This window comes from Cydia pomonella, chromosome 3 (genome assembly GCF_033807575.1).
Source record: "Cydia pomonella isolate Wapato2018A chromosome 3, ilCydPomo1, whole genome shotgun sequence".
Lineage (NCBI taxonomy): Eukaryota > Metazoa > Arthropoda > Insecta > Lepidoptera > Tortricidae > Cydia > Cydia pomonella.
In genome coordinates, this window is record NC_084705.1 from 14,840,442 (window position 1) to 15,417,157 (window position 576,716).

A 576,716-nucleotide genomic window follows, 5' to 3' on the forward strand; every position below is an offset into this window, starting at 1 on the left:
ATACACATTTTTACAACGATGTAAGAAAGAGACCTTATCAAGCGATAATTTTTAATAACTTGTGTGTTTAAATTGTCCCGACTGTCTTCGGGAATTCGTATGATGACCAAAAGGGGCTTAATCACTGTAAAGTAATATATATATATATATATAAGTAATATCAGAGAGGCATTCCAGAAATTCTATCCGCTTAGTAGGCCGCATACCAATAAATAGGTGCGTATTTCCGCAGTATGTGAAAGTGATGCTGTGTTACCGCCGCTGTACATTGATACTAGGACAGGACATGTTCTCTTATTTAAAAAATGGTTATAGGTTACCCATCTGGGTAAAATCACACTTTACGTAAAAAAAGTTTTTTGAACCCACAAGAGTATTTTATTCGTAATGGTGCAGTTTTTTTGAAAGGCGACTTGATCGAGATTCTTAATTCTTAGATTCTTAGTATTCAACGTCGCCTGCTTTGTTACTAGCCACTTTTATAGCTTTCGATTTATAGTAATGTCGTCCGTATGATCGATTTTATGACGTGATGCTGTGCAGTCCCCAGTCCCCAGTGTGCAGTGGGACGCTCTGATTATTTTAATACATATCTATGTATCTGAAATGTATCTTCTTATAGCATAGAGAAATGAGGTGTAATATGATAAAATTACGTGATATAATCACGATGACATAAAATAGGTGACATCAGGAGCTGTTATCAATATTAACCAACAACATGCTTAGAAATGAAAACCACATAAAACGTCAATCAACGTCAATAACGCATTTAGGTATATTTTCAATTTATTTCTTCATTATTTTCTGTTTCAGTTCATATATATTAACGGCGCCAATCGTGAGACATTTAAGGGAAAATTTGGAGTATTTTGGATATTTCACCGACATCAATAAAATTTCTACCTCTTTATGCTTTAAAAGTGGAATGTCCAATTCGTCCTTTATGTTTTCTATGTATTTAATGAAAGCTACTGCAATTGGTTTTAATATGATTAACCAATTAAAACTATGGTTTTTTGCTCTAATCATGGAATGTATGGCGCCATTAATTTTCAAACTAACAAATATCAATAAAAAAATTAACTTAAGCAGCTCTCTGGCTCTTGTTTATGGTAAAATGTTGCCAGCGATTAAAAACTTTTGGTAAATACTTGTTTTATCCCATTACTGGTGCCTGTTCCATTATAAGGGTGTTTACTATACGTGGTTATTGGTAATATAGTATTCATTAATGTTATGCTTAAAATTAAAGCGATTATGAAATATTTCATGTACTTATTTAGTTTGAGATATCAAATAGAAGTTGCTGAACCTGACAACACAGTATTTGTACATGTACCTGAGTACTAAATACACTTATGTTTATATGCATTAAAATTAAAATAAACGAGGAAGGTGATGTTTCGCAGGATAGAAAATATTTCACCCTCAATGCCTTCAATGGATATTAGGGTTTGCCTTCAATGGATATTAATGAACGTCATTGCCGTTTTCCTTCTTGCTTCTTTTTATTGTAACTAATAATTAACCTACCATAATCTCTGTTTCTGTTTGGCCCAATGGGTGACTGAGAATGCCTTAAGGCATTAAATCCGCCATTTGTACTTTTTTATATTATGTAATAAAGGTTAAATAAATAAATAATCTTTAATAATATACTATAATTTGTTACTGCGCTAGCTATATAACTATTAATGTATATCTACACTTTTAACATTGGCACTAAGTCCCAGAACAACGTTTGTACTTTATAGATCAATGAAATGTCATTGGCTAATGTATGTCATTCCATTGCAGAATCTGGGCACTATACCGGGAGTAAAACCTACTAGTTGTAACAGTGCATTGTGCAATTTGGGAGGTATGGGCACAATTGTTAACGAGAGTCAATAGAAACCCGATGCGCTAGGCTCAGAACGTTTTTATGACATGAGTTTACAAGTTTAATACCTCTCGTGTTACACACAATGTCTTTCATCGCACTTGCGAAGAGCAAAAAATTACTTGGAATAAGTGCAAAATACACTAAAATTACTGATACCGTCCGCCATTTTGTTTATTGACTGACGTAAAGGATTGATAGGCCCATTTAGTATACAGCCATGATTTGAAATTCTGTAAAATACGAGTATATTTAACCAGCTATTAAGTAATTAACATTTAACTGTTTCAATTATAAATAAACTAATCTATTACATATATCTTCGTCTAGTACCCCCAAGACAAGGCTTGTTGAGCTTACTGTGGGGCTAGGTTAGTTTGTGTAAGATTGTCCCATAATATTTATTTATTTAATGAAATAATAAATTTCAGTATTTTGAAAGTAAAATTCATTTATTGCCTGATTTTACATAAATGATTTACTGCATAACCTTCTTGGTTGGTTGATATGATAAAGTCCTCCCGCACCGATATGGATATGGAGGTATACACACTGGTGGAAAGGAAACGCAAGGCGCCTTGTAAGACTCTTTGCGGCACTACGGAGCCGGTTAATTCTGGTCTACGAGTTGCGACACCGCGTAAGGCGCTTTACGTGTCACGCCTACATTACTCCGCCGTGGCCGAGGAGGTAGTGGAGTACGTTCGTCGGAATTTGGCTACACGCTGAGGGTGCACCAGTTACAGCGTGACTATGTGCACTTCAGTTCATTTGTGGTCCGCGTACCGCGGCCGCTGCATGACACCATCGCAAGCGCGGACTTCTGGCCGAAAGGTGTGGTGTTACGGCGATTCCGGGGCAACCTACTGAATCCAACTCCTAGTCAGATGACGCTACGGAGCTAAGCTGTTACGTCGTTGTCAAATCCAATGTTTAATTAATTAAAGTACTTTGTTATGAATGAATGAATGAATTTATTTTATTTCAGACTTTTTCAAATCCATGTTTTTGTTAGTAGTTACACATGTAGAAAAATGGTTAGTAAACAGTGATGATTATTTATCAATAAATTAATAAATTTAAATTAATGTAACATGTAACATAAATAATCCTATAACAATATTTTCCGGGTGATAAAACTCGACAGCATGTGTTTTCTCACCCAGAAAAATAAGATAGGATTGTCCCATCTCTCGGCAATGGCTTTCAGGATGCTGTTGGTGCTGTTCCATATCCTGTGCATCAGGGAGGCAACACGTTTACGGATTATTGTATAAAAACAATCCGTTCGAGCTTCCGCAAACATTCCCGATGCACTACAATATTTCTTCAGCCCCATTAGCACCCTGAAGTCATTGTTATACTGGACCCGGAGAGCACTGTACGATTTCTGCGTATATCTGGTCCACAGGGCGCAAGTGTACATGGACTGACAAAAAGCTTTGAATAATGTTATTTTAATAATGAATAATGTTATGTTTTTGAATAATGTTATAATTTGTATTTTCTCGTATATTTGTATTTTGATATGTTTTGTAGTTCGCATTGCCCTGGTAGTAATACTGTAATGCTGTGTAACTAATTTGAATAATAAAATAAAATAAATTAAATGATAGTAATGACACTATAAAATAATATTACTCCCTAGAGAAAATTTTCTAAGGCAAAATTCCATTCAAAGTAAAAAAATCTGCTGTTACTCCCACGAAACCTTCGTGAAATACCAATTTTTATGAGTAGGTGTGATGAAAAATCAATTATAGGTGTGTAATTTATAATTCTGAGATTAGTGTGGTATAACAAGTATAGCCTGCTCTAAAAATTGTATCAGGTAAAACGAAAGTTCACATAGAATCACTGCCCCGTACGGTGACCTGCAAATATCGGCTGGCTCACGCAACGGTCACACGCTCCAGCTTATTATTATTTTTAGCACAACTGGTTCATGGCAGTAATGACCATAGACATAACAACAAAAATAATTAATTTTTAATTATATACACAGATTTTAAAACAAGATTTGTCACTTCTGTGGACAAAGGTTAACAGCTTGTGCGCGTATGTAATTAAAATGTAACCCTTTGTGTGATAACATGATGATTACTCCAATAGAAGATCCCTTATATCCTTTAAAGGAGAATAACTATTTTTTTTGGACAAGGGTTTGATTAAATGAGCCCTAACTTTGGGTAAGTCCACGGGAGAGACTTAAACCTAAATGTTATGTACACATGACCCAGGCGCCGTTTGCAGTCTTTGACTTATATGTCTAAATTAGTAATAAAATGTGGTGTACTTATTTATTAGTACAAGAAAAAAGCACTGCACTGCAAGCAATATCAAATCAATACCAGGAGGCGTATTCTGATTGTAATAACAGGTTATGAATTTAATGTGAATTTGTTATGGCTATGATCTATCCGTTTCAAAAGTGACGTTTCAGGTTGGATAAATGTCACTTTTCACTGACAAATTGTATAATCTGAATATATCGAGACCAAAATCATAACCTTTTATTTCAGTTAACATATAACGTACATATAACGTATATCTTCTCTTCTTCTAAGAAAAATAACATTTCCTTTGTTCATATCGTGCCAGGCAATTAATACCTATAAGACATTAACTTCTGGCTCGATCAATACTGTTAAAGAAATTAATAGCTCGTCGGCTGAGAATACGCTTGTGTCATATCCATTGTTGAGCAAAATGCTGTTTTGATAAAAAAAAAATTAAGTTGTGCCATAGCCGCATTTTACTACTGGATAATTTACGCTCTATTAACAGAAAATTATTACACAATTTGGCTTTTGGGGTGCGTTCAGAAATGATATTGATAAGATTGGTATCATAATTTTAAAGCATAAAAATAAATTTGCGAGTACGATACACTGATATAAAAATAAATTGGTATCGCAATTAAAGTTTCAGAATTCAGCTCTTGGCCGTTCACCTTGCCTTATTATTCGTCTAGACCATGATTACACAGCAACCTAATTGTTAGTAGCATGACCGCGATTACTGGCCTCATGCACGTCAAACGCCAGTTTCATGCAAATTTGCCGGCCAGCTTCGCGTAAACCTCGCTTTTAACACGTCCAAATAACGAAAATGATGCTACAGGAATAAAGTTACATTTAAAAGTGTTTATGATGCTCCACGAAACTTTAACCTAGTCGTTACTGAGTTTGCCTATACCGATAATGTTTCTGGGATATAAGTATAAATGTAAATGATGTATGTTATGTATATGTTAATATTTTGACGTCAAGTAGGTAAGTATAATGATTTTATTAACTTTGTGATTAGGCCGATGTGTGTGATTTAATATTTAATTAATTTGTTTCTGATAGGACGAACCGCCGCACCGAAACTTACGACCTTGTAGATTCGCTTTTAATTATTTAGTGTAAGGGCTGTTTAATTTCCTAAGCGGACATCCAAAATCGGATATATGTGTATGTTATTGATAAGAATTAGTGATTTTTTAATTTTTATAAACGTATAATAAAATGAAATCCAACGAAATAATTATTTAATGTGTTGACGACCTGTCTGGTGGGTAGTGAACCTGCCTATGAAGCCGATGGTCCCGGGTTCAAATCCTGGTAAGGGCATTTATTAATGTGGTGAGCACGGATATTTGTTCCTGAGTCATGGGTGTTTCCTATGTATGTAAGTACCAACACAAGCCTTATTGAGCTTACTGGGGGACTTAGTCAATTAGTGTAATTAATGTCGTATAATATTTATATATTTTTTTTATAACTACGGTTATGATAGGACTAACTGCTGCCCAATTGTAAGTTATAGTGCTAGTTTTTGTTACAGTCATGTGACTACTTAGATCATGTATCCAGCTAAACGGTTATTTGGATACTGGAAAAATGAACACGACAGTAACTAATTTATAAAATGAAGTGAAAAGGAAACCTTTAACGAGTAAGTACACTTCATTTATACTTGAGTTACAATCAATTTAGGTGCATAAGCAAAAACCTCCATTAAGGGAGGTTATATTATATATTAGTTCGCAATCGCTCGCTCGAACCCAATTCAGCAAAAGAGTGCAACTGACAAATAATCAGATTAAATTCCAGTTAAATTAGAAACGATTGGTTGTCACTGAGCTTAATGCATTGATTGACTAATTTTCGTGTCAAACTAATCTTAATAATTCAGCTTGTATACGTCCCGTTGCGGGGCACAGGGCTCGAATCATGCACGAGTGAGCTCGGGCTATAATCCCCACGTTAACAAAACAGGCCGGGTTGGAAACTTCTCATACACCTTTAGATTTTTTCGCGAATGTATGCAGGTTTTCTCACGGTGTTTTCCTTCACCGATAAGCGACTGGTTATCAATTGTACATTTTTGGTAAGACCGGGAAATCGCAATTTGTGCATGAGGTTTGATCTTGTTGGACGATGCGAAGCAGAGTTAACAAAGAAGAAGAGGATTGCTATTTCTGCCGCATGTATTGTGCTTTTCTCCAAAAAAACGAGAAAAGAAGGTTAAATAATCAAATAGTTAATCATTAAGCGTCACTCAGATGGAACCACCATTTCAAAAACGGCAAGAGTAGAAATTCCCTCCTTAACTATTTTAAGGTTTGAGGCACAACTCATACTGCTATGCTCGTTCAAAATAATTGTGTAGTATAAATAATAATTGTGAATTTTTTTAAGAGCAAATTGTTTTCACGCACATGATAAATATATATTTTGGGTAGTCTTTGATTTTATAAGAAATCGCATATCGTGTGATATCACACGTTCATACACAACGGTCTAGTAAGAATGAGACGTGTGAGGTAATTGATTTCTTTATCGCACTCTGTCCTCTAGATTTTGAAATGATAGCTGTACCTGGTTTTGCAGTGATTTTTCAGTAATGAGTTTTAGTACAACTTCATGTCCGCTAAGACAGTAAAATAATGTTTTCTGTTTTTTTTATATTTGTCCATAATGAAGAACATCCCGTACTATTTTTGTTGTATTAAGATATACATTCCCGAGCATATTGGAGAAAAGATGACTTGCAGGGGATTGAAATCTCGGTCTCCGGATCCAAATTCGTCTTACCGCTACCAGCGTTTCTAACTACCTTATAAAAACTAACAAGCCAATTCGAACGTACCCTGTGACATCAGAATGATATTTGAATCGTATTACCTATTTAATTATCGTGCGAAGCGCTGGTGGCCTAGCGGTAAGAGCATGTGACTTTCAATCCGGAGGTCGCGAGTTCAAACCCCGGCTCGTACCAATCAGTTTTTCGGAACTTATGTACGAAATATCATTTGATATTTACCAGTCGCTTTTCGGTGAAGGAAAACATCGTGAGGAAACCGGACTAATCCCAACAAGGCTTAGTTTACCCTGGCCCGGTTTGAAAGTCAGATGGCAGTCGCTTTCGTAAAAACTAGTGCCTACGCCAAATCTTGGGATTAGTTGTCAAGCGGACCCCAGGCTCCTATGAGTCGTGGCAAAATGCTGGGACAACGTGAGGAAGAAGAAGATTACCTATTTAATTATCGTGCGTCTCGCCTGCGCCAATACATGTACAGAGTACAAGTACGAGCGAAATGCACGATATCTAAATGACATCATTTGTATGTCAGTACGAACGAACACGTAGGTGTACGTTCCAATTGGCCTCAGCTTGCCAACTTTTGAAGGTTATTGAAATCGATTATGTACATAATTATTTGTGGATTTGGAATTAAGTAATGATTTTCTTTGACTTATCTCTGAATATTTGAGTATTCCCATAAAGATTTTTTTCAATGTCCCAACTGATCTAGTCAAATATTCATATAATTCCCACTAGCGACACGACCTTCATTACAGACAATAGTAAAAAATCTTAAGCGCTCAAAAAGCCTACTAATGGCTGGTCGTAGCTCATTCAGTCCGTCGCGGTCGCTACGAGCGCGCAGTCGTCTACGCCGTAGCTCGGTGCTACAGCGCTACACGGTCGTGCGTAACTTTGTGCAACTCGATTTCTACAAAAATAAAGAAACTATCATACTTACTTGAATAAATTACGATGTCTGATATTTTAGATTGTCTTCTAGTATGTGTTTAAATACTAACATATTTAGTGACATTAAGGTAAAACAGTGATTGAACAGTGTATAACGGTAACCTACTTTATTTGCTACTGCATAACACGGAGGTGAGTATTGAGTAATGGCGACTATATTTAGGACCTATTCAATATACTTTCAAATTACTATATTGCTTATCAAAGAACTGTATGAAAAATGAATAACGCAATACGGGTCTCTTAACGCTCTTATTTTAATACTTTCTCGGAAATCCCCCGTTCGCTGGTAATATCGGGAATCTTTTGAATACCAATTGCAAAATGGTTTTAGTATTTCTTTGCAGGCAAAATGCAATTTCGTTCGTGCTACCAATTGCTATGCAAAACGAGAAAGAGCGGTTGTGTTCGAAAGCAGCATGGACTCGGTAAACATTTGTAGGTTTGCTGCCTGAATTTTATGCACGAGTTTCATACATAGGTAACACTTAAAGTTCTTAGAATGGGCCAGGTATGATAGATATTATGTACTAAACCTATTAGTCCAGGGAAGGTACGACGGTTGCGCAAAACATTAAATTAAAATAGCATTAAACTAAAATCAGTAAGAAGAAGAAATCAAAGAAAATGTAACATACATTTCATCGGCGTTTTGCCACGGCTTAATAGAGCCTGGGGTCCGCTTGGAAACTAATCCCAAGAATTGGCGTAGGCACTAGTTTTTACGAAAGCGACTGCCATCTGACCTTCCAACCCAGAGGGTAAACTACGCCTAATTGGGATAAATATCAAATGATATTCCGTACATAAGTTCCGAAAAACTCATTGGTACGAGCCGGGGTTTAAACCCGCAACCTTCGGATGGAAAGTCACACGCTCTTACCGCTAGGCCACCAGCGCTTCAAAATGTAACATCATGTTAAGCTAATAAATGTAGAAATGTACAGCCCGTGCCGCCCGCCGTGTGATACAGTATGTCTTACGGCCCGATTCGAAGAATCATATAGATACGTTTGAGATCTTGAAAAGATCGATAACTAAACGACATGTCAAAATTGAAGTTAATTTCGATTCCGCTGTGATCCCAATAAGATCTATCTACGATATTTCTAACGTCAAAATGACATTGGTTGCCCGAATCAAGCTGCTTCTGTCAATTATACGAGATACAAACGATACCTAAATGAGAAATTATCCAAACCAGAACTTATCGTTATCTTATCTTTACCGCATCTTATTCTTCGAATCGGGCCGTAAGTCTTAATTTGCTATAATAATATAGTAATAAGCAGTACTTTGCTATGCTGCATTTAACTGTGCTATGTCTACTTGATAAGTAAACTATGTAGTCGTAAACAAAAACGCAAGCAAGTATGTGTTAATTACGGAATAAAGATATTTTATTATTATATTATTATTTATTTTGATGCTTATGACCTAGAAAATATAATTTCAAAAGAATCCGATCGAAAAAACATTTATAATGGCTGCATACTTACTTGTACCGGAAAGCATACATGATGTAACAAAAATAGTAGCAGACCGTTTAACGTCATATTCGGTATCGTGCTTTGATACGAAAAAGTAGAAGAATTTTTTTTTCTATGTCGCAAGTTGTCCAAGTCGGCTTATTCTCTGTACAAAGACCAATAATTTTTTGCGTCAAAAATTTTTCTTCTACATTTTCCTAATCAGAACACGATACCGAATATGCCGTTAAACGGGTTCCCACTACTTTTGTTACACCTTGTATAACGATGTTTGTTAGATTCTAGTTCGTATATAATACTAGAATCATGATATATCCGGTAAACTGAAAACATCAGCTATTATAAATTATTTCCGATTCGCCATACTTCCGGCCCGTAAAATGAGTGGAGTAAATATTAATAAAGCCCGTGTACGCCAGAAACTATCAGCTCTATTGAAACAATGAATTCCTTTTAAAACTTTTTATTAAATATCAAAATTATAATGTCCATTCACGGTTATTTTACATCTGAATCTTGACTTAAAAGTTTATATCTTAATATAACTTTATAGCGCAATATTAGCAGTCCACGTAACCGTAAAACGGGTGAGTGATAAACAACTCGATCAATAGCGTCCACAGGCGAGAACGGGTACCAAAAAGTTTGATCATGCGAATACAAGGTTGTATTATTCAAAAGCCCATATTATATGATTGGGATCTGTTAATCGGCTAATAGCTTTCCACATATCAAAGATCTTACGGTTGTCTCTTTATTAATTTCTGAACCAATTGATCTTATAGGTACCTAATATAATTTGAGTGGGATCAAAGACGGTTTACCCGTTCAAAGCTACTTCGCAAACATTCTGAATATAACAGATATACGTCTGTATAGTGTCGGCTTGATAAAATTGTTTTGTTGTTTTCTGATCGAAAGAAATTTTCAAGATTAAGCAACCTTTAATTTTTTACATTTACATAAATTGCTTTGGAAAGTTGTTCTCAATTTCAAAAAAGTTATAAGTAATATTCTTTGTAATGTTTTACCACTTAGAGTTCATTTGGGTTTGTAAGTGTAGGGGTTCATAAAACAAAAACATAGAACCTGGTTGGATTCAGCTCTTTACTATCATCTATAGAAATATCACAGTCGCAATGAAGCTACAGTTTTCACATAATATGTTTCGATATTCGAAAAGGAGTGGAGCAAGAAGATCCGCTATCGCCGAAGGTTTTTACCAGCATGCTGAAGTGCGTTTTCGTACGCAAGGATCTCGTCGTAGGTGATAGAAGATTAACCAATCTTCTTTTTGCCAACGATATTGTCCTGTTCTTCTGAACTGATGCCGAGTAACGACAAATGCTCCAAGACCTTAACAGTGCAAGCCTCGGGGTTGGACTAACGATGCACATGTCGAAGCTTATGATTATGACTAATAGCACCCCGCACGTAGGATTCAGATAAACGGATAATCTATACTAATCTATAGCATGTCCAGAAGTACATTTAGTTGAGCCAAATAGTTTCCTTTCAGGCGCGACAAGACTTGGTAGTCAGAAGACGAACTGAAAAGGCCTGAATGAGTTCTCAGTTCGCGAAAGTTCTATTGAAAGGTGATCTCCCATTTTCATTTAAAAGGAGTCTCATGGACATGACCGTACTTCCAATTCTCACCAACGGTGCACAAATTTGGTCTTTGACAGCGTCTCAGAATCCCAAACCCGGGGACCCGGGGATTGACGATAAGCAGTTTCTATTTCAGTTAAACGAAAGAAAGTGTGTTGGCGTATGCCATAAACGTATATGTGTACGAATACAATAATTGAATATATGAATGATACTTTAATATTCATACGAATATAAGTACAAAAAATACAATACAATTTACATAGTTAATTTTCGTTACACAATGGAATCAAGTGACTTTAAATTAATTGTCAGGTCCTTAACTACGCTATGTTTTTTTTGCGATTTACCAGTTTGATAATTAATATTCAAACAGTAACAACAAATATCCACTAGTACTTAAAACAACTATCTCAATATTAATTTAATAATGGAATTTAATATTAACAGGGGATGATAAAAACTAATTTCAAGTAAGTAACTGCATTTAACCACAAATTATTATTATTTTAATGAACGAAATTATGTGTTTATTTTTAATGTATTAAAATTATACTAAAATATTCAAGATAAGTACGAGGGCCGATCCGAAAATTTTTGGTTAAACAAAAAATAAAAGGAATATCATAAAACTTTGTTTAGAACTTTTCAAAGTATTCCCCTGCTATTTATGCACTTATGCATTCGACTGAACCAACTTTCAAAACAGAAAAATACTGTTCTTGCGGAAGGTCAAAAAAAGTCGCCTGAATTTGTCCACTGCTTCATCCGCCGTCGAAAATCGTCGTCCACATAATTATTTTTTTACCGTGGGGAACAGAAAAAAATTGCACGGAGCCAGGTCAGGGCTATAGGGAGGGTGTGGTAGCAGTTGTACTCCTGATTTGTTCAAAAAATGTATAGTTCTGGCAGCCGTGTGAGCAGGAGCATTATCTTGATGAAAAATGATGCCCCGGGTTCCACACTTGGACGGCTGACGCTCAGCTCCTGGAAGGCCTGTAGGAAGGCAAGCAAACTTCGCTGTACCATTGGCTCTGCGTATTTAATAAATTATGATAAAATTACGAGACTGTTTTCGAAATTCCTTTTTCAATCGGTAAAGATGAATCTTTATTTTCGACTATCATCTATTATTCACTGTTGACTAAAGTTCCACTGTTTTTAGGGTTCCGTTCCAAAAAGGTACAAAAGGAACCCTTATGGTGCGACTCTGTCCATCAGTCCGTCCGTCCGTCTGTCTGTCACATCGCCAATTATCTCCAGAACTACTTAAGCTATCGATTTCAAATTTGGAACAGTTATGAATAGGGCTAACTCAAACGCATTGAAAGTGTTATTTATTTATTTTTATTCTACTATGAAAAACGGGGAAGAAGCGGTGTTGGCCGAGTGGATATGACGTCCGACTTTCAATTCGGAGGTCGCGGGTTGAAATCCTCTGGCTAGTACCAATGAGTTTTTCGGAACTTATGTACGAAATATTATTTGATATTTACCACTAGCTTTTCGTTGAAGGAAAAACATCGTAAATAAACCTGTGAATATATCTGCGAAGAAATTCAAACGTGTATGTGAAGCCCCAATCCGCATTGGGCTAGCGTGAGGACTATAGCCCAAGCCTTATCGCGCATGAGAGGAGGCCTGTGCCCAGTGGGAGGTATATATTATTATTTATAATTATGTTGGAAAATGCTCAATAAGAGAGGGGGCCAAAATTTTACAGTCTAGCCATTTGAAAGAGCAATTAATAGTAAAAAAATAATTATTTATGAAGGAAAGTGTAAAAAACTACCATTCCCCTCTTTCTTAACTATCTTTGAAGTTTACCGAAGAAATATTATGAAATCTTTATATTATATTAATATTAACATACATTTTACAAGACAAATATAATCACACCTCTATCTTGATGATTTGATTTTAATTAAAAAAACATTTCCGAATTCAGTCTGAAATTTAACCACCATTACAAATTAGTTAGACAATTACCGCGCAAATTAGATAATTTGCTGTACGCTGTGTAATTATACTTAGGATGGGTCAAAAGTCTTTTGCCTCTGTACATGCTGGCAGCGGGGTGCAAGAGGGTGCACTTGCACCCCCCTGGCAGTAAAGAAAATATATTATAATATTACATGTTTTTTACGCGTTTGTTCTGCACCAGCATCAGAGTATCAATATAAGTCTGCAATGGTTTTGAAATAATAACTGGGAACTATTGTAACACAAGAAAAATAAATTACTGCATCAATTCTTCTATTCCATTTATTATGCACCTCCCTGAAAGAAATCCTGACGGCGCCCATGCTTCTATAGTTTCACGAGATAATTGAACTTGGTACGGAACCCTCGGTGTACAACAAACTAGTAAAACGAACTTGCACTTGACCGGTTTTTTTATAAAGTTTCCATGGGCATCATCTGTCTCCATTATCAGACCAGCTTGATGATACCATACTATTAAAATATTACCGACGTTACGTAGTTAAATTTAAAACTCTCAGCAGGTATATATTAAAAACATTATTTTCTCAGCGAAAATACTGACATTTTACGGGTTTTCATGACGAAAATTTGCTCATAATAAAACTTGTTTAATTGGAGTGTCCGAAAAACCATTTAAGTCATTTATTCGACATATACGGTGGGTTTAATCGTAAGGTAATATATACTTTGCACCCAAAAAGGCTGAAAATCCTGTAAGGGTGCTATAAGGATCGATTTTAATTATCTACTATGTTTATTCTCACAGGATTTGCCTTAAATAATGGCAGTGAGTGCGAGGGTTTCTTTTAATGGATGTTTTTGAATTTGCGAAATTAATCAATGCCTTATTGTAAAAATTCAAATAGGATATAATGTCACTGATATTGATATGTCTAACTTGCTTACATTGGGTGGACTAGGCAATCTTAATTTTTTTACCACCCCTCCCCCTATGGTGGGATGTCGTGAGATTTGTCTCGACCTCGAACCCCTCCCGTAATCTCCAGTAAGATCGTTAAAAAATTGTATTTTGAGTATAACTGCGTCGGATATATTTAAAAAAAAAACAGTATGCGTATCAGGGATGTTGCCGATGCCGATTTTTTGACATCCACGGATGTGGATATTTAAAGGCTCACAGCAGTCATTTTCATTAAAAAAAAAAAAGTTTTTTGTGAAACAATATTAATTTATATGTAGGATGATTCAATAAAAAAAGAAACGTTTAGTATTTGAACAAGAATAAGTGCGTTTTATTTAAAACAGTAACTTGGCCGACTTTTCTGGATCTAGACGATATCGTTATAGGTATAATAACTATTTACTGAACTATTCTAGTTTTACACTATTCAATTTAAAACTAAATATATCAAAAAAAAACCTGAGATATCTGTATTTCCTTGTACTGTCACTTCACTGCTGAACAAGTTGAACTGATCTGGGTGCATAGATTAATTGTGCTTTTTTATGAAGTGGTTGTAAGTTCCTTTCGATAATATGATAATAAATTGTGCTTTTTCACGATCATGTTCGTTTTGTTAAAAATAAGTTCGAAATGCACATTGCGCCGGCGCTGCCACTGGTTTTATTCACAGGAAACGAAACACTCACAACAAAACTGAATATCCGCAATTTACAAATTCTATTTATAGTTTAACAACACTACTCGTATAACACTCTTCGCCCTACAATCGCATTACTATCCTAAAGTCCAAACACACCAAATAAAACAAACTCGTCACTTCTTGTCGCTGTCCGTCATAGGCTAAAGTGCTCGATCTACGAATTACAAAAATGTAACGAGATTCCTATTAGCTAATGACGAAATTACCTAGCATTACGCCGCCGCTAAGACGTTCCTGTACCGACCTGTTCGACATCCGCATCCGCATTCAGCTTCGCATCGATTTTATGCAGATGCGGATTTTAAAAATAATGCGGAAGTTCCGCGGTTGCGGATGCGGATGCGAATATTCGCAACATCCCTGATTCATATACATAATCTGTCTTTTTTTTACGCCTTTACACTATGTTTTGTTCCAAAGAATACGTGACATCTGCGGAAACCCCGTCTCTCCTCCACGTGAGATTTACTTAGTGAGATTCGACTTGACCACTTCCCCCTTGATCCCCTCACGTAGTGAATGGACACCCCCTTGTTCTGTACCATCAGCCTAGCGACAATTCTATTAATTTGCTAAGTAGATGATAAATTATGAAGAGGACTTATAGCTGCCATAAAAATGTAAGTATGTTTGGTTATTTAAATACCATAAAACTAGTGTTTTAAAAGTGACCCAGGTGATCTTAACCATAGCAATGGCATGGGTGTAACAAGAAAAAGTTTATTCACCCACTTGTTTTTTTTATTCTACAAAAGAAAAACATCGTGCAAAAGACGGACTTAATGCTATTTAGCATTTTCTACTAACCAATTTTCAATATTACTCAATTTTATAGTCAATTTTTGTTTATGTTATAGTGTTTGATTGCTTAGCATAGCAAATTGCACTCGGTATCATTGTATCTTGGTCGATGGGTGATTGAAACAAAACCGGAATGTACTGAGCATTCTTATATAGGCAAGTTACGTCTAATATTTGCTCCCACTCCCACTTTTTTGTCCTTAGATAGGCCATGTGCATTCCAAGATTCATGATTTTTGTCGGATGGCACCATATTTTACTACATAGAGCGTAAATGTTTAAGAACTTGAAATGTAACAAATGCCGACCGTCTTAACTATGTTGAAAAACTTAAGAAAAATTGGGTTCCCATTATTGCCTTAATTAAGGGCGAATTACTGCGATCGACAGATCGCGTGAAAGAAATTCCTTGAGTATTTTTTTTAGGTCTCCTTTTTAATTAAGCTTTTTAAAATTTGCGAAGATTGATTTTTGTTTAAGAAAGTTACTAATACTTTGGGGTTTTATACAGTCTTAGTTAATTTTTAGCTTCTTATTTTAGGTTATCTTGATAATTTATTGAATGTTCTAGAAATTAGGCGCACACTGTACAACGCCAAATAATTAAGGGCTGTACGGTATAGATTAATTCGGAAACTAATTTGAACGCAAAGTTATTAACTTGTAGTCCGTTGAGAAATCATCACGCCGCGCCCATCGAGACCTATCGCTGTCAAAATGGTGTTTCGATACGGCTTTCCAACCTGATGGAACTGTTATTAGTTTAGCAACACTATTTATATACCTACTACTATATTATATTATATACCTACTATGGCACTATTTGAACTTTTGTACTTAAGTTATACTCGTATACTGTAAGCATTAATTGTAAACTTTAAATTATTTTAGATATTATTTTCTGTGGTGGACAGTCGCTGTTGTAAATTAAAACTATGTATTGACTTTTGTTTACACCATGCCAGGGATCGGAAACCGGTATTTTCTGTATGGGAACGAAAACGGTATTTTTTCGTTCTTTGTTAATTATTTCATTTCTAATTGGGCAATCTCATAATACGAAGTCGTTATCTAAAAACACAACCGAGTCCTATATTTGGAGTATAAAATAAACTGAAATATATGTTTATTTCAAAGTTTTTCCAAAAAACCGGTTCCGATCCCTGCACCATGCATTGCAAATAAAATTAGGACTGACGGGAATATTGTCATGACACCACATGAATTCCCTGGTTTGCGCTACTTTTATGTAGATAGGTGATTATGAGAAATACAGCATACATGGTTAAACAGGGGATTAAAGTTAAAATAAGGTACAATTTCTATTTTAAGCTAGGAACTTGAAACTTCGTAAAAATACATTTTCATGATACACAAAAAAAAAAATTAGTGGTTTTGAAAATTCATCCTCTAATGTGTCACCACATTAGAGGATGAATTTTCAAAACCACTAATTTTTTTTTAAAGGGGTTTAAAGTTTGTACCGGGTATTGTGAGGGAGATATTTCAAACTTCGTGGAAAGACAATATTACAAGACAAGAAAACTTATTTCAGTGTTTTAATAATTTCTGCCCCTAAAGGGGGTTGACAGTTTGTAACGGGACCGATTTCAGTAAGGTAAACGACTTGAAATTCGTATTGGACGATACGAGTATAATTAAAAGCAAGAAAAGTAATTTCAGTGCTAAGGAAGTTAAAAAGGGGTAGAATTTTTTTCAGGGTCTTGAAACTTTGGAGAAACCGTTGTAGTGTAACACCAATAGAAAACATGAGAAGTAATTTCAATATTACTGAAAATTCATCTTGTAAGGGAGGTTAAAAAATGTTGAAACTGTGTATCGAGAACGATAATGTTATTGAGTGAGTTTTGGTTTAAGTAAATTCTTTCTGTAAGGGGGTTGAGAGGTGATAAATTGTTCATATCGGGAATTTATTTATTTATTGAGAGAGTTGAAACTTTGAAAGAAAACATTGTGACACAAATGTCACCAATTTTCAACTGATTTTTAGCTGCACAAAGTACATGTAGAATTACAAGAAACAATATAAAAATCGTGAGCAACAGCTAGTCCTCAATATGCCACAAATCGACAAAATTAATGACAAAATGGCTGTTTTGAGAGTCCTAATGTTATTTTAAAGTTATAATGAATGGCAAAAACTATTGGTGCGTCGTTTTATGAGCAGGAGCCGAATTTGTATTATTAATATGTAGGTAATACGTATTAACGATAGCTGCCATTTATGCGACTTCTACACAACGATAATAAAATTATAAAGTTAAAATAAATGCCTGCCATCAAATAACCCTTTATTGGTCAATTACCGAAGTACTTTAGCAGTGTGGAACACCTGTTACCAAACCGCGCGCCACTGTTCGTGCGGTTAGGCCTACCACGGAACACCCACTATTAAAACAATCTCCGTTTTAGGTACTTCTGCTAGTTAGTTATCCAACAGCAGTCTCTATATGAGGTTGATTAATTCATGGGTTTAGGGTGGTGTTAAAATCGTTGACTTACAAGTTTTATTAGTCCTTTCCTTAAAATTTAATTATGTCCAGTGATGTAATAATTATTCCTGATTATTATTTCTGAATAATATCGCAATCGTAGTGGCGTTTAGTCATAATAATTGTTCTAAATAAAACCGCGATTAAAACAAGTTCAACAACACATCTGTGTGGGCAGATGGGTGTGTTTTACCAAAGATTCGATCCGATTAAAAAAAGTTATGATTTACAACTAACTATTTTTGTCATGCCGATTTATCACCTGTTTTTTAAGCATTTTGTATGGACGAGATCAAATATAAGCACCCAACAAATCGTGCCATTAAGTTGAGCTGTACTTCCCTATACTCACATCCAGTGTTCATTTAGAAAGTGGTACGCGCTACAATATTTATTACAAATCAAATGTGACGGCAAAACTTGGAAACTATGGTGTTTTTATATGGCACAAAATTTATCGAGTTTTTATTTTCCCATAAATTAAATTGAAAATGTTAAAGGTAAGTAGGACTTGTCATGATTATAAGCATTTTTTAAGCGTAATCTTGTTTATAATTTAATATAAAACGAAGTCCCCCGCCGCGTTTGACTGTGTGTATGTTTCACGATAATCTCAAAAACTACTGAACGCATTTTCATGCTGTTTTCACCAATCAATAGAGTGATTCTTGAGGAAGGTTTAGGTGTATAATTTATAGAAGGTTTAGGATAACCCGTGCGATTCCGGGGCGGGTCGCTAGTATAAGTATAAACGTTCATACCAACAGTGATCACGTCGTGCAGTGAGTATATAAAATATCAAGTGCCCAGACATAGTTCGCATTCGCACGTGACGAGACCGTCAAGAGTTATAACGGATAAATACCTGCCAACTCATAACCAGCACGTTCACTATCGTTATTCGCACGACACATTTTATTAGACTCTCTTTTTTGAATAAAGATATCTTCAAACACCCAATTTACACGTACATGTTTGCTTTCTGTATATCATGCTATAATATAACACACATACAACATACAAAAACATTAGCGAACAACACGTAAAATTTTAGGTTTTGATAAATAATACATCGTGACGTACGCGTTTGCGTTAAGTCTCATTTAGTATGGGATTTAGAAACAGCGCGCTAAGCTGAACGATTTGGAAACTCAAAATCCCATACAACATGAGACTTAACGCAAACGCGTACTTCACGTTACGCAATCGAATAAATTTACACTAGAGGTACAGAATACGATACTGAATATGCTCTTAAACGGATCCCCACTAATTTTGTTACATCTTGCATTGACCTTGGTTGCTTCCAAATTGTCTACTTGACAGTTTTTAGGGTTCCGTAGCCAAATGGCAAAAAACGGAACCCTTATAGATTCGTCATGTCCGTCTGTCTGTCCGATTCTGTCACAGCCACTTTTTTCCGAAACTATAAAAGCTATACTGTTCAAACTTGGTAAGTAGATGTATTCTATGAACCGCATTATGATGTTTACACAAAAATAGAAAAAAAAACAATAAATTTTGGGGGTTCCCCATACTTAGAACTGAAACTCAAAAAATCTTTTTTCATCAAACCCATACGTGTGGGGTATCTATGGATAGGTCTTTAAAAATGATATTGAGGTTTCTAATATCATTTTTTTCTAAACTGAATAGTTTGCGCGAGAGACACTTCCAAAGTGGTAAAAAGTGTGTCCCCCCCCCCCGTAACTTCTAAAATAATAGAATGAAAAATCTAAAAAAAATATATGATATACATTGCCATGCAAACTTCCACCGAAAATTGGTTCGAACGAGATCTAGTAAGTAGTTTTTTTTTAATACGTCATAAAAATTAAAAAAAAATGTTTTTTTCATCAAACCCATACGTGTGGGGTATCTAAGGATAGGTCTTCAAAAATGATATTTAGGTTTCTAATATCATTTTTTTCTAAACTGAATAGTTTGCGCGAGAGACACTTCCAAAGTGAAAAAAAGTGTGTCCCCCCCCCTGTAACTTCTAAAATAACGGAATGAAAAATCTAAAAAAAAATATATGATATACATTACCATGCAAACTTCCAACGAAAATTGGTTTGAACCAGATCTAGTAAGTAGTTTTTTTAATACGTCATAAATGGTACGGAACCCTTCATGGGCGAGTCCGACTCGCACTTGGCCCCTTTTTTGTAAATAATGTCAATCTTGATTTTCCTGAGGATGTCTATGACGATTCATGGAATTTAATTTACTTTTCAATAAAATGTAAAGAATCGCATGGTACAATTTTCTTTTTTCTCTTTGAAAGTTAACATTTTTTTGAGACTTTCTAACCGTATATTTTTTATAATCCCAAACTGTTTTTTAAAATTTCATTTTCTATCCATTTAGCAAAATTTTGTTATAATATTCAGCATGTGTCAAGTACCCAATTCAATCAGCCAGTTATCATAATCATAATAATTTATTTATTAACAGACAACAATTAAATAGTCCACACAATACACATTACATTAGATTCACACAATACAAATTATAGTACATAACATGAGATTAAAATAGACATGGCAATAAAAATTAAACGAAAATTTGTTATAAATTAAACAAAAAATACATTAAATTATATAAAATCCGCTAGTCAATGACTGGCACCCGTACCTACGAGAACAATTTCACCAAACATTATTTCATTGGTTGTTTGCAAACTAAGTAGGTATTGGCTACGTGCAAAGTGCATGGTGTGGGTCAGTGTTCAGTTGGCCGAACGTTACTTAGAATTGACCATAAATCATTACTCCCAAATCCCAAATTAACCAAGAACATTAGACAAACTACTACACACAATGTGATGACACAAATGGTAAATATTCCGAAAGGTACGCATTCCTCTGAGTAACTTAAATATCAAGGTATGCACTAGATCAACATAAAGTCATGTCTTTACTGTTCTGTTGATTGTTCTTGATTAGAGTCTTGTTCGAGACGGCATAGCTCTGCGTTCAACTGTGAAGACTAGATGTTGGATAACAGCAATTTCGTGGTAATTAACCACGTTTGCGATGCAGGCTTGAGTTTCTGTTTTGTTTAGTTTTAATTTGAAACGTTTGCTTTGATTACTGCTTATAATTTTACAGCTGTGTTTAATAAATAGTGTAGTACTTAGTGGTGCTTGGTAACTTGTGGAGATTATTAAATATCATAATGTCGCCATTAGACATGTGTCATATGTCGACATTAAATTCAGCCCGGAAAGTCATGGAGTGGTCATGGGGGTGGTTACGGGGCTCATGGGGTGATTACGGGGCTCATGGGATGGTCAGCGACAAGCGTCCGCAAGTCTATTCTATACTACTGTCTCCCCTGGCGTCATATAAAGGATGTAACAGAGGAAACCTTCTAAACTCCTTAATAATAACTAAAAATATGCAATATACTCGTATATTGTAAAATAAATCAGCAACGTCAACCTCGCGGTTCATTTTCGAAAAAAAAAAAATTGTCTATCGAATTATTAAAGTAAACGTATAATCCACGGTTCCACGGTGCTATCTACAAATAGCTTTCAAACTCGAAGCACCAATTTGTCTTCGACTCTACACATCGAATGCCTACAATCAATGAATGATTGATTTGGAGGAGAAATTAAAATACCAAAAGCTTTGTATTGAATTGTTAATCGGGCTTAAAACAAAGTGGCTATGGAGTCTTTTGCCGCATAGGTATTCAGCGCTCGCGTGAACTCCAACACGTCTCGGGAAGTTTCCAGAAGGCTCGTCGGTTACTTGCCAATTACCCGCGGACAGTTTACGTATCGATGTTTTATAAACAACAGCTAAGTTACTTAAAGTTGAATATTGAAAGCTTGTATGCTTTCCTGGGACTTGAACTACTCCATACCAATTGTATCTGTCGATTCAGAGGTTTAGAATAGTTAGCTTACTTGTATATTTTTTTCTGAAGAATGGGCAGGCATTTGACCGCGATCTCTAGTAATACAGTACTTTATTGGTAAAAGAAAATATACATTTATACGTCATTTCATTTCTTCGTTACAATATACAATTTGTTTCTTATAGGTACGTTAATAAGATTATAAATATAACATATTGCAATTATAATATAGGTATGGCGTTGAGACAATGATACTACCGTATAGTTATAAATTCGTCAATGTTGTAATAAGCTTTATCCAGCAGTAACAATTTAAGTTTATTTTTTAATATTGTATCTGTTTTTGAATCTTATATTTTGTTTGGTACAGCATTATATATATTAGCGCATTTTTGTAGTAATCCTATTATACCTACCTATTCCTATTCTACCTATAAGTACTTATTCCAACTATAGAGGCCAATTCGAACGTGTACTGACATCGAAATGATGTTATTTAGTATTATAATAATTGATTCAGGCACCATAATTTTATACTTAAGCTTAGAATAAATTTAAAATTGGAAAAATTACTGTCTTGGGTGAGACTTGAACTCACGGCCTCTGGATAATTTTATATCCGCAACGCAGGCTTCGTCAGGTGAACACAAACTCATAAGTAGCTACAGGCTTCGTCACAATACAATTCAACGGTAAAATCTGCAACAGGCTTCGTAAACTTACTCTAAAAGTATACACGAAAAAAATGCAAGGGCACCAACGTAATGCCGTCGGGCCTCTTGCCGTCATCCCTCGTTTAAACAACAGGCTCCAGTATAGCTGGTACCTTTAAACTGACAAATTAAAGCCCTTAGGATGACATCGTTTAAGCTGGCATCATGAGGAATCTGACCAGCACTCCTACTACAGGAGAGTCAATGATGACCAAGGCTGTCTACCACGGAGCCACATTGGCAGCGGTGCGGGACATTAGTCACAGCCCCTATCCGTAAACTAGCAGCCAGACGAAATGTGACGCTATCTAAATAGGAGCGTTTCTATCGACGGAGAAGGTAGGGCTAGTAACTTCTGGCCAGATTCCCATTCCGCAGCAGCAAGAAGACGAGCACGCTTCGCCATGCTAGTTGACGTATTAAAAAGATTATTCCGTATAAGCTGACAGAGCGGCTCGTCCCACTGCCTTTGCGAACAAAGGTTGGCAGGTAGGTAGTTCGGCGTTCGGGCTAGACAGTGACCATACATTTTTGGCTTCAGCGCAGTGCGCGGGCCCTAGATCCCTTAGTGAAGAACCTAAAATTCCCCTTATCAATCCCTACGTGCTATGCATCGAAGCCAAAAAAGCAGGCAACGCCACACTGGAGACATTATACCACTGGACACGTTATCGTGCTATAGAGGAACAATTTGACAGAGGACGCGCCACTGACTACTAGCTGTGACACTGCAATGACGGACGGTTTCAAATTTTCAATGCGTGCGTATCACGAATGTATACCTAGGCGGATTGAGTACATTTTCTCTAGTTTGGTACGTACCTACACACCTTTACACCTTTCTAGCTCGGTGATAAGGTTATGATTAACTTTTATTTATGACAAATTGTCCTGTCTCTTTTTTTCTTTCAATCGGTGTAATTTTTTCGGCAACATTTGACTACGCATTTTTTTTCTTCAAACAATTAATGCACTGACATGCAGATTGATGGATGAGGCCATAGAGATAACTGTAAATGTGTGTGTGTCACGCGTAAATACTAGGAAACTGGTGGATGATGGAATCCTAGTTGTGTTTTCCATGTATCGTGCATTTGATAACTAAATGAGATATCATTCTGATGGCAGGTTACATTTTAATTGCCTCCTGGGATAGTTGCTGGAATAAACAACACACAGAAAACATGTCAGATTAAATGAAACCAACTCATATTGACGTTTTAAACCGATTATTTAGGTACTTGTTCGTATAGATACTCGTACTAAATAAATACTTATTTTTATTGCGTTGTACATCGGTCGTAAAAAAACATTTTCTGAAATTGGATAAACGATTTCATTCCATAAAAATAAAACTCCGTCTAAAACTACAAAAGCTTCTTTTTGTGATAGAAAATAAATCCCCCAGTAAGTTTCCAATCCGCGTAACAAGAAAGAGTTGCATCGCCTACGATAAACGTTATGTAATGTAGGGTATGTTCGGAACGCTTTGAAAAGGAAAGCGCGGAGTTTCCAATTCCTTCGTACTGAAGTTGCCCGTTGCGGCTTACTTGTTATTTTTCTTCTCATAATTATTGGAAGTTATTTGGGAAATATTTTTCTTTTTGTTCTAAAGTGTACATCCTTTACGGCTACCACCAGTTTGACACTGACATATTTGCTAGTGTGTATAAATATACGTAACTTACTCTCTATGCATCTCGCTTGTACTCGCATGTTAGTGTGAGCGAGATGTATAGAAAGTAAGTAACGCAGACGTTAGCGAATATCTCAGTTTGACACTGCTAAGGCATTCGTGGTATGGTTACTGAACAAAGTGCATTAAATAATGATACAACTAGACGCAATTGGTCTATAAAACACATAGTATAGTTACGTATCGGCAGCAGAGTTGAGGCGAATGAACACACACACAACCAAACAGAGTTTTAAACGCAAAAACAGTGTTTAATGAATAAATGAGTGAATGTGCCTTCAGCGCACTAAGTATATTAAGCTAAAATAAACCTTGACGAGACTTTTTGGTCCATCTTGCCGTAAGCGATTTAACTTGCTATCGGTACAAAAAAAGAAAATTGATTTCAAAATATCCTTGTCATTTATGATTGTGTTATTGTGTGCGTGACTTCAACTCTAGTGTCGAAACCAATACTCGTAAATTTATAACTTAATTATGTAACGTAGTAAAACGTTTAAAGATATTTTCACCACACCAACTGGTAAAGGCCCTCATGATTGTTCAAAAACGAATGAGAAAGTTGTATTTTATCCACATGTGGGGCAAAGTAATCAGATGCAAATTTTGAGTTGTTTCCTTATGTTAGCTAGTAGAATTGACTTTTTTTTAAATGATGAATTTGAATGATTATTTTTTTATTACGTTCATTTGGATTTGATTTCATTTGAATTTTTTGGTATTTCATAGTTAGTAGTTTCCTTGTATTGGTGTGGTGAAAAAAATTGTGTTTCACTCGGAGGCAAAGTTTGTTTAACCCTCGTACATTAAAACCCTCGCAACGCTCAAGATTCCACTTCGCGAACCACTCGCAACGCTCGTGGTTCAATTTTGGAATCTTTCGCTTACTCGGGTATCAATATTAGCACGAGCGGTTAAACAACAACTTTGCCCCCTTGTAAAACAAATAACTATTATTTGGACGGTTTAAATTTTTTAACTTTAAGTACCTTCTTACTCCATTAGCTCAATTCGAGTTGTGTTTAAAATATAACGCACGCTTACAGTATTGTCTGTAATAGACATTCAACCTACGGTTTAATAGTGTTATTGTACGTTCGAAAGTTTTGGATGATAGCGACATCCTCGGGAGTGTCGAAAACATTTCTAGTTAAGCTCAACTTTGATTGAATCCCACCATTATCATGATTTCTATTTAGATTGAAGTGTCAACGTAAAATACAGGAAGTTTTGAATAAGCAATTAAAATCAAAAGTCGGCCACTCTCGTTTCATTCAATAAATTCAGGAATTAATTTTCAACGAGACAAAGGACTCCCTTTACCAAACTTTGTTGCGTCAAATTATTGGAATATATAATTGGAGTCTTAAATTGGGAAGTTTCATAACAGTTTAATATAATTTATTCAATAAATGTCAATGCAAAAATAAAAATACAATAATTCAATAATAACTTAAAACTATTTAAAGCCTAGTCAAAAAGTACCCCCCGACTTGTCCCCGGCGCAAAGGCACACAGGCACGATCATCACACTAGCCGCGTTACCACGTTGAATGGCGATGAACAACCTTTGTACTAGGTATGAACCCGCACTGCCACTCGTAATGAGTCGTTGTCCAGGAGTGTTCCCAGATGAGGAGCGGACAAAGCTTGCAACCACGCTCCAGCTTCGAGTTTTGACATCAACTCGGTTAAGTTCACTTCTGTGGCTACTTCCATAAGCCGTGCAAGAGAGTCCCTGACCCCCACGTCGTCTCAAAGTCGTTGTACTCGTGGAGTCTCGGGCAGCGACGCCGTTGGATAGCGAGTCGTCCACCTTGGCAGTGTATCCTCGATAAACGGAATGGTAACCCTGTCTGTAAAATTTTGAAAACTAGGTCTCCAACTCCATGTGCCGACGCTAGGAAGGCTGGTAAGCCGACATCCCCCGCACACCGCAAACTGAAGCCACCGTGACGTATCGGCAAAGACGCTTGAGCCCATTGTTCATCTGTAAAAGACATATTTAAGATAATCTCTGCCGTAACCCTCAACGCGCCGTAAAATGAACACACGTCACCCGGACACAACCATGCTCTAGTGGTTGGAGTTTCATAACTACATACTCAAAGGCTATAGCCGTGTAAGGGAACAAAAAACACCCCTGGACTTAATAGCCAATGAAAGAAATCCTATGTATTGGTCGTAATGCTAGTTATTAATCTGCCAAGTTTTAAGTCATAATTATTGACAGTTTCGTGAAATGTAACTTCAAAGTTTTTTTTACTTCTCTAAATATTTAACAAACTTCCGATCCATTTCTTTTGAAATTAACGTATGTTGTTAATGACTTAGAGTAATAATTTTGCAAAAAAACACAGACGTGTCTAGGTCAACATGAACGTGATGTTTTTTGATGTCAAATATTTAAAAAAAAAAATTACACTTGTGAGTCAGCGACCTTTTTTTATACTAATGTGACATTTCTTTCTGTACTAATATATATGGGTCTCAAATGAATTGGGTTGGAGCAACATGGTGATTTTTTGAATAATCTTTAGGTACCTACTCATCTAAGAGCTGTATTGAAGAGTTACAACAAAAAGTATTATTGATAGAGGTTCATTAATGATGGCTGTTTATTACAATACTATCAAATCCCGAATCTTATGAGTGATTAGGTGGATAGGTACTTACACCTTTTTGTCGTCGACTGTACCAATTACACTATGTCAGAAATTCATTTGTAACCTGTGAGTTTACTAGTTAATGCTTTTTTATATGTGTCTGTAAGGGAGTAACTCTTTTAAACAGATTATTTTATTAATTTTATAATAAATATTAGGGGACAAATGTTGTGATTGAATCCTTATTATGTTACATATACCTTCAATTAATGTATATAATACAACAGGTATATACGACTGTACGTATTATTGTATGTGAATTTCCCAGTTATATTGTTTTTGTAATAATATCTTCTAAGGCAGTGGCAGGTCATGAGTTTTGGAGTAGGCAAGGCGAATGATATGTTTTCGTGGCGTTTCGTCGGAAGGAGGAGTGTCGTATAATTCATTACTTCTTAATTATACAGTGTGTATTTTTGATATAACCTCAAACTTAATCTAGACGTAGGTTTTAGTGTTATAAAACAATTCTGTTTTTTTTAGTTCAGTCTTCTCACTACCAGAGCATAATTAATTTTTTTCGAGCGGCAATGTATTTCGTACATCATGATCACTTGTGACAGTTGTGACGTCGCGTCATTAATAAGACGTTTTGAGTTAAAATAGTGATACAATGCTTGCTGATTTATTTTGTATGAAAAAATAAAAGTCGTAATTTTTTTATAAAATCTATGAAAGTGTGTTAATTACAGCCTAAACTAACTGCCCTTTTATTATGTGTTCGTATCAAAAATACACGCTGTATAAAGACAAGTAAGGCAAGCCTGGCTTTTAGGCTCGTATGGAAGTACCGCCACTGTTCAACCGGTCATTAAAATTGGTTTAGTTATGTAGTTAGTCACTTGGAATTGGAGACGAAAATAATGTGTAAAGTTGATTTTATATTTGTTTGTTTATATTCAGAAGTTAATTGTTTTGGTGTGTGAATAATGTATATGTGTAGGTTTGGTAATAAACAAACACTTTAATTTCAAAGTTACTTTAGACTTATGGAACCCCCTAAAGTTACTTTGGAACCCCATTTAAGACCTAAAATCTGTTTTTGCAATCACATCATTTTAGCCCTAAAAGTTTTCCTCCGTTAATTTTAGTAACTTTGTATTGCAAAGCACTCGTGTACTAGTTACGGATCTACTGATGTCTGTTTTATTGAAATCCGCTTAATAGTTTAGGCGCTAGAAGGAAAAACATGATTTGATATTCGGTGTCCTCTTAAGGTATTGATTTTTCTGTAATAAAACAAGTGTTAACAAGTTGTGAAGGTGATACGTTATTTAAAATAATCCGTCCAGTATTCTTAGCTACAGGCTGTACTGAATCATCAGTACTTTAAGGTGGTTCGACTAGGTTACCCAAAGCTTAAACCTCACTAGATGGCGCCACAATTGCAAATTTTAAGTTTTAATTTTTTTGTGGAGTAGTCTTGGTATTTCTATACTGTAAATTATGTTTAGCGCACTCTTTAAATAAATATTGAACTATTACAACAAACATTGAACACTTCATTGTACAAAAACTACCTCTTAATGTCGACAGAATGTTTCTTGACTCTATTTCTAAGTATCACTCACACATTCAAACAGTCTTACTGGGATCCTTGTAGTAGACAATTTGGCACAGCATGAGTAGGCTTCAATAGCGTTGCGGTATGTACGTGGAAATACATGCAAGAGGATGTGGGTTCGAGACTCATTAATTTTTTTTTTGTTATCAGTATTATCAAGTACCTATTATTAATAAATTATTTTATGAGAAATATGAGCGTTTTCCATAAAAATATTAAAAATCTGATTCTCACACATCATGATATTTTTGGGTTCTTTCAAGTCAGAATCACTAGCATAATCAGTCCTCGTGCTAAAAAAACCCGAAAATTTGTATTGAAATTTTAGTTTTACATTGAAATTTCTTTCACACTAAAATGTGACGTAATGGTATGGATATTTTAGGATATTTTTTTTTAATGCTAGGGTGGAGGTATTGACAGTGCACTGTCATGATGTCAATTTCCTTAAATTTATCTCTAAGTGAGTCTCTATGGTTCATTTTATATATTGCTCGAATAGCCCTCTTCTGCAGAACAAAAATGATATTTATCTCTGAAGCACCACCCCACAGTAAAATACCATATGACATAATGCCATGGAAGTAACTAAAATATACTAATCGAGCTGTTTTGACATCAGTTAACTGACGGATTTTGCTTACTGCAAAAGCTGCAGAACTCAGTCTATTCGAAAGAGTGGCAATATGGGGACCCCACTGGAGTTTAGAATCTAAAGTTATACCAAGAAAAACTGTACTATCAACTAATTCCAATTCCTCATCCTTCACAATGACACTTGTTTGTACATGCCTTACATTACTAGTGACAAACTTAATACATTTAGTCTTATTCTCATTTAACAATAAATTATTAACATTGAACCAATTTACTACTTTAGTAATAGCATCGTTTACATCATTGTAAGCTTGTTGCTGTCGTCTATTAATTTTAAAGTGCATAACAGAGCGGAGTAAAATCGGAGCAAGCATTAAACACGAGTCAAATTTAAATAGGGAAATTAGAATCCCAATAGTTCTAGTGTTACAAAACCTGGAGGTTTAACATTTTAACACTGTTCAAGGCAATGCCGGGAGGTTCAGATATTTTCAAAGGTAAGAAGAAAATACCATCCTCCTTAGCGCTCATGCAGCGATGAAAACAAGCGATGATTATTTTAATTTTGTTTACGACAAACATGTCCGCTTCTCTGAACTTCCACGAATATTTCAATACTAAAATTAGCCAAATTAGTCCAGTCTTTAGGAAGTTATGCGATCACATACATTTTGGCGATTAATTTTTTTATATAGATAGATTTACCTCCCCATTCCATCATCATCATCATAAATTTAAGAGCTACACTCTTGTTGGTGAAGCAATCTCCAGGCATGCCTTTCTTTGGCCTCTTCCTTGACATCCTGATACGACACGACGTTCACTTTCTCCTTCACTTGATCCATGTATGCCCTTCTTGGCTTTCCTCTATTTCTCCTTTCTTCTACTTTCCCTTCCATGATGGTCTTGATGAATTCGTCGTGTCGTAACAGGTGTTCCAACATGTTTCCCCATTCCATAAATCACGACATTTTTTCCTAAATTGTTAATTGAAAGTACCCCTAAGATATATAAACTTATCAGCATGATCTACATGAATTTAATGATTACTACGTAAATAAGAAAGTATATTTATTAACACCCAATAATATGATCTCGTATCTTACACAAACAACTTAGTAGAATTCTTAAATGCTTTTTAAGATGTCCTTAAACACAATCTTAGCCTTTTCCTTAGCAAGTTCCTTTTTACGGGTAAAGCTATTTTTTGGAGAATTTTTATAAAAGAGCGCCCGTTCCTATTCTAGCACAAACCGTCTAAACCGTTACTGAATTAACAATGGACTTTGCTAGCCACTGCTACTTATAAAGATATAAAAGTATTTCGGAAATTTGTGTCTTAGATGCAAGTATGTTTCTACTCGAAATAAGTAAAAAATCGTTTAATAGAATTTTACGCCTATAAATATATCTACAGATAAAGAATGTATTAAGCTTTAGCCGTTTAACTAAATGGAATGTTTCTGTGGTTGGATTGGACAAAAAATGGAAAAATAAATTGCCATTTGTGCACATATATTACTGCAAACAAAATATATGGGGCACGTACGCCAACATTTGTTATCCGCATTTATTTGATAATGTCAGGCACAATTATGAAAAGCCCCGACAGGAATTCACTTGATCACAAAATGTCGTAAATATTCACACAGGGTTGATAACTAGGAAGAAAAGAAATTGGTGTTAAAAAACTTGAATTTAAATAAACGTAGATATTCATTTTGTCTCCTCTATCCATCATGTTATTAACCGACTTCAAAAAAACGGTAGGTTATCAATACGACTGTGTTTGGGAGCTCCTCAAATCTTGATGGATTGAGATTCAGACCTCGAAATTTGAAACTTACTTGAGCAAGAAACTTTTTAATTTGGTCAGACAGGAACGAGTTGAACTGCAAGCAGTGTGCATACCAAACAAACAAAAACAAACTATATATGAAAAATAAGAAAGAAAAACCGAATTCAAAAAGGATTGAAAAAAATATTATTTCTTTTACTTGCGCTAGCAAGTGAATGTGATATTTTGAAGGCGGCGCAAAGCCAAATAGTTACAAACAACTACTACTGGACAGCTTGCCTTCATTCTTATCGAATCGCACTAGGGTAAGGGTTAGGGTAAGTAGAATGGACGCTTTAAAGACGTTTGGTGGCGACTTCAATTCAAACGCATTAGTTGCTAGCGCATATAACAGTGACAATGTTTTATTTTATTTCTTTTTGAAGTCGGTTTTTCTATAAGGTCAAAAGCTTATTGACCTTTGCCTTTTAAGGTCATTTGTCACTCAAAGTTAATTTAGAAAAAGTGTTGAGTGAGATTCTCTTCGAAGCGAATGTGTAATATTGTTGTAAGCGGCTCTAGCAAACAGGATTACTGAGGGACGTGCCTCGCAAAATCTAATTGAGAGTTGCGCGCTGATGCTTTTGCTATGCCGGTTACGCTATTCAGATAGTAATGCTTTTCTAATCAATGCATAACATCGCAGTGGTGATTACATTTTGGTGTAAGGTTTGACTTAATTTAGTCTCTTTAATCGCCATACATTTAGTCCTCGTAATTAAATCACGTATAAAATATTTAAGTATTGTATAAAGAAAACAATAGAAGTTACTCACAATTAAGAGAATCCATAACTATCATCTAAATCCACAGCCATTCATAATAAGTCCACCTGGACAAGATGACTTGGCATATTATTTTTGATAAATAAAAATAACTGGCCGTAATTAATAATAATAATTATATATTTGTGTGAATATGATTTTTGTTCAGTATACGAATAAACACTCATTTTCAATCTTATAAATTTATGTATTAGCTGAAAAAAACTCACCAAAAAAAAAAAAACAAACTAACAAACCGTCGGATCTTACGCTCAAAACAAAAGCAATGAAATGCGGTTTTTGTGAGTGTCCGTCCGAAACCGGATTTTTAGCTGAAATCGAAACTGGAGGTTCGGTTTTACCAAAGTTTTGGCCGAAACCGAGCCTTCAGCCGAAATATGACATTTATGCCGAAACCCGTCGAAAATGAAACCGGTACAACAACTACAGTTAGTATGGAGAATGTGTAAATTCATAGACTTCACGCATTAGCACATATATTTCATGAGATTACCGCGTTTACCTATAAATTATAGGTAAGTCAATTATAAAAAAAAAAAGATAAAAGAAAACGAAAAAAAAGTTTAAAAATTAAAAAAATAATTTATTATAAGGTAAATTATACGTAGGTATTATTTATAACTTAAGCACTGAGGTGTATGATAGGCTCAAGCACACGGAAAAAATAGTTATGTAAAATTTACAGAGAAATCTGAAAATTTGACACATATCTCTGTAAATTTTACAAATTATCTGTAAATTTAACATAACTGTTTTTTCCGTGCAGGGTTTACGCACAATTAACACGGTTCACGATAATGACGATTCGAGTGCTGCGCGGTGAATAGCTTAAAACATGATAATTTATTTCACACGTGCGAAATAAGCTTGTCATAAAGTCACAGTTTCGTATTTAGCGACTTTACCTACAATGTGGCTGCGGCCGGCAAAAGGTCCCACTTTGTCGCTTGCCATAAGGACGAGATATGCTATCTTTATACGAATAACCTGACAAGGCGTTCTTATGGCAAGCGACAAAGTGGGACGTTTTTCCGACCGCAGTCACATATGTACCTATGCTTGTCGATTCTGTGGACTTAAAATTATGTATGTTTACGTGCGTCTACATATAAGGAGAATCATACTTTTACAAAATACGTCTGAATCAAAATAGTTATTTACAATATGGTAAGTACTTTCCCGCGCTAGTGCGGGAATGAGCACTTTCCGTGTCTACCTATATATCAAAAAAATTAAGGGCCATATGTACTGTAAAACGTTGTACGATACACATACGAATATGTAATTCCCAAGTTCCCAACTCGAGTCGATTTAAAACACTCCCTTCGGGCGTGCACATTTCGTACTTTCCGCACTTGTATCGTGAATAATTATTGTTTTACTCGGGGGCAAAGTTAGTACTTAATCCATCTTGCTAATATTGAAAAAATAAAAATACAGATATACATATATTAAGTTCTTGAAAACTTTTTAGTGGTACCCCGTGGGTGTTCAATAAAACTGGCTCAACATATCTTATCCTCTGAAATTCGTCTCACTGAAAAAAACCCTAATCCAAGATTTGCGTCGAATAGAACCGGCTTCCAATTGTTACGTTTTCCCATGACTTAGGCTTCGTTGGCGCTTTGTTATTTAAATCGGGGTTTTAAACGCGATTCTGTTTTGAGTAATCTGCTCCTCGTGGAACAGTTTTAATGCGCATTATTTGTGTTATATTACAGCATCGCAAGCGTTATATAGGTAAGTACTTAAATATAAATAGGGTAATAAGATAACGGCCGCGTAGCCAACGTGCATATCGTTCACGCTCTGTGGCGAACGAAACGCAACTGTCACAGTCGCACTAATATGGAAGAGTGATAGCTACGATACGCTACGGAGCGTGAACGATTGTAAGGTTGGCTACGCGGCCAGATATAATTAGATGCCGCTAAAACGAAAAATATGAACTTTATGTCTTGAGCCACCAAATACCAGCAATTGCATTAGGGTTACGTTTTCTTAATTTTTAGCAATACGCGGGCTAGTATAATATGAACGCTTCATGATATCATATAAAATACACGAATTGGCATAAGAAAAAACTGGCCAAGAACATGCGGCGGCCAAATAGTTTCAATTTTCAATAAAAACTATAGTGAACTATAGTGAATGATCGGTGAGAGGAGCAGTGAGAGATGTCGTACAAAGCGCTGCGAAGGTACTCCCTGCATTATACTGTTGTAACTGTAACTACGGAACCCTACACTGAGCATGGCCCGATATGCTCTTGGCCGATTTATATTACATTCACCAATCAGGTTGAGTTCCATCGATTGATTTGAGTAAAGCTTTTTTTCTTTCGCAGATAAATACTTCAAAGTAATTCTATAAAATTTTCATCCTCTTCTGAGGATAATTAATGGTTGAATACTGTGTTCAATTGACGACTCGGTATTTAACTTCTTACAAGATTTTCTTATATACAGTGTGCATTTGTGATATAACAGCAAACTTAAAGTAGACCTGGGTTTTAGTGCTATAAAACGATAGTGAGATTTTTTTTTAATTTAGTCTTAACTACCAGAGCATAATTCATTTTTGGATTTATTTGCTAGCGGCGATGTATTTCGTAGGCACATGTGATATTTGTGAAGTCACGCCATTAAAGAATAATAACATTAACAAAATCATTTATTTCAGACCTTGGTTCATACATCATCATCATTATCATCATATCAGCCTTTTATCGCCCACTGCTGAGCATATGCCTCTCTTCCAGTACGCCACTTATCCCGGTCCTGAGCCAATCTCATCCAGAAGTGACCCGCAATCTTACGAATGTCGTCCACCCTACGAGCCAACGGACGCCAGGCACTCCTTTCGTCTGAAAGCGGCCACCATTCCGTTAATATTTTGGCCCACCTGCTATCACTCTGCCTGGCAACATATCCCGCCCACCTCCATTTTAATTTGGCAATGACGTCTTCAACGTCTTGCACCTTGGTGCGACGTCGGATCTCGACATTCCTCACTCAGTCTTGAAGTTTGATGCCGAGCATGGTGCGCTCCATAGCTCTCTGTGCTACTCGAATTTTATGCACAGTCTCCTTAGTGAGCGTCCATGTCTCGGCACCGTAAGTCATGGTGGCCAGGACACATTGGTTAAAGAGACGAGTTTTCAGGCATTGTGGAATGTTAACGGGTATGAGGATGTCCACCATTTTATTGAATGCCGCCCAACCCAGCTGGATCTTCCTGGAGATCTCCTTCTGTTGGTGTGTTTTGTTAAATGATATAATAGGTATGTCCAAGATACACGTATTGCTCGACTACCTCCAGTACTTCGTTCCCAACCATAAAAGTTGGAATCGATTTACCAGAGATGTTCGTCATATTTTTAGTCTTGGACATATTCATCTTAAGACCTATCTTCAAACCTTGAAGATCTTCCAGGGTCTTGGCAAACAACATAATGTCATCGGCAAATCTCAGGTGCGACAAGAAAACACCATGGATATTGATACCAGTTCTGTCCCATGCAAGCGTTTTTATGACATCTTCTAGTACCGCCGTAAAAAACTTGGGTGAAATGGTATCCCTTTGACGCACTCCCCTTTTGATGGATATTGGGTTGCTGAGTTTGTGAAGCCGAACTTGCATTGTTGCCGAGCTATATAGCTCCCGGAGCATATCCACGTAGCGATTGACGATTGAGCAGCGATGGAGAGAGTCAAACACGGCCCAATGCTCGATCGAGGGTCCAGTTGTACTCGTGACTTTTCTCCATTAACTGCTTTACCGCTTGGATGTAGTCGATCGTAGAAAATCCGCTCCGGAAATATAGTGTTAGTTAAACTTAATTTCTTAAGTACAGTCAAGGTATTAAATATCGTTACGGACAAAGTGACAAAAATATGTACACACTACCTTAATATATCGGCAATAAGGTCGTGTATACATATTTTTGGCACTTTATCCGTTTCGATATTTAATACCTTGACTGTACACTAAAATTATATTATTAATTAGCCAAAATAAGTACCCTTTGTTATGCGCTCGTATCAAAAATACACGCTGTATATGCAGATGAAAAGACAAATGAAAGTGAAGTCTGTAGTTTTTGTAACTCATATTCTATATATATATATATATAAATGAAATGCGTTTGTTAATCGCGCATAAACTCGAGAACCGCTGGACCGATTTAGCTAATTTTGGCATTGAAATGTTTGTATTAGACCACAGAAGGTTTAGGAAATGATGATTATGAGAAATCAACCCCTAAGGGGGTTAAAAAGGGGATGAAAGTTTGTATGGGGTTCAGTTTTATTTTAAGCTAGGAACTTGATACTTTGTAAAAACGTATTTTATTTAAATAGAAGAAAATTAATGAAATAATAATAATTATTATTGAAATTAATTTATTATTAAAAGACAAGAAAAGTAATTCCAGCGTTTTTAAAAGTTCATCCCTCAAAGGGGTTAAAAAGTGGTTGAAAGTTTGAATCCATTACCAATGTTTTGAAACTTATTATAAAGGCATAATAGCCGATTACAAATAAAAAATATTTCAACGTTTTTGAAAATTCAACCCCTAAGGGGGTTAAAAAGGGGATGAAAGTTTGTATGGGGTTCAAGTTTTATTTTAAGCTAGAACCATTGTTTATTTCAAACATTTGTAAACGGGTAAAATGCGGATCAATTAAGTCGGTGTGGACAGCCATAATTCGTAAGTCGTGCATTTTAATCAATAATATGCACAATATATTATATAAAACGCGGGAAAAACTCACTTAGTTTTGGAAATATACGACTTGGGAGAAGTGCGGATCTCAGTATTACTCGAGAAAAAAATGTTTTACAAACAACCCGTCGCTTAAGATTGAGGCATCTAAACCAAGAGCTTTTAATGGATAATATGGCTTAGTTTTATAGATGACCGAATTATATAGCCGCAATTAACTCAACTTTAATTTTTAGTTGTAGTTATTTGTAATTAAATATGATCTAAGATCTGATGTTACCGCAAATTTACATAAATATTATTATGGGGTAGAAATATTCCAATTTAAACTGTCGTGACTCATATTAATACAGCTAATTATTAGGGTTTAACTCACGCAGTTATCGTTGACGGCTCATGCACTGCTAGTGTTTGAAAATGGAGACCTAGGTTCTACGAAACATGTCGCACGAGTGAGTAAAAATACTTTATTAAACCGTATAATTAGCTTAGTACTAATAATTGTAGTAATTGCAGACATGAGATGGTTAATAAATCATACTCGTAATGAAGAAGTGTTGTGACTTTAATTAAGAGTAATATAAATATTTCAGTCATCTAAAACATCGTCAGTACTATAGCAATCCTCAATTTTCATATACCCCGCGTACATATTTACGTAGCAATAAGTGTCACCGGCGCGCGCGATAACCGTCCTAGCGCAGCAGTTAATCCTCCTTAATGAATTTTCATAGACGAATCCGCTTCATGCACACGATCCATTCGGGAGACTGTCAGTGAATAATGAGCTCCACTATTTCACTAGTCAAACGACAATTTTCGGTAATCGAAATGGTGATGGGTCGTGCGGGTTGACAGTTGGGAATGCGTGCTTGTTCTTGTCCTGTACCTACCTCGTAATTTTACTTAATAAGTTATTGGCAAAAATTTAATTTTTGGTACAAGCTTTTATCGCTGACTGTACTTTTCTTTCCAGAGGCAACTAATACTCGTCGAGACAGTTCTAAACACCCCAAACACAATTAGGTTACATTGTTTCATCACAGAGTTCATATGGCCAACTCCAGTCACCATCATCAGATTAGCTCGGTGGTACCATAATATTGCATTAACACCCGACTTACATATGTATGCAAATTTTCAGCTCAATCGGAAACCGGGAAGTGGATCAAATTTAACTTGCAAGATTTGATTACAAACAGACAACGGTCAGGTGAAAGTAAATAAAAGCTTGTAAAAAAATATAAAAGCTGGGCCAATTATAAATATAAGTAAGTGGGACGCTCTGGGATTTTATTGGAATTGGTATATTTTAGCTGGTGACTATGCAATAAAATACTCGTGAACATATTCCTTTTTACTTTTAAATGAAAAATATTTCTTCAATAATGACTATGGATTCGTTGTCTTATTCTTTTTTTTTTACTAATCTTGATACTGTGGAAAAATTACTACTGGAACCAGATTCACATGAAATAAAATAAATAATAAGTATAGTATATCCGCAGGGCAGCATGTGGCGAGCTGTTGGGGAGTAGCGACCCCACGGACCTGAGTACTCCCGAGTCGGACAGGGTATACGTCTCCGGCGTGTCTTTGTCGGTCGGAGTAGACTCCGAGGGGATCCGCAGGACTCTCAGCTCTGGCTTGCCTTCATTGGCCGTCCAGAGAGGAGTTGTTAGAGCTAAATGCTCCAGGGATGGAAGTGAAAAATTGCATAAGACGCGAGTTGGCACTGTGGCTGTTATCAGTCACTGGGTCGAAAGCGGCGTACACCTCTCGACACCCTTGAGCCCCTCATACTAGTATTGCTCCTTCTCGTCTTCACGACGGCAGTTTCAGGGGCCCATCTAGTTGGCGGCGAGTCACCGCCTGCCTCGATAACTAGTGAAAACATTGTTATGGTAGATCCAGACGTCTTTACTAAACCCAGTCTCATTGTCCACCCAAACTTCAATCCATAGACCGTTATACTGTTCACTTTTTTGACAATAGTCCCAATGCTTGCTGCGACCGGTTCATAGGTGTCTATTGTTGAGCCTGTAAACGGCTTCCAGCAGGCGTTCTACATGAAATTAAAGCTCTCCAATGGTCCTCTACGTGTTGGATCTATATCCCCACGCAAGCCTATCAAAAAACCGGGATTTATAGGCCCGTTAAATCCAAGGAGATACAATAATGATATTATAGTTAAGTTGCCAAGCAAGTAAAGTATATGCGTGCTTTTGCTCTCAAACAGTCGTGTATAGACCGCGAGTCAGACGCATATTTCGTCAGTTATCGCGCGGATGGCTGTAGTTGGGTCCCATGATGGCATGTGACACATGATGAATCTAGAACAGTATTGAAATTTTAGAAATTTGTTGTGGTGATGGTGTTGGGTTAAGTCAGGATATGCATGCAAATTTTATCATTAATAGCTAGTCAAGTTGATATTGTAATCTTAGAATTCTTGTAAGCCTTCGACTCTACCGCCACGCCAGTAGAAAGAAAAATGTAGGTAGGTGTTGATAAAATTTGTTGTATCGCCTGTTGCACAAATAAGGTGCATTTACGATTTTTTATGAAGTATTATGTCGATGGAAAATGCATCTCTGCTATTTAACAAATTATCTACATCAAATAATTTGTATATTTACACCCTTTCCTCTAACATACCTGATAAGAAGAAAAAAGAAAGGAGATATTCACGTATGCGTCTTTATTTGCTGATCAGGTATCTTAAATTTTAAATTTAAACAGCGGAGTCTTAGGTCCCGTTTTACTCTTTGGGTACGGAGCCCTAAAATAACGTACGTTCTTAACACTCTATACCTTTCCAACGGAATTCCCAAGGAAGTCGCTGAATAATATTCTAAACCACTTAGCATTCATTTGTCAAAGCTAAAAAGCGACACATTCGCATTGCGCTCAAACGTTGATTTATTTGCACAGAGTAAGTTTAATGGCACAGAATTGATTCCATGTACCTATTGAATGAATTATAAGGTTTCTAAAATGGAAATACATTGCCTACATTTCATTATTAGTTTCGTATTTATAAGAGAGCCAACGGGACCATATATGCATAAAGCATATTCATAATTATAATAAGTATTAATTTAAAAATGCTAATGTACAAAAATAACGTTACTAGCTCTTTTGACTAATTTTGTTAAAATGATTCAGCTTTGTGTACCATTTATACTAAGGAACATCGTTTTTTTCCATTGATAGGTACAGTCAGCATCAAAAGTAGCGGATCAAACAACGTTTCAAAAGTATCTACCATTCTGGAAAAGCTTAACAAAAAGTGGTAGTTCTATATGTAGAACAATTTAGACTGTAAATGATATACTTTAGGATGTGAATTTTAGAGATTTATCTACATTTAGAAAATGTATCCGGAATACCAGATACTTTTGGTGCGTTGTTTCATCCGCTACTTTTGATGCTGACTGTACACCTAGCTGCAAATTAATTCCATGCATAATGTGTCAATGTCATTTCGCAGCTGTATACCTAGCTAAATGACAATGACAATATATATAATAAAATATTATCAAGTAGTACAATTACATTCACTTACGACCAATTGTTACGCCACTACAAAATGCCACTAGTTAGTGTTCCCTTTTCGACTTTGAATGATTAATGTAGCGCTGTGCCGCTCACCATCCAGTTTTGCCAATAGGTACTCTATGCTATGCCAGTTATCGAAATTAGGCAGAAATCCGTTAACATACCGGTTCGAATTAGTATTGTCATTATCTCATGTCACAAATAGCAAGTGGTATTCGCGGAAGTCCTCGTGTACTTAAGTGTATTGTGCCCAAAAAGGGGGACTTTTATGCAAACGGGATATTATCTAGGCTACATACTTAATTTTTCACTTATTAATTACATTTTTATTTCTAACTGTTTTTGAGATACAGTTTCTTAAATATTAGCAAGTGGATCCGATGAATGACATGACATATGTCAACTTAAAATGTAAATAATTTTGTAGCGTTGTCACTGATATCAACAATATTTCATTTTAATTATTTTGTATTACTTTTCAATCTAGCTTTACGATTATACTTAATAACTCGATTGTAGATCACTTAGATAACACTATCCCTTCAGCTCAGTCTCTAGAAATGTTACTCCCTAAATAAGTTATATGACTAATAACCTATGTCTTGTTTCCAAGCTGGTGGAGCTATAATGTTAATGACAATGACTGATAGGAACTAACAACTGACACTTTTATTTTTTATCCAAGAAAATAAGGGTAGGAAACCGATTTCTTAACTACTGCACAGTGTTGCCATATTTTAAATTGGTTATTGGTGCCACTACGTTACAAAGCTCCTGGGATACGTACCGAGAAAAGCACAATTCGATCAGCAATCGTCGGTTAATCTGCTTGATATCTATCGCTTGATTTTTCGACGTGACCGCTCGATTTTCTAGTCTATTGTTGTCGTACCTAATGATGTATTACCTTTTGTACCCGTTCCACGTGATTGCCGCTATACATGACGCGGGGACAAATGGGAATTATTTATAATATGAAGCGCGTAGGTATTCCCTTCTGTACTCGACGGGGACCAATGGGAATACACCTACCTATTGCCTACGGACTTTCCGAGGGGTTGTGCAAATGCATGCTAGCATTTTTCTCCAACTTCTGGACCAAGATGCTAGACAACACGCCCTGGAAAATTACTCGAGATTTTTTTCTCTTCTATTTTATTTTGCACTGTGTTTATTTTGATCCTAAACTTCACAGTTCGCAACTCTGTCTTTTACAGCTACCGCCAGTTTGACAATGACATATTTGCTAGCGTGTGCGCAACTTACATTGTACGAGTATGTATGGAAAGTACTTAAAAATAATACGTATGTCAGTTTGACACTGCTGAGGCAGTTAAGGCTACTTATCACTAGACCCGGGCGCCCGTCAGCTGTTCTGTAACAATGATTTTATGTATAATTTTTTTTGGCCATATTAGAGCTTTCCAAATCACGAGTTCTCTGTAGTTGGGAAGTTCACCTATTTTGTACTACCATATAATCAATCAAACGTCTATGGCGCAAGCATTGTTTTTCTTAAGTACATAATTTTATAGAATTAATGTCGATGTTGCGAAGACATGTTATATCTAGCTTGGGCGTGTCAACGGGCGTGTGCGCTTTGATTAAAATAAATAACTTCATACCAATCCAGGAGATGCGGATCCTTGACACAGTTGCGATGATTTATATCCAAGTATTTTCTGTTAGAAATTTCCCCTACCGGATCTGAGTTTCCCAACAGTCTACCATTTTGATGTTGATGTTTACGTTGCGTTCGGAGGGACCCCAAGTGACGTTTTGTAGCCAAGCTTAACTGGGGCGTTGACATACTTACATACAAAAACACTGTGGTTTCTCTTTTTAGAGTTCAGTTTTCATCAAAGAAACCATAAAAGTTTTACCATATCCGTTTGCCTGTTCGTCCGGCCGCTGATTAACTCAGTGACGAATTACAGTTACTATTCGTGCTTGGAAGCTGTAATTTGGTAGAGATATAAATATAAATCCCGACGGTAAAATCGATATATCTTAAAAGAAATAGGTAGGTACATCCCTTATCTGGCTTGTTTGTTGCCTGGCCGGTTTCTTTAACGATTAAACTCAAATAACGAAGTCGTGTAAATATAAACTCACGGTCAAATATTATAAATTACTAAAAGCTTGTAATTATCAAAATCATAATGTGCAATCCGCTTGTCTAGACTGATACAAGTGACAAGACGCACTGCGTTTTATATTGTATTTTTAAACTTACCCGCAATTGAGAGATACTTTAAATTGTGTGACGCCCCCTCCGTTAATTGTAAAATAACAGAATGATAAAAGTAAAAAAATATATATGATGTACATTACCATGCAAACTTCCACCGAAAATTGGTTTGAACGAGATCTAGTAAGTAGTTTTTTTTTAATACATCATAAATGGTACGGAACCCTTCATAGGCGAGTCGGACTCGCACTGGCCGCTTTTTTTATAATATTCCTATTACTAACCCCTATAAGCTTAAATTGATTGACGTATTTAAGAGTCTTTCAGCCGTGTGTTACCTACCTACAGTACTTGTTATTGAATGTATAATAAATATTAATTAAACAAAACATTGAAATATCTTTTCTAAAACAGCAACATTCATTCCGTCGCCGCATTAAAATTAATAAGTTCATAATTTACAAAATCATCAAAACCATGTAAGTTGATATACAGTATTGCGTTACATGCATTAAAACCACTAGATGATGCTATTTAGGTAGGTGTAGTCACATGCACTAAAATGTTACACAACGTAGGCTGCAAAAATATATGACACGATCTTATATGTAGGTTGACTTCTGATATGCCTGATGCACTCTATTTGGTCTAACTAATCAGCTTAGTTTTCTTCTCAATTAGCTCGCGTAAGTAAGTCCATTGTTTGAGCGCAGGGACTTCTACTTTCCACCCGACATGCTCTCTGCCAAATGGTTTCATGCATTTGCATTTGCCAATGGTATTTCTTGGTAGTTGCAGTTTTAATAATTAGAGTACTCATTAAAAACTCTTGGTTTTAATATAAAACAGTGATATTTTAAACGTGGTAGGAATAAACAAAATTACATTAATTAGGACTCATGAAATATAAAGCAGTCTCCGTATATCTTTATATCCTAGCAATCTAAAAAATAAAACCAGCTCTGTGTTAAAGTTAATCCAGCTTTCTTTACAAAAAAGCTTCGTCACGTCCGACTGCAGAGTCAAACATACATTTTTACCTTTCAACCTGCAGTTTAAAAATAAACAGCACTGGGAACATTAACGCTCCCAGTTAGTTTCTAGGTCACAGGCATAGTGTGTCAACAATAGGGGAGATGTCTGGAGATTATGAAGGCTGAGCTGCGTCCTTATTCTACTACGAGTACATTGTTGTTATGAAACTGCATGAAATAAATTGAAATTTTAAGTGGCGACATTTATATTTCAAATATGTATAACTATATTACTTGTCTATCAGTTTTTGCCTTTTCACATAATAAAGATCGTAAAGGAATTTGGCTTAGATACCTTATTAGATTTTACTTAAACACCTCAATAAAACACATCTAAGCGAAAAGCTAGCAACGTCCGCATAAAAAATTAAGTCCCCTTATGATATACGGCTCAATGATTGGGCTTATCTTTTACTCGTTGATGAAAAGGTGCTTCGCAAGCTAAGAATACATTAAATTAACCTCGACACCCATATTTCTGTATATAGGGTTACAAATTGATTTACGCACAGGAAACGAAGGACCGCGCGTGTCTGGCGACACGCAAGGTCGCAACGTGATCAGAACTCCTGAATGAAACAGAATGGTTTTTGAGTTTACTACAAACGAACATTCCCATAGCTTAAAAATCTAATATATATGTATGCTGATGTTAAATTATGTGATCTGTACTTATGAAGTTGCCAATCATTATTATTTTTTTAAGTTGATGTGTCTATCTTATATCTTTAAACGAGCAATTCTTGTATATTTACCTATACATTTCGGGGATCTCGAAAACGGCTCTAACGATTTCGATGACATTTGCTATATGGTCATTCTCGGGAGCGAAAAATCGATCTAGGTAGGTCTTACCTCTGAGAAAATGCGCATTTTTGAGTTTTATGTTTTCCGAGTAAAGCTCAGCCACCCGGATATTATTTTAGTAAAAGCTCTGGAAGCTTTACATTATTATAATGGCAGACGATGCACTCACATTGATATCAGATCAGTGTCAGATCAAGTAAGTAAGTAAGTAAGTAAATATTCTTTATTGCACCAACATAAATAAAATGAAACAACAACATAGATGAAATGTATAAAGTTCTAACGCCACCTTTGTGTATATATTTTATGAATTCGACTGTATGATGCGCATGGTTTGGATTTGTATGAAAACAATTATGGATGGCATAATTTGCTCCAACCGAATTTAATGAAACCGTTGCGAAAGCAGGTATACAATTTGGCAAATAGGTACTGAATTTGAAACATTTATTTACTGATACAATTATAATTCTCTGTTGGGTTAACTCGAACGTTTGAAACAGGTCATATTCTCGCATGTATTCTCGTAGGTCTGCATTATGTTATGCATATTATGCAATAACATATCTGGATTAACTAAATTAAACGATAAAGTAAAATAATAATGGGGATGTTAGTTAACTCTTGATTAATTTTATTCTCTTTAACTGATAAAATCACATCAGACCAGAGAGCAAAAACATTACAAAGTTGAAAAAATTATAAAATACACATAATAGACATTTGCTTCAAGTTAGACCGTACCTGGAGGTACCTTCCTTGCACCCACCCACTCTGACGCCTTGTCCACTCGGCTACCATGGCTTTATAACTACTTCTATTACTTACATTCAACCAAATTTTTAAAAATAAAGCAAAAAATTGTTTTTTGTCGTCAGTAATAATAATTGTACTTGTGATGTTATCATTTAACGGTCGCCGACGGCTAACTTGAAGTGAACGGGTAGTGACATCAAAGTTTGGCATACTTAATGATAATATTTATAAAATAAAAATTTCGCTTTGATCTTTCAGGAAATGAGAGTGATTATGTATATCGGACTATGCCCATTTCATATGTGTAGGTATATTCGTAGTTTACATTATACATATCCCACCAAAAACGTTTTCATGTAAAATGTTGCCAAGACAAAACCTTAAGGCTCGCACTGTTAAAAAGTTATCAGGTCTCATGTAGAGCTAAGCCTCTAACTCTACAAGTCCTAACTTCAAAAACTACACCTTAGTCAAAATATGTGGCTTGGCCGTTTTGTTAATACAAGAACTATTTTATAACAGAAAAGTAATGAGCAGTGAATACATTTTTCACGTTACGCCTATGTGATGGTGGAGAACCGGCCAAGCCACATATTTCGACTAAGGTGTACGAGTTTGTGAAGTTAGGACTTGTAGAATTAGAAGCTTGGCTCTACCTGAGTTCTGATAACGTTTTGTAGTGCGAGCCTTACGGTTTCGTCTTGGCAACAATTTACATGAGTCAGTGACGAAATCGTGGTTTATTGGATATAAATAACATCTAAAGTATGAGAGCTATGCAACTGAAACTTTTCACCACTATTGACATTTTATTCTGAGAATCTAGGATAATCCAAACCCAACCACGAAGTTCTTCGAGAGAAGGTAGGTAGTGCTACTAGTGCCCTTGCGCCTCGCCTGGCTCGTCTTGGCGGGGGCACTGCTGTGCCCCCAGATATTTTTATATGATGCTTCAACCATCCTTTCTTAATTTTTGTAATTATATAACTAGCGTCTCCCTGTGACTTCATCTCTGTAAAATTAGTGCTTATTACCTCTGAGTGCGTCCCATGGCACGGGCAGAGGCAGCAACCGCTCGGTGTGGGGATAGTATCCCCATATATATATTTCATTAAAGTGTTACTCTACGTGTTAGCTTCGGCTCCGCGCACGCAAGTCCGGAACACCATTGTTGCGTGATGGGTGAAGACAGTAATATCACTATTAATATTATTACATAAAATTTTGACGTGTTTTCATCAAGTAATTTTGTAAAATTCGCGTTTAGATAGCAGTTTTCTATGCATCTGTTATATTAAGTACTTACCTAACACTTATTTAAAATCGTGTAACCTCATAAAGCTTCAATAAAATAATTTCTATCTCATTTCGAAAATTATAACGCTATAACCTCAGATATATTCAACAATTTTATTTGTTGTTGTGACTCCATTTGGGTGGCAGATTGATTGACTTATACATAAGGGCCTGACGAGCGAAATGAAGTGGGCCAGTACATTAGTGCTAAATCGCGTTGTGCGCAACCAATGCGAACCAGCTGTGCAGTGTATCGCAACTAGGAATAAAAAAAAATTATATGGAGTTTACATAAAACCAACTCGCAAAGAGTAGACAAGCCTGCCAATGGCATAGTAGCTTATGAAGAATTCTTTACACAATTTAAAATCGTGGCTGTATGCCGGGTGGACCTCTGCCTTTAAGTCAAACAATAAACAAAATGGTGGACTATATCTGTAATTTTACTGTATTTAACACTTATTATGCTTAAATTTTTATTTTTGGCTCCGCAAGTATGATAAAAAACATTAAATATATGTAACATGTATTGACTCTCGTTCAATATTTTGTCCATACCTCCTTTTTGCACAATGTGCTATGCTAAAACCTGTGAGCCAATGTTTTCCAAAATCCATCCGCTTTTTCGTAAATTCGCGTCCGTGTACGTGGATTTTAATAATTTTCAATAATACTCCTAGTAGTATACATCTACAATATCACTAGATTCACTAGTAGAATTCGTTTTATTAATATTCTGCAACATTCCGCTGCGGTAAGTGAATACTCGAAACGCTTAAGGAAAAAACATCTAGTAAACAAAATGACACAAATCTTAACTTGAACAAATGAGCACTCTGGGTGCCAGAGGCGCAATAAAATGTAAATAGCTGAGGAAGTGTTAAAAGGAGCGAAAGTTTAGCTCACGCGAACTTAGCACTCGGCCCAACCGCTGAGTTGCGCGCGGGAAAACGACGAGTCATTGCGGCGATATTAAACGGGATACTCGTAAGTAGGCGCCACAGTCTCCTTTGAAAATCGTCTCTGTTTGAGGTTTACCACTGAACATTTCAGTCCTAGAATCAATCCATGCAAATGTTTCATAATTGGTAATAATTTATTAACATATTGAGGCTTATGAACAACATTTGCAATGTATTTCTCTCGGGAACTATTTATACAAGTACGAGCGAGATGGCACGGGCTAATGAATGTTAAAATGGGGTAAAATAAGTGACCGCTACTGAGAAGCCCATTCTAATTTACAAATCGATTCAAATCTATATTTAAATTCAAATACGCTTCTGGTTACAGTAGAAGTGGTACGCCGTAGCACGTAGCATTGTTTTCCCTATAAGCTACATATATGTAAGTCACTGTTGGTATAGCATATTTAATTATTAATCCCTTTCACCGGCTTTAGAATTGTACAACAATTAGGAACATTATTTTAATTAATCTAACTGACAATATTTCTATGTGCATATTAAGTTTGTATAGTCAATTGATATTATCAAAAGGAGTCGTCATTAATAATCGAAGCGATACGTCTTTGCGACGTACGAGGAAATCAATCATGTCAAATCTTGAGTTCAATCGTATTTAATTATATAAAACTGGCTAACCCTTTAGAATTTCGAAGAGTTACAGGCCAAAGGCCAAAATCATAATTGAATCATGTTATTTAGTAATTGTGCATTTCGCTCGTACTTGTCCTTACATATATTGGCGCCGGCGAGACGCAGGATAACTAAAGAATTATGATTCAAATATCATTCCGATGTCAGTGTACGTTCAAATTGGCCTGCTGTTCACTGTCTACATTAGTCGTTATTTCTATTTATAACAATAAAAAGTAGCTTCCGCTTCCTTTCTAAACTAATTATCACTTTCGTACTAACAAAATTACTTTTACAACCCCTAAAGTGTTGTTATTCAAACCGAGCGCCAAAAGATTTGAAGAAGAAATCGGCCTGAAATGGTTTGAGCCCAGGGAGAAATAAAAGTATAGGAATTCAATAGTGAAGAGAGTTTATAATGTGCAGCGAAAATGTTGTTTTTAAAAATCAACAATGTAAATCGAAAAAATGCGTACCTACCTATAAATGTTTTCCGTATCACGAAGTGAAAACATGGAACCCATGATCACTCGTGTGTCTGTCCGTCCGTCCTTCTACAATGGCCAAGTTGATTGTTTCTAGCATAAGTATTATGATTTCCAGTACCTTGATTGCATAGGATTTGTTTATTTTTAATATAGACATTTATAAACCTCTAATTTTAAGAAGCTTAGAGCCCAATAAAACTGTAATCCAGCGGAAATTTACTAGGAAATCCTTACCTTTTAAGTAATTGACATTTTATAAATGTTATCAGATTCAAGTTCAACCCTATTTTTGCATTTTAGGTTTGCAAGTGTTAAAACTATCATCTTTCTTCCATGGCAACTCAGAAACGTAAAATTGACTGCTGTCACAGGCACAATATCAGCAATGATGAGGCACTATTGTCAATTAATTTATTACTCTCGGGTATTATGTTGTAACCTATGTGGGCAACGCAATATTATTATATTTATTAATAAATATTGGTAAACTTCAGGGAGCTTGTTTTGATTGAGAAGTTTACAGAGCAACGTGTGTATCAAACAACATTCCAACTTCTAAAGTAGATTACGTACAATCCCAGCTGCCAAATTTATGTAGGTACTTATATCATAATTCAGCAGCAGCAGCAAATATTATACTTTGCACAACGATACGTTTTCATTGTGCAAATGCGTAGAAATCGCTTGAAATGGTTATTCTTTCCGGCTTGGTTCTTTCATTTTAGCACAATGCATTGTCGGTTGGGCGGTGCAGCTTCTAAATGCATATGGAGTTACAAACGTCCACAGTTTTAAGCTTGTTTTAATTTTCAACGAGCTTTGTTTAGTTGCTGAATACTGAAAAAGCTCGGGAATTATGCCTACAAGCAGTGGTAAATGCAATCTTTTGTTTTTTTAAGACAAGAATGGAGGGAAGGCGTACAATGTATTTTTGATAGTAAACTTAAGAAATTGTGGGTACTATTATAATGTAGCGTTCATTTGTCTCGAAAGTCCGGATCTTGCAACGCAGTCTTGTTGTAATAATTACGAAACCTCTCAAAAGATCAGATGAGTTCTTTCTGAGATTTAAAAATTTGAACTTTAGTTGCCTTACAAATAGACATGAAATATTTTCTAGACTAGTATTTGTTGTAATAACGTACATTAACTTTTAATTATAACTGAAAATTGTTTGAGTGAATTTTAGTTGAATAATATATATCTATTTTAGCCAACAACAACAACTTTTAGTTGCAACAAAAATGCTACATTTCAATGTCTGCTTTTAAAAGGCGGGATTCCACCAGTGTGCGGCACAAGCATACTCTTATTCAGTACAGAAATGTTTGTGGAATCTCGCCTTAACATAAAGTCCTCATGAAGTGGCCATAAACGATCGGATCGGACAATGTGAAAACGCTGTTTGTTGCGAAATTACATAAGTGCGAATGTCAAACAGGCCACTTATAGTTTTAGTTTTTAGATCTGTTTCCAATATGGTATTGATATGATGCTGATCTGTCACTATCAAAAGTGTAATTTCTTTAACGAAAACGTCACTTTTGACACTGACTGATCAGTACCATATAAGTATCATTCGAAACAGATTTAATAACTAAAATTTGAATTGGCTTGATAATAAGGGAGTACGTGATTACTCCTGAGTTTAGGTAAGTTTCAATCGGGCACCAGAAGTGTGGTATACAGTAACAGGATATTAAATAAAGAAATTGATGGGTTTGATAAAACTGCGAAAGGAATGTGTTATCGGTTAATTTGTAGAGTTAAACAATAACATAGAGATAGACGAAGCTAAGTTGGCAGCGATTTTGATAGCCCAGACTGTGCAAATGGTTTTTTAAAGGTCAAACTTCTGTGAAATTATGACGTTTAAATAGCACTTGTACAGTCTGGGCTATCAAACTTGTTGCCGACTTAGCTTGGTTTAACTGTATTATTGTGGTACTATTTCACCCAAAAAGACGATAACAGTTCTTGGCGTCTTATTGTTAAAAAAAGAACTGCCCCTGAGGCAAAGAAAACCTACTTGTATTTATTTGATACGATGATTGTCATACGAGTAGACAAAAGGTGATGACAGCGGTTTTATTATCGCAAATTTTGAAGTTCGATAACACTTCTATCTAATAGAATGAAATTCATTTGTAAAATCAAATAAAGAAAAAAAATAAGCCTTATCCGTCAGCTCTGCTTTAGGCCTCCCTCCCCTACATCTTAGGAATAATTAAAGTACTGGTTCATTTCATAAATATTTCTGTCCCCAGTATACAAATTATTCAGGCTCAAATATATTGCACTGTTACTTCAACTCCGTATGTTAGTTTTGCATATCTTTAGCTAGTAGGACCTCAATTTCTCTTTCATATGGCATAAGTAAAAAGATGGCCTGATTTAGCGGTCCCGGCGGAGGACCGCAGGCAGACCCGAGACGTACCGCGCCATGTCGTCGAATCTAGGACAGCTACTATCTCATTTTATTACAATGATGGGATAACATTTAAGACAATGTAGTAATTTCATACGATCGTAGTGCCAAGTGCGTTTACATTATAATACCTACGTATTTTAGTGGCATCTGTTATGTTAGTGTTTCTTGAGTTATTTATTGCGCTTGGTATGGTCTCGTCTGAAAATATCGATACGGATAAAGTGCCAAAAATATGTATACGCTACCCTAATATATGGGCCATAAGGTTGTGTATACATATTTTTGGCACTTCGATCGTGTCGATGTTTCTAGACGTGACTGTACTCCAATAATCTTTGCGGTGTTGTGAGCTGTATAGTGCCCATCCCATTAGCCCTTGAAGCTAAAAACGTTAGTGACCTTCATGTTTCCACTAAGATTTATATTTGCTTATTTTTCATATTATCAAAGATTGACCAGCGATTTACCCTATGATAACTTGGTAAATAACAGTAAGCGTATAATGATGATTTATTAGCAGTTATCATTAAGAAAGACGGGACACATATTGCTTTGTGTAAAAATAGTATGTCGACAACTTTAGCATGCGATTGCTTGGTTGATGTATTCGTTGAATACCGTATTAATTATGTGAACCAGTATATGTCACGTCACTTTTTAGAAAATAAGAAATGGCCGATGGCGTTAAAAATATTTATGCTTCTGCGATTCATTTTTGAGTGGAAAAAATTGTTTTTAAAGTAATCTAATAAATAAGTGAACTAAATAAGTGCCTAGTTTCATATAATAGGAGTGGTCGCGTGCTAATTATCTTTAATAAATAGTTGTATTTTGTAATTCCCAAAAAATACGAATAAATCATCATGTTAAATTATGTTTAATAATTTTGATTCACGAGTAACGTTATTTTTTGACACTATTTCCCTATATATCTTCGCCAGGAAAGCTCGGAAAATATCGCGTTTCTGTTGGGTGTGGCCTTTTTTAGGGTTCCGTAGTCAACTAGGAACCCTTATAGTTTCGCCATGTCCGTCTGTCTGTCTGTCTGTCCGAGGCTTTGCTCCGTAGTCGTTAGTGCTAGAAAGCTGAAATTGGGCATGGATATATAAATCAATAAAGCCGATAAATTCGTACAATAAAATCTAAATATTTTTTTTTTAGGGTACCTCCCCTACATGTAAAGGGGGGGGGGGGTGATTTTTTTTGCTTTAACTCTACAGTGTGGGGTATCGTTGGAAAAGTCTTTCAAAACTAATAGGGGTCTTCGACAAACATTTTTTGATAAAGTGAATATATTTGGAGATAAACGCGTGTCCGCCCTCGCCCTCTAACTTTTGAACCATAGGTCAAAAAATATGAAAAAAATCGTAGAAGTATAGCTGAAAGACATTAAATGAAAACTATAGCGGACACGATCAGTTTAGCTATTTTTGAGTAATCGCAAAAAGTTTCCCCTTCATAGTAAAAAGACGTACATTCACAGTTCACCCTTGGTTTACAATCTACTATACTTTAAGTTCCCTTATTGTGATGGAAGAGTACCCTACTCTGAGCATGGCCTGACATGCTCTTGGCCGGTTTTTATTTTAATAATTTGAAAGTTGTTGATCTAAATAATGATAGGTATAAAAGAGTGCTCTTTTTCGTAGGTATCCGGTGTTTTTGTTTAAAATTAAATTGAAAGTGAGCTATGGAGTCGATATTATCTTTAAAAAATTAAGTCATACTCATCCTCACCCAAATTCAATAATTTCACTTTGAAATGTCTTTACAATCAGCCCCGTCACACCATACACCACAAAATGACCCCATTTCTAACACAGTTATAACACTGGCGCCGTATCCAAATAACGCATCAGAAATTTAAAACATGTTTATGTTTTTTGGTAGTTAAACGAATACTTTAAATTATTTAAATTATCATGTGCTCCGTCAGTGCTCAACTATTTTTAATAAATAAACAATAATGATGTGTTTAGGCTTGTTACAAAACAAATCCGATTCGGAGCAAAATTCCTAATAGAATGCTTATTACTTTTGTATAATATAAAAGGCTCATGTTACTTAGTACATAATGTGTGTAGTTAAGTTTATGCGTCCTCGCACGCGATTTGAGGCCTCGCTCGCCACTTCGGTAGAAGTGCGTGTTCGGTAAAGGGGGCGCGGGAGCGAAGTGATTTTTCACGTATATTGTTATAATGAATACACTCACGCGACGTTCATTGTACTTGCTTGGCTTTTAATAACGACCACCCAATTATATTTAATGTTAATATGTTATCGATGCAAAGGATTAACAGCAGATCATAATAATTAAAATTTAAAAAATCGGCCAAGTGCGAGTCGGACTCGCACAGGAAGGGTTCCGTACCATTATCTATAAAAACGGTCACCCATCCAGATACTGACCCCGCCCGACGTTGCTTAACTTCGGTGATTGTATGAGAACCTCGAGATTGGAAAGAAATATTTTATTATGTTTTTAGTATTTGTTGTTATAGCGGCAACAGAAATACATAATCTGTAGAAATTTCAAGTGGCCAACTATCACGGTTCATGAGATACAGCCTGGTGACAGACGGACGGACGGACGGACAGACGGACGGACAACAGAGTCTCAGTAATAGGGTCCCGTTTCGCCCTTTGGATTACTTTATTAAAATACTCTAATATGATATTGTTCACAAACTAAAGCTTACACAAAATATACACAGTAGGTACACAAATAATTTTAAAAATTGCACTCCGTTCCGTCACATATCCACATACGCACCCATCTAACTTTTTCTTCTTTTCGTCTTCCAAATGTTTTGTCTTAATGTTTTCGTTTTGAAATGTGTTTTCTTATGTTTTATTTTTATTACTAGGGTCCGACTGAAAACCAGCGTTGCAGTACATTTACTGCAACTTTATGCTGAGTCGAGCCCCTTTTTAACATCACGCTGTTTATATGTCAGTCAACGCATCTTAGTATTAAATACTTTTTAAATCCACCAAACAATTGAAAACTATGACATACCACTGTCATTTCAAATATCGATCGTCCGAGATAGTAATTGCATTCAGTAGCAAGTGTATAAACTCATACTAAACACAAATCAATATGTAATCAGGCCATAAGGCAAGTGGACACGCTCGTAGGGGCCTTATTAGATAAAAATAAATCATTGATTATCTCTAAAAATTAAATGGAGTTCATTAGAATATCGGTTACTTTGAGAAATTTACTCAATTTAAGCTCAGAAATGCACCCTTGAAATTAATGGACTTGAAAAAAACACGGTGTATACGGTATGTATCTGAACGTAAAGCAATTACTTAAACCCGTATTAATGTTTAGGTCATACTGAGCAACTTTTATTATGGGACCAACACTGAAATCGCAAAAAAAATGAATGTTTCATACATTTTGCTGATCTGATGTTGAAATTTCCTATGGGCGAGTCAATTTTTTCGCGATTTTACGGTTGTTCCCATAGTAAAAGTTGCTTAGTTATGATCTAAGCGTTAACGGGTTTGAATAATTGCTCACTTGCAGATACATACTGTATACATGACTAATATATCATTAATTAAGATATTTTATGACGCAAATATTCATTCAATTATAATAATTACGGCCTTGTAAAGCGTGTTGCCCTTTCACCGGCGAAAACGGCAAGGACGTGAGCAAATAATAAATTAGAATATTTAAGCCTTAATTTGCAGGTAGAGTGAAAATAAACGAAATTAGCTTTACTGTTAACTTGGTGTTGATTCGGCCTCGCGAGTCGGTGCGAGCGAGACGGAGTGACACATAGGAACTGAAAAGAAAATTCTACTAGCAGCACACTAATTGGGTGCTAAAGTAAATATTTAAAAAGGCAGGCGGAAACGTGGGGTTTTTAACTTTTCAATTACGTCAATTAAGACTGCCGAGCGCAGCTGCGGAAAGATTTATTAGAAATAGCGTGTTTTAATTTTATTTTTCCTTCTCGCCAGAGACTTACAAAAAACGACATTATGGTTACGCGCCTTCATTTAAGAAAACAAAACGTGGAAAGTACTATTTACCCAGTAAAGCTAATCAATCATTATTTTTCAGAGAATTTTGTCTGTGTAGAAATTACTTTTACTTTCAAAATACTGACGTTTTTTTTGTGTGTTTATAAATACTTAATTCGATTAATTCAATAGCCGTTTAAAATATTTTTGCACAATTTTCAATTGTGGCTGAATGCCGGATAAGTCTGTGCCTTCGATGCAGAACCTGTCAAAAATTACAATATGGCGGACGAATGTTTGAAATAACACCGTATTTAAGAATTATTTCGCTTAAAATTAAGTTTTTCTTCACAAGTGTGATGAAAAACCTTGTGTGTGCCACGGGTGATACAAGAATAACGAGCTCGTGTTAATTAAGCCCTCGCCTTCGGCTACGGGCTTAAAATTAACACTTGTTTGTGAATTCTTGTTTACCGTCCTTAATACAAAATGTACTATAGGGAGCGTGCATAAACTGTAGGCGGCAGCACAGGAGCCGTCAGATTTTTGGCGCGAGGCGTAAATGTGATGTTTATTGTTTCGATGTAGCCCACAAGATGGCAGAACCTACTATGCAAAGGAAAACACGTGACGTGTAAATGTAAATGTTTATTGTTCCGATTCAGGCCACAAGATGGCAGACCCTCCAACGCGCACGGTCCCTATAGTAATTCCATTACGATGATTAAGACGTAACATACTGTTTTCGACGTCTGGTAATACGAGCCCCGACTCAGAGACTTTCGTCTTCGAAGTAGAAGATATAATAACTATCAATTGAAAAAAAAAAACATGACTGCCGCAGTGAAATTAGAAATTCTTGCAGCACCAAAATAAGATTTGAAAGCGTACGTTGCATTTTTAAAGGTATTTCTAAGCTCTTTATATAGATAACTGAAAGCTTAAAATATAAAGCTTGCTTCTAAAAATCGGCAGTATCATGTTTGAGGGAAATGTATCGATTGCTTTTTTATTTATTAAAAACGTACAAAAATTAATATGAAAAAACATGATATCCGCGTTCCCGGACACGCACTTTCGTCTTGCTCACGTTTCGTTCAGTGAAAAGGAGAGAAGAACACGATACACGATCTTACTGGGCCTTAACCTTAAGGCATACAAAAGTTATAATGGAATAAAGAAATTCACATACGTACATGAACCTTGAAACAAATATAGTACTTTTTGGTCAGTCATCTAAAAATGCATTACATTGGGGCTTGTAATAAGACCTTTGTTCAACACAGTAGTAATAATATCCATTGATACCAAAAAATAAGCACTAGTTTTCTACAGTAGGTAGACAGACACACTTTATATGGTCCAATGCTTAACATTTTTTATTTATTTCAGTTGCCCAACTAAACAAATGGCTTCCCGAAACTGTCGATAAACTAGTATTTTGGAACTCAACAATTGCAGCCTAGAGGTGATGATAATATTGGAAAACGTTGTTGTTTTTTCAACGGCAGTGAGCCAAATTGATTTACATTTACATATAAAACGTTTTACCGCGATTACTTTGTTTCGGAACGTTTATTACTTTGCCAATGGGCCGTGAAAGCATCGCTTTCGGAATCATCTTTCGGCGGATTTTATGCAATTATATTTATTGTTTTAGGTATAAACAAGTATAAGTCAAGTTTGTGTACTTAATACATTTATTATTCTAACACAATATTTAAACCCTAAGATGGACCGTGTATTAAGAAAAGTGAGCCTGTTGCACTCATGTCTATTTTATCAAAATTAAATAATAAATAAAAATATTTGCAATATTGAAAAACACCTATGTAAAACAGAATATCGTGTTTATTGTACGAACTAGGGTACTTCCAGTTTGTAATATTATTTTTTATTATAGAGGCAATAAATATAAAATAAATTTACAAGTTTAATTTTAAGTAATATTTTGTCTTTGAATAATTTTTGGCAAATGAATGAATTAAACTGGCCAGTAAAAAAGGCCACTTTTGCTGGTACTGGATTTATATAGGTATCAAACACAATGAGATACATTATCCAGCCGGTTGGCGGGAGGGCTGATTTGCATTATTCATTCCATCCATAAAGTTCTTCTTTGAAAATACAGCTTGGAATATTATTACAATATTAAAAATTAAATTTTAGTTCTGAGTTTGACCGAGCAAGATATTTTTTTTATGCTTGGCCTGGTTACAAATTAATACACATATTTTTAGTAAGGATCATCGTAAGGTTATCCTGTAGATAGGTTAGGTTTGTTTTATGGCAATCCTGAAAAGTTACGCGTTTCTGAGAAAAAGCAAATTATGTCTAACGAAAATGCGGACAAACAATACATTATGGAAAACAATAGAGACCCGTGTCTCCTCTATCAATCCGACAAATATACAAAAAAAATCGACCAAGCATAAACGGACAACGCTTCGCTCGCACCTCGCGACCGCTCGGTTTCCTAGGAGTGGTCCTGTTATAAATAGTCCTCATCTCTGTTACATACCTTTGACATCAAAGATTTTTCAAAGTAATTCTTAAGAGTGGGAAAGTGTTAATTGTAAAGCATCATCTGTGTTATAAAAATATAAAAAAAAAATCTTGTCCCAAGCTTTTGTACTTGACCACACTTGACTTATATTACTATACATACTTTACGGTAACGGACATAAACTTTCTGATAGTCTAAGACCTGGCGCAAAGTTTCTAGTAAACGCTCAAAGAAATATTATCATGGAAATGATAACCCAGATGTGAATCAATCTATAAATCCCTACTAATATGTGTCATTTCTAAGCAAAAAGTCCCACTTTGTCGCTTGCCATAAGGACGCTTTGATAGATTATTCGTATTAACATTTAAGCAAAACTCGTCCGTTACACGTATGGTAAGCGTCAAAGTGGGACCTGTGAAATGGAAAAGTTTCTCTGTGTTTGTGTCTGTCTGTGTCTGTTACCTCTTCACGCACAAACCACTGAACCGATTTAGATGGAATTTAATATGGAGATAATATGAGTCCCTGGGTAAGACAGGTTTTATCAATCATCATGACCATTCCGGTTCATAACCGGACACAATGTTACATATTAGAACTCTTCGGGGTTTTTTATTTTCCTATTTTGTCTATGATAGGAAACAATAGGGTTATTACCAATTTTTGGTTATTATCAAACGCTTGTAACTCGTTCTAAATTACCGAAACGTTGTCCTAAAATTCAACTTTTACCCTAAAACGGCTTTAAATATGTTAAATTAACAAAATATCTTTTGATAGACGCTTTCGCCCCCAAAACGCTCTTTGAAAATTGTGTGACATCACAGTTTACGGTTTGACACATAACTATGTACATACACATGTAACACCAAGGTCTGTTCACACACATTTACCTATATGCACACATACACAGCTTGTCCACCACCAAAATGGCTACGGCTTGAGAATTAAATTTTGTACTGAGAATAGACAACGGGGCCTTGGTTGATCGAACTGTCAAACCGAGAGTTGTGACGTCATCAGAATCTTCAATGTCGTTTCGACTTGGGTGATAGGTCACGTGACGTGGGTTAATAGTAGTTTACGTGACAGCTACATAATAAAAGGCATTAAAATACACGAGTGTGGATTTAAGAAACGAACGAAGTGAGTTTCTTAAAAAGATCACACGAGTGTTTTAATGCCTAATTATGTACAGTTACATACACTATTTTATCTACACAAATATTATAAACTTTCTATGAAATATTCACTAACCCAAATTAAAGCCACCGTTGGCTGCCAGCAAATCGTGGCTCTCTTGGCGGAACTCGCGGATATGTGGTGGCGTCACCGAAATATTTTTATCGCTTATTTTACACGAAACCTTTGCTATAGCTAGCGTAAAAACAACAAAACATATTCATTTTATACTTAAAACTAATTAAAAGATAAACTGTACGTCAAATGGCGGTAAATGAAAACTTTTTTCATGCATGTATTTTTTTTTTAATTCAGAGGCAAACTAGAGTCGGAGGCCTATTTCCGTATCATTCGATCCAAACTAACATGCGAGATATGTCAAAATTGTATGCAATTGACATTTAACTTCGAACAAAAAGGCATCTCGACTGATATTAGAATAGAGGTCAAATGGAATTGCTTTTTTTTTTGGAGATGTTCCTGAATGCATAACCAAATCGATTTTGATGTAGTTATGAAGCTATAACAACATTATCACAGGTAAGATTTTTTTTATAACAACACAGTTTATCGTAATGTTGGCCATTATTTACGGATTTTGAAGGCATCATAGAGGGTTTATGATATGTGTGTTGATAAAAAAATATTTTAAATTGAATATTTACAAAATATGCTCATTAGAGGTCCACTAAAGATAGTTTAGCATGTTCTTATAATCCATAAGAATTTATTGGGATACAATTCTGCCCTAAGATTTGTAAATGGAAACAGCCCTATTGAATAAAATGGTAGAGTCTGTTCGGAAAGAGAAGAATCGTGGAATGTATTGGGCCCCATACATTCCACGACTCTTCTCTTTCCGCACAGACTCTAGAACAGAATAATTTGTCAAAGATGTAGGTAGGTAATATATAAAAAGGTTTTGTGTAAATAAGATAAATTTATTAAAACACCAGGGCCCTCATTTCATATTGTTTCACATAATTCCACGCAGACGAAGTTGCACAAGCTATACATAAAATATTACAGTGGCCCCGTTTATAGAGAGCTCGAAAGCGATAAAGTATTATATGTTTACTAATACTAAAAAGTATACCGGATTAAATAATAGTTTCTGACTTCAAATAAGATCACTTGGTAATCACTTTGACAATGTTGAATAATATGCTGCACTACCAATAATTGAGAACTGTTGAATGTGATAATTATAACTCCAAATACCGACGTTGATATGAAGTTCGTAATTATCCTTATTTCCTCAATCATTAGCGGGGAGTTCGTTCATGCCGATGGTAATTTGTGGACTGCCGGCACGCAATCAACGCGTTCTATTTATTATTTTATAAGTGTTGTAATAAACCACAACAAAACGGGCAATGTTCTCTTTGGACAATGGTACAAATGGCAGTTTGCTGTTCGTTCGTTGAAAGGTCACGAGGCGGCCGCCACTCGGTCGTGGATCGCCCGTAAAGCTTTGAAGCCAACCGACGGTCAGGAAGCAATTCAGAGTATTCAGACACATTTATTGCTGTTTTTGAATCATCAGTCACACAATCTGATTCGAGGCCTTTGTTCAGGTTTAATTAAAATGGCTGTTGATGCTATTGTTTATCGTTATGTGACAAACAACTGTCTTACCAGTAAAGGTTGCACGCTGACAGCGAACGAAATAAAATTAACTTTAATGGTTGAACTCTTGGTGAGGATGATGCTCGTATCAGAATAAGTTTTGTTTAGCATTTGCAACTGTGGAATGGCGCATAGTGTAGCATTTTTGCTTTTTATACGAATATGTTAAGAATATTAAAAGTACATGATGTATTTCTTTTGCAGATACTCCGTACCCATTAAGGCGATGTGGTTACGCCATGGGCCGAGGTGGTAGTGCAATGGAGGTACGTAAAGATTATTTGGAATTTACTGCATTCAAATACTATTGTCAATCAATAACTTCCAAGACAATTGTAAATTTTGATTGGTCATATAAATTAAAAAATACATGGCAATGGAAGGCCTTTCCATACGCCTCTAGGCGGCTGAAGGATATATGTTTTCAAATTAGTTAATTTACTATATGAACATAATTCAAATTTCAAATGCACTTGTGCAGTACGAGTATTTAGCTAGAATTTTAGCTTAATCTGCGGTCAGTGCATATTTGAATATAAGCGCTGAAATATCGAATACCGCCAAAGCGAATGGCAAGAGAAGAATGATGCTTTGGCTTTATTTTATACGATATTTTCCTGGGTTCGAATCCCGGTAAGTATGGATGTGTTTTATGTCTATGTATGTATTTATCTCGTATAAGTATATCGGCGCCTAGTACCCATAGTACAAGCTTTGCTTAGTTTGGGGCTAAGTAAATCTGTGTATGCTTGTCGCCAAATATTTACTAATTTTATTTTTAGTAAATATCACAAACCACTTAATTTTAGATACAAGCGTTAAATAAACTACAGTATAGTCTATCAAAAAATTACAAAACAAACAAACTTACGGCCTCTGTAATGATTTATTTACACAGACAACGACAAAAGTAAACAAAGATTCCAGTTTGGTCTGAAAACTCTGAAAACTTCAACTGGTTACAAAAAACCCTCAAAGTATCCGTTATGAAATTTTACGCCATCATTTTGTTTTGAAAAGAAGTGGACAGTACTAGAGTTTGAAACTTGGAGTGTCGTCTGCCGTGGTTGTTAAAATTTCACTCGGGTCCAAGCTCAGCTTTTGGGTGAGTCATTCAATTACCATAATGAGGTCGCATTATAGAGAGAGTCATTTAGGTGAAGTTCAATTATTTGTTGTTGGATAGCAAATTAAATCAGCTATTTTACCGTAACTAGTTAATAAAAAATGTTAAAATACAAATGTTATGCTGGAAAGTAAGGTAATGCTGTCTACGTTTCTCTATTAATGTCCTGGTGCTTTATTCCATGCATGATGTACTACTACTACTTAATGGCGCAGCGACCCAAAATAAGTCTTGGCCTCCGACACGAGTACACGCCAATTGTCTCTGTCTGACTGCCATCTGACCTTCCAACCCAGAGGGTAAACTAGGCCTTATTGGGATTAGTCCGGTTTCCTCACGATGTTTTCCTTCACCGAAAAGCGACTGGTAAATATCAAATGACATTTCGTACATAAGCTCCGAAAAACTCATTGGTACGAGCTGGGGTTTGTACCAGCGACCTCCAGATTGCAAGTCGCACGCTCTTACCGCTATGCCACCAGCACTTTTTTTTGAATTTCAATATCTCTTAATTATTATTCTGTCCTATTTTAATTGTATAGAAGGGGTAACTTATATATAACTTCTTTAATATAACAGTATACTTATGTTTTAGTTCTATTGAGGTAATATTAGTTTAATTTCTAAGTAGTTTAATTTAAATGTTAGTTTAGTTTTAACTTGTTTAGTTTATAGATAGTTCTAATGTAGTTATATTTTGAAACTAATCGCCAATTGTACAATACATCAATATTTTTTTATAAATAATTTTAACTTATGTGTGTCCAATTTTATGATGTAAATATTTAAGTGTGTTACAAGCGAAAGCTTGAAATAAATGATCTTTTATTATCTTTATTTCAATTTGTTCTTAGGATGAGGTTTTTTACAATATGGATATAAAAGTAGAATAAAAAAACACAAAAAAAAAATACAAAACATATATAACCACATTGTAAAAAACCTAACCAAGGGCGCCGCCAGCAGCGGGGCAGGGCCCAAGCTGCCGGTGGTCAGGGCCGCAGAGAGAGGAACCGTTGGACTATCCGCGCCATGTCCAAGATTATCTTCTGCATCTGACCCTTGATCCTAGCGAGTCTCTCAAGGTGCTGAACGAGACTCTTCGCTATGAGACTGGGACAATGATCGTCGAATCAATATCCCACATGGCGGTTATCTCGTGAGCCAAGTCTAGGTACTTATACTGGACTTGTCCTTCTCGGCTTTCACGAGATTCTCATCATGGGGGATGGTGATGTCGACGAGCACGGCCCGGCGTTGCGATCGACCTATTATCACAATGTCAGGCTTATTGGCTACAATAGTCCTGTCAGTGATAATAGATCGATCCCAATAGAGCGTGAGCAGGTGAGTACTTGTAGTAGGGTACTTCGCGGTCCACAAGGCCGTATAGAAGAGCAAGTTGCTAGTGAATAATCCTGGCTACGAGATTATGTCTGTGCAAGTACTCGACGTTAGCAAGATGAGAACAACCGGAAATGATATGCCTGAGTAACTCTCTGGGACGGTGGCATGCCTGACAAATGTCGACCGTACCGTCCTTCAGGATATATTTCCGGTAGTTGCTCGTCATCATAACTTCGTCCGCAATCGCACAGGCAAAACCCTCGGTTTCTGCGAAGAGGTCCCCGAATCGTAACCAGTTCACCGACGCGAGCAGGTTCACGTCGGGTCCCGTGAGGGCCTTGTAGAACCGCCCGTGTAGCACCTTACTCTCCCATGCCGCCTTGCGATCCGCAGTACTTAGTACCACAGGTATGTGCCAGTTCTCGTTTGCCAAGGAGAGCGGCGTAAGGTTCCTGTCTACTGCCACCAAATCACGATGCATTCCACACTCGTTGTTAAGGAAAAAAGGCCTGAGATTTCACACCTCGTGGTTGTGGAGATTTTTGGCGTTTAGGAAGCCTCGTCCTCCACACTTCTGTGGGATGTGTAATCTCATAACTGACGAGCGTAGGTGTAGCATACGGTACGAGGTGAGCAGTAGTCGGACCCTTATTATTATTATTATTTATAATATTAGCGTATAAGCGTATATGTAGGTAATATTGTTATGGCACACCATACTTCTTTGTTTGTATTCGGAAACGTAAAACGACTTAAAATACCTACCTAACGTACAATCGGCGGTAAATATCAATTTTTACTCTTTTTCACCTTGAAAATGACATGAAATTAAGACGAAAAATGTGTTTGGTACATACATTTATATCTGCTTCGTTGACTCATGTATACTTCGATCATTATTGATTAGTTTCGAGCTTTCATTACACTAATATAATTATTCTCAAGCTAACGTCGCGTTTAATAAAAAAAGTAAAGGTTTAGTCATAACTTCTTCCCGGCTCTGCGTGAATAAAATTAATACTTGTACAAAACTGTTCGATGAAGTTTTTGTCCGCACAAGTTGTCGGGTCGTACGGAATCTCATCGCGGCTGCATTTTAACAAGTTGCCCTTAATTGCCAATCCCAGGACACAAACTGCGGTCACAGTTTACTCTTTTTAGTGCTCCTCTGGGAAGTTTCTTAACGTATAAAATGTTCTCAAACTTTTTTGCGATTTTGGAACTTAAGGCTTTGGAGATCATGAACATGCTAACATAACATTATGATATATTGAATGACGTAAACATATACTCGTATTAATATGTTGTAATGCTTGTTTAAGCTAATTGACACTACTACACAACACACGTTGATAATGTAGGTATAGGAATTTATGTAATAGGAATTTCGTTTACAAAATAGGTAAAGCAAAGAGAATAAATCAGTAAAAATTCACTCATAAGCTATAAAACGCAATTTTCATAGGATTGTTTTACAGTAATCTCGCTTAACTAACCACTACAAAGTTTTCCAACAGCGAGGATCTGCCAAAGACCGAGGGACCCTAATTGGCAATTCTCCAGGACAAAAACTGGGGCCATAATCTACCCTTTTTTTTAATTTTACCCGGTAAGCGAGGACAATGCCGCGTTCATACGTAAATCCAATTTAATGTTTGTATCAAATGTATTAAGCCGCCCTTTTATTGTGTAAGCATTTTGCGTAAATATGAGTTTTATTGTGTTATCCAGATTTGTGGTATACACATTATTTGCGAGTTGTTACTTACAATTGTGTTTTATAATTTACTGGATTATGAGTTAGTGAGATAACTTTCACATCATTGCAGGCACATAACAAAATTGTACCTAATTGGAACTCGTTTTTTTAGCAGGCATCAGTTTTATGCAATCGTAAATTGTTTTTTATAATAATATTTAATTTCAGTCGTACATAAATACTTACGATTAAATAATATGTTCGTTAAAGTCAGCAAAACTTTTTGCTTATACATCATATAAATTGGAAGTTGTATACTTTTTGCATTATGTCATATAATTTAAATAATACTGCCTCATTTGCATATCAGTTAAAATACTAACTTGCGTTAAAATGGCATCTCACCTGAAAGAAACAAAAGGCAACCAACTTTGTTTTCTGGCACTATTTCGATTCATCGCCCGAAATTGGCGGCCCTCTAGCCTCTTGCACTGAAATCCCCTTTGGTGTGCCGCATCGGTTGTGTTCGCAATGGGTCGTTAAGTTGAGCGAAGGTTTTATTTTACGCTCTTCTGTGCCGCTCATAGGTACTGTAATTCGCAAGCGCTTCAATAGGTATTAACCAAGTTTAATCCTAAATGTACCTACTTGCTTGAACACGTTCCTTTAGTTTTTCTCTTTGAGCGTTTATTTTAATCTCTTTGATTATTAATTTCGACACAAGTCTCCTTATTACTTTACTTCTTCCAATATTTTTTCTAAGTATGTTGTGTAGGTTAATAACTTCTAATTATTAGTAGTAGAAAAATATAAAAAAACTTGTCCTTATTAATTTGTATTGATAGTTCAGTTTTGATATTGGATATTAATCCAATAATTAATTAATTGGCTACTAAGCCATTGTGTCCAATTCAAAGTTTATTATGATAAAACACTAAGGTGTTCGATATTTTTGTTTGGCCACTGTACTACGAGTATTTCACTTATGAATTTGTATTACATTCGTGTCAGTTAACATTTAAAAATTGTGCTGCCGGCTAAACGTTTTTTATTCTAGTGAATAAAGCCGAAGTACATACACGCCAGCGACTATTTCCATTATTGTGCACATGCTTCAACAAAAGCTTTAAAAAGTGCAGATAACTGAAACTGAAATCCGGGATGGCATTAAAATCATAAAGTAGAAAGACTATAGGGTCAAAAACGTTCGTAAAAAAGTGAGGTACGAGATTGAAAAGCTTGATTATATTACTATTGTAAGTATACAATACTTTTTCTACGAGTAAATAAAAATAATAAATTAAACTAATAAAAACTAGCCAAAAGTATACAGTTGTTTAAGATACGCGAGCAGCCGCGATACCTTCATACTATTGTATTGTTTCATCCTCTTGACCGCGGCGAGCTATGATTGGTCAATTTCATTATAGTTGACTTAACCGTTTCGAAATGAATATTATAGTTGAGTTGGGAGCCCATACATGAAAAGTACCCAATTACAGTTTGGTATACGAAACGAAGTCGACGAGTAGAAAAAGTTTATTATAAGACGCAATGTATTGCAAAGTTTGTTATGTTTAAAGCGGGACAAGGAACGTCAGTTAAAATGATGAAAGCGTACATTGAAAATAATAGTTAATTTGTATCAAAAATAGGAAGTGTGCATAATTTTTAAATTTAATTGAATTAAATAATAATTTGTAAAACAAAAGTTGTATAGTTTGAGGAGTACAATATATGTTTTAATTACTTGCTCGAGTCGTTCCACCTGTTAGGCTAAACGGGACAAAATTAAAATGTGTAGCTATAAGTATTTAGGGCATCGCATGTTTTGACAGACAGATTAAAGAACGATGACGATCTCGAAAGACAGCGGCGGGCCATAGTGATGAGAAGCAACATGCTAGCACGTCGGTTTGCTCACTGTTCCGACCAAGCCAAAATAACTTCGTTCGAGGCGTTCTACACTAGTCAGCTGTGGTACCATTTCACGAAACGATCCTTCAATAGACTTCGAGTACAGTACAACAACGCGTTTCGTGCAATGTTACGGCTGTCGTGGCGGTGTAGTGCGTCTGGTATGTTCGCCGAGAACAGAGTAGAAGACTTTTACGCTATAATGTGTAAAAGGCACTGGTCGTTTGTCGGGAGAGTGAGCGAATCGGCAAACAGCATTGTTAAAGTAGTGTATGCAACCTGCTACTATATGAGTAAGGTTTCCCCGCTGCACCTATTTAATTTTAGTCTAGAGAAATTTAATCGTATATTTACGTTCTAATTATTATTGTAATGTAATGGTGCTCCCACACAGGCTGTTACAAGTGTTATTTAACATTATAAAACATTTGTTATATAACATTGTATAACAAATGTTATACATTGTTATCGTGTTATGTAACATATAAAATGTTTTAGAACAAATTGCAACAACTTCACAAGTTGCAGGTGCTCCCACACTGGTGTTACATTGTGTTACTATAATGTTAGATGTTATATGGTTATAAAAATTGTTTATGCATTTCCACTAGTAAGGCATTTGTTAAAACCTTTTCCAGGACTGCAAAATAATAATTCTAAAGAAAGGATATTCAGCAATAGATTGAGTCGTGCAAGAAGAACAGTAGTGAATGCTTTTGGAATTTTGTCAGCTAGGTTCAGAGTTTTGCCAACAGTATTGCTACTAGATCCACAAAAATCCACTAATTTAATTATGGCATGTGTCCTTTTACATAATTTTCTAAGAAAATCTAATGTAGAAGACTATGATACCGAAAATGAAGATAAACAATCAATACACGATCAGTTGACATCGTTAGAATCAGATCAAACACACACAGATGATGGGAAATTAATAAGAAACGAATTCGCTGAATATTTCATACATGAGGGACTATTGAATTGGATATCTAATTACTATTATTAAAAGACGGTAAAATGAAACTCGCCTGCTGCAATCCACCCTCTAAACTTAAAGATGGTTTAATTCGGTCCTTAAGAAACATGAGCTTTTTAAATGCAAACCATTTTGTGTGTCCATCGGCTCCTGCGCCTGATTTAGGTTTCTTGTACTCTCTTTGAAATTGGCCTATGAGTGACCAAATTTTTTTTCGACTAACTGTTTTTCCACATTAAACTCATTGGCGATTTCCATCCAAGCATCGAGTTTTTTATTTCGATTTTTTGTAATCTTTTGACAATGTATTCCACAGGACATCCCTTGCCACAACATGCTTGCTTGTTGCTTGTTGCTTGGACATGTCAATAAGCTTGAAAACATCGTCGTTACTCAAATTAAGAGTTGACATTTTGCTCATAATTAAACACCGAAATAAACTGCAGTTTCACATGCGAATGACAACTTTAAGTAAATGCGTCCCGTAATCTACCCCCGCGCCCTTCGTATTGCACTCTCCCGATAAAATGTTGCATAACATTGTAACATTCATAACATTTGTTATAAAGTTATATAACATTGTTATAAAACAATTTTTTGTTTTAGGTGTTATATAACATTTTTATTTCAATGTGGGAGCGTTTACAACATCTAACAAGTTGTAACAAAAGTTATAAAGAGTTTAACAATGTTATCGTGTTTTATAACGTTATTTAACACTTGTAACAGTCTGTGTGGGAGCACCATAATAGGTTGATACCTGAATAAATAACATTTCATTTATTTGTTTATTTTATTTACAGGGCCCACCCGTTATACTGTAACTCAAACTACTTGAGATGATATAATAAAGGGGATATTTCATTGGATAAGTAGTTCTGGAGCTGTAATGTCTCTCTCTCAAATTGTGTAAGACAATTAAATCTTTCTCTAACGAAACCGTTTCATAATTCATCTTGACAGACGTTCTGAAACAATGAAAAAGTTAAATTGGTTAGAACGGTAGGAATTATCACGTAAGCCAGTCACTCGCAGTTTAAACGCGAATTACTTTACTTGCGAATTTTATTTGCAACTTCCACGTGAGATAGCTTACTTATCGCGCTGGTTTTAGAAGGTATGAAATCCCACCAAAAACATAAATGTAAAAAAGGAGAACCAAATTCAATACGAACATTATACTTGGCTATGGGCTTCGCCGCAAAAAGAATGGAGATCTAAATGAGTGCCAAGTTCTATGCAAAATCCAAATATGTATTTATAGGAAAAAAAAAATAACATTATGAACAATTATTAAACTCTATTTCTTTGCTTATTGGATATCTATAACAATTGATGTTATTTAAAAAAAAAATTAGATCTTAAAGTAGGTTAGATTTGACTTGGCCAGTTTTCATTACATCAGTCATTTTATAAAGTTATTTAACATATATATATATATATATATATATATATTAATTCTGATAAAAACTGGCCAAGTCAAATCTAACCTACTTTTTTACCTTTATGTTTTTGGTGGGATATCATTACTTTTTGTAAAGAAAACTAGGCAGGTATTGAGATTTAATGTTTTTTTCTTGCGTTTCCGCTGCATGGTTTTCTTTTTTATGCTATTGTCTACATTCTCTTGAATGTTAGAGATGATAGTGCGCATTGCCTATTCATTATCTGCTACCTTTATACTCGTACTGTTACTGGTTTAGGCACGAAGAACGTTTGTGGTTATAGTATGACAATCATTTAATTCATCGTTGAGAAAGAAGCAGGATGAACATAAATGTAATAGAACAATAAATAACTAAATCGGTATTCGTAAGCGGTGCCTATGTTTATGTGTTGCTCGGGAGCGCTTTTATGTAGATTTACTTCTGTTCTGTGTATAATTATGTGGTGCCGCGTGCCGCCGACGACACACCGTTGGCCGGTTGTTTAGCGCGCATTACATGTTTTTTGTGGGTAAGTAATATAACGTATACAAACCTATAATATATCACTCTGAATGTAAATATCAATTTGTATAATTTTGATCGGAATAACATTCAATTGCAATAACATGCAATATGTATAACAACGAATTCTATAATTGTAAATTGTATAATAAACACTACATATATCATTGTTTACGATAACATTAGAAAGGTATAACGTTGAAATAATATAACATACAAAACAAATATCAAACATTAAAAATAACCGCCTACTATTTGTTAGGTGCAATTACGCAGATAGCGTGCATAGTTGCACCTTTATTTTTCTAAACTGGTATTGCAATAGATGTGGGTAAGAATAAAATAATCTTAAATTTATTACTATTTACTTTGAGTTTGTAGTGATTTGAACGCAATTAAGTGGAGTTAAGTTTATAATGGAATCGTACAAATGTGAAACATTTAAAAGTGCTAAGGGAGGGATAAAGTTGTTTATAAATGGCTATAGTTATTGCAAGAATCGACAAGTAGATTGTAAATATTACTGGATTTGTGAATTGAGGCATAGGGAGCAGTGTAAGGCTCGAGCCATCACAGTTACAAACGGCGAAAGTGATTTTCATATAGTTAAAAAGGTAGATGACAACCACAATCATGACCCAAACCCATTTAAGCTGGAAATTTCAAACATTATTGAGGACATAAAAAATGAATCAAGAAGCCATTCCGATCGGAAAACTTGTCGTATTTTACAAAACTGTAAAAGGAACTACGACTGTACTACACTTTCACAATTGCCTTCCACATCATCTTTACGGCAAATTGCGTATAGAGAGAAGCAAAAAGGGAAACCAACTTTAATTGAACCAAAAGATATCTTCTTCACTTTGCATGAAGACATATTGCAAGTTTTGTTATTGCCGATAAATTTATTACTGAGCGTAAGAGAATTATAATACTGTCATCTTTATGTATGATGAGATATTTAGGGAGATCTGCTCTATGGATTATGGACGGCACCTTTTCTGTGGCAGGAGTATTCCAGCAACTGTACGTCATACATGGAAATATTTTCGAGGACAATAGACAAACATATCCTTTGGTATACACATTTTGTAGTCACAAAGACAAAGCGACTTACATCAAAATGTTTGAAGCTATTATTGAATACTGTCAAGAAAACGATATTGAAATGAACGTTAAACATGTAATAATGGACTTCGAAATGGCCGCAATACAGAGTGTGAAGTATTATTTTGATCATGTCCAAATAAACGGATGATTGAGATGAAATGTCTTCTAGCTTTGGCTTTTTTGGAACCCGATGAAATTCCAAAATACTTTAAAATGCTTAAAAAACAGTGCTCGCCTGAAGCCGAAAATATAATTGGTGATTTTGGTAAGGATTATGTTTTAAATCAGCCAATATTTCCTCCGACTCTATGGAGTGTTTCTACTTTGGAATCACGTGACTTACCGCGAACTCAAAACAGTGCCGAATCGTGGCACCACAGATTTAACCAAATAATCGATAAGGTGCAGCCCGATTTTTATCATGTGGCTGTAGAACTCCTGCATGAGAGCATAAAGGTTTTGGCCGATATAGAAAAACTGAAAAACGGCGAGCCATCCGTCAAGCGTAAGAAAATACACGAGCAACAACAAGCGCGTATTAATAATGTGATAAAACGGAAACCTGAGTATTCCGAATGTGAATATCTTAAAGCATTCGCATCTAATTTAAGTTTAAAAAAACAATAAAATAACGACACGTTTTTTTGGTCAACTGCATGTATTTTTGCAAAATATAATGTACTTTTCATTGCATAATCGATTGTTTTTTTTTCCTCATTACCGAAATTACATTATTTAAATATATTTTTGTGTGTTAGTTAATGAACAGATACAGTTTTTAAATTATTATGAAATGAGCAATGTATTTGAAACATCTATACTATGCGAATTTATATTTCAACGTAGTTTGCTCTGTATTTATCTATTACAGATTGCAGCTTTTTTCTGTGGTAATTCTGGTGCTAATTTCTTTATCTAGAGGGTCACAGTTCTAACCTAACCTAACCCACTTTTCTGTTAACAGTTTCTTTTTCCGAAGCCTCAGAGTTCTAACCTAACCTGCTACCTATTCTGGAAACAATTTATTTATCTAGGGGGTCACAGTTCTAACCTAACCTAACCCACTTTTAGCAGTTTTTTTTAGTAGTGTGTTCTATGAGGTTTGAAATTCTAGGTCATCCTACTAATTTTACTACTTAATTATATAAGATGATATTTATATTTTAATATGTATATATTATGATAGTTATATGAAATGAGCTTAACTTATATGTATATTATACAAAACAGCCATATGTATGTCGTATGTTATATTATTTTTATGTTATACTAATTGAAAGTATACGTTTACTTTATTATACATAAGATTAGTATACATTTTTAACGTTTGTAAACTGAAATTATTCCAAAAGTGCGTACACCTGTCTGTTATATAGAAAATATAATAATACATATATTGGGATAGTTTCAAATATCTGCTTGTAACGGTTCCAACGCTACAATAAAAAAAAAGAAATTGTATGGGGACCCCCCCCCCCCCCCTATTTTTTAACTTTTTTCATTTTTAGACTTTTTCCTACGCTTACACACAATCGCCGAGCTGGATTCCAAATTTCCTCCTCATCATCTGGAAGTAGGTTAGATTTAGGTACTATATGTCAGTTAGTCAGTCAGTGCTAAAATTTACGACTTTTTGACCTTCATATCTTTATAACCGTTTGATCTAGCTTTATGAAATTTGGGCTTCTGGATGTCCTTATGGATATAATTAAACACACGTAGTTTTATGTGTTTACATTAAAGAGGTTTTGAGTTATAAAAGGGTCAAAAGTGGCACATAGTGGTTCGTGTAATATTACACTGGGCGCTGGCTAGCCAGTTTGCTTGAACTTGGCTTGATACGCTACCGCGTATCTAGATATGTATACAGTATTAGTAGTTATTGCCTTACGGCTTGGAAGTAAGGTACGTGAGCCCCGCAGACATCTGAATCATATCAGACATCGAATTTAATGGGCACCACGATCTCAGTTGCGTGCGGTGTGTGGGATGAATACCTAGGCACCAAGCCATTAATGAGCTGTTTCGACGTGCTTTGGTTTCGGCAAACATACCCTATATTTTGAAACCCCCTGGTTTAAGCCGTACAGATGGCAAGAGGGGGGAAGATCTAAAACTGGTTCTAAATTTAACTGGTAATGAATTTTGTAGCTCTGACACTTCTAACACTTAGAGACTTTTACATCTCTAAAGAATTTTCGATTTTTAGGGTTTCATACCTCAAAAGAAAAAAAAGTAACCCTTATAGAATCACTCGTTCGTCTGTCTGTCTATCTGTCACAGCCTATTTGCTGCAAAACTACTGGACCAATTAACATGTGGAGCCCATACGTAGGTCTGTGACCCAAAAACGGACATGTAATTTACGTAAATAACTTTTAGTGAAAGAGCTTGTTGTGGGAATCTCACATATTTTGTTGTTACAATTTAAAGACAAATAGTTTAGAACTTATTTAAGAAAATAGGCAAAAAATTACCTACTACCCCCCTCCCCATACCTCCGAAACTACTATCTAAAATAAAAATAGTTATTTCTCTATAGATGACAGGAAAATCTATTAGAAACCTACATTCAAGCGTGAGTCGGACTTAAGAAAAAAGCTTGATGCAATGCTTTACGTGAAACGAGGTGTGGACAGCTAATGCGAAAGCCGAAGGCCGAGCTCCGCGTAGCGCCGAAAGCCTGAAGCGTTTCTAACAGAAGTGCCTACACGCGAGGCCGAACCGAAGGCTGAGCTGTGCAAAGTTAGTGCTCAAATACAAGTGTCTGAATGCGAATGCCAAAGGCCGAGCCCCGCTTAGAGCCGGAGGCCCGGAGCGTCCGACAAGTGCATGCTTCTTTCAAAGTCCACGTTTCAAGTTCTTAAGATAAAGATTGTCTATTTTCCAAGTAGGCATATTACAATGCGCTACGCCGGTTTTAACACCTCTTGAATACGAAGTCCGAGCTCCGCGTTGCCGCCGAAGGCTCCAAGCGTGCGGGAGTGGAGCAGCCAGACGCGAGGTTAGTGCTTAAACACAGAGCAATACATGTGTCTAGATGCCGAAGGCCGAGCTCTACGTAGGGCCGAAGGCCCGAAACATCTGGGAGAGGTACACCTATATGCTAGGCCGAAGCCCGAGCTGCGGGAGATTAGTGATTAAACATAGAATAACGGTACAAGTGTCTAAACGCGAAGGCCGAAAACCAAGCTCCGCGTAGGGTCGAAAGACCGGAGCATACTTTCTACAACTTCCAGAAGTAAGTATCTTATTTGCAAAGGTCGAAAGCCGATCACCGCATACGCCGAAGGCCCGAAGCGTCCGAGAGTCGGACTTAAAAGAAAATGCGGTTATTTAGGCATTTAGATAGATAAAACATTTATTTGACAGTTGCTAAAACACAATATAAAGTTAAAATCATCATAACAAAAACACAAATTGTTATAGGGAGCGTGCATGAACTGTAGGAGGCAGCACAGGAGCCGTCAGATTTTTGGCGCGAGGCGTAAATGTGATGTTTATTGTTCCGATGTAGCCCACAAGCTGGCAGAACCTACTATGCACAAGAAAACACGTGACGTGTAAATGTGCATGTTTATGGTTCCGATTCAGGCCACAAGATGGCAGACCCTCCAACACGCACGGTCCCTATTGTAACAGAATAAAAATGGCACAAAAGAAAATTGAGAGAGCGAAATAGAAATAAGAACACATATAAAATGGAATATTTATTATAAAATACTTTCATTTTATTTTTTACCTACATACTGTGTGCGTTGCAGCAGGACGAAAGGGTCACAGTGCAGTGATACTCTCCACTCTTTCGAGTAAAACACTGGTTTTCTGCCAGAACCCAGGTCAAGGTCACAACAGATGTACTTAAAATAAAATGAGGGTATGTGTGTGTTACATGTTTTAATTAATTAATTAATTAATATATATATATATATATATATAATACTTAGATAATAGATAAGTTGACAAGGGTATGAACAGTGTGTAGGCCTCCTAGTCCTCGTGACTGCCATCCCCACCACACTTGTGCTATTGTTCTATATTTGAGCACTACACTCTCGCAGCTCAGACTTCTCGGCCTCGCGTATTCACAGCGTGCACCCGCTGTACGTTCTAACCCGCCGCTGCCGTAGATTCTAACGCGTTCTCTGAGGAAATAAACATGTTGAATCTGGTACCTCCTGGCACAGGCTATATTAAAGCTTAAAAGGAGGTTATTGTGAAAGTTAAATAGAGAGTTTAAGGTAAATGTAAATTGTCATGTGAAAGTGCCGTTGTGGTCTATTTGCTGGAAAACCTTTGAGTTTTTAGTTTAGTAAGTATGTACCAACTCCGTTGTACCACCACCAACCACAGTTGTGTGCGTGGGCAAATATTTCAAGTTAAGTAAAAATGTACTTACTCTAAAAACGTAAAATTGTCATGTACATAATATTTTTTGTCATCTGAAAACTTTGATACAGTATATATTTACTTCTTGATGATGTTTTAGATGATTGATCATTATTATTGAAAACATTGAATAATATATATTCATAAAATAATATGTACCTAATACATAATTATTCTAAAAGCGCAGGTGGAAGTAAAAATACGAGTAGCAAGTTTTAAAGTGTAAAATTTTTCACGTAATAATTTACAAAATAACGTAGCAAGAGCAAAGTTAAAGACGCCTTTGGAAGTAAAGCACACCATACTCGTATATGAACTATCAAGGTGCTGAAATGTAACTTTAAACTAACCGTGGAGGTCGCTTAACATTCTTGGGAAATTTTCACGACAAAGGCAGAAAGCTGATGCTGATATTTGATATAACGTTACTCATCCTTCAGGAGGGTGATGTGTTCGAAAGTAACACGTGATAAGGAATTGAAACAAGAGTGAGTGTCGATTCCTGATCGCGTTTTTTGAAACCGCTTTGTGTGTTTATTTTTTTTTTTACTAATCTAGACGGGCACTTACTATGATCGCGTTTTGTTTATAATTTATGAACGTTCTAAAGAAAGCAATTTGTTAAAGTAATACGGTTGCTACGAAAACTTTCCAAAAGTAGCAGTATTTCTATCTAAAGCGGTACTTATCCCGAGCTATCGGCGGAAAGACGGCGCAAAGTTAAATGAGGAAGAAAATCTATGGGTTGTTTAGTTGATTCCTGGTTCTCAGGCTAATTCACAAACTACTTAATCTAGTTTCGTAGGAACGAGTTTAAGCGGAGCGGGATTAAGATCGGTTCCGTCAATTTGTTCGGTCATTGCTATAAGCGGAATTCAATTCGAATGAGGTTAATTGAATGATACGAGTATGCCAAGCTTTTTATTAAATATTTGGAATGTTAATTGAGCGTAGGATGATAAAATACAATTTCAATTGAAATTAATCCTTACAACACCATTGTGCTAATATTTATTTCACTTGTAACATGGCAAACCTGCATGGTGCAGTCACCGTGCGCACTGGCCGGTAATAAAAAAAATGCCCCTGTTCGCTCGTCTTTTGCTTTTTCGGGTGAATTTTCTGGACAATTTGTAGGCGGATCGCATAACCCAAATTACATTTATTGAATGTTATTCAAAGCTTAAATGCTGCACTGCACTTACTTCGTACTTAATGGGCTGCCTGACGCAGGTAAAGATTGTATTCATGTATAATAGTTTTAAGTTCTGCTTGTGCTAACCTAACCTAATCCAAGTCTTATTTGTAGGTACATCACTGGCTCTTGAAGCTCTTTCTTATGGTATAAGACTGAAGACGCATGATTGAAGCTACTTAATTTCTTCATATTAATTGCTGAAGTTTTTATCTGCTTGCGCCTGGTGAGCCCGCGTACCCCGCAGTAGGACCCGCCGCCGGAATTCATCGTTCCGCTCCACGAAGATTGGAATTTGCGAACGTTAAGGCGAGTGACAAGATTTTATTGGTTTAGACTCGCATACTGACGGATTTTAGTTTGTTTTATAGTACATACTTTTACTATTATTCTTTTTTTTATGGTACAGGAGGCAAACGAGCAGACAGATCACCTGATGGAAAGCGATTACCGCCGCCCATGGACACCTGCAACACCAGAGGGGTTGTAAGTGCGTTGCCGGCATTTAAGATGGGCGCTCGATAGGATGGTACGCTCTTTTCTTGAACTCTTACTCTTGAATTTTTTGTTTTACTATAAGAACCTAGTTTTCATTTACTACCGCTTTAGTTAGCCACGAGGGCTCATCGGTAAATGGTCGTTGGTTGAGCGTTTTAAGCGCTTCATTACCGTTCCGGCATTTAGGTATTTTGGTTTTAATTATACCATGTCGGTGGTGAAGAACCACACATCCCGCCTGATGGTAAGCGGTGACCGCATGGTGTCTCATGCACAATGCAGACAAACGAGCACTACATAGGATAATATGCTAGATAACGCATTTGAAGAAAATTAATAAAATGCTGCCATAGTATAATAACATAATGATGTTAAATACGTGAGGCAAAGAAGCCAGTATTGTCAGCATGCCTCGTCTGATTTTTTGATATATTTCCTTCTTACTTACCGTTGGAGATACTTGGGAATCTACCTTCTACCTATCACTTCTAGTTCCAGGCCGACACTTTTCATTTAAGTAAAACTTGAACGTCTGTATCTGTAGCTGTAACGAATATGCTGGAATTGGCTTTCCATCTCTTATTTATTCATAGGCGCTATTTTGTTTTGAAAGTTGTTTGATCTCCGTAACATAGTAGCAAAAATAAAATGGAATTTCTTCAACCTCGCTGTTTGTTGCACCACAACATATAACGAGAAACTCCTAAATACTACATCGAACATTAACACTTCATCATAGATAAAATAATATGCTAAGTAAAACGTTGAGCTGTGTACTCGTCGGCAAGAGGCCGCAAACAGCCCGATATTAGCCGAGCGGAGACATTATCTCGTTGTAAACCGTAGATTTAACGGCGCTTTTGCGGCTGTGCGTTGTATTATTACTGTACCGGATTATAATACGACTAATGCTTAAGTATATGCATATTATGTATGTTAGTGACAAGATATTGTACAGAAAGAGACAAATGATGATGATGATGATGATGTTTACAAGAACATTCTATCATTTAGATCTTGTGCTTGTATAGCCACTTGTCATAATATCTTAAATAGAAATGATAGTAGGTACGACACGTATTCACATTCTCTTATACTTACCTATGGTCGAATAAAATATTTGCGCGTTTCGTCGTTTTTGCGTCCTAGAATTTATGTAGGCACCGTAATCGAAGTTGAAACGGGTATAGACATATCCACAACACAAAATCAGTTATACACTGTATGTACCTATACTGTTTTGTCGAGATTGTCATTATTTTTTTAAACAACCTAGCTAGAGCCCTTCCCCATATAATTAAAAAGTGTTGGTATATTAACGCGGAGTTCGTCACGAGTGGCCTCGAGGGTTGCTAGGACCCTTTTAATCTCGCATTATCACACCTCGATGCGTGTGTGCCGTGGGCTCAGCGCGTCAAGATTGTCATTGTAAATCACAGGCTCTACGTGTGACAGTGAGGTTCGTAAGCTGATGGAATTTAGCTTATATTTCGATAATTATAGTGGTTGGGGAGCCCAACAGGGGATTATTTTAGTTACTTGAGCGCGTCAGATTAAGATATAAGTGATACCTTGCTACCTAGTAACCACTTTTAGCCGTCTATATTGATCCGTTGGTTGGTGGGGAGTTTTGGGTGATTCAATACATCGTTATCGTTAAGCAGATTGTGGACTTATGGTAATTTTATTCCACATTAATACTATAATTGTGATATTATTACTAAATCTGATAATTATTTGTACGCATTTTCTTAATCTGGCGGTTACAATGTGAAAATCAATCGATGTGAAACTTGTGATCGTCAGATTAAGGAAATTCGTTCGTAAATAATTCTCAGATTAAGGTATACAAAAATAATATTATAGCATTGACTTGGACCAAAATGACCACATCCATAATCTACATAAATTATGTTTCGTTTCATTTAACCTTCCACCAACTCCTCGAAATTTAAAAAATACTTTAGACACTTTCCTGCTCGCTGGAAAAGACTTTATATAAACTTCTTTTCTTCCTATCATCTAATCCCAATAGGTCTCTACGACGCTCCAGTACCTACACATTCAGCATCGCCGGCTCCCCAGCTATCTCAAGGCTCCAAGAATTAGACGATCTTATGAATATTTAACAGGATTTCATTTAATTCCTACATAGTATTAGTAATAAATAAGTAAAGTAAAGTAGTTATTAATTATAAACTGTGTGTAAAAGAATGCGTATACATATGGGAGATATAGAACTATTAGTTGCCCATTTCGAGCATATAATATTAATTGATCACTATCAAACTTGAGATTTTAGGAACAACTCATGGAGGTTGTAAAACATATTTTGATCAAGCAGGGTTTTTTACTTGCATTTAACACGATCACTATTTTCATTTCAACTAGTAGGGTGTTGAAAACACGTATTTCAGTATTATAAGTGCTTCTGTATTCCCATAATAAGTTTACGTGGGCGAAGTGAGCTTGCCGTGTAAGTGCGCTTACTTTTAATATATATATATATATATATATATAGATATACTTCGCGCCCTCGCCTTAATTTTAATACAAACTCTATCCAAATCGTGTTTAATATAGTAACTATAGAGTGGTTTCATTTATAATAAATCATTTTCCAATATTCGTAAATAATTTAACAAATGTTATATCATTTTTGTGTAATGAATATTGACTGAGCTTTATTGTGGTTGTGCTTTATTAGCTCCCATTAATGCTGCAATCAAATAGTAATAGTTAATTGAGATTTCAAGTAATTAATACGTACGCGAGCATATAAAATGCTTTTATTTTATTTGTGATACTTTTGTCAATTTTGAGCTCTTTTTTATCCCAACAGGAAAACTAAGTGTCTCAAAAATTTCCATATATTTTTGAAACTTTTCTTTATGTTAACGTCATATAAAGTATATGGAATTATGGCAACACAATAAAAAACCTTTTCGGACAGTATTTGTCTTATTTCTCTTGTTAGCTTACAGTATATTGTATACAACCAAACTGCTTGTACGTTAAGGCGCGGTGTATAGTAAAATGCGCTATTTTTAAATCGATATTTACAGGCTTGTACAAGGATTTCATCGATTATTTTCTAGTATGTATAACTTCAGTCTTTGAACTAGCCGTATGCTTGTCAGAAACACGATGGCTCATCTTTTTCTCGATAGATTTTTGCTTTGAAAATATGCTTAAAACTGTATTTATTTCGATATTTTAGAAGTACTATGATGAATATCAATATGAAATTTACTTCATTCAATAGCTTTTAAGTAACTCTAACATTTTGCTTGTCAGTTTATCGATGCGTTAAATTTTTCATTCATAATTATGAATTCAACATTTTGTCTACTAAACGTTACCCTGCGCGGCAATACCGTCAGTACGCCAGTACGCCCGTGACCACTGTCAGCATCGGACCTGTGCTAGTTTAGCGGACGTTACATAAAATAGATAACTACACAAATATGTTATACACACAATGTTTTCATCACTCTTACGAAGAAAAAACTAATTTTTAAGCTAATTGATTCTTAAATACGGTGACATTTCAGACATCCATCCGTCATTATTATCTTTTTTGATAAGTTTTACACACGCACCTGTCCGGCATACAGCCACGATTAACCAAATGATGAAATGGTGCCTTGCACCCGAGTTAAACACTCTACTTTTCATTTTTAATACGAGGAAGGTAAAATACATGTACATTTTAAAAAACACTGCTAAGTATAAAATTCAGTAGTACTTATTTCGTGAGGGGTACCTACTTTTAATTATCAATTTAGGTACAATAATATTTTAAATGGCTATTACAGTAATAATCAAATTGAATACCTATTTTTAAACGTAAACAAATAAAATTAATCCGCTTGTTTAATTTATATAAGTCATTATATTGGAACAGCTTCATTTTTAACACATACAGGATGCAGGAGATATACTGGATTTAAATAGTGCTTAGTGAAAGGTACCATTTGACGTTTTTGTGGAAGTGCTCAAATGGCTGCAATAGTTTATGTTATAAGTGTTGAATTTGTTTGGTATTTCTGGTTTATTAACTTTCATATGGTATACACTTAAGACTTTATTTACAACATTTATCAACTATTTTATTTTGTAAGGTGAGCAGGAGTGATATTTACCCTTCAAATTCCATTCAAAATTTTGCAAGTACTCGGTTCGGAAGTTCGTATATATTTGTACCTCTCGCCAATATTTTTATATCACTGGTTAATTATTCTGTAAATTCAAGAATGTCACTTAATTCCATTTTTGATAATGTTAAACATAAAGTCCTTTGTAAAAGTTTGGTATAATACTTTCATACCATGCTATTTCTGTTTTGTATGAAATGAAAACTGGTGACATTTTATTTCTTTTTTCAAGTATAAAAATCGATGACACTCTGTCGTCAATTTCAGGTCTCAGCCAATTTTACCTTCTTCTTTAAAACCTTGGACCTTGTTATGTCTTTGTGATATGCTTTTACTATTTTTCCTGCCAATACAAAATATAAGTGGAAAAATCGATCGAAAGTTTCGCAAAATATATTTTCTTCATTTTTGCATTAGGGTGCTTATGTGTAATATGTATATATTAAAATAGTTTATTTTGAAATGAATCACTAGTCAAGGCCTATAGTATATCCCTTCAAGTGGCAGAAGCCAAAACGTAAAAAGTAGTCACCGGGCGGGGCCCCGTCGGGTGTTCAGCGCGGATTTAGAGAATATTACAAATTCAACTATTTAAGCTTATCTATGTATAAAAGTATATATTGAAGCATATATCGTTAGAATAAGCACTAAATACGCTATTCGAATAGAACAATTAAATTATTGTCTTCTTCTTCTTGGTCCCTCAATGCTGAGGATCGTGATATCATGTCCTTCTGTTGAAGTTGTCCTTGTTGTTGTTAAATTATTGTTATGTTTATGCATTTCGCCACATGCACCTAACTAATCAAACCTAGCAACAGTGACAGTTTTCCAGTTTCCTTATTAAAAATGACTACCACCACAAAACAAAGTTATGATTGGAGGTAATTGTGAATTAATATTCTACGTAGGGCTTAAAATTCAAAGGTTAAGTCATAAAAAGTGCCCGTGAGGAAACGGAATTTATTTAAGAAGAATTTCATTTTTTTTTTTAGTACATATATGGAAAACCAACAGCGCTATATATATCTAGAACTTCCAGTAGAATTACAGAGCCAATTACAGGTTCTCACTTATAGAAATACAATAAATTATAAAAAGTTTTTGCCCATCTTAATTTACACATACAAGTTCCTACAGCATAAGAACAGATCTATATATATGATTCATTATTACAAAAAATAAATTAAAAAAAGAAAAAGTAGTTAACTCCTGTGAGTACATGTACATATTCAATAATGCACCGAGCCTTGTCCTGCGCCAGAATTATTGTCACCCATGAAGTGTCTAATTAATTTATTTTTTATTACTGCTATGCTATCATTATATATGTCGATATCACAATTTATAGAAACTTTATTGAAACTCATGCCTGCCATGCATATGAAACTGTTTTTCCTATACCTAGTAGTAGCTTGGTAATTACTAATGGGACATGTACAAGTTTAAGTCAATTCCGCAAAAAAAAAATTGTTTTTTTTTTTTTTACATTTTGTATGTTTTTAAACATATTAAGTTCATATTCTTGGAAAATTTATGGATTAATATAAATTGGTACATTTTTTTTCGTAAAAATTAGTCTATTCAAATGGTACCTTGTGACTTTGATATCTGTCAAGAAGGTAGTCTAGACTAGGTCCCAAAGTGGCGACTGGCGACATAGCCATCAAAAAGGCGTTATGCACTAAAACACAACGAAAAATATTTTTTAAATTGGTATTAACTCTGAAACTAGGCGAATTAAAAAAGTTTATATGACATTTTTGCCTCTAAATACGATCCGGAATATACTGTTAAAAATTTTCCGTTTCCTCGAGGGTACCGTGTATTTACAAAATAACCTCTTTAAAAATCAAGACAGAACTCGACCTAGGCGTTCGATCCCGGATGAACGGTCCTTAGCAACCAAGCGTTAACAAGCGTGTGTATGTATGTTTTCCTTGTCTAACTTGCTAGCTACTTTTGGGCGCTAGAATAGCGTAAATATACTTCAAAGCCTTTAATTTTGCCACTAAATATGGCAACACTTCACTAACCACCCTCTGTTGGCCGACAGCTTTCTGGCTATCGCATCGACCCGTGAGTGGTGGGCCACCACTTGAAGGGATAAATAACAGTTGAAGATAAAATAATTTTGTTCATCGGAAAGTTTTGTATGTTAATTAACTTTACGGAACAGGTCTTAACTGTACTTCTTTCCAAAGGAAAATAATACTCATTGAGATAATTCTAATAACCTCAAACGCAATTTGGTTGCGATATTTTGACACAGAGTTCCTATGGCCACCTCCTCTCTCATGCATCAGATCAGCTTGATGGTACCATAATATTTCATTGTCACCCTACTTACATATGTATGCAGATTTTCAACTTCATCTGAAACCTCAGTGGGTCAAATATACTTGTAATATTTGATTACAGACAGAGTAGACAGACAACAGACTGATTCTTTATTAGACATTAATTAAAGTCAGTCAATTATACTCATTACTATATAACTTCGAAGTAGTAGTAGTAGTATAAGTGCATTTTTGCCATTATAAACTTTAAATAATAAATAATAATAGCAGTTTTCTCGACTTTTGCATTTAAAATTTATAATCGTCTTCATTGTCGTCAATTCAAAAAATAATATAGAAATAGTCGTTACAGTTAGAGTCATGGTTCTTTTTTGAGAAGATAGCATAATTTATCTACTTTTTGGAGCTACATATGCTTGTGCATACCTTATGCTTATATTTTCAGTTATCTCAATACCAGCAAAAACATGCTACCTTTTTACGTTCACTTCCACAAATTACTTAGCTTTGCTAGTATTCTTCCTTTTTTCACTACTTGCCCGAAATTGACTTCTATTGCATTTTTAAGGTCAACTAAGTTTTGAATAGGTATCTATATATGATTTAAAGCGGACAGTTGTAACTTTTGTCTGAATTAGTAATTAATATTATTTCGACACAAAACGATTTGGTATCATTTTACTAGGTTCTCAATTTGCCGCGGTATACTCTAATATTATATATAATTATCAAATTTTTAATTTCATTAAGCTTAAATCATAATCAATATAAATTTCCGGAAAAGATCCCAGAACTAACAAACCAGAATACGGATGGCGTCAGAATAAGGACGTAGGCTTGCTGCGAGCGCGGCGCGCGGGGCGCCCGCCTGCCTGCTTTACCACTTCGTCTGCTTCACCCCCTCAATAACCTAAAATCTGTCTATAAGAGCGCCTTAAATACAAATTATAACAGGAAATACATGCATGCATAATATGTGCAATCCCATATAGTATTTATTTAGGGTGTTCATTTAGGTTTGAATTGTTTATCGATAAAATAAATAAGTAATAATTTTATTGTTATTTGGATTAAGTAAGTAAGTAAGTAAACACTTTATTGTACGAGAATAATAAATATTACATCAGATGGAAAATAATTGGGTAGTACAAAGGCGAACTTATCCCTAAGAGGGATCTCTTCCAGTTAACCCATACCTAAAATATTAAAACTATATCTAAAGTTAAATCGTACACTATCAAGTTCTCGTTTTGTGAAACTTCAGTGACTATGCGAGTGCTAGAAAATGGAACCACTAGTTCGCCATGTTACATGAACCGAGCAACAACTCCTGGCTGCCGCTCCGTTAAAATTTTTTTGCTTATAAGTTTTTCAATTTTGTTTATACTGAGTTAAGTAACTTAGAAGGGTCTTGCGTAATTCTATACTACGCCAGCCTGGCAGCTATTTTGTTTCGCAGCAATTTTTTTTTTCAACAAAAATTGTATTTACTTTGCAAATAATGTTTATTTTCCCAAACTTGTAATGAAACGTTTGACTTACTTCAAATTAGCTCAGGAAATATTACATATCAGGTGCGATGAGTGAAAATGATATAAGTATGTAAAGGAATTTCATACAGCTTTACTCACCTAGGCCTGTAAGGCAACCTTCTTTTGTTTTTAAACGTTAAATTATGGCATGTCTTGGCATTCAACCATAAAAACATATAAGTAAAATTCTGCCATTATTTTTTTTTCTTTTTTGTTTTTTTTTTCATTTTTGTGTTTTTTTTTGCGCTACGACGTACGGTTTAGGAGATATAGCCCTATAAAGTTTTTTTTCAGTCGTGCAGAAATCTTTATAGGGCTGTTTCTCATAAATCGTGCGTCGTAGCGCAAAAATAATCAAATTTTCGTTCAGTTTTATTAACCCCAAAGTAATGATAAAAAAACAACAAAAATAGAAAAAAGGAAGAAATTAAAGAGTAATAGCGTGCGTCGTAACGCCAAAATAATCACATTTTTGTTCCCCTTCAATACCCCACGCACTGAATAACATATCACATTAGGAAATGAAACAATCATCATCATCATCCTAAATTTTTATATTAATATTTCATTGCAAGTTTGAGAAAAGCACTATACAAATCTCCACGACAAACAGGGTTGCCGGCCGCGTATCCCTATCCGACCTCGCTACGCTCGGTGGTCTATATCTACTTGGTCTGCAACCCCTCGTTTCCCGCCCTCTATAGTAATGTACTATTACAATAAAAAAATATTTTTTTAAATAATATACTACGCATTCAAAAGTTGGAATACTAGGAAATCTTAGAAATTAAAATATAAAAAATATTGGGATCTTGGATCTGGGATCAAAATTGTTTAATTCGAGTATACTTCGACTGCTAATTGTTGTTTTACCCTATTGTACAAGTGACATTAGTGACAACATTCATCGGTGCAAATAATATTTCCTCAAACATAATTTGCATTATTTCCGGTACAAGTATTTTGTGGAGTTTCCAACTAAATAAATAATTTTCTATTATCTTTAGTCACCTCAGCCCTCTATCTATCCCATTTATCCCGCCTTAGTTTCGTGGAATTTATAAGAATGTTATCTTTATGATAGCAAAATTGTAATATAAAAAAAGTTCACGTTGAAATTTTACTTGCAACTGAAAAAACAAATATCGCTTTAAAATGTTCTCGGTTAAACCCTACAGTCGACACCGATATATCTTTCTGTATCACCTTCACCTCGCCTCGACTGTCCGGTGTCGGAAATAGTTCAAGTGGCGGAGCTATTTGGCTGGCTAAGGGAAATGGCAATGATAAAAATGTTACTTGAAAGCTAAAATCAATGACTCTGAGGGCTGTAAGATTTATGTTCTACTTTTTAAACAGTTACGTTTCATGCCGTTGACGGAAAAATGACGTCACGCTGCATAGAGTATGATTCCATTTAGTATTTTCTTAATAATCAATTAGATAATTCGTTTTCAACCTCTTTAATTAACTGATATGGATACTTGACAGTCAGTACAGAAATGTCTAACTGACTTTCATCATATTGTCACTCAATTAAATAATAGATTATTAGTTTATTAAATAATACATATTTTAGAGTAACAGTGTATTTTACACAACAAGTATTTATTTTCTACGCGTCACTAGGTTAGTTATCTAAATGTTAAAATACGTCATTTTTGCGTCAACGGCATGAAATGTACGGGTAGCAGGACCCGTACATTTCATGACTGGCGCGTACCTCTCTCAACGTATCTCCCTAGCGACACAAGGTAACGCCGCCAGTGTCATGGGGTCCATGCCGCAGGCTGATTTATTGGATGGGGTGTTCTCTATGTAATGAGATGACCGACTTTGATATTATGGTCATTATTAAACTAGTTTTATTGTGTTATAAATTCTTTGAGCATACGTACTTGTTCTCCATCTAACTAGATTAATTTAAGCAATCGCAAATAAAATTGTGGTCCAAAAAACCTAGTTATGTATGATTTTACTCGACTGTTGCGAAATAATGGTAAGTAATATATGGAAATTCCAGTATTAATATATAATAACATAAAATCGGCCAAGAGCATGTCGGGCCACGCTCAGTGTAGGGTTCCGTAGTTACTCTTCCGTCACAATAAGCTAAACTGGAGCTTAAAGTATAGTAAATTGTTAACCAAGGGATGAAACGGTACCTTTCACGCGAGTTAAACAAATAGGAAAATTTGCATAATCAGTACCTAATTTAAGTAAGTCTTTTTACTATGAAGGGGAAACTTTTTGCGATAACTCAAAAACAGCTAAACTGATCATGTCCGCTATAGTTTTTATTTAATGTCTTTTTCAAGCTCTACTTCCACGATTTTTTTCATATTTTTTGGACCTATGGTTCAAAAGTTAGAGCCCCCCCCCTCCCCCCCTCTAAGAAAATCATGTCTTAAAAATGATTTTTCTTAGGAAGATTTCTTTGAATTAGCGCCTAGCCTTTTTTAACGCTAAGGTACAATTATTTTTACTACGCTAGGATTTAGTACCTTTAATGTTTAATCTGTTAAGTTCTAATAGCTCAGAAAATCATGTCTTATAAATGATTTTTCTTAGGAATATTTCTTTGAATTGGCGCCTAGCCTTTTTTAAGACATGATTTACTGAGTTATTTGAACTTAACAGATTAAACATTAAAGGTACTAAATACTGGCGTATTAAAAATAATTGTACCTTAGCGTTTTTTCTTAAAAATGAAATCGATAATTTGAAAAATTATAACGCCTGCAAAATTGTAATAGCAAGCAAAATATAAAATGAGTAAAACTTGGAAACCAAAAATAAAATGACTCGTATTATAATTGAATATGAAGGTACAAAAAAGGTACAAAAATTTGGCTTTTATAGAATTTATCAATAACCACGGGAACATAGCGTAATAAAGTACACCCGCCATTCTGACTGTCAGGATGGCGGGTGACCTGTTTTTTGGTGATAACTTTAAGTACCGTGAGGTACAATTTTTTTTAAAGGAGGTACTAAATAGTACAAATTAGGTACAAAAATATGGTATGGTTTTCATTTAATTTTATTTAGGTACACCCGCCATTCTGACTCTCACAATAATTCAGTCATTGATATTACAACTTATGGCAATTTTATATATCAAGATGCACTGCTATAGGTAAAAATAACATCAATAGCCCCTCAAGTTTGTGTAGTGATGTGTTGGAATAGATGTTCCTTAAATATTTGAAATTTGAGTGAGATATTAAATTCTACATCTGACGTGCATCACACATTCGAAACGCGGTGCAGCCATCGTCATGTATGGTTAATGTAATTTTATTGATAGTTTATGCGAGTTGTAATTAACATGTGTCAATATTCCATTTAACTTGCATGCAAAGCGTCAAATCAGTACTATCAAAAAATCAACAACCTACTTTACAAAATCCAAAAATAAAATTCCAACGTTTGATCAGCTCATGCTTTCTTTCTGAACTCTTCAATTTAAGTATAAGCAAATTTTAGTCCATTTTCGAGTGGCGCGTGCTAGTACTTCGTGATTGCGTCTAGCTTTAGTATGTACATTTCTTATTTACCATGTGATTTTATAACAATTAAGAACTTTCCACTTTAATCAACATTTAAATTCTACTTTTTATGCGCAATCGTTTCAAAATTGTGTTTATACATATATAAAACAGAGATAAAATAACACCTTTACGGCAGTTTGATACTGACATATTCGCAAGCGTGTGCGTTACTTACTTTCTATGCATCTCGCTCATTCTCGCATATTAGTGCGAGCGAGATATATTATAGAATGTAAGTTAGGTTCGAAGACGTCAGTGAATCAGTACCCCTAGTGTAAATTTGATCGACATCATAACGTGACGAACGCGTTTGCGTTAAGTCTCATTTTGTATAGGATTTTGAGTTTCCAAAACGTCCCGCTTGGCGCGCTCTTTCTAAATCCAATACAAAATGAGACTAAACGCAAACGCGTACGTCACGTTTCGAAATCGAATTTATTTACACTAGGGGTACAGTTTGACACTGCTAAGGCAGACGTGATAAGGCAACTATTGTATATAGGTAAAAACGTTGCTAGAGCCCCTCTTGAATGTGTGAAGTGTTCGACGAATAGACGTTGCATTTTTGAAATTTATAATTTTTCGTATGGTTAGTTAATTATCATGTCTTTCAAGTTTGATTATTCCTGTCCACTTTACTTATGATTCTATTATCAAAATATGTTATAAATAGTTGTCAATTTCGAGTATATATCTTTGTATTTCTTGCGTCATTCATGAATATGCATTACAATATTGTTTACCCAGAAGTAAATTTAAAAACATCGAATTTGAATTATTTCTTGAACTCGGTAGAGTATGACCACTGCATATTCAAACGAAAAGAATTTTGTGTAATTTTTACAAATATTTCCAAATAAAATCTAACCGAAAATCACGCATTATAGTTGACAAATTCCATCAAAAGACACCGCACCTATATTTTTATAATTTATTATGCTTTTCCGTTTTTTGCAAACTGTACACACACACGCAAGAAGAGCTTTAGTAAAGTTTTTACCTATAATACCTGCAATCAAAATAAAGGCACAACTAATTTTGAGATATTAAATTTTAGTCAAAGTCTCTTGGGTTATGAAATTCTTCCTCCGTTTATTTATTCAGGTTCGTACGCGACATGTTTGCGCCGTGGAGACTTTGCAGCTGCCTGTGTGTGCGGCGTGAGCTACAAGCTGAACCGAGCTTCGCTAAAACAAGCTAATACGAAAAAGGGAAGCGTTTTCTACTAAACTTCCGAATGCATACATTACCGAATTTAGTGAAACTATACCCATATGTGATCAACGTTTCAGTAGGTATATAACATTTTATAAGTACTGTTGTTAGTTTAAATAAACACACCATAGTTGTAAGATTTTGTGTTTTTTTAACGCGTGCGGAGTGTCAATAGGTAATATAACTAAGGCGCATGGCATACTGCATACGATTCGTACATGGTTTATGGTTTAAGATATTTATTTCTCAAAAGATTTACATAAATCACTTACTGAGAAAACAATAATTTTGCTTAAATCTAAATAGGAGAGGGTAGCATGCAAAAACGGTGAACGACTTACGTACAAAGACGCTTGGTAACAACATGCAGTGCGTCGAGGTCGAGGCCAGTTAAACCGAACACGAACTACTCGTGCGACAACTGCTTAGATATAGGGTCGTTTAACTCGCCTAGCAAAGTATGTTTAATTTATTTTTAATTATAAATTAATCGGAATATGTATATGATGTATTATATTTATATTATTATTATTATATTTCTATTTTTAATATATTTTTGAAAAGCCTTAGAAGATGTATGATGTTGGGCATTTTTATGAATACTTGGTGAATAAGCAAACGGCCTACCTAGATTTATTATTCAATATGTATTGTTTTAGTGCTCTTTTGAAAACTAGCATTGACTTGGCGTCTTTGACATCTTTTGGTAATTGGTTGTATAATTGAGCTCCTTCGTATATTATGTTCTTTTTTCCATATAATGTTCTGGGTGGTCGCAGGAGTATATTATTAGCTTGTCGCGTCAGCCTTTTTTGTACCTCGGATCTTTTAGTGAACGTTATATGGCTATGTATATCTTTATATATGATTTTTCTTATAAGGATGCATGTGTTGTATACATAAGTTTGGGAAATGTTTAGTATTTTTGTGTCCTTATATATAGAGCTAGTTGGTGTAAGGCGCTTATAATTAAATAATACTTTCATTATTTTATTTTGTGAAATTTGTAAGGGTTTTAAGTTAGTTTTGGCGGCCGATCCCCATATTTCTATTAAATATTCTAGATTAGGCTTAATGAGTGAATTATAAATGGTGAATCGAACCCTTTTTGGCAGACATCGAACAATACGTCGCAATGCACCGGTGAGCGATGTAATTTTGGAGCGTAGGGAGTTAATATGTGGTTTCCATGATAGCTTATTGTCCAGAATGAGGCCAAGGTATTTCTCCTGTTCTACTGCTTGTAACGTTACATTATTTATTACAAACTATAATTACTACATCGCTCAGATATTTGAGCAAGATAACGCTATGCGCGAGGAATAGCGACATCCCGCTCGCACGTCGGAGACGTGCGAATCGGATGCAGTTTGCCATGCGCCTAAGCCAAAAAGTTAGGAAATTCACCATTTCACTCCAGCTCCAGCAGCTCCAGAACCTACAATAATAAGAATATGATATGATTTAAAAAATATGAGTTAAGAGCGAACAACAAAAAATCTTTACCGTGTAATAATAAGAAACAACCGGTCAACCTGTGTACTTTACCGGTACTTAACCAGTGTAGATACCTTATTACTTGTTGGTGGCTACATCTAGTTACTAATACTTCACTAGCCATGCTCAAGTTCCTGAAGCACATAGTATAGTATTTTGTGCGACAATAATAGGCCAATTAGAGCGTGCACTAACATGTTGGATGTTATTGGAATTGTGTTATTTCGTTTTTGCGTGTCAAGCTCGCGCCAATAATGTATGGACAAGTACGAGCGACATTCTGATATCAGTGTACGTTCGAATTGGCCTGTACGATAAATTTCTAGTAACTTAAACCTTGATGTTAGATCGAGTATACAATTTGTGACTTTACAGACACTTCAAACTCATACTCATACTCATATTATTTTATTGATAATATTCTTAAAATATTACATGTCAACAACAGAAAATACATTTAAATCATTGGAAGTAGTAAAAAAAATAAAAAATGTATATATGTTTAAAATTCAAATTACAATAAAATCATAATGTCCAATAAATTAAAATTTTCAAAAGTATTTAAATAAATTGTACCTCAAAAATAGTTAGTAAAAAAGTTACATTTGATCTGATCTCTGCGTGATCTCTAAGTGGCTCATTAATCATTATAGACTCTTTTAGTATTGTCGACGTACACGCAATTTTTTAAAGAATTATAATAAAAAGCTAATAATTATAAACGAAATAAACACAATTTATAATATTTTCACTTGTAAAATTCCAATTAAAACATTTTCATAAGAAAGTTATTTAATTTGTTTTTAGAGTAGGTAATAATTATTTGCATTACATATTATTTTTTGAGTGAATAATTTATACCGTTGTTAAATATTTTAATGAACCCAAATTTTCCGTTAGGTGATTATTTTACAAATAACGATTAGTTAGCAAAAGTTCTAATGATAAATATGACTACAAACTAAGTAGGTATATCTGATTAGTGTACTTGTTAACGAACATTATACCTATTGGTTTTAGTATAATGCGATATTTTACTGTAATGATAAGTAATGAAGCACACGAACTGTTCGCAAAGTCCCACTAAACGGATTCACTAAGTAGTAGCAGAGTTGCCTCATTAACTTGGATTTCGCGCAACACAATTAAACAAACCAAATAGGGAAAGTTTACATTTGCTTAAGGTCTATATTATTGGATCATACTTAAGAATCTTAGGTAAGTATACTAAGTATGTCAGAAGTACTAATATACCTAACGTTCTAAATTAAGAGAAAAGAATAGCTTTGCGATCCTAGGGAAATAACGGTATTTTTTCTATGAAATTCTATTTCGGGAGAAAATGGTTTCCAATCTTAACAAATCACTTTGATTTTGATGTCGATCGCTTCTGCATAAATTATATTTTAGGTCTATAGGTTTCGCTTAAAAAATTGATTTGCAAATTTTGAAAAAAAAGGAAAACCGCTAAACCTAGTTTTTCATTGTGTCAATAACATACTAAAAAATATGGAGAATGGAAAATATTTTGAAGTAGAAAAATGTTTTCTCTTTTTGTATGGACGATCACGTGGTATACTTCCCTTTTACACTTTTAACTTTGTACAAAAAAGGAATTACTTAGTTATAAATTCTTCTGATATTACTTTTATTTCACTTTCCAGACAGAACAGACTTTTTACTGTTTTTAACTATCAGGCGTATCAAGCCAATTCGAACGTACCTACATTGATATCAGAATTACATCTACCTGATGTCATTCAGATATCGTGCATTTCACTCGTACTTGTCCGTGTTGTCCGTACATCTATTATCGCGGGCGAGACCCACTAAGACTAAATAACATGATTCAAATATCATTCTGTTGTTCGTGTAAGTTAGAATTGGCCTGAAACTTTAATAAACTTAACATATAATTGATTTCATGACATAGCTGGGCTATGCATCATATAACCTCTTCGATAAGACCTCTTAAGTAAATGTCTCGCATATTGGCTCTAATAATTTTAACAAGTCCAGTATTTTGAAGGCGTATATATTAGTTACAGTAAACAATTATTAGTTCGTATTAAAAATTTAACTTTGAACAGAAACTTACCTCGAATATTAATAATATTATAGTTAACTAGCTTCCACCCGCGACTTCGTCTGCGGGGGATGATAATGATTTGATGAAGATTGAAAAACTGTTCTATGTCCTTCTTTGGTCCTCAAAATATCTCCATACCAAACATGAAGCGTGAATAGTTGACAAAAATACAGACAGACAGCTACTTTTGTATTTATAATATTAGTAGGAATATATGTATTTATTTTAAATGTTTGGTGAGGTGGAATGGATGGAGAACACATGGTGCCCGATTGTTATGAATTTGATCTGTCAACTGTCAACAGTGACAGACCAAATCCACAACAGTTTTTAAATAAGAAATTGAAATCAGAATCGGGCTCAAGAGTGACAGAGAGCTATATAAGGGATAAAAACACCGAATCGAAACACCTATGTTTTTGCAGAGTCAACAGATAATTTGTAAATAAGTAACGTTATTATAGTTATTTTAATCAGTACCCCTAGTGTAAATTTAATCGACATCATAACGTGACGAACGCGTTTGCGTTAAGTCTCATTTTGTATAGGATTTTGAGTTTCCAAAACGTCCCGCTTGGCGCGCTCTTTCTAAATCACATACAAAATGAGACTAAACGCAAACGCGTACGTCACGTTTGGAAATCGAATTTATTTACACTAGGGGTACAGAACTCTGAATTGTAAGTTTTTTGATTGGTTTCGGGTTATATGTATGGTGATGATCTGATGATACTGACATCGCTGAGTATGACTTGGTTGTTGGTTTTCATTCTAAAACAACTCGTGGCCCAAGAACTCGCATATGTTCGCATAAAAACAACTCTAGAAAGTACAATGACTACAGCGCCGTACCTTTTATACAATATTACATTGTGCAACGAGGGGGGTAAGTGAAATTTTGTATACGAGGGTGGTAATTCCCGACAGCCGCAGGCTGGAGGAAATTAAAGACCCGAGTTTGCAATATTCTTACCCCCGGAGTTACACACAATGTTTTTCATCACATTTGCGAAGAAAAAACTAAATTTCAAGCGAAATAATTCTTAAATGCGGTGACATATCAAACATTCGTTCGCCATTTTGTAATTTCTTGACAGGTTATGCATCGAAGGCACAGAACTATTCGGCATTCAACCACGATTGAAAATTATGTAAAAATATTTGAAGCGGCTGTTAAATTAACCAAATTAAATAACTTTAAACATAAACAAAAATAATACTTTATAAACGTCAGTTTGTTAAAAATTAAACTCAGCAATCGTACGATTTCACAGGATAATTAAATTCGACCCCAAGCTACTACTAAGTGGAAGACGAAAACATAGAGCTGTCTCAGTACCCAGTAGTAATTCAGCTTATGCTAGGAGACAATATGATGTACAATCTGCGGTCTTATATAATAAGATAAATAGTGAACTAAATATTTATTCGAAAAATTTATACGAGTGTAAACAATTACTTTGTGATTGGTTATATACATTAGACTACAGTAAGACTGAAAATTTGATTCAAAAATAATAATAAAAGTTGGATCTTATTTCATGTAAATTAAGGATATTCTATTTACCTTATAATTTAATATTGTAATTTAATAACCCAACTGCTAACATGAACACACACACTCACAACACACACACACACACACACACACACACACACACACACACACACACACACACACACACACACACTTAGCTTGCAATTTTGTTACTTAGTTCTTTAGTTTTAGTTCTTAAGATACTCAATGTAACATAGTTATACTCAAATCATATTAAAATGTTCTAATTAGTTACCAATTGGAAGAGCAAGACTTTCTGACACAGGTTCTATATACCTACTAGAAGGTCTCAACCCCTTGTATTATTGTATCATTTTATATTGAATGAAATAAATTATTATAAATTATATAATTTATCTATGCTACTTGGATTGTCCCTAGGGAGTTACAGCTTTTTTTACACTCCATAACTCCAGCGGGAACACAATAGGCCTTTGTCCTTCTACACCTGCATGAAATAAGATCTTTTTCGAGCAAGTGTGATGACAATTCTTAAGTATTTAAAGCGGCCTTTGAAAAAAAAACACCGCAAACGACGTCCGCCATTTCTGAGCTCTTAGTACCAACATTAAGAAGCGTTAGTGGAGTAACAAAGGGTGTGGCAAGGTGTCTTGCTTTAGGGCCTGCTCACAATGGCGGAGCTGTTGTTGGTCGGGCACGCGACCGGTTTCCGCTGCCTAACGACTTAATGCATTGACTCGTTTTGTTGGTACAGCAAGTTCGTGTTTATTTATTATTTAATATACATATTTAATTATAAAGCATGTTTGAAATGTCGACTCTCGATCTTTAAAATGAAAGCTATCGAACTATATCATAGACTTAAGACTCCATCATACCAACCTATAAATTGGATTAGTCTCTGTGTGTTAAACTTTGCGGTAACTAAGTTAAGCGATCACCAGATTAATAATTCTATGGAAGAATATACAACGATTTAGGTTCAATTAGGTTATTCATGCCTCTAGTTATTTACTCGTACATACACCCATTAAATGAACAATCATATACACAGGAAATCTGATTTGAAAATGAAATATCACCCAGGTAAACTTATATTTTGTACACGTCATACCCACGCTGATCGATGTCCTGATTTACCCGAATCGAATCCCGTATATGCAATAGGTGCTCGCGGAATCCGAGAGAAGTTTCCAAGTTCTACGTACTTAGAATTTTTATTGTGACGATCAATCTGGCCCGGGTTGCCTTGTTGGATCAGGGATTATTCTCACACGAAGTAAGAATTTGAGTTCATGACAATCTTTTGAGCTTTGACTTTATACCCATTTATTTTTCTTGGGAACTTATATTTGAAATCGTATTGTGACATTTTAATAGTTAATGTTTTTTCATCTTTTACTCAAAAACGGCTAGAAGGATTGCTATGAAATATGGCTATGCTTAGTTATAACCTAGAAAAGTTTTATCCCAAATTTGATCCCCTCGATCAATGGTTCAATAGCAGAGAGTATGTACTACAAACGGGGAGGGAGGGGACAGTTAAACGAATTATACGACGGACTAAGTAAGACACACGAAAAGTTGGATGTACAAAACCGACATTAAGGTAAGGTAGCTATAGGGTATCTGGGAGTTTATAATAAGAAATGCGGAAGTACTTAATTAAGACGTGTATTTTCCCAATCACGACCGGGAGACAACTAAGGAGCGAGCTATGCGTCGGGCCTTCCGTAGCCGCGCGGAATGCTGACAACGCATAGCAGTCCCTATAGTAGCGTTGTATTGGAACTACTGTGAAACCAAATATAAAGGTTTGTATTGAACAATTGTACATAAGGAAGTAAGGGCAAATGATAGGCTTTCCTTTTCCATCAATAATACTCCTGTAATACGGTACCAACGGGTAAAAAAAACTGGGTATAGTTGGAATCGCGGCGAGATAACATAGATATGATTTCTAAAACCGTGTGTGCAGTAAGTTGATAATAGGCAAAAAATAAGTTTTCGAATATTAAAAACTTAACAGACTCTTGTCTGGGCCGTCCTTAAGATAAGAGAGAGAAAAAGATTTAGCTAAATATGTATTTTACTCTTACCTCGCCGGAATATGTAGTAGGTGCCTTATGCAGTTAACATAAGGTATTTTTTGATACGAAAAACCACATATGTTCATCGTTCTTACCTCATGTTTTTTATCCGAGTAAAGGCGGAAAAATGTTGTAAATTCTAAGGCATGAACAACAGCCTTATTTAGATTTAATTAAATGAATCCAAATTTAAAATCATTTGTAATTTTTCGCATTTATTACTCGTATTTAATTTTCTAATGGAAGTTACAGGACATTGGCTAAGATTGGAAATCGTCGAGTAAATGATTACAATACCACCATTGACAAATTCGCTCGTAGCACATCACTATTTTAGCGGGGATTTACCATGAGTGATTTTCCCACGAATTGATTCTCCCATAGGAAATTTCAACGTGAAACCAGCAAAATGTATGAAACAGCCAAAATTTTTTTTTTGTATTTTCGGGGTTGTTGGTCCCATAATAAAAGTTGCTCAGGTTGACCTAAACAATAATGGATTTGAGTAGTTGGTTTACATTCAGTTACATACTGTATATTAAAAGTCATTAAGTTCGCCATTTGTACCTTTATATGTGAAATAAATTTTAAAATAAATAATAATAAGCTGGTTAGGGAGTAGCGACCCCACGTAACCGTGTGCTCTTGGGGAGCTCTATCACCCGAAGGAGGGTGGGTGTGACAGGATTCTCTACCTCTGGCTTGCCTTGGCCGGCCGGCGTGGAGTGGCCGGAGTGGAGTCGTTGGAGCTATATGCCCCTGGGTGGAAGTGAAACGTGCATAAGACGCACCCCTGAGCCGCTCACACCGGTGTTGCCTTTGAGCCATCCTAGATGTCGCTTTTTGTGGGGGCTCATCTTGTGTGGGGGCGAGTTATCATCTGCCGGAAATAAAATTGGATACCTTTTTATTTAGCCAGCGTCCGGTTTTTTATCACATACCTAGCTCAGTATTTAGTCCATCGCTTACACCCAATAGCCCTGTTCATATGACATTCCATCAACTCTCAATCCCTTGTACCCTTTATATTACATTAAATTTCAAAAAGGCTTCTACGTGTTGGCTTCGGCTCTGCACACCTCATTAAGATCCGGAACACCATTGTTCCATGATGGGAATGACATACAAATAATAATAATAATAAATAAGGATTTGGGAAAAAAACTCATTTTTAGTACCTACAAGCTTTTATCGCTGACTGTACCTTTCTTTTTACAGACAACTAACACTCATTGACACAAATAAATCTAACAACCCCATATACAATTAATTAGTTTAGTTTGTCTTATCACAGAGTTCCCATGACCACCTCCAGTCTCCATCATCAGATCAGCTCCATGTCATCATAATATTGCATTGTCATCTGATTTACATATGTATGCAAAATTTCAGCTCAATCCGAAAGCGGGCAAGATGTGACCCACGCTAACTAACATACATACATACGTACTAACAGAGCAAGTTAAACAAAAGCTTGTAAATTATTGCCTATCCAATTAACAGTATTATTAAATCCTGCTACTGGCTTAATGAAAGTCTATGACTTTATGAACAACTTTAACAGCAAGCAACCTCATTATTCGTAAAAAATGTAAAAGGCGACCTTATAAAGGAGCAGTGGCCTGTAATGGAATACGGCAATTTATCTGGACAAAGTTGGTGACAGTAGGTACGACAAATATCTCAGTTAAGTCAGTGAAAAGGAGATTTATTTGTGAAATTATCGGTGACTACGGAATATTTTATAAAGTACCTAAGACTTAAGTACTAGTATTTACATAATGCATTGAAAATACTTACTGTTCGAAAAAGTATACCCTTTTTTTAAACTAAAACGGGACCTTGTTCGCGTATAAAATATAAATTAGGTGCCAAAGTACAGTTAGCATCACAAGTAACGGATCAGACTACGCATAAAAAGTAACAGTAATAGCCATTCCGTTATACTCGTAGCTTAACAAAATGATATAAAGCTGGCCATACACACTAGGGTATGCCTGCGCAGTTTAACCTGTACAGTTCAACTGCACGGGTAAATCTGTATAGGAGACTGCACAGTAATGCCACACTCTCCGGTTTACCAGTGCAGTTGATAAAACTGTGCAGACATACCCTAGAGTGTATAGCCATCTTTAATCCTGTATGTAGAACAATTAGACTGTGATGGATACTTTAAAACGCGAACTCTATTTGTAAAAGAATTCCAGGATGGCAAATCGCTGTTTCATCCACTAGTATTGATGCTGACTGTACCAGACAGTCGAGTATTATATTAATCACTTTGGCAAGTAAAAGAAACACACGAAAAAATAATCAAGTCCAACTGCGGTTCGTATTGATACAAGCAATATAATTCTGATATTTTAAAATCATTTCTCATTTTAAATTATTTTACGGGGATAAATATATCGCAGTTTACAATCTGTTTTCTTTGAAACCAGAAAAAAACGCAAAAGATAAAAGAACTAAAATCCATCTTATAAAACTTTTAGACTAAAAGTTTGGTACAAGTCGCCTACTTACTTTGATTACGGACCTTTGAGCAAAAGATGTTTTGGAGTTAGCCCCTTTGCTGATGTTCATGTTTGCGGAAGGGACATGCGAGTTTCCTGCCCTGTAAGCAGGTACAAGGCGGCGGAAGGTAAACAACTGACAAAAGCTCTTCTATATAAATATAATTTTCACCTTTGCGTTGATAACTTTCTATTTAACAATGAAAGAGGAACCCTTTTTTGCGTAGGAAGGTACTATTTTTTTGTTCAATTTTGTCAATGTCGATTTGTGCTTACGATAAGTTTATGAATATATTCTTAAAGAGTTTAATCTAAGGTCAATGTGGAGAACACCATCTCTAAGGAAAAACCGTCTACAAGCTCTTTCGTCGCTTTTAACTCTTGCGTTTGTACTAATAGTCCACTTACTAAAGGTCTTTAGAGCAGAAGGAGTAATGCTCTGCCTTTCTGGCGACGTACGTATCTGAGCTGAGCGATATACGTATCGTATACCTACAATCACGAGAGTTCTTTCCCTTATGAGAGTTTCCCCTGCAATACATTTTATATTTCGGTCTTCTAGACTTGTTTAAAGACGACTTAGTAGTATCTGGCAACATATTATCCACACCGCATTGCTGCCGGCTGCATTGCCGCAAAAAAATTCACTGTCAATGATTTTAACATACATTTTCTGTGACAATGCAGCACGATGTATGAAGGAGGGCCATTGCCGTATCGATTCAAATCCAATATTTATCCCTAGCTGGTTAATGTACTATTACTCTTTAGCCGTAACAGAATAACTGGCAGATTAAAAAATACCAAGATAACAATAAAAATTGAGATACAAAATCTTGTCTTTTATGTAAAAGGCATTTTTAATTATATTGCTTATTTTCATTAAAAAATGAGATTTTGAGAGTGACATATTTGATATTATTTTTATTATTATATATTATTTGCTTTATATATGCTGCCGTATATCGTATGGTATTGTGGACTGTCCACGCGGTGGCGTGCGCACCATATGTTGTCGCTCGGTTAACGAAGATTTAGTGACCTAAGAACGCCACATGTCTACACCATTATCTCCGGAGTAAACTACATATATGAGGAATACACACGTGTTAAGCTTTATGCTATGCTAAATCAGAATGATTCCATTAACGTGGCTGTAACATTTCGGCTCATAAGAGGCTTCCCCCTAATAAAATAATAAACGTAAATAATTCAACAGCCTTAGTACCACCGATTAAATCCACATCTTCTTTAATTAGAAGATGAATGAACACATATTTACCTGTATAAAGTGTGTAATAAATATAGTGTTTTTGCCTTATATGAGTACATATACATATATATATTACAGTGAATACCTGCTTGAAGTGAGAACGCATTTTCCTTATTTTCCGATATGCATAAATATGGAAAGTATTGTGGAAACTTTGTGTCCCTACGAAATTTACCTAACGACATTGTAATTTCCTTTAACTTTTAGCGTCTAAATTGAAGGAGGCAATCCCATACAAACAACGGGGACTTTAAATTGACTAGAGTTTTCCTCGTTGACCTATAAATCTCATACCGCATCGCGTCAAAACACATTACCTTCAGTTTGTTCGTTGCGCAACTCAGGCTCACATCACTTCGCGATAAACCTAGCTCTCATAAACTCTGCGTCCTAGTTCCCTGTTAATTTAAAGTTGAGATTTTGTTTGGTTTAGTAAGACATTACCCGTGCTATTTTAGAAAACTCCGTTAGTCATAAATATACTTTAATAGACACTATAACGCATACGTACATATAGGTATATTAGAATGTTTAACTATATACTTATTATTATGTTTAAGGACATAGAAAAACATACCAAACCCACTTACGTTTCTCGAGGTATGTACCTGCCTACCCTGACCGTTTTATTTTGAGCCTGTGGGTAACCTTAGGTCAACAGGACTTTACAAATGGTGGCAATTTTTTGCAATCAAGGAATAGATAGTGCCGTCTTGTTCAGATAAACAACCTTTCTGATGTGCGGCCATTCCGAGAGTTTGTATAGGGTGGGTTGGTATGCTATTTTTAGATTTCTTAGTTTAGTTTTATTAATAAAAGGTTTGACTATATCATAGGAATATCTCGTAGGTACTTATATTCAATATTGCTATATTGTAAAAAAATAAAAGAAATACAATGTAAGTAAAACTAATACATACATACATAAGTAATTACTTTTCAATGTGAAATTAACAATATACCATGATTCTTTTTGTTGTTAAATTCGGCGTTTGGCTAAAAGTAAGTATATTTAAGGAAACTTAATGGCATAGTTCTAAATTTCGGTAATTTTTATTTTGCATACAAAATGATTAAATGCTCCAACTTTCGCTTATAGAACAGTCATTACCATAAACTCAACCAAATTGAAAATTATGACATGTCAATGTCAATTCGCACATCTATCGGATGGGGACTGGGGACAGGAGTAACTTAATCTGAGAAAAGTAAAACCGACTCCAATAAAGATAAAATGTTATCCCGTTTTATATGCGCTAGTAACTGATCCGTGCTATATGCCGATCTGGCCAAACATTAAACATTTTTGCGCTTTGGGTACGTATCAATTCAAGTTTCAAGGTCTGGATCTAAAACTATCAAAAGGGTGTAGCAGGATAGCCTAGGAAAAATTTCCCCCAGCGATTTTGGGCCGAAACTGTAATCAAACGATGCCTTTTGGGGGGGTTATACTCTGCACAAAGTTTCATCCCTCTGTTACCCCCTGGGGGTGAAAAACACCCGATTAATCCCAAAACTGTTTTAATTATTTTTTCCTAAACTATGAAAGTGACGAATTTCAAATTTTGTACAAATATTAATAAGACTAAAAGCTATGTGTTAAAAAAATATTAACCCCCTAACCATTTAAATTCTTGTAAAAAAACAAAAATAAAGAAAGAATCACCCTGTATATCAAGTTTGGCTCATGGTACACACACCATTTTTTTTTTCAAAAATGGACTAGTTTATATTCTACATTATACAAAAGTTTCATTGACCTACTCCAGAAGGAACATTGCGAAATTAATATGTATTGGCTCTTTGGTGCGTACTATTCATTGAACTCCCACTAAGAGCCTTGCTTTATTAATAAACAATGGCTTGCTATCGGACCGCTGCTCGTGCCCGATTGATAAAGAAGTATGAATCAAACTCATTTGTATTTATAAAAACATTTTTTTCTTTCCTATTGTTAACATATTAACATAACTTTGTGTAATTATATGTTACAAGTTTTTAAAGAGAAAACAATTATTAATTAATCGTCATCACTGTCTTCGTTAATAATTGTCAAATTGTCTAAGTAATTATCAAATATGTTGGTCAGAATTTCGGCTGGTTTTATAATTTTTGATTTATATCTCGCATTGGATAAGTAATATATTGTTGAAGTTATATGCGAGCAGCAACCTGCGGCGGCAACGCGGCCGCGGGCAGTTTTGTTTAATTATTTTGGTTTTGGGACCGAGACGTTGCGTATTAAGCATGATACGAGTATAATGATTAGTGGCTACGAAATAGTACGTTTATTTTAATTTCGCAATGTTCCTTCTGGAGTAGGTCAATGAAACTTTTGTATAATGTAGAATATAAATTGGTTCATTTTTGAAAAAAAAAGGTGTGTGTACCATGAGCCAAACTTGATATACAGGGTGATTCTTTGTTTATTTTTGTTTTTTTTTTTCAAGAATTTAAATGGTTAGGGAGTTAATATTTTTTTAGCACATAGCTTTTAGTCTTATTAATATTTGTACAAAATTTGAAATTCGTCGCTTTCATAGTTTAGGAAAAAATAATTAAAAAAGTTTTGGGGTTAATCGGGTGTTTTTCACCCCCAGGGGGTAACAGAGGGATGAAACTTTGTGCAGAGTATAACCTCCCCAAAAGGCATCGTTTGATTACAGTTTCGGCCCAAAATCGCTGAGAGCCTTTGAAGAGTTGGACTACATGGAACTCATCATCAGAACTAGACCTTAATACAAATGTTCCTTCAGAACTTATTACTTCTTTAGCAAACAATAACGAAGAGGACAAATCGCCAAAAGAGAAATATGCGTTGTTAAAGAGTCCCGTTCTTGTCATCATCAGCAGTCTTTGCACTTCATCTGCTTGGTTTGTTGAAGAAAATACTAAAATCGCTATATTTAGGTATGGCTATAAGATTTGAGTTCTCTAGATTCCTCATGTATCTCATCATCAGAACAAGGTTTTGACAAAAACGGGATCAACTTAGGGATTTATATATTCAAACAAAATATAAAACAATTCGGTTCAGAAATGACAGGGTTCTGAGATAACAAACATAAAAAAATACGTTCGAATTGAACCTTCTCCTTTTTTGAGGTCGGTTAAAAATTTAACTGTTGGCTGTATAGTCGTTAGATTTGTAGCTGGCCCCCAACGGCTTATCCTTTGTCAATTTTAACTAAAACGGCGCGTGCCAAAAAAGGGTCGTATAATTCTAATTGGCACCTGAGCGCGGGCTAGTCTAACGCTAAAAAAACCAGTGTAGGTGAGCTCCCCGATAACGCGCCTTTGGTACGCATATCGAGGACACATTTTAGGCTGGTTCGTTAGCGTTCGACTCCCAGACACTCAGTAACCGTATAGGAACCACACAAGAACTCGCAAATTATTTTTCCATTCGTTTCTTTTTAATCTTATTTCAATTACCATTGGAGTTGCAATTAAATAACCGGTTAAAGAGACCGGGCCCTTTTTTTGCAGGTAGTGGCACGCGCCGTTTTAGTTAACAATGGACAAAGGATAAGCCGGTGGGGGCCAGCTACAAATCTAACAACTATACTACCCCTCAAACTGCCCAACATTTGTTCAGCGACTTTTAAAAATAACTAGTATTTTGATCTTAGCACACGTTAAAGTTTATTCTAAGATGCAATGTATTGGCCTTAAGTATAACACTGAAAAAAGCGAGTTACTAGTGTTTAAAGCTGGAAACAAAGTTCCCACCTCAGTACCAGAAGTGAACCTTTGTGGATGCTCCCTGAATAGAATGACTCGCTTTAAGTACTTGGGCTCCAAGATGACGTGGACATGGTGCGGGAACGTAGGGCATTGGCAGTGCGCTGTAACATATTGGCACGCAGATTTGCAGGCTGTGAGAGGAATATGAAAATGACTGTGTTCAGACCATATTGTCAGACCTTTGACACGTGTAGCCTGTGGACCAAATACACGCAGAAGACTGTCAATGCCCTACGGGTCCAATATAACAACGGATATAGGATGTTGTTGGGACTGCCGCGCTTCTGTAGTGCGTCAGCAAAAGCAATATTTACGGAGACACACACAGACGGCTTCAGCGCGATTGTGCGTAAAAGAGTTGCCTCCCTCATGCGTCGAATGTGCGGCAGTCCAAACAGTCTCGTGATCGCTATTATGTCTGATCCGGCCAGTAAAATAATGAAACACTGGAACTCTATTCATTTAGAGTCCAGATGTAATATTTATAAGTACATGTAAGTTTAAGTTTAATTCTCATATTGTGTTATTACTCACATAGTTGTAAGTTCGTGTAATACGGGGGGCGGGTTTAGGGTCGGCAACAGGCATGTAACTCCTCTGGAGTTGCAGGCGTACATAGGCTACGGAGACTGCTTACCATCAGGCGGGCCGTATGCTTATTTGCCACCGACGTAGTATAGAAAAAAAATATTTATTATTATTTATTGCGAATTTAGCTATGTTTAAAAAAAGCGTGACAAGCAACGTGAATTACAGTTATGCAGTCCAAAGACTTCATACATTTTAAAAGTTATTATCAAAAGTGTCATTGTCACTATCAATAAAATGTCATTATATTGTCATTACACTCGTTACTTACTTCAAAAATATCGAACTATTTTAATATAATAACTTCATTATCTTCCGTCATTATTTCTGTCATTAGTTGTCTTTTCCAGTGTCATTACATTGACATAGCTGTAATATTTAAATTAACTTCATTACTTGCCTACATTCCTTTATTCCACTAACAACACTATCAGTAGTAATGTCATTTCTTTAAAGTAATGTTAAAACATCACTTCTTCTACAAATATTATTTGCAATGCATGTTTTTGTATTTATAGATATAAACAACCCATAAATACAAAACATGCATTGCAAAGATATTTGTAATATTTTATCTTATCGCGCCAAATATCAACTGCGATTAGGGCAATACTACTTATCACCGCAATGTCTGCGCAATGAGCGCTCATTTCAAGGGTTCGTTCGGCTCCGTTGTGTTGTATCCCGAATCTAAGCGCCCAACCCATTGTTCAGAAGCGCTCAAATTATTGTACTTTGTGGATTAAACTGCTGTTATTATTCTGGACTATCCGTTATTGCAATTTGCGAACCATGAGGTGAAGGAGGGAATACCTACATATATCTCCGGTATATTTATTTAGCACTTTAAAAATTTTAATTAAAAGGGAGTACCTATTACAATAAATTTGTTCGCAAATAATTGGACAACTTTGTGTACCTATTTGGAATTTTATTTATATACTCATACTCATATATAGTACTTACAGTTAAAGATTTAGGGTAAAGTTTCTGAAATAAATTCAAGTTTATGTAGATTTAGGGACGTACCTACATATTAATATTGAATTCACATTTAAAATATCTTAACTTAAAAACAAAGCGAGAGCATTTCCAAGGAATAATTTTCAGAAAAAGAAAGTTGTACAAGTTTCATAGAAACCTAGCGACTTGACTAAAGAAGATTTCTATGCAATTTTAACAAAAATAAAGCGTGTTTCGGAAAACAATTTTCAAGCTAACGTTATACACCTTGTTAAAAACTTTACATTTTTGTAGCAAATTGCGTTACGAACTTAATTTTCAAGTCAGATTTTATGTCTCGAGTAGAGTAGGTACGAGTATTCGTAGTTTCAAAAGGTAATATTTAGAAAAGTGAACGCAAACGGGTACGTCGCGTCACGCTATCGAATAAATTTACACTAGGGGTACTGAACGTTTGTGTGTGTGCGTGTGTATAAAATATACTTGTATACCGACTGAAATAAACAATGTTGGCGATACATTTTTTTCATGTCACATGCTCTGAAGTGGGTCGTTGTTGTTCTATAAAATGTGCAGAAAGGGATACCTTTCTGCTCTAGAAAATTTTTCTTTACATTATTTTTTTATTTTACGAAAAAATAAAAATAAGGTTTTAAATGGATTTGTTGTACATGTTTCATTCTGATATTTAACTCCCCATTCCATAAATAACGATACATTTGACTAAATTGTAAATTAAAAGTACTCTCAAGAAATACTATTTAGGTTTATATTTAGTATTTTTTTTAGCACATATATTTTACTTTTCTCGTATTCAAATAAAAAAATTGAGTATTTAACGCGGGTGGAAGGCATCATGCCAGCCTCGGACTATTGGCGAAAATACCTCAGCAGGAATGAGGATGAGCCTTTCATCCCTTGGTTAACACAATCTACTATACTGACGTTCCTATTGCCTTTCATCCCTTGGCTAACACAATCTACTATACTGACATTCCTATTGCCTTTCATCCCTTGGATAACACAATCTACTATATTGACGTTCCTATTGCCTTTCAACCCTTGGTTAACACAATCTACTATACTGACATTCCTATTGCCTTTCATCCCTTGGTTAACACAATCTACTATACTGACATTCCTATTGCCTTTCATCCCTTGGATAACACAATCTACTATACTGACGTTCCTATTGCCTTTCATCCCTTGGTTAACATAATCTACTATACTGACATTCCTATTGCCTTTCATCCCTTGGATAACACAATCTACTATACTGACGTTCCTATTGCCTTTTATCCCTTGATTAACACAATCTACTATACTGATATTCCTATTGCCTTTCATCCCTTGGTTAACACAATCTACTATTCTGACATTCCTATTGCCTTTCATCCCTTGGATAACACAACTATACTATACTGATGTTCCTGTTGCCTTTCATCCCTTGGTTAACACAATCTACTATACTGACATTCCTATTTTAAACCGGCCGTATGTTTTTTTTGTATGTTTGTTACCTCAGAACTCCGTCATTTCTAAACCGATTTCTATTTTTTTAAAGTATATAGTCCCAAGTTGGTCCGATTTTTCTCGGTTCTAAAGATGAGGTCCATGAGGAATTGAGGAAACTCCTCAAATTTTAAAGGCATACATATAGTAAGTTTCGTGTTTTCACCATCAAATCTAGCATTTGAATTCAAAAACGTGCTGTGCTAATAGCGATAAAACCGCCTGTTGTTACCTTTATGTACATTGTAAATAATGTTTTTAAAATTTCTTTTCAATGTGGTGCAATTAAACTACGTCCAAAAGAGAGGTATGGGCATTGTGAATGTCATCTTGCTTTGTGTGGTAGGGCACCACAAAAGAGCACAGCACAGCAGGTGTGATGTGTTTTAAACTATTTAATGTTAGCTTCCCACAGGCCGCCGAAGGGGGGTGCGGCTGTTGAATTGAAAGTAAATTCGATACTCTCATGAGAAGCTGCGTCTTGCATAAAATGTAGCAATGCGTTGTAAGGGCCTGCGAAATTCGTTCCCCGGTCACAATGTATGCGTTTGCAACGGCCACGGCGAGAGCTAAATCGATGCAAAGCAGCGAGAAAACCTTCGGTAGTCAGTCCTATACCAAGCTCGATATGAGACGCCTTGGTCGCAAAACATATAAATAAACACACGTGTGTTTTAAAAGGCCTAGCTCAATAAAGTGCGAGCAGCGTATGCCCAGCTGAACCCTGTATGGACGTCGACCGTGATAACTGGGCGTTTAATGTATGTGGGAAAAGGACCATCAAAATCGACACCATTCGGTTACAGGTGTTTATAAACAAATGTCTGCGACGCATCCTTGGGATTTACTGGCCACGAACTATCTCAAATGTTAGATTGTGGCAGATGACTGACCAGAAACCCATACACCAGGAAATTCTTGTAAGGAAATGGCGATGGTCGGACACACGCTCCTTAGACCGGACAACCACCTGTCCAACTAGGGTCTCCGCTAGCAATCGACTGGCAGTAGACGGTCGGGGCGGCCTCGAAACAAATGAAGGCGATCAGTTGAGAAGGAGGCTGGCTCAACTGGACTCGGCTGGAAAGAGCTGGAAGTAAACGCTAAGGTTCGCGACAAATGGAAAATTCTGCTGCCAGCCCTATGCTCTAATGAGGTACCTATAACAGGATTACATCATCATCAGCATCAGCAATAGTAGCAACTGATATGATTTAAGTCGGTGCCAAACCAAATAGTTATAACACTGGTCAATAGTACCCCCATAAGTTTGTTTGTTATATAAGGCATTATGTAATTAACATAGCATACCTTTTTCCCCTCTTTAGATAAGCATCTACACCAAATAATTAACTGTTTTTTGTGCCAACCATTGCATATTTTTGTTGTAATTTGTGGATAATGTTGTTGGCTATACATTACATTAATTTTAATTGTACAACTAAATGTAACATTATGGTATTGTATAGTTGTTGTTTATCCCTAAAGTGAATAAATAAATAAGCAACTAAGTGTTAATTTTGTTACTTTCCTATAGAACCGTACCAAGGTTGGCATTTTGTTTGGCACCGACTTCAAACATATCAGTTGCTACTGTTGTTAGCACATATAAAAGGATTTTATTTTATTTTTTGAAGTCGGTTTTTCTTTTGTCAAATCAAGCTAGCCCCACAGTAAGCTCAATAAGGCTTGTATTGTGGGCACTAGACGACGATATATATATATAATAGGTATATAGGTAAATACTTAAATAGGTACATAGAAAACATTCATAAATTAGGAACAAATATTCATGATAAGCACACAAATAAATGCCCTTACTGGGATTTGAACCCAGGACCTCCTGCTTCGTAGGCAGCGTCACTACCGACTAGGCTAGGAGACCGTAAACTACTATACGAGTACAATATACCTTGCAGCAAAACTTCTAACTTTTATTCATTTTCCAACTATGGGAGATTTATTCTTATAGAAGTTTGTATTTTTAACCGACTTTGAAGGAGGTTTTACAGGAAAAGGAAAACCGTAGTGAGGTTAACGAGTACCTATTCAAGCGTTTTGCTTGTTATTATTGTGCTATGTGTTAATTCTGTGTATTTTGTAAGAATAAGAAGAGAAAAAAAGTCAGCAAATGATATCAGGCAACTTAATAATACTTATATTACTTCTGATATAAGTTTCATACCAACGGACGCCTCTAGCCCGGTCGATCGATTTGGCTAGTGCCGTGAATGATCGATCCAAATGGTTGTCCAAGCCTTAACAATAGCGCTAGACGTTGGATATTGAAGTAGTTAAAACTAGTTGTTCGCTCCGAACTGAGAACTTGCGGTTTGCCAAAAACTATACCTATTTATATATTTCCCTTTGCAAAATAAATCTTGATTCATTGAAATACGTGTCGCACAAGCTGAATGATTTACAGCAGCAATATTACTCTATAGGAAATGGAACTTAACTACTCTAGTGTAATGCTAAATATAATTGGTTTTGTTATAATTTATGTAGTTGTCAAATGCAAGCGCTTCTTCTGAACATAACTAGCTTTAGGATAAAATAAGATTAACTATGTATAAGTACCTATAATAAGTTATTGAAATGTTCACTATGCACTTAAGCATTGACAGCAATGCGAGTTAATACCGTATAAAAATTCTAATACCAGTAAAAACATGGTCACTCGTAATTTACTCTTTAAACATAGATCTACTAATATCCGAAATCTTTTAGTTTGTACGATTGTGCAGTGTATTTTGGATAATACTTAGAAACTCCAACGGAGGCCGCCATCTAACAGAGCGATTGGATTTGTTGCATCTACTTAGTCGGCAATGGATCAATAACTGTGCGCGATTTATTTTAAGGTCTGTGTAGTCCTTAACTGATGGAATTAAATTCACCATAGAGATTAAAATAAACTGTATCTGTGGTAAGCCGTAATGTTTCTTGTCAAATGTCAAATACCTATATTTATTGTTTATTTTATTTCGTCATTATTTTAAAATGGCAAGCTGTGAGTTTCAAGTTGAATCTAAGAACTTCGCTTCGCTTTGCGCGCTTGTTCGAAAATTATATAGAAGTGTTATGTCATGTTGGAATTGTTATGTTAGGCGGAGAGAAGTGGATTTTTGTAACAATATAAATGATTAAAAGTATAAAAGCTAAAATATGTAATGTGTGATATTTATTTATATATTTTATATCGGTGTCTAAAAATAGTATGGTATGTTTGTTTGTGAGCTAAATTAGCTATTGCTTATAAAAAACAATGATTAGCATATGACTGGTATAGTTCTGTAGTCCGGACCAGATAGGGCGGGATAAATTGAACGTTAATACAACAATAGTTACAAAAAGGTTAAGGCCAAATAAATATCATTCCCATTTAACGAACAAAATATCGGTTGCTTTACACAAGTTTCAATATTCACTTGTCAGGAATACATTTCATCATTGCAATGGCCAAAGAAAACTTCCCGTGCAAGACCACGGAGAGCTACGCATTCCGAACAATACTGTACTTGTTAAGTGAACTTCGCGGGGTCTCCGCAGCAATTAGAGGCAAAAAAAGTTTCTTACGTACCCACAGGATATCTGAGAATGGTCTGGAAAGTTGAGTAAAGCTCCTCCGCATTTAAATCCTCCATTTAACTTTGTCCCGGCATAAGTCCGCGGATTAATCGCAAGACACTGCTCGAGATACTCTCGCCCTTTTTAATCAGGCTTACTTGCACTCGCGTTTAATTAAATCCATTTAGCATTTATTAAGCTTCTTAGAATGCAAGTTTTGATTAGTGAAACTATTGCAAATGACAGGAACGTTATTACCGGTCACTATTTTATTCAGCGGTTTTTTTAATGAAATAAAAATAAAAATTGTGTGTTAGTAGTATTATCATGGTAAGGAACCCTTAGAGCGCGAGTCCAACTCGCAATTGGCTGTTTTTTTATTTATATTTAGAGACTAAACCTTGTTTAACCATGGGTTCCTAAAATATTCCTACTCAAATCCCACATCCAACCGCGTAACAGGCATCACAAACATTCCTCGTGTCAATGTCTAAATTTGAAAAAAAAAAAAAATTACACGCATTCCTAAACGAAAAGGGTTCACAAACCCACAAGGCCGGAAAAAAGCGGGTTTCATTTGCAACAATTATCACATATTTCAAGTTGATGTTTACAAGACCTCATATCCGAAAATAAGCTTAAAAAAATTAAAGCAACCAAATTTAAATAAAACTAAAATTTTAACATACAGCTGTGCTGAATTTTAAGCGCACTCTGGCCACATGTTCTACAACTTTGTTTAAAACTCTGTCGACTAAAATCAACGAAGATAAAATATTCTTCCATTCAGACCGTTCTGTGTGCACACTTGCATTAGACGAGAAACAAATTGAACAGCTCTTAGAAGGAACATGTGAACACTAACAATACTTTGCATTTGCATTGACTGGAGTATCTTGGTGGTAACACCTTGTATCTAAAGACCACCAACATTTATTTCATCTCGTCGTGTTTTAGATAACTTACGTATCAACGTCAACGTAGTTTATTTACTTCAGAATCATTATTATTATTATTATTATTTAATCTTTATTGCACAAGTACAAGTATAACGTACAATAGGCGGCCTTAATGCCTTGAGGCATTCTCTACCAGTCAACCACTGGACCAAACAGAAATTTGCTAAGGTGGGTGCAGTGTGAAAAAAATTTATTCCAAAATTAAATACTAAGTCTAATACTACTAAGCCAGTATACAAACTAATAGGTAATATATATAATACTTTTATAAACTACACAAATTATCATTATAAATACATATATAAATTAATTACATAAATATACTTCTGCATGTGTGCGGGGCAGGGGGGGAGAGGGGGGGGGGGTCCCACTAGACAGTATCTAGCAGGTGCTTGTAGAGAATTCGTTTGAAATTCAGCTTGTTTGGGGCTTGTCTAATCGTTAGAGGAAGCGCATTCCAAAGACGGATTGCTTGAACAGCGAAAGAAGATTTTAGGAAACCAGTATGGTGAGGGAGAACAGAGAGTTTAAGAGAACGGGCAGAGCGCAGCTCGCAGCCTGGGCGGGGGGTCATAAAGTTGAAGTTACATTTGAGATATTCTGGAGTGGAGGGCTCGAATAGGATAGAGAAAAGTGAGGAGAGTATTCGAAAGGAACGGCGCTGACGTATGGGAAGCCACTTGAGCTGGCGACGGTAGCTGGATATATGATCAAACTTTCGAATTCCAAAAATGAAGCGTATTCCATTGTTTACGAGTCGATCGAGTTTGTTGAGAGAATTTTGACACATGTTCGTTGTACACACATCAGCATAATCAATGAGCGGGAGGATGAGTGCTTGAACGAGCAATTTCTTTGTGCATACCGGAAGAAAATTTTTGAAACGGTAGAGTGTGCGTAAGGTACAAGTGACCTTCCGGCTCACTTCCGAAAGTTGCCCGTCCCATGAGAGATGCCTGTCAATGACTAAACCGAGGTCCTTCACTTGACTCGAAATAGGTATAACCGAGCCGTCAAAAATGATCGGTGCAACAGAAAGTGCATCCAACTTTAAGAGTTGCCATCGACTACCCAGAATGATGGCCTGGCACTTAGAAGGGTTGACAGAGATGCCAAAAGAACTAGACTCACTTATGTGATCCAGATCATCATTGATAGCCTCAATTGCGGAATTGACATCCGCTACCTCGGCTTGGGCGTATAATTGCAGATCGTCTGCATACAGGTGATGGTCGCATTTGAGTCCGTGTGTGATGAAATTAATAAACACCGAAAATAACAATGGAGAGAGAATACCACCTTGCGGTACTCCAGTGTTCAGATCACACCAATCAGACTGACACCTATCTCTACGGACAGCTTGGGAGCGACCGGACAGGTACGATTCAAACCACGCCATTGACTCTGATGAGAACCTGAGATGGGAAAGAGCAGCCAGTAGAAGGTCATGGTCAACAACGTTAAAGGCATTCGAGAAGTCAAGGAGAATAAGCGCTGTAACTTTCGAGGATTCCATGCCCTGTCTTATGTCCTCAGTGACTTTCAAAAGCGCGGTGGTCGTACTATGCCCCGCCCGAAACCCAGGTTTTAATTTTGATAACAGAGTTTAATGTTGTGGTATTCGAGAAATGGGCATTAAGACTATCTATGGAGAAAGTGGATGGATCGAAACTGTTCGTGGACTTTCCAACACCCAAAGACTTTAAAAACTTCCATCTCTTACGGAAGATGCTGTCAAGATGTTGTCATGAATATATCGGCGTTTTGCAACCCTCACCATCTGGTTACATCGGTTTCGTGCAACCCTGAAGAGACGCCAGTTTTCGTCGCACCGATCACGCTTATATTTACGGAAGGCTCGATCCCTTCTCGTTATCGCCATTCGTACTCCGCTGGTAATCCATGGAGCTGCGGGCCGCCTCAAACGGACGTCGCGGGCCGGCGCATGAGCATCGAACAACTCTAGAAGGACTTTACTGCATGCGAGTACTTTATCTTCTACAGTTTGTGCATCAAAAGTCGGCGCCCAGTTAGCAGAAGCGGCATCCAGCTTTAACTTCTCGATATCCAGACGAGCATAGTTTCGAAGAACTGTACCACTGTAGGCTTCGGTTTGGGCACTTTGATTTTATAACTGGTGTGAATAAGATCATGGCGCGAAAACCCAGGAGCCAACATCTGCCCCGAATTTATGACATGCTCCGTAGAGGACGTAAGTATCAGATCCAACCAAGTATCAGGCAAGTCCGCGTTGCGGTGAGTAGCGTTGAGAGGTAATATGGAGAAGCCGCTCGCCTGTACAATGGATTTAAGGTTCAGTGACCTGGAGTGGTCCTTCAGAAGGTCGGTATTGAAATCACCCATGATTATGTGGTGTGTGTTCTCCGAGCCTATACTACAAAGAAGACTGTCTAAGGTGGAAAAGTAGTCAATCATAGGGGGGCAGTAAATTACACCGACAATCACACTGACTCCTGAATCATCAATATTAAACGTTTTTTTTAATAAAATTCTCGCATTGCTATTAAGTGATTAATCCATGTAAAGTCTTTCCACGGGTATGTTTTTGCTCTTGTAATATTAACCGACATATTTGCAGCAACAATCAGTATCTTATCAGTAGCAAAACGTTTGTGAAACAACAAAATGGCACTGTATCGTTAAAAATAACGGTAAATACCCAGTGAAAAAATAAAACGTGATTTCCCGTACAGGAAATTCAATTACATTGACGCGATTTTCAATAATCTTTTTCCAAACGTGAGCAACGCGATCAACATTTTGCGTCAAGTTAAAAAAAATTGTGCTCCATTTATTATACGTTGTTCAAAATGATGGCATGTTCAAGTACGAGTACGATTAATATATACTAAAATAATATATACGAGTATTAAGCAAATCTATATCCCTGTATATTGTCGAAGTGTTACTTGTTTGACCAATAAAGGCCTTTAGAATCCAATATTTTGGCTACACCGTCCTTGACATTTGCAATTACAATTAATGGTAGTTGAGAATTTGTGCGCTTGATAAATGTAAGTAATAAGTTGTACCGTCTGGTCGGCCATTATGCGGATGAAAACTTTTGTATTGCTTGTATTGTAGCCTGCCAAATACTACGAGTATAGTACCTTCCATTCTTTCATTCTTTCGGTCAAGTTGACTTTTTGAAGCTATATTTCTTCTGCTTATTACGTTTAAGTTGGTAAATGCATGGCATTAATTATTACACCGGATTTATATTAAAAACACAATCTAATCTAAAGGATTTACGTTTTATAAAAGCATTAAAAGCTATTTTAAGCTGGGGCGTGTTAAAGTGCAATTACGTTCTTCAAAGGCGGAGTTATTTTGTTCAAGCTACAAAGCGAAATACCACCTAGCGGTTGAATTAGGAGCAACTCGATTTTTTGTGCTCATGCCGTACAGAGAGATTGTTATCGTTGTTAGAATTGATTCCCATGGTTAGATTAGCTCTAAAATTTGCTATTTCAAAATATTTTTTCGCTATGTGCACGACTGTCACGCAACCTAGCGTCCGTAAGTCTAGGGGAAAACGTCAATGCACTACATCTTATAAAACTACTCCAAAACTAAAACTACTGAACAGATTTTCATAAGATTTTCACCTATAAGTAGAGTGATTCTTAAGGAAGGTTAAGTTATATAACTTGTTAAGGTTTTGTTTAAATTGGTTGAAATATAATGATGTTGTCGGAAAAAACCATCCTGGCTAGTAGCTTTAATCGAAAACGCTGCCTAATCCGTTCGATCTATAACAACACAATGTATGGTGGGGTTGTCTCTCTTTCATGGGTCTACAAAAAAGTCCGCGATGTTGAATGTCTATCTTTTAAGGATAAGTTACTATACCCAATCTTAACTTTTAGAAAAAGATCACATAGTATGTGGCATTTGCAAAGCTATTTACACGGGTACAGTATTAAAAATTATCAAATTAAATACGTAAGTTATATTAAGCATTTCATACATCTGTACACTGGTCTCTTACAGCATACAATTTAAATGAATATTTCAGGAGTAATCGTAAATTAAAGTTTCATTTCAAGCCATATAACTTGTACGAAATGTTAAAGACGCTATCCGCAGTTAGTTCTAATTTTTACCACCTTATGCGCTGGGATCGCTTTACTTACCCCCACCATGCACTTCGCACGGTCACATCCGCATTGTTTTTACTATTCTTACGTTGTAACGTATTTTAAGATTTAGGTTTTAAGTTTGAGGGTCCACTAAAAATCAGCGTCGTTGCACTATGTGCTCCGACACGTGCTGAGTGGTATCCTCTTTGGGACAACAAATTACTAATGTCAATTGTTAATTTTCAGATTGTTGTGTGGTGTTTCGAATAAATTATTTTAATTTTCATTTCATAAAAATTGAATTTAAAAATAATTTTTAAGAAAAAAAAAACTACTTCAATGAGGGAGACCGGTGAAAGAACGATTATTGTTGATTTTAGATTTCATGCAATGAAATTAAAAAGACAGCGTCCTACGCCTAATTATGTAGAAAAGGAGGTAACACCTTGACACATTTCAGATTTCCCCATGGTTGACTGCTAAGATACCCGCAATAGGGTATTCGACTGTATTTAAGATAAATTATTTCACACCATGCATGAAATAAAGCACCAGATAATTATTAAAAAAATTAAATAGGATAGAAATATACAAATGTTCCTTGAAAACCTAACTGCTTGGCAAAGAGAACAAATTGCCAAACGTGAACTAGGGTAAAGGCACCAGTAGTCAGCCTTATAACGCATTTTTAAAGTTTGTACTCTCGACGTTTCTACAGGATTAGTCGGATAAATAAACGCATAACATGGTTAGATCAAGTGTTTATTATAGTTTTAAAATAAAGTATGTCAAAAAATAACAATCCTCTTTATAATATCTATAATTAAGATTAAACAAAAAATGGCACTTTTCTCCAGTAGTCAGCCTCTAAAATCCAGTAAGCAGCCTTCGTGTACCCAGTACTCAGCCTTTATAAACTATTAATAACAATGAAATAAAAAACACTATTATTTGTATTAAAGTTAACGATATTATAATATTTATCATTCCTAGGTAGGAAGCTAGAGTATAGGTAGGTCTAGGAACCTATACTCTTATAAGTACAATTCTCATGCCACGAAATCTGTAGGCCATAGGTGCTTAAAATTATTCTTGCAAACTAATAAACACTCTAGTTATCTTCTTATTTTTTATTAATGAATCTGTTTATTTAATAGAATTCATTATTTTTAAAATTGGTTTAAATGCTGGTGAAACCCGTGCAGGGGTCCGTTAGATATTGGAATATTTCTCAACAAAAGTATGTACACACTTTTGAACCTTATTTAAATGAGTTAAAGTTCATAATATTTGGCAGCGACGTACCGAGGAAGATAATGGCTGAGTACTGGATCCGTGAAACCCAGTGGTCAGCCGCATTAAAACGTTATTTCAAATGCGGCTGACTACTGGGTTTTACTTTAAATTGACTGAGACATGCCTAACAAAATTTGAAATTTGTCGTATTGGATCGAAAAAAAAAAAAAAAAACTAATAACCCGAAAGTCAGCCGCGGGAGGCTGGGCACTGGATTTTTTGTAAAAAAGTAGTATCCAGTGGTCAACCTCCTCAATTTATAAGTTAAATATTGATATTTCTATTTAAATATAACGTAATTTAATAGATAAACTAACCAATAAATCCATCATTAACAAAAAACAGTAACTTTTTATATTAAAACATATTTTTTCTCACGCGTTAAAAGAACACCACGTGCAGTAAAAAATATGGCGGACATGACACTCCAGCTCTCGTCAAAAAACATCACCTTTATGAACGAGTATATTTCCTCTCCCCGATACCTCACCGCACCTGTCGCGTTACGTGTTAACGAATAAGGAATCAGTGCTCCTATTTGACTACACGCGATTTGTTTAATCGAATATACCAGATATTTATGATCAATAAACGACTTAAAAGGCTGACTACTGGTCCCTGGCTGGCCACTGGTGCTGTTACCCTATGCATCATTGAAGAGTTCCGTTCTGTTCATCATCAGCAGTTCCACTTCATCAAATGTCAATTCTACAAATGTAAATACTTGATTTGTTAATGAAAAACTAAGATCACATGCATTTAACATTTGAGGAGTTCCCTCGATTCCTCATGGACCCCATCGTCAGAACTCGATCTTGACAAAAATTTGTCTTGAAAATCTAATTTGCTTAACAAACACAGCGAAGAGGACAAATCGCCAAACGTGTACTATGCGTCGTTGAAGAGTACCATTCTGATCATCATCAGCAGTTCCACTTCATCAAATGTCACTTTTTTTTTATGTAAATCACTTTTGATCTCCGCATTGGAGTTAATTAGAATACCGGTGTCTTTGAGAAAATAACTTAAATTAAGCTCAGGAGTTTACCCTATAAAATAAAGTTCAGGAGTTTAAAATAATCGCCGTGAACAATCGGCCGTAAAAGTGCATGGCGACTTTATCAATGAATCGCTTTTGAATGGGCCTGCCCGTTTTATTACCTAATATAGAACATAGATAAAGTCATATCAATGTCAACCCTGAAGTGTTACTAACTGATGATAATAAGTTTTTATCAAAAATGTCATTTTGGTACAAGCTTTTATCGTTGACTATACTTTTCTTTTTACAGGCAACTTATACTCATCGAGACAATCCTAAAAACCCCAATCAAAATTAGTTTGCGTTGTTTTATCACAGAATTACCATTGCAACCTCCTGTCTCCATGATCAGATCACCTCCATATCATCATAATATTGCAATGTCATCCGATTTACATACAAGGTGAAATTTTTATGTTTGACCATACGGAGAGGGGAGAATATGTGGGTCATACTGAACAACTTTTACTATAGGGCCAACCCCGAAATCGCAAAAAAAACTGCTGTTCTATAGAAAACATGTGATTCACCAAAATGTGTGAGACGGCATATTTTATTTTGCGATTTCGGGGTTGGCGCAATAGTAATAGTTGTTCAGTATGACCCACATCTCTATCCCTCGGCGTATGGTCAAACATAACAATTTCGCCCAGTATATATGCAAAATTTTAGCTCAATCGGAAATCGGGAATTAGGTCAAATTTAGCTTTCAAGATTTAACCCACACTGAACATACGCATACTAGCAGGGCAAGTTAAATAAAAGCTTGTAATAAAATTACCTACAAATGTGTACGCTCTCTAATAATCTTGTGGCAGAATAGAGACTACAGATAATCACGGTATGTTTTGTTTGTTTAGATTGCTGATAGTTGTGAATTGGGATGGGTATTAGTGTTTGTTTGTGTTGGCGCTATGTTGCTGGATTATATATACTAAATCGGGTCGCTGAGCACAGTTACATTCAATTTAATAACACAGCTACATACATACATAGTTAAGCATTATTATCTTGTTACCGTTACCATGGTATACAGTAATTAACTGTTTACCTATATAGTATTTGGTCGAATGGGTCCTACGTAAGACCAGCGCTGGCTCCATAGCTAGCATTATGCTGAGTTGGGCCCATTTCGTGCGTACCATGCGTACTTAATGCTCTGTTTTTCTGTTTTTGTTGCCTGTACATGTTCGTATGTTTGTGACGGTCATGAATAAAAGTATCTTATCTTTATTTTATTTAAAAAAAAACGGCGATGGCCTGGCGGTAAGAGAGACTTTCAATCCGGAGGTCGCGGGTTCAAACCCAGGTTCGTACCAATGAGTTTTTATGAAATAATGTACGAAATATCATTTTATATTTACAGTGAAGGCAAACATCGCGAGGAAACCGGACTAATCCCAATAAGGCCTAGTTTACCGTCTGGATTGGAAGGTCAGATGGCAGTCGCTTTCGTAAAAACTAGTGCCTACGCCAATTGCCAATAGTTGTCAAGCGGACCCCAGGCTCCCACGAGCCGTGGCAAAAATGCCGAGACAACGCAAGGAAGAAGAGATCTTTATCTTATTTTTACATAGCTTGGGTACGGTGACGGCTGTCATCTCCATACAATTTATAACCATAAAACGAAAGTATGTATTAAGATGACGGCTGTTGCCGTACCCATGCTGTTTGAAAAGTACCATAACAATATATAACGGTATCTATTGCCATTATTACAACAAATAATAAAAATGAAAACGTGGAAAGAATGAGTGAAAGAAGGCTAATAAAGAAAGTGTATAAGGGAGAAGTAGAAGAGGAAGCTGGAAGGGGTAGACCTCGGCGGACTTTCTCTGATCAAATCGGGGAAATCCTGAAGAAAGGCCAGGTCAAGAGCACCCTAAACCGGCGAGCGTGTATGAGGAATGTTTTATAAAAGTAAAGGAAGCGTAAGAGTTATGTCAGGATCGTTGCAAATGGAAATCCGGGGTCTCTGCTTACCTCTTCGTGAAGTAGGTGTGAATATACATATATTAATTCTTATTATGTACATACCTACATAGGTAGTTACATAATAAGAATTAAATAAAGTTTATGAGACCCCTTTTTTTTAAGATCGGTAATTTAGCGGGCTTTTTTCATGATCCGAAAGATAGACGGTTGAACTTACAGAATATGTAATTTTATTTCCATTACAACCACAAATACATTAAATGAAGTTAAATAAGACCAGCCAAGTGCGTGTTGAGTCACTCTTAATGGAGGGTTTCGTACCCTCATACGATATGAAAAACCATACAAGCAAAAGGACGTACCTTCGCAGTACATCATAATTACGTAATTACGTATTAAAAGGACGTCCTTTTAATAAGAATAAAAGCTTTTTTGGAAAAATCTCATTAATGATTCAATCAATCATGTTCAAAACAATATTAGTGGAAAGTATTTATAAACTATATTTTTTTGGTACGCTCGGTTCAGAAAGTTAGAGGAGACGAACACATGTTTAGGACTTCCGCAGCGATTATTTTCAAAAATGTTTACTGATTAAAAAATGATATATTTATTATTTTTCGAGACCTACATGTATAATGTTATGCCACATGTTTTTTTCACTTATTAGTTACACGTATGGAGTGCTTCTCCTAAAATACATATTTTTATTTATTTAACATCTAAATAAAATATACATATGTCCTTAATTTCATTAAAGTATATAGCTTATAGTTTTCGAGTAAAATGGCTGGGACATACGGACAGACCGTACATACAGACGAAACCATAAGACATACACAACTTTTTTAAGTATTTCAATTTTGTATTGGTTTAACAATTACAAACAGACCTAAAACGTGCTATAATAGTAAAGATACATAAATTATCCCTACTAAAATTATAACTGTGAAAGTAACTCAGAGTCTGTCTATCTGTTACCTTAACACGATTAAAAACCGCTGTACCAACGTAGATAAATATTGGCATGTAGCCAAATATCGAGGGCAAATGCTAGTACCTACTGCATAATGACAAATAATAAAATCCGGATAAATTACAAATTGTGATGGTGCAGTACAGTAGTAATGTACTTACGTTGTTTGATTCGACACTGCAACTTTTAAATTAGTTGCTTACCTACATGAAATTCCAAGTTGCAATTTGTACATTGTGTACAATGTGTACGATAACGTACACAAAGAAGAGTGAATTTAATGCAATTTAGCGGCCGCTCACTGAAACCTTTCTGTGCTATTTTAAAAAATACAAGCCTTTACAGCGCATAAAAGTCCGCACTTAGAGTTTCTACACACACACATTATGTGCTCTTAAATATTATATTTAGCCGTAGTTGTAGTACCTACTTGAGTATTCTGTGCGGTAGTGGCTGTAAGTATTTGTTGATAAGTATTACAAAATATACGATTTTTCAAAGACAACCTGCTTACTGTTGTTGATATCCTAAGCAACCCCAGAGATGCAGAGGGCCATCATAAGCGTGCGCCACGCCTTTTCTCTCACACTCTGGCAACGTGGCTACCGTTCGTAGCTCGCATTCGACTGTTCGTCGCTCTGAGTATAATATTCGCTAGTCCTCCACGAATGGTTTGATATGTCCATCTCTATCTCCGTGTTGCCATATTAACGTTGATCGATTGTCAGCAAATACTAGTTTACGAAGATATTTAATTTATACGTCAGGCTAATAAGCGAAACATGGAGAGTGAATACACTCTCCATGTTTCGCAACCAGGGAAACTTTTACGCATCGCCTCAAATAAATAAGGTATCCTCAATGTACTTTTTATATTTATTCTTACTTTTGTGTATCTTATTTAAGTTGCAGATAATATCATACAGATGTTTTGTACGAGTATATGAATAAAAAGAGAGAATAAAGCTTCAGATTAGAAATGTGTAGGTAAATATTGAATGTCAGATAGAATTGTTGGCAATGGTAGCTTCTCGGTAACAGTCAATCCGGAAGGTCGCGGGTTCAAACTCCGGCTCGTATTAATGAGTGTTTCGAAAAAAAATTGTGAAGTTTCGAGAAAAAGTGAAGCTAACATAGCTAGGAAACCAGGCCAATCCTATTAAGGCCTACTTTCTCCTCTGGGTTAGAAGGTTAAATGGCAGTTGTCTACGATAATTCTTGTAATTAATTACAGAGCGGACCCAGGCTCCCATGGCCCGTGGCAAAAAGCTGGGCCAACGACGCTAGGAAGATGATGAGATAGAATCGCTGACCGAGTGACCATGCCGCGTTCATAAAAATACCACGCTTTTTAGTTATAAAATTGTTAGAAGGTCACATTCTGGTGGTATTTAATGAAAAGTATGAATATTTTTATAGTAAGGGGAAATGTATAGAGATCGATGGAGGGAGGGGCAACATACTTATTACAGTCCGCAACATCGGATTTATTTACATTCGACAATTTAAATAGCGCTCTTATAATTAAAAAAAAAAAGAAATACACTCTTCGCGAAAACTTTAGGTACTGGAAAAATAGTACATAATGATACAAGGGTGCTAAGTTGGTCACTACACACGAGGCGATATTGTGCGCGCGAGCTGTAAGCGAGCGCGCAATAAGAAAGCTGATGTGGGTATAAATTAGATTTTTTTTGTCAAAACAGTAAAAGTACAATAATCAAAATGGTGGCTTACAGTTTTAACATCGATTAATTGCACTAAAGCGTGCTGGGCTTGTAGGCACGTATTCGCTAGTTCATTGAAGTTAGCTACCAACAAGTTTTCCAAGAAAGACTGGGCGTTTTTGCTGATTTTCCATTGAATAAAAGCTTCATATGCCGCCAATTATTTTTCACCCGATTTTGATGGTAAAACGCTATCGTTCTCGGCTCTTGCCTCTATTAGTATTACCCGACAGCGTCAATTTTATGTGTTCTTCATTTTCAATGCCTGAAAATGACGTTTTCGACAATATATAAACTAAAAAGATGTAAAACTATTCCAATTTTATGACAAATACGGAAAATGACTGGCGCGTTATTTTTTTTTACGCACGATTCCCATGCGCGCGCAAGGCAAAGGCGCGAATGAAATCGACAAACAGCCAATTCAATTTTTTTAGAGTACATATGGTGCTACTTTTCCGCACTAGTGCGTAAATTAGCACATTATGTAGCTATGTCGAACATTTAAAGGGTCATATGTACTGTAAAACGTTGTACGATACATGTGCGAATAGGTAATTCTCAACTCGTGTCGATTTAAAACACTCCCTTCGGTCGTGTTTTAATTTATCGCCACTCGTTTCGAATTTCCTATTTTTCGCACTATTTTTCATATTTCAAATACAAGCTAATTTTATAAGTAGTATTTTTTGATGTAATGAGTTGAGGTTACAATGTAAAACTAAATGAAAATTATACGAAAAATCTATTTTAAGTCAAGCCTTCATTGCCAATCGTATAAAACATTAAATTAAATACACCTAGAAGGAAAAATTTTCTAGGATCGAACTGCATCACTTTCACCCGCTTCATAGATAAGCCACTTTCGAAGCATGAGGAGTGAAAAAATATTATCAATGAGAATGTAACTCTGTCTGTTTATATGTCACTTCTTCACACATAAGCCGCTGCGCAGATTTAGATAAAATTATAAGTGTTAATGTAGTTTGAGTCCCGGCGGTAAATATTTAGTTTTGTTACGGAAGTCATCTCTTGAATTCACTATGGAAGCGGGGATTGAAAGTAGGTACTAATTCTACGCAAACGAAGTCGCGGGTAGAAGGTAGTATATTATATAATAAGTTCGAAAGTTGATTTCTTTTACAGATTGTATAACAAACATCATTTTGCTACAAACAGCCTACGAGTACCACTTCATTGGTATAAGAAAATTGGCGGAAGAAAATGCTCGTTTATTTTGATCAGAACAAATTATACATACACGTGCTATTTATTAGGTACGGTTGACTATATCTACAGTGAACGTACTAATTGTACAAACAACAAAATACCATACAATAAAAAATAAATTTACTTTCATTCATGCAATGTAATGAGGTTGGCGGTGTTGATATTTCATTATTGTTCTTCTTATTGTTTCAGTTGTCAGCATCTATGCTGGTGCTGCTTCACCTATCGATGAATGTTGTGGATGAGGGTTACGCTGTCAATCCAAGTAAGTTATAATAAATACTTGTCCGAAAAATATTATTTACTTTGAACAACAAAATACAATTTCTCAGAATAGTCTATAATAGTTTAAAAAAATATCTGGTTGAGGCTCACTTTGACTACTCGTATAATAAGGTTTGCATACAAATTCTTGGGTGAAAAACGTAGTCATATAAAAACACGTCATAATGTAAAAGATAGCTGCTAAATTTCCGTGCCTGTTTTCTTAAATACTGGTCGATTGACATTGTCAACATTAACCTCAACTCAACTAACACTTAAAATAGTATTTTATGCAACAGTTGTATAAGAAGGATCAAAAAAGGCGAGTGGCGTGAGTTACAATGTGAGCCGGAGCCGAAGGCGTAGGCGAACATTGTAAAGGAATACGCCACGAGAATTTTTTTACCTACTTATACAACGTTGCATACAATATTTTTCCTACGAGTCAACAAAAATAAATCTTAATTTAGGTAAACAAATTACAGCAAAAGTATATAGCCAAGACGCGCGAGCATACCTTGTTACGCGCCCGGCCCGCCCCGGGCCGCGGCCGGCCGGTCAGCGACACCTCGTAACTCATGAGGCCCTGGTACTTGCTACTTGCTAAATTAATTTTTTGGACAGTTTTTTCTCAATTTTGGCCACCGTAGCCTACGGAGACTAACAAGCAACGCTAAGCGGTCTTCGTAGTCTATGGGTGTTGCTATATTACGGGTGTCACATGCGTGTTTCTGACTTATGAAGTAAGTAATTATTTTTACTATGCAACCAAATGAATATTTTGTAAGTTGGCATCAATGCACTTAGTTTAAAACCGTATTCGTTTTGGTTTTGTTAGATTGGTAGCCATTAATCGCAGTAACGTTATAGCGTATAAAAGCACAAGAGCTTTTATGAGGAATAGACAATATAGACTTTTCTTGAAATCTTTTATGTATGTTCTTATATTCGTGTTAATGAATGCATAAATGACAGATAACAGTAGAGGAGTAGGAAAAAACATTAATATAATACTTTAAAGGATCAATGTTAGGTAGTTTTTGGGGAAAGCTTGTGAACGTAGTTGCTGAAAAGGTAATTTTAAACAATCAATGCCTACGTTTTAAGTAAAGAAACCCAACAACTTGTTGGTTCAGAGGGTTTTTGGACGTTGCTGAGTTTTAACAGCTGACTTGTTGGAATTTGTGGTAAACATATTATAACTAAACGTTACCTACCTATATTTATGATATCGCTCAAGACCACAAAACGTACATACATATTTACACGTCCATGTTTAGCAGATATCACTGGCCATTCAGCGAGGTAATGCCGCCAGTATTTCTGGCACATTTGGTCCGGGGGATAATAAGAGTGGAGGTTAATATTCTTGTTATAGTGTACAATGTACCAATCTACCAATGTATATATTTTCTCAATTTCTGTATCTGTTTTTTATGTAGTGTGCAATAAAGAATTTAAATATTATCCTCTTTATCTTTGTTAGGCTAGGATTTTATAATATGGATATAAAAGTAAAATACAAAAAGTTATACAAAAATAATACAAAATACATATAAACATAGTATAAAAACCTAACCTAGGGTGCCGCCAGCAGCGGGGCATGGCCCAAGCTGCTGGTGGTCAGGGCCGCAGAGAGGAACCGACGTACTATACGCGCCGTGTCCAAGATTACCGCCTTCTGCATCTGACCCTTGATCCAGCCACCCAGCGAGAGTCTCTCTAGGTGTTGGTTGAGACTCTTCGCTATGAAACCCTTCGCTGACACGACTATCGGAACAATGATCGTCGAGTCAACATCCCACATGGCGTGACGGTTATCTCGTGAGCCAAGTCTAGGTATTTGCTGGACTTGTCCTTCTCGGCTTTCAGGAGATTCTCATCATGGGGGATGATGACTCATCGACGAGCACGGTCCGACGCTGCGATCGGTCTATCAGCACGATGACAGGCTTATTGACTACAATAGTCCTGTCGGTGATGATAAATCGATCCCAATAGAGCGTGGCCCGACCATTTTCGAAAACTGGCGCAGGTGAGTACTTGCAGTACGGTACTGCGCGGTCCACAAGGCCGTATAGAAGAGCAAGCTGCTGGTGAATAATCCTGGCTACGAGATTATGTCTGTGTAAGTACTCACCGTTAGCAAGACGAGAACAACCGGAGATAATATGCCTGAGTGACTCTCCGGGACGGCGGCATGCCCGACAAATGTCGACCATACTGTCCTTCAGAATATATTTCCGATAGTTGTTCGTCATCATAACTTCGTCCGCAATTGCACAAACAAAACCCTCGGTTTCTCCAAAGAGATCCTCGAATCGTAACCAGTTCACTAACGCGAGCAGGTCCACGTCGGGTCCTGTGAAGGCCTTGTAGAACCGCCCGTGCCGCACCTTACTCTCCCATGCCGCCTTGCGATCCGCTGTACTTATTACCACAGGTTTGTGCCAGTTGTCGTTTGCCAAGGAGAGCGGCGTAAGGTTCCTGTCTACTACTGTGTTGTTAAGGAAATAAGTCCTGAGATTGCACACCTTGCGGTTGTGGAGATTTTTGGCGTTTAGGAAGCCTCGACCTCCACACTTCCGTAGGATGTACAATCTCATAACTGACGAGCGTGGGTGTAGCATACGGTGTGTGGTGAGCAGTAGTCGGACCCTTCGATCCAGGGTATCCAGCTCGGTCTGAGTCCATCTTAGTATACCAAAGGAGTATGTGAGTATAGGCATTACCCAGGCGTTGAACGCGCGCACTTTGTTGCCTCCTGACAAAATACTGTTAAGGACTTTTGTAACCCGACTGAAAAAGCGCTCCTTCACCGATCGTCTAATTCCCTCGTCCTCAATACCCAACGACTGTGACATACCAAGGTATTTGTAGGTTTCTGATTCAGAGATAGATCTGAAAGACATTGGCTCAGAAAGTTGCAAAGGGTGTAGCAGGATAGCCTAGGAAAAATTGCCCCCAGCGATTTTGGGCCGAATCTGTAATCAAACGATGCCTTTTGGGGAGGTTATACTCTGCACAAAGTTTCATCCCTCTGTTACCCCCTGGGGGTGAAAAACACCCGATTAACCCCAAAACTGTTTTAATTATTTTTTCCTAAACTATGAAAGTGACTAATTTCAAATTTTGTACAAATATTAATAAGATTAAAAGCTATGTGCAAAAAAAAAATATTAACCCCCTAACCATTGAAATTCTTGTAAAAAAAACAAAAATAAAAAAAGAATCACCCTGTATATCAAGTTTGGCTCATGGTACACACACCATTTTTTTTTTCAAAAATGAACCAATTTATATTCTACATTATACAAAAGTTTCATGGACCTACTCCAGAAGAATTTCAATGGTTAGGGGGTTAATATTTTTTTTGCACATAGCTTTTAGTCTTATTAATATTTGTACAAAATTTGAAATTCGTCACTTTCATAGTTTTGGAAAAAATAATTAAAACAGTTTTGGGGTTAATCGAGTGTTTTTCACTCCCAAGGGGTAACAGAGGGATGAAACTTTGTGCAGAGTATAACCTCCCCAAAAGGCATCGTTATATTACAGTTTCGGCCCAAAATCGCTGGGGGCAATTTTTCCTAGGCTATCCTGCTACACCCTTTGTTAAATTTACAACTTTCCCCTGCTTTACATGCATAACCGCACATTTATCGACACCAAACTCCATGTTGATGGCACTACTGAAGACTTCGGTGGTTTTCAGTAGCTCCAACAAGTCTTGTCTATTTGGTGCAATTAATTTGAGGTCATCCATGTACAGAAGGTGAGAAATTACTTCACCCTCTCTTCGAAGCCGGCAACCTAGTCCCGAATCGTTCAGCAGGGTGCTGAGGGGATTTAGAGCCAGGCAGAACCACAGGGGACTCAGACTATCACCCTGAAATATTCCTCGTTCAATCTTTATAATCCTTATTATTATTGTATCTCCTTGGATTTCACGGGCCTATAAATCCCGGTCTTTTGATAGGCTTGCGTGGGGATATAGATCCAACACGTAGAGGTCTTTTGGAGAGCTTTAATGTCATGTAGAACGCCTGCTGGAACCCGTTCACGGGCGCAACAATAGACACCCATAAACCAGTCGCAACAGGCTATTGTAGTAAAGTGAACAGTATAACGGTCTATGGATTGAAGTTTGGGAGGACAATGAGACTGGGTTATTGCAAAGACGTCCGGACCTGCCATAACAATGTTTTCACCAGTTATCGAGGCAGGCGGTGACTCGCCGCCCACTAGATGGGCCCCTGAAAATGCCGTCGTGAAGACGATCAGGAGCAACACCGGTGTGAGCGGCTCAGGAGTGTCGAGAGGTGTACGCCGCTTTCTACCCAGTGGCTGATATCATCAGTGCCAACTCGCGTCTTATGCAAGTTTTCACTTCCACCCCTGGAGCATTTAGCTCTAACGACTCCTCTCTGGACGGCCAATGAAGGCAAGCCAGAGCTGAGTCCTGTGGGTCCCCTTGGGGTCCACTCCGACCGACGAAGACACGCCGGAGACGGAGACCATGACCGACTCTCGGGAGTACTCGGGTCCGTGGGGTCGTTACTCCCCAACAGCTCGCCACAAGCTGCCCTGCGGTGCTTATTATTATTATTATTAATGTACATACAGTGTGTATTTTTGACATAACCTCTAACTTAAACTAGATTTAGTCTTCACTACCAGAGCATAATTCATTTTTGAATTTTTTTCGAGCGTCAATGTATTTCGTACATCATGATCACTTGTGACAGTTGTGACGTCGCGTCATTAATGAGACGTTTTGCGTTAAAACAAAGTAGTGATACATTGCTTGCTGAAAAAATAAAACTCGTCCATTTTTTATAAAACCTATGAAAGTGTGTTAATTACAGCCTAAACTAACTGCCCTTTGATTATGTATTGTGTTCGTATCAAAAATACACGCTGTGTATTTTAAGACATTAGGAACTTGTACTTGTATTTATAGGTAGAACACAGGATGACTCATGTTAGACGGCCCTGAGCCCGTCACTTCATTTTCTACAGAAAGCGTCACGTGATCACCGATCACCCGTCATAGAAAATGAAGTGTCCGACGCCCCGGCCCGCCCCCGGGTCGGTGTTACGTGAGTCATCCTTAAGCCTGTTTTTCCTGCAATTTAGTATCTGTGATCATTTGGACTATGTACTTTTCCGGAAAACTCTTATTTAATTTGTTTATAAATCTGACCACATTCCAGCGTGGGGTTAGGTATGCTGTTTGGGTTGGAAAATCATAATAATATTTCTTCATATTATTAAAAGCCGTTTCTCATAAACTGGACTGTCGCCACAGAGGAAACCAAACAAATGTGGAATCTGAAACCTCCAGTCGTTACATAATAGGTAAGAAATAGGCAATATGGTGCGGCGCCGGCCGATACAAGCGTATGATGAGCGGTCGACGCTGAATAATGTATGAAGGGTTGTTTCCGTGCGCCAGATAATCGCGCCCAGAGTACCTATCTACTCAGGCTAGTGGGTCCAAACAATTGCGTTCTAAGTAGATTGGTTACGTTTAATGTTTATATGTATTGAAGGACTATGGATTTCTTTATACTTGTATTAATGATAACTGAAGATTAATAGTGCGTGTTATAAAGAAACCTGTTTGTTTCAGGGTCTTTCAAGGTTTCAAGTATCTCTTATAGTTTCCTCTCTTAAGACTAAAGGGTATATGACTAATTCTCTATACAAACATAATCACCATTTTCCTCTCTGCATATTAACATAGAGAATGCCTCAAAGTCCGCCATTTGTACTTATTTTTATTGTGCAATAAAGTTTAAATTAATAAATAACATCTAAAAAAAAATCTTTATTCAATTTGATGCATAGCTATGCTCTTTCGTTTGATTTTATTTACCATTTTTTGATTATGATTGATTATTTTAAGAGGAAGGATAGGCATCAAATTCAATACAATTTTTAAAAGCTCCTAACTACTTTAGTAATTAAAAAATCAATATACATTAAATTGTGTAAAAATATTATCTATAATGTCAATCTCTAGGTAGGAAACTGGGGACTCCGTTTGTATGGCGAAGCGGCCGTCCACTATCCCCTTAAATATCTTCTTGTACTAACACAATTATCTTAGGTACCTTGTAAACGTGTTTAGAGTAAACGCGACCGAGTTAGGACCTTTTAGAGTGTTTGTGTGTTCCTTGGGCGTGCTTTACGAGAATAATTTAGTCACTTGCTAATCTAACGTCCCGTGGTCCCATTACTAAATTGCTTGTTAAATAATGTAACTTGATTCTAAATAGAACGATACCAATAGAGGCAGATCATCATTTAGGTACATATTCTGACCCTCATCTGTTTGTTGATACAAGCGAATACAAAAAAAGCTTTATTATTAGGTCATAAGGGACAAAATGGTGATGTATTATGTAGAAAACGTCGGCAAACGATACATTAGAAAGCTTAGAAATAAATTAAAAGTGGAAATTATTCTCTCTCATACAGCTCATACTTAATTATTATATTTATATTACATAATTAATTTTAACTACATCCGGTTTAAAGGTGGTAAATGGTTTTTAAAAGTACGAAAATGAAATATTTTTTTTGCTTGCTGGCAGTACCAAAAAATCGAAAAGAGAACGAAAGCTGCTTTTTTCCCTCTACGCAGAGCAACAAAAGCGATTATTTCAAAATGAGGAGTTAGTTAGTTAGTTATGCTGGGCATTTTCCAAAAATCGACAACCATTGTGGCTATTTTGCGGGAAAACGAGGTGGCACTACTCTAGCTACCCCAGCTCCTCCACGAAACCTAGCAGTGTCTTCAGGTTGCTGACTGCCTCCTTTAGTGTGCACGGAGTCCCTAGTTCTATTTGTTCCTGTATATTTCTACCTGTTTACAGCCTAGGCGTATAGGTTTCGCTGTTTCCTCTTCTTCCATGCACGCTCTGCACATGGGGCTGTGCGTTTTACCCATATTATATACTAGTAGCTCTGTGAGCTGTAGACCTCGCGAGCATAATAGCTTAAAAGTGAATAAATGTATGGCTCTACTGTTTAGAAGTATTTATAAAAATTAAATTGACAAAAATACATAATTATCGAATAGGGTGGTCCAACTTTACTTTGTATCTAGAAAAAAAGTGGAATAGATTTTATCTTCACAAGGCTCCCTTTATTTACATTATGGAATAATTTGAACTCACTTGCAAATGATTTAGTGGTCCCTGTACTCGCTACGATTTTGTGATTTGCAATAGCCTCAGCTTAAAATACAAAGTAACCAAAAAGTATATAAAAATCGCCCGCCATGTTTTTAACATACTTATAACTCATAAATAAAACGTATATGACGTCCTTAAAGAGAGATTTGGGGGGTAGGTGTCAGTTTCGACATAAACCAGTTGAGATTTTGGACAAAATCTGGATAAGTCTGACTCTAACATTGCCAGTTTCTCATTATTTACAGTTCTTAGTAAGTATGAATCTAGCTACGTCATTTTTTAATTTAATCAAGTTCTTAAAACATCAAATTCTTTATAATCCAAAATCTGTGTAATTGAGATTCCGATAAAATCAAATTCTGAGTACGTCAGATTACTACAAAGCCCGAATATCAGTTTTGTCTAATTGTGAGTACGACAGATTTTGGATGAATTGGGTTCCATATAGGTTGTATTGCTTGTAGGATAAATAATTTGTCAATCGATTTACGGGTAAGTAAAGTGAAAGTACAGTCAGTAAGAAAAAAATGTGTAGGTATATTGAAATATTGTTTATTAATAAGAAAACAACTGTTTCAGCTTACAATGAAAAAAAAAATCAAACAACTAAATTACGCTTTTTCTATTGTTTTTTTTCGAATTTTCTATTTTAAAAGTTAAAAGAACTAATTTCGTTTACCGAATCGAAATTAAGTTCTTTTACTTTTAAAACAAATAAAATATCTCACTAGGGTTATTCTTAATCACTAGTAGCAGTGGTTTAGAATATTTTGTTATCGGAACTACTTGAAGAATCACAATCGGAACTATAACTGCTAGACTCAGGGCCATTGTCGTTGTCAAATAGATTACTCTTGGTATGTCTTTCGAAGTTTAAGTAAGACGCCTTTTTAGAAAATCCATTATGCTGAGAGTTTTCTTTTTCACGTCTTTAATCAAATTCCTCACGTGCCGATCATATTTGAGGTCGACTCTCCTTGATTTTTTAGTTTCTCGGTATATGCTTGTTTCATGGTTACGTCGTGATGACTTGACTCCTTTTTTAAGGAAAACAAAAATTTGAATATATTTGATTGTTTACAGAGTTTTTTGTTCAGCCTGTTATGCCATCCTTCCAGGTGATTTGTTGTGCGATACTTTTCTTCCGAGCAGTTAAACACTTCAGGGGTGATTAATGAAACTGCAGAGGGCCACGTCGCCCAGTCCTGATAACCGACGGGCCGGGAGAGGGAGGTTCCCAAGATGGTCGTTGGCCCGCTTCGACAGAGAAATGGCGGAAGAGACTGCCATCATCGAGGCGTGGAACTCTCCCCAGACAGCCCCAAGAGGTATCGATGAGAGGGCCGCCCACTTCAGAAGGTCCCTGGAGACAGTTTGTGACGCTTCCATGCCCCGGGCCCGGCCTGCCCGGGGCAAGAAACAAGTCTACTGGTGGACCCCGGAGATCGCCGTCCTACGCACGGCCGCCAATAACGCCCGGCGGGCCTACACGCGGTGCCGAAGAAGGAGGCACACCGCTGAGGAGGAGGAACTTCTCCGCACTGCGTTGGCGGACAAGAAGCGGGCCCTCCAGCAGGCCATTAAGAAGGCGAAGAACGAGGGGTGGGAGGAGTTCTTGGCAACCCTCAATAGGGACCCATGGGGACGCCCATACAGAATGGTGCGCAACAAATTGCGGAGCGCCTCACCCATGGACTCCATGGAGCCAGAACTCCTCCGGAGAGTGGTTGAAGGCCTGTTTCCGGAGGCGCCAAACTTCGTCCCGCCGGCTATGGCTCCCCCAGCAGCGGACCCGGTGGAACCGATCGTTGTCCCCCCCATCACAGATGACGAGCTGGAGTGGGCCATGAACAGGGTCAGAACCACGCGCAAAGCGCCGGGACCAGACGGAGTGCCAGGAAAAGTGCTTTTCTTGGCACTCAAGCATCTAGGGAACCGCCTCAGATCCCTCCTGGAGGACTGCCTCGAGGAGGGGCGCTTCCCGGGATGCTGGAAGGAGGGGCGACTGTGCCTGCTGCGTAAGGAGGGGCGCCCAGCAGACACTCCCGCTGGTTACCGCCCCATCGTGCTGTTGGACGAGGTCGGGAAGCTCTTCGAGCGAATCCTGGCTTCCCGTATTCAGCAGCACCTAGTGGAAACGGGCCCGAACTTACATGACAACCAGTTCGGTTTCCGTAGGGGGCGGTCTACTATAGACGCGGTGGCCGCGTTGAGGGATTTCGGAGTGCTTGCGGCAGGCCAGAGGGAGGGAGTGGTGACGGTGTCCCTGGACATCGCCAACGCGTTCGGGTCCCTCCCCTACACAGTCATTGGGGAAGCACTCCGTTACCACGGAGTGCCTCATTACTTGAGGCGTGTTGTAGAGCACTACCTGACGGGGCGGCTAGTGCTCTATGAGCAAAGGGGTATCCGGGGCGCGAGGGCTATGGCGTGCGGGGTTCCGCAGGGGTCTGTCCTTGGTCCCCTCCTGTGGAACCTCGGTTACGACTGGGTGCTCCGAGGGGTGCAGCTTCCCCGCATGATCACCGTGTGTTATGCGGACGACACACTAGTGGCCGTGCGGGGAAAGGAGCTGGAAGAGGTTCTCAGGAGGGCGGCGGTGGCCACCGAGCTTACAGTGCAGCGCATAGGACTCCTGGGGCTTCGGGTCGCCCTGCCGAAGACTGAGGCCATGGTCCTCGGGCGAACAAGGGGGTGGGGGCAGCTGCCGGAGGGCACCGCAGTGAGGGTTGGGGGTGAATCTGTCCAGGTCAACGCCCACATCAAGTACTTGGGCCTTGTCCTGGACAGAAAGTGGAATTTTGAGGAGCACTTTGCGAGGCTGGCTCCTCGTCTCGTGGGTGCTGCCTCGGCTCTGGGCCGCCTGTTGCCTAATCTGGCGGGACCGAATGCCCCATGTAGGCGGCTCTATGCGGGGGTAGTCCGGAGCATGGCGCTCTACGGAGCACCAATTTGGGCCGGACGGCTGACGAGACGCGCGAAGGCACTGCTCCGTCGGCCGCAGAGGTACGTGGCCCAGAGGATGGTGAGGGCCTACCGCACCACCTCTCACGCAGCGACATGCCTCCTTGCCGGCACCCCGGCGTGGGAACTAGACGCAGGGGTGCTGGCTGAAAGATACTGGGCGAGGGTGGAGGCCAGGAGGCGCGGGGAGCCCACAGATGCGGAGGAGGCAGAGAGATTGGCCCGAGCAGCCGCGGAGCGCCTGAAGCAAAGGTGGAGGGATGCCTTGGAGGATAGCCATTATGGAACCCGAACCATAGGGGCTATCCTCCCAGTAATGGACGAGTGGTTGGGCAGAAGAAAGGGGGCCCTTACATTTAGGGTAACGCAGGTGGTGTCCGGACACGGTTGTTTCGGGCACTACCTGCACAAAATACAGAGGGAGCCGGGGCCCCAGTGCCATGAATGTGGTGCGATGGACGACACGGCCCAGCACACTCTAGAGGAGTGCAACCGCTGGGCCGTGAAAAGAGCGGCCCTTAGGGCGGCGACGGGGGTTATAGACCTCTCGCTACACAGCATAATAGCGGCGATGCTGGGTAGCGAGAGGAATTGGGAAGCGGTGGCCTCCTTCTGCGAAGAAGTCATGTCGCAGAAGGAGAAGGCGGAGAGGGAGCGAGAAACGTCTGCTGACGCGATTCCTCTCCGTCGCAGGCGGCAGGGTCAAAGGCAGAGAGCGCATGCTCGCCTCGAGCCTTAGGGCCAGCGGGCACTGGACCCGCATTGCACAGACGTCGTCGGGGGGCGGGGGATCACGCGTTTCTGATCCCCCCCCTCCATTGTGAGGGTGCCCTGGCGTTAAGCTGGGGCTGCCGGAGGGCGCCGTGGTGAATGTCATCATCGATCCCAGTGCGCCCTCATTAACGGCAAAGAGGGTGAAACGCCGGAGTGGGTTTAGTGGGTAGGGCTAAATTCTCCCCCCCTCTTCCCTGGAGAGGGGAAAGGAGTGGCGAGTCCCACACACCGTGCGTAAATGCATTCCCACTCCGTCAAAAAAAAAAAAAAGGGGTGATTAATGAAAACCAATATGTTTCGAAATATTTACGATATTTCTCTATGTTTGGCACATGCAGAAATGTTTCGATGAGAGTAGCCATTTATCATGTATTCAATCGGCAGTAATGGTACATATGTCAGTAGACTGACGAATTTGATTCCATCATCCTTGTAGATATCTTTATCTCTGGTTTTTTTTCCAAATCGCTTTAATATAATGAAAGTAGCATCCCGTTATACTTACGGTTGAGTATACTTTGGCCACGGCATTCAAAGCTCCCAACTCAAAATCGGCCTTGAAATGTTCGATATCTATATCTAGTATGGTCTTGCATGTGTCAAATAATCTGACGTACGTCTGTTCCTCTTTGTTCGGCAGGAGAGCGTAGATGACGGGAACGATGGTGCGGCAACTGTCGGACTCGTAATTCAACATAGCATGTATTGTGTAGCATGTAGGTGTAACTTTGAAAGTACCATCCCCGAGGAACCTGGTATTTTTTTTGAAACTTTTTTCGCCAAATCGGAACCTAAAATAAATATTTTATCATCACCTTCACCTTGCTCGCAAATCAAAAAATTATCGCTTACGATTTTTGGTACTGTCACATCCTTTGGACTATTAAATTGTAACGCGTTCGTTCCTAAAGCTATTTTCTTCCTACATGGCCTTTTTAGAATATAACGCATACAGAAACTGTCCTACTAAGATACGGCATGTTTTAGGATAAATTTATGTCATAATTTGACATATTTCAAAATCAACTCTATTAAAATCTGACCAAATGAGAAATCTAATTTTTTCGTATCAAACTTAATGGTCATCTGATTTGATACAATAATGACCGTAACCTGCTAAGAATCTGACCTACTCAGAAATTGAATTGATAAAAAAAGTGACTTAAACTTCATACGTTTTTTTCCGAAACCGTCTCATTTAGAAACCGAATTATAGGTAATCTGAAGTAACCAGAATCTAAATTATAGAGATTTTGTCCAAAATCTCAACTGGTTTCTGTCGAAACTGACACCTACCGCCCAAATCCCACCGACGTAGTATAAAAAAAAAACGATTCGTTTAGGTGATAAAATAATAGTGCTCTGAGCATTTCTGAGCTCTGAAGCTCTAAAGAAGCGAGAGTGAGTGCGACACGCCATACAGTGAGTGCCTGGCGCACATACTCCCGCTTTCTTGGCTCAGACATTTTCAAAACTTAGACACAGACTATACTTAACATGTGTAGAGTATTTAATCAGCTGTCATTTGATACCACACTCGTGTATGTGTAATCAACTGTTTGGGTGCAATTCCCACTGTTTGTAAGAAGGCGGCAAACATTTAAAGACGTCATCACTCAGGAAATTGTCTATTTCAAAACTATTTGTGAACTGTTTTAGAGGCCTAGTACCATGCCCAACAAAATATAGAAAGTCAGTTCTTGTTAGCAGGTCTGGATAATCGTATATCATATATCACTGATATTGAAAAAGATAAAGCAAATTTAGGCAGCTATATCTCAAGACCAACTTATAAGGTTTATTAAGACCAAATTGAACTCATTTTGTTTAAAATTTAGTCTGCGTTTTTTGCCGTAACATATATCACTAGTAGGGAAAAATTTCAAAATACCAATAAGATCCGATAATTTCATGGTTTTCAAGTATTTCACAATGACCCCGGGTAATTTCAAGGTCAGAAACTTGGATTTCACAAGACCACTTTGTCACTAATATGATATAAAAAAAACAGCCGATCCTCATTTAATGCATTCACTGGCCTAAAAACTAACGTTTTCTATCTACCGCTCTTGACCGCTATAAAACAATTTGGCTTTAAACACCAAAGTATTTTCATTCGATTAGCATTTTTGTTGGTTCGCGACCAAGCTTTAAATTTTATTTAAATTGATAATCTATTACCTACCAAGTATACATATTTTGATTAATGCGATAAATTTGTGTATCTTAAGTATCTTCTTAGGTCATGTGTTAAATATGTAATATGGTCATGGGAGTACACATAGGTAATAACATAAATTCACCATTCGAAACTGCAAGGTGTATCTACTATGTAATTCATGTCATTTCCCTTTCCGATGCTTACAACAAAAATCGTGAAATGTCAAATCACAAGCCTGTACCTAATAGTATAATAGCACACGTACTCATAAATTAGGTAGGTACTCGGTACAATAATATGATTATTGTTAAGCCCCACCAGCATCGTCATTCAGATCAAGAACTGAATAACAAAAACACTCTGCGAGAGGCTTTAAGCGTTCACTTCATAAACCGTCAAGTAATTCCGCCTCTTTGTTGAATATTATAAAGAGTTTACTGTTTCTCAGACAGAATTTTCATTACAACAGCGCTAATTACATCGTGCTTTGTCTTGAAAAAAATCCTTTATTCGAGAAATAAAAATAAAGACAAGCGTAAACCTTATATTTTATTTTTAGACTTGATTTTTATAAAACATATTTGCTTAAAGTTATTATAGCTGTGCTCAAAGTCGGAGATAAAAAAAACAGTGAACTATAATAACTAAGAGGAAAATCAAATATGTTCTGTGCCAATTCTAGTTACACATAAAGTTTATGTGTTTTAGTTAGGATTTTCGGACAAACCTTTAATTTCAACATTTCATCAAAAATGCACACAACAAGATATTATTTAACGTAATTACATACCTATAAAATCAAGGTTCATTATGATCATTGTACAAAAACCACCCTCAACTTGGTGATAATAACAAGCCAACTTCCGTGCAGCTGTCGTATGATAACCATTAACCTAAAAGCGTGCGGTGCTTCGCTTAATGTGACTCCAATTTAGACTGAAATAATCTTACCATATTGCTTGCCGTGGTTAGGCTAAATGTAGGTAATATCTATTTAGCCGACATATTCGTTTCATATTGGTAGTCCATATGGTTGTTATTTATTCGTATTTAACTTTTAGGATAAAATTGTAGAGCCATTAGTATAGTTTTCCCGATATGTAGCGAAACTGGCTGCGTAAAGCATTACGACAACGTGTCATGATTAGCGCAGAATGAGATATTGCACAAATATGTGAAAAGTACGTAGGAAATATAGAATAAACGTCATAATACTTCTATGAAAACTAGTTTCCGTCCACGACTTGAGTGCCTGACAAATTACTCAAAGTCTGTTTCACCCCTTTAGGGAAGGTAAGTAAGAATATATTATGTTTCGTATTTCTAGGTTCTTATAACTAGCTATTTTGTACTAGCTTCTGCCCGTCTAGTACTTCGTCTGCGTAGAATTAATATTTGCATATACCATTTCTACTCCCCTCTTTTTACCCCCATAGGGGTAGATTTCTGTGATAAAAACTATTCTCCTTTCTCTATTTCTTTTCCTGGGTAGGTACACAAACCTATACCGAAATTTATCAATATAATAATAAAAATATTATAAGAGTACTTGCTTAAGTGAGGAAAATACTCGTCACGTCATAATAAGGTTAATTCAAGTATATATTCGTTGTGTTAACCAATTACTGTATTAATAACCTCCTCGCCTAGAAAGCTGAATAAAGCTTTCGGACAGGCGTGAGTGGTATTGATTAATGATCCACAGTATGACAGGTGATGCCAAGTTGTTCGGAATTTTCCTGTGTTCGCATTTTTGACGTGATTCTGACGCAATCATTTATAACAAATGACTGACGGCTCTGTCACACGGATTTCGATGAAGTTCGGTGTAAGTTATCTATAGGCTAATGCATATTTATCGCAATTTGTAGGATCACTTCGCACAAGACACCCTACGGAAATTTTTACTACAGATACTCACGGTTCGATTCTAACGTTAAGATACTTACATCAAGTATTAGGTCTACGACACGATGTGGATCGGATGTCAGTCTAAAAAGTGACTTTTTTGTTTGAAGAAACGTCACTTGACACTGACATACTCGTATTCGATCCATATCGTATCTAGACCTAATATTTGACGTAAGTATCTTAAAGGTAAAATCGGTCCGTTCGATTATGGTGTTAAATCATTTTAAAAACAAATATTGACAAAATATAATTCCTAAATTTGTCTTTTCATTAAATATTGATTATTTGACAAAACATTTAACTGACGAAAATTTATATTATAAATGATTAATCTGAAAACACTTCTACGTACTCTATTTTTTACTTAAATGAGAAAGGGACTCGAATGTAACGTCGGCACAGCAGTAAGTACTTATAATCGTCTATGATGTTGCCATAGTTCATATTATTATTTAACGTAATGATGCTGATACATCAGATATGGCTTGCAAATAACATTTGAACAAATTGACGTTTCCAAAACACAATACAAATTTCTAAAGCCGCGCATACAAATGCGTAATTGAGTTCGCGCGAAATTATAAATGAACTCGGGTTTTGTTGTCAAGTCGGGCTTGCCGTAATCTACGCCAAGCGGCATTTCGCTTGTCCAAAATGGTCGGTGCCATCCGCCCGAACATTATTTTAAATCAAAACAACATTTTGGGTTGCGGAACAAAAAGTAAACATGTTTTTGGAGGGCTTTTTAACTAGGATTTTAAAGTAACTAAAATTATTAGTAGTTTTTTATTTATTTAAATGAATGAATGAATTTAGAAAACGATGAAATGGCAGTTTTCCGAGGGATAGAAAAAAAAAGAGTGGTACCTATAAATTTATTTAATTAGAAGTGGTTATCTATTTAATTCTAGTATAAAGTAAATGCCTAGTTCATATACTGAAAAAAAACAGTTGACGATATCATTTCGCGCATCGGCGGTATCTCGCTCGCACTTATTGGTGACCATCTCGTGTGAGATACCTAATAAGACTACTCAAGGTCATATCAAAGCTAGATGAAATTGTTAAAGCAGAATCGGCCTTCATACGCAAAATATACGTTTGTATTTATACGAATATTAACCTTACAACAGTAGCTAAAACAAAGACTTTCTTAAATACACAAGTATTATAGACTCATGATACAGAAGTGCAGAGAATATTTAATTTTAAACCGGTGCTATTATCATTACGTGAAACGTAGATTTAAAGCCTCTTTTGTTCCAAAAACTTGAAGGCGCTCCAAAAACGCTTGAATCCTCTAGAACAATGAGTGGAGCCTACAGGTAATAAGGAAAGTGCTTCGCCGGGTTAAATTAAATATGAATGTTCCCACGTAACTGCTCTCTTTTTCTAGTCGAAACATAATCTCTTGCTTTCATTCTATCCTCGTTTCATGTCCTTTTTACAGGGGTCTTTTATGGTCTCTGCAACAATGATTATGGCAGCAAAAGTACGCGCGTTTGTATTTTCTTTGAAAGTTTTAGCACGTTGGCTCCTCTCATTCTCGAGCTTGTGAGTGGTACCAAAATAATAAATGACTACTGCGTTAGATAAAATTAGACGTTTCATTTGACGTTTATGATGCTGTATAATACACACCACACCTACGTAACTGGCTTAAACAACTGTTTAGATACGCCGATATTTAACACTGTTTTAATTGCGTATATTATGAAAATACCAGTGAGTAATCTAATGAAACAATTGGCAGTATTTTTCTGGATTCAATTGTAACTTGCAACAAAAATTAGTTTGTAAAAGGAACTGACTATTGGGAAAGAAGTAAAAGATAAATATATTATGTTCACACCATCGTATGTTCCAGTCGAAATCATCTCGAAAACCACTATGTTCTGTCGTTTTAGGATGGGAAGGTGAGATTCCGACAATAACCACATAATATTGAATTAATAAATTACCGGCTGGCTGTAGGGGCCTAAGCTACCTAATCTCATCCTATTGGGACTATAGTTTTAGTCAATCAAAATACAGAAATTTGAACATTTCTCATATTTCCGCGGTCAAAATTAAGTAGAATTTAATAATTCGTAGTGGTTCGAAGATAGAACTAAGTAGAATTTCATAATTTTCTTGTGATTTGATGATCGAACTAAATTGAATTTTGGAATTCCTCGTGGTTCGATGGAACTAAGTGAGATTTTAAAATTGCTCTTGGTTTAATTTGGTTTGATGGTCGAACTAAGTAGAATATAATAGTATATTGTGCAACGAGGAGGGTAAGTGAAATTGTAAATACGAGGGTGGTAATTCTTACCCCCGGAGTTACATACAATGTTTTTCATCACACTTGCGAAGATAAAACTAAATTTTAAGCCAAATAATTGTTAAATTCGGTGACATATCAAACATTCGTCCGCCATTTTGTAATTTCTTGTCGTATCATTTTCTGAACGCGATTTTTTTTGAGTCCGAGATGGAAATCGGAAGGTAGCATCCGATAATACGTACCATTTTTTTTCATAAAAAAGTCACACTTACACACCGAGGTCAACATGAATTCACTGATTAATTGGTTTTTGGGGTACACTTAAAACTATTTCAAGGCTCAAATTACTACTCCCGTGCCCTGTCCGCAATCTGTTATTGAGTATAATGAAAATTCCTACTAAAAACTGTACATCAGTATCACTTATTGAATGTTCAGTACTTAAACTCCATGATATTTACTATTTACTGAGCATATTAAACATTAACTTCTTTGTGGTAAATAACTCGGGATCGATGTTTAAATAATTTTGTTCGAGATTGAGAGTAATTTTTTGTCGAAAAATTTCAAAGCCAATCACCATCACACGTGAAGCCATGACTTGTACTGCACTTCCCTTTTCTTGTTCTGTCACGTGTCTCCTAACTGATAATATAGGTACGATTTTGACAAGTTACTGAAGTTTCTATAAATTTACAACAGAAATATAAAAACGGGTAGGGCGATAATTTTTATCTAATTTCCATGGCCACTATAATTAATATTTTAAGAGTCCTTATTCCTACAGACGAGCGTATTTTGTAAAATGCTTCCTTTTTCATTCAAGATTACGACGTAACTATTAGTATTTATTCAAAAACTGATAACGTACTTAAATAATCGTTTCCTAAACTAGGGGCTCCAACAGTTCAAATTTTCATTTTCTCTTTTAAACCTCTTTTTTAATGAGGTTTTTTGGGAGTCTTTTCCAAATTTTGCAGTGAGATGTGGCGTTTCGGTTCTCAATTTTGCTATAAACAAGAATCATTTGGTACATGAATGACTACAATTTGATTCAACATATCTCGTACGAGGGGCTGGAATGATTAACAATCCAAGATTCATTTGAAAAAACTGATAAAATACCTTCCGAGTTTTCTTCATTTTTTTGGCGAAAACAGGGTTTTATTATATTTTATTTCCGCAAATTGTACGCATATTTTGCTTTAAAAATAATATTATAGCAAACTGTAACTTTATGTTAACCTATAAAAAAAAAAATCGTAACTATGGGACCTACATTGCCGTAAATTTATATTTTTTTAAAACACGTATAAATCACGCAGCAGCGACGCCCCGCTCTCAGTCCGCGCGGAGCGCGCTTAGAGGACGGACCTGTGCTCGACTGTCAGGCATTCGTTGCGATCGTAATCAGCTACGGAGTTCCGAGAAGTGCTATATACTGCGATTAGAAAATCTTAATAAAAGTTCATTTTTTACAGTATGCCTAACAGACTCGCTTACTGATGGATTTTCAGTGTTACTTTTTTTTTAATACTAAGTCGGTGGCAAACAAGCATACGGCCCGCATATGTACGCCTGCAACTCCAGAGGAGTTACATGCGCGTTGCCGACCCTAACCCCCTCCCGCCCCTCGTTGAGCTCTGGCAACCTTACTCACCGGCAGGAACACAACACTATGAGTAAGGTCTAGTGTTATTTGGCTGCGATTTTCTGAAAAACGCATTTTCACTTGAAATTACGTTAGGGTTTGCATTATTATTTTTGACCCGGATGAAGTCCAAGTTCTCATGATGGAGTCAGGAGTTGGTCACCAGAACTCCTAATCTACTAATTATAATCCCATCGTGTTTGGGCTCAAAAGATTTGCCCTGACGAACACCATCGATCTAGATGAGGTCCAGGGTCTCATGACGGAGTCAGGAGTTGGTCACTAGAACTCCTAATCTACTCATTATAATTCCATCGTGTTTGGGCTCAATAGAGTTGCCCTGACGAGCACCATCAATCTAGATGAGGTCCAGGGTCTCATGATGGAGTCAGGAGCTGGTCACCAGAACTCCTAATCTACTCATCATAACTCCATCGTGTTTGGGCTCAATAGATTTGCCCTGATGAACACCATCGATCTAGATGAGGCCCAGGGTCTCATGATGGAGTCAGGAGTTGGTCACCAGAACTCCTAAACTACTCATCATAACCTCATCGTGTTCGGGCTCAATAGATTTGCCCTGACGAGCATCATCAATCTAGATAAAGTCCAGGGTCTCATGATGGAGTCAGGAGTTGGTCACTAGAACTCCTAATCTACTCATTATAATTCCAACGTGTTTGGGCTCAAAAGATTTGCCCTGATGAGCACCATCGATCTAGATGAGGTCCAGGGTCTCATGATGGAGTCAGGAGTTGGTCACCAGAACTCCTACTCTACTCATCATAACTCCATCGTGTTTGGGCTCAATAGAGTTGCCCTGACGAGCACCTTCAATCTAGATGAGGTCCAGGGTCTCATGATGGAGTCAGGAGCTGGTCACCAGAACTCCTAATCTACTCATCATAACTCCATCGTGTTTGGGTTCAATAGAGTTGCCCTGACGAGCACCATCAATCTAGATGAGGTCCAGGGTCTCATGATGGAGTCAGGAGCTGGTTACCAGAACTCCTAATCTACTCATCATAACTCCATCGTGTTTGGGCTCAATAGATTTGCCCTGATGAACACCATCGATCTAGATGAGGCCCAGGGTCTCATGATGGAGTCAGGAGTTGGTCACCAGAACTCCTAATCTACTCATCATAACCTCATCGTGTTCGGGCTCAATAGATTTGCCCTGACGAGCATCATCAATCTAGATAAAGTCCAGGGTCTCATGATGGAGTCAGGAGTTGGTCACTAGAACTCCTAATCTACTCATTATAATTCCAACGTGTTTGTGCTCAAAAGATTTGCCTTGACGAGCACCATCGATCTAGATGAGGTCGAGGGTCTCATGATGGAGTCAGGAGTTGGTCACCAGAACTCCTAATCTACTCATCATAACTCCATCGTGTATGGGCTCAATAGAGTTGCCCTGACGAGCACCATCAATCTAGATCAGGTCCAGGGTCTCATGATGGACTCAGGAGTTGATCACCAGAACTCCTAGTATATTCATCATAATTCCATCGTGTTTGGACTCAAAAGATTTGCCCTGACGAGTACCATCGATCTAGATTAAGTCGAGGGTCTCAAGATGGACTTAGTAGTTGGTCACCAGAACTCCTAATCTATTCATCATAATGGTAATTTGATGGTGCTTGTCGGAGTAAATCTATTGAGCCCAAACACGATGGAGTTATGATAAATAGATTACGAGTTCTGGTGACCAACTCCTGACTCCATCATGAGACCCTGGACTTCATCTAGATCGATGGTACTCGTCAGGGCAAATCTTTTGAGCCCAAACACGATGGAATTATAATGAGTAGATTAGGAGTTCTAGTGACCAACTCCTGACTCCATCATGAGACCCTGAACATCATCTAGATTGATGGTGCTCGTGAGGGCAAATCTATTGAGCCCAAACACGATGGAGTTATGATGAGTAGATTAGGAATTATGGTGACCAACTCCTGACTCCATCATGAGACCCTGGACTTCATCTAGATCGATGGTACTCGTCAGGGCAAATCTTTTGAGCCCAAACACGATGGAATTATAATGAGTAGATTAGGAGTTCTGGTGACCAACTCCTGACTCCATCATGAGACCCTGGACTTCATCTAGATCGATGGTACTCGTCAGGGCAAATCTTTTGAGCCCAAACACGATGGAATTATAATGAGTAGATTAGGAGTTCTAGTGACCAACTCCTGACTCCATCATGAGACCCTGAACATCATCTAGATTGATGGTGCTCGTGAGGGCAAATCTATTGAGCCCAAACACGATGGAGTTATGATGAGTAGATTAGGAATTATGGTGACCAACTCCTGACTCCATCATGAGACCCTGGACTTCATCTAGATCGATGGTACTCGTCAGGGCAAATCTTTTGAGCCCAAACACGATGGAATTATAATGAGTACATTAGGAGTTCTGGTGACCAACTCCTGACTCTATCATGAGACCCTGGACTTCATTTAGATCGATGGTACTCGTCAGGGCAAATCTATTGAGCTCGAATACGATGGAATTATAATGAGTAGATTAGGAGTTCTAGTGACCTACTCCTGACTCCATCATGAGACCCTGGACTTCATCTAGATTGATGGTGCTCATCAGGGTAAATCTATTGAGCCCAAACTCGATGGAGTTATGATGAGTAGATTAGGAGTTCTGGGGAGTTCTGGTGACCAACTCCTGACTCCGTCATGAGACCCTGGACCTCATCTAGATCGATGGTGTTCGTCAGGGCAAATCTTTTGAGCCCAAGCACGATGGAATTATAATGAGTAGATTAGGAGTTCTGGTGACCAACTCCTGACTCCATCATAAGAACCTGGATGGACTTCATTCGGGTCAAAAATAATAATACAAACCCTAACGTGATTTCAAATAACACTGGAACTCTATAGCACTAATGTGCGCAAACGATTGGCATCTTGACTACGCAGCATGGGTGCGTAGCCACCATGCCAATCGATACGACAACGAAACACTATATGTCTCTCTCTCGTACTAATATGCACAAACGATTGGCATCTTGGCTGGGCAGCATGGGTGCGTAGCCAACATGCCAAACGTTTACGATACGACAAGGAAACACTATCTGTCTCTCTATCGCACTAATATGCGCAATCGATTGGCTTCTTGGCTAGGTATCATGGGTGCGTAGCCAACATGCCAATCGTTTACGATACGACAACGAAACACTACTCTCTCTCTATCGCACTAATATACGCAAACGATTGGTATTTTGGCTAGGCACTAAGCAAGTGTGTGGCCAACATGCCAATCGTTTACGATACGACAACGAAACACTATCTGTCTCTCTATCGCACTAATATACTTTATTTATACCTGCAGTCATTTAGTAACTTCTTCATTTTCCATTGGTGTGAAAGAGACAGAATAAAGAGCAAGGGTTATAGTACACTCTGTAGTCTGTACACTTAGTAGTAGTGTACATTAAAAAAAACTACTGTGCATATACAATAAAATAAAGAGTGCCCATATGATATCATATGACACTAAAATTAATGTTGCTTGAAATTATATTGAAAACTATCAAGATTATTCTAGTCTGCATTGAAACGCGCGTCGCGTTGCCGGCGCTCGCATACCGAGCGCCAACGCCATCTATCGAGCGTTATTTCGTGAAATCGGAGAACGCTCCAAGGATTAAGGGCTCTTAAATATATTTTTGTTAACGAACACTAGTTTGATATAACCAGTTTCTATCTTCATATTGAGGATGTAATATAAATTCTGTAATATGCGAATTAGATTTTAGACGATCTTAATTATTACGAAACCCAATTTCCGTGCCTCGTTTTCTAGGCATGGGAATTTGAAATCATCATTTATTTTATTAATTTAACGCGATTACTATGGATGTTATATGTTTTCAACGTTATTAAGGTCATATATCTTGGAGTAATTACAACTGGGCCATTTGAGGGAGAGGAGTCATGACCCTAGTTCCGGGTCATTCCTGATGGCTGTCTATCGCGATTCATGGCGAGCGTGATGGGCACCTTTGCATCTGGGAGGGCTCGGGACGGGTTGTTTGATTAGTTTTTGTATTTGTGTCTTTCTTTTTGTTTACTTTTAGTATATAATGCAAAAAAGATCTTTGATGAATTTACACTCAAGGTAAATAGGTATCCTACTAAACTTCTATTATGTACTAAAATGTTTTAAGGTATATCTTTAACCCTGACGAGCTTTTAGAATTGCCGTTATATTTATTTTATACCATTTAATTCTTATAGTATGTTGAAATCGGTAGAAAAATTTATGAAAATTAACATGGAATCACTTAATAATTTATTAATAATTCATAATAATCCACCTGTATTATATGTCATACTTAATTAATATTATGTATGTAAAAAGAGTAATCACAAAATAAAGGAATCACGAAATGTAAAATAAAAAGCGCCTACTGAAACGTGTGTAGTAAAGTTTAATATATTTGATTTTTGTATGGACAAGGATAAAATGATTCGTTACAAACTTTAAATAGGATTGAGTAGTTACAACTCAATTCTACATTCAAAACAAAACTTAGATGCAATCCCCAAGTAACTCTTCATCAAGAGACCTTCATTGATCTTAGTTTGGTAAATTGGCCGTTGTTTTAGATCAACAAATCTCATAGTAAAGCAATGTTTTGATAGTACACTCAATAACAATGAAAATGGGCCCCTTTTTTACGAAATGTGTAATGTGCACAATATAAAATTCTCTACAAGCTTTGTCAATGCCGAGACAATATGTACTTAATGCAAATGTGCCTTGAAACTGCAAACAATCCAACTTCTAAGTCAGCGAAATAAAAATACGCGTCTGTTTATGCCGCATATTTCACACAATAAAAATATCAAAAAATCCCGTTGTCCTAGGAACATGCCATTTCAGCTGCCACTGCTGCTCAGCACTATTAGTGTTTGGAAATAGGAACGAGGCTTTTCGAAACCTGTACAAGAAAAAGCAAAAACAAATCCAAAAACTTTTTTCTCAATCCAGTTTATCTTTTCAGTATTCTCATAACTTTAATTGTGTTACTTAGACTGTCGACTGTTATACGGAATACTTGATGCACAAGTTCGACTCGCACTTGGCCAGTTTTTTTACAACATCACTTACGCCTTACGCCTATTATTTGTGAGCTTGAAGTTTTATTTACGGCCCGATTCGAAGAATGAGATACGATAACGATAAGTTCTCATTTAGATGTCGTTTGTTTGTCGTATAATTGACAGAAGCAGCTCGATTCGGGCAAACCAATGTCACTTTGAAGTTAGAAATATCGTAGATATAACTTATTGAGGTTACAGGGGAATCGAAATAAACGTCAATTTTGCCATGTCGTTTAGCTATCGATCTTTTAAAGTTCTTTCCGAGATCATAAACGTGTTTAAAAAAAAAATCGAATCGGGCCGTTAGTTAACTACCTAATAGTTCGTTGTAAATACCTATACTATGTTAACGGCACCAATCATGGGACATTTAAGAGAAAATTTGGAGTATATTTGATATTTTACCTACATCTGTAAAATTTCTACCGCTTTATGCTTTAAAAATTGAATGTCCAATTCGTCCTTTATGTTTTCTATGTATTTAATGAAAGCTACTTACAATTGGGTACTTGACACATGTTGAATATTATAATTAGCCATCGATTATAAAAAAGTAGAATTTAAAAAAATATACTGAGTTTATAAAAAATACAAGGCTCCAAAATCTAAAAAAAAATTTTTTTTGTCCTTCAAAAATAGAAAAAAAAAAATGGTACCATTCGATTCCATACATTTTATTGAAAAATAAATTGTATGACAACTATACACATAAACGCAATGTTTCAGGGTCAAAATGGCAACTTCCTTGGTCTTCTATACATTTAGACTTATATAATGTGACGTCACATCATGTTATCATTTTGTTAGAGGCGTTTCAATCTTCGAGTGCGAGCGTCAGACTTTAACTCTAATTTCTGACCTTTGTGTTGCTTAAATGCCATGAGTCCCATATAGACATTTGATCCTCAGGAAAATCAAGATCGTTTGACATTATTAACAAAAAACTGTCAAGTAGCCAATTGGTTTCAGTATTATTAACCAATTAAAACTATGGTTTTTAGCTCCAGTCATGGGATGTATGGCGCAATTAATTTTCGAACTAACAAATATCAATAAAAAATTAAGCTTAAGCAGCTCTTTGGCTCTTGTTTATGGTAAAAAAGTTGCCAGCGTTTAAAAACTGATGGTAAATACTTGTTTTACGGGATTAGTCTATACCATCCCATTACTGGTGCCTGTTCCATTATAGGGGTGTTTACTATATGACTAATAATGTATAACATAATTTTCAGATTCTGCTAGTAAATCGAGTGTGCTTTGTGTGACGCAGGATTCTTAAATAAAGGAATGCAAAATTTGTTACCCATCTCGTAAACAAAATAAATTATGCAAACAGTGTCCATTACACACTTTATCTTTGAGATGCCGTTGATAGTAGATACTGTTACACGGAGATAAAATTTCAATGGAACTAAAGTTCGTAAACAGTGCTTTTGCCTTATTTATAAGCATTGTTCCTAAACAGATAAGTAATTTGAAACTGGCATTTTTAAATTAAAATATTCAATAATTTCCGAGTAAAATAGCTGTGAGTGCTGTGACACACGGACAGGACTTATTTTTATTTTGACTACGAAACCCTAAAAAGGGTTCTAATTTCTGAATTTATTATTTTTTATATTCAGTTTATGCATAAATATGTTTAACTGCGTTATGGGGAAATAAATACAAAATGTGAAAATTTCAACTGTCTACTTGTATTGTCACGATTCTTAAGATGAGACAAAGCCCACTGATAGACAGACAGAAGACGGATAGCTTGCCTACAATATCTACGCTTAGGATTCCGACTGTCATCTTTCGAATATGGAACCCTAGAATACTAATATTTTCTATCTCATATATAAAATGTAGTGATTTATACCACATCTAGCAATACTATTTAACTTCGTACACTGATGAATGGGCAAATGGTTATCTAATTGAATATTAAATGCGGTTGTCTGCAGAATGGCCAGACGGCTTGACACGGGTGTATATCGCCTTGTTTAGCTCTGAAAGTGGTCCAGATAGAAGCTAAAGCAAGGGATTACCTGCTTCGTTGAGGTCACCTCCTCGTTCATTATTAAAACTTTTTATGGAGCTTATGGCTGGATAGAGAGAATATTAAACGAAAAGATGCTAAAAAGTGAAGAATATAGGAAAATTTAAGCCAAAATTTAAAAACAGGGAACAGAGATGATGCTCATTGGGTAGGTATCTATTGAATTCTTAGGTACATTGGATCCCTTGTAAAGTGCACGTAGTTATTATTACTATTTTAAGATTTGTCTTTGTTTGTTTCTTTTTGTTACTTTTTCCATTGCTGATTAAAAATTATAGCATAATAATAATAATTATAATGTGTTTATATCTATTTTGTATTCTTTTTGTATGATTTCTTTGTATTTTACTTTTATATTCATATTATAAAATGCCTAATCTAAGACCCAAGATAAATAAAGAGAATAATTATAAAAGAAGGCATATTTTTGCAAATAATATATTTTTTTAAATCGGTGGTGTCATGAAAAAGCAGATATGTAGGTCTTTTTAGAACGATGTTTACTAAGAAATATTCATATTACATTACAAGTTCCAAATTCTAAGCGCGCTTGTTTTATAATTAAACTTTGGGTGGTTTATAAATCTTAGACAATAACCTCAACAACGTGAATTGGTCTAAAGCGAGATTTTCTCATATTCATTATTTACGTTATAACTTTTAACATCTTAAATTAAGGTAACGTTTTTTGGAGAACTTATTATCTACCCGAATTTATTATTATTATCCAGATAGCTAGTCCATTTTTTTATTTTTATTTTGGGACACCATACAACGCGCTGTACCCACAGTTTCTAAAAGTGATTGTCCATTTAGTTTTATTTTTTACATGTTCTCGTTTCGTCTACGGCTTTTTTGGAGAGATTTTATAACATTGCTACATTTAACTAATTTTGACGACCAGGCTGGCCTAGTGGGTAGTGATCCTGCCTATGAAGCCGATAGACCTGGGTTCGAATCCCGGTAAGGGCATTTATTTGTGTGATGATATATATTTGTTCCTGAGTCATAGATGTTTTCTATGTATTTAAGTATTTGTATATTATATAGGTATATCGTTGTCTGAATACATATTATTATATAAGAAGGCTTGTTTCTTGAGCTTACCGTGGGACTTATTAAATTTGTGTAAGAATGTCCCTGTAATATTTTTTTATGTAACTAAATTATTTCATACATGTTTTTACTAATTTCGTTCGTTCATTTATAGTTTTTCATTTTTAACTGTCATGTTGCAAGTTTTTCTTGTTAAGTTTGTCTAGTTTGTTTTCAAAAATTAAGGATTTATTTTAATTAATAATAATATAGAAATGATAAGATAGCTGTCAACGGTTTTCCCAAATATATATTGGCTCCCGAGACGCATTAATTACAAGTAACCAATACCTAAATTAATATCGAATTGGAATGAGATTTTTTAAGTTGTAGATAAAGAAACATACTTTAAAAAAAGATTATTTTAGCTTGCGACTAATAAGTCATGGTAACATGCTATAATTCTCATTTCACATAAACCACCTTAATGTAGAGCGAATTCGTTGGTCTGTTGCAAGAAGCGCGGAATTCTCAGTCAATTTACATGGAAAGCTGAAACGGCAACGTGATAGCACGACGTATTATCCCGCTAATGAGAATTACTCCTAATTAAGCTCTGCTTGTAGAAGGCAATCGGTCACCATGCGTCGTTGCTCTCATATAAATAGTCGTTTCGTACAGTTTTAATATTATATACAGTACAAATTTGAAAAACATGTAAGAAACTATTAGTGAGTTTTTGTTTGACAACCAAGGTGACCCTGACGATTTATAAATTACGCACAAATTTCACACAACAATAACCGAACTCGTTAGTAAATCAGTATTGGTGGATCATCGGACACTCAAATATAGCAGCTGATTTGGTCTGATAAAATATTTATAAACATACAAATTTAACATATCTCCAATAATTATCTAAACTATAAAACTTAAATCTAAATCTAAAAATAAATAATACTAATAATAAAATAAAATATTACAAACTATCCCAAAATACTCTTGCAGCTAATTTGATGTAGTACATTCACGTTATTATACTTTTTTTTATTAATACAAATGTTATGATGGTCATACCTGCCTTGTTATATACCCTTGGAAATATTATACCTACCTTGGTATATACCGTACCTACTCGTAAGTTGACGGTTCAAAATAAACAAATTGACGGGTACATTGATAGGTAACCTTTTGGCAACTATCCGTAGAGCTTAAACTTTTCGCCATTCGTAATAGGATTAAAGTTAAAATGGAACATATTTTCAGCGTTTAAAATGCTTTCTGAACTAATCTGTAGGTAGTGTTGGCGACAAGCGATTATAAACTGTACTGAACTTCGATGAAGTTAACTAAATTTCGAGAATTAGGCAACCGTAATCCGCTTGGAAGTGTCTGCGTATGAAGATTAAAGTTATCGGTGCTCTATAAGCTTATTGTTAAAGTCCCCTAATCAGTATTTGTAGCATAGTCACATTTTTATCGCCTGTCACCATACCTGTCACGTTCTAACATGTATGTAATTGCGAAAGTGACAGGCGATAAAAATCCTTCCACGCTGCCGCCGCTCTTTCTCAATAATCCACTAAGTTGCGTTAGGATAATATATAATGGGTTCTTGATGAGATGAGCAGTGTTGCATTGAAACCACCGTAAAACTAAATGGAAAGGTTTGTGTTGAAAGAATGTACATTAAGGGGTAAGAACAAATAATAGAGTATTCTGTTCCATTGATAACACTCCGGTCATTGAGTTAAAAAGACCTAAGAAAACTTTTTTCAACATAAAATGACTGGGAGACGTTGCTATGCTTGTGGCTTAAGATCGATATAGTTTTTAAAATAAGATAAGAAGAATAAAAGATTTAGCCAAATAAGTATTTTCCTCTTACCCCGTGTACATACGCAGTGCTTCATGCAGTTGACATAAGGTACGCTATAAATAACAGATAAAATAAATATTTTTCATGGTGACAATCTTTATCTTCCAGAACTCGACCTAGTCCTACAGTAAGCTTGATTTTTAATACTTTTTGATATAAAGAAACTCATGATTATGTTCATCTTACCCTGTAAACTATTGTTGTAAATCCTATGGCATGAAAAACAGACTTATAAATCAAATTAAATTCGGTTATAAATTTACTATACGTTATATTTGGTGACAAATATTTTTTTTGTCCTTGTCTTTTTTTTCTGAAAGAAGTTACAGATGACTTCATGAACCAAGAGCTGGTGGACATTTTAGAATAGGTATTTGAGGCAAGCTTCTCATGCTTCTCCTATCATTCCCTAACTCAGAACTGCAGGTCTGGCTGCAGGGTAGCGGAGCTAAATCAACCATTATATAAAAAAAATAATTGCCCCAAAAAATTTTTTCAGGCAATCTGCATTTTGGTCGGTCTAATCTAGCCAGACGCGTGTTAAATTATTTTGCAAAAAATAAAAAAAAATGTATTTGTGGCAACTTTTTACAGGATATATTATATATAATACTAAAAAGACTGATCATTTTGGTGGGTTACAATTGACGGTTGCTAGACGATCTAGAAAGTTACGGGTGACACTTACTTGCACTAAGTTTGTAATCCTGTATAAATGTATACGATTACAAAGTTAGTTCTCTTCTGTTTTGATTTGAATAAATTTATGTTGAATTGTTGACCTACCCTAATATAACCATGATTACCTACTTAATCCGCGATTTCTGTGGCTTATAAAGCGAGCAACAATTTCATCGGTTCAGTCTAAGCTACAACTAAATTCATGCTTATTTATTTAAAAACGCCTCAATGAGTAAGTATTGTCCACCATCGCCATCGGTTTAATGAGGAGGTAACGGATAAACAGTTCAGAATACACCTCTTTTTTTAGCAAAATGTCATAATAGGTATTAACGTTTCCATATAAAATAAATGTTTGTGATTTATTTCTTTATTTAGCTCTTTGATACCAATTATTTTGCTACTTTTATGACAAGTGTGTGCATTAAAAAAAAAATATATATATATATTTTTTTTTTTATTTCAGTACCTTCAAAATTCCAAAAAACATTGTTAGTACCATCATTATAGCTAGGGGTTAGTAAGTACATAAAATAAAGTCTTTCTTTACGTACCTTTTGCAATACCTTTATTGGCAAATTCGTTTTAATTAACGTAAGCTTACCGTTTTATAAAAAGAACATATGATTTACTAATATTATAAATACGAAAACCACTCTTGTCTGTCTGTCTGTCTCTAAACATTAAAAAAAAAGTATATTGAAGTCATAACAAAAACATACATCATTATTACGTATATTTATTTTACAATACGATTAGGAAGTGGTCGTAACGGGTAAAATTAATGAAGTTTGAATATACAATGAAAAGGTGGGATACAAACCTAATAGTTATCGAAAAATCGCACAGGAAGGATTCCGTACCATTATCTATAAAAACGGTCACCCATCCAAGTACTGACCCCGCCCGACGTTGCTTAACTTCGGTGATTGGATGAGAACCTCGAGATTGGAAAGAAATATTTATTTTATTTTTAGTATTTGTTGTTATACCGGCAACAGAAATACATAATCTGTCGAAATTTCAACTGGCTAACTATCACAGTTCATGAGATTCAGCCTGGTTACAGACGGGTGGACGGACAGCGGAGTCTCAGTAATAGGGTCCCGTTTGACCCTTTGGGTACGGAACCCTAAAAACGTACTTATGAAAGCGTTTTTATATTTTGGTGGATATTGCAAAATGTTTTAGGAGTTTGTATACATGCACAATTTTTTAACAGTTCGTAGTTAGTAGTGAGGGATTATTTTTTAAACCTAGCCGGACATTAAATATACCTTTTGATAGTGAAAAAAAAGACAAATGATTTATTACAACCTATTAGTCAATAGCTATGTCACAAAGTTATGATTTTTTAAGTATTTCAAATATTGCCAACCACAAAGTTACAATAACACACATTAAACATTTGCAACACCGAGTACATTCATTGTTTAGTTTATATTTTACTTAAAATAAAACCAAGGATAATGTTTTAAATTTGTTGTAATAGATATGCCATAAAGTCTCACGAAAATATAAGAGTAAAATTATACCTGGAATAATTCACAATTGAATATAAGCCTACTTATAGAAAACCTTAAAACAATGCAAAACGCGCACAAAAATTATTTAAATTATGAAAAATTAGTAAGGCTTGGAACAGTTTTTTTGGAACCATGTCACGATGTCTTCCCAGGTGTAGATGTCAGGCACAACTGGAGCACTAGCGAATGGATCAGTTAGAGTATTCGTGTTTGTGCTTCCTGAAAGTCCGCCTGAGGTTGGATAACTATGAGATGCAATTTCCAGTTTGAAATTTTTATCGAACTTTACATTGCCTTCTTCATTCCAAGTAAATCTTTGCGCTTGGTTCTGCCATTTCACAATCACTGAGGGATATGGGTCTCCATTCTTCACAGTTCTAAACACGCAAGCTAAATTCAGTGGCGGTTTCTTCTCTAGTGGAATGACTGCATATTCTATATTCACCTCGCTTGATGCAGTCCTGCATTCTCCTAAGTGGGATAGGGATAACACGAGTCCTAAGAGTAGTACCTTCATCTTGTGACTACAGAATGATACTGACAGATGTTAGTACTTTAACATCGGGTGCAAATGTATAATTTGAGATTGCGTAAACATCATTAGATAAAGAGGGTCGGTAAAAGTCAAGTAAATGAGCTCATTTAGATAACGAACTGTCGTATAGCATGAATAAATATCTCAGTGTACCTACGTCTATAATAGTGGATGAAATACAACAATTATTGGGTGCAGCATTGAAGCGTTGCAGAATAGAATATTTAATTAAGAACCATGTAATATTTAAAATATGTACGTGTACGAGTAATTATGTGAATTGAGTAAGGTAAGGTATTTGAAATTACAAGACTTTTTTTATCATATTTCAACTTCAATAACATATTGTTTTGTAGGTACATTTACTTATTTAAGAAACGACTGAAGTCAATTTATCTCTGCAATGAGATGAAAATGGTAAACACAAAAGGATACTTAACCGCCTTATTAACTGTTCCTTCAAACATGGATCAAAAACAGTAATTATTTTCACATTAAGATCAATATTCTACATCATTTGATAATATAATTGCAATATTGCTGTCCCGGCTGCTCGGACTGTGTCGCGTAAGAACTCGCCACTGCCCCGTGCTCTCTCACTGCTTAATGCGCTCTTGGCGTCAGCACCGGAGTGCGATCTGATTGCATGGCGGTGGGCGAGTGTGAGAAATGAATGCTTGAGGTTCTGTGAGGTGATGGATGCCAGGCCTTCGAGTGTAATGTAATCAATATTGTTTTATTTTGTGTACAATGTTATTGTATCTTCTTTTTATTATGTGCTGTTGTTAATATATCTGATCTTGGTTGCATGACACATTAGATTTCTGTAATGTCGTGTAAACATATTTTAAATAAGTAAAAAAACTCTAGGACCGTGGTGCCCAAGCGCTCATAAATTAATTCGGCAACTTTAAAAAAAAATCATTGATGTCACGGGGGACCGTAGGGCTGGCTCCTTCCTCGCCCAACGGATCGGCATAGCGATCCAAAGGGGGAATGCAGCCAGCCTTATGGGAACCCTTCCACAGGGCTCTGACCTGGGTGATCTAGCTTAATATAAACATATTGGGCTAGGTCACTCATGTTACCCTTTTTTTTTGTTAGGTTTTAATTTTAGTTTTGTAGGTAGTTTTAATTTTAGGTTACATTTTATACTAAGTTTGTTATTATTTAAATGTATAGTTGATAAATACATTACATAAAGTAAAAATAAATATTATGTCAATAGCAATATCATGTCATGTCTAATAATTTACTAGGAGTACCTAACTATTCGAACCATATCATTGCGGAAGTAACTAGGTAGGTTAGTAATCCACAGCGCACATAGAAACTTCGAGTAAATTGCATGCTGGTCCCAAACACACTGAACTTACGATCTTACATTAACTCAAACTGTGTCCCGAATTGAAACTATTTCACTAACATTTAGAAGGCTTCCTTTTGATGCTGTCGTGTAAGTTCATCGAGTAACTTACAGTTACTATTTCTCCTTTGACTAAGTTCTTAATTATTTTAAGCTATGTATTAGTCACCTATAAGTGTTATACGTATCTACTCATATTTGACTGATTTAACTTTACAAATGGTGAAAAAAATTAGTCAAAATTATAAATATTATAATGTTTATTTTAAGTACGCGAATCCATTAATATTAGTTAAAGTAGATAACGATAGGTCTGTCCGGGGCACCCCTTTACCTACTCTATTGTAATGACCTCTTCTCGTCTCAAGGATATCTTCAAAGCGAGAACAACAATGAGAATCGACCGGCTTAGTTGAACTTTAAACATTTCGCTTGAATTATTATTTAAAGCAAGTGACAAATATTTCCTTTTTATAAAAAGCTTTGTTATTATAGTTTCACACCATGTACCTTTCATATTCCGAATTTCACTCGGTATTTTCACAAACACGGGGTACGCAGACATAGTGATAAATACATATCAGAAATATGGCTTTGATTTTAGTTTCAATATTAATTTCTGGTCAAGTTTCCGTTGAATTGAGTTATCTTGCAGTAATACCAAGTTGAACGGGACAGGCGGCCCAATTTCCGAATAGTTTCACATTCGGACGACTGATTACCGTACTCGATTGGTATGATCGAAGTGAATCCTACGTGGAGCTATAGATTTTATCATTTCGATCAAGCGAGTCCTACGCAAAAGTTTTCAGTACCTCACTAATTGCCATTGATTCCACTTTTCCTTTATTGTGTTTTACGGTTTCGTAACCAAAGGATCCCAAATACCAACGGCCTCTAAGGGTTTGTAACTAGGCACCTACTCGTATGATGTCAATTTATGTTTTTTTGCTTTCAGAGTGTCATATATCTTCGAAGGGAAATATGCGTTGTTTTTACCGCGGTATTGTTTTCATCTCAAACTCATAGCTACGAGTATTTATTGTTATGAGGAATGATGATTAGAATTAACTTTTCACCACACCAGATCCTAAAGGCTCTCTATTCTTTAAACACTGATCAGAAAGTTACATTTTATCTACAAGAATGTAGATAAAATGTAACTTTCTAAGGTAATGATTTGGAACGATAAATATGCCGTATGCTCGTTTGCGACTGATGTGGTATAAATAATATAATATTTATAAAATATCATATAATAAGTATTATAATAAACAATAGTTGGTTGGTTGGGAGTTGGTTCAAAAACGGTAGCAAAGTTTATTTAACCCCGTGCCTCGCAACGATCATGATTCCATTTTTCGAACCACTAGCTACGCTCGCGGTTAAATTTGCCTTTCGTTTGGTCGGGTTATATTATCAGAAAGGGTTCAAACACAACTTTCACCCTGTCAAACAAAGTATTTTATACAATCGTGATATAATAGGGAGCTTTTCAGTCGAGTACCGTGTTTCGGCAACGAAGCTTGCTGATTTGCCAAAGTGAGGTACGAGATTGAAAAGCTTGATTATATCACTATTGTATACAATACTTTTTCTACGAGTCAATAAAAATAATACTTTAAACTAATAAAATCATACAAGTATACAAGCCAAAAGTATACAGCTATTTAAAATAGGCGAGCAGACGCCAAACCTTCATACTCGTACGGGCCCAGGCCGTCGGGGCGGGTTGGTAAACGACACCTTCTCGTAACTCATGAGGCCCTGAAGGGCTACCGCGATTCACGTTCGACGTGCTGTCTCCCTGTCACACTTAAGTGCGAATTTACAAATGCGACAAAGAGGCAACACGTTGAACGTGGTTCTCGGTAGGACCTCTGGTACTTGCTCCTCGTTAAATTAAAATTTTAGACAGTTTTTTCTTGATTTTGGCCACCGTAGCCTATGGAGACTAACAAGCAATGGTAAGCGGTTTTCGTAGTCTATGGATGTTGCTATATTAAGGGTGTCACATGTGCGTTTATGACTTATGAAGCAATTGTTTCTACTATACATTCTAAAATAAATAAATAATTTGATCTATCGTTATGTTTCGTCCTCTTGACCGCGGCGAGCTGTGATTGGTCCATTTCATTATAGTTGACTAAACCGTTTCGAAATGAATATTAAAGTTGAGTTGGGAGCCCATACATGAAAAGTACCCAATTACAGTTTGGTATACGAAATCTTAATTCAACCATTACAGTCGACGAGTAGAAAAATAACTTTTAATAATATTACAAGAGCCAGTGTGGAACCTGAAACAATATCGCACCTTTCTTGGTAATGTTCGCTAACAAATAATACATATAATATGTTTAATATACTCTAAGGTCTAAGATTAGTGGTTATACTTATGGATGTATCTGTACGGATGTAGATTACTTAACCCTTAAATGCATGTTTTTTTTTGCCTGAAATTAATATATGTGTTGAATAATTGTTTACTGATTCTGGGAAAGAAAAAATTAAATATCGATTTTCACGCCTAAATCAGTGTTAGAATTCACATAGGCTAAATCAGATTTATGTAGATATATAATTTTCAGTAAGAGACATACTACTATCAGAAAGGTACACTATTTGTGATATACCTATGATAAAGACTTTAAATATAAAATAATTGCAAACCTCGAAAGAAACCGCCTAAATCACATACTAAAAATCACCAACTTTTCCAGATTTTACAAATTTTCCACCTTTTCGTCTTAAAACTAATGTAATTTTTTAAAACTAAAATACTGCGCAAATTTGAATAAAACATCTGAAAGTGTATTAATTTACGATTAAAATAATTATACAAGACTAAATAAATTTTATCTAATAATGCATAAAATTATATATTTTGTAGGCTGCATACATCACTATGCATTTAAGGGTAGAAAATAAAAACACTTCGTATGAACTTTTCTCTACAAAGTGAACTTTTTATTGCTTAGAAGTAGGGCCCGGAATTTTGGATGCGGCTCCTGATAAGTCTTAGGGAGAGAACACCACTGTTTATCGATGGCATCGGTAAATCGAGTTTTTTTGTATTTGTACCTTTATCCGCAGCAAGCTCAGCCGAATTTCACCTTCCCATACAAACGGAGTTTCGTTCTCATTTTAAAACTACGTCTTGGATTGGAATAAAACTTTGCACATATAATAACATGAGGTATATATATGCCTGTAATTAGTTCGTAGCTTATAAAACAAATGGAATAGAGCATAAAAAAGTTTTGTAACAAAAACTTAATTACGCTGTATTTTTTTTTAAATATGGTATCTGAAACTACATAAAATAATAAAATTACAGGTATAGATATAGATTATCGTATTGTAAGTACAAAGTTTTAGAGCAGCGTTCTAGCCAGTCGTTGTAAAAAGAGGCCGTAACTACATTTGTATGACCCGAGCTTGCTGCGGACTCGTAAATAATACCTCATTTTTTCTGTTGATACGTAATCTTTTCAACCGACGATGATGAAAAAAGTTCAAAATATTGGAGCGTATAATCCAAAATATTTGCTTTATTGAAATGAGTATAATTACGAAAACTTTTTTATTTTACGAGTTGATAAGCCAAGTAGGTATTTGCGGGCAAGTGCTATTTTATTTCGATAAAATAACGCATTGATAGAGTAATTATTGATAATATCGATATATCGATAAAAGCGGTGGTCTCTTCCTTAAATATGTCAGTTTCATTTTCAAGGCCTTTATATCAATGGAAAGTTTTGGAATAATACGTCTAGAATACAAATAATGACGATTAATCACTTATCAAGTTATCATAGATATACAATTCATAGGTCTAAAGTGTGGGCTGAAAGTATGAATTAGCCATAATTTATACCGACAAACCGTGACAAAGATAGACCAGTGAGTTTGAGGAAGGAGGCGTTAGTGGAGGCCCTCAAATAATACGAGTCCACCTTTAGCATTTCCGGCCGAGGCATTACATAGTGCTTTTCACCACTACTGCGAGGAAATAAGAAAACATTTACATATCCAACTAAAAAAAAATATCATGGTCTACTTATTAGTCGTTTTGATCGTTTTCTCCGTAAAATTAAGACTACAATTTTATCGGTGTAAGACTTTAGAACACACTTAGTGGATATCAATTCACGGTTTAGTAATACTACCACTATAATTTACCCATCAACTCTGCAAACTAATGAAGAAGACCGTTTAAGCCAAATTAGAATAGTTCGAGCAAATTGTAGGGCATAGCTACCGGACAATCAAACATGTTAATGAAATTCTGTGCGTTTATGATAAGGGATGTTTGGTGTTTGGAAGTAACAATAATAGTTTGACTTAACTATTAATGTCGGCACAATGAATTAGTAGCCATCGTTATAGATATATTATGTACGGAAGGCAACTTGTTGATAGACATAATAATAAAACAGTACGATATTATAAACTGCTTTATTGTTTCTAGATTGCTGAATTCACGAATAAAATAATGATTTGATTATTTGTACATGGTGTCGCGTTCAATATGGATCAAACGAAGTATAAAAGATAGAGGACCTTAAGCACCGGTTGTTACACCTTACAACTCGGACCCGGGTATGTCCTTAAACTACGTCCAAAAGAGGGATATGGGCACTGTGAACGTCACAGCGGATGTCATTCCAGATCTAGAGCAGAGCCCAACTGGGGAAGTACCTCCGCCTTACAGAAAACCGCAGCCAAATAACACTAGACCCCCTACTCATTGTGTTGTGTTCCTGCCAGTGAGTAAGATTGGTAGAGCTCAACGGGGTAGCGGAGTGTTAGGGTCGGCAACGCGCATGTAACTCCTCCGGCGTTGCAGGCGTACCTATGTACGCCACGGAGACTGTTTCCACCAGGCGGGTCGTATGCTTGTTTGCTACCAACATAGTATATAAAAAAAACTTGTTTTAAGGTGCAATATTAAATATTAAAATGCCCCCACCATTCAACAATATGGCCTCACAGTCTTCAATATGATTTGATTGTTCCTTTATCAGATGGAGTACTGGATCGATCACTGAAAGAGGAAACGTCGGGATGTATCTACTTATATCATTAATAATTCATAATCTGGTTAATATCATTAACTGCTAGGCTAGGACTTAGCTTATAAAATAAGCAAAGGTATATTTTGTGTCGCTACCTAGTTCATAATAATTTCCAATCAAAACTTTTTACTTGAGCTGTTTGTATTGTTGTCATCAGGCTGCACTTGCATCCGCTTCACGTCGACGCTCGGCAAGGAGCGCGGCACGTTCAGCAGCCCAGACTACCCGCGCGCCTACCCGCCGCACCTCGACTGCGTGCTCTACACCTTCCTCGCCGCGCCGCACGAGATCATCGAACTCGTTTTTACAGACTTCGACATCTACAAGGAACATCTCGAGTGAGTTCTTAGTAGTAGCAGTAGTAATCACTTTAAATAAAAACAGAAAGAGAGGTACAAAGGCGATCTCTATTATTTATGATTTAGTTTGTGGGCCTTTGAGTGCCAAGTCGACCAGGTAGTGATCTATTGTGACAGCCCTTTAAAGTTCATTAAAGGGCGAACTTAGGTATCTCTTCCAGCTAAATTTCGACTAATTGAGCAGCGAATTCAAATTAGATAGATAAAGTTTCAGATGTACAATAACATTCTAAAAGAAAAATAACAAACTGTCTACAAATATATATTAAAAAAACATGAGTAACATTATATTAAATAAAATACATAATAGCGTACATAAATAAATACTAAATATATATTACATAAAAAAATAACACAGTGTAATACAAGAAATATATGAAGAAAATAGTACTTAACCAAATCACGCTTGGTTGGAAAGCCAAAGCTTTTTCAGATTAGCCTTGAGTGACGCTACAGATTGGGACTGTATTTAACAAATTTGTTTTAGATAACATTCTATAATTACTTTAACAAGAAGGTTTATTAGGTTAGGTTACGTTATTCATAGCATTAATCCTGCGCTATAGACGCATCAATCAGTCACAAAATGGTAATGTTATAAAATAGGCGCAGAGTGTTATAAAAGTGGATTCTAAAACATCTTAGATAGATTCAAAGTGAAACCCATGATATACATATATAAATATATACATTATCATAATTAAATAAGAAATACTTAGTACTCAACCAGAACACAAGTCATTGGAGAGCCATAACTTATGCAAGTTTACGAGTATCTTAAGTGATGCTACCGACTGTGACTGTGTAAGGGATAATGGCGACTTGTTCCACAACTGTACAGCACGCACTGTGAAGGACTTAGAATATGACGGGTCTTGTTACACGGTACAGAGAGAGTCAGGTTCACACTCTATCTCAAGCGATTACCACTACCATCCGCCAGGTATGTAAATGTTATAATGTAGGTCGGATTAAACAGAACGTTGAAAAGTAATGTCAGGATGTGTACGTCCCTGCGTCGACGGATCGGAAGCCACCCGAGCTGAGAACGAAAGTCGGAGATGTGGTCATACTTCCGCAGCCCAAAAATATATCGGATGCATACATTTTGGAGCCGCTTTAGCTTATCAAGAAGTTCCTCTCGCAGGTCCAAGAACGCAACGTCACCATAGTCTAAAAGTGGCATCAAGAGGGATCGCGCAAGAGTCAGCTTGGTGTGAACTGGGAGGAAGTTCTGGAGACGCCTTAAAGAGTGGAGAGATGCAAACACCCTTTTACTCACCTCAGCCGTATAAGCAGACCAAGAAAGCGTCTCATCCATGGTGATACCCAAATTCCTGACAGTAGAGGAGAAAGAGATGGGAGTTCCATCAAAAAGAATGTCGGGTAACACCACTTCTGAGAGCTTGCTTATATAATAAGGATTACCAATAACAATTGCTTGCGATTTGTATGCGTTCACTTTTAAACAAAAGTTAGAAGCCCAGTTGCGAATCACTTCAAGATCATCATTTATTTGACTGGCTAGGGCGGGGACATAATCAATGCCAGCCGCTGCATAGATCTGTAGGTCGTCCGCATAGAGATCCATTAAGAGGAATTCCTAGTTGCGATTTTTCCATACAAACGCTCTCGACTGATTCCTCCCTGGATTTTTAACCTAGAGCAGTGATTTTTTCAAATAAGATCAATATCATCAATATCTGTGCCGCTATGTTTTCCTTTTTTGGATTATTTTATTTTGAAGAAAGATACAGCGCCTCGAAAATCGCAAAAACGGCTCAATTGAATTGGCTGTAAAAAAAGGCACAGTATACAAATATGACAAAAAATATCCAAAAAATCAAAACATAGCGGCATACATTATTTCTTCCTCTTGCAATTTCCAAAATTTCATAATGATTAGTTGTGTTTTGGAGGAGGAAACAGTCGAGAGCGAAACCTCGATTTTTGAGTTTTTTGCGAGTGAATTTCGGTCCGAGCTGCAGTTGTCCTTATCGCACGAATTGGAGGCGGAGACAGTTTCTAAATATACGTACACAGAAGGAATAGTGATGGGCATAACATCCTTATTAGGGATTGCAGAACCGGTACTGTTTTAAAGAACCGGGATTTCCCGGTACTTTCGGAACTGGTCTAATTATTTCATTATTTTAAATAAAACGACAGCATTTTGCGATTTGACCACCTTTCGTATTATAATTTAATAATCACATTTTCTTTTACTACGTAGTATGCAATTTTTTTTAGAAATATAGTATTTTACATTGCTCACACTTGTGCGTCACAAGTAAAAGATAACTACTTTGATGTTTGCCACTAGATAGCAAATTTAATGAAATTACATTGACGAGGGGATTTATATATAAGTATCGCAGTCGTATTGTATAATCCGCCGTATTACATTACGGCTAGCCGATATCAAAATAAGGGCCATTTTGAAATGCGGCGGTTCAACGATTAAGGTATGTTGGGTAAATACCGGATGCGGGTGAAGAACGTAGGACATTAATTTCTCCCTAATTTGGCTTTATTTTTTAATGTTGGCAACATTGTGTAAGACGCCATTTCATTGCGCCTCGACTGTCAGTGTCCCCGCGTCGCTCAGGGAGTCCGGCTTGTGCTATGTGCAATCACAGAGAGCAAAGTAAATTTCGCGAATTCTTCCTTCTATCCGATCTTCGCTCTGTAATTTATTTTGCGTATTGTGATGAAACTGTGTTTGTTTTTGTAATTGTGTTAACAGACCTAGCACTGCTGTAGACCGATATCCGATCTTGACCCTTCCAGGTAAAGATCGGACCAGAAACAATCAGATCTTTACCTATTTAAAAAACAGCAGTGATTATCAAACTTTAAATTTTCTTCAATTTACCTACTGACCTTAATTATCACATTTATTGTTTTCTTGATCACACTTTCGTACCATTATTTTTATCCAGTACCACTACCAGCGCGACGGTTACTGACAATGTAATTTTTTTAATTTCCGCAACCCAAAGGTTGCCTTTTAGCGATAAGACCGCATGTTGTTTACCTGTGCTTATGTGTATGTTTTCTTTTGTATTGTTTTCTTTTATTGAGGTGTGCAATAAAGAGTATTTATATTGTATAGGGATCATGATACATGTTGAAATTTATAACAAGATCGAGTAAAATAGATAGCAAATGAGCAATTTTTCGCAATAATGTACCTACGGATGCATATGTAGATGTGAACGCATACATACATTGCTAGTTTCGGATAAAAAATAGAGATAGGGCTTCGAAATTAGTTTCCTTAAAATGCTTCAAGAGGGCTCTCTTTTCCTATATATTTACTTTACTCTTTACATACGATCCTTACATTTTATAAAAAAAAAGATTGTATATCAACTATATATACATAATTGCAAAATTAAACCAACAAAATCGCAATTTTAATTATTTTCCATACTTCAAGATGGGCTCTCAGTGACCTTGACCTTTTTAAAGAACTATTTTGATTTTTGTCCCTCCTACTTAAGTACTTCATATCTTCCAGTACATTCCATTCAATAAACAATACATTTACACTTTCCCTAAACCTGTACAGTTCACGAAATCTTAAATTGTCAAAACTACGCAACATATCTATTATTTTAGTGGTTTTTTTTATTACTTCGGGTAAACCTTACAATAAGAGGTTTCTTAGCACATTGTTTACTTATCAAATTGCCTTATGACATAGGTATCAAAGTTTGAGAGCCACAATTTTACCAATTTTTGTATCCGGGTTAAGATCGGATACAAAAGGGTAGCCACCGGACCTATTTCTTTGTGATACCTTATTCTCTTTCCATTAGAAGCAACTTTTTTTCACCATCCAATGTTCTCCCTTGATGGCAAAACACTCGTTACCCTAAAAAAAGTATGTCTCATCTTTACACAGGTACAAAACTAAAACCGTTCTATATTGAAGATTACCAAAATTCAGGTCGAATCTACGGTTATTATTTAACGATTCGCTATGTACTTCAAGAATCTGTCACGTGTTGAGATCTCGAAAAAACATTTTTTCACGAGTTCTCTCAATTGGTCCCAAAATTGTCCGGCATTATCCCAACATACTTTACCCAGATTGTCATTGCGATACGTTCTTCAATAAGGCGGCCCAAGTTTAGCCCCATCGTACTACAAGTTAAATAGATTGTAGTTTAACCATAGGTATATTAATTATACCTACTTACAAAATTTCATAACACACCTTGATCACTCCCAACTTACTGATACGGATAGGTACAGTCAAGTGTAAAAATATGGGTGTACACATCTTACTCAAAAATATGTCCCATAGCATCTTATTCCAGTGTAATAAGAGCGTAGTACCATATTTATGAGACGATTCTTTCGATACATATGCACTTGACTGTACGACGACAAGCGAAGCTGAGACATCATTCTTTTTTGCAGTTTTTACCTATATGGTAATTAATATCAATCAATCAATCAATCATTTATTATTTCGTCATCATAGGTGTAAAATACATTTAGTACAGGTGATAGGGTGTTTGGTATTAGGGTGTAATAGATACAGTATAATATAAAAATGAAAAACAATATTACGTGGTAACAACAAAAACAACTTGCGTCGGGCAGCGCAGAATAAATTCCGTCTGGCTCGCGGACGATGTCGACGGAACGGCGCGCAATGAGCGAGCGCACTCACACTTAGATAGCTCCGGCTCCCGCCCACCGCAGCGCGACAGAAACATAGCTTCAAAAATTCGAGATTTGAAAAGTTGCTCAGCTAGGAATTGCTCTTAATAAAAATTAAAAGAGTTTGGACGTCTTTTGGCAGTAAGTATTACTCGAAGGAACTTCTTAATTGCCTCAATGATGGATGTTCAAGGATGTTTAAAATATCGACGTGATGTTACGTTAAGCCGCCATATTATTTAAGGTATTTTGAAAGCCTTGAAAAGTTCACCGACTTTCAAGGCTATGAGTATGTCTATAGATTGTTTGAATTTTGGCTTTAAATAAAATGCAGTTATTCATTTCAATGACACTTGATGTCGTTTAATCTTGTAGACAATTTACACAACCTCCTTTTTGTTAGCCTTTCGCAAGCCACTAAGTTGACTGCAGAAACGAACATAGTCAATCATGGTGTTTCCGCATATTTGTGTGGTAGGAGCGTCGTCCAGCGCGTAGTCAGCTTCCTTTTCCGTAAAGCGGTCGCCCCATGTCATAAGATCATGTCGAATCCTAAAAAAACTTAAATTATATTTTTCGAACTGTTCTTTCTTTTACAGTTTTTACCTTAAGTATATTATCATACATTACAACATTATCATATAAATATATTTTAAGATTGTATTTTTAACGTTTAGAACCAACCCAACCATTTTAACTATAACAAGTAACTAATAGCCTGTTTGGCTGTTAGTATTCTTATATTATTTCAAGCTTATAAAACACAGGTATATATTAATCATTGTTACACCGCGTGCACACTGTCTCTGAATTGTGACTTCATGGAAATTGTTCAAAAGTAAGACATCTTGAATCTACTTTGTGAGCATGTATACGACCAAAAAATGTTTTCATAACCGTTTCTTCGTCACATTCTCCGGAATTATATGAAATCCTATCCGGTGGCGCCGTAAAATTCAGATTACACCGAAAATTTTAATAAACCTCTAGAGGATGACTTGAGGAGTACGACTCGAGGTATTAATAATGTTTGAAATATTTATTACAACAGTCGTTCGGCCTTCTGTTTAATCTACGCGGTAGCTGAATTTTTAAGACATTAGCGGTCAGTTTTTTTTTGTTTTATGATTACCATTAATATGTAATTTTAAAAAGTAGGATTGAAAGCGAACGATCATTGCGAGAAAAATAAAATTCTTGGATAACTAGCAATGTACCTACAATAAAGATAACTAACTAAGGAAAGGGTGAAGTGAGATTTCAGGCATCTTGACGACGGCGATGATGACGACGATGAAAGTTTCAAAACATGATACACATTACTCATTTCCAACCTTTATTACTATCTGTAATGAATAAAGAAATACATATGTACCTTTATGCATGTATGCGCGGTGATTTGGTTATTTTCCGTAGTAACTCATGCATTTCCGAAATAAGTAAAGCAGGCCTGATGTTGAAGACACCAGATGCCAAGTGCAACTTCTCTCACATAAGTAATGTGTTTCATCGATTTGGACAAAAGTATTGTAGTGGTACAGATTTTTTCATTACTTCATCAGATGTTTGAATTTGGGGGTCAAAATCTCGTGTTGCTGGGCTGATGATGAAATTCACAGGACTCTTTAACGACATGAAGTTAGGGGACAAAATTGCGACTTGTAGATTAAACTTACATATTTATAAACCAACTTTTCAAAGCGATGAATTATCATGTAAGTACATATTAAAAGGCGTACATATTAAATGGCTAAAGAGCTCGAAAGTCAGAACCTGAAACAGGAAAATTCGACTGCAACACATAGCCGTATTTAATAGAGCATCAAAGATTTTGTAAATAATTCATCTAATTTTTTTATCTCATACAGTAAATAGATAAATTAAAACCTCTTAACTAACGTCCTACAAAATGTATGAGTCGGTTTAAATTTGATATGAATATTTCTAGTTTTATATGTTCCTGCTTATTTCTATATACAAATGAATTGTTGTTGATAATGGTGAGATAATTTGTAGTGTTATTTTACTCAGTGGGTACTTTCGATGTCGGTGTAAAGTTTTTATTAAGTATCTGTTATATTTACGGAATAATCGCCAGTACCCCTAGTGTAAGTTTTATCGACATCATAACGTAACGAACGCGTTTGCTTTAAGTGTCATTTTGTATAGGATTTTGAGTTTCCAAAACGTCCCGCTTGGCGCGCTCTTTCTAAATCACATACAAAATGAGACTAAACGCAAACGCGTACGTCACGTTTCGAAATCGAATTTATTTACACTAGGGGTACTGTACCCCTAGTGTAACTTTGATCGACATCATAACGTGACGAACGCGTTTGCGTTAAGTGTCATTTTGTATAGGATTTTGAGTTTCCAAAATGTCCCGCTTGGCGCGCTCTTTCGAAATTCAATACAAAATGAGACTAAACGCAAACGCGTACGTCACGTTTGGAAATCGAATTTATTTACACTAGGGGTACTGGTCACTTTTACACTTATTTATTTCGTTGACGTGTGTTACGTTTCTGGGCTAAATTTCTTTAATGTAAATAATATGGGTTATAAGAAATATAAATAATATATTATGACAGCAAACACATGTGGCTCATATAATTTCTTGAGGTTTCCCTAATATATTCCGCGTACTGGAAAATGTAATTTAATCTTGATCCGTTTTGTTTATGGATCTCTAGGGGCGGACGTGAACGGTCCGCGAGCCAGGCCTTTTTGCGTCTATTAAACGATTATACTCCTTTACCGGAATTCTTATTAAATTTTCTGATAGAATAATAATATTAAACACGAGTACGCACGTGTAATCAATTATTAGATTTTTTACATTGCTGTTTGAACGATCATAGAACATAATAAAATCAACTTTTTTTTTAAATCTTGTCTTTTTTATTTGTCTTGCAGAGATTTTATAACCACTAGTTATAGGTACGTTAGTAAGTATGTATTGAATGCAAGTATAGTACTTAAGCTTCGTATGATTAATTCCTCTCGAACTTCGAAGGTGCTCTGAAACCTCAATTCTGTGGAGATTAGATAAGTTCGCCTATTCTCATAGTTCATGTCTAAGTTAATGCTAAGTATAGTAGGTATGTATCTACTGCTTATTAATTACTCTGGGGAAGCCTGAATTGAATTTTATGTTTGAACATCGGCCGGAAGAATTTTCCTAAATGTTTCAATGGCTATTACGTCACCTCACGATGTTAAAATGTTGACTACACGTCACAATGGTGATCGTGAGGCGCCATAAGATAAGGTGAATGTAAGTTTTCAAATCATGATACTCATTTGCTGCACTCATATATTGGTATGAGAAAGACATGGTGGTTATAATTTCAAACATTGACTTGACTATAATATAAATCTTACAATCTTTTATAAGAACGCCTCCAGATCAGTTCTTCAACTGCTACTATATGCCTAGTTTGCTTAGTGGTTATTTGTTTGAAAAAATACAGTATTCGAATTTAAACTGTCGAGAGCCTGTGTGTGATGTGTTTGTGCGTGAAGATGGCTCTCCTTGACATAAGCTCTCCGAAACCTATCGCGTGACTGACTAAGAATACGTCAGTTAATAGTTGTAAAATTAGTTTTACAATACAGTATAATTGTAATGGGACTCGTAAAAATGGATGTAACGAATTAACGATGTCCATAAATTTTGAAACAAGTTTTTTTTTTATTTACATATTATTTGTGTAGCCTGTTAAGAAAAATATTATCTTTCATAAATATAAAAAATACATGTATTATTATTGTCCTCTTCTTCATCATACTTTAGTTTGTTTTTTTAGCATTAGAAAAAAGGTAAACAATCTTGACATGTCTTTTTATTGGAAAACGCTTTTTGAAAATCAATACTATTATTTTTAATACAGTTGCTCCAAAAGTGCTACTTTACGTAGCTGTTTAGCGTGCGGAAAGTTGGATTTCGCGAACTAGTGCTTTTTACTTTTCCACGTGTTCCAATTCATGACTACTTATTGATGAGTGTCAAGTGTTAGTTTCCTTTAAAAGTCGTAATCAACATAAAAACCTACTGTTAATGTAAAAATAATAAATATAAGCATATTTCATATTTTATCACTTACCTCTTCATCATTATAACACGTTTATTTTTTAATATTGAATATGGAAAAACCGTTCTTAATAAGTTGTCAAATGGAACGGAATAGCTGCCGAAACGCCTGTCAAAGCAGAGGCGTTTTTTTTTACTGCAAGAAAGGTTTAAGTTTCCAAAGGCAATATTCGATATTGTTTTCATATACAATTTAAATACACGATACACAAATAATCGTAAATAACGATACTTAGGTAAGACTCATAATCCTAGATATTAAGCACGTGTGCTTTTTCATTATATTATCCGACTGAGTTAAGAAGGTAACTGATTGCTAATAATATGCATGGGAACGGACCCTTCTTAATTTGGTCGAGTAATACATTTTTTTTAACCAACTATTAGGTTTCAAATGCTAGTTCAAAGAGGTTTTATCACACCAAACACAATTTGTAGATTAAATTATCTATTAAATTACATTAATGGCTTAAACATAACATTTTATCGATTTGATCTCCATCCGTCGAATAGAAATATCTATTAGCTTTTTTTAATTGGCTGTTTGTCGATTTCGTTCGCGCCTTTGCCATGCGCGCGCATTGGAATCGTGCGTAAAAAAAAACGCGCCAGCCATTTTCTGTATTTATCATAAAATTTGAATAGTTTTGCATGTTTTTAGTTTATTTAATGACGAAAATGTCATTTTCAGCATTGAAAATAAAGAACACATAAAGTTGAAGCTGCCAGTAATACTAATAGAGGCAAGAGCCGAGAACAATAGCCTTTTACCATCAAAATTGGGTGAAAAATAATTGGTGGCATATGAAACTTTTATTCAATGGAACATCAGCAAAAACGCCGTCTTTCTTGGAAAAAGTGTTGGTAGCTTACTTCAATGAACTGGCGAATAAGTGTCTACAAGCCCAGCATGCTTCGGTGCAATTATTCGATTTTAAAACTAAAACCACCATTTTGAAAATTGTACTTTTACTGTTTTGACAAAAAATAATCTAATTTTTAAGTTTTATTTTTTCCTCGCAAGTGTGTTGAAAAACTTCGTATGAAACGCGTGTGCATTGGTCATTACACATATCGGCTTTCTTATTGCGCACTCGCTTGCAGCGCGCGCGCACAATATCGCCTCGTGTGTAATGACCAACTTAGCACACTTGTATCATAATGTACTATTTCGCAACTGTATTAAAAAACGTCGTTCGATACACGTACGGAAATGTCATTCTTCACTCGTCTCGAGTCTTGCCACTCGCCTACGGCTCGTGGTAAGATATCTCGGTACTCGTGAAGTAATGACATACTTTCCGCACTAGCATCGAAATGTACTATTAGGAAAGCAAAATAATGTAAATCATCGTATACGATTTATAATTGTTATATATTTGCCGTGATTTATTATTCAAAAGTGCTTTTTAATAAAAAGTCACGTCAGTTTCGCTTATCTACTTTCTAATGCTAAAAAACGGACTATAACATTTGGTTGTTATCTAAGTATGTATAATAATTGTCCAAGGTCCGCGTTGGCAATCTAATAACAAATATAGAGCAGGAACTTGCCTATTTCCGAAATATTTTTTTGACAATCTTTTCTTGTCTTGTTTCAAGGACATATTCTTCAGGTTTTGGTAAAAATATTTAAGTTGTGAAGATTTTCCTGGAGATACATATAAACATCTCATCTGATCTTTGCTAATTGCAGGTTTCCGTAAAAACTAATTTTAAGTGAAAACGCGGTTTCCCTAATTTAGCCTAGTTTTCCGTATCGCCTTGCTGAAAACAGGTTTTGACTAATTATTCAAATTGATATATTTTTTAAAATTTATTCAAAAACCAAACAGTCATATAAACACATTAAAAGGCAATAAATACAAAAGATGTACTGTAACAAAAGAACAAGGCATCAAAAAGACCTGGAGGTTCATAGTAATTTTAGTTAATACCAGTTTTGGTGGTCTGGTCCAGCCATGGTGTACGGTGCCGAGTGCCGGCCCGTCAAAATACAGCTAGAGGATAAACTTCACGCCGCCGATATGAAAATTTAGCGCTGGGCCGGTGGTGTCACCTTACTAGATCACGTCAGTAAAACCTACGTCGGTGGTAGTTTTAATGTTAGATCTTAGCCCGAAAAAATAACAGAAGGGCGACTTCGATGGTTTGGTCACGTCATACGTCGAGAACCCGAACACATGACACGCTACTGTGCTGGATATGTTCCCCACACAATGACGTCGAGGAAGACCCCGACTGACATGGTTAACAATATTGAAGCCCAAATTCCTGAGATGACCCAGGACCGAGAAATATAACTAGGAGAGCCGACCCCAAATAATCCGATCCGTAAAAAAGGTGACCGCTCAAATCTATCCAACTAGAGGCCAATAGCTATAATCTGCCTTTTTTCGAAGATAATTGGAGTCCATTATCAACTGCCAGCTCCTTCGGTAACTAGAGGACCACCAGTTGCTTAGTGGCCAAATTAGCCTCAAAAAAGCTCGGTGGGCTCAACAGATTGAGACAGTATTTCACACCGGCCAACCGCCTACAGCTTTACAAGGCGCAAGTTCGCCCACACATGGAATACTGTTCTCATCTATGGGCAGGAGCACCCCAGAACCAACTTCTCCCTCTGGACCGCATCCAATGAAGAGCGACTCGAATTACCGACTGCCAATGCCGTATTTTGGATCGGCTTGACTCTGGTGTTGCGTAAAGATGTAGACTCGCTCTGCCTTTTCTAATCGCATGTATAATGGGGAGTGCTCCGAGGAATTGTTCGGATTAAACCCTACCGCTTTTTTTCGTCATCGCCCTACGCGAAAATATTAAACTTCCATCCTCACCAATTAGATGGATGGCAGTCCTCAACTGTGCGTTTCTCCAGAAACTTTCTGCCTCGCTTTCAGTTAAACTGTGGAATGAAGTGTCGCCTGTGGTATTTGCGGACCGATACGACCTTCAAACCTCCAAGAAAAGAGTGTCGCGGGAGTGTGGGCGGCAGTAATCACTTGATCCGTCTGCTCGTTAGCCTCCTTTATCATAAAAAAATGGGAAAAGGACAAGCACAAGAAGCGGAAGAATAATACCAGTTTTGACTAGGAACTACGCGTTTTCACTAGATAAAACTAGTTTACTCGGAGAGTCAAAAATTGAGCATGGTAAGTTAACTGTGACCAAACAATGCGCGAAGTCGTTTGAGCGTGCCGTATAGACAAGGCGGGAGTTGTCTTCTGGCAGTGCAGAAGGATGATTGGTAAGAGGTGGGGACTCAACCCGTAAATTACCCTTTGGCTCTATAATACGATAATCCGCCCCCTATTCTCTTACGGTTCTCTGGTTTGGTGGCCAAGAACAAACCTAGGTAACGTACGAGACAAGCTACAAAGACTCCAAAGGCTTGCATGCATGGTCTACTCCGACTGCAGCCATGAAGGTCATGCTAAACCTTCCACGGCTGCACCTACACATACAGCAAGATGTCAGTCTCTCAGCGGTAAGGTTGCGAACCCTTAATATATGGTCTAACAGCATAGGAGCTCTCCACACAACATGCCTGGAAAAGGTGTATGACGAATTTCCAGTGCTTAGGTCAGGCACGGATCGGATTCACAAACAAGCTATCTTCGACAAAAGGTACAAAATACAGTTATATGAGGATGGCAATCATGAAGGACTCAATCCCCGGGAGCTGAGAATCTTCACTGATGGGTCCAAAACAGAGAGCGGATCGGGCTCTGGAACCTTCTCAGAAGACTTGAAAATGTCACTCGGTTTTCCAAGCTGAGTGCATGGGCATCATAAACTGCGGCTGCGGACGAGCTTGCCAGGCAAGGTTCGAGTCCGGGGGCGATTGGTCCGGAACCGATTCTTGCGATACCGTTTAGCAAGGTACGCTCAATGCTGCTAGCACGTACAGGGAAACTACACACAGAACACTGGCTGAACCAGACTGGATGCAGACAGGCAAAAGAAGCCATGGCTGGCATCAACGGAAAGCTCACAAGGACGCTCCTTCAACTAGGGAAGGTCCGACTGAGTATGGTAACCAGTGTCATAACAGGTCATGGACTATTTAACAAACATCTTTTCACAACAGGTGTCACAGACAGTCCCCTATGCCGAGGATGCATGGAGACAGAAGAAACAGCCTCTCACGTGGTGCTGGAATGCAGCGGAGTGACTCCATACAGGGCTAAACATCTCGGATCTCCGAGAGACCTCCCCGAGGTCCTACTCAACATTAAGGGTTTGATACGATTCCTCGATGAGCTGGGCTGGCAGGACTAGCCCACCCCCACATGTCACGCAAAATAGGCGCCAGTCGTCGAGTTACGGAAAATCGCCCGTATACAATACAATACAATACTTACACATTTTCACTAAAAACGGTTTTTACGGTAATACATACATATATAATAAAATTATCCTGTCAACCCAGTTTATCATTATATACCCTGAAACTGCATTGCCCCGCCGCTTTGCTGCCGGCTGCATTGTCACGGGAGATTAAATTGTCAATGGTAATGTCCTTGATAATTGTATGCTTTGCATGTTATAACAAATATATAATGTTTGCTCACCTCATTGATATATAAATGAAATTGTTTACTTTGAAAATTTCTGGAATAATTTGCCTCTATGAAGACAAAATGTCATCAAAGAAATTCAAATACGGCGTGGAGGTTCATTATTTTTTAAACAAATGAGTCTCTTTGAAAGCTGCAACTCGTAAACTTGTTATTCATTCAGGCCATGTTCGTTTACGTCATGTTCTTGTTCACGTAGGCAACGTGCTTTTAAATTCTCAGTCTCAATTTGATTTCAAATAAAATTTCTGATTGATATCTACATATTGATCGGTGCTTCGTTGCTCAAGTACCTAATTGTATTATTCATTTCTTATTTATTTAACAAATTATTGCTATATATGGTATTTGACGTTTTTTTTGCGGAAGCGACTGCCGTCTGATCTTCTGGGAGGGAGGAGGGGTGGTGGGGGGGGGGGGGGTGACAAAGCTTTATTGGCCTACTTTATTACAAATTATAAAAATACGTTTAATAGGTACAGTCAGCATCAATAGTAGCGGATGAAACAACGCGCCAAAAGTATCTGATATTCCGGATAACTTTTCCAAATATAGATAAATCTCTAAAATTTACATTCAAAAGTATATCTTTTACCGTCTTAATTGTTCTACATATTTAACCACCACATTTTGGTAAGCTGTTTCAGAATGGTAGATACTTTTGAAACCTTGTTTGATCCGCTATTTTTGATGCTGACTGTACCTACTAAATATAATAAAATTCAAAAATACTTTACTCAACGTATCAGTAATGCGATACAACGAGGAAACGCCGCTAGCATCCTTGGTAAAATGCTTGAGGCATTTTAGATATAAGCTAGTTATAGTAATCATCTGTATATATATATCCATTTTACCTTTCTTCAGAAATGTATCCTGAATTATTTCTATCCCAACGTGAGAGAGCCGCCACCAATGTTTCCTCAGAGTCCAGTTCCAGAGTTCGGTACCCGAGTAGATTGACAAACCCGTCGAAATCGAGAGGGTTGGGTGCCTGCAGGGGATTTAGACAATAAGTTCACAAAGTATAAGGATAGACACCTAAAACACATATATTTTACAATTTTCGGTCCAAGTACAACACTAATGGAAAAAGTTTCATGGTTCGGTTTTATTTACAATTATTTACAAGATGTAACAAAAATAGTGGGGATCCGTTTTGGTCGACACCGAAAATGCCCTGAAACGGTTCCCCACTATTTTCAGAACACGATTGTGCTGATTAGGAAAATGTTTATGACGCGAGAATTTTTTTTTCCATGGGGCAGGTCGTCTAAGTCGGCCAACCCTGGATATGAATACAAAGGCCAAACATCCGACATCCCATCACACAAAATAGGCGCAATATAATGACGTCGAATTTCCTACAGTAAAGCAGTTTAATGCAGCAGTGATGAAAGCAGCCTGACTGTATTGCCGACTGCATTATGTAAAAGTCGATATTGTTGTCCGGATTTTTGACATTTGCGGCTACAGTACTGCAGCAGCAGCTGGTGCAGTCTGTATCCGAACGGTACCTTAATGCTCCCCAGTGTATAACTGATTCAGCGAAACATGAGTTTTGGGGTGGGTATAAATCTATTCAATACGGTGAGGATATGTCTATTTCTCAAAGAAATAAAAATTACATAACTTTGATATTGGAATTTAAGCTCGAAATGGCCTACTGTTATTTGCATCCGCCTGCATCTTTTAGTACCTTATCTAATATTTGTGTCGTTCTCAAGTAAAAGGTACCACATTGTCACTTACCACAAGGACGTTCTGACAGGTTATTCGTATAGAGATGCAAGCAAATTTCGCCCTTATGGTAGACGACAATGTGGTACCTTTTACTTGAGAACGACACAGTGATATTTCCAACCAAAAGGTACCATATAGTCGGTTGTCGATAAGGTTGATTTGAAATTGAAGCTATATGTAAATAGCGCCTTATTGACAACCGACAATAAGTACCCTATTGATTGAAAATGACAAATGTGCGTCTTTAACTATTTATCCTTTTTACGCCTAGATGAATTTCATCCTAATCGGTTAAGTAGATAGTTTAGGCCCTAAACTAAACCTATTAGGATGAAACTCAAAATTAAGAAAGCGTAAGCCTTAGGTATTAGCATTGACTAAGTACTTTACTTTTAAATAACGGACACGGACCACCATATAATATACTTATATTTATACAAGTAGAAAGAACGGTCCAGTGTTAAGGATTTCCACATGGATACATTTTTCATTTGGGTCGCGCAAACATCAAACTAAGATCCAAGCCGGCTTTAAGAAAGGTTTTGTCGACACCCAAACTAAAGCACGCGAATTTCAAGAACCCCCGCTGATGCGGTGCCGTCGCTTGACATGCGCTTAGGTGGTGCGGGATTTTACTCTAACAATGCTTTCTTTCAAATTTAAATATAAGGATTGTTAAAATCTAGTTATAATTCCAGTTTTATTACATTGCATTTTATTTTCATTCTAATTTTTTTACCACTGCGTGCGTAAGGGGTAGGGGTAGACTACGTAAATATTACTTTATCATCATCGATTCGTCGAAAATATATTAGAAATTGACCTAAAGACATACATTTGGTAAGATAAAATGTTTCAGGCTCCTTTACTCTTAACCGAGCGTTTACAGGTAGGTACGTGAATTGAGTGTGTATCATGGTGATAAGTAATTAATTGCACCCTAATGGGTTCTCATGTATCTATGCTTGCTAAGTTGTGGGTCTTGTTTGTGAAGGCTGTAATTATATAAATGACACATAGTTCACAGATAAGATAATTTGATTATAATCCGATAGAAATGTTACAAAACTAACTAAATCGGTTTATACCTGTTAACACCAGATTACGTGTCAAATATATGTCAGAACAATCGAATAGGTACGAGTTTTGTTGCATTTACTATTAGCGAACAGCTACTAAGTACAGTAAGCTGCGAAATTGCATAGAGAAATTATGAATGAATTCATTGATAAAGTCACCATGCACTTTAACGGCTGATGGTACATGTAGAATGAGCTTGTGTGACAGAATGAGATGGATTTGACTATTTGCTATTTGGAATTATCACTATAAATTTTAAAATGCACCATAATACATTCATTATATTGCCTGTTTACGCTCAGTATTTCTACTATTTCTTATCGGACTGTATCGTGACATGCTCTTGTGTATGTTCTCAAATAATTTTAATTAAGTCACTGTCGTCACAGTGTTCGAGTAGAATATTTGAACAGCCAAACAAATTAATAATAACTTAACTAATAACACAAACCTCGGACAACATGCCGCGCACATCTTTATCATCCACATGCTCCCCCAGGCTTACGAGGGTGCCTCGCAGGTCACTGTGGTCAATGCAGCCGTCACCGTCCAAATCGAACAACAAGAACGCCTGCGAGAACACAACACCTATGTAAAATTTTAATAGCTGAGCGAATATTCTACGCGGGAAAAGGAAGTGGGAACACAGTTAGCTTGATAAAGTTTTAGTTATGGATACTTAAAGACAACAAATATGAGTACTTGCATAATATAGAAAAAGATAAATAGTTTAATGCATAGAAAACATTCATAAATTGCAAACAAAATTCCGTACGCGTCAAGTAAAAAAATGCTTACCGGAATTCAATCCCAAGACTAATACACGATGCAATTACTAACGACTACCTACACTAGACAAAACAAATAAAAGATATTCGATATACATACATATGTAATTATGGCTATATCCAATAAAGAATATACTGGCATAATTCATATTTTCGAAGACATCAGATTATTACGGTAGGTGTTTATTTTCATGAAATTTAATGAAATTGTGCTTGATGTACAATATTAACATACAAATTTTGTTTGTACTGAATATATTTACATACAATTGTAAACATATAATTTATTATGCTGAAGACAACATTGATCCATATAATATTTACATTTAATTTTATATACAATATCTACTATGTATAATAAGTAATATAAATTAACAAATCAAATTTTTATTTCAATTTTGTCTCTCGAAAACTGATGATATTAAAAAAATAAAGCAATGATTTCCACTAGACTTTCCTCATATAAAAACAAGTTCACTTAAATTTATATAAAGTGTAATACTTTTATTTTAAATAAAATAAAGAGTTATTTTACCCTATCCTGTGTATGATAGCGGACAGACTTGACTGCCCGGATATGAGACACTGCTGAGAAATGCCTCATTGACTTATACATAATAGCAAACCTGTGATAACTCGGGGCACATTTTAGGGATTTGATATCGATTAAAAAGATGTCGATATATAATAATACACGTGTTCAATAGAAATTCTCGATTACTATTAAAGGTTCGATATCAAGGCTCTTAAGATAATAAATGTATGCAGATGCTATTTTAAACAATTTATTGTCAGTGCCATTCATATTCATACGCTACGAAGTCCAAAATAAGCATGCCGCCCAAGAAAAAGTCACGCCCAAGTGAATATTCTAAACATTTTGTGCCAATGTGGAATTACTGACCTAGTTTAAAAATAAAATAAATTCTTAGAGAAACTACCTTTTAAGAATTTAAGAAGTATACAGTATACAAAGCGATTTTGTATAAATATATTTATTTTGTGGAAATTTCATAGGTTTCAATTGTTAGGTTAAGTTAATTATGATGCCTGTTTCAAAACAGGATTTAACTATTCTGTATGAAAAATACAAATATAACAAAATATCCGGCTTTTACGAAAACTATGCTATTTAGTTTTTAAATGTAGGTACCTACTTAGCCATACGCCAAAAGTAATGGATTTTAAATAAAAAACCGTACAGGTGCGAGTCGGACTCGCCCACCGAGTGTTCCGTACTTTTTAGTATTTGTTGTCATAGCGGCAACAGAAATACATCATCTGTGAAAATTTCAACTGTCTATCACGGTTCATGAGATACAGCCTGGTGACAGACGGACGTATGGACGGACGGACAGCGGAGTCTTAGTAATATGGTCCCGTTTTACCCTTTGGGTACGGAACCCTAAAAAACATCCTGTATGTATATATCAATCACGGTGATAAAGTGGTAATATAAAAAGTAGGACCAAAACGGAACTACTCCCGTACCTACACGTTCCCTTTTATAATTCGTGTCATCCACGAAGACTCTTAGATTTGTCAAATCTAACCTTAATAACATGAAAATACGAATCAAGGTACGCGTCTTCGGGAATGACACGATCTATTCGAGCTACACATTATATACTATAGACACATTACTTTGTTAGACGGGCAACGGAACCCTACACTGGGGTCGGCATGCCGGGTTTTTTACATAAGAAATAGGTTAAAATTATCAAATTCTCATCTTAACTGCTAAAGGAAAATTACGCTGCAGCAACTAAAAAGGTTAACTGCAGCTACAAAGAGCTGAAATAAAGTTTTTAACGCATTTAACATGGGAATCGAGCGCTTTATATGCAGCGTCGTGTTAGAGTTAAGTAACGTGCAAGTACTCGTATATGTAGTCGGAACTTTTTTACTGTAAGAAATCGGCTGGTTGAAAGTATCTACTTTCAGCAGTTCCCAGGAAAGTAATATGTCCCTTTATCAATAGGTATCTATTGGAAGGATCTAAATCTGGAAGCCTAACATTATAATATTATATTTAAGGACATTATAAATATATGTATTCTGATACAGTTTACCAAAAAGAATCTAAGTAGCGAAAAATACTTAATCAACATGACATGATGTTTTATAAACTATGATCCTATGTTTTCAAGACAATCGCCGAGTAATAGCGGCACACCTTTCAACTCTTGTTAGGTTCTTTAAATAGATACTTTAGATCAATAGTTGTTTGAATAGAGCAGGGGTTGGCAAATTACCACTTGGAGTTCCTAGGCTACGGAAAAGATCATTTGCGGCTCTTTGACATTCATTGAAAAGGTGATTACTACTGTGATTGACTTTTCTTCTTAATGTCGAAACTTGCTTTAGAGCAACAAATGCATAACGACACGTACCTCCTTGAGCTCAAACAGTTTAGCCTCGTCCATCTCGGCGAGGACGTTGGGCGGCACACAAAGGGATTCCCGTGCCTTGGACGCAGAGCAGGACCGCGGTGGCGGGGACAGCGTGTCGTATGTCTCCGACAATATGGACCTGGACACATGATTAGCTCAATTCTTATACTTACCGATAATAGAATAATCGCACACAATAAAATAACTTTTGTATATTTCAGAAACTCAGTGGAATATTATCTAAACAAAAACATCATTTTAATTTGATTACTCAATTAATTACTTAATTTACTTTTCGAGGTAATGCATACGTGAAAAGAGACAGGGAAAGTTTATGCGGGACCAAATCGATAAAAAGTACTGTTTTATATGTAAGTAGTAATGTAATCCAGCCATTTTTTCTCTAGATTTGGGGTGATTCTTATAGTCATCAAATATAAATTTAAATATTTAATCAGCAACAGTGGAGTGATTAGGGTTTAAAAAAATTTGTTCAATACGTTTTGAATAGTATTTTTATATATAAGAGAAATCTACTGCAACATTTTGAATGATCTAGACTGCTGAGCCACACACACTGATATGCAAGCCAAGCTGGACGACTCTCGAAGTAAGGCAATGAAAACGGGACTCAAAGTCAACACCCGGAAGACTCAAGAGATAAAGTGCAGAGCGACAAGTACCGTGTCGCTCCTTATTGGCGCAGAGGCTGTGGAGCAAGTCCACAAATTTACTTACCTCAAGAGCGTCGTGTCGGATACAGGAGGGACTGAAGAGGACATGGCTTCGAGAATAGTCAAAGCAAGAGCAACCTTCTCACAGCTCTGCCCCGTATGGCAATCAAGTAAACTGACACGGAGAGTCAAGCTCAGAATATTCCAGTCAAACGTAAAAAAGACATCGCATCAGCTACAAGTCTGCATTAATTAACAGCCGCCGCATTGTCGGTATATACTGGCCCGAGCAAATATCCAATGCCAACTTGTTGAGAATCTGTAATGAGACCCCGATCGACCAGCAGATCAAGCGCATGAAATGGAGTTGGATTGGGTACACACTCCGAAGCGATTCTGATCACATACCGAGGCAAGCCCTAGACTGGAATCTCCAAGGAAAAAGAAAACGTTGCCAACCAAAGCAGACCTGGCGATGGATTATTATTACAGAGTCGAAGGAACTCAAGCACGAAGCTCGGGACCGATCTAGATGGCGGCGCACTGTGGTAACCCTCTGCCACATAGGAAATTTAGTCAAAGTAAGTCAACCTACTGCAAGTAAACCGAAATTAATATTTACCTGAGTAAATATAATATTAAAACACTATTCAATAAATACTCGTACAAGCTCAACAAAAATCAACAAAACCTTGGTAGTTGGTCACTAAATTTCTAACGGTACCGGTAATAAATGAATTAAATAAATAAATATTTGGGGACAATCTTGCACAGATCGATTTAGCCCCAAACTAAGCAAACCTTTGTACTATGGGACTAGGCGATGATACACATACGTATATAGATAAATACATACATGAAAAACACCACCCGGGAACAAATATCTGTACACGACACAAATAAATGACCTTACCGGGATTCGAACCTAGGACTATCGGCTTCGTAGCCGTATATTATTATTTATTTATATTTAATCGTATGGCATTGTTATATGTTATACAGATACAGAGAAATCATAAGTCGACCTCCAAAGAATTAATCCACTATATTATATATGCCTTTTATTTAATACTCGTATTAAAAAGTGTTGTAGGTGAGGCTATTTCAATCGGCTCTCAATAAAAACATTTACAACGAAATGAAAATGGCGTCTTTGCAAAGCCGTGGCCCGGGCGGAAATTAAGAATATCCTTTACGTTGAGCGTTTATAGGGCGCCCGGGCAGGCTTTCCATTAAATTACAATCGCTACTTAATAGTATTTCCTCATTTATTTTCAATTAATTTTTTACTTATGTTTTCTAACTCTACGGGGACCCTTTCCATAGAAATGCCCCATTGAATTTTAAGCATGAAGAGTAGGAAAGTTTTGATATATTACTAAACTAAAATTAGCTTTAGAGTAAAAATAGTTTAAATTAATCCACGGGCCTATTAGGGAATGCAATAAGCGGCCAAACTTCGTAACCGGTTTCGGTAACGGTTATGTAAATTTATAATCAAGTAATAAAAAAAACACTAAAATAAAGGTACACTATTAGGGATGTGAGTATAAGCCTTCACTTTTAAATAAAATACACAAAATATAGTAAAATTGAAAATATGAACGGCCGTGAATATTCCATAAATAAGAGAAGTAAATTTGGCATATTTTCGTTATGACTTTAATTCTATGAAGTGTAATTTAACTTCATAGAATTAAAGTCATAAATAAATAACCGAAAATAACCGGTTATTCGAGTTTCCAATAATCGGTTATGAGCGATTATTTCGGTAACGGTTATAACCGATTTGCATTCCCTAGGTCCTATCAAGTTCGTAGTTTGGAATATAAATTATATAGCCATAACAAGGCGTCGGTAACTTACTTAATAATTGTAAGAGCGAAACTCCCATCTTCCTAGTTTCTTGCATTCACATAAAGCAGTTAATAAATTTCAGTTCCTTATAATGTCTCATTTCGAGCTAGTTTTATTACACTGCAACTTACTCGGTGCCTGTCGCCGCGGACTGGAGGAGGTTCTCTTTGAATTTCTTTATTTCGTCCCGTGCCTCGTCGGGCCGACTGCGGCGCCGCTCGCCTTTGGGCTTGTTCTTAAAAAACATAATGAAGTTATTATATCACTGCTGGCAATTCGTAAAACGTTGAAGCACTCTATTTTTAAGCAATAAAACGTTTCAACTTTAAGAACTTAATTTCTCTTTTGCAGGCGGTAATTTAGCAGACAACGGGTACGAGTCGTAGCCATTTTCAGTAAAAACTTGCAATTTATGTAATCCGAATAAATTTAATGGAAGAGTTTATCTCCATTAACGTAGTAGGTAGATTTTTTAAGAACTATAAGTGCGAGTTAACTGCGACGGAATTGTTCGAACGGCCGGGATTATAATTGACAAATTATTGAAGGTAAATATTTGATTCGCAGTCGTTATCCGGTGAGCGATAATTTATCCGACTGGGCTCAAAATTATAACAGGTATGTATAACAATATACATAATGGATATATACAGATGATTACTATAACTAGCTTATATCTAAAATAGGCCCTCGGGGCATTGTACCAAGGATGCTGGCGGCATTTCCTCGTTGTATCGCAATACTGATACGTTGTGCGAGGAAGTCGCCAGCTTTTCGGTCAAATTTATGTATTGAATTTTATAATTACAGACTATTAACTACATATCAAAGAATGAAAATATAATGCATTGAACCAGATAAACTTACTTCGTTGTTTTGCTCTTTCATTTTCCGTAATCCGAAACTATCTTATTTCTTCGATATCTCGTATTTCTTAAAACGCCCGTCCAAATGCACGTTTTCTCACGACTGAGCAGCGCACTGGAGAAGTTATTACAAGTGGTAAATTTGTGGAGATTTGGATGGCATTTTCGCCCACGAATATAATTTATTTATTTCAGTCAGTTGCACGCTGATTACGAGATTAGTCGAGATGTTTACCCCAACTAATTAATCTTTGGGCCGAAACTGTTGTAAGATTTCCAGGTCGACAACTTGTTCGTGCCCCGTTTACACGTTTCCACTCACTTGGCGTTGGACAGCTGCAAATATGCTCACTTAACAAAATATTAGCTTCCTTCATTTCTTGGCATGAATAACTCTCGAAGAGTATGAACGTTTTTGTCATATTTGATTTTATTATTAATATATAAAGCTCAAAGATATAAATATATACACTCAATAAAGACCAATAAAACATAACCTATTTATATTGGATATTTATATTACATAATCCATTATATTCCGTAAAAGAATACAATATGAAAATGACATGTAATATTATGAATTGATTAATATATGATAGTTGTTATTTCATTCTTATATTGTAATGCCTTGTACTTTAATTTGACGATCATTACGAGATACCTAGGTATAAGTAGCCATATTGACATCTTTTCCGTAATTATTTTATTTGACATTGTATAATTATTTCCCAATATTTATTTGACATTGTGATTAATTTATTTTGGTATTGATAATTGATGATATTTTCTGTTTTGACATTGTCATTTTAATCAGTAAATTTTGGTAACATATAATACTTATTTAAAATCATGATCCGGGCCTCGTATAACATAATAAAATACGAGGGTAACATGGGTCGAAATAAGGAAAACCCTTTATTCTCTACTTATTACAATATTCACACTGGAGAGCGTGACTATGAATGTATAAATACTTAAACAATTAGGTATGTCAATATTAACCCTTTTGTAATATACGGCTTATAGAGCATAAGTGATGGTTTACCCCGAAGCTTGGATTAACCATGAATGATTACCTCTGATTGGGTCGGACATATGGAGCTGTAGCCCTGTGAGCCCTCAGCCAAGGCATCGATTGCAACACATCTGAGTGGAACGTTTATTTGGTTTGCTAAGCAATTTGCTTTAAGAACAGGACTTGTGTACGCGTTGAAGTTATAACATGTGTACATATATTTGGTGATGAATAAGTAAACGAATTCAACTGTTTAAAATGATCATGATGGTTTTTTTTAGGGTTCCCTAGCCAAATGGTAAAAAACGGAACCCTTATAGATTCGTCATGTCCGTCTGTCTGTCCGTTTATGTCACAACCACTTTTTTCCGAAACTATAAGAACTATACTATTCAAACTTGGTAAGTAGATGTATTCTATGAACCGCATTAAGATTTCCACACAAAAATAGAAAAAAAAAATTTGGGGGTTCCTCATACTTAGAACTGAAACTCAAATTCCTTTTTTTCATCAAACCCATACGTGTGGGGTATCTATGGATATCATCATTCGCTTGCCCTTATAGGATAGGTCTTTAAAAATGATATTGAGGTTTCTAACATCATTTTTTTTTCAACTGAATAGTTTGCGCGAGAGACACTTCCAAAGTGGTAAAATGTGTCCCCACCCCCCCCTCCTGTAACTTCTAAAATAACAGAATGATAAAACTAAAAAAAAAATATGATATACATTACCATGCAAACTTCCACCGAAAATTGGTTTGAACGAGATCTAGTAAGTAGTTTTCTTTAAAACGTCATAAATGGTACGGAACCCTTCATGGGCGAGTCCGACTCGCACTTGGCCGCTTTTTTCGGTGAACTTGTTGGCGAAAAGGTAAGCCATATAAAAAAATACTGAATGTTTAAGTGAAATTCTTGTAACAGAGAAGTAAATATAAACATAATTAGATTTTCATAACAAATTAAAAATTACCTATAAATAAATATTGAAGTAGCACTTACCCCTACTATATTTTTAATATCACTACGCATCATTCTAAATAACATACATGAAAATAATTATACCACTAAATAAAATTTTATTGCACGAATCTGTAGAGGTCACGTCAACCTATTTACGAGTGCAATTGCGCATTGCACATCGGATAACTATTTTGCAGTCCTTAACCGGAGCCGAGCACTTCAAAGAACCCAATTTCGAAACTGCATCAAAATGTTGCTCAAAATACAAAAATGTAAGTGTGTTTTTAATCAGCTACAGCTCTTTCGATAAATTTAAATGCAATATAGTCCGTGCGGTGAGAAATTGCGGTTTGAGTTAAACGTTCCTCAGGCATCCGGAAGTCGCAATTTATGTTCCTACCATAAAATAAGATATCTTCTTGCTGGAACATGATTTTAGTTTAGCAGTATTTAGAAACGAATATATTTTATATTTTAAATTGCGATTTCAATAATAAAATACTGTTACAACTGACGTTAAATTTAACTCATTAATTATTAACTTTAACTAAAATACGGAACATTAATGGTTACAGAACATAATATACAGTTATTAGACGAGGAATAGATCTTTAAACTATTATGTAGTTTTTTTAGATTTTTTACTATTACTGCCGATATACTATAACATTTTTTTTTGAAGTTCACTGAATAACACAACAAAGTGAATTTATAAAAGAACACAGACGGTGTCTCGTATAAGATCTACCGCTTTTGGCATGAACTGGACAGCTTCTGATGCCTTTGATCTTTACAATTCTTTTCCCTGTTACTTTATTCACCTGTCTACGCTTGATCGGCTATACAGGTTATGTTAATACAAAAATATCCCGTTTACACTATACCTTTCTATCTTAAGCGTTTGTAACATAAAAAGTATTAAAACTATAAATATTACATCATTTGATCTCAAATAAACATCAGCTCGGGAGGCCTAGCCAAGATAACAATCGTCGATAGAAAACGTCAGTCTAATTTTAAATAATGTATGAAAACAGTCACGTGACTATTAAAGCATCTATCATCCCGATACATTTTTTCTTTTCGATTCACATTAAATGTCAACAACAAATTTTGTCAATGTACGATTGGCGTCTTTGGTTACGTCCCCCATATACATAAAAAAGAAAAAACTGACTTTGCATGCGTAGGTATATATATATGTTTATAATACAGTATCCGAAAAAAAACACTTTATAACACAAACACCTTAGAATAAAACGTAACCGAGGGTGCCGCCGACATCTTTACCCCTAGTCTAACTTTGATCGACATCATAACGTGACGAACGCGTTTGCGTTAAGTGTCATTTTGTATAGGATTTTGAGTTTCCAAAACGTCCCGCTTGGCGCGCTCTTTCGAAATTCAATACAAAATGAGACTAAACGCAAACGCGGACGTCACGTTTGGAAATCGAATTTATTTACACTAGGGGTACTGAATGGGTCCCGGACTGCGAGTGCTGAAGGCCGCAGAGACAGAAACCAAAGCACTATCCGCGCCGTGTCCACAACTACTTCTTCTGTAATCTGGATATAGATATATTTCTCGTATAAATCTAATAACCAAAATTATATTATATTACAATAATAAGCCATGTAAAACTGTTTTACTTAATACGTAGTTTAACTTTAGGTCGAAGTATTTTTAAACTAAATATTTTTTTAACTATGGTATACTCTGTTAAACACATGACATAGTATGTTTAACTATAGCAGAGTACCATATGAAATACTAGCCTCTGCCTGCGAGTTTGTACATATTAGTCGTTAAGCTGCCGTCCGTGCCCGCTCTCTTGTACTCCGGGATAAAAACTACCCTGAGTTTACAGTTTAATAAACTATCTCATTGCCAAGGTTCATCGTAACCTGTTTACTGTAATTAATGATTAAATAAACCTCTAAATATATTAAAATAAACAAATTTTAAATTGTTGTTGTTGTTGTTGTTGTTGTCCTAAAGCACCCCAGAGGTGCAAAGGGCCTTCACAAGCTCGCGCCACTCCTTCCTATCTTCAGCTCGTCCTCTGGCCTCGCTCCAGCTCAACCCGACCGCTCGTAACTCTCTTTGGACGGACCGTTGCCAAGAGTGTACAGGACGCCCGGAGCCACGGCTTCCGTCCGGCGGTTTCCACGCGAAAGCTATGGTAGCATTATTCGTTTCCCCTCTTCGAATAGTATGTCCTATCCATCTCCATTTCCGTGTCGCAATTTCTTCGTCAATGGGTGTTTGCCGGCATATACTCCATAGGTCTTCATTTCGAATGGTTTTTGGCCAGAAAACGCGAAGGATCGACCTGAGGGACTTGTTGACGAAGACCTGAAGTTTATTAGTTAGGCCTTTAGTCACTCTCCACGTTTCGCAGCCAAAAAGCAGCACAGATTTCACAGTGGATTCGAAGAGGGAAAGTTTAACTCGTCGCGTGAGCACATTCGACTCCCAAACAGCCTTTAATTGAGCGAACGCAGCCTTCGCCTTCTTTATCCTGCTGTCGATGTCTTCATCCGCTCCACCTTTACAGGATATTACGCTCCCCAGGTACACAAACTTTGACACTGAGTCTAGGTTCTCACCCCCCAGCGACAGCGGATCCGTTGTACTTGACTTAACTCGCATGCTAACTGTCTTACGCCTGTTGATTCGCAGGCCCATTCTATCAGCCTCTTCTTTAAGACTTTCAAGTTTCGCTTCTAGATGAGCAAGAGTAGGCGAAATCAACACGATGTCGTCCGCGTAGTCCAAGTCCTCTAAAACGTTCGTGTCCCATGGTATACCTCTCGGTGTCGATACCACATTACGCATGACGTCATCCAAGAGAATCACAAATAAAAGCGGTGATAGAAGGCACCCTTGCCTTACCCCGGCTGATATCTGTATCGGCGCTCCAAGCTCTTTCTCATGGACCACCCTGCATGTGCTACCTTCGTATAAAGAGCGTATTATGCGGACGATACAGGTAGGGACACCCCTCCTGCTTAGGCTAGACCACAACGCGCTCCATTTCACAGTGTCGAAGGCCTTTTCGAAGTCAACGAAAGCCAAGAACAGTTCCGATTGCCATTCCACGCACTGTTCTATAAGGATACGTAGGGTGTTGGTGTGGTCAGTGCAGGAGCGACCCGGGCGAAAACCCGCCTGTTCTTCGCGCAGGGTATCAGCTACTTTTGGTGCGATGCGATTGAGGAGGACTTTTGCCAAGACTTTGGCAGCAGCTGGAAGTAGTGTGATGCCGCGCCAGTTATCGCACCGCGATAGATCACCCTTCTTCGGGACTTTCACCAGGAGTCCTTGTTTCCACTCGGCGGGTACTTGTCCAACTTCCCATATACGGGTTATTAGGGGATACAGTAGCGTTGAAGATGTGGCGATATCAGCCTTCAGCATATCAACATGCAAATTTTAAATTAGCAGAATTTATTGAGATAAATCCTCAATAAATTTGTGTTTTTAGGGTTCTGTACCATAAAGGTACCTACAAAAGGAACCCTTATGGTGCGACTCTGTCCGTCCGTCCGTCCGTCTGTCACATTGCTGAATATCTCGAGAAGTACTTAAGCTATCGATTTGAAATTTAGAATAGTAATAAACAACGTTAACCCAGACATATTGGAAGTGTAATATTTTTATTTTATTCAAATTAATTATGGAAAATGCCCAATATAAAGAGGGGGCAAAATTTCAAAGTCTAGTTACTAGGTCAAGTGGGGTATCATTTGAAAGAGCTCAAATTGAACATTACAAAACAATTTTTTTTCATAGTGAAAAAAAAATTACTTATGAAGGAAACTGTGAAAAAAAAAATACCATTCCCCCTAATCTCCGAAGTTTACGAATGAAAAATTATGAAATTTTTACGTTGTAATAAAATTATCATAATTAAATCAGACCTCTATCTTGATAACTTTTTTTTAAATAACAATAATATTTTATAATTTAATTTGCTATTTAATCCCATTTGCGGGTGTTTATTATAGTTGAAATTCTTTTGAGATTACACTAAAGACACTTCCTATCGAATAAAACAAAAAATATTGAAATCGGTTCACATGATAAATAATTATCCCTGAAAAACAAACATACATAGGTACAGATCGCGTAAATTAGACGTAGCGCTGTACACAATAATGCTAATAGTATACTTCTGATCAAAAGTCTTTCGTGATTATAGTTACCTACATGAGAAAATTTAAAGTTAGTACGGAACCCTCAGTGCGCGAGATAAACGAACTTTTTTTTAATATTATAATTGTTTATCCATCAAATAATAAGTTTCAAAATTTTGCTTGTAGACAATGAGCTGTATTTAAAACCGGCGATACCCGTTAATTAAATGTCTACTAGTTATCACCTTCATTAAACAGGAACAATCAATGGCTCTCTGCTAGTAATCAAACCATATGAAACCAACAGTGAAAATTATCCAATTTGCGTGTCGCGAGCAGGCGCAGCACTTGTACGAGTTTTATGGCATCGCTGCATAGGTCCGAGTATATTGGCTTAATCCAAACTATTATTCCAGTATTCTCGTCGCGGAAAGTCACCGTCGTGTCATTTAACGTAATTGTGCAAGTAACAATCGCTCGGAGGCAGTTTTACCTACAACTACTGCTGCAGCTAACTGGCCACTTAAATTAGACCTGTGACAGTTGTAGCAAACATCTCTTCGAATGCTTCGCATAGTTCGGCATGAGCGGGGCCGGGAAGCTCCTTACTTATTGGTAGCATGACATTCCGTTTTGGGGCGATGCCGTTTCCCTACTCATTATCGTTAACAAAAGGGTTGGACTCGATTTACATTTACATCGTAGTGTTCCTCCAACTATTACTTTGCTATAAAAAAAACACTCTTTTGTAAATTTCTGTTTAAGGACATTAATGAATCAAGATTTTTTTCTAAAGAAGAAAAGGGTAATCGATTAACGTATTCCGGAAAGGGTAGGTATACCATTCTAAGTAACCTTCATTTTAATAAACGTCGGATCGTGCCACCGCATACGGTACAGAATGTATGTAGATATTAGAAATTGGTACTTCTCCGTTCGTAAGACAAACATTCATCTTTATGTGAATCAGTAGCGATTTATTCCGTCTTCTACAGTGTAGGATTGTGTTCTATTGACATAGGAGATGGATTACATTACTTGCCTACAATTATGCAAACGCTCGTTGAATGGAAGGCTTAACATAAATCGAACGGTGATATTTCTGTCGTCCTCATGTTCTTGAATACGAAATTGTGTTTTTCTCTCTCCTGACCGGAAGATAGCAACTCGTCTTCAGTTTTTTATAAGGCATTGTGCTTGACGATCCCCATTCAGTTTCAAAGAGAAATATATCTGTTGTTTCCATTACTTATGTCTGTTTCTACAGTATGATCGATTATACTGTAACTCTTTTGTTATTTTATTTACGGTAATATTCATGTCTCTGATACGTTTTAGGTAGTTCAGGCTGACACGAGTATACCTAGTTACTAACAGCAACACTCTTAGCTGACCATCGGTGGACCTTGTCTAGCAACTATTGCAAAAATAAGGTTATAAATAGGCTAAATCATAAGTTTTTATTAATGGTAGCAGTCCATTAGGTTTATGTTAAGGATCAAATGAAACTGCAAACGAGGTCAAGTCTTGAGTTTGCAATATTCTTACCCCCAGAGTTACACACAATGTTTTTCGACACACTTGCGAAGAAAAAAAACAAATTAAATACGGTGACATTTCAAACATTTGGCCGCCATACTGTAATTCTTTGACAGGTTAGGCACCGAAGGCACAGATATACGGCATTCAGCCGCGATTGTAAATTGTGTAAAAATATTTTAAACGGTTATTAAATTAATCAAAATAAAGACTTTTTTAAGACAAACGATTAAAATAAAATATAAATGTCAGTATTTTAAACCTACTTGGTCCCTATGAATAAGTCCCTCGGGAGTTATAGCTTTTTTTTTCAAAATCCATAACTCCCGCGGGAACAATACATGCCATTGTTCTTCAGTACACCTGCTATAGGGAATGCAATCTTGGGCCAAGATTGACCATTCAAGATCTTGGAGTCTCTTTTCGGAATCAAGATTGGTCAGTTCAAGATCTTGTCAAGATTCGGGTCAAGATCTTGGTCTCGAATCAAGATTATCGGGATTATTCCAGATTGAGCAGAATAATTAAAAAAGGCGTTATTTTTGAGTCAAATTCTGTAAATTGAGAGTAACCAGTATTTTTGGATTATTTTATATAATTGAGTATACTTTTCAAAGTAAACAACTTTCCATGAACACAATAATCAACGTTTATTTCAAAAATTAACAAGAAACAATCAAGATTTTAGTGACTATAATAATAAATGCAATACATTATTGCATTTATTTTATTTTAATCATTAAAATGTTGATTGTTTCTTGCCAACAATGCAATGAGATCATAATTTATTATTTAGTCGCAAAGTTGTCAAATTGCGACTAAATAATAAACAAATTCGGCGCACCGCGCGATTGTAGAACGTGATTGGTCGATTCATTCCTCGTCCCGCGACCCCACGCCTCACACACACACACCCCGCTCCGTTGCTAGTCGCCAGTCAGACGGTCGGCCGAGCGCGGCGCGGCGCGTGAGACGGCTCAGGCGAGCCGCGAGACAGTTCGCGCGTTGCCGCGCAGGTATGAACACGTATGACGTTTCACGCGCGATCTGTCTGAAAATCTTGTTACAATCTTGGTCTATTTTGCCAAGATCGCGAAAGGGATTTCAAAATTCAAGATTGATGGCCTTCAAGATTGAATCTTGGAAAATCACTCAAGATCTTGGTGGAATCTTGATCTTGCAAGATCAAGATTGCATTCCCTAACCTGCTAACATCTTTTTCGAGTAAGTGTGATGAAAAAAGATTTGCTTTTGTAACAAATAGAATTGGCGATAACATTAAAATTTAAAAGCTCTATAGCGTCTGCGAGACCTTTCTAAATAATTGTTTTTTCTAATTTCTAAACCGAACAGCGCTTTTTCTCCATTCTTAGATCGTTTAACTCCATTCACTGCAGTTCGAAGGGGATATATCAGAGCTTATAGACTGGACTCCCTGGTGTGACCTGTATAAATAGTGCTCTGATCTATAAATCGGATAAAGCTTACCTCGGCACGACTAAAAATATTTAGCAGTCTGAACCCCGAGAACGATTTCGTAAAATAAAACACAATACAAGGTTTGTGTGTGTTACTTGAGGAAATAGATCCTATTTCCGAGTGTTATTTTGTAACATTGTATATTGATGTGATCAGTTCTAAAATACTTACAGGTACAGTTATTTTTGGATATATCACTAATATCCGAAACCGTTACGATACGGGGTAGTTAGTATATATTTTAACCGCGAAAGGAAAGGGCTAGGGGGACTGAAAAGATACGATAAGATAAGATATATACTAGGTTATATGTAGTAGTAAATAGTTTTAAATAAAAACCAACCACAAAACATATTGTAAAGTTACTACATTAGCAAAATGCGCCGGATATAATTTTATGAATAATAAATGAGTATGCCTATAAATGATTACATATAAGAAACCCATTTCAAAAGTATATTGCTAGTGTAACCATGTACAGTGGGGTAAAAAAAAGATTTATTCAGCAATACCTGCTCTCCGTCAAAACTTAAAAAAAAAATGCAAACATTATATTGCATTTTTGTTTGGTTTATTGACTCAAATTAATATACTAGCTTTTAACGAGGGTCGTACATATGAGTTTGCCGTTCCATTCAAATTTTCATTCTCACAAAGGGCATGGTACCTACATTTTCTGATAACGTTAAAACCAAAAGGCAAAAAGACTGAAAGAGATGCGTCTGCCGTATTAATGAAGATGAATGGAGCTTTACACACTGCTAAGCATATTGCATATAAGTATTTCGTTCCTTATAATTATCTCATTTTATCTTTGCATTTCCAGATTAGGCTCTTTATAGACAGGTATGCTAAGAAAATTAAATAAAAGCATTATAAAAACTAAGTAAGTGAGTAAATGTTCTTTATTTATTATGCACCATAAAGTAATAGTTATTTGTACAACAAGAGAGCAAAATTTTATATTTCTTCGAGTGTTTATTTTAAGTCCCGTTCAAGCGAAAGATACTATAATAGATCGCTATGCCCGAGAATCTAATTTAGAATCTTGAGCGTAGTAAGGGACTCAAAAGCGCAGGAGATGTAAATAACTTCAATTGATATCGTGTAGTAAACAAAACTTTTTACGACATCAATACAAGTAAGAACATATTTGGAAGGTAAAAATACAACCAGAAAAAATTTAATCCTTCTTCATCACTATTTCACTCATGTTGTCTAAAGGTAAGGTACTTTAATAAGTAAGTTGAATTACTTAATATAAATAAAATCATACTAACGAATATCAATTGAAAGTACAAGCGACAACTTTTTTTTGTAAAAAAAAAAAAACACTTTGTAAGATACGGTCCGAATTGCGGATGCTACTACAAATTTATTATCTATAGTATAGTAGAGATCGTGAAAAGAATAATAATTAACTTTGTTTCTAAATTCATTGTTTTGATTGTAAAATAAAATACGTAAATTATGGTGTTTTTGTCAAATTTTATACGTTTTTCTTCATCAATTAATTATTACAAATACTCGTAGGGTGTTTTGGAACCATGCGGTCTGACTTATTTCGGTGGTCTATTATAAACAGTCAATATACACCGTTGAATTGCGCGAATTACTGCTGAGGTGAAAAAGTTTTTTCTAAAATTAAGATTATGTTTGTAATCGACGATTCAAAAGTGCCTGTAATTATGTGCATAATTAGTAAAAGTAATCGGTAATGGTCAATGTTTATGACAGTTTATTATGAGTCCTTTAATAATAACTTCAGATAGCATTTATTTTTCTACCTATGTAGGTCACAATGTTCCATCGCGTGTTGCGAAAAAATATAACCTTCATATTTTATGACTCAACTTATCATAGGTAAAATGCTCAGATTTTAGTGGCTTTATATATATATAATCTTCTGTTACAATGCCTGACCCATTAATACCGTGACGATGCTCGACTACTCGCTGTCGTTAATCACGACTAATGACAGAGATAAAAATATTTCCAACTTACCAACGTTACGCAACGGTTATCATTATCACGACCATTCTTAGTTTTTTGTTTACCGCGAAATAAAATCTGCTATTAAATATTATGTATTTAGAACGACCCCACAAACATCAATTGTGTGGGATAAACAAAGCTTTCTAAGGTGTCCGTCTGGTTCAAATCTTCAAAATGTATAAAATACACCCAGGACGTTATATTTTAGTCCAAGTGAGTTTTACTACGGAACCAAAGGGAAATCGCAAATAAAAAACAAGATGTCGAAGTTTTCCGAGGATCATTTCTATGTGTTTGCCAATCGCTATTTTCTATTACAGGATTTGTTACATTGTAAAAAACATTTCGTGTGACATCGCGAAGTATAGAAAGAACTCTAAAAATACGTAGCCTAGTACCGTAGTACCTTAATCATTTTGGGTTTATTAATCCTTTAATGGACTTACATATATATGCATTTTATACACTTAGGCGACAAAACGGCATAGCTCCGTTGATGTAATACCCCAAATTGTGTAAAAATATTTTCCATATTATCAATTCCAGAGAGGAAACTGGGGACTGTATTTGTATGGATAAGCAGTCGTCCACTATCCTATTAAGCCTCAAGTTCCTTAAGATTTTTTTACAACAGCAATTATATTCCCGTTTTCTCTTAGAAAACTAGAAACACACTAAAACGTAGGATACGATGCGATGTACGTAGGCACGTGCATAAACATAATATTGGCAATATTTTCCCACATCAAAACTTGCTTTTATTTATTCTTCGAAATCCCGTTTGCGGAACCTAATACGGCACAACAATAATCAAACACAATTTTACGAATGGCACACAGAGATAAAGGGAGGGGAGCCAAAGCTATTATTTCCAGACAATCCCCAATAAGGCTTTTAGTTTTGGCGGAGAAATGTCAACAACAATAAATTGCTGGTAACGTGAGAACTTGTACGCGACTCATTTCGCTCTATGGGTACCATAAGAATACCACGATTTATCAAACATATTACCTATGATTTATGGGCTCATATATATACAACTTGTGAACAGTTATTGAATGCCTCTAATATCAGTATATAAAACGGTCATAAAAGCGGTTACATAATTCAGAAACATGGTGGTATTGGTTTGTAATTTATATATAAATAATAGCGTTCAATTTAAAATAGCAAAATTAATGCCTAATTTTCAACCAGTCAACAACCAAGTGCAATGCAAATGCACTTTTAACCTTGTAGGGATGTATTATTTATTACATTAAAAAAAGGCATTTTATTACAAAGTTGAAATATTCTATGAACTATGTTTAAGAAGCATACCTATGTTTAAAATCAAGAACGGTTTGACAAGAGTAGTAGTCGCTAAGTTTATGCAGACAATACAATTTTTATTGTTGATGGCAATATTTTATAATATTAAGCTAAATTGACATGAGAGTGACAAACCCGAAACATTCTGTATATCCTGCACATTTGCCGTTTACCCTGATAATGTTAATACCATCATCACCATGCCACATTGTATACATATAGACATATTATGACGATTTTTTAAACTTTGTGATAGCTATATGAACAAAATGCAAACTGTTTCATGAATATATTGCTGCCCTGATATATTTAAAATATGTTTTCGTCATTTCAACTGTTCGTTTGTAATCATCCTCTAACTCAGATTAAAAAAAATGGCAAGGTTGAAATCCGCCCACATGACAAAAATACGTAATATTTTATATCATGTCCAGTATTTTGATGCTTGCTGTTTTGTTCTTAAGAACAAAAACTATAAAAAAATATTCAACACAATTTGCAGGAGCATAGGAGCAAGCAATCAATCTGTTTGTTTGATTGAAAGACAAATTGAAAGACGTTTTGTAATTAATTATATTTATTCATTGTTTCATTCAAAATCATTAAAAAAGGAGATCGACGATTTTCCTAAGTTTTTGGGCCCCCTCGTCAAGTTGAACGTATACATAGCAAATTAATCGTTGTAAAACTAATTGCTAGATTATGATGGTGAAAATAGAATCAAGAAATAAACCGGGAATTTTGAGAAATTCTGCAAAAAAAATTGAATATGACAAGAGAAACTTGTAAACACAAAAGCGTATACTACTCACACTATTATGTAAAAGTATTATGGCTTTTTAAAAAACAATAGACTAATCCTGACAAGTAAATGAAACTGAAATTGTATCCTCATACAATAAAAAGTTATATTTTGATCTTAACACTTCTTTCAACGAAATAAGGTTTATTTAAGGTTGGCGCTGCATGCAAATGTTTGACAGATAGAAAATAAAAATGTCGCGTTTCTTTTAATAAAAGTAGCATGATAATGTCGTATTCTGAATTTGTTTAAATCTCCAAACTATAAATATAACGTCAAATAAGTATATTTCTTAACTACTTACGGCCCGATTCGAAGAATGATTAAGACACTTTTAAGATCTTTAAAAGATCGATAACTAAACGACATGTCAAAATTGACGTTTATTTTGATTCCGCTGTGATCCCAATAAGATTTATCTACGATATTTCTAACGTCAAAGTGACATTGGTTGCCCGAATCGAGCTGTTTCTGACAATTATACGACATACCAACGATATCTAAATGAGAACATATTTAAACCAGAACTTATCGTTATCGTATCTTATTCTTGGAATCGGGCCGTTATTTTAGGCATTTTTATAGTTGATTTGTAATTTAAAAGTAGGTATATTTATATATAATATATATAAATAAATAATTAATGACACTACTGATATTTTGAATGGTACCAAAACGTATTTATGTCAGCTATGACTAATGTCATGGCTATCCACCATATAGTTAAGTGCAAAGAGAATATAACTCCTTAGTGAAAAACCTCGCGGGTCAGGTGAAATTCAACCTTTTGTCAATGTTATAAAGACGTTGACAACGGCAACGCTTTTGTTGCTGTATCTGTACGAAAATGTATCTTAACCTATATACCTACGCATTCAATGAAATGTATTGAATAACGGAAAAGAACAATAAAATGCCTTTTTATTTTGTATTTCTAATTCCCGTTTCCATTACCCCCAATATTATGACTATTTTGAGTATTGATTAATGAAATAGTATGAACTTTTATACGCGATAGTACCCTCCGGCCGAAAATCGATGATCTCGTTTTGCAAATGAATTCGATTTTAAAGGTTGCTATGATCAGAATATTGTAAGAAATTCAGATTTGTGAAGGTATTTCCGAATATAAGATGTTTCTTTGATCTAGGCTGGCAGACCAATTATGGGAAAAATGTATAACGAAAAAACCCTTTTAGAGCGTATTTTTTTCTACAACGGCCCGATGTCAAACTGCGCGAGGCGCGAGTACTAAAAGTCACCGCAGGTGAAATTGCCATGACCCATATGAAAAACTGACGCGAACTATATAGCTCTACATCAAAATTATAAATATGCCACTATTTTATTAAGTTTTGTAATTAATGTATAACAAGAACCAACTTTGGCTTTGCAAAAGCAATCCAGATTTTTGTTTTCTTCTAATGAGAGCATTTTCTTAGTAGTTTCACTTTGCATAAACGATGTTCTACTTCTACACCAATAAGATTTAAATACCAGGAATACCAAGAGGAGAAAACATTTCGGTTTATCTTTTCCAAATTAAGTACCGTCATGTCCTGTAACTTTGCCTGTGCTACTTATGTTAGCTTAGTTTGACATAAGTTGTCATAAACAAAATGTATCTAGTGCAAACCTTACATAAAACTGCTTAATACAAAGTATTTTTTACGGGTGTCATTTTTTCGAACGATCTACGGCTAACTTATAATACTCGTAGTTGACGTTCAGTGAGTTTTTTTCGCGACACCGACCACACAATTTTAAAACCAGTACATATATTACATTACATTTAATCTATTTATTGACAATAACAATATACATAATGGATATATACAGATGATTACTATAACTAGCTTATATATAAAATAGGCCCTTGAGGCATTGTACCAAGGATGCTGGCGGCATTTCCTCGTTGTATCGCAATACTGATACGTTACATAACATTAGTTTTAAACAGTGATAGAAGATCAGGTAATTGGTGGATGACATTACTTGTTACTTGGTACTAAGCCAAGGGTTGATTTGATCTCAATTAAGAAAATACTGATAACCGAAAAGAGATACTTTTTTGTTTAAATAATAAACAATTTAGTTAAACATAATTATTCTTTTTACTTATTAACCATAACTCCCCTTTATTTGGTATGTTGGTTAATTTTTGGCAGCATATTTCTATAATGATGCTAACTTACCTGTTTCTAACTAATTTCAATCGATGTATAAATTCTTCTTCTAGCTCATAAATGTACTTACAGATGTTCTGGGAGAATACAATTATAAGCTTTCACAATTATAACTTTGTTTTTATCTATTAAAACAAAGTTATGATTGTGAAATCTTTGTTTTTATATTTAGAAAGTGGTGGTCAATGAGATTTTCAGCACGTAAGTTCTAAATATGATTTTGATATTTACCAGTCACTTTCGGGGAAGGAAAAAAAACAAATGAAGGGACAGATGGCAATCGCTTTTATAAAAACAATGATGAGACAATGCTAGAAAGATGATGATATGCACCTAATTATTTTGCTATAAAATAAATAAATATTTTTTCACGTCAGCAGCTCGAACAAGGGTAATTTGCTGCTTAAAAACAGTGAGCAAAATCGCATTTTGCTCACCGAGTGAGACAAAATAACATTCAAGTGACCTTTAGATTCGAATGTCATTTCAACGTGCGGGGCCTAATACAAGTTCGAAATATTTGGATTCTATTGTCTTTATCCCTTTCACGTCATTAGCAAAAAGAAAGAGACAAAACAGTGCAACGGTATATTGACGGTTTAAAATAGACCCCCGAAATAAGTCAGACCGCATCGTTCCAAAACATCCTACGAGTCTTCATTCGTAATAATTAATTAATGAAATAAAAGTTTAGAATTTAATAAAAACACCATATTTTACGTATTTTATTATACAATCAAAACAATGAACTTATACAAATTTACGCAATTGTTACGCAGTAAATAATTCTTCTTAACTACTTTTAACGATCTCTACTATAGTTGACAAATAGTAGTATCCGCAATTCGGACCGGATCTTACAAAGTTTTTTTTTACAAAAAAAAAGTTGTCGATTGAGCTGTCAATTGATGTTCGTTAATTCATTATTTTCGTAGTATTTTATTGAAATTTCTTTCGTTTTGTTTTATTGCGGTAATTAAAGTTAATTGTTAGAATACCTTCAGAAAACATGAGTGAAATAGTGATCCGTCCGTCTGGATTACATTTTTTCAGGTTGTATTTTTTGATGGCTGACTGACGTGAAAATTTTTGTGTACTACACGAGATCAAAGTTATTTACATCTCGTGCGCTTTTGAGTCCCTTACTACGCTCAAGATTCTAAATTAGATTATATATCTAGTCTAGTAGATCTATTATAGAATCTTTCGCTTGCACGGGACTCAAAACAAGCACTCGAAGAAATATCAAACTTTGCTCTCTTGTTGTACAAATAACTATTGAAAAATTTGACTTGTCATTTTTTTGCCAGCTATCCTTCCGCTTTCGCCTGTCTCGCACACCGTCGTCAGCGCTGAAAGAACGTAAAGTGAAAACTGGTCTCATTTTTCCGGTACTATTTACGGCGCCCCTGGGTCGTAGGTGTCTCGCAACGTTACTCATAATAACACATCCACAACACGCTCACACATAATAGATCTTCACGCAACCCTTAAAATGAATAGAGTTATGTTATGATATTCTTTTTAAACAAGATAGGGCGACTCGGATTATTCGTTTTGTTGATAAAATTACTACTACAGTTAAAAATACGGCTGTATAATGCTGCACAGATCAGAGTATTTTTATAGCCTACTATTTAATATTGTATATTTTATGTCATTTCTGACTGAACTGAAACTCAGTCAATAATTTTTATTAAGCAATACATACTCAATCTATAGAACAATAATATCTATAGCCTCTATGAATGTTTCTGCACTTTGATTTTAATCTAGAATATAAACGTACAACAGTGGCATTCTTAGCTTTTCTAGGAGACCGTCGATTTTGTTTTGTTGTTTTGTGTGGTTTTGTTTTGTTTTTGTTGTTTGACGACCGCCTATGAAGCCGATGGTCCCGGGTTCAAATCCTGGTAAGGGCATTTATTCGTGTGATGAGCATGGATATTTTTTCCTGAGTCATGGGTGTTTTCTATGTATTTAAGTATTTATAAATATTTATATATTATATATAGCGTTGTCTAAGTACCCTCAACACAAGCCTTATTGAGCTTACTGTGGGACTTAGTCAATTTGTGTAATAATGTCCTATAATATTTATTTATTTGTTAAGCCACGTGGAGCGTATTGGATTGAAAAAAACGTCTTGTTAATCGTCATAATCTTTAGATTACGACGGTAAAAACAGAATTACGTAATAAAACATAAATGTTGAGAAATCTTGTAGTGTAAGCACATACGAGTACTATTCATACTATTCCGTATATTTTTCAGAAAAAAATATATAATCTGGCGTGTAATACTTATAAAACTGGAATTATTCTCATATATAATAATATATAAAGTAATATTTTGATTTTGTTTGTAGTTCATTATTTCCTAATGAAAGTGAACATACTGTCAACGGTTCCCCTTGTTATGGCATAGTCCAGTTTAGCATACTTTGTGTATGCAGAAGCGACGGGGCCCAAAATCGGCGATCTCATTTCGAACCTTGCTTAAACGCAGTATTTCCAATGAAAAGTTCTATAGTTATAATGTTAGAAAAGGAAAGAAGATATAGTTCTGTAATATATATTTTTTATTCGTTTCCTTTAACAAGAACCTGAAAATTCTAAGCCATAAATTATGGAAAAATGTATCACACAATAATGTAGCTATCTGACTCTTTAAGATATAAAGGGACTCAGTAAACAAAGTTTGTACCGAGCATTTTCATCAAACGTTTTTATTTACGTGATAAGCTATGACGACGGCAAAATCAACATCATTTACCCAATAATATAATATCTTGTACCAAGCAAGTCTAGACTGATTTGTACATTAAAACGATCGGTGTTTAAGTGATTTGTCGCCGTATGTAAGCAACAAAAACCTGTAGCTCTTGCCGCTTGCCAAGTCATTTAATTGTATATGTTATTAGCAATATTAAAACGTTTTTAAATTCTTTCCGGATTGTAACACTCCGCTATACCGGGTGTTTCCTACATGCTACAGCAGGAGCAATAAATTAAACTGTAGGCTGTACTCCTCAAACTGATCAACATTTGTTCAACAACTTTGAAAAATAACTTGTTTTGATTTTTATTGCACATTGAAGTTAATTCTAAGACGCAATGTTTTGCGAATTTTGTTATGTTTAATACGTGACAAGCATCGTCAAACACACTGATGTCAGCGTACATTGAAAATAATATTAAAGTATGCAAAAGTTAAAATCTAAAGATTTCATAATTTTTAAAAGTTATATCGTTTTAGGAGTACAATATATGGTTTAATTATTTGTTCGTGTTACAGGAAGCACATCTATGTTTATATGGTCTATATAAACATAGATGACGAACTAGCTCTGCAAAATGACCCCACATTGAATGGCGGCCCGTTGTCACAGTCGTAGTAAGAAGTATTCAAATTATATCTTTAATAAAAGAAATATGCCTTATTGTGCGGATAAATGATGTGCTAGTCGTTCCAACAAACACTGGAAAAAAATACGGGATTACCTTTCACGTATAGTTTAGCTAGGATCATATTATTTTGATTTCTCGTGATCAAAACAGGTTTTATATTCGGATAATGTTATGCATTTAAAACAATCGTTGATAGTGAGAAACTTTCATTTTAATTTTTTTTTCAGGTTTTTGTTTTGATAATTTCAATTCGTGGTAGTAAATACGAATCGTCGTTGTAGGTGGCGCTTTTTTATGTGTACATTTTTACTAAGTCCTGGTATCTCGCTGCTATTTATAACTTTTCGTTAAATTCGCGGACGGCTGGACCGATTGGGCTAATTTTGGTATTGGAATATTTCTAGGTCCAGGGACGGTATGAACGCTGAAAAATATGGAAAGAATGCGAGGAAAATAGTGAAAACAATACTTAATTATATTTTCCCATACAAACTGTTCTTACGACGACGTGTTCAATATGAATTTCTGCATGTTTGCTCTGATCATGATGTAATTCAATATCTGAGGATTCGAGCGGCCCAACATTATGATTCTGAGGTCAAATTTGGAAAACTTCCGTAATATTTGAATTTCTCCATGTTTGCTTTTATTATGATGAAAATCGATATCTGAGGATCCAAGAGGACCTTTATAATAAATTTGAGTCCTCAGATATCGACTTTCATCTTGAACAGAGCAAAAATGCAGAAATCCAAGATGGCGGGCGTTTTATTTTATTTTATTTTAGGTATGGAAAACCAACAGCGCTAAATATATCTACTTACATTAGAACTACAGAGCCAATTACAGGTTCTCACTTATAGAAATGTAATAAATTATAAAAAGTCTTTGCCCAACTTAATTTACACATACAAGTTCCTACAGCATAAGAACAGATCTATATATATGATCCATTTTTACAAAAATAAGTTAAATAAAAGTAGTTGAATCTTGTAAGTACATATTCAATAATGCACCGAGCCCTGTCCTGCGCCAGAATTATGGTCACCCATGAAGTGTCTAATTAATCTACTTTTTATTACTGCTATGCTATCATATATATATCGATAACACAATTTATAGAAACTTTATTTAAACTCATGCCTACCCTGCATATGAAACTGTTTTTCCTATACCTATTAGTAGCTTGGTAATTACTAATTACTAATGGGGAATGGGTTTTTTTTTTTTCATTTTTGAGCTAAGATTATAAAGCATTATAAAGGTCCTCTTTGATCCTCAGATATCGATTTTCATCTTGGTCTGAGCAAAAATGGAGAAATTCAAGACGGAGGGCGCTTCTACCAAATATGACCTCAGGATCATAATGAAGGAACGCTCGGATCCTCAGACATTGATTTTCATCTTGATCAGAGGAAAAATGCAGAAATCCAAGATGGTGTGCGTTTTTTTTTTTCATGTTTGACCTAATAATTCATTCTTAGGGTCCTCTCGGATCCTCATATATCGATTTTCATCTTGATGAGATGAAAAATTCTGAAATTCAAACCTGCGGCATTTTTTTATTATTTCAAAATCATAATAACAGGCCTAAAATATTGCATTTAAAACGTTCTATATCGCATGAAAACGTCTACTTAGAGTTGGTTTCGATTGTCATGTATTTTCAAGTGTCAACGCTACAGCCAATCACAGCGCCTTATTTTATAATACACCAATCGTAGTTTGGGTGGTTTAAATTGACTAATCATGGTCAAACGAAGTTTCGTCGAAGAAAACAAGACCTAAACTTTGACGAGTTGCAATTGGTCCGTTATGAGTACTGCGTGTTTTAATAGTGGGGCCACTTTTACGCTGATATCTTGTTTGACGTTAGTCTTCCAAAGTTTTTTCGTTCGCTGCACATGGTACTTTTAGGATGAAATGTACTTTTATCGTCTATCCTGTCATGCGTCACTATCGCATCTGCCTGCTTTTTAAAAATTACTGCCGAAAAAAATAACAGACGACAAAGGCGCGAGCTGAATTCCAATTGATTGACTGTAGACTCCGAACAGGCATATAATAAAGTAGGTAGAAATTTACATTACCTACTCACGAGTTAAAGAGAAGTTAAAGTAAGAAGCACCATCAGTGTACATAATTTAAGCTCTTCGCTTGTCAGCATCAATTATCGAAGTATCTTGAAGTTGAGACAAAATTATAAATCGGAAAGTTCCCAAGGACTGTTGGCCTGCTAATTGAAATTATGTAAGAAGCATTTGGCAGGGCTTTTTGTGTCCCTTAGAATCAAGGCAATGTGTCTGCCACATTTCACTTTAATTCTTAGCGGATCTTTATTAACACACTGCAGAAAGAGGGTTATGTTTTTCGAGCGTACATACGTACGTATCGGTGTATGTGTGTCTGTGCCTAATTCTTTAGCACGGCGTACAGATTACAATGTTCTCATTACATTCTTCTTATTTATGGGTGGGTCTGACATATTAAAGTATATTAAATTGCTAGCGAAGCCCAACCGCTGTGTTGTTTTTTAATATCCTGAATTGTTCATTTCAAAATAAGTTATAAAGCCGATTCTTAGTATGGTGTATGGTAGATTAAAAATACTTCCAACTTCAACTTAATAAGTGCCTGTAAAGAATTTCGGTTTTAAAACGAGATTGTTCTCATTGTAAGTTTTTGTCACCCGTACTAACGCCAAAGGGACACTCAATGCGTCCTCCTAATAGTTCTTTTTACTGTCCTTTTGTTCCAAATCCATTTGGTAAGGTTCCCGGGAGAGATTTCATTCCTCGCGAAAGTACCTACCTACTGACACAGCCTGCCTCTAAAATCTTAGGGTTTTTCTACATTGATTTTATACCGTGTTAATTTGGTTTGAGACTGAACTCTTAGCTACTTGTGATTATTAGTATTTGTCAAGTCATTACTTACCTTTAAGTCCCGGTTTCATCCCATTTGGGAAAGAATATGTTCTTTTAGGTCATAATAATATAAACCATCGGTGTGCCAGATTTCATCTATTTTTTCCCTTCTAACCTGAACCCAAAGACATTTAGAATGCTAGTAATAGGTTGATGATGTAGTAGCAAAATAGGTTAGGTTAGGTACCTAAATACGTTTAGTTAATTCGTTTATGTAAGTAAGTAGTAATACATAAATTAAAACGCTCAGAAACATCGCCAGAAGAGAAAACAAACAGAGCTCAAGGTATTACAGCAGACCCTAATGAATCATTAATCTTATGCAACCACTACGATATTGCAAGTGAAATTAGTCTCATGCATATTACAAATGTTAAGAGTACAGATTTCAATCAATAATTATATTCATGAACTTGTTATTAATAATATTAATACACTGTGATGTGATGATATATCTTTACTAGAATAATAGCATTCTGTCGAATTAAATAGCACAGAACATAATAATTATACTTAAAACAAAATTATTGAACAACTGGAAGTGAACATTGATTGATCGCAGATTACTGATTAATACTAAATGACTGAGATTCAAAATATCCCAATCTAAATATTGAATGAATAGAACAAATATTTTTTCACAACACCCGCTTGTAAAGGCTCTCTGTATTCTTAAAAAAAAACTACGAGAAATTTGCGTTTTATCCACAAGAGTGGCAAAGTAAGTTCATGCAAATTTATTTGTTATTCCCTCATGCTGTCTGGTAGAATTGACTTTGAATGATGATTTTGGAAGATAATTATCGAATTAAGTTTATTTGAATTTGATTTGTAATGTTTTACAGATAGTTGTTTTGTTCTCCTTGGTGCAGTAAAATTTTTGTTCAAAATTTGTTTCATTCTCGTACTTTGAAACCCATGCAACGCTCAAAATTCCACTTTTCGATTGACTTGCTACGCTCGTGTTTTATTTTGGAATCTTTCGCTTGTTCGGGTATCTATCAAAATTAGCACGCGAGTTAGACAACAACTTTGCCCCTTGTAAAACAAATATCAATTTTCTTTAGGTATTTCACTTTCTAGGTACGTATTGTTAACAAATTTTAGTAAAATAATAACATAGCTGGCAGACAGTCACTCTAAGAAGTGTCGACTCTTTATTTCTAAATATTCTTTATGTACAGGTAGACGTTATGTACGACAGGTACCTATGTAGATCTCAATCACAATCTAACTAAACTGAATAACAAATGAGCATTCTCTGGCGTAATAGGGGACAGAGTACAGTCCCGCATAAGCCGCGACATTAATAATACAATAATGTGAGAATTACTCGTTGGAGGCCAGGTAAGCTCCAATAATTTCTTCCCCGTGGATTTATTATGCAACACGGCATGCTGCCTAATCAATTAATCCGTGTCGGTTATAGGCGGGTTGCTATCCGACATATAACAAAGCATGGCAATGAAATATGTTTCATGTATTATTAGCCATAACTAAACATTAAAACCAATTAAGCCACAAGCCAAGCCTATTTTTGATTTAAGCTATAGTTTTAGTAATCCTCTGTATATATCCATTATGTATATTGTTATTGTAAATAAGAATTCCATTAGAATTAAGCAAAATTGGAATTTCATATAACTAAATTACTTAATATTAAGATTTACTACCAACCAGTTTTAATACTTACAAGTTCCTTTTAAACTGAGTAACTGAAACTGACTCAGGTGACATGTTTTACATAGGTAGAAAAGAGTGATATTTATCATATTAAATTTGTTTTCTTTTTTATATTCAGTAATATAAAAATATATAACTCTTGCTCAATTTGTGCTTATACCAACGAGGAGTTAGCTACCACAAAAGTGTCTAATTGCATTATGATACTTAAATAAGTACGGTCATCGCTTCACTCTCAATAACCTTTTGGCAGAAATAGATAAGAAACTTGAATAAGGGCGGAACAAAAACCGAGGAATTCAGGCTCGGTTCCAATATAATTTGCTACACCATTGTGGGACCTACAATGTGTGTCAGACGAATAAGCTACGGCCAGGCTTTATATAGTCTCGTAGTGTGAAATAGAGAGATATTGCCACTGGACTAACAGTTATTTGTGCGACAAGGGAGCAAAGTTAGTTATTGCCGACTGTTAACATTGAAAAGTCCTCCTAAATACAACAACAAAACACAACCGACAACCTAAAACACAACTTACAACCTACGAAAAATACAACCTACGGCCCCACTACCATACCATGCCATTCCATTCCATATCATACCTTACGCTATACGTTATGAGTCAGAGGAGACTGCAATGCACATTCTCTGCTCCTGTGGACCTCTAATGTCAAAAGGAAGTACCTACCCACTTAGGGCGGCACGTATTGCAACCCTATGAGGTACAGAACATTACGATCCAAAGAATCTGGAATTTCCTGGATTCAACGGGCATCAGTAATGAACTTTAAAGGGCTGTCACAATAGACCAATGCCTGGTCGACGTGACAATCAAAGGCCCACAAACTACAATAATAATAATAAATAAATACAACAACAAAACACAACCGACAACCTAAAACACAACTTACAACCTACGAAAAATACAACCTACGGCCCCACTACCATACCATGCCATTCCATATCATACCTTACGCTATATGTTATACACCATATCCATACCCATTCCCAAACCCTCTCAGTCCAAGTCCAACTATAGCGGAACGTAATAGTAACGATATAAAAATACAATATTATGCATTTACAACCTCACAAAGCTAAGTAAAAGTATCCTTGAAAATAATGTGTATAACTGCCTAAGCAAAAGTAAATCTCAATATACTTAACTTGAATTGCGGAATAACACCGAGCTTTAATAATAATTCCTTGAACGCATACCGACAAAACCGACATGCATCTATCGTACGATTCTTTTCCATTCTATTTTGCATTTGCCCACGACTATTTCATATCACGAATAGGATTTCTACAGCAGTGTTTTATTGTGTAGTTTTATTTCTCACGGTTGTGTCAACGAACAGTTATGTAATTATATTTACAGTACATATGGTGCTACTTTACCGCACTAGTGCGAAAATTAGCATATTACGTTACTATGTCGAACATTTAATGGGCCATATGTACTGTAAAACGTTGTACGATACATGTGCGAATAGGTAATTCGAAACTAGTGGCGATAAATTAAAACACGACCGAAGGGAGTTCGCACTTGTATCGTAATGTACTGTTACAGTACATATGGTGCTACTTTTCCGCACTAGTGCGTAAATTAGCACATTAGGTTTGTAACTATGTCGAAACTTTTAAGGGTCGTATGTACTGTAAAACGTTGAACGATACATGTGCGAATAGGAAATTCGCAACTCGTGTCAATTTAAAATTTAAAAAATAAGCGCTTTACCTTTTTATGGTAGTAAAACAAAATCATGAAACTTTGCATGTAGCATTCCATCTGGCGTTTTAAATAAACGGATTACGCAATTTACACATTACGCATATATTGCGGACATAAAGTGGTAAGGCGCGTATTTTTTACATGATCATGTGAATAGCTGACGGTCTTTTCACCGCGATACCACTGGCTGACGGTTTTTTTTCTTTTTTTATACTACGTCGGTGGCAAACAAGCATACGGCCCGCCTGATGGTAAGCAGTCTCCGTAGCCTATGTACGCCTGCAACTCCAGAGGAGTTACATGCGCGTTGCCGACCCTAAACCCGCCACCCCTCGTTGAGCTCTGGCAACCTTACTCACCGGCAGGAACACAACACTATGAGTAGGGTCTAGTGTTATTTGGCTGCTGTTTTCTGTAAGGTGGAGGTATTTCCCCAGTTGGGCTCTGCTCTAGATCTGGAATGACATCCACTGGCTGTGCCTTACCACACAAAGCGAGATGACATTCACAATGCCCATACCTCTCTTTTGGACGTAGTTTAAGGACGTACCCGGGTCCATTAAGGACGTACCCGGGTCCGGGGTTTTTAATTTAAAACAGCGTCTAAACTATCATCTGACAAAGTATCAGCCGGGAGGCGATAACTGACGTAGCTATCTACTGGCCTGCGGTCTAATAGAGCAAATTGATGCTAAGACGATGGAAATTAATTCATACCAAAGAAAACATTTTCTGATAATCTGTTTGCTATATAAATACACATTAGTAAGGCAGCTAGTTTTAAATTATAATCATAAATATTTATTTACAAGCCTACATATAAATATGTTTTCCTTCAATTTCGGTTTCAGTAAAATAATAATCTAATTTTATGGATAACATTTCCAAATTAAATATAGGTATTTATGTTACAAATATGCTTGGAAATACATGAAATAAAACAAAAATATCCGCTAATCCGCGAAAACATAACGTGCTAGTCAATCAGTGCCAACATGTAACTAATTTGCGGATTAGCAAAGTAATTTTTTTTTATTTGTTTTAATTAGAATGGATTTGCGCAAAGTAACGTTTGATTCTATTCTATATACGAACCTTAAACTCGGTACGATAACAAATATATGCTGTAAAATAAACATAACAACAACTACAAAAATTGGTCAAGAAGATTTTTAAGCAAATTATAAAACTTCGTAAAAACATGTGATGGTATAATGAGGTACTTATTTAGAATGCTACAACGACGTGTATTTTATTAGAAGAAAATATTTGTTATAAGCAAGTAAGTTGGAAGTTTATAATCTTGTTATAATATGAAACGGTTATGAATATAATCTGTCAGCTGTCAACAGTGACAAATCATATCCATAACTGTATCATAACATAACAACATTAAGTAACTATAAAGTTTGCATCGCCCTCCAGGCAGCATCAAACAGACGAAGCCTTAAATTGCAAATTAGATTGTTCCTATTTACTACAAGAATTCTCAATCAAAATAAGGCTACTACAAATAATCCACTAGCTTTCCAATAGAGAATGAGCAATGCTCTGATTTGCTGCATGATACATTTACATCTAAGCGTACTGTATCTTAAAAATAAAACTCATTTAATTTACCTTGAACCAAAATGAAAACCTTCTCAGATGGCGATATAGGAGATATTTTGACTCAATCAACATAGAAAAAACACTGATGTAAACTATATTTATAATATAACCTAATTTTTATCCAAAATGTCACCCTAGATGTTTTACATTTTCATCGTCGATTTAATTTTATTCATCGATTTTTAGGGCCAGAACCAATTTTATCCTATCATCATTAGTACCTACTACCTACTACGAGTATAATAAAATATATTTAACTGAATTAAGAACCTACTTTTGTTTTAATTTCAAAAGCTTTGAAAAAAATACAATATACGTACAAAAAAACGATGTGGTATCATGGTGCGTCGTTTAATACGACGTCGTTTTGTTAAGTAAATATTTTTCCAGTACCATGTTCAACAGGTTTAATACCATCTTTCCCTACGTAAGATCAAATTGAAGATACTTGAAATCATTTTAGAAAACTATGTTCATCTTGGTCTTCTTAAAGTTTACGTTTTAAAGAAAAAAAATGCTGTATAGTGAGTTATCTGTCGATGAAATAAAGGGTAGCAGGTATTCGTAGTAACAGAGTAACAGTGTAACGGTAGCACCGCCGCCGCCAGCTCGCACGGAATGCCGGCGTTGGACGAGCTTCGAAGTCGATGGGTGCATCGGAATGCTTCGTTACTGCTCGCCGCAGAGCCTCGGATTTTTGCTTGTTGCACTCCTGAAATGCTAATGCTGGAGAATATTCTGAAGCAGTTCTTCAAAATATGCAAATGATTACTTTGAAACGCCTTCTCTTAGAAGTCAGTTTTTTGCCTTTTTGCCTATATTTGACAAGTAAAAATAACATACCCATAAAAGGTATTAACTAAGAAACAAAGATAGTATAACGATTAAAATTTCAAACCTTTATAATACCTTTTCGACGTCGACCTTTGATATTGTTTTCATTCTTCAAAAAGCAGTTCGTTTTCGGAGAAGCATTACAAAAATGTTTTTACGGATTAACCGGTTCTTTTGAACCGGAATAACCTAATTTGAATAAGCTTATATGCCAGTAGTCGTCCATTTTGTGTCAACAGCAACTCATACTAATGAAATGAAATGAAAAATATTTACCTTAAAACTAGCATACATATTATAAAATATATCTTAAAAACTAAAACACACACTATGGCTGCGATGCATTTCGCAACCCCGCTGTGTCAGGCTGTGTGTTCAATACTTTTGTAAGAAATCGGTTATAATTAGACCCCGTATAACTATATACATACATAATACTTTTGTTTTAAATCAGTTATAATTAGACCCCGTAGGTATAAATATTGGTTGCTGTTGACACAAAATGGACGACTACTGGCATATAAGCTTATTCAAATTAGTTTATTCGTAATAATTTATTACGTGAAATGGTTAATTCTCACAAAATCAAATACTGATACAGCCAATAAAGTGACTACTTTATTTCTTTTTAGGTACCTATAGGTATAGGTACCTAATTATTTATTATATATATAATTAGATCACTAAAAACATTATGGGGCATGAATTACGCTGCTATTTAATACCTAAAATTTATTGATTTTTTGATGCTACCAGACATTTACGAATTTTTCATTTGATACCTAAGATGAAAATGAAGGTCAGGATTAGAAGTGCTAGTGGGCTTGGTAAGTACAAGACTTGAAAATCATAAATCAAATGTATGCATACTGGTGACAGTTTTGACATTTAAACTAATTATTTGAAATTAAACTGGCTACGAACATTACTTTAACGTTATTCAATTTGAATAGTCTGTTCAAACAGCATTAGATCCCTGTAATACCCGCGAGGAGCAAATTTCACCCCAGTTGCCGCACTAAAATGATAGTGCCAAGCGACGTCGGTAATTTGACAAAGGTATCTTGGAACGCAACCAAATGGATAGGGCATAAGCACACGGAGCACGCTACGCTCGGCAGATTCGTGTTGTGGCATCGCTATTATACAATCGGCACCTCACCCTTAACTTTATTACTTAATTTCATTGGTGTTGTAAACGACTTGTTACAGACATTTATTTGGTTTACGTTTGGATATAGTTACAATTGAATTCCAGGTGGGTTATATTTGATATTTTTTGTGTTTCGATTTTTTTTTAGATAGGTGCGAGGAAACTATAAATCTAACCAATAATATTGTACTAAAACTCGAATGGAAGCCCTTATCGTTTTGTAGGATTTCCGCTATTATAAAGGTCAGCGTCAAATACTCTGTAGCAGTCAAAGTGCCCAAATAGTTCGGTACACCATACTAAATGTATGGTGTACCGAACTATTTGACTACTTTGGTTGCTACAAAGTATTTGACGCTGACTGTACCTAATAACGCTAGTTGAAGTTTCGATTAATACAAGAAAGTATTCCAGCCAATTTAGATCGTTTGAGACATAAGATTATGTATGTAGGAGATATCGAGAAGTCTTAACTTGGTTTGCTCTATTGAGAGTTATTAAGGCAAAAGAACATGACCCGTATAGTTTCAGGAGTAAATCAAATCATACCTCGGAAGTTTTCAAGTGGCGTGCAGAACTTATATCTAATACGAAAAATGATTTACCAATAACGAAGCTTTTTCCTCTAGAGAGTAATCTAATGTACAGTCACGGAATTTCAAGGTTTGTCACTTTTGAACCTTAATGCCATTACATAGAATCGAATCCACGATGACACGTAGATTTATCAAATCTAACCTTTAATAACATGACAATACAAGTTAAAGCACGCGTCTACCTGAATGACGCGATCTATACTTAATATTCTGTTAGGTCGCTGAAATTCAAGAAATCTTGGGTTAGCTTAGAAAAAGAAACATTTTCAAAGTTAGAAAACGGATTTTAACGGTAGATCAGACTATTAAATTCCGAAACATTTGTTGCCTAGCGGTAACGCGTGCGACTTTTAAACCAAAGGTTCAAACCGGAACCAAATCACTTTTCGATGAAGAAAAACGTACGGAATCAGGACTAATCCCTATAAGGCCTAATTTTTCACCTGGGTTGAAAGACTACCCCTAGTGTAAATATTTTCGACAGCGAAACGTGACGTACGCGTTTGCGTTAAGTGTCATTTTGTATGAGATTTTTGACTTTCCAAAACGTCCCGCTTGGCGCGCTGTTCAAAAACCCATACAAAATGAGACTAAACGCAAACGCGTACGTCACGTTTCAAAATCGAATTTATTTACACTAGGGGTACAGATAGCGGTAGTTTTCGTAAAAACTGCCTATGTCAATTAATATGATTATTCATGATCATGACAAAATGCCGAGACAACGCTGGGAGGATTTCGAGTATGATCGATCTGATTTGAATGAAATATATTATAAGCTTTTATTATATACTGTGTAAAACTTTAGAATAACTGAATTGAAAGTTGTATTTCTCGAATTATTTTCCAACGCAGATTCTTATCGATTACAGTTATTGTACAAAATTTGAACTTGCACCATTGCCACATTTCAGGCGATAGCTATAGGGCATTCACACACGATCGTTTTCAGCTAAGTTACTGCAACGAGCGGACGTGCGGCTCCCTAATTTGTGTTTTACGACTGTTAGTTTTATCGGCAGTGTTTAAGAGTCTTAGGTTTAAAATTTATCGTAATGGCCAATTTTATTTTATCTAAAGCTAGAACCAAGCTTTGTATATATAAACAACACTTTTACTCGTATACCGCGTATACCTATATTATGAATATAGTATTTTTTCTGGCTCACGTATTGATAAATCCGTAGTCATAAATCATCGATTGAGGTAGTTTTAACCTTTTTTCGAACATAACGCATGTCTGGTAAACTTTTTATAATAATAATATATTATTTTTCGCTCTAGAGGCTAGTTCGGTTTCCATTTACTAGATTGATAGCTAATAGGTCAGGGACTATAGAACTGTGCCGTAGGCATAATTATAACATCACAGTTTGACTTTTGATCCCTGTAGTGTTGTTCCTACGCTTCAAGAAACTCGATGTTACCGGGCTGATGCAAAGTAGTGCCGTATGTGGATATGGCACTAGTTAAGTAGTACAATACAATACAAATACTCTTTATTGCACACCTCAATAAAAACAATACAGAGAGAAAACAGCATCAGAAGTAGAGGTAAACAATAGGCGGTCTTATCGCTAAAAAGCGATCTAGAAATAAAAAGAGATTTTATTTATATTGATATTTACAAAAACTTTCCAATCAAGACTGTATTTTCGTTTTGTTCATCATTCGATAAGATAGTATGAAAAAATGAGTTTTATCAAAGCAGAAAAAGTAGTTACCCGCTATGCTCCAGAGCTCTAGAGCACGTTTTTTTAGGTAAACCATAATAAAATCAAAAACCTAAGGACAACGCCCGAACTGTTATAAGGGTGGGTCAACTTTTTGTGTGTTGATATTCTGAGTCGTACTCTCCAAGTGACAATTGTTGCCCAGTTTGTTAGAAGAGATGTAGTAGAAATCATATTCTACTAACATGCTTAGTAGACGGCTCGTTATAGAAATGGCTTATAACTACTATAACTAGTAAGCATGTTTGGTAAATATAAATACAGTAGATAAACTCAGGATTTTAAGAGTTATCTTTCTGAGCTAGCCGTACTATGGCAATGAGTGACAATAAAACCTTGATAAACCCTTAAACGATTTTATGTCTTTTATTAAGATTTGCAACGCACTAAACCTATTAAGGTGCTCTGTGGATACAGTCATTTCCGGATATTACGATTCCAACCGGTAATGGAATACGGTAAATCAAAACCGAGTAACGCTCGGGTGGAGACTCGACAATCTAGACATCAAAGATGTTCAAATATTATTATTGCCGCGATTCAATCGATATCAAAATCCTAATTATAAAGCAAGCCAAAATTTAAATACCTTACCTTTGATAAAAGTGGCATTTAATTAGAATAAGTGAGCAAAGCGAAGCGAAGTTCTCACATTCAACTTTTTTGATTTTTGGTAGTTTGTTCAGCGGTAACGTTAGTACGTTTGTTCTAATTTAAACAAAATTAGGTAAAAGCTATTATATCTTTTAAGTTTTAACATAAACAGGATCATTGCAAGGGTTACCTATGGAGTATAAAGGCCAAACAATTATTTATATTACTGAGGGGCTTACTATATTAGTATTCAACATTGTAAAAACGGCCGCTTACTTAACTTTATTAAGTATTCCTTCATTTTTGTTTTGATCATGTTTAAATCGTATATATCTGAGTATCTGTGGCCCCTTGAAATGAATCCGTGGACAAAATTGTAAAAAACGACCACCCTCTTAAATTTCTTAATATTTGTTCTGATAATGTTGAAAATTGGTATCTGAGGATCTGAAAGGCCCCTTAACATGAAATTGCAGTAAAAATGGTAAAAAATCGTAAAATTGATATATGAGAATGCGAAAGGTTCTTTAACATAAATCTTTAGGCAGTCGTAGAAATAAAAAAGGCCGTTTTAAATGAAAAAAATGTCGAAAATTAAAGAGATATATATATATATATATGAATCCACTTTATATAACTCTGTGGTCAAAAGACTAGCTTTTCAGTTGTATGATTTTGGCGAATCGTGAGTTCACTGTTCGGGGTGAAGTACTATACTTAATAAGTATATTTTTTTTTAATTACCTGTTTAGTTTCAATTCATTTAATACATAGATTTTTAAACAAGAGACGAACGACATAAAATATACATTTAATGTGCAAAAGTTATGAAAGTAAAATGAGTATTGTTTTTCACTAGACGAACTCCATTGCTTCGGGGCTAGTAGTAGGTATCTAATTGAAGCGTAAGCTGTAGTGGCACCCGGTATTATTACGAGCACCTAGCAATTTAATTATGTTTCATTGAGTGGATGCTATTTGTATCTACCTGAAAGCATACACGACGAAGTGCAATACCAAACAGAGAGCTTAATTATTCAGTGCACATACTTAATGCTGACATAGTAACACCACGTATACCTAGAAAGACAACAGCAAATACTAAATCAAACACGTTTGTATTTGCACTATATTGCAGCGTGGCGAATACTGCATATCAATGCAACGATACTGATACTAACAAACTGGAGCTTGCAAATTAAACGACAACGACAACAACGGTGTATTCAGAATTTAATAAAAGGTTATGAATTTGGCCTGGATTTGTTATGGATCTGTCAGTGCTGTCAAAAGTGACGATTCTTGCTAAGTAATTATTGACGCTAGTAATGATAGATCATACCCGTAACAAATTCAAAGCTTAATTTGTTATTACAGTCAGAGCTCGTTCTCACTTGTCGGATATCAACTATCCCCAAACACCAGGCTTTTTCGTCCAACTTGTACAATATCTGGTATGATTTGGCAACAAATTTCTCGCCAAGTAGATATTTATTATTTAAATTCATTTAAAGTTTTGTCCCACAGAACTTCTTATTCCTGAACTCGCGTGATCAAATCTTCAGGATTTATATCTATATCGATTATACTAAATACCACAACGTGCAATCACATCACCACCGCACGCGCGCCCGATGTCTGCGCGAAATCTACGGCACGGTCGGCCCCGACATCCGACAAATTTTAACAGCGTCATACTTAGCCGTAGGCGAGCATGACCGGACACGATTATTTTACGGACGCAGAGGGCTCGCAAAACAGCTGACATTTCTTGTCGGCAACGACACAAAATCAGTTTTATATAAGTACAATGTTGTACCACTCGGACATCCGATTATTCCGATTAAAATCCCGACCCGAGATCCCAGAAGTGGGAACGAGCTCTCAGAAAAAACCTCCTGTAGATACGAGTAAGCATCTACTGAAATGTTTCGGTTCAAAGTTGATTCATTTTAATGTTTTGTAACGACTATGGCTTCCAAAAATAGGTAGGTTCATCAAATTTCTCGCCAAACAACGTTTTGTTCAGACTTTTTTTTGTTCGAAAGACTTTAAAGCAAGATGGATGCGACAGGCAGCACTTCAGCATAATAAAACGGAATTCCTTCATTAACGCAAAGAGGGTGGGTACCTTTAGTCTACGGTTGAACCGCGCGCTCTGTAAGAATCTAAGTTGAACCATTATTTTTAAAAATGGCTATCACAGTTTACTGTCGTAAAGTGGAGCAGAAAACCCAGTTTTTGAGTTTATAGCGGATTAAAGTTTAGAAGTTCCTTTGTTTCAACTGCTTTCAGGCGACACTAATATTCAGTGTTAAATAAACTGTATTTGCAGTAAATAGAATAAGTTTTTGGCAAACATTTCATTTTTGGGACAAGCTTTTATCGCTGACTGTACTTTTCTTTCCACAGGCAACTAATACTCATCGAGCAAATTCTAAAAACCTCAAACACAATTAGGTTGCGTTGTTTTATCACAGAGTTCCTATGTCCACCTCTTGTCCCCATCATCAGATCAGCTCGATGGTATCATAATATAGCATTGTCACCCGACTTATATATGTATGCAAATTTTCAGCTCAATCGGAAACCGGGAAGTGGATCAAATTTAACTTGCAAGATTTAATTACAAACAGACAACGGTCAGGTGAAAGTAAATAAAAGCAAATACGGTGCAAACCTGATTGCCCTAACCAAAAAGGACGGAGGGGTGAGACCCATTGCGGTGGGGTCTACTTTACGACGTCTGGCATCAAAAATTGCGGTTAGACACTTTAGATCAAAATTGCAGTCCCTTTTTGAACCAGTACAGCTAGGTTTTGGCACGAAAGGTGGGTGCGAGGCAGCCGTCCATGCCCTAAGGACCTACCTTTCATTCGATGATTGTGAAATTGTAGTCAAAATTGACGTTAAAAATGCTTTTAATTCGGTTAATAGGGACACTTTGCTGACAGAAGTTAAGGACAAAATTCCGGAACTGTACAATTACCTTTTCTTTTGTTATTCAGACTCGTCTAAATTAATGTACAAATCACATGAATTATCTTCTGAGGTTGGTTGTCAGCAGGGTGACCCTCTCGGGCCAGCAATTTTTAGTTTGGCTATAAATCCAATTATTAAAAATTTAAAATCAAAATTCAACGTCTGGTACTTAGACGACGGAACCCTAGGAGGCGACGTGAATACTGTGCTCTCTGATTTGTCTTTTGTTAGAAGCAGTTTCGAAAATATTGGTTTAGATTTGAATTTCAGCAAATGCGAACTCTTTATTCACAAATCTTCTTGTACTTTGACCGACTTAAAACCCAAATTTGACGATCTGGCTCCTAATATAAAATTGGTAGACAAGGATTCTCTTTGCCTCCTGGGTTCTCCTATATTTGAAGAATCTTTTCCTGATTATGTTTCTAACTCTATATCTAAATTCAAAAGTCACACGAATAGTTTACTCGAAATTAGCCCTCATTATGCTCTTGTGATTCTGAAATTCTGTCTTTTTGTCCCTAATTTTACATACATATGTAAAATTAGGGACAAAAAGACAGACCGCTGCTGTCCTTTTTGGAAACATCAAAATTTATTGTCGCCTATAGACGATTTGATCAAAATTAGTTTAGAGACGATTCTAAACATTCAGCTGAGTGAGCCTTCCTGGTCTCAAGCGTCCCTCCCTATTCGGTTTGGAGGTTTAGGAATTCGCAAAATTTCCAGTGTGGCTTCCCCAGCCTTTTTGGCATCCATTAATAGCACGTCTGGTCTCATAGGAAATATCTTAAGGGCTTTGCCCACAAACTATGAGATTACGGGCTTTGAGGATGCTAAAAATGCTTTTAAAATTGCTTGCCCGGGCAAACAATTTCCAGACAACCCAAAATCACAAAGGAGCTGGGATAATATTTACTGTGATTTAACTTACAATACTCTTCTAAACAACTGTACAGGTCCAGATCACGCGAGACTTTTGGCGGTCGGAGCCCGGGAAGCCGGCTACTGGCTACATGCCCATCCTTCACCTAATACTGGTACTTTCTTGGATCCGACCTCCCTAAGACTGGCGACTGGTTTGCGACTCGGGGTTTCGGTATGTACGCCACATATATGCTCTTGTGGCACGGACGTGGACCGACTGGGACACCACGGATTATCTTGTCAAAAAAGTGCAGGTCGTTTTTCAAGACATGCGTCGCTTAATGACATAATTCGTCGATCTCTTGCCACCATCAATGTGCCTGCTCTTCTTGAGCCAACTGGCATTATCAGGGATGATGGCAAGAGGCCTGATGGGGTGTCCTTGGTTCCTTGGAGCTTGGGACGGATGTTAGTGTGGGATGCTACCTGCGTAGACACACTGGCACCGTCCCACCTCCAACGGACTAATGTAAAAGCGGGCGCAGCGGCGGAAAGCGCCGAAATTTTGAAACGTAATAAATATAAGAGCCTCGGTAGAGAGTACCATTTTGTACCTTTTGGCGTTGAAACTCTAGGTCCATGGGGTCCCAGCGCGCACAAGTTTTTTGGAGAAATCGCGAAACGTCTGGTTGACGTAACTGGTGACCGAAGAGCTGGCGGCTTCCTCGCACAACGTATCAGTATTGCGATACAACGAGGAAATGCCGCCAGCATCCTTGGTACAATGCCTCAAGGACCTATTTTAGATATAAGCTAGTTATAGTAATCATCTGTATATATCCATTATGTATATTGTTATTGTCAATAAATTTTAATTTTCAAGCTTGTAAAAAAAAAAACCTAACTCCTTATTGCCGTACTTTTCTCTTGCTATCTTTGCTCACGACATTTCATATGCTGATGTGCGGTTATTTCCGAAAGTCCAAAATTAGAGGACTCACTCACTCACAAAACTGAAGCGCTTTTCAAGTAGCTCTATCGGTGGCGTCCCAAGTCAACTGACGCCGGGAATTAGTTAAATAATCGTTAGGCCGGGCCGCGTTCATTAGATACTTATTAGTAATTTTCGGAATAATCCGATTTTCGACATTACCCGATTACTCTGAAGTGGATAGATCTTAATTGTTTTATTAAGATTAATGGTTAACAGTATGAAATCGTATGTTAACGATTTATATTTTATGTATTAAAAGATTTATATTTTATATATTATTCTCACAGAATAATAAAAAAGAAAATATTCCACGTATTTGATAAAACGATAATTGGTTGGTTGTATCACTGCTCAATCACACAGCAAGTCACATGCGAAACTAAAGCGAGGCAACCCAAAACCCAGCCAACCTCAATACAATGTATACGAACAAGCCTACAACTCAATCCCCCCTAGTCAATTGTATGCGATGATTAATTAGTTGTAAAACTCTACTTTTCACCATCATAATTGGTCCGGTGGTGAGGGCCACACAAATTACTTTTTCATTAGATACAAAAGATCCATTATCCACTCAAATTAGTTCCATGGGGAAGTCGTTAATATTAATCAATGTTTGAAAGGTTCTACGTAAAGCAGGTACCAAAACGAAACGATCAGTAGACTATTATACTCTACTTTACCACGACCGCAGACAGGTTCGTCGGCCTATTTATTTAAAGGGGTGCCGTTTTTAATATTAAGCCTCCGCTGCCCGTCTTTCAGTCTATATTTCTATCAGCAGACTGTATCCGTAATGAGTAGTGTAATAGTTACCTATACTAAATTTCAGCTCAATTAGACGAAACGCAACAGTGGGTCAAATATACTGGGAAAATTAACATCCCAAGTAAGACTACTTGGGATGTCTTTACCACAATCTTCCCAGTATTACATAATGAATGAGCATTGTGTGTACAAGCACGATAACTGTACTCATTTGGTTCATTACACAGCTTAAAGTTATGTAATGTTTGTATAAAAGCTGTAGAAATAGCATAATTATGTCCTTAAACTACGTCCACAAGAGAGGTAATGGGACTGTGAATGACATCTCGCTATGTGTGGTAGGGCAAAGCACAGCGAATGTCATTCCAGATTTAGAGCAGAGGCAAACTTGGGAAGTACCTTACTACAGAAAACCGCCGCCAAATAACACTTGACCTTACTTATAGTGTTGTGTTCCTGCCGGTGAGTAAGATTGCCAGTGCTCAACGAGGGTGCGAAGTGTTAGGCCCGGCAACGCGCATGTGACACATTTGGAGTTGCAGGCGTCCATAGGCTACAGATACTACTTCCCATCATTTGGGCCGTATGCTTATTTGCCACCAATGTGGTAAATAAAAAAAATACTAAAATCTGTTTAATTTGCTTTTTTTCGTAAAGCTAATAATAAATAATAAAATATTTAAATATTTTTAAGTAAAAGTCAAAGTCAATCGAAACCGCATTTTCATACAAACTTTGTCCCCATTTTCCTCTATGGATATTACCATAATAGAAAATATTTTTATACAGTTTGATGTATATTAACCAAACCTTCAAACGAATAAGCGTTTGATTTTTCTATTATTACTATTAGCTATTAAAAATTTGTCAAATCAACTAAAAATTATTTCCGACTAAAAATGGGGACGAAGTCCACGTTTGTATAGAGAATTGCTATTTTATTTTATTATTATAAGTACGTAAGTGCCGACTATATACCTACGCCCTTTTGTTTTTGAGTTTATCGCAAACTTACATACAAAGAGACAGACGCGTCTTTGTTTTATAAGGTGCAGTGATAAAAGCTTATAAAAGTGATTAACAAATGCTTTAATTTAAAGTTTTTTTTTCGATTTGCGTATTTCTGGGTCTACCCCTAAATGTATATAGGTACCTTACAGTTTAACATACAAGTAACACATGCGAGAACAATAAGCTCTGCATACGCTTCAGGAAAGTATATTACATATTAGGTATGTCAAAAGTTATACATTTTGTATTATAATGGGAATGATAAATGTTATTCAGTGGCGCGGCGTATGCAATGTCAGAAGCAGTCCGCACGAGGCAGGCCTTGCCGCTCCCGTTAATTAATGAACACACATTTAAATGCTTAGCCCTCTTGAGCATAAAGTGTACAATGCAGTAACTTTGCGTCTGATTTTCTGTTTTTAGGGTTCCGTAGCCAAATGGCAAAAAACGGAACCCTTATAGATTCGTCATGTCCGTCTGTCTGTCCGCTTATGTCACAGCCACTTTTTTCCGAAACTATAAGAGCTATACTGTTAAAACTTGGTAAGTAGATGTATTCTAATCTATGAACCGCATTAATATTTTTACACAGAAATAGAAAAAAAAACAATAAATTTTGGGGGCTCCCCATACTTAGAACTGAAACTCAAAAAATCTTTTTTCATCAAACCCATACGTGTGGGGTATCTATAGATAGGTCTTCAAAAATGATATTGAGCTAAACTGAATAGTTTGCGCGAGAGACACTTCCAAAGTGGTAAAATGTGCCCCCCCCCCCCCACCCCGTAACTTCTAAAATAAGAAAATGATAAACCTAAAAAAAATATATGGTGATTTTTCCATACAAACGCTCTCGACTATTTCCTCCCTGGATTTTGAACCTAGAGCAATGATTTTTTCAAATAAGATCAATATCATCAATATCTGTGCCGCTATGTTTTGCTTTTTTGGATTATTTTATTTTGAAGAAACTTACAGCGCCTCAAAAATCGCAAAAACGGCTCAATTGAATTGGCTGTAAAAAAAGGCACAGTATACAAATATGACAATAAATATCCAAAAAATCAAAACATAGCGGCATAGATTATTTCTTCCTCTTGCAATTTCCAAAATTTCATAATGATTGGTTGCGTTTTGGAGGAGGAAACAGTCGAGAGCGAAACCTCGATTTTTGGGTTTTTTGCGAGTGAATTTTAGTCCGAGCTGCAGTTGTCCTTATCGCACGAATTGGAGGCGGAGACAGTTTATAAATATACGTACACAGAAGGATTAGTGATGGGCATAACATCCTTATTAGGGATTGCAGAACCGGTACTGTTTTAAAGAACCGGGATTTTCGGTACTGGTGGAAATAGGAACAGGGATTTCCCGGTACTTTCGGAACTGGTCTAATTCGGATCCCTTTGTTTGACATAATTATTGAAAGTCATAATGTAATGATAGTCATATTATCATTAGTCATAACTCTGAAACCGTTAACTTTTCAGGAATTTCCTTAGATTATCCTATAGATAGGTTAGGTTAGGTTAGGTTTGTTTTATGGCAATCCTGAAAAGTTACGCGTTTCTGAGAAAAACCAAATTATGACTAACGAAAATGCGGACAAACAATACATTATGACTTAAAACTTTATGGGAAACAATAGAGACCCGGTCTAATTATTTCATTATTTTAAATAAAACGACAGCATTTTGCGAATTTAATAATCAATTAATCACAATAAACAAGGCAATTTTTTTTAGAAATTCTTATAGTATTTTACATTGCTCACACTTGTGCGTCACAAGTAAAAGATAACTACTTTGATGTTTGCCACTAGATAGCAAAAATGAAATTACATTAACGAGGGGATTTATATATAAGTATCGCAGTCGTATTATATAATCCACCGTATTACAATACGGCTAGCCGATATCAAAATAAGGGCTATTTTGAAATGCGGCGGTTCAACGATTAAGGTAGGTATGTTGGGTAAATACCGGATGCGGGTGAAGAACGTAGGACATTCATGTCTCCCTAATTTGGCTTTATTTTTTTAATGTTGGCAACATTGTGTAAGATGCCATTTCATTGCGCCTCGACTGCCAGTGTCCCCGCGTCGCTCAGGGCGTCGGGCTTGTGCTATGCGCAATCACAGGGAGCAAGATATTTTCGCAATTTTTTTCTTCTATCCGATCTTCGCCCTGTAATTTATTTTGCGTATTGTGACGAAACTTTTTTTGTTTTAATGTATAATTTCTTTTTCGATATTTTTTATATAACTATCCAATCAAAACAGACCTGCTGCAGACCGAGATCCGATCTTGACCTTTCCAGGTAAAGATCCGAGAGAAACAACCCGATCTTTACCTATTTAAAAAACAGCAGTGATTGTCAAACTTTAAATTTTCTTCAATTTACCTACTGACCTACTTAGTTATCACATTTATTGTTTTCTTGATCACACTTTCGTACCATTATTTTTATCCAGTACCACTACCAACGCGACGGTAAATCAAAAGGAAGAGATTTTGGGAGTCTATTTTGTATGTATGTATATTGTATGTGTATGTACACCTACTTACGGACAATGTCATTTTTTTAATTTCCGCAACTCAAAGGTAGCCTGGAAGAGATCGCTTTTTAGCGATAAGACCGCATGTTGTTTACCTGTGCTTATGTTTCTGTTTTCTTTTGTATTGTTTTCTTTTATTGAGGTGTGCAATAAAGAGTATTTATATTGTATAGAGATGATGATACATGTTGAATTTTATAACAAAATCGAGTAAAATAAATAGCAAATGAGCAATTTTTTGCAATAAAGTACCTACACATACAGATGCATATGTAGATGTGCACGCATACATACATAGTTAGTTTCGGATACAAAATAGAGATAGGGCTTCGAAATTAGTTTCCTTAAAATGCTTCAAGAGGGCTCCCTTTTCCTATATATTTACTTTACTCTTTACATACGATCCTTACATTTTATAAAAAAAAAGATTGTATATCAACTATATATATAATTTCAAAATTAGGTATACCAATAAAATCGCAATTTTACTTATTTTCCATACTTCAAGATGGGCTCTCAGTGACTTTGACCTTTTAAAAGAACTACTTAGTCTTTTTGAAGTTTGATTCTTATTTTTTGGCGACCTTCATTAAAAATGACTGGGAACGATTCTTTTTTTATTTCGATTTTTGTCCCTCCTACTTAAGCACGTAATATCTTCCAGTACATTCCTTTCAATAAACAATACATTTACACTTTCACTAAACCTGTACAGTTCACGAGATCTTAAATTGTCAAAACTTCGAAACCTATCTATTATTTTAGTCGTTTTTCTTATTTTATTACTTCGGGTAAACCTTACAATAAGAGGTTTCTTAGCACATTGCTTACATATCAAATTGCCTTATATTAGGTATCAAAGTTTGAGAGCCACAATTTTACCAATTTTTGTATCAGGGTTAAGATCGGATTCAAAAATACTAATTAAAAACCTTCGATGACAACTTTTAAGTTTGTAATTATTGGTGGCTGCAATTTATATACATTCGAGAAGGGTAGAAACCGGACCTATTTTTTTGTGATATCTTATTCTCTTTCCATTAGAAGCAACTTTTTTTCACCATCCTATGTTCTCCCTTGATGGCAAAAGACTCGTTACCCTAAAAAAGTATGTCTCATCTTTACACAGGTACAAAACTGAAACCGTTCTATATTGAAGATTACCAAAATTCAGGCCGAATCTACGGTTATTATTTAACGATTTGCTCCGTACTTCAAGAATCTATCATGTGCTGAGATCTTGAAAAAACGTTTTTTCACGAGTTCTCTCAATTGGTCCCAAAATTGTCCGGCATTATCCCAACATACTTTACTCAGATTGTCATTGTGATACGTTCTTCAATAAGGCGACCCAAGTTTAGCCCCATCGTACTACAAGTAAAATAGATTGTAGTTTAACCATATATTTATACCTACTTACAAAATTTCACAACACACCATGATTACACCCAACTTACTGTCACGGATAGGTACAGTCAAGTGTAAAAATATGGGTGTACACATCTTACTCAAAAATATGTCTCATAGCATCTTATACCAGTGTAATAAGAGCGTAGTACCATATTTATGAGAAGATTCTTTCGATACATATTTTTGCACTTGGCTGTACGACGACGACCGAAGCAGGGACATCATTCTTTTTTGCAGTTTTTACCTATATGGTAATTAATAGATACAGTATAATATAAAAATGAAAAACAATATTATGTGATCAAAATATGAGATCTGTGATATGAGACCAAAAACAACTTGCTTCGGGCAGCGCAGGATGAATTCCGTCCGGCTCGCGGGCGACGTCGACATGTCGACGCAACGGCGCGCAATGAGTGAGCGCTCACGTCTCGCGTCTGTGTGTGCGCACTCACACTTAGATAGCTCCCGCTCCCGCCCACCGCAGCGCGACAGAAACATAGCTTCAAAAATTCGAGATTTGAAAAGTTGCTCAGCTAGGAATTGCTCTTAAACTTCCATCGAAAATTGGTTTGAACGAGATCTAGTAAGTAGTTTTTTTTAATACGTCCTAAAATTTAAAAAAAAAAAAATTATCAAACCCATACAGTTGGGGTATCTATGGATAGGTCTTCAAAAATGATATTGAGGTTTCTAATACAATTTTTTTCTAAACTGAATAGTTTGCGCGAGAGACACTTCCAAAGTGGAAAAATGTGCCCCCCCCCCCCCTTGTAACTTCTAAAATAACAGAATGAAAAATCTAAAAAAAAAATGATATACATTACCATGCAAACTTCCACCGACAATTGGTTTGAATGAGATCTAGTAAGTAGTTTTTTTAATATGTCATAAATGGTACGGAACCCTTCATGGGCGAGTCCGACTCGCACTTGGCCGCTTTTTTTTTCTTTTAACTTGCATTGGCATATCCCAGTAATATGCTTAAGTAGATAACTACATTTTATGAAGTTTAGATATCTATTCGTGGATAGGGTATATATAAGTTTTTTTTCTACTTCTTTTTATACTATATACCATCTGTTTAGTCTTGAAATAATATGTGAGACAAACACATCATTTTTTATGTCCGTTCCAGTATTGTTATGTCTTGTATCGTCAATTATGAACCATTGTAGTCACGTTTTATAACAGTTAATTGAAAATTGTATGCGAATCGCATAGGCAGGTTTTTTTTTACTTTAACCTAATATCACCTTGAAAAATATTTTCTTTTTATTCTAAACACGTTGTTTTGTTATATTTTTGCATGTTTTTATACAATTAAGGCCTAGCGGCCAATTCCAGTTTTAGTTAAATAAATAAATAAATATTATAGGACATTATTACACAAATTGACCAAGTCCCACAGTAAGCTCAATAAGGCTTGTGTTGAGGGTACTTAGACAACGATATATATAATATATAAATATTTATAAATACTTAAATACATAGAAAACACCCATGACTCAGGAACAAATATCCATGCTCATCACACAAATAAATGCCCTTACCAGGATTTGAACCCGGGACCATCAGCTTCGTAGGCAGGGTCACTACCCACTAGGCCAAACCGGTCGTCAGTTATTCGACCTTGATCAATAATTAAAACTCGAATTGCTCTGCTAGTCTACTTTTTTAACCGACTTCAAGATTTCAAAAGACGAGGTTATCAATTCGAATGATTTTTTTTGTGTATTTTTTAATGTTTGTTACTCCATTACTCCGTCATTTCTGAACCGATTTTGAAAATTATTTTCTTGTTTGCATTTATATATATACAGATTGGTCCCGTTTTTGTCAAAACTCAGTTCCGATGATGGGATCCATGAAGAATCGAGGGAACTCTTCAAATGTGAAAGGCATACATATAGTGATTTTTGTATATTTTTTAACAAATCAAGCATTTACATTTAAAAAAATGACATTTGTTGAAGTGGAACTGCTGATGATGATCAGAATGGAACTCTTCAACGACGCATAGTACACGTTTGGCGATTTTTCCTCTTCGCTTCGCTTACTTACCAAAGTAAGTAAATTAGATTTTCAAGACAAATTTTTGTCAGGTTCGAGTCTTGACGATGGGGTCCATAAGGACTCGAGGGAACTCCTCAAATGTTAAAGGCATATATATAGTGATCTTAGTATTTTCATTAACAAATCAAGTATTTACATTTGTAGAAGTGACATTTGATGAAGTGGAACTGCTGATGATGAACAGAACGGAACTCTTCAATGATGCATAGTTCAAGTTTGGCAATTTGTTCTCTTTGCCAAGCAGTGAGGTTTTCAAGGGACATTTTTATATTTCTATCCTATTTAGTTTTTGTAATAATTGCTAGTGCTTTATTTCATGCATGGTTTGAAATAATTTATTTTAAATACAGTCGAATACCCTATTGCGGGTAGGTATCTTACCAGTCAACCATAGGGCAAATCTGAAATGTGTCAAGGTGGGTGCAGTGGCAAAAAAACATGTTACCTCCTTTTCTACACAATTAGGCGTAGGACGCTGTCTTTTTAATTTCATTGTATGAAATCTCAAATCAACAATAATCGTTCTTTCACCGGTCTCCCTCAATGAAGTCGGTTTTTTTTCTTAAAAAATATTTAATTTTATACTCATTCGAAACGTTAAAGTAAGTATAATAGGTATTCAAGTTCTTCTGAAAAACCATTTGAGAATTAGTTACACATGAGGTTAAACACAATATTTTTAAATATTTTGCAAATTAGAAAACTACTTTGCCACACACTCATTACTACCAAATTCCATATTTGGTAAAATATCATTTGTATTTTCTACGTCCTTTTTGCCATGTCTCTTAAGAGGGAAGAATAGCTTTTTGAATTTAACGAAATATCGGTAATTTTTAGGGTTCCGTACCCAAAGGGTAAACGGGACCCTATTACTAAGACTCCGCTGTCCGTCTGTCCGTTCGTCCGATCATCCGTCTGTCACCAGGCTGTATCTCATGAACCGTGATAGCTAGACAGTTGAAATTTTCACATTTGATGTATTTCTGTTGCCGCTATAACAACAAATACTAAAAAGTACGGAACCCTCGGTGGGCGAGTCTGACTCGCACTTATCCGGTTTTTTCTATAAAATTCAATTTCGGGAGAAAACGGTTTCTGCTAACTAAATCTTAACAAAGCACTTTGATTTTGAAGTCGATCGCTTCTGCATAATATATTCTAGGTTTAAGGGTTTCGTTTTTTTTTTTGAAAAAAAAAACATGCAAATTAAAAAAAAAGGAAAACCTCTTTACCTAGTTTTTCATTGTGTCAATAACATAGTAAAAATCATGGAGAATGGAATATATTTATAAGTGAAAAAACGTTTTCTCTTTTTGTATGGACGATTACGTGGTATACTTCTCTCTTAAGTAATATTTGTAGATTGGTAATAGAAACAGAATACAACGTCACATGGTTCAAGCGCAATTCCGAACTGCCATAAAAAAGTTTCTATGGCACTCTCCGGGGCTAGAAACATTTTCAATTCTGTCACTTTACGAGAAAGGGTGTGTTACTAATTGGTTAACTGGGTAATACCAAACGTAATTCGTGATAATGGTAGGTGTATTGTCTAAATTAAGCAATAAATTTAAGTATCCCGTGTAACGGTTTTTATTATTTTTAGGTTTTACCTCAAAACGAGTTTTTGTCGGGTCTATGGCTACAAGCCCTACCCTCATCATCCATAGGGACCCTATTAGACAACACCACCTTCAGACTGGCGACTTGCTTGCGCATAGGGACTGTAACAAACGTCCCCCACCGCTGCCGTTGTGGTGCCATGGTGGACAGTCATGGGCATTATGGGCTTTCCTGTAGCAGAAGCGCCGGACGCATTCCGAGACATGCCAGCATCAACGACGTCATCCGAAGGGCCTTTGTCAGCGTCAAAGTTCCGGCTATACTTGAGCCCGTCGGTCTGGCTAGGGACGATGGCAAGAGGCCCGACGGTATGACGTTGGTACCTTGGAGGATGGGACGGCCGCTAGTCTGGGATGCTACATGCGTTGACACCCTCGCGCCGTCTCACCTTCCGGGCACCAAAAATGATGCTGGTCATGCCGCGTCCATGGCAGAAGACCTCAAACGCCGCAAATATGCCACCCTCGGCAGTAGTTATATTTTTGAGGCGTTTGGGGTCGAAACGCTGGGGCCGTGGGGGCCAAGCGCGCGCCGGCTTTACAGGGACTTAGCCGCGCGCCTTATAGACGCCACAGGTGACCAGAAGGCTGGCCAGTATTTTGCTCAACGCATTAGCATTGCCATTCAACGTGGCAATGCGGCCAGCCTTCTGGGCACACTGCCCATCGGCAGTGACTTGGAGGACGTGTTTTATTTATAGGACCTCTATTTTAAGTTTATTTATAGTTTTTATTATTATTTTTAAGTTTATGTATAAGTTTTTTAAGTTTAGTATTATTTATGTTTAGATTATGGAAGTTATTTATTTATAAGTATTTCTATATAGAAAACTTTGTTTTCTTTTACACATATGTATTTTTTTACCTATACAAAAAACCTATAGTATGACAAATTAGCAGTATGAGTTGCCTTTGTAAAACGAATCTTAGTGCTTTGTAGAAAACAATCCTTATAGGATTACCTAATAACTATCCGCCTGTTTATCGTGTTGTCCGTCCGTCTATCTGATCGTCTTTATTGTGGATAGACTCCTACTAAGATGTGACGCGGAAAAGTCAAAGTTACCAGTTTTAACGGTAAGAAGAAGAACATGAAACTATAAATGGTAATTACATAATAACAAAGAAAATGTCGATTTTTCATTTCGTTTCATAAAACTATTAGGTAGTACAAAACTAGGAAAGTCCAAGCAAGTAATAACAATATAATATTCTAAAAGCATGAACCGTAGAGAATGTATCAGGTTTAAAATAGGTTGGTACTTAACTATTAGTGAACTCCTTCCTCAAGAATGTTAAATTTTAAAACTCCGAGCTGCTCCTGCCTGCAGTAAGGTTATATTAAATTCGCGCAACTATGTGTACCTTTACATTCATAGTGCGAAACAATTGCTACTATTGTCTGAAAAGTAAATGGGAGACATAAAAGTATATTATTGCAAATAATTGTAATGTATTTTGGTTGGTTGGTTGGAAGAGATCGCTCTTAAGCGATAAAACCGCCTGTTGTTACCTCTGTTCAATTTTCTTTATTAAATTCTATACATGTATTGTACCTACTATGTGAGGTGTGCAATAAAGAGTAGAGTGTATTTTTGCAAACAGGTATAGTTTTGCATTAATGAAAATAAAACAAATGTAATAATATTATTATGTATGTATACCTCGTCACGTATCACGAAGTAATGACGACATCTGTGTACATTCGTAAATTATGACTTTCGAGAATATTTCTTAGTAAACATGCGTACATCATCAAAGGAGGAATGTCTCGAGACAGATATAATTAGACTAATAAAATTAAATGTCCCAGTTAATCTCTCATTTGTCAGCCGTCGCGTATTAAAGTGTTTTCAGTATAATGTTGCAACAACTTCGCAATCTGTCTGTCGGATTATAAGGTACTTAGCGTAGTCAAAATCAGTGTTATCTTACTTTAACTCATTAATATTGAGATATTGAGATATTAATGAGTGTGAGCACTTACATTATAATTATTGTCCTGATTATAGTAACGATTGCTTTATTATATAACATAATTTAATTAGGTATGTTAAATATTAAATGAACTAAACCTACCTATGTATACTTAATAATTTCTTTGAATTAATGAACGCTAAGTCACTACACACTACACTTTCATTATAGATGAAGGTATAACAACTCCATTAACTAGAACCATATGCGCGTCTCATGAGTTGCTCAAGACATTCTCGCACCATTGCTGCGAAAATAATGAGGGTTAGCAATATCCTGTTCCTACTCACATCGGGATAAAAAACCAAACTGTCGAGCTAAGGCGTAGGCGATAGATGGTCAGGGTGATTGATGTAGCGATCCCACAAGACCATGGCCACTGATTCGATTGTAGATCAATCACACAGGACGGAATATTCTTATAGTCTAAATTATATATGATCCACTGAATGGCAGTACCTAAATATTTATACTAATTAACCCCAGAGTAGTCGCCCCTTTCCGTGAAACGCGAGTACTCGCGGGAGGAGCATTTTTCTGCCCATACTTAAATAAATAAATGATTAATGATTGTTTGTTTATAATATTGGATAAATCACTTTGTAATATTTTTTATGGGATATTTACGGGCGGCAAAATGCTCATATTTCGAGCACTATAGGGTTAAACTAAATTTCACAACGTCTAAGTAGCTATTTAGAGGAGCTACGTAAAAAAAAAAACTTTATTGACACGTCAAAGTAAATAATCTTTTAAAATACAGACCCGCGACTGCCAGTATAGTGATTTTCACTACGAGTATAGTGAAATCGCGGCCACGATAAATGCTCCGAGCAAATTAATTTGTGATTTAAGAGCAAAGGGGACGGCCGCTTCTCCATACAAACGTAGTTCCCATTTTCCTCTCTGGATATTGACATTATGGAAAATATTTTTACATAATTTAATTTATATTAACCGTAGCTATGCCCCTGCGTCTGAATGTTTTAAATTGATTATTATATAAATTAGGAGCGATAAACAGATTTCATACAAATTTTTAAATGGTGTTAACTTTTATAATAATTAAAAATTCGAGAAAAAAACAAACGTAGGGGCATAGCCATATGCCATAATATTTTCAATAATGTTAAGAGCAATTCCTAGCTGAGCAACTTTTCAAATCTCGAATTTTTGAAGCTATGTTTCTGTCGCGCTGCGGTGGGCGGGAGCGGGAGCTATCTAAGTGTGAGTGCGCGCACACACGCGAGCGCCCGCTCATTGCGCGCCGTTCCGTTGACATTGCCGGCTCGCCGGCCGGAATTCATCCTGCGCTGCCCGACATAAGTTGTTTTTGATGTTATCACATAATTATTATTTTGACGACCAGTTTGGCCTAGTGGGTAGTGACCCTGCCTACGAAGCTGATGGTCCCGGACTCAAATCCTGGTAAGGGCATATATTCGTGTGATTAGCATGGATATTTGTTCCCGAGTCATGGGTGTTTTCTGTGTATTTAAGTATTTATAAATATTTATATATTATATATATCGTTGTCTAAGTACCCTCAACACAAGCCTTATTGAGCTTACTGTGGTACTTAATATTTATTTATATTGATTATTTATTTATTATATTATACTGTATCTATTAATTAATTCAGATAAAGACTACAAAAAAGAATGATGCTTCGGTCGTCGTACCTATCCGTGACAATAAGTTGGGTGTGATCATACGATGGGGCTAAACTTGTGCCGTCTTATTGAAGAACGTATCGCAATGACAATCTGGGTAAGGTATGTAGGGATAATGCCGGACAATTTTGGGACCAATTGAGAGAACTCGCGATTTTTTTTTCTAGATCGTGTCAGATTCTTGAAGTATGGAGCAAATCGTTAAATAATAACCGTAGATTCAGCCTGAATTTTGGTAATCTTCAATATATAAAGGTTTTAGTTTTGTACACGTGTAAAGATGAAACATACTTTTTTTAGGGTAACGAGTGTTTTGCCATCAAGGGATAACATCGGATGGTGAATAAAAGTTGGTTTAAATGGAAAGAGAATAAGTTATCACAAAGAATAGGTCCGGTGTTTAGCCTTCTCCTACGTATATAAATTGCAGCCAACAATACAAATTTAAAAGTTGTCATCGAATGTTCTATTTTTCGTATTTTTGTATCCGATCTTAACCCTGATACAAAAATTTGGTAAAATTGTGGCTCTCAAACTTTGATACTTATATCATAAGGCAATTTGATAAGTAAACAATGTGTTAACAATTGCGATTTTGACGGTAAAATATTGCAATTATATATATAGTTGATATACAATCTTTTTTTTGGATAAAATGTAAGGATCGTATGCAAAAGGTAAAGTAATTGAATAAAATATATAGGAAAAGAGAGCCCTCTTGAAGCATTTTAAGGAAACTAATTTCGAAGTGCTATCTCTATTTTGTATCCGAAACTAACTATATATGTGTGCGTTAACATCTACATATGCATCCGTATGTGTAGGTACTTTCGTACTACATAATATTATGTCTACTTCGGCGGCGTGTTAGTTTTTTGTTTGATTTCTTGTAACTTTCATAGTTTTTCTGTTTACAAGATATTAAACAAAATACTAAATTGTAAGCCACCCAAGTAGACCTAATGTTATGTAGAAATGTTTTAAAAAGAATGGAATAAAAAAAACATACTTTATAGTAATGCAAGAATATGTTTATTGCTTTCAATTTGGTATACAAGATAGTAATAGACTAGGTGTTGTAAGTACTTCAGCTTCTGATTTTGTTTGGAATTGTTCTTTTTTTTACCTATGTTCATCTTTGTGTACAAAGCTGCATTAGCTTCGTCTTCTGTGACTTGTGTCTCAGTCTGACCTAGAACTCTTTCATGTGCTCATAATATCATAAGCTCATCGTACAAAAATAAATTACAGGGCGAAGATCGGATACACGAAATTTACCTTGCTCTATGTGATTGCGCATAGCACAAGCCCGATATCCCTGAGTGGCGCTGGGACACTGGCAGTCGAGGCAATGAAATGGCGTCTTACACAATGTTGCCAAGATTAAAAAATAAAGCCAAATTAGGGAGAAATGAATTTGCTACGTTCTTCACCCACATCCGGTATTATCCCAACTTACCTTAATCGTTGAACCGCCGCATTTCAAAATGGCCCTTATTTTGATATCGGCTAGCCGTAATGTAATACGGCGGATTATACAATACGACTGCGATACTTCTATATAAATCCCCTCGTCAATGTAATTTCATTAAATTTGCTATCTAGTGGCAAACATCAAAGTAAGTATTTACTTATGACGCACAAGTGTGAGCAATGTAAAATACTATATTTCTAAAAAAAATTGCCTACTACGTAATAAAATAAAATGTGATTATTAAATTATAATACGAAAGGTGGTCAAATCGCAAAATGCTGTCGTTTTATTTAAAATAATGAAATAATTAGACCAGTTCCGAAAGTACCGAGAAATCCCGGTTCTTTAAAACAGTACCGGTTCTGCAATCCCTAATAAGGATTTTATGCCCATCACTATTCCTTCTGTGTACGTATATTTAGAAACTGTCTCCGCCTCCAATTCGTGCGATAAGTAGTAATACATGTTTAGACAATTTTATCCACAATGTAAAAACGTGTCAAAGCGAATTAATGGATTTTGGACTATCCGACCATACTGCCCAAATACTGACGATTCCGGTGAGGAGAGCGAATAGGTTGTATACGTATCGCATTGAAAAACGGGATTACTCGAACGAAAACTTGGTCAAATTTAATTCCTATATAAAATCACTTTCATTCACCGGCATCTACAGTACAGATAATCCAAATGTTGCGTATGATACTTTTATGGAACATTTCCGCTTACTATATGACCTTTGTTTTCCAAAAAAAATTGTGACTGTTACATGTAATGCAAAAACTAGGTGGATATCAAAAGGTGTGCAAGTTTGTTGTAAGAGGCAGAGACAACTATTATGGCAATATAGACGATTTCCAACTCCACAAAACAAGGCTTTACTCAATAATTATTCAAAACTGTTCAAAAAGATAGTCAAGTTAACGCAAAAGGCACAAAATAACTTTGCAATAAATACCGCCACAAATAGAACAAAAGCGACCTGGCGAGTAATAAATGCTCAAAAAGCTCAACACCCTAAACAATTTATACAATCAATAAAAAAAGGAAATGAGATATTAACAGATCCAGTTCATATCGCTGAAGCGTTCAATAATCACTTTATTGAAAGAAGCTTTCCAAATACGCCACAAAATTATAGGAGTGAAAATAAAATACGAAGTACCTCACATTCCATCTTTCTAGCGCCCGCCACGCCACAAGAAATAAAATCAACAATACGTTCCCTCAAAAATACAAATAGCGTGGGCTATGATGATATATCCACGCTTGTCATTAAATCTGCCGGTAATATAATAGACAGACATTTGTGCCATATAATCAATCTCACCATATCTACAGGAATATATCCCGATGGTTTGAAAAAAACAGTTATAAAGCCATTACATAAAAAAGGAGACAAGGAAATTTTAAACAACTATCGGCCAATTGCTCTCATCCCTATATTTTCAAAAATTTTTGAGAAAATTATTTATCAACGTCTGTACTCCTACTTAACAAATTTTAACATACTATGTTACGAGCAGAAAGGCTTTAGAAAAAATGTTTCTATTAACTTGGCAATACATGACATGCTTAAAGTGGTAATGGAGAATATTGATAGAAGAAACCCGATTTGTGCGATTTATACCGACATGTCTAAGGCTTTCGATTATGTGTGCCATGATCTACTCTTGCACAAACTTAGTATGTATGGTATAAGAGGCAACGCATTGAATCTTATATCATCTTATTTAAAAGATAGGACACACTATACTGAGATATCCAGAATATGCAATGCAACCAAGCACCAATGTAAGTATACATCTGATGAACACTCTATACAACATGGGGTTCCTCAGGGAAGTGTACTTGGTCCGTTATTGTTTTTAGTCTATATTAATGATTTACCAAAGAATGTCAATTATCCAATTGTTTTATTTGCGGATGATAGTACATCCGTTATACAATGTAACAATACTAATGATTTAAGACAATATGAACGTGACATAAATACAGAATTGAATAGTATAATAACATGGCTTAGTAATAATAATTTAATAATTAATTTGAATAAGACAAATGTAATGCATTTTTATCAGCGGACATCAATAAAATACAATATTAATGTTAACTACGAAGGTACACCAATAGAGAATGTAGCTGTTACCAAATTTCTTGGATTATCAATAGATTATCAGTTAACTTGGAAAAATCACATAAATGAGTTATGTAAATACCTGAGCAAATCGGCTTACGCTCTTAATACATTGTCAAAAATAGCCAATCGAGATACAGTTCTAGTAGCATACCATGGACTAGTAGTATCAAAAATCAGATATGGCATTATTTTTTGGGGCAACTCTGTAAATCGCGAAGCCGCTTTTATAGCCCAAAAGAGATGCATAAGAGCTATCTGCGGTGTGTATGTAAGAGATAGTTGTATTCCCTTATTCAAATCATTAAAACTTCTAACACTGCCTTCATTATATATACTAGAGGTAGCTCTATTCATAAAACGTAATCCAGATTTGTTTACATATGCATCAGAGAGACGTAAGCTACCAATTCGCTCTCAATATGAGGGACAGTTGTACATTCAGCCTATGAAAACGGCATTAATGCGAAATAGTTTCTTTGGAATGGCGCCAAGAATATTTAACAAAATACCGATACATATCAGAAACCTCCCAGTTCATCGATTTAAGAAGCAGTTGACTATCTATTTAATCGAAAAATGTTTTTACTCAATAAAAGACTTCCTAGAGGCTCCTTAATAATGTTAGTTTAGCTATTATTTGACTTAATCATATGTATAGGTACTTTTATGGAATGATATTTTGTTATTTACAACGCTATGATTTATGTATTTACATTGTTAATCTTAATTTTATTTTATTATTACCTGCATGCAGTTTTACGCAATACTTATTATTTCTATGCCTATTCAGGCAGGATGTGCTGAACTAAAATTGTTTCATTATATCATACTATTGTACCGCATTCAAAGAAATAAATAAATGATTGATTGATTGATTGATTGATTGATCATGGAATGTATGTGAATGTAAGGACAACTGCAGCTCGGACCGAAATTCACTCGCAAAAAACTCAAAAATCGAGGTTTCGCTCTCGACTGTTTCCTCCTCCAAAACGCAACTAATCATTATGAAATTTTGGGAATTGCAAGAGGAAGAAATAATCTATGCCGCTATGTTTTGATTTTTTGGATATTTTTTGTCATATTTGTATACTGTGCCTTTTTTTACAGCCAATTCAATTGAGCCGTTTTTGCGATTTTCGAGGCGCTGTATCTTTCTTCAAAATAAAATAATCCAAAAAAGCAAAACATAGCGGCACAGATATTGATGATATTGATCTTATTTGAAAAAATCACTGCTCTAGGTTGAAAATCCAGGGAGGAATCAGTCGAGAGCGTTTGTATGGAAAAATCGCAACTAGGAATTCCTCTTAATATCGATAGAGCAAAATAAGTACTACGTTTGAATGAAAAGGCGATTTCGCGCGGGTCCGCCACTTTCGTCTTAAATTCACTTTAAACGTTAATTGAATATAATATATCCTTGTTATCATTAATTTTATCAATTTTCATACGTCCTGATTATTAAAACAATAAAACCAGTTTGTAGGTCGTTTTTATTTAACTATTTATTATAACTTATTAACGCCCCTGAACATAACGCGGAAAACTCCATTAAAAATAATTTAAAAACATCTCAGCCTGTGTTGCTCTGAAACCGTAAAAACTAAATAGCTTCCCGCCTAAAGCTTCTAAAGCAAGATAGATGGCGCCATCGGACGCTCCATAATACAATTTATTTTTAACTTCCCCGGCTTAACTCCCTAACTCAGAAAAGCAACTGAGTGGATTAGCAGGATACATTTTAAATATTTACCCTTTTGTATAGAGGACACAGAGGTTAATAATCAAATAAATTAGCGGTCAGGTGCTGTTGTTTGACCTTAATTTTGGGCTATTATAAAGAGCACTGAAGTGTGGTTAGTTTAAAGGGAGGTTATTTTTAAACCAATACTTCATATTTCATTAGTAAATTTGTGTGCAGTATTTACTGCGTAATAAAGACTAAATAAATAAATACATAAATAGCTTTGTCGACCGTATATCCATTCAACTTAATCCGAATACCCGAAGCAACGACATGCTCACATATTTTTTATATTTAATGTTTTAAGATAAAACAAAAAGTATTTAGTCCACGGTACCCGCCTATTAGTAGCTGCCTAATGGTAGCTACCATGTACTACTAGGCGGCTTCAGTAATCTTTCTTAAGCAACCCGCTTTGCATGCTATAAATACTAAGCATCAGGTTTTCCTTAGATTTTAAACCAATTCAATGTAAATATCACTAATTCCGAAAAAAATAACTGCTGGTACTGGTACTTATCGCTAAAAATAACTGTTCTCAGGATGAATCGCTTCTAACCCAGCGGACGCTCAGCCAGGTTGCTTTCAACGCGCAGATTTCCCAGTTGCATCGTTTGTCGTCTGCTTAACGGCGAAGCACCAGAAGCTTGGACACTAAAACCTCTCGTTTGTAAATCTCGTTGGCTTTTACTGTTCCGCTGATTCTGAAAAGAGATCTTGAATTTCTTTTTAGCATTCCGTACGAAAGTAATCCAATCAGACCCTATTACTGGCTGCCTGTCTGTCTATCTGCGTATCCGTTTGTCAGTGGGCTATTTTTCATGCATTAAAATCAAAGATTTTAAAAATAAGGATAGGCCGGCCCATTTATTATAAAGCCAAGCGAACATGCGCAACAATTTGTATGCAAGTTTGAAGACACTATGTGGAGATCTAATGTAGTTACATATGGCAAATAGTTTTAAGACCTCTTTAAACTCTTTAAACACACTATTGACAAATAAATAATCAATCAATCAACGAAAATGTGCACAAACGCCATTTGCGCAGCAATTAACTTCTTAGCGTTTTCCGGTCTTAACGAATTAATAATAAGTCAATGATCGAAATAGACACAATTTTAACTGAGTATTTCTACTGTCGTTATAACAAAAAAGAAATTGTATATCTAGTACCAGCTCATCCAAGTAATAAAGCTATCTCGAGGCAAATATTCAAAATCTGCATTTGTTTGGGAATGGAATATGGACAGACAGCATACGAACACAGGCATAGGTCTGTTTTGAATACTAGGAATTTATTGAATTTACGATAAGTTTTATGATATACGACTGTTAAAAAATTCAAGATAGAAAGCAGCCGATAAAAATATAATGTTTTAATATCTAGTTCAGTTAGTGCCTCGCGCACTCATATTCTAAGCTCTATGTAGAGCTACATACACTACTTCCATAGCCGCTGCAAATACATTTACTTATTATCACTCATTTAAACTTGGTTATATCTTTTTATTGGCGTTCTTATTCTAACAGCTATTTAAGGTATTTACTGTCACACACATTAAATAAATACTGGACAATCTTACACAAATAAAAAACCTAGTCCCACAATAAGCCCAAATAAGGTATTTGATCTTTGTCGTTTCTACAAGACGATACATATACATGTGTCGTCTGTAATTCAGGAATATGTTTTCCTGAGTCTGAGTTCTGTGATAAATACACAAATAAATGCCCTTACCAGGATTCGAACCCGGGACCTCCTGCTTCGTAGGCAGGGTCACTAACAACTAGGGTAGGAGGTCGTAACACGAGTAACAAATATCAAATATATCAAATATCAAACATTTATTCAGCAAATAGGCCACAGGGGCACTTTTACATGTCCATTTTTACAAACAATAAATTAAAAAAAAAAAAACAATTACAAATATCGAATCTATGAAATAATAAATACTTTATTAGAGATGTATACTGTCTCTAAATGTCAAATTACACAAAAAAAACTATGATAAAAAAATAAAACCAAAACATTTTATGTTATAAGCTCTCACAATACTTACAACTGTAATTGCGCCCCAAGGAATGTGCTTTTTGCACATTTAAGCAGATGCTTAACCACCAGATGGTTATAAAGTCTAAGAAAAATTCGTGCTTCAAATTCACATTTCAATGAAGTAAATGTCACGTACGGCCCTAGCTGTATATTATGCGGTAGTCCTAGGAACGATTTTTGAATATCGATGGCTCGATTTCGTGTTCTCCCTTTAATAATATCTCCACTAGCATGCATTTAAATTCTATTAATATAATTTAAAACGAGTGATCAATATCAGTAGATTACCAATTTCTATCGCTCGCATTTCAAAATTAGCATTTCGCCGTTTTCTTCAGATTTTCGAGAGACGAAATCGGGCTCTCGAAATTCAAAAATCGCTTCCGGTTGTCAAAAGTTAACATTTCACAATACAGTTACCATAAAACTTATTATACATAGAGCTTACGCATTATCTAGTAAGACTACCAAATCGGAAACACGATGACATTTGACTTAAATTTTATACCACTCCAGCAATTTATGCGAACTCTGCAAAGTTTATTAACTAGTACCTTCATAATGGCTATTAGACATGGGCGCGGGCTATTGCAGCAGGAATTGCAGTGGCTAGCTTTATTGTCCATTAATTATGCATCGGCTTACGCGACAGCAATAGCGACGACAGAAATGTTAATAAGCTACGCCATTATGTAAAGCAAGTCTGCATTAACATAATGATCGACGAGAAATTTGGGATAGTCAGGTAATATATACATACTAGGTCGCTCTAGTGCAGAAACGTATCATTTTCTGTACACCTCATAGAACTACAATGAACCTCTTTCAGAGCATGTTGTGAATGCAACTTATTATTATATAATAATATTCCCAATGCAGTAGCTAAACGCAGCCGTCGGGCTCGGCTGGTATTCGGAGGCTTTTCAAAAACACCAATAGGAGCGCTGCACATATTTTGCTGCACCTAAATTTAAACGACCTTTTGTACTGATCAAATATTGCAAAGCACTCTTTCATCATCCTCCATACTATCAACACCCATTTTCTACATTTAACCGTTTTGTCAAGAACCCTTGTAAACCAGTACCTTTTGGAAGATTATACTTCACTTTATTATAATCGAAAGTTTTATTTGAGTCGTCGAGATCCTGACCTGCACGGCGACCACAGAGCATGACAAAGGAACAGATAATATCAAATGTAGGACAATTAGCCTAATTCATTAAGTTATTCTAAAATTAAATGAACATAAGTAACAAAGAAATAAATGTTGATATTGATCCTAAAACCGATTTGGATGTTATAAACCGACCTGTTTCCACTCATTTGACCATCACTCATTTGAGTTACTCGTATTGCCACCCTTAGGTAGTTAAAATCCGTCGAATAATAAATGTAAGCCGCCACCCATCAAACATTTATCAAAACAAATATTGAACTGTGTAAACCGTTCGCACATTTTAATACCTCTATAATTGACCACTTTTATCCATTGCGTATATTTTGTCTTTGATTTTTCAATGGGCACATTTAAAATTCTGGCCTAAAATAGTAGCCTCTTTTATTCAAACTTTATTGCACAAACGAAAAACTGAATGTACACAGCAGGTGAACTTAAGTAAGTAAACACTTTATCATACGAGATAAATAAATATTGATTACATCAGATAGAAAATAATTGTGTAGTACAAAGGCGAACTTATCCCTCGTAATTCTGTATAATGTCTCAGTCAGTCTACCTTAGGAGTTACAAGATAGAATTAGGAACAGTGCGTTATAAGAAACGTGTGGACTGAACGAAGACGTAGTGATAATAATTTAAAAAGCTATGTTGAGATGGTTTCGATACGTGGAAAGAATGAGAGAACGAAGGCTAATAAAGAGAGTGTATAAGGGAGAAGTAGAAGGATGAACTGGAAGGAGTAGACCGTAGACCTCGGCGGACTTTGTGTGGTCAAATCGGAGAAATCCTGTTTTTTTTTTTTAATTTTGATCGAGTTAGGTTTAGCTGTAATTTCACGAAGCCTATCGAGGGGAAAACAATAAAAATATTATTTCTTTCGCATTTGGATACATACCGTTCCTCATTCACTGTAAATAATACCCGGAAAAACACACAGAAACTGTAACTATAACGGATGAAATAGATTTTCTCGAGTAATAAAAAATATTCGAATATTCGAAAAATTTGCGGCCGAATATTCAAATATCAAAACAGGTCGAATATTCGACAAATTCGAATATTCGAATAATCGAATTGCAACTATTGCAAGCCCTACTTAGGACAAAGCCAAAAAGATTATCGGCGATGGATTAGTATGTAGATTCTAAATCATTTAAGGATTTTTGTCCAAAAGTGAGAGTTGGTTGCATAAACAAGCGTGCAGTTTACGTACTACAAGCGTTTCCCAGTGAAAACCTCAACGGACACTATTCGAAAGCCGAATTAACACTCCTCTTGGATGTCTTGGGTAAAACAAGACCAAATGATCATGAAAGCAACTTCGCTAATAAAATAAAGAGCCATTTATGTTATTACACTTATTACTTATTACAAGGTAAGATACCATTTTATATAGGTTAGAAGAATTTATAGGTCCTCCAGGGGTCCTATCAATATCGTTGGGACAGCTCAATTTGACGAATGGAACCATTATTTTATTTTTCCTGAGAGGAATAAACGAATTAAAAAATAAGCCTTTTCATACAGTATTTTTCAAAGCTAGTTTGCGATTGATAGATGATTGTAAACGGAAAAAAAAATGTCAATATTTAAAACATGCCTCCTAAGCGTCTAATGCTTGTAAAAAGGTAAATGGTACGAAATGAAATTTGAGTACCTATGTATGGGAATGGGAATCTTATTTCTTGACATTTCTTGTACTTACTTAGTTGGGTCATAAAAAAGCTATACGTTAAGATCACTTACTATTCATATGGGTTGAAAGCTTATTTAATGCTGATCTACTATATTTGATATCGGGCGAAAGTTTGTACTTCCTGAAACTGACCCTGACCCTAGTCTCCGGATTTGAACGGTGGATTGATTATGCTATTTTTCATTAATTCAGGAAAAGTACCACTGTCGACACATAATTTAAAGATATGACATAAATGAGGTGCTAAGATGTCTATGATCATATTGAATAATTGCACAGAGTCAAAAAATATCATTAATAGAAATAGGATTATTAAGCTTAGAACCAAATTAAAAGTGAAATAATACAGCGAATATTTCCACCATATATGAGTCTTTGGGAGGCCCTAGGGTAAGGTCTTGCTAGTTCAGATGAAAGGCAATCTGGCTAGCAATCCGGTGGGCATGGGTTCAAGTCCCACCCAAGATAGTGAAATTTCCACTTTTGATTTGTTTCTAAACTTAGTAGCATAATTCGCCAAACGTTCTGTTTGATCCAAAAAAAAATTTTATAGGATTATAATAAATAAAAAAATGGGAAATCGTCAAAAATCATTAAGTTTACTGTTATTTTTCTAAAGAAAGCGAATGAATGTATTCTTCATAAAAAAATGTTTTCTCACAGCAAATGGACTCAACAAAGGTACTCAGCAATTTGAAGTCACTCCCTTAGAGGCCACAATATGTTTGTCAAATGCCATAACTAAAAATGAACATAACCAAAATCCTGAACAGATCAGATTAAAGAATTTTCAACCAGGGAAATTAATTGGTAGGAAAACAAGAAAAGAAGAAGTAAAGTAGGGCAGGCAAGAAGTCAAATTGACTAATCTTACAAAATGAATGACCGGCGTAACGGCATGGTACCTACAATATTCCAATTTATAAAATCTGTTCATAATTTGTTATTACTAGTCGTATTTCACTGCTTTTAGGGTTCCGTAGTCAATTTTACAGTTTCACCATGTTCGTCTGTCTGTGAATCTGCGGCTATGCTCCGTGATCGTTAGTGCTAGAAAGCTGTAATTTAGCATGGATATATAAATCATGCATGGCGACAGAACGGTAAAATAAAAGCTACAAAAAATATTTTTGTAGGGTACCTCCCATTATTGTTTTAAATAAAAAATGTTCGCTTTAACCCAATAGTGTGGGGTGTGTTAGCCGATTTTGAATTATTGCAAAAAGTCTTCTCTTCTTCGTAAAAAAAACGTACAAAGCTCTGCGAAGGTACTTCCCTTATGCTTGTATTGTACATGATACTTACTATTAGCCCCTGTTTAGCCTATCCAGATAGAATAGTAACTACGGATCCCTACACTGAGCATGGCCTGACAGGCTCCTTGGCCATTTTTTTAATAATATAATATTTCCTAACAGTTTAAACATTCACGATTTTTATACATTATTATTCAATTATACGGGACAGATATAGATATAACGGGACTTGATCGCAAATAATGAAGCTTTAATATGCCAACTGCGGCTTGTTGGAAAAACTCGCTTAGCTAGAAGATGTTGACGTCAACTTTGCTTTCCTCTGAGACAATGGGGCCAATGCTGTCCTCGTAACGTAAATTGATAAATTGTGATAAAATTTACATGGTTTTGTAAGTTCGAATCGTCCGCATGACCAGACTGTGATTTGTGATTCGCACTGCGTCGCATTGCAAATAGGCGAACGTCGAGCGTCACGTGGTAATCGAGGGTTCAACATGTTTGTTGTAACGAACACTGTTTGCGGAGTTACACTATCAACTATTTAGAATTGCTGACGTTCTTACCAAGGTTTTGGGTATAGTGAGAAACCTTTCGATGGATGTAAATAAACTTGTTATATCTGTGGTAGGTAGGTAATCATACAAATGTATAAGTAAGCTAAAAAATAAACAACCTTCTTGCCCCTTTAGCAGTTAAGTGTGTTATCTAAAATTGTATACGGCAGTTAATCCGAAGTTTGAGGGCGTGAATTTTAAGTTATTTCTTCGTTATAATATAAATACTTTACAGAAATTAAGTTATGCCTCCTCCTCCTCATCATTAAAAAAAAACTGGTAATGCATATCATTGTCAGTGAATTGGCGCTTTTCTACTTCATCGTAGTCATCCACTACAACGACACGATTGATAGATATCATGTCGAAAAAGCAGTGGTAGGGGAGCCAAATTTGGGATTTTGAGATATACTTGAGCTCGGCAGATTATCATAACGGGGATACATTGTATCCTATTAAGTACCTCCATCCACCATTTATGAGTTCTTTATGCAGGATCGCGCATCTACGACAACCCATCAGAATGATAATATAAAATCGATCGTTAGAAATACTGACCAGTGACGTCTACCGTCCATTTAAGCAACTTTCGCTGAACGGCAATAAATATATCTTAACTTCTATATAATTAAAAATAAAAACGAATTGTTGAAGATGAAGAGTATAAAAGCAGAAGTCGAGAACAATAGGAAAGAAAATTTAATGCTTATAGAGCAATAATGGTACCGAATCCTTAAGCCACAAATACATACGACTCATTTTTGAAGAAGCACGGTGTAGCAAAATGGTTATCCGCTCCATATAATACTCATCAAAATGGAATTGCGAAAAGAAAATATATAATCCTAATCAGAAATGCGTGGTAAGCTGTGATTTTATGGGCAGAAACGGCATGTACGGCAAACTATTTGTCGAACTGGAGCATAAATCAAAATATCGATTACCAAACAACATTTGAAAGATGGGTAGGCTTTCACCCTGTGTCAACCATCTCTTTAATTATTTCTTTATTTGTTTATTAGGATCACCAACAGAAGATACAATCCACATACTAAAAGAGCACATTTATAATTGATCCCCCACTTAAAGGCAATCACAGCATGCATTATTTAAGTTAAGATTCAGAATAAGAGCTTAATAAAGATTTGAATAAGTACAAATGATACTAATTAACAAAACACCTACTTAATACTAACAATAAAATTTCCACACAAAAGTAACTAAGTTAGCCAAGCTAGCTGAGGTTGTAAACAGATAATAATTTGTTTTTAAATGAGGCTTCACTGTCATGAAACACATCCAAAGAAGGGACATTATTAGCATGTTGTATAGGCGAGCCAGGTGAGGCAAAGGGGAGTGAGCCAATAGGTTAGTTCGACTACGACGAACATAGAGTAAGGCACAAGGATAACGTGGCAAACGAGACGGCGCTTTCAGCCCTATCTGACTAATCATATGCATGCAGTCAATCTTGTCGTTTAGAACCTTCATTCTCGATAGATCCAGTCTATAGTTCAAAATGGATCTAGTGGTGCAAGAACATTAGGTCCAGCATAATACGTCTACTACTAAGAGAAATTAGTTTAAATTGTTTAAGTCTAGCATTATATACTTGGCAACCTGTTCCACAGCGATAAGCAAAATGTCTAATAAGCCTTTTTTGCAATCGTTCAATCCATTCAATATATATTTTGTAAGTAGGATTCCAAATAACGCTACAGTATTCTAATTTACATTATCATTGGTGCCAAAGCTTTGGTCCTAAAGTAAGGAAAATATGACAGTAAATTTTCGTCTAAGGCATTACCGGGAATGTTTCCAGAGCGTTCAAAATCAATGTTCCAACTCCAACAAAGAAGAAAATAATATAAGCTAAAAATATTCGTATTTCGTAATTTAGCACCTTGGGCTCCTCTACTCCGGGGACCTAAATGTATGAAATTGGAGTTGCTTTTATATTATCATTCCGATACCGTTGTTGGTAAAATAAAAGCAGAAACCTAAATATATATATCTAATACATGGAAATCATACCAAAAAAGAGGTGTTGCCTTACATCAAATGAGGTAGTTCTGTTTTTTATACATATTGTTAGTGATAAAATAGTAATGATAAATCCAAGTTTTCAACCTCGAAAGCCCTTCGGATCATTGTGTGTATAATATACAGTATAGCGAGGGAAATTGTTATAACTCGTATCGTCCTCTGAATCCACAGCACTCCTTTTGGGGCCAGCGTGTGTGGTAGCATTTCTTCGTCAACCTGATCAGGCCGGTCGAAATTGTCATTTGATGGTGGATTATGAATGAATGGTTTTTCAATGTCGGTAAACATCTTCGGTCCTGTATATTCTCGCACGATTGACCATTGCTGTAGTTGCAAACAGCTGAGCATTTGAATCCGGCTTTCCTGCAACCACAGCTGCTGGTAAAACCTTTTTATTTTACAAACCTTTGAGAAGCCGTATCTTATGAACTATTTGGCTTACTAAGAAAAAATTATAGTCAATTAATTGCAAATTGCTTCTTCTTGAAAGTATGCATAAGTACTTGTAAGTGACTTTGACGTAACTCCAGAATTTTAATTACAAGCACTTGATTTCGTCACTCAAAAATCTGTGGAAAACGGTGAAATGCAATTTTTGAAATACAAGCGATAGAAATTGGTAATCTAATGATACTGACCACTCGTTTTCATTTCTATTAGTAGAATTTAAATGCCTAGTGGTGACTCCCAGGTGACCCATGGTGTGATGTGGTGTATGGTGGTGGTGTTTAAAATCTCATTTAATGGTGAAAGTAGAAGTGAATTTAGTCCCCATATATCATTTTTTAAGCCGACAACGAGGGCAGAAGTCACGTGTAAACCCGAGGGCTGTTCTAATAGGGCTTTACTACGTGAAGTGGGCAAGTAGGTCAAATGGATGCAATATATGATGCCAAAATCTCTACTTTGGAAGTATTTTTAGAAGAATGTTTTTAGGAGGTATGTATTAGGTATTTCGATATGGTTCCCTTATTTGTGCCACAACCATGCTTTCAGAATGTGACATTTCAAGGATGTATGCTTAATGGCATATATTATAATTTATGGGAATCCATATTATTTAGAATAAACGTATACCTAAGTAAATCTTTTAACTACGAGTAAACTATGACGTCTATAATAGTATATTATTGTTTATGTTTAATGCTTAGTATTTTATATGAATTTATAAAAATAACTAGGTATGCAAAGTAGCTAGTTCTTTTTTAATAACAAATATATCGATCTCACGCTTATTCAATAAACAATAAATGTAAACTCAGATATCATCAAAATATACTTTGTATTTCCGTGATAGGATGAGAACAATTGAAACTTAGAGGCCAATTCGAGCGTACACTGATATCAGAATGATAACCTGAATTATGAAATGTTGTTATCGCGCGTCTCGCCCGCGCTAATACATGTACGGACAAGTACGAGCGAAATCTTCGATAACTAAATTACATTATTCTGATTATCGTAACTATCCGTACATGTATTGACGCCGTGACGAACGGACGGAACGGATTTAGTTATGTAACAACGTAAGTTAGAATTAGCTTCAATGACTTAAAGATCGAGGCCAAACACAAGCGAAACACAAATACGACGGGCTTTAATGACAGCCATAGGTAATAGTGGCAGATCCACAAATGAAGTATTAAATTACTATTTATTCAAAATTAAAACATTTATTTATTCAAACAACAGAACCGAATACCGTAAAATGTGCCAAACTACTTTTCTCCAAATTTAAAATTATTATATATATGCCGATGTAATCACTACTAACACGCTGTAACACTTAAATGGGGTTGTCATATAGTTTTCATATATTTAGAGCACAATTGTCAATTCTAGATCTTACGGTACAACTCAAATTCAAGCTGTAACAGCTAACGTTTTATTTGTACATAAATGTCTTTTACTGGTAAGAAACTTAATTCAATAGAGCCAATTCTCTCCCCGTGCCCTTGAAGAAAACTCTGCTCTACCTCAAACGTAGGAAACTTGTCACCTGTCCGATTGAGTTGCGTAAGTACGCTCCTTAAAAATGGCCTGTCACCTCCATTTCCCACCCACAGTGATTGGATAAAACATGAACGAGTGTTACATTTAGTGTTTCCTATTATTATTAAAACATATACGTTTATGGCGCATTTAAAAGGTAACATTGCTGGTGTTCACAGGTAAAAGTGAGGAATTTAAACTTGCATATTTCAACACCAACCGACAAACTGGAAGGTAGGTACTGAACGACATCAATATGCATTTTTATGACTCATAATTTTATTTGTAAGTTTCAGTACCCGAATGAAAATAGCAACTGTATTACTCGTATTAAACCCCTGCCGTCATCAATTCGATTGTCTTGTCGTACGGGTGAATTGCAATAGTACATTTCGATGTTAGTGCGGAAAGTATGTCATTACTTCACGAGTACGAGTAAGCTATCTTGCAAGACTCGGGACGAGTGAAGAATTACATTTCCGCACGTGTAGCGAACGACGTTTTTTAATAAATTTAATAGATAAGTCACAAAAATAAGAAAAACAACAAGTACTTTTTTTATGCATGTACTATAAGACAGAAACAATTGTAAATATAAAATATTATACTATTATTACCTAAGTATTATTTACAATAATATATGAAATATGTTTAAATTTATTATTTTTACATTAACAGTAGGTTTTTATGGTGATTACGACTTTTAAAGGAAACTAACATTAACACTCGTCAATAAGTAGTCATGAATTGGAACACGTGGAAAAGTAAAAAGCACTAGTTCGCGATATCCAACTTTCCGCACGCTAAACAGCTACGTAAAATAGCACTTTTTGAGCAACTGTATTAAAAAATTTTTTTACATAATTAAGCGTAGTTTACACGCTGTGAATGTCTTAAGTTACCATAACCATGTAAATTGTATTGTATTGTATTTATTGTGCTTAATTCACACATATAAGTCTATAGCGTACGTTTGCACACATTCATGCATATAACATAAATATAATTGGCTTAATTGTCGTAACACAGTGGAATCAATTAACTGGAGCTATCAGTATAGTAGATTGTTAACCAAGGGATGAAATGGTACCTCTCACCCGAGTTAAACAAATAGGCAAATTTGCATAATCAATACCTAATTAAAGTAATAGACGTATGGTCATGATTTTACCTTTGGACTTACTTGCAATCGGAGACTTTGCATGTCTAAAGAATAATATCCCATAGCGAAAGACATTTAGGTTGCTATATAGGTGAAAAAACACATATTTAAGCAAACTGCAGTAATTTTAAAATGATTGTTCATTAAAACTTTAAAAAGTAAAGTATAGCAATAAGTCTTAGACATAATACATTGTACATGAGTGCAATTGACGAATTTGAATACGTATATAAAATTAGCGGGATTGCCTCTTACTTTTTAATTTTGAGAAATTAAATAAAAATAGAATGAGTAAAATAAGCAATTTTTATTTTAAATTATAGTTTATTTACATGAATGCCAAATAACTTTAACAACCCATTTAATGTCGTAATAACGTTTAACTGTTGATGTACGTATTTTTACTATGAAAGGGAGTTTTTTCGATAACCCAAAAACAGCTAAACTGATAATGTCTGCTATAATTTTCATTTAATATCTTTCTTAAGCTCTACTTCTATGATTTTTTTCATATTTTTGAACCTATTATGGCTCAAAAGTTTTTTTTTCTTTCGGACCGATTATCTCCGAATATATTCACTTTATCAAAAAATGTTTGTTGAAGACTCCTATTAGTTTTGAATGACCTTTCCAACAAAACCCTACATTGTAAGGATGAAGCAAAAAAAATTCACCCCCACTTTACGTGTAAAAATATTTTTTTTAGATTTTATTGTACGACTTTGTTGCATCTTTCTAGCACTAACGACCACGGAGCAAAGCCTCAGGCAGACAGACGGACATGACATTTATTTGCATATGAATGTTGGGTTACGTAAGTAGGTGTTGGGTACAATATTTTAAGTTAGTTTCTCCAAGATTCTACCTATAAAGGTGTATAATATGCACTCTATGTATATTGGCTCGATTCGCTACTAACAGTAGTAGAATTTCGCCACATTACAGAAAATTAATAAATACTTAATTATAATATTAGACACCATAGTTAAATTTATATCTATAAAGTTATACAATATCAAGTCAAGAAGTTACGTCATACCGATTATAAATATTAAAATATCAAAAATAATTACAAAATTAGCGAGAGAGCTATACACTTCAAGGTTTACAATAAGGATTAAAATGTATAATCTAAAAAGTCATCAATACTATAAAAACAACACTTACATAACAACTTGTAGAGCTTACGTTTGAATTCCGGAGTTGATAAAGTTTTTAATGCCACAGGAATTTTATTAAAGATTCTGATGCACATAATGTATGCACTCTTTTTTCTAACTACTAGACTATGTGGCGGTATTGGCATTTGGTATTGTCTTATGGACCTGTAGGAAACGTTCCCCGGAGTGGGAAAGAGTTCTGGATTTTTCTTAACGAATAGGAAAGTGCAGTGTAAGTATATTTAGCTTAGGGAATAAGGGTTGACAGGATTCCCCGTAGCGGACATTACATATAGCCCTCACACATTTCTTTTGTGCTACAAAAGCTTAATTCGCATGTACGGAATTTCCCCACATAATGATTCCGTATCTTAGAACTGACGCAATGTATCCCTGGTAAGCCATAAGTGCTGCATGGCGAAACTATAAGGGTTTTTTAATTCCTTTCTTCGGAATGTAGGTACATATCCCATAATTATAAACATTAAACAGTCGCGCGACTATATTTAGTATTTAAAGCTATTATCACTGCTGATGAATAATTCAAATGCTAAGTACAACGTGCAACGCTATTCTTAAAATAAATAAAACTTTTAATTTTTTTATTCAAATGATTAGCTGGACGACAACATGTACAAGGAAATCGATGGCGCTTCGATACCTATATACAGGTGATTTCATATTCAGTGTTCGCATGAATTATTAATGATAATGAGAAGTTGACTATCGTTTCAGACAGACAAATGTGCATCATTGTCGCTGTTCGTCCACGGCTCATGGCTGAAAATCTGCTTTCATTGAAATAGAATCTCAATTTTTTTAGGGTTACATTTTTTTTATTGAAACAGTTTTATTTAGGTATATTTATGTCACAAAAAGAATATAAGTGAATTTATTCGAAACAATTTGTTTTTCTAAAAATATATATGGTGCCTATGGGAAAAGGGATTGTCTCTGAAACTGAAAAGTAAACCCTAATATCCTTGCAGGTGCTTACAAAACTAATTGTTTCTGATTTTTTGACATGCATATTTATAATACTTAACAGTTTTGGTAAAACTAGTAGTGGTAGTATAAAAGGTAATCACGGTTTATATCCCGGTCGATTTAAGTGTAGTGATGCATATTTATATTTTAGAAACCGGTGCACTTTTTTAAACATTTTTTAATTGTTCAAAAAGAAGTTTTTTTCCCCGGAAACCACTTTAATTTGCTATTTTAATTACAGATAAAATGTTTGAATCAATTCGATTACAACACTCACGTGTACATATGTGAAAAATCAGAAATAATTGGTTTATAAGCACCTGCAAGGATATTAGGGTGTACCGTTTAATTCCAGAGAAAATCGAATTTTTCCATAATATATGCTCCATATATAATCTTTAAAAAAAAATAGTCAACTATTTTCTGGACCAAATTCACTTGTATTCATTTTGTAAAATAAAGTGATTATAGCCAAATAAGGCTCTTTCAATAAAAAAACTAACACTTTAAAAATTGAGTTTCGTTTTCTTCGAAAGCCGATTTTCAGCCCACTGTGCGACAGTGAAGTGGGTAAGGGATTATGAAAAATATTTTCCTGTTTGTGTAACTTTTTGTGGCTTGAAAAATCTGATATGATTGTAATGGAACACGCATTCTGGGGCGAGTACTCTAAAAAATCTTTCAAACCAACATAGGTGTACAATGCCAAAAACGCTGATTATAAATTATAATTTTTAAGAGTAAGCTAACGCAATATTTAAATTTTTGTATTATATCGTTAACGCATTTCTACAAAGGCAAATCCGCCCGACGTTGCTGGCTACACGTCTCGTGGGACATTTGTCCCATCCCTAGCTGGCTTTAAGGTGCATTTTAGACCTATATTCGTGATTTTTCCCATCGAGCGAAAGTCATGAAATCAGGTTTTGAATTAATTAAGTTACTAGAGAAAGACCTCAAGATTGCTAAATAAGGTTTTGGGCAACTATTGTGGTATAAAAAAGCGCTATTTCGGGGAAAGAGAAAAATGTAGACCTCCATATGGTAGCGAAGTAGAAGATCGATATAATTTGTCCATCAGCGGATCTTGCATGCCAGACTCTAAATTGCGGGTGGAGGCACTAGCCTAATGTTTTTATTCCTACATGTAGTAACTATAGAACTGAGTATAGTTAGTAATATAAGTAAGAATAAAAATATTTCAATTTACTGGGTTTCACGTGTGTGGTAGGGAAGTATCGTAACCATTGAAATTCATTTTAAATTTAATAATTACTTGCGTTTATATTTACTGGGTATTCAAAGTGAGGAAGCAAAAGGCGAAATTAATTAAACGTCAGGTGCGTTAAGGTACTTACTACGTATTTCAGCATATTTACAAAACAGAAAATATGTATAGGTATTTATATCACATAATATTGTTTGCATGCACTACTATGACTTATCAGCTCATAAAATGCGAGCATGAGGTGACAGTTACGCCATTTTTTGGTCACAAACGTTGTGTAAAATTTGTCGCCATCATTTTTCAATATATATCCAGAAATCTGGGGATAATATTTATCGTGCTATAACAAAACTTGTTCCGTTGAAAATATTAAGTGTCATAAAGCATCGTTCGAGACATTATTTCGTAAAATTGAGACAGTAAAACATCTCAGCGCGCTAGCCGCCTTTCAATAAACCATCCTAAAGTGACACTAATGCCACGTCGCTTTAATGCTCGCTGCGGCGTTTTAAAACCCTTTACAAAAAGGAATTTCTTAATTTATCTCTACCACCTTTTTAAACCAAGCTACTAAAAGCATAAAATAAAACTGTGACATCATTTTAGCTTGGAATAAAGATCGCTATTATGTACTGTATTGAATAAATTGCTAAAAATTCATATTTAGTACATGTTTAACCTTATAATCATACATCGGGGTTTTTAGTGCGGGAATTATTTCGCGTATTTATAACTTTTTAATGGTAAAATAATTATACAACTATGAATTAAACTTAGGTATAAAGCTCCAAAAGTGCTTAGAAATGTTAAAATGGTATCGGTTTTTACAGTTTTTATCTATTTTTTTACTAATGTAAAACATTCCCGCACTCAAAACCCCGATGTATGCCTATAATTAATCCTCAAAAGTATGATTCTACAAAACAACAAATATTCTAATTACCGAAACATAATTAAATTAAGAGGAAAGGGGACCGCTGCTTCTCCATACACATATGGTGCCTATTTTCCTCTCTGGATATTGGCATTATGGTAAATATTTTGAAAGTTTTTAATATATACTAACCATAGCTATGAAGAGAAAGTAAGAATTAGGAGCGAATAACAATTCCCATACCAATTTGTAAATGCCTCAAACTCTTTTATATATAAAAAAATCTAACCAAGGGGCATCCGCATAGCTTGGTTGATATAAATCTACTTATGTATAAATAAATAAAAATATCCACAAAGGATGAGGAAAACTGAGAACTACCTATGTATGGAAAGGCGATTTCGAGGCGGTCGTCCACTTTCATCTTAATTTTCACCAGTGACTGGAAAAAAGTCCAAGTTCTGATATAATTCATTGTTTTACAATTCTTTTTTAAAATAAACACACTTAACACGTGTTGTTATGGGTGAGCGGGGTCTTCTGTCACAGATATTTTATACTTACTAGAAGACTTCAACCTTTACAATTGAACCCTGTATTGTTAACAATTAAACATTTTTACACAGGTTTAGGATCATTTTTCATTTTCATTGTGTTAATTTGGTTTAGATTGTTTGAAAATGTAACAATAAATGTCAAATGAAATAGCTATTATCCTTCTTGGACCTCGCCAAGTGCGTAAATTTTGTAGTAAAGCTTCACACACTACACACACACAATCACACTTTATAAAGTAAATTACTTAAACTCCTGACGACTGGGTTGCAATATTTGCCAGCTTAAATTTAACTACCTATTTCAAGTTGACAAAGAGTCAAAAAATAATTGGGGCCTGTATTACAACGTGCAGGACGCGGGTCAGGAGGCTAAAGCCAATGAATACATCTAGTAAAACGTATGTTAATTTTTGTTGTTTCAGTTGCGTCCGAGGCGACTACCTGAAAGTATACTGGGAAGTGCAAGGGCCAGGGCCGCCCGGCGGCGTCAGTGAGCGCTCGGCGTGGGCGCGCGCGTTGTGCGGCGGCAGGGCTGACGCGCCGCCGGCACTGTACTCCCCCGGGCCTGCCCTCGTGCTCGAGTTCCACACCGGCCCCAGACAAAACAACGCTACAGGGTTTATTGGAACATACAGCTTTATTGATAAGCGTAAGTACTCTGATTTGGTATAATTTATACACTTTATAGACGGGATTGGGATTACGATACGATAATTTATTGATAAAATATATTTTACATGTCATGTCTTAATACTAGGTACTTAAAATCTATTAATTACATCATTCGTTATTTGGTTAACTAACCAGTTACTATTTATTCTAATAATCGATTTAATGTTACATAAGTATTATCCCTATTGCTTAGTTTGGCACTCGAAAATACTAAATCATAAATCATTAAGTACTAAATCATAAATTGGCGGAACTGCCAGCTACAAAGCTTTTTAAAACAAATCTTACAGGAAAGGAGACTATCACATTTGTTGTAAACAGGTCGGATTTGGCGTGAATTACGGCCCGATTCGAACTTTATGATACGTCAAATAAAATATAAATAAATAAATATCATAGGACATTATTACCCAAATTGACTACGTCTCGCAGTAAGCTTAATAAGGCTAGTGTTGTGGGTACTTAGACAACGATATAATAATACAATATATAAAGACTTATAAATATTTAAATACATAGAAAATACCCATGACTCAGGAACAAATATCCGTGATCATCACAGAAATAAATGCCCTTACCAGGATTTGAACCCGGGACCATCGGCCTCATAGGCAGGCTTACTACCCACTAGGCCAGAGAGGTCGCCTAGGTATTAGGTCTAGATACGATATGGATCGGATATGCCAGTGTCAAAAGTGACGTTTTTGTTTGAAGAAAGGTCACTTTTCACACTCATATCCGATCCATATTGTACCTAGACCTAATATATGACGTATCTTAAATGTCAAATCGGGGCGTTAAGCAGGTATAAATTTACAAGTGGACTTACGGTCGCCGCCTCACATTCACCACGTCGAAAATAACACAAATGTCCTCGTGATAGACCGTCTCGATACTACCTTTAAAACGTATCCTAAATATTCTTTTAGTCTTACTTTATTCTTAGTAGCTAGAACAATTACAATATTAAGTAATTTTATGTATATATTTTTATGGAAACTTTTTTTAAATTTAATACATAATTATTTCATTTCCACATTACAAATCATGTGCATTACAAAAGGAACATAAAATTTAATATACAGCTGTACATTTCCGGTAATACTTATAACAAAATATTGATGAATGAATGATGAGAAAAGTAGTAATTTTTAACAAAAAAAATTATTTGTATAAGGTGATTTCGTGACAAATAAAGAGTCGCGTAGCGTAACTAGCTTACTTAGTGGGCAGCACCTGCGTTAGAAGGACGTGCTTAAGCGCCTACATAACTGCCTATAGGTAAAAAAGTTAACTAAGTGTTCGTGTTCGTGTTCGAATAGACATTTGTTCTGTTTGTGTGTGTCTTTTAAACATGTATTGTCTATTCGAACACGTCACAACTACATACAACAGGTGACTTAGTTAAGTTTTTTACCTATACCACCTGACACATGGGCGGAGTATGCATCTCTGCGGTCAGAATGACGACCTCGTGTTAAAACAGCCGTAAAGAAATTTGAAGACGCTCGTCTGATTGACCTTGATGCGAAACATCAGATGCGTAAATCCCGACCGAAGCCCTCCTATAATTACACTTATTCTGTTCAACTCTAGGACATGCGATAGTTTTAAAAAGTTCGGCTTTGCAAGCCATATCATACCTCACGCTCGTAATTAGCCAGGGTCGCCATTGCCGAACACGGCAGTGGCCTAAGTAAAATACGAGATTTATAAAGAAAATGTCATTATACTATACTAATTACATTAATACTTTTTGTTCCGGTCAGACGAAATAATTACACAAGTTGAGAAGAAGGTAGGCTGCTAAGGATTATAAGTCGAAACATTAAGGGGCCCCCTGGCTCCAATGACATTCGATCTGAGTCTCTTACTTTTCTAATATTTTTTTGTAGCTTATCATATTAACAGCAATGGCTTTAACCAATATAGTATAGCATCTTGGCATCAAATTTGAAACAATATAGGACAAAAAAAACGGTTTTCTGGCCAAGTAACGATAAAAAACTTATAAAAAAATAAGTGTTCATTTCTTACAAAATCCGGCAGACCGGAATGGAGATAAAAGATTGAAAAATCGATAGCCGTTTATCTTATTATTCTATCTATAGTGCAAATGTAGGAGAAACGACTCAAAACTTGTCAAAAATCGATGAAAACCGCGGGAAGCCCCTTAAAGGCTATGAATAGAAATTAGATATTTATTTTACAAGGGCGCATAGTTGTTGTTTAACAGCTTGTGCTAATATTGATACCCGAGCAAGCGAAAGATTCCAAAATTTGCTACCGAGTGAAACACAAAATTTTTCACAACAACAACACGAGGGAAACACTAACTGTAAAACATCAAACAAAATCAAATACAAATGAACGTTGTTAAATATTGATAATTTAACAGTCTATGTCTATCTAAGCCAACACAAGGAAACAACTCACATTTTGTATCAAATTACTTTGCCAATCATGTGGATACAATGCAATTTTCTCATCCGTTTTTGAAGTATCAAGAGAACCTTTACGTGGGTGTGGTAAAAAATACTTCCTAGTCACTAATTATGATATTTGAGTAATCTAAATTATTTGTGTAGACAAATTTAATCTAATTGAAAAAAAAATTACACCGAAAAAATATTAAGAATCTGTAAAAAAAAACTATATACAGCTAAAAACTTTTACGGGCATGCAGGCAAAATGCAGATGCCTGAAACATTCCAGCGATACAGTCAATGCACTTTAGAAATTTTCATACAAATAGTGCGGTGTGAAGGTGTGATTGTTCGATTATCATATAGATAGATGGGAGCGTTACAATCCTCCGCCATAAAGAAACAAGTAGTCAAGCGTAGTCAATCAGATTTGCATACAGAGACTATTTCGTGTCAGGATACGGTAGGTATAGATCATGTCATTCACGAAGACGCCTTTCTTGTCTCGTATTTTCATGTTATTAAGGGTTAGATTTGACAAATCTGGATCATCGTGGATGACACGGACTATATGTGGGTGGCAACTTTGTTTCAAGCCTTCCAAGTAAATATAACCCTGTATACAATACGAGATCATATCGCGTTGAATGAAAATAGTTCCAAAACCTTGTTTTAACCTAATGTAATAATATTTTTTTCGTATTACCTATTTCTTACAGCTGCAGAAAAAATAAAGAGCAATAAAAGTTTTTTCCTTTCGGCTTAGCATTTAATTCAATATCCCCACTTGAATGAACACTAACGAGGTTAAGACCTGACACGGCTTTCTTGAGAATTAAATGTACCTATTTCTAACATGTTCAAAGGATTTTCGAGTCAGTAAGACGTGAGGTGTGAGCCCCAGATCAAACATTTTCAGACATGTCTAATATTTTTCGCCCCCAGAACTGTTTTCTACGAGCTACGCAGGATAACATTTTGTCCATGAGCTCAAGAAAAAAGGCATGCAAGTGATTTCAGATACAAATTCTATACGGCTGGATTCGCTAGCGTGTGCGAAACTTACTTCTATGTATCTCGCTCGTATTCGCATATTAGTACGACGTTACGTGCAGACGTTAACGAATATGTTAGTTTGACAGTCACTTAACAGTCGTGGTAAGGCTACTAAGTGGCGTTTGGACAGTTTTGTTCGCACAACCTTACTCGTTGAATTTTATGAGTGTCATACATGAAGACAGGCCACCGTGATAAGAAGACACTTTTTAACTGTTACATGAATAGCTTTATCAAATGGCCTGCATTGTTTGACCTCCACCGATTAACAGCTGCCAGATGCCTGGATCCAATAATAACCCAACTATCTATCTATTTTCGAAACTTTGTCAATCATATACCAAAAAGCCGCTTAAACAAATAAAAAATGCCACGAATTCCTATGTATAAATAAGGCGTAATTGGCATAGCGATTCGCATGGAACTCCCGCCTCGTTAGTTCCCCGTATACTAGTATAATACTCTTACTAATCAGTGCTCCCTTCTCTTTTTGAGCACAGACAAGTCCGATGCTTAAGCAAGCCAGTGTAACTGTTACATTAAAATCTTTAATTTTTTGACCGCCAAAGGACAGACGTGAAAGGTTGCGATACTTGCGATATAGTATCAACCTTCGTGCATTCTATAATAAGGTTTACGACGACGCATTACCTAAACGTAATAGTCGTAGCATTCACGGGGTTTATTATTTTGCGTAATAACTTGTGTTTGTAGTTACAAATCTAGTCAGTTATTAAATATTAGGAATAGTAATTCCTAAGATTATTTAGCCAAGCACACCTGGAGCTATCGGTAATTAAAGTCGCGTAGGTTCATGTTCTCCTTTCTCTCTGCCTGACCGTAAGCGTGAGAAAAATGGATGTGCGTGCTCGGGACCGCGGATATCATGTTTTTGAATTTAAATTTGATTTAACAAAAAAGTACCTAATCGAAATTTCTTAAAAAATAAAATTGCAATATAGCTTTTGTGCATAAATTGTTACAATTTTTCAAAGTGCGTTTTAGACCTTGGAATGTTTGTGATTTTTTTCCATCGAGCAAAAGTCAAAAACCACTTAAAAAATCCTCAATTAAGTATGCTAATTATTTTTTTGAAAAGCGTATTGTGATCTAAGAAAGCGGTACATTTTTTCTTAATCCGCTTACCTCATGATTTGATTCGTTATCTTAATGTCTGTCCTAATACGATATTCGTTAGTCAATTACGAGTATTAGGCATGAGTATACTTACAAGTAACACTCAGTCCTTATCGCGACCTTTGACTTAGGAATATCGTTTAAAGGTCATGTACACAATGCACGTAACATATGTTAGAACTAACAGGAATTACTTTATTTGACTTTCATGTTTAGTTTGTCATTTGTTATTTATAGATTAGAAAATATTTCATGGTCAAATCATCAGTAATTTTAGTTTCAGACCTAGTTTTTAATTCATAATGTTTGTGGAAATACTTGTTAATAGTTGTTTGTTTTACAAAGGGGTTTTAATAGATGTTGCCCCCTCGTGCTAATTCATACCCGAGCATGAGAAATTCCAAAAGTGTACCACTAACGTAGCGAGTGGTTCGAAAAAAATAATCTTGAATGTTGGGAGGATTTCAAGGCACGTGGGTTGATAAAACTTTGCCACTGAGTGAAACACAATTTTTTTCGCCACACCAATGCAATGAAATAATTAACTGTTAAGCATTACGAATCTAAACCAAATTAATTGTTGTTTTGAATATATTTCATTCCCAATCATCGCGTAAAATTCAATAATCCTAGCAGCATACATGAGGAAACAACTCAAAATTTGCATCGAGTTACTTTGTAACTCCCATGGTTACTTTGTAAGTCCCAATATGTTTTAACATATTAATCTCATCAATTTTTGAAAAAGAAAGAGAGTCTGCAAGAACTGGTGTCGTGAAAAATACTTTATTTAAGTATTTTCATAATTCATGTCAGTAAAAATCTGATAATATCATCTATTCATCTAGTATAGACTGAAAATATACATGTATTTCTTATACTTATATAAACAGTTAATAGTAATACACCTTTACACTGTTTTAATTACCTCAGTATATTAAAGTTTATTAAACATAAGTTTATTTGATTCAAATCTTGTCACTTAATTTGAATATATTCGGGATGGAATTCGACCAGCGACTGAATAGTAAAGATTATTTGTCGCAAATAGTAAATACCAATTCTATTGTTTATAACTTGACAAAAGTCGTCAGTAGGTGGCATTCAGCTTAAAACCGGTTTGGTTTAATATGTGCTAACGGAATCACAATTATATTATAACTAGTTATTATATAAGTAATTACAATTATATAATAAGTGAAATCCTACCAAAAACATTTACATGTAAAATGTTGCCTAGACGAAACCATAACGCTCGCACTGTCAAAAAATTATCAGACCCCATGTAGAGCTAAGCTTCTAACTCTACAAGCCCTAACTTCACAATTAACTTGGTGTTGATTGATTTTACTTGCAAAGTTTTATGGTAGGTGCTACAATTAAGAATTAAGAACCAACCGTTGTTCATTAATTTAAGCAGCCGTGCAAGAAAGAGCATCCTAATTATTTATTGTGGTGTATATTTTTCGCGTTCTTTATTGTCTTTATTGTAATTTACTTTTACAGGTTTAAGAAATGGTCTTTGTGCTGTGCTGTTATTAATATTTAATGATAGTAACCACCAATTTGAATTAAGAATTCGCAATTTTATCTTACCACTACTTGTTGCCCACGACTTCGTACGCGTGGATTATTATTAAGGTTAAAACCAAAATGCTGAAATTGTCTTTTTACGAAGTTGAAATAATTTCCTACCCCATTTTAACTCCGTTAAGGGATATTTGTACAAAGACGCTAAAACCACTTTTCTTGTTTTATAATATCTAATATGATCAAAAAAGCTTAACTTACGTTTCTTGAATTATAATATTACGTCCTTTTAATAAAGTACAAACTATTTTTACTCAATAAAAAATTGATACTCTCCTTAGAAGCTGAATTGAGTCACTTTACTCCAAACTTGGGTAAATCCACTCTACCCTCTTAGGAAATATCTACCCCATTACCTTTTCTTAATATCAAAATCTGACAGATACCAGAATCTGATAGATTAGTTTGAAGTTAAGCGACTCAATTTTCAATAACACCGACAGTACTTTTCTTGTATTCTAATAACATGACTTTTTACAAAATTTGAAGTCCCTCACTGGAAAGAGTGTTTAAACCCGATATATCAACACATTTATCCACGCCTTAGAGGATGAATTTTCAAAAAATGCTGAAGCTACTTTACTTTTATTTTAATGAAACCAAACATACAATGTGCATGACAATTATAAGCCCTTTTCATAATGTGTCATCTACTTACAATATTAGTAGGACGTAGTTTGCATTATATTTCTTCTGACAAACTATGCTACTAATGTCCCCTGGCTGACAGGCCAAAATAATAACAATACAAGTTGGTCCACCCTAAAATAACTTTACGAAGTTCCAAGTTCCTAGCTTTAACTAAAACTTATTCTCCATACAAACTTTAACCCCATTTTTCACCAGCTAAGCGTATGAATTTTGAAAAACGCTTAAATTACTTTTCTTGTACTTACATATTTGATTAATATATCTTGTTACGAAGTTTGAAGTTCGTATCTTAAAGTAATAATTATACTCCATTAAAACATTCATCTCTCACACATCGTTGAATTTCTCAAAATCGCTTCTTATTTCTTGTACTCAGTTTTGGCTCTGCACTGATCAGGACATTCGCATTTATATATGTTCATACTTAGATATCGAAATCTGTAAGTTCATATAAATATCCCAAAGAATCGTCAAATGGACAAAAGATAGAGCTGTAAGCCTCTCCGCCTTCGGATGCTTAGAGACGCTCTGAGACGCTCAAATAGGATCAGGTCAGGCTTTGCGACTTATCGGCCAGCTTGCGTCATGCATATTAAAGCTACCTGCAGTCCACACGGCGACGACAAGAGGGAATATTCTATTAAGCAAGCAACTTGGAACCCTTAAATCTAACGGTTGTCCTTGTACCATAACATTTTCATAACATCATTTCCGAACAGGGTGCGTAGCCAACATGCCAATCGCTTACGCTCCGTAGCGAACGAAACGCAACTGTCCCTGTCGCACTAATATGGAAGAGTGATAGAGATGACTACGCTACGCTACGGAACGATAAAGATAAAGCTACTTTATTACCCAAGTAGACATATTACAATGCCCTCATGAACGTCAAATAATGCTACGCCGGCTCTAACTATTTAAATCCCTCCTAAATTGTAAATGGGTCAAGAAACTCAGTGGGACACATACATTACATCTTATAACTAACATGCATTAAAATAATAAAATAAAGAATATACAATATAAATAAAGAATAATAGTTCGTTCAGGTCACATATCAAATTCATACAAAAGGAAAAAAATAACAATAAAAGAAATGAGAATATTAATATAAAAATCTGACTGATTGCTATGAAACATCTACATAAAATATTTGATGTGCTTTCTTATCTGAACTGTGCCACCTATATTCTACACATAATACAATGATTTAAATTGTTACTCGTCTTTGTTATATTTTCTTGACCTTGCATGTTTGTCAGTCCAGTAGTCTTCGACTCTGTTATAAGCCTTCAACAGTGCTGAAAAGGGTAATCTTAAAACGTTAATGCATTGCCTAACGAATGACTTTTGTACTTTACGGACATGATACTTAGCAAGCTTATTTTTATTACTAATGTTATAGTTATGGACATCAGATTTTTTAGTGGAGTCTAGATTCGTTACAACATAAATAATACTATCATAGTTAGATGTATTAGAGAGCTATAGTTAAAATATTAATTTCTTTATAAAAGTTATCTTAATGATTGACGTACCTACGTGCCTTTTAGAGTGAATGGCTTTCATTTGTAAGACAAATATAGTCTGTATGTCAGCTGCCTTGCCCCAAAACCAGAATACCATATGACATTACTCTATGAAAATAATTATGATAAACAAGCTGAGCTGTCTAATGTCTGTGTAAATGATTGGCATGTTGGCTAAGCACCCAGGCAAGTTTAGTAGACCGAAAAATGCTTTTCTATGACCAAATGTTCTCATCTGCAGGTCGCATTTCTCAATTAATTCTCGTGAAATTTTGTAAGCTATTTCGGTAGTTAGACATTTTTCTGTCGTTTCGTTTTATTGGAATATGTTTAAAGTTGTGTAAATTGGCATAAAGGACTTAAGTGCCAGTAGGGTCTATGGCACTCAAGACCATTGTGAGTTTGCTATGATAATGACTTGACAAAGTAAATTTTTTTTATTTTTACATTTTGTAAGCATAGTTAATCTTACAGCAAGGCATCTCACAGAGCTACTATAATTAGTTAATTACATTGCATTGAGCAGCATTGATTATAGCGAGACATAAAGTTAACTATTTAATTTATCCACAAGATAAGAGCATGTTATTATGTACACTTTATACCACTAATAAATACGGCGTTGTTTGACTTTCCTTTTTAAATCACCAAATTTATTAAAGTCGATCACGGAAAAATTATTCCGTGACAGAAATGACAAAATTTTGTTGACAAAGTCTTACCCTGTCAACTCGATACCTCATCAGCTAATTATTTTCTTCCTGGCCCTTGGCAATAAATTTCACAATACAGTAATATATGTATTATAGGCCAATTCTGTAACTAGGTACCTACTATGGAAAATCCAGTCAGCAGTTAATCCTCAAGCAATAAATAAGTAGGTACTTCCATCGAATAAATATTTGACTACCTACCAGTCTATTATATATGTGTCCATAAGAAACTAAAGTAACTATTAAAACTTTCGATAATTATTTTTTTATAACTTAATTAGATCTATTTGCATCATTTTAATAAACCATAAGAATTCATTAAAACAAAATAACACGCAATACTAGCTGAAAAATGTTTATTTAATTTTTTATTATAATTACATTTATTGCTTAGGGGATCTAATTTTGTCTAGGTTTGTTTGTGGTGTGTGTATTAAATACTCCTTTTGCACCATTCTTACTCTTTTTTCGGAGCTTCAGACTTCGCCTTCAAGTCTTCAAACTGTAAATTAAATGAACATGTGTGTGAAAAAACATGTTGTTAATTACATTTCGTGAAAATTGATACCAATAAACCTATGAAAAGTTTCGTCATACATTAATAAAGTATTTCAAGTATTAATTATTTCGAGCCTTTTCTAAATCAATTCAAATAATTGTTTACTTAGAATAGAATAGTTAACACGTTCACTGTCAGACAAAAACAATGCAATTCTATAGGCGCCCGCTAGGCGGGTTAGCGAGGCCACATAATAATCAACACAGCACTGCACGCCGAGCGCCCACTAGGCGGGCGTCAGAGCTGTGCCAAGTTTCATAATCAAACATCCTGTTACTTTTAGTTTGTTAGTTCTTAATCTCGCCAATTGATTACGTGACGCATTAACAAAGCAATTTTAACGAAATCAAGTTACTTATTGGAAGAGCTTCAAATGGTTTTCGAAATACCGTTACTTTGTAAAACATGTAGACACAATCCTGGATGGATTTTGTGATTTTCGTCATATCGAACATATTGATGCATATCTAAATAATAATTATAAAAGCTATATAAGCTTCTTTCCTGGTTTCAACCCTGCTAACCGTGGCGATGTGCGCCCGCTAGATGGGCTCTTTGTTGTATCCTGTTGTTATCTATGTCTGACAATAGCAATAACCCTACTAATAATAATATAATATAATTTAATATAATAATTTTTTTTTTGTTAATGTAATAATTTGTGTTTTTGTAATGATGATTTAAACTTTATATTGTGTGTTTTTGCAGTTGTCAAATAAATGATTTTTTCTATCTATTGTATTTATCTAGCCCGTCTAGTAGGTTATCTGGCATCTGAGCGAAACTTACGAGCGCCCATTAGGCGGGTTCATAATACATGTAGACTTGAAATTGTGACAAGTTTGTATTCTTAAGAGATACAAATGGATTCGTGAACTAAACTTTGTATATAGACATAGAATCATTGTATTAGTTCCTGGATTAATTATATCACTTCAATTAAAAAAAAACATAAATTAATCATGCCTGAAATTCCTCTCGTCCGCAAAAAAAAATTAGGTATTTTTAAATTGTTTATTGCACATACCGCCTGGCTGAGAGTGTTCACGGCGTTATTGAGACCCTTTTTAAGCTCTTCAGGGTCGAAAGTCTCCTTCAGTTTGTCGCCCACCTGCTTGCCCAAGGTTCCTAACTGCTTCTGAATATCGTCTAAATAATTGGTGTTGTCGACGGCTGCGCCTGGGGCCTCGCGTTTCACAAAGGCATGAACCTATTATAAAATACAATACATATTTTATTAACGAATGAACAGTTATTATCTTCATTCTTGCCCCGGCTTCTTGCCACGACTCGATCCAAAGGAGAAACTTGGGATTAGTCTGGTTTCCTCACGTCGTTTTGCTTCACCTATCAGCGACTCGGAAAAATATAAATGATGTTTTGTGCATAAATTATTTACAATAAACCCATGAGTACGTGCCGAGGACCGAACTCGTAACCTCCGGTTTAGAAAGTCTTATGCTTTACCGCTAGGATTCCAATATTTACCTATAATTTAAAGGAATAGTCTTGTTTTCATATTTATAATTTATGATGCTAAATGATATTTAGAAATACTGCAAACGTTAAGGATGAAAAGAAAAACTTTTGTTTTGTTCTTATAAGATTTGTATTATTCCAAAAAACTAGTTGTAGTTTATAAATTAGTAAAATGGAGAAGAAATGTAAGTATTAAAAGTATATGTATAAATATTTGTGACTAGTCAAATAATATTTTATTTTAATTCACTGATACGCCGTATTCATAGAGCACATCACATTTATTTAGCACATTACATCTTATTTAATGAAAACAACATCTAAGATTATATTTGCACGAATAAAATTTTCTTTTTGTTTTAATATCCGATGTACTACTTACGCTTAAAAGGCAGACGGCCAACACAATAACCAAGGACTTCTGCATTGTGATTATTCTTCTTGACTATTCCAGACGATGGCCAAAAAGATACTGCTCAATACATGCACGATTATTGTAAGATCACCCTTCAGTGGTTATCAATGACATTCACTAAGATTACCGATGCAGAGGGTACTCTTCATAAAGCTTAAATAATAAGAAAACGACTGGTAATAATACCGCTGATGACGCCCGACATCTCTATTCATTAAAACAAATCCAAGGCGGTCACAATCAGAATCTATATAGCGTGCATGCTCGGAGCTTCAGGTCAGCGTCCTTTATTATGCAGAGTACAGCGTTCACGCTACTGTAAATAGTACTTACCTATGCAGCAGCTTGTGCGCTAAGTAAAGTACGGCGGGAAAATTCTTTTTCGCCACTGAATGTGAGCCAAAAGTCAACCGTATCCTTAAGGAGTTGTCTACCCTCCGGCGATCAGCGAGTAGCGAGTTAAACTATAAACCAGCAACGAATTGGAGATTGACGAGAGCGCTTGCAAGCCACGCTGATGAGCAATCACTGGCAGTACTATGACCACTCGCTTGGGCGTGAAAGCATTAGCTAATGACATAGCGAAACCCACCCATATTGTGTGTAACCCATCATTTGACACTAATGCTGAAAACAAGGGTAGTTTATCGCTTCCCCTGCCGCCGCCGTTTCCCGCGCCGAGCAATCTGTCGCGGAGCTGCAGCAGAGCTAGCTTTCTGCATCGGTCCGCCAACGCATGAATCTGAGCAAAAATGTCGAGCAATTTTCGACTTAAAAACTGAGTGATCCGATTTATTTTATTGAAAATGATGATATAGCTCAGCATAAGTAGCTCAAATCCTGTACGGATATGATGGTCGCGGTTGTCCACGTATGTCATCTTTCTATTTAGTGGTGTAAAAGAATGACAGAGCACTGCAGCTGCTTTGTCAAGTGATTATTATTAGACTCTTGAGACATTTCGATAAAAATGATGTACCGTCTGGTTTATTCGTCTTTGCTCGAGTGCGTTCCAAGAAAGCCAAATGAGTTCAAAGGTTCCTGTTATCAGTCAATTAATAAATGATCATGTAACCATCTGACCATGATGCATGTATGTAAGTACGTGTGGTTTGTTTGTACACTACATTTATTTTAATCCTTATTAGACTGTTGTTTTTCTAATTATTAAGATAGCTACAATCTGAAAACAAATTAAACACATGCATAAAACACGATTAAAACTACATTTAACTGAGTGTATTTTTACAGTGTTTAGGTACTATGGAGTTTAAAACTTGTTGCAATACTCATTTTAGGTACAGTACGCTATAGAGTTAAGTGTTCCCCCTGCATAGAAATTTGTTTGCCAGGGGGGGGGGGGGGGCTTAGTGCACTCTGCAGCTTACGCGGAATAAGGAAGGATATTATTGGTCTGAGGAGCCTAGTAGTCTCTCTGTAGCTTGCTTATTCTGAATTATTTTGCCAGTAGGTTCATTTCACATTAAGTCGCATTAGTACCGAGCCAGGGGTTAGGGGTTATCTCTAACACGACATCCAGCCTTATACCTAATGTCAAAGAATTCTAACAATTTAGAAACACGATCACAATAGCTGTTAAGTATTTAAAATTCAAATAGGTTTTCAATATGAAGTCAAAATCAAATAAACACCGCCAAAATATAATAATATTTATTAAAATATTAACAATGTTGTATTTATTTTTTATAGTTGGCTTATCGATTATATTTTTGGTCAGGAAGTACAGTAATATTTCAAGCTGGGGCCTTGGTCGCTGTCAAGTCCTCGAACTGCAACAAATAATTAAGTTGGTTACGTATTCATTCACAGATAAACTTATAGGTACTTATCGGGTCTATCGGCCCAATGTATCAGAGCGCTAAAACATCATGTTTTATTCACACTCCGCTAATTCCAAAGGTGCATTCCTTTGCTTAAATTAAGCTCGTTTCTTAACTTGGAGAAAAATGCAAATTACGTAAATTTACTATGCCATCTAGTTTCCTTAAATAATGTAGGTACATTAGCCATACGCCAAAGTTAACGGAAATCAATATAACCACCGAATACTCGTATATATTAGTCGGTAACAGGTGGTATAGATCGTGTCTCGTATTGTCATGTTATTAAAGGTTAGATTTGACAAATCTGCGCGACATCACGGATGACATAAACATAAATTGCGAAATACTTGAGCGAAATAAACATAAATATTTTATACGTAAGGAAAATTACACTGTATGGTAGTTTAAATTATACAATTTACATAAAAATTGTAATTGAGTAATTATCAGGAAGTCTCCAATGCATCATGTTAATCATTCGCCATTACGACTCACAGATAACCGGTCGATTTTCTTCTTCTACTCACAGCAAAACACTTAACTGAGCATCAGTGGACCCTATCGCATTGCAATAAGGTTTACAAAACGTTAACTGTGCTAACGATGATCCCTATTTAATTGTAACTACAAAAACAAAATAAAATAAATGAATACTTGTTATACAGGATAATTTTGTTATGATGTACCATAGTCTAAAACATGTACGTCATACTGGGCAACTTTGATTATGTGACCCACTAAATTTATTAATTAATATCTGGGCGACCGACTTTTGCTCGGAAAACTCAAAGATGCGCGTTTTCCCAGAGACAAGACCTGGCTAGATCGATTTTTCCCCCCGAAAACCCCCATATAGCAAATTTCATCGAAATCGTTAGAGCCGTTTCAGAGATCCCCGAAATAAATATACAAATTGCTCGTTTAAAGGTAAAAAGATAAGATAATAAGAAATTTAAATGCGTCGTTCGTCGCGTATAGGCGAAGAACCCACGTAGCGGCGCCGGCGTGGCACCCCTGCGCCGGGCGTCACACGGTGGTGGCACGATACGGCGTGAAGTCCGAAGATCCGCCTCGACCGGGCACACAGCGCCGCGGCACCGCGCGGTAAGACGAAGGCGGGCGTTGTGTGCGTAGTCTAGGTGAATTGCCTACATTACATCGTGATACAAGGTATCGGTATCGCGCCGCGCTTCCACTTCCACTGCTACTACGTGGGTTCTTCGCCTAAACGCGGCGAACGACGTACTCGTATTTAACTGTTTTATAAATATCGGCGTATCGTATGTCGATGATTTATAATATGAAACAGCTAATTCGTTTTTTCGCAATTTCGGTATTGTTCAGTATGACCTACACGCTCACACTTCAAAGTACACCCAGACATACTTAAAAAAATAATCCTAAAAAAATTACATCATCACATAAAAGTCTTACCGCCTTAGAAAATCTGTTTAACTGGTCTCCTAACACATCAAAAACGGGTTGAACTTGTTTCACGCTCACTTCGTTGACCGTTTTTGCTAGAGCCTGGTCGAGACAGCTCTTAAACTGTTCCATATGCTTCTGGAATGAATCTAGAACGTTTGATGGGGATGGAGTGGGTGCGTCTCCTTGCACGAAAATATTTGTCTGCAATCAGGTAAAAAGTTGATATACTCAGACAAGACAACTTCGTCAGTAGAAAGCCCCGATATTCAAAATTAATTAATCATATATGGGAGATTGACCCTTCGCGCCTACATTTTGCAAATTTGCCGCCTTTTTCTACAGACAAAGCTGGCTTGTCAGAGTTTGATTGATATTGACACGTTTAATTGTAATCAATACGAACATTATATTGTCAATACGAGATTAAGCAAGGGAGATGGAAGACTACATGCAATCGGAGACAAACAGATTATAAGTTTAGGTATGGACATTTCAGTTCCGCATCGCCTTGATTCGCCTTGGCAGGGATGCACTCGTGACAGTTAATCAGAATATCATAATCTAGGAGATATGCCTTAGTATTATAATATTTATTATTTTATGCATTATACGCCACTTGCGGCAGACAGAATATAAAAGAATATGAAGTCATAAAATGTAATAAGTATAGAAAAGAACCCATACCTTTAAAATACCAACATCAATAAAGCACGCAAACGCGGCACACATTACGACTATTTTAACAAACATCTCTAGGTATCTGGTTTTTCACAAAATATCACAGACTGCCTTAAACGTAATGGTTTCACCTCTTTTATCAACTTTGCTTCCATATACCTATCCGAAGAAGGCCAAAGTATGTAAACAATGCATTATCATTGCTTAACTAAGTGTTGTTTACCCGTGTGTAACTAAGTAGCAATAGGGAATAGAATGTTAACATTGACTGTGCGTCAATGATGTCAGGTATACGTTGAAGTTTAGTGCGAATAAATAGCACTGATGATAATATACGAACATCTATTTTATATTAACACAAATGTGTTTTTTAATAACTAAGTAACAATAGTAAATTATACTTCCGAACCTGTTGGACGGGGTATTCTTTTTACGATTGAATTCTTTATAGGTTAGTTTGGCCATTGGCCGTCTAGAAAGGAATCGTTTGAGCTAAATGCTCCAGAGGTGGAAGTGAAAACTTGCGTAAGACGCGAGTTGGCACAGTGGCTGTTATCAGCCACTGGGTAGAAAGCGATGAGATGCTCACACCGGTGTTGCTCCTGGTCGTCTTCACGACGGCATTTTCAGGGGCCCATCTAGTGGGCGGCGAGTCACCGCCTGCCTCGATAACTAGTGAAAACATTGTTATGGCAGGTGTCCGGACGTCTTTGCAATAACCCAGTCTCATTGTCCTCCCAAACTTCAATCCATAGACCCTTATACTGTTCACTTTACTACAATAGTCCCAATACCTGTTGCGACCGGTTCATGGGTGTCTATTGTTGCGTCCGTGAACGGGTTCCAGCAGACGTTCTACATGACATTAAAGCTCTCCAAGAGGCCTCTACGTGTTGGATCTATATCCCTACGCAAGCCTATCAAAAGACCGGGATTTATAGGACCGTGAAATCCAAGAAGACCATAATAGGTGTATCTTGTTTTCTTGTTTCAATTCGGTGCTGATTTAACTAGGTACACCAATATATGTTTACTATTTAGCACGTCACAGTTTTAAGAAGATTGACATAAAACTTCACAGGTATATTGCTGTTTAAATAACATACATTTCTGATTTGCGTTGCAAGTAGGTACAGCGAATCGTAAATATTACGAATGTACTTATAAGTCAGGTCATAAGTTGTGTCACAAAGGTTTTGGCTGATACAGTGTTATACCAGACTACAAAGCTTTTAAATAAAAAAAGCGGCCAAGTGCGAGTCGGACTCGCCCATGAAGGGTTCCGTACCATTTATGACTTATAAAAAAAACTACTTACTATATCTCACTCAAACCAATTTTCGATGGAAGTTTGCATGGTAGTACTTCGATAGATATTAGAAACGCTGTGAAAAAGTTAAAGTCTAGTGCCGCACCTGGGCCTGACGCGATACCGGCGTTTCTAATCAAGGCTTGTATTGATGATTTAGTCGCTCCGATTAAGTATATTTTCAACCTTCTCCTGGATTCAGGAGTCTACCCCGCGGTATGGAAAATATCTAGGGTAACACCTATTCCTAAAGCGGGCTCGAAACTCAAAGTGGAAAACTACCGTCCAATTGCCATTTTAAGCGTCTTAGCCAAAATTTTTGCTCAATGCCTGCCTCATATCACTGATGCGCAACACGCGTTCTTACCCAAAAGATCTGTGGCAACTAATCTGCTAACCTTAACCCAGATCTTATCGCGCGAGCTAGATAGGAAGGCTCAAGTCGACGTCATCTACCTAGACTTCCAAAAAGCCTTTGATCACGTAGACAACGACATTCTTCTTCTGAAGTTAGGCGCAGTGGGATTTGCTCCGAGGCTTCTTAAGTTGTTTGCGAGCTATCTGTCCGATCGAACACAGTACGTGAAGTACGGATCCTATATATCCGAGATTTACGGCACGCGTTCCGGCATTAGTCAAGGGTCTAACTTGGGACCATTCCTTTTTGTACTGCTCATAAATGACTTGCCATTAGAAGTGCATAATTCCACACTACTGTTGTTCGCAGACGACGTAAAGCTAATAAGATCGGTCGAAAGCGAGAAGGATTGTCAGGAATTACAGGTAGATGTCGACGCGGTCTACCGTTGGAGCCTCAAAAACAAATTATATTTTAACTCGAGTAAGTGCGAGATGATGACCTTTTCGCGATCGCGTGGTCCTATTGAGTACGAGTATGCCATCGGTGACGTTTGTATAGCGCGGTCGGCCCGCGTCCGTGATCTAGGTGTGCTCTTCGACCCTGCACTCTCATTTCGCGATCATGTTCAGGCAGTGACTGATGCGGCGTATAAGAGGCTCGGATTCGTTTTGCGTAATTCTGGGTCCCTGAGCGTTTGCGCCACTCGCGTGCTCTATGCTGCACTCGTCCGGAGTTTGCTAGAGACGAATTCTGTAGTCTGGAGTCCGCATGAGAATAAATATATTCTTATGTTGGAACAGGTCCAGAAAATGTACCTAAGGGCTTTGTACAAGAGGATATACGTCTATTATCCTTACATGTACCCCACCTTGTTCTTACAGGGTCAACTAGGGTATGACTCCTTACAGTTGCGAAGGTCGCTCTCCTTAGCCAAGTTTATATTAGCAATCTTTAGAAATAAAATTGATAGTATAAAACTTGTCGAAGTCTGTGTGCGCCTGTTTGTACCTAACCAATACACCCGCGCGCGACGGCACCCGCTGCTGGCGGGGGGCGCGGCCAGGGACCGGAAAACCCGTTCATTTGGCTTACCCGTTCGAATGGGTAACCCCTTCATATGATAAGCTAATCGTTTGGGTAACCCGTTCAACCGGTTACCCAACAATAATGATTAACCCGTATTATTCAGATTAACCTAATCGTAACAAGTGGTTACCGCTTACAGGAGCTGATTCGGTTTGTGTTTTGCGTGTACTAACCGGTAACCTTTCGGTTTAGGGTAAGCCTTACCCCTCTCCCGCGCCTTTCCCCCACCGCTGCGGCACCGCGGCAGAGATGGGCATTACGTAATTGATTCGATAGTTATATTGTAACTACCGATGTAAAAGTACTTTTCGTTAATGTTGACTTACTATATAGATGCTTATTTGTATACAGTTTTAGTAAGATGGCGGCCACACACTTTGTCATAAAAATCATCATTTTTAGGTTTTAGGAAGTTCTGATTTAGAAAATGATGACGATTTTGGAACCCAAGATGGCGGCCATGCAGTAAGTCATAAAAGTCGTCACGTAAAGCGGTTTTTAGGTTTATGGGAGTGCAGATTTAGAAAAAGATGACCATTTTGGAGTCCAAGATGGTGACCATGTACTATGTCATAAAATCGTCATGGATGTCGTTATATAGGTTTTAGGGAGTGCAGATTTCGAAAATCATGACTATTTTGGAATCCAAGATGGCGGCCATGCAATTTGTCATAAAAGTCGTCATGGATGGAGTCCAAGATGGTGACCATGTATTATGTCATAAAAATCGTCATGGATGTCGTTTTATAGGTTTTAGGGAGTGCGGATTTCGAAAATCATGACCATTTTGAAATCCAAGATGGCAGCCATGCAATTTTTCATAAAAGTCGTCATGGATGTCGTTTTATACGTTTTAGGGAGTGCGGATTTCGAAAATGATGACCATTTTGGAGTCCAAGATGGCGGCCATGCAATTTGTCATAAAAGTCTTCATGGATGTCGTTTTATAGGTTTTAGGGGGTGCGGATTTCGAAAATCATGACTATTTTGGAATCCAAGATGGTGGCCATGCAATTTGTTATAAAAGTCGTCATGGATATCGTTTCATACGTTTTAGGGAGTGCAGATTCCGAAAAAGATGACCATTTTGGAGTCCAAGATGGTGACCATGTACAATGACATAAAAATCGTCATGGATGTCGTTATATAAGTTTTAGGGAGTGCAGATTTTGAAAATCATGACTATTTTGGAATCCAAGATGGCGGCCATGCAATTTGTCATAAAAGTCGTCATGGATGGAGTCCAAGATGGTGACCATGTACTACGTCATAAAAATCGTCATGGATGTCGTTTTATAGGTTTTAGGGAGTGCGGATTTCGAAAATCATGACTATTTTGGAATCCAAGATGGCGGCCATGCAATTTGTCATAAAAGACGTCATGGATGTCGTTTTATACGTTTTAGGGAGTGCGGATTTCGAAAATGATGACCATTTCGAAGTCCAAGATGGCGGCCATGCAATTTGTCATAAAAGTCTTTATTGATGTCGTTTTATAGGTTTTAGGGAATGCGGATTTCGAAAAATATGACTATTTTGGAATCCAAGATGGCGGCCATGCAATTTGTCATAAAAGTCGTCATGGATGGAGTCCAAGATGGTGACCATGTACTACGTCATAAAAATCGTCATGGATGTCGTTTTATGGGTTTTAGGGAGTGCGGATTTCGAAAATCATGACTATTTTGAAATCCAAGATGGCGGCCATGCAATTTGTCATAAAAGTCGTCATGGATGTCGTATTATACGTTTTAGGGAGTGCGGATTTCGAAAATGATGACCATTTCTAAGTCCAAGATGGCGGCCATGCAATTTGTCATAAAAGTCTTCATGGATGTCGTTTTATAGGTTTTAGGGGGTGCGGATTTCGAAAATCATGACTATTTTGGAATCCAAGATGGTGGCCATGCAATTTGTCATAAAAGTCGTCATGGATGTCGTTTCATACGTTTTAGGGAGTGCAGATTCCGAAAAAGATGACCATTTTGGAGTCCAAGATGGTGACCATGTACAATGACATAAAAATCGCCATGGATGTCGTTATATAAGTTTTAGGGAGTGCAGATTTTGAAAATCATGACTATTTTGGAATCCAAGATGGCGGCCATGCAATTTGTCATAAAAGTCGTCATGGATGGAGTCCAAGATGGTGACCATGTACTACGTCATAAAAATCGTCATGGATGTCGTTTTATAGGTTTTAGGGAGTGCGGATTTCGAAAATCATGACTATTTTGGAATCCAAGATGGCGGCCATGCAATTTGTCATAAAAGTCGTCATGGATGTCGTTATATAGGTTTTAGGGAGTGCAGATTTCGAAAATCATGACTATTTTGGAATCCAAGATGGCGGCCATGCAATTTGTCATAAAAGTCGTCATGGATGGAGTCCAAGATGGTGTCCATGTATTATGTTATAAAAATCGTCATGGATGTCGTTTTATAGGTTTTAGGGAGTGCGGATTTCGAAAATCATGGCCATTTTGGAATCCAAGATGGCAGCCATGCAATTTGTCATAAAAGTCGTCATGGATGTCGTTTCATACGTTTTAGGGAGTGCAGATTCCGAAAAAGATGACCATTTTGAAGTCCAAGATGGTGACCATGTACAATGACATAAAAATCGTCATGGATGTCGTTATATAAGTTTTAGGGAGTGCAGATTTTGAAAATCATGACTATTTTGGAATCCAAGATGGCGGCCATGCAATTTGTCATAAAAGTCGTCATGGATGGAGTCCAAGATGTAGTGTTGAGTTGCTCACTCGTGAGGCACCTCATTTGTACTACTCATTTTGTTAAATTGTCGCAGAACTTCACACCGCATAAATGTCATACATCACTCCTCAATTAATTTTACTCATTTACTCGCGCCATGCTCGCGCGCATCACACACAGCTCTTACCACTCAAACCATTCAAACACTTCAAATTTAAAAAAAAACTCTCAGCCTTTCAAACCTTTCAAACTCACTCGCGTTTCTCACAACTCGCAAGAGAGTCGCGAGGCGCTCGGTGCTCGCCGACATTCAAATGAAGAAATGAGTCATTGACGTCATCATACTTCATCGCTCACACTATCAACTGCCCAACTACAAACCTTATTGCAAGGACAAAAGGTCCACCGAGAAATGCGTTGTGTTTGTACCATTCACTCGCCTCACTGTGACATCCCCTCAAAAACCTTTCAAAATGAAACAATGAATTAGATTTACGGAAAGAGGGAGTGAGACAGACACGCGCCGTGCTTCAATAACACCTCATCGAAAATACGTTAAAAATGAAACACGAAAGAAAACAAGCGTAAGCGTCCGCAAGCTTACATACATATTACGCCATTTTGATCCTAGCATTGCTAAGTTACTTGTCAAAAGCGAAAAATCTAAGTCATCAAAAAACCTACCGAAGAAAGTTTTTTCTCTCTGTCGCACTTGTAATTTCATACGTAAGTGCGACAGCAAAGCAAAACTTCGTGGTTCGCGGTAGGCCTCCATATTTGTTAGCTATTATTGTACTAACGCGCATACCAGTATAACCTGACCTCAAGACTCATATTGCTGGTGTCATGTATAATCTGAATCAATTAGACTGGACAGTGAAATGGTTACTTGATAAACGATTGAAATGCCAACCAAGTCTCACTGGGCATTTACGAAGCTAGCTTAGAAACAGTTATTGTTTAAGAGATCAAAATATTATTTAAATTATTGAAATATAATATAGTGGCGTACACAAAATATGATATTTTACATTAGTTTATTAATAAAAAAGTAAATATAATTTGTATAGGTGAAATAAACATGTACATTTTAACGATTTGAATTTGTAATACTTTTTGTTAACGTGCTTCGTATAGTATTTCGATCATTTATGATTTTGACATATTTATAGTACGAGAAACTCGAAAAAGTTGTTCGTAATCTTTAGTTGTGTTTTATAAATAGTGATCAGTGACCATTCTTATAATTATACCAAAATAACAATATATTATCATTGTTTTCGCGATAAAATATACCTGTGGGTCTTTCTTTGTGTCTTTTGCATACAAAAATCAAGTGTATATTACACGCCGGTGGCATTACCGCGCGAACGTTATTGAGGCTTTCGTTTGTTATCATATTACAATGCTATTATTACTGATAAATTATGAGGTGGTAAGTTAGTAATTTCTATATAATAATGGTACAAAAAATATTGGATTTGTTCTCCTTAGTTTGTTAATTGTTTGTTTGGTAGTTTATGGTTAGTATTTATTTCAATATATGTATGTTAAACTTAAAATGATATCAAGTAGCAAGGATTGATACTGAACAATCTAACAATAAAAATAATAAACTGCTAAATTAGAACAAGTTTCATAAAAGCATCAAATTAAGTTGCAATAGGATGTATGTACTTTAACTCCTTAGTTTGATTCTTAAATGTATGTCTTCTGTTGTTAAAGTTCTGTTTTAAACCTCCAGAATTGCACTCCAAGTAAATATTTAAAAGGAAGTTTAGCAATGCCTAAATATGTATTTACATTAAATATTGTTTGCTGCCGTTGGAGTTGATGGAATAGTCGATGCTGCAAAAGTGCTAGTACCTCTCCTCATTTGAAGTAAGACATTGTAACACCTCATTTTAGAGAATGAGGTACTCATACAAACTCATTTTAAATTGATGTCCTACCCATCACTACCAAGATGGTGACCATGTACTACGTCATAAAAATCGTCATGGATGTCGTTTTATAGGTTTTAGGGAGTGCGGATTTCGAAACTCATGACTATTTTGGAATCCAAGATGGCGGCCATGCAATTTGTCATAAAAGTCGTCATGGATGTCGTTTTATACGTTTTAGGGAGTGCGGATTTCGAAAATGATGACCATTTCAAAGTCCAAGATGGCGGCCATGCAATTTGTCATAAAAGTCTTTATTGATGTCGTTTTATAGGTTTTAGGGAATGCGGATTTCGAAAAATATGACTCTTTTGGAATCCAAGATGGCGGCCATGCAATTTGTCATAAAAGTCGTCATGGATGGAGTCCAAGATGGTAACCATGTACTACGTCATAAAAATCGTGATGGATGTCGTTTTATGGGTTTTAGGGAGTGCGGATTTCGAAAATCATGACTATTTTGGAATCCAAGATGGCGGCCATGCAATTTGTCATAAAAGTCGTCATGGATGTCGTATTATACGTTTTAGGGAGTGCGGATTTCGAAAATGATGACCATTTCTAAGTCCAAGATGGCGGCCATGCAATTTGTCATAAAAGTCTTTATTGATGTCGTTTTATAGGTTTTAGGGAATGCGGATTTCGAAAATCATGACTATTTTGGAATCCAAGATGGCGGCCATGCAATTTGTCATAAAAGTCGTCATGGATATCGTTTTATAGGTTTTAGGGAGTGCGGATTTCGAAAGTCATGACTATTTTGGAATCCAAGATGGCGGCCATGCAACTTGTCATAAAAGTTGTCATGGATGTCTTTTTATAGGTTTTAGGGAATGTGGTTTTCAAAAATGATGAACCTCAACCATGTGTATCGTAAAGAACTCGTCATGACATAAAATCTCGTAATGAGCTTAAACTCGATAGCATTATGGGAAGTCATCGATGAGTTCCATTGACAACTTCCGATTTCACTATCAGACTTTCGTCACCATGTGTATCGTAAAGAACTCTTCAAGACATTTTAAATGAGCCCAAACTCCATAGCGTTACTAGTAGTTATCGATGAGTTCCATTAACACCTTCCGATTCCACCATCAGACCCTCGCCACCATGTGTATCGTAAAGAACTCGTGAAGACCTTTAAAATGAGCCCAAACTCGATAGCATTACTTGTAGTTATCGATGAGTTCCATCAACACCTTCCGATTCCACCATCAGACCCTCGCCACCATGTGTATCGTAAAGAACTCGTCAAGATATTTAAAATGAGCCCAAACTCGATAGCATTACTAGTAGTTATCGATGAGTTCCATCAACACCTTCCGATTCCACCATCAGACCCTCGCCACCATGTGTATCGTAAAGAACTCGTCAAGATATTTAAAATGAGCCCAAACTCGATAGCATTACTAGTAGTTATCGATGAGTTCCATCAACACCTTCCGATTCCACCATCAGACCCTCGCCACCATGTGTATCGTAAAGAACTCTTCAAGACATTTTAAATGAGCCCAAACTCCATAGCATTACTAGTAGTTATCGATGAGTTCCATTAACACCTTCCGATTCCACCATCAGACCCTCGCCACCGTCATAAAAGTCGTCATGGATATCGTTTTATAGGTTTTAGGGAGTGCGGATTTCGAAAGTCATGACTATTTTGGAATCCAAGATGGCGGCCATGCAACTTGTCATAAAAGTTGTCATGGATGTCGTTTTATAGGTTTTAGGGAATGTGGTTTTCAAAAATGATGAACCTCAACCATGTGTATCGTAAAGAACTCGTCATGACATAAAATCTCGTAATGAGCTTAAACTCGATAGCATTATGGGAAGTCATCGATGAGTTCCATTGACAACTTCCGATTTCACTATCAGACTTTCGTCACCATGTGTATCGTAAAGAACTCTTCAAGACATTTTAAATGAGCCCAAACTCCATAGCGTTACTAGTAGTTATCGATGAGTTCCATTAACACCTTCCGATTCCACCATCAGACCCTCGCCACCATGTGTATCGTAAAGAACTCGTGAAGACCTTTAAAATGAGCCCAAACTCGATAGCATTACTTGTAGTTATCGATGAGTTCCATCAACACCTTCCGATTCCACCATCAGACCCTCGCCACCATGTGTATCGTAAAGAACTCGTCAAGATATTTAAAATGAGCCCAAACTCGATAGCATTACTAGTAGTTATCGATGAGTTCCATCAACACCTTCCGATTCCACCATCAGACCCTCGCCACCATGTGTATCGTAAAGAACTCGTCAAGATATTTAAAATGAGCCCAAACTCGATAGCATTACTAGTAGTTATCGATGAGTTCCATCAACACCTTCCGATTCCACCATCAGACCCTCGCCACCATGTGTATCGTAAAGAACTCTTCAAGACATTTTAAATGAGCCCAAACTCCATAGCATTACTAGTAGTTATCGATGAGTTCCATTAACACCTTCCGATTCCACCATCAGACCCTCGCCACCATGTGTATCGTAAAGAACTCGTGAAGACCTTTAAAATGAGCCCAAACTCGATAGCATTACTTGTAGTTATCGATGAGTTCTATCAACACCTTCCGATTCCACCATCAGACCCTCGCCACCATGTGTATCGTAAAGAACTCGTCAAGATATTTAAAATGAGCCCAAACTCGATAGCATTACTAGTAGTTATCGATGAGTTCCATCAACACCTTCCGATTCCACCATCAGACCCTCGCCACCATGTGTATCGTAAAGAACTCGTCAAGATATTTAAAATGAGCCCAAACTCGATAGCATTACTAGTAGTTATCGATGAGTTCCATCTACACCTTCCGATTCCACCATCAGACCCTCTCCCCCATGTGTATACTCTGTAGTAGACAGCTAACGATAAAGAAAGTGACTATAATAGGAGTAATAGGTACTAAACAAAAATATACCAAAATCAATGCAACGCCTTACCATATTAGGTAATTTTCCTTAAACTTTAGCATGTGTTTTGAAATCTACGTTGTGCGCTACTTGACTTAACGTACACTTTTGTTTGAATTAGCAATATTAGGTCGGCAAATTACAAAGCCTTTGACAAATACCGACTGCCGCCGCGCCGCGCCGCGCACTCGCACGTGCACGTAGGGAATGGAACCGCCGTGTTTCGCGTCGGGCGCTACGTTAATAGACCATATGCAGTTCACGTAAAAGTTAAAACAGCTTGTTCGTATTTAATCAGCGCTTGAAGCGGTAACCCTTTCCCGGGTTTTTAATATCGGTAAGCGCTAACCTGAATTAATTCAAATAAAAGGATTAGTTTCTTAACCGGTAAGCCAATCAAAAGCTTACCGAAATGAAGCGGTTTTTGGAACACAGCTTTACAATAACCCGGGTTTTTGAACGGGTTAGGGTAAGCGGGTCCGGTCCCCGCGCGGCGCGCACGCAGGGGCACGCGCAGGCGCCGGTCGCGCGCGCTCACGCACTGCTCAACTCCCTGCTCGAGGCGCAGCCACAGTGCGATTTGTTTGTGAGTGCGATGGGGCGAGTGATAATGGAATGCAAGAGGATATTAGAAAGAGAGATGCCTGAGAGTACTATACCGTTATGAATTCCTGTGTCTTAGCTGCTCATGTGTTATTGCTTTATAATGTTAATGCTTTATGTTGTTAATGTATTCCAATTTGTGCCGCTTTGGCATTAGCTGTAAGGTGCAATTTGTTATTTGAAATAAATAAATAATAATAAATAAAATAAATAAATATATTTTTTTACTTTTATCATTCTCTTATTTTAGAAGTTACAGGGGGGGGGGGACACATTTTACCACTTTCGCAAACTATTCAGTTAAATAAAAAACAAAAACCGCAATATCATTTTTGAAGACCTATCCATAGATATCCCACACGTATGTGTTTAATTAATAATAAAAAATTGAGTTTCAGTTTTAAGTATGGGGTACCCCCAAAATTTATTGTTTTTTTTTTCTATTTTTGTGTGAAAATCTTAATGCGGTTCACAGAATACATCTACTTCCCAAATTTCAACAGTATAATTCTTATAGTTTCGGAGAAAAGTGGCTGTGACATACGGACGGACAGACAGACAGACAGACATGACGAATCCATAAGGTTTCCGTTTTTTGCCATTTGGCTACGGAACCCTAAAAAAATTGCCATGGTTTGAAAGCTTGATTTATACTGATCAAAACGTATTATAATTAGTTTAAAATTAAGGTCGCGTTTTTATTAAACCTTGTATACTTTGGGATTGTCGTTAGACGCGAATACGCGGCTGGATTGTGAAAAATTATACTTTACAAAAGAGAGTAAAATCAGTGCTAAATAGGAACAATTGTTTATTTGTAATATGTACCTACTTTATTAACACTATTTTATTACCAGCATTTAGTTCTCCAACAAGTCTGTACTTCAGCTAATACCCTCAAATTTAGGGTACTTTTCAGTGAAACGCTAATTTTTGACTACCATCCAACGGATAGGTTTTTTTTTTTTTTATTCCGAAAAGGTAAGCATTTGACCACAATCTCACCTGATGGAAAGTGCCGATGTAGTCTAGGATGGAACATGCTTACCTAAAAGATATCTATTCACTCTCGATTTAAAAAGGTCCAAGTTATAGTGGACTGGGAATAGATTTGCAGGAAGTGAATTCCACTCCTTAGCCGTACGCATGATAAAGCTGGATGCGTAGCGTTTAGTGCGAATCAGTGGTAAAGTAACGACGTAAGGGTGAAACGCAAGTCCGCGTCTAGTCCCACGGTGGCAGAACGGAGATGGGGGGATAAGATTATGTAATCCCATCGCACACTCCCCGAAATGTATCCTATAGAATACCGATAAACAGGCTACCTTTCTACGGTGTTCTAGGCTCTGCAGTCTAGCCTCTACCAATCTCGCATCCCCAATAAGCTTCCTGGTGTTCCTATACACGTCCGGTCCAATACACGTGCATTATATATTCTAACAAAGATAAAATATCCAGTTTTTATTTTATGTTAGATTCAACCATGTAAAAAAGAAATATAAATAAATAGAGATCGGAATCACCTTGAACAGGTCGCGTATTTTTGGCATGCTGTATTATAACATTTTTCCAAATTACATAAAATTGTATTGTGAGTAATTCTGCATTAAATAAGCTTTCAAATCATATATATGAATACTAAGGGATCTTTACCTATAGCTTTTTAGGGTTCCGTAGCCAAATGGCAAAAAACGGAACCCTTATAGATTCGTCATGTCCGTCTGTCTGTCCGATTATGTCACAGCCACTTTTTTCCGAAACTATAAGAGCTATACTGTTCAAACTTAGTAAGTGGATGTATTCTATGAACCGCATTAAGATGTTCACACAAAAATAGAAAAAAAACATTAAATTTTGGGGGTTCCCCATACTTAGAACTGAAACTCAAAAAATCTTTTTTCATCAAACCCATACGTGTGGGGTATCTATGGATAGGTCTTCAAAAATGATATTTAGGTTTCTAATATCATTTTTTTCTAAACTGAATAGTTTGCGTGAGAGACACTTCCAAAGTGAAAAAATGTCCCCCCCCCCCCCCCCGTAACTTCTAAAATAACAGAATGAAAAATCTAAAAAAAATATATGATATACATTACCATGCAAACTTCCACCGAAAATTGGTTTGAACGAGATCTAGTGAGTAGTATTTTTTTAATACGTCATAAAATTAAAAAAAAAATTTTTTCATTAAACCCATACGTGTGGGGTATCTATGGATAGGTCTTCAAAAATGATATTTAGGTTTCTAATATTATTTTTTCTAAACTGAATAGTTTGCGCGAGAGACACTTCCAAAGTGAAAAAATGTGTCCCCCCTGTAACTTCTAAAATAACAGAATGAAAAATCTAAAAAAAATATATGATATACATTACCATGCAAACTTCCACCGAAAATTGGTTAAAAAAAAACCAATAACGAACTTGTGATATTGCACCATGTGACAGTTTGCCAGCCCATCACCCACAACACACTTGAAACCATATGGTATGGGATATCCCATAGTCGACTTCTACGACACCCACGGGAGGAAAGAGGGAGGTGAAATTCTTAACCCAACACCACATGGGTGGTAGTACTAAGTATTATATTACATAAAGCTCTATAACATCTAAAAGCATATGATATAGAAGAAATATTTGACGTAAGAGAAAAAGCAATCTAACAAAATATTTCAATAGTGTTAACGACGCAAAGTCCGACTATTGAGGGAGGGGAGACGGAAGAGCGAAGCCCCTTACGAGAGGGGCAAAGCCCCTCGCATCAAGAAGTTACTGTGCTGCCGATATTTTCCTAAACCTTCCTTAAACCTTGTAATTGCTATTATAACGAATAGGTATTATTTATTCCTTTTGCAATTATGAAATATCATAGAAATTGAATATTATAATTATTTGATTGGTCAATAATTATGACTAAAAATGATGATGTTGAAATTATTTTAATTCAGCCTAGTCGATATTGAACCTGCCTACTATTTAGAAGGGCCCGGGCTCGAATCTGATAAAGGCATAAGTTTATGTATTTAACAACGGTCAATGAGAATTATTATAATAAAACTTACAATTATTATAATACTATTCGCTTCCTCAGGACTCAAAGTTAGAACTTAGAAGCTCGAAACAAAAACCAACTTTTCAGCTGTTTTAATAGTTTTAATACCTACCTCCGCGAGTTCCGCGAGAGAGCAACGATGCCCTAAGGTCGGCCGTAACATGTGGATAACTAACTATTAAATGTGTTTCTGTAATGGTTCAGTGTCAATAATGTATACGTGCGAACCATTTAGTTAGAGGTTCTAGCTAAATTGGTCATTACATTGCGTAAGCATTACACGACTACACTTTAGCTTACTTACAGTTTAGCTAGGTAGGTATTTTGCATTTTATAAGTTTAATCAATTACAGTGATAGGTACATAATGTTCACAAACATAATAACAGCAGAAAGAAAATGAATTAATTAATAAATCAGTATCTACATATCACATGAGCTCTTACTTTTAATATAATAGGGCAGAAATTAAAAATATATATAAAATTAAGTAAACAACAAAATAATACCGACCTAAACAAACTGTCAATACGTAGTAGATAGAACAATAATCAATACATAGCTCGTAGGTACGATTTCTTAGTCTGTAATAGAATCCCAGCCTAAAAAGAACTCCAGTGACTGCGACCGTGACTCCCACTATGAGTTCGACAAAAACTCTCTCCGACTACTACTCCAAATCCGACTAGTGACTCCAACTCCTATCCCATATCCAACCTAACTCCGACTGCAACTTGATTCTGAATAACATTTTAATTTCGAGATCACTTCAAGATCATTTTATCTCACGCTCGCAGCAAAATTGAATTTTGCGTATTGTTTTTAATTAGTAAAGTATCGTTGTTCGAGCTGCTGAGGTGAAAAATACTGTCTCTTTAAGATTCAAAATTCAGATCATTTTCTAAAATATACCCTGAGTCATTTTTATTTATAGCTTACTCTTTATACTCGTACCACTTAATTAACGGACGTAGTCGCTAGAGATCTAATAGCAATATCTACTGTGTCGGCTCCTTAATTGACGCTAGCATAGCACAGCGACGACTTTTGATTTAAAAACACTCCGATATTCTTTCAATTGCATTTTCTTTATCTTGTAAAGTCACGCTCGTAACCCATTGCTTCCTTAGCTCTTAGATTCTGCCGTGGCCGTGACTATAAAGTCAAATTTCTTTTTTTTTTATACTACGTCGTTGGCAAACAAGCATACGGCCTGCCTGATGGTAAGCAGTATCCGTAGCCTATGTACGCCTGCAACTCCAGAGGAGTTACATGTACGTTGCCGACCCTAACCCCCTCCCACCCTCGTTGAGCTCTGGCAACCTTACTCACCGGCAGGAACACAACACTATGAGTAGGGTCTAGTGTTATTTGGCTGCGATTTTCTGTAAGGTGGAGGTACTTCCCCAGTTGGGCTCTGCTCTAGATCTGGAATGACATCCGCTGTGCTGTGCCCTACCACACAGAGCGAGATGACATTCACAATGCCCATACCTCTCTTGTGGACGTAGTTTAAGGACATACCCGGGTCCAAATTCTATTCTATGAAAATATGACGATTGTAATGACACTACCCTACTTTGTACTTCCGTCTGTGCAGAGTTAGCTTAGATAGATTTTGCATTACTTTTATGTACCTCACCAAACATAGTGACCATTATAACGACCCATCTGGCCTAGTGGGTAGTGATCTTGCCTATAAAGCCGATGGTCCTGGGTTCGAATCCCGGTAAAGGCATTTATTTGTGTGATGTTTTCTATATATTTAAGTATTTGTAAATTATATTTATATCGTTGTCTGAGTACCAACAACACACGCCTTTTTGAGCTTACCGTGGGACTAAAACAATTTGTGTAAGAATGTCTTTATAACATTTATTTATTTACATTAGGGTAAAGGCACCAGTAGTCAGCCTTTTTACGAAATTTCTATGTTCAAGATCGTCTCATTTGCCCACTAATTAACCAATAAGCATTATTAATGTTTTTTTTCTTCAATAATTTCATAAACTATAATTTATGTAAAAAATAAAATGTAATTTAATTTAGCTTTTGTAAATATTCCATTAAATATAATGAAAGGACCTTTTTGCCAGTAATCAGCCCCCTGTGTACGAATAGACAGCCTTTATGTACCCAGTGTCGAGCTATCCCATTTTAACCGTTGACTATTGGGTTCTGAGTTCCGTGATCGCAGTGTCCAGTAATCAGCCACTAATTGACTACTGGGTATTTGATGTATTTCAATCAAATAAAGTCAAAATAATGTACATATTTAAAGGTGCTTTATTTAACGACTTACATTGCATTTGAAAATTAAAAATATCTAGACACATATGGTCAGCCTCCCTCGGCTGACTTCTGGGTTTACGACCTTTTTAAAATTACTGCCTCAAACTCAGTAGTTGGCCTGGGGAGGCTGACTATTGGATTTTGTACAAATCATATCACATATCCCTTCATGTCAGAAGACAGCACTTCTTTGAAGTAGTGTTGTGGTTCATACTAGACAATTCTTTTAAAACTTAAGTTTTTTTTTTCAATTCATAGTTTACCAATCTATAAAATTGAAAATCTGAAAAACTTTGATAATTACAACCAAAAATAAACAAGAAAAGCTGACCACTGGTGCATGGCTGAGCACTGGTGCCTTTACCCTATGCCTATAATTCGGTGGCTGGAGAGGGTCTTAGAGCTGTATAAAGTTGATACAGCTTTAAGAGCCTTCCTGTGCGTGTATGAGGCAGTGGACCACAGTCCATCGTCAACCAGGAGGCGGGATGTGGTTCACCTAGCTCTGAATCCCCTTAGCATGCTGCTGAAGGATTTGGGACTAGGTTGCCGGCTTCGTAGAGCGGATGAAGTAATTTCTCACCTTCTGTACCTGGATGACCTCAAATTATTTGCTCCAAACAGCCAAGACTTGTTGGAGCTACTGAAAACCACCGAAGTCTTCAGTAGTGCCATCAACATGGAGTTTAGTGTCGATAAAATGTGCGTTTATGCATGTACAGCGGGAGAAGGTTGTAACGTCAACAAATTTGCAACTTTCTGAGACAATGTCTTTCAGATCTATCTCTGAATCAGAAACCTACAAATACCTTGGTATGTCACAGTCGTTGGGTATTGAGGACGAGGCTAATTCTTTGCCCTCGCGTATAAGTCATCGCTCGCATATATTTTGGAATCAAAATTCTGCGAGTCATAATTGCACTCCTGAAAACTACAGGTTATGCCGAGAGTCCTTACTTACCTACTGCTATCGCATACAATACGCTGTAAGCTCGTGGCGCATCGAGGCAAACAAGTCGAAGTATCTCTGAGCGGAACACAGGTGTGTTTGCGTTTCATTACCTTCGGGAACCGAGCATCGTCTTTCTTTATTGTTTCCTATTAAACGTTCCTCATCTATGTTAATCTTTCAGCTTTAAAGAAAACACTATCGTCACTATACAATACAATCAATGCAAACTATTGGATATTTTGTTAATGGGCTGTTAATATTGATTACCCTCTATAAAATTATATCGGTAAGTTATGGAGCCATCGGGTAAGAATTAAAGTAAAAAGTAACTATCAGTGAACTGTGAATTCAAATGTAAAAAGATCCATGAGTGTTTATTGGACAACGTTCTTCTGTGAAAATATATTTGTAATTTATATAGTTTGTATATTTTTGTCAAAAAAAATTACCTAGATTTGATCAGTCAGACCCTAGTTTCTCTTATTCTTGTTTTGTAAGGATTAATAATTATCCCATCAAAAACATTTTCATGTAAAATGTAGTCAAGGCGAGACCACAAGGTTCGCACTGTCAAAAAGTTATCAGATCTCTAGTAGACCCAAGCTTCGAACTCTAGAAGCCCTAACTTCAGAAACTCTACACCTTTGTCAACATATATGGCTTGGCCGTTTCGCTACCGTCACATGTAAGGTGAAAAATGTATTAACTATTCATTATTTTTTATTATAGAATACTTATTGTAATAACGAAACAGCCAAGCCACATATTTTGACAGGAGTGGAGTGTTTTTGATAGGATTTCATATCTCTTTGTAAGGCGCTTATGAAAATCTTCCATCGCCTCTTATGTAAAGGCTTAGGGGTGATTTACGTATCTCGACCCCGAGATATGTACATATAGATCTTTTATACAATCTGCTTTTTTTACTGATTCCCCATACAAACTTCAACCCCTTTTTCCCCTAACGCCCTTTTCCTCCCCCTTTTTAACCTTACATGGTGATTTTGGGATTGGAAACTATTATATATCCTTCCCGGTAACAAAAACTATCTACATACCAAATTTCAACTAAATCGGTTCAGCGATTATTGATTCCCCATACAAATTTCCATCCCCCTTTTCACCCCCTTAGGGGCAAGACCTTTCATACTAATACTGGATAGTACATATCAAATTTCAGCTTCCTAGGACTTCAGGAAGTACCCTAAGGGTTTTGATGATCATCAGTGAGCAGCGAACGAAAAAAACATTTATTATCAATCGCTGTCAGTGAGTGAGTGAGTCAGTGACGCAATCGGGGTTTTTTAGATATGAATAAAGTTTAAAGTATGAGAGCTATGCAATTAAAATTTTGTATGTTTAATAAGTCTACTATTGATATTATATCCCGAGAATTTTGTTTATCTGGTTTAATCCAAACCCAAGTTGTGAAGGGTACAAAAAAACGACGAAGCGCTTCGAGAAAAGATATATAGGTAGTGCCCTTGCACTTCGCTTTGCTCGTCTTGGCGCCGGGCCCCCAGATTATTTCAATGAACCAGGTGGTAGGTATGCTATTTAAGTATTTATCTGGACATTAATGATTTTCGCTGCAAAATAGCAATATATGTAATGTTGTCCTTAAAAGTCGTTATGTATCGTCATTTGGGAGCTGAAACAGGGACTCCGTAATAAGTCCTCTTATTTAATATTTTTGTCAATTCCAAAGGGACCATATTGAAAAAGTAATGAAAAACTCCAGCCGCTCGCTCAAAACTCTGCGCTTTATTGAAAAACTATTTCATTTCGTGCAGAGTTCTGCCCAAACTCTTAAGGCTCTTGAGGGATTTTCGTCTGCAACAGTGTTTACGTTTATTAATATTATTGTGTGTGTAATAATTGTATGTATATACTTAAGGGTTCCGTACCAAAAAGGTAGGAAAGCAACAATATGGTGCTACTCTATCGGTCTATTTGTCTGTCTGCCAACTATTTAATTAGTTGGTCAAGTGGGGTGGTAAAAAAAAAATTATCAATAAAAATGTAAAAAGTACCATCGCTGGTGTGTCAAAAATCCGCAACTAAACCTTTGTTCCATATAATGCTGTACATACGTATCCATGCAATAACATATTTTGATTTTTAATAACATGACCAAGGTGAATGTGGAAAAGACCATCTGTAAGGGAAAACTGTCTACAACCTCTTTCGTCGCTTTTAACTATTGTGTTTATGAACATATTCCATTCATTTATTCATTAAGAAGCACACAACGTCTTACTAAAACGGTATATCGCTGCAGTTTTGTCAGCGGTAAAAAATACGTATACTGCAATTTCTTAAGGCGACTATAGAACGGTATTTAACTATAGAGTTATATTGAGGCTGAGCACACTTTGTGTTAGGAGCACTTTTTGCAGCTTGGCGTTGTTCGTTTCTAGATATCTTGTTATCATTGATTTGATGAAATTCAGCGTTTATTCGTAATTGTTGCATAAAACACGTAATTTTTTGATCGCACAGGTTTACAAGCTAAATGTCTGCGTGTATAGACAATGTATGTAAGTTGAGATTATTAAAAATCAACTGTGGCTCCCGGTCAATTGACTCCTGAGAATACTGCGATACACGCAATCTTTATCAAATTTAATCACGGATCTGTATAACTATTTCGCGAAATCACCTTAGCGTAAGAAAGGTTTCCAATATAGTGCGGGACAAGACATGTCACTCAGGGGATCATCCGAGGGCTGCCACGCCTTACTGAATATTAAATTGTGTGCACGATCCCTTATTTTCAACTTTTGGGAAAACAAAAGAGGTACCTGCCTACTGATATGATTTTAAGTACGTTTTGTTATTTTTTCAAATTATAAATTGTTAATTATTGAATAATATATTAGAACAAATATGGAGTGTATTGCATATAAGTTACTTATAATAATTATATTTTGAATTAAATTTTATTCTACTAAGTACTCGTATTATAATTATTTAAGTAGATATTTAACGAAAAATAATACTAAATAGAATTAATGTGTATGGAAATGTCACTCATAAAGAAACCTATGACAGACACAGACAAAAGTCGCAGGCAGTTACTACTAAGTAATAAAATTAAAAAGTCAATGAGACCCCAACTTCGGTTTGTCGTAAATACTAGTATCTGCTGCTTTGACTGGTTTCATTCAAGGTTTATTTATAGAGAGAAGGAGGGGCGTATCGCCCCATTTAGATCAATTAACCCAGAAACAACTGGATGGCCATAATTTTATACTACTAAAACAGTCTTTATAGCCCAAAGGCGGTAAAAGTTACTTACAGTTCAATGTATAAAGATTACTTAGCGAAGTTAGAAGGAAGATAAATGTTCATACTGTGAAATTGAAATATATTGTTCTTTAGCAGAAATAGCAGCATGCCTAATAATAGGCGTTCAACTTATTCAACCATAATAGGGTTACATTTAGATTTAATTTTGCTAATAACATTTTAAAGTATATAAAAGCTAATTAAAAGATTTTTACACTACATGTGGTGCTACTTTTCCGCACTACTGCGTAAATTAGCACATTATGTAACTATGTCGAAAATTTAAAGGGTCGTATGTACTGTAAAACGTTGTACGATACATGTGCGAATAGGTAATTCGCAACTCGTGTCGATTTAAAACACTCCTTTCGGTCGTGTTTTAATTTATCGCCACTCTTTACGAGTTTCCTATTTTTCGCACTTGTATTACGATACAACTATTTTTAATGAAACAAATGATTGCCATTATCTAATTGAAATAAATACATTTATTTCACGTCAGTTACCAGCTTAACACACGATATCTGTTTCTCCTCAGGCCTGTTCGAGACAGACGGCGTGCACCTGCCGGGCACGGAATGCGACTACCACTTCGGTCGGTCGGGCAGCCGGCCGACGCACGGTCGACTCTACAGCCCCCGCTACCCGTCCATATACCCCAACAACGTGCGGTGTTCCTACCACTTCAGCGGCAGGTTAGTAATAATAATATTTTAGAAATGCCAAGCATGACATTCTCGTAAAACGATTTATCCCTCATATGACTTTTGACAGAATATTCTAATACGAAACTAAATTCCAAATAGCTAATATGATTACATTGTAGCTCTTTTCTTTTCACCGATACGTGTGTGCGTAACATACGGTGATGACGTCATTGTCGATTAAAAGAAATCAATTCATCGTTTCAGCCTGCTGCTACGCTCCGATCCCGTATCACTAGGCACTGTATTTTATTGTGTTTTTTGCGACATACTCGAAAAATTTTAAAACTTGTAGTTGGGCAGTAGACGAAATACGGACAGACATACAACGTTAAACTTAAACATGTATACGAGCGCAATGACTAAGCTGTAACCTAGCCTCGGCCCGGCTTTGATTTAGAATTTCTGGAGTTCAGTCAAAGATTATCGTATGCTTGTACATCCAAACTATCCTATCCGTTTTTCTCACATACATTCTCGTTGACTATGTCTGAAATATGACGACCTGTCTTCCCTAGTGGATGAAGCTGATGGTCCCGGGTTCAAATCCTAGTAAGGGCATTTATTTGTGTGATGAGCACAAGCCCCATAGTACAAACTTTGCTTAGTTTAGAGCTGGGTCAATCTATGTAAGATTGTCCTCAAATATTGATTTTATTTAAACGCAGGTAACCATTGATATGTACTCGTATACTATAAGAATCCGCGAAACTACGCGATTCAGACTTGGTCGAGACACTAACAGCGCATGCAGCAGTGTGCACATTACACGCATCGTTGCACATTTAAGGTTGTAAATTGGTTTCAGTTTAAATTTTATTCCATGTTTTGTGAAAAGTACTTTACATACCACAACAAGAACATATACCTATTGCCTATCGCTCGTTCACTCGCAGCGGTACTTTACTTTTGAAGTCTTGGAAGATCTAATATAGGTACCTATTATTAAATATCATATTAATTTGTAATTTCATTGCAGGCCAAAAGAACGCGTGAAAGTGGTTTTCGAAGAAGTTTCTCTTCAAAAAGGTGATATCAGGTGTGTATTTATACCAAATTACATATCTTGCTGACGTAAGATACACCGTGATATAATACATATAACTAGATATGATACAGCGTGTTTTTATTGAACTTCATTAATTTCAAGATTGCATTCCTACGCTTAAATTAAGTTACATTCTCTAAAATACCGGTATTCTAATTAACTCCATTTTTGAGATAATCAATTTTTTTTTTCGTCTACACCTGGCACTGACGTTTCGTGTTTAGCACGAGTGTATACCTACATTTGCTAACTAATAGTATGTACTATCTCGGAGGATCTATGTTCGAAATGACATAGATAGATAATTATTAGGCTTAGGACTTTGCCACGTGCCAGGCTATTGTGCTAGGAAGTCCCCGCTTACTCTCCATGGCTGACCTTAATACTCACTTGCCTCCTGTTGTGTACGAGGATACTCCTGTACCACTGGTATCGCAGGTGAGGAACCTGGGGTTGATTCTTGACAGCGGCCTGACGTGGGAACCGCAGGTGTCTGACGTATGTCGCCGGGTCACTAACACACTTAGAGCCCTATACCGGCTTAAGCACTTCCTTCCGATTGGCACCAAGGTTCTCCTTGTTCGGGCTCTTGTATTACCTACTGTAGATTATGCTGATGTATGTTACACGAATATCACACAAGTTTCTCTGAACAAACTAGAGCGGCTTCTTAATAATAGCATTAGATTTATTTTCGGACTCCGTAAATATGACCACATATCTGCATATCGATGTCGACTTAACTGGCTCCCTCTTCGTGAACGTAGATCGTTGCGAATTCTGTGCACACTATACTCTGTCTAATTCGATCCGAATGCACCCGACTATCTCAGATACAAATTTCATTTTATAACTGCCTGAACAGGTTGCACCCTTCGCGAGTCCCGTAGTCTTAAGCTTACTGTTCCTTGTCATCGTACTGGTTTTGTCTCTAACTCCTTCACCGTTCAGGCGATCCGGCTTTGGAATGATCTCCCACTCAACATCAGACAGGCTCAAACCAAGCTCTTGTTTAAGCGCATGTCACGCAAGCACTTTTTCGACAAGCTTACTGGTTAATTGTCCATCGTAGTCATAGTATTTGTTGCACTAGGTACATAAAGTAATATATACATATGTATATATATTTAGTTATAGTATATTTATGTAAGTTTATTACCGTTAGTATATATTATTTATCGCTATTTTGGTTGTTTTAAGTTACTTATTCTGTTTTTTTTTTGTTTAATGCCTGCATGTACTACTGTTTCTGTTTAGCCTGATGGTTAACTGGTAGAAAATACCTTTAGGCATTGAGTTCGCCATTTGTACTTTATTTGTTATATTGTGCAATAAAGTTTAATTAAATTAAAATAGCCCGTGTTACAACAACGCTATATGCAGCGTTAAATTACTTTATATGAAAAAATAAAAATTAGTTTGTCATTTAGTTTCCTTAGATGTACGTTAACCATACCTACCCCGAACTTAACAGAATTCAATAAAAACACCGTGTATATTGTAAAAGATTAATCTGTTACAATCAATAATTGCAAAACGAATATAAAAATACTTCGTGAATGAATGAAAAGTATGATCTCATGAGTTCCACGACACGTGGTTGGCAAAATAACGACTTGTCGTATTATCGTAATCGGTTCTAAAGTATTGAATGTCACTCGACGAGCGCCGCGCAACGACGTACTCATAAAACTCATAAAATCGCCCGTAAAAATCGCTCGGTCCACTAACTTACAATGTAACGAGCGGAACTGCGATTATGCAGCGTTATGCATTAAGCGGGAAATTCAATATTGACACGAGAAATGGCGGGAATTAACTTTTACGGTATTGGAAAGGGCGCATTGTTCACGAAGTAGGTAATATGATGATGAGACCGGTTTATATTAGGAACAAATGGATGGGTAACATTGGTATATACCTATAGGTTTCATGAGCTCACGCGAGATTTGTATTGTAAGTAATTAATTATTTCTTCTTGTTACTCTAATGAATATTATTTGGGCTTAAAGTACAAAATAAATAGGAAGTAAGTAAATTGACAGAATATATTTAAATAGGAATTTATTGATCAGTTTAAATGTAATCGAAGAATCTCTTTGAAATTCCTTCAACAGATATCCATAAAAAGTATAGCGTGTGTATGCGACACAAAAATACAAATACAAATACAAATACAAAATACAAAATTCTTTATTCAACAAAACACATTATTTTTCACTGTACGTATACGACTGTATAACCTACACATAACTCGCGTTCACTCATCAGCGCCATTACTGCAATCCACAAATATATCTGGATCATTTAAACCGACCATTCAGATAATTTATATCGTGTACGAAATTTCGGATCGAACTACTCACATATTAGTTAAAAAGTCATTATTTTTTAGAAATGCCCCTGGCCTATATATTTACACAAGTTTGCGAAGGATATTCATAAGATTGTGGCTTTCCATGCCGTAAGGGTCCTTTTGACAATTTGGAGTTTCAAAAACGTAGTTTATTACGTATTAGTAAAATATGTTTTTTTTTTACCATTCATAATTTAATTTTTACCGTGAATTATTTCACCATTAATGATTTAATAATGCACTGGCCCCATCCTAGTAATGAGTCGCACGACAAACAACGAGCTCGGGCAATTAACTCGATGATGCGAAAGTGCTGCCGAATGGCACGAATTACGGCATTGCATACGTATCATCCATTCAGCTTTCCACTTTTAATCGTATTTATAAATGACTGCCCAAAAACACAGACAGCAATCATATTTTACATAATTTAATTAGCAGCTTTCTACAAAACTATGAACCGCGTGGTAGTAGTTATGTAATATACCTACTTGCCCACCACGCCCAACTGTGGACCATTTTAGCAAAGGAATTTGCTCGGGACGGTCTGGAGAGGACGGAACTCCTAACCAAATTAACCTAGCATGACATGACTTTACGGCGCGCTAGATCCATAATTTTATAGTTCTGTTATAGTGGACAAAATAAACGCATAACTTATTTTATTGATTAAAAAAATTTAAACAGTATTACAGCGAACCAATAATAATACACTGTGATTTATAATAATTTGATTAAAACATTCAGGTTCAATAAAAAAACACACTTAAAACTTCTTTACTCATAACTATTAAATTTAAATTAGATAAAAAATTATCTTGAATCATTACAGGGATCGGAAACCGGTATTTTTTGTATGGGAACGTAAACGGTATTTTTTTGTTCTTTGTTAATTATTTCATTCCTAATCGGGCAATCTAATAATACGAAGTCGTTATCGATAAACACAACTGAGTCCTACATTTTGAGTATAAAATAAACCGAAATATATGGTTATTTCGATGTTTTTACAAAAAACCGGTTCCGATCCCTGAATCATTAAAATTATCACGCACTGTCCATAAATTCTGCTACATAAATAGTGTTAAAAATTATGTTGCTCGTTGGCAAAAACGCTTAGTTTACAAGTTTTTCCTAATTTTCTACAATTTAATTGTTATTACTGTACCTTGACCTAAGGCGCTGTGTTGATGCAACTTTGTTTTTACTTTAACCGTGCATAATTGCACAATGCATTTACTTAAAAAAAAGAACTCCGCAGAAACTGTTCACTCTTGGAGCTCTTATGAGATCACTTCGGTCTTGCAAATTGGTTAAACGCGTTTTTAAAAGCCAAATCAATGTACTTACCAATTATTTATTATTAAGTACCTATAAACCAATCTTTAGATAAAAATGTCACAAAGTATAACAACATTAATAACAATTAAAATAGGAAGTGATTTTTTTTGCAATAATTAAATATTATTTTTCACCGTGTTCACCGTTTAAAACCATTTTTGGCTCCTGGTAGACCCCTCATCAATTCGCTTTTGGGTTTTCAAACTCCATAGCCATCTTATCAATCTGCGCATGTTAGAACAAAATGTATTATAGTTATCGCAGAACAAAAAATCAAAATTCAAAAACTTATAAATGCGGAAGATGCCCGAAGTTTATTTAAGAACTAAGTTTCGTTTTGTTCGCTCGTTCAATATAATGCAGTTAAAAATAAATGTATCATTATAAATTACTTTTGTGGTTTTTACAGTTGTCTCCGGCGAGCAGACATCATCAAGATCTTCGATGGCAAAGATTCGACTGCTCCTGCCATTGCAATGCTGTGTAACGAACTAACAGGTGATACTTGCATTAATATCTGTCTCTTCTCTTCTCGGTATGTGAGCCACCACGAAAAGCTGCAAATTAGGTGGCCGATATTAAGGGGGCGATTTAGTGTTAATTAGGTAACTTACATTAATGCTACTTACTAATCCATCTGAATTTGGTCACTAGATACTTTGGTAAAATCTCTTACTTATACTACTTTCAAAGTTGAAACGCAGTAATTTTTTATGCAACTTGTATTATTACTACCTAATTACCTGCTTTCTTCATTTGGTTGATTGTGGACAAAGCGTTTACTATACTCTGTATCTTTAGGTATTTAGGTATATATAAATAAAAATAAACAAAATGTACCCTCAGCTATACCTTAAGCCAGTTGAGGGTAAATGAAAACATTACATGATCAAATAATGTAGGTTAAAATCAGGTCGTTCAGTGAGAGATCCAGGCGGCTTTGTATTTGGTTGGTTAACCAATAAATGTGATAACTACCAGAAAATGTACAAATGGTTTGTTTACATTTATTTAAATATCTAAAGATACAGAGTATAAGTAGTGACGATGTAACCTGTACAGAAAAATAGGTATGAAGAAGGTCTGAAGATTCTGAAGACATTCATATTTGTATCTGATCGCCAAAATCAGTTTACATATATTGTTCGCAGTATACATTACGTCCCCTTTCTGTTCGTTATGGTGTAAATTACAGTGGGCACACGGATTTTATTGCAAGTTGAAACTTAAATTGATCACTTTCAGTTTAGCGATAGGTTCAGTACGCTTTACTCGTTAAGTTTTGCAAGTAAGTGCAATCCAACTAATACCATTCCATCACTGACCTATCACACATAGACAGTTAGTCCTCATAAGGCTAATCTGCCAAAAGTGAAGCCGAAACTCGATCGATGTGTGCGTGCGACGCTCGTGTCTTACGCTCAGCGACACACACATATATACAAAAACGGGTTGCCAGAGTTCATTTATTCCCCTTAAAGTAGATGGATTTTAACCACATCCTTATACTTGGCTATCAATCATTTGGGAGTGTGTATGTAGATATTAAATTTGTAGCAAAAGCTTTCAAGGTTTCTTTTAAGGACTTTGCATTTCTGTACTTTGTGAAATAATGTTTAAATAAAAAAACGTTTATTTTTTTTATTTTACAAATGTGCACAGATAATAGCTGGTAGAATTGACTTTGGAATAATGATTTTAAATGATAAATATTTAATGACGATCATTTGGATTTGATTTGGTTTGATTTTATTTGACTAATATTTTCTTCGGGTTAGTGTGGTGAAAAGTTTTGTGTTTCACTTGGGGCAAAAGTTGTTTAACTCTCGTAACTTGAAACCCTCGCAACGCTCAAGATTCCATTTTTCGACATTTTGGATCTTTATTTAGCTCGAGTAGCAATATTAGCACGAGCGGTTAAACAACAACTTTTCCACTTGTAAAACAAATAACTATTTATCGTCAGTACTAGTAATTGTACCTGCAGGCCTAGCCAAGGTGGCAATCGCTATTGCTTCGAACAACGAAACGCTTTGTGTCTCTCTATCAGTCTTCCATATAAGTGCGACAGTGACAGTTGCGTTTCGTTTTTACAGACCTTAACTGTAACACCTGTGTTCCACAAATAAAATTTACTTTACTTGCTCATCAAAATGGCGAGAGCATATTCGACTATGTTTAGTCGGTTTCCATATTGCATCGTTCCTATTTAATCTAATTTTTTCCGTCCATCTCGCAGACAGAAGCGGATCAGTCGGAAATCTAAAACGAATATCACACAAAATAAAAATATGAATTTAAACTGTAATTTTATAAAAGACAAAAGATAATTTGAAATAAAAGAATGAAAAACTAAAAAAGAATATTTTCTATAGTCATACAAGGAACTTAAAGTAAGCATATTAATTTTATCAATGTAATCGTCATGCCTCATTTGGAGGAAAAAAGATTCATATCACCTGGCAACATTTATAAGTAATGGCGGCTGACGAAAATTTGGCTTTTTGTATTTACAATTACGTAAAAATATCACATTAAACTGGATACTTACGCATGAAATGTTATATCAGGCGGTTTGTTTTTATTCACTGATGAGTTGTGACACCAATTCACCGCACAAACAACCATCTTTCTTGTATTTTTTAATTTATAACCGGGAGGTGTACACAAACCAACTCGACCTTGAGTACTGCGAGGGCCGTTCGGATACGATGACACGAGGGCGACATAATGTCGTACTCGAAATGGCTTCACTAGGGATTTACAGACTAGGCATCTAGGTTAGTTATAAATCTATGCCATTCCATTAACTCGAATTGTCCTGCAAGGATTGACCCAAAGGATTTGATTGGATTAAATTTGATTAATATCGAACTACTTAATACTCAGGTAAGCCGTCTTAAATTGAAGTTTTTCCAATATGTAAACACACATTGAAATAAGCCACATCTAAAATAAGCATTATAGGCGCAAAACACACCACTCTCACGCATTACAACAAGTTGATGAGGAAATAGATGTGTGGAGAGGTGTTCATTCTGAGATTGGATTTATAATACCATTATAATTACTGATGCTTGTTATAGGACATTCTTACACAAATAGACATAGTCCCACAGTAAGCTTAATAAGCCTTGTTTTGTGGGTACGACGATCTAGAAATCACTTTATTAATTTCTTGTTCTGTCATGTATTACCCAGAAATAAAAGTAAAATTGAATTGATAAACGTGAAATATACCTACGATAATATATCTACAATCACATTTTGAACATATCAACATGGTTTGGAAGTAAAACACAGATCTAAAATGAAAAAGCTTAAGCGTCATTTTTGATCTGTCAAGTAAACGCAGTCCAAGTTTCCCATAGATCTAAAAAAGTAAGGATAAGCCCATGCAAACAATTCCGACATCGTTAAACAAAACACAGCGCCATCTGTTGTATACTGTGTAAACTACGTGGCCGATGTTCAGAGCAAAGATACAATCAAGTCTCTTTGGCCAGAGATATACGCGAAAGTAGACTGCACTCTCGCCTCCGTGTCTAGAATAATGGCTCGAGGGAGGCCTTAAGTGCCAATTACACCCACACTGTATCAGGCCTGATATCAGACTCGATTTCGGGGCCGAAAAGAATATTTTTCCGTTTCACCAAATATCAGCACATCGTTTACAATATTTGAAATGTAAAAAAAATGGTTCGTATGCAAAAATATCCAACATTGAACATTTTTCGCAATTAGAGACAAAGTATTGTTTACATTTCAAATATCGTTAACGATGTGCTGATATTCCGTAAAACAGAAAACAATTATCAGGTCCGAAAACGGGACTGTTTTCGGGCTCGTTATCGGGAAGTGTGGATGTAATTGGCGCCCCTTCTCTTTAGCGTGACGATGACGTGACAATTGAATAAATGTTATCATTGTTGCCACAGCTAAACAAGCCATGCTACTATTTTTATTTTATTAATATAAATATCATTATTATAAAGTTTGCTGTACTAGTTCATTACGACCTTCTGAGGGCGTTGGCGGAGCGCCTCGACTCTCCTCTCACTCGCTACTGGGTTGAAGTGGTGATTGGCAGGGCCAAGTAGACCAGATTGTTTGCCTTGCTTGCCCTTGTAATTGATATCATATTATTATATCGTGTAATATATTTAGTTTAAATTTTTTCTATCATTTTATATTTATTTTTTGTATTGTTCAACTAACATAGGTAGTTATTAAGATACTCTGTAACTAACAAGCTATGGATCAAATCAACTTGGTCTGAAATTAATTATTTTTTATTTATTAACTTTACTTAAGAATATTAAGTAGGAATAAGTGGGAGTTAAAAATATGAAAATGTGTTAGATAAATACATTATTTTTTAATTACATACTAAAAACTTTATAACCAAAGACGCTAGATTTTCACTAAATGTCAACATTTACAAGGACTATTCTTAAGTGAGTCAATAAACTAGCCTAACCTCCCTAACCAATAAAAATTACATTTATTTTAATATATATGGTGATAGCAGAGGTCTCCCTCGAACTATCTCGCACGGCACGATTTTTCGAGGCGAGAATGCAGTTTACTTTAATATGTGTCTGTGTACTGCCTCATCGCGTCTCGCGTCGTGCAAGGTCAATATGAAAAAAAAATATCGTTTTAAATTTGTTTTAAGCAAGAAATTAATGTAATTTGAAATGATTTACCGATGATATGAAATCTCATAAGTGTATTTGATTTTTCTGTAATAGTTTTTACACAATTAGGCATTTTTAAAAATTGGCAATGGCATTACTTGACGCGCTTCCACTGCGAAATTTGCCAAACGACTGAGCGCAGCGGTGTAACTAAATGCGATTTTGACACCCATGTATTGGCCCCATTCGTAGTGCTCGTAAGGCCAGTATTTACGAAGTATTATATAGGTCTATGAAGTTTCCATAATGAGAACAGATTATTTACTATAGTTATTTGTACAAGTATACATAACAATATCTAACTACTTAGGTATATATGTACACAGCTAGGGTACTAAATACATCGGCTATGTACATTGGTCTCCCCCCAATGATTAACCCTTCCAACCTTATTTTTGTGCAGCAGTGATCACTTTCTTACAAAAATAGGGCCAACTGATACTTTAAAGGACATTATCATTAGCTATTGGCTTACCCCACATGCGAAGCGATAACGTATATACATAGTTTGCACAAAGTACAGCGACGTATTGATTGTTTAGGAACTAGTATTACTTTGTCGTGGTAGCGAGCCGCGGCATGCCACTGAATGAGTAATGGACGTTCAATTATCCGCGACTTGCCTACCTTTGTTGTATAGCGCGGCATGAAGCCTAGAAACACTAAACTGATATGATATATCAATTTATAGTCGTTTTTGAGCTAATATATGAGATATATGAATCGATAAAATGAAAAAAAAAATATTTTTTTAAATAGTGTCCTGCTTTTATGGAAAGTTGAGCAACTTAGCACAATAACAGTAAAAAGAAATATCTATACCCGCAAAAAATTCTGGCGTACTTATCTGTTTCTAATTGCATAATGATATGTCAAGCAATTCCTCAACCTGTGATTTGGTTCGGTCATATTTCCTAACACCCCCGGTTGAGTTAATTTTTAAAAATCTCTAGGACTTAAGTTTTATACAAGCCAAAATTCATCAATTTCATATTCCAATGCGTCACACTCGCACAAACATACGAGTGCAGGTGTCCTCAATAATATTTAGTGTTTCTTTTCCCGAAAACTTAATGGTAAAAATCATTTAGCATAAATGGAAGGAATCGCATTTTTACTTACCACTTTGTCCTAGGTTACGAGGTGCTCTCAACGGGACCATCGCTGCTGCTGCAGTTCACTGCCAACTCGGCTACTCCGGGGCAGGGCTTCGCTGCCACCTTCCATTTTCAGCCGCCTCCTGACTCTACGGCAGCTGGTATAGTTAATTGCTACGATAATCAGTTCATCATATTATTTTAACTAATCTAAAACATTCATTTCATTCAATATATGAGATCGAAAACATCAGATGCAAAAACTTTAAAAGACATCTTATTATCTATATTTCTGGGTGAAAACATAGTTAATTTTGTTAAATTCTTATTCCATTTACATTCCAATTCGTTGGAAGCGTCTTGTAATAAATGCGACCGATCCGGTTAAATTTGCGAGCAGAGCCAGCAAGGTATGAATAGGAATTTTGGCTAAGGTCCAGACGGCCCCTTGTGCTTATTTCAGAAGCACTGGAAATAGCACCCTGGTTTTATTTACGAGTTCCACGAAATATTAATACCTATGCAATCTTAAATATACATGTACTAAAAATATCAAAATATAGTAAAAAGGGTAAAAAAAATAGTATGTACAATTACCTATCATGTAAAGTTTAAACAATGAAGCCTTAACTTTATCAAACTTTGTATTTCTTTTATAAATAAAAATGCATCGTACTGGCTTAAGAATGTTACGTGGTACGCCATCTGTTGAAAATAGTCTGCACTGAGTGAAATTCTGAAAAAGATGTTGACTCCGCTGAAGTCGGTTGAAACGTTGCTATCCGTTTTATTATTTTAAGTGTGCGACGTGAGATGGCGCTGTTATGTCATAACCGTTTATATTTATATTTGTTTCAGATTCAGATCGTTTGCTGAAATTAAGTTTCGGCAAAGTGTTCGAGTCCCTAGGGCCTGAAGTGAGCGCAACAAGTAAGTGATATTAATATTTTTATCTATTAATGGGTAAGTAACAACAATGCTTAACTATTGTAAGGTGCGTAAAAACCAGATATAATTATGGATACACAGATAATTAAGTAAACACGTATTTACCTATTTTGCTTTGGGTTAGGTTTAGGTATGATCAAGCCGCGAGCCGATTAGTGACGATATCGTACACAAAATATTTTAAACGAAATTTAAGTAGATATGTTCCTTTCCTAGGCTAGTTTAAGTTCCGATTAAGCCAAATGAAGAAACGCTTACCTACGCGAAGTATGCTCAGTAGAATTTGGGTTCGAAAATACCACCTGCTTAGAATTTTAACTTACATATGTATTGGAAGCCATACAGTTAGACTAAATTTTATATTCTACATGTCGAAGCTATGATATTAATGTCTGTTAAATAAAATTAGTTTCTTCTATAATTTTACTAATTAGTAAAATCAAAAAAGGAGCGTACAGGTTTTTAAAGGGTCGGCAACGCGCATGTAATATCTCTGGTGTTGCAGGCGTCCATAGGCTACGGTGTGTGATTACCATCAGGCGGGCCGTATGCTTGTTACCGACATGGTATTAAAAAAATGATGGATTTATGTATATTATGGCACAGTCTCCTTATACATGGTAGGCAAAAAATATCTACATTCCCATTGGCAGAGAGGTTTTGGGCTTATACTGAGCAACTTTTACTATGGGACCAACCCCGAAATCGCAAAAAAAAAACTGGCTGTTTCATACATTTTAGCTGGTCCATTTTCTATGGGAGGGTAAAAAATGAATTCGCGATTTCGCGGTTGGTCCCATAGTAAAAGTTGCTCAGTATAATCCCAAAACCTCCCTGGCAACGGGAATGCACATATTTTTTGGCCACCTTGTATAATACGTGCCTTGGTATTTTAAGGTAATTTTAACTACAAGACAAAATAAAATGTTTCTTTTTTTAACACAATTTGACATTCACTTGTAACAGTTGTAACTACTAGGTTTAAATAGGTTGTACATACTAAACTTCCCTCATACAACTTTTATGCAGCACAAAGTTCTGCGATGCTGCGATATTCCAATGCCATCCGGAGTGCGCCATTGTTACCGCCGAGCCAATTCAATAGAATGCAAACACTGCGTCTATTACACGGAGATCTAACCTCGGTGTTTGTTTAATGATCGATACCGTCAAATTATGTAGACATTCGGGAATTAACTTCAGGAACTAAGGAGTTCCTTAGTTAGACAATGATTGTTTTCTTGTCGACCAAGTGACGACTTTACCCATAATGTTTTTGCTAGTTTTCATGCAAACAAATACAATAACCATAACGATATGTTCCAAAATAAAGGAGATAAGAAATTCATGCGATTAAAATACGTTGCATTAACTGTGTCAAATATCACTGTGTTGATTCTCGTAGTACTAAGCACGAGGTCTTCGAAACCAACTCCAAGAATATTTTATAGTAGATGATTTTATTTTATTTCTAGGATTAATTTTAGTTTTAATTTTGTAATATTATATTTTAGTTTAGTTAGTCAATATCGATTGTTTAAGAGCTTTATTAGAATTAAAAAGTCGATATAAACTCGAGTAGAATTACCACATTTATGCATGTACATTTTAAAATATGAAGGAAGAAGTGCAATTAAGTAACTCGTGCTTTAAAAGCCTGAAAAGAAGTGTTATGAGAATGCTATTCACTTTACAGCGGTCAGTTTAATTTTAACTGAGCTTTAAAATTGAAATGCTTCTATTTTTAATATCCAACTGATCGTTTAACGGGGGCCCTATTTTTTGTGTTTTTGTGAAATACTATTTTACATAAAATTATACCTACTAGGTCTCTACATATAAATAGAGTTCATAATCGACGACCGGTTTGGCCTAGTGGGTAGTGACCCTGCCTACGAAGCTGATGGTCCCGGGTTCAAATCCTGGTAAGGGCATTTATTCGTGTGATGAGCATGGATATTTGTTCCTGAGTCATGGATGTTTTCTATGTATTTAAGTATTTATAAATATTTATATACTCGTATTATATATATCGTTGTCTAAGTACCCTCAACACAAGCCTTATTGAGCTTACTGTGGGACTTAGCCAATTTGTGTAATAATGTCCTATAATATTTAATTTATTTATTTATAATAAACTATAGTATATTGCTAAAAAATACAAGTAGTCTTGCATGTCAAATTAAGGCCCTGCATCGAAAAATAACGGGATCTTTGAAGCGTGGCAGTGGCTAGCCCCGGGAACAAACAGACGTGATTTTCGGATATATGTATCTTGACTATATGATAAGAGGTATGATACTAGTCGAAACAAAAAGGCTTAAAATTTTCTCGATAGAATATAAATCCAAAGTTACATCTACATTTTTAGTGTTTACCTCAGTGCAACTAGAAAACACATCTTCATCCAGCATAATCCACTTTAAAGTAAAGGTTTTCATCTCGTCTTAAACATCATTCAACTAAATATTAACTTATTATCTTATACAAACGGATTTATTCTCGTTTTTGATTTTATGAATTCAACAGAAAACGCCCATTTTACGCAGTTCGACTTCTCTTTTTGTCATGCGTCAAAGTCATATATGCGTCCTTTATGCCAGTAATGTTAGATGGCCGTGGTGCCTCAAAGAGGTAAGACCTATGTCAAATCGCGCAGCGCTTCAAATTACGTAAAATCGACATATCCAATAAACGTTGAGTCGTAGCTCTATTAACTAGTAACGGAATCCGAGGTCTACTACGAATGGAGCTATCTTTACAGGCCTATACGTTACGCATGTGTGCGTGTTTGCTTAGCTACGTCAAAGTCAAATACTCTTTGAACAATTACAACGGGTAAGGAAGTTTCGACAGCATCTGTAATGTATCGGTAGCTGTGTGGTCGTGTAGACACCAAAGAAAAAATGCGAGACATCTATAGACCAATCGAATCTAATCGTAACTTTTTGTTTTCTTTTTTTGTTACTATATAATATCTTTATTGCTTATTTTCTATTTTATTGTAAAAGTAAATCTTGTCTGTCTTATACAGAAATAAAGTTATTCTTTTAAATATGTGTATTAAAAACATATTTTAATGACACGAATTATTTTATTTTATTCATACCAATTTTTCTATAGCCTAGGTAATCTTTATGTAAAACAAATATACTTATTATATAAAAAAAAAACGAAAAAAATCAACATGTTTATTAGAAAAAAAAAACTCGTTTGCACGGGCCGGGGTTTGAACCAGCGACCTCTGATTTGTAATCCGCATGCCTTAAGAACAATTCACATAATTTATTTAACAGGATACTGTCAAAACGTCAATGACTAATATGACTTTTCAGCAAAGAGTAAAGTAACTATGCTTTTCAGTTTGATTTTACTTGACAAGGAGCAATAAGAAAAACGTACCGAATCGTCCCTTTCTTAAAATTGCCATTCAAAGAGAGAGATGGGCATTGTGATAAGAGAGGTATGGGCATTGTGAATTTCATCACGCTTTGTGTGGTAGGGCACAGCCAGTACAGAAAACCGCAGCCAAATAACACTAGACCCTACTCATAGTGTTGTGTTCCTGCCGGTGAGTAAGGTTGCCAGAGCTCAACGAGGGGGGGGGGGGGGGCGAGTTTAGGGTCGGCAACGCGCATGTAACTCCTCTAGGCGTACATAGGCTACGGAGACTGCTTACCATCAGGCGGACCGTATGCTTGTTTGCCACCGACGTAGTATTAAAAAAAAAAGAAAATTCAGCTCGTGTGTGGTGCTCAGCTATCTATAGTTTTTTTATATGGGTACGCTGACAGCTGTCGTTTCAATACGATTTTGCGAGATTTGGCGTTTTTAGGTTAATAATTATATAGAGATAACACCTGTCACCCTACCCATCGAGTTTGAAAAATACTATAAATGTTAACATATACAGGCTTACCATCAGGCGGGCCGTATGCTTGTTTGCCACCGACGTAGTATAAAAAAAAAAAGAAAATTCAGCTCGTGTATGGTGCTATCTATAGTTTTTTTATATGGGTACGCTGACAGCTGTCGTTTCAATACGATTTTGCGAGATTTGGCGTTTTTAGGTTAATAATTATATAGAGATAACACCTGTCACCCTACCCATCGAGTTTGAAAAATACTATAAATGTTAACATATACAGGATGGTTTTTGATAATGTATATCTTAGAACTTACACTGTTTTTAATTTTTTTTTTCAGATTTTAAAATTATACTTTTTTACCTTAATAATATATCTTAGTCTTGACAAAGACGATTAAAGTTTTATACTTAGCAAAATCGCTTACTAACAATGTCTTTCCTGTAAGTTTAGGCAACTGCTATAGCAGATACCACCATTTAACAGCAGTATCAGTTCATTACACTTGGTTCGGTGCTTCAACCTCTTGTCTAACTGTCTGATAATTAAAGTAGTTCCTAATAGACGGCGTTGTGCAATTTTGGATATCCCGATCAAACTTTTCATTTCAGAGGAACGCGATTCTGTGTTGATAATGTTAGTCAATACTTTATTTGTCCATGCTCTTGAAACCATTAGCCAACCAATTATGTAGCTTATGGCGGGCATTGAAGGGTCGTTCTTTGAAATCAGATTATTAAATATAATTTCAATATAAGCCCATCAATCGAATAGGCATACATTTTGGTCAATTTCTTACCTATCAGGGGAATAATAAAATCGATAAAAAGAATGTAAAAGCGACGAGGGAATGAAAAAAACCGACAAGGGAATGACAAGGAATGACATAATGACAATGAATTTCGGAACAATTACTTCCAAAATAATACACTGAATCATAGAACGCTCTTAGCAACTTAATGTTATTTTTAAGATCTATAGAACGAAGTACCAAACGTTGATTTTAGTTGAAACCCCAGTCCAAAGGCATTGAATGAGAACCAGGGGAAAAGAAATAAGTATGTCTTTGATCGACTGTTATGATTACGATAATTTTTACTTAATCCATGAAAGTAAATAATCATTTACTTGACATATGATTTTACATTGTACATGCCCATGAAGAATACATTTTATATCAAAACACACGGGAATGAAAATCACAGTGAACCAAAGCCACGGGAACAATATTATGAAATCGTTTATTTCAGGTGAAAGACCCATAATTACATCACAAACAAACGAAAATACAATACAAATTAACTTAAATTAAAAACAGTCAAAATAACAATCATAATCATACGTCAATTTTGTGTTACCTGTAAGAATAGCATATATTTTTAAGAAAATAAGTAAACTAAATATCAATATCCTTAGTAATTTACCTCTAGTTTTATGTCAACCTAATATCCTAAATCATTTATTAGAAACATATTAAGAAGTTCTAAATGTCACGGAACGTGTAGTGTGACTTCCTCGGATTTTATGATATTTTATTTTTCTTTGAAAGTGTTTTTGGAAGAATTTTATATCAAATGTTAACACTTACACCTATTCCACAATACGGTTTAAAAATTGTATGGATATATACGAGGGTCATGCCAAAAGAAATTAGATACTCAAAAGTTACCGACTTTATTCTTTATTACAGCTATCTATTTTTTCGAAGTAGTCACCGTGAACACGTATACACTTTTCCATCCGTCTAAACCACTTAGAAAATACCGATGACCACTCTTCTTTAGATACCTCAGAAATTTCATAATTATACGCAGCCAGGGCATCTTCTTTGTTCTCAAATCGCCTTCCTTTTAATTTTTCTTTAATTTTGGGAAATAAGTAAAAATCGCAAGGGGCTAGGTCGGGGGAATATGGCGGGTGGGGCAAGATAGTCACGTTTTTTGAGCTGAAATAGTCAAGTGTTCTAGCAGAAGTGTGAGGGGCAGCGTTGTCATGGTGCCAGAGCAGGTGCTGAGTTCCCGATTTCGGCCGCTTGTCACACCAAGCTGACAGTACTCTGGGGGCACAAACTGTCACATACCATTCAGAGTTGACTGTCCTTTGATCTTCTAGCACTATCGTAGCAATATGTCCCGTCTTGCAGAAAAATGAGGCAATCATTTGTTTTTGTGTACTTCGGGTTCGGCGACATTTTGTTGGCGTCGGCTCATCTTCAAAACACCATACTGTGGACTGCCGCTTTGTTTCGGGGTCGTAGTTATATAGCCATGTTTCGTCACCTGTAAGTATATCATATACATTTTTTTTCTCGCCAGCGTCGAATTTATCTATCATAAATTTGCACCAATCTACGCGGCGGTCTTTTTGCAAATCGGTGAGTTTGTGCGGCACCCATCTTGAACAACGCTTATGAAGGGCCAGATGATAATGAATTATAGTTTGCAATGCTGCTGATCCAATACCCAGCTCACGCTCGAGCTCTGCATATGTAATTCGTCGGTTCGCACGAACATTTTTTTCCACAGCCTGTACGTTTTCTTGAGTGACTGCGGTTGGCGGCCGTCCGGTCTTCGCCTCATCTTCAAAGGTCTCTCGTCCCCTTTTAAATTCAGCAAACCAATTAAAAACAGTTGCACGTGAACAAGCAGACTCGCCAAAAGTTGAAACTAAAAGTTCAAAACACTCTTGAGGTTTTAAACCTTTTTTAAAATCATAATAAATCATAACACGAAAATCACGTCGAGTGAGCTCCATTGTTGCGAAAATTTCCCTCCAAAATTACCCAGAAAAAAAATAATTAAAAAAGGAATCCTAACATTTTCCGAGTGTTCCATATTTGAATTTATTAGCAAATAACCTACCTTTACAATGGTGTATAACTGGCCAGTATCGATCAAATGACCATAGAGTATCTAACTTCTTTTGGCATGACCCTCGTAACGACTTTATAACAATTTTAATAACATACATCTTGTGATCAGTTTTCGTGTCACCGCCGCACGTGGTAACATAAACATGCAGTACTCGGTAGAAAGTTACCTTTACGTCTGGCAGCCTTTTTAACGCTTTTTTTTAGAACAGCAATACTGTGTTGGTGTCAGATTTGCAAATGGCTGAAGGGAGAAATGTTGTCGAAAATTATTTTTTTGCGTTAATTAAAAAAAAAAGGTCAACCTTAACGCGTCACCGCCATGTTTGAGTTTTTAAAAGTCAGTGCTCATTTCACGTTATTGTTTGTAACATAAGATATACCTAATACATTCGAGATTGAGCTAATTATTTAATATTTGCAAAAAGGTAATTTTTAGGTAATACCGAACATGTTTCAAATTGTCACGACAGTGGCCTCAAAATTCTCTCCCCGCCACGGACTATTGAATCCACGTTCGTGTCATATAGATACGTGGTCGTAACATTCTCAATTCGTTTGATTAATTTAGAGGCATATTCACTCTTTAGAAATGGATTTTATTAGCTACGTTCATTTGTTATTATTGCCCAACTGCCGAAGCAGAAAAATGGTTTCCGCGTGTATGTGGATGTATGATGTGTATCCGATTCTTTGTCACGCTCTACAGCGTTAGTTTGACGAATTTCAACGTATGAGCTGTCATTCGATGTGTCGTAGTCATGGGAGTAACTTAGGCTATATTTAAAATATTGTATAATTCAAAATAGTGGAGTTGGCCGCCAAAATGCCGAAACGTCACGGCTGAGGGACACTTTGTGACAACCGTGATTATGTACTCATTTTATTTACCTTTCCTGAGGGTATTAAGCTTGACCATATGCATCAAAAAATGCTTTTTATACGTAACAATATGTGAAAAATATTTTTCTGGACACAATTTAAGAATCACCCTGATTGTTTGAGTAATTGTTTAAAAGTTTCACTTTTTTGTAGTTTTCGTTGTTACCATATACTTACTTTTTTTTTATATGTAGGTGACAACTGTGATTCACTATCATCCGAAAAATTGGTCGTCGGAAAACGGCACCCTGTATTTCCTGCCTCAACAATATATTACTAAATAAAATATGATAACTAACAATGTAAGATACCGAATTTAAAAAGATAGGTAGTGTTATACCTACAATTATCTATACTATTGACATCTTCCAAAAATCAACAATAAAAATTGGCTATATTGTAGTCTCAGATTTATTACAATTTACAACAATATAATTTTTTATTTTCTAGTAGCAAGTAATAACGCCATCTTTTTTATTTTCTAAGAATTAAGTTTCTGGCCGACCGCGTATAATCGTAGTTAACTTTTGTAACGCTAGATGGAGCTTTCACCTTCACGTGCGCCGCGGACTCCGCGGAGCGCTTCCATGTGTGCGTGCTAGCGGGGAGTGAGGAAGCTATCGGGCGTGGCTTACGAACCGGTATTCACGGCTTTAGTAGGCCCTTAACGGCATAAAATTGTTTTCCTACCTTAGTGGTAAGTAAAACAACCTCTCTAAAAGTGACTTTATTTCCTACCAAAACTAGAAGATTGACCCCTGGAGTGCCAGGAGTTAAATTTGCCAGCCAAAAGACCACATTAAGAATTTAAATTTAAATTGAATTTTAATCGTTATTTCGGACGCTACCTATAGGTATCGAGTCTTTGGGACTCAAGGGGTTAAGAGGCAACAGGATTGGTCATTTCTCCATACAAACCTACTCGACTGTTTCCTCCGTGATTTTTGAAGCTAGAGCAATATTTTTTTTTCAACACAAATTATTATTATTAATATCTGTGTCGGACTGTTTTACTTTTTTTGATAATTTTGTTTCTTATGGCGCTAGTGCATTTCAAATACTCGCAAAACGGCCAATTTACTAGGCCGCAAAGAGAAGCATAGTATTCAAAACTGACATTAATTAGCCTAAAAAGCAAAACAGTCCGACACAGATAATTTCAATATCATTTAGATCTCAAAATTTCGTTACATTTGGTTAAGTTTTGGAGGAGGAAACAGTCGAGTACGAAACATCGTTTTTTGAGATTTTCACGCAGGATTTTTCGCCTAATCTGGGGCGTTGCCCTTATCGCACAAGTTTTAGGAGCCGCTTCCATTAGTAAGACGTATATATTCGCCTAAAATATTTAAATCTCACCTCCCGTATCCTCTTAAAACTACAAACGGCAGGTAATGAGAAAGCTGCCAATTCTAGAATTAATATAACTAGAGTCTGGCTACTGAAATATTACACAAATTTATGGCGGGAAATTCGAAAAATCTTGGGCTGGTCACACTTTGTGTAGTAGGAATTATAGTTTTGATACTAGAAAATATTTTTTATTTTCTGTGCACACAAATGGTACTTAAGGAAATAAGTTAAATATACGTTGACGTGCTCTCAAAGTCAGCTCACATAATTTCTACCACTATGTAAAGTACAAAGACATATATAGACATGTTTCGCCAATATATTTTTATATCAAATCACTTCACAGATTTCTTCTAAATCTTGGTTTTCAGTAACTCTTTACGTTCCAATGTTATGATTTTATTGATATTTTCCAGAACTTCTAGTTTATCCGTTTCTTTACACACTTAGGACTATACTACTACGACTGTTATTAATAAATTCACGTCCTTAATCAAAGTTAGAAGCAAATGTTAGAACTAGTACTTAAAGTATCAAAATATTAATAGAGCACCAACCTACTAAATTGTTTACGTCTTGTAAACATAGCAGTTTTTCGTTATAAACACTTCGCGTCGACTTCGCACATTGTCGTGATTATTTTCTTTTATTAAATAATACTTTGCGGACCTCACTCGGTATAGTCATTATTATCATCATCATCATCATCATCATTTAAGAGCATGGCTCTTGTCGGTGGAGTAGACGCCAGTTTTCGCGGTCCTCGGCCAAGTTCTTTAGGTCCCTGTAAGACACGACATTTACTTTTCCTTTTAGTTGCTGCGTGTAACTTGCTCGTGGTTTTCCTCTTCCTCTTCTACCTTCGATCTTGCCTTCCAAAATAGTTTTAAAGAAAGTGTCGTGTCTTATCAAGTGACCTATCATTTTTCCTCGTCTATTCTCTATGGTCCTCAGTAGGTTTCTCCTCTCTCCAACAATTCGCAGCACTTCCTCGTTCGTTTTTTTCTCAGTCCAACTTATTCTCTCCATTCTTCTCCACAACCACATCTCAAAAGCCTCCAAGCGTTTCCTATCCTTCTGCCTCATTGTCCACGTCTCACACCCATACAAAGCGATGCTCCAGATGTATATCTTAATTAGGCGTTTTTTTATATTCTTAGATATCTTAGCCTTTAGCAAATGTTTTTTGGCGTTGAACGCTGTTTTCGCCATTGCTATCCTTGATATTATTTCATCTGTACATCTGGAGTCTTGTGTAATTAAGCTGCCTAAATATCTAAATTTGTTTACTTGTTCTATATGTGTCCCTCTGATGACAATTTGTTCCTTAACCGGGCGAAATTTTGAAGCAATTAGTGTTTTAGTTTTATTAATGTTAATATTAATATTATTAATATTATTCAAAATAAACCCCTTAAAAACCGCGAACAATTTGAATGAATGACATAAATTGACAACAGGCTTTTAGCTTTTTTTTGTTTTAAATCATAGACAATTGGTGATACCACACGGAAGTATGTGTCAACAATATTTGGCTAGCCAGACTCTATATTAATTCTTGAATGAATTCATTTCATTAATGTCGTGTATTTGCAAAATCTTCCACGCAATTATCAATCATAGAATCGAGTGGCTTCTAGAGCGTAATAAAGAGTTCTCCGAAAATACTTTGGGGTTTAGGAAATGTAAATCATGCTTAGATAATTTGAGCATCCTGGTTACTAGGATTCAAATTGGCTTCACAAGAGGATTATCAACTTTGGGCTGCTTCCTAGATATTGACAGTGCTTACAATAATATCGATAATACAGTGCTAATTTCTACTCTGGACTCATTAAAAGTAGGACGTAGAGTATGCAACTACCTTTGGAATTTTTTGAAGCATAGAAACCTCAAAATTCACTTAGATGATTTAGTTATAGAAAGATCGACAGGTCGCGGTTTAGCCCAGGGGGACCCGCTATCCCCGTTACTATTTAACATAGCCACTATGAAGGTCTGTAAAATTCTTGAGAAGGAGATATTCATTTCACAATATGCTGATGATTACGTTCTATATTGCCATTGTAAAAGCTCTGCTGAGGGAGAAATAAGAATACAACAGGCTTTAGATAATATACAGACTTTATTTTTAGACATTGGTCTAGAGATTTCTCAGAGTAAAAGTAAAGTTTGTCTGTTTAAAAGGGGGTTTAAAAAAGATAACATTTCTATTAAAATTAACAACCAGGCATTAGAAGTTGTGGATAGGATACCGTTAAATATTTGGGCCTTTGGCTTGACCGAGGCTTGCGATGGGGGAAACACATAAATGAAATTAAAGTTAAAGTCATTAAATTTATAAATATATTTAAAGTGCTGGCGGGATCTGGATGGGGAGTGCACCAAGTTCATTTAAGGCGACTGTACATTGCAATGATAAGAAGTAGGCTTGATTATGCAAGTTTTTTATTTGGAAATAGCGCTGCAAATAATTTAGCTAGGTTAGACACACTTCAAAACACTTGCTTACGAGTAATAGGAGGGTTTATAAAAAGTACGCCTATACATGTGATGGAATCAGAATTGACCTTACCTCCACTAGCAATTCGGAGACAGTATCTTGCAGGTAAAATGCTATTAAAATCTAAATCTCTTAGTACAAATATCCTACCTGGACTTCTGACGGATTTGAAAAATTCTTTTGATAACCTCTACTGGCGTAACAAAACCAAACCGTTACTTGGACTTATATTTAATGAGTTTAATGATACCCCGGTATACTGTAGTAACCAATTAGAAATGTTTTCACTCGATACCTGGGTTACAAATATAGATTTGAGTAATTGTCTAGTATCAAATGTTGATAACATTAACAAAGCTAAAAGTAAGTACGACGGTTCGCAGTTACGAAGTATATGCGATTCAATGCTTACAAACTCTTATAATGACTATTATAAGATATTTACTGATGGATCTAAAACAGATTTTGGTAGTGGGGCAGCATTCCTAGATTGGCAAACCGGAGGGGTAATTAAATTACACATTGTGAACGATATCTCGATTATGGCCATTGAAATGATCGCAATAGAAGAATCTCTTTCATATATTGACAGCATAAATAGTCACAATAAATTTGTTTTAATTTTAACGGATTCAAAATGCGCTCTTCAACATTTGAACCGCTGTACTCACGTCTTTAGGGGCATTCCATTGGCGTACTCAATAATTCGTTTAGTACTTAAACTGAACGCAGCCAAAAAGAAAGTTATTTTACAATGGATTCCCTCTCACTGCGGTGTTGTGGGGAACGAGGTGGTGGATCGGTTGGCTAGGGAAGCATCCGAAATGAGTGAAAAGTGCCATAATGTTCCTTGGTTTACTGATATTCTATACAAAGTCAAGAATATGTGCTTTAACAGGTGGTCTGAATATTTCGATGAAAGATCTCGCACAAAGGGCATATGGTACAAAACGATTCAACCCTCACTTCCTCGAGCCCCATGGTTTTCTTTTTGTAAGTTGAACAGGCAGGATCTAATTGTTGCCTTTAGATTGCGATCTGGCCACATTCCTTTGAATAATATTGCGTTTTTGATGCGTAAAGTTGACTCGCCCAATTGTAATGTATGCGGAGTAATTGAAGACGTGTTTCATATAACAATGGAATGTCGCCGAGGTGTCGCACAGCGTCGCTTGCTTAATGTCTGTTCCTATGACCTCGGCCGAGTCAATAGCATCCTAGCATCCCCTGCTTCGGAAGAGCACGTAGAAATAGTGAAAATTAGACTGGTGTAGTTTTGTTAGAGAGCCACTATGAGGGTGGCATTTATTTAAAAACCCTCAATAAATAAATAAAGATTAAAAAAAATAATAATCTTGAATTGGCAGCTTGTATCGTGTCGTATCTTAGTAAAATTTGCACACTAGATATCTCGTAGATATATAGGTCACGATTTTACATATATTCTGTCTTCTAAATTACTTAAATAGGTTACACAACATTACATAACTCATGTTCACTGACCTCAGTTACCATAAAAACGCGAAAATACTGAAATAGTACATTTCGATGCTAGTGCGGAAAGTATGACATTTCCGTACGCGTATCTAACGTCGTTTTTTAATACAGTTACGAAAAAATAAGAAAAACAACAAGTATCATTATTTACGATTATTTGTGTATAGTATATTTAAATTTTAAGAAAACAACTTAAACTTAAAACATTTTTGCAGTAAGAAAAAACGCTTCTGCTTTGACAGGCGTTTCGGCAGCTATTCCGTTCCATTCAGACCACTTATTAAGAACGGTTTTTCAATATTAAAAAATAAACGTATTATAATGATGAAGAGGTAAGTAATAAAATACGAAATATGCTTATATTTATTATTTTTTACATTAACAGTAGATTTTTATGTTGATTACGACTTTTAAAGGAAACTAACATTAACACTCATCAATAAGTAGTCATGAATTGGAACAAGTGGAAAAGTAAAAAGCACTAGTTCGCGATATCCAACTTAAACAGCTACAGCACGCTAAACAGCTACGTTAAGTAGCACTTTTTGAGCAACTGTATTTAAAAAATAAATAAATCAAACTCGTACGACCTTTTACTTCACACCGAGCTGTGTTAAATGCATCTTGCTACGGCAGCGGCGGGCAAATAAAACATCCCGCTACGTATAAATAAGTAAACTAGTTGCAGTAGTAGCATAGTTTACGTACTGTGCTACTAGAGACAGTAGCCTATCTTTGCAGGCTGCAGGATCATTTTATAATTAGCGTTCAATGTTTAAATCTCAGATGAGTCCAATCCAATGCAATGACTGCTCACCCCTGCAAAAAACTAATTCAGGTTAGCTGAGCCATTGTAGCATAAATCAACACTTGTTTTTTCGCGCGGCTTATTCATTTAAGGCTAAACTATAACGTGTTTGTAATTGCGTCATGAAATACGCCTTCAGCTCCCTGCAAACCATATCCCATCTAAAACATAAATGTGAAATTAGCGCCAAGTTCAATATTAAGAATATGCGTCGTTGTTGATTTCGCCGGCAAAAGAATTGAGATCTAACTATGTACATATATGGGTACCAAGTTCTAGTTCACTTGGTATGCAATTAAAGTTTTGACTAATGATGATGTATGTTAAGAGGAAAAGGGGTGGGCGCTTCTCCATACAAACGTAGTCCCCATTTTCGTCTCTGGATATGGACATTATGGAAAATATTTTTACATTATTTGACATTCTTTGAATTTTTGATTATTGCAAAAATTAGGAGCGAAAAACAGATTTCATACAAATTACAAAAATCTCTTAACTCTTTTAATAAATAAAAATTCGAAAAAATCTAACAGGGGCATAGCTGTGCGATATACAACAAATTGTGTCTAAATATTTTCAATAATGTTAATATCCTGAAAGGAAAATGCGGAGTACGTTTATATGAAAAGACGTTTTCGCGCAGGTCTTCCACTTTCGTCGTAATTATGCCTGTCTTTTAAACAACCACATATTTGCGGCGTTTGCGGTATAGACCATGGTTAGGCCGGCGCCCCACTGCAGCGCACGCTATGTACACGACCCACGTTCCTATACAAAATTTCGTGGGCTTGCCCACGGTTTGTATTAAAACGTGGGCCGTGGATGTAGCGTGCGCAGCAGTGGGGCGCCGGCCTTAGAAGGCCCTACGCATTCGTTAAGAGTAGGTGCGCAACTTAAGCCACCTAAACTACTTAGAGAGATGGAACCGTACTTCATTAAGCATGTGGATTGATAAGCGGGTGGATGGATGGTCTGGCCTTTATTTCTGTTTGAAGTTAAACTACTCTATGTAAATATATTATCTGGTTGTAGCAGGCGCGGTGCATATAGACCAAGGTTTTCTGGACGTGTTGTAAAGCTCCCACAGCAACTGAGTTTATCGCTTACGTTGCTGCTCCTAGGGTCCACCGCATAAACCACACCACATATTCGTACATATAATACTCTCACACAGGACCGATTTCAAATTGCTTTTCGGAAACAATGCTTTTGAGACTCCTGTTGAACTTTAATTTGCTTTTTACGGTGTCCCTTTCTAATCGTTACCTATTTAGTGTAAATTTTAATTTGATGTAATCATTATTGTAAAAACCAGTGTGTAAACGCCATACGATAAATAAATAGTGTCATTTGAGCGTCGGCGTCTAGTCAGTGCTATGGAAAATGGCGTCACTACGCAGTTGTGCCAACGTTGCGTCGAGCAGCAGCTATAGAGTTGACTAGACGCCGACGCTTGGGAGACGTGTAGGGTGGCTCTAGATTTGATTAAAATTTACAATTAAATCAGACCTACATAAGTGTATTTTATTACATGCTTTTATTTAGTTTCACCTGTCCCGTTGTCTGTGGGTCTGTAATCAAATCTTGCAAGTTAAATTTGATCCTCTTCCCGGTTTCCGATTGAGGTGGAAATTTGCATACATATGTAAGTCGGGTGACAATGCAATATTATGGTACCATCGAGCTGATCTGATGATGGACATAGGAACTCTGTGATAAAACAAAGCAACCTAATTGTGTTTGGGGTTTTTAGAATTGGCTCGATGAGTATTAGTTGTCTGTGGAAAGAATAGTACAGTCAGCGATAAAAGCTTGTACCAAAAATGATTTTTTTGCCAAAAACTTTTATTTGTATCTAAATATTCAAATATTTGAAATAATCTTTACAAAACTCATTACGATTTCATATTAATTGCTGTCGAAAATTCTTACACCACACTTGGTCACACGGGGAGCCCTCTTAGGTTTTGGTCACTTAATATCCTCTACGATATATTTATTATATTTTAATGAAATTTGGAACGTAAGTGTATTATGTAAGCCGCTACTTAGTTTAGAAAAAAAAATGTATACAAATTTATTTTTAAGGGGCGCACTCCATAGCTGTACGTCTCTTAACGAAAAGTGATTTTTAGGGTTCCTTAGTCAACTAGGAACCCTTATAGTTTCGCCATGTCCGTCTGTCTGTCTGTCTGTCTGTCTGTCTGTCTGTCTGTCCGAGGCTTTGCTCCGTGGTCGTTAGTGCTAGAAAGCTGAAATTTGGCATGGATATATAAATCAATAAAGCCGACAAAGTCGTACAATAAAATCTAAAAATTTTTTTTTTTTTAGGGTACCTCCCCTATACGTAAATTGGGGGTGATTTTTTTTGCTTCAACCCTACAGTGTGGGGTATCGTTGGAAAGGTCTTTCAAAATTAATAGGGGTCTTCAACAAACATTTTTTGATAAAGTGAATATATTCTAAAAATTCTATATGAAAAAAAAATGTTGCCCCCCCCCTCTAACTTTTGAACCATAGGTCCAAACAATACGAAAAAAATCGTGGAAGTAGAGCTTAAGAAATACATTAAATGAAAACTATAGCGGACATGATCAGTTTAGCTGTTTTTGAGTTATCGCAAAAAGTTTCCCCTTCATAGTAAAAAGACTTATTTTAATTAGGTACTGATTATGTAAATTTGCCTATTTGTTGAAAGGTATCGTTTCATCCCTTGGTTAGCAATTTACTATACTTTAAGCTCTAGTTTAGCTTATTGTGACGGAAGAGTAACTACGGAACCCTACACTGAGCGTGGCCCGACATGCTCTTGGCCGGTTTTATTTTAAATAAAATAAACATGTGGTTAATTATTGGTGGTTTTTTAAAATAACATTAAGATTGCTAAAAACGTTTTTTATTAAGTAAATACTTTTGGAAATAATCGGTTAGAAAGGCAAAAATATTGAACCGAGCTAACAATAATTTTGAATTAAAAATCTAAATATTAAATACGAAAATTCTTTTGAACATGATCGGTTAATCCATTAGAGCTATTAAAAAAACTTATCTTCTAAATTAAACGACGTAAGTGCCGCGAACATAATACGCTCTTTTGCTTGTACGGCTTATTGTATTTTAATGTCCATTACGCATGGTCCGACACGCACTTCGCCGGTTTTTTACAAAGTTCCTGTGGTCAACTTCCATGTCCATCATCAGACAAGGGTGCGTAGCTAACGTGCCCATCGTTAACGCTCCGTAGCGAATGAAACGCAACTATCACTGTCGCACTAATATGAAAGAGTGATAGATAGAGATGACTACGCTACGCTACGGAGTGTTAACGATTGACACGTTGACTAAGCACCCAGTTCAGTAATTGACATTCGATTGTCAGCGAATGTCAGACCGTCTAACGAACATTAGCAGTGGCAGCGTGGTTCCATTTTTATCGCTTGTCACTATTCCCGTCACTTGCGCACTTTCATATTTGTTAGAATGTGACAGGCATGGTGACAAATGATAAAGATAAGATCCGACCATCTTAGCCCTACAGCGGTGGCAGCATAATGGTTCCATTTTTATCGCTTGTCACTATTCCCGTCGCTTTCGCACTTACGTAGGTACTTGTTAGAACATGACAGGCATGGTGACAAATGATAAAGAGCCGACCATCTTAGCCCTACAGCGGTAGCAGCATGGTTCCATTCTTATCACTTGTCACTATGCCCATCACTTTCCCGCTTACATACTTGTTAGAACGTGACATGCATGATGACAAATGATAAAGAGCCGACCATCTTAGCCCTGCAGGACCGTACGGCTACCACCCCAGTTAGACACTGACATATATATTCGCTAGAGTGTGGGTAACTTACTTTCTATGCATCTCGCTCGCATATTAGAGTAAGTTTCGCAGACTTTAGCGAATATGTCAGTTTGACACTGCTAAGGTAGCCATGATAAGGCTAACCATAACAAACTAACATTGAAACTTAGCTTGCAGAACAACAAAATAGGAATTATAAACATAAAATCTCTTAAAGACAATATGGATAAGTGTGGCTAGCCGTCAAAAATGGACCTGTTTACACATTCATTAGTGTTTAATGCTAGTTCATACATTTACCACTAAGCCCAAGCAGCATGTAGCGAATATATGAACTCGCAATAAACACTAAGCATGCCGCAATGTGAAGGCCAGCCACACTTATCCCTATGCCACATAGATTGACCGTACAGCTATATTATGATGATATGCGGCCACTGTAGTCTACGAATGCTTGCGATTTAAGAGCTGTCACATACTAAAATGATTACATTTAGACGAAGCGTACTTTTTTCTTTATTTTCATCTTAAACGGCTTTGTGAAACGGAGAAATGCCTGTCACAGAATGCTCCTGTCACAATCTTCCTTGCAAAATGCAAATGCCTCACAATTTATGCTACCCCTGCTGGCTGTTTTCGAGGAAATTGCATAGTTCTCTTTTTGAAGTTATAAAAAGTTTGTGTATGGTATAAGAAAAATACATGATCGTTAGTGCAGTACAGCTTATTGTATGTTTAATATACGTCGTAGGGTAGGCGAGAAGGGACGCCATGGAGATCAAATATTCGATACATACAATTAAGCTTCACCGATCTGGGTAAAACAAAGTGTTATATGTTAAGATTACATGTGAAACAAAACTTAAAATATATAAAAAAAAATACGGTTATGTTGTCATTGTTTGCAGTTTCGCTGTTTTGGATATTTTTATTAAAGAAATATGATTCAGTAGTGACCGATCCGGGATAGTTGATGTCATCGTGGTCGAGTCAGGAGCTAATTTCTCTGTATAGATCGTGTCATTCACGACGACGCGTGCCTTGACTCAAATTGTCATGTTAGTAATGGTTAGATTTGACGAATCTGCGCGTCAACGTGATCCGTGGATGACACGAACTATAAGCGCCTAAGTTTCCTATTGCCAATACGAGTATTGATAATGCATAAAAGGTATTTCCGTTTTCAGCTCCGTACGAATATAGGTCGTATCAAAATGATATCAAATTGACATCAATTTGGAAGTAAATAAATTATTGAATCAGAATAAGAAACACTTTAAAATTACCACTTTGATAAAACAAACCCAATCAGGTACTACGTATCAAAAATTCATTCTGAACAATCAAATAAACAGAAACGCGGAAACTGCGCGCAAAGTAATAAAATATGGAAAAGGTCAGCGCATGAAAGCTCGCAGCTTTTAACTACCAAAAACTAACCGCGTAGCAATCAAAACCGCAGGGGGTGGCGGCGACTCACGGTCAGACGCAATCGTGTTTTCCACTGGCAAGTCAAGCGAAATGGAATAGCGGGATAATGGCAAGTGTTACATTTCATAAAGAATCATAAATAAGTTTTGATTTTGTCTTGCAGGCTTGCTGCCTCTGTTACGATTAAGATCATCATATGAAATTTGAAATCCACCTGTTATTGCCTCGCCCATGAAAAAGCGCCCATGAGCTTATAAATCAGGTTGTTGATGCGTTTTTGTTGATATATAAGAGCGTACGAGTATAGCTTTGGAAATAGTTTCATAAACAGCAGGGCTGTGCGCATACACTCCGTAAGTAATTGGATCAAGTAACATGCACCGGTTCATCTCCTTACCTCATCATACTCTCCAAGAAACATTGCCAATTACGTCATCTCTGTATGGGGTCTCATAATGGGGTATTTTTTTTTATTTACCTTCATAAAAAAGTGTTAATAAAATGATTCCGATAATTATTTTAAACGAATCTGTAATTGAATTCTTCTGTACACGTCTGATTGTTGCATGGTTGCTGTACTGTTAGCTTAGGCACCTAATAACTACTCGTTGGACCTAGCATCCAGCCAGTTCAGCGCAGTACTTTTCAAATAAAACAAACTTTACAGTACATATGGTGCTACTTTATAGCACTAGTGCGACAATTAGCATATTACGTTATTGTGTCGAACATTTAAAGGGCCATATGTACTGTAAAACGTTGTACGATACATGTGCGAATAGGCAATTCGCAACTCGTGTCGATTTAAAACACTCCCTTCGGTCGTGTTTTAGTTTATCGCCACTCGTTTCGATTTTCCTATTTTTCGCACTTGTATCGTAATGTACTATTATGAAGATACCTTAAGCGTAATATTAGCGCTTAGGACTCAGTAGTGTATGTACATAGCGTTGTGATAGGGCTGTAATGTACATATAATATACTACTAGTAAATATACGTCTTATATTTAGTGTAACAAAGTTCTACTTTTACACTTATGATAATAAGCTTTTCTTATTGATAATAGTCTGGTATGAGTTTGATGGTATAATCTAGTACATTTTTACAGGATAAAGAATAAGATAGTTTATTTTTCAAGTGGGCATGTTACTATATTATGAACGTCAAATAAAGCTAGATATCGCTATGCGCTTAGGGAGGCGCATTAGCGATATAAAAGGAGGGAATGAAAAAATTCGCACGCTTCGATAGCTCAGTTGTTAAAAAGCAATTGGACCGGTGTTCCAAAAGGTCGTAATTTCAAATATTGCTAGAAGCACAAAATTTTTCCTTAAAAAAAACATTACTTTTAGTAAAACAGAAGTTTAATTTTAGATGTTAAATTTTAGTCCAAAAGTAGACTGAAATATATTTTTGACATCCTTGTATGATAAGTTCTTATCTTTAAATAAATAATGTTGAAGAAAAATCAACGAATGAAAATTATGTTATGAAATTTATTTTTCACGCCACTGTTCGGAAATGTGGCAATGCAATAGATGGTCTAAAACCAAGCTGGAAAGTAGGCAATAGCTGAATCACCAATACTACAATGTTTCATTGTTATCATCATCTGTCATTGGTGATGATTCAGGTGCTACAGCAATGAGTATCATTTAAAAGATAAAAATCAATAAAAGGTTTTTTTGGCGCAAATTTTCCATTAATAATAAAAGTAGGTTATTTATAGGACCAATTACTTGTTAAAAAAAACGTCAAAACCATTCAGTTCACGCTTAAGACGTTTTTACTTTTGTAGCTGTTTGTGGTTTTTTAGCAAAAACGCTTCTAAGTTTAGCGTCGGTTTGAAGAAAACAATAAGAACCTTCGAGCAACACCGGCTTCCAACATGTAACAACGCATCATAAAAGTGATAAAAAAAAGTAAAAAAGGCGGGATCAGAAAATACTTACTGAATCTACGCTATAAAAACCGGCCAAGAGCATGTCGGGCCACGCTCAGTGTAGGGTTCTGTAGTTACTCTTCCGTCACAATAAGCTAAACTGGAGCTTAAAGTATAGTAGATTAAAGATTATTAACGTCGATAGTACGTCTTTTTACTATGAAGGGAAAACTTTTTGCGATAACTCAAAAACAGCTAAACTGATCATGTCCGCTATAATTTTCATTTAATGTCTTTCTTAAGCTCTACTTCCACGATTTTTTTTATATTTTTTGGACCTATGGTTCAAAAGTTAGAGGGGGGGGACACATTTTTTTTTCTTTCGGAGCGATTATCTCCGAATATATTCACTTTATCAAAAAATGTTTCTTGAAAACCCAACGATACCCCACACTCTAGGGTTGAAGCGAAAAAAAAATTTCACCCCCACTTTACGTGTAGGGGAGGTACCCTAAAAAAAATTAAATTTTTAGATTTTATTGTACGATTTTGTCGGCTTTATTTATTTATATATCCATGCCAAATTTCAGCTTTCTAGCACTAACGACCACGGAGCAAAGCCTCGGACAGACAGACAGACAGACAGACAGACGGACATGGCGAAACTATAAGGGTTCCTAGTTGACTACGGAACCCTAAAAATGAGTTCTTTTAGTGATGAAAATATAAATGTTGCTGGAAAAAATACATCGCATTCTTGCAACAATTGTCCTCACGGCAATATAAATATTTATATTAAAGTACTGATAGTTATGCAAATGTTTTCTTATTTCCTAGCAGTAGTTTTCTTATTTCCACTCACGTGTCAGCCCTCAAATTCGTCATCTTTGAGCGGATTTCCGGCCTCTCCTACAATGTACTATAATTTTGATCTACTTTATCATCCCATCCCTATGCATAAAACAACTGTAGCTTGTTTGTCCACATTATGGGCTCTGGTTTGTTCAAAACGCGGCCAAAGTTAAAGAAGCAATGTTTGCACACCACCGCGACTGTGCTTAATTCAGCTGTGCACTCAGCAAACTTCTAGTTAGTTGTAGTTGGCATTCATTGGAGCGAAAGCTGAGTTGAGTTGTCGCAGTGTCAATAGAGGGATTTAAATAACTTGAAGCGTTTCTGGACTTGACGTGTTGAACTGTTTTCAATTACAATTCCGGCTTCACTTTTACAAAATGTAAATCAAATTAACTGAAGGTATCATACATGATATAATATACAGAACACAAGGCAATAATTCGTCACGAACTGAAATATGTCGATTTGATAACAATTTAAAACATACATTTTCTTAAACCTCTTAAACTTCGCTAAGCTTAAACTCTCGCGAAGACTCTGCAGAGTTTTACTCAAAATGTCCATGTGGGGAACACAAGCTCTTTCGTCGCTACTCAATTTATGTATATGCTTCACTGGCAAGTGAACGCCGAAACACTTGAAAGAAAAAGGTAATTCCTCATTCGGCCACATAAGTGCGTATGCCTGATTTTATAAAGCTGCTTTACTTTTTACAGTGTTTAAAACGCTTATCACTTGTCAAGATATTGCCAGTTGCATCTTATACAAGTTTTCAGTGCCCCTAATATTATGAAAAGGAATATTATAAGGTGAAAGGGAAACACCGCCTTTCTGACCCTAGGCACATACACAGAGTTCCTGCCATATCCCAATCTAGTTTTTAAACACCGGTCTTCATTATAGGGATTTACTCAAACATTCATGTTGAATATTTTTCCTTATTAATGATGCAGCCACATCATTTGGCATTACGTAAACCTAAACGACACCGGTCGGCACGACGACACCCGACGCCGACCGGTCTGGTCTAGTGGGTAGCGACCAGCCGACTCTGCCTATGAAGCTGAGCGGTTTGAATAAAAAATTATAAAGTTTTACCTACTCAGTATTATTTACCTGTACTTCCTTCCAGAAATACCTCTCTGAATGTAGGTACTGACCTACAAAAAGAAAAACGAATAGTTTATAACAGCGCATGGCGGCGTCTAAAATGAAGCGAAATTTACATATATTACTTATTCTTTTTAAGAGTTTTGTTTATTTTCCTTTTTCTCTGTTTTTTCCTAAGGAACGTTCATTTCAACGAGGATTTTATATTAAACTAAACATTTTTTCAGCTTACACATTCTTAACACTGAAAAATCTAAGTATGCTAAACACTACGAAGCGTTGCGTTCTTAATGTTATTATAAATACGAACAATTGTTTCACAAAATACTTTATATTATCTACTATATTAAAAGCTTTATTCAGTAATAAAGGACAAATAAACTAAATATTTGTCCTTTATTACTGAATAAAGATATTTATATTTATACATTTAAACGAGCAATTCTTATATATATATTTTTCGGGAATCTCGGAAACTGCTCTAACGATTTCGATGAAATTTGCTATATGAGGGTTTTCCGGGGCGAAAAATCGATCTAGCTAGGTCTTATCTCTCGGAAAACGCGCATTTCTGAGTTTTTATATGTTTTCCGAGCAAAGATTCTTGGTCTCCCAGATATTATTGGGTAAACTGATTTATTTTTAATTTAACGACTATACATCGTGTTTTTTTGATTTCCGTTAATTTCAAGGGTGCATTCCTGAGCTTTTAAATTTAGTAACTTTCTCAAAGACACCGGTATTCTAATTAAATCCATTTCGGAGACAATTAATAATTTATTTTTATCTTATAAGGCCCACTTATAAGGTTACGAGCGTGTACACTTGCCTTAGCGCCTGTTGACATATTGATTGGTGTTTAGTACGAGTTTCTACATTTGCTACTAAACGTACGTACTCTCTTGGACGATCGATGTTCGAAATGACATTGATATGTCACAGTTTTCAATTGTTTGATTGGGTTAGATGTAATTACCCGTGTTACAATAACGCTATATGCAACATTAAAATACTTTTTACACATAAAAATAAAAATGTTTGAAAATTATCTATGCCATTTAATTTCGCTAAACGTACTTACCCATACCCTTAAGGTAACGAAATTAAAAAAAACACGGTGTATAAACATTCACCAATGTAAATGTCTAAATATTAAATCTATTCACATACCATTGTCAATATCAACATCACTAAATACTTTCACCGCATTATTAACGCTAATGAACAATGCAATGTAAATATCCATTACTAGTGTTATTGGAGCATAATATGTAGCTGATTGAATGCCTTCAGGTAGGGTTTGATAGCGGTAGACTATCGGGTATCTGGGTCACCAGTAGGTTAAATAATTGAGATCGCCGGAGACGCGCGCCATGTTGCCTCGCTTATCTCGGGAGTTCGAGTCTAGGCATCGATGCGGAGGTCAGGCATCGCAGACACAATATACAATTCACTTTAGAGGGCTTTTCGTTTTATTATAATTCAAATGGTCAGTCAATCCTAATAGAAAAAAAAAAAACACATTGTTTATATACCTTAATAGTTTTGGTATTGGTTGGTAGAAATACGTTATACTTATGATAAGATCATATCTTTAGGTCACAAAAAAAGCTAATTTCATGATATGTTCTTAATTTTTAACAGTTACTACAAAAGTAACAAATGAGCGTGCTTATAGGACGATGGTGCTGGCAACAAACCATGATCTCGGTTGGAAGCCTCGTTGTCAACAATATATCGTGGGGTTTAAAATGTAGTATAAAACCTAGTACCAGCATCCTCCAGGTTTCTGGTGGAGAGTAACTGGCTTCGTAGCTGCTAGTGAACGGCGGAATATACATTAGAAACGGGATTGTTTTGGAATGGAAAGTTACATATTATATGAATCTGTTTGATAGGTAAACTAAACGAGATAACACGTTTATTTATATCATGAATTTAAAAAAATAAAATCCAGTAAAATCCACTTATTACCTTGCTAGGTTCGAAATGAATAGGAATAATATATTTTCCGTTTTCTTTTTATAAAAGAACGTTACGTTAACAGTAACCCTTATTCTCACAGCGACTGTATAATAAAGCATCATTGACGAACTTGCAGATATCAGAATATAGTAATACAATGATCAGAAGCCATCCTAGTCAAAGACGAACCAGTTCTATAGGATTAGGATACATTATTGGATTTACATACAACTACAAGCAGAGTTACAAAACACTGTTATTTTTGTATTGTACATTGTTATTAAAAGCTGCATTGTCCCGAGGCTTAACATTATGAGGCACGCTGCAAGCTATCAGGCGGTGTTCCTGTTCAACAAGCTGCCATCTGAGTTCAAATCTATCACTAATAGCCAAATATTTAATACAAGACTCAAGCAGTATCTATTGCAAAAATCTTATTACTCGATCGCAGACTTTGTAGCAGATGGTAATTTTTTTTATTTTCTAATGAATTGGACATAATTTAGTGTAAATTTGAATTGATGTTTAATTTATTCATTCTTTGATAATTTTAATGTCGGTATTGTATTTTTTTGTTTGTAATTAATTGTTATGTTGTGTTGTTTATTTTATATTATAATTAATTAGTTAGTAATTATCAATGTTCTACACAATATCAATTGTTATGAATAAAGGAAACATTTCATTTCCTGTCCCCATCCCCCACCCATCTGATACTTGTTTTTAATCACATTTGGATTCAGATCTATTGTCACCAAAATTGAATCATCAAATACATAGACTCTGTACGGAAAGAGAAGAGTCGTGGAATATATGAGGCCCAATACATTCTACGACTCTTCCCTTTCCGAACAGAGCCTAGTATCGAAACGGTAACATGACAGTTTGTAACAAGTTTAGTCGTTTTGGAGACTATTGAGACTATTCGTAGTTTTCTCAGGGTTCGTATGTTCCACACAATGTCGTCACACAACACTTCTGTGTAATTTCTAAAGAAATGCACTTAATCTAAGTAATATTTGGGCGCAGCAACATGTCAGATCTTGACTAAGGATATGCATTTCCTTCCCATTTCCTACAGAAATAAATCAAATAATAACGAAAACTCCCACATTACTTCCTAGGACTCACGGGAATATAACAAATGTCTGTCATCGTTAAAACGTTAGCCTTTTTTTTGCATGATTAGTTCACTGCTGACTAACTCTGATCAGTCCGTCAAGTGTGGTTAGTAGTTGCTGCAACTACCTGGGGACCTTTTACATCTCGAAATGTATTATTAACCATAGAGTTTTCATGTTAACTGTAAATTTTGTATTAACTAGTAAAAGAGCCCTGGGGCCCATTTCTCAAACGGTATTAGACTAATATTATTAGTGTGTTGCCATGGTAACCCATACGACTTGACAGTTCGTGGACTAATACTATTAGTCTAATACTGTGCGAGAAATGGGTCCCTGGAGGCGTCCTTGCAGAATATTTTTTAGACTTAAGCTATTTTCATTCCAAATTCAACAATCCTGAATTTAAATCGGCCTTGAATCTATATGAAAACCATCATGACATGTAACTAAGCGTTATAAATAAATTATTTGCAATGGTACAAAATACCATTTTATTCACACACCGTTGACAAAGGAGCCGACGTATACTAAATGCCTGCTTTAATAGGCGATACAGATCATATTGAGAGGGAAAACAAATGCATTCAGTAGCTATATTTAAATATAATCACTATACTAAATTTTCGCCTAGCTATTTGGGTTTACGACCGTTCGTGGATGAAAACTAAATATTTCATAAAATTGGTATGTTAGTTCTCGCCCACTACATTTCTTTAAAAACTTCATTAAACTGATAACTTTTAATTTTATTGTACTTCCAAGTATACATATGTACTAAAAATATTACTTAAAATAGCTAGAATAGTAATGACACTTTCTATGAACCTCCGAAAGGACGATGCGATGGACGGATGCGAAGCTGCAACTAATATATTTTATTTTTTAATTCGCTACGTGTGAAATATTATTTTCACGTCATCAGCTAGAACAAGGGTAATTTGCTGCTTAAAAACAGTGAGCAAAATCGCATTTTGCTCACTGAGTGAGACAAAATAACATTCAAGTGAATTATTTGGATTCTATTGTCTTTGTCCCTTTCACGTCATTAGCAAAAAGAAAGAGACAAAAAAAGTGCATACGTAATTCAACGGTATATTGACGGTTTATAATAGACCCCCGAAATAAGTCAGACCACATCGTTCCAAAACACCCTACGAGTCATCATTCGTAATAATTAATAAATGAAATAGAAGTTTAAATATTAATAAAAACACCATATTATACGTATTTTATTATACAATGAAAATAATAAACTTATACAAATTATGCAATTGTTACGCAGTAAATAATTCTACTTAACTACTTTTAACGATCTCTACTATAGATGACAAATAGTAGTATCCGCAATTCGGACCGTATCTTACAAAGTTTTTATTTACAAAAAAAAAGTTGGCGATTGAACTGTCAATTGATGTTCGTTAATTCATTACGTTCGTATTATTTTATTGAAATTTCTTTCGTTTTGTTTTATTGCGGTAAATAAACTTAATTGTTAGAATATTTTCAGAAAACATGTGTGAAATAGTGTTGAAGACGGATTACATTTTTTCAGGTTGTATTTTTTGATGGCTGACTGACGTGAAAAATTTTGTGTACTACACGAGATCAAAGTTATTTTCATCTCGTGCGCTTTTGAGTCCCTTACTACGCTCAAGATTCTAAATTAGATCTATTATAGAATCTTTCGCTTGCACGGGACTCAAAACAAGCACTCGAAGAAATATCAAACTTTGCTATCTTGTTGTACAAATAACTATTTTATGTTGATAGAACTATTGTTTAGACATTAAGGATTGCAATAAGTCCAAAATTGTGCGGTATGTTAGGTTTATACTCAAATTACACGGAATTCTTTGTAGCAACTCCGTTAAGTGGACGAAAACTAGGGCTGGACGGTTACTACCACACTAACCATATACGACGTGTAATACCAATAATACTAGATACAACCTGTATATCCGTGTCGCCCAATGTGCAATACATTTTACAAAGTGACCCTCAGCATAACTGCCCGGACTTTAGAAATTAAAGTCAGAGCTAAACGCCCAGTGTACAATACGTTGCACATAAAAGTTTATCAATTTGTCAGTTTTTCCGCTATATTGGAATTCACCTAGAGGTCGTAAATGATCGGTTCAATGGCTACTATTTTGAAAGCTGACGTTTGACAGATATTCATTGACTAGTGTTCTACTTCCGCAATTATTCCAACATGCCGCCATTGCGCACGACACATGACACACAAAGTGGAAAAAATAAGTTTTCCACTTTTAAATTTATTCTAAGCTTAATAGCATCGTTCGCAGACGTTTCTGCTTGTTAAAAATTAATTTAGTATGGGTAGCACATCGTTACTGGTGAATTTCCAATATGACTTGGAACTCCGTTAGCCGTCTAAGAAGTGTAACGTTCTTACGGTAGATGTCGCTAGGGTCCCCTAGACCCATATGGTGGAAACATTTGCTGCCTATGGATGAGGTCTTGGTGGCTCAGATGGCAGAGCGCTGGAGTATCGATACAGCAAACACACAATAACTTTTATAAATAAATAGGATATTAAGTTTTATGTTAGGCAATTGTGTAAGTATTTATCGGAGCTTTTTATCAAGCATTTTAGTGTTAGATACGAGTGGTAAAATACATAAAAAAGTGGTTTGTCTCAACAATTTTTTATAATTTATTTTTCGACTTACGTTGTTTATTAAGTAACTATTAAAGAATAAAAATAATCAATATATAAATAATAGTTTATTACGTGCCTTAAAGTTTTATAAAAGTTGATTTAAATATTATATTTATATATAATGATTTATTCCTTCGAATTTTGATAAAAACCCAAAGTGAATTTTATGAACTAAACATACGAAGTTAGAATTAAATAACATAGGTTCACTTAAATTTTTCTGCAAGTTTCCTTAAAATCCGTTTATTTTATCTGTTTTGACACCACTTCGGTTTTGAAAGAAACTGTTGATAGTCGATGTCGAAAATGTTACAGAGCTATGAGCTAGATCATACTTGTATATCCAAAGAAAAGACGTCCCTCGTTTAACCTTCGCCGACTGAATATTCTAGGTTCTACGTCCAACGGTTCCAACACACTAATTGCAATTAGCACGTAGATATCTAACCGGAGAGAACGTAGCTTAACTAAAGACGCGACTCCATCAGGGTGAGGCATACCATATATATATTGACATGAAGTACAGTTACACATAGAGCCACATAATGAGAACTTGCCTTTATCGCACCTAAAGTACAGCCGAAGGTGTTTAAGTGCACTTAAGTGTGACAAACTGCAATTATTTATGTTTCTTGATGTTATATGAAGTGTTTTATCAACATTTGCGGCTATGGTAATATATGTTGTATCTTTCCTACACTTGATTTTGCTATACTGTATTTAAATTATCTTAAGGCGAGTTTTCACCAAAGCATTAAATATGATAGATAAGAAGTTTTAATAGGAACATGTGTTTTTACACTAACAAACATAATTATATATTTTGAGTCCATATGGTGCTACTTTTCTGCACGTGTGTATGTCGAAACTTTAAAGAACCATATGTACTGTAAAACGTTGTACGAATCAAGTGCGAGTAGGTAATTCGCAACTCGAGTCAATTTAAAACACTCCCTTCGGTCGTGTTTTAATTTATCACCACTCGTTGCGAATTTTCTATTTTCTACACTTGTATCGTCAATAATTATTATGTATGTATTTAAGTCATTTAGGTAGGGTCTCAGTATTATATCTAAAGCATTTATAATCTTATTCCTAGATTGTTTTCCTTATATGACATAAAGACATAAATGACATAATAAATGACATAAATATTAAGTGTAGTAAGCAAGTAACAAACGACTATAATGTTACTCTTGTATGTACTGTTCAATTAGAATAATCCCAAAAGTCGCATCTGATAAGTTTTGCATAAAGTTGATTTCAGCAAAGCCAACACAATTTTAAGGAAAAGTTTCACAAACATACAAGTTTAAATATGACGCTACAAGTTTATTGTAACATGCCATTCATGCCAGTAGAGTCTCCACACTCTAAGTACTCAACTCGTAGTACAAATACGGGTAGACTATAACCATAACTAAAACTACAAAAATAAAGAATACAGAGCACCTACTTTACGGAGCTCGTATTTTATAATTTTGTGAAATATTAAAATCCACCATAGTGTGCAGTGAATAAAGATCTTTTTTAAATGCGAAAATAAGAGAAATTTTACTTCTGATAAGAACGCAAAGTGAGGTTGCGTGCGAGTAACAGATGTCGTGTATCCTTCTCGGGTTTTTACGGATGCCTGCCTTAGTAATTTAGATAGATTTATCACTCTTATACACACACTCCGAATTACAGCTGTTAAAAATTACTAAGGTAATGATACCTATATGCTTACCAGGCATTTTAAAGCCTAACATCAATTTGATTGTAGTACTTACTCTAAATGCTTGAATTCGCACAAATAAAATAATAAAATAGGGACATTCTTACACAAATTGACTAAGTTCCATGGTAAGCCAAGAAGGCTTGTATTGTAGGTACTCAGACAACGTTATATATAATATACAAATACTTAAATACATAGAAAACATCCATGACTCGGGAACAAATATCTGTGCTCATCACACTTGGAATTTTCCATGGAATTGATAAATTAAAGTAGCATACTCGTAATAGAATGAGTAGGAATATTGATTACCTTTTTGTCTAAACCAAAAGAACAAGAAACTACATGCAACTTAAACCATAAACTAACTAGACTACCATTCTCCGTGGACGCTAAACAAAATTATGGACCAGCGCCATATAATATCTACATAACTAATTTTCTGAGAAACTTGTCTAACTATCCGAGTCATAATGCCTTTTCGAAGTTGAGATAGTCCTTGGTCATATCCACTACCTTATTTTTTCGGCACTGCGCTGAAGTTGAGTTTAATGGGGATGTTTTTTAGATTGTTTATTCAAGAAGGAACAGGGCCAGAAGGAAAATAAAAATATATCGTGATATTTGGCATGACAGGTACGAACAAAATTCTCGTGATCGTTTTCATGCATCATTCAAGTTTCTATCGCTAATGAATTGTTGTTGAGAATATTATTTTCTTTTACTTGCACACTTTAGACAGGTGTCGTTTTAGTCTCAATGTTAATAATTTATACCTTTATTTTATTAAAACACCTTAGTTAACTCCTGTTAAGCCATGGCCAATAGTATAGTAAATTATCTGATTTAATCCTTAAATGTAACGTATATGAGCGTTAAGGGACCTTTTCCACAACCCACCGACTAATTTAGGCAACAGTAAGAACTAATTTTGTGGCCAACATAAAGAGATAAAACCAACTAACACTGGCCTGTACATTGATGGAATCCTGAACCCTTGTTAACTCAATTTGCAACTTTTATGTGATCTCTGAATCTCTTTTAGGGAATGTCCAAATAGCTCTTAAAAAAAGTATCTTTAACATTAAAATCTTGCTTTCACTGTTGTTATAAAAAAGCTTAATATGAGTTTTGAGTTTCGTCGATGACTCCTATGTTCATAATGTAATGTATGGTTTTTATTACCAGTTCCACTTGCAGTGTTTTCCGAGAATTAATACATGAGATACGGTTGTTACGAAAGTTTTTAGCTGCTCCAGCTCTACTCATGCTCACTCATGTTACAATATTATTTATATCATTGTGAGGGATTATCTTAATGCTAATTCTGACCAGGATGTTTTTTTTATCAAGCGTATATTTTTTTAATTATATTTATTTACTGAAAGTTGTTTTGTATGGAGTTTGAAATTACTAAGAAAAGAACTGCATTTTTTATAATTAAATTTTAGTACACAATAAGTATAAAAATTTCAATGACAAAAGTTGGTAAACTTAAGTGTAAATGAAATAGAAAGTTGGCAATAGTTATTTTGTTACAATATGGAAATCTTTTAAAATCGAACTTAAATTTAGCCGAGACTAATTATTCGATTCCTTCTGATATTTCCAGTAAATAATTGATAAATCATTTTATATGTTAAATAAAAAGCACATTTTTGTAAATATCTGAAACCACACTACTTTTGACTCATTATTGACACCTATGTTTACTCAATCAATTACTACAGAGACACTACTAGTAGCTGCTGTTACAGGACTCAAGATCTATGTCAGTTTCTGTTACAAGTGTACCAACCTACACTTGTAATTTACAATATTTTTATAAAACGCTTGTTCGATTATGAGTTTAAAACTATTAAACTCCCATATTTTCGTCTATGGTTATTGGTTGAGCTACAGGCACTTGTACCTGTAACCTGTAAGATTGTAGCACAGTACTTTTATAAAACGCAAATTGTAAAAAACGGAGCAAGTGTTGCCAGTAAACGCCTGTAAACTTGTAACTTTATAAAATTGGGCTTTTATACGTAAAAAGGGGGCGAGATTCGCAATTAGTAGCAACTAAAAAAATCTAATATGTATAAAAAATGATAACACATAATGAGTCTCAATTACTGATCATCCTGTCTGATGGTTAGGCTTCGGCAGGTCGAAGTAAAAAAAAATAAAAAATAACTATAAGTTTTCTAAAATGAGTTCACGTCACCCCTATAATTAATAATAATGTTTTACTTCCTTTTTATTTAAACAATAATACTTTAGTTTGCATTAATATTTTCAATGAATTGTATTTTATAATTGTTGATGTGCTTGTTTTTGCTTGTATATAAATTCCTTGTTGACTTGTAAAAGTGCCCTTGTGGCCTATTTGCTGAATAAATGTTGAAGTTGAAGTATTGAAATATTCCTCATGATGGTATAAATAATATTGTAATCGCATGAGTAGAGCCGAAGCAGCTAACAACCTTCGTAGAAGCCTATGTAAGTATGTAAAAAATATCCTGTAATATTGGAAGCTTGATATCACTACGATCCCATTATAAAATGGATCAAAAAAGGAAGGAAATAAGAGAGCGGATTTGAAGTAGCGATCTCAATATTAATATGGATATGACTGTTATAACTTATTGTTATTTTTACACACAAAAATAATGTAACTTATCGGAACAAAAATGTAAAAACCTTTTAGGAAGCTTTTGTAAATATTGGGCAAAAATTATGATAATAATAAATAAAAACATCGTTTGTTCATTTTTGAAATAGTTTTCTTTAAGTTCTTCTTCTTTAATATTTCTTCTGCACAATGCACAGTAAAAAAAATATACGACTCAAAGAAATGTAAAATGAAAATAATTCGTTTCCACAATGCTCACAGAACAATTCATTAATTTCGAGGTAGTTTATTGGTTCTTCCTCACAAACGAAGTCAAAGCAATAATGCTCACTTTGATACACACTGCATTTTAAGCATACACCGTCGAAAAATACATTTTCATTCGTTAAGTTTACCGTTATGTTACGAATTATTAATAACAATATTTAATAGCAAATGACCCCGAGAGATATGAGTCATTCAAGTGTGCATTCACGTTTTATTATATTAAAGTGACATTGTTGACATGAACTATCATGTAGGTACATAATAAATAGGAACTACTATCTTTGAGTGGTATAAAAACTCCTTTATTTAGAATAAAATACTTGTCTTTAAATGTAGTTTGTTGCAAAAATAACATTCATTTAATATAATTATTTAGCTAAGATTGCGGTGTGGTGTAATAATAATATTCTGTAAGACCTTACAATATATAAACAACATGACATGTATTTAACAAATTGCACTAGTCATATCCATATTAATATTTCTACTTCAAATCCGCTCTCTAGAAATAAGTATTCACCAAATACCATATATGACACGTCTATTTTCGCCTTTAATTTAAATTGCATTGACACTCAATTTAAAGACGGTATGTGTCGCTTCGAAGTCTTGAGGTACGCCTCGCCAGCTGCCATTTCCGACAGCCTCCCGAATGAAACGTGAAAATACTCACAGGCTCGCAATTATAGGAACCTAACCCAACTTTACCCATTGAGGAAACTTTTTTGAAGTTTTTAATTAAGTATAGGAACCTAACTTTGTCCACTGTAGAAACTCTTCAATACCTTTAATTATTAGAAATATTATTTTTTTCCTTCATCTAATTGGTAATTAAAATTAAATAAATAAATAAATATTATAGGACATTATTACACAAATTGACTAAGTCCCACAGTAAGCTCAATAAGGCTTGTGTTGGTGGTACTTAGACAACGATATATAATATATAAATATTTATAAATACTTAAATACACCCATGACTCAGGAACAAATATCCATGCTCGTCACACGAATAAATGCCCTTACCAGGATTTGAACCCGGGACCATCAGCTTCCGGTCCTTAGCAATAATATAGCAGCTATATTATTGCTAAGAACCGTTAACTTAATATATACAGTATTATTGCTAAAAACAGCAGCTGTTTTTAGCAATAATACTGTACATTTTAATGCATTTAGTGTTTTGTTAAAATAATGCTATGTATACGAAAAATTATTTACTTGTAGGTTACAAGGTAATTATAGAAGAATTATTTAATACTTTCGCCTGTTTCATCGCCTGCGAAAATGTTGTTGAACTGCCAAGTTCAACTCCCATATCAACATCTTTAGGGATGAAATCTGGAAAAGAAACCTTTGCCTATATCTAGATAAAAAAATCTGTAATAATTATCTGTGCGGGTTATAAGAGGCATCATACCAATTTGAGTCAGGTTCCAGAATACTTTTATATTACATTTAGCTCTGCGTTATTTATTAGGCGTATGATCAAAGAGAAAGCCTTGTATTTATATTACAAAACACTAGGCATGTGCTGCTCTGCTATTGTTATTTTACGTTTCAAAGGAACCCGTTGCCTATTTTCTCTGCGCCCCAAGCTAACAAAGAGAACATTTCAAATTCATTTACCTATTCAATTTCATTTTAAAGTATTTCAACTGGCTGAATAAGCATAGCAGCAGACAAAATTCCAGCAGTAAGGTTGTTAAAAAATTCGAAACATAAATTCAACGCTAAGTCTATACTTACTGCGCAGTCGGTCCATTTCTCCCGGTTTAGTGAGGTGGGTTTGTAGCGGCCCGCTCCAGTCGGCCCTCATGTGTTGAGTTGAGAGCACTCGAGCCCAAGGCCGGAATTGACACGGTCCACTGAAAGTGAGCTTACTTCTTTAATTGTTGTAACTTATATATGAGTGATCTAGTGAATGGAAATGTCAGCAATGCTGGTTGTCTAGATAATTGGCGATAAATATTAAAGGGAAGAGAAGTGAAAAGCGATGATCAACAAAACTTACCATGGATTGTTTTTAAGTTTTGTCTCAATCGCTGTCTGCTGCCAGGTGAACGAGACCATGGCAAAAAGTGCTAGCCGCTACATAGGTAAGTTGTTATATACCTAAATTAAACCTAAAGGTTTCTATTTGTTTTAATGACAGTTTGTACAGCTATTGAGAAATGTGGCGATGTCTGCAGTTAACTTATTTTTAATACATTTTATAAAATTAAAGTTTACTTAAACTACTTAAAACCAGTTAAATAATGTTTGCTGTGCCATATTAAGAAGACGTATCGTTAAACAATAACATTTAAAAATGCAGCGCTTGCTTGCTTCCCGAAAGCCGCGCTAATCCCGATACTTCGCGCGTAGTGAATTTGCTTTTACGCTAGCTTATTCTATAGATAGGATATACATGCGGCAAAATGGGTTTTACCGTTTAACGTTAAAAAAGCAAACACAAACAAAATTCACCGAAAAATCACAACTTTGAAGTGTGTAAATTTATAGGCTTATACCGGTCCCCTTTGCCTGTACAATGAAAATATTTGTGTAGAAAGAGGCATCTTTGACACGATTTTCTCTGCTATAACATTAATTAAGCGTGTAACAACAACCACAGAAATGAAGTCGATGCCATGAATAATCAGTTTACCAAACAATACTTCATGAGCTATACTATACTTGCTGAGAAAAATCAAGATGGAATCAGGTGACGCCAAAATTTACAATAGGATTGGGTCGTCACGAGTTGTAAAGTGGTTTATTAACGCTTCCAGGCCTAATTGGTATTCATAATGAATTGACATGATTAATCAGAATACAGTTGTCAGCAGAACAACGTGTTTTCTGAATTGCTTATTTCGAGTTTGATGTTATTGCTGAATAAAACCAATTCAATAAAAATAAAAAAAATTGTTTTTATGGCGGGTTTGAAGAAAGAAAATGTACATATTAATTTATAGCTTGTGATAAACTGATATAAGTAAGGTGCATTGAGGTAACTTCGAAATAGGTTAACTTTTAAAATGCAATATCTATAAAACTAGAAGGACTACATACTTTAGCAACCATAGATTTAGCAACACTATTGCTACTGCGATGCTTACCAACTCATCTTTCACATTGTTGTTAACAGTAAATGCTTCCAGTTTAGTGGACATTTTCCATTTTCGCACTGTTGGTACAGTAGAAATTGCTTCCAGTTTAGTGGATAGTTTCCATTTTCTCACTGTTGGTACAGTAGAAATTGCTTCCAGTTTAGTGGATAGTTTCCATTTTCTCACTGTTGGTACAGTAGAAAGTGCTTCCAGTTTAGTGGATATTTTCCATTTTCGCACTGTTGGTACAGTAGAAAGTGCCTCTAGTTTAGTGGATATTTTCCATTTTCAAAATTACCCTACATTAGAAGTTAGCCCAATGCAAGGTGCATTGGGTTAACTTCCAAAACGGGGTAATCGGGGCGGTATCCATTGATTGTGACTCGCAGCAATCCCGTATTTATTAAGCAATTAGACGTTGTCATTATTTTTTCCCGAAGGATGTAGTGTTATCGATACATTACTTAAATTAGCTAACTATGTCCCAATACTATATTATGTTATACCAAAGAGTTGTTAGTTGTAGAAGATATGAAATATCTAAAGGTACCATTCGGATCCAGACTGCACCAATGGTACCGCTGCAGTATTGCGACATTGCTCAAATGTCAAAATTCGTCGAACTAATATCCTTTCTCATCACATGAATAAATGCCCTTACCAGCATTTATCCCGCAGGATTTGATCCCGAGACCATCGGTTTCATAGGCAGGGTCACTACCCACTAGGCCAGACAAGTCGTCAAACATATGCGACATAAATGCGGCCGGCTGTCAGAAGCACGAATTTATTTTAGACTTGATACATTGTATACAATAAAATTTTTAGTTATATTTAGATAATTTGTATGACTACTTTCATAAAGGTTTTAAGTAAAATTGTATTATTATTGTCTTTGTTGCAATTTTAGCGGTTTTGAAATTTTTCATTTTTATTTAAACGACGATCTCCATAACGTCCATAACTTGAGCAAATTAGCTTAATAAATGGCGTGTAAAATGGTGTCGTACATAGATTTATGTACCAATCAGAATCTAGTTGACCCGACAGGCAGCACGACCGCAACTCGAACCGAAGCGGCCCGCGACCGCTTTAGCCTAGTAAAGATACAGTTGCGCAACACATTAATTTATCATAGATTTTTTTTTAATTTGGTTTGTATTCTATTTTTAGATATCCTACAGTTTTTTTATCCAGATTTTAGATTATGGACCCTTTCATGCAGCTAAGATTGCGGTCAGGGCGGATGCGTGAATGTTTCGCAATGTCTGTCTGTCTGTCTGTCCGTCCGCGGCTTTGCTCCGTGATTGTTAATGCTAGAAAGCTGCAATTTTACATGGATATTTTAACTCAATCATGCCGAGAAAGTGGCAAAATAAAAAGTAGAAAAGATATGTTTTTATGGTATCCCCCTACACGTGATATTAGGGATGAATATTTATTTTTCGCTTCAACGTTACGGTGTGGGGTGTCATTAGATAGCTCTATAGCTCTTTCAAAACGAATAGGAGTCTTCAACAACCATTTTTTGATTAATTAAATATTTTCGGACATAATCGCTCCGAAAAAACAAAAAATTGTCCTCTTAACTTTAATTTTTGAACCATGGTTCCAAAAACTTGTGAAAGTAATTTGATAAATTTATTGTATGAAAACTTGCAACTTGAAATTCATTTTTTATCGAAACTACTGCACGTAAAATAAACTCAGAATTAGTCCATCGGCTCAAATTATTGCAAGCTTTCTAATGGTATCCCACACGATTCGTACAAATAAAAATAAATTTAGCTTACCCCTCTTAACCCCCTAAATTTCCTCCCGAAATAAGAAATAAGCAGTTTTAACTTATTTACAATATTAGTGGCGGTAATTATTTTAACTGTTCCAAATTTTAGCTGTGTCTCCTTCAAACGGTCTCTGAGAAAATCGCATATAACCGATTCGCAAAACCAAAGTGATTCCATAAGTGTTCCGTGAACAAAGTTTTGTACGGAACACTAAAAATCTAATCTCTCTTTAAGTCTATAAATAAAATTACGGTAACAAGTTAAATATAAATAACAAGGTGGTTTAAAACTAAACTTATTCAACCCCTATCACAGAAATAGGGTTTCTGCTCGAGAATTCTCGAAATTGCTCGAAAAAAAGATACGTACGTTTATACCGCAAAAAACGTATATTTCGACACTCTAAAGGGAATCAAAATATATAGGGTACTTTTCGTTAACCTAGAACTATGAAATTTGCCAATAATATGAAAAAATCTGAAACTTGTAATCAAAACCAAAATCTGTAATGTGTTATCAAAGTACGTAATCATCGAGGTTAAGAAACGGTATACGCGGTCATACTCATAACTGTATAAGTGACCTTTTTGTAGATTTTTTGAAATTTTTACTAATTTGTACAGAAGAGAAAATTCTGAAAGCCTAATATTTTTATGTACGGAACCTGCACTTGCCCGGTTTTATTTATTTGTTTAATTATATATTGTTGTACATGGAGCACCTGGTATAATTGATGAAATATAAAGTATGGCGAATCGTTGCAAATTAATTGTTAACCATGTTAATGTTAGGGTACCCAATAATTTAAAAAGTTAGGTACCTGTTGCGAATGCAACTTATTATTGTATAAAAATCAATGCAGTAGCTAAACGCAGCCGTCGGGCATGGCTAGTATTCGGAGGCTTTTCAAAATCACCAATAGGAGCGCTCCACATATTTTCTAACATGGCCAATTAGAAGCATCTAAATTTAAACCACTATTTGTACTGATCATATATTGCAAATCACTCTTTCATCATCCTCCATACTATCAACACCTACTTTCTACATTGAACCGTTTTGGCAAGAATCCTAAACCAGTACCTTTTGGAAGATTATACTTCACTTCATTATAAATCGAAGTTTTATTTGAGTCGTCAAGATCCTGACCTGCACGGTGGCTACATATGTAGCGCACTACCTCTCCTGTTTAGGGTTCCGTAGCTAACTGGCAAAAAACGGAACCCTTATAGATTCGTCATGTCCGTCTGTCTGTCCGTTTATGTCACAGCCTCTTTTTTCCGAAACTATACGAGCTACACTGTTCAAACTTGGTAAGTAGATGTATTCTATGAACCGCATTAAGATTTTTACACTAAAATAGAAAAAAAAAAACAATAGATTTTAGGGGTTCCCCATACTTAGAACTGAAACTCAAAAAATCTTTTTGTTACAAACCCATACGTGTGGGGTATCTATGGATAGGTCTTCAAAAATGATATTGAGGTTTCTAATATCATTTTTTTTTTCTAAACTGAATAGTTTGCACGAGAGACACTTCCAAAGTGATAAAATGTGTGCCCCTCCCCCTCCTGTAACTTCTAAACTAAGAGAATGATACACCTAAAAAAAATATATGATATACATTACCATGCAAACTTCCATCGAAAATTGGTTTGAACGAGATCTAGTAAGTAGTTTTTTTATAATACGTCATAAAATTAAAAAAAAAAATTTTTTCAGTAAACCCATACGTGTGGGGTATCTTTGGATAGGTCTTCAAAAATGATATTTAGGTTTCTAATATCATTTTTTTCTAAACTGAATAGTTTGCGCGAGACACACTTCCATAGTGGTAAAATGTGTCCCCCCACCCCTGTAACTTCTAAAATAAGAGAATGATAAAAGTAAAAAAAAAAGAAATACATTACCCTGCAAACTTCCACTGAAAATTGGTTTTTACGAGATCTAACAAGTAGTTTTTTTAATACGTCATAAATGGAACCCTTCATGGGCGAGTCCGACTCACACTTGGTCGCTTTTAAATTTTTATATACCAGACAGATATAGTTATTTTTTGGTTGGTTGCTGATTAGGAAGTTTTTGTTTAATTATTGATCTCACCTACGCGACTTCTATGAATCTAATTTGTAATACGGCAAAAAAATTAAAATAACATGGAGTTTTACTGAAACTTTTAAAACTTCTCGAGATATTCGAGAAACTTGAGAAATCCTGGTCGAGAATTCCCGTGCCTCGAGAAATAAAAGAAGTCGAGAAACCAGAAACCCTACACAGGAAGAACACCCTATCCAACAAGTCGATCCGCGGCATGGACCTCAGGACACTGGAGGCATTACCATCAGAATATTTGAAACTACTTAATGAAACTACTTACAGCTTTAGATCATTTCGAGACTTTAATACATAAGTTTACTATCAGTATTTCTCGAGTGAAACGTAAAGTTGTGCGTAATACTTAACGTACGAGTAATTGCGCTTGATAGTTAAGTATGAAGTAGGGTATGATACGGCGCTAATAACCTGGTAAAAGCAAAAGTTTTACATATTTACATATGCTCGCTCAGTATACGATCATAAATTACACTAGATCACGAACTTTCAACAGTTTTGCTTCATGTAAATACATTTTAAGAATCCAAAACCTGCAGCTTACTTAATATCAATTTAAGTTATAAAAGGTATACATATTAATGGAGTTAACCTCTAAGAGTAAGTTAAACTCAATTTCAAACATGGCAACAGCTGAACAAAGTTTCCTAACTTATCAGTGCCGGTTTCAATCTCTTTATGATTATGAAGGGCCAAGGGCTTTAAGTTTCTACATAGGTTAATAATACGGGCCCCGGATATTCTGTATCCCATATCAGTACTCTACATAGAATCCTCAAAACTCGCCCAAATTCTGTTATTGTGTTGGATATTTGATTATAACTGTAGTGCTGGTGAGGAATGGGGGTGGAGATAAGTTGAATGGAAAGAGTTAGTTAGTTTTCAGAAATCCAAATACATGTATGGTCTATATATGGGTAAATGTCTATTTGAAAGTTTACCTGCCGACTAATTTCGCTGTAAATGTATGATAAAAATACCTGCATTGCTTTTTTAGGGTTCCGTAGCCAAATGGCAAAAAACGGAACCCTTATGGATTCGTCATGTCTGTCTGTCTGTCTGTCCGTTTATGTCGCAGCTACTTTTTTCCGAAACTATAAAAACTATACTGTTGAAACTTGATAAGTAGATGTATTCTGTGAACCGCATTAAGATTTTCACACAAAAATAGAAAAAAAAAACAATAATTTTTGGGGGTTCCCCACACTTGGAACTGAATTCAATTTTGTTTTCATCAAACCCATACATGTGGGGTATCTTTGGATAGGTCTTTAAAAATGATATTGAGGTTTCTAATATAACTTTTTTTCTAAACTGAAAATTTTGCGCGAGAGACACTTCCAAAGTGGTAAAATGTGTCCCTCCCCCCCCCCCCCCCCTGTAACTCCTAAAATAAGAGAATGATAAAAGTAAAAAATATATATGATGTACATTAACATGCAAACTTCCACCGAAAATTGGTTTGAACGAGATCTAGTAAGTAGTTTAAAAAAAAAAAAACAATAAATTTTGGGGGTTAGAACTGTAACTCCATTTTTTTTTCATCAAACCCATACCGTGTGGGGTATATAGATAGGTCTACAAAAATGGTATTGAGGTTTCTAATATCATTTTTTTCTAAACTGAGTAGTTTGCGAGATACACTTCCAAAGTAGTAAAATGTAGGTACCAGCCCCCAACCACCCATCCCACGATGACGATCTCGAAAGGCAGCGACGGGCCATTGCAATGAGAAGCAACATGTTGGCACGCCGGTTTGCTCACTGTTCCGACCAAGCCAAAATAACTTTGTTCAAGGCGTACTGTCAGGCGTTAACCAAGTCAAGGGATGAAAGGCACTCATTTCAGTCGAGGTAGTTTGGCGATCAAACGCAGTGAGAGCGCCAATAGTCCGAGGCTTAAATGAGGTCTTTCACCCGAATCAAACACTCTATTTTTCATTTAGAATACGAGGAAAGTAAAATACAATGTGTTTTTAAAATAATGTGACTTATTTTTAGTCGTATACTCTTGTCAGAGTAGTCGTGGTCATTGCGGTCGTTGTACGGCCTTTTTCGCTGTTTCCCGCCATGCTTCTCTATTTATTGCCTGCCGCACGCACAGATTCAAAGATGACCCGGTGAGAGCTCTCACTTGGTCGGTCCATTGCATTGAGGGCCGTAATCTGGGTCTTGTGCCATCCACTCTGCCCTGAACAACCAGTCTCTCCATCGCGTCGTCTTCCCTGCGCGTAACGTGACCGTAGTAGCTAAGGATGCGAGAGTGAACGATTACCGACAGTCTTTGACTAAGTATACGAGTATGATTTTATAGTATTTCTTGAGGGTAATACTGTAAAATCAATTAACTATAATATCTATCAATGAACAATTTAGGTAAAAGTATCATCTTTATGGAAAGGGGAGTTAAAATATCACAATGGAAATTGTACAAGAAATCCATTGAAGACCTAATTCCAATTACTCATCGTAAAGAACTAAAAAACGTACCTACGGGAAAGTAGAATGCTCTAGAGCAGAAACGTATAACTTTCTGCACTCTTCATAGAACAACAACGAGCCACTTTCAGAACATGAGAGATGAAGATGACTTTAAATACCTAAAAGATTTCTTATGTGTTAACCAAGTAGGGTAAGTGGCAAGTCAAAACTAAGAGTTCCCTATTCTCTATACAAGCCACAGAACTTAACAAAGTGCTTGCATCCACAATTAGCGCTGTTATTAGCAGATCCTTTGCTAACTAGCCCGATTCTAGTTTAACTAGTCGCTTCGCTAAGTTCACAGATGAGTCTCGAACCATCAAGCGGGTATTAACGTTGACTTTCATTGCTCGTAAATGTATGAAGAAATATGATGCTATTTAAAAGATTCTTATTGTATATTTTACTTTACCATATTTAAAAAATATTTTGATGTGTCTTCGTCACTATACTTTTATTCAGGTATTTTTCTTAAATTATACACCGTGGGCTAGTAAAACCCGAAAGATGTTAAGTTACATGAGTTTTGCTCAAATTCGGCATAAAAAAAATGCTCTTTTACACACATACGACATGTTATTTATTTTTACATATTGGCGAAAAAAAACATTACAATAAATAATTATCTTTTTTTAATTTAACGATAAAATTTTAGAGTTTACTTTAAAAATTTCATGTCGGTCAGTAGGTATGTCTAAACTAAGTCACACAATGCGTTACAGCCAAAAAGGCTATTTCCACTAAGTTATTACAGAAACAAATTTTCACAAGAAATGTAAAAACAAACTAAAACAAGACCGATTTTAGAAAACATTGTACATATGACATTTTAGTCTCTGCGGTCAAAAATATACCTTTATAATCTGTCGGGTTTTACCAGCCCATGGTGTATAGTAGTATTTCGCGGCCTTAATACTTATGAACATATATGAATAATATGAATTCCAGTTAAAAATAGTTTCCACTAGGGCACTTTGTGAAAAGCATGTAACTCCTCTGGAGTTGCAGGCGTACATAGGCTACGGAGACTGCTTACCATCAGGCGGGCCGTATGCTTGTTTGTCACCGACGTAGTATTAAAAAAAAAAAAACTAGTCTTGACTGATAAATCCCAGTTAAAACTAATTTTCATCGAGACACTTTGCGAAATCTAGTATTAACTAATGAAAACGGGTTTTCACTAAGGCGATACAGAAATCACAAACAAAAAAGGCAAAAACAATTATTTATACGATATTTTTTTCGAAAATCCTAAATATGTAGACTGCCTAGTATCAATCTAGTATCAATAGTATATTTATGTACATACTCTATGCACATATTTACTATAGATATAATGCTCAAGGCCGTATCATATCTCGATGTGAAAGTTCCTTTGAAGCTGCAAGCATGTCAATGCCATCTCTTTGTGCGTTGTCCCGCCTCGCTATCTTTTTTGTCCCCTCCCAATATATATCACACAAAGTAGAAACACTTAATTTTCTTCGCCCCCGTTTTCCTTTTGATTATGGGTGCTGAGTAATAGGTTATCAAATATGTTTAACATACACTACTATGCTTCGTAGTATGGCTATTTATATTAATTCTGTGATTTATTTTGTAAGATGAGTAAGACTGCAAGATTTATTATAATAGCTATAACTGCCCAACTATCTATTCGTACACGCTACGCCGTAGCCCGTAGCGATGAAATGTCATATGTACTTAGGTAGTGGAATATTGTACACCTAGTCAACGTTGACTGTGGACCATAAATACCTTCTGTCATCGTCTAAATTCTAAAACTATATCAGTAACTTCAAATACGTCAACCGCCTAAACAGGTAATAATAAATACAATAAAGCGCTGTTTTATGACGTTATGTTTTTAATCATAATACGAACGTATGTATACAGTGTGTAAATCGAATACGGGCGATAAATTGAACCAGACGTAGAACTCATTAGTGTAATCATTAATAAGATGTTTTTTTAAGTAACACTTAACTGTGACCCCATAATTATTTTTTGAAAATTTTATCAGCAGCAATGTACTGTAAATATGGTTGCGTTACCAGAATATCTATTGGAAACGATTACTACGCATTTACAAACTTACCTAATATCTGCAGGAGCAATCACATGTTAGTATTACACTGCGTTTAATGTTTTATGGTTATTTTAATGGTAGACAGACTGCTACTAGGCATGTTAAAGATATTAAATGTTATTTATTTATCATTTTTATTAACAAAGAACTGACTTCATCTACTTAATGTCATTTTAATCAGTCACGATAATAGTACTTGACGTGATGTTTCCTAATACTGAGCTCTGAAAATGCATTTCATATCAGTACCTAATACTAGAAAGATAATTATTATGATATCATTTCGTATTTTATTTGTCTGATTTTGTTATACCAGATGGTGGGAAATAAGCATACGGCCCGCCTGATAATTGTATTATTACCAAAATTGATTTCGAGAATTAACTAAACAGTCTAATCACCACAAAGTTTGTTACATTGTTTCAAAACGTGACAAACTCTTTGGTAAAGTTCAATGGTTTATATTTTAACTTTGATTTGACAATGTCAGTCATTCAATACAGAAGTAATCGTAAGTTATAAAAATGCCTCGTTTTAACAACTTTTACTGCTCCCGAATTAAAGGACATGATTTTAATTTACGGTGAAGCATTACAAAATGGTAATCGAGCGTTAGCACAGCGTGTACAGAGAGCGATTCCCTGATCGAAATGTACCAAGAAACGCTCGAGTAGTTGTAAACGCAATACAGCGAGTTCGCGAAGTTTTGCCTGGAAAGGTGGAGGGAGCAGCTATTCGCGATGAAGTACCAGTTCCATTACAAGACCGAATCCTCCGCCATTTTGCACTTGACCCTGAGAGTAGTAGAGGAAGGAGGTAGAAGAAGAACTGAGAAACAAGATAACTGAAGTTTTTTAAAAACTCATAGACACCATCAATCTTCGCCACGTCATGGAGTTAGTCAAACGACGTTGCGAAACCTGTTATGAAATACAAGGAAGACACGTAGAGAATAGGTATCTGCGGCGAAACCGGCGAAACTAAATTGTGCTTTTAATAGATAGGTATTAAATAAATTTGTTTTTTAAGTCTCTGGTTTTTTTTACGTGTACGAGTATCTAACTTTATTTTTGAAACTAGGTATTACGTTTATCAGATAAAAAGCATCATACTTGATTATTTCATTTCATTTATTTCATTTCATTTCGTTATTATTTACGTACTCATGACAGTTAATGACAATAACGACATTACATACGCGATATGAGCTTTTGAAAGTAACTGTCAAGGAGCGTTTAACGCGAGTGTGTTTGCATTACATTGCGGGCCGAATTATTTTGTATTTATAACAATTATAACATTTGAATTGCAATTCTAAGTAAAAATTATCTAATTACATTTCTTATGTCCTATGCTAACCACCGTTAAGAGATTCGCCCGTATTAGATTTACACACTGTAGAAAGCGCCATTCGTTTAATATATTGATGAGAATCGTAATCTAATAATAAGAAGTGACCTGTTAGTTGTAAATACCATATTATTGCTCTTTGAAAAGTGTTTGTTTGTAATATATACTTTCCTAGTTCGTTCTTGGTAAATTAACTAAGTTGCGAAAATTTTACAAAATGCCTGCAGTTAGTGCCAAACCCCAGCTCGACCTAACCACCCCGATACTTAAATAATTGTGATAAATTTTGCAGTAATTTCTGGAGACATTTCTCTAAAGAGACGTTTCCCGGCTGGGGCTTAAATAATGATGACAGAGACGTAGACTGTTATTTATTATTTTAGAGTTGACCCTGTTATAGCATATTTCATTAGACTTTAATTACCGTCGCATCGCGCCGCTCTGAGGGGCCCTAACTAAAATAATTACGTTAGTTCACTTGTGTGCCCGAAGATGCTTCGTTAGGGTAATGAAGACCGGGGTGCGACGCTGCAGCGAATTCACATCGATTTGTTTATGAAGTACAAATTGTGGTGTTATCACAGGGTGTTATTTATAAACGCATTACAAGCCTGAATTAGCTATTAATAGTTTGTCTTTACGGTCTCAATTGACTTATGTACATATTTTTAAGGTTAGGGATAAAACATAATTTAACTAATTCAGGGTCATAAAGTTTTATGAATAAGAGGGTAAGACTAGCTATAGGATAAGAATAGAGAATAGAATAACGATTATATTTAAATAAATGCCCAATGCGGTTTAAAAGCCTAAACCAAAATCCACTATCCAAAAACCGAACACGATCTAAATTATTCATCAGTTTTCAAAGCCTACTCGTAACTAGCGCGATGTAATGCCTAATGAGGTTTTACATGCGTTTCCTAAGTAGATTAGTAGGCACTAAGCTGCAATCGTTTTAATAATACAATTATGGTAAATTCGTACTACGATAATAAATATCGAATAATCCTAATATATAACCTAACCTCTGCTAATGGCTAAGGTAGGGCTGTCTAAATAAAAACATGGAAAAGCTTTAATTTCGCATTTGTCCTATTAAAGTAGTAATTTGAGTAGTAATTATTAAGTAATTTTCATATTTTTACTTAACTACGCAAATACGTTTTGAACAGACGGGTGAATTTGGCAAACCGATAGCATATAATCTGGAGAACCATATACTTTTCATTCTGAGTAGCATCCTTAAGGAACATGAAGACTATATTTAGTATGGGTACTAGGGTCGGTTTAAACACTTCTAGATAAATGAAACTGCACGCAAAGGCTAGAATTTTTTTCAATTCAGATAAGAGAAGTAGGCTAGACTATGTTATGGGACTGTGAATATAGAAACAGATTATATAAAGTAATTTCACCTTAATCTTTTTTGTTTTTACTTTAAAAACCTTGTCGTCTCGGACAGCGACAATAAAACCTCATTTATAAAATAAAAAATATGCAAACACGATTAGCTACTGCATAAAACAAAAAATAACCGACTTCAATGAGAGAGACCAGTGAAAGAACGATTATTGTTGATTGTAGATTTCATAGAATGAAATTAAAAAGACAGCGTCCTACGCCTAATTATGTAGAAAAGGAGATAACATGTTAATTTTTGCCACTGCATCCACCTTGACACATTTCAGATTTGCCCTATGGTTGACTGGTAAGATACCCGCAATAGGGTATTCGACTGTATTTAAGATAAATTATTTCACACCATGCATGAAATAAAGCACCAAATTGCCAAACGTGAACTATGCATCATTGAAGAGTTCCGTTCTGTTCATCATCAGCAGTTCCACTTCATCAAATGTCACTTCTACAAATGTAAATACTTGATTTGTTAATGAAAATACTAAGATCACTATATATATATATATATATATATATATATATATATATATATATGCCTTTAACATTTGAGGAGTTTCCTCGATTCCTCATGGACCCCATCGTCAGAACTCGAACTTGTCAAAAAATTTGTCTTGAAAATTTAATTTACTTAACAAACAAAACGAAGAGGAGAAATCGCCAAACGTGTACTATGCGTCGTTGAAGAGTTCCATTCTGATCATCATCAGCAGTTCCACTTCATCAAATGTCACTTTTTTAAATGTAAATGCTTTATTAGTTACAGAAAATACAATAATCACTATATGTATGCCTTTCACATTTAAAGTGTTCCCTCGATTCCTCATGGATACCATCATCAGAACTGAGTTTGGACAAAAACGGGACCAATCTGTATATATATAAATTCAAACAAAAAAATAATTTTCAAAATTGGTTCAGAAATGACGGAGTTATGGAGTAACAAACATTAAAAAAAAAACAACCGAATTGATAACCTCCTCTTTTGAAATCTTGAAGTCGGTTAAAAACACAACCGAATTGATAACCTCCTCTTTTGAAATCTTGAAGTCGAAACAAATCTTTATCAGTGAATTAACTCCACTGACACTTCAGCTAATGAAATTTCTACTTCAGTCAGAAGTTAAGTTTTTTTAAACTGTCTCGTGCAAAAACATGTGATGTGCAGACTATATTCGTTTAAAGTTTATCTGTTAAGTGACAATCTATTTAAAAGTTAGACTAGGCTGCCGTAAGACCCGCAAATCCCGCGCTTATTTAGAGTTGAAGGGTGCGAGTTGAAAGCAATAATAGAGCGCTAGAAGCGCCAGAGATGCGACCAACATGCCTAATTTGACAACTCCCTCAAGAAACTTTCCTTTACGAGTAGCAGCTAAGTTGCCTGTACCGAACCATCTGCGTCGAATATTCCCACGGCTAGATGCAATTCGGTGGTTTAGTTTAAGCGACATGTGTGAACTTTTATTTATTTAACCTGAATTCCACAGCGAAATATGAAAGACATTTTTTATTGCATGGAGTAAAGTTTTTCGTTTTAGTTTGCGCACAGGTTCAGGACCGCTCCGTCCACAATCCATTTCGACACCTTTTTAAATCGTCCACAATGCCATGTCGTCAGCATACAGTTCCCTTTCCTATCTCGTCCACATTACTATTTTGACTACTACAGTCCCAGATCGTTTACATTCTTATTTTGACCACAGTGCCAGCTCGTCAACCTAATTGTACCATGCATTCTCCTGAGTGACTTCTATAAATATAATGAGACAACATCGGCACTTTTCTTTTACTTTAGCGTTGCTTTATTCCAACTGAAAAGTTTTGTTGGCCTGTCATTTTGACCTCCACCAATGCCAGCCCTGTGGACCATATAGGAATTAGGACGACAGCACTGTGGACCATATAGGACAAGATAGGAAAGTGGATATAGGAATGCTGACGAATCAGAACAGTGGACATGACAATAATGACAAGTAAAGAAGGTGGCGAAATAGGATTGTGGACGAAGCGGTACCAAAATCCCCTGTTTTTGTTAGGTACATTTAAATAAATTAATAATTTTACCTATTTATAATTTAAATGGCTTTGAACAAACAATGTATATTCAAAATATTTAAAATCATTTTTGTTTAATACTATGAAAATGTATGTTATTTATAGATAGGTTAGGTACCTAATACGTAAGGAAACCTTTAATTTTTTTTCTTTCTTCCCGATCTAGACTTTCGCACAAGGGTCGAATGAAAAAAGGGCTTTTGTATTTGTGTTATGCTTCGTTTTTTTTTAGCATTAATTAGAGAAAGGGTAAACAATCTTGACGTGTCTTTTTATTCAAAAAACTTTTGAAAAATAAGTCACAGCAAATATGTAACAATTACATTCTGTTGGTTTAATTATTAATAAATAGTCACTATTTCTTAAAGCGTTTTTTGATAATAAGGCACGTCAAATTTGTATACCTTTTTCTAATGCTTAAATAATAAAGTATAGTAATCTTAGACACACATACATGCATAGCTATAATTTATTTTATATTTTCCGAAAGGATCCAGAATGTTTCATATACATAAAAAAAGTTTGTACCAAGTATATTCTATAGTTACACTTATTTCTATATAGGACAAAACTGGTAATGGTTAGTGAAAGTCACGGCTTGAACAATATCGCACCACAGAGTTTTTGTTAACACAAAGATAACTGGAATGAGAGAACCGTGAATACAGTGATCCTTTACGTTGTCTGTACATAATTATTATGCAAAATATTGTGTTTATTTAGGCTCACAGTTTAATGTGACATTAAAATCTGGAACAGTCAACCCCGTGAGATTAGTTTTACATCGATCGGTGGAAGGTGTACGGCGGCGGCAGACGACAGAGCTACGTGATGACGTCTTTTACTGTCTAGCTACGTGCATCGTCAAAAAGCTTGCAAATAACCACATTAGCACAGTACACTGGCTTTGAACTAATACGACCCTACTCATAGTGTTGTGTTCCTGCCGGTGAGTAAGCCAGAGCTCAACGAGGGTGAGGAGTGTTAGGGTCGGCAACGCGCATGTTACTATACCTTTGGAGTTGCAGGTGTACATAGGCAACGGAGACTGCTTACCATCAGGCGGGCCGTATGCTTGTTTGCCACCGACGTAGTATATAAAATACGACACTATGTACAATGGTAATCAAAGACATATAATACCTAACTACCTATCAATTTCCTCTGATGAAAATTTCATCCATCGAATTCATATACGATTATATTTATATTATTTAGAATATAACTTGGCGTTCATTGGGTCAAAGTAGGAAATAGAAACACCTGCACCGTTTGGAGTTCTCATTTAGAGACAGCAACGGAGATCGTTATGAATGTCTTTGATAAATGTAGGTAAAGGTGACTTTCAGATACGGTCAACTTATTTCTATAAAAGGGCGCAGTCAGACGTTAACACGTTTTTTCCTTATATTTTCGTGATTTTTAGGGTTCCGTATCTACCTCGAAAGGAAAAAACGGAACCCTTATAAGATCACTTCGTTGTCTGCCCGTCTGTCCGTCCGTCTATCTGTCAAGACAATCTCAGAACACGTGACGGTACCGTGTCGAAATTAAAACCATATACTCAAATCTACAGTCCTTTAAAGTTAACGTAAAAAAAGTTATGTCGTTTATGTCGCAATAAAACGTATATTCGACACTCTCAAGGGAATCAAAATTTGACCTAAAACTATGAAATTTGGCAAATAATATTGTCTTAAACTACAAGTAAAGGAAAAATCTGAAAACTATATATTTGTAAAAAATATAAATAATTTTAATATCTACGGAACTCTCGTTGGGCGAGTCCGACTCGCATTTTCCGGTTTTTTTCTATCGAGCCATTTTAAGGTTTTTGTTAGACTCGGTCCTTTTAAATACATGTTGTCTAGTTTCCTTGTGATTTTTTTTTTCATAGCATATGCTAGTGATTTAAATGGGTACAAAATTCACTATAAAACTACAATTTTGCTTTAGCCCACTCATCATCATCAGGCATCATTTTAGCAACATTTAGTAGTACTCCATATACCAAAAAGTGTCATCAAAAAACCTTAAATAGGTGGCGCTATAATACCTAGAATACTTGAAAAGAAAATCAAATCATAGCGCACTTCACTCCGTCAAAAACGCCTAGGTTCTTAGTTACTCTAGCGCTACTCTGGAGAGATTTGGAACTATTATTTATAGCTGACCACTGGACACTTTTGCATAAGTTCTGCCTATGGAGATTGCGTTCCTTATCTCTACCTTCCATAATTTGGTAGGTTAATAAGAATCTGTCATTTCTAGTTGAAACCTATTCCATCTCATCTGTAAGTCCATAGTTTACGCAGGTCCCGTTTTGTGGTCACGGCCTTTTGTTTACTTATGCATGAAATGGAGTCCCAAACCCCTGTTAATTATGACGTTGGATACATTTTGCTTGAAAATTGGATATTTTATTGATAATGGGTACCTTTGTAGAAAAGTAATATTTTACACAAATAAAATAATTCTATTCTCTATACTGCCGACTGCTGACAGATGTCAACTGCGCTAAAGAGATCAATTGTTCTGAGATATATTGTTTTGATGTCTTGTCTGTATTTACAAGTTTGACAGCCTCTTAACCTAGTCAGTAGTGACTGTTCAAATACTTTTTCGGAAATACTGGGTGTGGCCTGTAACAGGAGCAAAAAATTAAACTGTAGGCTGTACTCCTCAAACTGACCAACATTTGTTCAGCCAGTTTTAAGATTTTTAGAACACTTTAAAGTTTATTATAAGACGCAATGTATTGCAAATTTTGTTATGTTTAAAGTGTGACAATCAACGTCAATTACATTGATGACAGCGTACATTGAAGGCAATATTTATTTGTATGAAAAATAGGAAATCCAAAGAAAGCATCATTTTCAAAAATCGCTGAACAGATGTTGGTAAGTTTGAGGAGTACAACCTACAGTTAAATTTACTATTGCTCGTGTTACAGGCCACACCCCGTATATTTAAGGCATTTGTCGCGATTAATTTGTGGCTTTCCATCACAGAAGGGTTCTTATGCTTAAAGTGCAATAAGGTCCTTTTTATCCAAAAAAGCAACAGATCTTCTGATAAAGAGATCCTTATTGCACATGAAGCAAAATATAAGGTAGGAGAGAGGTAGTAGTAGGGGAGGGGAGTAGAAGGGTTCTCTGATAGAAAGACACATTTGTGTCTGTACTAAGGAACTGCTGTCCCGCCTACGGAAGGTGGAGGTAAGGAAATAAATCTCCATGTACCAAAAAGTGTCATCAAAAAACCTTCAATAGGTGGCGCTACAATACCTAGAATACTTGAACAAAAAAATCAAATCATAGACAGCGCACTTCACTCCGTCAATAGCGCCTAGGTTCTTAGCTACTCTAGCGCTACTCTGGAGAGATTTGGAACTATTATTTATAGCTGACAGCTGGACACTTTTGCAACAGTTCTACCATAAGAGATGACACTCCTCTTAATTCCACACTCCATAGTCCCGCCCATGATGCCGGTTGTCAATGTCACTGTGCAAACTTGACAGCAATATAATAATGCGAGGGCAAATAGTGAAATAAAGTGGTCAACAGGCAGGTCAATATACGAAAATGTATACGGAAAGCGTCTCTGCTTTATCTATTGAAGTGTTTATCTAATACCACAATACAATACATTACTTATGTCATTACATAGAGGGTCAAATCGGTAGCCCTTAAAGTGCTCTACTATTAATGTTCGTTTGATTTGCACTAAATGCAATTGTTATGTACTACTAAGTACCAATGCTTATAATTAATTCCTAGTTCGTCCTATGGACCAGAAATTGGACTGGATAAATAGGCACACAAATATAGCTTACGCTCGGTTAGACTATAGACGGTTTCGTAAACAAAAGGACTACGTGCCTTGAGACATTGAAGGCGGCTTAAGCTCTAGAAATCAAACTGACAAATCGGATCATGTAATAAAAACATGTAATTCTTTGTGGGTACGCACGGTATTATTTCAACAACCGTCATGTGTTCGTACTTTCATACATTATTCCGACATTGGTTTTCAATTCGCGGGGAACGCATACGTAAGCTTTATTATAAGTAAATATTATTTAATGACCCGGGGAATGGAGTAACAGGAGATATCCCAAAGGTATTTTTACATTTTAAGAATTCATTAGTGATCTTATAAACACTATAGCATCCAGTAACAAATACGTACTCGTAATTGTGAAATGGAAGAAAATATTGAAATTATTAATCAGTGTCAGTCACATTGAAATTTCATTATTGTTTCACTTTTACGTTCTCTCTGTATGCCGTGCTCGGCTTTGAGATAAATTACAGAATCGAGAAAAACTACAGCAAAACGGATCACGAAATGTTTATTTCTCTGAGGTGAATCGTAAACCTAATTTTGCTAGGAGTGAAATCGTCGGTGTATGTTGCTTTTAATTAGTAGGTAAATAAGATTTTTCATGATTGTATTTTAACAGAATTACGTATCCTTCATCGGTATAACTCACTTATAACTAAATGTGCTTATTTATATTCCGGTAAGGATCAGGAAGAGTTACGGTAAGGCTGAATAAGTTTAATTTCTTAGCATCTCGCTCCCGCTCAAATAGTTACTACGAGTTTTACCTGTAAAGGAGATGCCATCTGCTGAACAAACTTCTGTTGACTTCGTTCAGAAGAAACAAGCGATTGAATAGAGCGTTTTCAATTTGTAATATTTGACACTCGTAAGATAATTAGTGGATTTTTCACTTAATTACTATTTAGTAATTGCATTACATTTTCTTAAATTTGTACAGAAGCAAAGCTGCTTGTTTTTAACTTCAATTCATTGAAACTAAATATTTCGTTACAATGTTTGATCTACGCGAACATAACATAATTACGTCATGCAGAATTGCGAATAGGAAGAAACAATAATAGACCCCTGGTTCATAAGTTAAGAGGGGGCACAATTTTTTTCATCACACTTGCTCGAAAAAGGTCTTATTTCATGCAGGTGTACTGAAGGCTTATATCGCTCCCACGGGAGTTATGGATTGTGAAAAAATAAGCTACCTACAACTCCCTAACTTTTTTTCAAAAATATGTCACTAATTCATACAAACCCAGTAGCGTAAATGAGTTTTACTTTAATAATACTGTCGTAAGTAATTTAATATGTTTGTTTATGTTTAAAAATATTTAATTTGTTTAATTGAATAGGCGTTTAAAATATTTTTACATAATTTTCAATCATGGCTAAATGCCGAATAGGTCTGTGCCTTCAATACCTTTTTTTTATATTAAAAACTGATCGGCGATTGCCTCTAGTCACACCTGATAGAAAGTGAAGACAGGGCCTAAGATGGAGCTCGCCGGTTCAGTAGCAGCCTATTCACTCTTGCTTTAAAGAGACCGAGTTCATATTTATCAGGGAATACAGATGGCGGGAGCGCATTCCATTCTTTAGCCGTCCGTACCAAAAAAGAGGAGGCAAATAAATGATAAAATAGTTATTTACGATACAAGTGCGAAAAATAGGAAATTCGTAACTAGTGGCGATAAATTAAAACACAACCAAAGGGAGAAAAGGGAGATCGACACGAGTTGTAATTTACGCACTAGTGCGGAAAAGTAGCACCATATGTACTGTAATAGTACATTACGATACAAGGGCCGAGAATGATAGCCTTTTACCATCAAAATCGGGTGAAAAATAATTGGCGGCATATGAAACTTTTATTCAATGGAAAATCAGCAAAAACGTCCAGTCTTTCTTGGAAAACGTGTTGGTAGCTTACTTCAATATACTCCCAAGTAGCATTGCTAGCTGTATAAGAGCTGTATATCAGTTTTTTTGAATACTATAAGCTGTACATTTAGGCTGTACTACAGCTGTATAAGCGCTTATACAGCCCTTATAAGTTAAAAAAGGGCCCCAATTATACAGCTTTTCGCGTTATTAGAGCTGTACAGTAGCTGTACAAGCAATAGATAAGCTGTATAATAGCTGTAATTCGGTGTAAATGGAAACCTTAGCACTACAGATTATCTCTTATAAATATGATTTAAGAATATCAGTTTTAAATAGGTTTTTAAGAAGAATTAACTTAATAATTCACAATAAATTAACAAGTCTAAAAATGTCTTCTGTTCATTCGTTATATTTGTAATGGCGACAAATGACAAATATAAGTGGAAAGTAATAAAGTGCAGTTAAGATACAGGATCTTGAGAGCAGTTATATTACTATTGGTAAGTGCCGATTATTATTTATTGTGAACATGTGTATCTTTTCTGGCAAAATATTCACGCCCCTGCTTAATAATCAAGAAAAACATAACAAAAATATCTAAAAGTGGTACATAAGTTTAGTTTTTGTTTTTAAGGTTAAGGTTTTTTTTCTTTTAATGTTAATTCTAAGGTTAAAGTCAATTTATTTTAGCTGGTTATCATAATATGACAAGTTTTTGTTAAATATTTGCAAGTTTATCTTTAATTATATTTTCAAATATGTTTTTATTCATAGTAAAATGGCGACAGTATTTAAACAGCCTATAGGATAGTTGGAGAGCATCATTATCTTAGTAGCTGTACTATGTAATTAATGGAGTCACTTCTACAGCTTTTGGATTTAAATGACTGCCATTTATTCATTTAGTTTTATAATACACTCCTTGTCAGAAATCATAAAACTACTATACTTATATGAGTGCAAAATTACGCCAAAAAATTACTTTAAGCGACTTTGGTCAGAAATACAGACAAAAACTGTACTACAGCTGTCATTTATTCTTTTAGTTCTATAATAACCTTACAGACAGAAGTTATAACACCATTATACTTATAATAGTGTAAAATTACGCCATAAGAATTAGTTTTAAATCGGAGTTGACAAATACTTTTATACAGCAACAAGTGCCAGGTGATCCTACACTACAGCCTCTATACAGCTTAAATGATAGAATAAGCTTGTAGCGTCACACAACACTTAAAGTTTTATAACGGAGTTTACAGATACTTTTTTACAGCAACAAGTGCCAATTGATACTACAATACAGCCTGTATACAGCTTTAACGATAGAATTAGGTCGAAGTGTCACACAACACTTAAAGTTTTATAGTAGATTTTTTATTTTCTGATATAACACCCCATGCGTACGCAGATTCCTTTATAATGATTTTATACAGCTTGAGCTCAGGTTAGTTTTCTCTGACACTCTTATAAGTCCCTTAAACCACCCTAAGTTCTAAATTGGCTGGTATATTGATTTTACCGACACTTAAATGCTACTTGGGCTGGCGAATAAGTGCCTACAAGCCCCGCACGCTTTGGTGCAATTATTCGATGTTAAAACTGTAAGCCACCATTTTGAAAATTGTACTTTTACTGTTTTGACAAAAAAAAACTAATTTATAAGTTTTGTTTTTTCCTCGCAAGTGTGTTGAAAAACGTCGTATGAAACGCGTGTGCTATGGTCATTACACACATCGGCTTTCTTATTGCGCACTCGCTTAATTGGTGTAATGACCAACTTAGCACACCTGTATCATAATGTACTATTAAATAGAATGGGTTAGCATTTCAGTAAACACAAAGGAAGGAATATTGAGTTCAGCCTATATTTATGGAACGGCAACTGTTTAGGTACATATGTGTTTCAAACTAAAGAGATCGGATATTTGTTTGCTTTCTACCACATTGTATAGTACAACTATATTAAGGCTAATTTACTTACAAAGTCATATCTCGTGTGCAAGAGAAAATTTCTCGGCGGATTTACCCCAAAAACCGCAATTAGGTAAGTTTGTTCGCGGAATCGTCATAGTCTTCGCTGCACGGAACTTGAGCCAAACTTCAGTTTCCAACCTCGTTTGTGCCAATTGTAGAATTGAAGCAGAACATTCTGGAAATTAGATTTTGTTGAATTATGAGCCAGACGTGAAGACCATTAGAGCGGACATTTTTATTTTGTCTCTCGGCCGCCGAGGTTATTTGCGCTGGTCTATAAAATTATAGCAATTAGTGCAGTCAATTTGTTAACTATCAAAATTTATAGGTGAGTATTATGAATACTCTACTCTACTCAACTCAATACTTTACAGTTTCGTCAAATTATTTTAAAATATGACGGCGCCTGTTGCTGATTTATGGTTGTACCCATCTGATGAAACCTACGTTGCGGATTAAAATTTGTCAATCTATTAAGTTCATTCTAATGAATTTTTCAAATATATGATTTTTTTAAAAATAAAATAGGTTTTAAAAGATACCGACATATAGCACTATTATGACTTAAAAATTATTTATTCTATTGCGCTTTATATCGGGTATTACTCGTAGTTGTTGCCGAACAGCGAGTGGAAACCAAAGGTGTACAACTAATTGCTACTTCCCAGCCTTAACTTAGACCATCTTTATTGAGACCTTTCCGAGCATAGATATGCGTTGTGTTGCTTTTTCAGTGTAAAGTTTTTCACATCATTTTCGGTCCATTTCGGTTTGTGTTGAGTAAGTTACCTATAGTTGATAACGATATAGATTAACATTACCATGGTTTTTATCTTATTTTTTCGGAATTAGACAAATAATGTATGTACACAATTCCTTTATTGAAGTTAGCGATTAAACTTTTATAATTTGTAACATTGTATTATTCTTATATTGTCTTGTTACTTTAAACCCACAGCAAGTCTTCTTCAATTTTACATTTATTTCTGGCTCGTAGTGATTATAAACATTTTCTTATCAACTGCATTTGGCTACAAATGTAACGTTAAGAGTGATGTCTAGAGAATTGGGTACGTAGCCAACATGCTGATCGTTTACGCTTCGTAGCGAAAAAAAACGCAACTGCCACTGTCGCACTAAAGCCCGACCAGTAATATATGATCATTGTCATGAGGGCGCTGCTATTGCTCATGTATAGGGTGACAGTTCAGTTTAGTATGAAAAATTTAGTTCCAGTGTAGTTTCGCAGTATAGCGCGTGATCATATATTACTGGTCAGGCTTTAATATGGAAGAGTGATGACTACGCTACGCTACGCTACGCTACGCTACAGAGCGTTACCGATTGACATGTTGGCTAAGCACACTGAGGGCTGGCAAGCAGCTGTGATAGCGATCGCGGTCTTGAAGTTTTCGGTGGCAGAGAGGAAGTCAATAATGATTTGGCGTTCCTCCAGACAGCTCCGGGATATTGCATGGCAATTTAGAAGGTGATTTAGCTTAGCTACTTAGAAGTCGTATGCATCGCTTAGACCTCATTCTAAAATGGTTTTTAATGAGTCAAAACCATTAACCACCACCAGGAGATTTTTTAATATAGTTATACCACCTACCTATACCAGGTGGGCCGTATGCTTGTTTGCCACCGACCTAGTATTAAAAAAAACCTAGGTATTTTTTACACATACATATTTTAAAAGTGGAAAAGAATACTGCCTTGGGTGAGACTTGAACTCAACTCACTCTGAATATATTCAAAAGCCGTGAGTTCAAGTCTCAGGCAAAGCAGTAATTTATCCACTTTTATAATGTATTCTAAGCTTAGTAGCATCGTTCGCAGACATTTCTGCTTGATAAAAAATATTTTTTTCTCCAATATACTCGGAAATGTTCACCTTATTGTAGCAAAAATAGTACGGGAAGTTCTTCGTTATGGTCAAACACAAATTTAAAAAATTCAAACCAATATTGTCGTGTGTTAGCGTACGGGAAAGTTATTACTGTATTGTTTTTTACTTTTTTAAAACATGTATCCACTAAGAAAAACGCATACAGCCAATTAATATAGCTGCGGGCCGCATCTACACGACCCGGTCAGCATCATTTCAAGCTATAGGATAGAGTCGTGTAAGACCGACGTGTATGATCGTGTGAATACTGCTTAATAAAATCAAAGACTATATAACTTTTATATTTTTTTAAGGACCTCATGGGTGCAAATACAGCTTATATTGCACAATTAATATTGAATGATTCTGAATGGCAGAATATATGTGCCGTTAACTTTTAAAAAATAATTAAAGCGGGAAATTGATTTTATCGTTTGTAATGTGAAGGTTCGGTTTGAGTGATGGTTCTGCAATAATATACTATTATACACCCAAATAGCTTGATGTTATTTTTTTTCCAGGCCGCACTCACGTAATATAATGAATATAAGTAGATACTAGTAGTTCGTCACGAACTGAGAATTCGCGGTTCGCCAAAAAGTTAGATCAATTGAATGCACCTAATGCGGCAAAGGATCTAAAACTGTGCGATTTATTGCGAGGTCTGTAGAGCCCTTAACTGCTAGATGGCAGTCACCATAAATATTAAAATAAACTGTATCTGTGAAAAACTGTAATCTTTCTCGTCAAATGTCAAATTCCTATATTATGTTTATTTAATATCGTTTTTATATTGCCAATTATTTTAAAATCGTACATTAAAATACAATATTACAATTGTGTAAACCGATCACTTTCTTTTGATACCAAACTCGACCATACTTTCTTGCAAATAAATGATCAGTACCCCTAGTGTAAATTTAGTCGATAGCGAAACGTGACGTACGCGTTTGCGTTAAGTCTCATTTTGTATGGGTTTTTGAACAGCGCGCCAAGCGGGACGTTTTGGAAAGTCAAAAATCTCATACAAAATGACACTAAACGCAAACGCGTACGTCACGTTTCGCTGTCGAAAATATTTACACTAGGGGTACTGAATAGCAAGACCCCCTCACAAATAGCTTTTTAGCCTTCTGGGCTCTTCTAGCTCCATATCCCCTTGATCGAGCCTGCTGATATTTTAATGACTAAAATACCCTTACTAAGTATACCTAATTTCATTTAAATTAGAAAAAAAATACTTAAGTTATTGTCCATCAAACTACCCTCTGATAGTTCAGCTTAAAAACATTGATATGCCGGGACGTGCCGCTAGCTAGCCGCTTTTCCAAGTTGAATGTGAGAACTTCATTTCGCTTCGTTTGCTCGTACCATTAATATTGGTGCAAGCAAAATGCATCAACAATAACAGATATTTAAAGATGAGGTTGGTCTCCCGTTGAGTGAAATCCGGTACAAACAATTAAAAATCGTTAAAGATTACAATGATTAAATACTACATACATAGCTCAGGGCCAAAAGTAACACTAGTAAGACTGAAGTCTAAATAGAGCATCCAAATCTTTATAATAAATTATTAGTTTCTTCCTTCTCCTTATCTTGGAGGTTTAATATGAACCAAAATTATAATTAGCTAGAAACTAAGTATTCCTTTGGTACGTCGGAAATAAGATGTATTTTTAAGTAAGTAAATATTTCTCTAAAATCTATTTGTAAAGTAGATGTGGTTTGCGTTAACTCAACCGATAATTTATCTTTTGTTTAAAGAGATAAGCCCGATACTGCGCAATTTAAGCAAAACTTTGTGAAGTTGAAAGTCAATTTCAAGTTACTAGCGATCATTTAATTGGTAGATTAGCAAAAGCAATGGCCTGGAACTTAAGTTCTGTAGCAGTTAGTAACTTAAGGAACCTTAGATTTTCAAATAAGTTCTAACCTTAGAACTTATTTGAAAATCTTAATTTTATGCTTAGTTTTTTTCCGTATATTTGTTGTTTCCCGGTGTCTGGTTGAGATGAAATCTAGTACCTACTTTCATGCTCATATGACAATGCAATTACACAAACTGACTAAATATTCAAACCTACTTAGTTAAGTAGTTTATTATTGTTTTGATGTTTATTATAACCTAAATGTTTTTAATTAAAGTCTGTCTGTTACATACAATGTTGTGGAGGGTAAAATAAGTTCTCTGCCAACAAAATGCTGTGCAGTTTGGCAGATAAGTAACGATAATCAATGTAAATTCTCTTTTTTATAATAAATAAATTAAAAAAAAGTAGTTCGGCATATATGGGTAAAGTGGGGTATATTTATAATAGCCACCAAATACATAGTACAGTAGGGCTAAGATGGTCGGCTCTTTATCATTTGTCACCATTCCTGTCAGGTTCTAACAAGTATGTAAGCATACGCCCTACTCATAGTGTTGTGTTCCTGCCGGTGAGTAAGGTTGCCAGAGCTCAACGAGGGGGGGGGGGCGGGTTTAAGGTCGGCAAAGCGCATGTAACTCCTCTGGAGTTGCAGGCGTACATAGGCTACGGGCTTACCATCAGGCGGGCCGTATGCTTGTTTGCCACTGACGTAATATAAAAAAAAAGAAAGTGACGGGCATAGTGAGAAGTGATAAAAATGGAACCATGCTGCCACTGCAGATTTGTATTCTATAAAAAAAATAACACGGTTCGTCTTTATACAGCAATGTTTTTATTTTCACCTTAGACTTCATTAGGTATGGTATAACCGGAAAATACGACACATTTATGCTTGTAATATTAACAAGGATTTAATGGGTATTTGACTATGACTAATGTATCAAGCTACCTATATGTGAATACCCATTTTACTCATCCGTATCTCCATGTATAAGCAAGAGAGAATATTTAATTTTGCAGCTGAGTTTGCCGCAATACACAGGGGTGTAGGAAAGTGCTTTTCAGACCATAGTTTCTGGAGCTTAATAATTGCCCAATGAACATCTTTTTAACGTAAAAACTTAACGAGTATTCAAACATGTTGCGAAAACTCTATGTGTAGGTAATAAATACTATAATCGATTACCGCGTAAGGAAGCTGCACAATGTGAACTAGCCTACGTGAGCGATGCCGTCGGTGCGGGTAATCCAATTTGAAAGTTGCGCTCGGTGAGGCACGCTCCCGTCATAATTAACTGTTGGTTGGGGACACCCAGTCGTGAATAAGTAAGCCCGCTGTGACGACCCTGCTCTGATACAACTGCGAAAACACTCCGTGCAATGCAGATATTAAAGATGTACCTTCGAACGGAATTTTAGCGTAGCATAAAATATTTGCTTACTAGACGTAGCGATTATTTCCTATAATCATAAGTTATGAATCTATTCTGAGAGTTGTATATTGTGTAGGTATTTCTTTTATATATCATTGCGGTCGGTGAAATGTAGAATTGTGTAATGCGTTGTTTTATTTTTCTAAAGTCTCTATGCACTCACACTAATAACGAGTTTGCATTGCAGTCTTGCATAACAAATAACTATCCAAGCCGCGGCACCTTTAGTGAACAAGATTGCACTTCTATTTAATGTTCTAAAGTGCTCGAAAAATGGGTTAGCGTATTTTCTAAACGTGTGCAGCAAAAACGGACAGCAATAAAACTCTCTTAAAAGTTTCTCCTTTATAGAAAAGGCTGCTTTATCTTTAGCGGCCGACAAAACGGGATTGTATCCTATCCTGGTTCTAAGACCTCATTGTAAAATGTGATGGCGTATCAATATACTATAGTAAACCTATAAATATCAAAGGTATAGGTAGACATATACGAGTATCACGCCAATAGAATTAATATTCTATTGCAATTTGAGCTTTGGTTTCTAAATACGGAATCTGGATCAAAACTCTGGAATAAGTAAGAACGGGAAAGTTTCTTCTGTCTAAAAAGCCTTAAGGTAGTGTTCAGTATGTGCGGACGAAATTATAAAAATGATACCAAAATTTGATATTACTTGCAGTGCATTTAACTCGTGCCAGTAATGACCAGACTGCTACAATACACCTGCGCGCATTTTTGAGGCGATAGTCGCCGTTTTTGGTAGTAAACTCGTACTTTCTAGAAAATATATCTTTTTAACGGTTCAACGAAAACATATGAATAATATATATATAAATTTATGTTTTGTGCCCAACATTTCTGACGTTTGACTTTTTCCTGTGACTCGTAGTTTCTCGATAAAAAAAATATTACGACAGGCCGTTTTACGACTAACTTTGCTTATTTCTACTAAACGGCTTACTCGATTAATTTATTTAGGTACACTTTTTGCATAAATATACTGCTAATGAGAATCATGTTGCACCCTGTACAATTAAGTTACAATATCACGCTTTTTTCGAGTTACATACACACGAAATGTCGAAAAATGTTAGATTTCTTAAAAAAAAATAATGTTTTATTAATATTATGAAACGTTGCAATTGTAGTACCTGTTGAAACAAATAAAGCTAGAGTCGGACCAAGCTAACTCTTCATTTGCAATGACACAGTGTGGCAATATTGATTAATGACAATTTCTATGAAACCACGACGTTTACAATGAGTTGCCTTCACTTTGTTGTGGTCAAGTCGGTGTAAAGTTAGCTTAGTCAGATTCTGCAAAAAAAATTAACTCTTGAATCAACAATTAAAGTCTATGACCATACTTATGACAATGTTTATTAATACCTTTATGCCGAGGTTTCACTATATAAACTGTGTCTGGCGTCTATGCGCCGATTTTGTCGCTTTGACCTTGCCGACTTTGTCGAGCGGACTATACTATAGGCTGCACACGGATCGATAGAAGTAACCTGTGGGATAGGACATTTATTTGGGTTCTAGTTTTGGTACCGGTTGACATTGCAAGAAAAACACTGGTGTTTTCGCTATTTCTTATGTCAAGGTACATTTTGAGCGATGTCTATTTTTTTAAGGAGAAAGTGAAAGCAGTTTGATAGAAGATGATAATGCTGACTTCTTCATCAGCCAAACCGAACCGTGTAATTTCATGTACGAATTTAATTTATACGCAAAAAGTTCAATATACCTGTCCTTATAGGAGCCGTCTGCCTACCTATTCAGATACATGAAATAGGTCAGAAGTCGACTCTTTAAAACGAACCATAACAGTTGAAACCATCTGAACGCTCGTTGACCCAGAGTGCCTAGACTGATGCCTCTACAATGAATCTCAAATGCATTCTAGGTGCGCTCCGCCAATCGAGGAATTGAAGTATGGCGGGATACCTCAACTGAGAGATAAATGAACGGCGCATTGCATTATGCTTCAATCCGATAACTGTGATAGATTTATCATGTTGTTCAAAGTGGATTTAAATATTCATATTCATATTCATATTATTTATTCACAATATTTATAATATTACATGTCATAATAAGAAATAATAATAATAATTCGTATATAAGTGTACATTCGTAAAAGATCAACAACTAATAACTAACTAAACTAAAGCTCAACATTCAAAAATTCGTCATAACTGTAGAATGTGTGTTCGAGAAGCCAAGCCTTCAGTCTAGCCTTAAAACATTGCAGCGACGGTGACGAGGTGACTGTCTCCGGTAACCTGTTGTAAACAGTTGGACCCATTATGTGGGTCACCTTATTAGACCTTGCAAGTCTACGTTTTACTGGGACAAGTTGTTTAGGGTTACGCAGCGTGCGGGCAGAGTCGGCGCGTTTTTTATATAGAGTCAGGTTGGTATACACGTAAATAGCGAATTGTTGTATCACTATTGACGGCAAAGTCAATATACCTAGTTCTTTAAAATACGCTTTCGCGGAGGTATCCTGGCTAACCTGTGCCACGCACCGCACGGCTCTTTTTTGAAGACGGAAAACGCGCTGCCAGTCCGCAGCGCGCCCCCATAGCTCCGCGCCATACTGTAGCACCGAATGAATTGTCGCAAAGTAGCAACTTCGTACGACATGCCGTGGTACGACCCGCGCCAGGCGGCGAAGGGCAAAACATGCACCACCCAGTTTACCACACAACTGGTCGATATGGGTCATCCAGATTAACTTACGGTCTATTTGAAACCCTAAGAAAGTAGTGAACTCAACCTGCTCCACTTTGATGCCGTCAGCTTGGATCTGAAGTGCCCTTGGCGTCCGACCTCCAACGTGAAAGTGCAAAAAGTGCGTTTTGGAAAGGTTAAGCGCCAAACCATTCGACTTAAACCACTTAGATAGCTGATCCGCAGCATCATTGAGGCGTGTCTCCAAGCTGTCTATATTTGGTGCTGATATAATGCCAGCGACGTCATCCGCGTACATTAAAATGTCGGCGGATGTTATCGCTTCGGGAGATCGTTTAGTAATAATGAAAAAATAATATTAGACACTGACGAGCCTTGGGCGACACCCATGGATGTAGCCAACGGATCTAACCTGACTTGACCCCCGTCCCCTACCACGACTTGAGATCTGCCCCGGAGAATGTCAGTGAAGAGGCCGTGCGCATTGCCACATATACCATAGTGCAGTAGTTTTGCGCCAATTACGCCGTGATCTGCCACGTCAAACGCCTTGGAAAGGTCACAGCAAAGCATTGCAACCTGCTGTTTCCCCTCCAACGCGTCGAAGATTTTGCGCACAGCCTCGCGCGCTAAGTCGGTCGTACAGCGTCCTGATCTGTATGCGTATTGTCGATCGGATAATGCGTTTGTTGCATCGAGGAACGCTGTTAACCGAGAGCATAATCCGTTCTCCAACACTTTAGCGATGCAGGGTATAATAGAGACTGGCCTGTGCCCATCAATATTCTCTCTTTTCCCTTTGCCCTTAAAGAGTGGAGAGATCTTACTAACCTTCAGAGGGTTGGGGTAGGATCCTTCTTTAAGGCATGTGTTGTACAAATGCGTTAGGGCGGGTGTGACGGTATGAACAATAGAAAGTAATAAATCCATCGAAAGTAACAAATAACTGGGCAATATGTGTTTTGTAGAAAAAAGTGCTTGTTTAATTGCACCTAACTACTTTACCTATTATTGTGTCACAAATATAACACAATTGAAGTGGGTGACAGTACTTACTAAAGAATAGGTCTTACAATTTCAATTGATGCTAATGGGATGAAATATAATTGGAAATAGTAGATTGTGTCACAATCGTACATTACATCGTCGTGAGCATAGTAAGGATTCAAGTGTCAAGGTAGAAACAATTTTGCTACCATGGGACTCATACTACTTTTTAAATCACTTATGAGGAAATTATTATGTTTCAAAATGTATAGCTACAAAAATAGTATACACGTAATCGAATATAAAAAAAATTGTAATTCATTAGGTACATACTATTTTCATATTTCATGGTGATACATGAAAATGAACGACGCCCCACACTATAGGGTTGAACCGAGTCGTAAAATAAAAACTAGAAGACAAACAAATTTTCAGGGTGGCTCCCCTCTACGGAAAGTGGGGATGTTTTTTTTCGGTTCAACCTTTTAGTGTGAGGTATAGGTCTTTCAAAACTAATAAAAATATTCGCGAAACATTTTTTGGTAAAAGTGATATTTTTGAAATAATCGATCTGAAAGAAAAAAAAATGTCTTTCCCCCCTCTACTTCCCCTAACTTCTGAACCATGAGTCCAAAAAATATGCAAAAAAAATCGTGAAAGTAAAGCTTAGTAAAGACATTCAAGGAAAACTATACCGAACCTGATCGGTCTAAACATTTTTGGGTTTTTGTTTGTTTTTATTTGTCCACATGATTGGGTTGAATTTCCTTCCTCTTTATTGTTTATGCAGTTTCTAGTGTCTATTTTGGATGGAGGGTTTTGGTCATTTTCCCCCACGGGGACCAGCCGGCTTGGGGGAGGATGTTTAGTTTGTTTTAGTATGTGTTCTGTTGGTGCTTGGATGGATTTCCGGTTTAATATGTTTTTTCTTATTAGTTTTTTGGAGTTGGTCCAGTTATGGGTTGGGTCAATGGTCTTGACAGGTACTCCTTCATACTGTTTCTGTTTATCCTCTTGGGCTCCTCCCTTATTTCGGTCTCCCTGGATTTGCCTTGATTCTGTGGTGACACAGTGTTATCACGCTTTCTTTTTTCACGGAGATTTTCAGGTTTTTCAGTTACTATCAGTTTGTCGAAACGCAGATAAGCCTGTTTACCCTTTTTTATTTCTTCCTTTTGTTGCGCTCTGAGTTGTTTCCTTTTATTCAGTATGTCTTTTGGGTAATCTTCGCTAATATAAATATTTTTTGGTAAAAGTCTTTTATTTTTAAATAGCTCGAATTTTCTCCATGCAAGGGTAACTGAAATAAGGATAGGTCTATGTTTGTCTTTATCAGGCTTCCCTAGTCTACGTACATTACTTAGTTCCCATTTGTCCCATTTCTCAATGTTTGCTTGCTCATTTGCAGTGTTAAGGGTTTGTAGTACTTCCTCCAAAAGTTGTGTATGGTCTCTCTCCGTTTCCTCTATACCATATATTATTATATTATTTTTCTTTTGCTCTAATTCCATATGCTGTATTTTATTTTTCAGGGTGACAACCTCTTTTTTTAGTTCTTGATTTTCCGCAATAAGTGGTTTAAGTTTGTCGTCTATAGTGGCCGAAATATTGTCCGTAATGGTTTTTGTAATGCTTTCTGTTTGTTTTGTAAACTGCTCTTCAAGTTTTGCCATGATATTGTCCATAATCTGATTTTCCATTATGTCTACAATTGCGAGGTCTTAACCGAAACAGCGGGTAAGTAGCTAATGCTTTTGACAGCTGTCGGAAGTTTATAGTATTTTTCGTGTGGCAGCCCCAGCTGTCAACGTCAATCTTCGACAATCTATATGTAGCTTCTGTTATACTTATATATATGGTACTCTTAGTATTTCACTGTTTTTTCGCGATAATTACGTTTATTTCTCACTAATAACACTTTAATCCTACTTCGGGTAGTTGGATTCGTATGTATTCGTAGTATTTTCACCGGATTTTGAGGAATTTACGGCACTTTTGATTAATTTCGAGGAGACTAGCGAACACGCGTCTGACTTTTGACAGATCGGAACCGGAAAAAAAAAATGAATTAACGAACATCAATTATTGACACTTCAATCGTCAACTTTTTTTTGTTAAAAAAAACTTTGCAAGATACGGCCCGAATTGCGGATACTACTATTTGTCAACTATAGTAGAGATCGTTTAAAGTCGTTAAGTAGAATTATTTACTGCGTAACAATTGCGTAAATTTGTATAAGTATATTGTTTTGATTGTATAATAAAATACGTAAAATATGGTATTTTTATTAAATTTTAAACTTTTATTTCATTAAGTAATTAATTATTACGAATGAAGACTCGTAGGGTGTTTTGGACCGATGCGGTCTGACTTATTTCGGGGGTCTATTATAAACCGTCAATATATCGTAGAATTACGTATGCACTTTTTTGTCTCTTTCTTTTTGAAATGACGTGAAAGGGACAAAGACAATAGAATCCAAATACTCCGAACTTGTATTAGGCCCCGCACGTTGAAATGACATTCGAATATGAAGGTCACTTGAATGTTATTTTGTCTCACTCAGCAAAATCGCATTTTGCTCACTGTTTTTAAGCAGCAAATTACCCTTGTTCCAGCTGCTGACGTGAAAAATAAATTATCTATCATTGACGCATACTACGTTTACTTTGAAAATAATATAACATCATGCGGCAGTTGCGATATTTGAACATAACATTTTATCGATTTGATCTCCATCCGTCGAATAGAAAATACGAAGTTTTTAATTTTTTTTTTATTGGCTATTTGTCGATTTTGTTCGCGCCTTTGCCTTGCGCGCGCATTGGAATCGTGCTTAAAAAAAATAACGCGCCAACCATTTTCCGTATTTGCCATAAAATTTGAATAGCTTTGCATGTTTTTAGTTTATATATTGACGAAAATTTCACACATAAAATTGACGCTGCCAGTAATACTAATAGAGGCAAGAGCCGAGAACGATAGCCTTTTACCATCAAAATCATTGGCGGCGTATGAAACTTTTCTATGGAATATCAGCAAAAACGTCTAGTCTTTCTTGGAAAACGTGTTGGTAGCTTACTTCAATGAACTGGCGAATAAGTGCCTGCAAGCCCAGCACGCTTTGGTGCAATTATTCGATGTTAAAACTGTAAGCCACCATTTTGAAAATTGTACTTTTACTGTTTTGACAAAAAAAATCTAATTTATAAGTTTTGTTTTTTCCTCGCAAGTGTATTGAAAAACGTCGTATGAAACGCGTTTGCTATGGTCATTACACACATCGGCTTTCTTATTGACAATATCGCCTCGTGTGTATTGACCAACGTAACACACTTGTATCATAATGTACTATTTTCATCCAATCGATTTCGGAAAAGTTACTCGTACACACTTTATTACACAAAAAAATTGTATTTGTACTATGAGGTTAGTAAATACCTATTGAAATTTTACCTGTGATTTAATACAATAAGCACGAATAATTAATGTTTGTAGTGTAGCAGTCAGCACATTTTTGCTTCTCATTTCAGTTATTAAATTTTAACGTTAAATAGTATTATATACCTGCAGGCAATTCATAGCTGTCGCGTAAGCAATTCTACCTTTTTGCTTAACAACCTCTACGTGCGGAAACACCAAATGTAAAATATTTACACACACGCTGTATATTTGTGTTCCTTTGTGGGAGTTTATTGTAGGTATTCCGAGAAAAAAACAAACTCTGTGAAATAATTAGGTCCCAATGAACGGTTAGAATCAGGTCAGTTTTTCACTTGTGTGTAACTTGGATAAAGTTAGGTTTTACTTGGAATTTTATTAATGGAAGCAAAAGCCTATTGTACCTTACTCTTCTGCCATAGTTATTGAAATCCTTTAGTCGCTGCTACGAAAAATGACGCTTTCGTATTTTAATATGACCTGAAATCTGTTTTGGCCGGTAACATTCCTTCGGCGTTATTTATACTCAGTGTTCATTCGATTCACAGAATAAGGCAATGGCTTGGCCCTAACAGATAGTTTAACACGTTTCAATGCACATGCACCTGTGTAGGCAATGCTATCTATCTATTTCGAACATTCGTTCCCTTGTCGGTGCTGATATTCCCGTCGCTTACAGAGCGTATGCGAAAAATCGTATCCAAAAAACAAAACTTTTACCTCTCCATACTTAAACTATCTTAAGCTACAGTCTGTATTTCTAGTTTACAGATTTCTTAAATATGAATGTATATAATTTGCAAAATATGCACAAAAAAAGACAGTTGCCTAGCTAGTATCTTGGACGCCGAACACAAGTTAACCCGAAGAGGCGACACCGACAGGGATATCTCTGAGTGTAGTAAAATTAGCTTCGGTTTGTTTGCATGCTCTGTATAAACAAACAAAAGTGTGTCTGTACTAACTAAACGGATCATTTAAGCGTGGACCTTTTTGCATTAAGATTTACAAAGCGCCTATTAACTGTGAGGACCATGGTATAAGAGAGAGCCCTTTGCAAGCGCATCTCGTCGGGTGAAGCACAAACTGTACAGAGTTGTCTAAGAAAAAATATTCTTGTTAAGTAAATTCTCTTACTGAGCATTTTTCCAGTAAAGATTCTTCTGTTTTCTTCTTTAAATTTATATAGACCAACTAAACTAATCTTGAAATGTACTGTTGCTCTAAGAACAGCTGCCGAATGCCACTCACTCTCTCATTCAAACGACATTACTGAAACGACAATATGCTTAAAATTACTTTCATTATAAAATCAGTAATTTATCCGAAATATGCAAACGCTCTTGTAGGCTTAGTTCATTTCAGAGAGGAAAGCGGGCCTCACGAAGCTAAATAATTAATTTGTTTGCACATACAAGTAGGTACGTGTACTTGCGGCTCGCAGCGGGGCTGTTGAAAATTTAAAACGGAGCGCGCGATCCGCGGCCTAAAGGCGGTTATGGCCTGCGTTCATGCCAGGTCTAAGAGGTGTGCTTTAACACCGACCGACGCGACTCCCAGTCTCAAAAAAATGACTAGCGCTATACCGTACCGAACAGAAGCTACTGATCCCCCAGTAATTGTAACATATAATTCATTGGCTATTTGGCTTGCGCGATCGTAAGCGTACCTACGTTCAACTTTTTTACTACAATTAGGCAACGGAATCTAAGTTGAAGTTTTCGGATTGCTGAAGCCCATCCTCCAAGTATAACTTACGTTACGTTACAGTGTAATAGGCGGCTGAGCAATCTTTTCAAATATGTAATGGAAGTTAAATAGGCTCGTTTGAATTTATGCCTCGTTTATTCTAATGGGTTTGTTTAATAATGTTATCAATTTCATATTGCGAACGAAATCGGTTTGAACATTATTTTAAAATATTTTTTATGACATGTAAAGTGTTGGAAACTCTAAAATTTAAGTTTTGTTAAATAACTATGCAAATTTTGGGAAACTGGCAATCATTATAATATATGGTATGGGTATGTCATGAAATAGGTCTTTTAAAATGAATAGTGCTCCTCAATAATAACTCATAATGATTTTCGAAGATAATCGCTCCAAGGGCCGAAAACATGTGTCACCCTAGCATTGGAAAAAAATCGTAAAATTAATCTCAAGATCGTAAAATTAGTCTATATCAATATAGACTTTCAATGAAAACTATTTGGAACATGATTGGTCTGTTTTAAAATACCTATTCGCAAAAAGTAATTCCTTCTCAGCGAAAGGACGTATCTAAGTGCTGCGAAGATTGCCCTTTCGGTTAATTTGGTTGTTATAAATTATAAATATGACTGTCTGTAGGTAGGTACTAGTTGCAATAAGCCACTTTTTAGGGTTCCGTAGCCAAATGGCAAAAAACGGAACCCTTTTATAGATTCGTCATGTCCGTCTGTCTGTCCGATTATGTCACAGCCACTTTTTTCCGAAACTAAAAGAGCTATACTGTTCAAACTTGGTAAGTAGATGTATTCTATGAACCGCATTAAGATGTTTACACAAAAATAGAAAAAAAAACAATAAATTTTGGGGGCTCCCCATACTTAGAACTGAAACTCAAAAAAACTTTTTTCATCAAACCCATACGTGTGGGGTATCTATGGATAGGTCTTTAAAAATGATATTGAGGTTTCTAATATCATTTTTTTTTTAAACTGAATAGTTTGCGCAAGAGACACTTCCGAAGTGGTAAAATGTGTCCCCCCCCCCCCCCCCCCGTAACTTCTAAAATAACAGAATGAAAAATCAAAAAAAAAAATGCAAACTTCCACTGAAAATTAGTTTGAACGAGATCTAGTAAGTATTTTTTTTAATACGTCATAAAATTTAAAAAGAAATATTTTTTTCATCAAACCCATACGTGTGGGGTATCTATGGATAGGTCTTCAAAAATGATATTTAGGTTCTTAATATCATTTTTTTCTAAACTGAATAGTTTGCGCGAGAGACACTTCCAAAGTGAAAAAATGTTTGTCCCCCCCCCCCCCCCCTTTTTAACTTTGACGGACTGCCAACTACGGAACTCTACACTGACCAAGACCCGATATACACTTCGGGTTAAAGAATATTTTTATTTTCTCAAAAAGAAATTTACATTTCACTTAAATGAGAAACATTTTTCTATCAAATTTGATGAATAGGTACATAGAATTCATAATTATTATTTATACATTTCGTAGATAAAGTATTTAAGTTTTACAAATGTTTGGTTCAACAAACATGCATTAATATAATACGATAAACGTAAACAATACTATTACAGATTTATTTCTAAGTACTAAAGCATGCAGTATCACTAAAATTACATGGTTTGTAATTAAAGTAATTATCATAATTAAACACTTGGCCGCTGTTTTTCTTCAAAATCCAAAATTTACTTCGAAACTATCAACATATTGCGTCATCAGAAATTATTGTCAGTTACAAACTAGAATAGGTAGAAATAATTTACTTCTAAATATGAGTTATCAGATTTTATTACAGTATCACATTTTATTTTTCTGCGGACCGCTAAGCTGAATATGTGTCTACAGTATCGATGCCTCTCTCTAAATAATAAACGAAGCGGTCCAGAGAAAAACGATAAATCACACTCATCGGTCATAATAACTACGGAGTGGACTGCTGAGTTGGTTAGAAGTTTGGAACGGAATCAACGTGGTCCCTGGGGTTTTAGATACTCTTTGTGTTTGTGTGTGTGGATCTAGAGTAGGCAAGGACGCGTCTTGGGAATGTGAATTTAAACCCTATACAATTTATTGCAGTATACATTAAAAAGACGCTACATCTTTCAGTTGGGTAGGTAGTTTATATATAGATAGAATAGAACCCCGTAACAGTGAACTTGTCGTTATCTATCAATTTTTGATGTACTTATATTTCTAAAGATTGAGTACTACCAGTGACATAACGTCTTCAGAACTCGATTCCCGTCGGCTTTCTTAATTTTTGAACAGTCGAGTACTTTTCTTATAGCTCAATATAGAAAAGAGTAGACAAATAGATAAGCAATCTAATGCAACTTATTCGCTACGCAGCTACGGGAAAACGAATAAGATCGGATGAATATAGCAGAGAGCAACCTGTGGGTCTTTATTATTGTTAAGCATACTACAATAAGTTTTTTTAACCCATTCAGCGCTAATCACGGCACGTTGTCGTTTTGCCTCCACCATGCATTTCCGCTACATATCGGGAATTCCATGTTATCGGCTACGACGTGGCGCTACTACCGTAGCTCAGCGGTGAATGTATTAATTATGCCTATACTTAACCACAGCTACTTTCATAACATAAGTTCAGTGAAAAAGGTAAAGACACCTCTTGAGTTAAATTCAGTGAAGCTGTTTAGACTTTAATCGTGACAGAGTACTTAAGACTTACAAACCAGTCGAACAACATTACCATCGCTCCTCCGTCAGTCGGATATAACATCGAGTCTTATAAATGAGGACTTTTAAAACTCTACTTTTACCAGCACTAGCGGGTTCCTGAAAGTACGTGCCCGCAATGCAGGATGGGCACGTGTAGACAAACTTCTAATGTTGCTGCCAAATATAACGCATTGCGCCTAGCATTTTTTAACACATTCACCGCTGAACTACGGTCGTAGCTCTACGTCGTAGCCGATAACAAGGGTTTCCCGGAATATGTAGCGAAAATGCTTCGTAGAGGCAAAACCACGAATCGTGATTAGCGCTGAATGGGACGTTGGATGATGTTAAGATTTGAATTTATGTAAATATTTAAAGCTATGGTACGTGATCATAAGCAGAGGCCGAAATTATCGTGGCAGTTTGAATTGTCATTAGACCCTTCTCATTTATCAACTTCCAATATACCTATATCGATACAATGTAGAATACAACACGTTAAAAAAGATTAAAAGTAAAGTTAAATAACAAGCGATCGCTTCCAGATAACTCTGTATCTGTAACTCCTTAAGTAACTGAAAATGCGAAATAGGGATATGCAATAAAAACAATGAAAATTTAATAGTTTCACGTTTCAGTTCTGTGTTTATTTTTTCAACGTTACGTTGCTTATTAAGTTAGGCGGTTCCAAACAGAGCTAGCATACGCGCGAGGCAATTCCCTTTCGCACAAACCGGCCAGTGTAGACGTGTCTCGGCCGAAGAGGAGAGCTCGGGCGAGGAAAACGCGTGCGCTTAAAAAACATGCTTGAAGTGCGTGGGCAGTTACGACATCAAAATATGATGGCTCAAATTGCACACTGGGCGTTTAGCTGAACTTGCGATTTTTTTTCTTGGGCAGCACGAGGATAGGTCCAAAAAATAAAAGTGAAAACAACTTGCCGGTTGTTTTCCTTCCTTCACTCCACTTTTATTTAGGGAAAGGAGCCTAAATAATGGTTATGATCACTAAAACAGCAGACGAAGTCATGGGCAGAAGCTAGTAGTAGTATAAGCTCACAATCGATTTTATAAGGTCTTTCTCACGAAATTGCCTTGGCCGGCGGCGTGCGCTCTATAAAATATCAATGTTTATTCAATGTTATAAACCAACACGGAGCTTGGAGAAATTTTAGATATAGACGGAAAATATCGTCGCTATACATACTCAACCTCGTATCTATATATTACATATGTATATCAGATACGACTTTGAGTAAGTATAGCGACGATATTAGATGCCTATAGATTAGGCACACTGAGGAGTCTTCAAAATTTCCTTCCTCTTCAAACCAAAATAACTCTCGCTTGTTCACCTTTACTCCCGTTGTTAGATTACACCGATACTGCTTTCTTGGACCTTAGTGAGGAGTTACTGGACAAACTCGAGTGATTGCAAAATATTTGTATTCGATACATTTTCGGTCTACGTAAGTTTGATCATGTATCCCAGTTTCGATCTCAGCTTGGCTGGCTTCCGATTCGTTGTCGACGAGATGTACATGTCCTATTATTGCTTTTCAATGTTCTATTCAATCCTGCTTCGCCACCTTACCTTTCCGAAAGGTTTAACACATTCACTGCCAGACAAAAAACGGCGCACTACCCCAGAAACCGGTGGTCTATAGCTGCGTACAAAACAACCCGCCCAGCGGGTTGTCCGGCATCTGAACAAAGTTCACGAGCGCCCACCAGGTGGGTTCCCGGCAGTGAATGTGTTAATTATTTAGCTGCTGGTAGTGGTCATCGCCTACGATCACGCACCAATTTTTCACTCACAATTCCTTTCAATACGACGCGCACATACAAGAAATCCTTTACTGTCCATGCCGTTAAGTTATGGAACGAGATTCCGATGTCCGTGAGGCAATCCCAATCTGTAGCATCACTCAAGGAGAAGCTTAAAAAATTGTGGCTTTCCGATACTTTGGTTACGACTTCCTAGTTCTATTGAGTATTTCTACTTTTTTAATTTCCTTTACTTTTCTGGTTCGAATTCATATCTATTTATATTATATATTGAATATTTATTTATTTTGATTTATATATATATGTATGCATTATTTTATGGTTATTTTTCTATCTATGTATATTTGTATCAATGTGTATTCAAAACGTGCATTTAATTAATTTCAGTGATTGTACAGTCAGCGTCAAATACTTTGTAGCAGTCAAAGTGGCCAAATAGTTCGGTACACCATACTAAATATATGGTGTACCGAACTATTTGGCTACTTTGGTTGCTACAAAGTATTTGACGCTGACTGTACACTTTTCTTTGTGTTTGTCATTCATTCACCGTAACTTCTTACTCATTTCCTCAAAGGTTAACTGGAAGAGATCCCATACAGGGATAACTTCGCCTTTGTTGTATTTAATTTACTCTGTAACTGTTTTTCGTGTTTTTATTTAAATGTACAGTCAAGTATATAAGTACATACATACATGAGAAATAGGTACAAAGTACTTTTATACTCAACCTCGTATCTACATATGACATACGTATATCAGATATGACTTTGAGTAAGTATAGCGACGATATTAGATGCCTATAGATTAGGAATAGGTAAGTACGTTTAAATTGAAACTAAAGCAAATGTTAGCAGAGCAATAAACACTGTTTATTATTTCATAAAATATAAAGGAGGTCTAAATTATTTCATTATCCTTAAATTTTAAGGTCGATTTATGAAAGCAGGCAACAGAGTTGTATTAATCTGTCAATAATAAGATATCAAAATAGTCCGTTGGTACCTACATCAACAAACACCACTAGGGCTCTACAACAACGGCATATTTTGCCGTATCACATAATGCAACCTCATTGATACATTTTACCAACCAATTCTTGGTTACGTGTCTTGCGCCTGATACTAGTTTTTTCTTAAGTTTTTGCATTTTTTGAAATTCTATAAACTCTTCGTTATGTACAACGAAATCTACATCTACTGCACGCATTGATTTAACTACAGTCCCACCATATGCAATCCAATGCCTTTCAAAATTAGTTCTCTTTTTTTCAGATATGCTAATGAAATCTGGGTAAAAACCTAATCGTTTATTTTTAAAAATATCTGGCAATGGATTTTCTGGTTGCGTTTGGTATTTTAATGCTTTGCTATCTCGCTCACTTGTGTTACTAGTATCACTTATAGTATCTGATGAACTAGATATATTTAAATCCTCCTTTTTCTTTACTTTATCTTTCTTTAAAAACGAGTCTATTTTAGGGAGTTTCAAGGTAGGACTTTCTTTAATTTTTTTCTTTGGTGGTTCATACGAATCGTTTGCAGTAGCAGCTAGTTTGTTTAAAAGTGAGACATCTGTTTTCTCTTTTGACGTTTTATATAAATTCCTCAGCTCATCTAAGTTAGTTGCTGTTTTCCAATCCTTATCATTCCTTATTTTCGTGACTCTTGGAAACCTTACTGATATTCCGTCAGCAGTGTGGATGTTTGCTTTTGTAAACTCGGTACCTGTAAAAGCGAAATAGGTATACCTACTTAATAGGAACAAGTAAGCAGTTACAAGAGGATACTCTGTTTTTTTTATGATCAGAATTTTTCTAAACTCAAAAGTAGTGGTAATTATTTTTTCTTCCGTAATGCTAGGGTTTCTATGATATCTAATATTGCGGTACAATAATATGTGAACGACACCATAATTGGGTGCATAGTTAGTCAGATTTAATTTTGGAGGAAAAAGCTTACCACTAATGTAGGGTTATAAAATTTCTAATTAGAAAACAGCAGGGTATAGTAACTAACAAGGAAGGGTACCCAACTGTCCGACTCGGATTTGATTCATTTTGATATATGTTATAGAGTAGTCTAAAATAACGGACACGTATTTTTTTTAGCTGCCCAAACTCAACCTGTTAGGAGAAAATGGCCTTCAAAGTACTAAAAAGTTACTAAATCTTCTAACTCCTATAGAAAGTGATGCTCAAGCAACTTGCTAGTTAATGGCTGGTTTGAGTATATCTCTTATCGCTAAAGTTACACATAAAGACGTATTTTTTTAGGAAAACTTGAGTTTAAGCAGATATAACAAAACACGTGCTCATTATTTTTTGCTGCTTTCAAACATATACTCAAACCAGCCATTAACTAGCAAGTTGCTTGAGCATCACTTTCTATAGGAGTTAGAAGATTTAGTAACTTTTTAGTACTTTGAAGGCCATTTTCTCCTAATAGGTTGAGTTTGGGCAGCTAAAAAAAAAATACGTGTCCGTTATTTTAGACTACTCTATAACATATATCAAAATGAATCAAATCGGAGTCGGACAGTTGGGTACCCTTCCTTGTAAGTATATAAGTTATATTTTCATTCTGTTTGTAATGTGAAACTATACTACAGTTTCACATTAGACACAGAATGAAAATATAACTCATTAAATACACGTCTTTACAATGTCCATACCCTTAACTTATCGTCAAAACGAATAACTGACTAGTTATTCGTTTTGACGAGAAAATTACTTAGCTGATTTCAGTCATTTTAATCACACTTCAGACAATAGTTTAGTTCAATTATTTTATAATGGCTTGACATAAATTTAAAAAATAATGAACAATTCACAATTCTTAGGGAACATTCGAACTTGCGACTTTTTGGAACACCAGTCCAATAGCTCTTAACCAACTGAGCTTCGACAAATCTTTTCATTCCTTCCTTTGTGTTTACACGCCTTAAGGATGCGTATAGTACCGTAAAAATGTTATATCTTGATGGTACCGGAGTCTCAAGTAATTAATTATAACATACCAGTAATTTCCCATACAGGTTGCTCCTTCGGGTCTTTAGCCACAAAGTCTGGTACTAGTCCCTTGTTACAATCCAACCAGGATGGTATTTTGTTACTGTCCTGAGAAATCTTCAACATGAGTGGTCCAAGCTCCTTCTGAAGCCTCTCTAGTGTGCTGTCATCATGGCCGGTGTGGACTTTTGTAACAGTCACCCATTTGTTGCGACGGGTGTCCAAGCAACCCATAAGGAACACTGACATCATGCCACCTTTCTTGCCAGTTCCTGGAAGACAAAAAAATAGAGTTAAATTGTATTTGTTCATAATTGTGTATGTAATTACCTCTTACAAGTCCCTCTGATATTATTCAAACTACTCAGAATTCTAGACACATTTTTAAACGTTTTGTTGGCCTAGATCTAAAACTAAAAAGCACGAATTTTGTTTTTAACGCAACTGAGTTTAATAATAAAAAATATATTTTCGCTTCTCATGCTCGTAAAAATCACATTTAAATCGCGTGTAAGCGACATGAAATTGCTTATTATGCTCTAGACTCTAGAGCATAGAATAAAATCATCTATCATCAAAATCTGCCATACAAATTGCCTGCCCTGCCGGCGCGCCCCTGAGACCGATTATCTTTAGTATTGAACAAATACGGTAAAACCACCCAAAAATATTGTAAATTTTCCTCACAATCGAAATGAAAAGCAGAGCTCAGGCATAAATGTCAATTTTTATCCTCGACTATATGTCACGCAAAATAGGCGCAAGTCGTCGAGTTGCGGAAAATCGCCCGTATACAATACAATCCTCTACTATATTGGTCCTCACAGTGCAAAAGAGAATCCTTTTTAAGCCACTTTTTGTGTTTTTTCTCTAGTTCAGAATTCCCCACAGATTCGCAAAATAAACAACTACACTGGCTAGGAGAAATGATTTCAAGATTATGCATAATATACTTCAGACGAGAAACAGTTGTGCCCCATCAACTCTCAATAGTGTTTAAGAAACAACTCTCAATTGACAAGGTTCTAAGGTTTCAAATAAATAGGGTCAACTATGTTCAACAACTGAAGCCATACTTACCAAACCAAGCTCCTAGTACAACCAGATCAGCAGTGTCAGCCATGGCCCCACCAAACAAATAATCCTTTTTAACTTTAAGCCAATGCCTCTTTCCAGGTTCATAAGTTGATTCCAGATCCTTAAGCACCAGTCCCTCCAATCCAAGTTGCAGCACCTGAAAATTTTATTTATAACTATAATTTTTATTATGCATAGATTTTGGTAAAATTTGGCACACAGAGAACTATAAAGCATTATGCCATACATTTTTTTATGCTAGAAACAAATCAGTGTTCCATACTATTACCTATGGCCAGTACTTTATAGTTATCCCTTGGAGTGGTAGGCTGTCGACTCCCGACCAATTATGTCATTTGAATTTCAAATTTGATTAATTGAAATAGAATCAAAATTCCAATAACTCAATAATGACATATGCCATTTGAAAAGTTATGTAAATAACAGACTATACAAAAGTATGAGATACAGGCTTGAATCATTCCAAGGCGCTTATCAAGGCCTTCAGCAAAAAAGCGGCCTCGAACGCCTTAGCGCTATCTAGGAACCAACTGCGCAACTTGGTAAGGGTGCTTACTGGGCACTGCGGCCTAAATAAGCACATGCTCACTATGGGGAAACGTGACATGGGGCGGTGCAGACTCTGCATGGAGGCAGAGGAGACGCCTTTGCACATCCTCGCAGAGTGCCCTTGCCTAATGTGCACTTGTGACTCAATTCTGGGCAGACACATATTACGTCCGGAGGAGGTAAGGTCTCTCGAGATCAAGAAGATCCTGCAGCTGTTTAAAGTTGCAGGTTTGGATCAAGAGTTGTAGTAGGTGGCGATCACAATAGATCAGGAATGGTCGCAGTGATATTTAGGCTGTAGAGCCTTACATAGCCCCTAGATGTAGCTCCTAACAAAGAAGAAGAAGAAGAAAGTATGAGGAAGAGGAGGGGCAGTATCAGATTTGCAGTTTTGGCCACCCTAGGTCCCACGCCCTGTAGGAACTAGTAGCCGCCCCTAATGTCTTGCCACTCTAGTCCCAGCCCTACTGGGCCTTAGGGCAAATCCGGCACTGAGGAAGAAGTAAATATATATATATGTTAGGTATATATATTATTGTATACATTTTTACAAACCTCAGCAATCATCTTGGCTAAGTCAGCTGGTTTTTCTATTAATTGCTGCTCTGAAAACATAACATGGTTGGTCACTTCCACCATATTTTCATGTAATATCTGTCTTCTTTTCCTTATTGGCAGATCAATCAAGACTTTTCCATTGTAGTAAAGGCAATCAAATACAAACAAGCACACCTGAGCATCTTTGAATTCTGACTGTTTATGTATTCCCAATGTACCAAACGGTAGCGGTTTGCCAGTGTTCACATCTACCATCAAAACTTCAGCATCTAATATCAAATCTACTCCTTTTGGAAATGCTTGAGGAAGGTAATCTTTAAAATGATTGACTTTGTGTGGCATCACTGGCTTCAAAGCTCTAGAAAAATATTTAAATTCATTGTCTTTTTTATGTACTTGCACTCTCTCTCCATCATATTTAATTTCAGAGAACATTCCATTAGGACATTTTTTCATAGCCATTTCTATTGATTTACAAGCTTCAGCAAGCATTGGTAATACTGGAGTCATAAGAGTGAGCTTAGCACTGACACCTTTTTGAACAACATCTTTATGCTTGATTCCGCTGCTTTCTGACAGAATTCTGTCTATAACCATTCCAAGGTCTCTTGAGGTTTGGAATACATTATAAGCGTCTGGATGAACACCTTCCAAAATATGTTTTGGCCCCGCATTAATCCGCAAATCCCCTTTAATTAGGCGAATAAGCATTTTAAGGTCATCTGAAGTGCATTTGTTTACAATTTTCTTAAAGTGATATATCTGTTCATCTTCTTTTGTTAATTTCGATAGCCTTTCAAGAAATTCTTCCACATCTTGCATAGACAAAGTACTTTCAGTGCTTGGTTGAAATTTTTTAGATTTAGAAAAAAAATAAGTAATAGTATCTGCCACATCTCCATTTTCCAAATGTGTTAGCATATCATCCTGGTCAGTATGGAATATTCTAGAAAATAATTTTACAAGTTGCTTACTTTTTAAGTTGTAAACCCGCTTAGTGACTTGGGGCAGTAACAGTTTACACCACAATGCGATATCGCCTTTAAATGTGTTCCCATCGGAACCTTTTCTAAAATAATTATTTACGACTGCCGTTTTTTCAGTATATGCATCAACTCTAGCTATTTTTTTGCACAACTGAGCGAACTGTGAAAAATTATCATCCTCTGTCTTAATATCAGTCTGGTTTTCCAAGTCTTTAGAAGGACTGGTACTTGCAACCATAGGTTTTGGTATCGACTCATTTTTTAAAACCTTAGCTGTGTATTTACCACTATTTTTCTCAGCATACACTTTCTCCATTTCGTTTATTTTTTTAAGGATAAACTCTTGATCTTCCTTGCTCATAGCCGCCCAATTGCCTATATCATCGATGGAATCTATCCGTTTTGTGGTAGGCCGCTGTTTTATCAAAACATTCATTAAGCAGTCGACGTGGTGCCATGATTTCATTTGTTGATTCTCTCCGTAAGGGCTAGCGACTATTTTCGCCATGCGAATTTCTCCACTAGGACAGTTACCTTTGCAGCCCTTACACGAAGCTCGGCTGCCCTTTGCACGATCTACGTAGAATGGCGTAAACTCTGCCATGATTTATTTACTTAAAAATATAACTTATAAACTTTGTCCCAACAATCACATAATAAGTACGTTTAAACGGGTCGCGGGTCGATATGATAAATAAAAGTAAAGTAAACAATAATTTCCTATTTTCCTCTAATGACGACTGACATTACTGACAACCTCGCCGGACTGACACTACTGACGGTGACAGCCACCCACAATGACACTGGAGTCAAACGTCAAACGTCCTACATTCCAATACACGCAAATATAGCGCATGCGTAGTAATAAAGTGTCCAGCGATTGATTTGGCGCGTGGCTGATTCAGACTATTCAGAGGGCTCTTCATGCATATTCGAACGATAGAGCGGCAGATAACGAAATTTCGAATATCGTGTTTCGCGGTAGGCCTTCAGATGCCCTGCAGGATTTTAAAGTGTTCTAGGGATGTGCAGTTTTCGAGTTTTTAATTTATCGATTTAATATAATCAATTATTTATCTTGTCAAAAAAGTGCAGGTCATTGGCAAGAGGTCTGAAGGGGTGTCCTTGGTTCCTTGGAGCTTGGGACGGATGTTAGTGTGGGATGCTACCTGCGTAAACACACTGGCACCGTCCCACCTCCAACGGACTAAGGTAAAAGCGGGCGCAGCGGTGGAAAGCGCCGAAATTTTGAAACGTAATAAATATAAGAGCCTCGGTAGAGGGTACCATTTTGTACCATTTGGCTTTGAAACTCTAGGTCCATGGGGTCCCAGCGCGCACAAGTTTTTTGGAGAAATCGCGAAACGTCTGGTTGACGTAACTGGTGACCGTCTTCCTCGCAAAACGTATCAGTATTGCGATACAACGAGGAAATGCCGCCAGCATCCTTGGTACAACGCCTCAAGGGCCTATTTTAGATATAAGCTAGTTATAGTAATCATCTGTATATATCCATTATGTATATTGTTATTGTATATAATTACTGAATAACATAGGCACCTACGAGTATTATAAATTTAATATAGGATTTCATAGGACAAAAATATTTTTTGTCTAGTCTGTCTAATTCTGAGAGCTTACCTCGAAAATCTGCAATAGTAATCTCTATCACTCGGCCTCTAGGTAGATAAAAAATTTTCTGTTTTCGAAGAAGGTCTGGATTCATATCCCATATGGAGATTGTGTTGATTTGTTCTAAGCACAGCTTTAAATAAAAGTTTCATTTTATATACCTACTCGGTTTTCCTATAGGTTGCTGTGATGGTAATAACTTTATTTTGTTTCAGCTTCATCCTGTCACCAAGAGTTCAGCAGCGATGTCACGAAGCATGGCACCTTCACATCTCCTCACTACCCGTCTCCATACCCTCCAAATACTCATTGCCATTACGAGTTTTTTGGACGTGGAAAGGAGCGCGTTAGATTAATATTTCAAGATTTTTATTTACATAAGTCTGCTGACGGTTCTTTAGAGTAAGTACACATTAATCAATATGAAAGTTTTTTACATATATTGTAAAAAAAAAGTCAATATACTTAAAAAGTACATTTTGAGGGTTCCGTAGCCATGTCCGCCTGTTTTTTTAAATGTTTGTTACTCCATAACTCCGTCATTACTGAACCGATTTTGAAAATTATTTTTTTGTTTGAATTTATATATATAGATTGGTCCGGTTGTTGTCAAAACTCAGTTCTGATGATGGGATCCATGAGGAATCGAGGGAACTCTTCAAATGTGAAAGGCATACATATAGTGATTTTTGTATTTTCTGTAACAAATCAAGCACTTACATTTAAAAAAGTGACATTTGATGAAGTGGAACTGCTAATGATGATCAGAATGGAACTCTTCAACGACGCATAGTACAAGTTTGGCGATTTCTCCTCTTCGTTGTGTTTGTTAAGTAAATGAAATTTTCAAAACAAATTTTTGTCAAGTTCGAGTTCTGACGAATGGGGTCCATGAGGAATCGAGGGAACTCCTCAAATGTTAAAGGTCGAAGTGAAGGTGTAGTGATCTTAGTATTTTCATTAACAAATCAAGTATTTACATTTGTAGAAGTGACATTTGATGAAGTGGAACTGCTGATGATGAACAGAACGGAACTCTTCAATGATGCATAGTTCACGTTTGGCAATTTGTTCTCTTTGCCGAGCAGTTAGGTTTTCAAGGCACATTTTTATATTTCTATCCTATTTAGTTTTTTTAATACATATCTGGTGCTTTATTTCATGCATGGTGTGAAATAATTTATCTTAAATACAGTCGAATACCCTATTGCGGGTATCTTACCAGTCAACCATAGGGCAAATCTGAATTGTGTCAAGGTGGGTGCAGTGGCAAAAAAAAAACATGTTACCTCCTTTTCTACATAATTAGGCTTAGAACGCTGTCTTTTTTAATTACATTGTATGAAATTTACAATCAACAATAATCATTCTTTCACCGGTCTCCCTCATTGAAGTCGGGTTTTTTTCTTAAAAATTATTATAGTATATACTTCCGCTACACTTAAAGTGGGGATGATTTTTTGTCTTTAACCCTATGGATGTGGGGTGTCGTCAGATAGGTCTTTAAATATGAACGGGGATTTTTGTAAAACTATAGCAAACATGATCGGTTAAGCCGCGTTTTTGAGGAATCGCAAAATTAAACTCTTCCCTTCTTAGTAAAAGCACGTACAAAGCTCTGCAAAGATACTCCCTTATGCTTGTAATGTACCAACATAATACTTTACTAATAGCCCCCGTTCAAGATAGCTTAATACTGTGACAGAAGGGAAACTACGGAACCCAACACTGAGCATGGCCCGACATGCTCTTGGCCGTTTTTTTTTAATTCAGGGAAGGCATAGCTCAGCAATGTCAGTCAAAAAAATATTTTAATACAATGTCACGTCGAATGTTTAACAGCTTAATATTAAAACAGTAACGAATGAAGGGTCTTTATTACTTGTAAAATACTTAGGCGGTGACCTGGTAGTCTGTCAAGTTATTTACATACTTACTTTTTTGACGTTCCCTTATTTCTAATTCCAGCTGTACGAACATGGATTCCTTGCAAGCGTTCGTCTACGTTGATGGACGACTGGAGAAAGTGGAAACATTCTGTGGGACTGATCTGCCCACGCCGATCATGTCCAACGGACCAAAACTGATGTTGGAGTTCAGAGGGACTCACTCGTCTAGATACTCAAGAGGATTTAAAATTTCTTATTCATTTGTAGAAAGTAAGTTGTATACTTATTTTTGTGTACTGATACCGATACTTGGGGTAACTCCAGCCAGCAGATCTTGCAGCAAGGACTTGGAAGGGGCGACTACTAGGGGGAGGCGATGTTGATACGAAAATTACGAAATAGCACTGTAAGCTCGCATGGCTCTGCTGATTGAACCTAAACGGCAGCGAGTTGGCGGATTATATCAGCGTCACATCGCACCGGCTAAGCCTCAAACGCGAAATCAGACAATGTACGCTCGCACACCAGCTTATTAGGCGACAACCCCTGCCACCCCGCCGTAGGCACCCGCAGCCTGCCCGAGACACCGGAGCACCCAGTAGATAGAGTGGAGTGTAGGATTTGCAGTCAGGATAGTAGGAGAGACGGGAAAGTTTTAGCGGACCCGAATACGAGGCATCGTGAAGTCAGCGTGGGGTAAATAGATGTTATACTTGGTGTGGGATAAAAACTTGGTAATGGGAATGAGAGGAAATGTGACTTCTTCATTATTATTCCCCCCCCCCCTCCCCCTTCTTCTCACTTTAAGAGCCCGGTAACGATTTTAGAGCAAAAATGTAAAATTGATAGATTTAGTCGTTGAAATTGTAAAGAAGAAGAAGATTAAAAAAAATATGGTAGTAAATTTTACAAAATGATGTATGAGAACAGTTTCAGCAAATGTTGTAAATTGTTTAAGTATCAAAATTACGTTGAAATTAAGTCGATTTTCAGAGAAATTGTCACTTGTTTTGAAGTAATATCTGGAGAAAATTGATTTCGTCTAACTTTAATTTACACTACTTACTTCAAATTTATAATAGCAAAAATGTAAGTAGTTTATTAAAGTTAAAGTACAGGATATGTGTGATACAAAATTACTATTTTTATCAGTCCAAACTTTACGAAATTTACAAAAAAGCGGCGCTGCTGCACTGCTTCACGCGCGTTTACCTAAACGTCCGTCAGAAAAATAATCATTACTAATTAAGTGAGTCTGTTTTCAAAAAATTGATATATTAAAATGAAAGATAACAAGACGTGCTAATAGAAACCAGTACTTGTTATTTCTAATAGTTAACAAAAGGTGTACAATTTCATGCGCTGAATCTATCAATTTGACATTTTTGCGACTAAAATCGATAACGGCCTCTTAAGAGCCGGGATATTCCTATCTTTATTACGTAATCTCTGATGTAATCACAACGTGCAAGGTCATACGGCCCGCATGATGGTGGGTCAATTCATTTTTTCCTAGCACAAGCTTGTTTCATTGATCACAAATATTGCGTTCAAAATAGTCTTAAATCGCTCTGATTTCATAGTCATGGCCAGATCTGTTAAATTCGATTTAGAGATAAATATAAAGATATTGCTATTGAGCAATTAGGATTTCGGAGTCATTGTCGTTTTAGCCTACCAGCCGTGGCTAAGTATTATATGCCGTTAGGGAAATTAAAACAGCTTATTTTTAATTATTTCAGATTTCGGTATAAGTACAGGAAGACAGTTGCAGGAATTTCCCTGCGCCTTCGTATACAACAGCAGCGAGTCGCGCAACGGCACGTTTGCTTCACCCAATGCGCCAGGGCCGTACCCTCGAGACACAGAGTGTACTTACTTTTTCCATGGTGGAGATACAGAGAAGGTGCATCTACATTTCACGAATTTTGATGTCGAAGGAGTGCTGCCGTAAGTATTTAAATTGTATGATAAGTACGTAAAATAAAACAACATAATATTAAAATTATCTAGACTCAAGGACTTTGGCTTAGGTTCGTAAATAAATATAAGTAATAGAGTCAGACCAAGATAAGTTGGCAGCGAATTTATAGCCCAACCTGTGCAAGAGTGCGTCATAATTTTATAGAAAATTGACGTTTAAAATAACACTTGCACTGCTGGGGTGGGGCTGTCCAAAAAGCTACCAACTTATCTTGGTCCGACTCTAGCAATTTTATATTAAGGTGGTTCGATTTTCATACAAAAAACAATCGCTATTTTTTAATTAATTACACAATATTATTACATAAATAGTTGCGCATCTATCTACTTTCGAATATTCATTTGCGCTAAATTAATAGAAAAACTTTGTTTCATACAGAAATCATGCAATAATCAACGTGATATTTTTATAAATTTTACTCATGTGTGTGTGACAAATGTCGTGTACAAATACATTGCGGCGTTGCCACTCCATGCTTCGGACGGCCATCGGCGCGACGTTGCGATGTTTGACGCGTTTTTAGCTGACTCTGTCGACACTGACACTCAGTGTGACCAGGCGTACGATAATTGTCGTACATGTACGATAATTTGGGCCCCGGTATGACATAATGTTCCAAAGAGCATTATCGTACACTAAAGTACTATAATTTTAGCCCTTGGATGATGCCACCTTAAAAGTCTAGTAATTTGAAGCAAAATATGACACTTTCTCTCAGAAATAGGCTAAAATTAGTATGTTTTGGGTGTTCGGCTCCTTGGTGTAAGTTTAAAGTTTAAAATGTCTCAATTTCCTGTATACCGTTTGAGTCTATCCCAAAAATACACAAACATAAACAGATTTTTTGCGCAATTTAGACGAAAATTGTCTTTTTTTATTATTAATTGGAAATTTAAGCTTATTTTGCTAGACATGTTTAGGGGCTGCCTTTTTGATTGGCGTACGATATTTTTTTCAACGGTACAATAATATTGACACTCAAGTACGATAATTCTCTTCCGCTCGCCTGGCAACACTGCTGAAACTTGATAGGACCTGGGGGCCTACCGCGAAAACCTAAATTCGCAAATTGCGGGGATCTTTCTCTTTTACTCTCACTAAGACGTAATTAGAGTGACAGAGAAAAAATGCCCGAAATTGACGAATTTCGATTTTCCCGGTAGCCGCCCTGGTGCTTGACGTACTTGATAGAAAACAACGCTGCCGCATGTTCTGAATTGTGATTTTATGTGTTTTTGGATTGAAAATGATAGCGACGTCTAAATCAAGTTACAAAAATCATCGATATTCTGGTCCGCGAAAAACCAGGAAAAATGTAACTGTAATTGGAGTCTACAAAAATGACCAATTCATAGAAAATATGACCTAGAAACTAGTTCATTTTTATAAAACTCAATTTTGCCCGAGATTGTACTTAGGCGAATACCTAAGGGAGCTAAGTGTATTGATCTTGAATAATTAGTTGGCTAATATATGACTCCAACATGATATGGACATTTACATCATAACTATTATACCTAGTTGGTTACTAAGTTCTGTTACTCGATTTCTTTCTTTCTTCCTAGCGTTGTCCCAGCATATTGCCACGGCTCAATGGAGCCTGGGGTCCGCTTTGACAACTAATCCCAAGATTTGGCGTAGGCACTAGTTTTTACGAAAGCCACTGCCATCTGACCTTCCAACCCAGAGGGTAAAACTAAGCCTTGTTGGCATTAGTCCAGTTTCCTCACGATGTTTTCCTTCACCGAAAAGCGACTGGTAAATATCAAATGATATCTGTTCTGAAGTTCTGTTACTCGATTTGCAACCTCTTTATTCCCGTTAAAACAAATGGTACCGAAAAAATAAAAAATGGCATAATGTGGTGGATTTGTGAGCTATAATTATATACCACACATAACGCTTATCTCGTCGTATCTATAATGAATTGGGGCCTAAAAGAGAATCGTATTCCAATTTTTTGAAACGCTTGTATTACTTTCTATATTAACTAAAAGTTGCCTTAAAATTCAGCTTTTATACTAAAAACGGCTTTAAATATGTTAAATTAACAAAATATATTTTGACAGATGCTTTCGCGCCCAAAACGCTCTTTGAAAATTGTGTGACGTCACAGTTCATGGTTTGACACATAACTACATACACACGTAGAAGATACGAACTGTCAACTGATATTTGTCATTTGTTGTTAATCGCCTAACTGTCAACAGTGTCAATCCGAGAGTTGTGACATCATCAGAATCTTCAATGACGTTTCGAGTTTGGTCACGTGACGTGTGCCAAAAGATATTTTAAATTCAATATTTACAAAAATATGGTCATTAAAGGTCCCCTAAAAGTAGTTTAACGTGTTCTTATAATCCAAAAGAATTTATTGGGATACAATTATGCCCTAAGATTTGTAGATGGAAACAACCCTATTGCGTTGCACAAATGTGGGCACCCGCCAAACATGATTTTGGGTGTGTCATACTCAGGGCTAACACAGATTCATTTCTGTGAAAAAGGTGTGAAAACCGGAAACTGGAAACCGTTCTCGAACCAATAGTGAAGCCCTTAAGCCACACCCTATTTCAAAACCAGCCATGGATCTTTGAACAGGACTCAGCTCCTGCACATAAGGCAAAAACAACTCAAGCCTGGTTTCGAAGGAACAAAATTGACTTTATTGCCCACGAAGACTGGCCGTCCTCCAGCCCGGACCTTAACCCCCTGGATTATGCCATATAGCAGGTTATTGAGGAGAAAGCCTGTGCTAAACCCCACACAAATCTTAACTCCCTCAAGCGGGCCATAGTTAAGACAGTGACGGAATTAGACATGACAATCGTGCGTTCCGCTATTGATTGGCCTCGTCATTTCAGGGCCTGTTTCAAAGCCACAGGAGGCGATTTTGAATGATATTGTCATATGTGATTCCTGATTTTGTGTACTTCATTTTACTTATTATTTTATAATATATACTTTATTAAACTTTCGTTGGTATATTTTATGTAGATAAAGATTATTGCAGTAACAGAATTTAATAACCAACTAGGTAGAAAACAATGCAATACATAAACACATAAATTGGATATGATGTGATCCGTTGAATGAAATTGACAATAAATAAAATAAATAAATAATTTTCTATCCCTAGGCATTGTGTGAAACTTCTAGTTGTGTCAAAATATCGGGAAATCAATAATATAAACAAACATGGTAAATATCTCATTTCTTTTTATAATGGTTATAAATAGAAGGCCATGCAATTTTGTAACTCACTGTAATTTAATTAAATGTATCGTAAAAAAAGGTTTTAATTCTACTCTAAAATAGTACCTACTTTTTTAAGGCTGGGCAGTAAGGGAAAACAGCGTTTTTTTTTGAAAAAAATACCGGAAATCTGACTTACAAATTTGGACTTTCTTAGGTTCATTCTACTTAGAATCTTCTCCACCCTAGCATTAAAAAAAGATATTCTAAAATATCCATACCATTACGTCACATTTTAGTGTGAAAGAAATTTCAGTGTAAAACTAAAATTTCAATACAAATTTTCGGGTTTTTATAGCACGAGGATTGATTATGCTAGTGATTCTAAGTTGGAAGAACCCAAAAATATCATGATGTGTGAGAATCAGATTTTTAATATTTTTATGGAAAAACGCTCATATTTCTCATAAAATAATTTATTTATAATAGGTACTTGATAATACTGATAACAAAAAAAAATGAATGAGTCTCGAACCCACATCCTCTTGCATGTATTTCCACGTACATACCGCAACGCTATTGAAGCCTACTCACGCTGTGCCAAATTGTCTACTACAAGGATCCCAGTACGACTGTTTGAATGTGTGAGTGATAGTTAGAAATAGAGTCAAGAAACATTCTGTCGACATTAAGGGGTAGTTTTTGTACAATGAAGTGTTCAATGTTTGTTTTAATAGTTCAATATTTATTTAAAGAGTGCGCTAAACATAATTTACAGTATAGAAATACCAAAGACTACTTCACAAAAAAATTAAAACTCAAAATTTGCAATTGTGGCGCCATCTAGTGAGGTTTAAGCTTTGGGTAACCTAGTCGAACCACCTTAATGTGCCTCCTTAGAAATGTTCTGCTCCTGCCCCTATATTATAGGGTGATACAGGCATGCGTCCGACATGTTACTTTACTGCTTACTACAATTCTGGTGTAAAATAATGTTATAGAGCTTATCATATATTTATTATATAAAAAGGTACAAAAGGAACCCTTATGGTGTGACTCTGTCCGTCCGTCCGTCTGTCACATAGCCAAATATCTACTTGAGCTGTCGATTTAAATTTAGACTAGTTATGAACCACACTAATCCATACACATAAAAAGTGTATTTTTTATTAATTTTGTATTAAGTATTTAAAAAAAACTGGTTGCGCAAATTAGTTAGCAAATTAACCGATAGATGGCGTTATTCACAAGTATACTTAGTAATTTAGTATACTTATAAAGGCTTTTGACCGCCTTTTGTGTTTATTGTTAGATGAGATCATTGAAAGTTTGCACAGAACCCTCGGTGCGCGAGCTCGGACTCGCACTTGACCCGTATTTTTAAATCTATAGCTTATTGTTATGCGTGAGATGAATTAGAATTATTTTCGTTCTGATTGTTATTGACGTAGGTACCTAATAAAAGCATTAAATCACTTGTATTTTATATTTGCAGATGTGAAGCAGTATCAGCGAGCGACTACGTTGAATTTTCTAACCAAATGACTGAAGACAATAGATATGGTAGATATTGTGGACAGATGAAAGAATTCCACGTAGAATCAGAGAGGAATTTTTTCAAAGTAACGTTCCGATCGAACGACAGGCTAGACGGAGCTGGGTTTAAGGCTATCTATCAATTTTTGGAGATCACCGATGAATATCGAGCTCCAATATACGACATTGAATCCGATTCTGTGCGTAAGTAAATCATTCATATTCTTTAAAAAAAAAAAACAAGAAAAGAATAAAGACTGTTACTGATTTAAGGTATCCGAGTGAAGTGGAACTAATACGAGGTGTAACATAACTCTTCAGCCTTCTTTTGCTATATGCGGGCAAACTGAATGTCCCCTATTCAGTTTGCCTACGATTTTGAAATTTTGAGAGCGTGATACCGGACCCCTGGAAATATTAAGCACTTACAAGGAGCTTAAATAAAATAATTCCAATCAGCCAGCACGTCACATATTAAACGAGATGACGGGTGCCTAACCCTTATGGTAAATCTGAATTTTGAAATGAAAGCAAGCCACTTTGCATTGTGATAGCGGCGACACAAATACATTTTTTTAGATGGACTCCTGATTTCATGTCAAAGCCGCTGACAGACTGACTAGCATACAGACATGGTGAACTATAAGAGTTCCTAGTTAACTACGGAATCCTAAAAAACACATACAACCAAATATTCAAATTCGTGTGATCCCTGAAATTTGTACATTTTTTAACAGACTTCGCTAAACCTTGGCTTATACGTCAAAAAAAAATTATTTTGGTCTTCACTTTAACCAGGGGTTCGAATTTTTGTGGCGGAAAATAAGACTTTTGCAATTTCTTTATTCAATAAGAGATTTTCTTATCGATATTGAAAGTGGTAAATTAAAAAAAAACTTATTTACTAAATAAAAAATATAATTATTATACATATAATTATATTGCATAAAGTGTGGTAGCGGTTAGCGGTATACTCTTGTCTTGACCAACACGTTCCTTCTTTTGTTTTAATAAGTCAAATATTGATATCGACAGATATATTCGTCTAGCATAACATGAAGAATGTGATAGTATACAACTGTCACAACGAATTGTTTTTTCGAAAAAAATCCGATCCCTGACTATCAATGTGCAAAGCGGCTTACTTCAATGTCAAAATACAGCTTATTAACAAACATTAGGTAATTATATGACATATGATTATGACATCAATGACGCCGTAAAAGAAAACATAAGTATTTGAAAGGGGATTCTCGCTAAAAATATAGTGTATACATTAGTTTTTTCAATCTTGATGCAAGAAACGCGCATGTAACTCCTTTGGAGTTGCAGGCGTACATAGGCTACGGAGACTGCTTACCATCAGGCGGGCCGTATGCTGGTTTGCCACCGACGTAGTATAAAAAAATTTATCCCAAGACTTCTATTTTCATTCCGTTAGCATTTTTGTTATGACTATAATGGAATGAAGTAAGTATAACGAAAAATTTATGAACACTAGCATACTTTTTTCCTATTAGGATTAAACGACGACGACCTCGTGATTCTGAGTAGAAATACGAGTAACATAAAAATTCCCTAATTAGAAAATAAAGTACAGTGCAAAATTTTAAATAAACTCGCTATTCAGCGACAGCCTATAAAGGTTTGGCAGTACAAGGTGCTTAAACATATGTGATGTATCACTTTAATTAAAACCCGTAATCAGATATTTTTTGATAAGTAGGTTACGTTTTCAAGATCTTCCTTTCTAAAACAATAAGCGCGTACGCTTAGGCAACATATTTCCATCAAGATACAATCCAACCTATAAAATCCAAAATTACTCTATCCTCGCTTTCTGAAACTAATGGAGCTTGTATGTCTAGGCCTTTGATTCTTTTGCACTTAAGTAGGAAGTTAGCAACTGAAACTTCTATCAGGTTGATTAATCAATTTATCATACTCGTATACATTTTGTTAAAAAAACATGTTGCTTTAAATCTACCTTTCAATTGGCGTATTGGCAGCTCTAACTTCGACGTCTATAAATTTATCACATTATGATTTAATTTCAATCATTTGATTAGGTACATGAACCAGCAATTGATTAATTTATTAACGTTATTGTTACAGGCGTTTCGGGTCATCTTCTGCTGCTGATATCCGCCGCAATATTACATCTTCGCTACCATATATATCATTAAAAAAAGTGATATTAGATTAATTCTTCCTAGTCTGTAATCCTGTATATTTTGTATAATAGTAAGTGCCATACACTTGTAAAGTATCGTAGGAGGGCAATATTTTCTATTCAATTATATTTTTAAGTTTATCCTGTCCTAATGAAGCAATAGGAATACGTCTTACACTGTCAACGATTCACAAAGGCACGTCATAACACGAATAAATACATAATAAAATTAATTTTTGTTTCAATGCAATTAAAGTTGTATGCCATACCTTTATAAAAATACCTATGACAATCGCAATTTAATGATATGATATAGAGAGCGCGTAAACTGTGAGGGGCAGCACAGAAACCACTTTTATCAAAATCAGATCCACAAAGAAAAAGGTTTTTTGGGGCAAAGCATGAGACGTTCGCAATTTTCAAATTGCTAACCGATTTTTTTATCGATATCGATGATACAGTTTGGCAGTCCAATTTGTCAGTAGCAGACATCCAAGTTTTGGGACCGAAATTAAATGATTGACGAGTTCCTATATCAATAAACTAAGTTATCGACTGCACTAGTGATAGCTCTAAGTTTTTCTTGTATGAAAAATATGACAATTAAACAAAATATTTAGGTATCCGAGCCTTCTGCTTGGACCACTTATGAGATGTAACTCAGCCCTAATCGAGTGAATATGTAACTTCATTTTCTTCTTATTTACATTATATAAAAGGATTTTTGAAAAGTGGCTCACCATCGCACCTATTTCACAACGTTATGTTTTTTATACGCTATTTTGTTTTTCTTTTTTTTCGTACAGTCATAATAGAAAAATAACTACATATTTACTATTATTAATGCAGTGGTAGCCATAACCTGGTGTAATATGATTTTCTTACTCCTCTACTGTTATCTGTCATTTATGAATTCATTAACACGAATATAAGAACATACATAAAAGATTTCAAGAAAAGTCTATATTGTCTATTCCTCATAAAAGCTCTTGTGCTTTTATAAGCTATAATGTTACTGCGATTAATGGCTACCAACCTAACAAAACCAAAACGAATACAGTTTTAAACTAAGTGCATTGATGCCAACTTACAAAATATTCATTTGGTTGCATAGTAAAAATAATTACGTCATAAGTCAGAAACACGCATGTGACACCCGTAATATAGCAACACCCATAGACTACGAAGACAGCTTAGCGTTGCTTGTTAGTCTCCGTAGGCTACGGTGGCCAAAATTGAGAAAAAACTGTCCAAAAAATTAATTTAGCAAGTAGCAAGTACCAGGGCCTCATGAGTTACGAGGAGGTGTCGCCGACCGGCCGGCCGCGGCCCGGGGCGGGCCGGGCGCGTAACAAGGTATGCTCGCGCGTCTTGACTATATACTTTTGCTGTAATTTGTTTACCTAAATTAAGATTTATTTTTGTTGACTCGTAGGAAAAATATTATATGCAACGTTGTATAAGTAGGTCAAAAAATTCTCGTGGCGTATTCCTTTACAATGTTCGCCTACGCCTTCGGCTCCGGCTCACATTGTAACTCACGCCACTCGCCTTTTTTGACCCTTCTTATACAACTGATGCATAAAATACTATTGTGTTACCGACTTTATCAACGTTTCAAAGATAATGTTTGACATTCCACGGCTAAAGGTACCTTATGGCGGTTGGCGCTTACGTCGCGTAGCACCGTATTAGTATTGGAGCGTCGTTAATGACAGAGTAAGCGCCAACCGCCTTAAGTTACCTTGTCCCGTAGAACGTCACATATGTATGTATCTACTTACAAAAAAAATCATGTCAAGTTCGTTTTACTCACGCACCGAGTGTTCCGTAGTCCGTACAAACTTTCAATTAAGTATCCTGACTATAAAAAGCGAAAGATTTCTGGCCAGGAAGTATACTAAGTATAATTATGCACAGCGCCATCTATCAGCAAATCGGCTTACGAATTTGCGCTTCCTAAATTACCTAATTCCAGGGGTCGTACAAAAAGTGCGGATGACGTCAAACCACTTATGGGTGATTTCAAATAGTATTTTTGATTTTCATAAACAATTATCACTTATCATTTATCAACCTCTTTATTAAACGATATCGCCACTTGAAATGAGTAAGTACGTTTTTGACTGACACATTGTCAATCAGATGAACAATAAATTGCCTTCGTTATTGTTTAGCTATTGTATCTTCACGATTATATTTAGCTAAAATTTATATTTACTAATGTATAAGAAAACCCTCTAAAATTTCATCTTTACTCGAATATTGTGGCAATCCCACAGACTTGTTCTAACTAATTTCAAATAATTATACCTTATGGTAACAAGTTTCGTGAAATTTATTTTATTCACTACATCACCCTACCACCTGTATTATTAATTCCATGGATTTATTTACGATTATTTTTGTTACTACATCTCACACGGAAGTTTAAATACAAACTCAAACATCATCCTGTGTGCAAGATTACGTCATTTTTACGTCATCCGCACTTTTTGTCCGACCCCTGCTAATTACCTAATGTATGTCGGATGGTTAAAGTGGCGGCCTTAGCATCCGCGAGGCTCCGGGCAGAAAATCTTTGCGAGGCCCCTAAAGGCAGTACTAAATAAAAAAATGTTAAGTCGTATCAGGGAAACGCCTTGTAGAGAGACAAAAGGATCCTTCAAGAGAATGGAGCTCGGTCGTGAACTAAGTACCTATGTGTTATAAAGCGAGAAGCGAGCCAGAAAGGTGAGCTCCACCTAGGACAGAAGATCCGGGGCATCAAATCTCGATGCCTTCCCGTGTGATGCTGAAGACTGAGCTGCAGGAAAGCAGAGCTTGGAATCGAACTCTCAGAATAGAACGCACTTTCGACAGGCAAGTCGGTGAGAGAAGAAAAAATTTTTTTCAAAAATAAATTAAAAATAGTGTTGACCATATTTTAGCTAATCCTATTTAATTATGTCAAGGAACATAATTTTATTTCATAAAATATAAGGCAGATCGGTGACGGTCGGCCGTAATTATATAATCTTAGACTATAAAGTAAGGGCAAGGAAATATTTTAATTGCTGTACGGTTACTTGAGCCAAGAATTTCAATTAAAAGCAGCGCTTTGTTAACGCATAATCACGTCGACATTTTCTTCCTGCCCGCACCCGGTTAAACTTTACCGCGTTGTCCGCGTTGCATAATCGTAGAAATGAATGCTGTAGCTCTCAGTTCGCTTCATTGCTTTGCGGTGCGGTTTGAGTTGTACGCCTTCGCGTCGACAGGTGTGGTGTCGCTACTATCGCATCTCCGTTCGCTCGCCCCTCTACTTAGTCGTACGTCAGTTTGAGTTCGTACGCCGCTCTGTGTAGTATTGCGGTTATTTTTATCTGTGAACGCGCGAAACTTTTTTTATCGAAACAATTTGGAACGTTGTTGTAAATGAACAGCCAGTTTCTCGAGTGCGTTTGAAGTGCAGGAACGACTGTTGAAGACAGTTTTGTGATCATTGTGTTGTACCGTGAGTGTGCTTGTGGTCACAGGTGTCACATTCCGAGGGGGACGCCGCAGCCTCCGCTCGAACCCGGTACCGCAGGTGGACCGCTACGCGAGGAAACCCATTTAAACTGTTAAGGTAAAGTTTACATTTACTTTTATTTACGTAGCTGCTGTTCGTGAGAGGCGCGACTTATTAGAATCGTATTACAGCTGCTCTGAATTGAGTAGGCTTTAGTTAAGCTTACAACTTTGTAAGAACGGTTATGCTACATGCCCTACAACGGAATCCAACGAGTGGGTGTAGGACAAGATGTTTATTCCCAGAGTACGAGTAGAAGTGAACCCTTAATTCACTGTGTAAACTTATGGGCACCCATTTCGAATTAGCAGCCTGCCTTCGTTCAATTTGCAGCAACTTTTGTTGTAGGTTAGGTACCCTTGTGGGTGGGTACAGATATTAAATTAACATACGATAACAAAACTAAGAGGCCACTGTGCTACAAAAGGTTGTGGAATGGATGATGCTGCCTTAATAGATGAAGTTAAGGTTCTCATCAGAAATATTTGCTGCCACTATGTAAGTACTTAACTTAATACCCTATGACTGAATACCGTGGACTTAAGACGAAACTGGAGGACCCACGCGAAATCACCTTTTCATACAAACGTAGACCTCAATTTCCTCTTCTGATATTAACATTATTGCATACCTATATCTGCATACTTATATCTGTTTTTCGCTCTTAATTTTTAAAAAAATCAAAAAATTTAAAAATGTTAAACGTAGCTATGGTTAATATAGATCAAGTTAATGTAAATATATTTTCCATAATATCAATATCCAGAGAGGAAAATGGCAGGTAGGCAAACAGTCAGGTGCAGCCTCAAGAGCTCAAATTTTACATACTAAAAAGTATGCCCTCCGCGGCGTCTGCCGCCCCTAGGCCTCCGACGATATTAAGTTGCCCCCCCTCCCCAGTTTACCGGCGGGCTACGCCCTTGGAAAATGGGGACTGCGTTTGTATTAAAGAGCTTTCGTCTTATCAGACGGGATGAGCTGAAAGCCCGTCCACCAGCGACCATTAGGAATGCCATTAGGTAGGTATAATGGTGGTCTTTCCTGCCCGTTGTGTGCACGGGTCTTTGTTAATAAGATCGACTACGCGAGCACATAAGCGGAGCTGAAGCCGTCGCCGAGGCCGAAACCGGCCGGGAGAGTATATTTTATTACTTACCCTATAATTATTAAGCTATGATTAACCTACCCTCTCTAATCAGGACACTGTATTTTACACTGCAGGGTCTGCAGGTGTAATTAGTGTAACGTCACCCTTTTAGACCCTCATTATCAAAGCTCGGACAGGTTATCGCAAAAATAAATACGTTAATAGAAAAGGCGCAAGTTTTTAGACATTTTGTGGGGTGCGGCAATGAATATAATTTAGAAATTAATCAAATAACAATGTAATTAACTGGTAATTAACATGAATTTAAAACATCTTTTCTATTTTCAAGTCACAACTGTTTTGCGATCGTTTTGCGATGATCTGTCGCAGCTATGCTCATTATACAAAAACCAGGGTTCAAAAGACTACACAGCAAGCTCGGTTCTCCATACAAACGTATAACTACGCTATCATTTTAAAAGGACTCTTCTTTCTTTTTCTTTTCATCCTGTTACCCCCTGCTGGGGTGTAGGGCTCGAACCATTTTCTTCCACTGACTTCGGTCCCGGGCAGCTTGGGTAACCTACTCCCACCCCATCCCCAATACACCCAACTCTTGCTCCACGGAACGGCGCCAAGTAGATTTAGGGCGACCATGTTTCCGTTTTCCGGGCATCTTCCAGGTCAGGGCCACCTTGGATAGGTGGGTGTCAGGCTTCCTGAGCATATGCCCAATCTAATGCCATTTGTGCGTTTGGATCTCCTTATGTACGGGTGCTTGTCCGGTTATTCTCCATAAGTGAGCGTTTGTGATCCAGTTAGGCCAAAAGATGTGAAAAATTTGCCTTAAGCATTTGTTCACAAACACTTGGGAGTTTTGTCATTAGGTTAGGTTTAAAAGGACTAGCTCGATTGATCTGAAACTTTGTACATACTAACTGTAACTGTGTATCTGTGTAGCAGAGCCCAACTGGGGAAGTACCTCCACCTTACAGAAAACAGCAGCCAAATAACACTAGTCCCTAGTCATAGTGTTGTGTTCCTGCCGGTGAGTAAGGTTGCCAGAGCTCAACGAGGGGGGGGTTTATGGTCGGCAACGCGCATGTAACTCCTCTGGAGTTGCAAAAGTACATAGGCTACGGAGACTGCTTACCATCAGGCGGGCCGTATGCTTGATTGCCACCGACGTAGTATAAAGAAAAAAAAACATACAATAGGCTAAGGTATATCTAGTCCTGTAAGTAGTTTATGTATCTTCAGATACCATAGTTAGAAAATAGCGAATTTAAATTTTTCATACAAAACTTGTTTTTGATATATTTTGTTTGTTTTATAAGCTGGAGCTTATACATATAAACTAATTACAGGCCTCAGGCCTTTGGTTTGGGACGCTACGTGTGTTAGACTAGACGCATTTGCCGCGTCCTTCCACTTACCGGCCGAGGATAGCAAACAGCGCGAATACAGTACGCTCGGCAGTGACTACATATTTGAGCCTTTTGGGGTTGAAACGTTAGGGCCCTGGGGGCCCAGCGCCCGGCTTTTATATAAGGATTTGGCGTCCCATTTGGTGGATGCCACGGGTGACGGGCTGGTCAGTATTTTGCCCAAAGAATTACCATCGCGATTCAACGGAGAAGTGCGGCCAGCAGACGCTGTGCGAGTTAGTGGGTGTTTTTTATTTGTAGGGGTTTTAAATGTATACTTTTAGAGTAAGTTGACGAAGCCTGTTGCAGATTTTACCGCTGTATTGTTTTGTGACGAAGCCTGTAGCTGAATGTGAGTTGGTGTTCACCTGACAAAGCCTGCGTTGCGGATATAAAAAATATGCTCCCTTAATGAAATTTTAATTTATACAAGCATAGGTATCAGGGATCGGAAACGGGTATTTTTTCTATGGGAACGAAAACGGTATTTTTTCGTTCTTTGTTAATTATTTCATTTCTAATTGGGCAATCTAATAATACGAAGTCGTTATCTGAAAACACAACCGAGTCCTATATTTGGAGTATAAAATAAACCGAAATATATGTTTATTTCAAAGTTTTTCCAAAAAACCGGTTCCGATCCCTGATAGGTATAACCTATACCTCATTTCATTGTATGTGCAAAGTTTCATTACAATCCAACACGTAGTTTTAAAATTAGAACGAAACTCCGTTTATATGGGAAGGTGAAATTCGGCCGATAACTATATTTTAAACTAATTTTTGTCAAGCTACGTCTGTGGCTACGTACGTATGTCTGCGAGTAGTACTACATTTTTTATATTAAAGGAAAAATGGAAAAAACTATGCCTTCGAAGTGAAAGCTCTCGAAGCGGTGAATTTGACCAATTTTTTCTGCACTGCTTAAATGTTCGTCGGGTTATTAGGTACAGTCGCGATCAGATATATCGGGGCGGCGAAGGTGCTCACAAATACCTTAATACGCTGTCATGGCGTTAGAGTGCGTATATCTGAAGGCGACTGTACTGACCTACCTAATAGTCATTCGTCGTGAGAATCGTTGTGTCGTTTACCCACTTACTTGATTATGTAAATAAGTACTGAACACGACTATACACCTATGTACCTCTCTACTTGTATAGACAATGGATGGGCTAACTACTTGAATCACTCGTAAGGAACCTACTTTTGGTAGGTATCTTAGTACAATTGTCAACACTTCGTGAGAAACAGGTTAGTTGATAATGAGGTGCAGAGTAGACTTAAGAAATGATAACAGGTATTGGTTATTAAAATTTGCAATAAATGTCTGTAAACCAGGTAAACAGAAATATTGATTTTGGTACAAATTATGTTCATAAAGTCTACATACTAAATTAATTTCTGACATACTTATGTACAGTCAGCTGCAGAGAGAGGTGACCATGCATGATGCAGGGGGGGGAGGGGGGGGGAGGGCAACTCACTCTGCGTCTGACTGTACCTACTTTTGTACTGTACAGCCTTTTTGTAAGACTTTGGTTGCGATTTTTTGTGGAGAAGTTCCTTTTGTCTCCTTCGGATTGCATCATCATGTTAGTTCCATGTTAGCATATTATTGCATTTATTTATTTAATCTTTATTGCACATACGAAAACACACTGTACAATAGGCGAACTTAATGCCGTGGTGTGCATTGTACCATTTGTACCATAGTTACCTATAGTCCCTATAGATACCAACTTTCAGCTAATAGACATCGAAAAGCGGTTTGAATTTGTTACAGGATTTGAACTCAAACAAGTATACATAGGTAGGTAGGTACTTACAGTGATGATGATGGATGTCATTCGATGACGGATGACGTTCGATGATTCCTAGGGAGGTATGAGTGGCCGCTTCCGCCTTTCGGCTGTGGCGGGTCGATTGCACGTCCATTGGAGGACGGCGTGTGATGCGGGTGTACTTACAGTGTTGTACCCAATCAAATTATAAGAGATCCGCTTGCCTCCACAAAAATATTAGTTTCCCTTCTCTTTTTAGTCGGTTAATACCGAGTAGTGGCACATGTCTGCTACGTATCTTAGTCTTCAACAGTTACTCATAATGAAACACCTGTAAAATACCAATACACATTAATTATTATTTTCAAATTTGACCTTTTTCACTGTCGGACACCTGCGTCGCTGAGTACCGTGTGTAATTGCATATTTAAAACCGCTAACAATGTATGTATACCTATCTACTAGAGATGTGCCGACTACGGTTTTGGCCGACTAGCCGACTAGCCGACTAGTCGGCAGTCAGGTGGCCGACTAGTCGGCCGACTAGTCGGCGTAGCCGACTATGGTCTTCGCCTAAGTTCGGGCGTAATCGGGAACGTTCGGGTCGCCTGATTCGCTGCCGCACGTGGTTGCGTTTTCATGTTTTGACTAGTTTTGTTTACCTTTCCGATTCACTTGTTGCTCCGGTGTGTTATTATTAGAAAAACATACATAACGAATCGTAATTGTTGTTTAAAAGTTTAAATAAACAAGTAGTGATCTTTATAAACATTATGACTAAAAGAAAATCACGCGTGTGGACATTTTTTGACGATGTTGAAGATGATTCAAGTAAAGTGAAGTGTAATCAATGCCAAGTACTTATTTCGCGAGGTGGACTGGGTAAATCGGCAAACACTTCGAGTATGGTGGTTTTTTATTTTATTTCCTTATTTTTTTGGAAGATCTAGGCAGCCGACTATTCGGCTCATATTGCCGACTAGTCGCCGACTAGTCGCCGACTATAAATGTGGCCGGATAGTCGGCTTTCCCGACTAGTCGGCGACTAGTCGGCACATCTCTACTATCTACTATACTTGCGACTTAACATGCTAACCTGTTTTTGGTAGTCTCGACTTGCTTTCGCACCGTGGTTTATAATTTATTTCTGTATTTATTATTATTAGGAGTTTATCTTTTATTTAGTAAGCTAATTGAGTAAATTGTACGATGTACTTTCTACCTATTTTATTACCCTTCCACCACAGAATTCGTTCTTTCAACCATTTCTATCATTGACGAGACAATTTAACTTGTTAGTCGATGGGTAGTTGCTGCTAAGAAATTCTCAGTACCTTTTTAGGGTTCCGTAGCCAAATGGCAAAAAACCGAACCCTTATAGATTCGTCATGTCCGTCTGTCTGTCCGATTCTGTCACAGCCACTTTTTTCTGAAACTATAAGTGCTGTACTGTTCAAACTTAGTAAGTGGATGTATTCTATGAACCGCATTAAGATTTTCACACAAAAAATAGAAAAAAAAACAATAAATTTTGGGGGTTCCCCATACTTAGAACTGAAACTCAAAAAATATTTTTTCATCAAACCCATACGTGTGGGTATCTATGGATAGGTCTTCAAAAATGATATTGAGGTTTCTAATATAATTTTTTTTCTAAAATGAATAGTTTGCGCGAGAGACACTTCCAAAGTGGTAAAATGTGTGTCCCCCCCCCCCACCCCCCGTAACTTCTAAAATAACAGAATGAAAAATCTAAAAAAAATATATGATATACATTGCCATGCAAACTTCTAACGAAAATTGGTTTGAACGAGATCTAGTGAGTAGTTTTTTTTAATACGTCATAAAATTAAAAAAAAATTTTTTTTTCGTCAAACCCATACGTGTGGGGTATCTATGGATAGGTCTTCAAAAATGATATTTAGGTTCCTAATATAATTTTTTTCTAAAGTGAATAGTTTGCGCGAGAGACACTACCAAAGTGGTGAAATGTGTGTCCAAAGTGGTAAAATGTTGAACGAGATCTAGTAGTTTAAGTAGTTTTTTTTAATACGTCATAAAGGAACCCTTCATGGGCGAGTCCGACTCGCACTTGGCCGCTTTTTTTATACTCCGTCGGTGGCAAACAAGCGTACGGCCCGCCTGATAATCTCCGTAGCCTACGTACGCCTGCAACTTTAGAGGAGTAACATGCGCGTTGCCGACCCTAACACTCCGCACCCTCGTTGAGCTCTGGCAACCTTACTCACCGGCAACACAACACTATGAGTATAGAGGGTCTAGTGTTATTTGGCTGCGGTTTTCTGTAAGGTACTTCCCCAGTTGGGCTCTGCTCTAGATCTGGAATGACATCCGCTATGCTGTGTCCTACCACAGGAAGCGAGATGACATTCACAATGCCCATACCTCTCTTTTGGACCTAGTTTAAGGACGTACCCGGGTCCAACTCCTACCTACCTATGATCTTACTCTATAGCTACATTTACATTCATAACACCTCTTTTTTTATTCCATTTTTTATACACTGCGAACGAGTAGTAACAAACTATATTATTAATACTTAGTAACATAGTTGCTGAATTTTTAGCCTAGTTATTGCACTATTGTTTCAAGCACCTGTGAAATCCAGTGATATTTCACTGAAAGTCTTAAATTACGCTATAAGTAACAATGGTACATATTGTACCGAGGGGGGGAAGTGAAATATTTTACGAGAGTCTATATATTCATGGCAGCCGCAGGCTGGAGTGAATTAAAGACTTGAGTAACAATATTCTTACCCCCGGAGTTCCACACAATGTTTTTCATCACACTTGCGAAGAAAAAACTAAATTTTAAGCGAAATAACAAACATTCGTCCGTCATATTCTCATGTTTGGACAGTTCAGGCTTCGAAGACAAAGACCTATCCGACGTTCGCTACGATTAAAAATTGTGTACACATATTTTAAAAGGCTATTAAATTAATCAAATGAAATATATAGAAATATTACATTATAAACGTTAATATTTTAGAAGTAAAACTCATTTCTACCTAGTTAATTCGTATGAATTAGTAACGAAAAAATAAAAAAAATAACTCCTTAGGGAGTTCTAGCTTTTTTTTCACAATCCATAACTCCCGCGGGAATAATATAGGCCTTTGTCCTTCAGTACACCTCCATGAAATAAGATCTTTTTCGAGCAAGTGTGATGAAAATAATTAAATACCTGCCTATCGGAATGTATTGTTCAACGCACCAAATGCTGATCATTGTGTGGTCTTGAGTTGAAAAGACGCCCTTGCACTATTTCCTTAACCTTACCATCTAATAGGTTTCGTGCTAAATAACAATGTGGGTAATTAGATACGTTTCTAACACTGTCACATTTAGTCACGCATCGTTTGATAAATTACAGGGTAAGGTAACGCATGATTTTTGTTGAACAACTTCTTGTGTTCGCTAAATTAAAGATTTTTGATGTGTATCATTATTGAACCATCTTTAATATTTTGATGAAATCCTGTCCATATTAGCATTAGTACATTACGGTTTGCATACAAAAGGTAGTCGTGTCCTGCGTCCGCTTGTTTAGTCTTTAAAAAACTATGGTGCTTGTTTATCTACTTCTTTAACTATTTATGTAATACTTTAAGCATGTAATGTATCTACGTAAATGTGCTTATTATAAAAGACATAGTAAAGTATGCAGTAACAAAGTAAAGTTCTAGCATAATATTTCATACGATTAATATCTGTGGCCAGCGGGCCCACAAATCTCCATTTATGTCGGTAACCGCGGTCTAGATAGAATCAAAATGCCGAGTCAAAGCAAAAGAACAAACCCTTTTTGTATATAAGGCAAGAAGCTTCGATAAAAATATATGTGTTATCTAAATTGTTCCAAGTAACATAAGGTTCAGATTCCCGTGACATTTAAACTTCACAATTTTTCTTTATATCTCCCAATGCTTGTGATAGTTAAGATATCGCTTATTGCCCTCCTACGATTCAAACAAGTAATCTTATAGCTAAAACGGTATTTTGTCGTAGTATTCAAATGGAATAGGTTTTACAATGTTTTACTAAAAGCAAAAACATATAAAAAGAATAGATTACAGCTTATTGAAGTACCAAGAAGAATGTAATTTTTTCGAAACTTATTGATGATTTTATTTGACACAGAATTTACACTAAAAATAAACTCGTAAATTATAACGTAGATAACAAATAGGTCACGTAACTTCTCCTCGGGCGACTCCTGCGACAAATACTGATTTGAGGTAAGTAAAACAAGTAGGCTACTCCACCTTAAATTGGACTTAACAGCAAGTAACATGTTATTTACGAGATAAGTCACTAGTCACTGTTAAACACTTAGTAAAGGAAAGGTATTGACTTTAAAAGGCCAACTGGGATTGACAGAATTTGAATTCAGAATTAGAGTGATCATGTGTTGTCGCAATCGCTTTGTTAGATCTCAGACCTAAACTGTTAAACTGCTCGAACCTGTTAAGGAATGCAGCTAAGGCCGAATGTAACAGCCTTTGTAAGTGGGACGAGGGGCTTAATTTATCCAATGTGACAGCCCTGCGAATTTAGTGTGGCCTTGGTACAAATATCTTCTAAATGTATCCGGAATTTGGTTTGGGCCCTTTTTTGTAGACTTGCCAATTAAATTTTAGGGATATTCATAAAAAAGACGTACCTAGTAACCATGACACCAGCACTACAACGGGAGGGATATTTCGTCACGTTATAGACTATTCCGATTTTTATACGGATCGTTATTTTTTTACAGAATCCTCTATTTTATTCTATAAAAAAATTAAGGTAAAATGTACACAACTTAATACGATGCAATAGCCGATACTTGTTTGACCTTCGCTTCGTCTTCTGTTCAAATATCACATTAATTTTAATTCAAGTTTGAGTATCACATTAGGACTTCGCTACATTATCATAGACAAGAAGCATAGCATAGCATAGCCGGACAAATAAGATTGAAATTCTTCTGTAAGATAATTTTTATTTTAAATATTTATTAAGTGTACCTAACACACCGTATAATTATATTACATATGTTGCTTTACAATAGTCTTAAAGTATTTCAACTGATACAATACGACAATTATGGAGTACATAGAATTGTTCAAGTATAATATTGGAAACGAGATCAAAAAATACGAAATATTAAATTCTAAATTAATTTGGAGCGCATTGATTAGTACAGTACTGGCCTGCTAATTCGTTTCTAGACAGTTGCTTGTAACGGATCCGCATTCTTGTCTTCGGTTCAGCAACTGACCAGCTTTTGGATTCGCTATTAATATCAATGAAAGTTTCACTTCAAGTAGTAGAGTTTCAAGAAGTTTCAATTCTAATAGTAGGTTCTTCACAAAACATTCTACTCCAAATAATATTATCTATGAGTTCAAAGCATAATACATATTAGGAATACATACGTAACATATCACACCTTTTGTAACAAACTACCCTTTAAGGCAAAAAACTTCAACAAAAATATAAATTTAATCAAAATACTAATTTATTTTATTTAACAGATATATTAAGGAGACAAAGCATAGAGCTGTAAGAACATAAGTTCATAAACTGAGAATAATGGTAATGTAATGTCTCTGAATTGCACAGCACGATCTAACTTCTGTGGTCGGTTGTGCTCGATAAATCTCACGTTTAGTGAACATGCCACGGTGCCTAGGAGAGGCCTTACTGACGAGGTCGACAATGCTCTTAACAAATGTCAGCTGTGATATCATTTCAGTTTGTGACGCAATTCTAAGGAAATCTTTGGAATGTAAACAGGGCACGGCAATAATGTTAGTAAATTTTCTAATCCGAACCAACTTATCGCAATTGGTGAAAATTTTCGACATCTCATTACCATTTTTTTAATTTAATTACTGAAAAATAAAAAATACTCAGCAATGAATATATGTAAAATGAATATTTTATTTTTCGCTACACTGCGTGACAGTTTGTTGGCGAACGGTAGCACTCAACATTCTTCCTCAATCTAGTGTAAGGTGTAGGTATCTACTAACAGCACTAAAATAGGCACTAGGAATTTTTTTAATAAAACTAAAATATGGTACTCAAATCGATGCCAAACCAGTGTGCAAGGTATGGAGTTAATAGGATACGGTATACTTCCGTATCGCTAATGGAAGCTGCTCCTAAAACTAGTGCGATAAGGACAACGCTAGGTTACCCAAAAATCCAGCGTAAAAATCTCAAAAAACGATGTTTTGTACTCGAGTGTTTCCTCCTCCAAAACTGAACCAACGGAGGAAACAGTCGAGTATGTTTGTATGAAAAAATTACCACTTCTGTTGCCTCTTAAACTCTTAGGTACCGGAAAATACAATGAATGGATAGGTATTTCCTCTTCACGTCAATTTACAGTAGGTATTTTAAGAATTTGCAATCTCAAACGGCGTAGTGACACAGATATTAACCACTTCGCGTGACTTAAAAGACCATGTAATGCGGTTGACGTAATCGTTTAGAACAACAAACAATGGCTAGATTTGTAGTTACCTAAATTATTTTCGACTTATAAGGTCATAATATAAATATTTCCCGTAGGTGGTACGGCCAAGTTATGAAATGCGAGTGGTGTGCCGTTTAGGTACTTACTGGATCTCTTTGGGTATAATAGAAAAGTAAATTAAAGGGACCGGTTTGGCCCTGCCCAATTATGCCCATAGTTTGAGATACGATGACTTCTTGAAACGGAAAGGAGAAAATTATACCATTGAAAAGTAACGGTTCCGTATATTTTCTTTACTTAAACATAACAAATACTTATGAACTAGCTATTTTAATTCCAAGTGCAGTGATGGCCATAAGTCATAGAAAATTACCTAGGAAGTTAATTTAATTTCATAGAATCAGACGTAAAATGAGTTTTCTGCAGATGAGAGAAGCCTCACGACTAACTTCCTGTCGCACCCAGAAAATTTATGTCGGCGTGGCTATTATATTCTTAGCTATTATGTCCCTATACCAGCAGACCTTTGCAAACTTTTCTAAATCATGACAAAGCAAAATTGTATCTCATGGCTACTCGATTTAATTGTAGTGTTTGCACTTTATTTTTAATTTTTGTGTTTTAATAGATTGAAATAGTAGATTGTTAACCAAGGGTGGAAAGAGAACCATATCAGCCGAAATATTTTGGCTCACTTCGTTCGAGCGCCAATAGTTCGAGGGTGAGATGGTTACTTTTACCCGAGTTAAACACTCTACTATTCATTTCGACTATGAGGCAACTCAAACACAAAAAATGTAGGTTTATTATAGATATATTTCTTTAGGACAAATTATTAACAGATACATACTTACAGCGATAGGTAAACGACATAACAACAATGAAATGAAATTAGTTAAACTTTATCATAGAACCTCAGGATAAGCGTTTGACATGTCTCTGAAGTTTACAGAGAAATTTGAACAATTCGAAAAAGACAAATTAATAGGACATTATGACCGTCGTTTAAGAATCTCTCGACCTGTTTTGCAGTGAAAATCTTTAATATCTTGCTTTTAAAGTATTCCGATCGTCTTTTTAAAAATGCTAACAAGTTCGTAAAATTCTTCAAATCAACTTGATGCTTGTGAGTTGAATTAATTTTTTCGTCACTGGAATCGCACGATAAATCCATTTTTATTCAGAACTGAACAATTTTCTTGTTTTATCCGTTATTCCCGCCTTTTAAATGACTTTGTTTCCAATTAAAAAGTTTCAGTGTAATGCCTGTAATGGGCTCTACTCTATAGACAACAAACAAAACACATACAACAAATCGCAAACGATTTTTGATACAATCCCGATAATTTGGGCACGAATTCAGTCTATAAAACCCAACCCACCCAGAGACAGAAAGAGATAGCAATAGGTGTCTGTACCACCATGAATGAGTGGAATAGTAGAATGATTTGAATAGCTTTTTTCAAGAGACAGAATGAGATAGCAATAGGTGTCTGTACCGCCTTAAATGAATGGAGGTACAGACACTGGGTCTATTTTATATAGCATAAGCTTGCTCATCATAACTTTAAAAAAAAATACTTTCCACCCTAGGGTGGGAAGAGCTATTTTCCACCCGGCTATCTGCTCATGAAAAACCGAATAGGAGAGATGAAATGTAACTTGCTGATACGGCTCCTTGCATAATTTTCTCACGCCAATACATTACTTGTACTAACACGACATATTATCTCTCAAGTCTCAAAGTAACTGTTTTAATAGGCTCTTGAACATCCATGTTACTGTACAGTCGCCATTAGATATATCCGAGCGGCTGAGGTGCTCAAAAGTATCGGAACATGCACTCTAACGCCTTTACAATTGAGGCGAGTTCAGATATTTGTGAGCATCTTGGCGGCTCCGATATATCTGATGGCGACTATAACTACAGTTTCTCTAATGTAACACAAGAATTCCAATATTGCTTTGTAAGCGCAAAAAGTACGGCCTAAGTTATCGGAACTAAAGTCTAACAAGACTGAAGACTTCGGTTAACAAGCTTCAATAATTCTTTATGTAGACCTTGAATTAACCTCATGTTTCAAACCCTCTGAATGGGTGTTTCATAAAGTGAGAATCGGTCGTTTTTCAATAGTGGCCCGGCGTGCTATACCCAGACAAAAGCGAGATAGGTGTTGATAGATAGTTGTCGACCTTTACGCGCAGCGAGGACAAAAAGCGGAGTGAGGACGTACTTTTACTTGTCTGAAATGTCTAGCCACCTGCTTGGTTACATACCAATATATATTTTTTAGGCTTATTTGACGAGGACATTTGATTTATGCATTTGTATTTATTTAATGAAAGAGAAGGGAAAGGTAATATGATAGCAATCTTTTCACTGAAGGTCACCCTACGGTTTGCACAACGAATCTGAAATGTATGAAAAGAACCGGATAATTTCATACATTTCGGATCCGAATTGCAAACCGGATAGGGTTTTGAAAAAGGATGGAGGATTGTAATTTTTTTATTTTTCTGATAAAGAATATCAATAAAAGTCTAACTTACAACCCATCAAATATAGAAAACACGCAGTGATTAAGAATCCGCAGCAACCTCGGCCGAATTTAACGTTCCCATACAAACGCAGTTTCGTTCTCATTTTAAAACTAGGTATGTACGTGTTCGTGTTGGATTGTAATGAAACTTTGCACATACAATGACATGAGATATGTCTATGCCTGTAATTAGTTTATATAGCTTCAGCCTATAAAACAAACGAAATAGAGCAAAAACAAGTTTAGTATGAAACACTTAAATTCGCTATATTTTTTAATCGATGGTATCTGAAGCTAAATAAACTAATTACAGGCATAAATATACATTATTCTATTCTAAGTACATAGTTTCAGAGCAATCAATCGTTTTAAAATGAGAGCGTAACTGCGTTTGTATGGAGAACCTAGCTTGCTGCGAACTCTTAAGCAAACATAAAAAACAATGAGTTTTTACAGGTCATTTCATATAGCATTTTTTTATTGAATTGACAACAGGATGCGGTTATGTATGGAATTTATTATTTACACTATTTATTTGTCAAACTGTTTTTATTGCGCATACGCGTATCATTAAGTAGTTTGATAATGGTGAAAGAATTCAGCATCCGCTTTGTTCTAGCAGTGGATTGTGTGTCCTTGTTGTCAATCATTGTCATTAGATGTTATTGAACGCTGACGCGAGGAGTAAGGAATTAATTGTTAGACATATTGAGTAGAGTTCAATTAATTACTTTTAGATAAGAATATATCTAGCGTGTCTCTCCTCTCGTCTTGCCTTGTCTTACCCAGTTAAAACAACATTCACTGGAATAAAGTTAATATTATAAAATGAAAAAGGTAAGTACATACATATAACATGAATTTATATTTATTTAATTGTATGGCATATTACAATAATTCTTGGTCGCTTTACAAATTAATATCTAGTTAGTTCTTCACCCAATGAGCTGCGTTTTCGCTTAGCTTAAGTAACTCCAGAGGATCTCCTGTGTACTTTATTTTTGGGTACTCGCGGACAATGTGGTAAATGGACTGTACAGGTGCTCCACAGTCGCGGTTCGGTTAATCTCGCCACCGACACTTAAACTTTAATTCTCCGGATCGCCCGCTTTCAGGGCGAAGTCTATTTAGTTGGCACCATTCCCGTCTCGGACCCGAAAACCCTTGCGGTTTGTTGGTGGGATCGCAGCTGGCTTGGGATGCCCTGGGCAAGTTAGCAATCCAATCCTCTCTCCATTTATCCTTGGTGTTAATGCTGCTGTCTTTAAGTTCCTGTGCCGTATTGTACGGTGGACGTCGGGATTTTATTTTAAGCGTAGCCTAGGCGGACAGAAAAAATCTGAAAAGACGGGTAGCTTTGGATTTGAGGCAATTTTGTTTGCTTCCTAAAGGAAAGGAAGCAAACAAAAAAAAAGCAGGCAAAAGCAGGGCTTGTTGTCTCCTAAGATGAGGCGGAGAAATGTGGCTCAGAGCTGGCAGCCATTGTGACGGAGTGGACTGTATGGTACCGGTAAGTAAGTAAAAGTAAATATTATTTATTGCACCCCAAAGAAAACAAATTTACAATATAAATAAAGGTAGCAACAGGCGGTCTCTCTTCCAGACAACTTTAGGGTAGTAGGATATAAAGAACAGTAAGTTTTTAGAACAGGTAGTGCAGGAATTAATTAGAAGAATAGGAATAGAACCGCATGGTTTTTCGCAGCTGGACATCGACCTTCTCCACATGTGCATGTTGAGCCATACGGTGATATTAACCACTTCACGTGGTTACACGTTAAATAAAGAGTGAAGAGGTAAAACAATCGATAATTAAATTTTAGTTTTAAATGTAAAAAATACACGTCTAACTGAACCTGTTCCTATAAATTAGATGAAGCTGTGTCAACCATACGTTCATTACGTAAACAATTTTGCAGCCATCTAACCGTGAGAATTCACTATATTTATATAATCAAACCAATAAAAAGGAAATCTTACTGTACCATCTCCGTAATTAAATTCGCCAATTGGCACCTCGCACACGTCGTATTTTGAAAAAACTCATAATGTCTGTATCTGAAACACATTTGAGTTTACATAAAGCAAATGAAAAATAAATACCACCTTGAAATAAAACATTTGGTGCCATTTCTGTGATAAAAAAATGTTTTGAATTAGAAAGTTTTAAGATTTTAGGTATATCTTCTCATAGCAATACTATTATAGGTACGAAATGTAGCATTCATATCAGAAAACCGTACTACAAGCTCTCGCGTAGCAATATTTATAGCAATATTTAGTTTTGCGGTATCCGTGTTAATCCACTTATGTGTCTCCTTTATTGAAGGGTTAGCAAATAAATTGCATGAATTATATTATACCGTATCATTACCACTAGAACTTAAAGTCAAAGTGTAAAGACCCCTGTAAATATTTCATAGTATATCGTCATTAGCATAACTATTACCATTCCTTTCCCAATAAAGTAAAGCCCGAATATAACTACAAAATACAAAGCTATAAAGCAAGTGAAATAAATTATCATGTATTATGACATTTTGTTTGTATTGTATTAGTCTAAAATGGATATTCAAGTTACCGTTGATGCAGCAACTACTTACATAGGTTACCTAACGGCAAAGTAATACTTAGGTTATGTAAGAATTCGGGAAAGAGGGTTATTAGAAGTTATTTAAACAAATATGTATCATAGCGTTATTTATAAAGCTTTTTTTGTCCTGTCTATCATTCGTGTTTGTTAAAAACAGACATTTAACAGGATATTGCTAAGTTCTATAACCATATAAGGGTTACTAAATAATTCTGAGGACTTGATAATAAGTAGCTTTTTAAATGCATTTCATAATTAACAAACTATCGACCCAAGCCGTTTGATTAACTCAAGGAACAGAGATTAGGTATTGTTACAAATTACTTATCATTAACAATACGAGGGTCACATTTCAATGCTTGATGCATATGCAAGCACACATACAAATAAGTAGCGGCATTCGGACTTTATAAATTTGACATAGTTACGCTCTTTATCCTCTTTAATATTCATTCTAATATGCTTAAATAATAATTATTCTGCAAGCATTACTTACAAAATCATACGTTTTATTGATATCACTATCGTACCAATCATCGAAAAAAAAACCGGTCAAGTGCGAGTTCGTTTACCTCGCGCACCGAGGGTTCCGTACAAACTTTCAATTTTGTCATGTAACTATGATCACGAAAGACTTCTGACCAGAGGTATACTATTTGCATAATATTGTGCAGCGCCATAATTGGCTAACTAATTTGTGCGATGTGTATGTATGTTGGTTTTTCAGGAATAATTGTTTATCATGTGAACCGATTTCAATATTTTTTGTTTTATTTGAAAGATGGAGTCTTTAGTGTAATCTCATAGGAATTTCAACTATAAGTAACACCCGCAAACGGGATTAAATTGCAAATTAAATAACAAAATGTTTGTGGTCAATAAAAAAAAAAGTCGTCAAGATCTGATTTTATTTTCCCTGTAATCTTTATGATAATGTTATTATTTTGTAAAAAAAATAATGGTTTTTTATCCGTAAACTTCGGAGATAAGGGGGGAATGGTATTTTTTGTTTCACATTTTCCTTCATGAGTCAATTTTTTTTCACTATGAAAAAAAAAACAATACACTTCCTAGCGGTCTGGGTTAGCGTTCTTCATTTGTATTCCAAATTTCAAATCGATAGCTTAAGTACTTCTCGAGATATTTAGCAATGTGACAGACGGGCGGACGGACGGACAGAGTCGCACCATAAGGGTTCCTTTTGTACCTTTTTGGTACGGAACTCTAAAAAGAAGAAAATACGACAACATCAGCAAATAATATAAACAAGTTTGCTGCGTTTTTTAAGAATTTTATTAGCCCTTGATATGTGTCAACTATCCTAACACTTTTAGCGATACATGTATGAAAAAAGCGCTGGTGGCCTAGCGGTAAGAGCGTGCGACTTGCAATCCGGAGGTCGCGGGTTCAAACCCTGGCTCGTACCAATGAGTTTTTCGGAACTTACGTACGAAATATCATTTGATATTTACCAGTCGCTTTTCGGTGAAGGAAAACATCGTGAGGAAACCGGACTAATCCCAACAAGGCCTAGTTTACCCCTCTGGGTTGGAAGGTCAGATGGCAGTCGCTTTCGTAAAAACTAGTGCCTACGCCAAATCTTGGGATTAGTTGTCAAGCGGACCCCAGGCTCCCATGAGCCGTGGCAAAATGCCGGGACAACGCGAGGAAGAAGAAGATGTATGATTCGTTAATGTATTATTATCGTAAAAAAATACGCCCTTTAATAATATACCTACTGCTAGAAAGACACTGAATTTAAAGATTTCCATCATTTTATCCACGCAAGCAAAATGTGTACTTCTTGTAAACCGAGTTTCTCGAGGTCTGGTTAGTTGCGTTTAGTGTAAAAAAAAACAAACAACTGTCACTAAAAACGAATGGCATCATTGAACGTGAGTCAATGTCGTTCATCTCAGTTTCGCCTTAATAGGACCCTATCGAGCTATCCCTCTCCGATTTCATCTTAATGTCGCTCGTATCTTGATTGGTACATCAACCTGTCTTGTGTTTTTCTAAATGCACTTTATGTTGTTTTTATGCGATAAGCAACGTAACTAAAACTGTGCGGATTGTGCCTTAGAAAAGGTTTTAAACTTTTTAAACTAAAATAGATTTATTTCTATTATTGGCGGAGTGATTGAAAAATATGTTTATGAATCTTGATTCTTTAATTCTTCAGACTCTTATGTGGTGGGAACGATCTAAGAGAGGCCTTCTTAGTAGCTTAATTAATGTGTGGCCATCAGTAACAGGCGAGGGCCTTTCCTGTTCCCATCCCCAGTCACATTATTGTTCGTGCGGGTTTCTGCCTCTGCACTTAGTACTAGTACTATCTATTTTGTACTAATCTTATCTTTTACCATTTTCAAATAATCTATATGCCTCAGTTATCGTTGTATTAGGTGTAAGTATTTTCCTAGGCACGTTTAATAGTAACCTTTTTCTTGATAATCAGTGTATGCTTGCAGTCAAGTTACCGTCGAAAATTACGAATTAAAATGAGTTGAAATGCCGACTTAAATACTATACAAAGAAACTCGTGCGGCTATTGTGTAATGTGTAAATACTTCCAATGAAGCTTACACAATACCATACATTGCAGAATTTGTATGTTTTTTAGAAATAAAACGAGAAAGGGGTCTGAATCCCAGTAGATATCGTTCGAGTAGGCCATAACCATTAGTTGCATCTAATATTAAGAACAAAATTATTTGTGTTCAGATGCAAAGCTACCCTACTTAAACTGATCCCGAATTTGTGAAAAACTCTATGAAATCTGAGATATAAGATACCCGAATCCCATTTCATTACCAGTTGTTTAACTAGTGCGTAGTGCGAGTTGCTATATTAGGTAAAAAAGTAAGCAGAAAATATTAACTAAGGTAAGTGTAGTAAAGATACCAAGGGAAACAAACCGTCTATTTATGCCTATTGCATGCTGGTATTAATTAACCGTATATATAATTGTCTTATAAAGCTTTGTATTTATTTAGTTATTAGATTGTTTGCCCCGAGTCAATGCTAACACGAAATTGAAGAATTGTTTAATTGTAAACAATTTTTAAAAACTAGATTTGTATTTGTTACTTATTACAACACAACACACAGTTATAATATTAGGTTATGGTGTATAATCTCTTAAAATATTAATTTATTGTGTGAAAATTGTGTATTTTAAAAGCTTAGCCGTTTACTTAAGAGCCTCCGGCAAGCTCGGCCGAATTTTAACTTCCCATATAAACGGAGTTTCGTTCTCATTTTAAAACTACGTATTGGATTGTAATGAAACTTTGTACATTCAGTATAATGACATGAGGTATATCTAGTCCTGTAGTTAGTTTATATAGCTCCAGTTTATAAATATATAACAAACGAAATAGAGCAAAAAATTTTTACTATGGTATAAAGCTACATATTATAAACTAATTACATGACTTACCTATCCTACCTGATCATGATATCTTATCCTATTGTAAGCACAAAGATTCAGAACAATCTAGCTTATCCTTATAAAATGAGAGCGTAACTATCTTTGTATGGAGAACTGAGCTTGCTGGGTACCCTTAAATGTTATAATTAAACTAAGTCCCTATCCTATCGTAGTACAAAATCGTGGGAATCTATTCTTATATTAGACATCAACGCGGACAATTGAAGAACTCTTGGCAGAAACCATCAACTTAGGACTGTATAGTGTACTACGAAAATCACTATGCTTTGCATGTTCAAATCTCTCATCACACTCGCCACGTATTTCACGTCTCTTTCCTTCGACGTAAAGAAAAAAAACCAACACAACGCACAAAAAACTTTGTAGTATGGCGTGCAAAGTAAAAAAAACCCATTAAAAACTCTGTGATTCAGACGAGTTTTTAAATGCCGTCATGTGCGTTGATGCAGAATGAAATCATCGATGACTGAATAATCTGTTTAGGATGTTTCCTGTGTTTAAAATAAATTATTTCACAACATGCATGAAATAAAGCACATTAAAAATATTAGAAAAAACTAGACCGCAGTTTTTTTCAGACCCAATTTCAATTACATAAATCCGAAATAACTTGGTGATTTGACCGTGACGTCATTGTTCTGTTAAAAATTAAAACAAAAATATTACTTTGCTGATCCGCGATCCGCGCTAGTCAATCAGTGCCAGTGCTAACCCGTTATACATGCGTATTTTTACATGCAATTAATGTTCCCAACCTCCCACCGCAAAAATAAATACGCACGTTATCTTTTCGCGGATTAGCAAAGTAATATTTTTGTTTTAATTAGTATGGATTTCTATTTCTAGTTCTATATTTCATAGACATTCGTCCATAGTGGCTAATCCTTTTGACAGTTCTAAAAGGGAAACTGATTTGACTAATCAGTTGGGAATTTTATAAACCTAATAGAGCGCATGTCTAAATGAAATATTGCATTAACCCTAGCCTTGACGTTATTGTTATTATCCTTATTCCAAATAAGGAAAAATACGAGTAAAAAAGAAATTTTTGACGTAATCAAAGTTCCTTCGCGCATCCTTTGACAAAAGATCTAGCTTGCGGCTTCTTTGAATGCGTCCGCGCCGTGTCGTACCCCCTTCCGATTCCTCGGAACTATAACCAATCGTCTTTTGTTTGTAAAACTAACAAACCAGCCTTCAAATATGAACCTTTTTATATTCGTAATAAGGATGAAGTTCGTAATCCTATATTCTACGGATCCGGGCGCGTGTTAGTCTAAATTCTGTTTTATTTCCAAAGGAATGAAGTGTATAATTCGTCGTGCTTCCCTAGCACCTTTTTTGTTACAAGTAAAGGTAATGTCCCCGGGTATAGTAGATATTATCACTGTGATAATACAAATCAATATTCTGCTTATACATCGCGAGTAGAGATAAATTATATTGATCCAGTTGTTTAGAGAAATTGTATTTCTCAGCATGTAGACAATCGTTTTCGTTTTGTAGCTGTAGATTTACGACTAATTATAAGGAGAAAAAATATATGATGTTCTCTGTCGAGCATAAAATTATACATATTCTATAGACGGCAAAATAGTAATATATTTTATTGCTGATCGCACACCCGACTTCAATTTATTTCTTCAAAGTACTAGATATCTGACGGAGGCGTGGCGCGTGTCGCCGCGACATGGCCAGATCGTGGCCATACCGTGTCCGCCGTCGACAGTCGGAATTTAGCTGTCAACGAAAAATGTGCGACACAATTTTCTTAAAATGCCGTTGTTGCGTGTCGAAATAGGAGTGTTTCCAAAAACTATAAGGATGATGGAGTTACATACCACATGTGGGTACATTTTTTTTTCACGTATTAGTCAATAAAACCACACATTTTAGCAAATAATTCCACCGACATCTGAATTCTCTGAGTCGGACCATTTTGTCAAACAAACGCGTGGCAATTTGAATATGCATTCTACATTGACGGTTTAGCATAGAAAACTATTTGTAGTGTGATAAGCAACGGCGCAATGTATTAAGCCGCTAACGATATTCACAACGGCATTACTGTTTCTTGGTACGACCGCCAACCGCTAGCCTCTTGCCGCCGCGAACCTGAGTGGCGCTCGTGCATAATTGATGTTTGAGCGTTATCGATAAAAATGTGTGGTATGTGTAACTATATAGTGTGTATGGAAGTAATTTACTCTTCACCTAATGTAGTATACCTATTAATATTAATCGAGTAAGTACGTCATAGAAAAACTGTTTTAATAACAATTATTTATTACATTGTAGTTTTAGTCATAGTCTTAGCAACGATTCGAATAACTGCACTAACAAGGAAGGGTACCCAACTGTCCGACTCCGATTTGATTCATTTTGATATATGTTATAGAGTAGTCTAAAATAACGGACACGTATTTTTTTTAGCTGCCCAAACTCAACCTATTGGGAGAAATTGTCCTCCAAAGTACTAAAAAGTTACTAAATCTTCTAACTCCTATAGAAAGTGATGCTCAAGCAACTTGCTAGTTAACGGCTGGTTTGAGTATATGTTTGAAAGCAGCAGAAAATAATGAGCACGTGTTTTGTTATATCGGCTAAAACTCATTTTTTCCTAAAACAATCGACATTCGAAGTTTTATAATATCTTATCACTATAGTTACACATAAAGACGGGTGTTTTTTTAGGAAAACTTGAGTTTAAGCATATATAACAAAACACGTGTACATTATTTTTTCCTGCTCTCAAGTATATACTCAAACAAGCCATTAACTAGCAAGTTGCTTGAGCATCACTTTCTATAGGAGTGAGAAGATTTAGTAACTTTTTAGTACTTTGGAGGACAATTTCTCCCAATAGGTTGAGTTTGGGCAGCTAAAAAAAAATACGTGTCCGTTATTTTAGACTACTCTATAACATATATCAAAATGAATCAAATCGGAGTCGGACAGTTGGGTACCCTTCCTTGTAAGTATAATCAAATATGTTCATGCTTACAAAAATATAATTTAACATAATTTGCTTTCGCAGTTCTTCATATCTCTATGTAATATTCGGATTCTGGTGGCAACATATGCTATAATAAAAAAAGTTCAAAAATATAATTGTAACTATTTTAATAATGTAAACCCTGATTTTTACTCCCTTTTGTGAAGCACAATCCAGGCGAGTGCTCGCGTCTAACGACATCCCAAAGTAAACAATTTTACACAAACAGTAAAAAAATTCGTTACTAAATTTAAAAATAAATAAATAAAATAAATAAATATTATAGGACATTATTACACAAATTGACTAAGTCCCACAGTAAGCTCAATAAGGCTTGTGTTGTAGGTACCTAGACAACGATATATATAATATATAATTATAAATACTTAAATACATAGAAAACATCCATGACTCGGAAACAAATATCCGTGTTCATCACAGAAATATATGCTCATACCAGGATTTGAACCCGGGACCATCAGCTTTATAGGCAGGGTCACTGGTACTAGGCCAGACCGGTCGTCAAAAAAATAAAAATAATCAAATTAATTAATTAATAAACAAAATAAAACAAGCTTTCGAATCATGGTAATTTTTTTTTTAAATTGAAAGCCTTAGTATCACATTTTATCAACAAAAACATTTGTGACAGAACTTATGGATCGTCTGATATACCTTATCCTACCTTGAAAATCATAGCTCGCAAACAAGGTCAAATATTTAAAGGAATATAAATTAAGTCAATGGTAATTATTACTTATAATGTTTTAATTTCAAAACAATAAGGTCATGTTAGAACACGTAAAATATCGATAGCTGTTACATTATCGACTTTTCCTCCCTCTAGTGTCGCCGCTCTCGTCCAATCACAGCGCGTGAGTTGGTTGTCTGGCCACGCCCTCAATGATGTGGTGGGGAACAGTTGGAGACAACGAGACTCATTGTTATTATGCTTCGTTATAAATCTCCATACTTCTTATGTCTATGTTTAAAGTCGTAAAAAAACAAATTACGGACTCGGCTACCGATGATTCCGTATAAATTTTTACTTTTTCTTCATTATTTTTTACAAATTTATAGTTTTGAAACTTTTCCCTGTACTTGTAATGTATGACGATAATAATTTGCTAAATTTCTTGTTCTAGGTCAAAGACTTACCCTATAAATTTTGATTCCCTTGAGAGTGTCGCAATATACGTTTTTGCGGCATAAACGGACGTATCTTTTCTTAAGTTAATTTTAAAGTTTGATTTCTTCACAGCTTCAAGGGTCTGTAGACCTAAGTATATGGTTTTCATTTCAACTAGGTACCTCCACGCGATCCCGAGATAAAGGGACTTGCCCTGACAGACAGACAGACGCACGGATAGACGGACAACAAAGTGATCCTATAAAGTTCCGTTTTTTTCCTTTTGAGGTACGGAACCGTCGGAACCCTAAAAATATATATATTTGCAGATTCCTTTGCTTCCCTTTTTTTCTACTGATTTGCCAACCTTTCATTTAATGATACTTATAAAGGAAATAGGCCAGAAAAATAAATCATTGAACTGAATTGCACACATTAAACGAAGTACCAAATAATAAGAAGTAATTGTTATTTTTCCGCAAGTGCAGTATGGTTTTCATCGAAATTCCACACGAAGTAACCAAAACCTAAACATTAGGTGCTATTTTACTGCAGTAAATTGATGTGATTGTCCGTATATTGATATGCAACGCACGCGCTAGTGCGTGTGATCGATCTTTTGTCATCTTCGTTTGCATGTTGCATCGCGGGACTAGCAATTCGCTGTCTTTGTTTCATTGAGCATTTACTCTTATTTATCTCCTTATGTATTTTTGTATGAACAGTTATAATGGCTTGGTGCGTTACATAAATAAATAAATAAATATTATAGGACATTATTACACAAATTGACTAAGTCCCACAGTAAGCTCAATAAGGCTTGTGTTGAGGGTACTTAGACAACGATATATGTAATATATAAATATTAATAAATACTTAAATACATAGAAAACACCCATGACTCAGGAACAAATATCCATGCTCATCACACGAACAAATGCCCTTACCAGGATTTGAACCCGGGACCATCAGCTTCGTAGGCAGGGTCTAAGCCACTAAGCCAAACCGGTCGTCATAAAAATAATAAAGACTCATTGGGTCGCATAAATGCAAGTTAGAGTATGTAATTTCAGAACACCGACAAGAGAAGCTTAAACCTACAACTTAATGGCACGGAAAGCAATACGGGCAAATAGACATAGCGGTTATTTCAAATAAAATGCAACTAGTCAACATTCAATTAGAAAGATGTAGCAGCCCATAAAAATTTCGAAACAAAACGATTACCACTCACTAATCGGGCTGAAGCGTCGGAGCGAGTCATTGATTTCAAATTAAATAGTTTTGCAGCTTAACGCTCTATGAATCTCCAACAGCTTTCCCGTTAGCTGAAACAGTTGCTTACAGCAAGTTACCAGAAATTTAGTGCTGATGAACTTCGAAACAGAGTTACTTATCGTGCTATAATGCCCGTCTAGTTATGCTTTTATCTAAAGTTCGACCACCATGCTTGTTGGTTAGTGTCGAGAGTCAAGTATAAGTAACCAATCGAAACACACCTCAAACCTACTACATCTATGGCAGTATACATACATCTTACGAAGGGTAGGGCTAGTTATCAATAGGCTATAACAAGATTTCCCGCCAATAATTGCATCCTTACTGCATCCACGTTACGCGTATGTATTATCAAGCTGTAAACATTACGGGGTGCTGTAAAAAGCTACTCCGCGATGATGAAACTACTGCTTATATCCATATTATATTTAGATGGGATTCTTGAATATTGATTTTAATTACCTAGTATTGACATGTGTTTAAAACTTCAATTGAATGGTAATTGAATTCACCTGTCATTTATATATAAAACCTAACGACACCACCTACGTAAAAACTAGCTAAGCTTGGGTGTATTTTTCATAATTAAAGTGATATATTGATTATTGTTAAAATAATAAAATTACAGTTAACATCTTCAGTTTTCGGCATCATTTAAATCTCGTAAAACGAGTATAACGCGTTATAACTTGACGAGCATCTATTAAATTGATTGGATTCGGTTTTCGTTCACGATTCTTTAATTAGAGTTGGAAATTTTGTATATCAATAATTTGAGGTTAAGGATAGCTTTAATTGCATAATTCGGTCTGTGTTTAATTATTAAAAATGAAATTTCTTCATTGATATAACTGATGATATAAGTAATAATTAATACTGATACTGATGATAAAAACCAACAGGAATACTATATGTGACCGCAGCCGGCAAAACGTCCCACTTTTCGCTTGCCATAAGGACGCCTTGTCACGTTATTCGTATAAACATACAAGTAAATCTCGTCCTTATGTCAAGCGACAAAATGGGACGTTTTGCCGGCCGTGGACACATCATATTCTTCTTCTTCTTTGCCATGTCCCGTTATTTGGGATCGGCCCTCCTCGTTCGAAGGAGCAGGTTTTTCTGTCCTGGGTTGTCTGCGTGTTGATCTGCGCCCGCTCCATGTCTATGGTAACGGTTGTCCAACACGTGGTAAGCGGTTCAAACCTGATTGTTTCAAAATGGAAATTAAACCGTATTAATAGTCCAACTTAAACATAGATAAATATGTTCTGCATAAATCTGAATCTGAACCCGCCAAACGTGTCATGCAAAACACCTGCCTATCGACCGTGTTTTTCTAATGAAAGAAGATGACATCATTTGGAATGCCTCGGCTTTCTCAACGAACCACGCCTGTTTTGTGGGGGCATTATTTAATACCAAAGTAATTGCTTAGATCCCTATCATTATTGCGCGGACGCGGTGGGATGGCTCCCGGCGATGGACCTCATCCGCGTGGATTTTTTTGTTTCTAAAAAACCGGTTAGTCATAAACGCACCCAAGTGTTCCGTATTCTCCACGAATTATTTAATGTACTTTGGAAATTGTATCAAATTTAGTTGCACTGGAATCTCGAAGCTAGCACGATATTTCATCTCTTATTATAAGGTTGCTGCTGTGAAGGAAGGTTTTTTGCTTGACTAGCGTGGGAAAATTGGTCAATTTAGTTTTGGGGTGCCTTGTTATCTAATATCTTCATCAGGTTAGATGGGTTGCATCGCCTTGAGCCTCTAGGTCTTAAGACCGATATAGGTAGTTACCCACGTAATGTTTTCAGTTGCGTTTCTGCACTATGTACGTATGTATGACTTGTCTAGAGGTCACATCAAATTACCAAATGCATTGTGGTCAAATAAATGTTTTCCATCTTTATGTTAATGATGACGTTTCTTGAATAAAAAATAAAACGATAGTTTGCTCTAGCCCAGTTTTGATCTTAAAGGCTAATTCATCCGTTTTCATGCACACTAGTTTTTATCCAGGTATTCTTCTTTCAAAGTAGCATGAGATTTTATTTGCGTAATGGATCCTCATTACCGTCAATGTCTCGGCTGGACCTGGATACCCGATACGCGCGTCAAACTGACTCCGGATGCGGATTGTATCTCCGTAACGCCATACCGCCTGTAACCAGTTCCACGACAGCATTTTTTGTCTCGTTTTTATCTCGTCCCATTTTGTTTGCGATCTGGCCATTATGGCCGTTAGCAGCTTCTGGCTTGTCTTTTTGTATTATAGATTTCCTCAGTTATTGTTCATCTCTTGCCAGATAATGTTGATTTTTCTGGGAATGGGTTTAGGTTATGGTCCTTATAAATTGTCTATTCTAGCGTAGCCGTTGCAAATACAAAATAGGCGATTTGTGGTTAGCACTCGTAGTCTACTTATTCACATTTAGCATCGGTGTCTTTGGTAATTTTATGCACTTTGTAGTCGTAGATAAGATAGGTATATGTGTAGCCGGACCACGGTTACGTTAAGTATGGAGCCTATTAGGTATTGGGATATGTATGCATTCTTACTGCCAAGTTTCTGCAAAATTAGCGTGGTCAAGTATCAACTAAAGTTTAAATCTTCAATCAGGGTAAGTAAATGGTTTTGCAAAACACCTCGTAGTCCTCAAATCGTTTCTTGCTAGCGTGACTAAGTTAATAGTCAGGATCAAACCAAAATTATGTTCGTTGTCTAAAATAAATCTTTAAAACCATGTTTCTCATGTTCCATAAACTATTTCTCCCACGGCTTACGGCTTCTCACATTGTCAGCACGCGATGTGTAGTCTGAAATTCAACTGGCCTAACTTATTGTCACTCTTATTCTTAAAACGTTAAAGACCTCTTTGTTGCGTTGTTCCTTTTGTTGCCCTTTGTACCAGTGCCATCAATCTAACACCGGAACAATGAGTTTCGTTCTACGTTCAGTTTTACACTACATTATTGTACCATTCTGATGTTACGAGCCATATGGACGTAAAAGTTGTTTAGAACGCTGATGCACTACTTTCGATTTTGCTTTAGGTTAAAGGAAGATTGTGTGCACAAGATTTTACAAAACGGTCATCACACATCAGAAAATTCATGGCGTTATATGTTGACGTTGATAATTTGTTTATATCGTAGTGATGTATGACCCTAGCTTACATTTTACATATGCTATGAGTAGCATAATTGTAATATAAACAGAGGAAATAAAGTAATTTCATGAATCAATGAACGCTATGTATGTCAACTGTAAAAACTTTTAAAAACCAATAGTATGCTAATAAACGGATTCATTCATACGAGTATGTTTGAATAGAGGCAATGCTTTTGTTTAGAACTCCCACGCGTGTAACGGAACATAGCAGGTAAATGCGATTTAAATAGTTGCCGGCGCTAATTTATCGATGCGAACCGCAGATTCGCTAAGATATAATTATATTCCACCATACACTGAAGTGTAAAAATCTGTAAATGGATATTATTGAAAGAATAAGTTTTTTTTTATTACTAGTACAAAACTGGATACAACTTTTTTCTATGTAACATGTGATATCCCAGTAATACTCATACTTCTTGTTCTGTTTATGTTTATAATTAGCAATTATTTAGTAGCTTGAAGTATAACTTTACTCTTACTTTTATTGTTGATCAATTAACAACATTCAAATAAACAACTAATACAATAGAAGACAGAAATGAACAGAATGGGTGTGACAAAATAAATCACCGGTTTGATTGTATCACTCTTTAACAATTAATAGCTTGATGCTAAGCGATAAAAATGGAATCATCAAAAATAATGGTGAAAGTCCTTTCCTTTGTGTTGAGAAAGAGAAACGCGAAACTGTCACAGCGGTCATAAATAATATAGATTGACGAATTCTGGCCAATAAAGTTAATGATGGAGTGTCACACAGTCAACGTAAATATCGGTTGTGCAACGAAGTAGGCATTTCGAAAGTTACAGCAACCTTTAAAGATTTTCGCAACTTTTGGTAGCTACTTAAATTTGCAAGTGTAATATTAATATTACAACCACTGTAAGTTTGTTTTTGCATGATCACTCAGCATGCTACCGTTGTTACAGTATAATATTTATTGCAAACCTAAAAAAACAATACAGAGAGAAAACATTATTTACTAAATGGTTTTAAAATGTTTGTATTAAAATTTTGTCTTTTGTATCCAAATTGTTTTTACCATAATGCTGAATTTCATCTCGTAATACGGCATGATGCCTTGTTTAGACTTCTATTCGTGTAGTTGAGCTAATGAACAAAAATGCCGCTTTATCCATTAATAATAGATGGATGCTGCTGCTTGTAATTTTGTAAATAATGCGTTTTGCTAGTTCACATTAAGTTCATAATGTTATTTGAATTTGCACTATTGACAGTGCTGCGTTAACCACGCTTTTTTTAATTTTCCGTAGCACTATATCGTTGAAAACATACGATCGTCGAAAACGTACGTTTCGTAGGATATTTATGAACAGATAGATAACCATTTCTCCATTGTATTAGGTAAGTGTATTTCTTTATTTAAAGACTCAAATGAATTTAATATTTGCTTGCCATGCTATGCATGCTTTCCAAATCGCATTTTAAGTCAGTATAAGTTGTAGTGACCCTTTTTATTTTCAATTTAAACTCGTGGTTCAAATATGGCAAATTAGCATTGCACCTTGATTATTCACTGCTGCCACTGGCACCCCATTCTCTGCCAATATATCGTAGTGACGCCAATAATCTGATCGCCTCACGGCCGGTAAGTTTATCACTTCCGCCTGGCTGCTGTTATAATACAGCGGGGTTATTGGACCACGTTGCCGCTTTAGCGCCTTTAGGGTAGACATCTAAACTGTCTTTTATTTTTATCATACATATCTAGTGTAAATCATATACTTTCTATCCAAATCCAACACAACAAATATAATTTACAAGCCGCTGTACACGGAATCGTGCCGTCCTCGTCACACATTTTAGGAGATATCATATTTAAAAAAACCGGTCAAGTGCGAAATCGTTTTACTCGCGCACCGAGGGTTCCGTACAAGCTTTGATATATCTCGTGTAACTATAAAGGCGAAAGACTTGATCAGAAGTACCTACAATAAGTATAATTACAGCTCAATCTATCGGCAAATTTTCTAACTAATTTGCGCGATGCAATGCACGTATTTGCTTTTTCGAGGATAATTCTCTAACATGTGAACCGATTTCAATAATTGTTCTTTTATTTGAAAAAAAGGTGTCTTTAATGGAATATCATAGAAATTTCAAGTGTAATAAACACACGTAAAGTTGGTTAAATTGCAAACTGAATTCGGAAATGTTTTTTTATTAATAAAAAAATGTTACCAAGATAGAGGTCTGATTTTTCCTGTAAAATTTATAGTAATCTTGAGTTAACATAATATGTGAAAATGTCATAATTTTTTTCGGTAAATATCGGAGATAAGGGAGGGGCCTTGGTATTTTTTTGACATTTTCCTTTACAAATAAATTTTAAATCACTGAAAAAAAGAAAAGCATGTTTTGGAATGAACAATTTGTGCTCTTTCAAATGATAGCCTACTTGACCAAGTCACTAGAATTTGAAATATTGCCCCCTCTTCATATTGGACATTTTCCATAGTTAATGAACAAAATACTTTCAATGTGACGGATGGACCATAGTCGGCATAAGGAGTTCCTTTTGTACCTTACGCAACTCAAGTACTTCTTCATTGAGCCAGTGTTGTATAATTTTTGACTTGCCTGAACCGTATCATTTCCATTTGTTTCTACATTTGTAGTAAATTTTAACATACCCTATTGTTTCGCTTACTTTATCTACCATTTATTTATTGTTAATTACTTAGCATTGACTGTTGATGTCGGTATCATCGGGCTCTTACAGCTTTTCAGCAATACTACCTCACCCGATAAGCTATGCCTCTAGCCGTACCCGATGGGGCAAAATGCTGGTAATAGCGTGGCTTTATCTTGAACAAAAGAGCCGACGTAGTCGTGGTGTGATGCATGTACCTTCCGCTGCGGCGTAAATACGACCTGCATTTTACGCGTCAGATAAATATAACTGTACCCAACGTTTAGCAGGGGTTTAAATAGGAATTAAGAGTTAAGATTGGGTTAGATCGTGTCTGTTGAAAATTTCTTTGATGTCAGTTTATTATGTCTGGAAGGATGCAATAATTAATGTTTATTTATTTCTTTCAGGTCAGATTTATCACTCTACTACTACTATATTAACACAAGTTCACACCGTATATTTTGGTGAGAATTCATCAAAAATCCATCAGCGATCTTTATGCACAGCAGAATCGCTGAAAGGCAACTCGAGTCAGTTACTCTAACATATGCCTGCGTTATTCTTGTCGAACCGACCTAGACATTGCACTAAACAGCTTCGTTGCATATTCGTCTAATGCCGCATAATCTTGTCAATCGCGCATGCGTCGCACGTGCTTTGGCGCGTTGACATGCATGCCACGCTTGCTTTACTCCGATAATATCTTGGACATTTCGCTTGATGTATCTATTACGAGAGTATAAGTGATTTATTCCGGATCCTTGTTCTTCTTTCATTTATTATTAATGCAAGTATGCCTGCGATAATTTGAAGGGAGAGTAAAATTTTGGAAGGTACCAAACATTCCGATTCTAAGATTTTTGTTTAGGTAGTTAATTATTCTTCACAAATATACCAAAATGTTCGTTTGCTGTTGTCACGTTTCATAGTTTCCCAGTAAGTCATTTCAACTCAAATTATTTACTTAAGCGGTATTTAATTCTCACGACCACGACCCCCAGTTCTAAGTAAAACGAAATTTGACACTATTCACTAAGGTTTTGTAATAATACATTGTGTAGGTATTAAGGTATTTTTGAGGTATGACATACATACGTAACATAGATATTGTTCAATTTCTACACTATGGCCGTTAAAAAATTACATTTGAGACAGATTTTTACTTTTGTACACAACATAGTTGTACGCGTGCTTGGAACAACACTGTTTATGAGCAAGTGTGATATAAAATTAAATAATGCGCGCTGGGAATGTCTAGAAATATGATTACATAACATTATTAAGGCTTACATTAGCACTGGTTTAATAATCTTGCGCAGTAATGATATATGTCAAAAGTTTTTATTTAATAAAACAATGCGATGTGCGTTAGACGTGGACACATTTTGATAATCAGGTGGCATTCTTTGGGCATCCTTGAAGTGCTATTGCACTTCGTTACCGGTGAGGACGAGAGGAATTGGGCCGTGTCACGGTGGCTGGGCGGGCTTGCCGGGTCAACGCCCGTGAACTCATGTGCATTTCCTCTTGGCTTACTGGTGTAGTATGACACGGCTTATTTGGGGCGTTAAGTCTTCAACTTTGTATTATTCACTAAAACAGAGATTTTTTCTATAAGGTAAAAACTAAGTACTTATATCAATAAAAAATAATGTACTCGTAGATTTCTTTGTAAGTACTTACCTTTAGTAAACTGGAAATCAAATCAATCTACCTACTAAATTCCTACTAGTATTGCTCTGGCATCTTTTCTGCCTTAAAAACGGAGACCTTTAACTACCTACTAATTATGGGGAAGTCAATAATTGACAACTCGTCAGGAACCTTTAGCAGAATGATTAAAACAGCACATTTCACTAATTAAAAAAAAACTGTTTAAGATTTAGCTGACTAAATAATGTAACTTATGTTTTTTTTATACGTAATAACTTACATATAAAAATACATTACAAGTTACATTGCTTAGTTAGCTAAATCTTTTAATTCTATGATTGTAATACTAAGCTACTAAATGATTGTTACATCTGTTATTAATTATAATATGTTTTACTTACGTTAATATACGAATATGATTGTACTGTAAACAGCGACTCGGTGCATCATGAGCGGAATCACCCAGTGTTTGTTTGTGGAGAAACCTGCGCGTGACCTTTGCCACCAAATCCAAGATGGCGGCGCTGTCAAACTAAATACTCTTACTTTCCTTATCCATTAACGAATCGCATTTACCGCTTCTTCGGATGAACCTTTGTGGGCGTTTTGATTCACAGATATTGTTGCGAAACCTTTTAAAAGAGAAAATTAGCTATATTTGTTGTGAAATAAAAATGACTGCTTATTTCGGTTACTTTGAGGTTGAATCACATCTGTTGTTATGATGTCTGTTAGTAAGGTAGTTTGGCTGACTAATCATAATGATAAGCTATTCATTATATTGCATTTTAAAAATGTCAACTTCTTTCAACCTGTGTTTTGAACACGCATATACTTAGTTAACATTCAATCTTTGATTAAGTATAATATCCATGTGAAAAAATCAACTGTCATGGACTTATCGTCATTTGTTATATAAATGTGACATTATGCGGAAATCAGCAACAGACCGTTACGTGACTTTATTACCTGCATCTTCATTTATTTGCCTCTCCATCTAAGATTTTATCTGTTTCGTCAGCTATCCTGTGTATTCTACAACTGGTATGCACTATGCACCCTTGAGACTATCTTATTTGAGATTATTACCATCTGTGGCTGACCTATTAATTCTTTTACTATGCTTCTTTAATGTGCGTTATATTATTTATATTGCATTGTTTTTTTTTATTAGACCTACTCTACTCTAGCGTTTACTGATTTATATAAGTTAAGTACAAGTTTTTTATGACTTTCTGATTTCATAAATGTTACAGGAGAGTGTAGTTGGACCCATTGGGTACATTAGGTGGATTTCATATAGCAAGAACTTGAGATGTTTTCTCAGATTCAACTTTAGGTATATATTATAATCGAAATCGTACATTACACAAACCCATTCACTAAACTCTCCTAGATAGCGCAAACGCAATGAGGAAACAATGCACGGAAGATTAATGCTAATCTGTTTAAAACGAGCGTGCGTACTCCATTTTGATATCGACTGAAACTAGGCTGTCCGTGTGCCTAAACAGCCATTACAAGGGCTAGTTTACATTGACCAGGGATAAGTAGTTGTAGAATTACAGGCCAGTGCTTTCCAGTATGGGCAAGGAGGTGTAAGTGCTTGGGAACATTTAGGTATAGCTATCTATCTCCGGTAATGAAAGGTGTGGAACTTTCTGCGCTTTTATATATTTGTAGATGAATTGCCCGCAGGGTTTGTATGTTGGTTTTTTTTTAAAAACTTTATATTGGATGATAAGACTTTGATGTACCGTAAAATGGGGTGAGAAGGGACGAAATCGAAGTTCAAACCTGGATAAAAGTTTATTTTTATATGTGGCACATTGATTTATATACAAAAAAAGTATTCCGGATGTATGAATTTTAGTTTGTCCTTGATAATTTGTTGTTTCATTTCATAGTTTCAACGATAAATACATAATAGTAGGCAATCCCAGCTCACACCGTAGTTGGGGTTAGAAGGTGAATCCCATCAAAAATATAAGTGTGAAATGAATGACAGCCAAGTATAAATATGTATTAACAATAAGCAACTTTATCGACTTCGCCGACAAGAGTATTGATACTCGTATCTACATATAATGGGTGCCGAGTTCTGTGTAAATAGTCCTCAAATTTTAGTTATAGGATCATGCCACACAAAAGAATTTTAAATGTTAATAGACAATTACTTAAGTAGTGCGTTTGTGTCACTTGGGACATGATCATATCTCGGGGTTTTCGGTGTGTAAATGTTTAAAAATTAGCCAAAGGTTACAAACAGAATGTACTGTAGCTGGTTAAAGTCGGTTAAACACTCAGTAATGGCCTTTATTACTGTATGAAATAAATAAAAGGCACATTTTAATATAACAAGTTTATTTAATTTGCAATTTCTTCAGCTCCTCCGATACTTCAACATTTTTAAAAATAATATTACCATTTAATCATAATGTAAGACACTTTTGACAACTAATGTAAATTGACAACCCTGAACTACAAACACCAACTCCCCCCTCTATCATGCCGGTACACCCCGTTCGTAACATCAAGTCTCCCCATTCATGACCCAACGTCCCCGTTGTCATCCCAACTCACCCTTCAAAATTCACTTCACCCATAAAATTTCTCAAATGTGGTTGAATCGTTTTCTATGTCACAACCATTATAAATGAGGAAAATATAGCTTATATTTTTCTGTTTCCAATAAGCCTCGTAAGTATATAAACGATATCCGAAAGGTTGATGAAACTTACTTTGGCAAATTTCACATAAAAACAGTTTTAAATTCGAACAAAAATCCGCCGCTTTCGAGCATCAACTTTGACAGTAAATTTGTGTTTTAAAATTATATGATTTGGCAACTTAGTCTTGCCAAAAGAAGATACATCAAAACAATAAAATTCTATATGTTACTAGAAAGATACAATTACTTAACTAATAGAGGCATGTTCAGACGAATTCATCAGCAATATGTATAAAATACGGATTGGGGTGGGCTACAGCCCAGCACATGTTTTATAGGCAATAGATCAGATATCCACACGAAAGTGGCTTTTGAACGGTCAATAAGTAGGCCTCACTTTCTATGTTGCGTTAACGATGGTTACAGAGCACGATGTTTTGGTGAAATATGGCCATTTTAGGTGAAATATGGCGGTCTAATTTTGTTCTGGTAGTATCGGTGAAAGGATGGAAATTAGCATATGTCAGTAACAAATAATAGTAAAGCATCATTTCGACAGCTTGGACCTATTAATAAAATTGCGTCGGCTACTTCACTTGTAAAATTAAAAAAAAAAAAATACAGAATCACTACTTACTACATACATGCCTTTTTTCCTCCTCCCAATTTAGTACCTATCTTAATAATACTTTGTATGATTTCCACTGGTCTGTGTTATGCAACTTAACACGAACATCAATAATTCGATGAACGATCAATTTAGTATTATTTATACTTAAATACTTAAATTTAAGACGAATTCATGATCGGACGTGATATACATCAGGCTAATTCGAACGTACACTGACTTTAGAATGATATTTGAATCACACTTAGTCAGGTCATAAGTTGTGTTACAAAGATTTTTACTGATAAGAAAGTTATAGGTACAGATCCCTTATTATTCATATATATGGGTTGAAAGCTTATTTAATGTCGAATTACTAAAAAAACATGCAAAAAATACGCGGTGGTGATTATGATCGCTATTTAGTTTTCTTTTTTACTTGGTTGAATCTTTCATAAAACAAAAGCTGGGTCTTTTGTCTTTCTTTAGATATATAATTCATGTGTTGGATTGCCAATATTGCAACTGTACATGTTTTACCAAACCTACTCGTTGGATGGTAGTCAAAAAGCGTGTTACTGAAAAGTACTCTAAGTTTGAAGGGTATTTATTAGTTGAAGTGCTTGTCGGATAAATAAATGTTGGTGATAAAATAACTTTTTAATATGGTAGGTTCATACAAATAAACAATGTACCTACGGATTTTACGTTCAAAACCTATACGGTACTTCCAGTGAACTCACAATCTTGAAATTTGGTACGAAGCAATGTCTTATAGCACAGATAAAGGAATAATTGCGAAAACCGTAAATTTTTAATTACATCATATAATGATATATATATATACAGGTTTGTACGGAACCCTCGGTGCGCGAGTCCGACTCGCAATTGGCTGGTTTTTTTGTGACACTGACGATATTTAAATTTATAAAAATAGTCATAAAACTCTTTCTATTTAACTCTCGTACTCGTAGCCATTTTGATCAAATCGCGCTTATTAGTATAATATATTCTTTCATTATATATCATTATTGTGTATATATTCTGCAAATAATAAGGTACCTACGTAATCATTAGAACCTACGTGTTACGTCTGCGAAATTTAATCTGTGCGCCAAAGAAAATGGCGCACCACCGCGAGTATTTAAAGTGGCGTTTCAAAATAATCTAAATGACCTTATAACAAGAGTTTTTTCGCAGCGGATTGTTATTATCTTGCTTTTATTTTGTGTCTTGATATTATTAGGATACATTTTCATCACGCCCAAAGGAATTTGTTTCTTTTTTTTACATGCGTGGCATCTCGCCAGTAGTCGTAGACGTACTAAACGCAATGAAATGCCGGCACTCCATTGAGGTTCGGAAACATTTGGTTACAGATGCCGACTCTAGTACTAGTATGTGCGGAAATGAAGAGTCGTGAACTGTATGGGGCCCAATACATTCCACGACTCTTCTCTTTCCGAACAGACTCTACCTCAATGGAATGGTATGCAAGGTGTTTAAAATTCAGGTATAAATACCTACATTCATTTGAGTATTGTGCTTGGCACAACAATCATAAATTATGCTAATTTTGCTTATGCCACAACAAATTAGCTATGTCACAATTTATGACATTCTGAAGTTAATATAATATTGCACTCTGAGAAGATTGATTTGGTTGACCGGTTTAGTAGTCTAGCAGTTAATAATACTGATAAGCCTTCGGAATCGCGGTTGCTTGGTACGCGTTTGCTGGACGCAATGCGTTAGAGCATAATCTAGAACACATATAAGTTGCTATCTGGAAGACTTATTGCATTGCTATTGATATTAGTCTGCAGTATACATACATTATGTTATGTTGTAAATATTTACACATAGAACACAAACATGAAACAACGCGCTAATATATTATACTTACATTGTGTAGCCGGGTCCGCGGCAGCAGCAACAGCATGTTTGAGGTGTTACCGGAGCGCCTCGACTCTAGTTCACTAAGTATTGGGAAGTAGATGTGTCGCTATCGACACGAAATATTAACATGAGGTAAATAATATTTTGGCCTGCGTAAATTTAATTATGGCAAATCGTTTGTCCATATGACTTACTAGCCACAACCAAATACTTATGTACTTTTTAATTAGAAAACTTCCGTGAGACTTAGTTATTTTCTTGGGATAAGAATTAAATTTCAATTACATATAGGTACCATGGATAATACATTCTTAGAGCAAACTTCTATTGTCTCTGGCTCTGGCAAAGTGGCAAAGCAACTCTATAACCAATACACGAACCGTGTGATTTAGTAAAAGACACGCCGCCTCCAGCGACACAGTTTCCGAGACGATCGCCAGATTACGCGGCTCCACAATACGTTAACCTTATTGTATTTATTTACCTAATACAGCATGAGAACAGAGTAAATACCATTTTAATAGTGTAATTGGCAATTGTTAAGCGGTAATTGAATAGGATATCACGATTATTTAGTTACGCACTAAATTTAAGTGCAATTCAGCTGTTTCGTGTTTCGGAATAGTTCCGTACAGTAGTTTATTGTACCTACCTTCAAAAAAACTGGTTACAACTAAGTTCTTCTATATGACTTCTCGACACTGTCCTTTTTATTAGGGTTCCGTAGTCAACTAGATCTCATATAGTTTCGCCATGCCCGTCTATCTGTCCATCCGCGGCTTTGCTCCGTGATCGTCTGCTAGAAAGCGGCATAAATCACGACAACAAAACGGTAAAATAAAAACTACAGAAAATGGTTAATGGTTAATTATTATTATTTTTTCGCTTTAAGCTCACTGGCTTTGAACGACCATTGTGTGGAATATCGTTTTATAGGTCTTTCAAGCCGAATAAGGGTCTCCAAAACACATTTGTTGATAAAGTGAATATTTTTGAAAGCCCATTTCGCCCATGAAGGGTTCCGTACCATTTATGACGTATTAAAAAAAACTACTTCCTAGATCTGGTTCAAACCAATTTTAAATATAATATTAGCGGAAAATCGTTGAGCGTTGAACATTAGACTTTTTGTTCGCAGCGATATCTATTGTCGAGTAGCAGTACTGAGAGTTCCGCTACTCGATGTTAGATGTCGACTGCGAAAATAATAAGCATTTTGATACCAAAACTGATGTATGGAGTGAGCACTCTATTACTTCTTATTTTTCTATGGTTCAATACATTCGCGTCAGCTTTGGTGAAACGACCTGTTACCACATTCACCAAACAGAACATTATCATTCTTAGATTCCTTATCATCATCGTTTCTAGTCGTGTGTAAAGTATTTAACAAGTTAACATGGGCGCCGGTGTATATCGACCATTAGTCCAGCCATTTATGTCCTGATGTCCAACATACATCACATTGAAGTGGAGAATGTAGATACTTATCGGTGCAGTTTTATTTGATGGACTTGCGTTGCTGTACTGTGTACGCATTGAAATCCGTTACATATTTGCATTCGATCAGTATTTGTTGATATAACGTTTCAAGGTGCAGTAGCACACACAAGATATAAAAGATAAAGAAAAGTTATTCGGCTGAGTTAGCTGTCACAAAATTAAGATTTCTAATAAAGCACGATGAAATAACTATTAGCGTTATTGATAGTTAACATATGTACATAAAGTTAGTGGTACAGTCAGCATCAAACAAGGTTTCAAAAGTATCTACCATTTTGTATCAGCTTAACATAATGTGGTGGTTCTATATGTAGAACAATTAAGACTGTAAAAGATACACTTTTGAATATGCATTTTAGAAAGGGTCTAGCAGGCTAAGCGAACAAGAAGTGCCCCCAACGACGGATTTTGTCGATATTTCTGGTAGTGTACTGTTAGGTCCTAAGGACCCTCCATGCTTAACATCAGACCTCGATTCTCTTTTGTTTGCGAGTTATTCAGGATAACGTAAAATGATTAGGGTATCATTGAAAGTGTCATATTTTATAAACGATTCAAGTTACGTGAACCAAACAAAATTATATTTGATAACAATAAAAAAAACTACAAAATGCATATTTTTTACCAGCATCCTGTCCTTAAACTTCATTGCAAAAATAAAAATATTTTTTTCCTCCCAATTTTTTTTTTACTTTTCGCGGAGGTACACCTCCAAAAAAAATATGCATGAGTAGCCACTAATTCCCACTACATACACATATAAAAATATTTGCACAAATGTTCGTGCTTCATGTCAAAAAAAACGATTCTCCAATAAGTAGTCACTGGCATCATATGTACAGATAGAAGTACCAGTGCAGTTTGAAGATTAGTGTGTAGGTATACAAACTCTTCTAATAAATCTATTTGGAGTGCATCAACGATGACGTGTCAGCTTTGATAACATCTGACACATAATATTATCTGCATTTGTTTTTTGCATTTTGTAGTGGAAATAATAAGCATTTTGATACCAAAACTGATGTATGGAGTGAGCACTCTATTCCTTCTTATTTTTCTATGTTCTCTAGTTCGCACATTGTAACGTGATTTGCTAATATCAGGCGCGTTTTCTGAATTACCAGTTCGTGACACGCAGGGCAGGATTGCGACGAGTATTTCTTCTTTGAGTTGAGTGTTCCTCTATGAGTTTTGAAGATTTGTAACAACTTTCCTGACAAAAGCGTATTATCTTCAGCCTAGGACTCATACGTGCTACCTACTCAATGATGTTATACCGCGTCTTTATTCTCATATAAGGACGACCGGTTTGACCTAGTGGGTAGTGACCCTGCCTACGAAGCTGATGGTCCCGGGTTCAAATCCTGGTAAAGGCATTTATTCAAAATGCAATGCAATGCACTACAAAATGCAAAAAACAAATGCAGATAATATTATGTGTCAAATGTTATCAAAGTTGACACGTCATCGTTGATGCACTCCAAATAGATTTATTAGAAGAGTTTGTATACCTACACACTAATCTTCAAACTGCACTGGTACTTCTATCTGTACATATGATGCCAGTGACTACTTATTGGAGAATCGTTTTTTTTTGACATGAAACACGAACATTTGTGCAAATATTTTTATATGTGTATGTAGTGGGAATTAGTGGCTACTCATGCATATTTTTTTTGGAGGTGTACCTCCGCGAAAAGTAAAAAAAAAATTGGAAGGAAAAAAATATTTTTATTTTTTGCAATGAAGTTTAAGGACAGGATGTTGGTAAAAAATATGCATTTTGTAGTTTTTTTTATTGTTATCAAATATAATTTTGTTTGGTTCACGTAACTTGAATCGTTTATAAAATATGACACTTTCAATGATACCCTAATTATTTTACGTTATCCTGAATAACTCGCAAACAAAAGAGAATCGAGGTCTGATGTTAAGCATGGAGGGTCTTTAGGACCTAACAGTACACTACCAGAAATATCGACAAAATCCGTCGTTGGGGGCACTTCTTGTTCGCTTAGCCTGCTAGACCCTTTATCTATATTTGGAAAAGTTATCCGGAATATCAGATACTTTTGGCGCGTTGTTTCATCCGCTACAATTGATGCTGACTGTACCTGTCTTAAGTTTTAAGAATAAAACCTATTTTACATTATTACTTGAAGGGAAATCGCTGAGTACCTGCACAAACCAATTTTTTGCTGCGAACCAGTTTCAATCCATTGTGTTTACAAATAAAATGGATGCGGATGGAAGTTATAGGAGAAGTGCATATACACTTCGGAATGTACATAGCAAAATCTCATATAACTTTTTGCTTGTCGACAGCTGCTAAACACCATTTTGTGCCCATCCTGAGACCTCTCCCATAAATTATCTCCCTGCTTCTACATTGTGTCGGATGTGCTTGCGCCGATCGGTGTGGTACAAGAATATCCGCTTTTATATTTTTGTATGAATGTTTTAACATCATCTAAATATTGATTTTTTGTTCTTACCCAATTTTGGTCAAAGCGATTGCATAATGTTAATTGCGGTAATTTTGGTAATATTCCGCTTTTATAAGAATCTTAATTCCACACGATTCCATAGATTCCAACCACCAATGTGACAATACACTTTTTTTTTTTTTTTTATCTTTATTAAATAAAGGGGTTTTATCATGTTTGATGATGTCACCCCCATTGTTACAAATCAAAATCACAATTTTACCGTCGCTTAATTCCTAAATTGACAAGTTTGTACAAATCTTTAGCTTTTTTAGACAAAGGGTGTGCTAAAATATCGTTACATGTACCCACATTGAATATATTGATTTTATGCTTAATTATAAAAGCTTGCCTGTCAGCTTCGTTTCGGATACATTCCATCATAATGTGAGTAGCATCTTCTCTTGTCCCACATTCCGTACAGTTTTGGGACAAGAGAAGATGCTACTCACATCATAAGGTACCTGCACCCAAGAAGGCCCATGGTTATTTTTATTTTACTTATGTTTAATATGAAATTGCATGTTTGTCCATTGTACTAGCGAACATGGACTCAAAATTTAAACCCATTCACACTTATAAAGTATGAAATTTTGAAAGTGGGCAGGTTTAGGAACTGGGCTTTTTTGGCCGGTACCTTATAGGTAAGACATGTTTTACGAAAAAAACTAAAATACCCTTTTAAAAACCTCTGTCTTATCAGTTTAAACACTTGCTACATAATTGATTTTATATGCTTTAACACAATTCAACTTTTCACATTTAAATTTTGAGGTGGCAAAAATGTTAATGCATGAAATATTATCGTCGATGCCTACACCAATGTAAGTGGGAAATGTATGTCGCACTTTCAGTTGTCATTCAGTCATGTCAGCTCATGCCGACGCCGTCAAATTAAACACAAAAATCACTATTGTCCACGCGCAGAACTTCTGACTTAAAATCTCAAACATACAACCTCTTCACGCCCATTGCTGTCAAGCGCTACATTGCAATAGGTGTGCGAAACTCTGAACTGGTTACAGTAAGGAAGACTTGAGCATTAAAAAAAAATAAGCTGTAATCAACAAGGAGGAAGTGTCTAGTTGAGGTTAAAGATTTTATAACCTGTAATTTTGCATTTAATCAAACCGATGATTTTTGTGTAGGTAGGGAGGCATTATTTATGCAGTTATGGATAACAGAGTATGGTTTGGTTTTAAGAAAAATCAATTATTAAATCTTGAAAGATACATCATGATATCCTGAAATATAACATAACTTGATAAGCAGGGTTGTGTTTCTTTGGAATAATGTATAAACATTTTTTTTAATAATAAAATCGTAAGCATGTAGCCTTATTTATCTATTTAATCTTTTCTTCCTCGCGTCGTCCCGGCATTTTGCCACGGCTCATAGGAGCCTGGGGTCCGCTTGACAACTAATCCCAAGATTTGGCGTAGGCACTAGTTTTTACGAAAGCTACTGCCATCTGACCTTCCAACCCAGAGAGTAAACTAGGCCTTGTTGGGATTAGTCCGGTTTCCTCACGATGTTTTCCTTCACCGAAAAGCGACTGATGGTAAATAGCAAATGATATTTCGTACACAAGTTCCGAAAAACTCATTGGTACCGCTAGGCCACCAGCGTTTCCATTTTGCAGCGCTTATTTATCTATTTAATATGTTTTATTATAGTATTTATTTTGGAAAATCACCAGGTCTGATATTGAGGCGATGTTTAATCATTGTTACTCTTCTGAAATGTATGATTGCTCAACATAGACCGCGGACCAGGCGCAAATTTCGATACCTTAGTCATTGCATCACAGGCGATAACTCGGTAAAATTGTAATAAACCCTCGTGGACGTCAGCCACCTAAACACATAAACTTTGTCAGGTGATAGTTTAGATGCTATTCTGAATTTAAAAAAATCGTCAGCCGTTTGTAACGCAGTGGAAAGGCCGTCAGCTGGTTGCATGAACATATAAAAAAAAGTGACTTTACCTTATTTGATTCATATTTCTAATTATAACGTAACATAAACGCGAAACGTCTGAACGTGATTAATACTAAATCAGTAATTTAGTTCGCACATTGTAACGTGATTTGCTAATATCAGGCGCGTTTTCTGAATTACCAGTTCGTGACACGCAGGGCAGGATTGCGACGAGTATTTCTTCTTTGAGTTGAGTGTTCCTCTATGAGTTTTGAAGATTTGTAACAACTTTCCTGACAAAAGCGTATTATCTTCAGCCTAGGAGTCATACGTGCTACCTACTCAATGATGTTATACCTGACGACCAGACCAGTTTCCAGACCAGTTTTCAGACGACCAGTTTGGCCCAGTGGGTAGTGACCCTGCCTACGAAGCCGATGGTCCCGGGTTCAAATCCTGGTAAGGGCATTTATTCGTGTGATGAGCATGGATATTTGTTCCTGAGTCATGGGTGTTTTCTATGTATTTAAGTATTTATAAATATTTATATATTATATATATCGTTGTCTAAGTACCCTCAACACAAGCCTTATTGAGCTTACTGTGGGACTTAGTCAATTTGTGTACTAATGTCCTATAATATTTATTTATTTATTTATTTATTTATACCGCGTCTTTATTCTCATATAAGGACGACCGGTTTGACCTAGTGGGTAGTGACCCTGCCTACGAAGCTGATGGTCCCGCGTTCAAATCCTGGTAAAGGCATTTATTCAAATGATGAGCATGGATATTTGTTCCTGAGCCATGGGTGTTTTCTCTGTATTTAAGTATTTATAAATATTTATATTATATATATCGTTGTCTAAGTACCCTCAACACAAGCCTTATTGAGCTTACTGTGAGACTTAGTCAATTTGTGTAATAATGTCCTATAATATTTATTTATTTTAAATAAAATATTTATTTATATAAAATTCAATCCGGAATCCGGAGGTCGCGGGTTCAAATCCTGGCTCGTACCAATGAGTTTTTCGGAACTTATGTACGAAGAATCATTTGATATTTACCACTAGCTTTTCGGTGAAGGAAAACATCGTGAGGAAACCTGCATACATCTGCGAAGAAATTCAAAGGTATATGTGAAGTCCCCAATCCGCATTGGGCTAGCGTGGGGACTATAGCCCGAGCCCTCTCGCACAAGAGAGGAGGCCTGTCCCCAGTAGTGGAACGTATATAGGCTGAATTATTATTATTATTTTATATAAAATTGTGAAAGCGTACTGTATTTCATCCGGATTATCAACCTAATAATTGTGTTTGTCAATGTGTTATTATTATCTTATGCGGCTGCTAGTATTATAATATTAAAATTGGCAGTGGGCACGTCAGAATTTTTACGGCACGTTTTTATATTTACGGTCCTATTGCGTATCTACGTACTATACTTTGAACACAATCCGGCCCTGCTGATATGTGGTTCTCGGTTTGTACTTCATATCATTATAGCAAAATTACGTTACGAGATTTGTGAACGTTGCAGATGCACTTCATGTTCGAAATAAACACAGCAGTGTGACCTTTCGCTCGCAACGAACAGAATGTGCCTACATAACAGCGGAGGAAGATCCGTGGAATTTCAGTGATATTTAAAGGAACTTTGAGGTTAGCTATGTCTTAATAACGATGTCTTCATAATTGTGACGAACAAGATATAATTAAGGCTGTCATTGTCAAAAACGATAATATAAATAAATAAATTGTTACCGGACCAGGGTTGAGTTGATTAATTGGAAATATTGTTGCCTGTCGTATTGAACGAGGAAAAAACCTTTAATTATGGCTTTTGTGTTGCTTTTTGCGACTGGTTAATAACATCTACAAAACGCGTAGCTAGTTTTTTGGAGGGAAAATTGGGCCCTGTATTATACGCTTTTTATTTGCTGAAAGGTTAGCGATATCTAGAGTCTGTTCGGAAAGAGTCGTGGACTATATGGGGCCCAATATATTTCACGACTCTTCTCTTTCCGAACAGACTATAAATATAGATGTTAGTTGACATCCCGTACATATAATAATAGCGTTCGTTATTCATCGTACATATAATAATAACGTTATTCATAAACGTCTTTGAAGTTTAACAAGCCGGTGATAATCGTTTGTTCCTATCTGTCATTTAGACATATATGGTTTTTTATGTTTACATTTTTGTTTGTTAGAAAGAGACAAAATTTATAAAAAGTTTGCTAAGTTTTATGGATACGGAAAGTCTCGTTAAATCGTATATAGTGAACGTTTTTTTCATGACATCTTACTAAACGGGAACTTAGAGTCTGGCTGCTGAAATATTACACAATATTTTGACGGGAAATTCAAAAAATCTTGGGCTTGTCACACTTTGTGTAGTAGGAATTATAGTTTTGATACTATGTATTATATATATATATATATGTTTCGCCAAGATATTATATCAATTTACTATTGACCAGTCATCCCACAGATTTCTTCTAAATATTAGTTTTCAGTAACTCGTTACGTTCCAATGTTTTGATTTTATTGATATTTTCCAGAACTTCTAGTTTATTCGTTTTTTACACACTTGTCCTGTTCATGAGATTCAGGTATTAATAAATTCACGTACTTAATCAAAGTTATAGGCAAATGTTAGAACTAGTAATTAAAGTATCAAAATATTGATAGAGCACCAACCTACTAAATTGTTTACGGCTTGTAAACATAGCAGTTTTTCGTTATACAACGCTTCACGTCGACTTCGCACATTATCGTAATTATTTATGAGCTTAAATAACAGTTTGCGGACCTCACTCGGTATAGTCATTATTAATATTATTTAAAATAAACCCCTTATAAACCGCGAACAATTTGAATGAATGACATAAATTGACAGACTTAGTTTTTTTATTAAATCATAGACAATTGGTGATACAACATGGAAATATCTGTCAACAATATTTGGCTAGCCAGACTACCTAAAATGTCATAAACTAAAAAAGTCACCAGGGCTTCCAGTGACCAGGGCTGGATTCGAGACAGCGTAAGTAATTTATAATATAGTAGTGTTTCTACTTGAAATAACACAAATGACAATATTTTAAAAAAATACTTTGTCTAATAGGAACTTACCTATTTACTGTCTTTACGAATTATTATAATATATATATAAAATTACTATTACTTTTGAGCGCGACATTGCTTTCGTTGTGTCAGAGAGAGACTGTTTAATGCACAATGCAGACATCATCCTATTACACTTAGAATCGTGTACTACTATCGTGGTAGTTTTTAACAACTTAAACTTCTTGCATATTAGGGTTGGCACTTGGTCGGCATCACACAAGGCTCACAATCTCCAATTCTCCAACCGGCGATATTCATTAGGTGTCAACGAATATCTCCTGTTGGAAATCCGGGCGTCCAGAAATATTTGGTAAGTACCTATTCATGATAGAAATGTATGTAGTATCTTCTTACAATCACGTGACTTACATGGCATAACAATATATTACCGTCTCGACGCTCACTTTCGACATCACGAGTTTTCCTTTCAGAACTGCACTTACATTATGTTCAACAGTTACCCAGATATCTTAATACCTTTGTTAACACTTACATGGCCAGATGGCGTGAAATTGCACATACTTTACATTAATAGTATGCATCGCAAACGTGTTGGAAAAAGTGCTATGATGCGACTACATAAGATTTTATCTACTATAAATAAATTATGTGCACAAAAAATTGTAAGAGTATCTGACGGTAGTATATACGTTGTTTGAATTCAAGCAAGTGTACTTAAGTCAATTTGTAAGTTAGATTAAAAAAAAAACGTATGAAAAGTTAATCCGAAATAGCTATTTTATGATTGAGATTGAGACCTCTTATCACAAAATTAAACCCATGCGTCTAAGTGTAGCCTTCACTTTACTATATCCATAAAATAAAACAATTTATGTTCTCGCTAGAAAATCCGATGAAACTTTTTGTTCTAAGAGATATCAGAACGCAATAAACAAACAATTTATAGTGATGCTTTAATCTGTTTGACACACAGCGGCGTGCTGTCTCAGCCACGCAAACCAAACTACGAATAAATTATTGCAACGACTTTAGCAAGTGTAATGTTTATCTAAACTGAGTTCTATTGAGGCGCAGTTAAGTTGAGCTTTTAATGTCTGGTAGTTGAAGATGTGTAGACGATAGAGCGCATACGCGGTTCCGTTAGCCGCTCACCTGCGCCCGCGCTTCTCTAGTTATGCTAATGGTTAAGCGCGGCCGGCTCGCGGATATTGAGGTTCACAGATATAAACTCGTCGACTGAATTAGTTACTCGCTTTTCTTGATTAGACCAATAAAGTGTCGAGAACTAAATGAATCACTTCTGCGGCTGAAATTAAGTTAAGATTACAATTTGGTTATTAAACCTATTGGTGCAATAAAATATGTTTCAAGTTCTCATTAATATAACGATAATCTACATAGTTCAAATCGTCACGCAAACTTTATTTTTTGTTTGTTACTTTTTGCCGTAGTTGCAAGATATGATAGTATGTGTCTCAATCGTTTAGCTGCGAGCATGAATGTGGGTGGACTCGAAACCTTAACGGAAATCGATTAGAACCCTTCCGTATAGAACCCTCGACACCGGGGTTAAGTGCTGTTGGTCGTTGTCTCAAATAAGATGTTTCAAAACACGAATGGAATCGAAAATGCCTGCTTTTACGGTTATCGTCCGCTCGTAAGACTGTGACATATGTTGCAGGTTCTCAAGTTATCTATACCCCTAATGTAAATTTATTCGATAGCGTGAAGTGACATACGCGTTTGCGTTAAGTCTGATTTTGTATGGGATTTTGAGTTTCCAAAACTTTCCGCTTGGGGCGCTGTTCCTAAATCCCATTTAAAATGAGACTTAACGCAAACGCGTATGTCACGTCACGCTATCGAATACATTTACACTAGGGGCTCTGTTATTGTCTTGGGGGGCTGTGTTTTGTTATTGTCAAAATGAGTAACGTTTGTGGTATTAACAAACAAAGGTAGGAGCTCTTTTGCAGAATAATTAAATTAATTAAACTCGATTTGTTTTTTAATTAGTTGAGATAAAATAATTACCTTACACCACCGCTTTTTAGAGACAACACCCTGTTGTTACGAGTACCTGGTTCTATTTTCCTTTAAAATTTATTTGTAGTTTAACATGTATGTAAAAAGTATTATTGTTGGTGCAATAATAGTACATTATTGCAGAGGCCACGAAAGAGCAATTCGTGGATGAAAAAATATAAAAGTTATACAGTCTTTGTTTTTATTAAACCGTATTCGCACGATCATACACGACGGTTTTGTTAGAATGAGACATGACACAGCTTGAAATGATGCTGACCGAGTCTATAATAATTGGCTGTTTGGGTTTTTCTTAGCCACTCATGTGCTTTTGACAACTGTAGTTACGAGCTGTCACCCTTATTTTATTATAATAATAGAAGTCACTGAAAAATATCAAGCACGTGAGTGGTTGGATACGTGTTTTTTTAAAGTAAAAAACAATACAGTACTAACTTCCCGTCCGCTAAAACCCTGGTGTGATTTTTAGGGTTCCGTAGCCAAATGGCAAAAAACGGAACCCTTATAGATTCGTCATGTCCGTCTGTCTGTCCGATTCTGTCACAGCCACTTTTTTCCGAAACTATAAAAGCTATACTGTTCAAACTTGGTAAGTAGATGTATCCTATGAACCGCATTATGATGTTTACACAAAAATAGAAAAAAAACAATAAATTTTGGGGGTTCCCCATACTTAGAACTGAAACTCAAAAAATCTTTTTTCATCAAACCCATACGTGTGGGGTATCTATGGATAGGTCTTTAAAAATGATATTGAGGTTTCTAATATCATTTTTTTCTAAACTGAATAGTTTGCGCGAGAGACACTTCCAAAGTGAAAAAATGTGTGTCCCCCCCCCCCCCCCCCCCGTAACTTCTAAAATAACAGAATGAAAAATCTAAAAAAAATATATCATATACATTACCATGCAAACTTCCACCGAAAATTGGTTTGAACGAGATCTAGTAAGTAATTTTTTTAATAAGTCATAAAATAAAAAATATTTTTTTTTTCATCAAACCCATACGTGTGGGGTATCTACGGATAGGTCTTCAAAAATGATATTGAGGTTTCAAATATAATTTTTTTCTAAACTGAATAGTTTGCGCGAGAGACACTTCCAAAGTGGTAAAATGTGTGTCCTAAGTGGTAAAATGTTGAACGAGATCTAGTAAGTAGATTTTTTTAATACGTCATAAATGGTACGGAACCCTTCATGCGCGAGTCCGACTCGCACTTGGCCGCTTTTTTTTTATTTTTATTTGAGTTTGACCATAATGAAAAACTTCCCGTACTATTATTGCTACAATAAGGCGAACATTTCCAAGCAGATTAGAGAAAAGAATATTTACTTACTTAAATTTACGCACAACAGTGTTAAATTGAGGGCTTAAGTCTTAATATAAAAATGGTAAATTCTATAAAACGTTACGTAGGCTACGTCTTTTCATAATAAATCATATCTATTAAATAAAATGAAAGTATATTGAAAAAATATCATACATAAATTAAGAAAAGACAATGGTACGCCTTACAGGAAGTTACACCACCAAATTGGCTTTCGTTGCCGAATTGTTCGGTGTAATGATCAGTTTCAGACACTCAAAGAAATTCATTAAGTGCACAAAGCAAACCATTGTGAAGACCAGCTACCGGTCAACCATGCATCTTAATAGATCGCTACAAATTATTGTGGTACGTCAAGATCTCACATCGACGCATGAAATCGATCGGGGCAACACAATAACGCTATTCCATGACGTAACATTACATTTTGCGGTTTGATTGATTATAGTTTTACAGATAGGACCTTATGATGCGTGATTCACACTTATGCAGATATCGTAATAGTGGCCTAGTTTTGTATTTAGTTTTGCTTTTTTAATCTCAATCATTTTAGGTCAATGCCTTGCTCTGCAGATATAAGTGGGTTTATTTATTTGTTTTTGTTTTTTGCGAGCCTGGTTTTTACATCATATCATGGTTATCTTGCTTATAAATATTTACTACTAGTTACTTTCGCATGTGGGTTTTACTTTAGTAGAGATATCATTGTTTTGACACTATCCTCAAGTCCAGTTCACTTTCATTCAGGCTTTTGTCCGTAATTCGATTAGCTATTATTGTACCGCCAGTGTCACTTGACCATCCGAGCACAAAACCCGCTACGCAATTGTTAGACAAATTCAGATCGTGCTTACCTTTAAATAGTTCTGTATTGTGTTCAAAATAACCTTCTCTTACAAATATTTTATTTTTTCTAGCGGATCTGTTCACAGTAATAGTCTACGTTGAGCTCTTTAGAAACGCTTTGAGTACTTCTTTTTCAGAATAGTGGAATGGCACTTTAGCATTACGCTTCGTACCTTGATCTCTTGGTTGCCGCCTGGTGTGTAATTTATTTATTTTATTTCGAATGCATACGAGTATACAGTGTATATATTCAAAACAGGCGAATATTTAAACGATGCGTAGAGAGGACCTAAGAAGTATATTGAGATATATTTTGCTTAGAAATAAAAATATTAGTCATACAAAATAATTCGGCCAGCAAAGTAAAGCACATTAGTTACGAGCTTTTTAAAGTAACTGTCAACGCTTGTTAGCAGATACTATAACAAGCTCGTATCTCGCAATGTCATGTCATGTTATGTTATTGCAAGCATTAGGTTGCAGTGCATTGCTGCTCGGTAAATTTTCAATCATCAAATACGGGGTAGGTAATAATTAAGTGTAACTTACAAAAACTTCTTAATTAATGATTACACGGATAAATTCTATATGAGGTTGAATTTATCGCCCGTATTGGTATTAGAAGTTATATTTAAACCATTATATTATGTGAATCGTTAGTTTTCCTTTGATACCTATTTTTTTGATGATGATGATGATTTTTTTATAAGTCTTGCTTCATTTCTATTTTGAATAAAAAAAACATAAGATTAGTAATGATTAATGACAGGTTACGTGGCGGTGGAGGCCGAATGGATATGACGTCCGACTAGGTCGCGGGTTCAAATCCTGGCTCGTACCAATGAGTTTTTCCGAACTTATTTACGAAATATCATTTGATATTTACCACTAGCTTTTCGGTGAAGGAAAACATCGCGAGGAAACCTGCATACATCTGAGAAGAAATCAAAAGGTGTATGTGAAGTCCCCAATTCGCATTGGGCTAGCGTGGGGACTATAGGCCAAGTCCTCTCGCGCATGTAGCGCATGCGCTCGCAGTAGTGGGACGTATATAGGCTGAATTATTATATTATATTTATTATTATTATTATATGAAATGTTATATCCATAGAACAATATTACTTCTGAGAACATAACAATTGTCAAAAGTCTAATGAGGTCTTCTTCCTCGCGTTATCCCGGCATTTTGCCACGGCTCATGGGAGCTTGGCAGCTAATCCCTAGAATTGGCGTAGGCACTACTTTTTACGAAAGTTACTGCCATCTGATCTTCCAACCCAGAGGGTAAACTAGGCCTTATTGGAATTAGTCCGGTTTCCTCACCATGTATTCCTTCCCCGAAAAGCGACTGGTGAATATCAATAGTTCATTGTGCAACGAGGGGGGTAAGTGAGTTTTTGGAAGCGAGGGTGGTAATTAAAGACCCGAGTTTTCAATATTCTTACCCCCACAGTATATTTTTCATCACACTTGCGAAGAAAAAAAATAAATTTTAAGCGGAATAATCCATATTGTCATTTGTTGATAGGTTAGGCATCGAAGGCATAGACCTATTCGGCATTCAGCCACGATTGTAAATTATGTAAAAATATTTTAAACGACTATTAAATTAATCAAATTAAATATTTTAAAAGATAAACATGTTTGTTATAGTACATTATAATTTTTTTCTTTTATTCAGAAACAAACAGTCATTCAATAACATTGAACGATAGATTAAGCAGTACTTAAATTGACCTATAGTTTCCTTAATTTACATATCAAAATACGAAGCTAATGCACTTTTTAAATACAAAAATATCGTATATAAATGCAAACAATTTTTACAATACTTTAAACAAATATCTACAGCTTGTCTGTATACAGTACAAGTTGATTAACACCTAAAATAAAAGTGAACATCAAAGTCATGTGAAATTTAAGCTAAATAACAACCAAAGATGCATATATCTCAATTATTAGAAAAAATATGCTTATTTAGGTATTCTTAATACATATCATGTGAATGCTTTTTTCAGTAAAGTAGTTGTACAGTTAAATATATCCACATCTGTGAGTTTTTCATTATTATTAAACAGTTTACAAACACGCTTAATAAATGCATTACTAGCATAACGAGTCCGACTGCGAGGAATAGAGAAAAGGTCTTTTTTGCGACACTGGCGTCTCGTCTCGTCTATTATGATACAAGTGTGCTAAGTTAGTCATTACACACGCGGCGATATTGATGTGTGTAATGACCATAGTACACGCGTTTCATACGACGTTTTTCAACACACTTGCGAGGAAAAACAAAACTTATAAATTATTTTTTTTGTCAAAACAGTAAAAGTACAATTTTCAAAATGGTGGCTTACAATTTAATGGAGGGTAAGTCACTTCAAGCATCACTTCCTGTTTGGAATTTAATATTTTAGGACCTTTGATATGCCTTTTACCCAGGGTTAACTGTAACAACTGGTTTATTTGCAGACTAGGTTTATGCCTGCATAAATCTATGTACGTTTGAAATTCGAGCAATTAAACCTTAGAGAAAAAGATATATGAGTTTAGACCACTGCGGTTAAAATATAGAATATGGATGGAAAGAGGACAGTAAAACCATAAACGGAGCGTTTAGCTGTCTCGTTAATTTTCTAACGACTGAAAAATATTGTTTGCAAACGAGAAGTTCTGCAATATTGACGTAAGAACTGTACGGTAAGTGGATTAGATTTAACGATATTGTGAAAAATTATGTTGCTTTGATAAAAGAATCGCAAAGCTATAAATGCTATAAATTAGATGTATGTAAATATGAAACAAGACATTCTCGCAGTATTCACTTCCTTTTTTAGGGTTCCGTAGCCAAATGGCATAAAACGGAACCCTTATAGTTTCGCCATGTCCGTCTGTCTGTCTGTCTGTCTGTCTGTCTGTCTGTCTGTCTGTCTGTCTGTCTGTCTGTCTGTCTGTCCGAGGCTTTGCTCCGTGGTCGTTAGTGCTAGAAAGCTGAAATTTAGCATGGATATATAAATCAATAAAGCCGACAAAGTCGTACAATAAAATCTAAAAATTTAATTTTTTTTAGGGTACCTCCCTTACACGTAAAGTGGGGGTGAAATTTTTGTTTCGCTTCAACCCTAGAGATCGTTGGAAAGGTCTTTCAAAACTAATTGGGGTTTTCAAAAAACATTTTTTGATAAAGTGAATATATTCGGAGATAATCGCTCCGAAAGAAAAAAAAAATGTGTCCCCCCCCCTCTAACTTTTGAACCATAGTTCCAAAAAATATGAAAAAAATCGTGGAAGTAGAGCTTAAGAAAGACATTAAATGAAAACTATAGCGGACATGATCAGTTTAGCTGTTTTTGAGTTATCGCAAAAAGTTTTCCCTTCATAGTAAAAAGACTTATTTTAATTAGGTACTGATTATGCAAATTTGCCTATTTGTTTAACTCGGGTGAAAGGTACCGTTTCATCCCTTGGTTAACAATTTACTATACTATAAGCTCCAGTTTAGCTTATTGTGACGGAAGAGTAACTACGGAACCCTACACTGAGCGTGGCCCGACATGCTCTTGGCCGGTTATTTATTTTATTTCCACCATCGCTCGACGATCACGTTGATTCTCCGTAAAATGACATTCCTAACTAAATTATTTCGTTACAACCTGAGTCAGCCGCAAAACAATTATCATTAGACGCTCCAACATCCCCCTTGGCGGAAATCCACGTCACACAAGCAGCCTGCATCGTCCGGCAGGTACGCGTCAATCTCCGTGACTCGTTCGGATGACGTCGTGAGCCCACCCAACCGGCGGCGTCGGCGCATAACAGTATCCCTGTGTTCAGTTGGCACAAGTAATTTTCACTCGCATAGATATTCGTTGCCCATATTTATTTCAGTATTTCTTCTAAGAACTAAGCAATGTCTCATTCTGTATGGCTGTGATTTATTACTATGATGCATCACTGTCTATCCCTCTCGTTGTAGGTTTCGTTGGAATGCTTTTATTTCGTAGCATATGAGGTAAGTCAGCAGTGGCAAGGTGTCCATAAAACTGAGCAGAAACAATTCAGCGTCCATTTATTTTAAATAGTTTCCTACCGATAATTTCGGCACCACTACAAGACAAAAGAAATCATGCGCAATAGCAACAAGGTTTAATTTTTTGCAGACAATAGGGATTTAAACTCCTGAAGAGATCTACACTAACCATTACTCGCTTCGCCCACTCAAGCATTTCATATGCTAAAACCTATATATTATCCCTATGTTTCCAAGTTGCCTTTAACTAGCAGACAGTTTCATACTTACACCAGCCAACTACAGTTGCGCGGAGCCCTAAGGACCGGTATAACCTGGCCCGGTTTCATTTCACAGAAAGCGTGAGCGGGAACAAAACACTGTGACGGATTTGTCGGGAACAAATTCAATATTTATTACCGTCCATGCGACTTTATGACTTTATTGCTTATATGAATAACATTATTGCAAATTTCATGTCACATATTTGATTTGTAAACATTATGTCCTCATCGAGATTATTAAATATATTTTTATCAAGTTGTTTCGTGTAATAAATGATAGTTTCGTAACTTTAACACTAGGTCATCTTAATTTTGGCTTCTGAAAAGGTAAATACCAATACCAACTTACTAACGTATAGAATTTCTCGGACTGCGCGACCTAAGTCTCGAGACTCGAGCCATAAACTTTTACATTAGTTGAAGGCGTAAACACACCCACAGAAAATCCAGCGAGCGAATAGAAATGCGAACTCTTCGCGTAGAAGGGTATTTTCACGGAACCCTAAAAAGAAGAGTTAAGCTTTGTCCCAATAAGCGGAGACACGTCTCGCGTCTTGTCTTGTGCCATTGACCCACTACAGGTTTTTGTGCGGATAACGGAACGGCACACTTGATGTTTTATTGATACCATACCTAATGATTTTTAAGTAATTGATTTCTGTTGCCTCACACCAACGTATATTTGTTTAAATAAATTAAGATAAGAAGCATTCTTGCACAGTCAAATAACCATATATTAGGTACCTTACGTAGTACTTACTAAAAGTCTACGAGAACTTAAACTAGAATTCAAAAATACTCTGGAGAAATTCAGTCAAAATTTAATATTTATATACGTTAAGATTATCTGATAATTAATTATGTACCAATAGCTAATCATCTTGTAGTTGTTGTGTACACCAAGGTAGACGACGTCGTAGACGAGACGAAATAAAGAATAATTACTAAAAAATTACCAGTGCCGGGGCACCAGCCGTCCTAGAGCCCACAGGCTTAGACTGAGACGATGGCAAGCGACCGGATGGCGTGACTCTGGTTCCTTGGAAGCTGGGACGGCCCTTAGTTTGGGACGCCACAAGTGTGGATACCCTTGCACCGTCCCACCTTCCAGGGACCTCGACCAAAGCCGGAACGGTCGCCGAAGCAGCCCAGCGCCTCAAACGGCGCAAATATGCATCCATTGATTCTGGTTGCATGTTTGAGCGATTTCGGGTGGAGACCCTCGGGCTCTGGGGACCCGGAGCCCATTGTATATTTAGAGAGCATGCGAAATGTCTTATTGATGCTGACGGGTGACCAGAGGGCTGGTTCTTTCCTTGCCCAGCAAATTGGCATCGCCATACAGCGCGGTAATGCCACCAGCCTTCTGGGCACCCTACCATCGGGCGACGAGCTAGCCCCCATTTTTTATTTGTAAATATATGTTTATAGATATGTTTCTTTACTTTAGTTATATTCTTTTTGTATTTTATGCGTTTTAATAAGTTAGTTTATTTTAAAATGTTGTTTAAGTAAACATTCTATCCCTAACTGATTAAAACTAACTATTTATATTATTATTCCAGCCTTCTCGGTTAACCCAGGAGTTCTCAAACTGTGCGGCGCGGCGCGGCGCCCTGCCCGCGTAACCAACGTTACAATCGTTAACGGTCCGTAGCGTAGCGTAGTCATCTTTATCTATCACTCTTCCATATTAGTGCGACTGTGACAGTTGCGTTTCGTTCGCCACGGAGCGTGAACGATAGGAATGTTGGCTACGCGGCCTGGTGCGCCGTAGACAGTAAAGGGGGGCGTCGTGAGACAATCCTTCTCACCATGTTACCCATCTATTTGGAATAGCTTAGCTGGGTCAGGGCGCCGAGTTTCAATTTTAAACTTGCAAGTGCGCTGCGGACTGAAAAAAATTGGGAACCCCTCGTGTGGCATTCAGCCAGATTATGGTTGATAAGTGAACTTGAACTTGAATTTAATTAGGTATTTGACATATTGTTACCTTTAACTACACATCTGTAAATATAATACGAAAACGTTGATGAAAAAATCGAAAAAAGGTAATATACAAATATATATAATAATTGGTCACGGTCAGTACTGTAAACATTTTATCTTCGTCATATTACATTGCCGTTACGTTGTGGTCAGCGGTTACTGACTCGAGCTATTACTATATCAGTGTTGGGAGATTGGCCATTTCCCCCTGTAATCGGTCCACTATCGTTTTCGGGTTTAATTATGCATTGGACCGTTGGAACCAATAATTTGTGGTCATTTGAAGGAATAATTTAGGAGTTTTGTGGGGCAGTTATGGTTATTACTCGTTCTAAAATTGGTTATTAATACTCGCCGAGATGATTGAGTGATTCTTGACTGACTCATTTTATAGAAATTTGATATTAGCATACCATATTCTTTAACGACATTTAATACGAATCTTAACTTTGTCTCAGTATTTCACTAATTATGTGAAATGTAAGATCTATTGCGCCGAGGAAACCTGACCACGCCAAGCAATAGCCCCGGTATCTAAACAAAGCATCTTATTTACTATATTAGCATCATTCAATAATTAACTTTATAGCCTTTTGTTAAAGTTTATATTTAATTCAGCAGCATCCCTGCATTTTATCATTAAGAACGATCATTGGAAAAGGAAGTTTAAGTAAACGTGATACGGGCTATTTCTCATTAAAGTGTTTCAACAAGTAGCGATAAAGAGCCCTGTGAGAACGAGACGCTCTGAAAACTGCGGTTTCATCAGTCCATAATCGTACAGAGCAATATAATAAAAAGTTCACTAATGCGAGCCTGCTTACTTAGGTCATTGTATGAAAATTAAAACCTTTGTGAAATTGTTTCGTTACAATCGATTAGATTATAGCTTCTTGTGTTAGCTATCCATAGTTTAATTTCTTTGTGTTTTGCTGTTGTTAGTCAGGAAGTATCTTAGTAATTTTATTTATTTATTTAAACTTTATTGCTCAATATAATTAATAAAGTACAAATGGCGAACTTAATGCCTAAATGCATTCTCTACCAGTCAACCATCAGGCTAAACAGAAACAGTAGTACGAGCAGGCATTAAACAAAAAAAAAAACATAACAAGTAACTTAAAACAAGCAAAATAGCGATAAATAATATATACTAACGGTAATAAACTTACATAAGTATACTATAATTAAATATACATACACATATATTAATTTATGTACCCAGTGCAAAAAATACTATGACTACGATGATCAATTAACCAGAGAGCTTGTTGAAAAAGTGCTTGCGTAACATGCGCTTAAACGAGAGCTTGGTTTGAGCATGTTTGATGTTGAGTGGGACTGGGAGATGATCATTCCTAATAAGATTCTTTTGATTTCCTGCTTGAAATAAACATAAGTTGACTTTGAACTTGCATTGCTGCAATTTTTCATAAAATGAAAAACCTCACTAAGGACATAGATTCGCAAGTCGTAAAATTAAATTCTTAATATGTTTTTTCTTTTTTTGTAATTAGCAACTAGGTTTTCTTGTGTAACAGCTGACCCTCCCACCACTAATGCAATTAAGTAGGCGAAGTTGACTCATGCGCAATTCCTTAAAATAATGTCGTCTACTATATAAAATTGAAAATGCCAGAAAGGGAAAAAAAAGAAGGACGGAGCGAGATGGCGCCTTACAAAATTTTTGGAATTTAGGTGACACGTTTCTCGAATACGGCGCACGTATCATGAGAAAAAACTATGCAAATCTATTGTTTAAATATTAGAATAGAACAAGAGCATAATAATTACCGTTTTCGCTTTATTACTTCACAATCAGCTAAAGAAATTTTCATAATAATCTTCATTTTGTCTATGCCGAAACAGCCCGTCCAATTTTTTGACGTAAGTTCAAGTAACCTAAAGTATGTTTGTCATGTTGGTATGCAGTTTTATCGGTGTTTGTTACTCGAAGTGAAATTAAAAATCAGAAGTGCTATCAACCTTATGCGCTAATTACATCCAAACTTCCCGATATCTGGCCCAAAATCAGTCCTGATTTCGTTTCACGGAATATCAGCACATCGTTAGAAATATTTGAAATATAAAAAATTCTTTGCCTCTAATTAGCAAAAATGTTCAATATGTCATATTTTTGCATATTAACCATTTTATTACATTACAATATTGTAAACGATGTGCTCATATTTGGTGAAACGGAAAAATACTGTTGCTCGGGCCCGAAATCGGGTCTGATATCAGGCCTGATAAAGTGTTGATGTATTTGGAACTTTAGTCTATGCCCATACGAGAAGTATGATAGTTTGTGGAAGATATTCCTTCCTTCCGATTCACAATTTGCAAACTAACCCCCTTATTCATAAAACTTAGCAAACCTCTGTTAAATTTTCCCACTTTCTAACAAACACAAATGTCAATATTGCAGACGGGGACAAACTGCATTTTAAATTTAACAGATGTTTATGAATAACGCCATAAATATGTTACATGTAAGAATACAACTGTTACAATAAAACTAATTATGCCCCCCGAATAATCTTAGTTTTAATAAACCTTGGTAGGGTTGATATTTTTACCAAAAAATAAAGAGCCTTTAAAAAAAATTAAGATAGATAAGATTCCTAACTTTGTGACATTTGTGGCTATATATCTTTTTCGCCTCAAAAAATCAAGCTTTAATCAATATTATTTAAAGAGAAATTTAGATATATCGATATCCTGGAAAATGATGCCCAATGTAGTAATGTTTGTAAACATCCCTGCAATTATATGTAGTTTACATAATAAGGTTGGTATTTAAACAGAAGACAAACTCTTTATCTGACGCGAGCGGAGCCGCGGGCATGTCTAGTTTCTGTACTTGATGATCGGCTGTCGAAATATTTGACTTGTGACAGCGATAACCATCGACGTAGGGCTTTTAACGTTTAGTTTTGTTTTCAGGCAGTAGTTCTATCGTTTAACTGGTGATAGCCTCTGGTTTCGGATAAGGTATTTCTATCGTGATAGAGCCACCCCACACTAGCGTCTTCCGACCGTCCGCGTCTAGTTAACTCTATGGTCGCTGCTCGACGCAACGTTGGCGCAACTGCGCAGCGACGTCATTTTCGTTAGTGCTGATTAGACGTCGACGCTCAAAAGACGCTAGTGTGGGGTGGCCCATAATTGCCACCAATCACTTTGCGTTTTTAGCTCTACCGTTACGTATTTCCGCCTATTTACATGCAGATATAAGACTTCACCGCCGTTAGTCTCCCTTAAGGTAGCATAATTACAAATACTAGTTCTCACGAATGCCTAATTGTATATTTTACACACCTCACGGAATTGTCATTATTTCGCTATTATTATCTTGACAGTGTTTACTTAGGAATAAAGGAAGCACGAAGCTTGCTCACGTCATGTATTATGAATGCTTGCTTAATGTTCCTTGATTATTTGCCTGTTCATATTAGAATAACAGTTGTTCCGATTATTGGCATTAAAAATTGTCATTTACGTTAAACATGTGCTATGAATTTATCAACACATTTTAGTTTGTCCCCTGATCCTTTTTATTGTTGTGGTTATGGATATTTCTAAAGTATTTACTATAAATGGAACGGGTAGTGTGATTATTTAAAATTAATTTAGTCTTAAAATTAAATCAAAATTAACATTTCTTAGTTTGTTTCAATATTGTTTTACCCATTTTAAAGTTTATGATATTTGGTTACAGATTCCAAGATGGTGGTACGATTATGATACGGCGCACTATTTAGGTGAGTTTGTCAAAACGTATTTTATAACTGAACTCTTTGTCGTAAGATCATAATGGGTAGACCCACTGGCATCTATTCCACTAGGTACCTTAGTGGATGAATGCCCAGTTGCAAAAGCGCGAGTGCAGTACTGAATCGAAAGCTTAAGGAATTGGACTACCTACGCTTCGTCTGTGACAAAATAAAGTCATTAAATTATTTTGTCGCGGCTTGACAGTGCAATGACGATGATTTAAAATAAGCCAAACTACCACATAAGGGTCTGCAAAAGTTATTCAACGAGTTCCAGATTGCTTTATGGTCTAACGCAGTCGTGAATGTTGACGTACGCCGATCGTAAGTTTACATCGATAGATTGGAATGTCAAATACAAGCGGTATACGTCGTGAATCCGAGTTTCCAGCTTGTCTATAAGACATAATATACATTCGTTTACTGGACAACACACAGTCTGATCGTTAATATCAATAATTAATAATTCAATATTTGCACAAATTGAAATATTACCAAAAGTAATCATCCTAAACTAAGTTAGATATCTAAAAGTTTAGCGGTGTTTGTGGTTGTGTGATTTATTGCACCAACAACGGAATGATTTACACCAACCTGATTGTCGGCAGGAACACAATAAGTACCTACAAAATTCAATTGTTAATGCATACAAACAAGTAGCTAATTCGAGTTATAAATTCGCTGTTTCTTCCCAGTTACAGTAGGTGTTACAAATTGTGCCCCTAGGCTTTGTTAACGATACGTTTTGTTTCAAAGTCTACAGAGTGGACTGGATATAGTAGATCAATTGGTTACGGCAGCATATAGTTACGTCGGCGGAATTTCTAATACAAAGTGGCGTCAATGTGCGGTTGCGGAATTCTCAAATACCGCTGATCTGAATGTAACTGTAAACTACCAGTCATTGGTGCTGTTAGTTTGTTTACGTATAAGGGTATACAAATGTATGCAGACACGGCAGTAAGATCTGTGCTGGCGTTTTGCTTAAATGCTAATGTTTTCTAACTGACTTTAGTCCTACTAGTTCGATGTCAGCATTGTCAGCTTAATCTGGTCATTCCTATAAGAAATAAAGTTTTGTGTGTTTTATGAAGATTCTAAAATTCTCATGACATCGAACTATTCTATATTTAAGTTATCATAACTACATGCCATTGTTTCGATGTCTTGACATATAAATTACAATACGAAACAAAAAGTGTCTTTAAATTACCGATTACAATATCTATTATCTTTCACATGAGAGCAATCTATAACGGGCCAAAACAAGTCAAAGATCACACCACACAGTTCGTCTCTGAGACATCAACGTAAAAACTGGGCCGTGGTTACATATGCGTCTACGTTTACTCTTAGACCATTTGCTTAATATAAGCTGTAAGTTTGTATTGCGCAACGGCTTGATTGACCGACTGCTGCGCAAGTAAATGTGGTAATTTACAAGCGTGGCTACTTACATGTAAAACTAAAAAAAAACAAGTAGACATGTCAACGAGTTCTTTTAGCTATGGGACTTAAAATTAATTTATGTTTGAATTTCCTTATTTTGAAACTAAATTTCTATTGAGCAAACGGCAGTGAAAGAAGACGTCACAATAATTTGCAAAAATATTATTTTATTATCTGACTAATTTTATCACTGTTGATAAATTCTAAGCAATTTTGAGATATTGTACATACGAGTAGAATAGGTTTAATTTCAGGCCTCGCAAATCCATAAAAACATGCTTTGTTACGTCGAAAGGCTTAAAGGAACTTTAATTAACTAACAAAGGTGACATTCAGATGGCGCCTGCAGCTGCGTTAGATACTGCTTCAGAATTGCTGTTGCAACTTAGCAGCAGGGGGAAATGGGTGATGGGCTGTCAATTTCCATGATAAATCGAGTCACGGATTACATCATCTAATCGCGGCAGTACAGATGTATAGATGTTCACAGAAACGTACGAACGTGTCTTCCTATTTCAGTCAGTCTCGGTACAAAAAGTACTGACGTTGACTGAAGTAGCATGACAAATACGAACGTTTTATGATTTAGATTTAGATTACAGTATAAATTATTCTTATGTTAATCTATATGAATTTACATTATGATCGTCAATGATTTGGCATGCAAACATATAATTATAAAACGTCAATAATAATTATCAAAAAAAAAAAAACAAATTCGAAATTACCGTCAAATTAAAAACTACGAAACAAAGGAAACAGGAAACTAAAAAGAAATAATGGATACATGTCAAACTAAATATTCAGTAGATATCACATAATGATCGTCATTAAAACTAAGAGCATCATGAAAATACGTTGGAAAACAATTGTGCACTATATGTGTAAGGCATTTCTATTTCTACGACGAATTTGACCGTAAGCGCGACCATATCCGATGCAACTTGCAATGTGCTGCTTGTTGCGGTCGGTACCCGAATCAGTGATTGAAATATAACAACGTCCTTATAAATGGTATTAGGTACTTGAAGAGCAAATTTTCGTAATGAATAGATATCTTTTAATCCGCACAGACAATTCGTGTGTTTACATCTGCAGGCTCTCAGGGTAACGGTTGCCTGCCCTCGTTGCAGAGTGATAACGCGGCATCAGATAGCGGATTGCTGTCAATTGGAATAAATAATGCAACGGGAAACCAATTATTTTCAAACATTTTCTCTACTTATTTTATATTTACCTAGTTTTCTTTTTAAATTAGACTAGATAAATCTAGTATAATTTCCAAAATTTTCATTAATCTAAATATATAAAACGTACCTACCGTTGAAGATTAGACCTTAAATTTGAAGCAGTCATTATTTAAAATATTACCTAGTGAGGTGGAATTTTGTAACAAGCGATCACCGTACCTTATGGACGTCGCGTTGCCGACCCCTTAAAAACCTGTTCACTTTTTATTTGAAGAACGCCATACTGTAGTATGTGTAGAGTAGTGTGTGTCTCTCATAGAATGTGACAAACATCACAAACAGTAACGGTTTAGTTCTTAGGCCCCGCGTCCGTCCTCATTCTGATGTAACAAGCAGCATGTATTTGTTAGTACTAACGTCCTTTTGTCTCTGTCAGTGCCGCGTACTGTATCATCAATTCTACGCGGTGTGCTGCCTCCGTATCAATCTTACCGCAGACTGCCCCCCGCAAGAACTAAACGCGCTCACCACTCTTCGTATCTCGTATCCAACTGAAGAGAGGAAATGAACCCTTCAGTTGCATCCTAAGTCCTTTATTCATATCACGCGCTACAAGCTTCTATTAGCTAAATTTCGTTTGACTTAATCCGTCATTTGGACATATTTAGTTATGAAAAAAAGGGATAAAACATTTTTTTTTCCCGGAAAATTACATTATTATTTATTTTGTATTTTATTTAAGTACGGTTAATTCTACAATAAAAAGCAAGTAAATTAAACTTATGCCAACAAAAAACAACTTAAAACTTAACACTAAAAACTAAATATAAATGATCTCCCCCAAATCACTAAATTCCGGCATGGTCGCAAGAACGCTGGCGGCGTTACCCCTCTGCACCGCCAGGCTTAGCCTCTGGGCAAAGAAAGCGCCAGCCCTATGATCGCCCGAGATGCCTATCAGCCGAACTGACACTTCTCGGACAAGTTAAAAAAAAAAAAAAAAATTGCCGTCAGCTGCGCAGAGACCTGACGGCTCCAACGTCCCGGGAAGCGAGGCAGAGCTGAGGGCGCGGCGGATCAAATCGTTAAGGGTAGCATATCTGTAAAGTCTGACCAGCGCTCATTTTGCAGCGCAGGCCATGCCGCCCCAGAGTGTCCACATAAATTAATTAATTTAGGATTGTAGCGCGTTTATGAATAAGGAGGTCATCCTTAACTACATATCCTCAACTATATGTTTTACTAAAACGGTTTATATTTATTCCTAGAATTTAATTTATCTTCATAGTTTTCTTAGACGCAACATAATGGTGCGGCTTAAGCCTCAGAACTGTCTAGATCTTTCACATGCGGGATCTCTAGAGAGCGAATCTTGTGCTTCGTACCAACTAACGGTTCACTTATTCACATTTAGCTGCTTTTGGTACTGCTTTAAAAGTATCATGCGTTCGTGGTTTAAATACCTGATCCAATGATTCCTTATTTGTTATTGTATCGTTCCGGTTATTAAAGTTATTGACGTGTTTGAAATTCTATAAGTTAAATTCCGTAAAATTGTTGTTAGTTTAGAGTTGAATCTGTACCGCTTTAATCGATTTACGGTATCGTTCGACCTGATGACTTCCGTAGTTGAAAATTGGGACGTAACTTTGTAACATGGCAAACCTGCATGGTGCAGTCACCGCGCGCACTGGCCGGTAATAAAAAAGCAGCCAAGTGCGAGTCGGACTCGCCCATGAAGGGTTCCGTACCATTTATGACGTATTAAAAAAAAACTACTTACTAGATCTCGTTCAAACCAATTTTCGGTAAAAATTTGCATGGTAATGTATATCATATATTTTTTTTAGATTTTTCATTCTATTACATATTTTAGAAGTTACAGGGGGGGGGGGCACACATTTTTTCCCTTTGGAAGCGTCTCTCGCGCAAACTATTCAGTTTAGAAAAAAATGATATTAGGAACCTCAATACCATTTTTAAAGACTTATCCATAGATACCCCACACGTATGGGTTTGATGAAAAAAGATTTTTTGAGTTTTAGTTCTAAGTATGGGGAACCCCCAAAATTTATTGTTTTTTTTTCTATTTTTGTGTTAAAATCTTAATGCGGTTCATAGAATACATCTACTTACCGAGTTTGAACAGTATAGCTCTTATAGTTTCGGAAAACAGTGGCTGTGACATAATCGGACAGACAGACGGACATGACAAATCTATAAGGGTTCCGTTTTTTGCCATTTGGCTACGGAACCCTAAAAAATATGCCCTTTTCGCTCGTCTTTTGTTTTCTTCGAGTGAAATTTTCTCGACAATTTGAAGCCGAAGTGCACGACTAAAATTACATTTATCTAATGTTATTCAAGCTTCAACGCTATATTATTATATAAGACAGGTAAATATTGTATATATGTATAACAGTTTAAGTCTTATTTGTATGTCACTGGTTCTTGTAACTGAATGAGGCTTGGGTTAGGTTCCGATTCCGACCCGAAATTTAAGAACGCACGATTGTTGCAGCCTTTTCTTCTCGTTTAAAATTGAAGACTACTTATTTTCTTGGCAAACGCTGCTGAAGTTTTCATCAGCTTGCGCCTGGTGGGCCCGCGTAGCCCTCAGTAGCACCTGCTGCCGGGATTCATCGTTTGGCTCGATGAAGATTCAAGAACGTTAAGGCCAATGACGATATTTTATTGTTTTAGAGTGGACTCGCGTACTGACAGATATTAGTTTATTTTAGTGTACATATTTTTACAATTATATTTTTACTACAAGAACCTGGTTTCATTTAGTTATTACCGCTTTAGTTAGCCGGCTACAATATCATCGATGCTTGGCGTTGCTAATTATGTTTAATCACTCATCGTCATCATAGTAGATCAGTTTTTGGAAAATAAGTTTGGCGGCCGGTCTTATATTACGTGTATGGATAAATTGAAATTAAGGTAATGGCCATTCCCTTCAGTAACAACAAGGAACGGTCAGGACGAAGTGTCAAGTTCATTTGTGTTCTTCCAAAGTTGCGAAACTTGCGAAATTAAAACGAAACCTTTTTTTTATACACCACCAAAAGCTGAGTCGACGTGTGCCGCGGGCATTGCAATTTTAAATTAAAATCATCGCCTAATGTTCCAATGATTTATCGATACACATCAATAATTGCATGGCTCGTGTAATTGACGTGAAAATCCGACGTAATAGCCCTCAATGGAGTCGCGTTACACAACTTTCTTCGCGGATATCAATCTAAATTGTATTTGGAAGAATAATGCAATGGGGTACTGCGCATACTATTTAATTTGCTACTCAAAATTAGAGTGACGTAATACTTAATATGAAACATGTATTTAATAAGATTTCTTTTATAAGATCGGTTTCCTTTTAGCTATAATGAAATTGGCGCATTAAAGCTTAATTGGGTTTGTAACTAATAGCTGAGTTTCAGTTAAGATGTTAATTATATAAATGTAATAATAGAAATATTTAAATTCAGTTAACGATGATCTTCTAACTAATCATCATCTGTACCAAACCAGTTAAAGTTCCGTTTATCTTGACTGACTGACTCATCAATGCAGAGCCAACATAAGAAAAGCTATAGAAAGTTCAAATTTGCACATTAGATTTAATTTGACGTAACGTACGTAAGTAGCGGTGTCAAAAATTCAACCCCTAAAGGAGTGAAAATGTATAGGATTTTTTTGTGAGGGGCTTGAAACTTTATATTAAAAAAATGTAATAAAAGCGTTTTTGAATATTCATTTCTTAACTAAGGGTTAGACAAGGGGGATTAATCTCGGAACGGAAACCATTTTAGTAAGGAACTTGAAACTTCGAAGACTCACAGACCTTACACTGACATCAGATTGATATCTAAATTATGTAATTTAGTTATCGTGCGTATCGCTAGCGTCAAGACATGTACGGATAAATACGAGAGAAATGCACGATAAATAAATGACATATTTCAAATATCGTTGTGATTTCAGAGTACGTCCGAACTGGCCTAACAGTACCGGACCTATTATAATAGCAGAAAATTGTTTTCAGCGTTTTTGAGAATTCATCTCATGACGGGGTTTAAAAGGGATTGAAAATTTGCATCGGGTAAGAAATTATTTAAGTGAGGGATTTGAAACTTCGTAGAAAAACATGACACAACATACATGACACAACCAAAATGTTATGTGTTGTCAATTTATTGACTGCTATAATTTTCAGTAGGTAGCATTACAACAATCCACGCGAACGAAGACGTAGACGTAGCTAGTTTTATATAAGTGCAATTTTCTGTACCATTAAGGTACCTTATAAGTACAGAATTTAGAGCAAATAAAAAAATGAATTTTATACTTATGCAAATATGCATAGGTACCGACTACCGATGATACGGACACCAGGTTGCTGAAATTGTCCGCAGCTTTAAACTAGTTTTGCCTGATACCGGACCTGACTACTTACTAAAATGATTAATGCGATTCTCTATATATGGGTAGATTGGGTAGGCTTAAACTTCTAACTATTTGCACTAGCCGAAAGCGAGCAGGGCAAAATATTCTTCATTTTTAACTAGTGTCCGACCGAAAGTCCAGCTTTGACTCTAGTTTCGGCCGAAACCGAAACCGAATCTTTTGTAGACATGTTAAAATCGTTGAAAAAATGCCCTCGTTAGGGGAATTGTGTTTTCCAATAAACCAAACTAATTAAATTCTGTATACATAAATCATTATATTTATATTGTTGTACTTGTTCCCCAACTTTTGGACTTTGTCACATAGTTTAGTTTCATAGTAAGAAGTACCATTTTGTTCGGCTTTTTTTGGCCGGAACTGGCCGAAACCGAAACTTCGGCCGGAAACTATTTTTAACTGCATAACCTTGGTGGCCCCGAATTTGGTCAGTGTTCTTGACAAGAGTTAAATGCCTCCCGTATTCTCATTTTTATACCACGTTCAATGCTCTCTTTTTGTTTGCCTTCATGGTAATTAACTTTTTTAGTTGCATTTAATTTTAGCTGTAACTGTCTTTTGAGTGTCGTGTTATTGAACCGTGATCATATTTGAGTGCAATTTAATTTCGTATACTGCTATGATTTTTCTGAGGTATCAACCGGTTTTATTAATATTACCAACATTGCTAATTTGAAAGTTGCTCATGAGGGTTCAGGTTGGGCAGATTCAGTGACCGATAACTACCTACTTAATTTTCATGCCCAAGCATGATATTTTACAACCCATTTTATTAAAAGTATACTATAATTCTGTAATTTGTATAAACACCGTTAGTTACAAATACAAACAACAAATAGAACCGTTACGATGAGTTCTATGCTAATGGTACAGAGCATTGTTATTTGCCAAGCAAATATCTCTATCAGGCCCTTTGATGCATTGCATAGATTGCGGCTCAGTCGCCGAAGATACGACCTTAAATTCCAACCGCGGCGATCCGCGATAAGCGATACATAAACGATCTTGATATTCGAGTACCGTTCTCGTTAAATTATCGCTCACGTTTCGCTACCGAGCTGGCGCCCTGGTATTACGGTATTGCTCGAAATTACGACGTTTTGAGCAAGGCCCATCGTCACACTATTGGGGACGTGACTGGCGTTAAGTGAGAGCTTATGTCTAACGATGAAACGTCAAAAGTTCGTCCAGTCTCCTCTCTATTTTCAAAATCTCACGCGCCTTCACCTGCTGTGTCACGTTTTCAGTCTGCAATCTTAATTGTTTTGCTTGGTTTGGCTTCCAATTTACTCGTGATAAATTCATCTTGATTTAAGTTTTAAATTATTGTGCTTGGATCATTACGTGAATTACGTTTTGCGTTGTTTACTGCTTAAATGACATACATATACATATATATGCAAATGCATAACTCGAACACAGTTCTTCAAGTAAGTATCCTTTGCTTTTATAGTTAATTTTAAATTTTTCGTGTTTTTTAAATACAAAACTACATAGAATGCTGTCGTTAAATTTAACACAAATTAATATAATGATTACTATGTTTTTGCTGTCTACAAGATACCAATAATGAAATTCACCATCGTGTCTGTGTTAAAACGTAACGTAACTAGCTGTCGACAAAAAACAAACTTGATTAAGAGCTGTCAAAAACGTCTTGGTGATTATCTAAGAATCTTTTGAAATGTTATTAGACTCGTGTTTCTTAAAAAATGTCAGCTTTTTGTTATCGTCTCAAACCAGTGAATTACTATTTAGTTCTAATTAACAATAATGAATTACTGCAGTTGTAATATTGAATTAGTTTTTTTGTTTAGACAAGTCGGTAATCTACTTTGCTCTGATTGTCTTTCGTAGTCCGTTAAATGGTTACGAGAATATCAAAGAGAAGACTCCCTTTTTTATCACTTACCACTTGGTTTTTGGTCGCATTAATCAGTTTAATTGGTACAAGTCTCTTCCTAAGTATTCCTATGATTGAATATTTTCTTACGTAGGCCTCCGACCAACACTCGCTATGTGGACGTGTAAATGTAAATAACTGACTTATCCGCTCAAAGATACCGTGTCCCGTTTTGCATATCTCGGGGCTATATCTATGGGTTAATCAAATATCTAATGAATCAATTCAATCTTGATTTGGGCCCTTTTGTACACTAAGTTTGGATTATTCTATGAGCAAAATTATCTATTTAAATCAGTATCTAAATCATCAGTAGAGGGCAATTTCTCTAAATACATATGTGCACCGATTTTGCCTAATTAATTTCTATTGCTTTTTGTGATACATTTATTGAACACATTACCTATTTGTCTCCAAATAAAATCTGTTACATAAGTAAATACTAGGGACTGCCGTCATTGTCAAGAGAATACATAGCTTCATAAATTAAAACGATGGTAAACAACAAATCTATTAGCTCATATAACCTACAGTGTGCGACTTTACGGCAATAATATTTATATGTACCTTTAATTAGGCGCCTATTCAAATCTGAACAAGGGCTATTTTACCAGACGCCGTAACTAAGCCATATAGCTCCTTTAAAGCCTAGCCTTCTAGTGATCTTTTATTAGTTTTCCATTTCCTAGTTTATTTATAAGCATTGGTGACTCATCGTGAATATGTTATAGCAAATGCCATATTCTTAGCATAAATATCAACTTGCTAGGCATCTTGGATGGCTGTCGACGTCGCCGTATAAACACAGCTTTAAATACACAATCAACAACCACATTTCAAACTAGTTCTCATTTAAAATTTTCTCGCAATCCTCGACGGAGCTGACAGTGGACAGTTGCGTTGGTAGAGTCGAGTTGCAGATAAAGATTCTGTCACCAATAAAACCTTAAGGTTTACTGAAAATAAATATGTACCTATCGCGGTTAGAAAACAATTTTAGAACTAGATTATTCAATGTATTTGAATTATTCGTGTTTAAGTGAAACAATCTATATACATATTATTTAAATTTACGCCGTATGGATAAACAATATGCTATTTTCAAACAACACATTAGGCGTATAAAGGTCTCAATGTACAAGTATTTTTCCTTTAGTCTTGGCTTTTTACTTATGTCTGTTAAGAAACGAAACTAGGTAGGTACCTGCAATGTGAAAATAAATCGTTTCTAAATAACAGAAACGTTGCGAATGTTGTGATTGACACAGAAAAAAAGCAGACCCTAATCTTAGTGCAGAAAATATGAATGGGTATCAAACTGCGTGCAAAAAACTGTCAATTTATTACATCTCGCGAGAAGAAGTTTAGACTTCAATATGTTGCCATAAAAATGTGTTAATAAGAAAACATTGAGATATAATCCTTTCCAAAATATTATTTTCCTTTGTTGAAAATTGACTTCACTCATAATAAGGTACCGCTGTGCCTTCACATTCTATCCAAAGGAGATAACATTGCGATGTCTGGACGACTGCGGTACGCCTACGTGGTACCGCTCTATAAATTGCGCTTCGTTATGCAAAGACTCGACAGAGTCGGCAGGTGGCCCTTCAACTTTGAGACGCTTTCCTGTTATAAAGCCAGTTTGTGTTTGACATCTGGAGTTTTGGACTCTTTTTATTCATTTTAGGAAAATTATATATATTATAAGTTTTATGCGCAAAAAATAATCTCCATGTTGGTTATTTTAAGTTGTATACCATTATCAGATATCATAATATCTAATGTTATCCCTTATGTGTGATAAGTGGAAGTAGATTATTATAATATGTATTATGCAACTATCCTACATATATCTTTCCAACCCTGTATTAATTTTGTACAGTCAAGGTAATAAATATCGATACGGACAAAGTTTCAAAAATATTTATACACGACCTTATAACCTATATATTAAGGTAACGTGTACATATTTTTGACACTTTGTCCGTATGGATATTTAATACCATGACTAATACGTCGATATGAAAGTAATGTCTTGTGCATTTTAGCTTACCTCCATAGTTTAAAGGTTACATTGGTGTGGCGACATGGCGAAACGTCACTGCTGGTGCGGCGTCGACGCTAGCGATGTGACTGTTCTGATCTTATTCGAGTCCTGATACTCAATCACAAGTAAAGTTGGTTGGAGTGTAAACATGCGTGAGAAATTATAAATAATGAATACCTGATTAAGAGGGAAGAATGAATAGCTTGCGATCCTAGCTTCCTAGCGAAATAACGGTATTTTTTCTATAAAATTCCATATCGGGAGAAAACGTTTTCCACAAACTAAATCTTAACAAATTACTTTGATTTGATGTTGATCACTTCAGCATAATATATTCTAGGTTTGTAAGATTCTCTTAAAAAAAATGTTTTGCAAATTAAACAAAAAAGGAAAACCTATAAAGCTAGTTTTTAATTGTGTCAATAACATACTAAAAAATCATAGAAAATGGAAAATATTTAGAAATGGAAAAACGTTTTCTCTGTTTGTATGGATGATCACGTGGTATACATATACTTCCCTCTTAAGTGCCGTTACTCAATATTTATTATAGCTGAGGTTTATTAGACTGCGGTGGTAACATGATTCCATTTTATCACTTGTCACTATGCCCGTCACTTTCACGCTTACATACTTGTTAGAACGTGACAGGCATGGTGACAAATGATAAAGAGCCGACCATCTTAGCCCTACTGCAAGGGTAAGATGGTCGGCTGTCTATCATTTGTCACCCTACCTTTCACGCTCTAACAAATACGTAAGTGCGAACGTGACGGATGATATGACAAGTGACAAAAACACGACCATGATACCGCTGCTGAAGTCGTTTCAGTTGTCGTTTATATTTTAACTTAATGGCAGTGTTCTAATAGTTGATTGAATGTCGTGGTCATCACTTTCCTCAATTATTTAGAAGCACTTCTAGACGTACTAGATACGATGCCTAACTAAATACTTAAATTTCGATTTTTATCGTTGCTGTTTGTTGATACAAATAAAATAAGCATCTGAAAGGTGAACCCGTGGATACCATTTGTGCAATACACGAAACGTGCGGAAAGTAAACTGCTCTGTTCTGGTTTGATATTTAATATTTTAAGAGTTACGTCAGTCGGTAACCTTATCTAAACTTACTTCTGTCCTTTATAAAAGTTATAATCTCTTTGTAATATCTGGTTGTCGCTGTGTTTATCCTGACAGTTTATAACCACAATTATACCTAACTAAAACGACCGATCTCAAATTTCTTGAAAGATTCTCCAAGTTACTTAAGTGTAGCTTAAGTGAGAATGGATATTTTCTACACACATTTACTGCATCATTATAGAATTGCATCAACGCCACGTTCATCTCATATGACATAATAAGATTATTATATTATGTAATGTTTGAGGCGTTGTCAACTTACACCCTCTTCTCCTAGTCAAGTCAATATTTATTAATGTTTCTAAGGCAATCAGAGGAATTTACGACGTCGTTTGTCTTGACCAATGAGAGCGGGCCTGCGCCGCACTAACTGTACCATAGTCATCCATAGTTCTGAGCTAAATAATGTAGCTTATTTATTGCGTATTTATTCTTGTGTTTGTGATAGGCCGTGGGCGCAACCACTTCTCACGGCGATTGTGATGTGTAATATTGCATCCGGATTTGAAATTCAACCATAAGTAATGACTTCATTTTAAACTACTTTTTGCACGAAGCGCAGATTGCTGTGATGAAAACCGGCCAAGAACACGTTGGGCCATGTTCAGTTCAGTGTAGAGTTCCATAGTTACCCATCCGTTACATTAGAATACCTTTAACGGGGGCTATTAGTATCATATTAACAAAGAAAAGGGAGTACCTATGCACGCTTTTTATTTGTCCGTCCGTCTGTCCGTGATGTTTATCAATACATATTTTCTGAAAATCCTTATTATGTTTTGAAAGACTATTTTACATTTATTCACATTAGAGGCATGACTGAACTTCAGAGCACGCGTTCCACACCATTCTTCATCTGCCATTTAAAACACTCAGAATTCTCAATTTAAACTTTTCTCATAATTCCAGGGGTGCCAAGTTTCATTAACTATGCATTTATGCACGTCGCTTCCAAGCCAGTATTATGATTTATATTGTGTCCATGTTACCTTGTTTGGCGACCGTTCTCGATTCCAAATAGTCTTTGGTTTAGTGCTATTGGACTGTTACTTCATTTCCATAGTATCTTCTTAAACAGTGTTTAACTACCTAGTTTAGACACACAATAACCATGTAGTGTAACTGTTTAATACAAAACAACACTCTTAACTGCACACCTCAATAAAGAAAACGATATGTATCACAAACTTAAAAGTAAAATTAAACGTGAATGTTTAAAATGTTTTCCTATTTTATTTGGCAAATTATTGTGATGGTATAGGTATATACATACCTATGTAAAATTATTTTGCCAGATACCAGTGTATTTAATACGACCGCATAACCAAAGGGTAGGTAGTTTAGGCTTTAATAGACACTTTCATAAGTTTTATAAAAAACTGATGACTTACTTTACTTTATCACTACTTTGTTTTAACTCAAAACGTCGCATTTAATGACGCGACGTCACAACTATCACAAGTGACTATGATGTACGAAATACATTGCTTTAAATGTTTTCAAAAAATTATTATGCTGTAAATTAAAGATCTTTCAGAGTCGTTTTATAAGACCTACGTCTAGTTTAAGTTTGCGGTTATATCAAAAATACACACTGTATAACCAAAGCCGAGATTAGCTATTTCGTTTCTGCGGCACCTATGCTGTGCTTGCCGCAACAGCTTTGATAAGAGTTCCTTGCCCTTTACAGAAAGTCTTATCTTTCGATATACGTAGTATTGCACTACGCACATTTTAGTACGTAAGAAAACGTTCTTTGTTCCTAGTATACATGCAAGTTAATCGTGATTGATAAACGTTAGAGTACTGGCTCAACTTGAATTTGCACACTTTCATTTTGTGTAACCCTGGGCCAGCATAGCAGCAAATAAAAACATATTTTTTTGCTCTCTAGATTGCCTTAGGATTCGAATCTCAACATTGATTTCTCTGCGATTAGGTTAGTAGAACTTAAATGGTTTTTGCATCACCTATTTTGTAAAACAGCTATTTATTATTCTTATCTAGATTAGTTGAAGTAATAGATTATTTTATTATATCTTATAAACACACAAATAGCTATGTAAATATCGGAAAATTCACGAAATATTATTGTTTAAAAAGCCCTAAAAAGCCCTAAGGCTGACACCTACATGTTTGTAAAATTTTTCGTGAATGATGACCATTTTAGAATCTAAGATGGCGGCCATGTACTTTTACGTAAGTCTCTATGGCTATCGTTTTTAGGTTCCCGGGAGTAGATACTAATATTAAGGACATTTTTTAATCAAGGATGGCTGACATGTACTTTTAGGCGGTACAAAGTTCTCAGGGTCCGCTAATAGTTGGTAAGGTTCTAAACAGGAACTTCAATTCAAATACATTTTCTGCCCTCCGGGCAAAAAACGTCAGCTTTGCTCCCGCTGCGCTAAACAAAGTTGCCGCTTTCCGCCTCCGTCAAGCAGAAAAATAGTATGCGCACCAGAATCCATCCCGCGTGTTTGCTACCCTCGCCTTCGGCTCGGGTGACAATTTTACACGCGGCACGCAATGTCCTACTTTTCCTCCCTTGTTACACAAATAACTATTTTGCAATCCTTCTCTTGCGATTTTCTACTTGCGGTCGAAAGACACCTGGGGTTGGGGTAACTTGAAACCAACACTAACTTTAAGCTACCAAGAGACCATTTTATCTTATTAACATTCCTAGTAGTCCATAGTCATGATATCAATGATAGTTTCCTTACTAAAAAGCGACTGTAAAATATCAAACGACGTTACGTTATTTCGTTTCAGGTAGCTCCGAACTGGAATTTACCATAATAAATCACATTTTAGTAAAATGATTTTGCATTGACTACACCACTTCACTTGGAAACGAATTATTTCCATTTGTCGCGTAACTGCAGATAGTAATTTCTTGACACCACTGTAGGCAAATAAATAAAGTTGGCACGGTAGTTACCATTACCACTATCACTCAGCTCTTTCTAATACTAACTTAATCCCTTACACAATCACAGACCGATAGAAAATTACCAATATTAATCAAAATAATATGAATTCCACTGCTTCCCTTCGAGATCGCTATCAAAACCGTAAAGTGGTAGGAAGCAGGCGTCGGAGGGTAATGGAGCGAAGTCGCGAGTAACGCAGCGGGCGGCGAAAGGCCACAAGTAGCTTCAGGGATTACATCTCACTTAATTTCATGAAATTGGACTAACTGATAAGTTTCCGATATCTTAACACATGCATTAGTGTTTGTAGTAGTTGTTCATGTCGTGAACAAGATATTTCATTTGGCAGGATTGGTCCTTAGGATCAAAGGATGGATTTAAGAAGTGGAGCCACCAAGATTCATCTCAACTTTATCTTGATAGCTTTATCATTTAATCGACTAGACCAAAAATGGTATGATAATGTTATTTTCGTATAAATCGGGTATGCCGTATGCCGAATTCATGTATAGTATCATATTGACACCATTTTGAAGTAAAAATAAAATATGTAAAAAAAAACTTTCACTTCACGCTTAAACCACCGATGAACCAATTTAATTACAATTTGGTAGAGATAGTTTGAGTACCGGGCAAGAAGATAGGATAGTTTTTATCCCAAAAAATCCCGTAGAAAATGCTTAAGTGCAAAGAAAGGTGTAGGCTTCTTCTGGGGAATCAGTAACCGCTGAACCGATGTAGATTAAATCTTCGTTGACATCTTTGTTGTTGAAAATTATACTTAACTCAACTTAGAACCTAAACCTAAACAATTATTAACCTCAGACGTCGCCGACGCTGAAAACCCCTTCCACCCCCCACCTGCATCAAAAACCTGGGGGCTCCACTTCTTAAATACATCTTAGGAACACAAGGATTAATTCTGCCAAAGGAAATCTTTCTTTTAGCAAATGCCGAATTTGACCTTTTTATGGATTGTGCTCCTACGACTATAAGTAGGCGCTTTTCGCTACAAAGTATTTGCAATCAAAATTTGATGAAGTTGAAGTGGAACTGTTGATGATGACCAGAACGGAATAAAAGAGATATTTTATTTAATCTTTTTTGAATACTGTTTTTCTTTAATTTTATTACAGATTGGAAAATAAAATGTGGGACATTGATTTGTGAAATAGTGAATTAACTAAGAGGAAAACTTGAAGCATTTCATGTCGATATTGATATGACCATGAAAGCATAAACTCGAAAGCAGACGCTATCATCAATCCAGTGACTACTTAGTGACATCCAATTACTACTCGTAATTATTAATGTGAGGCTTTCTAAATGAAGACCCCCACACACATTATCTATTTTCTAACAGATAATATGTACATAAGTGATAAAATACTGAATATATATTTATAGACCATAGTAGCATAAAGAACGGAATGTTCGATGCAAATAAAGTTTTAATGTGTTAAGCCTTTGTAAGTATTATTCTCGCTTACCTATTCTAATTTGCCCTCTGACACGAAGGATCAAGGCCGTCCAACCTTTCACTTTTTCAATAATCGGTATTACCAAAGCGGTAAGTTGTACGCACTCCGACCTCAAACGGACAACACGAACACGATAGCGAAATTGTAACAAAAAACAAAAGTAAAAACTCCTTGATTCTCTCCGCCGTTTCGTCACCTAGTGAATTGTGGCCGGCCAAATTATCTTGCAAATTTTCGACGTTTTTGCGCTCAAATGTGATTTAGAACAAGGCGCGTGACTTTCGCAATCTGTGACATTATCGTTTCGTGTCTGGCCGAAACGAAAACTGTTTGACCTGACTTTGAAGGTGATTTTACTGTTTTGAATGAAATTTAAATCAAGCGTGCTTTTTGTATCTTTATGCCTATTTACTGTTATATCCTTATTTGTCATATTCCAGCATTGTTTAATTAAACCTAATCATAATGAAATTCTAGGGAAAATCTATAGTTGCCGGTAGATAGAGGTGTACCTGTTAAACGTTTTAGGCTACCCAATAAAATCTGTTACGGGACAGCTGACAACAGTCTAATCGTCAGGGCCCGGAATGGTTACAAGCAATCTCACCAGTGCTTTGATTTCATTTGGAAATGATTTTAATCTTAAGCCATTATCGACTGTATTCGTTCACAGAAGGCTATCGAATCTAAACAGTCTTTATATGGTTAGTAAAATCGAAACTGACGCAGTGCTAGGGCTTCCATGCGTTCTAAACTTCGAAAGTATTACATGTTTGGTTTCTGTTTAGTGTACTCGCTTACCCATATTATGCCATATACCTAGATGATTATTTAAAGTCAATTATTAATAATTGTTTTAAGCCTTTAGAGCTACCATCTTTGAAAACAGTACGAGTAGGTGCTAAATCTTCTGCCTTCAACCTAGCCAAAAAGGTAGAAAGTAAGATCGCAGACGGAGATTTGAAAGGCGCTGCTCGTATCTTGTTTTCCAGTGACGTCCTATCACCGGATACTGCCGAAACCCTCTCAGCCTTGCGCTCAAAGCATCCCTCAGCCCCTGCTGCCCCGTTTTTCCTGGATCCCCCAACTGCGATTGAAGAATGCCTCCAAGTGGAAGATAAGGAAATTGTAGACGCAATTTTCAGTTTCAAAACCGGGTCGGCGGGAGGTCTCGATGGGATTACCCCTCAACACCTTAAAGATCTCACAGCACATGGCGTTGGTGATGCTGGCAGAAAACTCATTATATCTTTAACCAGTATGACAAATCTTATGTTGAGTGGCCGTGTGCACACAGACATCGTCCCTATTCTCTACGGAGCTAATCTAATTGCTTTAACAAAAAAAGACGGTGGCGTAAGACCGATCGCAGTTGGAACGACTTTTAGGCGTTTGGCGTCCAAAGTTTCTGTCCGGCACATAGTTACAAAATTACAATATAAGTTTGAACCAGTCCAATTAGGTTGTGGAACAAAAGGTGGTTGCGAGGCTGCTGTTCATGCGCTTCGCACATTCCTCAGCAACGATCAATGCCAAGTTGTATTAAAGATTGACATCAAAAATGCATTTAACTCTGTGAATAGAGACACCCTGCTGGCTGAAATCAGGAATAACATTCCAGAGCTTTATAATTACCTCCTTCATTGTTACGCTGATCCTTCAAAATTAATGTACCGCAGTCATGAAATCTCATCAGAAGTTGGATGCCAGCAGGGTGATCCCTTAGGGCCGGCTATCTTTTGTTTAGCAATCAACCCTATCATTCAAAATTTATCTTCTGATTTCAACGTCTGGTACTTGGACGATGGCACCTTAGGAGGCAACTTGGAAACAGTTCTATCAGATCTTTCCATCCTTAAGTCTAAGTTCGAGTCTATAGGCCTAGATCTGAACTGTAATAAATGTGAACTATTCATTCACAATTCTACACTAAATCACTCGGACGTAACTAGGAAATTTAATACTATAACGCCTAACGTAACCACTGTTACGAGAGACTCCCTTAGCCTTCTGGGGACTCCAATTTTTGAGAGTTATTTTTCTACTTTTATCAGCAACACCGTTTCCAAATTTCAAAATTACGCCGATCGTCTTTTAGAAATCAGCCCCCATTCGGCCCTCGTTATTCTTAAGTTTTGCCTTTTTGTTCCAAAGTTAACGTATATGCTTCGCTGCAGCCCATTTTGGAAACAACCAAATTTGTTGCTGCCTGTAGACTCCTTAGTCAAGATTAACATAGAGCGCATTCTTAATTTAAAGCTCTCCGATCAATCATGGGTACAAGCGTCTCTACCCGTTCGGTATGGCGGATTGGGGTTACGCAGAATTTCTAGCGTATCACTGCCGGCATTTCTATCATCTGTTCACAGCTCTGCTGATCTCATAGGAAAAATCCTAAGGGCTTTACCCACAAACTTTGAGATCTCAGACCTGGACGATGCTAGAAATGCCTGGCTGTCTGCCTGCCCGGGACATGACCCTCCATACAATCTAAAATCACAGAGGAGCTGGGACGATGCTTTATCGAAAATAACATATACCACATGTCTAGATAACAGTGAAGGAGCTGAACGAGCTCGTTTGATAGCAGTTGGTTGTAGGGAGGCTGGCCACTGGCTCAACGCATATCCCTCTCCCAATACTGGCACTCATCTAGATGGAAACACCCTCCGTGTTGCAGTTGGGCTGCGCCTGGGGGTATCAATCTGTGCACCGCATAAATGCCACTGTGGGAGTGACGTGGACGAGCGGGGGCGTCATGGTCTGTCTTGCCAGCGAAGCGCGGGGCGATTGTCACGTCACGCCGCGCTCAACGACATTATCCGCAGGTCTCTTGTCACCGTCAACGTGCCTGAGATACTTGAGCCGGCCGGTATAGCCCGGGACGATGGCAAGAGACCTGATGGTATGTCACTGATACCGTGGAGGATGGGACGAGTGTTGGTGTGGGACGCGACCTGCGTGGACACACTGGCACCGTCTCACCTTCACGGTACTACAAAGAAAGCGGGTGCGGCTGCCGAGGCTGCCGAGACCCTCAAAAGGAGGAAATACAGGGGTCTCGACGCCAATTATAACTTTGCTCCTTTCGGTGTCGAGACCCTCGGTCCGTGAGGCCCGGGAGCTCAGAGCATTTTTAATGATTTGGCCAAACGGCTGGTTGACGTTACAGGGGACAAAAGAGCTGGCAGCTTCCTCGCTCAACGAATAAGCGTTGCGATTCAGCGAGGAAATGCTGCCAGTATCTTTGGCACTATGCCCCAGGGGCCCTCTTTAGATATAGATTTTGTTTTTAATTAGTTTAAGTTTCTATTGTACTTTTATTCACATTTTATTATCGTTATTGCTAAATTGTCTTATTTAAATTATTAATTTTAAAATGCAAGAATTTAAATACATTTTTAGGGTTCCGTAGCCAAATGGCAAATAACGGAACCCTATAGATTCGTCATGCCCGTCTGTCTGTCCGTTTATGTCACAGCCATTTTTTTCCGAAACTATAAGAACTATATTATTCAAACTTGGTAAGGAGATGTATTCTATGAACCGCATTAAGATTATCATACAAAAATAGAAAAAAAAAAAAACAATATATTTTGGGGGTTCCCCATACTTAGAACTGAAACAAAAAATTTTTTTCATCAAACCCATACGTGTGGGGTAGGTCTTCAAAAATGATATTGAGGTTTCTAATATCTTTTTTTTTTCTAAACTGGATAGTTTGTGCGAGAGACACTTCCAAAGTGGTAAAATGTGTCCCCTGTAACTTCTAAAATAAGAGAATGATAAGCCTAAAAAAAATATATGATGTACATTATCATGCAAACTTCCACCGAAAATTGGTTTAAGTAATTTTTTTTTAATACGTCATAAATGGTACGGAACCCTTCATGGCGAGTCCGACTCGCACTTGGCCGCTTTTTTAAATCTGTTTCGCGTTATTCTACTTGACCTTATAAAATTAAAGCCAATTGGCTTTGAGACGTTGTCCCAATTCATTAGCCTGTCTAGCTACCCTAGTCACGAGAATCATGAGACAGTTACGGACTCTTTGCCTCGCTTCGGGATAATAAGTAAAGTGCGGTTCGTGAGTCGCTGGCGTTCATTTCCATTTGTGCACGAGCCATTGTACCCTTGACAGCTTAGATAACGCAATTGCCAGACTATGAAAACTTTATTGCGAGAGTAGTCAGCTTCGTGGCTTTCCTTCATCTGCGTTTAATTGCATTAATCATCTTATTGAAGCAATGAAACAGATCGTGCATGTAAAGATGTGCTTGCTATTTAGTGAATATGTATACCTACAATAACTTAAAATACTTAATCACGTTTGTTTTGAATTCTATGTTATCGTGTGTGTTGACTGGGTCGCTTATTGGAACGTACTATAGATATAGGCGTAAGAAGAAAACCGTTAGCACAATATGAATAACAGCTTTGTGTTCTGTAATGAAATGCTAGTCATTAATACTTACTGCCTAATGAGTCATTATAATATCATCTTCAAATGGCTTACAATTATTGAATAGGTTAAAATTCTACACTCTACATTTATATTTGTACTGTTTAGGTATTCAGTCTCGTTTGGAGTAATTACAAGGCTTAAATTATCAATAAATACCACCTCTCATTATGAGAAAAGTGGAATAAGGTGACGTTCCGATGTCAACTGCGGCTGCACTAATGTTGCGGCGTCGTTCATGCTGCCGTATCTGTATGTCAATTCCCTTGATAAAATTAGTGACGTTCGCCGCGGCCGACACTCTTTTTTTCAATCCGACACTAATTTTATCAAGGAAATGGACAGATACAGCGGCGGGTTCAACGCCGCGCCGCCGCAATAATGTTGCGACAGTTATGGAGCTGCAGTTGCCATCCGAACGTCACCTTTCAAGAAATTTTAATGAGTCCTCAAGGCCAATTACTAACGAGTTTTATTCTCAACTCAGTTAAAGACTACCTAACACAGTAGCATGACAATTACACTCATCTAAGCATGTTTTTTTAATTTTTTTTTATTACGACATTGCATAAGAATCGTTAAACCAGCAAGGTTTGACATACTTCACCAGTACCAGTAGATTGTAGACATTTATTAATTGTTATTATAAAATAAAAATAAAAACAATGTAAATAGAACAACGCTCTTCCGATTTCAATAGCGAAAATTACCAAATTGGTTAAAATCATTTGTCAGATGAATTCGAACAAGCTCATACGCCCGATAAATGTTAGACATGGGCTGTAAAATCAAACGATGGTTAATTTAAATACATAACGTTTAATAGACGAGGTTATTCAAGCGACATAGTGGAGCTTCAATCGAACCTAACTTATATGAACAACTTGACGTTACAATGGAAACCCGCCGGACCGTGCTATAAAAGGCAACTGCAGACAGAATGCCCGTCTCGTGACGTTGCTGCTCCGATAACGGAATCATCGGGACCTTGACTAGTGGTTTGAACTTTCGGTGGGTGAATCATGCGCGTTGCGAGAAAACCTGTAAAGCTTAGTAAGTACTAAAGTATGTACAGTCAGCTGCAGAGAAGAGTGACGACCTCTGCATAGAAGTTTGTATGCAAAGGTGTAAAACGAATAGTATTGCTGACTTTACATTATACCTATGTATTTAATACGGTTTTACATTTAGAGATTTTACCTACTGGAGCCACGGCCAATTTAAATTAAAAAGCATGTTGTACCAAATTTGCTAGGTTATTTTCTTGTAGAGACACTACTAGAATAACAAAAATCTTGGACTTGAAGGTCATAACTCATAACCCGCCGTATCCGTTACGTTCCTTACAAGCAAGAAAATTTGCGGCGCAATTATTTTTATGTTTCCAAAAACATAAAACCTACCTGCCTACCTACCTACCTGGTTTGACGACCTATCATCTGGCCTAGTGTGTAGTGACCCTGCCTATGAAGCCGATGGTCCCAGATTCAAATGGTAAGGGCTATTATTCATGTGATGAGCATGGATATTTGTTCCTGCGTCATGGATGTTTTCAATGTACTTAAGTATTTATAAATATGTATATATTATATATATCGTTGTCTTAGCACCCGCAACACAAGCCTTATTGAGCTTACCGTGGGACTTAGTCAATTTATGTAATATTGTATAGGACATTATTACACAAATTGACTTATTTATTTATTTTTTATGAAAAAAAAAAATGTTATGGTACGGAAGTCCAACTCGGTCTGCTTAGAAATTATTTTCCACACCCTGTTTACTCAAACACATCGAATAGTAGTGTATAGCAGTATAATATTTTTTCCCATAGATATGTCTGCACGAGCACGTCGCTCTCATCCATTATGGTGTCTCTACTGCAACGTGCGCGAAATGGCGCGAATGCCAAGACAATTGTCTTGGGCTTTCAAATGTCACACCAGCAGGTCGAGGCGACGTGGGAGATTCACATTTTACCTCCAATCACGTTTATTGCAAAGTTAATGCTGCGGTGAAACTAAATTATTCTAGTTTCCCTTGTCTTCCACTTTAACCATTTGGTATGTTTTAAGGACTTTTTTAGCAAATAAATCTATTTATTTGTTTTATTTTATTGGTATTCAGGACAACAGCCGTATATATACAACTTACATAAGTATTTTTACATAGTATTATGCCAATAACAGTTATCCGTTGGTTGCAAAATAATGTACAGAATATTATTAGTAAAACAAAGTAATATTTAAAGTGAAAGTGTGCAAGCCACACAGTAACAGTAACAGTAGGTGATAAATCAGCATATAATCAACATGAAAATTGAAGTTAAAGGTAGGTACTTACATACCTATGCGTGCATAAAGTTAATAGGTATGCCCAACCGTTAATAGTTGTTTTAATTTATTTATATTTTACTTTTAATAATGTAAGTAATCACACTTTTACCCAAAGATCAATATTTAGCGCTCCTGTAAAGCAACTGATATACTTACTACATTTCATATAATGTGCATGGTTATGGTCCCTTGCATAAGATACCAAAATATGTTTTAAGCTAAGATGCCAATGATGAATACTCCTACAGTATAATATAGGATTATCATTTATAACAGTATTTGATAAATCTATGAAACCTATTAAGACATTAAATAACTATTATATTCATTTGTTTTTGTTAACTTATCTACGTCATTTTTAGGGTTCCGTAGTCAACTAGGAACCTTTATAGTTTCGCCATGTCCATCTGTCAGTCTGTCTGTCTGTCCGAGGCTTTGCTCCGTAGCCGTTAGTGCTTGAAAAATGAAATCTGGCATGGACATATAAATCAATAAAGCCGACAAAGTCGTACAATAAAATCTAAAAATTAAATTATTTTTAGGGTACCTCCCCTACACGTAAAGTGGGGGTGAATTTTTTTTTCGCTTCTACCCTACAGTGTGGGGTATCGTTGGAAACGTCTTTCAAAACTAATAGGGGTCTTCATCAAACATTTTTTGATAAAGTCAATATATTCGGAGATAATCGGTCCGATAGAAAAAAAAATGTGTTAATAAAGACATTAAATGAAAACTATAGCGGACAAGATCAGTTTAGCTTTGACTTATCGCATAAAGTTTCCCCTTCATAGTAAAAGGACGTACATTCCACAGTTAAACGTTATTAGTTATTACGACATTAAATGGGTTGTTAAAGTTATTTGGCATTATTCATGTAAATGCGCTAAAATTTAAGATAAAAACTTGCTTAATTTACTCAGTCTTTTTTTTTATTTAATATTTAATTTGTCTAAAACAGTTTCATTGGCTGTATGAGTAAAGCCGTTGACTATTGGCAGTTTTAGAATGAAAGAGTAAAAAGTAAGAGGCAATTCCGCTAATTTTATTTTCATATTCGTTTATTGCACTCATGTACGATGCATTATGTCTAGGACTTATTGTTATACTTTACTTTTTTATGCTTTAATGAACCAAATAATTTTAAAATTTTCGCAGTTTGCTAAAATATGTGTTTTATTCATCTATATAGCAATATAAATGATTTCGCTATGGGATATTGCTTCGATTGCAAGTAAGTCTGTTACTTTAATTAGGTACTTATTATACAAATTTGCCTATTTGTTTAACTCGGGTGAAAGGTACCGTTTCATTCCTTTGGTTAACAATCTACTAAGTATACTTTAAGCTCCAGTTTAGCTTATTGTGACGGAAGAGTAACTACGGAACCCTACACTGAGCATGGCCCGACATGCTCTTGACGGTTTTATTAAACTTATTTCTAGGGCCATTAAAAGGATCCGTTGAGTCAAATTCCTAATTGTAAAGATGGGGAATGCGAGATAGTACGGCATTTGCGCCGTATTTACTGGAGTGTAGTGGGACTTGAAAGGGGGTGGTATACCTGGTGCGACCCGAAATAATATACCAGATAATAGCCCAGGGCAATCAAGACGGTTTCGAGCGATATCAAAAAGGAGGTTCATGTCTGTGTGTCAATTTGCGTCTATTTTCAAGTGTAAGAAGATTGTATTCATGGCAGCTATCAGAATAAGAAGCAAATGAATTATTAAATAGGTAATTTAAATGGTTAATAAGCTTTTTCTGGATTCGTTCTATGCAGTCTTTGTGAGTTGCATAGCAGACTAACCAAACAGAGTCAGATATATATCTATATCTATGAAATAAAATATCATACTTACTGTTTTGTTTAAATGTTTCGATGTTCAGTTTTAACAATAAGTAAGCTGCAAAGATAACTAAACCTTAGATAACCCTGACATCCCCCATATGTAGACGGGGTGCCATTGCCAGTTAACTTTGCAGCTTACTATACATATTATGTATATAAAATCAATGTTATCTTGCAATTAAGACAGTGAATGGATGGAAACTGGTCAGTTGAGGACATATGTAATTAAAATGAAGCCTTACAAAAACAATGGGTTGTTGTTTTTGTTGTAAAAACGAGGAGGAAACAAACATATTTTACGAAGAATCAAAACATGAATAGATCGTGACTCGATAGAAGTGACGCGATACGCGTGCACCTCTGAGTAATAAATGGACGTAGGTTGATCAGGTTTCTTTCTGGTACCATTATCCGTACACATTTTTTGTTATTCTTGCCGTTTAACTTTACGCAATTTGAACTCGCTGTCGCTGCTAAGACTCATTATTACTACCTACTGCATTCACGCCTTGAAAATGAGAACACATTGTTTTTCTTTTTTATATTTACGTACCTCCTTTGACACTAAATAAAACTGTATAAACAAAAATCAACGTCCACTTGCCCGGTCCACAGAACTCTTGCTATTTATGACATGCTGTTATTTCTGTTCTACAAAGACGTATTTTTTTTTCAAAATAGGCAAACTAGGATAGACGGAAGATGTATTCAATTTCATAAGTTGCCTTGTATTTCGACACCATCTTGCGTGTCATATAAATCAGTACTTACCTGTCTAAAACTAGTAAATTTCTAAGAGGTAGCAATGATGGCGTCTTATATTAAAATATACGATTTCACTTGGCGCTATTTACACGTAAAGTACTCGGACACAGCTTTGATAATAAAATCACTTTGTAGCTCGACACGCGATGCTTGGTGAACTACCTTCATAAACGAACTGCCATTGGTTCGGTACAGAGTTACCTGTTGCTAACTTTCATTTTTAAACTCAATACGTGTCATGAAATGGAAAAGAATAAATAAATGGTTCGAAGACCTGGACTTTCCTAAAAGTCAATGCAGTTTTTTTTCCATGACTCAGGAACAAACTTTTGTGTTCATCGCACATATAAATGCCCAAAGAATATGAAATACCACGAAGAACCATGACTGCTAACATTGCTCCCCAATTGGCTTTCATATTCATTTAGTTCTACTACCTACATGAACTTAGGTGCTAATTACTCACATTAAGATATTTAATTACAAGTTGCGTGTAAGGTGACTATAAGTCTTGCTTTAATGCCAACCATGTCCAGGCCATAACCAAGTTATCTTGGTTATAGCTACATACAATAATGTACATATGATTATTTGTGGCAACTTATTCACTGCGATTGGATTAAAGATTGTAATCAATATTTATAATTGTAATAAATGCCACCCTTATCAAGATGATACAGTAACATTGTATTTTAACCCACTTTTGCGTTCTTGCTTCTTCACTTTGCGTCCTACCTTTCACAAATCCATACGTAAGCAAGAATGCGTTCAGTATTACCTAGGTTTGTTTGTTTCACGCGCTAAGTAGGCCATTTAGCAACGTCGCGACAGCAATTTCACACAAAATGCCACCGATAACTAGATTCATGTCACACTCCATGGCCTGCTCCTCGTTGTGTAGACATACCAGTCTTATCTTTTTGTTTTAGATATATTGCGAAACTACTCTTAAAGCTTTAGCCAATATTTTGGTAAATTTTGCAAGAAAAGAGCTTGGCTTGTTAAGTCTTCGGGCTACAAAAAAAGGTTACCGGTTAGTTTTTCCGCCTTGTACGAGTATGTTGCCACTGGATGCTAAGAGTGATCTGTGAGCCATATTACAATAAGATTTTTCTATAGTCCCGATACAAGTAAATTTTTAAAACATAACACGAAACGTTATAATGGCAGTCAGGCTATCCGGGGCGATTACTCATTCATTTCAACCTGTTCCGTGTTTGTATGTCTGATTTGGCCCGGGTCACTCCCATCTGCCCACGTATCGACGGCGAAAGTAGAATTACAAAGTAGATTTTTATGTTTATTTTGTTCAATGTATACTGCTACAATACCCCACTCGATACGTAACAAGACACTATCGAACTGGTTTATTTTGATTTCGAAATCATTGTTAATTTTATTGTACAAGTTAAATGATGAATATGCAATTGATCCAAAAAGTTTCATATGCCAAAATAATTCAGGGTCGACGTCGTCATGTGCATACAAATCTTCTTCAAATACAAGTACTATGATGTTACTACTATAACTACTACTAATGTATGCTATAATAGTAAGTATTATTATGAGTAGGTATGTATTGTTACTATTTTTTTTCTTTCGTAAATACGGACACACTACTCCAGTGCAATATTATAGGAAAAATACAATTTAGTAGTTACAACATTATTTAGACTGAAAAAAAAATGTGCATCTCGTTACGGTCAGTTTAGTGTGATGTTTTTTACCTGTTCTGTTTTTTCTCTAGAATAAAAATATATATATACCTACTGACCTATTCTTTTGTTTAAGGGCATTTTCGGAAAAAAGTGTACCCTATACTTTTTTTTAAACCTAACAAAATTTGGGTTATTTCTACTCAGAATCACGAGCACTATCGATTTAAGCAATAAAAAAGCGGCTAAGTGCGAGTCGGACTCGCCCATGAAGGGTTCCGTAGCATTTATGACGTATTAAAAAAGATTAGATCTCGTTGAAACCAATTTTCGGCGGGAGTTTGCATGGTAATGTATATCATATATTTTTTTAGTTTTATATATAGATACCCCACACGTGGCTTTGATAATTTTTTTTTTTTTTTTTTAATTTTATGACGTATTTAAAAAAAATTACTTACTAGATCTCGTTCAAACCAATTTTCGGTGGAAGTTTGCCTGGTAATGTACATCATATTTTTTTAGTTTTATCATTCTCTTATTTTAGAAGTTACAGGGCGAGGGACACACATTTTACCACTTTGGAAGTGTCTCTCGAGCAAACTATTCAGTTTAGAAAAAAAAATTAGAAACCTCAATATCATTTTTGAAGACCTATCCATAGATACCCCACACGTATGGGTTTGATGTAAAAAAAAAAATTGAGTTTCTGTTCTAAGTATGGGGAACCCCCAAAAAAAATTTTTTTCTTCTATTTTTGTGTGAAAATCTTAATGCGGTTCATAGAATACATCTACTTCCCAAGTTTGAACAGTATACTTCTTATAGTTTCGTAAAAAGTGGCTGTGACATAAACGGACAGACAGACGGACATGACGAATCTATAAGGGTACCGTTTTTTATCATTTGGCTACGGAACCCTAAAAAGTGTCCCACTTTTAATTGTCAGTTTGTTGTAACGAACCATACATGTTGTATGGCCCGTTACAAAACTGACTAATAAATGTTGTATGGAAAATTAAGGGAAAACGGTTACATTTTTTTCTGACAACCCTCTTAAACGGCTGGACTACTAAAATTATACCACCAATAAAGTGAGTCACGTAAGCGACCGGTTCCCACACCTACTTGCTCCCACGCGCTTTCAGATCGCTCTGGTCACTGTACATTGTACTTGTATCTGTAAAGAGTGCCAATTTTCACTTTATTAATAGGTCTGTAATCAGATTTCTTCCATCAGTAAGAGTTTGGTGTCGTATGAGTAACCATAAAAAGTAGTCGGATAAATTGAAATCTGCGCTCAAACTGGCTGTCATTATTCCACTGCAGGTTTATGTAGCTTTTAGGATAAAATCAAAATATTATTCAAACAGGATGGATGTCAGAACACTAACCTTGATTACAACTAATATCCCTCGAAGTATGACAAAGCCCGTTTAAGATGAATTGTCGCCATAGATAACCGTATCTTTTTAACAAGATTTTTACTTTACCTACCGAAGATGTTCGCGCAGAAAATCCGAGGAATGTAAACTGCTTGCACCATATTTCCTGCTTGCACGGTGCAGAGCGTCGCTTAACGCTTACCCTCCCGCTTTCTGAACTGGAGATTTCTCAACTTCATGAGCGAACTGTAAATAGTGTTTAGTTATTACTTAGAAACTAATATACCTAACAATTTCCCTGTTTATTTTGAGTCTCCGCTAGCATAAGTAATAAAATGGCTTGTTAACCTTTCCGTTACACTGTGATATTATGCTAATGGACGTTATCTACCTGTACAATGTGCTTTCCATGCTATTTATTATTGCCAAATATATCTTATAATATGTCCTGTTATGAGTCAAGCTTACGAGTAGTGTAACTAATCTTTACACAATATCTGGGTTGGATTAGACGTTACTTTCTTCCATGTAATCTCATGATACCTACAATTAGTAGAATGTCGTGTCCATTTTATCTTTTCGTACTTGCGGGAATATGAACATCGTTGTGAAATTAAATATTTCCTCTTCCTTCAATGTATATTGTTTCTGTAAAGGTTGACGATGACAGGATATTTGAGTACTGAAGGGGGTAATTGTAGTGTAATGGGCGTGTTCTCACAACAGCTATTATTACTTGGATGTTTATATTAGATGTTTTTACAATGCATGCCTGATAGAATCAATAAGAATGGTCATTTTTAACAAACAACGAATGTATTTATCGATCGCACACAAATATTTAATTGGTATTACTAATTGCTGAGTGTGGTTCATTGTTTTGTTTTGTTAGGTTCATTCACACAATTGCCATTGTGGTTGGACAATGTTGGGAGTTGACCTCACTGGTCCGTGATGAAACTCCTTTTTGCTCGTTCAGGAAGTGATCTGATCTTATAGGGTTTTTAAGCAAAACCGTTTCTCAATTTCTAAGTGAATAAAGTTGTTTTAATTGTTTAAATGTACAATAGTAGTATTTTAGCAATTATTCTCATGTTAATATTTAATTTCCAATGTATTGTTTCAGATGGAGCGGGAGTGAATAGTTTAAGGAATGCGATTACAACGGAGTAAAATTTGCTGGGTAAGATTTAAACTAAAATTGAAAACATACGTGAAACATATCTATTATGTTTGTCCATTAAACACGTTCATGTTGAAATCCTCAATTATTTTGGTACATTTTTGTAAAGATATTCGAGTTTAACTTAAGATTAGCCCAGATGTATATTGTTCCTAAACAGTTTTATCTTATGTAAAAGCGTATACTTAAAGGTATTTTTTTACGGCTGAACTAATGAAAAACTTATAATTCATTTTGGCGCAGCCGTGCATGCGACCTGTTACGGCACCACGTGCCATATTTATTTTGGCATTTTGGGAGTTTTTGGGGTACAATAGATTTAGGTTTATTAAAAACATTTGAATTTCAGAGGAAGCAGAATCGATTGACCACTTCCAATAAAATCATGTATATGTTGCTAATTAGATGTAATATTCTAAAGTGACTAAGGCCTTCGATCCCTGAGGCTCTCTGTTCTACGCAGCCTTAAATCAGCAAAACTACTGTAGCATTTATTAATTCAAAACAAACATAACATAATATAGTTTAGTAAAATTAATATTTTACCGAATTCCACCACACCACTTCGAATGTTAGGTGTATAACAGCTCTGGCACTCATAAGATTATGTCACTTGTAAATATCATTTTGATACTGAGGGAAAGGAAGACTTACTATCACGAGTCTTCTGTACAAATACTGGAGTCATTTATAAAACGCACCATGAAGACACCTTTAAGTTATTGCTTCGAAATCTTGCCGTTGACTTACGAAATATTTATCTCACGTCTAATATATTAACTTAAACGCTATTAAACGAGAGTACGCACAACTCAATTAAGTAGATGATGTCAGGCTAATAAAAAGGAGCGTATGTCCACGTGATTTATAGTATACACATGACGTTTTAGTGTAGCAGGGCTTGACAGAGAGACCGGTCTATCTGGCTTTAAACGTACCTAATGCTTTATTTGTGATAAGTATTTAGGTATAGAAAAGGCTTTAAAGTCAGGACGGTAGTTCTTTAAAGTTTATCGCTGGCGAGTAAGGATGTTTGATTTAGCTTGTTTTCTTCAAATGCGACCGACCTCAAAAGTTTCTTAGTTAATTTAGACACTCATCACACAATTTTACTTAGCTTAACTCCATTTGTTTGTACAGATTTTATGTATATTTAGAACAGTTAAAAAAGTTCCCCCTTGGTGTCTACATGTTAAAATAATCATAATTTCTCGAAGGAAAGGAATCACATAAGTTTCTTTGTTTCGGTGATGTTTAAATATTTTGTTCCATGTTCGTAATAAGTCAGTCTAGGTATTCTTTCTACAACTATAATTTTAGGTTAATCTTAATACACTATGAACAAGCAAATTGGTTTATGTTAGTATAAGGTGACCAGGTCCAGTTTTCTATTATCAGGTCTCAATAATCTCCCTTAATTACTTACTAGAAATATTGAATTAATGTAACACTACCTGTCCAATGCACGATAACCCTTATTTAATGGAATTAACTTGAAGTTGTTTAATCTCGAGCCATAAAACTGCCATTGTTTAAATAGCCCACTGCCCTGCCTGAGAGAGAAACCATTATCATTGCCCTTAAGGTACCTGTTTCAAAAGTCGACCCGATAATATAAAATGAAATGTGTCAAGCCCAGCGTGGTGCGATGAGCTTAAAAATAATCTGACATGACATTTTGAAGTGGATACATCTTTATTGGAAGAAATCTAGCGTAGTTGATTGGGCTTATAAGCGAAGTAATGAGGTATAAACAAAACAATAATAAAATCAATATTTCCTCCGTAAATATTAATGAACATTAGTCATATTAGATTGTTATCGTTGTATCGTTTGCCACATTGAAACCTGTAAATCTTACGGTTTAAAATTTTTATTGACATTTTGGCCGATCGAAATATGTTGATAATTCGATCGGTATAGATATATATATATATATATATTAAGCGCATTTATATAAATAGCTCTTTTAGCTCTCGTCACGGCTGGGGCGCCGGCGGTTCTGGAACCTTCTGGTTTAGCTAGAAATGATGGGAAAAGGCCGGACGGCATGACCCTCGTTCCCTGGAAGATTGGACGGCCTTTGGTTTGGGATGCCACATGCGTGGATACCCTTGCGCCGTCCCATCTTCCAGGAACGTCAAACAGAGCTGGTGCTGCCGCCAACGCGGCTGAACACCTCAAGCGGCGCAAATATACAGCCATTGACTCTGGATATATGTTTGAGCCTTTTGGGGTGGAAACCCTTGGGCCGTGGGGACCTGGCGCTCACAACATTTTTAAAGAGATTTCGAAGCGCCTCGTGGAGGCAACGGGTGACAAGAGGGCTGGCTCTTACCTCGCACAACGCATTGGCATTGCTGTCCAGCGCGGCAATGCCGCCAGCCTTCTAGGCACCTTGCCACAAGGCACCGAGCTGGAGCTGATTTTTTATTTATAACTTTCGTTGTAGTTTTAGTTTCTAATCTTTTTCCTTTTTAGCTTTATGTAGTTTTGTTTAAGGTACCTATATTTTAACATACTTTGTCAAATAGTAAAACATTTATAATATATATTAATTTGCTATATGGATGCTATATTATTAAGCGCATTTTTTTATAGCAAACCATAATGATATCTGGGTACGTATCGATTGAAAGTGAATCAGATGTAGTCGAGTAGGTAATGAAATAGATTGAACTCTGACGCCCACCAACACTATCAAAATTACAAATCGTATCGCAATATTGCAATTAAGATAACTACGAGAGCGAACAAGTATCGATTTGTTAAACAAACTTTTGCTAAATATTTATAATGTCATGGAAACTTATATCTGGAGCAAATTCTATACGGTTAAAGTCTAAGCCTTATTAATTACAGTTTTAGTTAAGATAATGTCTATGGTAAATATTTCATCATTTGTTTAATAATTAGAAATTAAATACGCTGGCTAATTAAATTTTAATCTGTCCTCAATCTATATGGTATAGGTAAATCGGGAAATTACACTTGTTCGTGTTATTACATATATGGCAACAATGTCTAATAGAGCTGGTTTTTCAAACGCAACATTTTAATGTTAATCATAAATAGTAAAATTGCAAAATACTCTCAAATTTATAACTGCCCTTGCTATTTAACCAAATAAGAATACAATACAATAAAGTGCAACATTGCATATCTTTCTTATGTTGTGAAGGGCATCATTAAGGATATTTATAATTCGCTAGTACCCGAGCACTAACTTTCGGGAAACCTTTTCAATTCAAAACGGATTAGTAACGCACAAATAATTACTACGCTTATTATCTCATCAATTTGCAGATAAGATGTTTATCTAAATAAATAGTAATTACTTGAATGCCTCTACTGCACGGCAGGGCAGGCCTAACGGCCTTACGTTTCGTCACACTGAGTGGGGCCACATTCCTACGTTTGTATTCCGATGTCGGCGTCAACTTGTCTTACTTTAACTATTATAACATATTATATTAACTATGCTGTTTATTGTCCATGTCGTTTTTGCTTTTTAGATGGACACAGGCATAGTAGAGTCTAAGCTAATAACTCTGGATAATGGACGTTGCAGTGAAAAAGTGTGGCGTGCCACTATAGAGGACATAACAATATATTTTCAAATAAATTTGACGTTTACGTTAGCTTAGCATATTAGCACACACGAAGTGTTGAAATTATATTCTTGAGTTTTGATTAAAATCAGATGAGTTCTTGCTTGGCAAAGGATCAAGAATTCGTCTCTACATGTATGCTTTTAACGTGAAAGGACATGTTAAATAGGTATCTAAAGATATACTACGAATATATATATATGATGAAGTTATAACGAACTTATACTTATAACAACCAGTTTGAATAGTAAGTACCTATTATCAATATTTTGTCTTGTCGCTGTCTTGCTTTGATCACGAATTTTCACGGCATCCAAGTCTCAATTTCCGCCGATCACATCGGTTTCACGGTCATATCTTTAAGACAAGTCACATCGCACTCGCTCTGTTTAGCATCCGAATCGGCCGCGACGAAAGCCATTTGGACATGCGGTCAACCACGTTACGATAATGACCTTAAAACTGCACCAAGTAGTTTTTGCAATCCTTTTTTGTTTCCGCAAAAAATGACCAGTGCTTGGTGTTTACTTATTTTAAAATCTTTTTGTGAAATAGTCGTGCATTGAACTTGCTTGTTATTGTATGTGTATTTGTCACATTCTATTTTACAAATATTGGCTTAAATGAGGAGTACATACATTATATTCACTTGAAACTTTGCAAAATAAAAGATTTCAAAGGGATAGAAAAGTAATACCTACTCTACAAGTCTAGTCTAGAAATTGGCAATAATGTGCATATCATACCTAGCAAAGTTTATGCATAATTTTTTTTATACTACGCCGGTGGCAAACAAGCATATGGCCCGCCTGATGGTAAGCAGTCTTCGTAGCCTATGTATGCCTGCATACTACCACAGTATAATAGTAGCAATAACCAATCTCCGGCCCTTTAGAAGCGCGCGATGCCTGGACTCTATTTTCAACTCATACGCTTACTCTGGTTATAATCTTATAATATTAGCTGAAAATCGTTGAGCATTAGACTTTTTGTTTGCCGCGATATCTATTGTCGAGTAGCAGTACTGAGAGTTCCGCTACTCGATGCTAGATGTCGACTGCGAATATAATAAGCATTTTGGTACCAAAACTGATGTATGGAGTGAGCACTCTATTACTTCTTATTTCTCTATGATGTAGACCAGCAGCACACTAACATTTTGACCACTTTGTAGAAATGGTGTTTTATACACTTATACGATAAACTTGTATACGTGTATATAGTTGTATGATAAATATAAATTCATATATATCTAATTGAAAATAACATATTTACGGACAAAACATTTTACACAACACTTACAAATTAGCTACACTAAAATAATTCCGGCTATATCTTAATGTACAGAACTCTTGGTTGTTATTCTTTAGTGTAGAATAGATACGCATCCATATATAATTTAAAAAATATTGTTCAGGAAAACAAGGACAGGGTAATGTGAGCTCGATCTCATTCATTTCCTCATAGATTGAGAGACCTATCTTACAATTTTAATATTGTTTTGGAAACAGCCATACACACTGCAGACCTGCCGTGACCGCGACACTGATGACATTTTTATCGTTCCGAGCGACAACGCTCTGAACACGGCGGTGGCGCTGGCGCAGCCCGGACTGATTCAAGCATAATCAAGCCGCGCCGTTTCCATGTGACGCGGGCCGCGCACGTATATACACGGCACGCACACATACAAACCGCGCGATGTACCTTTGTTCGACGTTTATCTACTGTATTTACTGTGACCTTACTCGCCCGGAAGGAACACAATACTGTGATGAGTAGGGTCTAGTGTTATTTGGCTGCGGTTTTCTGTAAGATGGAGGTCCTTCCCCAGTTCTCTGCAGAGGACTGCTCTAGATCTGGAATGACATCCGTTGTGCTGTGCCCTTATCACACAAAGCGAGATGACATTCACAATGCCCATACCTCTCTTTTGGACGTAGTTTAAGGACGTACCCGGGTCCCAAGACGGACCCAAATTGAATTGAATCAGCAAATATTTTCTTGCTTTAAATGAATACACTGGATACTTTATCGTTGTCAAGAACCATTTAAATAGTTTTATTTCTGTAGGCCTAACTTATTTGTAAGAGAATTTATGAAAGGCGTATCAATTATAATAGATTGACCCCCTTATTCATAAACGTGTACTAAAGTTACGATGCCGCTAATAATCGTTTGTCCCTTTCCATCATACACGTCGGAAAGGGACAAACGATTATTAGCGACATTGTAATAACTTTAGAACACGTTTATGAATAAGGAGGTTAGTATTTATTCTAACATCTATTTGATTATTTTGTATTTATTTATAAAGTTAAGAAATAAATAATATTACTGTGATGTTTTGTGTGTTCATTTTGTCAGTAAAATATGCCTAAATAATTGCGAATTGAAAGCTTTAGGATTATATGAAATGGCTGTGCACAAAGGCAAAACTATAATTCATAAATAAGCTCATTCTAACACGAAGCTTCAAGAGGATGCAGATAAAAAAGCTCGCTCGTTAGTTGCTTGCGTGCCGCGCGCTCGCGCAATCTTACTGTTCTCACGGACTACGCTAGGTAAAAATACAGGTGAATCTTTACTATTAAGTAAATTGGGCATTTCGAAGTATGTGTAGGACACCGTGTGGTTGAGTCGATATTTTTACACGTTTGAAAAAAAAAAAATTTTGTGTCAATTTACTATGCAAACATTACGATAAAAGCATTGTCCAATTTCCACGAGTAGCGATATCTAGGTCGAATGTGTTAGCACTTATTACTGTTGCACACCCATCGCTTCCTGTAGAAAGCTTAGATAAACATCGTTCATGTAAATAACAAACGCTAATAATCTTGTAAGCAATTAATTACATTAATACTGATTACGTAGGTACCTTGTTTTTTCACCATCAAGTGACAGTGATGTATGTAATGAGATGATTTTTTTTGTCGTTCTCAATCACTAATGTTCTTTAAATTCTATCTTATGAATTGGCAGTTAAGTACTAACTTGAGGTTATAAATATAACCCAATTATTAATGAACCTAAATTGAACGAACTCATTGATTTACATTATATTTATCAAGCCCCTTGAGATATAGAAGAAATTGATGTAAGTAGGTACCTCATCATTTCGTTCCTACATCACTAAAACGGGCCAGGGTAATCGCTGTCCTCAAACCAGGAAAGCCTGATGACAGAGCAGAGAGCTATAGACCGATCGCTCTCTTAAGCGTTGTATACAAATTACTGGAGAGACTAGTCCACAATCGCATCCATGATTCCGTTAACGCAATCATCCCCCAGGAACAGGCTGGTTTTAGACCTAACCGTAGCTGTTGTGATCAGGTGCTCGCTCTCACAACACATGTCGAAAACGGGTTTAATAAGAACCTCAAATCATCCGCGGTTTTTATCGACCTGACTGCCGCATATGATACAGTCTGGCGCCAGGGATTGCTATATAAACTGTTGAAAATAATCCCATGCACAAAAATCTACAGGTTTATTGAAAACACTCTTACTAATAGGCCGATACAGGTTTTCCTGGGTGACGAAACCAGCAGCGTCAGAACACTAAACAACGGGCTGCCGCAGGGCTCTGTCCTAGCCCCTCTCCTGTTTAATATCTACGTGCATGACCTTCCCAATACTGTGTCACGTAAATTCGGATATGCCGACGACCTGGCTCTGATCACTCAACACCACAAAATGGATTCCACCGAACCAATTCTACAAAGAGACCTGGAAGCCCTTGATGACTTTTTCACCCGGTGGCACCTCTGCCCTAACCCAAGCAAGACGGAAGTCTGCTGCTTCCATCTTAACAATAAGCTTGCAGAAAGAACCCTGACCGTCAAGTTTAAAGGCACAATACTTAAACATAATCCGCACCCCAAGTACCTTGGAGTTACTCTAGACAGAAGTCTTACTTACAAGTGTCACCTACAAAAAGTATCAGCTAAACTGCAGACCAGGAATAGTCTAGTGCAAAAATTAACAGGGACAACTTGGGGAGCCTCTGCCTCGTGTCTCCGAACCACGGCGCTGGCACTGGTTTACTCGACGGCCGAGTACTGCGCTCCAGTCTGGATGAATAGTGTTCATACCTCAGCCATCGACACGCAGCTTAACCAGACTCTCCGTCTAATAACGGGATGCCTTAAGCCAACACCCATCCACTGGCTCCCCGCTCTTAGCAACATAGCCCCTGCGCGCCTACGAAGAGAAAAATGCCTCCAACGCGAACTAGTGAAAGCGCACTTTAGTCCTGAACTACCAATTCACCAGGACCTCGAGGGCTTCGGAAGAAAACGTCTTAAATCCCGAAACCCACCTGCATTACGGATGGAAAACTCCCTGACCACCCGTACCCTGGAGGAGGCATGGACCGCAGAATGGGAAGCCCTCAGGGACCAAGCAAACCCCTTCTCTGCTCTACCCCTGCGAGTATCCCCAGTGGGATTCAAGGAACCGCGCCGGGTGTGGTCTGCTCTTAACCGCTTAAGAACAGGAGTTGGCAACTGCGGCCACCACTGGTACAAATGGGGCTGGAGCTCCTCTCCTGCCTGTAACTGCGGGCACCCAGACCAAACCATCAACCACATCACTCTGGAGTGCCCCCTTACTAGATACACAGGCCATGTAGATGATTTTAAGATCCTATCAGAAGAAGCGGTCGCGTACCTGGGAAGGGCGAAATTCTAATTATAAGTTTATCTATGTACTTAATCCAGTGACATACATATGCCATACGATAAATAAAAATCATTTCGTTACAAACATTTTTTCATTCGAAATTTACTTATCTCACCCTTTCAGTCCCCCAATCAGTCGGTTAAAAATTAAGTTATCTGAGTTTATTAATAGGGACGCCATGACTGCCTATTAAATATAAAACAAACGTTTACCGCCTCTAAACTAATGGTGCATTAACAACATAACCGATAACCATGTCCAGTTCAAACAATCGATACAGATCTTTCAATCAGCTGTCCGAATATTTTTTTAATAATTTAGTAAGCGTAGGCGCCGGGTTGCTCCAACTGATCGAGATACGTTTACTCTTACGCAAGTTGAGACCATGACCAGAAAACTCAGACCTAAGTGGTTCGAAGTTGTAATTTCAGTAATTGATCGTAACACTGTAAAAATGATTAATTGATTTTAAGTTAATGTCAGAATTACAGCTATATTTTCAAGGTTACGTGTAGTTATACTATCTGTTGAACAAGGTCCACTAATTTGTATAAGTATCTAAGATAATATGATTCTCCTTTTTCGCTGATGGGATTTTTATGATTATTACACTAACAAAATACATTATAAATAGTTTGCTAAGAATAAAATCGGGGAAGTGCGTGTCGGACCACGCATGGAAGGGTTTCGTAGCTGTAGAACACGAAACATGTCGAGCTGTCATCGTCTTTATAAACGTCAGTAACCCGGTTTAATAATTATATTTAATGATGTAGACGTAGATTTCATTTAAATCAGTTCAGCGATATTTGATTCTTCATATATACAAACCTACACATTTCTTTTCACTTGTAAGGGGTTTTTTGGAATAAAAACTATTCTATTTACTTCCCCGGGACTCAATCTATTTCTATACCTTTAATCTAAATGAGTTCAGCGGTGATTGATTCCTCATACAAATTTCCACCTCCTTTTTCACATTCTTAAGGGATGAATTTTGGGATAAAAACTATGTTTGTACCAAATTTTAACTAAATTGGTTCAGCGGTTTAAGCGTGAAGAGTAATTTAATAAAATCGGCCAAGTGCGTGTCGGACCACGCATAAGGAAGGGTTCCGCATCCGTAGCTGTAGATCAGTATACATTAACTAATACGCTAGTGGTCCTGGGTTCGAATTCTGGTAGGAGACTTATACTTATCCCAAATGCAGTAATCATATGGGAAAACTCATGCACTAGTTTATTTCGTTTTCCTTTAATAAGGTCTGACGATTTTGTTCATGCAAGTACTTCATCTACGATGCGAAATTATTTGTGTGTGATGTGATGAGTACGAACATTTTTTTTCCGAGTGATGTTTTCTATGTATGTAGATATTTAAGTAAGTAACATATTAATTATTACGTATATCGTCGTCGTTAAGGTACTAACCTTATAGTATAAAATTTTCTTAGGTAGGACTAGTTCAATCTGTGTAGGTTGCCCCAAAAATATTTATACACTAGTGGCTCTGTGGGCTGTAGAACTTGCGACAAGCTTAAAAAATGAAAATCTCTTCCTCCTGCCCTTATCCCACGTTATATGGGGTCGGCACAACATGTTCTTCTCTTCCATTCTCATCTATCTTTCGTCACCTCAGCACTCACTCCTTTCTTTCTCATATCCTCTTTCACACAATCCATCCATCGTTTTTTGGATCTACCATCCGCTCTCCGACCATCAACATTCATTCCTAACATTCTTTTTCCTATATGGCATTCATCCCTTCTCATTAAATGCCCATACCACGCTAACCTACCACTTCCGCTTAAAAAATGAAATAAATATATTTACTTCGTTGAATCATTATAACAGCAAACTCACAAGTTTTAAGTGCCATATGCACAGCCGGCGCGTAAGACCTTTTGGCCAATTTTCGTCATTTTGAAAATCTTCCAAAAATCGAAACTACAGAAAAATTCTATCTAACTACTGAACCTGCTTACAAAAAGAGCATCATTTAAGAAATGTAACCTGCATATAGGAGGACATCCGGGCATACGAAAGCATTTTTGCCCAAGCGGAAACCGAGACCTTCGCTAACTCTCGGTCAAATTCTCGCAAATTTTTCAGTACTAACAATACGAAAAAGAAATTGAAAACTTGCCTTGCCTCAGCCAAATATAAAATTGTGGCCTAAGCACTCAGGATGCCCATATGCGAGTAAGGTAAACTGTATTTAAAAGTTTGATCAGATACCGCAATGTAATAAAAGTTGCTTGCAAGTTCTTCCTAGTATAAATCTCGCTTAATATTGCCAAAGTAGGTACGCGATACTCCTTATAGACTTACAAAGATAATTTTTTGAATTCCTTCATTAACACAATATTTTTGGTTTTCGGAGCAATTATTTCCAAAAGTGTATACTGAATCAAGTAAAGTAACGCTCTTAGCAACCTTAATGTTATTTTAATGACATACCAAATGATGTGCCATATGTTAATTTTACTGAAAAAAACTTTTTTTAATTTTGTTACGAGTTCATGTATGGAGTGCCCCCCTTAATTATATATATATTTTTATACATTTTAAACTCTTAACTAGGTAGCGGCTCACAAAATACATCTACGTTCTAAATTTTACTAAAATATGTCTTATAGTATTGGAGTAAAATGGCTGTGACATACAGACGGACGGACATGACGAAACTATAAGAGTTCCGTTTTAAATACACATCCTTTTTTTTAGGGTTCCGTAGACAACTATTATAGTTTCGCCATGTCCATCCGAGGCTTTCTCCGTGATGGTTAGTGCTAGAAAGCTGCAATTTGGCATGAATACGAGTATATAGGTATATAAATTAATCATACCGACAAAATGGTAAAATATATGTTTTCTGCTCGTCGACTGTAATGCTTGAATTAAGATTTCGTATACCAAATTATAATTGCGTACTTTTCATGTATGGGCTCTCAATTCAACTATAAAATTTCCTTCGATACGCTGTTAAAAACTTAGATACTTACCGATTTTCATTACTTATTTAGGTTATAAAGTAAAAAAAAAAATATTTTGATGACTCGTAGAAAATGTATTGTAGACAATAGTGATATAATCAAGCTTTTCAATCTCGTACCTCACTTAGGCAACTCAACAAGCTTCGTTGCCTAAACACGGTACTCGACTGAAAAGACTCGATTAATATCACGATTGTATAAAATACTATTTTTGGGTTGCCACCCGAAGCACAGAGCGCTTTAACGTTAGAAATTGACAGATATTAATCACATTAGTTTTTTCTAGCAACAGACATGTAAAGCCTGGCCAGTAATATATGATCACGCGCCATATTGCGAAATTTCATTGGAATTAAAAATTTCATACTTAACTGAAAATAACAGCGCCCTCTTGACAATGATCATATATTTCTGGTCGGGCTTTATAATTAGTCAACTTCAACGTTATCTCTCTATCGATTACAATCGAGTTTGATTTTAATGAGTTTTGCATCATTACCGATTACAATAAAGTCGTTGTTCTGCTAATGAGCTGATCAAATGAGACTGTTGTTTGATTACGAACTTTAATTAATTTATTGTCATAAAGTCACATGCTTTCTTCTTGACTAAAAATATCTTTGAAGGATATGAAAGTAAAAATACTGCAAACTTTGAAATTGAAAATTTTATCTCCGTTATTCTTGTTACGTGCCAGTGTTTGCGGTTGTAGTTTGTAGAATAATGATATTTGTGTTAAATTTGAAAACCAGCAGGTTTGGTCTTATTACGAAGTAATCCTTTTCAAAAAATTCACTACACAGTACACATTCCTTGACATATTTGTAATAGAGAACGTCTGCATGAACAATGTCAGATTCAGATTAAATTTAATTCGCATTCAATATTGAATGTTAGAAAGCATCTTCCGCAATCGTATCTGCATTAACCGTAGTATATTAAACCGAAACGAACATAATCCATTCGTATGATAGCCCGGTATCGCGATCTAGAACTGGTTTTAGCAAATTATGCGTCGCGGGCGCAGGGTCTTCTTCTCAATAATTTATAACGTAATGCTTTCTAAACCCCGGGGTTAGTACTGGATGGTTTAAGCGCGTTTCCACTCTCCTGCACGAGTTTAATATAATCATGTTGTTGAGTATAGTTCTCGTGTAAAAAAAATCGAAGATATTAAATATATATCAATTATGCATTTTTATTGTCTCTGTTATGTATTATACAAGTTTAAAAGTATACAATGGACGCCATTACCGGTATATAAGTACCTAAATTTTTATCATTTTCTTCTTTTTAGAACACCTCTATGAAGCATCTAAGATGTGCCCGCCTTCCACATTCTTTTAGTCTGACATTATCTAAAGTCAATGGAGCCACATTCTAAGTGCTGCACAAAATTGCACGACGCTCAAGTGGCAGGCAATAACGGCGTATCTGCACCGAGCTACCAGTTCCAAGGAAATAATGAGTACTAACTGGGGCTTTGTGCTTAGGAATGCATTTACACGGTGTTGCGAGAGGACACTGATCTCGAGGTGTTCGGTAACCGAGTGGAAGATAATTTTTAAAGTGCTCATGTACGGTCGCTACCCTTCTGGAATGTACCTTAGCTGAAATCCTTTAATTTTTTTTGCTTGCTAGTTAAGAAGTTATGTGAAAATATTGTTTTAAATAAAATTGGTCGTTGACACTGGCGCAGATATTACAGCATACTGCTCAGCGGTAAGGCGTATGACTTCCCAATCTGAGGTCTAGTTGATTCAAACTCCGGCTCGTACTTACTCGTACGGCTTTTTGCTAGTTACCAGTCGTTTTTCGGTGAAGTAAAACATCAAGACGAAACCGGACTAATCCCAAAAAGGCAAGTTTACCTCTGGTTTAGAAGGAGTGCTTACGCCCATTGTTGGGATTGTTACGAGTAGAATACCAAACCGGACTCTGGGCTCCTTTAGGATGGGACTGGGAAATCGCTAAGATGAGGAAGAGGAAACCTCTTGTATGTTTTTTAATTTATTTATGATAAATAATTTTATTTTCACGTCAGCAGCTGGAACAAGGGTAATTTGCTGCTTAAAAACAGTGAGCAAAGTCGCATTTTGCTCACTGAGTGAGACAAAATAGCATTCAAGTGACCTTCATATTCGAATGTCATTTCAACGTGCGGGGCCTAATACAAGTTCGAAGTATTTGGATTCTATTGTCTTTGTCCCTTTCACGTCATTAGCAAAAAGAAAGAGACAAAAAGTGCATACGTAATTCAACGATATATTGACGGTTTATAATAGACCCCCGAAATAAGTCAGACCGCATCGTTCCAAAACACCCTACGATAGTCTTCATTCGTAATAATTAATTAATGAAATAAAAGTTTAAAATTTAATAAAAATACCCATATTTCACGTATTTTATTATACAATCAAAACAATATACTTATACAAATTTACGCAATTGTTACGCAGTAAATAATTCTACTTAACGATTTTTAACGATCTCTACTGTAGTTGACAAATAGTAGTATCCGCAATTCGGACCGTATCTTACAAAGTTTTTTTTAACAAAAAAAAGTTGACGATTGAACTGTCAATTGATGTTCGTTAATTCATTATTTTCGTATCATTTTATTGAAATTTCTTTCGTTTTGTTTTATTGCGGTAATTAAAGTTAATTGTTAGAATACCTTCAGAAAACATGAGTGAAATAGTGATGAAGACGGATTACATTTTTTCAGGTTGTATTTTTTGATGGCTGACTGACGTGAAAAATTTTGTGTACTACACGAGATCAAAGTTATTTACATCTCGTGCGCTTTTGAGTCCCTTACTGCGCTCAAGATTCTAAATTAGATTCACTCGCTACGCTCGTGAATCTATTATAGAATCTTTCGCTTGCACGGGACTCAAAACAAGCACTCGAAGAAATATCAAACTTTGCTCTCTTGTTGTACAAATAACTATTATTTCACTGTCCCAAAACCAGTAACTAGGCAATGCTCTACTCCCTACTCCATAAAATTTAATTCAATGCGCGGAATTAGAATGCTGTTGGTTTAATCGCATCTGTATTGCCTTACATTTAGTCCGCTTGTGCGTTGAATACGTACTAACAGGTAAAATGTTAATGGATTATTTCCATAAATGGTGCCCTGGCTTTCTCACAGCATGGGAAATCACCATATTCGTGTGCCTGGAGCAAAGGTATTTTTAAGTGTTTGGAAAATGTAAATATACAGCATATTACGTAGGTACTGACTGACACATATGAATTAACTAAATTAAATATTACCATACCCAGGTAATTGGGTTTATTCTTTCTTGAGTCGAATATTCGTTTCTTAAGTCGTTCAGACACAATCAGAAATGAAGAGTTTCACTTCTGCTCTACCGATCTTCTGTAAGCGTATGTCTACAAAAGCAAGAGTTAAAAGCGACGAAAGAGCTTGTAGACGGTCTTCCGTTGTAGACGGTCTTCGCCACATTGACCTTAATAGCATTACGATTATGTCACAGTGGTTTCTCTATGATAAATCTAAGATTATCCTGTTTGCCTGTAATGGCCTATTATTACCTATTTACGATGGTAGTTCATTATTTAAATGCCTCTCTGACATTTGCCATCGCTTAACCACGCTCGCGCAGCGTAATCTTTGTAAAAGTTATTTTACAATTTTGAATCTTCTTAGGAGCTATTAAAGTCGATCCAATTCTTGTACCTTTACATGTAAGATTTAAACTATATTGTTGTTTGGATAGTCTAGCTTTTTTGAAGCGTGCGAGTCCTGTGACTAGCGTTTATTTAACATCGATTAGAAGATATACATATTTCTTCTTTCGTCTTAAAAAACGTCTTAAACAAACTGTCTGTCCAGTAGAACTCCAGCGAACAGTCTTTGCAAGTCGCCAATTTCTAGCAATGAGTGCAAGAATTTACAATAAAATCAACAAACGGCTAGACATCTATAAATTAAACCGCTACGACTGCAAATCTAAGTTACTAACCTGGCTCCAAACACAAACTTACCAGGAAACTGAAAGACTTTTATGCTGCCTAAAATAAATCTACCCTGATAAACCCTTTACACATAATATATAAATAAGTACTCAATATAAATTGTATTAAAGTAAACCAAAGTATAAATTTTGTCACATTATATTAAAACTGAAATATTGTTTTTTTTTTTTCATACTTATTGTAGGTATACTGTACTGTACACTTTTTTTTTTTCTGTAATAATAGATTTAATTTCTGCTTCCACTATTGTGTAACCTTTAGCGGAGGAATCACTGACTCCCGAGTCGCAGGCTCTGACCTAGTTCGGGAGACAAAAGCTGGACCCTGGTGAAACCATTACAAACCTAATTATAAGCTTTTCTGTATCTAGTATAACATAATATCGACACTCTATACTGTGTTAGGTTTTTAAGTGAATAAAGATTTATTATTATTATTTAACCACCCTTGATAAATTAAATTTAGATTGCATTGGTCATTGTATGCTGAAACTGACATCGTTTTTGCCGTGTTTGGCACCTCGTGCAGGTCTATTTATACAAAGTGCAAATTAATTCTATTTCGCGACAAAGTCCTACGCCTCAAATAGATTTAAATAGTGCAATAAAAACAAATTATAAATTTATGAAAGGGTTTAGGTGGCGATGTCGGGAGATAGAATCTAGATCGGATCTGCGTCGCGTGCCGATCGCATCTGAGAAGAGTTGTAATGAGGCATTCTTGCTTTCACTCTTTGCAGTGTGGGACTTGTGGGAGTACGTTCATTTTGCGTTTTGTTAGTAATTCAATAATACAATTTTAGAAACTCGTATCAAATTTGTAGAAAAACTCTACAATTTTGTTATCCTTCCTCATAAATAAAGATTATATTTTTCATTTCTATATAGCAGTGTTGGGCAAAAAGTAGTTGGATTACAGATTAACGATTATGATTACAAAATATAGTTGTAACTACAAATTACAATTACTAGGAAAATGCAGTTGAGAGTTTATTAACTACATTTTTTTACTAACTATGTATATCTGTAACAAATTACTTAATGCGATTACAAATTACTTTTACTCAAAAAATATTTTCGATCATCTTTGTTTCCCAAATCAGGTTAAAAAATAAACGAGTTTTAAGTTGATCTTAACATATCTAGTTTGACTTTTCATATAAAAAAAGGAATGTTAGTTTGTCAAGATTATGAAGGGACTTATTAAAAAATGTTAACATTTTAGGGCAAAAATTAGTTTTTGTTAGGTGGTCAGATCCATGAAACCATCCAAGCAGTTTTTTTTAAATTTATGTGGCATTAAAATTATAGAAAAAAATATTATCCTCCTAAGGACCACGGGCCTAGCTAATTAGTTAAATGAAATTTAAACTTTTTACAATTGGAACAGAGTTGCATTTCTTTTGTTTCATTTCATTTTAAAACAGAAGAAACTCAACCTTATTCCCTACACTATGAATTGCAAATTCAAATAGCATTTTTTTGTATGTTGCCTTTGCCTATCAAGGAGTGATTATAAATTAATGTAATTTCGATTACAAATTACAAAGTAATCTCAATTGCAAGTAGTTGTAACTACATGTAATAAACTACAAATAATTCAACTACTTACATGAAACACATTTTTTTTTTTGCTAAACGACATATTATGATTTATTTTATTAATATTTCACTTTCTTCACATATCAAACCTAAGAACTACAATAACAATTATACTCTAAATAATGAAATAGCATGTTCAATAATTTGACTACATTGTTAAATAAAAACGTTAAAATTAATTATATATAAAATAATATTTAATCTATAAACTATTAAACTAAATCTAAAATAATCCCCCCTGGATCGTACCTGGCTCCCCAACCCAATTTGTAGTTAAAATTACACAAGTAATTGATTACGTCCAACACTGCTATATAGGTATGTGGACAAGTACTTACCAAATTTCTACGTTACGAACAATATATAAATTTAACATCATTACAACGCAGTATTTTAAATCAAACGGTCACATATTATTTCAGTCTTTAATTAGTATTATGACACTTATGCTGCCCATGTTAATTTATCAGCGCAATATTAAAATGAGTGTCCATTAGTTTGATTTAGACGTGAAAGCGGCGAGTCCGCGCCCGCGGACGCTAGCGCATCTTCCATTTGCATAAGTTTGCGCAACAACTTCATCTTTAAAGTTCAATAGGTCAGCTGCACTTGCTTGCGAGCTAATGTATGGTGATTTGCGCATAAAAACTGTTATTTTACAGATACTTAGGTACTCGTTCTATTACAGAACGGTTGATGTTGTGGCTGTTATTAAGAATCATTAATTTAGGACTACAAAGTTAATTGTTGAAACTTGGCTTGGTGGCAAGTCATTGTAGAAAATTTGATGAAGTACGAGTACATATGTGTACTTCATCAAATTTTATGTGACGTGTGCGTCACATCATACTCATACATCAAACGTTGTTAGTTAAAAACCGTTATCGACAATACGATTACCTACAAGATTTGCAGTAATAGTAGTCATAAACAAGAGCATGTCGGGCCACGCTCAGTGTAGGGTTCCGTAGTTACTCTTCCGTCACAATAAGCTAAACTGGAGCTTAAAGTATATTAAATTGTTAACCAAGGGATGAAACGGTACCTTTCACGCGAATTAAACAAATAGGCAAATTTGCATAATCAGTACCTAATTAAAGTAAGTCTTTTTACTATGAAGGGGAATCTTTTTGCGATAACTCAAAAACAGCTAAACTGATCATGTCCGCTGTGTGTTTTCATTTAATGTCTTTCTTAAGCTCTACTTCCACGATTTTTTTCATATTTTTTGGACCTATGGTTCAAAAGTTAGAGGGGGGACACACATTTATTTTTTCTTTCGGAGCGATTATCTCCGAATATATACACTTTATCAAAAAATGTTTGTTGAAGACCCCTATTAGTTTGAAAGACCTTTCCAACCATATCCCACACTGTCGGGTTAAAGCAAAAAAAAAAAAAAACACCGGCTTTCTTAATATATATATTCATGCCGAATTTCAGCTTTCTAGCACTAACGACCACGGAGCAAAGCCTCGGACAGACAGACGGACATGGCGAAACTATAAGAAACTATAGTTGACTACGGAACCCTAAAAAAGGATAGGGTATACATATAATACAATGCCGCCAAACGCCCATAGTCAAAAGATCTGTGTTTTTGATCCATCCATCTCGAAACAGTAATCGAGGTCATGTAATGAAGACACTGTCACAGTTCAATACACGTTGCTTTCTCTAAAAGGACTTATAGCATGCGCATGTCAGGTATCTATGCACGTTGTCGCAGTGACGATAGCATCAGAGCCCAGCCATGATGAGATCGCCAGCACAGCTTGAATAGAAAGACAACCATATAACTTTAAGGAAAATGCCTCCAATATTTATTTTTTCCAAAAAGGACAGCAAAGTCGACATTGCCGGTAAAAAAAATTGGTCGCGAAGTGCGTAGTTCATGGCCAGTCAAAAGTTATTAAGTTGAAAACATGTTGCATACAAAGTCCATTAAAATGTCCAGTTGCAAACTTTTCAAAAGGTTAAAATGGCCATATCATATGAAGGCATAGGTCCATTATATAGCCAAACAGATGATCAGTACTTTTTACTATAATGTTGGTTCCGCGACTATTTAACTGTCTTAAATAGGTTGGCGTATTTTCGGCAGAACTTCTGTTTTTAAATCATACATGGAAACATTGTCGTTACGTTCGTGATAATAGGCTGCGGAAGATCATGTTGTGGCCATAGGTTGTGGCTGGTTTAATGCGATGCGCCAGCAAAAGATAACATACAACACACACATGTACATTTAAAGTACATTTAGGTACATTTGGCAGCATACTAATTACCTATACATATAGGGAAAACGAATCCGCAGATTAAATTCCATTTTTTATGCCAATAGAAGTGAGTTATGGATCTGTGGTCTTTGAACGCGACATGAACCAATGTAACGCTAAATGTCTCCTTGAGTAATATAGCTGGACTTTCGGATCTGTAATATCTGCAAAGCTAACTCAGGAGATTGTTGGATAGAACGCTACAAGCATAGATAACCCGAGTCTAGGCTTCAGATATTTATTGGTATCCTCTCGTATTGGGTGGCCTGGTATCAAATAGTTTTATCAGGAATGTGAAGGCTTTGTATTGCTTTCCTACAAAGATGCAGAGGAGAAATGCAAATTCTGTGTTGCTTCATATTTAGGTACATTGACTTGCGAGTTTATTATGTATTAGAATGTGAGATGCTTTTATATTGTCACAATAATATGCATATATGAGTTTTGGTACCTATCTAAAACTCTTAGCATATATTATTGCTTTATATTATTTTGCATAGGTAAAAGGTTATTTTGAAATAGTATAAAATATTTACATATATTTTGTTACATAGGTATACGTATTATTATGTGTATTAAAAAAATATTTACTGATACACGTCCTAAATACGTGGTATTTTACTAAAACAACCTAAATAAATATTATTAGTGTTTCCTTAGAATGAAATAGAGCACAGATTTTGCACATTATGTATAGAATCTCTTTTAAATAATAGTAAGAAGTAAAGCTGCACAGTGTAGAAATTGTACTCACAAATAATGGGCTTTTAACAAAGGTAGTAGCCGCTACAAAAAAAATCATGTCGGGCCTTGTGTGTGTGTGTGTGTGTCGAAATTATAAAGCGTTAGCTAATAAAAGGAACTTCAATCATATCATATCGAATTCATATGACTTTGTACGTTGCTCTCCACAGTAACGGTCTACTTTTCTTAGCTGCGCTCAGCTGTGTTTTACACCTGTTTCACTGTAAGGATCAAGAAACTTTAATCTGGCTCAAGACTTCACATTTACAACGAATAGGGCCTATGTTACGGCAACGTTTGCTCTACTTACTCTCTTATTCCGATAATTTAATTAGATCGTTAAGATAAAACTAAATGCCGCGCTTGAGACCCGTATTTCCACATCCAATGAGATTTACTGTTTTTAAATAAAAAACGTGTTCTCAGTTAAATTAATATCAATCCACTTTTTATTACGGTTTCAATAGTGTTGAGTGTTAGTTAAGTACCATTGGAACATAACTTGTCACTTAACCCATGCAAAACGATATAAGGAGTATAATTAAACTTTAGCGCTATAAAAATAAGTAAGTTTTTGGTCAGCTTAGCTTTTTTAATTTAACTCAAACCCAGCGAGTTTTCGAGGAAATTTGGAGTAGGTAGGGGAGAGCGGGGTTAAAAGATCAGATTTTCATAAAATACAAAATTAATCTTTGAAAACAGTGTGAGTAAAGTATGTGGCTTGCGCTATAATGAAGAACGATTATTTGCGTTTCTAAATAGTGATATGGTTTTGTGCATCATTTAACAATTTTCTTACCAGTTTTTTTTTAATGAGATCGGTTAGAATTTGAATGGAGCAACTTACCCCGATATAGAGCCGGTTGTTCCGTCGTTTCAATTTCTAACTTATCCGTTTAAACTTTAATCTCGGTTCACATTCGCTAAAAGAATGCATTGCAGTTCGTCGATTGAACATCATTCATCGTCATTGAGACAAATTAAAACAAAGCTAGTTAAAGACGCTTTGTACACCATCGACGAATTTTTTTTGTAACAAATATGTAGCAATGTTAAATAAATACAATAAATTGTAAATGTATAAATAGTAATTGGAAATGCAGGATAAATTATACTTAAACTGGAAAAGTATGCCCATGCTCAGGGCCGGCGACTGCTTGAGACCAGGGACACCCTTAAGTCAACGGAATTCCCTATAATTTTACTATTCAAGAGGCAGCAGATAATCATCAGATAGTAATTTGATAATTATTAATAAAAAAGTACAAATACATTCCTTTTTATTATAAGCGAATTCGTATTCGTTGCAAACTAGCGAGTTTTTATGTTTCTGGTTTGCGTCTTTTTTGCAGTAGTAGGTTTTATTTATTTTGGTATGATAGTTATAAGAAGCGCGAAAACAATATTGAGCTCCAGGGCTGGCATTCTATTAATTCAGGCTCACAGTATTGCACCCAATATACGCGTGTGGGCTATTGTAACAAAACATTGATCATATTGGTGCGCGTGTGCTCATCGGCCTCATCGCCGTTAGCTAAGCAAATCGAGGGGTGGATACGGAAATGTGATAACATAGATCTAACGGACTAGAACTAATAAAGCTCAATAAAAATTTGTAAGCGGGGTCGTAGATTGGTGTATGGTTTGGCTTATGAGGATATCAATACTTAACTTCAAGTCATTGTTTATTTTAATGACGGAGGTAAAAAAAAAATCTTCTTTATGCCTGTGAAATGTGTGTGTGTGTGTGTGTGTGTGTGTGTGTGTGTGTGAACTTGATGGGTTAACATTAAGAAGGAAACAATGATAGTCGAGTGTAGTTTTTCAAACTCTGAAATTGTAAAAAGAGCAGGTACCAATAACAAGCTAGGCACATGGTCGACTTTAAGTTATTGAAAATTTACTAGGCCATACGGGAACTATGATAACTCAAACATAGGTGCTGGGTTGGCTATAAAATGTTTGATAAATCGTCGATACTTGTTACAATTTTGCGTAGACTTCAGTATCTTTGTAACAAGCAATTTCATTAGGAGACCACATTTATAACTCCTCAGCATTGTGTTGGAATGAATCGTGCAGAAGTGCACCATCGCGAATCCTCTAAACAATGGGTAATAGCGAACCAATGTAATACAATACAAATTCCTTACGAAAATCTATAGTTTTCCACACCAGTGTCTATTGCTCCTTTTTCATTGTTCTATGCAAATTACAGACTGCATTTGTTCAAGATATTGGACTGTATGTTAATTTGTTAAACGCATTGTGGATTTAAATTTGTAGGTAAGGTTTAGTGCTGCTGTAAAAGGCAATCTTCTGAATAGCTGTGTTAATTGTTCTCATAAACTGTTGTGTTTACGATTTTGTATCATCGATAATTGCATTACAATCTTAAATAAGCATCATGTACTGTGGCAATATAACTAATACTTTTCTTTGTATTGTGATTTATCAATTGATCTTCTCAAAAATGATTTTATATTGTAAATTAAATATAACGGTAGCTGAATAATAACTTACGCGTGTTTAAGCTATGAGATATTAGTGTGAAATGAATATCAAAATTACTGATATCGAAATGTATATTAATAACTGTTTTAACAGTTTAAATGTAACCCCCTATCTTGCAATTTGATCAGTAAACCCATTGCTATGATACCAAATTATTTCTTATCCTTAGTTAGTTGAAACTTTTTCGTTACCTATTAGGGCCGAAACAGATTGGTTGCATCTGTACTGCCTTATATCAGAGTCAGCGCCATTTCATTTAACTTTCAGTTTACTAGACATACCTAATATATGTATGTCCTGAATTAAGATTATGTTACGTGTTCATATTGCTAAGTTATAGAAATATGAAAGTGAGTGTATTAAGCGCTGGTGCATGGCCTAGCAGTAAGAGCGTGCGACGACCAATGAGTTTTTCGGAACTTATGTACGAAATATCATTTGATATTTACCAGTCGCTTTTAGGTGAAGGAAAACATCGTGAGGAAACCGGATTAATCCCAACAAGGCCTTGTTTACCCTCTGGGTCGGAAGGGCAGATGGCAGTCGCTTTCGTAAAAACTAGTGCCTACCCCAAATCTTGGGATTAGTTGTCAAGCGGACCCCAGGATCCCATGAGCCGTGGCGTGGCAAAATGCCGGGACAACGCGAGGAGGAGTGTATTAAGCATTTTAACAACAAAATACTTAAACTAACAAATTAGTTAAAGTCGAAGGGTCATAAAGCGAAATACGATAATGGGACGATGTAATTATGGAATGTAAAACCATAATTTGCTGCAGCTGTATTTAATTTGTTACCATAGATTACTTCTTTAAGCCTACTCCTGGGGGTATCTCATAAACAACTATAGGCTTCCAATGGATGGTTCAGCGCTGCACCGCTCGTTAAATATGTAAAAACGCGGCACGGCTCTGCCAATAAACTATTAAACGATGTATTAAAATATAGCCCTTAGTACATCACTAAGCACTCTCGTAAATACGCTATAAATATATATGGAAATGTAAATTGAACTAACAGGTAGATGCATCTGTGTAATATTATATATGTTTACATTACAAAACTGATAAGTTCGGTGTATGTTAAAGAAGGAGTCGAACTAACTAAATCATTCTTACATCCCAATCAATACCTACTTATTACAATTACAATTTTGAGAGAATAAATTCACAATAAACGTAGAAAGTTGTAAAAGTACTTATACGTATACTTATTAATTATACAAATAATTATTGTGGCAGTTAGTAGGTACGTATTAGGTTCGTAAACTATGTGCCGTGCAAGCAAATCGTAAACAATTTATATATCCTCCTGGCAATCTTCTACAGCCCAGTACTTATTCTATATTTCCTCACCAAGAAGCTAATAACCGCAGGTGACTTGTAAATTGTAAACATGTGTTTGCGAGGGTTCTTTATCGTTTTGTTTTGTTTCTCGCAATGGTTTTATTAACTTTGATATTAGTTCAGGTTTATCTTTCCTGTGTTAAAAGGTGTCTGCCCAATTAACGTTGCGTTTTTTTTTGCGCATTAAAAGAAAACGTTATAGCTTTATCTATAGTGCAAAAGGCGCGGTCGCACTCTGTAAGGTACATTGGTATCTTACGCACGTACATTATACAACTCATGCTCACCCAAACCCGTTATGAATATTGTTAGCATGTTTTCATACAACAACGGACTGCATAGATTAATAAAGTCGGTATATGTCATAGTAATAAGATAATACTTAGAACTAACAGACTAAAATTTCTATTTTAAACTTGCCAAGCCCTCAGGCTTTCCCACAAATTGACTACTACCAGTAAATTAATCGTAGCATCATCAATCCATCCTAATGTAGTCCCGGCTTTTTGCTACGGCTCATGGAAGCCTTCAGTCCGGTTGACAACTAATCCTAATTGATGTAGGCACTAATTTTCAGTAATTAACATAACAAAAAAATGCAGTTCAATGCTCGCTCTTTCATGGTACGAATCTGAGAGAAAACTCCTTTCGCATGTAAGCTGAGCCTTCAGTCATCTTTGTGTACCTATCCATTTGTAATTATAATAAATGATTAACAGAACTTCTAAAATCCATTGCTATGTCAAATAGTGCCTTTCCTAGGAACCTTACTCGTACGAGTTAATAGGATTATTATACGCTGCTTATATGGTAATTCTAATATTGTTAGCCGATTATTGTAATAATCACGGTTCTGTACACTCTGTATAGTTAATTGATATTGATTCCTCTTTCAGGCTTGCATAATTTCCTTTAACCTTATTCAGGTTATTTACGTACCACAGAAACATGCGGTTCTATGATTTTTGAAATTATTTTTCATAGAAATACAACTACTCTTATGTTTTACTAGTCTGTAACTAAATTTCAAATATTTTAATATAGAATAGAATAGAATATTTTTTATTAGTAGACACAAACAAAACACATTAAATTACATGATATAACAAAAACAAAGGAAGTATAAAGTGCCACGAAATGGCCTCATCTCAGCATGTTGCTGGTGGCTTCCAGCGCTGATCTTCCGATGAATATAATTCCATTTAAAAAGTAATCAGAATCCCTTTAACTTCCTGGGCGTGGATAGACTTACCTATATTCATAAAATGCGTTAACTTTTATGTCGTACTATCGCTAGGGGGTCCACAAACTTGTCGGATTAGCAATATGGTGCAAGTGGTTGTGGGTAGCGGTGGCTGAGCCAAAAGCGGTGGCGATTATACTGTAACCATTAGGCTATTTTGCCTTATACGGTACCTTAATATATTTGTCGTAATGTGTTACAGTCAACAATTTTGTTTCGTATGGTTTAACGTCTGCTACTATTTTCGTTGTCAGTATTTGCTTCTACTCTTAGAACGATTACTAACTTACAAAAGATTGCAAAAGTTTATTTAAAAAATCCACCAACTTATGCTGATAAGACAAGATTGTAATCTCACTAACTGTTATTTTGTCACAGCGACAATTCGTATTAAAGCCACGAGGGATCTATACAATTCCTTACCGTCTTCTCTACGACAGTGTCAATCGGTCGCATCGCTAAAGGCTAATTAAAAAAGTTGTGGCTTTCGGACGAAACTTAATCAAAAAGATATGTGCGGTCAGGGAGTTTTGTATATATGTATTAGTACCTGGGCGACCGAGCATTGCTCGGAACTATTTATTGTAATATGGTGGTGTATAGGTGATAATCTTATCTACATTTTTTTCCTACATTAAACTTGTCTAAAACAATAAAAATTAAAAAATTATATATAAACTTGAACATATAAAAAAAAAAAGTTAGTCACCGGGTGAGATTTGAACCCGTAGCACTCGTTTAGCAGTCCGCGTCTTAACCCGCTGGACCAGACGGACAGTGGCCGGCAACACGAAATTAGCCACCATATTCTGCGTCGAAAGAAAAACGCATGAAAACTCGAAAACACGCGTTTTCCCAAACATAAGACTAATCTAGATCGATTGTTTACCCCAAAAAACCCCCATATACCAAATTTCAGCAAAATCGTTAGAGCCGTTTCCGAGATCCCGGAAATATATATACATATATATATATACAAGAATTGCTCGTTTAAAGGTATAAGATATAGTATAGAATGTATTATATATTATAACTGTATATGTATATGACTATTTAAATATTTGTTTTATTTTATATCCCATTTATATATTGTAGGTTATAGGACTTATAGGTTTACCTATCTTTTAGGAAATTAAATATTTTCTTTCATGCCGTTTAGTACAGTTGTGATGTCTACCGTTTTCCAATTCTTCCTCAATTGCTCAAAAGTTAACTGGAAGAGATCCCTGAAAGGGATAAGTTCGCCTTTGTACAAATGATGTATGTTCTGTCCTGTTTTATATTTCTTTCTGTACAATAAAGTGTTTTACTACTACTACTACTACAACTCAATTGCTTTATTAGCTATCAAAGTAAGGATTTTTATAGCTAATCGTGGATGTTTTTACGAACAGTCCGCTGACGCTCAACGCTCGAGTTCATCATACATACGCTAAAACCTTTCGAATGCTAATGCGAAGCGTGACATATTAATGCTACATGGTGCCCCGCCATTACTCAGCATAATTGTAGAGCCTAATCTCATGTTCGAGGGGCAGGTAAGAGCCAAGCATCATTATGGTTTAGCGCGCGACTTGACCCTATAATAATGGTTACAAAATGAGAGATATTATTGTTGTAATATAATGACCATTTTTTAAATCTTTTAATATTTGCTAACAATTTTGAGTATAACCTATGAAATGTCTAGGAAATCAACGTAAACGGCCTTTTTAATACCATTCGTGGAGACAATTTGCTTTTTGGATTCAAAGCGCCATGACATACTAGTAGGTGTTACATTTACCATAACGTTATTACAATGTATATTAGGAAAAAGAGTTAAAATTAACCGATTTCTGAAGACCAAGCGTAGTACCTTAAGAGAACTTATAAGAATTATTGAGCAAACAAATACTTATGTAAACATATTTATAACTAATAAATACATACGAGCATAGTATAATAATGTACAAGTACTTATCAATGGTATGTACGTTATTTTATAATATACTTATAAGACAAGGTGGACGAAACGATATAAAACCAAGCAGGAGTTTTCCGTGATTAAGTAACAAACCTTCACCAGGCACTATTTCACGTAACTATTAGTATGGATTTATTGGAGACCCCTCCCACTCGGTGTTGACTTTGTATACATCTGTAGGCTTAGACAGTGGCTTAGACACGATCCTTCATGATTTAGGAGGACTTGCAACAAAGTAACGTGATATACATGATACAATAACTAACAACTTTCATTTTAGAAACTAATTAAATACTAAGCATGGTTTGTGTGACTGAAGTTATTAAATAATATGTGACCGTCCATAAGAAAAGGGTCCTTATGGCAGTTTCTAGTTACGGACATATTGACGTTTTTGCAAGTTTCGGCTCAGCTGAAAGGGTTGCCAATATTTTGCCGAAACCGAAACTACGGCTGATACATTATTTGTTGGCCGAAAATGGCGGAAACCGAAACCGACTACTACACTAGTTCGCTTCCGGGATAACTGAGTACTGTGTGAATCATTTCACAACGTTTATGCGAATTTCTCTTATGATCATTTGAATATAATTTGTATTAATCAAGATTTTGAGTAATCTTATGATAACACTTTTTCTTCAGTATTATGTTTTAATACAAGATTAGTAAATAAATAGTGTTAGGTAATATAGTGCTATAATGTAATTATCATTAATTTTTGGCTGTGATTGGTCATAAGGACCCTTTTGCCAAATGTATGGGAGTGAATTTGTGATTTTTATGAAACTCAAATCGTTTATAACTAGAAAAATAAAACTTGTAGAATAATAATAACGCTTTTGTGATACTTCTATAGACTGATTAAATATAATTTAGAAGTCACTGTACAAAAAATGTTATGTTATAGAGGAAGATAAAAAATATAAACATTTTGACATTTTAATAAAAAATAAAAAAATTGTAACCTTGTGGTTTTGTTTCTATCCTAAGATGTGAAATCCGATATGTCCAAATATATACTATGGTTCAAACTACAACATGTTTAAGAACAGTCCGATTTTTATTTATTTTATTTCGTTCTTATAAGCGACTTGCTCTAATCAAAGGCAGACTTTTCACGACCTGGAAGTCAAATTAAATAAAACTTAATTTCAAAGAATAACACCTTGAGATACATAATCAATCATTATCTATGTAACTTCCAATGGGAACATACTTAAAATTAGTTTCAAACTTCTTTTAACGATTTCTCAAAAGTGCAATTTTAACATGTGTAGGTTTGATGTTTTAATATATATATATATATATATATATATATATATATATATATATATTGTATATGGGACTTAGGGTCTTGATTCTTTTTGTATTAGATAGCTCATTTAACGTAGATTAGGGATTTATACTTAACTCAATACCTGCCATAAGGACCCTTTAGGCATGGGCCGCATATATATATATATATAACATATGTTTCAATACCTATCAGCCTATCATACAATTCATCACTAATAGAAAAATTGATTAAGCGATACAAAATATTTCGCCTAGTTCGTATCCGACGTCCAGTATTTAGTTTATGGAATTGTTATAGATAAATTCTTCCCAACCATCGAGGTAAAAAACTCATTTATTTTTGCGAAATGGACATTTGATTTACTTCCATTGCTAGTAATATGTACATAGCTTCAAGTTATTATCGATAGGTAATTCAACTGGGACTACTTTTTGCTGAGAACCACTTGAGCGACTTTTAACCGGTCAGTGTGGTTAGACTTCACTTGATTCCAAATGCTTCTTACGACAACCCAGATACAGAATAGTAAAAAGTTAAAACTTAACGCTTATTCGAGCATTGCCGTGCTAAGTATTCTGCCATTTGCATTAACGTTAGTCTTCGTGACATGGATTTTTAGGGTCACTACTGTGACCACAAAATATCCGAAGTATTACTGAGAGGCTAAGAATAACACAAGGCTGTCCAAATTGTTATTTTAAGTCAGGGATCTCTGTACTGGCCATAATCATACAATCCAGCCCGCGGGAAGGAAAACGGGAGGCCTGGCCGGGCTTTCGTGTCAAAAAGTAACCTCTGATAAAGTTACAAAGCATGTGGTCGGCTTCGCTAATCACATAAGCTTCTCGTCCTCTATTGAATTGACAACCTAACATGTAACTGAAATTCCTGTAAGCTTTCCACAACACACAACACCAACAAACACCTACAACAAACACCTACAACAAACAACTACAACAAAAACTTACAAGCATGAACAAAGTAATGAAATACAACTGGACTTTTACGTATAAACTACGGAAAACGTCGACCTTATAATACCTGCTTACTAACTATCCAACTCTGCCGAAGTTGACCTATTATTATTCTGCCATTTGGTCACAACATATAAAACGGATTTACTTAAAGCTACAATTGGATTGCGTCAAGGTTATTCCGACTGTAATAGGAATTAGTGGAAACGAATGTTGTCCCGCATTTTCCGTAATCTATTTGTAATCTTGTTATGAGAAATCCATACCTTTTGCATTGGTACGGATTGACATACCGACCAAGTTGAAAGCAGTATTTTTCTGTTTGATATCAGATTCACTATTACAATTGAGACACATGTATTTTTCTAGATCATTTATCCAATTGAATTTATTGTTGTTACAGTGAGATGGCGCGGTGGATCGCGCTGCTCCGGCATGGGCAATCACCGATTTGGCTTCTTATCTTCTGCTTATTCCATTTGACCAGAGCGACACCGGGTAAGATTATTTATATAATCAACTTATGTTAACACACTGCAGTATCTCTGTAGGTTACTTACTACACATATGTTTCACGCAAATATTTCGTTTTCATTCATTTGCAAATATCATATTTATATAGTACCTAGTACACATGTTATGGGTGAAGTGAGCAGCAAAGTAATCAGTCAAATATGGCTTGGAAATTTAATCATCATATTCTGAAAAGTACACAATATGATTGAAGTCTGAGCGGTGGTTACCACCTTAAACTTAGTACCACAAAGTACCGATACAAAAAGTAATTGAGGAATGTCCACTAATGATTAAAAACCCTGCTTACTATTTATAACATTCTATAAAGTCACCAAAACTAGAAAACAGCTATGCTTTCTAATTGGAACAAATACTTTTATGGTTGGTTTAGCCACTTGCCACCATTCATGGAGTTCGATAGACTTAAATCAATGGTCATTAGGTACATATGTACTAATTAACACAGTCTTTTAAGGTAGAAACCCTTTATTTTGACGTAATTTCGTAGTAGGCCTGCTGAGCGAACAAACAACCTCTTAATTAAAAGGTTCCCAGACACGCCTGTAGTAATACTGAATGCGTATTGTTATGTTAGACGTAAATAACATTACTAAACTGTAAGTTATGTTTTTATTAGGTATAACTAAGGAATGTGTAATTTTTTTGTATTTTTAGTAGTCTTAAAACAAAATCCGTGTTCTCTTTAACGAGAAGATTTAGTTCATTCTGTGATCTACGTGCCCTAAACTTACGATAATATTAAAGTTACATTCTTAATACCTATGGACAGTATTTCAAATGTTAACGTAGAAGTCTATGAATTTACGATGAAACCTGCCTGTAAGTTCCATTATTCATGTAACTTATAGTAAATTACTTCGTAACAATTACTTTACCATGCCTTACTTCCCGTAAGCGGGAAGCTTACATATATTATTTTAATGTTTATATAATCTTAATCTTGTTTTTAATCTTGGGATTAGTTGTCAAGCGGACCTCAGGCTCCCCTGAGCCGTGGCAAAATGCCGGGACAACGCGAGGAAGAAGAGAATGTTTATATAAATTTAACTACACCAGAGTGTGGTCTTAGAAAATGTTTTATCTTCAAAGCTTTCTAGAAAATTAATTGAAGTAATCTATCAAAATGCAATGAATATAGTATAACATTTAAACGTAGCCCTACATCCAATTATAAAGAAAAACTGCAAGAGGTTGGTTAATTTGTGTTTTACTATTAGTCTATATGAAATCGGTAATTCTTTCTGTAAATTATTCCGACGTCTTATCAAAACAACGTGATAAAATGATAATGCATTTTAAATTTATTGTATACTCGTATATTGTATTTCCTTACTTTATTTGACTTGTAAATAATGATTCTGAGGGTTTAGTTTCCTTTCAATACATGTTCTCATCTCCGAAAAAAGTTTTTAATTATACGACAGAAAAGTCAACTTATCCAGTCAGGTGACTCCGCCGGATAAAGCTAGTTTCTCTTAAAGGGCAACCAAGTCCAAACGCAGTAAAGCCTTAATTAGAGCTGTGTTCTAATGAACGATACTACGAAATTCACACAAAGGGGCTTATTCTGCTTCTGTCGTATGAGAACCGTAATAGGTAAGGTGCTTTTTAACAGAACTTTATGATTAGGATAGGTAACTAACATTTTTGGTTCTACGTATTTTGTATGTCATGCTCGCGTACCTACACTATCCTTTCGTCATTTGTTACAATAGCTAATTAATTTTAAAGCTTGAAAGGCTTTACAGGTAAACTTCAAAATCCGTTTTATAGCCTCCAGAATATTCCCACAGCTCTCCTGTCGATTGCATTATTTATGACCGTTTGTTATTTTAATGAAACCTAACCAATCTAACCATGCGTTTCTAGTTGTCTCCCACTTCCGTATTGCTTTAGTATTGTAAAGTAATTAGTGCTCTATGAATTATGTTCTATTGGGTACTTGCGATGATTGCTCGCGGTTATTGCATGTACCTTATAGGTTACAAACATTTGCCTTACACTGGAGTCTTCGGATCGTACGTGATTTACTCAAGGTGAGTATTTACATTAAATGATATTTTACATTTGGATATTTGTTTTAATAGGGTCTCAAAACAATCATAATGCCACAATTTCTAATTAACTGAGATGGTTAAACAGGTAGTTGTGCAGGGCTTTTCTATTGAAATATAAAATATGTATGTTAAACTGAAATAAATGTCATATACTAAGAAAAAGTGACCAAGGCCTCCAGTGCACCAGACTGGTATCGAACCAGCGTCCTCTGCTGTCGCGGCAGGTGCCTGAGCCACTCGGCCGCCGGAGTCAGGCCGGCATTGGTCGAATTTTTCTAAGTATATGCATTTCTTACTGAAGGCTTACGGCGCCCCCTAGCCATCTCTAAGGTAGAACAGTATGGTTCGACCTTCTAACTGGATCGACTCAGGTGATACCGAAATAGCGAGAGAGATGGCGCTGCCAATCTAAACTATTAGAAGTATTAGAACAAATTAAATTATTTTCAGAAAATATTTTTATTTGTTTTTATTTCAAGTAGAAACACTACTATATAAAATTATAAACTGAAATAAATGTCATATCGTAAGAAAAATATTATTAAAATATTATGTTATTTAAATATATGTATGTTTTCTGAATTTTTCTTCTGACTGTATGTTTGTTTTATATTTTATACGTAACCAATATAAAAATCGATGCTGATATACAATATACATATGTATTTATTAACCTATGTCTCTATTCTACAGGACCATGTGATGTCGAAACCGGCCAAGCCAGCATCATCGTGGATATAGAGGAGAGCAGGGGAAATCGTAAGTGATGAATTATTTATATATGTACTAGACTAGACTAGTTCTTCAATAAATGCTCTACTTTCTAGGTGCTTCAAAACTTACTTATTACAAAGTATTTATACATTGTATTGGTTAGCTAATTTAGGCCTTAATAATAATAAATTGTGATTTTTTTAAATGAGGCCTAAGTATTTTATCATAATTATTATCCTTTATTCATTTAACATGGGTTTGGGTTAGGTTATTTATAATATGATTCAGTATAAAAGTAAAATACTAAAACACAAAATAATACAAATCACATACATTATAAAAAACCCAACCTTAGGGTGCCGTCAGCAGCGGAGCAGGGCCCAACCTGCCGGTGGTCAGGGCCGCAGAGTGAGGAACCCACGTACTATGGCGCGCTGAGTCCAAGATTACCGCCTACCACATTCTTGGCATATTCTATATTAGTACCTATTTAGAAACATAAATTTAATATCTACGGAATGGGAGCAACCAACATCTTTGGATCAAAGTGCATCTTGTCGTGAGATTGTATAAAATGTGAATGTTATTTCTATTGATTCTCGATTACATGTCAGCTGGCTAGAAGTCGAAGACAAGAAGTGCGACAGCCTTTGTACTCGTTCATTAAACTGTCTTTTTGACGATTATGGGCTTTTACATGGTGTGACAAAAAGTATAGTGTATGTATCTTTTTACTTCGGTTCGTAATGTGAATGTCTTTCCATATAATTTTATTTTTGGAATAACAGAAGTGAACCAAAGCACGGTACCAGCGGAGCTACCAATAGTGGGTGAGCCAGGCGTAGACGTGGTGCTATCGACGGTGTTCCCCAAGGGCCCCACACTGTTCCAGCTGGACGGCAAGCGCCTGCAGCTGCTGCAGCCGCTTGACAGGGATGCCGATAACCTCTCGCATATGGTCTTCCAGGTATGTAGTCAAAGTATAACAAGAACATAACCAAAAATCTGTCCCAGCGGAGCTACCTGGGTGAACCGGGCGTGGACGTGGTGCTGTCGACGGTGTTCCCCGAGGGCCCCACACTGTTCCAGCAGGACGGCAAGCGCCTGCAGCTTCTGCAGCCGCTCGACAAAGATGCTGACAACCTTCCACATATGATCTTCCAGGTATCCTTCATCTTAGAGTGAAACGGCTATGAAACGATGGAAGACTACAGTAGCGGAAAGCTAAGATATATCACAATATACCTTAGCCTTCTCTTCGTTTCTGTACTGTCTTCAACCGTTTCATTTTAGTGCCGATTGTTCTATGGCTACAGTCGTGAGAAAAATAAAAATAAAAACATCGGCCAAGTGCGAGTCGGACTCGCACAGGAAGGGTTCCGTACCATTATCTATAAAAACGATCACCCATCCAAGTACTGACCCCTCCCGACGTTGCTTAACTTCGGTGATTGGATGAGAACCTCGAGATTGGAAGGAAATATTTATTTTATTCTGTTTTTAGTATTTGTTGTTATAGCGGTAACAAAAATACATAATCAGTAGAAATTTCAACTGGCTCACTATCACAGTTCATGAGATACAGCCTGATGACAGACGGACGGACGGACGGACAGCGGAGTCTCAGTAATAGGGTCCCGTTTGACCCTCTGGGTACGGAACCCTAATAAAAAATGCACGACGGTAATCTACTTATACAAAACTGCGATGTCCATTTTTTTCGGCCAGGTACTAGAAACTCTTAAGCTTTGTATCATCAACCACAACCCGTTATCCGACTTAAATACATTGTTTTCGTTTTTCGTAGTAACACAGTCAGTGTCTAATTTTAACACGTGTGAATGTAAAGTTAATTAACTTGAAAAATATAGTCATCGTAAATGAGGTCTACACAACCATAAATAGTATAAATACCTATAGCGATCCATCACCTATACAATAGCTTAATTGGGTTAAAAAATATTCATGCCTACAGAGAGCCGTAGGTGAATCTGCATATGTTGATGTCAATATAACCCATTAAGATGTTAATTAATGACCGTCGCCCATAGCTGCCATAGCTTAGAGAATGTAAAGAAAGTTCATTTAGGTTAGGTTATTCGCATTAACTTATTAGTACCTAGACTAGTTAAAATGTTTTTACCAAGCCGATACAATATTAACGTAGCAGACAAGCACTAACTTTGGATATTAAATAGATTCAAGCTATCTAAAGGCCGCGTTAGTTTGATTGCAAAATGCAGCCATTTTCCTACCGACCTGCATCACTGTTTCGTATAAAAATTACAGACCGAGGTACCTCAACCTATATTTTGCAATCAAACCGATCCTATGCAATGTAAATTATCAATACGCGGCTTTTTTATAGAGTGACCGCTCTTAAACCGCCTCAATAAACTTTCCAGCTTGTTTGTCAAGTGAAAGCAACAAACCGGCGGCGAACAACCACGGTGATAGTCCGGGTGTCGGACATCAACGACAACGCGCCAGCCTTCCAGGGAGTGCCGTACGTGACCAACGTGTCAGAGGTGAGAACCACGAACGCGCACAATAACACTACTACTTACCTCAATTCAATGCGTACTTAGCACAGAAACACGTTTTGGACAGTTAGGTATAAGATTTAAGCGTCAATTAACGCGCAAGTGCCCGGTAGGTTGCAAGCAATTTATAGCTTCCATAGATGTGCAATAGAAGATTAACTATTATGGAAGTAATCAAGTTTAATCAAGCTGTGTGCGATGCGCAATAAAAAAATAATCAAAGTTTCAGTTTCCGACTAAAAATGTAGTTTTTTTTAACCGACTTCAATATTTAAAAAGGAGGAGGTTCTCAATTCGGTTGCATGTTTTTTTTAGTTTTTTTTTGTAAATGTTTGTTACTTCATAACTCCGACATTTCTGAACCGATATAGATTCTTTTTATTCAATATTTATATGTATATATACAGATTGGTCCCGTTTTTGTCAAAACTCAGTTCTGATGATGGGATCCATGAGGAATCGAGGGAACTCTTCAAATGTGAATGCCGTGTGTCGTTAGTGCGATTTGTCCTCTTTTCTGTGTTTGTTAAGCAAATTAGATTTTCAAGACAATTGTTTTAATTTCATTGTATAAAATCCAAAATCAACAATAATCTTTCTTTCACCGGTCTTCTTTATTGAAGTCGGTTTTTTTTCTGTGTGCGTTATATGTGTATATGTTTCCAGCTTGTAACCATAGGAACCACGGTGTTCGACAAAATACGAGCAGTAGACATAGACGCAGGTGTCAATGGATTAGCCGAATACTTCATAGTACCAGGAGATAATGAGACTTTGGAGGCAAGCGGTGCAGCTGACGGTTATGGCTACTTCTCCATACCGTTGCCGCACCAGGGCGTCGTCACCGTCAACAGGAGCTTGGATTACGAGCGCACGCAGCAGTATCTAGTCACTATTGTAGCTTCTGTGAGTATGTTCTATGAGTGGGCTTAGGGTTACTTTTATAATTGTAGTGTTTGGGCCTTTTTGAGTGCCACATTGACGAAGCAGCAATCAGTTCATTACTTATGCCCGTTGAACCTAGGAAATTCCATATAGGATTACTAAGTTAAGCGGTCTGTCCGTATCATTACCGCGCCGCCCGTTTAGTGCTGTATCTAGTCTCTGGTAAAGCAGTGACTTGAATATTTGAACTTTCAAGTTTCAGTATTTAGTACGTAACTTAATAAGCCTATATTAACAATAGTCTGAGATGACATTGGCAATTGATGATAAGGCCCGCAGTTGAACATAGATACAAAACAAAACAATCTAATCGTAGTATTTTAAGAATGGAACTGATGAAAACTGACATGTAGGTATAGTCAGCAATGCAATCCGTCTGTAAGGTTTTTTTAAAATCACATAAGTATGTATGTATCTGAAGAGGTCTTAATGTGCGAGAACATTATTACCTTTGGTTTTCAGGATCGTGCGCGCGACAATAAGAAGCGGATGTCGAGTACGACCACGCTGACTGTGAACGTGCTGGACGATGACGATCAGGATCCGTCCTTTATCTACAAAGGTTGTTCCCTGCACGCCGGAGCCTGTATTAATCCGGAATATTCCAGCTACGTAAGTACAGCTAGACAAGCTATGTCAGTTACACACCATCGGGTGTAGGAAAGAAGCTCCACCGACAAAAGACTGTCCTACAACTTTCAGGACTCCAACGATGTTTGTTAATGCACATTGTTAACTAACTTGTTTTCTTATAAATCCTGCAGGTGAACAGCGGCGTTTTAGCAGGCATACTAACAATCGAACCAGAGAAAATTCAAGCGGTCGACATGGACACCCTGGACGCCCGGATCCGGTACAGCATCAGTGCCGGCGAGCCCGACTCCTGGCCGGAATACTTTACAATCGACCAGCACACCGGAGCTGTACGGCAGCTTCAACCAGTTGATACTAGCGTCGCTAAGAAGTTTCAACTGGTTATAACCGTGAGTTTTGATTTTCCTTGAAAATAGGCCATAAACAAGCGCGACTGCCTAGTGTCATTGAGCTCCGATCACGCATGTTTGCACTTACTCGGTAATGATAATATATGGCCAGGCCATACTTTATACGTAAAACTTAGCGAACAACTTAGCGTGGACGGACTCTAGCATAATTTGCTTGCTCGCACAAAACGCAATGCAATGCGAGCCAGCGCTCAGTTTTTGCGTGTTCAGTGGCGTCGCGCGGCTACGTTGTGAAGGCTTTAGTATAAAAAATACAACCGTTTACTCCGATTGGAGATTAGACCTTGATAGTATTAGACCTAGTCCAGCAAGTTAACCTTGGTAGAAGCTCTCAAACCAGTCGAAACAGATATAGTCCTAGACAATAACCAGGATCAACGGTTAGCTATTTAGTTAAAGTAAAAAGTAAAGTTATAGCGGTGACCCTTCTATTCGTATTCGCGGCTGACATTGGCTAGTCAGAGTAGTCTCTATGTAGAAGTAACAGCTATGACCACTAAACAAGTCACTAACCAATTGAATGTAAAATTGCCAGGCCGCAGAAGTGTCCGAGGCGCATCGCTACACCACAGCCAAGCTGACTATCACAGTTCGACCCGTAGACGCGAGTCCACCCGTCGTGCACGCGTCCGCGGACGAGGGCCGCGTAGAGGAGAACTCGCCGCGCGGGACCAAGGTGTTGGACGCGCGCGGCGAGCCCATACGTCTAACAGTTACTGATCCAGACCTGGTGAGTGATCCTATATATTATTTAAGATAAATTAACCGATACGATTCACGACGGTAGTTTTTGGCAGTTGATGGTTTTTGTTAAAATTGTAATATGTACTTAAATTTCATATTAACGGAGAAAACGTCGGATGGAGTGAAAACTTGATTGAACTGCGTTACCAAATACCAGGTTTTCCGTTTTTTAGCATTAGAAAGAATGTAAGCGATTTTGATGTGTCTTTTTATTGAAAAATAAGTCACGGCAAATATGTAACAATTATAAATCACATACGATAATTTACATTATTTAGCTTACATAAGTATGTATATAATAGTTCTTGATTTTTAAGAAGCGTTTTTCAATAAAAAAGACATGTCAAGATTACCTCTGAAGATACCTCTTTTCTTATGCTAAAAAACGAACTATAGCAAAGGACAACGATACGCTGATGGTGATGACCAATTATGGGGAAGCGCAAGGAAATAAAACTGTTTCTGTCTTTTACAGGGCCCCGGAGATCCAGTCCCAAAGTATACGTTCGAACTAACGACCAACTTCTTTGACATCACTAAGGATGGCTACCTTGTGGTTAACGATGACAGATTAGACAGAGATCCCCCTAATCCTGGGAAATTCAGATTCCAAGTTAGTATTGTTTATCATCACTAACCTACTCTCAGTAGATACGAGATAGACGAGTAGTATTTGTAAACAAACGGGGAGCGATGGTTATGATAACAATGAAATAATCGTCATGCGTATTATGTGGGATGTATTTAGTTTAGGTAGTTGATTATCATCATTTTGTTCCTAACACCATTCACACGTTAAGATTAATGACAACTGTTCAAGTTTACTTTATTTAACGAAAGCGAAAGATGGAGTTACATTAGGGTGCAATATATGTAAGTAATAGCAGTTTATTTATACTAGAGTAACTCGAGTAAATGATTTCTAAAAGTAGACAGTTATGGGGTGCACACAATTGTATATTTTTCATTGTGTTTTTCAATTTTATAAGAATTGCCGATGGGAAGTAAGACACAGGTTTACATGATCATTATTTTTTATTCTCAATATGATTTAAGTAAAAAAATTACAATGAAATTTTAATTAATGTTATGTAATGCAGAAGAATAATAAAAAAAATCCAATATGGTTGGTCTTTGGATATTCGAATTTTCGTCGTGTTAATCCTACAAGTGACGCTCTTCCTTTTTTTATTTAGGAAAGTCTCATTGATTTGTTTAATAGCACATTTTACAATGATAAGTGAAATATTGCAAACGAGAGTCAATAGATTCACGACAGCCGCAGACTAGAGTGAATTAAAGAGAGCTTGCAATTCTCGTATTTTTACCCCCGAAGTTACACACAATAGTTTTCATCACACTTGAGAAACATGGCTCGTTCCAATGAGTTTTTCGGAGAAGCGCTGGTGGCCTGATAAGAACGTACGACTTGCAATCCGGAGGTCGCGGATTCATACCCCGCCTCGTACCAATGAGTTTTTTGGAGCTTATGTACGAAAAATAATTTGATATTTACCAGTGGCTTTTCGGTGAAGGAAAACTCCAGAAAAAACCGGAGTAATCCCAATAAGGCCTAGAACTACCTTCTCGGTTGGAACTGTTGGAAGGTCAGATGGCAGTCGCCTTCGTAAAAACTAGTGCCTACGCCAAATCTTGGGATAAGTTGTATTGCGGACCCCAGGACTCCCATGAGTCGTGGCGAAATTCCGGGACAACGCGAGGAGAAGAAAGGGTACCCATGAGGAAAAAAAGATGAAATAATGATTTAATACGGTGACTTCAGATATTCGTACGCCATATTATTAATTTTTTACAGGTTATTCACCCATCCGGCATTCAGCCAAGATTGAAAATTGTTTTAAATGATTTTAAACGGCTATCAATCAAATTAAATAAATACCTAGCGGTAATTAATCAAACTAAATATTTTCAAACATAAACAAAAATATTATAACGTCACTATTTAACTTTAACCGGCTTTATGAGTTAGTGACATAATTAAAAAAGCTATAGCTCTCGTGGGAGTAAAATGGACTTTAGCTCCCGCTGCACTTGCTTGTAAATAGCACGCTTTCTGCGCACGTGTGATGAAATGTCTTATTTCCAGGTTGTAGCTCGAGAAGCAAACGGCGGTGCGGCGTCGGCTCCTCTTTCGCTCGCCGTGCAGCTGCTCGACCAGAACGATAACGCCCCAGTTATACCAAAAACGCAGCCCATCATTGTCCCCGCTAGCTTGGAGCCTACTGCTGTCTATAAGGTTTAAATTCAAATTTAACACCGTTAAATATAATATAATTAAAAAATGCAATTCGCGCGTCAGCCAGAAGCTAGAATTCTTCATCTTGTCTGTGAGATAGTTTTTAACATTTCCTTTCTTTTCATGTACAGTGCGACATAAAGTAGTAGAAAATAAATGAGGACGCCACTTTCTTCGTAAATGTCACATTTTTGTCGCACTGTAGGTAACAAATCGAAATAGTTGTCACTACAATATGCTTAATGTTTCTTGTGTTTTTCAGGTTGAAGCGACAGATATAGACGAAGGCGAAAATGCGCGTATCACCTACGCCATCTATCATATTTCGAATAACGGGGGCAACAAATTCACTATTGATCCCGAAACCGGAGTTATCTGTAAGCATATACTTGTATTACCAGTTTGACTATTGAGTATTAACTGCATTTAATTTATTTTACTTGTTTATATATGCCTGTCTCTGGATACATAAGTCCCAATATGTGAGTGTTTTTAAGGTACGACTCCCAGTGCGTTGCCCGCGCACCAAAAAGCACGAGCGATCTTATCCTATCAAAAACAAAACTGTAACAGATTAAACCATTCTGATACCTCTCCTTAAAAGAAAACAGAAATGTAGAAGACCTTAATAATATTTTTCAGCAAGCACCGGGCACCTGCAAGCAGGCGAGCAATACAGCGTCACAGTGCGAGCAACCGACGCGCGCGGCCTGAGCTCGCAGGGCATCGTGGAGCTGGCCGTGGCGCCCGGACCCAACACGCGGCCTCCCGTGTTCTCGGCTCGCGACTACCAGGCGCCTGTCTCTGAGGGCGCTGCCATCAACTCCACCGTGCTCACCGTCACTGTAAGTCTACCCGAAGGTGGCGGTGTCGGTTGTCTCTTGAAATAACACGCTAAATTAACACATTCACTGCCAGCGCGAGCTACGCACTATAAGCGTAGCCGACAATACGGGAAAAACCGTACCTACGTAACAAAAAGGGCCTAAGCACAGAGAACCCATCTAGCGGTTGCTGGCAGTGAATGTGTTAAAAATTCTCTAACCAAACTTACGCCACTTACTTGCCCATATTTTTTGCATGTTTAAATGACGGAAACGGTATTATGTGTATTTCCTTTCGTCAACGACCTTTTATAGTTTAATGATCCTACATAACAGGGACAAGAACCATATTGAACGTTTACTCAATTATCTAAGTAGGTACCATTGAAAGTATATGCTTGCAGAAATATTGATGTTATCTATGATTTTTTTTTATATACTACGTCGGTGGCAAACAAGCATACGGCCCGCCTGATGGTAAGCAGTGACCCTAACCCCCTGGAGCCCCTCGTAGAGCTCTGGCAACGGACAAGTGCTCTTTCTTTTTGTTTTTATACAAAAACTACTGCTTTATAAGAACTACGTGTTAAACGCTTATTTTTCTATTTTCAGGCCAAGGATCCAGAAAATGAGCCGGTGACATACTCCATAGTGTCAGGGAATGACTTGCGGCAATTCGCTATCGGCTCCACGACTGGCATCATCACCGTTATTAGGAGGCTGGACAGAGAAGTTCTCACTCGGTATCAACTGGTATGTTAATAATATCAGATCTCCTCCACAACACAGTTGTTCTACCATTGACGATTAATGATAAGCGAGTAGCAATGAGAGTCATTTTCTTTGCAAGAGTGTTTTCTGCTAGTCAAAAGTTTGTGGCGACATTGTGAATTGCGATAAATCAGTAAGATAAGTTCGTTTATGTATATTATATTATGTACTTATTTCGTGCAAAAAATGTGTTTTACTACTACTACAACAAGTAATATATCCATGAGAAAATAGTCAATTGAGAGGTGCTCCCTCGTCCACAGTCGGACAGGTACAATGCAGGTACAATCGAGTATTAAATAGTCATGTGAGTAAAGTTTTCTCCCTTTATCATTTGTAAAGCTTAAAGATTTATAGGATTTCTGTTACCATTTACGATTAATTTTATGTCACCAAGGAAAAGAAAAAGGCAGGAAAATAATACTTGGAATTCTTTACCGAGAAAAGCCTAGCTTTTAAAAATATGATGATATGCTAACAAACCTTACTTCGCGACATACTATCTCGTGGTGGCGTGAAGTTAATAAAATTTTCGAAAATAATGTAACGTTTTGAAATTGCTCAATTCCAGATGATCAAAGCAGAAGACCCTGGCAAGTTGTCCAGTACAGCCACAGTCAACATCAAGGTGACCGATATCAACGATAACAATCCAGAGTTTGACGAAGACTCCTATAATTTTCAGGTCAAAGAAGGTAGGTTGAAATTCACCAATCGATTATATGGCCTTTGCAGATTTAATCAAGATTCGTAAATAAATAGTTTCTAATTTGCATTGTCACAACTCTATAATATTGCTTTTTGACATGGGGTCCCTTCGAGTTTGAAAAAGGCTATAGTGACAGAATTCATGTTAAAAATGCTGATTTTGTTTCAATTTTAGTCACCCCGCTTATCATTTACAGGTCTAGCAGGCGAATTTGTAGGTTACGTTCACGCGACGGACAGGGACGAAGGCGTCAATGCTATGGTCAGCTACAACTTGCCGCCACACTTGCCGTTCAATATCGACAACAGCACAGGGATGATCAGCACCAAGACCGAACTGGACTATGAAAAAACTAAGGTAGGTTTACTTACATAGATATACCTCTAACTATAGATATACTAAGAAGTATAACGTAATACGAGTATTCATTAATTGTATGAGGTGTGTAAAGTCCAAGAAGAAATGTGACTCCAAGTTTGATATGTTAAGATAGCGATGTTTTGTGGTATCTAAATGTCAAGTAGACGCCAACTTTTGACAATCAGGGTAACCGCATAGTGTACGGCCGTATGTATGAATGACAATCGAATTACATCTCATACTATACAACCAATTAAGGGGCTACCATGCCAAATTCGCTGTTTTTACGTCGCTATGGCAAGCTTTAACGTTGTATAAATAATTAAGTTCTGTACACAATAGTTTAGCTCGATAATTATTCTTTAATTATGTCTACTGATATTTCAAAAAAACATACCGCATCACAAGTAAATATTTTTCCGGGAACCCTTTTCTCGAGTTAAAATCCATATAAACTCCCTTATTGACGACCGGTCTGGTCTAGTGGGTAGTGACCCTGCCTACGAAGCCGATGGTCCCGGGTTCAAATCCTGGTAAGGGCATTTATTCGTGAGATGAGCATGGATATTTGTGCCTGAGTCATGGGTATTTTCTATGTATTTAAGTATTTATAAATATTTATATATTATATATATATCGTTGTCTAAGTACCCTCAACACAAGCCTTATTGAGCTTACTGTGGGACTTATTGTTAGTCAATTTGTGTAATAATGTCCTATAATATTAATTCATTTATTTATTTATTTTGCTACGTGTAGACATCGTAAAACTCACGTATTTTAAGTTGAAAACGCTCGACATGTTTCACTCCGTTCCGAGGAGTGTCGTCAGGAGCTTGCGTTGACTGTGGGCCGCAGCCCTCCGCGCCCGATGACTCGGCGCGGGCGCCGGTGGCGGCAGGGGAGGCGAGAAACTACCGTCGTTTACGGCATTATTGTCAAATTACGTCATTCGCTAATGGTTCGTCCATACTGTCCACCGACGTAGACATGAAACTTTAACTAATAGTGAATAATGATGTACACTTTAATTACGTCTACCAATTTTCCGAAATCAATACTATTCAACTTCGTGCGTTGCCCCTGTGCACAAGTGTCTGCGCGGGCGACGAGTGGCAGTCTGGCCGTCGGACGGGGAACCTATGTCACTCCACGCGACGCACGCGCAATTATTCTCTTTGAATTGATCGTCGGATTTTTATTTTTGAGAGTTTTGGATGATAGGTCACTGTTATTTAAGTTTAAAGTGAGTGAGTGAACGGACGCAATAATTTGTTTGCTTGTGCAAAGTTGTCAAGGTGATGACCGAGGAAGGGGGGTCGAGGGAGTTGGGACGGGTAGGGGACGGCCTTAATATTTGGTACCCAAACTAAGGCGAGTACCTAAGTCCTAGTTTATTGGCTGTAACAATGCAGTACACAGTTAATAAAGGTGTCAAAAATGTAAAGTTCTGTCCAGATTTAGCGAATACTCCGCACGCGTTAATAACGCAGTTCAATCGAATTGTGTGTAACTCCTGCTTGCTCGTTACTATTTAAGAAAATACTCCGTATAGATTCTGCGCCGCGTGTGTGCCACTCACGCGCATACAGAGTCCATCTACACCTATTTGGCTAGAAATCCCCTTACTCTCAATCCGAGGCCCATGTAGAGACGTAGAATATTGTTTTGCAGGAGTACTCTTTCGTGGTGACGGCGACGGACGGCGCGCTGGACCGGCGGCTGGGCACGGCGTCGGTGTCGGTGGCCGTGCTGGACGCGCCCGACGAGGCGCCCGTGTTCCCGCAGCCACTCTACGCCGTGCGCGTGCCCGAGAACGCGCCCAACTACGCCGTCGTCAAAGTGCAGGTCGGTTCCGATCAATTAAAACAAAAAAAATACTTTGCTTATCCGCGAAAAGCTAGTCAATCAGTGCTAACCCGTTATACTTACACGTTATAAGTTGTATACTACTTATATTCACAATTACATTTTCAGAGTGTTTATTTTGTGGAATAATACCCTGAAAATTACAATCGTTCATGAGATTAAGATAAAGTCCGCTAACACCAATTGTGTTTTTTTATTCGTTTTATTTTATCTGTGTAAACCTCGAAATAGTTTAAAATACTCTATTGTCAAATAACACAAACGTTGGAGGAAAAACAAATATAACATTTAAAAAATGTGTAATTTTTCGGTTCTCTCGGAACGCAGACCAGACTCGCACTTGGCCACTTACTTAACAATACTGTCAACATTGCAGGCGGAGGACCCCGACACGACGCCCGAAATCACGTACACGATCGTGCGCGGCGACACCGACCTGTTCTCCATCGACCGCAAGAGCGGGGTCGTCCGCACGCTGCGCCCGCTGGACCGCGAGGCGGCCGCGCGCCACGAGCTGCTCGTCGGCACCGAGGAGAACGACGGCGAGCGGCCGGGCGCCACCGCCACCGTCGAGGTCGCAGTCGAGGTTGGTTCACGACCACTTCCTATCTCCACATAACCCTGTGATCTTAAGGACGGAGTGTGCGCACGCTCTGGCTGCGCCTCTAGACGAAGCCCGTGAGCTCATCGTCGGCACCGAGGAGAGCGACGGCATGCGGCCGGGGGCCACTGCCACCGACGGTGTCGCAGTCAAGTCAATATTTACCCGCCGTTGGTAGCACATAGTCAGATAGCTGTGTGCTTAGCCAACGTGCCAATCGTTAACGCTCTTTAGCGTAGCGTAGTTATCTTTCTCTATCACTCTTTCTTATTAGTTCGACAGTGAATTGCGTTTCGTTCGCCACGGAACGTTACCGATGGGCTACGCACTCTGTTCTTCCTCTATCGGAATGACAGCATACGGAATGATGAAGTAGATAAACAGATGAATCCCTCAAACATAAGAGCGGAATAATCCGCATGTTCTGAGTAATATAACCTATCTGATTAAGCAGTTTAGTATGATTGCCAGCAAAGATAAACACCAAAAACAGGTCACTTACCCTTTCTGGGTACTCTATGACTTATCCATTTAATCTGGTCTTTCCTACTTTGACAAAACTAAGTTTAGCTTTGAAATGTTTTCTAAAACGGCACATCTCTTCATATAGTCGGCCTGACTTAGGCTTACCGGACCTGCACCATTCCTGAAAACATACTCTCGCCCTTATCTGACCTCAATATACATTTCAGGATAAAAACGACAACTCGCCAATCTTCACATCTGTGGTCCGCCCGGTAACAATAGAGGACTCGTCCACCATCGGCACCCTGGTACAAACGGTGACAGCTGTAGACGAAGACGCGACTGCTCCAAATAACAGGCATGACATAGTTTTCCTACAACGTTAGTTACGGAAGTACAATTACGTCTATTTTCTATTATTTTTAAAATTAAATTAATTCATTAGCGTAGTATGATTATAATATCTTATAATAATATTTGATGGAAAGAGCACCCGATCGAGTCAAATACCTTTTAATGTTTAAATGCTCCATTAATCTTTTTCCTAAAATATTTCCAATTTTGTCAAAGAACGTTTGGTGAGATTTTATTCTACTACGTTTTTTCTACTACCATAAAAAGCCTTCCTAGCGGTAGCTGATTGATTTTCTCTCAGGGTGCGATACAAGCTTGTGGGCAGAGGAAAGGCATCGAAGTATTTCCACGTGGAGCCCGACACAGGCGCCGTAAGGGTTCGTGACGATCTCAGAAAGGAAACTGATAGTGAATACACGGTAAGTATTTCAACAACTTTTATGTAACTTGCCACCTTAATATGTTTTTGTGGGTAAATTTGGACGATGTAATCATTAAACCTATCTGGTCCTATGGGATCCAACTATGGGGAACTGCTAGTGATAGTAACATAATGTGTCTTCAAAGAGCACAGAACGCCATCCTTCATGTGACTTCCGACGCACCGTGGTTCACCCGAAACTATGAAATACACGATTATCTCAGTTAATATAACCACCATAAAGGAAGAGATCAAAACATTCCGAAAAAACTATATTGAGCGTCTAGCAAGGCATCCTAACCTACTGGCTTCAAAATTACTGGATAGGACAAACTGTACACAGACTTAAAAGGAAGCACATCGTGCACAGTTTTGTAAGCGTATTTAGGATCACTTTCCGATCGTTTGTATAGTATGGCGCTCAAAAGAGGTATACTTCTGAAAGATCGGTGACAGTGTATCCTAGTACTAGCAGATCTGACGATAGATAATTATTGTTGAAGGATAAGTACAGTAAACACTAACCCCCTTATTCATAAACGACTACTAAAGTTACGAAGCCGCTAATAATCGTTGGTCCCTTTCCGACGTATTGGTACGATGGAAAGGGACAAACGATTATTAGCGGCTTCGTAACTTTAGTAGAAGTTTATAAATAAGGGGGTAAAATATTGTATCAGAAACGATATGTTTTTTTAGGTGGATGTCCAAGCGTATGATCAAGGTGAACCGATGCTGTCTTCTGTCATCAGCCTGACAGTTTATGTGAGTCATTCCGCTACGGTACCTCCAGACGTAAGTGAAATTGCATATTCTTTATTATTTTGTTTTGATATTAGACGAAAACCTATCTAATAGTAGGTACCTTACGTACATAGATTTTACCCTTTTTTGCTTCTTTTGTTTTTTAACACAGCTTAATTTCTCTAAGTCTCATGGGTTTTTGATTTTCAATACATTTTTCATGAAATCTCCTGTCGCGTCCGTGGGATTTAGAGGTAACTTTTCTGCAGACGTGATATCTCGTTCGCGAGATGTTACTCATGTAACTTGAACTGAAAATATCTTGTCGCAGGTTGGTCTCGGATTTGCTGATACGTTGTACACAGAACACGTTGCGGAGAACTCTCCCAATGGTACACTAGTTAGGATCTTGCCTCTCCTGAACAAAAGAGAGCATTCTCCTGACACTCCGCTCAAATGTAAACTGACTGAAACATCCCAAAAAGGTATTATGTCTGTCTCTGTCTTTAACACATTTATTTTAAATAGTTTAATATTAGTTTTCAGTTAATGTACTTCTCTATTTTTTCTTATTATTATTTTATACTTTGTATTAAAATACGTGTCCTAATATTTTTTACTTTTTGCCAGATGTATTTTACGTAAAATTGACTGAAGAGCGCGACTGTGCCATTTATTTGAACACCAGCTCGCTCGATTACGAAACGCTCGCCGAATACTCGCTCGAGATACAACTAGAGTCGCTACAGGGTCTCATCAACCCCGAAAGCAGCAAGGCTAATGTAAAGGTGCACGTTACCGATGTGAACGACAACTCGCCCGTGTTTGTCGGTACCGACCAGTCCACTATACCGGCTGCTAAGGGGAAATACTACGCTATAGTCACTAAGGATATGCCCTTGGATACTGTCGTAGTACAAGTTAAGGTTAGAGTTACCTGCATTTTTTTTGCTCTGTGTTAGTTAGGTATTTAATAATTATAACATTACGTACGGCTAAATATATACCTAAAGAAGAATCAGACCAGCCACTATCAGTAAGAACGGCAGTAAGAACAAGTCTGTGCACATCACTATTCGTAAACCCGTCCAGGCGACAGCGGGGCGAAGACGCGCGGCGGGGCAGAGTGGCACAGTATGTTCCATTTCAATTTTTATAATTATTATTTTGCTTTTTTTCCAATACGCTAACAATAGTAATGTCATTTAATTACTTAAAAGTAATCTCAATCTGATTGATAGTGACTGGTTCAGCGAACCAAAATCGAACTTAAGGTGACGTCAAGTCAATACAGGTGCATTATTGTTGCGGGGCAGTGGTTGTGATAAGTGATAGTTGCCGCCGCATTACTGCCGCGATTATGACGTTCTATCCGTCACTCAATATACAAAGAAAATTTACAGATACAGCAGCGTTGCAGCAGCGGCAAAGACGCCACAACAATAATGCAGCTGTAGTTGATATCCGAACGTCACCTTTAGGCTTCACTGATGGCTGCCTGACATTTGCATGTTTTGGAAACATAATTAAGCATCATTCGAAAACACATTCTCTGCTAATATACCTACTACATTTTGACTTCTCTCTCTACAACGTAGTGATTATACGCTCTTTGACTTTCTAGGCCAAAGACTCTGACAGTGGGGCATTTGGGAAGCTAGAATACCAAAAAAACTCGTGGACAAAGGCGGCCGAGGAGTATTTCAGTCTCGACTCGGACACGGGGGTCATCAGCAACATCAAGACCTTCGAGAATGTGCCACAAGATGTATTGCCGTTCAAATTTAGTGTGACCGCGAGAGACAATCCTAAATCTTCACAGGATTATAACATTGCCAGGGCTTCTGTTGTGGTAAGTATCCAATACTATAATAAAAATGTGTTTCCATTCTATTTTCATGAGAAAAGGAGTTAATAGATATTTAGCCAAAGTTCCCCGAAATTCGTGCCCGCCGCCCCCGAAAAGACCTTGATACACACATTTAATAGTACAGTACCTGGGCGACCGAGCTTTGCTCGGTTATAACTATAGGTGATAATCTTAACTACATTTTTTTACTAAATTAAACTTGTCTAAAACAATAAAAATTAAAAAATTTATAAGCTTGAACATATATATAAAAAAAAAAAAGTTAATCACCGGGCGAAATTCGAACCCGTAACACAGTCCGCGTCTTAACCCGCTGGACCAGACGGACAGTGGCCGGCAATACGAAATTAGCGACCATATTCTGCGTCTAAAGAAAAGTGCGGGGCTTGTAGGCACTTCGCCAGTTCATTGAAGTAGGCTACCAATACGTTTTCCAAGAAAGACTAAACGTTTTTGCTGATTTTCCATTGAATAAAAGTTTCATATGCCGCCAATTATTTTTTACCCGATTTTGATGGTTAAAGGCTCTCGGCTCTTGCCTCTATTAGTATTACTGGCAGCGTTAATTTTATGTGATCTTCATTTTCAATGCTTGAAAATGACATTTTCGTCGTCGTTATTTTTTTTTACGCACGATTCCAATGCGCGCGCAAGGCAAAGGCGCGATCGAAATCGACAAACAGCCAATGAAAAATATTTAAAAAAGCTAATATTTTCGTATTTCTACTCGACGGATGGAGATCAAATCAATAAAATGTTATGTTTATTCATTAATGTAATTTACGCGATAATTTAATCTATAAATTATGTTTGGTGTGATAATAACTCTTTGAACTAACATTTGAAACCTTATAGTTGGTTAAAAAAAATGTATTACTCGACAAAATTAAGAAGGCTCCGTTTCCATGCATATTATTAGCAACCTTCTTAACACAGTCGGATAATATAACGAAAAAGCACGAGTGTTATAATATACTGAAAAAGGACGTGTGTTTAATATCTAGGATTATGAGCCAAAAATCGGTGGAATAAAAACGTCGTTTTGAGCAAGTGTGTTGAAAAAAAAGTAATTTCAGTCTGTATATAAGTATAAAGAAAGAAATACAGAGCATAATGCTCTTTATTTTTCATGGAAAGAACAGACAGGCAGTTTTAAGACATTGTCATTTTCAGATCAACCTCCTCCAAAAAGAAAACCAGATAGTGATGGAAGTATCGTCACTGGACTCCGAAGCACTGCGACGACGTTCTCGAAGCGTGCTTGACGCTGTCGAGAAGCGAAGCGGACTCGTCGCAGGACTCGAGAAACTCACCGCCAGGCACTACATTGGCGAGAACGGCACGCTGGAGAGTGATGACCGAGGCACCGACATATGGCTGTACCTGCTGGACCCTACTACCGGCAAAATATTAGCGAGGGAATCCAAATCAGTTACAAAGTAAGTGTATGAACTTTAAGTGTTAGATGTCAATGTGGCACTCACTTCTTCTTGTTTTTTTCTTCTTTTTTGTAAAAGTTTCTCTTCTGTATTCTGTGTACAAGTGGGTTTAGGAAACTCACCTCTCGACACTTTATCGACTCGAGGACGATAACCAGTGCACAGATAATAACAGGGAAGCTGAATCCATATGCAGTCTTTGCGGATTATCGGGACACACCATCAAAGAATGCACTAAACTGTCTGAGCCTCCGAAATGCGCTACGTGTATGCGTTTTAAAAAACCATCCGACCTCCAAATAAATTTAAATAACATAGACTACGAGGGCGCCTAAAACGCTTCGCTCTCTAAAAAACTACTAACTTGTGTAGCGTGTCGCTACATCTAGTTTGTGCTTGAACAGTTCGCTTAGTTGTTTGGTAGTTTTTCGCTGTTATTGATTCACGCGAGTACCGTTAGATGGCGCTTATATCAAAGCTCGGCTTTTGCCTTACCGGGATATGTAACCTTTAACTTTTTGATAAAAAAAATTATGGCTGGTAGCAATTAAATAAAGAGAGTATTTGCGCTAATTTTGAATTTAAATTTTGGAGGATTCGAGATTGTCAAGATGGAGAATAGCGACATGGTCACTTGTACAAAATGCAAATTTAGATTAATGGTGTCAATGTGATACCATAAACGAATTTGGCACTCCCGATTTATATGAAAACGATACCAAACATGACTTCTGAGTATGGAGTGTGGAACTTCTGAGCTTCACTAATGTAGATATCAAGACAAAATTGAGAGCCCCAAGTAAACTTTCAAGAGAGGATATTTTGAAAACTATTCAAGATATCGAAACCCTTGACTAAAATTTAAACTTGTAGCAAATCAGCTTTTTTTTTTGTGTCAGGAAGTCATGTCGCTAAGACGCAAAGTTTCCATGTCATAGGTTAAAAACTGAAAAATGGGACCTCCAAACACCCTTCCCCCGGCTCAAGGGCCGGGGACTTTTGATATGTTCACCTCCTAACTAGTCCAAACAAGTTACGGAGTCAAAAATTGTGTTCCAAGCATTTCATTCTATACCTTCTTGTTGCTTGGCCTATTATCAAAGTTGAAGTTAATTGATTCGTTGTTATTCACCTACATTCTTGTTACTAATATAATCATTATTGTTTTTAGGGTTCCGTACCCAAAGGGTAAAACGGGACCCTATTACTAAGACTCTGCTGTCCGTCCGTCCGTCAGTCCGTCTGTCACCAGGCTGTATCTCATGAAATATCACATGAATTTTCACAGATGATGTATTTCTGTTGCCGCTATAACAATAAATACTAAAAAGTACGGAACCCTCGGTGGGCGAGTCCGACTCGCACTTGTCCGATTTTTTGTCAATAAGCACCTAACTTACACTATATAGACCTCCTAACACGAAATACCTAATTATTAAGTTACTTAGTTTAGTATGTAAAAATTATGTTAGAGCCAGTTTAAATTTTGGGATATTTACAATATTTAAGTACCATGTAAGCGTTTTATGATTGTCTTAATTTGATTTCATTTCAAATTTTAGTTGTTTCCTTGTGTTAGCTGGCAGAATTGACTTTTACATGATGATTTCGAATGATAAATATTTAATGACGTTTATTTGGATTTGATTTAGTTTGATTTTTTTTTGATTGATTCTTACAGCTAATATTTTCTTCGGGTTGGTGTAATGAGAAATTTTGTTTCACTCGGGAACAACATTTGTTTAACCCTCGTGCCTTGAAACTTGCAATATTAGCACGAGTGGTTAAACAACACCTTTGCCTCCTTGTAAAACAAATAACTATTATCTTATCTTAATATATGTACTTGAGTATCGACAAAATTATTATTATTAGGTACGAGTATTAGCCACAGACTCTGTGCGAGTATGGCGAACTGATTTAAAGATAAAGGTATAACTAAATTACAATCGAAAACTAACCGAAATATGCGTATAAATAAATATTTACGAGTAGTATTTTACTTTTATCCTCTATAAGTACCTACATATAAAGCTACTTAACATGTAGCGGCATGTGTACGGTCATCAAGTAAATCGTGTCTGTTCACACGGTTAATTCGGCGCCTTTTGTTTAACGATGTCTTATTTCCGCATCGCTTTGTATCTGTACTAACATATTTATGAGTCTAAAGTTACTTGAAATAAATTACTAAATAAAATAAATCTGGGGCGTTTCAAGTCATATTTTCGTAGAATATTGGATCTCGAGGACGTATTTCTTGCATGCAGTTGACAACTGTTGACATATTGTTATTTTACTTTTCCAAAGTAAACCAAAGACAGATTATTATCTTAATACCTACATTCACTGCTACGGTTTTGCCGAAAACGATTAAATAGAGAATTCGTCTTGTAGGTCGCTGACATTGAATGTGTTAAAATGTCAAGAAGACGAATTTAATATTTTTGTTTTTTTACTCTAATTTACTTTACGCCATTCCTGTCTTTTGATTCCTAACGATTGCCTAGTTAACGGTCAGCTTTCCGGTCCCTCTGTAGTAAGGGCCACCCTACACTAGCGTCGCCCAAGCGTTGGCCTGTAATCAGCTCTATGGCTGCTACTCGACGCAACGTTGGCGCAACTGCGCAACGACGCTATTTTCTATAGCGCTGAGTAGAGTCCGACGCTTAAAAAACGCTAGTAGGGGTGGCCCTTAGTGGGAGGAAAGATATTCTAAATAGCCGGTTAACATTTCCCCAGAGCGATAGACGGCGGCCTGAACGAGGCGGTGTCCTCGCGCCTGTCGGCGCCGGTGGCGCGCGTGCGGGCGCCGCTGTCGGCGCCGCCGCCGCCGCGCCGGCCGCAGCTGGCCGCGGCGCCGCTGGCCACGGCGCTGCCCGCCGCGCTGCTCGCGCTCGCCGCGCTGGTACTCGTCGCCGCCACCGCCGCCACCGTTTACATCTGCGCCTCGTGGAATAGGTGAGCGCCGCACATACTTTAAGTGATGTTTACACATTAATTAGTATTTAGTGCGAGTTTATACATTTTATATTTGCGTTTAGTGGCAGATTATGACTAAACACTAATCAATATGAAAGCGGGAGGCCAATTCGAACATAATACATTTTACCTCTCTTATTGGCGCTATTCCGAATAGATTGTAAGGGAGTCCGGACGAAAAGACAACAGTAGTGTTTTCAAAAGCGACCGCCATCTTTCCTTATAAAGTAGAGTAAATTCGAGAACAGTGACTGTACAAGGTGATTATTCAAATTATTACAAGAATTTATAACAGCAAAATATATGTAAAGTTAAAAAAAAAAACGTTCTTTTAGTTTTATAGCTAAAATAGCTGGCACTTTAATGAGCCATATGTTTTGAGGCCACTGGACTGCCAAACAACAACTTTAGACAACCCAGGTTACTGCATAATGTCGTACTTCAGTTGTCAAACTCTTAACATGAATTGTCTTAAGACTAAACATCTCATCAATAAATGAATTACGTGTGTTCTAAATTTAGATGAACATTCTCCGGTGACGCCCAATTTTCCAAGTAATTGATTTTATTATTGTTATTTCCTCAGATATAAGAAGCACAAAGAGCAAACGATCCAGCAGTACGGTACGCTCAGCATGTCGATGCCGCCGCCGCGCCCGGCGTCGGGCTACGCGTCCAGCGAGGACGACCCTGCGCCCCGATATGAGACGCAGGTATGGTGACGGATGACATCCGTCTTTTCTAAATTATAATTAAAATGTATATGCCTCTTTAAATATAAAGTTATGCTTAGACTTTCTTATAGAAGTTATTATGTTTTAGGTTTTAAACATGGCGGTGGATGATGCGGATTTACAGCTTGACTTCAGTCCTAACAACCATGCATTTAATATACATAACGTGCAATATCTTTCGAAAGACAACGGTAAGATATTCAATGCATACTACTAATGAATCAGTCGTTTATAATGTATATTATCAAATTTCGCTAATAGTAACCGAGAAGATATAATGTATAATTTTCTTGCACAATATGGAAACCTTTTTACAAAGTACACATCCACAGAATTGAGCGACTTCAAAAATAGGACTGGACTAGCTTATACTGCTGACTATGCCAATACGTGTAAACGTTTAAATATTCAAACTTTTAGTGACTGTCGAGAGTCCACTGATTCCGTTTTGCTTTTTAAAATTTTCCATTCACAATTAGAAGCCCCTATTCTTTTACATAAAATCTGTTTTAGAGTTCCGCGAAGACGTGAGCGCTGCTGTCGTAAAAGAAACTTATTTTTTATTCCATTCAGCAGGACCGGTGGGAATGTATTTATCAAACGCTCATGTAATTTTTTTAATGAGAATCTATAACTTAATGATATAGACATTTTTAACTGTTCACTAACACAACTTAAGAATGTATTTAAATATTGAATATAACTGGAATATATATATTATATATATATATGAACAAAATGTTTTTGCATGATTAATTATTTGCACCGGTTATCCAGGTTTTTGCAACTTTTGTTTATTTATTTATTTAAAACTTTATTGCACAAAAGAAAAACTTAATGTACAAAAGGCGAACTTAATGCCATGAGGCATTCTCTACCAGTCAACCTTAGGGCAAAGCAGAAAAGATTGTAGGCGGTTTGTTAATAGAAATATAAAAAAATAGTTAATAGAAATGTGAAAAATATGACATTCATAAATTACTCAATCCGCATACCCAGGTGAACGCAGCCCAACACTATCCGAAACAGCGACCACGGCGCGAGCGTCCAGCGTCAACGAGAACGGCACGCTCAACAACCACCACCAGTTCGACACGATGGCCAACAACACGTTCGCGCGTCCTCAACACAACACGCAAACGCTCAACAGGCGCGCGCCCAACAACCACGCACTCAACAACGCGCTGGGCACGCTGCCGAGAGTCAACAACAACAATGTGGGCGGCGGACTGCTCGCCACCACGCTGGGGAGGAAGATGAATGGAGGCAATAATCACAAGAAGAAGAGCTCACCTATTATGGCCTATGATGATATACCCGGATTGCAGAGGTGAGTTTCATATTTATATATGAATTATTTTTACATGTGTGCCTTAGACAGAAGGTACCACTTAACCGGTCGCTGACAAAATACTCGTAAGTAATACTTTTTGCTTAGAATCCGATGTCTAAATATTGTTAAGTTTCAATTTGATCACAGCTTGGACAAAATATAAATGATAGACGATATCTATTGTTAGTACAGGTCGTTTCACGAAAGCTGGCACGAATGGAATGGACGAAACTTTCACTGCATGAATGTCACATGTATCGGCATACAGTCAGAGTCGCAATTTATTGGTTAATGTCATACATACATAGATATTTTCATTCACTCATTCGTTCCATTCGTGACAGCTCTAGTGAATTGACCTGTATATTGCTCCTATCATTTGTTGTTCGTTGTTCCAATATTGAATAGGATCGGATATAAATTACAAAATTTTGCGTTAGTTTGTTCTTTGTTTATTCGAGTCTTTCTGCTTTGAAGTATTGAAGTTTATTAGGTCGACCGAGCATTTTACATTTTACTGCCCTTAGGTACCAACTTAGCTGAAAAGTTTCATTTTAATAATGCCTTGTCACAATAGGCCTGTGTCGTAAATTTCAAAAATGGCTTATTTCGATAGTTTAGTACCTGTATTACCCCAAAAAAATAATATTTCATGATAAAAATTATATTTAAAACACATATTTTAAGTTTGAAAAAAATATTTTTAAACTAACGTAAAAACACAAGAAAGTGTCATGGCGTCGTGAATGACGTCACATGGTTGCAAGCGATTGTGTTCACTTACGGCGAAAGTTTGTTTTGTTTAAATAAAAATGGAAACTTCGTATTTTAAAAACTGTATAGTGCCCCAGTGTATAAATACAAGTATAAAAACTCGGACTAAATTATTCATACGTGTTCCGGTCAAGGAAAAAATGCGAAGAAAGTGGTTAAAACTGGCAAGGAGGAAAGATGCTCATTGTTTATCAACAACATCGAGAATTTATTTTTGTGAAGATCATTTCGATGTAAGTATTATTAAAAAAAGTAGTGACTTCATATTCAACTCGTAAATCTTAAGAAAAACCAAAGCTTTTTTTGTTGCCCTGGGAGCAAACAAACAATTATTTTCTAATTCTTACTTTCGAAATAGGCAATTAAAAACCCACTATTCCACAAACTTGCGATAGGGCTTAAGACACTAAGACAAAGTAGTGTCTTTCTTTACAATATCATCTCTCTATATTTACATTGTAATTCTAACCTCAAAATCAATTAATTTGCAATTGGTATACATTCCTTCAAATAATAATTGACTGCGTGCTAAAGTGAAATATACGTGAAAATGATAATAAGCAGTATTTTAGTATTGTTTATACTTACATAGAAGTTTTAACATTACGAAATTCCGATGAACAAAAGTCAGTGTTCGACGCGAAAAATCGGCCTAGCATAACAGCGTCAATTTTGGGTAAATTATTGCTGTTCGCTTTGATAAATCCAGGTTCCATGGCAGTTTATGCTAGTATTATCCGATATGGGTGGAAATAACACTCTCAACTTGTCGAAAAATGATAATAATAGAAAAAAAACGAAGTGACTTGTGCTGTTGTATGAAAATCATAACCAAACGTCAACAACAACAATGGCGCATATCACCATGTGACGTAATACGTTCTAATTGGCGTTCACGGCGGAGGGGCCAGGGGGGTATTTATTTGATTTTAATTTGTAAAAATAACAATAATCTTATTTTTTTATGAGGAATTATTTCGGTTTTCCTTGATTAAATATTACAATTTACGCCTAGAAACATTCATCCATTGGTTTCATTGTTAGTTGACACAAGCCTATTGTACAAAATAGTCGTAGTCTCATTTTCAATTTTGTGGATTCAAACGAACGTGTTTTTCTTCGCAGAGCGTCGGATAATGACAACGTGACGTTTGGAAAGAGAAATATCACTGGCTACGCATACGATTCGCCAGTGGAAACAACTACCGAGCTATAGAATATGAACGCTAAACCTTTCATTGAGTTGTCTTAATTGATGGAATTTCAAGTGACTTCTATAGTGAATCTCAAACTTTAAGAGAGACAAGGTGACCGTCCGTCCATAAAACATAGAACAAGAAATTATACGTAGAATTATATTTTGTGTTCAACGAATATTAATTATTACTGTGCGATGTGAGATACAGAATACGACTGAATATGCTTCAAGCTAGAAATTAATGTGAATAACGAATTTTTAGATATGTTTATACGTCATAAGTGTACTTACTTAGCAAAGGCTAGTCTTTTGTATTGGAGAATAATTTGTGCATAATAGGTATTTTATAATTGTAAATAGAGGCATTATTTTCATAATGTGTATATTTTTAGTAAGGGTACCTGAGGGAGAGACAGGCGCAACCATTTAAAAAAACAATGTTGTTTGTCTTAGATGCGTCGATATGTTGGCGTGTGCCATCTGGTGATATAATAACTGTCCGTCCATCTTCTAATAATAACAATGGTCATACTTTTTTTTTTAGGTTTTTTTGTGAACCTTACTGCCGAACCTTTTTATTTTTGTATGAATTTTGTGCCAGTTACTTATAAACGTAGATTTAATTTAATTCTGAAAAATTAACTTTTAGTATTATTAATGGAATAATGCTCAGTTTTTTACACACGTCACAGTACGTGGTATATTAAAATGAACCTGAATTACTTAAACAGACTATTGCATTTACATCGGCCTTATTGCTATTGGTTTAAGATCAGTACACGTCTCATTTTTAATTTGATATCATATGAGAAAAGTGTCAATTTTACTGCATTATCATAAGTAAACATAAGCGAAAATCCTTTCAAAATGTTATAAGTTATTTTTACAGCAAGACTTTTTGTTTACGCTACGAGGTTCAGTTCAGGAACTCTATTAACTTAGATGAAAATGGCTCTAAAATGTGCTTTGTGCCAAAAAGTTTACAACAATTACTATGATTTTAACATCTATTTATTATATTGGCTAGGACCTTAAAATGTTACCTATGAACTCCTTTGTAAAAAATTGTAAATGTATTAAAGTTTAAGTTATCATGGAAATTAAAAGATTGTATGATAATACTATTGAGGAATAGATTGTTAATATAATTCTTTAAATAAATTAATTTTATTTTCAGTGTTTTATTCTTTACTTAAGTAAGGTAGAAGTACTAGTGCTCGACGCTGCACTAGTCACCGACATGGGCACTTTATTTCATGGAAATATAAGTTTAATTTGAACAACGAAGATTTTTCTGTATTCGAACTTAATCCTTGTCAGTATCCGAGTACTAGTGCAGCGTCGAGCACTAGTACTTCTACCTTACCTAACTTTTAATTTATCGCGTGTGAACCTACGCTTTTACTTCTGGTGCGAAAGTTACTAAAATGGATTCCTATACATACTAGAACGCAAACAATGAATGGCTGTGGAAATTCTGATCGGGAGTTCTTGAAAACAAAATGTTTTAACGGAAATATAATAAAACAATGTAATTAACAAGTTTCTTTGCTGGTTTTATTCTCGTTTGTTGGGTACATTGCACCACATTATTTAAGAAAAACAAAAAAAAAGAAAAACGAATAGGTACAGTCAGCGTCAAATACTTTGTAGCAACCAAAGTAGCCAAATAGTTCGGTACACCATATATTTAGTATAGTGTACCGAACCATTTGGCCACTTTGACTGCTACAAAGTATTTGACGCTGACTGTACCTAAATATATTATAAATAATATGATTAAGATTTATTTCAAACCGGGCAATGTGTTGGCTGCTGTCGTATTTTGATTGAATTCGATGATGCTTCAGCTTATTCTTCTTCAGGCGCTGCGCGTTAAACGTCTAGCTAAAAATAGACCATTTATTATTTTACCCATTACTATTTATTACCATACCCATTGGGCTAGCGTGGGGGCTATACCGCAAGCTCCTGCGCATGACAGGAGGCCTGTGTTCAGCAATGGGAGGTATATAGGCCGAATTATTATTATTATTTAGTATTAATGACCAGGTTTTTACTGTAAACGACCTCATAAATAATAGTATGTATTAGATAATTTAAGCACGGTAAATCTATACGAATTAGGAAATATTATTCCGTTACACATCATTGTACCATTGTACAGTCAGCAAAATACAATTCGTAGCAAATTGGCCATTGTAATGAAAGAGTTCATAACATTTTATATAATTACTTTTCGTATTTTATAGTTTGATATACTGTTATTTGGAATAATGAAATATAATATATGGCATACTTTTATATTAACTAAGGGGTCATCCATTAATTCATCACACGATTTTATAGGTTTATTGACCCCTCCCCCCTCCTTGTCACACTTGGTCACATTTAGCAAACCCCTCCCCCCCGGTGTGACGTCACATTTTTGGCAATTTTTTTTTCAACAAAATCGGAGTGAAAAAAAAGAACGGAGTGAGCTTCGTAGGCAACTTCAGTTGTGTTTTGTTAGCGGTCGTAACCGGCATGTATCCGACTTATCCGTTATAATGTAATCCTTTAATTCCGTTTCCCCGTTTTACTCGTTTGGCTGAATGCGACAGGAGCGCGATGCCACAAAAAAAATCGGCATGTACTCCCAAAGAAATATCATATATGAGTGGAAAACAAAAGAGGTACGTAAGTACAAAGTTTTTATTCACTTTTGGTTTTATTTTTTGATGAAATGAGTGCATTACTATACCAAAACTCTAAGTAATTTTAGTAATTTGTTATTATTTTGTCGCGGCAGTATCACTCATGTTTCGACTTGACAGGAAGTAGTTCGAACATTGTCTATGAGATGGCAGTAATATCGCGATGTTTAGAGTGGTATTGCAATGTTTAAAATTGCGCACTTCGGGTGTGTGTATAATTGGGCGCGCAATTTTACACGTCCGAATTTTTAGTAGGTAAATTGCCTCCTTCAAAACCGTTTATAGCACCTGCACCTATATCTGAGAAGCCATCACCTGTTGTGGAAGCGAGGTCTAGTCTTCAAATAAGTTCAGCACCGTTTGGCTGACCTAATTCCATTGCCAAAATCTACACAAAATAACCGGCCAAGAGCATGTCGGGCCACGCTCAGTGTAGGGTTCCGTAGTTACTCTTCCGTCACAATAAGCTAAACTGGAGCTTAAAGTATAGTAAATTGTTAACCAAGGGATGAAACGGTACCTTTCACCCGAGTTAAACAAATAGGCAAATTTGCATAATCAATACCTAATTAAAGTAAGTAAGTCTTTTTACTATGAAGGGAAAACTTTTTGCGATAACTCAAAAACTGCTAAACTGATCATATCCGCTATAGTTTTCATTTAATGTCTTTCTTAAGCTCTACTTCCACGATTTTTTTCATATTTTTTGGACCTATGGTTCAAAAGTTAGAGGGGGGGGACACATTTTTTTTTCTTTCGGAGCGATTATCTCCGAATATATTCACTTTATCAAAAAATGTTTCTTGAAAACCCCTATTAGTTTTGAAAGACCTTTCCAACGATACCCCACACTCTAGGATTGAAGCGAAAAAAAAATTTCACCCCCACTTTACGTGTAGGGGAGGTACCCTAAAAAAAATTAAATTTTTAGATTTTATTGTACGACTTAGTCGGCTTTATTGATTTATATATCCATGCCAAATTTCAGCTTTCTAGCACTAACGACCACGGAGCAAAGCCTCGGACACAGACAGACAGACGGACATGGTGAAACTATAAGGGTTCCTAGTTGACTACGGAACCCTAAAAAGGAGTTCTAATCGGAAACACAAACAATTAGAAGTGATTAGCAGTTCACCATATAAAATAAAACTAGAGAAAAAAAATTAACAGAAAAAAAGGGAAATCTAAATCTTAACCGAAGCCTCTGATCTGAAGCAAAATACATAAAAAACGAAACTAAACCAAGATTTGGAGGTGCGGTGGGTGCAACGAAGTGTATAAGGAGCCAATAATAGAAGACTGGATTGCGTGCAATACATGTAAGGAGTGGTGGCATGAAAACTGTTCAGACTACGATGGCTCCGGCGCTTTTATTTGTGATATGTGCAAATAATATAGTTGCGCAATCTTATCGATCTCAACGCGCAAGTCAGTTATGTAAACATGAAAGAGTACTGTCAGACGGAGTTACATAAGTCACAGAAGACGAGGCTACTGCAGCTTGTGCACAAGGTGAAAAAGGCTAAAAAGAAGAACAATTCCAAATTACACCTACTCTATTACTATCTTGTATACCCAATTTACTATCAGTTTTTTTAGAATAGAATATTTTTTATTCGTAAACACAAACAAGTTACATAAAATTACATAATATAACAAAAACAAAGAAAGTATAAAGTGCCACGAAATGGCCTCATCTCAGCATGTTGCTGGTGGCTTCTAGCGCTGATCTTCCGATGAGACCATCAAGTGAGAAAAATCACGACATGTAACACACAAGAAGTAAAAAGACATAAAATAATATAGAGTGAACAAATTTTATATATCAAGCATCGTAAACATATGTAACACTGTATCGGTCCGGTCCAACCATAATAATTAATATTCCGGTGTATTGTTCCCACGGCGCACGGAACAATTAAAGTGATAATATTATTTGCCAACTGAAATATGATAACAAAAATATGTTTTTCTCGATTTGTTATTTTCAATGCAACAACAGCTGTACAAATTATAATTCTTTTTGTAATATAGTGGAACCTTGATAGAACGAATCTGATGGGAAACGCCAAAAAGTTCGTGTTAATTGAGTTCTAGTCTTAAAGACGGTACAGACTTATAGAGGTTATTATAGGTTTTAATTCCGCCTTAAAGAGGTAGAGATAAAATTATGAAATAATCTTATTACAGAGGTAATTTTAAATTACCTAAATTACTAATTTAACATACTTACGCATAAAGTACAGTCTTAAGGATGATTCGCGTTACGCTAGACAGGGCCGGAGTCGGGCCGGAGCTTCCGGCGCTTCGTTTTCTATGGAAAGCTGGTTCGTGATCACCGATCAGCCGTCACTGAAAATGACGCGTCGGACGCCTCGAAGCCTCGCCGGAAGAAAATAATAAAGGAAGACTCACGCCCGACCGAGCCAAGTTTTCTAAGGAAAGGACCACGTGATCACCGATCAGCCGTTATATAAAATGATGTGTCTGACGCTCCGGAGAGGCCCCGGCCCGGTCTAGCGTGAGTCATCCTTAATCGTCCTATGGCGGTTATCACACTGCCGCCGCATTTCGTTGCGGTGCGGCGAATTCGCGTGCGGCGATATAATTACTGTTCCGACATTTACTTTCCTTTACAGTCTCCTAGTCTTGTCGGTAGTGACCCTGCCTAAAAGCTGGAGGTTCCAGGTTCAATTCGAATTGTTCATTACGAATATTCGTTCTTGAGTTATGGTTATCTATGTATCTAATTATATGTATACTTATATATATTAGTATGTTTATCGTCGCCTAGTGCCCATATTATAAACTTCGTTTGGTTTGGGGCTAGGTCGATTTGTGTAACATTGTCCCCAAATATTAACTATGTATTTATTTTGGTAGCGGTAGTTACCACCCTTTGCACTTATGTGTAGACAATATACTCGTAGTTCATAATATCAAACACGTTAACTCAACATAACCTGCTTTTATTAAAATAATAAACTCATGCATTTGCATTGTATGCATGCGTTGTTTGCATAATGTATGTACAAATGTATAAAAGAGTCATAATAATAGATAATAAAGTAAAGTATTAAATAATTACACACTGATTCTTGTTATACAAATAATTTATTAAATTGTTGAATCTCAATTTTATACGAACAACAATATAAAAGTCTAGTTATATTTTACATTGTCACTGTTTCCTTAAATAGAACATCTAACATCTTAACAAATATTTACACAGGAAACTCTTTGGTCAAAAATATCATACACTCTATTTACCTACTGAGAGCAACAAATTAAAATAACCATCCACAGACCTTATCTCATTCAATAACGTTTAATAAAGGTCCGTTAATTGTATTGATGATGGTGTGCAAATATGTAGATGCAAAAACAGAATCCACCATACCGCTGGTCTAAAGACGTTGACGCACCATTTAGGAAATGTAACAACAAAAACGCAACGCATAAAAGGGCCCACTGATTACCAGTTCGCCGAACGATATCGGCTTGTCAGTTACTCACAAAAGCTGTCAATCGCGAATAACTGACAGGCCTAAATCGTCCAGCGAACTGGTAATCAGTGGGCCCCTTAAGACTAGGCACTGCGTATACGTTGCGTCAAGTATGATGTGATCGATTCTTAACTAGTTCAAACATTGTTTGGTGCAGACTGTATTCTTTCTGAGGTAGCCAGGGTTGCATCGACACTGAGGCTTGCAGCACTTGATAGCATTGGTGCAGTTAAACTTCGACCATATATTCTCGCAACCATCCGTAGGAGGACACGTAGGGGGGCATGGGTCTAGTGTTTCGTTAGAACCACAGACGCGAGGTGCTGCAATCAGAAAATAGAGGAAATTGGTTATTAGAATTCATAATCACAAAATTATAATAAATATACATAGAGTGTTTGGTAACTTGGTTCAAAACTTAAAAAAAAGGGGTGATTGTCATTTTAAACATTTTAGCCACATAATATTCTCGACGAAAGAAGGTATTTTTAGGGTTCCGTACCTCGAAAGGAAAAAACGGAAACCTTATAGGATCACTTTGTTGTCCGTCTGTCTGTCTGTCAAGACCATTTCTCTCAGGAACGCGTGGAGGTATCAAGCTGCAATTTATATCAAATACTCAAGTCTACTGTTCCTTGGATCTGTGAAAAAATCTAACTTACAAGCCAACGCAATCAAAAGATACAGCCGTTTATGCCGCATTTTTCCGTAAATTTTCGACACTCGCAAGGGAATCAAAACTTAAAGGGTCCCGTGAATTCAGAATCTTGAAATTTGGTACGAAGCAACGTTTTATAGCACAGATAAAGGAAAAAAATGCTAAAACCGTAAAATTTTGTACGGAACCCGCGGTGCGCGAGTTCGACTCGCACTTGACCGGTTTTTTATTACTAAAGAAAAATATCCAGAATTGGATCCTTATGGGTATTGGGTACCTTAAGTATCCGATGAGAATTTTCCTTACATCTAAATAATGCGTACGATTAATCACTTGATTAATGGTGCATTTTAGAGTTATGTTCGTAAGTTTTTTCTAGTTATAAGGCGAACGTTGTTTAATCAGGCTTCGAATCAACGAAATTACTAGGGAAAGGCCTCAAGATTGCTATTTATATTTTTTGGCAATCGTATTAAAACTAAAAAGGACTACGGTTACTCTCTCTGACTCATAAACTCTGCTGACTGAACCGACTGCACCTTAAAACGAATGCATACTTTCCGTCCCTACACCTAATGTGTAACATTAAAATATTACATTAGGTACAGCAACGCTGGGATTCGAAACATTTTTTTTGTCTTAATTCTACAGATGTAGGATAGTCATCTCTTAAAATGTACAATAACCTCTATTATTACTTGTACTCCAAAAAGTTACTTCTTTACTTACGGCAGTGTTTAGGGTTGATGCAAATGCCGTCCTCAGAGCGCACGAGGCCCTTGTTGCAGAAGCAATCCTCGACGCACTGTTTAGTGCAGGCAGTGCAATTGTCTCCTCTGTTCTGACAAGTCGGGGGACACGCGGTACCGCACTTCGAATAGGTTTCATTGTCATTGCAGCGAGGTGGCGCTGTTGAAAATATAATCATAAGTTATAGTTTTATCAAAATAAAACATTCAAATGTTGGCTTGACAAAAAAAGTAAGACTGTTAAGAAGTTCTATTTTTATATAACTTGATACTTGATATTATTTTCATGATTTTCATTCATATTATGTACTGCCTACTATACCAAAAATACTGCTGTTCCTACCCTAGTGTTAAGTAAATGTGGAGAATTTTTTTTGACAATTTTGAGAAAGCTTACTTAACTATTTATTAATTCAGGACCGGTATTAGGAGATATAAATCACAACTATGTAGAATACAACGAGGAAATGCCGCCAGCATCCTTGGTACAATGCCTCAAGGGCCTATTTTAGATATAAGCTAGTTATAGTAATCATCTGTATATATCCATTATGTATATTGTTATTGTCAATAAATAGATTCAACCATGTAGAATACAAGGTTTATTTCATGTGAAGCGAGTTATGATAGCATTTGATGATTTTTTTCCTTAGGCAAGTTATCGTGCCCGTAGCGCCAAGAACAAGAGAAGCCTTAAAAAGTGTTATGGCATACGCTGTCAAAGTGACATTTATGCTATACAATAAACAATGTTCTTACAGCACTGGCTGATGGGAACACAGGTGCCATTGTCGTGTCTCAGGTAACCTTCCTTGCAAACGCAGCCGGTCTCAATGCAGGCCGTGTGGCACATTCTACCGTCACTCCTGAGTCTGGTCTTGCAGGTCATGAGGCAGCTGTTGTAACATTCAGACACCACTTCATTCAGCGGACATACTACATTTTTAGCTGAAAAAAGGGCATAATTACAAAATATTAATTCGACGAACAAAGATGTTGACCATGCGCAAAGTGCGTGGTGGAAAAACTACAAGTGATGGCTGGCACCTTAAATGGAAACTATCATGGACAGGTTGTATCAATTTTTAATATCTTGGGGACAACATTAAAAAACTCAAAAATGCTCGTTTTTCCAGAGATAACACCTAGATTGTCTAGATTGTGTGTAGAAACCCCCATACAGCAAGTTTCATCGAAATCGTTAAAGCCGTTTCCGAGATCCCCAAAATTTATAAATATATATATTTACAAGAATTTCTCGTTTAAAGGTATAAGATAAGATATTATTGACCATACGTCAATTATTAAATAAATTAAGATTAAGTAGCACTTTTTCGGACATAGGTGGCGGGGGTGGTCGGTTAGTAAGGTGATGGTTCATGGTAGGGTGATATAAATAAATTTTGTGTCATGTCACAAGGTAATTTATATGTTACATACATAATATCTTGACGACCGGTTTGGCCTAGTAGATAGTGACCCTGCCTACGAAGCTGATGGTCCCGGGTTCAAATCCTGGTAAGGGCATTTATTCGTGTGATGAGCATGGATATTTGTTCCTGAGTCATGGGTGTTTTCTATGTATTTAAGTATTTATAAATATTTATATATTATATATATCGTTGTCTAAGTACCCTCAACACAAGCCTTATTGAGCTTACTGTGGGACTTAGTCAATTTGTGTCATAATGTCCTATAATATTTATATTTATTTATTTATATTTATATAAATAAGTATAGATTTTGTGACGTTCTAATTCAATAACAAATTTACAAATAATGCATTTATTACCTTTGAGTATTTGGATATCGATACTTACGGCATTTCTTCTTAGTAATGCACAATCCATCAGAGTTTCTGACGTAGCCATCATCGCAGAAGCAGGCGCTGGTTGGCTGACAGGGACCCATTATTGGTTCCAAGTGGTAGTTCTTGCAAGTCAGCTCGCACTTGAGTCTGTTTGTTTCATAATGTTCGTTGATGCCGCATACTGGTGGGGCTGGAAGAAATAAATCAAATAACTTGGTAGGTATCTAAATAAATAATAGTATTATTTTGTATCTACTATAAAGTTAGTTGGTGAAGATTTAGAAATCAGAATACCTGCTCGCAGTTGTTTTCAAGCGCCTAACTTTCGTAAACACATTTTCACGAATGTTCTTTAGATCTTGACGACTAAATTTTTTTTTCGGTAAACTACGATTTATGGAAAAGTATCGGAACTTACTTTGTACTTCAATATCAAATGTTACTCAAAAAATGTTTCTATTATTATTTTTTGCGCCACTTTACAGTACGGATATCTACCGTCTCCAATTCTCCCTCAATTGCTCAAGGGTTTAACTATAAGAGATCCCTTAAAGGGATAAGTTCGCCTTTGTACCACTGATGAGTGTTTAGTTTTCATTTTTGTACAATATTTTTTTTTTACAACTAATACTACTAGATACTACGACTACTACTACTAAAAATGCATAACATTCTTTATTTCAGTTTTATAATATAATATAAATTATTAAATTATTGTAACCTTCAGGCGTATTCGAATTTTTGTTATTCGATCTGTTTTCGATATGATGTGTCAAAAGTGACGTCTTTTGTTGAAAAAAATGCCACTTTAGACACTGACAGATCAGTATCATTTCGGAAACAGATAGAATACGCCTGCATAACGTTAATTCTGTCAAGATCAAGATGAGTAGTATATGAAAATCAGGATCCTTACAGGTTGGGCATTGGTGGCTAGGTATACAGGGGTCGTTGGCCGTCCCGTTCCTCAAGTAATCGGAGATGCAGTCGCAGCCGGGCTCGCACTTCGGCGCGCCACGGCAATCGTAGTCAGTGTAGATGGAGGCACATGTTTGTGGGGGGCATATTATACTACACGGGTGGTATACCTCGTTAGCTTTGCATTTTATTGGTAGAGCTAAAAAAATCCAAATGTTAAATATATTCGCATAAGGTGTTATATATATATTTTTATGACAATGACAACAAAGAGGCAAACGAGTAGACGGATCACCTGATGGTAAGCGATTACCGCCGCCAATGGACACAGGTAACACCAGAGGCGTTGTAAGTGCGTTGCCGGAATTTAAGATGGGAGTACGCTCTTTTCTTCAAGGTTTGAAGGTCGTATCGGTCCGGAAATAGCGCAGGCGACAGTTCATTCCACAGTTTAGCTGTACAAGGCAGAAAGTTTTTGGAGAAACGCACAGTTGAGGACTGCCAACCATCTAAGTGGTGAAGATGGAAATGTTGTCGCGTAGGGTGATGGCGAAAGGAAGCGGCAGCGATTCATCCGAACTATTCCTCAGAGCACTCCCCGATGCCATAGAAAATGCAGAGCGAGGCCACATCTCATAACATTTATTGAGTGTTTAGGGTTTATCACGTCTCATGAATCATCTACATGGTTAGGTACACGTATCATCTTAAAAAATATAATTTATATTAACTACTTAACAAATTAAATAAAAATCGAAAGTCAACGGACGCTATTTACTACGTAGGTACCTAACACGTAGCTAATATAGTCTGAAAAGCTTAATATCTTGGAAATCATTTATTTATTTTCGATCCCCGGTTAATACGGTCATTTTCGTTGCATATTAGCTCCTTTAGCTCCTTGAAAGAATACCTCGACTTAAAATCAGCCTGTATATGATCAATATATTGTAACCACGGTTTGATGAGACATGCACTGTATCCAAAGGAATATTCCACTAGTGGCTCTGTGAGTTGTAGACCTCAAAATTAAAAGTATTTACTTCGTTGAGTCATTATCCTTATATATTTTAAGTGCCATATACCCTACTGGTGCTGTCTTTTATGCCAATTAACGCCATTTTGATCTTTTGTTGAACAAACGATACGATAGAAAAATTCTATCTAACTAACGAACCAACACTTCACGAGGATCAGTTGAGAAATAAGACCTGCAGAGAAGAACATCTGGATATATGAAAGTATTTTTGCCCAAGTTGAAACAGAGACCTTCGCTAACGCAGTAAATATTTAATTTAGTTATTTTGAGGATGACATTGACTTATTAGATACATAGTAATTATGTATTCTGAATAACTAGCTTTAAGATTGTTAACTAAACAGTCTCTTGACGTGAAGCATGCATTTCATACACTTTTTATTTTTTTATTCTTTGACACTTGGAGAGACTTTACACCTCCAAATCTTATTAATGTCATTATTATTGTGTATTATTATTTTTCTCAGACCGTGGGGACCTTATACATATCCAAACTTAATGTTTTAACCGTGGAGACTATACGTCTCTGTAATATTGTATAATATACTTGACTTGATACATACTAGTTATGTATTCTGTAGCATTAGTTTATGAGACTGCTAGCTTAACAGTCCAGATGCGATTTATTTATTTAGTATAAATTTTATTTTGACACTTGGAGAGACTTTACACCTCCAAATCTTATTAGTATTAGTACTCTATACATTGGGGACCTTTTACATCTCCAAATTTTATTTATTTTATTATTTATTTCAAGATTATTATAATGTAAGATTTACCCAGGTATTGGTTGTTGTATTTATAAATGTTGTTATGTTTTTTTCATGTCACTATATGATGTTGCTAGTTATAAATGTTGTATTGACTTGTAAAAGAGCCCTTGAGGCCTACTTGCAGGATAAAATTTTGAATTTTTGAATATGCTTACCAACTTATATATGTATAACCACCTCGATACCTCTGATGATTTGCTGAACCTACTTACATAATTTCAGACCTAAGAGTAAACATGTTATCCCAGAAAAATGCAAAAGTAAATATGCCCAGGGAAAATATTTCTGAGTCAACAATCCCCTGGCAGAAATGTCAGGGCTTGGAGGCTACGATAAGTGGCTAAAGCTGTGTGTTTAGGACCACAGTGACCTATTGTCATAAAGTGCTTATGAGGCTAGAAAATTGTGGGTCGGAATATATTTCGTTTCAAATGGCTTGGTTCTGTGTTCGATGCGACTTATTCGCTCGATTAATTACCCTGTTATATTTACTAACCTGATTCATATATTTATAGTTCGTGTTATCCACGAAAACGCGCAGATTTGTCAAATCTAACCTTTAATAACATGGCATACGAGTGAAGACACGCGTCGTCGTGAATGACAAGATTTATATATGTGATGATATATATAACTTTTATACGGTTCTTTGCTTAGACTGTTTTCCTAGTATAATTTAGTTTATTTTTAATCATTTGTAAAGGTCTAGTAGAATCAAAACAAGCCAACTCTGCATGAGATTTTCAAGGACAAAGTGTGACCATATCATTATTAATGTCAAATTTATATGAAAATATGATACTTCTCTAACTTTGTTCTGTTCAAAGTCGCGTAGACGGGCTCTAATCACCGTTTTATGACATAGACGAATATTTTTCTAGCGAAATTGGTTATGTACTTACCTAAATAAAATTAACTATAATAAGTAAAGATTAAGTAGGGTTTAAAAGTGCAGGGACAAGTTATGAATGAAATCATTCATAAATTGTCCATGCAAATTTGGACCTGATGGTACTTATACATATATTATGACATACAAATTGAACGCGTAAGATACAGGTATACTGTATTGCTAGAGCAAGATCTCACAGCTGCTATACCTTACTTATTTTCTTATGAATAAAATGTATGGGATAATATATTTATTTAATTTATTTTCATTTAATCATTTATTTCAAGCAACTTTTAGACTCATAAAGTGTTAGTGATGTACTTTTAATGTCTGCATACTTGCTATATTGGCGTGACGGTTACTATATGATATTCAAGGAACTATTTACAAACTATTTTGTAAGTAGCCAGACCAATCGGAGGGGCCCAACCATCCCCCGGACACACATAAAGTTTCACACAGACACACATATAAACTTTACGCAACTTTACGTAACGCATAACTGATAGCTATGCGTTACGCGTAACGCATAGCTGATATGTTTGAAGTCGGTGCCAAACCAAATAGTAACAATACCAGTCACATTACAACTGTAGTAATGTCTATAAATCACATTACAACTGTAGTAATAGGTATTATAAACGTGGAATTAGTTCTGTCCGTCTCTTTGTTATCTTTTCACGGCTAAACATCTGAATAGATTTAGGTAAAATGTGGTATGAAGGTAAAAAGTTTAAGTCCTAAAGACGGTCCTTGAATTGTTTTATATTTTGAAATGAAGTTCTCTGGGACTGGCAATAAGTCAGTCTCAATTCCACACTTGCGTGCTATGGACAGTTCGAAAATGAGTAAAAATAGCTTTTTAAAAATTACGACGGCAAATAAACGCATTAGATTTATACTAATATACCGACAAACATGGTACGGACTGCGCTAAATTAAAAATTAAAATTCGTTTATTTCGAGTAACATAATGACTCGTACATATTAATTTGGAACATTAGACTTAAACACTATACTACAAATACGAGTACACATGCATTAATACCTACAATAAAATTATACAAAGAAAATTAAAGTTTTTAACTCATCAGTGGTTAACACATTGACAGTTATCTCAATGTGTTAACCACAGCGCTGCTGGGCGCATGGAGTCCACAGAAAAATGACATGTACGGGCAAAACTTGTCCGCAATCATTGCCAGGACGCTGTTGGAGCTGGCGCGCACGCGTCGCACCAGAGATGTGGCTCGCAAGCGCATGGTAGCTTTAAAACACGCCACCTGCGCCTCCGCAAACATTCCTGATGCGCCGCAGTATCGCGGCAGCCCCATCAGTGCCCTGAACGCGTTATTATATTGTACTTGTAGGGCCCTATACGATCTCAAGGTGTACCTTCTCCATAGACTGCAAGTGTAGAATGTTGTGCAAAAAGCTCTGAATAAAGTCACCTTACTTTCTTTTGAGCATCGAGCAAATCTGCGTGCAATCATGTTAGCTCTGACCGATAAGGCCCTACGTTCCCGTTCTATATCAGCATCGTCCTTGAGGTCGGTAGTAACGATATGACCTAGATACTTGAACTGGTATACCCTTTGCAGGGCAACCGTGTTAAGTTTGATAGGTGGTATTACAGATGGTATTTTAGACTCGACCCCAAAAACCATATACTGACTTTTATTAACATTATACTTGAGTCCGTGCGTGTGTGCGTAATCCTCACATACTTTAAGCAACCTTCTGATGCCGCAGACTGACGCACTCAACAGCACCATGTCGTCGGCATAGCTCACATTGTTCATATTAACCCCGTCTATGAGACAGCCCGCATGCATGCTGCTGAGCGCGACAATAAGCTCATTCATATATAGGTTGAAAAGCGATGGTGAGCTCAACCCCCCCTGCCTCACCCCACATTGCAACCTATACGTCTCAGACAATGTACCTGCCCATCTCACGTTGTTGATCTGGTTTCCATACCAATATCTAAATATACCTATCAAATCGGGCGCTAAGTTAATTCCCTCAAGTTTCTTCCAAAGTATATCGTAGGAATCCAGATCAAACGCTTTTGATAAATCTAGGTAACAGGCATAAACTGGCGTATTTCTATCAACATAATACGCTGCGGTATGCTTAAGGCACAGGATAGCACTTTCAGTTGACAGCCCGGGCCTAAACCCGAACTGGTTGTCATGCAATTAAAGGTTTTTATTCAACTGCGCATTAAGCACACCGTCCAGTACCTTTGCCATAACAGTAGCGAGCGATATTGGTCTATAGTTATTTTTACTAGTTAGGTCTCCTGTCTTGTTTTTCGCCACTGGTATGACCAAGGTTTTTATTAAGTCGAGGGGCAGGTAAGAATGGGATATGCACAGAGAATAAAACATTGCAAGTACACGCAGGATATGACGACCAGCAAACCGTAGATGCTCCACACTGAGACCATCGTGACCAGGCGACTTGCCACCAGACATGGATTTAATGGCTTTGGCTATCTCTGAGACTGATATCCTTGTCGCCTGTCTATCCACAATCGCCCCAGCGCAGGCCTCCCTTTCCTGCGAAGGTGTTATGCTTGGTTTCACAATAAAGTGGTCTCTGAATATATTAGCAATAGTCTCATGATCCGTTGTCCCTTCAACGCTAAGAACCATTCGACCGTGTGTTCTTCGGTACCTACAGAAACTATGTTCATTGCTATCGTGTAAGACAATCCAGTTTATTGTACATACTTATATAGCCGCTTCCTTATCGAATCGCACCAAAATCATGGTATGCTTCAAAATTTGGCTTGGCACCGACTTCAAACATATGCTTAAAAAGCTGGTAACGCATATGCTTAAAAAAGGATAATATTTTTGTTTTCCTTTTTGAAATCGGTTTACTTTTTTTGTAAAAAGTTTTATTATCTTATACCTTTAAACGAGCAATTCTTTATATATATATATTTCTGTGATCTCGGAAACGGCTCTGACGATATCGCTGAAATTTGGTATATGGGGGTTTTTGGGGTATACAATCTATCTAGATTAGTCTTATGTTTGGGAAAACGCGTGTTTTCGAGTTTTCATGCGTTTTTCTTTCGACGCAGAATATGGTCGCTAATTTCGTATTGCTGGCTAGTGCCCGTCTGGTCCAGCTTGTTAAGACGCGGACTGCTAAACGAGTGTTACGGGTTCGAATCTCGCCCGGTGACTAACTTGTTTTTTTTATGTTCAAGTTTATATATTTTTTTTTAATTTTTATTGTTTTAGACAAGTTTAATTTAGTAAAAAAATGTAGTTAAGATTATCACCTATAGACCACCATATTACAATAAATAGTTATAACCGAGCAAAGCTCGGTCGCCCAGGTACTTATTGTTTTAATAATGGCCAATGTGTGATTTAATTATAAGTTTTATGAAATGTGATCAACCTGAACAAATCATATGTATAAAACATTGATGAAAGAACAACTATCTTAAATCACCTTTCAATATTCAAATTCATTTGATTAGGACGTAAATTATTTGTCGCAAGCGAACTTACCGCGTACGTATCGGGTATTCCCGCCCGCGCGTATTCTATTCAGCTTAGGCAAAAAATGCTTTTGTAAGTCCGGATGTTCTCTTCTACAGGTCGCAATTTTCAACCGATTATAGTGAAGTTATGTGAGCAGGTTCGATGATTAAATATATTTTTTTGTCGATTACGTTATTGGATTTTTTTTAATGGCGGAGCTTACAGTTTTAAGTTAATCTCACGACCCACAAAGCCACTAGTATTTCATTTAGTTTCTAAGTGTGATAAATTCTGTAATGAGTTTGAGTTTGAAATTAACGGTATTATAACTATAAAATTTTCTTTTTTATACTTACGAGGACACTGTTTTAAAGGTACACACTTCCCTCCTTTTTTGGATAGGATGAAGCCTTTTTTGCAGACACATTCATTTTTTATACAGATTTGTGAAATACAAGGTCTGGGATTAGGATCAGCACAAGTTGCCCGACATTGAGCTGCCTGCGCACACTCCACTCTCTCTGCATTTGGGTCACTACACTGGTTATTAGCTGAAATAATCTTTAATTGAAAATATGTAGGCCATACAGATATAAAAATATAATTAAACGGTTAAACCCGAAGAGAAGAAGAAATATTGTAGCGCGAATTGTAACTTCAATATGTGTGTCTTATTTTATTTTAATAACTTTTTGTTAATACTGATTGCATTAACACCTCGAGATGCGAGGTAAGATCTTTTTAAAAGCTGGATCATGGCTGGATGGATAATAACACAAAAAAGGATATTTTAAAACTTAGGATATAAGAAACGATAAAAACGTATGGATATCATTACTAATCACTGGTTATCTCTTTCAATAGCGTCATGTTAAAAGATTACTTTCTCTCTACCACGTGGATAACTTCGTGGTGCGTGCACCATAATTATTTTTTTATTTTACGGTAGAAGACTTGTTTTTTACAAGTTATGTTTTTAATGGCGTCTCATTTCTTTTTGTAGATAGATCTACTTTTTTTCCTATTCGGTACCTTCTACTTCTTGAATTCCATTATATGTATTATACATATACAGGTACACTGATTCATTTACTGCAAATGTAACTTTGTAATCCTATACATTTAAATGGGATTACAAAGTTATATATGCAGTTTGTGCAACTAGATAACTGTTTGGAATACTTAATTCACGGTTAGTTTCACTAGACTTAAATCGACCGGGATATAAACCGTGATTATCAAAAACAATATAACATGTTATCACGGTTTATATCCCGGTCGATTTAAGTCTAGATAACTGTACCGAATTTTTTATGTTTTTTTTTAATATTTGAGTTTTTCCTTGATTTATACAATAAACACTTTGTATTCTAAATTTGAAGCTCCTGTGTCTGCTAGAGTTGCCTTAGAGTTTTGATGATCGGTCAGTCAGTGAGTGAGTGACAAAATTAAGAACTAACTAGTTATAATTCTTAAAATACTGGTTCAAATTGAATGAAATTTTAAATATACTACACAGTATATTTACTAACACACGTTTACTAAAAATTCAGGTTTCTAATTTTATCCACAATGAAGTTATAGGGGGGTCGAAAATAGCCTGAACTGCTTCAAGAAAAGGATGGTACGGCCGTGCCGCTTTTTTGCTCGAATTAGCGGGACACTACCGTGCCCCAAGATGATTCCAGTTTATTTCGTAAAGTTTTTTTTTAAACAGAATTATCATCTTTTGGATCAGCTGGATGCAAATCTGCCATAGGATTACTGAAAAATAACAATACTAGAAGCATTGCTATTAGTAATATCTGATTATCCTCATATATATATAACCTCAAGGCCACTTCTCTCCTATATGGCAGCCAAAAATATCAATATGATAGAAATTAGACGATTTATACCATCTTAACCTACTTACTTATATTTATTAGTTTATCCTAACTTTGCATCATCATGTCTCATCATGTAACTTACCAACCAAGCACCTTTTCTTAAATATGTATGGAATAAATACCGTTATTATGATGTAACATCACTATGTTACATCACAATAACGGTATTTATTTTCTGCCACTGGCAGAAAAAGTTATATTATGGTATTTAATACAATTTACTAGTATAACGATACGTTTACGATGATAACATCAAACGTGTCTAAACTTATTTATTATATTTTACGCAGTGGTACGTAAATAAGGTTGTTCTTGAAACAGTATAAAGAAAACTTACAGCGTTGTGTTTGAACACCAGAATCTTCCGACTGCGCCTGAGCTCCTGCCAGAGCTCCTGCCAACAATACTACTATTCCCCAGCGCATGATCCCGATGTTCGCTCTATCCCACAAGAACTTCATTAGTGTAGATTGCTTTCAGTGTTTCCTTTTATACAAAAAGTATGGTACATATGGTTTCATTGTTTTAAGTAGAATTACCATTTAATTAAAAATAAAAACGCTTTTAAAACACTCATTGCTGTTTACTTAAAAAGTGATGAATGTGTTTTTTGTGGAGACAAAAACACATTGTGCGCACCAGTTTGTAAGTAAACAGTGACATATACTCGTAAGCGTAGCGGTGCATGAATAACATTTACCTAATATATAATTTTTAACAAACTTTAAAAAGGAGGAGGTGCCGAGTTCGTCTGAGTAAGTATTTGTTTTATACATAGAATTGAATAGAATAGAATTTGTTTTATTCATAAACACACAAACAGTAATAGACATACATAAAAGAGAACATAGTGAGAGTAAAGTGTCACGAAAACCTCTTGAAATGAAAAAGCGAAAAGTTTTTTGTTTGAAAGGGTAAGTGTTTTACTTAACAGTCAAAATATTAATGACAGAAGGTTCTTGCATTGCCTTCAGCAATCATAAGACGACTCGCGTTTTAGAAAATCGTTTCCTTAGAACATGACTGTGTAATACCATGGTATGCAACAAATAAATGGTTATTATCCAGAACATCTTAATTCACATATTATTATAAAGTGTAAGCTCACATCTATTAAATGTTGGTACCTACTGTGGTACCTTGTTTAGCTAAATATGTATGTGTGCGTTAGATGGGCTGTAGGGGCGTGCAATTTTAAAATGGGTAGCCTTACCAACTATGACGAGCCGATTTTTGAATTTCGAGCGCTCTATTACGTCACTCAAAATTCTGTTGAATACGATGAAATTGAAATTTAAAATACGAGGTATTGAATTGACCACTCGTACTCAATTCTATTTGAAAAATTTGAATACCTTGTAGTGTTCATAGATAGTATTCAAAAGAGCCATAGCTTCCTACTTACCTTCGCAGTGGTAGTGTAGAAAGTCATGGGGGTGGTCAACTGGTCATGGGTTGGACAAGGGGTGATCATGGGATAGGCCAAGGGTTGGTCATGGGATTGTCCATAGGGTGGCCATAGGTTGACCTTGGGGTGGTCATGGGATTGGCCATTGGGTAGTCATGGGGTCGGTCCTGGGGTGGTCATGGGATCAGCGATGGGGTGGTTATGGAATTGGCCATGGGGTGGTCATGTGGTTATCCTGGGATTGGTCATGGGGGCTGCCATGGAAGTAGTCATAGGGACTACTGACTACTGCTTAGCGACCAGCAGTGCAAGTCCATTCTATACTACTGATAGTACGGTCTTGCGAGTGAAGTAAAAAATGCGTATTTTTAAAGTTCATGCGAAAATAACCGTATAATAGCATATATATATATATAATCTGTGAAGCTATTTCGTTATCGTCCCATAGAAAATTTTAATTTCGCGCCTTTTTCTACTGACAAACTTGTTTGATCAGCTATAAATATACGATTACTTTCGACTGCTCGCTTTCGATATCCAGATCCAGCGCTCGAATTTCAAAAATTGGCCCCTTATTCTTCGGGAACGCATGCCTTTTTCAAAACAATGGAAGCAAACAATAAATAGCCTACCTGATGATAAGATGAGATCACAACACTATTGAACACCGAAGGTTGAATGTTAAATAAAATAAAAGCTTAAACATCAAAGATTAGATTAAATTAGATTTTTTAAGAGCCTAGGCGAACAGATATGTAGTTAATAGTTTTAATATATATTTTAAAAACTTCAGCAATCCGCAGTGCATTTGCCGTTCTTGTTACGGTAAGTACCCTTGGCGCAGAAGCATCCGTCCACACATTGTAAAGTGCACGTTGGCGGATCATTTATATTTTCACAGGTGATTGGGCAAGCCGATCCACACTGGTTGCGGACTTCGTATTTTGGGCAGGGAGATGCTATAAGAACACAACTTCATTAAAACAATCGTGTTAATAATAAAAGTGCATTTTAGGGTTCAGTTGTCAAATGTTCTACCTGTGTGCTGTTATAGTATTTTATGCAACAGTTGTATAAGAAGGGTCAAAAAAGGCGAGTGGCGTGAGTTACAATGTGAGCCGGAGCCGAAGGCGTAGGCGAACATTGTAAAAGAATACGCCACGAGCATTTTTTGACCTACTTATACAACGTTGCATACAATATTTTTCCTACGAGTCAACAAAAATAAATCTTAATTTAGGTAAACAAAGCAAAAGTATATAGCCAAGACGCGCGAGCATACCTTGTTACGCGCCCGGCCTGCCCCGGGCCGCGGCCGGCCGGTCGGCGACACCTTCTCGTAACTCATGAGGCCCTGGTACTTGCTACTTGCTAAATTAAATTTTTGGACAGTTTTTTCTCAATTTTGGCCACCGTAGCCTACGGAGACTAACAAGCAACGCTAAGCGGTCTTCGTAGTCTATGCAACCAAATGAATATTTTGTAAGTTGGCAGCAATGCACTTAGTTTAAAACTGTATTCGTTTTGGTTTTGTTAGGTTGGTAGCCATTAATCGCAGTAACGTTATAGCGATTAAAAGCACAAGAGCTTTTATGAGGAATAGACAATATAGACTTTTCTTGAAACCTTTTATGTATGTTCTTATATTCGTGTTAATGAATGCATAAATGACATAACAGTAGAGGAGTAGGAAAATTACTTCAGGTTTCAAGAAAAGTCTATATTGTCTATTCCTCATAAAAGCTCTTGTGCTTTTAATCGCTATAACGTTACTGCGATTAATGGCTACCAACCTAACAAAACCAAAACGAATACAGTTTTAAACTAAGTGCATTGCTGCCAACTTACAAAATATTCATTTGGTTGCATAGTAAAGATAATTACTTCATAAGTCAGAAACACGCATGTGACACCCGTAATATAGCAACACCCATAGACTACGAAGACCACTTAGCGTTGCTTGTTAGTCTCCGTAGGCTACGGTGGCCAAAATTGAGAAAAAACTGTCCAAAAATTTAATTTAGCAACTAGCAAGTACCAGGGCCTCATGAGTTACGACTGTTACGAGGTGTCGCTGACCGGCCGGCCGCGGCCCGGGGCGGGCCGGGCGCGTAACAAGGTATGCTCGCCCGTCTTGGCTATATTCTTTTGCTTTGTTTACCTAAATTAAGATTTATTTTTGTTGACTCGTAGGAAAAATATTGTATACAACGTTGTATAAGTATGTCAAAAAATGCTCGTGGCGTATTCCTTTACAATGTTCGCCTACACCTTCGGCTCCGGCCTTTTTAAGATTGTGTTTGTTAATAATCAAAACGTTTTTTTTTGGGTCTAATTTGATTTGCCTATCATTCTCCGAAACTTAGTAGTTTTGACGCTGCTGTTGAACACAGTACACAGATTCCTGAAATTGTAATCCATCCTGTAGTTGGGTAAAAATAATGCATTATCACGCACCATATTAAGTATAGTAAAGAGATAAAGTCTTACGTGGGCAATTTGAAGCGCTGCATACCCATGTGGACGCTGCTATGAATGTTATAAAAAATATCAATCTCATTATTTTTCCTTTCCTAAATAGACTTCCGCTTGTTTCTGAGCTTGTATGAAATTTAAAAAAATGTAATAGTAAAAAAATACCTCATTTTATTTACTGCGACGCTCACGTTTCAAATATATTTCGTGCTCTATAAATGAGAGTAATGTTCTTTGTCACGTTTAATGTTAACATGTGTAAAATTTTTGTTTATGTTGGTTTCAAGATAGTTATTGCTCAACATCACGAATGTTAAGCTATAACTTTTGTTATCGGTAGTTACAACCCTTCGCCCTTATGTTTAGTCGATATAGGTCAAAATATCAAGCAGGTTAACTCCACATTACCTACCTACTTTTATTAGAATTGCCTATTTAAACCCACGTAATGAATAAGAATAAAATAATAACACAGCAATTTTTGATGTTTAAGTAATTTATTAATTTGTTGAATTAAAATTTTATAATACGAACAATAATAATTTTATCGCATTGAAATCGTTATATTCCCACAAATATGTATGCATAAATATTTTTAAACCCCAACGCAAAAAGAGGGATGTTCTATGTTTGACGCCAATGTCTGTCTGTCTGTTTGCCTGTCTGTGAAATCGTAGCTCACCAACGGATGGACCGATTTCGATGCGGTTTTTTACGTGAAAGCGAGATTCTTTGCTGTTCCTAGCTATGTTTGATAGCAAGCGATCCAGCGGTTGGAAGAGTATTAGCTCTTTTTCAAAATGATGTAAGGCATTTTCGGCATTAAATGGATTTTTTAGGCATTTAATTTTTTCCTTTATGTATCATAAAGTGGTACATAACAATACAGCGTAGGGGGTTTTTAAATTAAATCGGTTTTGTGTTCTTAAAATAAATGTTTTTAACATAATAACCTAAATATACACAGGAAACGCATTGGCCAAATATATCCGGAAAATGACAAAAATAATAATTGACCACTCTGTTTACTAACAACGTCACATTAAACAGATCAACGACAACGGTAGATTTTTCTTGTTCAGGTTTAAAAATGGTATTGACAATGATACAAACATGTGTAATATGGAGTTGCAAAAAAACGTAAAATTGCCAAATAAAGAAACTACCACACCGTTGGTCTAAAGACGTTGACGCACCGTATAGGAAATGTAATTAATTATGTACAGAAAAATCAACGCATAACTGGGCACTGCGTATATGCTGCGTCAAGTACACCGGTGTGATCGATTCTTAAATAATTCTAACATTGGTTGATAGGGACGCAGACTTTATTCTTTCTGAGATAGCCAGACTTGCATCGACATTGAGGCTTGCAGCACTTGATAGCGTTGGTGCAGTCAAACTTCGACCAAATATTCTCGCAGCCATCCGTTGGAGGACACGTCCGGGGGCATGGATCGAATGTTTCGTTACTGCCACAGACGCGGCGTGCTGCAATTAGAAAATAGGGGGAAATAGACTTCAAGATTTCAAAAGGAGGTTCTCAATTCGGTTGTGTTGTTTTTTTTTTAATGTTTGTTACTTCATAACTCCGTCATTTCTGAACCGATTTTGAAATTATATATATACAGATTGGTCCCGTTTTTGTCAAAATTCAGTTCTGATGATGGGATCCATGAGGAATGGAGGGAACTTTTCAAATGTGAAAGGCATACATGTAGTGATTTTTGTATTTTCATCAACAAATCAAGCATTTACATTTAAAAAATGACATTTGATGAAGTGGAACTGCTGATGATGATCAGAATGGAACTCTTCAACGTCGCATAGTTCCCGCTTGGAGATTTTCGTCTTCGTTTGTTAGGCAAATTAGGTTTTCAAGACACATTTTGTCAAGCTCGATATCTGATGGTAGAATCTATGAGGAATCGAGGAAACTTTTCAAATGTGAAAGGCATACATATAGTGATTTTTGTATTTTCTTTAACAAATCAAGCATTTACATATAAAAAAGAGTGACATTTGATGAAGTGGAACTGCTGATGATGATCAGAATGGAATTCTTCAACGACGCTTAGTTTACGTTTAGAAATTTGTCCTCTTCGCTGTGTTTGTTATGCAAATTAAATA

At 36.2% G+C, this 576,716-nt stretch overlaps 7 protein-coding genes and 1 long non-coding RNA gene across 9 annotated transcripts in view; 3 read left to right on the plus strand and 5 right to left on the minus strand.

Annotated features, from left to right (window-relative positions):
• The first annotated feature begins 7,434 nt into the window (after positions 1-7,434).
• LOC133516150 (suppressor of lurcher protein 1) lies at positions 7,435-400,433 on the plus strand. The gene is made up of 15 exons (XM_061848928.1): positions 7,435-8,065; positions 60,084-60,145; positions 123,668-123,740; positions 162,114-162,294; positions 257,250-257,476; positions 294,071-294,227; positions 295,216-295,275; positions 299,391-299,479; positions 304,817-304,939; positions 305,637-305,708; positions 389,639-389,825; positions 391,392-391,582; positions 393,055-393,262; positions 397,987-398,231; positions 400,143-400,433. The coding sequence occupies exons 2-15, from the start codon at positions 60,119-60,121 to the stop codon at positions 400,211-400,213; spliced, it is 1,911 nt and encodes a 636-aa protein (XP_061704912.1). The 5' UTR covers positions 7,435-8,065; positions 60,084-60,118; the 3' UTR covers positions 400,214-400,433.
• LOC133516698 (uncharacterized) lies at positions 85,509-88,983 on the plus strand. The gene is made up of 2 exons (XR_009799257.1): positions 85,509-85,706; positions 88,736-88,983. It is a non-coding gene; the product is annotated as an uncharacterized LOC133516698 (long non-coding RNA).
• LOC133516154 (myosin regulatory light chain, smooth muscle) lies at positions 167,327-184,880 on the minus strand. Its single transcript, XM_061848933.1, has 5 exons — positions 184,332-184,880; positions 181,670-181,808; positions 178,940-179,059; positions 176,523-176,659; positions 167,327-167,544 (listed from the first exon to the last, which is right to left on the minus strand). The coding sequence occupies exons 1-5, from the start codon at positions 184,445-184,447 to the stop codon at positions 167,373-167,375; spliced, it is 684 nt and encodes a 227-aa protein (XP_061704917.1). The 5' UTR covers positions 184,448-184,880; the 3' UTR covers positions 167,327-167,372.
• Positions 382,439-389,336, minus strand: LOC133516147 (DNA ligase 3). Its single transcript, XM_061848924.1, has 4 exons — positions 386,803-389,336; positions 385,681-385,834; positions 384,609-384,872; positions 382,439-383,317 (listed from the first exon to the last, which is right to left on the minus strand). The coding sequence occupies exons 1-4, from the start codon at positions 388,393-388,395 to the stop codon at positions 382,614-382,616; spliced, it is 2,715 nt and encodes a 904-aa protein (XP_061704908.1). The 5' UTR covers positions 388,396-389,336; the 3' UTR covers positions 382,439-382,613.
• Positions 400,434-403,517: 3,084 nt separating the features above from the next.
• On the plus strand, positions 403,518-553,437 carry LOC133516146 (cadherin-99C). Its single transcript, XM_061848923.1, has 32 exons — positions 403,518-403,810; positions 464,433-464,475; positions 494,691-494,747; positions 524,416-524,510; positions 527,300-527,365; positions 528,109-528,287; positions 529,726-529,848; positions 530,530-530,769; positions 531,271-531,420; positions 531,573-531,791; positions 532,348-532,542; positions 533,032-533,169; positions 534,664-534,813; positions 535,076-535,190; positions 535,456-535,658; positions 536,250-536,390; positions 536,980-537,103; positions 537,314-537,474; positions 539,152-539,325; positions 539,723-539,932; positions 540,640-540,770; positions 541,068-541,185; positions 541,887-541,982; positions 542,263-542,416; positions 542,562-542,857; positions 543,556-543,783; positions 544,975-545,240; positions 547,983-548,201; positions 548,809-548,935; positions 549,045-549,147; positions 549,956-550,286; positions 552,189-553,437. The coding sequence occupies exons 4-32, from the start codon at positions 524,420-524,422 to the stop codon at positions 552,277-552,279; spliced, it is 4,839 nt and encodes a 1,612-aa protein (XP_061704907.1). The 5' UTR covers positions 403,518-403,810; positions 464,433-464,475; positions 494,691-494,747; positions 524,416-524,419; the 3' UTR covers positions 552,280-553,437.
• Positions 553,438-558,055: 4,618 nt separating this feature from the next.
• LOC133516152 (serine protease inhibitor swm-1-like) lies at positions 558,056-565,387 on the minus strand. Its single transcript, XM_061848931.1, has 6 exons — positions 562,897-565,387; positions 562,600-562,800; positions 561,694-561,873; positions 560,633-560,821; positions 559,854-560,033; positions 558,056-558,789 (listed from the first exon to the last, which is right to left on the minus strand). The coding sequence occupies exons 3-6, from the start codon at positions 561,782-561,784 to the stop codon at positions 558,599-558,601; spliced, it is 651 nt and encodes a 216-aa protein (XP_061704915.1). The 5' UTR covers positions 561,785-561,873; positions 562,600-562,800; positions 562,897-565,387; the 3' UTR covers positions 558,056-558,598.
• A 1,292-nt stretch (positions 565,388-566,679) lies between these two features.
• Positions 566,680-567,140, minus strand: LOC133516637 (uncharacterized). Its single transcript, XM_061849654.1, has 2 exons — positions 566,811-567,140; positions 566,680-566,712 (listed from the first exon to the last, which is right to left on the minus strand). The coding sequence occupies exons 1-2, from the start codon at positions 567,138-567,140 to the stop codon at positions 566,680-566,682; spliced, it is 363 nt and encodes a 120-aa protein (XP_061705638.1).
• Positions 567,141-575,064: 7,924 nt separating this feature from the next.
• The window catches only part of LOC133516145 (zonadhesin-like), a 51,314-nt gene continuing 49,662 nt past the window's right edge, over positions 575,065-576,716 (minus strand). For both annotated transcript variants that reach the window (XM_061848921.1, XM_061848922.1), the window contains one exon: positions 575,065-576,077. In XM_061848921.1, the coding sequence (XP_061704905.1) occupies positions 575,887-576,077 (191 nt within the window). In that variant the 3' untranslated portion in view covers positions 575,065-575,886. The remainder of the gene's footprint in view (positions 576,078-576,716) is intronic.

What these genes read in the sequence shown, in the direction of transcription:
- LOC133516154 (XM_061848933.1), bottom strand. Translation starts at nt 184,447, where the DNA reads ATGTTTTTTAAGAACAAGCCCAAAGGCGAGCGGCGCCGCAGTCGGCCC. An exon ending in TCCGCGGCGACAGGCACCGA is followed by an intron (nt 181,809 to 184,331) that starts GTAAGTTGCAGT and finishes TCATGTGTCCAG; the next exon opens with GTCCATATTGTCGGAGACAT. An exon ending in TGCGCGGCATGTTGTCCGAG is followed by an intron (nt 176,660 to 178,939) that starts GTTTGTGTTATT and finishes AATCCCCTGCAG; the next exon opens with GCACCCAACCCTCTCGATTT.
- LOC133516152 (XM_061848931.1), bottom strand. Translation starts at nt 561,784, where the DNA reads ATGGGTCCCTGTCAGCCAACCAGCGCCTGCTTCTGCGATGATGGCTAC. An exon ending in CATTACTAAGAAGAAATGCC is followed by an intron (nt 560,822 to 561,693) that starts GTAAGTATCGAT and finishes CCCTTTTTTCAG; the next exon opens with CTAAAAATGTAGTATGTCCG. An exon ending in TGTTCCCATCAGCCAGTGCT is followed by an intron (nt 560,034 to 560,632) that starts GTAAGAACATTG and finishes TATTTTCAACAG; the next exon opens with CGCCACCTCGCTGCAATGAC.
- LOC133516147 (XM_061848924.1), bottom strand. Translation starts at nt 388,395, where the DNA reads ATGGCAGAGTTTACGCCATTCTACGTAGATCGTGCAAAGGGCAGCCGA. An exon ending in TAGCCAAGATGATTGCTGAG is followed by an intron (nt 385,835 to 386,802) that starts GTTTGTAAAAAT and finishes TAAAATTTTCAG; the next exon opens with GTGCTGCAACTTGGATTGGA. An exon ending in ACCTGTATGGGAAATTACTG is followed by an intron (nt 383,318 to 384,608) that starts GTATGTTATAAT and finishes TCGCTTTTACAG; the next exon opens with GTACCGAGTTTACAAAAGCA.
- LOC133516150 (XM_061848928.1), top strand. Translation starts at nt 60,119, where the DNA reads ATGGGCCGAGGTGGTAGTGCAATGGAG. An exon ending in GAGGTGGTAGTGCAATGGAG is followed by an intron (nt 60,146 to 123,667) that starts GTACGTAAAGAT and finishes TTATTGTTTCAG; the next exon opens with TTGTCAGCATCTATGCTGGT. An exon ending in TCCTGACTCTACGGCAGCTG is followed by an intron (nt 304,940 to 305,636) that starts GTATAGTTAATT and finishes TATTTGTTTCAG; the next exon opens with ATTCAGATCGTTTGCTGAAA.
- LOC133516146 (XM_061848923.1), top strand. Translation starts at nt 524,420, where the DNA reads ATGGCGCGGTGGATCGCGCTGCTCCGGCATGGGCAATCACCGATTTGG. An exon ending in AGAGGAGAGCAGGGGAAATC is followed by an intron (nt 527,366 to 528,108) that starts GTAAGTGATGAA and finishes TTGGAATAACAG; the next exon opens with AAGTGAACCAAAGCACGGTA. An exon ending in TAATTTTCAGGTCAAAGAAG is followed by an intron (nt 537,104 to 537,313) that starts GTAGGTTGAAAT and finishes TATCATTTACAG; the next exon opens with GTCTAGCAGGCGAATTTGTA.
- LOC133516637 (XM_061849654.1), bottom strand. Translation starts at nt 567,140, where the DNA reads ATGCATGCGGGCTGTCTCATAGACGGGGTTAATATGAACAATGTGAGC. An exon ending in GGGAACGTAGGGCCTTATCG is followed by an intron (nt 566,713 to 566,810) that starts GTCAGAGCTAAC and finishes CTACACTTGCAG; the next exon opens with TCTATGGAGAAGGTACACCT.